The sequence below is a fragment of the Lissotriton helveticus genome (assembly GCF_964261635.1).
Source record: "Lissotriton helveticus chromosome 1_1 unlocalized genomic scaffold, aLisHel1.1 SUPER_1_unloc_9, whole genome shotgun sequence".
NCBI lineage: Eukaryota > Metazoa > Chordata > Amphibia > Caudata > Salamandridae > Lissotriton > Lissotriton helveticus.
In genome coordinates, this window is record NW_027611736.1 from 4,092,649 (window position 1) to 4,669,364 (window position 576,716).

Below are 576,716 nucleotides of genomic sequence, written 5' to 3' on the forward strand. Positions count from 1 at the left end.
GAGAGAGACAGAGAAAGGGAGAGCGAAAGAGGAGAGAAATAGGGAGGGAGGGAGGGACAGAGAGACAGAGATGGGGAGAGAAAGAGAGAGAGAGAGAGAAAGGAAGAGAGAGAGGAGAGGAAGAGAGAGAGACAAAGACATAGAAAGGAGAAAGAGAAACAGAGAGAGGGAGGGAGAGAGAGAGACAGAGAGAAAGACAGAGAGAGAGAAGGAAAGGAAGAGAGAGAGAAGGAGAGGAAGAGAGTGAGACAAAGACATAGAAAGGAGAGAGAGAAACAGGGAGAGGGAGGGAGAGAGAGACTAGACAGGGGCTGGAGGGAGACTGAAAACCTACGAGAGAGGGAGAGAGACCGACCTAGAGAGAGAGAGAGAGAAGAAGAAGAAACAGGGGCAACAGTGAGACAGACACCCTGAGAGAGTTTTAGAGAGAGAGAGAGAGGAGGCGCGAGAAGCAAGAGAGGCACAGATAGAGGGGGAGAGAGAAGGAGCTAGAGAGAGAGAAGAAGAAGAAACTGGGGCATGAGGGAGAAAGAAACCCTGAGAGAGAGATAGAGAGAGAGAGAGAGAGAGAGAGGCGGCACGAGAAGCGAGAGAAAGAGAGAGAGAGAGAGAGAGGAAGAGTGAAAGAGAGGAAGAGTGAAAGAGAGGGGGAGAGAGAAGGAGTGAGTGAGAGAGAGAGAGATAGAGAGAGAGAGAGGAAGAGTGAAAGAGAGGAAGAGTGAAAGAGAGGGGGAGAGAGAATGAGTGAGTGAGAGAGCGAGAGATAGAGAGAGAGAGACAGAAAGAGAGGGAGAGAGAAAGAGAGGGGGAGAGAGAAGGAGTGAGAGAGAGAGAGAAAGAAGAAAGAGAGAGAGAGAGAAGAGAGATAGAGGGGATGTGGGGGGGGGGGTCGAAGCTGCTCTTGTTCTTTGCAGTCCATGAGGCGCCTCATGCATCGATCGCTTCTTGGCGCTACAAAGAGTGGATCACAGCGCGGAGGTATAAAGGGGCAGATTGAGATTTAACGGGGCGAAGCTCATGCCCCCCCCCCCCCCCCGCGCCCCACACACACACCCCTCCCCCTCCATCATCAGCAGGCGCTCCGGCTGTTGCTGTCTGTCTTGGCGCTATGCGTCCAGCCCCCATCCACCCCACCTCTGAGTCCATCGGTGAGACACGTGCGCGCCCTAGAGAGGAGCTGAGGCTCTGCATAGAGCGCTACACGAGAGGGGGGGTCAGATACTTACCCGAGCTCTGAGACCTCCTCGAACGGTCAGTGACCCCCTCTCCCGGGGGGCCCTCTGTGCCCCTCACTCGGTGTAGGTCGGTGGCAGCAGCAGCTTCACGGCGCTAGAGTGCACAGCGCATAGACACCACAGTGGTGGAGGTCGGAATGGGGGGGGGGGGGGTCTTGGAGTGGAGGAGGGAGGGGGGACTGCTCACTCACCAGTGCCGAACGATCTGTGCCCCCTCTCCCGGGGCTCAGGGTCCCTCTGTGCCCCTCACTAAGTTCGGGTCGGTGGCTGCTTCAAGGCGCTAGAGTGCAGAGCGCCTAGACACCGCGGCGGTGGAGGTCGGAGTGGAGGGGAGGAGGGCGGGTCTCCAAGCTGCGCACCCACAAGGGCTGGAGAGGTAAGGGGGCGCTGCTGTCAACCCTTGAGGGGCCCGCACAGGTGCGGACCCTGAAACGGACAATCAAAGAGTGGGGGAGTGGGTGTGCTATACCGCCCCCCCAGAGATACGGGCCCGCCTCTCCTCATTCACAGCACACTGAGCACAGCCACACAGACTCATGCACTACACACAACCACACACCGAGCACAGCCACACACACTTTATTTATTTATTTTCTGCGTTTTTCTATAGCGCGGACTTTACCCGAAGGCGTCAGAGGCTTCACAATAGGAACAGAACTGATACCTGAGAACATTACAAGTGAGCAAAATACAAAAGCAAACGTTACATTACATGAGGCAAAAGTGACAATTGTGAGCAAAAAAATATAAGAGGAAGCAAACGGTGCATTACAGGAGGAAAAAGTGACGTGTGCAGGTTACAAAAGTGTACAAACAGGTATAATACTGCAATAAATGGCAGACACTCAAATACAAGAACAGACGTTACGTAGGCAATGGTGGCACTTGTGCAAATATCGAAAGCAAACAAAATGTAAGAGGTAGCAAACAGTGTGCTACAAGAGAAAAGTGACGGGTGCAGGTTACAAAAGAGTACCAAACACAGGTAGAAGGGTAATACTGCAATAAATGGCAGACTCTCAAACCACAAGAACACACTGGGAAGGCACTTCCATAGTCATGGAGAATAGACATTTTCTATACTAAAAGGTCTTCCTTCAGATAATAGAGAGGGCATGAATTAAGTTTGGAAGTGCCTTTGAAGGAGGAGAACTTTGAGGTCCGTTTTGAAGGCCCGGGTGGAGGTGGTGGTCCGGAGCTGAGGCGGAAGGGAGGTCCAGATTCTCACTGCGTTGCCTGAAAAGGATTGGGCCATTGATCTTTCCTTCTTGAAAGTGGGGGTTCAAGCAGTAAGTTTTCCGTATTTCGTGAAGGTCTAGAGCCTCCCGACAGTTTCAGTTTATTCGCCAGGTAGCGAGGAGAGGAGGAGTGCAAGGCTTCGTGGGTGATAGAGGCAGTCTTGTAGATAGCTCTAGCCTCGATGGGAAGCCAGCGGAGGGTGGATAACATCGGTGTGATGTGATCGCTTCTTTTGGCCCCATAAATGAAACGAGCTGCTGAATGGAGAACAGATTTAAGTGGAGACAGGTGTGATTTGGGGAGGCCAGTAAGAAGAGAATTGCAGTAGTCCATTCTGGAGAGAACCAGCGATTGGACCAGGGTTTTAAGGTCCTGCTCCGGGAAGAAGCGACGGATTCCCCAAAGAAGGCGCAGTTGGTATCGAGCAGACTTTGCAATGGAATTGATGTGGGAGATTAGATTGAGTTTTTTGTCGAGTATGACACCAAGGGATTTCGCGCTGTCGACAATGATGGGTTTATTGTTAAGTAGATTCATCTGATCCATCCATGATTGCACCAGGGGAGAAGAGGAGAAATTCAGTTTTGTCGGGATTCAGAATCAGTTGATGAGTAAAGATCCAGTTTTGAATGGAGTCGAGAGTGGAGGCAACCTTGAGGTAGATTTGAGTGTCGTCTGCGTAGAGATGATAGTGGATCCCGGATTTACGTAGGAGATTTCCCAGTGGTTCTAAGTAGAGATTGAACAATGTGGGTGCAAGTATAGAGCCCTGAGGAACACCTTGACCCACCGCCCCAGGAGATGAAAGACTGTTCGCTATTTTGATCATTTGGGATCTATCTGAGAGGAAGGAGGCAAACCATTTAAGCACAGTGCCCTCCATGCCCATTCTCTGTTGGAGAGTGTTGAGGAGGGTGTAGTGATTGACAGTGTCAAAGGCTGCAGAAAGGTCAAGGAGAATTAGAAGACAGGACGTGGCGGCCATCTTTTAGTTTCAAATGCCATCCACAGCCCTTGTTGAATAAATATATACCCGATTCATTAACCGACTTAAGCGCATTAGACCGGACAACAGCTCTCCTTAATTCGGTGCATCACTCACCGCATGTGAAAAGTAATATCAACGATATGTCCATAATTCCATAAATATTGCCATACATATATAAACAGTAGACATATAACAAACAATCGGACATCTTTACATTTGAGGCATTTCAGGCCTGATTCTGTGACAATGCAAATTACGTCTTTAATTTACAATTTTTTCTTCAATAACAACCTGAATGCCTTTGTGACGGATGTATATGTATGACATTACAACGCATGCTTTTACCACGCATGCCTTTACAACGCTGATTTTACAACGCATGCCTTTACAACGCATAGTGCTTTGGGGTGCTGGATAGTGAATAGTTTAATTTACTATTCCAACTCCAGTCCCCGTGGATAGTAGGGAAGGTGTTGGATAGTAAATTAAACCTATTCCCTATCCTAGAGCGCCCCCCAGCGCAATGCGTGGTAATGGTTTGCGTTGTAAAAGTTGCGTCGTAAAGGCACTGCGTGGTAAAAGTTGCGTTGTAAAGGATGTTTCCCCTTTGTGACTAATCCATAGAAGATCCCTTCTATGTGTTTAGGCATGAAATTCATAACGGCTCCATTAGACATCCTGCTCCATACTCATAACTATGGAAACCCCACCTCTGGTCGTATTTCATATTATACATTCACATTTATAACATAAATGGTTCCAAATGATGTTATAAGGTATATGAATTAGGTCGTCATATGTTCCTGCTAGTATGATATGACCTTTATCAGTCTTGCTTGATGTTTTGCAGCATGGGTAGATATTGAGCGCTATATTAGACGCTTCATATTCTCTATCTACTGCTCATCACTAGCAACAGTATTAGCAAATACAGATATGTTGTGATACATAAATCTAACCCAATTCATGACAGTAATTCAAAAAGTTCTTTGTCTGTGTTTATTCCCTGTTCTACTGCTCGTAGGGAAATTATCCATTTACTTTCGATCTGTCGCAGTTTGGAAATCCTGTTCCCACCTCTTTGGCCCAGCTGTGCCACATCTAACCCATGAAACTATATATTTATGATCTCTTTGTTTGCATGTATGGGGTTAAAATGTACTGCAAAAGGGTATTGTGTGCTGTTAATGCAGATTGCTTTTATGTGTTCTTGTATTCTGTCTTTCAAGGGCCTATAGTGCTGTCAATATAGATTTTATTACAAATGCATTTCATGGAATAAACTACATGTGTAGTATTGCAGTTAATGAAGTGATTAACTGTGTGTTATCGCACTATTATATTTGAATTTGGTAGTTTTATTCATGGCAAAATAGGACACACTGCACATTCCACATTTGTAAAATCCCATGGGGGCAGTAGGTAACCATTTACTTGTTCTCTTAGGTGGAAGATAACTCAGACATAGTTCTTGTCTAAGTGTTTTTCGCTTCCTAAAAGTAATTGAGGGTCTTCTCACGTAGACTTCCATCCTCTAATAACAGATGCCAGTGTTTGTTTCAGATTCTATATAAACCTGTACTGATCGAAGTATATGGTGTGATAAATCTGATTTTTGTAGAATCCGACACCTTTTTACTGCATCTGTGTTTGAGAAGTGTGTTTCTGTCCTTCTTGTTGATCTTTGACCGAGCCGTGTCAATTACATATTTGCCATATCTCCTGGCCATAAATCTTTTTTCCACCTGTACCAGTTCTTCATTTAGTCTGGTTTCGTCAATACAGTTTCTTTTCGTTCTCACCATTTCCCCCAAAGGAAATGAATTAATCTGTGAGATAGGATGTGAGCTCTCTGCATGTAATAAGGCATTATAAGCAGTTGGTTTTCTATCTGGAACTGAATGTAGTTTACCTTTGACCACCACAATAGTGATGTCTAGAAAATCTATGCTAGAAGTACTTTGTTCCTTTGTAAAGCTTAAATTGAAAGGATTGTCATTCATATATGCAAAGAGCTGGTCTCATTCATCAATGGTGCCTGACCAGAACATAAGGATATCATCAGTGTATCTACCTAGATACAAGATGTTGTTCAGACGGTTTACTGGGCCTTTGCGCCATATGTGTGCTAGTTCAAAGTATCCCATATAAAGGATGGCCAGCGATGGGGGAAATGTTGCCCCCATGGCCACCCCTCTAATTTGGCGGAAACAAATACCACTGTGCAGAAAGATGTTATTGTTAAGAACCAGTTCTATCATTGCCAACAACATCAGACGTTTCTATAGGTCTTGTATCCAGAAAATGTCGCACTGCGTTTAGACCAATTTTGTCTGGAATACTAGTGTACAATGCACAAACGTCCAAGTGATGCCCAACAACCCAATCCACATTTCCAATTTTATTCAGGACTTCCCCAGTCGCCTGGATAAACAAAGGCAGGTTTTTATCCAGCGGTTGAAGCAACAGACCTATATATTCAGAGATTTTTTCAGTGGGAGACCCAACACCAGATATGATGGGTCTCCCCGTGTGGAAAAGTAAATTTTGCCATGTTATATGTGCCTACGTGTTCCCCATCTTATATTATAAGTGCATGATCAATATGCATATGTATTCCTCTATGATCGATTAAAGACGCAATTATAGTTGTGTCCAACTCTAGTATGCCAGTTTCCAGTTCTTGTGATAACAACGAGTATTAGGCCTATGTAAACCTATGTTGCCACGTTTTACAGTGTGCACGTTAACTCATTGAATTGTCCCTGTTTCTAGGCCTCAAAAGGGCCCGGACACCAGATTCAAGCTCATGTCTCCTGAACCCTCTCCGAGGAGCGATACAGCCCCCACCTGCATCCCTGACCCTTCGCTTACTTCCTGCCTCACAGTGCCCGGCCCGGCCCTGCCTGCCAGTCTGCCAAGAGTATGTTATGCTTCCAGTTATCAGTCCAGCCCTCCTTCTCTACATTCCTAAGCTACTGAATCGCATCAATAGTTTCAGTCATAGTCTAGCCTTCCTGTCTCCATGTAAGAGAAATACTGTATTAATATTCATAGAATATTCCTAGCACACGCAACACATGTAGAATTATGCACGCACCAGTCTTAGTGTCAAGTAGCCTTTGCCCTGATAACTTTTGGATTCTATCAACATGTTCTCCAAACACCAGATACCAGATATGCCTTAGGTACATGTCGCCCTGACTCCGCAGACTTTAGTCTCCTCTTCTAGCGCAGAAGTCATAGCCCCCAGTTCTCCCTAGTAACACGTCATTGTCCGTTTGCGCGCACCACTAGGTTAGAGGTCCCAGCTGCTCAGGTAGCCCCCTCCATGTTTCCGCCTCATTTATGACACTTCTGTTACGTTTACATCACATGTCTATGTACACGCCTTCTTGTTACATCATTTTGCCCTTATCTTTCGCGACTGCTACGAGTCACGCCTACTGCTACGCCTACTGTATTGAATGTAATGTAATTGTTTTAGTATATATACTGTATCATGTTACTTTTCGGGGTGCAGCTGCCGTCCCGTGCTTCCAGGCTGTTCTGTCCTTTTCCCTTATGCCTGATTAAAGCCTGAAGACTCAAGATACCTCGAATCCTGACTCTTATTTATTGAGCTATCTGTTTATATGAGTATCCTGAAAAATAGAACCGGTAATTAATTATTTATTTACCACACCCGGAGGAAAATCTCCACCCTTGTGTACTTTGGGTAAGCAATAGATGCATGGATAAGTAGGCTCATCATTGTAGAGATATTTAATCTCCAAATCCGAGATTAGGCACTGATCGTTCCAAAACTTTAGTTGACTATATATCAAATCTTTAGTTTCTTTCATGGGATTACCACTAAGTTGCATGTATGTCGTCACATCACTGAGCTGTCTGTCTATTAATGAGATATCAATAGACCCAAAAAACATTTTGATCTCATCAAGAGTCCTGACTGCTCTCCTCCTTCCTTCAAGCTGGAGGATTCTGCAAAGAGTGCAGCGGATTTCGCTATATTCTTCGACGAAAAAGTGAAATCACTTGTGGATCAGGTCGCTCATCCTACCCCTCCAGAGGAGTGCAAATCCTTAGCCATTTGGCAAAACTTTGACCCCATATCTGAAGATGCCCTTCTCAAGTGCATCCGCGAAACAAAGCCTTCCAACCATCATCTGGACCCCATCCCCAGTGACATTGCCATTGACTTTTATACCCATTCCCTCTCCTACTGGACCACTCTGGTCAACCTCTCCCTCTATCAAGGCTCCCTTCCTGTCTCCTTCAAAACTGGGCAGGTCACCCCGCTTCTTACCGCTTCTTAAAAAACCAACTGCTGATGCGTCTGACCTCAACAACTTCCGCCCCATCACTAACTTACCCTTTCTTGCGAAGATTACAGAAAGATGCGTAGCGAAACAACTCTCTTGTCATGTCAAGGACAATGATCGTCTTGACAATTTCCAGTCTGGCTTTATTCAAAACTGCAGCACTGAAACAGCCCTACTGCAAGTGGTTGATGACGCGCTGAGGATCCTCGACTCGGGGGGGTCCTGTCTTCTAATTCTCCTTGACCTTTCTGCAGCCTTTGACACTGTCAATCACAACACCCTTCTCAACATTCTTAAACAGAGAATGGGCATGGAGGGTACTGTGCTTAAATGGCTTGCCTCCTTCCTCTCTGATAGATCACAATTGATCAAAATAGCGAACAGTCTTTCATCTCCTGTGGCGGTAGGTCAAGGTGTTCCTCAAGGCTCTATACTTGCACCCACATTGTTCAACCTCTATTTAGAACCACTAGGAAATCTCCTAAGTAAATCTGGGATCTACTATCATCTCTATGCTGACGACACTCAAATCTACCTCAAGGTTGCCTCCACTCACGATCTCTCTATCCTAAGCTCTACTCTCGACTCCATTCATAACTGGATGTTTACTCATCAACTGATTCTGAATCCCTCCAAAACCGAATTCCTCCTCTTCTCCTCTTCAATCTCTCCTCACCCGGTGCAATCATGGATGGATCAGTTGAATCTACTGAACACTAAACCCATCATTGCCGACAGCGCAAAATCCATTTCTTTACTTTCATAGTACTGCTAATGATATAACTCTACGGGGGCGCGGCCAAGCAGCAGGGTCGACAGGACGTGACCTTTGGCTCCCGACTGGCCAGCCGCATAAATCCTGTTAAAATCCTTTCTGCAGAGCTTGAACCGAGCCCTTCGATCGGCCCGGGACCCTGCAGGCAGGGGGAACACGGGTAGTAAAGCGGAACTGGTTTGCGGCCTGGAAACAGCCATCGCAGTGTTGGGCCCGTGAGACTCCCGGGCCAGAACTACGCAAGGCCCGGGATGCGACCTCTGCTGCTCTGAGGGAGACACGGTGATGGTGACTGCTGCGAGCCCGGCGGACTAATCTGGGCACCTGGCTGCTGCACAGGAGGCGCCGGCTGTCATCGGGGGCCTCCCGCGGGGAGCCTGGAGATGGCGGTGGCGCCTCTGTGGCCTGGAGCAGGCTATCCCATCCTCGAGTGCTCCGGTGATTCCCTCCGGGGGTGCGGCGGCGGAGTGCAAGCGGTGGCGGCGCCCTAGCAAGAGGTGGGCAGCCCAGTGGTCGGGAGCCGGAGTGGTGCCTGCGCGAGGCCGGGAATGCGGCCTGCATCGGCGCGAGTGTGACCCGCCCCTTGGGCCTGTCGCATGCTTGGCAGACCGGCTTGGACATTTCATAATTGCCGGGGGAGCACCCGTAATCACCAGGGGCCTGTCGCATGGGCTGGGCCTCTGCCTTGCCTCTGGCCTCTACGCGTGGGAGGTGGCTTGCGCGGTGCCTGGTCTGGAGGAAGCCCGAACAATAGACAGACACCAGGGCCCATATGTATGAGAGGCTGGGGATGCGGTCTGCATGATTGGAGGAGAGGCACGTGATCCCGGGCTGGCACTCGCCGGTGGCAACTCCAGTGACTTTACTGGATGTGAAGGTGACACCTACTGCTGGCTCCTGATTTGATTTGAGGCACCGTGGACTGTGGTGTGGGACTGGGCGCACAGCGGAGGCGCGCCTGACAGTCAGGATCAGCGATACTGGCCCCGGAGGAGGGCTATGCCCGTGGTCCAGCGCTCCTGGTGGGACTGCCACGTGTGCCGGGGGAGGGCGGTGACCTATGGCGGAGGCCTCACAAAGACTGTGTTCTCCCTTATTCTGTGCTGCCCTAGACGGAGGGGAGCATAGGCGGCATATTGTGGTCGGACCGGGCTCTTCCTTTGAGGGACTCCTGCGGTGCCTCATCTGGCTTGCCGGCAAGCAGGAATAGTGTGTGAAGTGGACCTGAGACGCTGAACCTTGCGGTTCCCAGAGTAACCCCCAAGAGGACAGCAAGATGGGCAAGGACAGGCTGGCCCGCGCATCTCAACTCAACACCATTGCGCAATACACCACACAGCGCCTCCCCGTAAGTGGTGCACTTACCTACACTAAGTGTTTTCCTACTGTACCTTGCTAGTGAGTTGTAGTCAGGGTGTGCTAATCCCTTCAACCTACAACTACTAAGTTCAGTAGAACTTAATATGCTAAGCTTTTGATTTTATATGTACCTAGAGGTACTTGATGTGATCTTTCAATTTGATATAAAGATTGCAATGGTAAAACAACAGCAAGCTCAAATCCGCACCGCTGCTCACCAATGTGAGAAGTTGGCCTGGTAGGGGATGTTCCCAATTCTGGAACCACCTACTACCTGACCAAACAATCCCTTATGGTGTCTGGTTGTAAGTCAACCTTATTAGACACGCTATCCTAGGGGTAGCATGGACTAAGCAGCCTAAAGGCTTAACTTAAGAGGTCGTGTTAAGCGAGCTGTTTTACCACATACAATCCTGTAATACCAAATGAAAGGACACCACACAAGTATATATTATAAAAATATATGTGTTTATTACTAAAAACAATCCCCAGTATTCTTTATGAATAAAGGGGCACAAGCGTTAAATCAAAAGCACTGTTTAAACATACAAGTTGCACAATTATGGATGAGGGCGGGTGGCCACTCAAACCATATACTAAACAAGTGGTATAAGAGAGGCCACTCGAACAGTGGTTAGGCCTAGGGCCTAGGGAATCGCTGGGAGCAGTCAGGACAAGCAATGCTGAAGTCGGGAATGGCCCTCGGGATTCGGGAGATGTGCAGAAAGCGCACGCATGCACCAATGTTAACCAATGGTGCGTAAAAGTCATAGAGTTAAAGTTTAAGGACACTTCCGCTGAACCTAGAGGAACAAAACTTAACACACAGACCCTAGAGGTGTGCACCAGTGTGGGAACACCGGCGGAGCAAAGTTACCTCACCCACAGGAAGTGGGTGCACAGGGTCGAAGTGGCGTCGGGTTTTGACACGCAGGCTCTTGGTGCTTGAAGCTGAAAGGGCTGCAGGCGGGTTAAAGATGAAGTGTCCGGTGGAGTCCAAGGGTGGACTCAAGTTGTAGAGTACCTGAAAGCAGAGGGGACAGAGTCTGGGTCACTCAGCAGTGACCAGGGTGGAACCAGGACGGAACCAGGCAATGTCGGGCGCAATCAGGTGGTCGTCGAGGAGCTTCTCTCCGCTGTCACGTGGGCTCTGGGGCATCTGCGACGTCCAGGAGCAGGTCACGATCTGTCCCACGCAGGCTCTCACCGTAGGTGCAGTCGGCTTCAAGTTTGGAGCAAACAAGCCTTGGCAAGAGCAAGCCACGCGGGATCGGAAGATTGCTTCTCACTCGGACCAGGAAGGTCAGAGTCGGGGCTCCTTTTCAGGGGCCCTGGTGTGGATCTGGAGCAACCAGATTCACGAGTCTTCTTTGTAGTTTCGTCGGCACAGGGACCACTAGCCAGCCGGCAAGTGACCGGGCCAACGCGTTGAGCCAAATAGTGCCAAAGGGCCCCACGCAGCACTCGTCGAGTGTGGTGGGCTGAACTTCGGCTCAGGAGTAGCTCAGGGTGGGGGCTTCTCAAACCCCGGTGCACAGCTTCGAGGATCACTCGTGGGCTGCACGGTCAGCGTCTCGTGGTCAATTCAAGATGGCGTGCCCCACGCTTCCGGTCGCCTCCACGGGTCTCAGCTCTGCAGGGACTGTGGATCGGGCTGTTGGAAGGCAGGCAAGCTTGATCTCGTCGATCTCAGTCGCTCGAGTTCCGGCGGGAACTGCAACTAAGTAGACGTCGAGGGCTGGATGGTGCCTGCTGCTGCAGGGTGGTCACTCCTTGACCACAAGGGAGATTCTTCGGGCTTCCACGTTGAGATGGAGGTCCAAGGGTCCAGAGTTTCGTTTCTAATGTTTCTTCCAGGAAATCTGATGTGCATTGGCACTGCTCCCACTCTTATTCCAATCTGGGGGGCGTGATTACCTGCTAGGTCCCTCCCTATGGGTGGGACCCAGGAAGGGGGTGGATACACCCCTTTCCTTTGATCCAGGCCGCCCTGGCACGAGGGCTGGAGTGCCCCAGAACCGGTTTGGCCGGATTATGCAAGGGGCAGCCTTGTGCGCCCCAGGCAGTGTCTGGTTTCTTTCAAACCTCCCTGCTACAATACACTATCTCCTGTCTGGAGGGCGGTGACACCCTCCTGTGACAGGAAACCCTTTGTCCAGGACCCATTTGGTCGAGTTTCGGTCAACTGCAGGGGTCCAGACATTTGTCTGTGGCAGAGGCATCCATTTTGTGGATCTTAAGGTCTTTGGAGAAATTAACCGCATTTAGTATAGGAACATGTCTTACCCCTCTAGAGGGGTGGAATGCCATCCCCGTCGCCAGAACTGGCGAGGGGATGGTATTCCAAAGCGTATGACACCTTACACGACATGTTTTGATAAAGCCAAACCAAAGTTGCTAAATAACCGCGAGGATTATAAGGCACTTAATAGTATATGGTATGGCATTATCCTGAAACAGCTTAGGGATTTGTTCCCGACGGCTGCAGACAGGCTCAGCTCATGCTAGAGCTCCATCTCACATAAAACCATGCACCCAGCCTCCAGGATTGGTGAGGCCTGACTATAGGAGTGGCTCACAGGTTTACATGTGTCCAGATATAGGTTTAGACATAGGTATACTATATCTAAGCAAGGGGTGTGTACACCACCTTACCCCAGCTGAGTGATCAGCCAGTTGTGTCAATTTAAGAACCAGCCAGGGGTGGCAAAAGATATGCTGCAGCCCCTGGTAGGCCTTAGTGGCCCCTATGCCCTGGGCACCTATAGTGCATTATACAGGGGCTGACAAGGAGTCCATTTCCAATTGTGGTATGTACCTAGGGTACATGGAATCCATTTTACAGAGAGAGCAGATGGCCTGGGGCCCTGATTAGCAGGGAACCAGGTCAACTAAGTCAAAAAACCAGCTAAACACAGGCAAAAAATCTGGGGTAACCATAGTCAGGTAGCCACCTTCCTACAATCGTTCAGTGAGATACTGTGCAGAGATTACTCACAAGTGCAGTCAGTTGCAGTGCAGTGTGTACAGATTCCTCACAGTGCAGTAAGATGCAGTGCACAGACTTCTCATAGTGCAGTGAGATGCATTGCAGCGTGTGCATATTATTGGAGTGCAGTAGGATGCAGTGCAGTGCACAGATCCCCTCTTTAACACACATGATGCCAACAAACAACCCCCAGGGCAGAAGGAATGCCCCCCAGGGCCCACGGATAGAAGAGCCCAGCTCAGCCCCAGGGGCCCACGGATTGAAGAGCCCAGCTCAGCCCCAGGGGCCCCCAGATAGAAGAGCCCAGCCCAGCCCAAGAGGCCCCCGGATAGAGGAGCCCAGCTCAGCCCGGCTCTTGCAGAGATTCCCTCCAGGATTATTCAATCTATTTCTACAAACACAGCAGAAGGTGCTGACAATCTTCTACCTGAGCCGAGACCTGTGCAGACATGTCCAGGCTCCTCCTCCTCCTGTGGGTGCAGGGGCAGATCTGGGGTTTGAGGGGGTCTGAGGAAGGAGGTAACTGAACACCAGACAGTGCTCCTTCCTCCTCTGCTGCAGGCTGAACACACACAAAGAGAGGCCGGAATTTATGTAACCACCGCTACTGGTGCTGTCTCTGCCGCCGCTGACCCGGAAGAGGAAACCCTTCTCCCTTTTATCCAATGTGCAGCTCAGCGGGTTTCATCAGCAGGCTATGAGCGCCCTCTGGTGGCAGCTGACGGAACCACCGACTCCAGTCTTTAAGAGTGAATTGGAAATGACAGCCTGAATTTCATTAAATACATGAAAATATAAGAAAACTGCTAGAATTAAACTAGTCAACATTTTTCTGTTTTTCTATTTTTCCTGTTTCTGTGGGTAATTCTTTATATTTGAGAGGGCTCTGTGTATTCAAACAACTTTCCAACGATTTGTTTGCATTTCTCTGCATTTTTTACCCACTCACTCCCCCAAAGTTTCACTTATAAAAGAAAATAAAGTAAATTGCAGTCTCAATGCATTCATGAAACAGAACAATCGGGTTTGACTCTCAGAGATTTCTCCCTCAGTGGATGGTGTCATGGCAGTGAGTGACCGGTGCCGGCTCTGAGGATGAGAGGGTATTCCATCGCTAACTAATGTCAGACTCCTTCATACAGGCTCTTGTTGGAGTTACCACCTGCCTTTTGGTCATGTTTTAAGAATTTGCAAAGGCCCGGATATTATTATTCAATAAGACTTTGAATAGAAGTGTTTGTATTCATTTTTAACATGGCTTTGTTGTCTTTATTTACTTTAACTCTCAGTCAGGATTCATTAAGGCAGCTCTAGAACACATTTTAAAGTGATTTCTGCTTATATTTGATATTATAAGTTTGCACTGATTAGAGGAAAAATGCCAGCTTTAAGTAATCTTCCTACGTTTGTACTGGCCGGGACAAGAAAATACTGACCATGCCATTCCTATAAAAGACTCGTCAGGTGGTAACCCTCTCTCCTAGCATGAGTCACTCCTCGTCCACACACCATCGATGTGCGGGTGCAGGGGGGCTTCGTATCACCGTCAGGCAAGTTGCATTTGTTGCCTGGGCAGTGACATCAGATCCGACATGCACACATCAGAGCCTTCAAGTCTCACTCATCATGAGTGACACTCACACATTTAGAGGTCGTGCTGAAGTCTCCCTCACACCTAGCTGAATCTTATCACTGGGAGACGGGAGAGGGTCCTAGTACTCCATATGTGACTTTGCTTGCACTTCTACTGTGTGCAGAGTAGCCGCTTACAACTAAAGAGGGAGACACTATTCACTTCATAGAGTTCAGCAAACCCACTGTCAGACATTTTGATATCAATACATTTTCAATATTTCACCTTGCGGCTGCACAGATTATACTTTTGGTGTAATGTTAATTTAGATGTCTGCATTAATGATTTGGATGTTACCTGTGCACTCATCATTCCTATAATTTTACTAATGTCTCTTCCTCTGACATTATCAAAGTCAAATGTTATGTGACATCACTTCCTGTGAGGCCATCAATAGGATAGTTTGTTTTGGCTCCTAAGAATCTCAAAACCTTGAGCTATGTGAAGCCCATACATGAGCGCTCATCTGGACTAAGGGGGGGAGCATGCTCTTAGCTCAGAGATGAAAGCGTCTGGAAGCAGTGCAGGCGCTATACTATCAGCATTCAGACCAGAGGAGTGCTGATCTCTGCAAAAAGAAATGAAATGTTTGTTTCAGTTTATTTGCACTTCATGTCAGTGTTGTTCAACTCTACAATGGTCACAAAGTGGTTCCTCGCTTGAGTTCCTATGAGTACCTTCAGTGTCCTGATTTTCACACTGTGATGTTTCTCCAACTAAATTGCCCTCGAAAAAGCATACAGTCTACTCTGAGAGAGAAGTCAAACTTATGTTTCCTGGAGAAAGTGGTTGAAGGCGCTGTCTATGTTTCTGCAGATTCTTAGATTTGACTAAAGTGAGTCTGTGCCGAAGTGGGTTCACTAAGAGAAGCCCTTCAAAATGTACATGAATCTGGCTTTGTATATGGTTTGCCCACTAAGTGGTCATTCCATGCTCAGAGATCAGGGGTTCCCCAAAAGTGTACAGGGCTCAATGTAAAACCCAAGGTGCTCTATTAGTGGGAGTGCGGGCGAGCAGCCTTAGGCCTCACACAGAGGAGTGGAAGACATTTATTGCACAACATTGACCAATAATGGACACACGGCTCGATAAGGAGATCCACCACTTTTGGAAAAATATACTTTGTTTGTATTTCATTTTAAGACCAAGATCTTCGCAAAAAGGTAAGTACATTTTTAAATAAAAATACTTTCGCTTTTAAAAGTTGGCATTTAGAATATGTTTGAAGCAGTTCAATGTTCCCTGCGGTGAAAACAATAATGCAGTTTAACAGGTAAGTTCCACACTTACAAATCTAGTATTTGGGCCCAAAGGTCAGCAAGGAGCACGGGTTAGGTGAGTTCCAAAACTGCACCGCTAGCAGCACAGGGGCGGCTGAGTGCAGAGGTCAGCAAGGAGCACGGGTTAGGTGAGTTCCAAAACTGCACCGCTAGCAGCACAGGGGCGGCTGAGTGCAGAGGTCAGAGTCAGAGTTCGGCCCAATGCTTTCAATAGAGACTGGGGGTGCCTGGAGCCACACTGCTAGCAGGTAAGTGGATCAGTTGCAGAGGCTAAGCTTTGGGGGTTTGCACAAGCACAGGGGGGGGCAAGCAGCACCAAGCATACACCACCAGGGCAGAGGGGCAGCTGGATGCTAAATCAGCGTTGGGTGCCCAATGATTTTAAATGGAGTTTGACAAACAGGCTGCAGGCATCTCACCGGAGGTTGCAAGAGGGAGACCAACTACAGAGAGGTAAGTAGAGAGGCAGGGTGTGGTAGGGGCACAATTGGTTCAGCTCACCAAGGCGCAGGGGCTCCGGGTGCAGGGATGCCTTTCAACTTCCAAGTCTTCTTACCTGAGCCAGTCACGGTCAGGCAGAGCCTCTGGATTCAGTCTAGAGGCATCGTCATGGAGGTCAGGCGGGAGCGGTCAGCGAACACTGGATTCGAGGTCTGAATCACTGGGGAGACTTCACTGGGCAGGTGGGCCACTCAGACTCGGGCCGTGGGCATCGGGTGCAGGGATCGCGGTTCCAGCTGGATCCGGAGCCCTTGGAGTTGATTTCTTCTCGACAGATCCGCGGTCCATGGGCGATTGGAGTCTTTTTCAAAGGCCGCAGTCCTCCCAGGGTTTTCAGAGGTCACAGCTGCAAGGCAGGTTGCAGGTTCGCAGAAGCTGGAGACTGGCTAGTTGGGATGGGGCCAAGACAGTCGTCGTATTCAGTCTTCTCTGCAGAGACCTCTTCTTTCTTCTTAAGTCATCGCAGAGCCAATTTCCAGGACTGGTCGAGCCACCTAAATACCAAATTTAGGGGAATTTTAGGGGAGTAGCAGGTAGGGCCAATTGGCACCTTACCTGGGTTGACTACACATCAATGATGCCACCCTCCTGTGGGAGTGTGCACAGACCTAGCCCAGATTGGCGGGTCTACCCATCTTCAAGATGGTGAGGACTGAAAGATGTGCTTCACCCCGCCTCCCCACCTGAGGGGTGGATTGGCAGAGGTGGGCACATCCCTTATTCTCCTAAGTTTTCCCACCGGTTTTCCCACATGAAGTGAAGGTGTAAACCGGAGGCTGCCGTCTTCTTTTAGCAGCAGAGGCACAGGATTGCATATTACAAAGGCGGCAGGCCCCTTTTGAGCATTGGCCCATCCTGGGGGAGGAGGTGTGACACCTTCACCCAGGAAGTGCATTGTTTCTGGTCCAAGAGAGAAGGGGCTCTCCACCCAGGCGTCCAGAAACATGTCTGGTGGTGGCTAAATGCCTACAGCCGGTCAGAAACCACACCAGGAATGGTAGGTTTTCAGGGGGCACCTCTGAGGTGCCCTCTGAGTACATGGTATAATAAATTTCACAGTGGCATTGGTGTGGATATATTGAAAGGAGTATTTTGGCACCAAACACCCCTGTGTTCAGGGAAGCAATCATGGTGCTGTGGAAATCGAGCTGTCGAGTTTCCAGCCCATGTACCCTGTTTGGCTTCACTGGCACTTACAATATTAAAGAATGGACCCTAATATTGTAGGGGCGTATCTGCTCATGCAGATATGTCCTCACCCGTGGTATAGGTCACCCTGCCTTAGGGCTGTGAGATCTGCCAGAGCGGGGACTTACCTATACCTTCAGGCAGTGTTGTCTGGCACGGCACCCAGGTAGAGTGCCATGTCAACCTTGTTGTTTTCGCTCTCACAGGGGCATGCAAGCTGCAAGGGCAGTGGCATGGTCCCACTGAGGAGGGCACGAGGGGACCCTCTTCAGCTCCCAGGCCCTGGGTACCCAGGGTACCATTTACTAGTGACTTACAGGGGGCAGACATAGCAATTGTGGATATGTTTTGGGAAAAAGCACTGGCACAGGAGACCCTGTGCACTACAATTGAAACCACATCAAAACCAGGCAGCAAAAAACAGGGTATAACCATGTCAAACGTGGCTCTTTCTCACAGATGCTCTTAGTGTTACAAATGGGCGTGAAGGATAGGACCTCTGCTCCACTGGGCTGAGTCAAGATATTTCCTTTGAAATGTTTTCAGCTGACACATCCGGGGGATTGAAAGGGCGTCTGATGAAATATCTTCATCCCGCAAAGAACACCACGAAAACCGAGGCGGCATCAAAGAATCTAGCACACCTTAAGTCATTGGGGGTAGAAGTTGCTCCTGCTGCAGACAGTCTTCACCATACCCAGGGGCTCAGGGGGAATAACACGCATGTGGCAACAGAGACCATTATGAAAGGACTGACTTCATGTTCAGCTTTTCTGCACAATACAAAGCTCCTGAAAGAGAAAAGAAAAGGGACTCTTCATTCAAAGTGCATCACTCCTTTTTCTTGCTTGTTTCTATTTTCACTTTTTGCCATTGAGTTTCACATGTGATTATTACATATGATTTGGGGTGACTGATGCTTCTAGGATGGAAATATAGGGTGGGGGTGTTAGGGGTGTGGATTTTAGTTTACATTCTTCAGGGTTTCATTTTGTTCCCGTTACCAGGCACATGCTCCCGCGAGTTGTACAGGATCACTTTGATTCTAATGACTAACAAATTGTTAGCAGACTGTGAGATGGGATATAGCATAAAGTAATCGACTGATAATAGTTTGAATACTAAAATTAAGAGGGGGCTGTTATGTTGTTTGTTGAACATCACACCCCTGATATCCTGTTACTTCAAGAGACTCATTTACTAGGTACAAAGTATGTGTTCCTGGGTAGTACACAGACACCAATGTCTATCATGCAGTATTTACTCAGTGGTCAACAGGGGTCGCTATTCTCCATCCGCCTCTGTAGCTCCTTCCCATTTTCAGTGCAGACAGTTCATGTAAACGACATAGGTAAATATGTCATTCTCTTCCCATCATTCACCCGTCCAACTAACCCTCTGACATCGACAATGCGAGTTGAAGGGTATGTGATGTTGGAATGCCTGGTAGCTGTTAGAGGATACTCGTGTGAAACATCTGCGGGATAAGATCATAGACTATTTTGGCATTATTGCGTGTTCTGTACCTGCAGCAGTTACAGTTTGGGAAGCATTCAAGGTAGTGACTAGAGGAAATACCGTGGCTCAGATTAGGCGTAACCCGAAAATTGGAAGAGATAGTGTTAGACCTGGCAGCCTTGGCATGGGTTTACCCTGCATTTTTTGCCTTTGCCTCCTGTGTTTTACTGTGTGTCGGATTTTGTTTTTGCTGCTCTAGATCCTTTGGGTTACTGCTGTTCAGTGCCCAAGTTCAAGTGCTCCCTCTGTAAATTGTTATAATGGATTAGTGTTTCCATATTTGGTTTACTGTGAAGTCCCTAGTACAGTGCACCGTGTGTGCCCAGGGCCTGTAAACCAAATGCTGCTAGTGGGCTTGCAAACATAAACAAAAGGGGTATACCCAAATTACCCTCCTATACCCGGGTATGGGACATACTTTAATACAAGAAGAAATGGTATGAGGGAAAAGATTCGAAAAAGTTTATGAGTTTGGCACATTTAATTACCCTCTCCGAAATGTTGTTATTCTTAATGTACGTATCACAATGTATTTACAACACACATAAACAATGGCACCTAATCAATGAAGAAAACGGAACATAACATATACCACAACATTATATCATCAACATAAACACAGTTATACATTACACGGAAACCCTAGAATATTATTCTCACTAGTGTCCACCCATAAATTCTGGGCGAACCACTCAGAGGTAGTCCGGGTGAAACAGTTAAGGACTAGCGCTAGTGTGTCACTACACAATTCCAAGGAAAACTGTAGTTCCAAGGAGTTCTCCTTAGAAGGGTCGACGTGACCACGTTTCAGCCTTTTTTTCTTTGGCCTCCTCGGGACAAGGGTAATAAGACATTAATCATTTTTAAGCGACCAGAACACTTGCCACAAATAATTTACACTGCCTTGAGCACACTGGACAGAGTTAGTACCATCTTTTATTGGCAGGGATGTTCTTTGAATATAGACTTTATTATAGTATCTGCTCCCCTGTTCCTTGATATATTATTAAAAGTAAACCCTATGTGGAGCTGCTACAGTGATCACAATCCGCTGATTTTTCAAATGATGGGAGAGCTGGACTTCCATGGAGCTGAGAGCGGATTTTGCGGATTCGCAATCCGCGAATTTGCGGATTTGCGTATTCGCGGATTGCGAAAATACGCGAAATCCGCGAATTCTCGCGGATTTGCGTATTTTTTGGGGGGGTGTGTGTTCGCACGGGTTTCTGCAAGTTCGCGAGGGTTTTGTACAATTTCGCAAATTGCGAACTTACTTGTCGGGTCGCCAGTTTTGCGAACTTGTTGTTTCTACGTGCCCAGCCTGTTTGCTAAGCTTTCTTCATCACTGCCACCCTCTGTCACCACTGGCACTCTCTTTGGTCACCCATGCCACCCTCTGGCTCACCCATGTCACCCTCTGTGTCATCATATCACCCTCTAGTTCACCAGTGTACATTATTGGGGCAAAGCAAAGCACTGCCATCCTCTGTCAACACTGGCACTCTGGTTCACCCATGCCACCCTCTGGCTGGCACACCCATGCCACCCTCAGTGTCATCACAACACCCTCTGATTGACCACTGAGTGAACAAACACCTGCTAAGTGCTTTAAGTTTTGCAAACAACAACACCTGCCCTGCCCCAACTGACATTAATGAAGGCTGGCACCTGCTTGTCTGCTCCCTTTCCTTTTTGTTGCAAATGCAATGTAAATAATTTTTTTTAACAGGATGCAATGGCATACTTGTAACTATTCTGTGACTGTCAGAGCAGGGTCACACAATAGTTGCAAGTAGGCAACCGGATTCTGGAGGGCCCCTTCAGGAAGCACTACAGGTAAATGGTTACAAATGATGAGCTCGAACTTTTGCACCTGCTCGTTCGTTTTGCTTTTGCAAAACTCGTTTTTCGGTAATTTCGCCCTATTCGCGGGGCGCGTCGTAGTGCGAACTGGCCCGTGGAGGCCGCGAACTCGTGCGAGTTACCTCAAGGTTGAGTATGGGCGCCGCCATTTTGTTTGCGTGACGTATTTCCGTTTCCTCCCGCTAAGTGTAATCTCGCGCGACTCGCGCCTTGCGAATACAAGTTCGCACGAGTTCGCGAGAGAAATCGCGTGCGAACTTACTTACGCGCACGTGATCGGGCCGCCATCTTGTTTTTCATTCATTCCTATGTGTCTGGGTATGGTGTTTCTATCCTCTGTATATCTCTGCCATCCTTTGCTTGTTTTAATATTTTGTTGATCTATTTAACTTATTTTCTATCCCTCTATTTTTCTAGATCTATATTTTTGTGTTTTAGGCTACTTTTGTTTACTTTTGAACTACTTTTTTAAACTTTTATTTCCTTCTTCCCTACTCTTATTCTTTTTCATTTTTTCTCTTCTTTACTGCTAACACCTGCCCAGAACATGGTCAAGACAGCTGTCAAGCTGCCCAAGACGGGCACCGCAGCCCGTGCCCGGCTCCCGTGTGGTCGCTTGAGGGCGGAAATGGTGGTGCCCCGGGAGATCTTCAGCCCTGAGGAGGTGGGCGCACTTGTTTTTTATGTGCAGCGCCGTCTCCCCAGGACCATCGCGGCAGGCGGCAGGATCGCTGCTGGTTACACCAACAGCCAGGAGCGACGGAAGCGGTGGGGGCAGGTGTGCCGGGCCCTTTTTAAGATCACGGGGGTCCAGCGCACCTACAATCAGGTGACCCACCGCTGGACCGACATCCTGGACCGAGAGCGTGACCTGCTAGACGTGCTGGGAGTGGAGGTCCCCGGGCTTGGTGAGTAGTAGTAGCAATTTTTTCATTACTCACTACTCTGTTTTTTCTCCTGCTCTATGTGGCTGTGTTATATTGCAAATGTTTGCTTTAACTTTTTTACAAAGAGCAATAATGCTGCTGGTGATTACATTGATAGGAGAGGTAAATTACTATTTCAAAATCTTCTGTGCATTTCAGGTGCACTGTTCTCCTTCTCTGTGCCGGTGCCACTGCTTATTTGTTTTCTATTTTGTGTTCATTTAATTGGGCTGAGTAATGTATGAGTGTATTTTACAGAACTGCGTAATGCTAGACACAAAGGGGCAGATTTACAAGCCCCTTGTTCCACGTTTACACTGCCTTACCTGACGCACTGCGACGTAAACGTGGCGCATCCCTGCGAGTCATGTACAACGTGATGCATCTAAGGAGATGCGCCACGTGAAGGCCTGGGCCTGCGCCACAATGGGTGCGTTCCCACGCAGGGGGGGGTGGGGGGTGGGGGGTGCCGGTCAGGCAGATGTGTGCCTCGCAAAAGTGCCTGCGTGAAATCTACAAGATTTAACGCAGGCACTTCCGCGACGCTGCTATGTCAATTCTTTATGCCTGCTTGCTTGAAGCAGGCGTAAGGACTGATGTGGTATGTTGAGTATTATTGGGCAGCCCTGAGCACTGCTATAGTTGCATCGCACCCGCGACGCGACTCTAGAGATGCGCCCCTATTTCGTCACGAGATGCGTCACGCATCTGCCTACCCTTGCGCCAGGGTTTGCCGCATTGTAATAGCGGCGCATCTGCCGTGACGCAAGGTTAGTTTTGCGTTACGCATTTGTTCTGGTGCACATCTGGAGGTGTCCAGCTAAGAACTCGTAAGTATGCCCCTAAGTGTCAGATTAGCAATTACCTGCGCATCCCTGCAAAGTGTGCGGCACGCCAGCACCACCCATGGTGCGCCGTATTTACAATGCGGCACACCATGGTCCCAAAACGTCACCGAAGCGTTACGCATCGGTGGCGTAAAGGCGGCTCATTGATGGAGTTGCGTTGCAACGATGACGCAGCTCCAGCAATGCTGCGTCAAGCCGTTAGTCTGCTTCATGCAGGCGCAGGGTTTCAGTGACGCATCATTGTCCTAAATGACTGATTGAAATTTTATATATTCCCCATAACCACTTTTAGCATGCGTTCCTGCGCAGGAACGCCCTCCCTTGCGATGGAATGCTCCCTAATGGCGCAGGGTTTTAGAATGGGATGCATCTCCCATATGCGTCACGTTGTTAATATACGCCACACCATGGCGCCTCTCTTGTTGTGGCGCTGCGTCACAAAATTGACGCAAGAATGGAGCAAAAGAGCTGCAAGGGGCTTGTAAATCTGCCCCTAGAGTAGAGGCTCAGGTGCAGTCCTTCCTTTGTAGCCCTCTTTTTGGATGAAATAGTAGGTTCTTGTTCTTTCTAAATGTTTGATTTGGTTGACAAGGACATCGGCAAGCAGCAATCATCAATGTTTTCTGTTATTTCTTTCATGTTGTACGTCAGGTCCGCCCAGGGGCAAGCGGACCGAAAAATCTGATGCAGCAGTGGCTCCAAAGGAGGAGGATGCAGGCCAGGGCGGCGAGTGCTCCTTTGCTGGCCCCAGTAAGTTTTCATTTAAATATAGAGGACCTATTGTTGTCCAAGCATTCCTAATTTAATTGTTTCGAAATAGTGTTTAGATAGGAGCAAAATCAATAATCCTACTGTTGCAGGGACAATTCTCCACAAACCGAACTATGGACACCAAAGACCAGAGTAATAATATTTCAGAGTTGCGTGTTTGGCACACTGTATAAATAAACCTGGTAGTGTCAGCAGCACAGATTCCTCCTTGCAAAAAGTGCAAAACTTTTCGCTCAGTCACTCTAGTCTGGACTCTCTGGAGGACTAAAAACTACAGAGTCAATTCAAGTTTAAAAGCTTTATTAAAAGTTTAAGTAAACACATATATTAAAATAAAGTTAGTTGGAAATGGAAAAGTGCTTGGTGCTGAGTTGATGAGTACTGGATTGGTACACATTTCTTGTGGTCGAGCCGAGCTTTCACCTGGTTTCAAGTTGATGTTCCTCTTGTCCTTAGAAGTCCAGTTTCTGTCTGTTCAGAGAAAAATAGTGTGTGTTAAAATTAAGCAAGCATTCAACAATTGTGACAAAAAAATGAAGCAAGACAACAGCTTTCCCTGGAAGGAGGGACATTTTTACTTTAGACTAGAGTAGACAGTCAATTAATTTTTCTGTTGTTTTCACATTTTTTCATTCATAGACCAAATACTAGTGGAGTGGTGTAATCTAACATTCTTAAATCTACTTTGTAGGTGGAACATCTGGTGGCGGGGCCAGCTCGGATGTGGTGGTCATCATTGACTCGGAGTCCGAGGGTCAATCTGGGGAGGAGGCGGCGCTAGAGGAGTCGGACCAAGAGCAAGAAGTACAGACTGTGAGGAAGGAGACGGTGGCGGTGGCGAGTACAGGTAAGCTGGATCATAGAGGTACTATCTGACTCTTAGATAGGATATGATGTGTATTCAGTGGTGGCCCAGTGACAAATTACAATATGGTCATTACAGCAGGCTGGGACCGACAGACAGATAGAGGCAGAGACAGAGAGAGAGGAAGACAGAAGGAGAGAGAGAGAGGGAGGGAGCCAGAGGGAGGGTGAGGGAGGGAGACAGAGAGAGAGAGACAGCGAGGTAGAGGGAGACAAAGGGAGACAGAAAGAGGGAGACAGAGACAGAGAGAGAGAGAGAGAGAGAGAGAGAGGGAGGGAAACAGACATATCGCCTGGGCCTGGTGCAGATGATACGGTTGCTGGTGTGGTTAACGGCTCAGAGGAAAAATCACTCACTTCTGCCAGATCTCTTTCATATGAAAGAGCACCAAACCAAGGATACAAGTGAGTTGTGGGAAGGGAAATGGTGATTCAAGCACCCCTCCCTGCGGACGCCCATGATACTGGCCTGAATAGTTTTGTACTGCCCTGGCTAGTGGCTAGTTGTACTGTGACACAACTTCCTGCTGAATCATTTTGTGTTAATCATATTCTTAAAGAGCATTGCTTACAGATTATGTCTTTCTTTCTTCATATAGTTGGCAATACTAAAACCTCCAAACCAACGAGGAGTATGCTGGCTGTACTGGCCCGGCAACGGAGGCTGGAAGCAACTGTTGCCGAATATCGGCGACTGGTGGAACTGGAGGGGGATGACACGCACTCCAGTGCATCAAACTTAACATCATCTACATCCTCTTCTGTTACCCCACGTTCTGCCGGTAAGCACAGTGCTCCAGCGAACCGGAGCCGTGCCGGAAGACGCCACCGCCGAGCAGCAAAAGCTGCACCTCGCAGCACTGTTAAAGGTCGCTTGCGCCGTGCACTCCGCAGAGTGTCCGACCTAGAGGCGGAGGTCCAGAAATGGCACAAATATCAGAATGTGGTGGAGGGCCTCCGCCTAGATCAAGCCATCCTCCAAGAAAAGTATGATGCCCTGGCCGTAAAGCATGATGCCCTGGAGGCCAAACTTAACAGCTTGCATCCCTAGAGTGTCCCTTGCCCCTTTTTTTGAGCCTTTTGGGGGGTGGGAATTGGGAGTTGGGTTTTTTGGGGACTTTTGAGGACTATTTATTTGTTGGGGTTAGGGAGGGTCTTGCGGGAGATTATTTTGTTAGGGATATAAATATACTTTTTCAAACTTTATCTGAGCATACCTGTTTTTTTACTACTTTTGAGCTGGGTGGGTGGTGGTTTTGCAGTAATTTCATTTAACTGAACACTGTCATCGTGTTGGTTCACGTGCAATAGGCCAAATGTTTTCCTAAGTAAATGCCTGTCACAGAGTTTGTTAATTCAAGAGCCCTAGGACTTTACTACCAGTACCACTGTCACTCTCTCGCCTCTCCGAACACTCCATTATACTACCTCCCATCCAAACGCTTATCTTACCTGTAATTTGTGTTTGAGGGCTGGCTCCACCTGGAATTCACAGAGTCCTAAAGCGTTCTGCAGCAGGGCCACAACTGGAGTTTCCCGGCGTGGATTTTCTGCAAAACAAAAGCAATCAACATTAGAAATGTGGCAGCGGTGCTCACACACCACAAAAACCTAGAAGCCCCACAGACAGCACCCCTAAGACAGGCAAGCGAGCAATGATAACGCCTAAACGTTCACGTGCAATAGGCCAAATGTTTTCCAAAGTAAATGCCTGTCACAGAGTTTGTTAATTCAAGAGCCCTAGGACTTTACTACCAGTACCACTGTCACTCTCTCGCCTCTCCGAACACTCCATTATACTACCTCCCATCCAAACGCTTATCTTACCTGTAATTTGTGTTTGAGGGCTGGCTCCACCTGGAATTCACAGTGTCCTAAGGCGTTAGGGGACTCGTCAACGTAAGTTTCTTCATTGTGCAGAATCCAGGCATCAGCATTATGGGTAATGGATAGGGTGAGTCTGGAGGAGGAGGACTCAGGATAGACGACCAGGACTGAGTTCTTGTCAACTAACTGTTGTGAACCTGAGGAATGCTGCGGCATCAAAATCAAGACAGTTCTGTTGATGGGCTTGTTGTTTTATTGGTTGATTACAGTTTTGTTGGGAATGTGATGAAGCACTTGCTAAAGAAAGACAGACACACAGGAATAAAAGTGAATAAGGAGGACTATTTACAATTAATGAATGATTGAGTCATTTTCAGAACTCGCTGTCAGGGAAGCAGAACTCGTCCTCATACTCTGCTAAATCATCAGTCGGCGTTACTTCTGGTAACTGAGGAGAACTTTCCTCAGGTAGGGCGGTGTCCTCTTCTTCCTGCGTGCATTCTCGTACTCTGTAATCTGGTGGTATGAAGTGCTGGTTCATCTTTATCAAGGTGAGCCGCTCCACATTTGCGGGCAAGAGGCGGGACCTTTTGGAAGTCACAATGCCACCAGCAGAACTAAAAACACGTTCTGAGGACACGCTTGCGAGTGGGCAAGACAAGTAATTGATAGCCAGGTTGGTGAGCTCTCGCCATATTTTTCTTTTCCCATGCCAATACGCCAATGGGTCCTCAGTAATATTGACCTCTGTTGAGTCATCCAGATAGGCCTGCACCATTGAAAGAATGTCCTCCCGGATTCCTGTACTTTGCACTTCTGTGTCCTTTCTAGGACCAGGAAACCCTAGCTGAGTTAGCCAACTCGCTTCAGACATATCGCATGCGCCTGGTGTAGATGATACGGTTGCTGGTGTGGTTAACGGCTCAGAGGGAAAGTCACTCACTTCTGCCACAGGCACAGATGCAGCAGTGTTTTTTTGGGACGCCTGATGGCCTGCTGATTCACTAGTAGTACTGTCTTCTCCTACAGTTTCCTTCCGCTCTCTTTCAAAACGAATGGCTGACTGAGCTAGCCAACCTTTGTACTCTGTAACATCCGATGTTTCAAAAGGAATTATTACTTTGCCAAACAATGGCTTTTTGTAACGTGGATCCAGAATAGTAGCACAAATGTAGTGCTGTTGTTTCTTGATATTTACAAGCCGTTCATTGCTAACTAGGCGTTGTAATAATCTCTGCGCCAACTCATGTGCTTCGTTCTTTCCAACGTCCTCTAATTGTGAAGACACCACCTTGACTTGGTGCTCGAGCTTCAGCAACAGTGGGATAGCTTTGCTCAAAGAACAGTCCTCCCTGCTGACGTCACGCGTGAAGACCTCAAAAGGCCGAAGCATGTCTGTCAGGCTTTTAACTAGCTGCCATTGCTCCACCGCTAGCATCATTTCTGTCGTATCACCACCCAGGTTGTAGAAATACTCATTGACTACTGGAAACAGCTCATGCAGACGCTCAAGCATGTAGAAGGTTGAGTTCCAACGTGTTGCCACCTCCTGGATAAGTGCTTTCACTGGCATTCTACGTTCATTTTGCTTGCGCCTCAGCTCCTTCCGGGCCTTAAAAGAATGGTTGAAATGTGTGCATATTCTTCTGCAGATGGTCAGTGTTTTGTCGACTGCACGTTCTTTTTTCAAAAAATTTTGCACAACAAGGTTGATACAGTGCGCCAAACACGGCACTCTGAAATAGAAACCGTCCTCCATGGCCCTAACTACATTGCTGCCATTATCTGTAGAAACATAACCAACCTTGCAATGTCTTGGGGGCAGCCATTGCGAGACCTTTTTGTTAAAGTCAGCCAAAATGTTGACTGCAGTATGACTTTTCTCCATGCCAAACATGGCTAATGTTGCATGTTTACGAGCACCCTTAAAAATCTCGACCAAGCCACCACCTGCATTTATCTGTTTTATGACTCCTGAAAAAGAGACCCAGTGTGCAGTGATGCACATGTAATCAAGGGCTTGGCAACTGGTCCACATGTCTGTTGTCAGGTGTATAGTGTGAACAGCACTCTTCTGCAAAGCTGCCCCCACCAACTCAAGCACCTCTTTATGTAGTGCTGGAACAGCAACCCTGGCAAAATAGAACCGGCTAGGAACCTTCCATTTAGGGGCCAGTGTTGCCACGAGTTCAAGGAAACCCACACCTTCGACAAACGAAAAAGGGAGAAGGTCCACCGCTAGCATTTTAGCCAGCTTAGTGTTATACAGGCGTACAGTTGGGTGGTTGCGTTGAAATTGCACATCTGAGGAGAACATGCCTGAAATGGTGCGCTGGACAAATTTACGGGATGATGCTGATGCCTTCTTCGACCCACTTCTGATCAGTGTTGACATTTTCCGCATTGGTGTGTCTCCCAGACTCTCAGTGTGCCTCCTATGTGTTCCGGAGGGTGTGGTGCTGCCAGGGGTACAGGGTGCAACCGGACACATGTCTGACGCTTCCTCTACCTCCCCGTCATCTTCAGATGAAACACCTAGTATGGGTATATTTTGGCCACTTGCCCTTTGGGATCGCTTTCCCTTGACGTTTGCTAGGTGCGGAAACCATTCGACAGCGTGCTTTCTTTCAAGATGACCTATCTGGCCTCCGGTTCCATAGTTGGTACCAGTCTTACCACGGCTAACGCTAGTCTTACATATGCAACAAACGGCTATGTTATCATATTTTTCATGGACACTAAAAAAGTTCCAAACTGGGGACTGGGGACTGGAAACTTCTGGTTTTGCCGCACGAGGTGATACTGCTGCCAATGCCAGATGAAGCAGTGGTGGATGAGCCTTGCAGACATCTACTGGGTTGTGCAATTATTGCAGCAACCTTACTTGAGGGAGTCGAGCTGCATGGAGTCCCTCTCTGGGGAGAAAATATGGGAGCTGTAGGTTTTGTTGAACTTGTGGTACTACTTGACTGCGTTGGTGGTGCTACCAGTGGCACGTCGCCAGGGTCACGCTCAGCATGACGTCGGGATAGGGTGTAAATGTCTGTCTGCTGCATGGCCGGTGTGGCTGGACTGACATGTGTGATGAATAGATCATTGCTGTCATCCTCTTCAACAACATCAGAATGCACCACTTCATCAAGTCGGACGTTCGGATCCATAAGTATGAGCTTTCCGGGGCCCTTCCTTTTAACATGTGATACCTTTCGCAGCTCATGGTGTGCCTCCCTCTCAGACGTCAGAGATGGTTGCCAATCTAGATCCAGATCATCATCTGATGGAGCGGGGCTTGAAGAGGAACTTCTACACACCCTCCTTGATCTTTTCCTTGCTGGGGAGCTGGGAGAAAATGAATCATCAGGAGGAGTGCCTTCGTCTTCCTGACATGATACCCCGGCTCCAAAGTCAATTTCCTCCTGTGCCCCTACTTCTGGAAGAACAACCATTGTGGGCACTTGCACCGCTCCATGCGCCGCTACATGGGCATCTTCTCTGACCTCTACTTGCAAGTCTCCATGGACCTCTCCTTCTCGGCCTTCTCCTTCTCGGCCTTCTCCTTCTCGGCCTTCTCCTTCTCGGCCTTCTCCTTCTCGGCCAGCTCCTTCTCGGCCAGCTCCTTCTCGGCCAGCTCCTTCTCGGCCTTCTCCTTCTCGGCCTTCTCCTTCTCGGCCTTCTCCTTCTCGGACAGCTCCTTCTCGGACAGCTCCTTCTCGGACACAGCTCCTTCTCGGACAACTCCTTCTCGGACAGCTCCTTCTTGGACAGCTCCTTGCGCATGTACTTCTGCTTGTACTAGTAGCCCATGCAGTTGTTGTTGCGGCTTTGGTTGTTGAATAGTACTTGTGAGATGAGTTACAACCTGTGTTGATGGTGTGCTGCTACTTTCTTGCGAGGAACCAACATCACTGGTCGTTGGTGATTCAACAACTAAACAGGCTACCTGTGCAGCACTCATGGTGGGCCTTTGTTTTTTTTGTTGTTGTTGCCCAAAAAATGTATTGGTTGAGCCACCAGTCTCCTTGGTAAGTGGTGCCACTTGCTTCTTCTTCTCCTTAGTAGAGACATCTTTATTGCAAGAGGACCTACGGGCACCTCTTTTTGGAGCCATCTTCTTCAGATGTCGGAACAACAGGCCGCAGCAGCACTTCTTCCTGGCACTGATGCTCAACGATGATGCGGAGTTTTGTGCACCTAAACGCAAACGAAGACAGAGGAACATCAGTAAATATAAATGTTGCATATGTAGCGCTTGAATAAACAGTTTGCAAGTAGGCATTTATGAATACACACGTGCACACTGCACACCACCACACAATATGGAAATTTCAAAATTAGGATTTGCTAAATTTTTGGGAAACAGGAATTTAACATTGATCCAAGAGAGCAAACACACAGAGGGTTGTACTTTCATGTACCCCTGACTCCGCCTGGGCACAATGGGTGAAAGCAAGGCACAATGGGTGCAGGCCTATGTCTCAAAGCTCACTGCCTGCCTTCAAAATGGCCGCTTGACCCCCCCATCCACATGGCCAGGACCATGCCTCAAAATGGCCACCACCAACATAGCCAGCACCCAACCCCTACTCCAAAAAGTCAAAAAACACAACACAAATCAAATCACCACAATCCAATGCCATCCATCCATTTTCAGAAGGCTTATGTTATGCTGCCTGCTGGTGGTTTTCCGGTGCAAAATTGCAATTTTTACAATTTCGCGAGTGCGAGATTGTTGCTTCACGGTGCGAACGTGGCAAAAACCCGCAAAAACCGCGAACAGACCGATTCTGGGCCCCCCTGGGCATAATGGATGACATCAGAGCACAGTGGGTGCAGGCCTATGGCACAAAGCACACAAACTGACTTACAAATGGCCCCTAGACCCCCACCCACACGGGACCAGACAATAAAATGGCCCCCACCCACATAGCAAGCCCCCAACACCACCCCAAAAAGTCCTAAAACACTCAAAAATCAGCACAATCCAATGCCATCCATGCCCTGGCCAGAATCATGTTAAAAAAAAATCAACAAAACAGTTGTATCATGCATGCACCCATAAATAAGCCTGGTGGTTTTCTATTCATGTGCAGCAGAATTGTAATTTTTACAATTTCGCGAGTGCGAGATTGTTGCTGCGCGGGACACGAGCAGTGCGAACACAAGCAAAAACATCCTCAGCTCGCGAACTTGCAGATTTTCCCCCCAAAAAGTCGAAAAAAAAGCAACACACACAAAAATCACCACAAACAAACAACATCAACTTACTTCTTTGTGAAATCAAATTTCGAATCCAAAAGTAATCCAAAAGGCCTCAAATCCAAATATCCAGCAGCAACCACAAAAAGTAATCCTTCCCAGTCAAGATCGAAATCAAAGTGGCCAGGAAATGGAGGAGCTTACTGGACAGGAACAGGAAGTTGGAGACTGGGGCACTTCCTTCACCCCACCCCTATGGGAGGAGCTTGCTGGACAGGAACAGGAAGTTGGAGACTGGGCCACTTCCTTTACTAATTTTTGTACTTTCGCTAGTGCGAGATTGTTCCTGCCCGCGCCGCGGACCGCGAGCAGCGCGAGCAGTGCGAACACAAACAAAAAATCCGCTTCGCGCGGATTTTGCGCATTCTCGCCGCATCCGCGAGAGTTCGCGGATTGCGGATTCTCCGAAAATACGAAAAATCCGCGAGCGTAACGGATTTTACGCCCATGCTTAGAAAGAGTAAATCAAATTGGGACTTTCAACCAACAAATCAGGTCTGCAAAATGAGGTGGGGGAGGCCTTTTTAGATAAGTTATATACGTAGGGTGCTGAAGATATTAAATTGTGTCTTGATTCCCAGGCTGAGGCTGGTGTGACAATAGGGGCTTTTGGAAATCTTGTAAAGCGGATTGCAGAAAGCTTAACGGGGAGAGGAAGGATAGGGACATTAGAGGGGGAAAAATGGTTTGACGCAGACTGTTCTAAATCCCACAAAGCTCTAATGAGTGCTTTAAAATATAAACCCAAGAATGAAGAACAGATAAAGGCATATAGGAAAGCCTATACACTGGCCATAAATCAAAGGAAAGACAAGATACGGGAACAAGCATGGCACAATCTGAATCAGGTTAGTGTTTTGTCGAATAGTTCAAAATTTTGAAAAATCATAAACAGTCCTTTCTTTTTATAGAACAGCACTCTGTGAGGACAGACCGTGTCATCCCTGCTGATGTATGGGTTAGTTATTTTGAGCAGATTTATAGAGGGATGGATTTGGAAAGAAACATCACCCCCCGGGTACCTTGCAAAGAGATACGCTCGCTATGCTTTGGGGTAGCTGAGATCCGGGAAGCAATCATGGACACATCAGGACAAAAAGCCCCTGGGCCTGATGGGGTCCCTGCAGATCTGTATAAAGCTGACCCTGGGATGTGGGCGTAGATCCTAGCTAGGGTCTTTAATGCAGCAACGGTAGGCGGTTCATCCCACTCTTGGTCTACAGCGGTTATTTTACCCAATTTTAAAAAGGGCGCTCGGGGTGACCCTGCTTGTTATCGCCCGATCTCAATATTAGTCTGTGCTGCAAAAATTATGGGGAAAGTGAATTTACAACGCTTAACAATATGGTTAGATGCAAGTAATATAATATCTGACCTGCAATACGGTTTCAGGAAGGGGGTTGGGGACAGTGGATCAATGCATAAAGGTACTCATGATTATCGGCAAATACTCACTCACTATAAAGGGACATATGCATATGGCTTTCATGGACTTGATGTCCGCTTTCGACCGAGTGAAAAGGTCAAAATGATGACCTTTATTAAAGAGTGAGGCGAGTGACAATCTAGTGGCTTTTCTGCATTGGTCCCACCCACATTTAACAGCCTCTGTCAAATACAATGAAAAGGGTTCCCTTAAAGAATCCTGAGACGTTAAGCGAGGGGTGAGACAGGGATGTATTTTGGCCTCTGTATTGTTTACCTTATACATTAACAATCTGGGTGCTGCCCTATCATGGCCTAGCAAAGACACTCCTAGAGCAGGTGCTAAACCCATCCCTGCTCTTTTATATGCAGATATTGCAGTTCTACTTGCAAGCACACCAAAGGTGCTGCACAGACTTGTAAATACGTCTATAGATTTTATGGTCTCACTCAACCTCTCTATCAATTTCTCGCAGTTCCACATAATGTCATCTGGCAAAATAAAGCGCGATAAGCGTACGCTTTTATGCACAGGTGGAGATCTGACAAATCCCCCTGCATCATTTTTGTGGCGCTGTTGCGTCACTTTTTGTGTAAAAATGCAGCCATTTACAACGTGAAGCATCTAGGAAGATGCCTCACGTAAAGCCATGCGTCCCATTATACCTGCGTCAGGTATAATGTATGCAGGGTGGGCGTTCCAATGCAAAAAAGCCTCATAGAAGTAACGCAGTGAAATCTACAAGATTTCACTGCGCCACTTCTAGGATGCCACTGCGTCAAATTCTTACGCCTCCTTGAAGCAGGCGTAATAAGTAACGCAGCACAAGGAGAATAGGCCTCCCCCTGCATCGATGGAGTTGCGTCATCCTTGCGAACCAACTCTAGCAATGAGTGACTTTTGCGTCAACAGATGCGTTAGAATTTCTGATGCATCTGTCAATCCTTGCGCCATGGTGCGCCGTACTGGAAATACGGTGCATCCATAGTTGCGCAAGGGTTTCTCAGGGTGGCACAGGGAAAGTGACGCATCTTTACATATGCCTCACTTTCTTGTAAATCTGCCCTCCTGTTTGACAAAAAAGGGTCTTGGTTAGCTTAGCGAACACTAAAAAAAACACCCTGTCTAGATCAGCTGGAGCGACAATTGAGTTTGCTAGGAGACTGGAGAGCAAACCACTACGAGCATTACTGAAGGTCTGTAATGAGAAATGTATACCAATGGCCACATATGGCACCGAGGTATGGGGCTATAAGGAGGTTGGTGATCAGCAGATGGCTGAAGATAAATACCTGCGGAAATTATTATCTGTACCCCCAGCACCCATCTTTTATGGTGCATGAAGAATTAGGACAGGGTTATACCAAACTGTTTTAGAAGATTGTTTTAGACTCAACGAGGTGGCTGACATTCCTTGGCTGACCTTTTCTGAGTTGCGTTTCTCCAGGGTTGAGTTTTGCTTCACTAATGAATACACTGTTCTTATTAACGCATACCTTTCCCACCAGATAGAGGCCTTCTCCCACTTGTCTAGTGGCAGGGACGGGCAGAACGACCTTGATTAGCAGATAATGTGTGCCCGCTCTCAGAATGGAAACTTACTCCTTGTATTTCACTGTTTAGCTACATCTGCTTGGAAAATTCCATGATGGGCGTGCCTTCATTGGATCTGAAATGTACATAATGTATCTTTATGCTTGCTGATGTCAGTCCCTCTGCAGCACTCTTAGTGACTGGGCAGACCGGGCTCCGCTCTGAGTGTACTTTGAATAAACAGTTATTGGTTTGTACTCTCTGCCGTCTGAGCGACTCTTCATTTTGTGTGAAAGACTGAGAGGTGGTCATTAGTGACCCGGGTGACCCTAAACGTCTAGCTTCCTTCACCCCTCTGTGCTGCCTGATAACACTCCTTGGATTCCCCACTCCATCTGCGCTGCTCGATGCTGCTCCTAGGATTCCATGCTCCCTCTGCGCTGCTCGATGCCTTTCTTGGATTCGCTGGTGGTTCATGGAAAATGTAGTTAAGGCTGTTTTTTATTAAGATGTTCTTTGAATGCTGATGAATTAATAAAGTGATGAAAGATATGCATAACCGTTGCCTCTTTGTCCTTAATAGAATCTAAACTTTCCTTTTTCGTTAGCAAGGTAATGTTTAACTTACTGCAGTATCCTCAGTAGAAAGTGCTTTCAGTTTTCCACTTCAACTCCATCAAGATGAATTTCCGCTGTGCCACACTTTTGGAATAATTTCAGAAAGTTAGTACTCTAGTTGCTCATTAGAACACCGTGGTACAGCTGCTGATCACCAGGCAGTCTGCTGCTGGCGTTGTAAGTGCTTGCTTCAGTCTGCATGCCAAAACGTTTTAATGAAATAGAAGAAGATATTTGAGTACTCATTTAAAAGGTTTTCTAATTTTGCTTTCTACAGCACTAACCATCACTTCTATGACAAAATGAACTGCCTCTTTTTGTTCCTTTTTAAATGAAATGTTTTTAGGTTTATCAGTTTGATTCAATCAAGATGGTGCTATAGTTTTGTCATAAGGAACACTGTTAGCGCTCGAGTTGTTCTTTAGAACACTCTGGGAGGCTGCAGTAGAACACTGTATATCAGCTGACATTCGCTGCTCCTGCTGGAAATACATGATTTACTGAGAATTTCAGACTTTATTCTCACATGGCTGAGAATGACAGTGTGGACTTACAGGAAACATGCTCTCATTTTAGCTTTTAGAGCACCTTCCATAACCCCTCTGAGAAAATCATGAGAAAACTGTTTTCTCTTAAATATGATTTATGAAATCTCAGTTGAGGGTAGCATTTTTCACAGGGTAAAATCAGCTTAGAACACCTTAGAACAGACAACAAATGATTTATATTGTAACAGTTAGTATCCTTTAATTTCACAGGGTAAAATGACCTTAAAACAGACCATTCCTAAAATGAGTGTGGTACCATCCACAAATAATTTATATTGCAACTGTTGCCATCTTTTCATTTCAATTGGCTCCATGTCCAAGAGTCCTGTAACGGCTGCCAAGGCATGTTGTCAATGTTGTGGCCAGCTTGTATAGGGGGTTCCTTTTGGGTTTGCCCACTCTGTCCCTTAAATATTTTATAGGTTGAGCATCAGCACATGCACTGTCTGCAAGACCTGCTGTAATCATTACAAGGACTGTGATCCCACCTGGCTGCTTGCCATTGGTTTACTCCTCCATCACTCTTCTTTGATGGCTTCTGATTGGTTGGCACTCCTGTAACATCACTTGCGGTTTTCTCTCAGGAGCACCGGCCAACTACAGTTTGGTTACGCTGTAGTTGTATATATGCTCCTTTGGGGACTACTGCTTTTATATCCACACCCGTATTACTTTTCTCCACACGGGCCCAGCGCTTCATGTTTCAGCAGGGCGCCCGTTTCTACTTATTTAGTTTATTGTTACGGTCCAGATGTTGCCCCCGTGCAAGGCAGTCATTCCCGTTCCTAATCTCATCAAACGGTAACTTGAAGTTTCAGCGATAAATAACAGTGTTATATAAGCCAAACAAAGCCATTTTCTACAAGAAAATAGTTTGTATGGGTGCTACCTGGCAACATGAAATTTGATTTTAGCGATAATAAAGCATTTTGGAAAATGTGCCTATTTGTTTTGTACTATTCTTAGTCACCACCTCTTCACAGGTCATAGAGGCTGGTGGTGCCAGTGTAGGATGGGAGAGGTGAGCAGGAGCCTGCTGCCGGTGCTGCTAGCTCAAGAAGCACTGGTAGTGTGGAAACATTCATGGCACAGGGTTGTACAAAGCAGACCAAGACAAAGGCAGCGCAAAGCCAGCATTCTGGCATTTTCAGCACAAGTAAAGTATGAAAAGCGAAATGATAATCCATATACCACGCCCAATGTGCCCAATGGCAGTACTCCATAGTGTTCAAGCTTTCGATCATGAAGCTGCGTGAGCTTGGGTCGGCTGTCTCTTGGCACAGACAGTGCAGCCATTTTGGAGCAAGCAAATCAATAGCAGCACACTGTCAGCCAAGGTGAGAATTAGAGTGAAGCCGCCAAAGACGCTGGAAAAAATAGAATGAAAAAATGCCGGTATCACACCAAATATAGTTTGGAATGAGGTCACAAGGCTGGAGCTAACAGTTTAAAAAAAGTGGGCCAGGCCTGTAGTGGTTGAGGCATTAAAGATAGTGTGGATTAAAGCACCAAAATGAAGTGGGAGATCCGTATTTAAAAGCGAGTGTACTCCTGTATGCGTTTTAGTAACATGAAGGACAAATGTTTCATGAGAAGAAGTGAGGGCGACTTCTTTTTGAGACAATAAAGCTCTTATTCTGTTCAACTTGTTGAACCTCGCTTTCAGGGGCGGAATGAAAGGCCAAATCGAGATATCAAGCCTCCCTACTCGCTGTGAAACAGTGACAATGTACGGAATTCCAGCCAACAGCCCGCAGCAAGCTTCATTATTTAAAAGCAAATAGCTACCGTTAGCTAATAGTGTGAATGGTGGTACGATAGCTGGCACAGGAATTCCATTCGTAATGCAAGCTAAATTCGGAGCCTCCACATTACACGTGTCGTGCAATTAAACATTCTTGCATACGAGTGAATGATCAGGTGTGGAAGTGCACTCCTCCCCTTTTAAGTAAACCTCTTAGCCATCCCTCAGACATCTGTATGAGAAGGGCAGAGACCAAACTTCATGGAGAAAAGCGGTACCAAGTGGTTCATATCTACCCAGGGCATAGTGTTACATACATGAAGTAAACTTAAACAGAGGAAAAGGCAATGTTATTAAACCATGGATGAGCCACACAGCTGAATTAGATTCGGCTACAGAAAATGGTAATGGTTCTAATTTTTTTATATGCAATAGAGAATATGACGCATCCTTCATAGACATGAACTGTTGTTTTTCTGTTAAATTAAACGGTAAAAACACTGGCGAAATATTAATGTAGTCCCAAGGCACTTTCCCAGATTTTAAAGTTTGTAAGCTCCATGCAAACTGCGTGATGGCCCGCAATTGATTTTGACCATGGAACAAAACAGAAACATCATCTTGCACAATATCCACAACAGATGAAACAATATTATGCAAGGTGTCAATCCTGGAAGAGAGTGTGTTAATGCTATTATCAAGGACAGCAAGCACTTTTTCTAAATTAGCTTGGTCGATTGCTCTTAAACGGGAAGCAGCCTCAACCTGCGACAGTTTCCAAACTTCATAGCAAATAGCACATATATATATCTTTTAGATCTTCCACTCACAGGACCCTTCACAAAATCAGTTAAATCAACATTGTCGGTCAACAAAGATAAATGATGTTTAACAGATGAAAAGGTGGAATGTTTCAGCCAATTTTGACATAATTTCCCCACTGACTAGGTGGTAACTGAATGGGAAGGTTCAAAACGAGGATCAGTTCTCTCCTGTGTGAGGCCAGGGGCTAAACCCAAAAAGGCCATGTTGACAAGAATCAGAACTTGTTGGCCACAACAGCCAACCCTCAGGATCCAGGGACGAAATGTTAAAGGAGGAATTTGAAATTAAAGATTGTAATTCATCAAGGGACCTATCAGTATGATTGTTCCAATTAGGGTAAGCATGCAGATTAGGAATTTTAGGGGTATTCATGTGTTTTGAAGTGGCCAAACTAAGACAATTTGTTTGTGAGATCGTACTATTTAAAAACAACATGTGGCCCGGAATAAGACATGCTCGGTGTAAAGCTTCATTGCCCTGCACTTGCCAGGGTCTAGAACCCCAAACAGATTTAAGATCTATGGTATCTTTCCAAAGCTTGTAGCCACCCACTGCTAACTGATCCATAAAGGATTTGGAATACAACAATTTTGATTGAGTAAGTCTCACTTTGGAATTCGATTTGTAATTTAATTTAAAATAAAATGAGCTCGGGTTAGACCGATCAAAGTCAGTAAAATACGTGAATTTATTCAAAAGGGTATTTGAGCTGCCTTCTATGGGAGTAGGACAATGTTCCCATTGGGTGTAATTAACCACATTTCTAAATGTATTAGCATTATGCAGAAAGTGATAGCCATAGTGTTGGTAACAGAACAAGTCGGCGTAGTTTGCGGAGTCTAAATATAAATCCTCAGCATGAAAGGCAGCATAATATTTCAAATCAGAAAAGAGAGATTCAATGGCTTGGACATCCCAATCATCAAAATGTATGTTTTGTTTCACAACATCTCCCATTGAAACACAAAGTACATTAGGAACATTAACCACCTCTGTGGGTCCATGAATTTGAAATTTTACAGCATCTCATACAATAACATCTAGCACGGGCTGGGCTGTGATGTTGACAAAAGTCTGGTCTCTTTTCATGATGAGTGATGAGGAGTGTGGGGCCAAAGTTCCATTAATTATTCAGATTTTTGATCGTTCAGTTATATAGTGTCCATTAACCAGACGATATACCTCCACAAATCCAATCGATATGATCAAAAAAATGGAGATGAGAACCAACCAGATTTAAGTCCAAGGGGGAACCAAAAAATTTCTTTTAAACCAAGTAACAAAAATAGAAAACCTCAATGGTACACTCGATGTTATAGAGTCGAAGTCAAAGGAAAAATGTGACTGGTCAGCTAGACTTGTTTACACACCAGGCAATGATAAATCCGTGGGATATGTATACTCAGTATCTTCATGTGGATCGCCAGCTGGCGAATTTAATAATGGATTAGTGACTGTGAACATCTCTATAGTAAGGTCAGGCATGTTGGTGTCAGCAGAGGCCAAAAGAGAATTTCTCAGCAGTGCTGGACAAGAGACAGCAGGAGTCATACTAAGAAGAATCGGCCACTCATTGTAGTTTGACATTGCCAATGGAGTCGTACCTGTTTCCCTTGCGACCAGGAAGTGGTGGTAAAATGACTGTTCTTGTGCCCTGCATGCCAAGCACTGGAACTGGTGCATGATACGAGGGGCTGAACTCCTTCTTGTTCTCCACCTTCTCACAGACCAGGTCACCAACTCGGGTTAGCCAGCTAACTACCGGAATCTACCGGAATCTGTAGAGAAGCTTCAGCTCCATATGTGGAGGGCAAGTGTTCCTTTGCAAGACTGTCTCGAGTCTCTTGTAGGTTCTGTAACACAGCAGAATGATTATCTACGTCGCCGCCATGTCTAGACCATCAAGGTCCGGAACAAACATTCTTATGCCAAAGAGCATTTCGTATGGGGTCTGCCCACCCAGAGATCTTCTAGGAAGATTATTTAGTGCACGTAGTACCTAAAACCCTAGCTGTCAAAGATTGCTTTAAATCACAGTTCATTCGCTCCACAACAGAATTGCCCTCAGGCCGGTATGGAGACAAAAATTTCACCAGCACCCCCAAAGACCCCATGGCTTCCTTGTACACCTTAGAGGTGAACGGTGGACCCTGATATGAATGGAAGGTGCCACATGCAAAAATTCCCACAAAGACATGCAAATCTCTAATGACAGTTCGAGCATCAGCACTCCTTTGTGGCCAAACCCAGAGAAAACGTGTGCATACTTATACGCAGTATCAGCAGAAAAAGATCAGCAGTGATCTAAATAAACACAAGCAAGTGGTCTATTAGATATGTACCGCTGCGTTTGTGGCAGCCGTGCAGTAGTTGAATGTTTAAACAGCTGACATACATAACAAGAAAGGACATATTCACAACTTCATTTATACAATCAACACCACCAGTAACGCTGCTGTAAGATAGAAACATATGCTGAAATGCCGGCATGAGCAGAGGCTATGCCTTCGTGAGCGACTGTTATCAAGGGTAGCCTGCGGTACGCATCGGGAATCAGCCTGTCACCAACGTTGTTAATTCTAACATAGGGAACTTTATCAAGACTTAAATGATAAGAGTATTTAGAAGGGAAACCCTGTGGGTAATAATCACCGATCTCTGTAGCAGCTATAGCTGCCAAGATGTCATCATCATTCTTACTGTTGGACCTTGTAACTGCTGCTACTACATATGTTGCTACTGCGGTCTTTGCTGCTTCATCAGCAAGACTGTTGCCAACAGCGTGTACTCCTACACGCTGGTGACCAAGAGTATGAATTACATTTACGAGAGGCAGACGTTCTTTATTTCTGTGACTCAAACCCATAGCATCTTGTGCTTAATTGTGCCACCTTTGGAATCACGATAGTCATTCTGAGTCCAAAAGAATACATTTTTATTGAAGGTAAGTAAGTAAGTAGTAAGTAATTTTTATTGTTTTAGGTTAATTAAAACCATTACAAAAGTACATTGATCGCTCATACCTTCCGATGAAAAAATTGTATGAAAAAATATATTATGTTTTAAAACAAAAAACCTTTGATAAAAACAATTTGGTGCGGGTGTGTGGTCGTAGTGTGGTGTCTTGGCCAGTTTTCACTTAGTCCAGTATGGTGCCAACTTCGAGATTTTTTAGTTTCAGTTCCAGACATTTCAGGAATTTGACCAACTTACCATTTAATGGGGAAAGGGCTGGGTCGAAACAAGCAAGAACCGCTTGTCTACGTGTGCGGATTTTTTGTTCATTGAAGGCAGTTTTTAACAGGGCTACTCTTTCCTCTTTCAGCCTTGGGCAGATGCATAGTAGGTGTTCTAAGTCTTCATATTCTGCCCCGCACAGCCTGCATTTTGTCCCACAGTCCCTTCTCAGCCATGGTTGCAGATGCGGAATAGAGGGTAGAATTCCTAGCCTATGTTTTAAGAAAGCTTCTTTTGATTTCCTGCCATACCCCAGACCAAAGTACGCTTGTAACCCAGGCGATTTGTATGTGGACAAAGTCATCCATGCGTGTCGCCTTTGTGAAAAGGTCGCTTTATCTTCCAAGTGCGATTGTCTTTTAATGCTCTTGTTTACAACACGCTTGAATTGCACATGCGGTAAAGGAGTTTCCCATAGTTCTTTTAGACCTGTGACAGTCAGGGATTCCTCTAGGAAAGTTTTCGCCGGCAGTTGAAGAGAGCTGCTTAGGTCTAGCCATAGCAGATGGTTAAGTGATTTTTCTGGCGAGTTCTTTATTTTCTGCCAGCACTTAATGTATGAGCCTCTTCTAGCAAGCTTTTGGGAGGTCAGTCCAAACTCTAACCGGATCTGGGCTTGTGAGGTGTAGGTTGGCAGGTTGAAGAGAAGTCGGTAGGCCTTTACAATGGTTGTGTCCAGCAGTTTCGCGTCTATGCCTTTTAGAGCCTCACTGCCATATGTAATAGATGACTCTAGCTTAACCTGTGCCACACGGAGCAGTGGGAGAAGAGTGGGACCAAACAGATTAGATTTTAGCTGTTTGAGCGTGGTAGCTATCAGCATCCCTTTCCTCTTGATTGCTTCTAGTTGGTTCGAGAAGCAACCTCCTTTGTCGAACAATATTCCGAGGTATTTATATTCTGAACAGTTTGCAACAACCTTTGTTCCAAGGAACCAAGTATGCCGCTTTTTGTTCCCATTTATAGACAGAACTTTGGTCTTGTCAATGTTTATTTCTAACAGGTTCGCTTCGGCATATCCGTGCAGTGCATTGATGAGGTTTTGGAGACCTACTTTGGTGTGGCTGACCAGGACCACGTCGTCTGCGTAGGATATACTAGGCAGCGCTTTGCCCCCCAGGCGTGGAGCGTGTGCATTGCAGGTTTCTAGGGCACGTGGTAAATCGGCTGTAAATAAGTTGAAAAGGGTCGGTGCTAAGACGCACCCTTGCTTTAGGCCGTTGGTGGCCGGAATGCGCCTGGAAAGGTGTGTACCATTGCCAAGCTTAACCTGGACCCACGTGTTGGTATGCAGTTCGATCAGAAGGTGCAATAGGGGATCGGGGATCCCCCAGGAGGCCAATTTTCTCCAGAGGCAGCCCCGGTTGACATTATCGAACACCGCCATTTTTATTGAAGGACTGAATACAGTAATAAGAGTCACTCACAACTAAAGTAGTCACACGAGGGTCAGCAAACTTCAATGCAAACACTAAAGCACAGTTTGAGAAAGGTGTGTCAGGGCAAGCTTGGTTTTTTGTAGTCTATTATGGAAAAATTCCAATCACACGGTGGATCTTTTTTTGTTTTAATAAAGGTGTTACTATATTCGTGATAGTACGTAGAAGAACAGCCAACACTTGTTTCACCCCTTACATGGCCATCAGGCCTGGGGCTTCCTCAGGGCGTTACGAATCAGGTTGAAGAAGTATATCTGGTCGTTCTTTTCTGTGGATAAATAGGGATTCCCTGATTTTGGTGTAATGCCGGTACGAGTCGTCTCGTGCGATTGGAATTTTTCCATAATAGACTATAAAAAACAGAGCTTGCCCTGAAACACCTTTCTCAAAATTTGCTATAATAGGGGGTTAGGGGTTTCCCCATGCCGAGGGCAAGCTTGACAAAAAAGAGGGACCATTGTTCAATAAACGGCCAGTAAGGGATTGGGACCTTTTACCCCTCATTCTCACTAACCCAAGCACTAGAGCACGTAGCTCTGCCAACTGGGCGGTACCGTCACCTAATGTCTGCGTGTGCACGACATCAGACTTGAATTCTCCATTCACCATGGTACCAGCCACGATTTCGCAGGCCACTGAATAAGAATGCTTAGATCCTATCGCCGGTGGCGCCGAACCATCTGTGTAAATGATACAATGGTAATCCTCAAGCGTGCAGATGGACAGAGGAACAGAATGAACAAACTCATACTGTAAGAACTCCTGAGTTTGCAATGAGGGGTCAAAGATAAATGTGACATCCGGAGATTTCTACGAAGTTGCCCATTGTATCCAATTAGGATATAAAACTTTAGAATTTGGTACACTGGCTTTCATCACTGCTTCAAATGCAGGATAAGGTGTAACAACAAACATGTGTTTTCCTTGTGACTGTGCTCTCTCTTTTAGAATCGCCATCTGTACAGCTGTCAAGACTTTCTCGACAGAAGAAAATCGCTTTTCAGCCGAAGTGACCAAGTGTGACTTGTAAGTGATAGGCACTGTGTCTCCTTCATTAAACGTCAAGTACGTGAAACCCAAGGCACCAGGCACAATTCTTATTACCAGGTTAGTGTGGTTATCATGAGTCAATAAGTGCTTAGATTCAAGAAGATCAGACTGCAAAAATTGCAGAATAGCTGAATGTTCAGGCAGCCAGCATGACTTGGTAAAAGTTGGTTGTATCAAAGCATATAGAGGTATGATACGCTAGGCATAATCAGGAATATAAGTACGCCCGAAATTCAAAAATCCCAGCAAGGATTGTAGTTTTTTCAGAATTGTAGGAGACCATAAACATGCGCATTTCTCCAGGAAGTGAGGTGCAAGACCTCTACCTTCATTGTTGAGCTCATAGTCCAGGAACAACACTGTGAACTCCGCAATGTCTGACTTTGAAAAGTTAGATTTATAACCGAAATCCGCAAACATAACTATGATGCGGTCAATGCGACACAGATGCGGCCATAATTCGTCGCCCATAAGATAAATATCATCAATGTACGAGTATGCATCAGGATCAATGCCATCTAACAAAGAGACGACACATGCGACAAAGACACCTGGGCTTTTTTATAGCCCATGGCCAAGCTTTTAAATTGCTTTTGTTTGCCGCCACAAGTGAACGCTGTCCATTGACTACTAACAGAGGACAGATTATGACTAAAAAAGCCATTTGAAATGTCTAGTGTGATCTTAAATCTTTTTCGCATCAGACTGTTAACGAGAGCTGAACTGTGTGTGTTCTGTACCGCACATGTACGACAATGTGAATTTAAATGTGGATAATCCAAAACCAGGCAGTACGACCCATCAGGTTTGGTAATAGTGAAACGAGGATTATTCATGGGTGACACACATGTCTCAATGACAACTTGATATTCTAATTGTTCAAGGATTTCCGCAACGGGGGCTTTAGCCAATCGCCGCATGGGATAGCGGGGTGGTGGCTGTGGCATAAACCGCAATGGAATCTCGTGTCTGGGAGAAAGTTTAGCCCACCCGACTTGAGTACAGTACAACGCAGGTGCAAGCACCAGAGCACACTCTTCTGCGGACTGCTCCGTGGGCACGGTGTGCGGAAAACTAGGGAGGGTGACCTCCTCCCCTCTTGGAGCGGCCAAAATGAAACACGGGGGCCAGTCTGACTCAGCTAACAGAATGTCATATGTAGAGGTCAGATGTTCCCAAAAAATCCCTTTTATTACATGTTGGATGTCACCTTCTATTAAAAAAAATATATCATATAGTCTGTCAGGGGGAGCCACCCTAGTGTCAGTAGTTTCCATTGTGATAAAAGTGTCAGTTGCTGTCACCTTCAGATATGGACGCAGTGCTTGCTGCACTATTTTAACCTCCGCTGCGCTGTCGAGCAGCGTTAATGCCCATGTCAGGATCCGAAGCTGTGTTCTCACTATCCGTGGCATACCTTACGGTTCATGCAGCAACTTTCTTTTCCTGAAAATGAGGGTGTTAACGTGGCAAGTCTACCTGCTTGCCTTTACCATCAAATGGGCGGGGCTGCTCACGTCCTTGTGCGGCACCCTGACCCCTGCCGTGTTCTCCTCCACCGGCTTGCGCGCCCGATGTTTCCTGTGAAGAACGAGGAGAACGTTGCTCAGGAACCTGAAATCTATCAGGAGTCCTAATTCTTGCGTCGTCGCGCAAATCATAAGTGTGCTCAGTAGATGCTGGTATCGGTGACGCCGGACGCGACCCCTGTTTCTATTGCTGCTTCCCCTGATTTTTATTCTTCCAATTCTGTTTTGGAAAATTTGGATGGTCGTCTTTAGTAGACTTTGCCATCTGAGTCTGCGATTGAGTTGCCGTTTTAGCAAAAGGCTTAACACCCAAACTATTGCGGCCAATGGTCTTATAAGCCTCCGCAATAATACTCGGTAACGCTCGGGGTTTGTCGACGTCTGGGACAACGCACAAAGCATTCGACACCTGAAAGTTAACCGCATCTCCCTTTACATTACAAAAGATGAGATCAGCGACTACGTCAAACACTCCAACGACCCTCATTGCCAACTTGACAGCTGCCTCCGGACTGTGCTCTTCCGGATCATGCTTGATCACAGAGGGCAAGACAGTCATAGACGGCGTGCCGAAACACTTCGCATATCCTGCTGCAAATACTTTACCCCAATTCTCACAATCTGTTACCTCTGGCAATAAGTCTTTCTGCAAGCTAATTGTGAGAATCCTGTGTTTTTCCACAGGAGTTTTATTAGGAAACACTGCTTCCAGTTGGTCAAATTTCTCAGCAAGCCAATAAGGCATATCGTACTTAGTTTGAGGGTGCTTGCCCATTACCGAATGCACCGAATTAACCATGACTGAACTAATCGACATCCCGGCCGGTCCAACTTGTTCCACTGCAAGAAACATATTGAACTAAAGCCCTATGTACCCCAACAAAAGAGGTATAAAGTTGACACAAGTCGTCAATCGGGGCATTGAGATAACGTGGATATGGTGTGAACTGGCCAAGTGGCCCCAGGAATTGACAAGGGACCTAACCAAACTGGAGTTACGGTGTGTGGGAGGGTGCCATTAAACCAAACACGATGCTGCCATGCCGAAATTGGAATCTCTTGTGTCCTATATAGAGTATAGTTCACAGGAATCGCAGTGTGAGTGTATGTATGAAACGTATCCTCATCCGCATTTATTACAGGAAACATGACCCAAGAGTAGAAAAACTCAAAGGGGTACGCTGAATTAGCACTCGTCACAAAGATAACAGACATACCATTGTCTGGTACTTCAAACTGCGTCAGATGACGCCGGAGCGCTGCCCAACTATGCTGAGCTATGTCAATATCACCCATGAGGACATAGAGAAGAAAAACAATTTATATAAATTGCAGTACAAAAAAGCGTAGTAATTAAAAACGTAAACCTTTTTATAAATCTCATGCTTGAATTAAAATATAAAACATTCGTATAGGTAGGTTAATCCGTCACGCCTGTTAACCCGGAAAAGGTGTTGAGGCTATTGTGGACAGATACAAGCACTAATCAAGACTTGGGCGCCATGTTGCGGGAATTCTGCTCATGCATAGAACTATGCGCAGGAAATCAGGACCTCAGTGTATTGTGGTGTACCAAAAATCCACCTCAGTGCCCAGAACCCCTATCCGACTAGCAACAGTGTCTCATTCATTCTCCGTACTACAGCGAAGCTACTAATGAACAAGCGACTTTGGGACCTCTCAGGAATAGTGGGAATCAAGAACACTCTTTTGTTTTTATTCTCATAAATGTCCACAACATGAGCAATCAGAGACACAGTATAGTTTAAAATATTTATTTCAACTACGTGCTCTAAGATGCAGTATCTTTGCTAACATAAGTAAAAAGATGCATAAAATCAATACAATCAGCATTGTTACAATTCCATAAAATACAAAGGGAGAATTCATATTATAATGATAGTGGAACCAGGTCTATAGCGCCTTGTGTACCAACCTCCCCTTGCTAGGAGCTAGGTATTATAATAATAGAAGATCTCTAGGTTAAAACTGGGAACCCCATACCTCCAAAGTCAGGTGAAGTGAATCACATCCCAGATAAGCACAGCTCTTTGTCGATTGAAAAGTTTTTTAGAAGTGCTAGTCTCATGCATGCAGTGCAATATTAAAAGCACCTGAGTTTCAGAAATGAGCAGCTGTGTACGTGTTGTGTCTAGAGCGTGGGCCGATCAACCTGCATCAACAGCATACATTGTTATTTTAACCTTGAACACTTTGTGCAGACTTGAGGTCGCAGTGTGAGTCTAGAGATGTGAAAAACAGACCGTTCTCATGTGAAGGAAAAGCAAGCAGTTTGTTTTTATAAAAACAGAGACGTAGTGTCATGTTCAAAAGCAGCAAAAATTGCGTTTGAGCAACGAACTCACTTATGCTAATATAGCATTGTGTGCAGGCAGAATCGTACTCATCCCTACACTTTTACAGGTAGCATGAACAGGAACACTAGGATGTTTTTCTTTGTAACTCTTCATCGCCAAATAAAAACCACCAGTGTTTCTTTTTTTTTATTCCACATTGTGCTACTCTCCCAGTGGATTTCCTGTTATATCACGTTGTTTTTTCTATGTGTACCGAAGTGAACAATCACTGGGAACAGACACTTTTATTATTCTACAAATCTTTAGTTTTCTTCTTTTCTTCTAGTCGAGTCTTCATTCATCTGGTATTTGAATAACCCACATAATTATATACTTGTTCCTGTAATTCCTTCATCTCACAGTAGCTGCACTGTTCTGCTACTGTCTATGTCCTCAGATGAGTCAATATTATTGTCAATGTTCTTAAGTTCTTTTTGAATTCACTGCATCTCTAGGATTATTTCTAAGTGAGTTAAATGAAGGTGTGTGTTTGCTGAGGCTATTTAGGATCAGAAATTGATAAAAGCTCATCACACCTTTAGTGCAATTGTAAGGTTTACCCCAGGTGTTTTCGCAATTGACAAAATCACTTCTGACATTCATTGCAATGCTCATTTTTACTCTGTGTGTGTTAGTTGATGTATCCGTAGGTTTAATAACTTACAGAAGATATTCACACATTCACTGCACCTGAAAGGATTTTTCTCTGTGAGCATTAACGGATGAATCCTTAATGCGAAATATTTCCTGAAGGTACTTCTACACTCACTACAGTTGTACAGTATGTACAGAGTGAGTGCAAGCTGATGTCTACATAGGCTTGATAATTGACTACATTTCTTCAGACATTCACTGCACTTAAATGGCTTTTCTTCTGCGTGTGTTCGCTGATGCCTGTTTAGGATTGATAATGGACTACAGCTTTTCAAGCATTCATGGCATTTAAAAGATTTGTTTCCCCTTTGTGAGCTCGCTGATGATTTCTTAATGCTGAAAAGTAAGTAAAACTACTGCCACATTCATTGCAATGGTAGGGTTTTTCCCCTGTGTGTGTTCTCTGATGTGTGTGGAGGCTTGATTGTACCCTAAAACTACTTCCACATTCACTGCAATTGTATGGTTTTTCCCCAGTGTGTATTCGCTGATGTGTGTGGAGGTATGATAACTGACTGAAGCTCTTTACACATTCACTGCACTGGTATGGTTTTCCCCTGTGTGTATTCGCTGATGTCTCCGGAGGCTTGTTAACTGACTGAAGCTCTTCACACATTCACTGCACTGGTATGGTTTTTCCCCTGTGTGTATTCTCTGATGTCTTTGGAGGTCTGATAACCGACTGAAGCTCTTCACACATTCAGTGCAAGGGTAAGGTTTTTCCACCCTGTGTGTTCGCTGATGTGTTTGGAGGAGTGATAACCGACTGAAGCTCTGCACACATTCCTTGCACTGGTAGTGTTTTTCCCCTGTGTGTATTCTCTGATGTTTGTGGAGGTATGATAACTGACTGAAGCTCTTCACACATTCATTGCAATGGTATGGTTTTTCCCCCGTGTGTGTTCGCTGATGTCTTCCGAGGTCTGTTAACTGACTGAAGCTCTTCACACATTCATTGCAATGGTATGGTTTTTCCCCTGTGTGTGTTCGCTGATGTCTTCCGAGGCCTGTTAACCGACTGAAGCTCTTCACACATTCAGTGCAATGGTATGGTTTTTCCCCTGTGTGTGTTCGCTGATGTGTTTGGAGATATGATAACCGACTGAAGCTCTTCACACATTCAGTGCAATGGTATGGTTTTTCCCCAGTGTGTGTTCGCTGATGTGTTTGGAGATTTGATAACCGACTATAACTCTTCACACATTCATTGCAATGGTATGGTTTTTCCCCAGTGTGTGTACGCTGATGTCTTCGGAGGTCTGTTAACCCACTGAAGCTCTTCACACATTCAGTGCAATGGTATGGTTTTTCCCCTGTGTGTGTTCGCTGATGTGTTTGGAGGAGTGATAACCAACTGAAGCTCTGCACACATTCCTTGCAATGGTATGGTTTTTCCCCAGTGTGTGTACGCTGATGTCTTCGGAGGTCTGGTAACCGACTGAAGCTCTTCACACATTCAGTGCAATGGTATGGTTTTTCCCCTGTGTGTGTTCGCTGATGTGTTTGGAGGAGTGATAACCGACTGAAGCTCTTTACACATTCCTTGCAATGGTATGGTTTTTCCCCTGTGTGTGTTCGCTGATGTGTTTGAAGTTCTTGTAACTGACTGAAGCTCTTTACACATTCACTGCACTGGTATGGTTTTTCCCCTGTGTGTATTCGCTGATGTGTTTGGAGGTATGATAACTGACTGAAGCTCTTCATACATTCATTGCAATGGTATGGTTTTTCCCCCGTGTGTGTTCGCTGATGTCTTCGGAGGTCTGTTAACTGACTGAAGCTCTTCACACATTCAGTGCAATGGTATGGTTTTTCCCCTGTGTGTGTTCGCTGATGTGTTTGGAGATGTGATAACCGACTGAAGCTCTTCACACATTCAGTGCAATGGTATGGTTTTTCCCCTGTTTGTATTCGCTGATGCTCTTTTATGGTTTCTAACTGGCCAGATTTTTCTCCTGACCGTGTTTCCTGAAGGGTCAGCATAGTTAATAAACCACTTGCGTTATTTTCACATTCCCGGTATTTGTGTGATATTCTGAACGCTTGATTTCCGATTTAACAATAAAATACAAGATTCACTAAATACCTGCCACATTCATAATATCAGTAAGCCTTCCTCGTGGGTGATTGCATCTTTAGATTGGATAATGGCTTTGCCTGCTTGCGGGTAAAGCTTAATCTTCTTTCCGGTAGGTGCAAATTGGGACAATACTCTGTACTTCAGAGAGCAGAACTCTGCTTTCCTTTAGCCTTCAGTTGTTAGGCTCCACTTCGTTGTGCTTTTCCCTGGTTCCTGTGGTTTGGCTTGAAAGAGTTAACAATACGCCTAGAGCTCTGAATGCTGGTCTGTTGCCAGTTTAGATAGCGAAGCACTGCTCTAGCCATATCATGACGGTGAAGCGACTCGTAATGTGTACAGCTACTCCAAAGAGTGTCCTGGGGCAAAGCACAGGTCAGAAAAGAAAGTAAATCCGTTTGTTTCAAACATGGACAAAAAGCCAAGTTTTCAACCTTTTTTAAACATTTTCATGTTGCTAACAGCTCAAAACTGAAGAGGGAGTTTGTTCCAAGCTATGGATCCCAAATAGACACGAGACCTTCCTCCAACTCTCATACCGGCCTCATGATCAAAGCTGGTGTTGGACACTTGTTTATACAGCAGGTGGTTTGTCAGTTTAGTTGTCTTGGTTTTGTAGAGGTCATTTCTTCGTCTTGGGGTGTCGAGGTGCAGATCTCAGACTTGCACACTCACTGAATTGCCTTTGACTGCGTCTTCCTGGATCTGTCCTCTGCCTCTGATTGCACTGATGTTTTTGGAGCTCCTTATTTTTGATAATTTTTGCAGGTTTGATGTGTTATCTTCATTATTCATAATCAATCCGTGCATTTAAGGCTTATTTTCTGTTGGATGTAAAGAAATGTAATACTACTAAATGCAAATGTAATACAATGTGAATACACAATATTTAACCAGCTGGATAAGACATCTCTTCTCTACCATATTTGAAATTTAGTGAGGAACATTTTAGCATACATGGATATTTCATTAAAACTGTGGTTGAACATGTCACATCTTATTTACTTCTGAAAAGGCAGTGATTTACCATTGTTCAGAGTAAATTACTAAAGAAAGGGCAGCTACAGAGCACTCATGTGCTACAGGTACAGTTTTGGGTGGATATACATGGACAAGATTTCATTTAAACAGAACAGATTGTGGAAAAAGAGAGGAATCAGGAAGCACTGCCATTAATTCAGTTTCAGGAAGTATCTACCTTAGGTAGCTCTTCAGGAAGTGTATAACAAAGGTAACTCTTCAGGAAGTATTTAACCAAGGTAACTCTTCAGGAAGTATACATGGCAAAGGTAACTCTTCAGGAAGTGTATAACAAAGGTAACTCTTCAGGAAGTGTATAACAAAGGTAACTCTTTATGAACTGTATAACAAAGGTAACTCTTCAGGAAGTATATATGACAAAGGTAACTCCGGGCATCTTTTTCCACAATGCTTTCCTGTTCACACTGGATCAGCTCAAATGCCAACTGCCGCCTTTACCTTGCTTGTTACTAAAGACAGGGGTCCCTGTTTGCACAGGGTGGTCACTCCTTGACCACAAGGGAGATGTCTTCAGTCTTTTAGTCGGTATAGAATATTGAAGGTCCAAGAGTTTCATTTCAGAGTTTCGTTCCAGGATAATGTAAAGTCCTGGGGACACAGCTCCTATCTTTATACTAAGAAAATGGGCTGGATTACCCACTAGGTCCCTCCTATGGGTGCACCTGGGAAGGGGGTGGTTACACCCCTTTCCCTTTGTCCAGTATCGTGCCAGAGCGGGGCTGGAGTGCCCCAGCAACTGGTTTGAACCGGGCTATGCATGGAGCATCTTGTGTGCCCCAGGCAGTGTCTGGAAAAGCATTGTTCCATTCAACCCACCCTGCCCCAATACACTACAGCCTGTCTGGGGAGGTGCTGGTACCTCCCTCGACAGGAAACCCATTATCCAGGCCTCCCTTGCTGGAGTTTCATCCAGCAGCAGGAGTTCAGACTCGTGTCTGTGTCAGCAGCATCCATTTTGTGATGCTGAAGCTCTATTTAACTTTAACCGGGTAAAGCAGTAACATACATGTCTTTTCCCTCTAGAAGGGTGGAATGCTACCCCCGCTGCCAGAATTGGTGGGGGGGGGGGGTAGTATTCCAAAGTGTTTGACACCTTCCACCACATGTTTTGATAAAGCCACACCAAAATTAGCATTTAACCATGAGGATTATAATGCACTTAAGAGTATATGCACTGTGGAGAAGTGTGGCTCAACGGTTAGAGGCGGCAGACCCGGAGGCTGAGGTCGGCCCGGGAACAGGGTTTAATTCCCGAAGCGGCCGGGTGCAGAACAAATGTCAGCGGGCCCGATAAATCTCGCCTCGTGCCACTCTAACCATGGGGTCCCACGCTGCAACTCTGGGCAATAGCTTGCTTAATCTCCACTCCGGCCCCATCACCGCCAGGGATGCCTGGCTTCACCTTGGGGATGCCCAGTAAAGGGACCAGTAAAGGGACCATCTCACAGGGAAAGCCAGGACGGGTTCCCCAGTGGTACAGCGCTGGGATGCTCCAGGGTAACCACGCGCTTTACAAATCCAACATTCATTCATTCATTCATTCATATGGTATGGCTATATCATAGAACAGCTGTAAGGACATGGTTCTGAAAGCTGCAGAGGGGCTCAGCTCATGCTAGGGCACCCTCCCACATAAAACCAAGCACTCTGCCTTGAGGATTGTCGAGGCCTACCATGGGAGTGACTTAGAGGTGCATATGTGTCTATATATAAAGGTAGATATAGGTATACTATATCTAAGTAAGGGGTGATTACACCACTTTACTCAAGCTGAGTGATCAGCCTGTGATGTTAGTTTGGATGGCCAGACAGGGGTGGCATAATACATGCTTCAGCCCATGCTAGGCCTTGGATGCACCTATGCCCTGGGTACCTATGGTACACTACACAGGGGCTCACAGAGGTGACCCAATACCCAATCTGGTATGTACCTAAAGTACATGGAGTCCATTTTATAGGGAGAGCAGATAGCCTGGGGCCCTAAATAGCAGGATCCCAGGCCAACTAAGTCGAAAACCAGCAAAACACAAGGCAAAAAGTTGGGGTAACCATATAGTCAGATATCCACTTTCCTACACCCAGTGTCTTCTCAGTGTTGGAAATTATCAATTTTATTAACAGCACAATATTAACTCACCACTGCTGTGGCTTGCAGTCATAATGCCATTATGAACGGACTAAATTGTGTGCCAGAATGCCTGTGAATAGTTTAGCAAGAATGTTTGGGAGGGAGATTGGTCTCATGTTGAGCAGGCCTAGGGGGTTTGCCAGGGCCTGTGAATAACTGTTATTACTGTTTCTCTCTTGGTGTCAGTGGGCTTGTCTGTGTCCTCAGCTCTTTCAACAATGTTTGAAAACAAAACTAGTCAGATGATAGCTGCCAGGTGTACATGTTTTGCACGTGCAGAATCACACACTAGTAACTGTAGTGCATGCATGATTCACCTTGTCAGTTTGTGAGCAAGTGAGCATTCACAGACCCCAATCTGACTATTTCTGACACTGGAAACAGTTTGAGTTTCACTTCAACAAAATGCTGGAGTAACTCTCTTTCCAGGGTAGGAAGAGAAATGGATCACCCTCTAAACGTGGTGGCGAGTAGTGCTATACGGTACATAGCACCATTTATCTGGGGGAAACTGGGGAAATGGTACAATGCACTGGGAAAATGGCATGTGATGACAATGTGACATGACATTATCACCAAACCTGCTTTTACACTTTTTGGAGCTGTCTGTGTTCAGTTTATCAAGGCCCAGGGTTTAGTTTCAAATCAAGAGATAGTGCAGGATTAGACTAATTATAATGTCATAGATACCAACAAATGCCTTACACATGCCTTTACCACGTAACACCTTTACCACACAAGTCTTTACCATGAATATGCCTTGACCATGCATAATGAAGGATTTACAAAAATGGCCCTGCCAGTAAAGGGTGGGTGCTCGTGAGCCCATCCAGGGCACCCACATGATAAATATTGAGGGCCCCCAAAGTCCCCATGACGCCAGCGGGACCCAGTATTGTTCCTACCCGTAGAGAGCAGCTTAAAACCCTGCGCTCTACGGGTAGGAACAATCTTTTCATGTGTTTCTCTGCCCGCGTTATAAGCTGTGCATTGTGGATAGAAGAGCCCAGCTCAGCCCCCAAGGGGCCCCCGGAAAGAAGAGCCCAGCTCAGCCCCAGGGGCCCTGGATAGAAGAGCCCAGTTCAGCCCCAGGGGCCGCCGGATAGAAGAGCCCAGCTCAGCCCCAGGGGCCGCCGGATAGAAAAGCCCAGCTCAGCCCAAGGGGCCCCAGATAGAAGAGCCCAGCTCAGCCTCAGGGCCCCCAGATAGAAGAGCCCAGGACAGCCCCCAGGGCCCCCGGATAGAAGAGCCCAGTTCAGCCCCAGGGGCCCCGGATAGAAGAGCCCTGCTCGGCCCCAAGACCCCCGGATAGAAGAGCCCAGCTCAGTCCCAGGGGCCCCGGACAGAAGAGCCCAACTCAGCCCCCGTGGCCCCAGATAGAAGAGCCCAGTTCAGCCCCTGAGTCCCCGGATTCAAGAGGAGCTCAGCCTCAGGGGACCCCGGATAGAAGAGCCCAGCTCAGCCCTAGGGCCCCTGGATAGAGGAGCCCAGCTCTGCCCCGGGGGCCCCCAGTTAGAAGAGCCCATCTCAGCCCCTGGTTTCATAGATAGAAGAGTTCAGCTCAGCCCCAGGGGTCCTGGATAGAAGAGTCCAGCTCATTCCCAAGGGCCCCTGGATAGAGGAGCCAAGCTACGCCCCAGGGGCCCCCAGATAGAAGAGCCCAGCTTAGCACCAAAGTCCCCCAGATAGAAGAGCCCAGCTCAGCCCCTAGGGCCCCCGGACAGAAGAGCCCAGCTCAGCCCCAAAGGGCCCCCAGATAGAAGAGCTCAGCTCAGCCCCAGGGGCCCCTGGATAGAGGAGCCCAGCTTCACCCCAGGGGCCCCCAGATAGATGAGCCCAGCTCTGCCCCAGGGACCCCAGATTGAAGAGCCCAGCTCAGCCCAAGGGGCCCCGGATAGAAGAGCCCAGCTCAGCCCCAGGATAGAAGAGCCCAGCTCAGCCCCCAAGGGGCCCCCGGATAGAAAAACCCAGCTCAGCCCCAGGGGCCCCTGGATAGAGGAGCCCAGCTCAGCTCCAGGGGCCCCGGATATAAGAGCCCAGCTCAGCCCCAGGGGCCCCCAGATAGAGGAGCCCAGCTCAGCCCCAGGGGCACCGGATAGAAGAACCAAGCTCAGCCCCAGGGCCCCCCGGATAGAAGAGCATAGCTTAGCCCCAGGGGCCCCGAATAGAGGAGCCCAGCCCCCCCAGAGGCCCCCGGATAGAAGAGCCTAGTTCAGCCACTAGGGCCCCCGGATTGAATAGCCCAGCTCAGCCCCAGGGGCCCCTGATAGAAGAGCCCAGCTCAGCCCCAGGGGCCCCCAGATAGAAGAGCCCAGCTCAGCCCCTAAGCCCCCGGATAGAAGAGTATAGCTCAGGCCCAGGGCCCCCCGGATAGAAGAGCCCAGCTCAGCCCCAAGGGCCCCCGGAGAGAAGAGGATAGCTCAGCCCCAGGGGCCCCCGGATAGAAGAGCCCAGGGGTCATGAATAGGAGAGCCCAGCTCAGCAACGGATAGAAGAGTCCAGCCCTCCCAGGGGCCCCCGGAGAGAATAGACCAGCTCAGCCCCAGGGGCCCTAGATAGAAAAGCCCAGCTCAGCCCCAGGATTGAAGAGCCCAGCTCAGCCCACAAGGGGCACCCGGATAGAAGAGCCCAGCTCAGCCCCAGGGGCCCCGGATAGAAGAGCCCAGCTCAGCCCCAGGGGCCGCCGGATAGAAAAGCCCAGCTCAGCCCAAGGGGCCCCAGATAGAAGAGCCCAGCTCAGCCTCAGGGCCCCCGGATAGAAGAGCCCAGCACAGCCCCCAGGGCCCCCGGATAGAAGAACCCAGCTCAGCCACAGGGGCCCCAGATAGAAGGTCCCAGCTCAGCCCGGCTCCTGCAGAGATTCCCTCCAGGATTATTCAGTCTATTTCTACAAACACAGCAGAAAGTGCTGACAATTTCCTACCTGAGCAGAGACCTGTGCAGACATGTCCAGGCTCTCTCCCCCTCCTAGGGCTGGGGGGAGAGGGGGGGGGGGGCAGGTCAGGGTCTGGGGGTGGTAAATCTGGGCTTTGAGGGGGGTCTGCAGATGAAGGTAACTGCACAGACAGACAGGGCTCCTTCCTCCTCTGCTGCAGGCTGCAAACACCAGGAGAGGCCGAAAGTGATGTCACCGCAGCTGCTGGTGCTGTCTCTGCCGCCACTGACCAGGAAGAGGAAACTCTTCTCCCTTTCAGCCAATGTGCAGCTCAGTGGGTTTCATCAGCAGGCAAGGAGCGCCCTCAGGTGGCCGCTGACGGAACCGCCGCCTCCAGTCTTCAAGAGGGAATTGGAAATAGCCTGAATTTCATTAATTATATGCAAATGTAAGAAAACTGCTAGAATTAATCGAAGAGCACACCTCAGCCCCAGGGGCCTCTGGATAGAGGAGCCCAGCACAGCTCCAGGGGACCCCGGATAGAAGAGCCCAGCTCAGCCCCAGGGGCCCCTGGATAGAGGAGCCCAGCTCAGCACCAGGGGCCCCAGATAGAAGAGCCCAGCTCAGCCCCAGAGGCCCCCGGATAGAAGAGCCCAGCTAAGCCCCAAAGGGCCCCTGGATAGAAGAGCCCAGCTCAGCCCCAGGGGCCCCTGGATAGAGGAGCCCAGCTCAGACCCAGGGGCCCCTCGGATACAAGAGACAAACTCAGCCCCTGGGGCCACCGGATAGAAGAGCCCTGCTCAGCCCCAGGGGCCCCGGATAGAAGAGCCTAGCTCAGCCCAAGGGGCCCCCGGATAGAAGAGCCCTGCTCAGCCCCAGGGGCCCCGTATAGAAGAGCCTAGCTCAGCCCCAGGGGCCCCCGGATAGAAGAGCCCTGCTCAGCCCCAAGGGCCCCCCGGATACAAGAGCCCAGCTCAGCACCAGGGGCCACCGGATAGAAGAGCCCAGCTCTGCCCCACAGGCCCCTGGATAGAAGAGCCCAACTCAGCCCCAGGGGCCCCTCGGATACAAGAGCCCGGCTCAGCCCCTGGGGCCACCGGATAGAAGAGCCCGGCTCAGCCCCAGGGGCCCCCGGATAGAAGAGCCCTGCTCAGCCCCAGGGGCCCCGGATAGAAGAGCCTAGCTCAGCCCCAGGGCCCCCCCGGATAGAAGAGCCCTGCTCAGCCCCAGGGGCCCCCCGGATACAAGAGCCCAGCTCAGCCCCAGAGGCCACCGGATAGAACAGCCCAGCTCTGCCCCACGGGCCCCTGGATAGAAGAGCACAGCTCAGCCCCAGGGGCCCCTCGGATACAAGAGCCCGGCTCAGCCCCTGGGGCCACCGGATAGAAGAGCCCTGCTCAGTCCCAGGGGCCCCGGATAGAAGAGCCCAGCTCAGCCCCAAGGGCCCCTGGATAGAGGAGCCCAGCTCAGCCCCAGGGGCCCCAGATAGAAGAGCCCAGGTCAGCTCCAGAGGCCCCCGGATAGAAGAGCCCAGCTAAGCCCCAAAGGACCCCTGGATAAAAGAGCCCAGCTCAGCCCCAGGGGCCCCTGGATAGAGGAGCCCAGCTCAGACCCAGGGGCCCCAGATAGAAGAGCACAGCTCAGCCCCAGAGGCCCCTGGATAGAGGAGCCCAGCACAGCTCCAGGGGCCCTCGGGTAGAAGAGCCCAGCTCAGCCCCAGGGGCCCCCGGATAGAAGAGCCCAGCTCAGTCCCAGCGGCCCCCGGATAGAAGAGCCCAGCTCAGCCCCAGGGGCCCCTCGGATACAAGAGCCCGGCTCAGCCCCTGGGGCCACCGGATAGAAGAGCCCTGCTCAGCCCCAGGGACCCCGGATAGAAGAGCCTAGCTCAGCCCCAGGGGCCCCTGGATAGAAGAGCCCTGCTCAGCCCCAGGGGCCCCGGATAGAAGAGCCCTGCTCAGCCCCAGGGACCCCGGATAGAAGAGCCTAGCTCAGCCCCAGGGGCCCCTGGATAGAAGAGCCCTGCTCAGCCCCAGGGGCCCCGGATAGAAGAGCCCTGCTCAGCGACAGGGGCCCCGGGTAGAAGAGCCTAGCTCAGCCCCAGGGGCCACCGGATAGAAGAGCCCAGATCTGCCCCACGGGCCCCTGGATAGAAGAGCCCAGCTCAGCCCAAGGGGCCCCTCGGATACAAGAGCCCGGCTCAGCCCCTGGGGCCACTGGATAGAAGAGCCCTGCTCAGCCCCAGGGGCCCCGGATAGAAGAGCCTAGCTCAGCCCCAGGGGCCCCCGGATAGAAGAGCCCTGCTCAGCCCAGGGGCCCCGGATAGAAGAGCCTAGCTCAGCCCCAGGGCCCCCCCGCATAGAAGAGCCCTGCTCAGCCCCAGGGCACCCCCGGATACAAGAGCCCAGCTCAGCCCCAGGGGCCACTGTATAGAAGAGCCCAGCTCTGCCCCACGGGCCCCTGGATAGAAGAGCCCAGCTGAGCCCCAGGGGCCCCTCGGATACAAGAGCCCGGCTCAGCCCCTGGGGCCACCGGATAGAAGAGCCCTGCTCAGCCCCAGGGGCCCTGGATGGAAGAGCCTAGCTCAGCCCCAGGGGGCCCCTGGATAGAGGAGATCAGCTTAGCCCCAGGGGCCCCGGATCGAAGAGCACACCTCAGCCCCAGGGGCCCCTGGATAGAAGAGCCTAGCTCAGCCCCAGGAGCCCAAGATAGAAGTGCCCAGCGCAGCCCCAGGGGCCCCAGATAGAAGAGCCCAGCTCAACCCCAGGGCCCTGAATAGAAGAGCCCAGCTCAGCCCCAGGGGTCCCGGATAGAAGAGCCGAGCTCAGTCCCTGGGGCCCTTGGATAGAAGAGCCCAGCTCAGCCCCAGGGCCCCTGGATAGAAGAGCCCAGCTCAGCCCCAGGGCCCTGGATAGAAGAGCCCAGCTCAGTGCCAAGAGTCACGTATAGAAGAGCCCAGCTCAGCCCCAGGGGTCCTGGATAGAAGAGCCCAGCTCAGCCCCAAGGGCCCCTGGATAGAAGAGCCCAGTTCCGCCCCAGGGGCCCCCCGATAGAAGAGCCCAGCTCAGCCCCAGAAGCCCCCGGATAGAAGAGCCCATCTCAGCCCCAGGGGCCCCGGATAGAAGAGCCCAGCTCAGCCCCAAAGGGCCCCTGGATATAAGAGCCCAGCTCAGCCCCAGGGGCCCCTGGATAGAGGAGCTCAGCTCAGCCCCAGGGGCCCCGGATCGAAGAGAACACCTCAGCCCCAGGGGCCTCTGGATAGAGGAGCCCAGCTCAGCTCCAGGGGACCCCAGATAGAAGATCCCAGCTCAGCCCCAAGGGCCCCTGGATAGAGGAGCCCAGCTCAGCCCCAGGGGCCCCAGATAGAAGAGCCCATCTCAGCCCCAGGGGCCCCCGGATGGAAGAGCCTAGCTCAGCCCCAGGGGCCCCTGGATAGAGGAGATCAGCTCAGCCCCAGGGGCCCCGGATCGAAGAGCACACCTCAGCCCCAGGGGCCCCTGGATAGAAGAGCCTAGCTCAGCCCCAAGAGCCCCAGATAGAAGTGCCCAGCGCAGCCCCAGGGGCCCCAGATAGAAGAGCCCAGCTCAACCCCAGGGCCCTGAATAGAAGAGCCCAGCTCAGCCCCAGGGGTCCCGGATAGAAGAGCCCAGCTCAGTCCCTGGGGCCCCTGGATAGAAGAGCCCAGCTCAGCCCCAGGGCCCCTGGATAGAAAAGCCCAGCTCAGCCCCAGGGGTCCTGGATAGAAGAGCCCAGCTCAGCCCCAGGGGTCCTGGATAGAAGAGCCCAGCTCAGCCCCAGGAGTCCCGTATAGAAGAGCCCAGCTCAACCCCTGGGGCCCCTGGATAGAAGAGTCCAGCTCAGCCCCAGGGCCCCTGTATAGAAGAGCCCAGCTCAGCCCCAGGGGCCCCAGATAGAGGAGCCCAGCTCAACCCCAGGGCCCTGGATAGAAGAGCCCAGCTCAGCCCCAGGGGTCCCGGATAGAAGATCCCAGCTCAGCCCTACGGTACCTGGATAGAAGAGCCCAGCTCAGCCCCAAGGGTCCTGGATAGAAGAGCCCAACTCAGCCCCAAGGGCCCCTGGATAGAAGAGCCCAGTTCCGCCCCAGGGGCCCCCCGATAGAAGAGCCCAGCTCAGCCCCAGAGGCCCCCGGATAGAAGAGCCCATCTCAGCCCCAGGGGACCCCAGATAGAAGATCCCAGCTCAGCCCCAAGGGCCCCTGGATAGAGGAGCCCAGCTCAGCCCCAGGGACCCCAGATAGAAGAGCCCATCTCAGCCCCAGGGGCCCCCGGATAGAAGAGCCCAGCTAAGACCCAAAGGGCCCCTGGATAGAATAGCCCAGCTCAGCCCCAGGGGCCCCTGGATAGAGGAGCCCAGCTCAGACCCAGGGGCCCCAGATAGAAGAGCACAGCTCAGCCCCAGGGGCCCCTGGATAAAGGAGCCCAGTTCAGCTCCAGGGGCCCTCAGATAGAAGAGCCCAACTCAGCCCCAGGGGCCCCCGGATAGAAGAGCCCACCTCAGCCCCAGCTGCCCCTGGATAGAAGAGCCCAGCTCAGCCCCAGGGGCCCCTCGGATACAAAAGCCCGGCTCTGCCCCTGGGGCCACCGGATAGAAGAGCCCTGCTCAGCCCCAGGGGTCCCGGATAGAATAGCCTATCTCAGCCCCAGGGGCCCCTGGATAGAGGAGCTCAGCTCAGCCCCAGGGGCCCCGGATCGAAGAGCACACCTCAGCCCCAGGGGTTTCTGGATAGAGGAGCCCAGCTCAGCTCCAGGGGACCCCGGCTAGAAGAGCCCAGCTCAGCCCCAGGGGCCCCTGGATAGAGGAGCCCAGCTCAGCACCAGGGGCCCCAGATAGAAGAGCCTAGCTCAGCCCCTGGGACCCCCCGGATAGAAGAGCCCTGCTCAGCCCCAGGGGCCCCCCGGATACAAGAGCCCAGCTCAGCCCCAGAGGCCCCCGGATAGAAGAGCCCATCTCAGCCCCAGGGGCCCCCGGATAGAGGAGCTCAGCTCAACCCCAGGGCCCTGAATAGAAGAGCCCAGCTCAGCCCCAGGGGTCTCGGATAGAAGAGCCCAGCTCAGTCCCTGGGGCCCCTGGATAGAAGAGCCCAGCTCAGCCCCAGGGCCCCTGGATAGAAGAGCCCAGCTCAGCCCCAGGGGTCCTGGATAGAAGAGCCCAGCTCAGCCCCAAGGGCCCCTGGATAGAAGAGCCCAGTTCCGCCCCAGGGCCCCCCCGATAGAAGAGCCCAGCTCAGCCCCAGAAGCCCCCGGATAGAAGAGCCCATCTCAGCCCCAGGGGCCCCGGATAGAAGAGCCCAGCTCAGCCCCAAAGGGCCCCTGGATAGAAGAGCCCAGCTCAGCCCCAGGGGCCCCTGGATAGAGGAGCTCAGCTCAGCCCCAGGGGCCCCGGATCGAAGAGAACACCTCAGCCCCAGGGGCCTCTGGATAGAGGAGCCCAGCTCAGCTCCAGGGCACCCCAGATAGAAGATCCCAGCTCAGCCCCAAGGGCCCCTGGATAGAGGAGCCCAGCTCAGCCCCAGGGGCCCCAGATAGAAGAGCCCATCTCAGCCCTAGGGGCCCCCGGATGGAAGAGCCTAGCTCAGCCCCAGGGGACCCTGGATAGAGGAGATCAGGTCAGCCCCAGGGGCCCCGGATCGAAGAGCACACCTCAGCCCCAGGGGCCCCTGGATAGAAGAGCCTAGCTCAGCCCCAGGAGCCCCAGATAGAAGTGCCCAGCGCAGCCCCAGGGGCCCCAGATAGAGGAGCCCAGCTCAACCCCAGGGCCCTGAATAGAAGAGCCCAGCTCAGCCCCAGGGGTCCCGGATAGAAGAGCCCAGCTCAGTCCCTGGGGCCCCTGGATAGAAGAGCCCAGCTCAGCCCCAGGGCCCCTGGATAGAAAAGCCCAGCTCAGCCCCAGGGGTCCTGGATAGAAGAGCCCAGCTCAGCCCCAGGGCCCTGGATAGAAGAGCCCAGCTCAGCCCCAGGAGTCCCGTATAGAAGAGCCCAGCTCAACCACTGGGGCCCCTGGATAGAAGAGTCCAGCTCAGCCCCAGGGCCCCTGTATAGAAGAGCCCAGCTCAGCCCCAGGGGCCCCAGATAGAGGAGCCTAGCTCAACCCCAGGGCCCTGGATAGAAGAGCCCAGCTCAGCCCCAGGGGTCCCGGATAGAAGAGCCCAGCTCAGCCCTACGGTCCCTGGATAGAAGAGCCCAGCTCAGCTCCAAGGGTCCTGGATAGAAGAGCCCAACTCAGCCCCAGGGGCCCCTGGATAGAGGAGCCCAGCTCAGACCCAGGGGCCCCAGATAGAAGAGCACAGCTCAGCCCCAGGGGCCCCTGGATAAAGGAGCCCAGTTCAGCTCCAGGGGCCCTCGGATAGAAGAGCCCAACTCAGCCCCAGGGGCCCCCGGATAGAAGAGCCCACCTCAGCCCCAGCTGCCCCTGGATAGAAGAGCCCAGCTCAGCCCCAGGGGCCCCTCGGATACAAAAGCCCGGCTCTGCCCCTGGGGCCACCGGATAGAAGAGCCCTGCTCAGCCCCAGGGGTCCCGGATAGAATAGCCTATCTCAGCCCCAGGGGCCCCTGGATAGAGGAGCTCAGCTCAGCCCCAGGGGCCCCGGATCGAAGAGCACACCTCAGCCCCAGGGGTTTCTGGATAGAGGAGCCCAGCTCAGCTCCAGGGGACCCCGGATAGAAGAGCCCAGCTCAGCCCCAGGGGCCCCTGGATAGAGGAGCCCAGCTCAGCACCAGGGGCCCCAGATAGAAGAGCCTAGCTCAGCCCCTGGGACCCCCCGGATAGAAGAGCCCTGCTCAGCCCCAGGGGCCCCCCGGATACAAGAGCCCAGCTCAGCCCCAGAGGCCCCCGGATAGAAGAGCCCATCTCAGCCCCAGGGGCCCCCGGATAGAGGAGCTCAGCTCAACCCCAGGGCCCTGAATAGAAGAGCCCAGCTCAGCCCCAGGGGTCTCGGATAGAAGAGCCCAGCTCAGTCCCTGGGGCCCCTGGATAGAAGAGCCCAGCTCAGCCCCAGGGCCCCTGGATAGAAGAGCCCAGCTCAGCCCCAGGGCCCTGGATAGAAGAGCCCAGCTCAGCCCCAAGAGTCCCGTATAGAAGAGCCCAGCTCAGCCCCAGGGGTCCTGGATAGAAGAGCCCAGCTCAGCCCCAAGGGCCCCTGGATAGAAGAGCCCAGTTCCGCCCCAGGGGCCCCCCGATAGAAGAGCCCAGCTCAGCCCCAGAAGCCCCCGGATAGAAGAGCCCATATCAGCCCCAGGGGCCCCGGATAGAAGAGCCCAGCTCAGCCCCAAAGGGCCCCTGGATAGAAGAGCCCAGCTCAGCCCCAGGGGCCCCTGGATAGAGGAGCTCAGCTCAGCCCCAGGGGCCCCGGATCGAAGAGAACACCTCAGCCCCAGGGGCCTCTGGATAGAGGAGCCCAGCTCAGCTCCAGGGCACCCCAGATGGAAGATCCCAGCTCAGCCCCAAGGGCCCCTGGATAGAGGAGCCCAGCTCAGCCCCAGGGGCCCCAGATAGAAGAGCCCATCTCAGCCCTAGGGGCCCCCGGATGGAAGAGCCTAGCTCAGCCCCAGGGGACCCTGGATAGAGGAGATCAGGTCAGCCCCAGGGGCCCCGGATCGAAGAGCACACCTCAGCCCCAGGGGCCCCTGGATAGAAGAGCCTAGCTCAGCCCCAGGAGCACCAGATAGAAGTGCCCAGCGCAGCCCCAGGGGCCCCAGATAGAGGAGCCCAGCTCAACCCCAGGGCCCTGAATAGAAGAGCCCAGCTCAGCCCCAGGGGTCCCGGATAGAAGAGCCCAGCTCAGTCCCTGGGGCCCCTGGATAGAAGAGCCCAGCTCAGCCCCAGGGCCCCTGGATAGAAAAGCCCAGCTCAGCCCCAGGGGTCCTGGATAGAAGAGCCCAGCTCAGCCCCAGGGCCCTGGATAGAAGAGCCCAGCTCAGCCCCAGGAGTCCCGTATAGAAGAGCCCAGCTCAACCACTGGGGCCCCTGGATAGAAGAGTCCAGCTCAGCCCCAGGGCCCCTGTATAGAAGAGCCCAGCTCAGCCCCAGGGGCCCCAGATAGAGGAGCCTAGCTCAACCCCAGGGCCCTGGATAGAAGAGCCCAGCTCAGCCCCAGGGGTCCCGGATAGAAGAGCCCAGCTCAGCCCTACGGTCCCTGGATAGAAGAGCCCAGCTCAGCTCCAAGGGTCCTGGATAGAAGAGCCCAACTCAGCCCCAAGGGCCCCTGGATAGAAGAGCCCAGTTCCGCCCCAGGGGCCCCCCGATAGAAGAGCCCAGCTCAGCCCCAGAGGCCCCCGGATAGAAGAGCCCATCTCAGCCCCAGGGGCCCCCAGATAGAAGAGCCAAGCTCAGCCCCAAAGGGCCCCTGGATAGAAGAGCCCAGTTCAGCCCCAGGGGCCCCTGGATAGAGGAGCTCAGCTCAGCCCCAGGGGCCCCGGATCAAGAGAACACCTCAGCCCCAGGGGCCTCTGGATAAAGGAGCCCAGTTCAGCTCCAGGGGCCCTCGGATAGAAGAGCCCAGCTCAGCCCCAGGGGCCCCCGGATAGAAGAGCCCACCTCAGCCCCAGCTGCCCCTGGATAGAAGAGCCCAGCTCAGCCCCAGGGCCCCCTCGGATACAAGAGCCCGGCTCTGCCCCTGGGGCCACCGGATAGAAGAGCCCTGCTCAGCCCCAGGGGCCCCGGATAGAGGAGCTCAGCTCAGCCCCAGGGGCCCCGGATCGAAGAGCACACCTCAGCCCCAGGGGCTTCTGGATAGAGGAGCCCAGCTCAGCTCCAGGGGACCCCGGATAGAAGAGCCCAGCTCAGCCCCAGGGGCCCCTGGATAGAGGAGCCCAGCTCAGCACCAGGGGCCCCAGATGGAAGAGCCTAGCTCAGCCCCAGGGACCCCCCGGATAGAAGAGCCCTGCTCAGCCCCAGGGGCCCCCCGGATACAAGAGCCCAGCTCAGCCCCAGAGGCCCCCGGATAGAAGAGCCCATCTCAGCCCCAGGGGCCCCCGGATAGAGGAGCTCAGCTCAGCCCCAGGGGCCCCCGGATCGAAGAGAACACCTCAGCCCCAGGGGCCTCTGGATAGAGGAGCCCAGCTCAGCTCCAGGGGACCCCAGATAGAAGATCCCAGCTCAGCCCCAAGGGCCCCTGGATAGAGGAGCCCAGCTCAGCCCCAGGGACCCCAGATAGAAGAGTCCATCCCAGCCCCAGGGGCCCCCGGATAGAAGAGCCCAGCTAAGACCCAAAGGGCCCCTGGATAGAAGAGCCCAGCTCAGCCCCAAGGGCCCCTGGATAGAGGAGCCCAGCTCAGCCCCAGGGACCCCAGATAGAAGAGTCCATCCCAGCCCCAGGGGCCCCCGGATAGAAGAGCCCAGCTAAGACCCAAAGGGCCCCTGGATAGAAGAGCCCAGCTCAGCCCCAGGGGCCCCTGGATAGAAGAGCCCAACTCAGCCCCAGGGGCCCCTCGGATACAAGAGCCCGGCTCAGCCCCTGGGGCCACCGGATGGAAGAGCCCTGCTCAGCCCCAGGGGCCCCGGATAGAAGAGCCTAGCTCAGCCCCAGGGGCCCCCGGATAGAAGAGCCCTGCTCAGCCCCAGGGGCCCCGGATAGAAGAGCCTAGCTCAGCCCCAGGGGCCCCCCGGATAGAAGAGCCCTGCTCAGCCCCAGGGGCCCCCCGGATACAAGAGCCCAGCTCAGCCCCAGAGGCCACCGGATAGAACAGCCCAGCTCTGCCCCACGGGCCCCTGGTTAGAAGAGCCCAGCTCAGCCCCAGGGGCCCCTCGGATACAAGAGCCCTGCTCAGCCCCAGGGGCCCCGGATAGAAGAGCCTAGCTCAGCCCCAGGGGACCCTGGATAGAGGAGCTCAGCTCAGCCCCAGGGGCCCCGGATCGCAGAGCACACCTCAGCCCCAGGGGCCTCTGGATAGAGGAGCCCAGCTCAGCTCCAGGGGACCCCGGATAGAAGAGCCAAGCTCAGCCCCAAGGGCCCCTTGATAGAGGAGCCCAGCTCAGCCCCAGGGGCCCCAGATAGAAGAGCCCAGCTCAGCCCCAGAGGCCCCCGGATAGAAGAGCCCAGCTAAGCCCCAAAGGGCCCTTGGATAAAAGAGCCCAGCTCAGCCCCAAGGGCCCCTGGATAGAGGAGCCCAGCTCAGACTCAGGGGCCCCAGATAGAAGAGCACAGCTCAGCCCCAGGGGCCCCTGGATAGAGGAGCCCAGCTCAGCCCCAGGGGCCCCGGATCGAAGAGCACACCTCAGCCCCAGGGGCCCCTGGATAGAAGAGCCTAGCTCAGCCCCAGGAGCCCCAGATAGAAGTGCCCAGCGCAGCCCCAGGGACCCCTGGATAGAGGAGCCCAGCTCAGCCCCAGGGGCCCCGGATCGAAGAGCACACCTCAGCCCCAGGGGCCCCTGGATAGAAGAGCCTAGCTCAGCCCCAGGGGCCCCTGGATAGAGGAGCTCAGCTCAGCCCTAGGGGCCTCTGGATAGAGGAGCCCAGCTCAGCTCCAGAGGACCCCGGATAGAAGAGCCCAGCTCAGCCCCAGGGGCCCCTGGATAGAGGAGGCCAGCTCAGCACCAGGGGCCCCAGATAGAAGAGCCCAGCTCAGCCCCAGAGGCCCTCGGATACAAGAGCCCGGCTCAGCCCCTGGGGCCACCGGATAGAAGAGCCCTACTCAGCCCCAGCGGCCCCGGATAGAAGAGCCTAGCTCAGCCCCAGGGGCCCCCAGATAGAAGAGCCCTGCTCAGCCCGAGGGGCCCCGTATAGAAGAGCCTAGCTCAGCCCCAGGGGCCCCCGGATAGAAGAGCCCTGCTCAGCCCCAGGGCCCCCCCGGATACAAGAGCCCAGCTCAGCACCAGGGGCCACCAGATAGAAGAGCCCAGCTCTGCCCCACTGGCCCCTGGATAGAAGAGCCCAACTCAGCCCCAGGGGCCCCTCGGATACAAGAGCCCGGCTCAGCCCCTGGGGCCACCGGATAGAAGAGCCCTGCTCAGCCCCAGGGGCCCCGGATAGAAGAGCCTAGCTCAGCCCCAGGGGCCCCCCAGATAGAAGAGCCCTGCTCAGCCCCAGGGGCCCCCCGGATACAAGAGCCCAGCTCAGCCCCAGAGGCCACCGGATAGAACAGCCCAGCTCTGCCCCACGGGCCCCTGGATAGAAGAGCCCAGCTCAGCCCCAGGGGCCCCTCGGATACTAGAGCCCTGCTCAGCCCCAGGGGCCCCTGGATAGAGGAGCTCAGCTCAGCCCCAGGGGCCCCGGATCGAAGAGCACACCTTAGCCCAAGGGGCCTCTGGATAGAGGAGCCCAGCTCAGCTCCAGGGGACCCCAGATAGAAGAGCCAAGCTCAGCCCCAAGGGCCCCTGGATAGAGGAGCCCAGCTCAGCCCCAGGGGCCCCAGATAGAAGAGCCCAGCTCAGCCCCAGAGGCCCCCAGATAGAAGAGCCCAGTTAAGCCCCAAAGGGCCCCTGGATAAAAGAGCCCAGCTCAGCCCCAGGGGCCCCTGTATAGAGGAGCCCAGCTCAGACCCAGGGGCCCCAGATAGAAGAGCACAGCTCAGCCCCAGGGGCCCCTGGATAGAGGAGCCCAGCTCAGCTCCAGGGGCCCTCGGATAGAAGAGCCCAGCTCAGCCCCAGGGGCCCACGGATAGAAGAGCCCAGCTCAGTCCCAGCGGCCCCCGGATAGAAGAGCCCAGCTCAGCCCCAGGGGCCCCTCGGATACAAGAGCCCGGCTCAGCCCCAGGGGCCCACGGATAGAAGAGCCCAGCTCAGTCCCAGCGGCCCCCGGATAGAAGAGCCCAGCTCAGCCCCAGGGGCCCCTCGGATACAAGAGCCCGGCTCAGCCCCTGGGGCCACCGGATAGAAGAGCCCTGCTCAGCCCCAGGGACCCCGGATAGAAGAGCCTAGCTCAGCCCCAGGGGCCCCTGGATAGAAGAGCCCTGCTCATCCTCAGGGGCCCCGGATAGAAGAGCCCTGCTCAGCCCCAGGGACCCCGGATAGAAGAGCCTAGCTCAGCCCCAGGGGCCCCTGGATAGAAGAGCCCTGCTCAGCCCCAGGGACCCCGGATAGAAGAGCCCTGCTCAGCCCCAGGGGCCCCGGATAGAAGAGCCTAGCTCAGCCCCAGGGGCCACCGGATAGAAGAGCCCAGCTCTGCCCCATGGGCCCCTGGATAGAAGAGCCCAGCTCAGCCCAAAGGGCCCCTCGGATACAAGAGCCCGGCTCAGCCCCTGGGGCCACCGGATAGAAGAGCCTAGCTCAGCCCCAGGGGCCCACCGGATAGAAGAGCCCTGCTCAGCCCCAGGGCCCCCCGGATAGAAGAGCCCTGCTCAGCCCCAGGGGCCCCCCGGATAGAAGAGCCCTGCTCAGCCCCACGGGCCCCTGGATAGAAGAGCCCAGCTGAGCCCCAGGGGCCCCTTGGATACAAGAGCCCGGCTCAGCCCCTGGGGCCATCGGATAGAAGCGCCCTGCTCAGCCCCAGGGGCCCCGAATAGAAGAGCCTAGCTCATCCCAGGGGCCCCTGAATAGAGGAGATCAGCTCAGCCCCATGGGCCCCGGATCGAAGAGCACACCTCAGCCCCAGGGGCCTCTGGATAGAGGAGCCCAGCTCAGCTCCAGGGGACCCCGGATAGAAGAGCCAAGCTCAGCCCCAAGGGCCCCTGGATAGAGGAGCCCAGCTCAGCCCCAGGGGCCCCAGATAGAAGAGCCCAGCTCAGCCCCAGAGGCCCCCGGATAGAAGAGCCCAGCTAAGCCCCAAAGGGTCCCTGGATAAAAGAGCCCAGCTCAGCCCTAGGTGCCACGGAGAGGAGCCAAGCTCAGCCCCAGGGCCCCGGATAGAAGAACCCAGCTCAGCCCCAGGGCCCCCGGATAGAAGAGCCCATCTCAGCCCCAGGGGCCCCTCGGATACAAGAGCCCGGCTCAGCCCCTGGGGCCACCGGATAGAAGAGCCCTGCTCAGCCCCAGGGGCCCCGGATAGAAGAGCCTAGCTCAGCCCCAGGGGCCCCCCGGATAGAAGAGCCCTGCTCAGCCCCAGGGGCCCCCCGGATACAAGAGCCCAGCTCAGCCCCAGAGGCCACCGGATAGAACAGCCCAGCTCTGCCCCACGGGCCCCTGGATAGCAGAGCCCAGCTCAGCCCCAGGGGCCCCTCGGATACTAGAGCCCTGCTCAGCCCCAGGGGCCCCGGATAGAAGAGCCTAGCTCAGCCCCAGGGGCCCCTGGATAGAGGAGCTCAGCTCAGCCCCAGGGGCCCCGGATCGAAGAGCACACCTCAGCCCCAGGGGCCTCTGGATAGAGGAGCCCAGCTCAGCTCCAGGGGACCCCAGATAGAAGAGCCAAGCTCAGCCCCAGGGGCCCCAGATAGAAGAGCCCAGCTCAGCCCCAGAGGCCCCCAGATAGAAGAGCCCAGTTAAGCCCCAAAGGGCCCCTGGATAAAAGAGCCCAGCTCAGCCCCAAGGGCCCCTGGATAGAGGAGCCCAGCTCAGACTCAGGGGCCCCAGATAGAAGAGCACAGCTCAGCCCCAGGGGCCCCTGGATAGAGGAGCCCAGCTCAGCCCCAGGGGCCCCGGATCGAAGAGCACACCTCAGCCCCAGGGGCCCCTGGGGCTGAGCTCTTCTATCCGGGGCCCCTGGGGCTGAGCAGGGCTCTTCTATCCGGTGGCCCCAGGGGCTGAGCCAGGCTCTTGTATCCGAGGGGCCCCTGGGGCTGAGCTGGGCTCTTCTATCCAGGGGCCGCTGGGGCTGAGCTGGGCTCTTCTATCCGGGGGTCCCTGGGGCTGAGCTGGGCTCTTCTATCTGAGGGCCCCTGGAGCTGAACTGGGCTCCTCTATCCAGGGGCCCCTGGGGCTGAGCTGTGCTCTTCTATCTGGGGCCCCTGGGTCTGAGCTGGGCTCCTCTATCCAGGGGCCCCTGGGTCTGAGCTGGCTCTTCTATCCAGGGGCCCCTGGGGCTGAGCTGGGCTCTTCAATCCGGGGTCCCTGGGGCTGAGATGGGCTCTTCTATCCGGGGGCCCTGGGGCTGAGCTGGGTTCTTCTATCCGGGGCCCTGGGGCTGAGCTTGGCTCCTCTCCGTGGCACCTAGGGCTGAGCTGGGCTCCTCTATCCAGGGGCCCCTGGGGCTGAGCTGTGCTCTTCTATCTGGGGCCCCTGGGTCTGAGCTGGCTCCTCTATCCAGGGGCCACTGGGGCTGAGCTGGGCTCTTTTATCCAGGGACCCTTTGGGGCTTAGCTGGGCTCTTCTATCCAGGGGCCTCTGGGGCTGAGCTGGGCTCTTCTATCTGGGGCCCCTGGGGCTGAGCTGGGCTCCTCTATCCAGGGGCCCTTGGGGCTGAGCTTGGCTCTTCTATCCGGGGTCCCCTGGAGCTGAGCTGGGCTCCTCTATCCAGAGGCCCCTGGGGCTGAGGTGTGCTCTTCGATCCGGGGCCCATGGGGCTGAGCTGATCTCCTCTATTCAGGGGCCCCTGGGATGAGCTAGGCTCTTCTATTCGGGGCCCCTGGGGCTGAGCAGGGCGCTTCTATCCGATGGCACCAGGGGCTGAGCCGGGCTCTTGTATCCGAGGGGCCCCTGGGGCTCAGCTGGGCTCTTCTATCCAGGGGCCCGTGGGGCTGAGCAGGGCTCTTCTATCCGGGGGGCCCCTGGGGCTGAGCCGGGCTCTTCTATCCGGGGGGCCCCTGGGGCTGAGCAGGGCTCTTCTATCCGGCGAGCTCCAGGGGCCCCTGGATAGAAGAGCCCAGCTCAGCCCCAGGGGCCCCCCGGACATAAGAGCCCAGCTCAGCCCCAGGGGTCCCCGGATAGAAGAGCCCAGCTCAGCCCAGGGACCCCCCAGATACAAGAGCCCAGCTCAGCCCCAGGACCCCCGAATAGAAGAGCCCAGCTCAGCCCCAGGGGCCCCGGATAGAAGAGACCAGCTCAGCCCCAGGACCCCCGAATAGAAGAGCCCAGCTCAGCCCCAGGGGCCCCCAGAGAGAAGAGCCCAGCTGAGCCCCAGGGGACCCCGGATAGAAGAGCTCAGCTCAGCCCCAGAGGCCCAGGATAGAAGAGCCCAACTCAGCCCTAGGGGCCCCGGATAGAAGAGCCCAGCTCAGCCCCATGGGCCCCGGATAGAAGAGCCCAGCTCAGCCCCATGGGCCCCTGGATAGAAGAGCCCAGCTCAGCCCCATGGGCCCCCGGATAGAAGAGACCAGCTCAGCCCCTAGGGCCCCCGGATAGAAGAGCCCAGCTCAGCCCCATGGGCCTCCGGATAGAAGAGACCAGCTCAGCCCCTAGGGCCCCCGGATAGAAGAGCCCAGCTCAGACCCAGGGGCCCCCGGATAGAAGAGCCCAGCTCAGCCCCAGGACCCCCGAATAGAAGAGCCCAGCTCAATGCCAGGGGCCCCCGGATAGAAGAGCCCAGCACAGCCCCAGGGGACCCTGGATAGAAGAGCCCAGCTCAACCCCATGGGCCCCGGATAGAAGAGACCACCTCAGCCCCAGGACCCCCGGATAGAAGAGACCAGCTCAGCCCCTAGGGCCCCCGGATAGAAGAGCCCAGCTCAGCCCCATGGGCCTCCGGATAGAAGAGCCCAGCTCAGCCCCAGGACTCCGGATAGAAGAGCCCAGCTCAGCGCCAGGGGCCCCCGGATAGAAGAGCCTAGCTCAGCCCCAGGGGCCTTTGATAGAAGAGCCCAGCTCAGCCCCAGGAGTCCGGATAGAAGAGCCCAGCCCAGCTCAGCCCCAGGGGCCTTGGATAGAAGAGCCCAGCTCAGCCCTAGGGGCCCCGGATAGAAGAACCCAGCTCAGCCCCAGGGGCCCGTGGATAGAAGAGCCCAGCTCAGCCCTAGGGGCCCCCGATAGAAGAACCCAACTCAGCCCCAGGGGCCCGTGGATAGAAGAACCCAGCTCAGCCCCAGGGGCTCCTGGATCGAAGAGCCCAGCTCAGCCCCAGGGTCCCCCGTATAGAAGAGTCCAGCTCAGCCCCAGGGGCCCCCTGATAGAAGAGTCCAGCTCAGCCCCAGGGGCCGCCGGATACAAGAGCCCAGCTCAGCCCTAGAGGCCCCCGGATAGAAGAGCCCAGCTCAGCCCAGGGCTCCGGATAGAAGAGCCCAGCTCAGCCCAAGAGGCCAACGGATAGAAGAGCCCAACTCATCCCGGCTCCTGCAGAGATTCGCTCCAGGATTATTCAGTCTATTTCTACAAACACAGCAGAAGGTGCTGACAATCTCCTACCTGAGCAGTGACCTGTGCAGACGTGTCCAGGCTCTGTCCTCCCTCTGGGGGGCCAGGGGGCAGATCTGGGGTCTGGGGGGGCAGATCTGGGGTCTGAGGGAGGCGGGCAGATCTGGGGTCTGAGGGGGGCAGGGGCAGGTCTGGGGGGGTCTGGGGTGGTAAATCTGGGGTTCGAGGGGGGTCTGCAGATGAAGGTAACTGCACAGACAGACAGGGCTCCTTCCTCCTCTGCAGCAGGCTGGACACACCAGGAGAGGCAGGAAGTGATGTCGCCCCCGCTGCTGGTGCTGTCTCTGCCACCGCTGACCCGGAAAAGGAAACCCTTCTCCCTTCCAGCCAATGTACAGCTCAGTGGGTTTCATCGGCAGGCGAGGAGCGCCCTCTGGTGGCCGCAGACGGAACCGCCGCCTCCAGTCTTTAAGAGTGAATTGGAAATTACAGCCTGAATTTCATTAATTATATGAAAATGTAAGAAACTGCTAGAATTAAACTGGACAATGTTTTCTATTTTTCCTGTTTCTGTGGGTAAGTTTTTTATATTTGGTAGGACTGTGTGTATTCAAACAACTTTCCAACTCTGCACCAAATTTGGTTTTACATTTGTCTGCTTTGTTTACCCGCTCACTCCCTTCAAAGGTTCACTTATAAAATAAACAAACAAGTGGTTTACAGTCTCAATAACTTCATAAGACAGAACAATCAGGTTTGGCTCTCAGAGATTTCTCCCTCAGTGGATGGTGTCATGGCAATGAGTGACCGGTGCCGGTGAAGGTTCTTGTCCCCAGTGTTCAATCAGTTAATTAAAAAAAAACAAATGGTACAGGAGGAGGAGGTTTTGGGTTGAAAGAAGATGGTTATACATAGCAGGTTTTTTTGCCATCTAATTATTCAAACTCAACCAAGGGATATTCACAAAAGGCAGACATGATCGCCCAAATAGACAGTTTTTCCCTTTTCTTGTTATCTATATATATTTTTTTAATTTTTTGGATCAGCCATAAAGACACACCAAATGAACTACCAGCACCCTTGAAGTATGCTACTTACTGCGCCAAGGGAAACGGCCTGACTAATACTTTATCTTTTCACAATAACTTTAAGTAGACAAACCCTTCCCCTTTTTTCTTCTTGTTTAATACTAAAAACGGAGGACACTTAAAACGGAAGATATCCGCGAGGTATTTCTTCGCTGCTCATTACACATCGGGAGCACAAAATAAAAAGAGACCCGGAAACAACTTTTGCTTCCCGGGTCCCGCTAAGAAGAGTCAGCACAAGTCGTGTTTGGGAGGCCGAAGGTAGCAGAAGGATATGTCGATCTGACGCTGCTACAAAACCATAATGTATATCTGTGCCCTTTCTAAAATCCTTATGAAATATCTTAGCAGATCTCCCCGACTCTCAATGGGGACCCGTTGAGGCACAATTCGCAACACTAAAAGGTGCGTGCATATTTGCGCCACTTAAATGTATTGGGGACTTAGTCATGATTCCTTCACGATGACGGCCCCATACCGGTCCTTCGAAATAGAACCCATTCAGATTCCATGTATGATCGGATCGAGAATGAGTGAGAAATGTATACATTTGGCATCAATAACGACTGGGCGCGTTTTGGAAGTGCAAGCAAGGCTCTATGTACCTTTTTCCAGGTCATGTGCTGAGCTACTAAACCAGGCTAAATATACACATTTTAGTCATAGGGTAGTTCACCTAAACGCGTGTTTGCAGTATCATACATGATCACCAAACTGCTGCTAAGATGTTCTCACCTGTTACTGCACAAGCCCCTCTGAGGAGGTAGCCCTTTGGTTTCTCTAGGTCCAGGACTGGCTGCCTTTGTATCGAACTGAGCCCAGGCAGGGGTCAGCCACACAAGAGCCATCCTCCTTGACCATGTGCTCCATCACCAGAGCGAAATGAAATAATCACACACACATGCAAGAACAGGCAGTAAAGCAGTTTACACTTAAAATAAAATCAAACAAAAAAAAAAGGCGTGGGATTATGCCGGGCACGTTCCCGGGGAGTGTAACACGGATTACTTTCATTCTTTACAACTTCCTCCAAGGGCGCTATATAAAACCACTCAACAGACTACAAACATAATTCGCATTCCTGCTCGTAAGAAGCTCCTCACAGCCCAGGTATAAAGCACTAGCAAACGCCCCGGATAATTAATCACTTCCCTCCTACCTCCCTAAACAAATGGGAAAAATATCCACTTACGAAACATTACAGGAATGTTAAAGAATTCAGTGCGCCTGTCCAGGAAGCGCGGCACGTTCTGGTACTCCCAAACACACGCGGTCCAACTCTTATCGGCAAATAAAGGTTGTACGTTGCCTACAACACCCTGCACGGAGGTTGACAGACAATTATGTTTCTCCACAAAATAAACCCTTCAGCGAGCTCTTTTCCCCACAAATCCCACAAAGGCCCGTTCACTCGGCCACCAGCTCTTACCTTCCTTCTTGGCCTTCGGTGCCATGTTGGGGGTGAATGAGAGACGCACAGGGTCTACCAGCTAATATCACAGGGACTCGCTCAAAGAACACTCGCGAAATCACTCATCCAATCGCAAACGTTGCAACGCAACTAACATTCTTGACGTAATTTTTCATTGAGGCTTGACACGCACGCTGGTGAACATTTCAAAAGCGGATATCCGGAGACCTATCCGGCCGACCCTTGTCAGTAATATGAATAAAAGACAACTAAAATATTGCCAAGTTGCTATGTTGGGTGTGACTTCCGACATTTTATTTATTATTCACAGAAAAAGTCAAACCGCTTTTCTACCATATACGAGGAGGAGAACATAACATATTTGGGGAGTGCTGAATGTTCTGTGTTACGTGTTAAGTGTCTAGCCTTAACATCTCATGTACTAGCCAAGCAATGTAATAAACATATCAAGTAAAATAAAAAACAAGCGTAAACACGAAGGAACCAAGCCCCGTCTTTTTCAGATTGAGGGGCGTGTTTTTTTGATTGACTGAAGACGTCACAGAGAGAAAGAACCGAAAGAACACGACCCCCAATCCGAAAAAGACGGGGCTTAAATTGACAGACAAACCTCTTCTCCAATGGCTGGCCGCAGTTTAGGAAGCCAGCCAATGGAGAAGAGGGGCGGGTTTAAGCCCCACTACTAGAAGACATAAAATCTCGCCAGCGACACTGCGCAAGCGTAGCCTACGCTAGCCGAGACCTAAAAATGGCATCAATGTTGTGCATTGGCATGCTGAAGGCACCATCTATGCATGTTTGTAATTCTGAGGAGATATGATATCATTCTATTCTGACTCGTGTTGCAGGCGGACCCTAGTACGAGTCTACACTAACTGTTTATTGCTCATTTTAAACTAATAAAGAGATTGAATTGGAGGACTCTGAGACTCTGAAAATGCATCTCTGCCACGGACGAGACCTCTCTGGTGGTTTACTCTGAAGCAGGAGCAAATCTTGCAACAATACCTGAACTCCCGACAGTCATCTTCAAAAGTCTGAGTATAAAACAAGCTTGCAAAAACTATTTTCTTTACAGGTGCTTGTTGTTGTCCTAGATATTCATATATTCATGTATGCATGCGTATCTGCGATGGCTGTCCTTAAGTGGCATTTTGTTAACTATTCAAAAGTGCACTCAAAGCGAGCTCTGGCTGATGCTTGCGCATCCACGGAGCCATCATTGAATGAACAGGTTTCGTTTAAGTAAAGCACATTCAAATATTCTCCCTGTAGATGTGCGTGCATCAGTGGTAGGAGCGATCTTTGATGAGATTTGTTAAAGCAAGTGCCATTTGAAGATGCAAGTAGTGCATGTGTGCACTTGCAGCACGTTAGCATGTCAGCGTGCGTGTGCTCTTTTTGGTAGCACATACTCGTGCTTGTGGCACGCCCCTGCTTGCTCCGGAAAGGCGGATGCCGCCACAAGCACAAGTATGTGCTTCCAAAAAGAGCAGAGCAGCGGCGAAAGGTCCTCCTATGCAGCACATGCGCACTGCGTATGCGAGACCTAAAAATGGCATCCAGTATAGTACCCTTTACATGGGTGCTTGTGTGTATCAGTTGTTTCAGTTGCATGGCCTCCATGTCATGAATTAATCTAACTGCTGTGGTATTGTCAGGTTCATCCAGATGGAAGTTAAAGTCCCCCAATAATGTAATGGAGCTCTTGCTGGCCTCCATGTCTGCTATTAAGCTGGGAAATTCCTCTAGGAATGGAGTGGGGGGTCCTGGGGGTCTATAGAGCAGTGTGCCTGAAAACGAGTTATTAGCCAATGTTTTAGGCTGAATTGTACAGTTTTACTGTTGGTGGTGGCAACGGACGATATCATGCATTCATAGTCATTTTTGTAAATGATTGCTACCCCGCCTCCCGTTTTTCCCATCCTACCTTGTCTTTGGATAAGGAAATCTGGGGTTAGTCCTTGGATTATGTCAGGGTCGGACCAGTCTTTCAACTACGTTTCAGTAACGGAGAGAATGTCAAGTTCTTCATTCTCTATTAGCATTATGATTTCTGTGGTGTGTGCTGGCAAGGATCTACTGTTAATAAGTCCCATTTCCCATTGCTCATTCCTTGTGGGCCTATCTAGTTGTAGTGGCCCTTCAATCTTGTCTGAGTTAAACTCAGTCCGGCAGATAGGGCATGACATCTTCTTCCCTATCAAGCTTGTTGGCGCTAGAGTCATCTCACAATGGGCTCTACCCGAGTATCTCAATGAGAGTAATAATGCTCTATCATATGTGATGAGCTTACCGTTTTCTGGGACAAATCCGGCATGGTTCCTTGCCCATGACCATGTCCGGACGCAGACAGGCTTGCCTAAGGCGGATGTATGACATTACAACGCATGCATTTACATCGCATGCCTTTACAACGCATTTATTACAGCGCAGTCCATTACAACGCGTAGTGCTTTTGGGGGCCGGATAGTGAATAGTTTAATTTACTATTCCAACTCCAGTCCCCGTGGACACTAGGGAAGGTTATTGGATAGTAATTTAACCTATTCCCTATCCTAGAGCGCCCCCAGAGCAATGCGTTGTAATAGTTTTCGTTTTAATGGTTGCGTTGTAAAGGCTCTGCGATGTAAAAGTTGTGTTGTAAGTGTTGTTCACCGCCTAAGGCACGCCCGCAGTGTGCCGCTGCGCGTCAGTGCTGCGGGCACCATAAGTAGGCTTTTGCTTAACTACTAGAGCGCTCACCTGTCCCTCTCTCCCACCAAGGGCGAGTCCTCTCAGCTGTGCTCACTGGTCCTGCCCCGCCCAGCTCCCGTTCTACTGTTCGACGTAAGTCAGGCTTCCCCACAGTGAGTAAGCATTCAATTCAATTTCAGTTTAAAAAAACATGTATTTCAAAAAGCTTTACATTTAAAATGCGATTGTCTTAGATGCATCTAGAGTAATTTTAAAAGCGATACATTGAATCAATCAAAATACTCTGGCTAAAAAAGACTGTGCAAACAAGCAAGTTCTCAGTTGGTACTCTCTGGTACCCTGTGTCTGACCTGTGTCAGTTTCTCTGATTCTTCCTGTTTCTCTTGTTAAGACATGGCAGCATCTTGAGCTGTGCAGGGTGTGAGCATCTTGAAGGGCAGCCCCAGCTCTATCCCTCCCACTCCCCCCAATGGACGCGCTATGGCTTAGCAAGAGAAACAGGAAGAATCTGATCTGAGCCTCTTGTCACCATACATTAGGAATAAACTGACTCGCTGAATACATGTTGCAAAAATGTAACCGACTCACTCAGTAACCAAGAATGACTCAGCGAGCCTGTCTGCTCTGACACTTCTGGAGAGATAGGGAGGATTAGCAGAATGAGCAGCTTTTACTCCCATGGGACCACCGAGAGCAAAGGAGATACAGCGGCCCCGGCACAACCCCGACCCCCTTTTGAAGAACATGGAAATACATATGTAGCTGGGGCGATTGCCAGGGAGGATCTAGATCAGTGATAATCAAAGTACGGCCCGTGGGGCCGCAAAAGGCCCTCCAGGTCTTTACATGTGGACCCCCGGGCAGCAGCAGCACTGGGCTGCTGTTTACTTGACTCAGAACTGGTTTTGAAAATAGGGGTCCCCTTTATAATGATGCACTTGTATTACATAGGGAAATACAACAATTTGGAAAAGGTCTATAGCAAAGTGGAACAACAGCAAAATATACAATGAAAATAAGAGTAATAAAAGTAAGAAAGCTAGGTGACTAACCAAAATGAAATAAAGAAAATAGAGAAAAATGAGAGAAAGAGAACCCACGTAGAAAAAACTAGTTACCACATGGGTAGACAATATTTATACATTTTATTAATCAAATATTGATTTTGTACGAAAATATCTTTGATGAAATTCATACACATTATTCCTTGACTGTAGAGGAGCGATAAACTATTTACAAAACAACATCATAAAAGCTCCTAAAAAACATAACGAACATAGACAGAGCATGTAGACAAGAGAACGATGGAGGTAAAGCCGTAGATAAGAACTACGCGCATTTCGGCTTCTGGGCCTTCATCAGGTAACCGTCTATTGCAACACACATACCAAGATAAGACGCAAAAGTCTGATAACCAAGTATGACAAACCGACCATTAATCATAGATGCTCCAAAAACTGATGAAAAGTAAAGAAAGTGACAAATGATAAATTGGACCAAATCCTGGGGAAATGACAGGGTATCCTTATCAAAAGTGTCTGATTCCCTTGAAGGTTGAGACTCGACAATATAAACAACCAGAAGGATGTATAATGAGAAAATTGCGATAATCTGGATTAGTGCATAAAGGATGACCAGGGCTGGATAAAAGACACTTGCGAAGAATAGGAAGAAAAAAAACAGCACCTTAATGAGGTATCTGAACCGATAAATCAAGATAATCAAAAATGCAACGTAATCCCGACATCCCAGGGATCCAATGGTGGCGAGTGGAGCTCAGAACTAACATGAAAAAGAAACGTACATATACAGCAAACACTTATTTAAAGGTTAATTGCAGTTAGGAAAAGGAGGTAACTAGGCCTTTAACTTTAGGAACACCTTCATTCTTAAACAGACCCCCGAGGATATTGCAGCAAAGATTTGCAAATTTAGCGGCACAAAAATGGAAATTTAGCGGCATTATTGCGGCACTTTATTTTACTCTTAAGCATTCCTTTTCAGCCTTAAATCAATGTAAACTGATTTAACAGGGAATTCCACTGTGAAACTGGCATGTTTAAAGTGTCTGCGGTTCTACAGAAGCACAGCTCCAATCTGCACCTCGTGAGAGGGGGCCTATTTCTCCCTGGGGTGTTCTAGCACCCATGTATGCACCCCTGCTGGGGTACTGCTGCCTCCTGGACACGTCCATTTTAAAAAACAGTCATTTCTTTCACCCTTTTTAACATTGAAAATATATTGATAATACAAATATGACCATTACAGGAAGTCTTGCTTTGCTGCTAGAGCGCTTTACTAGAAAGTAATGCATTGAATTAAGTGTGACAATTTAAGTGACACTTTGTGAGTGGACAAAGGCAAGGAAGTCCATAAAAAAACTATCCTCCTATCTGAAACCCAATGGTCTAAAAGTGCCTTAAAATATTCCCAGCAGTTCTGAAGCGCTGCTGCAGGGTACATACCTGCCAAGGCTTCAGGTTGCTATGTGTGACATTTTCATAAATTAAGTGTAAATATGAGTGACATTCAACGATTATGAGTGACAGTTTCTCCTGAACGAAATCAAGCAATGAAGTCTAGGGAAACAAATACATATCAGAAGTACCCCCATTTGAGCAATTAGAAACTCTAAGAATATCTTGAAACTGCAGCAAAGTACCAGAAATGGAAGGACATTAGCCTACTGCCTTTGTAACCTGATTGAAAGACCTGTTAAGTACTCGGGTGCGGCTGCATTAGACGTCGCCAGCCCGCGAAACGGTGTCATCCCGGGCTGACACAAACGACGGGTGGGGGGGCTGAAGCCCGGTGAGCCCAATGGGTGTTGCGCGCCTGTCTTAAATCCACCTCCTGCCTGGTACTCCACTGCCAGACACTCCCTGCTCTATTATCTCACTCTGGCAGGTCCCTACTTTCTCCTTTTGTGACGGGGTTGCCATCTTTCTAATCGTCTCTCTTCCCGATCTGTGTGTTTTCCCCTTGATTCGGTGTCTCCCCTCCCCTACGCTCAAATTAAGCAATGTCCTGCTCTGGGAATGATTGGCTTGCCATCCTAGCATTTCCTTGGTGGGTTGCGTCCTGAGTGAGGAAGAGAGTGGACTGCAACAATCCAACCAGGCCCCACGTCATCCATCTAGTCACGGCCATCTGCTGTGACGAGTCCATTTGAACCTTTTCACCGGGACTTATATTTGGTTTTCACTTTGGTCATGGACAAGAGCAGCAGTAATGCAGTAATGTTCCTGCTTTATTTTTGACTGCCCCCATACTCGAAAGATCACAGATTCAGGTTCTCTGAAGCCTTTCAAGCTGAAATGTAGGACAGGGCAGAGGCCATTGTTTCCACACATCAGAGGTGCAAGAAATGTCCTCGCATCTTTCTTCAGTGTCGCAACTCCTTACTGCGGCAGTGCCTCGGGCCGCTCCACTGTTTATTAGTTCTAATACTCAGTTACACAGGTAAAGTGAGCGGTATTCGAGCACTTGGGGGCAAAGAGTCGTATTCCTTGTACCCACACTCCCAGAGCACCGGCCTTGAGCTTTCTAGGGGAAAAGTGAACGCAGCAGGTAAACAGACGCTGCACACGAGCTTCAAACACAGGGTTTGGTGACGGGGAGATAAACTTTAGCGCTTGGGAAATGATGTAAGCCGCGACCTTTGCCCTTACAGTACTCGCCTGCCAGAAGGTAGGAAGGGGTGCGGCCTTGCCAGCAGGCTCAAAGTTTGTTATTGGCCTCAGGCTTCATGATGAGAGAAAGTCCTGTTCCCGGAGCGAGGCGCCAGTAGCTGCATTTACACATGAAAGCCACACAGGCTAAAGGATTGGATCTTGTCAAGTGGGAGACAGCAGGTATTCGGCGGCTGGACGGCGGCAGTAGTGGCATGTGCGCAAACAGCCTATAAAAGGGTAATGTTTGATTTGGTTACAATTATCGCTGCAATTATTGTAAATATCGCGGCCATCGCGCTAGTCAGCCGATTTCGCGATTTTTTTGCGAATCGCGAAAGGCTGGAGGGTCTGCTTAAAGGCAGCCACTAGATATACATGCTTTGTTTCCCTACCCCGACTTTACACCCCGCTGGCATCAGTGCGGCCCTCGGTCACACCACAGACCAAACATTGCGCCCCCCAGGAAAATGTTTGTGAGTACCCGTGATCTAGATCAACAAAAGGTGGGAGGAGTTAGACAGGAGGACGAAACAGAAGCTTGTATCTCTAAAAGGCTCAAACAGGAACCAATGAAAACAAGCATTGGCATAGCCATTAGGTCTCGCCTTTGGGACCTTATACGTGTTTAGCCACGCAACAGTTGATGTTGTTGCAGTAAGGATATTGTGCTGGATAACTAAACACGTATATGGTCCCAGAGGCGAGACCTACTGGCGATGCCAATGCTTGTTTACCTGATGGTCATTGGTTGACCGCAGCCTGGTTACTGAGGGCCTAGTGAGGTTGAGACATATTTGGGGGAGTTTTATCCTTATCAGATGATGCTGTGCAGGCCCAGGCCCAGGTGCAATGAGGCGCAGTCGGTGCTGCCTGGGAGTGCGTTCTTTCACTTTCGATTCACGGGGCGGCCCCCCTTCACTCTGGTGAAAGCCACAAACGGAATTCAAGTCGATCTTCTCATCACACAGACTTTTCAGGCGAAACAAATGTCACCGCAGTGAGAGCCAATTAGCATTGCTGATACAAAATAATCATGTCTAATGATCGATGCAGACAACAAAAAAAAAATGAATCCTGTGACAGCAGGCTCTAGCACCAGACAATCTGTCTACCTCATGCCCTCACCTGGGGTTTAATGTGGGTCCTGTGGTCCCTCCCAGGCGCGCAACACCCATTGGGCTCACCGGGCTTCAGCCCCCCCCGTCGTCTTCTTCAGCCCGGGCTAATTGACACGCACTGAGATGACTGCGCATCGGAGCTGAGAATGTCATTGTTATTGATGCATTCTGAGAGGCCCGGCAGCCCGAGCCAGCCAGCCTCTGAACAGTATCAAGTAAACCCCCAGCCCCCCCCTCTTGTTTTCCTTTACTAGCGCCGAGGTGATATCCTTGCCTGAAGGCAGGGATTTCACCTAAGCACTTGATGTGTTCAGCATGGGGTGGGAGTGGGAAGATGCACACAGCAGGGGGAAAGGGCTGGCCAGTGCAGGTGACGCTTTTCCTTTGTAAAGGAATTTCTGCTGGTGTCATATCCCAGGGTTTGCTGTCTGTGCACTTGTATGGATGTGTATTCCATACAAGTGCACAGACCGCAAACCCTGGGCTATGACGCCAGAAGGAATTAATTTACAAATGAAAAGCTTCACTTGCACTGGACATCCCATTCCCCCTGCTGTCCATGCACTTGTAGGGAATTCACATCCACAGCGCACCTCACCAGATAAATGGTGAACAGGGCCATGTATCTTTCTCTAAAGAGGAGAGTCCCCTCCGAATATGAATATGTAGTGTAAGTTTGTAGTGTTCATTTTTTGGGGTGCTAGTGGGTAATTTTAGGGTTCAGGGTGGGTTACGAATTGGGGTGCCAGGGGGTAATTGTAGGATTCTGAGTGGGTATGGGTTTTAGGGTGCCAGGGATAATTTTAGGGTAGTAATGGGTTTTGGTGTGCCAGGGGGCAATTTTAGGGTTCAGGACTGGTATGGGGGCCAGGGGGTAATTTAGGCGTTCAGGGTGGATGTGGGTTTTGGGGTGCCAGGGGTAATTTTAGGCTTCAGGGTGGGTATGGGTTTTGGGGAACCAGGGGTAATATTAGGGTGCAGCGTGGGTATGGGTTTTGGGGTGCCAGGGGTAATTTTAGGGTTCAGGGTGGGTATGGATTTTGTTGGGCAAGGGTGTAATTTTAGGGTTCCAGGGGTAATTTTGGGGGTCAGAGTGGTAATGGGTTTTGGGGTGCCAGGTGTAATTTTAGTGTTCAGGGAGGGCATGGGTTTTGGGGTTCCTGGGGTAATTTTAGGGTTCAGGGTGGGTATGGGAATTGGGGTGCCAGGGGGTAATTTTATGGTTTAGGGTGGTAATGGGTTTTAGGGGGCCATGGGGTTGTTAGGGTTCAGGGCAGGTATGAGTTTTAGGGTATGAGGGGGTGGACATTTTAGAGTTTAGGGTGGGTGTGGTTTTCGGGTGTCAGGGGGCAATTTTAGGGTTCACGGTGGGTATGGGTTTTGGGGTGCCAGGGTGTAATTTTAAGGTTTAGGGTGGTTAAGGGTTTTGGGGTGCTATGGAGTTAATTTTAGGGTTCAGGGTGGGTATGGGTTTTCGGGTGTCAGGGGGGCAATTTTAGGATTCAGGGTGGGTATGGGTTTTGGGGTGCCATGGGGTTCATTTTAGGGTTCAGTGCGGGTATGGGTTTTGGGTTTGTGAGGGGGGGACATTTTAGGTTTCAGGGTGGGTGTGGGTTTTCGAGTGTCAGGGGAGCAGGGGGGCAGTTTTAGGGTTCAGGGTGGGTATGGGTTTTGGCAGTGGCGTCACTAGGTGGGTGCGGGGGGTGCGGACCGCACCGGGTGACACCAACACATGGGCTGACACCAATCTGCACTGCAGCCTCACATCTGCTCTCACCTTTACTGTCGCTCCCTGTGCAAGCTTGTTCCTCATGCTGTTCACACTCGCCAGCGTCTCGCAGGAGATCTGCAATTCTTGACTACAATTTTCTTTGCTCACAAGGCAACTCTATAGCAGCCTAGCTCACCTGAGGGTGCATGGTTTCCTATTTTTCAGTATCTTGCACAGTCTTCAGTTTTTCAGTGAACCAGTTCCAAATTTCAGCTTGCTTTTCACTACAGTGCAACCTGTTGATCGCACTCTTGTTTATACAAATCCAGGGAAGACAGATGGAGTAAGAGAGAGAGGGAGACAGAGGGAGCTAGAGGGAGTAATACAGAGAGAGGGCGCTAGAGAGAGCAAGACAGAGAGAGAGGGAGATAAAGGAGTAAGACAGAAAGAGAGAGGGAGCTAGAGGGAGTAAGACAGAGAGCGAGAGAGCTAGAGTGAGAAAGACCGGAAGAGAGGGAGCTAGAGGGACTAAGACAGAGAGAGAGGGAGACAGAGGGAGCTAGAGGGAGCAAGACAGAGAGGGAGAGGGAGCTAGACAGAGAGAGAGGGCGCTAGAGGGAGTAAGACAGAGAGAGGGAGCTAGACAGAGAGAGGGGGCTAGAGGGAGTAAGACAGAGAGAGAGGGAGCTAGAGGGAGCTAGACAGAGAGAGGGAGCTAGAGTGAGTAAGACAGTGAGAGAGGGAGACAGAGGGAGTAAGACAGAGAGCGGGAGCTAGAGGGAGCTAGACAGAGAGAGGGAGCTAGAGGGAGTAAGACAGAGAGAGGGGAGCTAGAGGGAGTAATACAGAGAGAGAGGGAGCTAGAGGGAGCTAGACAGAGAGAGTGAGCTAGAGGGAGTAAGACAGAGAGAGAGGGAGCTAGAGGGAGCTAGACAGAGAGAGGGAGCTAGAGGGAGTAAGACAGAGAGAGAGGGAGACAGAGGGAGTAAGACAGAGAGAGGGAGCTAGAGGGAGCTAGACAGAGAGAGGGAGCTAGAGGGAGTAAGACAGAGAGAGAGGGAGCTAGAGGGAGTAATACAGAGAGAGAGGGAGCTAGAGGGAGCTAGACAGAGAGAGGGAGCTAGAGGGAGTAAGACAGAGAGAGAGGGAGCTAGAGGGAGCTAGACAGAGAGAGGGAGCTAGAGGGAGTAAGACAGTGAGAGAGGGAGACAGAGGGAGCTAGAAGGAGTAAGACAGAGAGAGAGAGGGAGCTAGACAGAGAGAGAGGGAGCTAGAGGGAGTAAGACAGAGAGAGAGGGAGCTAGAGGGAGTAAGACAGAGAGAGAGGGAGCTAGAGGGAGCTAGACAGAGAGAGTGAGCTAGAGGGAGTAAGACAGAGAGAGAGGGAGCTAGAGGGAGCTAGACAGAGAGAGGGAGCTAGAGGGAGTAAGACAGAGAGAGGGAGCTAGAGGGAGCTAGACAGAGAGAGGGAGCTAGAGGGAGTAAGACAGAGAGAGAGGGAGCTAGAGGGAGTAATACAGAGAGAGAGGGAGCTAGAGGGAGCTAGACAGAGAGAGGGAGCTAGAGGGAGTAAGACAGAGAGAGAGGGAGCTAGAGGGAGCTAGACAGAGAGAGGGAGCTAGAGGGAGTAAGACAGTGAGAGAGGGAGACAGAGGGAGCTAGAAGGAGTAAGACAGAGAGAGAGAGGGAGCTAGACAGAGAGAGAGGGAGCTAGAGGGAGTAAGACAGAGAGAGAGGGAGCTAGAGGGAGCTAGACAGAGAGAGGGAGCTAGAGGGAGTAAGACAGAGAGAGGGAGCTAGAGGGAGCTAGACAGAGAGAGGGAGCTAGAGGGAGTAAGACAGAGAGAGAGGGAGCTAGAGGGAGTAATACAGAGAGAGAGGGAGCTAGAGGGAGCTAGACAGAGAGAGGGAGCTAGAGGGAGTAAGACAGAGAGAGAGGGAGCTAGAGGGAGCTAGACAGAGAGAGGGAGCTAGAGGGAGTAAGACAGTGAGAGAGGGAGACAGAGGGAGCTAGAAGGAGTAAGACAGAGAGAGAGAGGGAGCTAGACAGAGAGAGAGGGAGCTAGAGGGAGTAAGACAGAGAGAGAGGGAGCTAGAGGGAGTAAGACAGAGAGAGAGGGAGCTAGACAGAGAGAGAGGGAGCTAGAGGGAGTAAGACAGAGAGAGAGAGGGAGCTAGAGGGAGTAAGACACAGAGAGAGAGAGAGCTAGAGGGAGCTAGACAGAGAGAGGGAGCTAGAGGGAGTAAGACAGAGAGAGAGGAAGCTAGGGAGAGCAAGGGAGAGGGAGACAGAGGGAGACAGAGGGAGCTAGAGGGAGTAAGACAGAGAGAGATGGAGCTAGACAGAGAGAGGGAGCTAGAGGGAGTAAGAGAGAGAGAGGGAGCTAGAGGGAGCAAGACAGAGAGAGAGAGAGATCTAGAGGGAGTAAGACAGAGTGAGAGAGAGATCTAGAGGGAGTAAGACAGAGTGAGAGAGAGCTAGAGGGCGCTAGACAGGGAGAGGGAGCTAGAGGGAGTAAGAGAGAGAGAGAGGGAGCTAGAGGGAGTAAGAGAGAGGGGGCTAGAGGGAGTAAGAGAGAGAGAGAGGGAGCTAGAGGGAGTAAGACAGAGAGAGAGGGAACCAGAGGGAGCTAGAGGGAGTAAGACAGAGAGAGGGAGCTAGACAGAGAGAAGGAGCTAGAGGGAGTAAGACAGTACCTAGCGCCGTACATTTCTGACAGAGGTGGTCCATGCGGTAAGTCGTGAGGGGGTGACACCATGAGTTACCCGCACCGGGTGACACCAACCCCAGTGACGCCACAGGGTTTTGGGGTGCCAGGGGGAGAATTTAATGTTCAGCATGGGTATGGGTTTTAGGGTGCCAGGGGTAATTTTAAGGTTCAATGTGGGTATGGGTTTGGGGGGCAAGGGTGTAATTTTAGGGATCAGCGCGGGTATGAGTTTCTGGGCTTCAAGGGGGTGATTTTAGGGTCCAGAGTGGTAATGGGTTTTGGGGTGCCAGGGGGTAATTTTAGGGTTCAGGGTGGGTATGGGTTTTGGGGTGCCTGGGGGTAATTTTGGGGTTCAGGGTGGTAATGGATTTGGGGGGGCAAGGGTGTAATTTTAGGGATCAGTGCAGGTATGGGTTTTGGGGAGCCAGAGGTAATTTTAGGGTTCAGGGTGGGTATGGGTTTTGGGGGGTAAGGGTGTAATTTTAGGGATCGGCGTGGGTTTGGGGTTCTAGGTGGATGATTTCAGGGTTCAGGGTGGTAATGGGTTTTGGGTTGCGAGGGGGTAATTTTAGGGTTGCATGTTTTCTCCACTTGACCTGAGCATTAATCGATCCCGTTTATCTGACATTTTAGCCCCGCCCCATTGATTAACATTAGCCACGCCCCTTCATTTGCCATGTTAGCCCCCCCCCGAAATTAAGACCTAGTTGCGCCCCTGGTCCCTCCTGTCGTCCGGTTAAAAGAGGGCCTGTGGTTGAACAACTGCGCATGCGCCGGGGATAGACACTGCTTCCCACAGCGCGGGTTAAAGAGTGCCTGATGATTGAACAACTGCGCATGCGCAGAGGATAGATACCCCCTGTTAAGGTACTTGAACTCCAGAAGTCGGAGCGCAGTAAAGGGTGACAGCTCAGCGCCAGGAAAGGGGGGGACGGGGTCCGCGCGGGGAAACATCGAATGAGATGTATTGAAGTGCAAAGCTCCTCGGTCTGGCTCCTCTATGGGTAGTGTCTCTCCTCTACGCAGGCGCAGTGAGACTGAGCGTCCTCTGCCCAGGGCAGTTCACTGCGTGCAAGGTCCTAACTCGGCGACAGGAAGTTGCGTTTCGCTCCGCACATGCGCAGCTGTGACGTGCGGTCCTGCGCGTGTGCGGCCGTGAGACATAATTATTTTCTCGTGCGCGATGGTGGCTCGTGCAGCGTCGTGAGCGCGCGCGTCACTCCGGGGTCAATAACACACCGGGACACACTCCTCACAGGCAGCTGGGCCCCCAGCGGGCCCCACCTCTCCCCCAGGCCCTGCAGCCCCCACTGAGCGGTGCACAAGGAGAGGTGAGCCACTGGTACTATACTCTTTGCGCAGGTGTTACTCTTAGACACGCTTTAACCTGCGCTCCGTTGTTGGAGACATTGTTCTCCGCGCATGCGCAGTTACACGGTGCGTGAGCCTGACTATTCTAAGCCTGGCAGCAGCAATCCCCGTTTCTAAGCGGCATTGGTATATACCTCTTGAGCGCATGCGCAGCTGCAGGATCTCGAAGGGGCTCTTGTCCGGCTCGTTGCTTGTTTGTTTGTTTCTGAGTCGCGCGGGGCCCTCGGGGGGGCCCCTCAGGGCCGGGCCGCGGCTCCGCCTCTCACAGCGCGAAAAGTACGAAATGGCCTCGAGGCAGCGGCCGAAGACCGTTAAGTAAAGTATAAGAACTGTATGGGGCGGAGTCTGTGAATGGGAGGGGCAGGGTATGTGGGGGTGGGCGGGGCCTGTGACTATGGGTGGGGGCGGAGTCAGTAGGTGTGGGGGTGGGGCCTGTGGTTGTGGGAGCAGGGTATGTGGGGGTGGGCGGGGCCTGTGACTATGGGTGGGAGCGGAGTCTGTAGGTGTGGAGAGGGGGCTGTGGTTTGGGGCGGAGCTTGTGAAGGGGAGGGGCAGGGTATGTGGGGGTGGGCGGGGCCTGTGACTATCGGTGGGGGCGGAGTCTGTAGGTGTGGGGAGGGAGCTGTGGTTTGGGGCGGAGCTTGTGAAGGGGAGGGGCAGGGTATGTGGGGGTGGGCGGGGCCTGTGACTATGGGTGGGGGCGGAGTCTGTAGGTGTGGGGAGGGGGCTGTGGTTTGGGGCGGAGCTTGTGAAGGGGAGGGGCAGGGTATGTGGGGGTGGGCGGGGTCTGTGGTTGTGGGAGCAGGGTATGTGGGGGTGGGCGGGGCCTGTGACTATGGGTGGGAGCGGAGTCTGTAGGTGTGGAGAGGGGGCTGTGGTTTGGGGCGGAGCTTGTGAAGGGGAGGGGCAGGGTATGTGGGGGTGGGCGGGGCCTGTGACTATGGGTGGGAGCGGAGTCTGTAGGTGTGGAGAGGGGGCTGTGGTTTGGGGCGGAGCTTGTGAAGGGGAGGGGCAGGGTATGTGGGGGTGGGCGGGGCCTGTGACTATCGGTGGGGGCGGAGTCTGTAGGTGTGGGGAGGGGGCTGTGGTTTGGGGCGGAGCTTGTGAAGGGGAGGGGCAGGGTATGTGGGGGTGGGCGGGGCCTGTGACTATGGGTGGGGGCGGAGTCAGTAGGTGTGGGGGTGGGGCCTGTGGTTGTGGAGTCCGTGGATGTGGGGTGGGCGGGGTCTGTGGTTGTGGGAGCAGGGTATGTGGGGGTGGGCGGGGCCTGTGACTATGGGTGGGAGCGGAGTCTGTAGGTGTGGAGAGGGGGCTGTGGTTTGGGGCGGAGCTTGTGAAGGGGAGGGGCAGGGTATGTGGGGGTGGGCGGGGCCTGTGACTATGGGTGGGGGCGGAGTCTGTAGGTTCGGGGAGGGGGCTGTGGTTTGGGGCGGAGCTTGTGAAGGGGAGGGGCAGGGTATGTGGGGGTGGGCGGGGCCTGTGACTATGGGTGGGGGCGGAGTCAGTAGGTGTGGGGGTGGGACCTGTGGTTGTGGAGTCCGTGGATGTGGGGTGGGCGGGGTCTGTGGTTGTGGGAGCAGGGTATGTGGGGGTGGGCGGGGCCTGTGACTATGGGTGGGAGCGGAGTCTGTAGGTGTGGAGAGGGGGCTGTGGTTTGGGGCGGAGCTTGTGAAGGGGAGGGGCAGGGTATGTGGGGGTGGGCGGGGCCTGTGACTATGGGTGGGGGCGGAGTCTGTAGGTGTGGGGAGGGGGCTGTGGTTTGGGGCGGAGCTTGTGAAGGGGAGGGGCAGGGTATGTGGGGGTGGGCGGGGCCTGTGACTATGGGTGGGGGCGGAGTCAGTAGGTGTGGGGGTGGGACCTGTGGTTGTGGAGTCCGTGGATGTGGGGTGGGCGGGGTCTGTGGTTGTGGGAGCAGGGTATGTGGGGGTGGGCGGGGCCTGTTACTATGGGTGGGAGCGGAGTCTGTAGGTGTGGGGAGGGGGCTGTGGTTTGGGGCGGAGCTTGTGAAGGGGAGGGGCAGGGTATGTGGGGGTGGGCGGGGCCTGTGACTATGGGTGGGGGCGGAGTCTGTAGGTGTGGGGAGGGGGCTGTGGTTTGGGGCGGAGCTTGTGAAGGGGAGGGGCAGGGTATGTGGGGGTGGGCGGGGCCTGTGACTATGGGTGGGGGCGGAGTCAGTAGGTGTGGGGGTGGGACCTGTGGTTGTGGAGTCCGTGGATGTGGGGTGGGCGGGGTCTGTGGTTGTGGGAGCAGGGTATGTGGGGGTGGGCGGGGCCTGTTACTATGGGTGGGAGTGGAGTCTGTAGGTGTGGGGAGGGGGCTGTGGTTTGGGGCGGAGCTTGTGAAGGGGAGGGGCAGGGTATGTGGGGGTGGGCGGGGCCTGTGACTATGGGTGGGGGCGGAGTCTGTAGGTGTGGGGAGGGGGCTGTGGTTTGGGGCGGAGCTTGTGAAGGGGAGGGGCAGGGTATGTGGGGGTGGGCGGGGCCTGTGACTATGGGTGGGGGCGGAGTCAGTGGGGGTGGGGCCTGTGGTTGTGGAGTCTGTGGATGTGGGGTGGGCGGGGTCTGTGGTTGTGGGAGCAGGGTATGTGGGGGTGGGCGGGGCCTGTTACTATGGGTGGGAGCGGAGTCTGTAGGTGTGGGGAGGGGGCTGTGGTTTGGGGCGGAGCTTGTGAAGGGGAGGGGCAGGGTATGTGGGGGTGGGCGGGGCCTGTGACTATGGGTGGGGGCGGAGTCTGTAGGTGTGGGGAGGGGGCTGTGGTTTGGGGCGGAGCTTGAAGGGGAGGGGCAGGGTATGTGGGGGTGGGCGGGGCCTGTGACTATGGGTGGGGGCGGAGTCAGTAGGTGTGGGGGTGGGGCCTGTGGTTGTGGAGTCCGTGGATGTGGGGTGGGCGGGGTCTGTGGTTGTGGGAGCAGGGTATGTGGGGGTGGGCGGGGCCTGTTACTATGGGTGGGAGCGGAGTCTGTAGGTGTGGGGAGGGAGCTGTGGTTTGGGGCGGAGCTTGTGAAGGGGAGGGGCAGGGTATGTGGGGGTGGGCGGGGCCTGTGACTATGGGTGGGGGCGGAGTCAGTAGGTGTGGGGGTGGGGCCTGTGGTTGTGGAGTCCGTGGATGTGGGGTGGGCGGGGTCTGTGGTTGTGGGAGCAGGGTATGTGGGGGTGGGCGGGGCCTGTTACTATGGGTGGGAGCGGAGTCTGTAGGTGTGGGGAGGGGGCTGTGGTTTGGGGCGGGGTCTGTGAATGGGAGGGGCAGGGTATGTGGGGGTGGGCGGGGCCTGTGACTATGGGTGGGGGCGGAGTCAGTAGGTGTGGGGGTGGGGCCTGTGGTTGTGGAGTCCGTGGATGTGGGGTGGGCGGGGTCTGTGGTTGTGGGAGCAGGGTATGTGGGGGTGGGCGGGGCCTGTTACTATGGGTGGGAGCGGAGTCTGTAGGTGTGGGGAGGGGGCTGTGGTTTGGGGCGGAGCTTGTGAAGGGGAGGGGCAGGGTATGTGGGGGTGGGCGGGGCCTGTGACTATGGGTGGGGGCGGAGTCAGTAGGTGTGGGGGTGGGGCCTGTGGTTGTGGAGTCCGTGGATGTGGGGTGGGCGGGGTCTGTGGTTGTGGGAGCAGGGTATGTGGGGGTGGGCGGGGCCTGTTACTATGGGTGGGAGCGGAGTCTGTAGGTGTGGGGAGGGAGCTGTGGTTTGGGGCGGAGCTTGTGAAGGGGAGGGGCAGGGTATGTGGGGGTGGGCGGGGCCTGTGACTATGGGTGGGGGCGGAGTCAGTAGGTGTGGGGGTGGGGCCTGTGGTTGTGGAGTCCGTGGATGTGGGGTGGGCGGGGTCTGTGGTTGTGGGAGCAGGGTATGTGGGGGTGGGCGGGGCCTGTTACTATGGGTGGGAGCGGAGTCTGTAGGTGTGGGGAGGGGGCTGTGGTTTGGGGCGGAGCTTGTGAAGGGGAGGGGCAGGGTATGTGGGGGTGGGCGGGGCCTGTGACTATCGGTGGGGGCGGAGTCTGTAGGTGTGGGGAGGGGGCTGTGGTTTAGGGCGGAGCTTGTGAAGGGGAGGGGCAGGGTATGTGGGGGTGGGCGGGGCCTGTGACTATCGGTGGGGGCGGAGTCTGTAGGTGTGGGGGTGGGGCCTGTGGTTGTGGAGTCCGTGGATGTGGGTGGGCGGGGTCTGTGGTTGTGGGAGCAGGGTATGTGGGGGTGGGCGGGGCCTGTTACTATGGGTGGGAGCGGAGTCTGTAGGTGTGGGGAGGGAGCTGTGGTTTGGGGCGGAGCTTGAAGGGGAGGGGCAGGGTATGTGGGGGTGGGCAGGGCCTGTGACTATGGGTGGGGGCGGAGTCAGTAGGTGTGGGGGTGGGGCCTGTGGTTGTGGAGTCTGTGGATGTGGGGTGGGCGGGGTCAGTGGTTGTGGGAGCAGGGTATGTGGGGGTGGGCGGGGCCTGTTACTATGGGTGGGAGCGGAGTCTGTAGGTGTGGGGAGGGGGCTGTGGTTTGGGGCGGAGCTTGGGGAGGGGCAGGGTATGTGGGGGTGGGCGAGGCCTGTGACTATGGGTGGGGGCGGAGTCAGTAGGTGTGGGGGTGGGGCCTGTGGTTGTGGAGTCCGTGGATGTGGGGTGGGCGGGGTCTGTGGTTGTGGGAGCAGGGTATGTGGGGGTGGGCGGGGCCTGTTACTATGGGTGGGAGCGGAGTCTGTAGGTGTGGGGAGGGGGCTGTGGTTTGGGGCGGAGCTTGTGAAGGGGAGGGGCAGGGTATGTGGGGGTGGGCGGGGCCTGTGACTATCGGTGGGGGCGGAGTCTGTAGGTGTGGGGAGGGGGCTGTGGTTTGGGGCGGAGCTTGTGAAGGGGAGGGGCAGGGTATGTGGGGGTGGGCGGGGCCTGTGACTATGGGTGGGGGCGGAGTCAGTAGGTGTGGGGGTGGGGCCTGTGGTTGTGGAGTCTGTGGGGTGGGCGGGGTCTGTAGGTGTGGGGGTGGGGCCTGTGGTTGTGGAGTCCGTGGATGTGGGGTGGGCGGGGTCTGTGGTTGTGGGAGCAGGGTATGTGGGGGTGGGCGGGGCCTGTTACTATGGGTGGGAGCGGAGTCTGTAGGTGTGGGGAGGGAGCTGTGGTTTGGGGCGGAGCTTGTGAAGGGGAGGGGCAGGGTATGTGGGGGTGGGCGGGGCCTGTGACTATGGGTGGGGGCGGAGTCAGTAGGTGTGGGGGTGGGGCCTGTGGTTGTGGAGTCCGTGGATGTGGGGTGGGCGGGGTCTGTGGTTGTGGGAGCAGGGTATGAGGGGGTGGGCGGGGCCTGTTACTATGGGTGGGAGCGGAGTCTGTAGGTGTGGGGAGGGGGCTGTGGTTTGGGGCGGAGCTTGTGAAGGGGAGGGGCAGGGTATGTGGGGGTGGGCGGGGCCTGTGACTATCGGTGGGGGCGGAGTCTGTAGGTGTGGGGAGGGGGCTGTGGTTTGGGGCGGAGCTTGTGAAGGGGAGGGGCAGGGTATGTGGGGGTGGGCGGGGCCTGTGACTATGGGTGGGGGCGGAGTCAGTAGGTGTGGGGGTGGGGCCTGTGGTTGTGGAGTCTGTGGATGTGGGGTGGGCGGGGTCTGTGGTTGTGGGAGCAGGGTATGTGGGGGTGGGCGGGGCCTGTGACTATGGGTGGGGGCGGAGTCTGTAGGTGTGGGGAGGGGGCTGTGGTTTGGGGCAGAGCTTGTGAAGGGGAGGGGCAGGGTATGTGGGGGTGGGCGGGGCCTGTTACTATGGGTGGGAGCGGAGTCTGTAGGTGTGGGGAGGGGGCTGTGGTTTGGGGCGGAGCTTGTGAAGGGGAGGGGCAGGGTATGTGGGGGTGGGCGGGGCCTGTGACTATCGGTGGGGGCGGAGTCTGTAGGTGTGGGGAGGGGGCTGTGGTTTGGGGCGGAGCTTGTGAAGGGGAGGGGCAGGGTATGTGGGGGTGGGCGGGGCCTGTGACTATGGGTGGGGGCGGAGTCAGTAGGTGTGGGGGTGGGGCCTGTGGTTGTGGAGTCTGTGGATGTGGGGTGGGCGGGGTCTGTGGTTGTGGGAGCAGGGTATGTGGGGGTGGGCGGGGCCTGTTACTATGGGTGGGAGCGGAGTCTGTAGGTGTGGGGAGGGAGCTGTGGTTTGGGGCGGAGCTTGTGAAGGGGAGGGGCACGGTATGTGGGGGTGGGCGGGGCCTGTGACTATGGGTGGGGGCGGAGTCTGTAGGTGTGGGGAGGGGGCTGTGGTTTGGGGCGGAGCTTGTGAAGGGGAGGGGCAGGGTATGTGGGGGTGGGCGGGGTCTGTGGTTGTGGGAGCAGGGTATGTGGGGGTGGGCGGGGCCTGTTACTATGGGTGGGAGCGAAGTCTGTAGGTGTGGGGAGGGGGCTGTGGTTTGGGGCGGAGCTTGTGAAGGGGAGGGGCAGGGTATGTGGGGGTGGGCGGGGCCTGTGACTATGGGTGGGGGCGGAGTCAGTAGGTGTGGGGGTGGGGCCTGTGGTTGTGGAGTCTGTGGATGTGGGGTGGGCGGGGTCTGTGGTTGTGGGAGCAGGGTATGTGGGGGTGGGCGGGGCCTGTTACTATGGGTGGGAGCGGAGTCTGTAGGTGTGGGGAGGGGGCTGTGGTTTGGGGCGGAGCTTGTGAAGGGGAGGGGCAGGGTATGTGGGGGTGGGCGGGGCCTGTGACTATCGGTGGGGGCGGAGTCTGTAGGTGTGGGGAGGGGGCTGTGGTTTGGGGCGGAGCTTGTGAAGGGGAGGGGCAGGGTATGTGGGGGTGGGCGGGGCCTGTGACTATGGGTGGGGGCGGAGTCAGTAGGTGTGGGGGTGGGGCCTGTGGTTGTGGAGTCCGTGGATGTGGGGTGGGCGGGGTCTGTGGTTGTGGGAGCAGGGTATGTGGGGGTGGGCGGGGCCTGTTACTATGGGTGGGAGCGGAGTCTGTAGGTGTGGGGAGGGAGCTGTGGTTTGGGGCGGAGCTTGTGAAGGGGAGGGGCACGGTATGTGGGGGTGGGCGGGGCCTGTGACTATGGGTGGGGGCGGAGTCTGTAGGTGTGGGGAGGGGGCTGTGGTTTGGGGCAGAGCTTGTGAAGGGGAGGGGCAGGGTATGTGGGGGTGGGCGGGGCCTGTGACTATGGGTGGGGGCGGAGTCAGTAGGTGTGGGGGTGGGGCCTGTGGTTGTGGAGTCCGTGGATGTGGGGTGGGCGGGGTCTGTGGTTGTGGGAGCAGGGTATGTGGGGGTGGGCGGGGCCTGTTACTATGGGTGGGAGCGGAGTCTGTAGGTGTGGGGAGGGGGCTGTGGTTTGGGGCGGAGCTTGTGAAGGGGAGGGGCAGGGTATGTGGGGGTGGGCGGGGCCTGTGACTATGGGTGGGGGCGGAGTCAGTGGGGGTGGGGCCTGTGGTTGTGGAGTCTGTGGATGTGGGGTGGGCGGGGTCTGTGGTTGTGGGAGCAGGGTATGTGGGGGTGGGCGGGGCCTGTTACTATGGGTGGGAGCGGAGTCTGTAGGTGTGGGGAGGGGGCTGTGGTTTGGGGCGGAGCTTGTGAAGGGGAGGGGCAGGGTATGTGGGGGTGGGCGGGGCCTGTGACTATCGGTGGGGGCGGAGTCTGTAGGTGTGGGGAGGGGGCTGTGGTTTGGGGCGGAGCTTGTGAAGGGGAGGGGCAGGGTATGTGGGGGTGGGCGGGGCCTGTGACTATGGGTGGGGGCGGAGTCAGTAGGTGTGGGGGTGGGGCCTGTGGTTGTGGAGTCCGTGGATGTGGGGTGGGCGGGGTCTGTGGTTGTGGGAGCAGGGTATGTGGGGGTGGGCGGGGCCTGTTACTATGGGTGGGAGCGGAGTCTGTAGGTGTGGGGAGGGAGCTGTGGTTTGGGGCGGAGCTTGTGAAGGGGAGGGGCACGGTATGTGGGGGTGGGCGGGGCCTGTGACTATGGGTGGGGGCGGAGTCTGTAGGTGTGGGGAGGGGGCTGTGGTTTGGGGCAGAGCTTGTGAAGGGGAGGGGCAGGGTATGTGGGGGTGGGCGGGGCCTGTGACTATGGGTGGGGGCGGAGTCAGTAGGTGTGGGGGTGGGGCCTGTGGTTGTGGAGTCCGTGGATGTGGGGTGGGCGGGGTCTGTGGTTGTGGGAGCAGGGTATGTGGGGGTGGGCGGGGCCTGTTACTATGGGTGGGAGCGGAGTCTGTAGGTGTGGGGAGGGGGCTGTGGTTTGGGGCGGAGCTTGTGAAGGGGAGGGGCAGGGTATGTGGGGGTGGGCGGGGCCTGTGACTATGGGTGGGGGCGGAGTCTGTAGGTGTGGGGAGGGGGCTGTGGTTTGGGGCGGAGCTTGTGAAGGGGAGGGGCAGGGTATGTGGGGGTGGGCGGGGCCTGTGACTATGGGTGGGGGCGGAGTCAGTAGGTGTGGGGGTGGGGCCTGTGGTTGTGGAGTCCGTGGATGTGGGGTGGGCGGGGTCTGTGGTTGTGGGAGCAGGGTATGTGGGGGTGGGCGGGGCCTGTTACTATGGGTGGGAGCGGAGTCTGTAGGTGTGGGGAGGGGGCTGTGGTTTGGGGCGGAGCTTGTGAAGGGGAGGGGCAGGGTATGTGGGGGTGGGCGGGGCCTGTGACTATGGGTGGGGGCGGAGTCAGTAGGTGTGGGGGTGGGGCCTGTGGTTGTGGAGTCCGTGGATGTGGGGTGGGCGGGGTCTGTGGTTGTGGGAGCAGGGTATGTGGGGGTGGGCGGGGCCTGTGACTATGGGTGGGAGCGGAGTCTGTAGGTGTGGAGAGGGGGCTGTGGTTTGGGGCGGAGCTTGTGAAGGGGAGGGGCAGGGTATGTGGGGGTGGGCGGGGCCTGTGACTATGGGTGGGGGCGGAGTCTGTAGGTGTGGGGAGGGGGCTGTGGTTTGGGGCGGAGCTTGTGAAGGGGAGGGGCAGGGTATGTGGGGGTGGGCGGGGCCTGTGACTATGGGTGGGGGCGGAGTCAGTAGGTGTGGGGGTGGGGCCTGTGGTTGTGGAGTCCGTGGATGTGGGTGGGCGGGGTCTGTGGTTGTGGGAGCAGGGTATGTGGGGGTGGGCGGGGCCTGTGACTATGGGTGGGAGCGGAGTCTGTAGGTGTGGGGAGGGGGCTGTGGTTTGGGGCGGAGCTTGTGAAGGGGAGGGGCAGGGTATGTGGGGGTGGGCGGGGCCTGTGACTATGGGTGGGGGCGGAGTCTGTAGGTGTGGGGAGGGGGCTGTGGTTTGGGGCGGAGCTTGAAGGGGAGGGGCAGGGTATGTGGGGGTGGGCGGGGCCTGTGACTATGGGTGGGGGCGGAGTCAGTAGGTGTGGGGGTGGGGCCTGTGGTTGTGGAGTCCGTGGATGTGGGGTGGGCGGGGTCTGTGGTTGTGGGAGCAGGGTATATGGGGGTGGGCGGGGCCTGTGACTATGGGTGGGAGCGGAGTCTGTAGGTGTGGGGAGGGGGCTGTGGTTTGGGGCGGAGCTTGTGAAGGGGAGGGGCAGGGTATGTGGGGGTGGGCGGGGCCTGTGACTATGGGTGGGGGCGGAGTCTGTAGGTGTGGGAAGGGGGCTGTGGTTTGGGGCGGAGCTTATGATTGGGAGGGGCGGGGTCTGTGGGTGGGGGCGGGGCCTGTGGGTGTGAATGCTCTTCCACTGCCGGGGGCGGGTCCGGCCAGGCCCAGCTGCGCTCTCACTGGCGGCGGCACCGCGGCGGCTTTCTTACCACCCACAACAGGTTAGGTTGGGAACTGCAAGGAGGGCCTGTCGGTGGGGGGGCGGGGTCTGTGTGGGTTGTGAGGGCAGGGCCTGTGGGTGGGGGGTGGGGCCTGTGGGTGTGCGGACTGTGTGGGGTGGGGCCTGTGGTTGTGGAGTCTGTGGATGTGGGGTGGGCGGGGTCTGTGGTTGTGGGAGTAGGGTATGTGGGGGTGGGGGTGTGGGCGGGGTCTGGGAAAGTGGAGGCAGGGTCAGTGGATGTGGGGGTCTGTAGGGGTGAGGGCGGGGTCAGTAAATGTGAGGGCGGGGTCAAAACAGCAAACATGCGCAGATTGGGGGCCGTGCATTATATAGGGAGCGGGCGCCATATGTTTCTGAGTTTGATTTCCGGCGTGCACCGACGCCTGTGCGACCAAAATTTGGAACTCGCTTCCTCCGTACCTCCGCACCGCCACCTCTTTCCGCATCTTCCACAAGGACCTTAACCCCTCCTGTGCTCACGACGAGCTGAGCTCGTTATGCCCGTTGGAACGCTCGCACGCTGGGCTGATTCCCCTGCTGTGCTAAGCGTTCCATTAAACGGGTGCAGTAATGACGAGCTCGCACAGCGGCCTGGTGCTCATGACGAGCTCAGCTCGTCATGAGCACAGGGGCACTGTGCGCGCCCCCCAGCACAGCGGAGGAAACAGCCCCGCAGTGAAGGGGTTAAAGCTCTTCTCTTTCAAAGACACGGCTACCAATAACTCTGACTGTTTCATGTTCCACACTGGAGAATTAGTTTGTCCCTGCTCTTCAACGGTGGAATATGTACTTTTGGAACCCTAATCGCTCTAACTTTAGTTTACAGGGTGTAATTTTTAACGAATGTTTACTCTGTAAATATGTTTCCATAATATCTAATTATATATATTACACTCTATTGTATAGCGCTCTGACACCTCTGGGTAAAGTATGCGCTATAAAAAAATGTCTAAATAAATGCAATGCCCTGCGACCAGGCTGTTGGACACTCCTCGTCGCCACAGGCCTGGACTCACTGGGTCTGTAGACTAAAGACTGTTAATAATTTAAATTTAGCAGCCAGGAACTCAGAACTGTTCAATTCCTCAGGCTCCGGCGGGCTGCTTTTGGAGGCTTCATACATTAAAAGACAACAATATCTCAAAATGTAACACTAGGGGAGTCAGATATACTGGTATATAGAATGCATTACAAGGAAGGATAAAACGGGAGACTCGCGTAAAATTTGTGTTTGGAGTATTCAGGCATGATTCTGAGTGCCGCCGTAGTCGGCGTATCTCAAGTTGCACATTCTTACCTTTCTCCTGGGCCACCGCAACCACAGACTTTACCCATTGCTGCCCGTATCTATGAATGATGTTTTTGACACAAGAGTGTCCACATGAGCATCTTTTAATTTGGCTGATCTGGGACTTGCAGCAATCGGGTATCAGAGCGCTTTACATAGCACCAGTTACGTTACGTTAGGACACACGTTAATTTTTTTTAATTGTTTTTTTCTAGGCACGGGGAGATTAAGTGATTTGCCCAGAATCACAGGAAGTTTGGCGTCGTTACCGAGACTCGAACCCAGTTCCTCCAGGTCCGAGGTCGAGCGACCTAGCCGTTAGGCCAACACTCCTCTCCCCTTTACAATCACTTCTTCTCAAGCACCAAAAGACAGAGATGTTCACCGTCTCTTTTGCTAACTCTTGTGTTAAAAGGAACAATTCTGTGCTTCTCTACTTGGTGCTCCTGAATTCATACAATGCTAAAAATACAAGATCAAAATTTGATTTTCATCATACAAAATCTATGTAAAGCATTTTAAGTGACATTTTTGTTTTGGACAAATATATAACTTTTAATCGTAAGTCACTTGTATTATAAAAGCTGTAGTTAAAACTGGCTTGAGTAAAGTCACAGCAATTACAGCCTATTTATTTGAGACCATTGTTATTACAAAAGCTGATCACTAGAGCAAATACGAGTCTTCTGTGGTAATATGTGAGATTGTGATAACAAATACCTCTGTGCTTGATTTAATGCAGTGTAATAGCAATTCTCCTATATTACATCCCTAGGCACTTTTAACATATGCTTTTCACAATAAATACATCCGACCGTGTTTTTGCATAGCTTTTCTTAATAAACAGATCAGGCATATTACCTACAGTAAAATTGATTTAAATTATTTTAGGAAGCTAGCAGCTAAGCTGAAGCCTTTTCAAAAAATTACATCCTGTATGCCTCAGCTTCTCACTCTCCTGAGGTTTGCCCAGTGCTGCGGCGGGCTGGGCATCGCTCCAAGTTAGTTGACTGTAGTTACTTTGAGGAGTTATGATAATTTATTAGCAGGCAGCTGAGATTATCCGCGTTGGGGCCTCTCAAATCCTGTTTGGTACAGTCTGGTCCCAAACAGGCCTCGAAAAATCCTAAAATGTTAGGAGACCTGTAAGGTCTAGTGACTCAAATAATCTACTCAACCTAATTATAATGCTCTTGACCCCTAAATTGGTTTCAAATGAAGTGATCCCGGGCAAGTATTTTAATTTCCACAAGATAAGGCTAAACGCCTTTTTTCAAGAATAAACCTTAGCTTGTACTTTAGTCAAGGGTACACAGATTTGAAATTGGAATTATTTTTTCATTCCCAACCACATTGTATCCCTTCTGAGGTTTTGGCCTGAAGATGCTGTGATAAAGCACATTGAGAATATAGATATAAGGAAAGCCAATTACAATAATCTTACAAAGATTGAAAGAAAAGCCCAGGGAAGATCTTGAGAAGAAGCCTCACCTCGAGTCATTGAAGACACCTAAATGAAAGGGAGTGGCCTTTGAAGCACCAGTCAAGTGGACTATACAACTAGCGTACTTCGCCCTAACAAGGAACTTCTTTCAATTTGAAGATACCATCTACTTACAATTACAATGGAACTTCAATGGGAAGCATTTTCACGCCTAGCGTAGCCTGTCTCTATGTATACCGATTCGAACAACAGAACAAAGGGAATAATAACCTACTTTAAACAGGAGCTACGTCTGTGGTGCAGACACATAGATGATGTCTTCATCATCTGACATGGCACCTTGGAGAATGCAACCCGCTTCTTAGATTAGCTGAATAGCCAAAACAATTTCAGATTCGCCATAACTACAAGCAATGATGAATTACCATTTCTTGATGTCTCTATCAAAGATGAGCCAAGTAGATTGGTCATTAAACTGTATACAAAACCTACAGATAAGAATAGCCTCCTCCACTTTCAAAGTGCACACCCACACGCACTTTGGAAAATTTACCAGTTGGACAGTTTCTTCGCATAACAAGAAAATGCTCCAAGACAGACGATTACAAACAAGAAGCTGTCATACTTACCAATACACTTTTAGATGGACACGCCTCTGAAACATTTGACTCAGGGAGAAAATAAAAGGGCTCATAATAATCACAAAGAATCATTCCTAATGGATCAAAACAGAAAAGACTGAAAATAACGTATTTGTGTAACCAAGCATAGCAGTGTGCCGAATGAAGAAACTGGTGTATCCTTACATGCAACAAACTTCGTTTTGACAAACCTCTGTTCTCATTTAAGCAAAACACCAGCTTAAGAAACTTACTGGTACCCACTAAATCACTAAAAACTGTCACCACCTCCCAAAATGCCTTGTAGAATCTTCCCAGAATTACGGGTCAGTACCCTTGTGGCCAGTACGCTTCTGCCCTTTTACCAGGAAGTCCACTGCAAATTATCTTATCTAAGAACTCCTTAGATTCAGAAGAGTCATACTAACTGCAATTCTAACAGTGTCAGTTACAGAGGTGTGGAATTTAATAAAATATCTACTTGTTCATGGGGCAGGTTTTGTCATAAATCTACTTGTTATGTAACAAAATCCACTTGTGTCCCGTTGGTACCATGTAGTGCCGCCACAAATTATGTCAGCAATCTCATTATAGAAGAGTTCTGATATAGCCTCTCTGATTATGCTAGGGCTCATACCATAGTAGTCTTTGAATGCTTGCAATCCCCTTACGTTAATCAACAAGAGGGAGACAGAAGGGCTTTTGGAAGGTCCAGCACACATGCTCTAGCCAACACTAGAGAAGAGGGTATGCAGTTCCTTAGGTGGGTCAAGAGAATGTAAAGAGAGATCAACAATGTGTATTGTCACTAAGAGAAATGGCAGTCCTAAAATAATCGGCGGGAGTGGAATTTCTGCTTTCGGAACTAGGGCGCTCACGCACCCAGCCAGCTAGGTGCCATGCTTCATCATTTGGGCCTGCTCCTCGTTGGGCCTCTTAGGTGGTGCTCTTTTGTTCTATGCCCTATGCCGTTTGGTGCAGTGGAGGTAAGGGACCTATAAAGCGTAGATGAGATGGAAAGTGAATAAAACAGGTTGGGTAGTGCAAAGACTGACTTTTATTCAGGTTGGCTCCCCACCTAGTTAAAAGGAAGAGTGGCGACTATCTGAATTAATGGTTCGGGATAACTGCGCTCTACTCTTAAGGGGTCGACATGTTTGATGCCTAATAGTCTGAAGGATCAGTGGCAATTCATCAGGACCTAGAGAAAAACTAGCAGTACGAATGTTACTACATATTGTGCTGTGTGTTATGTAGTTGGCTCCTCATGTGCAATGCATTACTTCTGTCTTCTCGTTGAGTCCATTGTCGGTTGTGCCCAGACGTAGGATAGTTTTTCCTTCGAAGCGCAATAGTATGGACTCAGTGCAACTTCCTTTTTACGTGTTTTAGGACTGTCCATTTTATGTCTTGTGTCCCATGTCTTTTTTCTTCGCAATTTTGTACCATGGGTGCATTCACGACTTTGCATTTAATTCTTGATCTGTGTCGAGTGATCCTCTTTTTTACTGCCAGAGTTGTTTTACCTACGTATGCAAGCAGGCATGGGCATATTTCACAATATATTATGTTGGTACTATTGTAATTTGTGAATTCTTCATGTATATTACTTTTGCCTCTGTATTCAAATTCATCTCCTTCGAAGGTACTCAAGCATGAGATGCAAGTTCCACATCGGTGGTGTCCTTCAAAGTGAGGTAGTGCTAGCATGGTCTGTATGGAACCTTTTGGTCTCTTCACCTGTGTATTGGGACGTACCAGTTTGTCTTTGAAGTTTTTGTCTGCTGACAGCTGTCAGGGGCCTCTGTTGGTTGCTGTCTTAAATCACAGAGTTGTCCTTGGGTTGGGAACAAAATTCTGATCCAAGGGATGTAATGAGCCAGATCACGTTTGTTTGCCATGATGGTACTGTCTGCCAAATGGGATGTATCTGTGAACAAGTTAAGGTTAGGTGCTGCACAGATGAGAAGAAGGAGAGTGTAGATAGAGGTATCCAACTGAGTTCAAAGGGGCATAGAACTAATGAGTGCCTCTGAAGAAGAGGGCCACTGTCCCCGTTCTATCGCCTGAGCAGGAAAGTCTTTCAAGGTATTGATTAAACTCCCCTGTCGTTAGGCTGGAGGGGGTTGTGTTAGACCTGGCCCTTTTTGCAGGGTCTTCCCCACACTGTATGCCTTCCTCCTACTACTTTTTGATAAAGTTGTTTTGATATCCTTGGGACTCTCTGGACTTTACCATTGCTAATCCGTGCTAAAGTGCTTGTGTTCGCTTCTTAAAACATGGTCACAAATACTTCTGCCGATTTAGCATATTTAATCTACTTGTAAGGCCCTAGTTAGGTAGCCTACATGTGCCCATGGCCTGTAAACTAAATGCCACTAGTGGGCTGCAGCACTGCTTGTGCCATCAACTTAAGGAGCCCTTTAAAAACGTCTCAAGCCTGCCACTGCACGAGACATCACTGGCAGGATACGAGGGAGCGCCTGAATAGGCTCTGTAGTGTCTCAACACAAAGAACTGTACACCCCCTGTAGTTAGTCCGGAACAAGGGCAGGGAAGGTAGGGCATCTGTACACTTCAAAGTTATGCCTCTAGAAGTTTCTTCCACTTCAAAGGCACAACTGTGTATGAAAAAAGGACATTGGACACCACCACTTCAGTACACTTCTGGACCTGGGGACCCTGCCAGGAAGAAGGACTACTGTGCTGCTGCAAGGAGTGCCACTATGCTGGACTGCTGCTCTATAAGGAGCTGCTCCATGATTTACTGACCTGCCGCACTCTTGTCTGGGGAAGAATCTAGGTATGCAACTCTATCTTGAACCCAGGACCCCCGAGTGACTCAATGGGCTAGTCTTTTGGCCTCTTGATCTGAGCCTCAGGGACAAAACAAGCTCCCAAGCAACTCCTGGGCCAGTCTTCAGCGCGTTCCTTGCTCCCAAATGATGCTTCTCAGGCCCTAGACCCTTGATGTGGTTCAGTGGGCTCCTAAAACAAGCTTTTGAACTCTTCCTGATTGCAAATGAGCCTGTTCGCAGGGAAATCTCACTGCTCGCACGGAACTTCAGCGTGAGCTCCTGCCGCCTATCTCCTTGCACAGCAAGCATCAATCGATCTGGAAGACCACCAACGCAAAGCTCCAGCCCGAACGCCTGCGACACCCGGCGTGCTCTTCGTGCCATGTCCACCACCGCCATCGATACTCCTTACTCCCTGCAACCCACTCCAATGGCGCAATACGGCTATTAAAGTGAGACGGCTAGTGCAAATTCTGGAGAACTGCCAAGATTTGGCGCTCTCGGCCTTGATTCGCTCGGTAGGCATAGAGAAGGAATTTGATAGTCTCGAATGTCCGTCTCTCTTCCAGGTTATGCGCAAGATGGGACTGGGAGCTGAGTTCGTGAGATGCACTTAAATACTATATAACTCAGCGACGCCCCGGGTGCGAACGGGGAGGACGGTATCGGCGCCATGTTCGGTGGGAGGGGGACGCAGCAGGGGTGTTCGCTTTCTCCGCTGCTGTTCGCGCTGGTGGTTGAGCCCCTGGCGGTGCAAGCTAGATCGGGAGGCAATATACCAGGCTGGAGATGCGGGGAGACATGCATTATATATCGCTCTACGCAGATTACCTGCTGATGTTTCTGGCAGCCCCTAGTGAGAACTTAACGGGAGCAATAGCTCTGTTACGGGTGTTTGGGGCGGCATCGGAGCTGTGCGTGATTGGAGAAGATTAGCCTATTCCCGGTGCGGCTAGCTCACAGACACTCTCACAGACTCTCTCAGACACTCTCACAGACTCTCTCACAGACTCTCTCACAGACACTCACAGCCACTCTCTCACACTCTCACAGACTCTCACAAACACTCTCTCACAGACTCTCACAAACACTCTCTCACAGACTCTCTCACACACACTCACAGACTCTCAGACACTCTCTCACAGACTCTCACAGACACTCTCACAGCCACACTCTCAGACACTCTCTCACACTCACACTCTCTCACTCTCTCAATCCTTCTCACAGACTACCTCTCACAAACTCACCCTCAGACTCACTCTCCCACTCTCTCTCACTGAGTGACTCACTCTCACTGACTGACTCTCTCTCACTGACTGACTCTCACTGACTCACGGACTCTCTCACAAACTCTCTCTCACGGACTCTCACTGACTCTCACTGACTGACTCTCTCTCACTGACTCACTCTCTGTCTCACTGACTCACTCTCTGTCTCACTGACTCACTCTGTCTCACTGACTCACTCTCTCTCACTGACTCACTCTCTCTCACTGACTGACTCTCTCTCACTGACTGACTCTCTCTCACTGACACTCTCACTGACTAACTGACTCTTGCTAAAAGACTGACTCACTAAAAGACTGACTCTCGCTTAAAGATTGACTCTTGCTTAAAGACGGACTCACTCTCACTGACTGACTATTTTACTGACTCTCTTTCATTCACTGACTGACTCACTCTCATTCACTCTCACTGACTGATTCACTCTTACTGACTCTCACTGTCTCTCACTCTCTCACTGACTAACTCTCTCACTCTCACTGACTGACTCACTCCCACTCACTCGCACTGACTGACTGACTGACCTTCACACTCCTGTTATTTATGCCCCCATAACAAATAAAAACACAGCAAGTAACCATTGGGTCAGGCAGATACAAGTTGCCTGCATTGAAAGGACGAAAAAAACTCAAGACATTATTTTTAATACTTTTATAATATGGTCGTTTAGTTGTACATAATGCTTTTTTGGTCATATCTAAGGTAACAAAAATGCCTCTGACGCTTATTTATTATAACTTTTCAGCATGCTGCAAACTTCTGTACAGCACAGATTAAAGACATAGGTAAAGTCAATATCTCTGGCTAAACACTTATAAGTTCCCAAAGGCGAGACCTATTGCATTGCAAATGCTTGTTTAGTGGTGCTCCACAGATAAAATTGCAGCGCAGTCTCACCATTCATTGTAGATTTGCATACTTTAATAGTAGGCGTGGTTTGGGGCGGGATGCTACACTGCAGGTGGCGCTTACAATAATGAGCCTGTGCTAATGAGTCTGCCAAGCGCATTCACTTGCTGTAAGCTACACAAGAGGGTCTCTGAAATTAGGTTGTACAAAAAAAAACGCTTTGTTTAAAATGAACTCCCAATCTCTGCGAGGCTGATCGAATATCTCATAAGAGAATAGGGTGTAACAAGAAAGAGAATAGGGTGTAAGAAGACATTCAGTGTACTCTGCTGAGGAGCGCTGTGATTCTGTGCGTTCACTTGTTCAAACTCTCTATTCTTCTTTCAGTGTCCTCCAACCCTGCCACACTCCGACCCCCACTATAGCAATGCGTTGTCCATGTCACATTGGATCATTCTCCAGTATGACGGCATTACCCATCATTTCTACCTCTTTGAAAATACAATATACCCTTATGTTTGTCCCGAGTTGAAAGTCTTTTCTCTTTTTTTAAATGAAGGGTTTTATTTTGGTAAATGCAAAGTACAATAAGAGAGTAAGAATACAAGGAACGGAAGAGTGGCAAAGCAAAACATAAATCAGGGCTAAGATGACAAAAAGATGGCAAGCAATGCAGCAAGACTGCCAGCAATTACAAATTATAACACACGGGTACACAGTTCAAGGGGACAGAGTTGCAAGGGGACACTAGGTTCAGAGGATTATGTGCCTCTGTGGCCAGCAGGGGGTAGGCCAGCTCTAGGGGGAGCCCTGGCTAGGAGGCGAGAGACCAGCTGTCTAAAGGTGGTCTCATACTCAGACAAGACCCCTCACGTGAATGAGGGCCAGGGTATTTTGAATACCAGTTGAGTCCACGTGAGAGGTAAGATAAGAGATGAAGGGGCAAAATATCCACCGGGCAGGATCCCTAGCAGGGGCAGCGCTAGGCGTGGGCAGCTGCCCATGGTACCGCGGCCTTCTAACTACGACTGGCCCCCCCAGGAGGCCATCATCCTTTTTAAAATGTGCCATTGTACCACTTACAGGTGGGAAACGCACTCCCTCGGGGTGTGCAACCGTGGTGCAGCTCAAGTCCAGAGGCAGGGCCATGGGCTGAAGGGGAAATATGACCCCCGCATCCCTTTCTGTTGCGGCAGACTGGGCAGGGCTGGGTTTGTGGCCTTGATCAGCTTTCCTTTGCTGGCAACACTTTCCCTTATCCTAATCACCGCATCTGCACGATAATTGCAGATGCTTGAACTGGTGTGAGGTGTGAAGTGAGCCCTGCATGAATGAAACGCGGAGCATCCAGCAGGGCTCACAGCAAGCAAGCATTTGCAATGCTAGGGGTCTCGCATTTACGCAAGGTTGAGCTATTGGCATTGTAAATGACAATTGCTTTTATTTATGTTTTTGTTTTTAAAACGTAAATAATAGGCCTTGTCATTTACAGTGCCAATAGCTCTAAATCTCGTAATCGCGAGACCTATTGCTTTGCAAATAAATGCTTGTTATTGGCCATAAGAGGTCTGGGGGCATTCATCTTTTAAAGTTCACAGAACACAGCCCTTTGCTTTGAACCCTTAATGGTGTCAGTAAGGCCCCTGTAATGTTGCTAAGAGTGTTTTTAAAATTACAACTTTGGCATCAAATTAGTACACAGAGGCAGAAACTACAGGGCTGGCTTCTTATCTAGAAAGACATTTTTGGGTAGTTTGGGTCACGAGGATTTGGATGTTCATTAATGTTTGTGGTAGCGGTGTTAGACGCTGCCCGTGATGCTGCTTGTGCTGACCCAGGAGTGGTGCAAGTTAACATGGACTTCACAGATGGTCTCCCCTGGGACTGGTGCTTAAGTACTGAGGTGTTTGGGTGTGCTCAAGTGGCGGCAGAGCTAACTGTGGCTCTGGGTATGGTTATGAGACCCGATTCTTTTGTTCTGCTTGGTAAGCCGAGACCGTACTTGTTGAATATTCACCCAGTGTGAGTGGTGAGATCCGCATTGCTGGTCTGCCTGAAGTTGTGATGCTGCCGACAGTAGCGTGTCTGCTAAAAGCAATGGCGTGACTGGTGGAACTATAAAGCGAAATAAGAGAAAGTTATCTTCCAACACCACAGTCTTCGTGACTGAGACCAGGAATACTGAAGACTCTGAGACTCACAGCAGTAATTTCTCCTTTCAGAGCGTTAATGCTGCAGATGGAGTGAAGCCCAGAAGTAAGCACATTACTAAGGTACCAACAAAGTTTAATATTATTCATTTGCATTAACTGTTTCTCTTTTGCAGCATTTGGAAATGCATTTTCTTATTTTCTTACTTTTTGGTTAGTTTTTTATTGTAGGCTGTTATATTCTGTTTAAAGGGAAAGATGTTGTAGTGTGTGACCTTAATGCTGCAGTTTGCATTTCATTACCATCATTTGCTTATCCTGGAAAATCTCCAGGGTGTAGGAGGTTTGCTGTTCCAGAGTTCTTTCTTCAGCTTCTGGGCAGTTGTCACTCTGTGGCGATCTGTGGTCCTGTTTCTCTGCTCTTCTTGTAGCAGCTTCTATCAGAGCTTCATCCTCCCGCCAAACGATAATAAGATGCCAGGCATCACCCAGCACACATCACAGCCTATGATGGGCTACGTCTATCTGCTTGACACACTTAGAGCGAGGATAACGTTCTCCGGATCTATCAGGCTGTGAATGTAACCTAAGGGCTTAAGATGAAATGAAGAGCTTACCTCCTTCCTGAGTGGCTCCAGACTGCTGTGTGCAGACCTGATAGCTGGCAGTACCCTGGAGTATGTATGTATAAATCAGATTATGCTGGAAGTAACCTGCAATATACTGGCATGCAGCACCCTGCCAACAAGTAGGATTTCTCATGGAATTTTATTTCCTGACACATTAATGGAGATAGTCTTTTAACTGGCATAAGAACAACACTGACCGTACATTTCCTGGCACTGTCTTTAAAATGCCGAACACATTAGGAATGGCATTTCTTTCTGCTGGAATAATAACACAAGTTATCTTGCACTCTGCTATGATGTTGCGCCACAGCTCTTTGGCTGCAATGCCTTACATGTTTCATTCAAACGTGCTTTCTGCAGGGCACATACATGATTTGCTGCTGTAGAGAAATAATGCTCCTGTGTACTGTGGCAGACTCAGAAATATTGAAAAACTTAATGATTTCTCTTTCAGCACTTCATAGTCAAACCTTTCAATTTTTGACTCAATCATTTGGAAGAAACATAACTTAGTACCATTAAAATAGTTGTGATGGGGAACATTCATGTGGGGTTAAGACTGGCTCGACCAGAGTGCTTGCTGACTTGGAGGAGTATGGAGTTGACCACCTTGCCTGGTCCGGTGTGGAACCAATCCAGCGAGGCTTTGCTGCAGACTCATTTGCCCTGATAGCTGGTCAAGAGTTTGAGGAGGAGGAGGTGAAGAGCTGGCTAAGTGTGCCATGAGGCTGGCAGTTCAGTACATCCCTGAGAAGTGAGCTTTGAGTCAAGTAGTGTTCCTCTTATACCACGTGCAATTCACCCTCTCCAAAACCTCAAGAATTCCTGGGTGTGAAGGACGACTGATTCTGATTGGGTGCTTAATAGTTTTCCAGAAACTCATGATCTTGATTAGTCATGTTTGTCAGTAGTTAATTGAACACGTCCATGGGTTTTATCTCTTCTGTGACACAATCTGCAATAAAAGTTTCTTTCTCGTTTCAAAGAAATATGAATGGCCGACAGCCTCTATAGATCAAAGAATGGAAGGGCTGGGGAACTGTCATTCATCTCACTGCTAAGCAGAGCAGTGTCATGCTTCACCCTCACTCCGGCCTCTGATTTTGACCAACATCGCTTAGAACACTGGGACTTTAGAGCCCATCCTTTTAATGAGAAAAACAAAACTACAAGTCCCATAAGCAATAATGGCGGAAGGTGTCATGCATGACCTGGGGCAACATCCGAATCAGCACATCCAGTTCCATTTTTTAAGTATTTGACACAATATTGAATTTATAACCTTTGTTTTTTATGGTCATGAGTCACCAGAATACTAAAACGTGTCTTTTATTTTCAGGGTCAATTAAGTAATGGTCACCAGCTTGGAAGCTCAGTTAATTCTTCAGTATTTGTCATTGATCTCCATGTGTGGCTGGTTTGGGTCTGCCTCCTGCATCGTTCCCGATAACTCGCACAGGTAAGGACCTTGTAGCAGCATCATGCTAACCCCATACTCGTCTGTAAGAAGTGCGCTCCGAGGCATGTATCGGATAATGTTTGTGAAACAAGCAAGCACTAATATCTGCTATGTACATTTGCTAAAATAAAACAGAATCAAATCACAGTATACTGTTCTGGAGGTTCAGTCCCAGAAACATTATCTGTAACTGAACGCAGTCACCCTAGGAAGCATGTGCTTTTAAGACAAGTTGCGTTCACTCACCTGAAGGTGACATGCTTCATCATTGGGCTATACTCCTGACCAGGCCGGCGCTACAATGCCTGGCAGGCACCACAAGAGGGCACTTTGTCAGAGATCTTTTAATAAGTACGCCGGATGCGCATAGTAGGACAGAGGATATTGTGTCATAAGATGTGAGATTGGTGAAAGTCTGAATATAAGATCAACTATTGACCATTTGCTACAATATAGTTAATGTGATCTTCCTGGTCCATGTTGAGATTAAAAACGGTGGCAGAGAAATTGAGGAACTAATGACCCCTATCACTGTGTGAAAGTGTCGATTACCTATGGACCTGCTGGTAAGCTGGGGTCTATTCTTCAGGTCAACCTTTTTCATGCCTTCTGTAGTCATGGAGCAATCTATTGGCATTTCATCAGGACCAAATATGGGAAAATGGGTAAATGTGACCTAATCTTCTCCACAGCGTGAGGAGCTCTGTAACTCAAAGCCCTGCACTGTGCATAGGTGATAAGGTGCCTATTAACATCTTACTGCCACAGGTGAGCGCTGTCTAACAGAGTGCACTAGATACGGTAACCTTCCTAAAATTAGGACATACTGACTTATCCAATAGCGAGGACGCCGCTTCAGAGGGCAACTGGTGTTCAGTTAGAGATAATGTTTGTGGGACTGAACCTCCAGAACAGTATACTGTGAGTTGATTTATATGAAGAATGTGTATACTGGAATGTCATTTTCCTCAGCATCTCTTATGATATGTAAAATAAAACACAACACACCTGGAGGCCAACAAATCTATCATACATTTAATGCAAAAATAGAAAAAGGCCAAGCAAACTACCAAGTGACAATTGTCTTTGCAATGGATGAGAGCATCCACCCTAAAGCAAGTTGGAGTATATAATGCTAATGCTACACAATGTATTTTTATACACTTTTCTCCTAATACAAGTCAATGAAACATGAACACGTGATAGAAACAGTTACTGAAACAACACTAATGAGTAGGAGGCAGGATCTTCTCTCGAGAGGAATGTGAGGAGTCCGTGAGGTGCAGATAAAAGATACACAGACAAGCTGCAGAATTCACTGTTTCTGGACATAACACTTCTGTTTGTCAATAATCAATTTACTACAAGATGCAGGAAAGTGTGCCGATGGACTTCACTAAATAAAATGGTTCTGGGCCCTAATAGAATCATGTAACTTTGCAGGCATATTAAGGCGAACAGACACATCAAATTAATATAAGAATATTGTAATTTGGTGATGTAATATATCAATGCACGTTGTGGCATTCATGTGTAACCAATTATCGGTATTGAAGAAACCAGTATATCCAGTTATGCTTTCTCAATTCCTTCTTCCTAGAGTCCACCACTACTGCTAGCTAGCTGTATTCAGCAGTGCCACCTGTGACCTGGAATCCTGCATTTAATCAATACCAAAGGTTGTCAATGCTTCTAGCCAACTCCGGTCACTGGTGCCACTCGCACCCCACCACCCTTGGGCCTGTTATTCTTTTAGCCAGCTCCAGTCAGTAGTGGCCCCTTGGGCCTGTATGTAAGCCTACTAGCCAGCTCCTGTTAGTACTGGCCCCTGGGACCTGTTATCATTCTAGCCAACTTGAGTCATTAGTAGCACCTTGGGACTAGTGATCATACTAACCAGCTTCAGTCAGTATTGGCCCCTTGAGACCTATTATCCTGCTAAGTAACTCCAGTCAGTGGTGACCCCTGTACCTTAAATCCTGCAAATATTCAAAACCAGAGGTTAACTCTACTGCCAACCACTTCCAGTCAATATTGTATACCAGAGGCTTGCGTTGTTGCTAGCTAGCTCCAGTCACCAGTGCCCGTCACATATTATCCTCAATAGGATCAATGGCCAAGGCCTGTGTAGCTGCTAACCTCCTCTAGTCAGTAGTGACCTCCCAGACCTGTTATTCTGCATATAATCAGCAAGGCTTCCGCCCTAATAACACTCACCCCACATCCTTATGGTATATTAGCAATGTAATTTGTTTACATCATACGGTAGGTACCGCACTATATCACATGATCCCAAAAACAAAGAAAATCAAAATTTGCCTAACCGTTCAGCACTCCACCTTGTAAAAGATGACCAAATCACACCAAGCACTATAGCCTGCCACATCACATGGCACACTCAGCAACAACATGACAAGATACCACGGCAGGGATTTGGGGCCATTAATCCTATGTTTGAGGCATGTGTGCTGTAGATGTAAATGCTTTGCATACTCCTGCAATCATGTGTTGGGTCCGGATGTTTGCAAGTTGTTTTTCTTTGACGAAGTCTTTCCAGTCACGAGGTAAGGTGACTCCTCCTTTCGATGATAGTGCACATGGGCATTGACTCCATTGTTCGATTGTTTTTTACCCCCAACGGGTTTGGATGTGTATTGCTGCGCTCCGAAACCGTTCTTCGGGTTCCCCTCGGTGCGCAGTCCACTCTACCCTCGACAGTATTGATTCAGTATGCATTTCTTTGTTCTCTGCGTTTCAGATCAATCGCCAAACTATCCATTTTCGATAGAAAACCTTGCGGACAACCGTCGGGCTACGTAGGGCCAGCCTTCTACAAATGGAACGGACTCCATTCCATTTCTTTCCTTGGTACCACACCAAGTACCCTTGCACCGACCTACATCAAGTTTGTAACTTATGCCTCTCTCCGGAGCACAAGGAGGAAGACTGCGACGCTTGTAAGTCGTTTCGGTCCAAGAGGACTCTACCCGATCATCAGGCTCGATGACGAGCGAGGCAGCGCCAAAGCATTCAACACACTGGATATCTTTGCAGACGAATCTGACCAAGAAGAGATAGAAGTAGCCTCCGTAGAAGAAGAGGCCCTCTCGATTCCAGAGTCTGATTCCGAGCTCGAAATCTATCTAGAGTCCCAAGATGTGCCTTCGGGACATGGTGCACTGAGTACCGAAGAACCCTTGCCCCCTAAATCCTCTTCTAAAACTCATAAGGCTACGGCACCACCTCTGCCTTCTGGCCAAAGTCGGCACCAAGACACTGTTTCCAACCCCACGTCCCTCGGCACCAAAACAAACCGTCAAGCCTTCCAGCTCCGGATCGAGTCAGAAGAAATTACCTTTGGATCCGAAATCATCAGGCTCCAAGGACAAATCTGGTTTGGAGCCGAAACCCTCCTCCGCGAAACACAAACATGCTTTGGAGCCAAAACCCTCTGCTTCGAAACACAATCTCGCTTCTGAGCCGAAACATTCTCAAGACTAGCCGAAATCCGAGGACAATGTTCTCGAGCTTCCAGAACCAATTTTAGACGTCCTTAAGGCCAAATTGGATCCCATACAAAATAAATTTGTAATGAATCCTGATACTGGACATAAATCCAGCGAAACACAAGCATCCTGGAGAGGACACTTCTGATAAGATTCCCTTAAAGAAGAAGGAGATGGCTACTAGCCATGTTTATCCTGCTCCACAACCCTCCCCACCTCCACCTTCTTTTCCTCAGTTAATAATTGAAGAGCCCTTACACATAACACCTCAGGGATCTCCACATCCATATCCAGATGTGGACAAGGTGATGATGATACTCATTTGCCTGCAGACCTGTGGAATGATTACACCATTGACCTCCAGTAGACAATGAGCCAGACCTTTACCCAGCAAAGCCGTCACCACCAGAGGATAATATGGCTTATGAACAGCTCATTGCCAGAGCAGCAGAGTATCATGGTGGTACCATTACATAAAGACACATTAGAGGAGGACTTTCTATTTGAAACTCTTGAGTCTACGCACAGGTGAAGTCAAACACTCCCTATGCTTGAAGGCATGATGAGGCATGCAGATGATATCTTTAAAGACCCTGTCAGAGCATGTATTATAACTCCACGGTTAGATAAAAAATATCAACCATCATCATCAGATCCTGTGTTTATTAAGGGAAAATTACCTCTTGACTCTCTAGTAGTGTCCAACGCTCGCAAAAGAGCTAACTCGCAAACCTGTGGGGATGCACCTCCCCAGATAAAGAATCCAAACTTACAGATGCCTCGGGGAAACGAGTAGCTGTTCAAGCTGCTACCGATTGACGCATCGCAAACACACAGGACCTACTAGCTAGGTACGACAGGGCACACTGGGATGAGATGGAGCAACTGCTCCAATATCTCCCAGACGAACACAAAACTAAGGCACAGCAGTTAGTTGAAAAGGGGAGACTCATTTCGAAGTCCTCAATGAGCTGTGCTCTAGGCGCAGCAGACACCGCAGCTCGGGAGATCAATACCAGCATTCTCCTCAGAAGGCGTGCATGGCTTAGGATCTCAGCTCGGGAGATCAATACCAGCATTCTCCTTAGAAGGCGTGCATGGCTTAGGATCTCAGCTCGGAGATCAATACCAGCATTCTCCTGAGAAGGCGTGCATGGATTAGGATCTCAGCTCGGGAGATCAATACCAGCATTCTCCTTAGAAGGCGTGTATGGCTTAGGGTCTCAGCCCGGGAGATCAATTCCAGCATTCTCCTTAGAAGGCGTGCATGGCTTAGGATCTCAGCTCGGGAGATCAATACCAGCATTCTCCTCAGAAGGCGTGCATGGCTTAGGATCTCAGCTCGGGAGATCAATACCAGCATTCTCCTTAGAAGGCGTGTATGGCTTAGGGTCTCAGCTCGGGAGATCAATTCCAGCATTCTCCTTAGAAGGCGTGCATGGCTTAGGATCTCAGCTCGGGAGATCAATACCAGCATTCTCTTCTGAAGGCGTGCATGGCTTAGGATCTCAGTTAGGAGATCAATTCCAGCATTCTCCTTAGAAGGCGTGCATGGCTTAGGATCTCAGCTCGGGAGATCAATACCAGCATTCTCCTTAGAAGGCGTGCATGGATTAGGATCTCAGCTCGGGAGATCAATACCAGCATTCTCCTTAGAAGGCGTGTATGGCTTAGGGTCTCAGCTCGGGAGATCAATACCAGCATTCTCCTCCGAAGGCGTACATGGCTTAGGGTCTCAGCTCGGGAGATCAATACCAGCATTCTCCTCCGAAGGCGTGCATGGCTTAGGATCTCAGCTCGGGAGATCAATACCAGCATTCTCCTCCGAAGGCGTGCATGGCTTAGGATCTCAGCTCGGGAGATCAATTCCAGCATTCTCCTTAGAAGGCGTGCATGGCCTAGGATCTCAGCTCGGGAGATCAATACCAGCATTCTCCTCAGAAGGCGTGCATGGCTTAGGTTCTCAGCTCGGGAGATCAATTCCAGCATTCTCCTCCGAAGGCGTACATGGCTTAGGGTCTCAGCTCGGGAGATCAATACCAGCATTCTCCTCCGAAGGCGTGCATGGCTTAGGATCTCAGCTCGGGAGATCAATACCAGCATTCTCCTCCGAAGGCGTGCATGCCTTAGGATCTCAGCTCGGGAGATCAATTCCAGCATTCTCCTTAGAAGGCGTGCATGGCTTAGGATCTCAGCTCGGGAGATCAATACCAGCATTCTCCTCAGAAGGCGTGCATGGCTTAGAATCTCAACTAGGGAGATCAATACCAGCATTCTCCTTAGAAGGCGTGCATGGCTTAGGATCTCAATTAGGAGATCAATTCCAGCATTCTCCTTAGAAGGCGTGCATGGCTTAGGATCTCAGCTAGGGAGATCAATACCAGCATTCTCCTCAGAAGGCGTGCATGGCTTAGGATCTTAGCTCGGGAGATCAATACCAGCATTCTCCTTAGAAGGCGTGCATGGCTTAGGATCTCAGCTCGGGAGATCAATTCCAGCATTCTCCTTAGAAGGCGTGCATGGCTTAGGATCTCAGCTCGGGAGATCAATACCAGCATTCTCCTCAGAAGGCGTGCATGGCTCAGGATCTCAGCTCGGGAGATCAATTTGAGCATTCTCCTCCGAAGGCGTACATGGCTTAAGGTCTCAGCTCGGGAGATCAATACCAGCATTCTCCTCCGAAGGCGTGCATGGCTTAGGATCTCAGCTCGGGAGATCAATACCAGCATTCTCCTCCGAAGGCGTGCATGGCTTAGGATCTCAGCTCGGGAGATCAATTCCAGCATTCTCCTCCGAAGGCGTACATGGCTTAGGGTCTCAGCTCGGAAGATCAATACCTGCATTCTCCTCAGAAGGCGTGCATGGCTTAGGATCTCAGCTAGGAAGATCAATACCAGCATTCTCCTCAGAAGGCGTGCATGGCTTAGGATCTCAGCTCGGGAGATCAATACCAGCATTCTCCTTAGAAGGCGTGCATGGATTAGGATCTCAGCTCGGGAGATCAATACCAGCATTCTCCTTAGAAGGCGTGTATGGCTTAGGGTCTCAGCTCGGGAGATCAATTCCAGCATTCTCCTTAGAAGGCGTGCATGGCTTAGGATCTCAGCTCGGGAGATCAATACCAGCATTCTCCTTAGAAGGCGTGCATGGCTTAGGTTCTCAGCTCGGGAGATCAATACCAGCATTCTCCTTAGAAGGCGTGCATGGCTTAGGGTCTCAGCTCAGGAGATAAATACCAGCATTCTCCTCAGAAGGCGTGCATGGCTTAGGATCTCATCTCGGGAGATCAATACCAGCATTCTCCTTAGAAGGCGTGCATGGCTTAGGGTCTCAGCTCGGGAGATCAATCCCAGCATTCTCCTCAGAAGGCGTGCATGGCTTAGGATCTCATCTCGGGAGATCAATACCAGCATTCTCCTTAGAAGGCGTGCATGGCTTAGGATCTCAGCTCGGAGGGTGTATACCAGCATTCTCTTCTGAAGGCGTGCATGGCTTAGGATCTCAGCTCTGGAGATCAATACCAGCATTCTCCTCAGAAGGCGTGCATGGCTTAGGATCTCAGCTCGGGAGATCAGTACTAGCATTCTCCTCAGAAAGCGTGCATGGCTTAGGATCTCAGCTCAGGAGATCAATACCAGCATTCTCCTTAGAAGGCGTGCATGGCTTAGGATCTCAGCTAGGAAGATCAATACCAGCATTCTCCTCAGAAGGCGTGCATGGCTCAGGATCTCAGCTCGGGAGATCAATTCCAGCATTCTCCTTAGAAGGCGTGCATGGCTTAGGATCTCAGCTCGGGAGATCAATACCAGCATTCTCCTTAGAAGGCGTGCATGGCTTAGGATCTCAACTAGGGAGATCAATACCAGCATTCTCCTTAGAAGGCGTGCATGGCTTAGGATCTCAGTTAGGAGATCAATTCCAGCATTCTCCTTAGAAGGCGTGCATGGCTTAGGATCTCAGCTAGGGAGATCAATACCGGCATTCTCCTAAGAAGGCGTGCATGGCTTAGGATCTCAGCTCGGGAGATCAATACCAGCATTCTCCTTAGAAGGCGTGCATGGCTTAGGGTCTCAGCTCGGAAGATCAATACCAGCATTCTCCTCAGAAGGCGTGCATGGCTTAGGATCTCAGCTAGGAAGATCAATACCAGCATTCTCCTCAGAAGGCGTGCATGGCTTAGGATCTCAGCTCGGGAGATCAATACCAGCATTCTCCTTAGAAGGCGTGCATGGATTAGGATCTCAGCTCGGGAGATCAATACCAGCATTCTCCTTAGAAGGCGTGCATGGCTTAGGATCTCAGCTAGGAAGATCAATACCAGCATTCTCCTTAGAAGGCGTGCATGGCTTAGGATCTCAGCTCAGGAGATCAATTCCAGCATTCTCCTCAGAAGGCGTGCATGGCTTAGGGTCTCAGCTCGGGAGATCAATACCAGCATTCTCCTTAGAAGGCGTGCATAGCTTACGATCTCAGCTCGGGAGATCAATTCCAACATTCTCCTCTGAAGGCGTGCATGGCTTAGGATCTCAGTTCGGGAGATCAATACCAGCATTCTCCTCCGAAGGCGTACATGGCTTAGGATCTCATCTCGGGAGATCAAGACCAGCATTCTCCTCAGAAGGCGTGCATGGCTTAGGATCTCAACTAGGGAGATCAATACCAGCATTCTCCTTAGAAGGCGTGTATGGCTTAGGGTCTCAGCTCGGGAGATCAATACCAGCATTCTCCTTAGAAGGCGTGCATGGCTCATGATCTCAGCTTGGGAGATCAATACCATCATTCTGCTTAGAAGGCGTGTATGGCTTAGGATCTCAGCTAGGGAGATCAATACCAGCATTCTCCTTAGAAGGCGTGTATGGCTTAGGGTCTCAGCTCGGGAGATCAATACCAGCATTCTCCTTAGAAGGCATGCATGGCTTAGGATCTCAGCTAGGGAGATCAATACCAGCATTCTCCTTAGAAGACGTGCATGACTTGGTATGTCTGCTAGGAAGATCAATTCCAGCATTCTCCTCAGAAGGCGTGCATGGCTTAGGGTCTCAGCTCGGGAGATCAATACCAGCATTCTCCTTAGAAGACGTGCATGACTTGGTATCTCTGATAGGGAGATCAATTCCAGCATTCTCCTCAGAAGGCGTGCAGTGCTTAGGGTCTCAGCTCGGGAGATCAATTCCAGCATTCTCCTTAGAAGGCGTGCATGGCTTAGGATCTCAGCTCGGGAGATCAATACCAGCATTCTCCTTAGAAGGCGTGCATGGCTCAGGATCTCAGCTCGGGAGATCAATCCCAGCATTCTCCTTAGAAGTCGTGCATGGCTTAGGATCTCAGCTCGGGAGATCAATACCAGCATTCTCCTCAGAAGGCGTGCATGGCTTAGGATCTCAGCTCAGGAGATCAATACCAGCATTCTCCTTAGAAGGCATGCATGGCTTAGGGTCTCAGCTCGGGAGATCAATCCCAGCATTCTCCTCAGAAGGCATGCATGGCTTAGGATCTCAGCTAGGGAGATTAATACCAGCATTCTCCTCAGAAGGCGTGCATGGCTTAGGATCTCACCTCGGGAGATCAATTCCAGCATTCTCCTTAGAAGGCGTGCATGGCTTAGGATCTCAGCTCGGGAGATCAATACCAGCATTCTCCTTAGAAGGCATGCATGGCTTAAGATCTCAGCTCTGGAGATCAATACCAGCATTCTCCTTAGAAGGCGTGCATGGCTTACGGTCTCAGCTCGGGAGATCAATACCAGCATTCTCCTCAGAAGGCGTGCATGGCTTAGGGTCTCAGCTCGGGAGATCAATACCAGCATTCTCCTCAGAAGGCGTGCATGGCTTAGGATCTCAGCTCGGGAGATCATTACCAGCATTCTCCTCAGAAGGCGTGCATGGCTTAGGATCGCAGCTCGGGAGATCAATACCAGCATTCTCCTCAGAAGGCGTGCATGGCTTAGGGTCTCAGCTCGGGAGATCATTACCAGCATTCTCCTTAGAAGGCGTGCATGGCTTAGGGTCTCAGCTCGGGAGATCAATACCAGCATTCTCCTTAGAAGGCGTGCATGGCTTAGGATCTCAGCTCAGGCGATCAATACCAGCATTCTCCTTAGAAGGCGTGCATGGCTTAGGATCTCAGCTCGGGAGATCAATACCAGCATTCTCCTTAGAAGGCGTGCATGGCTCAGGATCTCAGCTCGGGAGATCAATCCCAGCATTCTCCTTAGAAGTCGTGCATGGCTTAGGATCTCAGCTCGGGAGATCAATACCAGCATTCTCCTCAGAAGGCGTGCATGGCTTAGGATCTCAGCTCAGGAGATCAATACCAGCATTCTCCTTAGAAGGCATGCATGGCTTAGGGTCTCAGCTCGGGAGATCAATCCCAGCATTCTCCTCAGAAGGCATGCATGGCTTAGGATCTCAGCTAGGGAGATTAATACCAGCATTCTCCTCAGAAGGCGTGCATGGCTTAGGATCTCAGCTCGGGAGATCAATTCCAGCATTCTCCTTAGAAGGCGTGCATGGCTTAGGATCTCAGCTCGGGAGATCAATACCAGCATTCTCCTTAGAAGGCATGCATGGCTTAAGATCTCAGCTCTGGAGATCAATACCAGCATTCTCCTTAGAAGGCGTGCATGGCTTACGGTCTCAGCTCGGGAGATCAATACCAGCATTCTCCTCAGAAGGCGTGCATGGCTTAGGGTCTCAGCTCGGGAGATCAATACCAGCATTCTCCTCAGAAGGCGTGCATGGCTTAGGATCTCAGCTCGGGAGATCATTACCAGCATTCTCCTCAGAAGGCGTGCATGGCTTAGGATCGCAGCTCGGGAGATCAATACCAGCATTCTCCTCAGAAGGCGTGCATGGCTTAGGGTCTCAGCTCCGGAGATCATTACCAGCATTCTCCTTAGAAGGCGTGCATGGCTTAGGGTCTCAGCTCGGGAGATCAATACCAGCATTCTCCTTAGAAGGCGTGCATGGCTTAGGATCTCAGCTCGGGAGATCAATACCAGCATTCTCTTTAGAAGGCGTGCATGACTTGGTATCTCTGCTAGGGAGATCAATTCCAGCATTCTCCTCCGAAGGCGTGCATGGCTTAGGATCTCAGCTAGGGAGATCGATACCAGCATTCTCCTCAGAAGGCGTGCATGGCTTAGGGACTCAGCTCGGGAGATCGATACCAGCATTCTCCTCAGAAGGCGTGCATGGCTTAGGGTCTCAGCTAGGGAGATCAATACCAGCATTCTCCTCAGAAGGCGTGTATGGCTTAGGATCTCAGCTGGGGAGATCAATACCAGCATTCTCCTCAGAAGGCGTGCATGGTTTAGGATCTCAGCTTGGGAGATCAATACCAGCATTCTCCTTAGAAGGCATACATGGCTTAGGGTCTCAGCTCGGGAGATCAATTCCAGCATTCTCCTCAGAAGGCGTGCATGGCTTAGGATCTCAGCTAGGAAGATCAATACCAGCATTCTCCTCAGAAGGCGTGCATGGCTTAGGATCTCAGCTCGGGAGATCAATACCAGCATTCTCCTCAGAAGGCGTGCATGGCTCAGGATCTCAGCTAGGGAGATCAATACCAGCATTCTCCTCAGAAGGCGTGCATGGCTCAGGATCTCCGCTCGGGAGATCAATTCCAGCATTCTCCTCAGAAGGCGTGCATGGCTTAGGGTCTCAGCTCGGGAGATCAATACCAGCATTCTCCTTAGAAGGGGTGCATGGCTCAGGATCTCCGCTCGGGAGATCAATTCCAGCATTCTCCTCAGAAGGCGTGCATGGCTTAGGGTCTCAGCTCGGGAGATCAATACCAGCATTCTCCTTAGAAGGCGTGCATGGCTTAGGATCTCAGCTCGGGAGATCAATTCCAGCATTCTCCTCAGAAGGCGTGCATGGCTTAGGGTCTCAGCTCGGGAGATCAATACCAGCATTCTCCTTAGAAGGCGTGCATGGCTTAGGATCTCAGCTCGGGAGATCAATACCAGCATTCTCCTCAGAAGGCGTGCATGTCTCAGGATCTCCGCTCGGGAGATCAATTCCAGCATTCTCCTCAGAAGGCGTGCATGGCTTAGGGTCTCAGCTCGGGAGATCAATACCAGCATTCTCCTTAGAAGGCGTGCATGGCTTAGGATCTCAGCTCGGGAGATCAATACCAGCATTCTCCTCAGAAGGCATGCATGGCTTTGGATCTCAGCTCGGGAGATCAATACCAGCATTCTCCTTAGAAGGCGTGCATGGCTTAGGATCTCAGCTCGGGAGATCAATTCCAGCATTCTCCTCAGAAGGATCTCAGGGTTTAAGCCTGAGGTTCAACAGCCCATTTTGAACACTCCCTTTGACAACGAACACCTGTTTGGTCCTGTAGTTGACCAAGCCTTAGATAAGAAGAAAAAGGACACTGAAGTAGCAATATCCATTGGAGCACTCCAGTCCCCATCCAATAGGGGCTCGTTTTACATAGCAGGGTCCAAAACAACATCCTCAGACTCAAATGCTTCCTCCTACAAAGGTATCATCCAATCCTTTTCCTCTAGAGATTTCTACAGAGGAGGATATAGAGGAAACAATTCCAAAGGCAGACCCCTGCTCAAGAAGCCCTCAGCACCCCCACCGACCTCAAGAACTACCGACCCATCTCCCTCCTCCCCTTCGTGACCAAAGATCGTCCATGCCCTGCTAACAAAATTCATCGAAGAAAACTCCATCTCGAACCCTCCGAATCCAGATTCCGCAGCAACCACAGCACCGAGACCGCTGTCCTCGCTGCTAAAGACAACAACCACACCCTGCTCGACCAAGGGCACACTGCAGCTCCGATCCTACTCGATCTCTCTACGGCATTCAACACCGTCTCCCACCGCACACTCACCGGCAGAAACCACGACGCCGGCATACAGGGAACCGCCCTTGACTTGATCCGCTCCTTCCTCACCGGCAGAACCCAAAGAATCAGACTGCCACCCTTCCTCTCCAAACCCACAGAAATCAACTGCGGAGTACCACAAGGATCGTCGCTCTGCCACACGTTCTTCAACACCTCCATGGCCCTCCTCGTCACCATCGTCAAACAGCACGGACTCTGTATAGTATCCTACGCCCACGACGCCCAGGTCATCCTCTCTCTCATCAAGGACACTACACAATCGGACAACAGTACATCTACTTCACTAGTTGGGTTTTACAAGAATTGCACAAAAATCTCGCCTGTGTCTGGCACAAGTGCAATCTTATCTGGGAGCTTCCATCAACACTCTCAAGGCTCTAGCCATTCCCAATATAGCCAGGATTTACAATATCCAGGCCACACTATTACAATTTCAACCCAACCAATCATTACCAGCCAAAGTCTTCATGCATCTGCTGGGAACGATGGCATCCTGCGTTGCAATCGTACCTCATGCAAAGCTTCACATGCGTCCCCTGCAACAATGTCGAGAGTCAGTGGAATCAATCACAGGGGCCAGATGTACGAAGTGATTTTGCATGTGCAAACGGGTTTGCGAACCCTTTTGTACATGCAAAATCACTTTTGGCCATGTACAATTCCAAAATAGTGAGTTGCAGTTTATTTGCGACTCGCTATTTAGGAATTGTAAGTCGCAATTATGAAGGGGCATTCCCTTCCTAATTGCGTCCGCAATGCATTGTGTGAATGTTTTGAGACCTCAATTGCGGTCGCAAAACACTTGCAAATGACCACCCTCTTCAAGAGGGTGGTAATGCAGTCGCAATTTCGAAGGGGTCCCCAGGGTACCCCTTCCACTTTGTGACTGTGTCTAAAAATATTTTTTAAGGGCCGGCAGTGGTCCCAGGGACCACTGCCTGTTCTTTAAGAATGAAACGAAAACGTTTCATTTTTTTTTAATGCATCCCGTTTTCCTTTAAGGAAAACGGGCTGCATTTAAAAAAAAGAAAGGAAAAAAAAGCTTTTTTATTAAAAAGCAGTCCCAGACATGGTGGTCTGCTCAGCCCAGCAGGCCACCATCCCTGGTAGGGCTTGCATTCTCAATGGGCTCGCAAATTGTGGGATGCTCATTAATATATATGAGCTTCACAATTTGCGACCCTGACCTAGTGTTGGTAGAGAGCTGCAACCATCGCTCGCTGCAGTGGTGGAACCCTCAAAACTTAGCAAAAGGGCGGCCTTTCATAGACCCGATTCCACAGTAACCGGTTGGGGTACCCACCTTCAACATTACAAAGTCCAGGGGCTGCGGTCAGACAAACACAAACGTCTCCACATCAACTACCTGGAACTTCTAGCAGTGTTCATAGCACTCAGCTTTTCTCACCCAACTTGTAGGCAAGACTGTCTCCGTTTGCACGGACAACATGACAGCAATGAACTACCTACAGAAATAGGGAGGGACTCACTCTCTCCAGCTGTCGCACCTAGCACAAAGCATTTGGGATTGGGAGATTCGCCAGAAAATCTATCTCTTAGCAGAACACCTCCCAGGAGTAGACCATCAGATTGCAGACCTGCTGTGAGAAGTTGACCTGATGTATGATGTCCACAGTTCTGTGAGCACCTTGTATCAGTCCAAACAATCCCTTATGGTCATGGTTGTAAGTCAACCTTATAGACAAGCTATCCTAGGGGTAGCATGGACTAAGCAGCCTTAAAGGCTTAACTCAAGAGGGCATGTGAAGCCAGCTGTTTTACCATATGCAATCCTGTAATACCAAATGAAAGGACACCACACAAGTTATATATTATAAAAAATATTGTTTTCCACCAAACACAGCGTCCGCTGTGTATATGCAACTCCACTCCAGTTAGTCCAAAATAATTACCATCAAACCAGCGCGTTTTGCTAAGGAAAATTTATTCCATATAAAGTTCCAGCATGTAGTACACGGACAGTATGGAACCAAACCCAACGCGTTTCGGCGATACCTCTCGCCTTGCTCACGGGTAACTCGTGCGTTTCAAACTACAAACTAAATAAAGTTCAACAAAAGTGCATACGTGGTCAGTAACCGGCCATAAACATAGAAAGTGGACATAGGTAGTCTCACTTTGGTGGCCATCTTTGCATGGTGTTAGGATATGTGACAACCATTTAATTGTAACTGGTGACACTGTTTTATCTGTGGACATAAATGCATATTTATAATGGAGGTCAAAACAGCAAATACGTGCCCAGTGGCTAATTGAATACAACATTTAAATATATATACACACGTGGTCGGTTTTTTAGCACAGTAACATGAAAAACGGACCTTGAGTTATAGTTGCCTTTTTAGCATAATAAATCCACATGGGTTCTCTTTGACCCAATCTCAATGCAGAAGATTCACCCATGTCCTGTAATTAAAATAAATTAATAGCACAAAATCATTAAATCGAATATGTGCATGAACTGAAATACAAGCCAAGTGGCTAATAACGGACGGTCCATCTGGGGCTTATGTCACATGATCTATGACTGTTCTACTGTCAGAGCATAGCTGGAAAAAGTCTTGATTAATAAAGCCCAAATTGAAAATAAATAAATAAAATTAAATGTAAATGCTGAATAAGCAGAGCCAAGTGGCCAATTTTGATCAGTACAATTTGGATATGTGCTTCATCTGAGCCATGTTTGGCTTGTGGACCCTGCTACGCTCATCTTTACTCATCTTATCTTCCCCAGTGATAAACCATCTATTCTCTTCTGGTGACAAGTCTTCTGGAACCTGTAAATATGGTAAACAAGACAAAATACAGCCTGTCAGCTCATGCATACTGGATACAGTAAATTACAATTGTGCTTCATACTATGTACAACATGATCGGCTACACAACCTCAGTGATACTAGTGTGATTAAAAGTCTAAAAATTACAGGATTTAGGACACATAATGTATATCGTCTACGTAGCTAGCTAAAGTCAATACTCAGAATTATTGAGAATCAGAGAATGGGACCCCCAATGACCTTGTTGATTCAATCACCCAGATGCCACACCATTTCCTCCTCAGAATTCAAACCTCCCGGGATCAGGCTATCTAGGTCTACAATATACCTGTTCTCGAGCTGTCGTAGCTTACGGATCTTATCACCCCCTCTTTTCATTGGTGGCAATTTGTCTATCACAAAGAATTTCAGTTTTTTATTTATTATTATAAAAAATATATGTATTTATTCTCAGAATAATCCCCACTACTCTTTATGAGCAATGAAGCACAAGCGTTTAAACAAAAGCACAATATAACATATGAAAGTTGCACAATTATGGATGAGGCCGGTGGCCACTCAAACCATATACAAAAAAGTGGTATAACAATCACTATTCGATCAGTGGTAAGGCCTAGGGCCTTGGGAATCGCTTGGACTACGAGGGTCTAACAATTGTTAGGACGGGAGTAGCCCGCGGGATTCGGGTGCAGTGCCTAAAGCACACGCATGCACCAATGCAAAGTCAATAGTGCGTAAAATTTATCGAGTTACAGTTTTAAGAGTCTTCCGACTGCACTAGAAGGACAAAACTTTAGACTTAGACACTAGAGGTGTGAACCACTGCAGGAGTTACCTCACCCACAGGAAGCAGGTGCACAGGTGCAAAGATGTGTCGGGTTTCGTCACGCAGTTCTATGGTGCCTGGAGATGAAGATGCTGCAGGCGTCCAGAAGAGAAGTGTCCGGTGTGATCCAAGTGTGGATCTGAAGAAGTGTAGACCTGAAAGCAGAGGGGACAGAGTCTGGGTCACTAGCCAGTGACCAGGAAGGAACCAGGCAATGTCGGGCGCAATCAGGTTGATGTCGTGAAGCTTGTCTCCGCTGCCACGTGGACTCTTGGGCACCGAGGATGTCCTGGAGTGGATTACGAGCTGTCCCATGAAGGCTCTCGCTGTCTGCGGTGCCGGCTTCCGGATCGGAGTCAACAAACCTTGGCAAAGGCAACCCACACAGGATTCGAAGATCGCTTAACACTCGGATCAGCAAAGTCAGAGCGGTGCGCCTTTTCAGGGGAGCGAGGGCCAGTCTGGAGCAACCAGACCAGCTGTGTAAATTCAAAGGTTCGTCGGTTCTGAGGCCACTAGCCAACGGACAAGCGACCGGACCAATGCGTCGAGCAGGAAAATGCAAAAGGGCCCCACGCAGCACTCAAGGAGTGTGGAGGGGTGAGCCTCAGTGCAAAAGCTGCTCGGGGATGGAGCTTCTCACGCTCCAATGCACAGCTTCGAGGGAGCCTCGGATGCTGCACGGTCTGCGCTTCGTAGTTTTTTCACGGTGGCCGCTCCCACGCTTCAGGTCGCCTCCACGGGTCTCAGCTCTGCATAGACTGTGGATCGGGCTGTTGGAAAGCAGGATCGCTGGCTCTTGTCGATCTCTGTCGCTCGAGTTCTGGCGGGAACTGCAACAAAGCAAACGTCGAGGTGCTGGATGGTGCCTGTTTGCACAGGGTGGTCACTCCTTGACCACAAGGGAGTTTCTTCAGTCTTCCACGTCGAGTGGGATGTCGAAGGGTCCAGAGTTTCGTTTCATAGGTTTCAGTCAGGTTAATCTGATGTGCATTGGCACTGCTCCCACCTATATTCCAAATCTGGGGGCTGGATTACCTGCTAGGTCCCTCCTATGGGTGGGACCCAGGAAGGGGGTGGTTACACCCCTTTCCCTTTGTCCAGTTTTGCGCCAGGACTGGGGCAGGATGGCCCCAGAACTGGTTTGACTGGAATCTGCCCAGGGACACCTTGTGCGCCCCAGGCAGTGTCTAGTTTCTTTCAACCCTCCCTGCTACAATCCACTATCTCCTGTCTGGGGTGGTGTGACACCTCCCTGTGACAGGAGATCCTTTGATCAAGAGTCCTCTGCCAAGTTTCGGTCAGCAGCAGGAGGCCAGACTCGTGTCTGTGGCAGCAGCATCCATTTTGTGATGCTGGGGCTCTGGTTAGAATTAACCGCGTTTTCAGTAAAGTAACATGTCTTCTCCCTCTAGAAGGGTGGAATGCTACCCCCGTCGCCAGAACTGGCGAGGGGGTAGTATTCCAAAGTGTATGACACCAAACACAACATGTTTTGATAAAGCCAAACCAAAGTTAGCATTAACCGCGAGGATTATATTGCACTTAAGAGTATATGGTATGGCAGTGTCACTAGAACAGCTACAAGGAAATGGTTCCGAAAGCTGCAGACAGGCTCAGCTCATGCTAGAGCACCCTCTCACATAAAACCAAGCACTCTGCCTCCAGGATAGTTAAGGCCTGCCATAGGAGTGACTGATAGGTATATATGTGTCCAGATATAGGTTTAGATATAGGTATACTATATCTAAGCAAGGGGTGATTACACCACCTTGCCCCAGCTGAGGGATCAGCCAGTTGTGTCGATTTAAGGACCAGCCAGGGGTGGCAAAAGATATGCTGCAGCCCCTGGTAGACCTTGGATGCCCCTATGCCCTGGGCACCTATAGTGCACTGTACAGGGGCTGACAAGGAGTCCAGTACCAAATTGGTGATGTACCTAAAGTACATGGAGTCCATTTAAAGAGAGAGCAGATAGCCTGGGACCCTGATTAGCAGGATCCCAGGCCAACTAAGTCAAAAACCAGCAAAACACTAGGCAAAAAATCTGGGGTAACCATAGTCAGGTATCCACCCTCCTACATAACCCCCCCCCCCCCCAAACGAAAGGAGATAAGGCTATCCTTGACCAGGTAAGCCTGTATTACCTGAGTGGCCATATAAGGAGGAACCTGCACTGGCATGGTTACGCCCTGTGTCATGGTCCACCAAGTAATCCCTCACCCTAGGGGTATCAGAGGGTCTCCACCATGGAGAATTACTACCTGTGGTGTGTTATGGCAAAGTAAAAGGCTGGTGTTGAGATGGAGTACTGAAGTGAGGCTCCACTAATGTAGGGCTCAGCTTCCTCCAATCATCTTCAACCATGTGTGCCTTTCTTTCCTTGACTGAGTTGCACTGTGCTCTCAGGGTCAACCTCTGGCTGCCTAAAGCTGGAGGCTGGGTGACTTTGGATGGCTTACTGGAGGGACAGGTCAGGTTTGGGGCCTTAGGGTCCCAGGTTTGGCTGTGCCCAACAGTGTCCATGTTGGGGAGGTCCTTAACTTGTGATAAGGGGGATCCCTCAGATTTTTTTTAACTTTTTCACCTTGCTAGGGCTGCTAGCTTTGGTGCCCCTAATCTGCTGATGGATGTGTTTAATTTGACAGGGGGCCCTTTGGGGCTCACTGACCTCCTTGACCTCTGTAGCCCTGGGCTGACTGAGGCAGGGCAGAGAGGGGCAGGTTACCTGCTCCAGACTGGGTCCCACCTTGGAAGGGTCCACTGACATCAGGGGCTCTGCCAGGCTAGGCCTGACTACCTCTGGGGCAGTTTCTACACAAGGGGTAAGATCAGTTCCCTGAGGAGGCTGATCCTTTCCTATTGTCTGGTGGGAGGGAGATTTCTCTTCCACCTCAATGCTCTCTGTTTGTGTGGAGTGATCCATAGTTTCAGGCTTCACAACACAGGAATCAGTTTGAGTTTGGGCTGTGGCCATCACAGCCCCACCAACCTTTTCAGGAGGGGACTCAGTTTGGGTATGGGCTGTTACCATAACAGCTCTGCTAACCTTTTCAGGAAGGGATTCTGCTGAAGACGGGGCTGAGTCTTGCACAGCCCTACCAACCTTTTCAGGAAGGACATCTTGGATTGGGGCTGTGGCCATCACAGCCCCACTAACCTTTCCATGGAGATTTACCATTTTATAATGGGTTTCTTGTTCCACCTCAGCCCAGGCTGAGATTTCTAAATCATTCCCAAGTAGACAATCTACAGGCAAGTTTGGGGACACTGCTACTCTCTTTGGGCCAGTGACACCTCCCCAGCTGAGATTTACCACTGCCATGGGATGATTTTTCTGCACTCCATCAATGTTTGTCACCTGGTATGTGGCACCAGGTAAAAGTTATTAAAAAAAGGGGGGGATTGCCTTTCTGTGTTATTCAGTTTAGTTTAAACCATTAGGCAGATAGCAGATAGACTCAATCAATTTTACATGACATGGAGAAAAATATGAAATGCTAAAAGTTGTTATGGCCTTATTTCTCGGCTATTTTATTTTTTGCAAAAAACAAGTTTAAAAATTACAATACATAAATTAAAAGACAGTTTAAAACAATGTAAAAACAATCCTGAAGACAATATGCAGTTAATTGCTCTAAACAAAGATATTCTAGTTCTATACAGTTCTTAATTGATTTATAGATCTTTGTTGGCAGATATTACAGAGATTAAACATGAAATGTATAAACTAATACAATATTAAACAATATCAAAAAACATATGGAGTCCTTGTGTCGACGCGTTTCGGTGCTTTTTAGTTCAAATTTAGTAAACACCTTCCTCAGGACAAAACTTTGATAAAACCAGGTAAATTCTTTCTAAAAAGGAGAATACATGAAATTAGTCTTCAGTTTTTAATAAAAAAATAAGTTCCTATTCTCAACATGTTATGCGTCTATCTGCTGATATCACATCCATTGCATTGACTGATATCTTGAACTTACTCTTATTATATACTTGTCATAATTTTCTTAGAATACTGGACCATCAATATTACTTCCCAGGTCCTCTTTTTGGTTCTGGTTCATTTATATCATACACAGAACCTATTTGAAATAAATGAATGGAATATCACTGATGAGTTTCATAAATTTGTCAAAAGGAGCTTTAGTTGTTCTTTCAAAAGTTTTGTCTCAAATGGATTCTACAGTCATATCTTTTACAGTTCTCGTAAGTTAGATTTTTTCGTTTATACTGCGAAGTTGTTTGAGCCAGTTTTACAATTATGGCATTTGTGGTAAATAAATAAATAATACCCTATTTTTGGATGAATGAATGAATAACAGATAGCTCAATAAATAAGAGTCAAGATTCGAGGTAGTAGGAGTTTCTGCAGGTTTATTACAGCATAAGGACAGGATCAGGACAACCTGCATAGGAATAGGACAATAAGGCCCAGCAGCTGCCGGGGCTAGGTCTGGGATGAGCGCGCTAACATTTAATAACAAGACATTCATTTATATACATAGCGCAAACACATAGCATTACATTGCAGTAGGCGTAACAGTGGGTGGAGTAGAAGGCGTGACTCGTAACAGTCGCGAGAGATAACAGTAAAAAGAGGTGTAACTGGGAGTTTACTTAGACATGTGATGTAAAACGTAACAGAATATGTCATGAATGGGCGGAAACATAGGAGGGGGCTACCTAAGGAGCCGGGACCTCTAACCTAATGGTGCGCGAAAACTAGCAATGACGTATTACTAGGAGAAGCTGGGGGCTACGAACTCTGTGCTAGGAGCAGAGACTAGAGTCTGGAGGGTCGGAGTGACATGTACCTAAACCCTATCTGGTATCTAATGTTTAGGGAACATGTTGATATGAACTAGAAGTCATGAGGGGAAAGGCTAACTTGACTCTAAGACTGGACCATGCATTATTCTACATGTAGTGCGTGAAGAATATTAAATGACCATTAAATACAGTATTTCTCTAACATGGAGACGAGTAGGCTAGATAATGACGGAAACTATTGATGCAGTTCAGTAGCTTAGGAATGCAGAGGAGGAGGACTGGACTGATAGCAGGAACTATAACATACTTTTGGCAGACTCAGAGGCAGAGCCGGGGTGCACCGGGCACTGCGAAGCAGGAAGTAAGTGAAGGGTCGAGGATACAGGTGGGGGCTGTACCGCTCCTCAGCGAGGCTTTCAGGAGACAGGAGCTGAATCTGTGGTCCGGGCCCTTTTGAGGCCTGGAAACGGGGACTTTATAATGGAATAACGTGCACACTGAGAAACGTGGCAACATTACTTTACATAGGCCTGATATTCGTAGTATTCACGAGGACTGGAAAATAACATACTAGAGGTGGACACAACTGTAATTGCGTCATTAATCAGAAATGGGGAATAACATATGCATATTGGTCATGCACACATAACACATGATGGATGAGGCGTAGGGACACAGAACATGGCAAAATTTACTTTTCCACATTCCCTCCTTGTCACTACGTTTCCATCAGGAAACATCAATATTCATGATACCGTCTATCATTTCATACAGTACCATTTGCTCGTCTCGAATTGTCTTGGAACGGGATTTAGAACAGGGCTTGGGACTGGGAATACAAGAGGTAGCACACATGCTGCAAATCGCAGGGCCACATTGTATACAGAGGCAGCAGCTAAATATGATCGCTACTGCAATACCTAGGAAGGACAGGACTTTCCATCCCCATGCGGAAATTACATTCCAGAACCAACCGGACCATGTCCAGGTGCCTGGATCTTGGTGTAACAGATGGGCAATCTTATGGAGTCTGGTTATAGCTGAATAAACAGACGGCGCGTTATTTGGAATGAAAATGCAACAACTGGATCCGAGAATTCTACAGGCCCCGCCCCTATCGGCCAGTATGACGTCAAGGACGAGACGATTCTGTAAAACGACAATTCTCATAAAGGATTGCTCTTCAGTTAAGTTACCTAGAGCGGAGGCAGTCTCATCTACTACGGCTTCAAGGGTTCTTGTTAACCTACGAATAAGCTTACTATTTACAACTGTACCTAAATAAGGGAAAACACCTTTATCTATATCAATGAATTGCTCTGCGGCGGTTTCAGTATAATCGACAATCGGGAGATTTCTCTTGTGTCTAGTGTGTACTAAGAAAGAATTCCTATGATAATCAGGTGGGGCTAGAAAAACAGGTGGCAGTAGGAAAGCAATGTAACAGGTTCCCTCCCAATCGAGGGGCAGACGGACATATGCAGTTTGACCACAAACAAAATAAGAATGACGTGAAGCTATAAAAATAGATTTCCCACTGTCACTATACTTGATAACAGTAGTACATTCACTATGACCTATATGTACAGAACCATAACTACGGACACATAATTCGCCTTTGACTGGTAGTACTGAAATAGCGGGTGAGTCTGGAGTAGTATCAGACTGAACATTCAGGACCATGAAATTCGACGAATAATTTCCTAAATTATATACTTCATTTTCTAGATCTAAACCTGTTCTGTGGGGAAAACCTTGCTTGTCTGGAAAACATGTACTGTTAAGAAAAGACATATCTGTTGAGGATGACGTTAGCGTGGACCATGCTCCACACGAACCATTGTGTGAGAATGGATAAGGAAAGAGTGGCAGAACTCCCTTCGGTGTCTGGAAAGGGGGGAGTCGACCACACACCCAACAATTAGTGGCATTGCTGGTCTGGTGTGAATAATGTAACATACGGATGAATGTGTTATTACGCATTGCGAGGCGGTATGAATATTCGTGAGGAGGCAGATCACTAAACGTGTGCTCTACTGTAGCATGAGCAGACATATTTACATGAGGAACTGGTAAATACAGATAGAAAGCATAACTGGTGCAAGAAATCATTATGCTGAGAAATAATATGAAACTCAGAAAAACGATACATTGGAGTGAACTTCGACTGACTCTCTCACTATGGGGGTCTATTTTATACATGTCAGAAACAATTTAACCGTTTCACCTAGGGGAGGACTTATACAATCAAACTGGCTGACTTATTAGACCTGAGCTTTAACTTATACTCCTGTTGCGGAGTTTTCTCTAACAAGGGAGGGGTTGTAATAAAGTCTGGTGCGGGACAGTCCTTTAAAACAATGTTCTGGCAATCCTTCGAATCCTGGAAAATGTTCTTGGCAATGTCTTTGAAGACTGGCGTTGGTCCTTGGAAAAGTTTTACATGAGAAAGATGAACCCACCCCTTCCTGCCTTCTAACTTGACGGCAGTTCGGGTGGTCAAGAGGACCTGACGTGGCTCCTTCCAACGTGGTTCCAGCGGACTTGATCTGTCAAAATTGCGGACCATCACCAAGGATCCTGGAACGATCTCGTGCGGTGCCACCTCGGTATTGTCTGGAAATGCGGCGGCAACCTGTGAACGACATGAGTTGAGGGCAGACATCAAGGAAGCTAGGTAATCTGTCAGCATATTACATGAAACATCGGTAATACTTCGGGGTCTAGGAGTACCCCACATGTTAGGGGGGCGGCCGAAAACGACCTCATACGGGGACAGACCTGATCTGGAATGTGCGACCATACGCATGTAAAACAGAGCGACTGGCAAAGCTACTAACCAGTCCACACCCTTGTCTTTACAGATTTTTGCTATACGGATTTTCAGAGTCTGATTATGTCTCTCGACTAGTCCAGCTGCTTCTGGATGGCGTACACAATGGAACTTCCACTGGTACCCTAACAAAAGGGAAACGTGTTTCATGAGTTCGGATGAGAATGGCTGGCCGTTATCAGAATATACGACTCTAGGGAGTCCATATCTAGGGAAGAATTCACGAACCAACTGCTTGGCAGTGGTCGCGGCTGTGTAATCTGGGACTGGATATGCTTCTGTCCACCTGGACAAAGCGCATACTACTACAAGGACATACTTGAAACCTCGACATCGCTCCATCTGAATATAATCCATCTGGAGGACCTCAAAAGGGTGGTCAGGGGGCTGGAAACCACCTTGTTCCACCGGGACACTTTTACCTGGATTAAACTGACAACATATCATACAGGTACGGACTTTCTGCTTAGCTGCAGCTCGTAAATGCTTGTTGAACCAAATGTTCTGGATACTGTCTAACATAGCTTTTTCTCCTAAATGTGCTGGACTATGTGCGGTATTGATAATGACTTGAACCATAGAATCGGGGAGAAACCATGTGGCTCTACCCTTCGTTAACCATCCTTGATCTGTCTGGACCCCTCCTTGTACAGACCATTTCTTGATTTCATCGGGGGTAGCATGTAACTGGATATCTATGACATCTTGTGTAGGGTCCTTAACTGTCATGCATGTAATCAGATCTGGAGTATGTGTCTGATTAACTGGAATGTCTGGTGTCTGTGCTGTAAGCTTGGCTGTGCGGTCTGCTAAATCATTACCTTGGGAAATAAAGTCAGTAACTTTCGTATGTGCTTTGCACTTCATGATAGCAATAGATGTCGGTAAATGTATGGCATCTAACAGGGCTTGAATAAGGAGACCATGCTGAATCTTGGTTCCATGAGAAGTCATAAAACCTCTCTCCTGCCAGAGCACTCCGAAGTCGTGTACAACTCCGAATGCGTAACGTGAATCTGTGTAAACATTAACCTTCAGGTTCTTGGCATGTATACAGGCTTGTGTCAGAGCAACTAGCTCTGCTGCTTGAGCGGACAGAATATCAATACGGTGTGTTTCAATAACTTCAGTGTCAGTAGTCACTGCATATGCGGCGACTAGTTCTCCTGTACTAGTTCTCATACATGAACCATCCACATAAAGTGTCAGATCAGGATCTGGTAACGGAATGTCTGTCAGGTCTTGTCTTGGCTTAGTCGTAATGTTAACTACTTCCACACAATCATGTGGGTCTGGATTTGAACTAACTGATGGTAACAATGTAGCAGGATTCAGGACGTTGCAGCGTCTAATTTCTATGTGTGGCTGGAACAGTGTCAATTCATAACCTGTTAAACGTGCAATTGTCAAGTGCTGAGTTTGTGTTCGGTTTAAAAGAACTTCTACTGAATGTGGAACTTGTACTGTCAGGGAATGTCCTAAAGCTATAGAATCACTTTGTCTGATAGCTAGTGCTGTGGCTGCAACTGACTTGAGGCACGCAGGCAACGCCTGGGCGACTGGATCTAATGTGCTCGAAAAATAAGCACAGGGCTTGTATTGACCTGCTTGATCTTGTGTGAGAACAGATAATGCTGTACCTTCGCGTTCTGTAACGAAAAGTGTAAAAGGCTTACTGTAGTTCGGTGTAGCTAGAACTGGAGCTTGACATAGGGCTTTCTTTAACTCGTTGAAACTAAGTGTATGTTCAGATGTCCAAGGGAGGACAGTCGATACGGCTGCCTCCTGTGTCGTTAACTGTATCAGTGGCTTGGCTAGAAATGCATACTGGGGAATCCATTGTCTACAATAAGAAGTAAGGCCGATAAAAGCACGTACCTCCTTCTGGGTTCTGGGCTGGGGAAGACTCGCTATTAACTGGATACGGTCGGGTGTCAACTGCCTACCCCTCTTGGACAGCAAGTGTCCTAAGTATACCACTTGCTGGACACAGAATTGAAGCTTTGAAGGTGACACCTTGTGCCCCATTTCGGCTAGAAAATACAGAACTGTAAGTGATGCTCGCTCGCAGTCACGTTCAGAACGGGCTGTGATCAGTAGATCATCGACATACTGGAGCAGGGCAGTGTCAGTTGGCATGTGAATGTTGTCTAGTTGTCTCTTGAGTGCTTGACTGTAAATACTAGGGCTTTCTGTGAAACCTTGAGGAGCGCGTGTAAACATATAGCTCCTTCCATTTAAACAAAAACCGAAAAGAAACTGGCTGTCTGGATGAATTGGAACACTAAAAAATGCATTCTTGAGGTCAATAACAGTGAAAAACATGGCTTCGGAATCAATGGCTGTTAACAGGGAAGAAATATCTGGGACAACTGGGTACTGAGGAATAATACATTTATTAAGCTCTCGTAAATCAATCACTAATCGATATACTGGGGGTGCATTTGGATCAGTACGTTTCATGACTGGAATGATCGGAGAATTACATACATTGGAGTCAGTTTCTACAACTACTCCTTGAGCCATGAGCTCGTCAATAATTTTGGATAAGGCTGCTACAGCCTCAGGTGGCAATCTGTACTGTCTGATTCGGGGTAACACTACACCTGGCTTGAGAGTCACACGATAAGGTGTGATTTGCATGTAACCTACATCAGTTGGACCTTGCGCCCATAAATGCTGCGGAACATTAGACAATCTTGAATCAAAATCTCGTAATACATAGTGACCCTTAAAGTCACGTAGGAACAGACGTATTCCCTCTGGGGAACAGCAAATAACTGCACCTAATTCTTTCAGTGTCTTAATGCCTAATAGATTTTCTGGACATGATTTAGTAAGTAACAGATCAGTAGTACGGGACAATGGACCTACTTCTAGAGTAACTGGCTGAGAAATCTCATTAACTATGGGTTTTCCTGAAAATCCAAGGGAAACATTTCTTGAGCCTGAGAGCGGAGCCCCTGGAACTTCGGCATGACTAATTGTGGTCCTACTTGCCCCTGTATCGATCAAAAACTTTCTGTCTTTCCCTAATACTTGACTGTGAACATAGGGACCTTCTTGGTCTACAGGTATCTCGATGAGAGGCAAGCCTACCTCCCTCTCTAGGCTGTTTCATGAATATGACTGGTACTCTGGATACTCAGACTGTGCATACTGGTACATCTGCTGTGTAACGTGCTGTGTTGCAGCAATAGGCTGCGGTACTGTAACTGTCTGTTGTGCATTCTGTGGCTGAGGAATCTGTGAAACTTGTTCTTGTCTCGGCGGACGTGGTCTTTCTTTAGTCTTACCAGTAGCTATATTATGTTTCAGAACTGCACACTCGTTTATAAAATGACCTGGCTGTTTACAATAATTGCAGTTCCCTTTAACGGGAGCTGCAGGATGACTGGCTTGATTCGGACCCCTCTTCTGACTGTCTTGAGGAATAGATTGTGCAACTAGCACTTTCATTTTCGTGTCTTTCATACGTTTTCTTTCGTGTTCTTGCTCTTCTCTGATTCTATTCTGGTGATACTGGAGCATCTGGAGCATCTGGGACGGAGTATTTGCTTGCCAGGTGCTTTCGACTTTCAAAACTCGATTTTTAATTTGTGGACTTGAATTCTCGACTAATTTGGTAACGAAAAGATGAGGGTATGACTCACTACTTGTCTTGAGACCACTGTTAATACTGAAACATTTCTCGAATCTAGAATAAAAATCACTAATGTCTTCATCTTGTTTCTGTTTACAGGCTGAGATTGCATCCCAGTCTTCTTTCCTAGTTGTCAATAATCTGGGTAGAACTTGAATCAATAATTCTGGTAATTCTTTACATTTATCTCCAAGACCGGTACCTGGTACTCGTGCCTTGTCTTCAGCTTCTAGAGCTGTCCAATCGATCTTTTTCTCTCCCACCTCCCATTCTTTTTCTTTTAACTTTTCATACACCCCTGCGGGTAGCAGGACCTTTAACATTTTAATGATATCTGGGTAAGTGTATTCTCCCATACGGAGCATGTCTTTTAATTCTCTATGGAACCCTGCTGGATCTTTGTCATGACAGGGAATTAATTTCTTCATCTCTAGGAGTTCCATCTTTGAAATTGGAGTGTATACAAACACTCATTGCATTACGCCACCCGCCCCTTGGACTGGGTGGACTTCTCGTAACGGATTCTGTCTGTCTATATAGAATGGTTTACTTTCTGGGGGTGAGACATGAACAAAATGCGGGTTCAAAAACGTTCTATATTTGTGACGCTGTTCTAGAATGACACTTATTAAATCGGTACCTAGACCTCTCCATCTGTACTGGAGTAACTCGTTCAGGATATCATGCAACGGACCTGGATCAGAATGTTGACCCTCATACAGAGTAATGAGGTGCTGGATCATATACATACCCACCAGTCGTTGCTCGGCTGGGGGCAGTTTCAGAAACATTTGTGCCACTATTTCGTCTGGAAAAGTGGTAGAATCAGTAATCCATCGGACTGCTGATCGGGCTAGTTCTTGTTCGTGCATGGTACTTAATTCGCTATAACCGACTCGTGATTTCAGAATGTGATCGGTAGCTTGAAATGCTTGTTCTAGAGAACCTTGTTCTGGTGCTGGATGATGAAAAACAGACTTGGGTTCTAGGCGTAAATGGCGATCTGGAAATCTGGATTTTCCTACATACGCTATTCTGGCGGGATTCTCGTCTTCCTCTTCAGGATCAGAGATACTTTCTTTCTCGCTTACTTGTGCTGCTTTACGCTGTTCGTGTAACCTTATTATTTCTTTACGAATTTTCTTGTACATACTTTCCATGGCACTAATGGTCTTGTGCTTACCCTCGGCTATATTATCACTCCACCTTGTCAGGATTCTCATTTCGGCGGGATCTTTAGACGGGTAATCTTGTTCTCTTATTAGACAATTGATCAGGAACTTTAATATCATGAGCTGAATCTCGGCTTTCCTTTGAGACATAATCTCGCCAATACTTTCTGGATCATCCCCTGTACGGATGAAACGATATATTCTGTCTAGATCTTCTTTCATATTCGGCAAGGTGACTAGATACTCGGTCACCCTCCTTACACGTACGGAATATAAAACCATATTATATTCGCCTGGAACTGGATCATAAACACATTCGTTAAGGGCTTGCCTGATTTCTGTAACAGACTTATTACTTTTAGGAGTACGCTGTGATGCTTGAGCATGTAATTCGAGTGCTGTTAAACGCTTGTGTGGCGGCGGGGTTTGAGGAGGACCTCCTCCTGCGGCCCCTAGACTAGAATCGTCGACTGACATTCTTCGTGCTTGCAGGGTCGGTAATTGTAACGTGGACTGAACTTGTATGACAGGCTGACCCGGGGGTACCGTAACAGGTACTCCGGTGTCTGGAGAAACGGGAAGTGCCTGATTTACAGGGACTGGTGGAGCGCGAACTGGATTTGCATATTCTGGAACTGTGTCATCCAAATAGGATGAAATAAAAATATCAGCTGCGGTCGGTTTATGACGTAGTTTGGTCGGAACTAATGGTGGCGGGAAATTACTGGATGCCTCTGGGGTCGCTTTTTGCACACCTTCGGCAAGAAGAGGATACATACCCTTAATGAGGGCATGCCTCTGTCTGTCTGACTGTTCGGTTTTGACTTGTTCACCTATCTCGATTAATTCTCTTTCTTGGGCTCGTTCTTGGGATTCTCTACTTAACTCTGACTTTCTGACTTCCTTTTCCGTTCTTCTATGCGCTTCCTTACGCCATAATTCGATGGCATCTTTCTGTGACTGTCTGGCTTTCTTTTTCCATAATGCTTCTTCTACTCGCATGATACATTCGGCATCCCATGTACCCGATACGGGCCATCTATACTTTTCTTCCAACTGTTTGGTATACTCTACCCATAAATCTAGATACAATATGGCGCTTATGCCATGTTTCTGATACATAAAGTGACCTGGACTGTCCCTAGGCGGAACAGGAACTGCTGCTTCCAGCAGACCCTTTCTAGTTTTTAACTGACGTAACTTGGAAAAGAGCGGCATTCTAAACTTGAATCGGAACACAATACAATACACGAAAAACAATAACAATTGGGAAAACAATTCAGGCATACCACGACACTGGAAATACATTGAACAACATTATAAATAACAGTTCGAACAGAATACTACCTGAAAATACTGAAAACAGAAACAGAACAGAATTCTCGAGAACGGAACAGACTGGAGTTACTGGATGCACTGCTGTAACAGTACGGAACATACCGGTCCCATAAAGGAACACATCAAGACCCGTATCCACCTAGGTGAATACTTCGTTTGTGGGCTTGGGTACCACCAACCCACGGACCAGGAGTCAATTTAGACTGACCCTGTCTAGACACTACCCCAGCAATGGTACTCACCGGGCAGCACGGAACGGAAGGCCTCGGACGGGACTGGACTACGACGACGAACTTCGGACTTCGGACTTCAGTTACGGGTGGACCTCCGGATACCTCGGACCTTGGACTCTCGGCTTGGGCTCTGGTCGGGACTCGCCGCGTTCCTCCACCGTCTCGTTCGGATGCTGGACCGCCTCCTCCGTCTCCTCCGTGGGCCTGAGGGATACTTGAAGCAGAAATATCTGCACTTGGCCAGTATGGTTCCGTCACGACTGCAGAGGGTCAGGGGGTCGGCGTGGCTTCACCGACGCGTGGGGAAAGGGCAAGTCCCTATTCGGGCGCCATTATGTGGTAAATAAATAAATAATACCCTATTTTTGGATGAATGAATGAATAACAGATAGCTCAATAAATAAGAGTCAAGATTCGAGGTAGTAGGAGTTTCTGCAGGTTTATTACAGCATAAGGACAGGATCAGGACAACCTGCATAGGAATAGGACAATAAGGCCCAGCAGCTGCCGGGGCTAGGTCTGGGATGAGCGCGCTAACATTTAATAACAAGACATTCATTTATATACATAGCGCAAACACATAGCATTACATTGCAGTAGGCGTAACAGTGGGTGGAGTAGAAGGCGTGACTCGTAACAGTCGCGAGAGATAACAGTAAAAAGAGGTGTAACTGGGAGTTTACTTAGACATGTGATGTAAAACGTAACAGAATATGTCATGAATGGGCGGAAACATAGGAGGGGGCTACCTAAGGAGCCGGGACCTCTAACCTAATGGTGCGCGAAAACTAGCAATGACGTATTACTAGGAGAAGCTGGGGGCTACGAACTCTGTGCTAGGAGCAGAGACTAGAGTCTGGAGGGTCGGAGTGACATGTACCTAAACCCTATCTGGTATCTAATGTTTAGGGAACATGTTGATATGAACTAGAAGTCATGAGGGGAAAGGCTAACTTGACTCTAAGACTGGACCATGCATTATTCTACATGTAGTGCGTGAAGAATATTAAATGACCATTAAATACAGTATTTCTCTAACATGGAGACGAGTAGGCTAGATAATGACGGAAACTATTGATGCAGTTCAGTAGCTTAGGAATGCAGAGGAGGAGGACTGGACTGATAGCAGGAACTATAACATACTTTTGGCAGACTCAGAGGCAGAGCCGGGGTGCACCGGGCACTGCGAAGCAGGAAGTAAGTGAAGGGTCGAGGATACAGGTGGGGGCTGTACCGCTCCTCAGCGAGGCTTTCAGGAGACAGGAGCTGAATCTGTGGTCCGGGCCCTTTTGAGGCCTGGAAACGGGGACTTTATAATGGAATAACGTGCACACTGAGAAACGTGGCAACATTACTTTACATAGGCCTGATATTCGTAGTATTCACGAGGACTGGAAAATAACATACTAGAGGTGGACACAACTGTAATTGCGTCATTAATCAGAAATGGGGAATAACATATGCATATTGGTCATGCACACATAACACATGATGGATGAGGCGTAGGGACACAGAACATGGCAAAATTTACTTTTCCACACATTGCCTTTGGAATCTGGGGAATTAAAGAAGTAAGATCACATTGTTGGTTTTCCTCGGTATTCTAAATTTTAAACGAGGATTCATTTTCACTGGTCTTCCTTCTACTTACTTGGAGACCTTCCTGTTGCTGTGAGCTCTGGCTGGAATGAACTAATCGTTATATTACTTGTTATGTGCTCGGGGATTGTCTCTTTGTCGCCCTCTTGTCCTGGCCAGCTCGGCTTTGTATTTAGCAGGAAGTCCACCTGTCGGTGGAAAGGATTACGATTTTATTTTTCATTTAAACCCAGTACATCAAGAAAAATTATTCGTATTCTGAAGATAGTGCAGACATATTATCAGCACGATTTCTCGGTGCCACGGTTAAAGCACCTTACAACTAGCGATGTCTTTGTTAATACAGGGATCTTCACACTGCCACTCGCCCTTGCCCATTTTACGACAGAGACCATAACTTTGCTGGCAGTGGTATTGCTACTTTTACTTTAGCATGTCTCTTTTTAAAGAAAAATTGGTCTTTGTAATTTAAATCAAATAATCCAATTTCTTAGACAGTATCACCCGAGTTAACCTGCTGGTGCAATTCCAATGAATTATGTAGCCTCTTACCTAAGCTGGCGCCTTCGTTCCATAGTCTCTTCCTTTCGCGGTACAATCTGCTGCTAAAGTGTGTGAAACGCAGCCCGCTTTTTATAGTAACCTCTCATCGAGTTAATTAGATAATTATCGAACGCGTTCTGCCAATTATATTTAATTGCGGCTGGGGTCCGCCATTTTGGTAGTTTTTAAATTCCCTACGCCTCTAGTTTCCAGATGGGAACCAGTGTATGAATAAACTACCATTCTATAGTGTTGAGCAAATGCATGATCCGCTGCCCTGGGGACCGATTATTTTATCCTAATTTTCATGCTTAGGCTTGCTCTTATATATAATTGCAATGAAGCCAAGCACATGCTTCTAGTGTCACGGATTTGATGTTTACCCCCGCCATTTTGGTAGTTTTTGCGGGCCGATTTTGTAGTTCACATTTTTCTACTTAATTGCTATTACCATTTATATGTGGACACCTATTTCTTTTTTATCAATATTTATTTAATGTTCATAGACACTTCCTACAGTTTAAAGAGATGTTTAATCTTACTCATTTAATGTTTGTATTACGTGATAGATATTGTAAAAACTTTCACGGGAATGATGCATTTATATTTTGATCCTCAAAGCAATCCATCCCAAAGTTCCTAAAAACCTACAGATTTAAACTACACCATACAATCAAATGTTGTCAATATGGCCAGTCGCCCATCTTTGTGATTACAATAAGGCCCTATCGGTGCTTCCGATATCATGAATTTATTGTCCACCAACAACATTTTGGTACTGTTCTCGAGCCGATTTTATGGTCTACAATTTTCCGCTTGCTTACTTATGTAGTAAGTGTGTAGACAACTGGTTAATTTTTACCCTCATTCATCAAGATTTCGTGAGACTTCATACAATTTAAAAACAAGGGTTTGTGGCTACAATATAATGATCGCATAATGTATTGTCTGTGATACTTTTTCTTCCTCACATGTCATTGAGCATCATATATCTACGGTTTTGGTCAACATCATCTCAAGCGTCCCCGTTTGTTCATGAAAGTCGACATGCCTGATTTACAGGGTAGAACGATACGGTGCTTATTTGTATGGAATTGATTTTGTTTCTGATAGCTACCAACCATGAACAGCGAATGCTTTGTCAAAAAATTATTTTATCTAAGAAATTTATTTCTATTATAATTCAAATGAGACACCAAATATACATATATAATGCTCGATGACTTACAGTTTCAATCTTATCCACATTTATTGTCTTTATGCTATTAGAACAGCCTCATGTTTATCCAAAGTTGACAATCTGTTTATCCATATTGGTGCTTACCACAAGTGGACTATTGTTGTCTCTCATTGCAATTTGCTGTTGTTACCTCACCATTCTCTCCCATTCTTCTCTTCCATTTAATCCTAGATAATAGCTTTTAAATTTAGACATAAAGAATTGTTCTCTTTGTTTACGTCTTTTATCTATGTCCCCTCCTCTGGCAGATGGTTTCATTTTTGTCGAGGATGAACCATTTAAGGTCGTCCTCTTTATGTTTTTCAGCAATCCAATGCTCAACTAATGGGGCGTTCTTTTTGTGATTTTTAAGTGCTGATCGGTGCTCCGTTAGACGTAGCCTCATTTCACGTCCAGTCTCTCCTATATAACATTTTTGGCAAGGACAGACAAGTAGGTAAACTACATTGCTAGTCCTACAGTTCACATGGTCATTCATCCAGTGTGAAATCCCATTGATTTCTATCTTATCTGTTTTTATGATGTTTTTGCAATGGGAGCAGATTCCGCACGGTAGGTTGCCTCTGATGGCGGTGTTCCCTGTTATACTCATCTGATATCATTTGTTGGGTTCTCTAAAGGTTTTTATAAATTGATTTCTAATGGTTTTATTTCATCTATAGGCATAGATGGGCCTTTCTAGTTTAGTCTGACTAGGTTTATTTAGTAGCTCCCAATTTTTGTTGATCAGATTTTTTACTTTGTAACTGAAACCATTATAGTCCGAAACCATCACTAGGTCTGGTTTTGGTTGCTTGGTATTATCTTTAGGCTCAAACAGGTAGTCACGATTAAAATATTTGGCACGCTTATACGCCTCTTTTATTAATCTTTTTGGGTATCCACGCTGTGTCAATATCTGTTTTAAAGTCTCTGCGTGGACCTCAAATGTACGCCTATCAGTACAATTGCGCCTTATCCTGAGGAACTGGCTAAATGGAATCCCATCGCGCTGACTCCTCGGGTGGTAGCTTGTGTGATGTAATAGGGTGTTTCTACCAGATGGTTTCACATATAACTCTACAATCAGCTTCCCCTCTATCTCTTTGATCTTTATATCTAGGAAGTCTACTGAATCTTGACTTTTGTCGCCACTAAATTTAAGATTGGGGTCCCCACAGTTCAACCATTCTAGGAAACTATTAAGTTCATCTTCGGGTCCCTCCCAGATAAAGAAAACGTCGTCGATGAACCTCGACCAATGTTTGACGTTTTCGATAAAGGGACAGATTTCATTATAGATATGTCGATCTTCAAACTTTCCGACGTAAAGGCAGGCCAGGCTGGGAGCACATGTGGCTCCCATACTGGTGCCCTTCGTCTGGCAGTAATAGTCTTTATTAAAAAGAAAGATGTTATTTCTTAAGATGATTTCGATGCATTCAATAATGAATGTATTGTGTTCAGTCAAATCTCCGTTATCATCACTGATAATATCCTCCATCATTCTCACTGTATCCTGTTGCGGTATGTTTGTATACAGGGATTCTATATCCAAACAGACCAGCCACTGGTTCTCCCTATCAAAATCTAATCCCTCTATTTTAGAGATCATATGGGTTGTATCTTTTATGTACGATGGTAAGGCTGCCACCAAAGGTTGTATAAAGTGGTCTAGGTACTTGCTGAGGGGTTCAGTGAGTGAATCAATTCCTGATACTATTGGCCTCATCGGTGGGTCCCTCATATTTTTGTGCACCTTAGGGAGCCCATAAAGGGCCGGTATTCTTGGATGGTCATTAATCAAGAATCTATATTCCTCATCATTGATGATATTATCCTCTTTTGCTTGATTGACTAAATCTTTCACTTTCTTTTTAAGCCCTTCCCAGTCTGTGGCGCTAGATCTTTTATAGTGTAGTCTATTGTCTAACAAAGCCTGCATCCGATTGTTGTAATCTTCGGTTGCAAGGATAATAATACTTCCCCCTTTATCTCCTGGTTTGACTGTTATCTCTTCACAATTGGACACATTTTTAAGTGCCTCTCTTTCTCCCTTGCTCACATTATTTTGTGTCCAGACCTTTGTGTCAAGCAATTTTTCTGGGCCGCTCGTCACCACTTTTTCAAATGTGTCGACCTCAGGTCCCACCATGTTTACATTTGGGGTCCAAATGGACGGAGGTTTTAGTCCTGACTTGTTGTCCTTAGGTCTCATTTCCTTGCCCTCAAAAAATCTCTTGACCCTTATTTTCCTAAACAGATCCCTAACGTCTCTCTCTATGGAAAACCTACACCCCTGTGTGCTGGGGGCGAACCCCAGTCCCTTTTCTAATACCTTGATTTCGTATTCAGTCAGCACTTTGTCAGAGAGGTTGATAATAGGGGCCTTGTGATCAATTGCCACTAGTCCCAATGTTTGTGACTCCGTGTTCTCATGTATGGCCTCCTCATTAACCCTTCCTTCTGAAAATTGCCAGGACGGCCCCTCCCCCGTGTTCTGAAACCTCTGGGTTGCCTCCTCTGTTGTCCTAAAAAAGGCTGATATTCTCTGCTGGGCCCTGCTTCCTCTTCTCTTGATCCTATCCTTATACTATTATCAGTATTTCCCTCACTCTCCGAATCTGTGCTGTTGTATGAGGTATCAGAGAATGTGACATTCTTTTTAAAGAATCTATTTCTGTTATAGTTGAATTGTCTTCCATTGTGTTCTGGTGCTATTGGTTGGTCATAATAATCCTTTTGTAGGTAAGGGTAAACCAATTCAGTCTTGAAATTAGCTATATCTTTTCTCAATTTGTTAGCCTTCTTATTTATCATATATTCTTGATACCCATTGACATCCTCTTTGATCTCCTCTAATTTCTTTCTGGCATCATCTAAGGCAGTACTTTCATTGAGTTATTTTTCTAGACTGTCAATTTCCTCTCTTTCTATGATTATTATTTCTTGAGCTGTTTCGATTATAAGTAGCATCCAGTCGCGACTGCACCTATTCGCGATTAGGGTCCAGTTCTCTTTGAATTTTTCATTCTTCACAAACAGGCCCGGTTCATTTTTGACCTGGAGCCCTTTGGGGATAATTCCCTTTCTACAGTATTGAATAATGAAATCCGAATGTAATTCGGTTCGGATAATTTTTTTTTAAAGATTCCAGAGTTTATTCCACCTTTAATCATCTTCTTTAGAAAGTGTGATGGAGTTTATATTTTTGGAATTACCTCCTATAATTTTTTTGAATTGGTCTTCAGAAAAACCAAAGGTACGTAAAGTATCCATGGTTGGCCCTAAAACTAACTCTCCAGCCACAAGAGCTGTAATGAAACTTCCAAAAGAAGAGTTTCCCAGATAAACCAGAAAGGACTGGGTATATATAGTCATAAAAAAAGGGGGGGATTGCCTTTCTGTGTTATTCAGTTTAGTTTAAACCATTAGGCAGATAGCAGATAGACTCAATCAATTTTACATGACATGGAGAAAAATATGAAATGCTAAAAGTTGTTATGGCCTTATTTCTCTGCTATTTTATTTTTTGCAAAAAACAAGTTTAAAAATTACAATACATAAATTAAAAGACAGTTTAAAACAATGTAAAAACAATCCTGAAGACAATATGCAGTTAATTGCTCTAAACAAAGATATTCTAGTTCTATACAGTTCTTAATTGATTTATAGATCTTTGTTGGCAGATATTACAGAGATTAAACATGAAATGTATAAACTAATACAATATTAAACAATATCAAAAAACATATGGAGTCCTTGTGTCGACGCGTTTCGGTGCTTTTTAGTTCGAATTTAGTAAACACCTTCCTCAGGACAAAACTTTGATAAAACCAGGTAAATTCTTTCTAAAAAGGAGAATACATGCAATTAGTCTTCAGTTTTTAATAAAAAAATAAGTTCCTATTCTCAACATGTTATGCGTCTATCTGCTGATATCACATCCATTGCATTGACTGATATCTTGAACTTACTCTTATTATATACTTGTCATAATTTTCTTAGAATACTGGACCATCAATATTACTTCCCAGGTCCTCTTTTTGGTTCTGGTTCATTTATATCAGCTGTACTTGGAGGAATATTTTCTTTATTGCTATTCTTTGGACAACAGCTGTCTGTTTTCCAGTGGTCAGGCTTTTTACAAGCACGGCAATAAGGTTTCTTCTGGCTAGAGGAAGTGTTTTGGGACCCACCCCCATCCTTGGAGGTTTGGGGCCCTGTGGGAGACTTGTCCTTAGATTTATCCCCACCCTTTTCTTGAGCCTTGGAAGTATCCTTCTTCTGGCCATTACCCTGATTCTTAGGCCTAATCCTGGTTCTGACCCATTTTTCTGCCCTCTTTCCCAATTCTTGTGGAGAGGTCAGATCTGAGTCCACCAGATGCTGGTGTAAAAGCTGGTTCTGACAATTACTTAGGATCTGCTCCCTCATAATCAAATTATACAATCCTGTAGAGTCATGTACTTTTCTGCCATGTAGCCAACCTTCCAGAGCCTTAGTAGCACAATCTACAAAATCAGTCCAGTCCTGAGTCTGAGCTTTTTGGGTGTCTCTGAACAACAACCTGTATTGTTCAGTGGTTAAGCCAAACCCATCAATAAGAGCACTCTTCAGGACAGTGTTATTTTTAGCATCCTCAGCTCTAACAGTGAGGAGCTTATCTCTCCCTTTCTCAGAAAAGGAGAGCCACAAGATTGCTGCCCACTGATCTTGGGGGACCTGCTGTACCATGCAGGCCCTCTCTAGAGCAGTTATCCATTTGTGGATATCATCCCCATCTCTGTAGGGGGGCACAATCTTACTCAGGTTTCTATGATCATAGGACCTGTCTTTATCCTTAGGGATATTCCTGCCACCAGTGGGTATCTCACCACCTAACTTCTGTTCTCTTGCCAAATCAAGTCTAGCTTGGGCCAGTGCTACTTCTTCCCTTTCTATTTGGAGATTAACAGCTCTCATCCTGGCCTTATGCTCTCTTCTCTGGGGAGAAGTCATTCCCCTCTGAGATTCTCTAGAGGCACTAGAAATGTGAGAATCTCTGGAAAGAGATCTCTCCCTTCTATTGCCTGGGAGAACTCTGGTATGTACTCTGGGAAGGGGCTGACCCTCTCCATTTCAATGTAGGTCCAAGTTGGCTTGGCTAAGCCTTGCAACTGGTACCTGAGTATCCCCTTGTTCCTTATCTGACTCTTCCTCTTCTGATTCAGGGTCTGCCTCCTCATCTTCTACTTCTGGGGTGGTGTTCTCTGTGTCTAGGGGATCCACTCCTTCTCCTGACCCTGAGGGAACTATTCTAGCTTTATCAAGATCATCCTTCTCCAGGATGGCTATCAGGATTGGAATGGTAGGGTTGGGACCCTTTCTCAGCTTCCTTGCTGTGCACATGGCACGCAAGTCCCTATGGCTGAATTTGTCATAGCTGGAGGTTGCCTGTGGAGGGTCAGCCGTCACAGGTAGAGAGCTAGCAGCTTCACCTGTGCCAGACATGACTCTAGTGAGGTGTAAGTGATGCACTTACCTACACTAAGTGTTTTCCTACTGTGTACCTTGCTAGTGAGTTGTAGTCAGGGTGTGCTAATCCCTTTTATCTACAACTACTAAGTTCAGTAGAACTTAAATATGCTAAGCTTTGTTTATATGTACCTAGGTACTAAATGTGATATTTCAATTTGATATAAAGATTGCAATGGTAAAAACAACAGCAAGCTCAAATCCGCACCGCTGCTCACCAATGTGAGAAGTTGGCCTGATGTATGATGTCCACAGTTCTGTGGGCACCTTGTATCAGTCCAAACAATCCCTTATGGTGATGGTTGTAAGTCAACCTTATAGACAAGCTATCCTAGGGGTAGCATGGACTAAGCAGCCTTAAAGGCTTAACTCAAGAGGGCATGTGAAGCCAGCTGTTTTACCATATGCAATCCTGTAATACCAAATGAAAGGACACCACACAAGTTATATATTATAAAAATATATGTATTTATTCTCAGAATAATCCCCTCTACTCTTTATGAGCAATGAAGCACAGGCGTTTAAACAAAAGCACAATATAACATATGAAAGTTGCACAATTATGGATGAGGCCGGTGGCCACTCAAACCATATATCAAACAAGCATTTACAATGCAACGGTTTCGCCTTTCAAAACGTTAGAGCTATTGACAATCTCCATGACAATTTTTTAATGTTTGAAAACTGATGAGTAAATGTCATTGTTATTTATAATAACAATAGCTTAATGTGTTGCACCCACCTTAAGCTCCGAACTGTAATAAAGATGGCGGTTGCCTGTAATTAATTTAAAAACGTGTCCCACACTGAGGTTCTAAAATGCGGTACATTCCCCCAAAAGTAAACGAACAGCAGTTTCGATGAAAACAGCAAGTATTCAATGTAATAAACACTAAGCTAATATGTACACAACAGCCAGGCGCGACGGGAATAAACATGGCTTACCTCTAAGACGCGTAATGATACCGGGCAAAGGAATACATGCACGACGGGAAACGGAGACGACAGCCAGGCACGACGGGACACAGAAAGCCTAAAAAACATTAAAAGCAGAGTCAAAATAGCTTAACTCTAAAAAAAAAAAAGTTGCTAAAAATAAATAATAAACACGGCTTACCTCTAAGACGCGTAATGAACACCAAAACCAAATGCCGTGACGAAAAAAGGGGCGGGTGATGAAAAAAGGGGGCGGGACTTTAAAAAAGGCACGGGAACGCCCCCGATTCGCGTCCTGAGGGGGAAAGAGTGACGAACAACAATGTCTTCCAATGGCCAGCCTCCATTTATGGAGCTAGCCAATGGCAGACAAAGGCGGGACGTAGACAAGGGCGGGACATAGCCACATAGTGTACATCAACAGATTTCGCCTGCGCGAACGCTGCTGCGCAGCGGACGCCAGGCGAAACCTAAAAAGTGGTATAACAATCACTATTCGATCAGTGGTAAGGCCTAGGGCCTTGGGAATCGCTTGGACTACGAGGGTCTAACAATTGTTAGGACGGGAGTAGCCCGCGGGATTCGGGTGCAGTGCCTAAACCACACGCATGCACCAATGCAAAGTCAATGGTGCGTAAAAGTTATCGAGTTACAGTTTTAAGAGTCTTCCGACTGGACTAGAAGGACAAAACTTTAGACTTAGACGCTAGAGGTGTAAACCACTACAGGAGCGCCGGCGTTCAAGAGTTACCTCACCCACAGGAAGCGGGTGCACAGGTGCAAAGATGTGTCGGGTTTTGTCAAGCAGTTCTATGGTGCCTGGAGATGAAGATGCTGCAGGCGTCCAGAAGAGAAGTGTCCGGTGCGATCCAAGGGTGGATCGAAGTTGAAAAATACCTGAAATCAGAGGGGACAGAGTCTGGGTCACTAGCCAGTGACCAGGAAGGCACCAGGAAGGAACCAGGCAATGTCGGGCGCAATCAGGTTGTTGTCGTGAAGCTTGTCTCCGCTGCCACGTGGACTCTGGGGCACCGAGGATGTCCTGGAGTGGATTACGAGCTGTCCCATGAAGGCTCTCGCTGTCGGCGGTGTCGGCTTCCGGATCGGAGTGCAAAGATGTGTCGGGTTTCGTCACGCAGTTCTACGGTGCCTGGAGATGAAGATGCTGCAGGCGTCCAGAAGAGAAGTGTCCGGTGTGATCCAAGTGTGGATCTGAAGAAGTGAAGACCTGAAAGCAGAGGGGACAGAGTCTGGGTCACTAGCCAGTGACCAGGAAGGAACCAGGCAATGTCGGGCGCAATCAGGTTGATGTCGTGAAGCTTGTCTCCGCTGCCACGTGGACTCTTGGGCACCGAGGATGTCCTGGAGTGGATTACGAGCTGTCCCATGAAGGCTCTCGCTGTCTGCGGTGCCGGCTTCCGGATCGGAGTCAACAAACCTTGGCAAAGGCAACCCACACAGGATTCGAAGATCGCTTAACACTCGGACCAGCAAAGTCAGAGCGGGTGCGCCTTTTCAGGGGAGCGAGGGCCAGTCTGGAGCAACCAGACCAGCTGTGTAAATTCAAAGGTTCGTCGGTTCTGAGGCCACTAGCCAACGGACAAGCGACCGGACCAATGCGTCGAGCAGGAAAATGCAAAAGGGCCCCACGCAGCACTCAAGGAGTGTGGAGGGGTGAGCTTCGGTGCAAAAGCTGCTCGGGGATGGAGCTTCTCACGCTCCAATGCACAGCTTCGAGGGAGCCTCGGATGCTGCACGGTCAGTGCTTTGTAGTTTTTTCAAGATGGCCGCTCCCACGCTTCAGGTCGCCTCCACGGGTCTCAGCTCTGCATAGACTGTGGATCGGGCTGTTGGAAGGCAGGATCGCTGGCTCTTGTCGATCTCTGTTGCTCGAGTTCCAGCGGGAACTGCAACAAAGCAAACGTCGAGGGGCTGGATGGTGCCTGTTTGCACAGGGTGGTCACTCCTTGACCACAAGGGAGATTCTTCAGTCTTCCACGTCGAGTGGGATGTCGAAGGGTCCAGAGTTTCGTTTCATAAGTTTCAGTCAGGATAATCCGATGTGCATTGGCACTGCTCCCACCTATATTCCAAATCTGGGGGCTGGATTACCTGCTAGGTCCCTCCTATGGGTGGGACCCAGGAAGGGGGTGGTTACACACCTTTCCCTTTGTCCAGTTTCGCGCCAGGACTATGGCAGGATGGCCCCAGAACCGGTTTGACTGGAATCTGCCCAGGGACGTCTTGTGCGCCCCAGGCAGTGTTTAGTTTCTTTCAACCCTCCCTGCTACAGTCCACTATCTCCTGTCTGGGGTGGTGTGACACCTCCCTGTGACAGGAGATCCTTTGATCAAGCGTCCTCTGCCAAGTTTTGGTCAGCAGCTGGAGGCCAGACTTGTGTCTGTGGCAGCAGCATCCATTTTGTGATGCTGGGGCTCTGGTTAGAATTAACCGCGTTTTCAGTAAAGTAACATGTCTTCTTCCTCTAGAAGGGTGGAATGCTACCCCCGTCTCCAGAACTGGGGAGGGGGTAGTATTCCAAAGTGTATGACACCAAACACGACATGTTTTGATAAAGCCAAACCAAAGTTAGCATTAACTGCGAGGATTATAATGCACTTAAGAGTATATGGTATGGCAGTATCACTAGAACAGCTATAAGGAAATGGTTCCGAAAGCTGCAGACAGGCTCAGCTCATGCTAGAGCACCATCTCACATAAAACCAAGCACTCTGCCTCCAGGATTGTTAAGGCCTGCCATAGGAGTGACTGATCGGTATATATGTGTCCAGATATAGGTTTAGATATAGGTATACTATATCTAAGCAAGGGGTGATTACACCACCTTGCCCCAGCTGAGGGATCAGCCAGTTGTGTCGATTTAAGGACCAGCCAGAGGTGGCAAAAGATATGCTGCAGCCCCTGGTAGGCCTTGGATGCCCCTATGCCCTGGGCACCTATAGTGCACTGTACAGGGGCTGACAAGGAGTCCAGTACCAAATTGGTGATGTACCTAAAGTACATGGAGTCCATTTAAAGAGAGAGCAGATAGCCTGGGAGCCTGATTAGCAGGATCCCAGGCCAACTAAGTCGAAAACCAGCTAAACACTAGGCAAAAAATCTGGGGTAACCATAGTCAGGTACCCACCCTCCTACACCTGCTCAGCAGACACGGGTAGCAAGTACACGAGTGGGAACTTCATCCCCAAGTTCTTCTTCCCTACGTTCAAAACTGAGGTTTTCCACTGATAGATCTGTTTGCCACAGTGCACAACGCAAAATGCCCAAACTCTGCAACCAGGTTCCCACACCCAGCATCCGAAGGCAATGCCTATGGGCGATTTGGTCAGGGATATTTGCTTACGCTTTTCCGCCTCTCCTGCTAATTACATTACTAGTTCGGAAGCTCAGACAAATGTCCCTCACTGATCTTAATAGCCCCACATGTTCTCGTCAACCTTGGTACTCTCATCCTTAGAACTCTCAGTGGTTCCACATCAAAAGCTACATCTCACACCTTGTCTCCTCACTCAGAGCCATTGAGAAATCAGACATCCAATTTCCAGAGAACTCAACCTAGCGATTTGGCTCCTGAAGTCATAGAGTTTGGTTATTTACAACTACCACCAGACTGTATGAATATTCTCAAGGAAGCTAGAAAGCCAGTACTAGAGCATGTTATGCAGCAAATGGAAACGTTTTGTCACCTATTGTAACAACAACAATATCAATCATCTTGATGCTTTTGTGCAGAACATCATTTGTTATCGGTTGGATTTACAGCAATGTGGATTAACTTACACATCCATTTGTTTACACCTGGGAGTCGTAGCTGCATACTTGCAAAATAGACAACACCTATCTCTCTTCAGAGTACCAGTGATTAAAGCCTTCATGGAAGGATTAAAAAGGGTTATACCGCCAAGTATTCCCCCCTGCCCCCGAGTGGAACTTAAACATAGTCCTTACAAGGCTAATGGGCCCGCCTTTTGAACCAATGCACAAATGTCAGTTACAATTCCTATCATGGAAAGTTGCTTTCCTCATAACGATAAACTCACTAAGGAGAGTTGATGAACTTCAGGCATTACCTATACAAGAGCCTTTCTTTCAACTTCACAAAGATTGAGTGGTTCTACGTACCAATCCTAAATTTCTCCTTAAAGTAGTTTCTGCTTAGGGGTAATTCATGTGCGAAATCAAATTAAAATAACATTAGCATTTTCATTATTAATTGAACCATCGTAATTCATGTATAGAATTTATGTGCTTCAATGATAATAGAATCAGATAAAAGTAATTAGCAGTATAAGCACATTGAACAAAATAAATAGTTCCACCATCTTTCTAAAACAATGTACATATGCAAGCATAGAACAACTGTATGTAGCTTTTTCCTACAAAGCTTTCTGTGTGTCTGTCTCCCATTCCCTGTAGGAAGAGTTTGTAGCTCCCCGTTCTAGAAGAGTCGGTCAAGAAGGAGCACACTGCATTGAATAATTTCTTGGTATGCACTTTTTATTAGTATTACAGGAAATCACAATGATTGATTGTCTCTTTTATACTCTTCTTTCCCACAGGGTCTTCCACTTCAGTCCCTTAGGTGAGCCTCGGCCGCCGTCGTCCCTCGGACAGAAGAAAAAGACTCAGGTAAGTGTTTTTGCTTTATGGTTTAGTCAAGGGAGGATGTGAGGGATAAATAATAGCTATGCATAAATGGGAAGGGAGCGAGTAGAGGTTGGAGTAACCAAAAGAAAAAGAGTAGCCGATGATTTCTGCGTTTGTCTTTCTTTTCCGTCTCACTTATTTCCTTTTACCTGGGTCCCTTTCACCCCTCAACCTACCCTCCCGTCACTCTTTGACTCAGCCCCTTTCCAAAAGCCCCGTAGACCCCTACGCACCTGGAAGAGCCACGTCACTCCGGGGCCGTGGCGTGGTGACTCCACGTCCTTCAGTGAGGTCTGGTAGTAGATCATGCCTCCAGGTATTCCGAGGCTATTCCCCTCAGGACTACCACTGCCCCTGCAGTGGCCAGGGCCCTCATTAGCATCTTTACCAGGGTGGGCTTCCCTAAGGAGGTGGTGTCATACCGAGGTACCAACTTCATGTCTGGCTACTTAAAACACATGTCGAAGGAGTGTGGCGTGAATTACCGGTTTACTACCCTCTACCACCCACAATGTAATGGCTTTATTATTATTATTTTTTTTAGAACTTTATTTTAATTTTGTCAACATACAACCTGGCAGTCAGTATACATAGACATATCATACCAATATGTTCTACGTCAGTAGGTTAATCAAGAAGCAGTCAATAATTACACTTGCACTTATCTGCTTTCCCATTCTCCAGGTGATCAATAAGTGTCCCATTCCCCTAATTGAGAATGTACCTTACAATTGTCATGTGGAGACACCTCCCTGCTCATCCCCAGTGTCGTAGTGTTCTGCCTTATCAATTTCAGAGCCAGAGTCTGAATCTGTGTCTGTTGTCACTCGGGAAGAAGGAGCGAATATGCTACTTACCAGTATGCATCTGTTCTTGGCATGTAGGGCTGCTGACATTCATATCTTTAGCATAGATCGCCGCCTAGTGTTGGGTCCGGATGATTGCACATTGTTGTCTTGGAAGAGTCTTCGAAGTATCACGAGATAGGTGGCTCCTCCCCTGGACTACAGTGCGCATGGGCATCGACTCCATCCTCAGATTGTTTTTAGCCATTGTGGCAAAGATGGAGTGTAACACTGTGAGTGATGACCATGCTAAGAGTAATTGTAATTGCTGCTGCCGCTACAGGCGCCGGGGAGGAGGGCGGACGATATGAATGTTAGCAGCCCTACATGCCAAGAACAGATGCATACTGGTAAGTAGCATATTCGGTTCGAGGCATGTGGGCTGCTGAATTCATATCAAGTGTGTGAAAATACACTGGCCAAGCAAGCTCAAAAATATAAGGAAAGAGGATATCCATCAGAGACATTGCACAAACAAATGGATAGAGTCCTGCAAATGGACAGAATGGAATTACTGAAACCCCAGAAAAGAACGACGCAAAATAGAATGGTATTTGTAACTAAATACACTACCCAATCACCCAGAATTAAAGACATCATCAACAAAAGGTGGGAACTATTATCCACGGAACGGGATTTCAACGGATTGTTTAAAGAACTGCCATTACATGCATACACAAGAGGGTCAAATTTAAGAGAGAAACTAAAACACAGACCACTACCAATAACGTCTTCAACAAACAAGGGAACAATGAGATGTCTTAACTGTACAAATTGTAATAACGTGATTACAGGAAGCACATGTACTCATCCAAACACAGGAAAACTGATACACCTAAGACACACCAGTGATTGTAACACGCAGAACGTTGTGTATGGGATTAAATGCCCATGTGGCAAAATGTATGTAGGGAAGATGGAACGGAAGATAAAAACACGGATAACGGAACATAAGAGCAGGATTCGCAACGAAAATATGACTTCACCATTGGTTCAACATTGGAAGCAGGAAAAACACAGCATCTCCCAATTAAGATTTTTAGTGATTGAACAGGTACAAATCAAACTGGGAATTGACAACCATCAAAGATTAATGCAGCGGGAAATATTTTGGATTAAATATCTTAACACAATGGTGCCAACAGGCCTTAATGAGAAATATGATTTAGCTTGTTTTCTATAGAGAGAACCATAGAATTAATTACCATACTTGAAATAAGCCTACAGAACTTTGAGCAATTTATAGTGCATGTATACGATAATTTAATCTTGTGAACTTTTGAAGAGAAAATAACCATTTGGACACTGAATTTACAGATGATCGTATAATGAGTATGTATAAATGATAAGCATCTGAGATCAAACAACTCACACATAACATGAGTCCAGCATATCACAACATATGACAATTTATCCATTGGGCAAGCCAATAATGACAGGAGGTTGAAGCAATGATTTATTGTATAAAACATAGCCACACGTGGACAATGTACATGGGTCTAACACTAAATTTTTATATATCATTTAAAAACATACTTAGAGCCCAATTTATGATACCCGTACATGCAACCTCATGAGAGTTAAATTGGTATCACGGATAGATATTAAGGCAGTGGTATGAGCGTTAAGTATCCATCGTCGTATAGACATGACCTATAAACAGGCAGTCCATCCCCAAAAATCTTTCTATGATTTTCTATGGCCATGAGATCCAAATACGAAACAATACGGTGTATTGGCGATTATTGTGAAAAAGAACTTCGAATAGTGCAGACAGTAACCATGAAAGCACAGCAAAAACGTTGTATTTTACCATACTAAGATGGCGCTAGGATATTTCCAGGGAGAGTTCTAAAGCTTATAGACAGTCCGTTTTTTATTTTTACCACTACGCTAACACGCGGAGATGGCGGAGTTCATGTAATCGTTTCTTCATGCGGAGCGAGGAGATAGATCATACCACAGGGTAGCGGACCTTGGATAATTGAGGAGACAGGAAAGAATTTAACAGGTACGAATAGAAGGGCCAACAGGGGTGGTAGGCTGATAGACTTGTATACACCATAGTAACCGCGAGGTCCTATCATTGTTTTTTCAGAGCAACAAGTTAGTGAAGACAAGGTACGAACATGTCATTCTTTATTTTGGCGAAGTTCAGCTGCTGTATAGAAATTAGAAATAAACACTTACAGTCGTAAATTTTTTGTTACAGAGCATTGCAGTGCAGACGAAGAAGTATGTAACTATACCAGGACATGACAATTCAGTCATAACATTTTCAGGTAGTCAGCTAAATATGGCCTCATTTTATTTTATTTACACAGAAAACCAGTGGCAATAGTTGGATATTGGCACAAACAACACCACACAACAGGTGTTATCAGGTAGGCACATTTTCATCTACATTCAAGCGAACCCCCATGTACAATATAGAACACAACACTTACATCATGTTATTTTATATTTTACAGAATTGCCCCTGATGAAGGCACTAAACAGTGCCGAAATGCATTGGGCTTCACAAGAAGAAATGTTTAAAAGCAACATGTGCAATATTGAAATGTACTAATGTAAATATGACATTATGAAAGTAAATGTACGTTGTCATGTATAATGTTGATAACAAGAGGAAATGAATAAGTGCAAAAATATGATTAAAATGTTGATATAAACAACAAGGATAAGAGTTCATGTAAAGAATTGGTAAAAATATGAACTAAGTAAGGTGCGGAGCACCAGGTGAACAGTGCGCGATCAGGTGGGCTACAATACCCATCATAACTCAGTATTGATTTAAGGACTGACAACCCTTCAGAATCGCAGCACCAATAGATAAGGATTAATCCAAGAGGGGGAAAAAAATGGAGTGCTCCCCACGAACCCAATAACTATAATCATAACTTTGTCAACTTAATGAGGAGGCACCCAAAGAAACGACGATGCAGTTTGACACAATAACAGGAATAACAGACAACAGGGCCAATACACTGGCCTATACAAATGACCAGGCAGATCAAATTTATTCACTAATAAAGGAAGTACAAAACATGGACGTACATGGAGGTTCAATAACCCAACAACTAAAACAGCTTGAATACCTAACTCGGCGACAAGTAAACCAAAGAATGCATGCTTCAACACTCATACAATACCATAAAGCAAAGCGTATCCCTAGAGGTCTTCGTTTATCCATAAAACCAATGTTGTTTTGTTTCAATCTGAACTCAAAATTTATGGACAAGTAGTATGGCATACTGAATAAGTGCTCCTTAGATCTCATTCTACTCATTATAGAGGAATTGGCCAAAACCATACGAGATTTAGAAGAGGAAATCTACTCACTTAAAACAGAACTGGAAACAAGGATGGAAACTGATACTTGGAAGATCAGCCTGGATGGAATTAACTTGAAATTGGACAAATATGAAAGAGAGCTACAAGAAGGAAAGCTACGCAAATATAAATGAGACACCATAGATTACAAGCTTAATGAGGTGTATACATGGGCAGACATTTATGCTCGGCGACAGTTTATCCCCAGGAAAACAACGACAACTGCACACTCGTCGGAGGAGAGCTTAGTAACAGAGAAGGAAACATCTATTCGAAGAGGACCAGTAAAAACAACACAAGACGGCATGATATTAACTACAGATGGCAGTCAACAAGCAACAACAAGTAGAGATGTGGCTTTTTTGTCACAGGGACAGGACCAAGGGCAACCACCAACGAAACAAACAGAAACAACAACCACAGGCGAAAAACAAGACGAGGGAGGGGCAGGAAAATCTCTACGAAGTGGACGACAAGTAGTCTAATAATTAATATCTCCTCGACACCATTAACTCAACAACAAATAATGACTTTAAACAAAGGTCTTTCATTCGTACCAACGACGGCAACAAATGAGTTAGAAACTGAGGGTGCGTTTTTTAGATTCATGCGAACACTAAAACTTAGACACTACTTTGAGAATGTGGCAGAACCAGGAGACCACCAGGATGAGAACACAGAGAGACAATTCAAACCGAAGAGTGTGTACCAAGCCCCAGTATCGCACAAAATGTTGGACACATTTGAGATAATGGTGAAAAATATCTTCAATCACTGGATTATGGCAAAATACGACATAACAACTTGACCAAGAGTGAACAAAATATTGTGAATAACTTGGCAAATGACAAGACACTCACCATACAACCGGCAGACAAGGGGGGAGCCCTTGTAATAATGGATACACACTTTTATGAACATAAGATCAATGAACATGTGGCAGATGCAAATACTTATTTACTGTTACCATCAGACCCTACAACTAGGCTCCAAACGATGCTGGATGGAATTTTGCAAACAGCCAAAGTCAATGAATGGATAAATGACCAAACAGTGGCATTTTTAACAGAGAAAAACCCAAGAAGACCAAGATTGTATATGATCCCTAAGATCCATAAGCATCCTACCAATCCACCGTTAAGACCTATCGTTTCGGGATGTGGGTCAATATTTGACCCCCTCGGACGATACATTGATCATTTCCTACAGAAATTCGTGCAACAATGGGGGTCCTACATCAGGGATACCACGCATTTTTTTGAATCAGCTGACGTGGATACAAGAAGGATTCCAAAAGCATTGGATAATGCGCACCATAGACGTGGTCGCACTTTATACGTCAATACCACATCATGCTGGGCTTGAATCTGTGGTAAATAAATAAATAATACCTCTATTTTTGACTAGATATATAATAACAGATAGCTCAATAAATAAGAGTCAAGATTCGAGGAAGCTGGAGTTTGCAGGTTTAATACAGCATAAAGGACAGGAACAGGACAACCTGCACGGGCAAGATCTGGGATGGCTAGCAACTTTTAATAACAGTGCACAAGCATATATAGTTAAACAAAATACATGATGTTCAATACAATAGGCGTAGCAGTGGGCAGGGCCTGTAGCAGTCGCGAAAGATAAGGCAGAAAGTAGGTGTAACAAGAGGCGTGAACAGGGCGTATACATAGACATGTGATGTAAACGTAACAGAATATGTCATAAATGGGGCGGAAACATGGAGGGGGCTACCTAAGGAGCCGGGACCTCTAACCTAGTGGTGCGCGCAAACTGGCAATGACGTGTTACTAGGAGAAGCTGGGGGCTATGACTTCTGCGCTAGAAGAAGAGACTGAAGTCTGGAGAGTCAGAGCGACATGTACCTAAACACTATCTAGTATCTGGTGTTTAGAGAACATGTTGATAGAATCCAAAAGTTATCAGGGTAAAGGCTAACAGACTCTAAGACTGGTGCATGCATTATTCTACATGTAGTGCGTGTTGAGGAATATTAACTGACCATTAATACAGTATTTCTCTTACATGGAGACGTAAAGGCTAGACTGTGACGGAAACTATTGATGCGATTCAGTAGCTTAGGAATGCAGAGAAGGAGAGCTGGACTGATAACTGGAATCATAACATACTCTTGGCAGACTGGCAGGCAAAGCCAGGCCGAGCCGGGCACTGTGAGGCATGAAGTAAGTGAAGGGTCAGGGATACAGGTGGGGGCTGTATCGCTCCTCGGAGAGGGTTCAGGAGACAGGAGCTGAATCTGAGTCCGGGCCCTTTTGAGGCCTAGAAACGGGGACTTTACAATGAAATAACGTGCACACTGTGAAACGTGGCAACGTAGCTTTACATAGGCCTAATACTCGTAGCTTTCACGAGAACTGGAAACTGGCATACTAGAGTTGGACACAACTGTAATTGCATCTTTAATCGATCATGGGGAATACATATGCATATTAATCATGCACACATAACATAACATGGGGAACACGTAGGGACACAGAACATGGCAAAATTTACTTTTCCACATTCCCTCCTTGTCACTACGTTTCCATCAGGAAACATCAATATTCATGATACCATCTATCATTTCATACAGTATCATTTGCTCGTCCCGAATTGTCTTGGAACGGGATCTAGGACGGGACTTGGGACTAGGAATACAAGAGGTAGCACAAATGCCGCAAATCGCAGGGCCACATTGTATACAGAGGCAGCAACAGAATATGATCGCTACTGCAATACCTAGAAATGACAATATTTTCCATCCCCAGGCAGAAATTATACTCCAAAACCAACCGGACCATGTCCAGGTGCCTGGATTCTGGTGTAACTGATGGGCAATTTTATGAAGTCTGGTTATAGCTGAATAAACAGACGGCGCGTTATTAGGAATGAAAATGCAGCAACTAGATCCGATGACTCTACATTCTCCTCCTCTATCGGCCAGTATGACGTCAAGAACGAGACGATTCTGGAGCACGACAAATCTCATAGCAGATTGCTCTTCGGTTAAGTTACCTAGAGCAGAGGCAGTCTCATTCACCACCGCTTCAAGGGTTCTGGTTAATCTACGAATTGACTTACTATTCTGGACAGGTCCTATGAAGAAGAAGAATCCTCTATTGAAATCTGTATACTGTTCTAGAGCAGTTTCAGTTTGATCGACAATCGGGGACTCGATCTCCCTTCTATGTCTAATGTGTACTAGATGTGTGTTTCTATGATAATCGGATGGGGCTAGAAAAACTGGTGGCAGTAGGAAGGCAATGTAACAGGTTCCCTCCCAATCGAGGGGCAGACGAACATATGCGGTCTGACCACAAACAAAATAAGAATGACGTGAAGCTTTGAAAATAGATTTCCCACTGTCACTATACTTGACAATAGTAGTACAATCACTATGTCCTACATGTACAGAACCATTATTTCTGACACATAATTCGCCTTTGACTGGTAGTACTGAAATAGCAGGTAAGTCTGGAGTAGGGTCAGACTGAACATTCAGGACCATAAAATTCGAAGAATAATTACCCAAATTATAAACTTCATTTTCTAGATCTAACCCTGTTCTGTGGGGAAGACCTTGCTTGTCTGGAAAACATGTACTGTTCAGAAGGGACATATCATTTGAAGATGACGTTAACATGGACCAGGCTCCACATGAACCATTATGTGAAAACGGATAAGGAAACAGTGGCAGAACTCCCTTCGGTGTCTGGAAAGGGGGGAGTCGACCACACACCCAACAATTAGTGGCATTGCTGGTCTGGTGTGAATAATGTAACATACGGATAAATGTATTGTTGCGCATAGCAAGACGATAGGATAGTTCGTGAGGAGGCAGATCACTAAACGTGTGCTCTACTGTAGCATTAGAAAACTTATTTACATGAGAAATTGGAAAACATAGATGAAATGCATAACTCGTGCAGGTAACCATCAAGCTTAAAAATAATATAAAACTTAGAAAAACGATACATCGGATTGAGTTTTGACTAACTCTCTCACTATGGGGGTCTATTTCATACATGTCAGATACCTGTCTAACCGTTTCACCCAGGGGGACTTAGACAATTAAACTGGCTGACTTATTTTACTAGACCGAAGTTTCTGTTTATACTCCTGCTGCGGAGTTTTCTCTAACAGGGGAGGATTTGAATCAAAGTCAATTGCGGGACAGTCCTTGATAAAAGTGTCTGTAGAAATGTTATTTAAAGTTTTAGGTCTTAGTCCGTGAAATTTCTTAACATGCGACAGATGCACCCAGCCTTTTCTGCCTTCCAACTTCACGGCTGTGCGGGTGGTCAAAAGGACTAACTTTGGCTCCTTCCAGCGAGGCTCCAGCGGACTTGAACGATCAAAATTTCGGATTAAGACCAGGGTGCCGGGAAGGATCTCGTGTGGCTTGACTTCAGTATTGTCGGGAAATGCAGCGGCAACCTGTGAACGACAAGAGTGTAGGGCAGACATCAAGGAAGCTAGGTAATCTGTCAGCATATTACTGGAAACATCTGTAATACTTCGGGGTCTAGGTGTACCCCACACGTTCGGGGGGCGGCCGAATACGACCTCATAAGGGGACAGACCTGATCTGGAATGTGCGACCATGCGCATATAAAACAAAGCAACTGGCAAGGCAACTAACCAGTCTACACCTTTTTCTTGACAGATTTTGGCAATGCGGATTTTCAAGGTTTGATTATGTCTCTCTACGAGACCGGCTGCTTCTGGATGTCGTACACAATGGAACTTCCACTGGTACCCTAACAAAAGGGAAACGTGCTTCATTAGTTCAGATGAGAAGGGCTGGCCGTTATCAGAATACACGACCCTAGGGAGTCCATAGCGGGGGAAATATTCACGAACCAACTGCTTGGCAGTGGTCGCGGCTGTGTAATCTGGGACTGGATATGCTTCTGTCCACCTGGACAAAGCGCATACAACTACAAGGACATACTTGAAACCTCGACATCGCTCCATCTGAATATAATCCATCTGGAGGACTTCAAAAGGGTGGTCAGGAGGCTGGAATCCACCTTGTTCCACCGGGACACTTTTACCTGGATTGAACTGGCAACATATCATACAGGTACGGACTTTCTGCTTGGCTGCAGCTCGTAAATGCTTGTTAAACCAAATGTTCTGGATACTGTCTAACATAGCTTTTTCTCCTAAGTGTGCTGGACTATGTGCGGTATTGATAATGACTTGAACCATTGAGTCGGGGAGAAACCATGTGGCTTTTCCCTTCGTCAACCATCCCTGATCTGTCTGGACCCCTCCTTGTTCGGGCCATTTCTTGATTTCTTCGGGAGTAGCATGTAACTGGATATCTATGACATCTTGAGTAGGGTCCTTAACTGTCATACAAGTAGTCTGATCTGGAGTGGATGTCGGTGTCTTGTTAACTGGTATGTCTGGTGTCTGAGCTGTAAGCTTGGCTGTTCGATCTGCTAGATCATTACCTTGGGAAATAATGTCAGTAACTTTAGTATGTGCTTTGCACTTCATGATAGCGATAGATGTCGGTAAATGTATTGCATCTAACAGAGCTTGAATAAGGAAACCATGCTGAATCTTGGTTCCATGAGAAGTCATGAAACCTCTCTCCTGCCAGAGCACTCCGAAGTCGTGTACGACTCCGAATGCGTAGCGTGAATCTGTGTAAATATTAACTTTCAGGTTCTTGGCGTGTATGCAGGCTTGTGTCAGAGCAACTAGCTCTGCTGCTTGAGCGGACAGGGTGTCAATACGGTGTGTTTCGATAACTTCAGTGTCAGTAGTCACTGCATACGCGGCTACTAGTTCTCCTGTACTCGTTCTCATACATGAACCATCCACATAAAGTGTCAGGTCGGGATCTGGTAATGGAATATCTGTCAGATCTTGTCTTGGCTTAGTCATAGTGTTAACTACTTCCACACAGTCATGTGTGGCAGGATTTGAAGTAACTGACGGTAACAGTGTAGCAGGATTTAGAACGTTGCAGCGTCTGATTTGTATGTGTGGCTGGAACAGTGTCAGTTCATAACCTGTCAAACGTGCAATTGTCAAGTGTTGAGTCTGTGTTCGGTTTAAAAGAACTTCCACGGAGTGTGGAACTTGTACTGTCAAGGAGTGTCCTAATACTATGGAATCACTTTGTCTGATAGCTAGTGCTGTGGCTGCAACTGACTTGAGGCACGCAGGCAGAGCCTGGGCTACTGGATCTAGTGTGCTTGAAAAATAAGCACAGGGCTTGTATTGTCCGGCTTGATCTTGTGTGAGAACAGATAATGCTGTACCATCACGTTCTGTGACAAAAAGTGTGAAAGGCTTACTGTAGTTCGGTGTAGCTAGAACGGGAGCTTGGCATAAAGCTTTCTTTAACTCATTGAAACTAAGTGTATGTTCAGATGTCCAAGGGAGGACAGTCGATACGGCTGCCTCCTGTGTCGTTAACTGTATCAGTGGCTTGGCTAGAAATGCATACTGAGGAATCCATTGTCTGCAATAAGAAGTAAGGCCGATAAAAGCTCGTACCTCCTTCTGTGTCTTGGGCTAAGGAAGACTCGCTATTAACTGGATACGATCGGGTGTCAACTGCCTACCCCACTTGGACAGTAAGTGGCCTAAGTAGATCACTTGCTGGACACAGAATTGAAGTTTCGAAGGGGACACCTTGTGCCCCATCTCGGCTAGGAAATACAGAACTGTAAGTGACGCTCGCTCGCAAGCACGTTCAGAACGGGCTGTGATCAGTAGATCATCGACATACTGGAGCAGGGCAGTGTCAGTTGGCATGTGAATGTTGTCTAGTTGTCTCTTAAGTGCTTGACTGTAAATACTAGGACTTTCTGTGAAACCTTGAGGAGCTCGTGTGAATTTATAGCTCCTTCCATTTAAACAAAAACCGAAAAGGTACTGGCTATCTGGATGAATGGGGACACTGAAAAATGCATTCTTGAGGTCGATTACTGTAAAAAATATTGCCTCAGAATCAATGGCTGTCAATAGGGACGAGATATCTGGATACTGGGGGATAATACATTTATTGAGTTCTCGAAGGTCAATCACTAATCGATATACTGGGGGTGCATTCGGATCAGTACGTTTCATGACTGGAATGATAGGAGAATGACATACATTGGAGTCAGTTTCTACAACTACTCCTTGAGCCATAAGCTCGTCAATAATTTTGGATAAGGCTGCTACAGCCTCAGGTGGCAATCTGTACTGTCTGATTCGTGGCAAGACTATACCTTGCTTAAGAGTCACACGGTGAGGTGTGATTTGCATGAAACCAACATCAGTTGGACCTTGCGCCCATAGATGCTGCGGGACATTAGACAATCTCGGATCAAAATCTCGTAAAACATAGTGACCCTTGAAGTCACGTAAAAACAAACGTATTCCCTCTGGGGAACAGCAAATAACTGCACCTAATTCTTTCAGTGTCTTAATACCTAACACATTTTCTGGACATGACTTCGTAAGCAATAGATCAGTAGTTCGGGACAATGGACCTACTTCTAGAGTAACTGGCTTTGATATCTCGTTTACAATAGGCTTTCCTGAAAATCCAAGGGAAACATTTCTAGAGCCTGAGAGCGGAGCCCCTGGAACCTCGTCGTGACTAATAGTAGTCCTACTTGCCCCTGTATCAATCAGAAACTTTCTGTCTTTCCCTAATACTTGACTGTGAACATAGGGACCTTCTTGATCTACAGGAATCTCGATGAGAGGCAAGCCTACCTCCCTCTCTAGGCTGTTTCATGAATACGCTTGATACTCTGGATACTCTGTCTGTGCATACTGGTACATCTGCTGTGTAACATGCTGTGTTGCCGCAATAGGCTGCGGTGCTGGAACTGTCTGTTGTGCATTCTGTGGCTGAGAAGTCTGTGAAACTTGTTCTTGTCTAGGCGGACGTGGTCTTTCTTTAGTTTTACCAGTGGCTATATTGTGTTTCAGAACTGCACACTCGTTTATAAAATGACCTGGCTGTTTACAATAATTGCATGTCCCTTTAACGGGAGCTGCAGGATGACTGGCTTGATTCGGACCCCTCTTCTGACTGTCTTGAGGAACAGATTGTGCAACTAGTACTTTCATTTTTGTGTCTTTCATACGTCTTCTCTCGTGTTCTTGCTCTTCTCTGATTCTATTCTGGTGATACTGGAGCATCTGTAACATCTGGGACGGAGTACTAGCTTGCCATGTACTTTCGACTTTCAAAACTCTATTCTTAACTTGTGGACTTGAATTCTCGACTAATTTAGTAACAAAAAGATGAGGGTATGACTCGCTACTCGTCTTCAAACCACTGTTTATTATAAAACATTTCTCAAATCTGGAATAAAAATCACTAGTGTCTTCGTCTTGTTTCTGTTTACAGGCTGAGATTGCATCCCAGTCTTCCTTTTTAGTTGCTAACAATCTAGGCAAAACTTGTATTAACAGTTCAGGTAATTCTTTACATTTGTCTCCAAGACCGGTACCTGGTACTCGTATCTTATCTTCAGCTTCTAGAGCTGTCCAATCGATCTTTTTCTCTCCCACCTCCCAATCCTTTTCCTTGAGTTTTTCATATATGCCCGCAGGCAACAGGACTTTTAACATTTTAATAATATCTGGATACGTGTATTCTCCCATACGGAGCATGTCTTTTAATTCTCGGTGGAACCCTGCTGGATCTCTGTCGTGACAGGGAATTAATTTCTTCATCTCTAAGAGTTCCATCTTGGTAACTGGGGTGTAAACAAATACTCGTTGCATTTCACCATCTGGTGTCCTAACTGGGTGTACTTCTCGTAGCGGATGCTGTCTGTCTATGTAAAACGGTTTACTTTCTGGAGGTGAGACATGAACAAAATGCGGGTTCAGAAACGTTCTATATTTGTGGCGCTGTTCTAGAATGACACTAATTAAGTCGGTACCTAAACCTTTCCATCTATACTGGAGTAACTCGTTCAGGATATCATGTAACGGACCTGGATCAGAATGTTGACCCTCATACAGTGTAATGAGGTATTGGATCATATACATACCCACCAGTCGCTGCTCGGCTGGGGGCAATTTCAGAAACATTTGTGCCACTATTTCGTCTGGAAAAGTGGTAGAATCAGTAATCCATCGGACTGCTGATCGGGCTAGTTCTTGTTCATGCATAGTACTTAACTCACTATAACCGATTCGTGATTTCAAAATTTGATCGGTAGCTTGAAATACTTGTTCTAGAGAGCCTTGTTCCGGTGCTGGAAGATGAAAGACTTTCTTGTGTTCCAGGCGTGACTGTCGGTCTGGAAATCTAGATTTACCTACATACGCTATTCTGGCGGTATTCTCGTCCTCTACCTCTTCAGTAGAAGAGTCATTTTCTTTCTCGCTTCCTAGAGCTTCTTTGCGTTGTTCGTGTAACCTTATTATTTCTTTACGTATTTTCTTGTACATACTCTCTATACTATTGAGTGTCTTGTGCTTACCCTCGGCTATATTATCACTCCACCTTGTCAGAACTTTCATTTCGATCGGATCTTTAGTCGGGGAATCTTGTTCCCGTATTAAACAATTGATCAGAAACTTTAATAACATAAACTGGATCTCGGATTTCCTAAGAGACATGACTTCAGCAATACTTTCTGGATCTTGTCCTGTACGAATGAAACGATACATTCTGTCTAGATCTTCTTTCATATTCGGTAGGGTGACCAAATACTCGGACACCTGTCTTATACGCACGGAATATAGAACCATACTATCCTCGCCTGGGACTGGATCATAACAGCATTCAGTAAGAACTCGTCTGATTTCTGCAATGGACTGATATTTGGGCGTACGCTGTAACGCACGTTCATGTAACTCGACTGCTCCTAAACGTCTACTTGGCGGCGGGGTACCAGGAGGACCTCCTCCCGCGGCCCCTATACTGGAATCGTCGACTGATACTCTTCGTGCTGGCAGAGTGACCGATGTGGCGGGAATTTGTACTACGGGCTGGACCGGGGGTACCGTAACAGGTACTGCAACAGGTGCCCCGGTGGCTGGAAGACCATGAATTACATTATTTACAGGAGCTGGTGGAACAGGATTTGCATATTCTGGGACTGTGTCGTCCAAATAGGACGAGAGAAAAATATCAGCTGCGGTCGGTTTGTGACGTAACTTGGTCGGAACTAAGGGTGGCGGAAAATTACTGGATGCCTCCGGTGTTGCTTTCGGCAAACCCTCGGCAAGAAGAGGATACATACCCTTAATGAGGGCATTCCTCTGTCTGTCTGACTGTGCGGTTTTAACTCGTTCACCTATTTCGATTAATTCCCTTTCTTGGGCTCTTTCTAAGGATTCCCTACTTAATTCTGACTTTCTGATTTCTTTTTCGGTTCTTTTATGAGATTCTTTGCGCCATAACTCGATGGCATCTTTCTGTGACTGTCTGGCTTTCTTTTTCCATAATACTTCTTCTATTCGCATGATGCACTCGGCATCCCATGTACCCGATACGGGCCATCTGTACTTTTCTTCTAACTGTTTGGTGTACTCCACCCATAAGTCTAGATATAATATGGCACTTATGCCATGCTTTTGATACATAAAATGAGCTGGACTGTCCCTAGGCGGGACAGGAACTGCTTCTTCTAACAGACCTTTTCTAGTTTTTAACTGACGTAATTTTGAGAACAGCGGCATGACTGAACTATAGTCTAGACGCAATTACAATACACAATGAACACGATAATTACTGAAGATACACCACTTTCATACCACGACATTGAAACACATGAATGACATTTAAAATAACAGTTTTGACAAAATACTACCTGAAATACTGAAAACAGAATACATGAATTTCTCGAGAACAGAACAGACTAGAACAGAAACTAGATGCACTGCTAAAACAGTACGAAACTTACCGGTCTCATAAAGAGACACGTCAGGACCCGCATCCACCTAAGTGGACACTTCGTGTTGGATCTGTGTACCCCAAACCCACGGACCAGAGACAATGCAATTGACCCTGTCTAGATACTACCCCAGCAACGGTACTCAACGGGCAGCAAGAACGGAAGGCCTCGGACTGGACTGGACTGCTACGACGCCGGACGGACGAACTTCGGACTTCAGTTACAGGTGGGCCTCCGGATACCTCGGACCTTGGACTCTCGGCTTGGGCTCTGGTCGGGACTCGCCGCGTTCCTCCACCGCCTCGTCTGGACGCTGGACCGCAACCTCCGTCTCCTCCGTGGGCCTGAGGGATACTTGAAGCAGAAATATCTGCACGTGCACGGTATGGTTCCGTCACGGCTGCAGAGGATCAGGGGGCTTGCGTGGCTTCACCGGCGCGTGGGGAAAGGGCAAGTCCCTATTCGGGCGCCATTATGTGGTAAATAAATAAATAATACCTCTATTTTTGACTAGATATATAATAACAGATAGCTCAATAAATAAGAGTCAAGATTCGAGGAAGCTGGAGTTTGCAGGTTTAATACAGCATAAAGGACAGGAACAGGACAACCTGCACGGGCAAGATCTGGGATGGCTAGCAACTTTTAATAACAGTGCACAAGCATATATAGTTAAACAAAATACATGATGTTCAATACAATAGGCGTAGCAGTGGGCAGGGCCTGTAGCAGTCGCGAAAGATAAGGCAGAAAGTAGGTGTAACAAGAGGCGTGAACAGGGCGTATACATAGACATGTGATGTAAACGTAACAGAATATGTCATAAATGGGGCGGAAACATGGAGGGGGCTACCTAAGGAGCCGGGACCTCTAACCTAGTGGTGCGCGCAAACTGGCAATGACGTGTTACTAGGAGAAGCTGGGGGCTATGACTTCTGCGCTAGAAGAAGAGACTGAAGTCTGGAGAGTCAGAGCGACATGTACCTAAACACTATCTAGTATCTGGTGTTTAGAGAACATGTTGATAGAATCCAAAAGTTATCAGGGTAAAGGCTAACAGACTCTAAGACTGGTGCATGCATTATTCTACATGTAGTGCGTGTTGAGGAATATTAACTGACCATTAATACAGTATTTCTCTTACATGGAGACGTAAAGGCTAGACTGTGACGGAAACTATTGATGCGATTCAGTAGCTTAGGAATGCAGAGAAGGAGAGCTGGACTGATAACTGGAATCATAACATACTCTTGGCAGACTGGCAGGCAAAGCCAGGCCGAGCCGGGCACTGTGAGGCATGAAGTAAGTGAAGGGTCAGGGATACAGGTGGGGGCTGTATCGCTCCTCGGAGAGGGTTCAGGAGACAGGAGCTGAATCTGAGTCCGGGCCCTTTTGAGGCCTAGAAACGGGGACTTTACAATGAAATAACGTGCACACTGTGAAACGTGGCAACGTAGCTTTACATAGGCCTAATACTCGTAGCTTTCACGAGAACTGGAAACTGGCATACTAGAGTTGGACACAACTGTAATTGCGTCTTTAATCGATCATGGGGAATACATATGCATATTAATCATGCACACATAACATACCATGGGGAACACGTAGGGACACAGAACATGGCAAAATTTACTTTTCCACAAATCCGTAGAATGGGCTTTGCTTAAGATGGATGAATTATCAACCAATAAAATCTTTTTGTTACAGTTGCTTAAGTTTTGTCTCAACAACAGTTACTTTATTTGGCAAGACAGATTTTATGCACAACTGAATGGAACGTCCATGGGCTTTGCAGGGGCCCCTGCCTACGCTAATACATTCATGGCCCAATTTGAAGCACAAAATTTGATGAATCGGAGAGAATGGTCACATGTGAAAATGTATTGTCGATTTATCGATGACATTTTTTTGATTTGGGATGACACTCTAGAGTCATTGGAAACATTGATTGGAACGTTAAACCAAGTTGATGCAAGAATCCAGTTCACACATAAGGTCAACAAAGACGTCGTGGACTTCCTAGACGTCAGAATCACCAAATCAGACACTGGTTTTACAACAGAACTGTATACAAAACCTACTGATCGCAAAAATGCTCTTAATTATATGAGCTTCCATCCTAGGAGTTTGATTAGGAACCTTACGGTGTCACAATTCATACGGATTAAACGAATATGTTCAGATACACAAGTGTGTGAAAATACACTGGCCAAGCAAGCTCAAAAATATAAGGAAAGAGGATATCCATCAGAGACATTGCACGAACAAATGGATAGAGTCCTGCAAATGGACAGAATGGAATTACTGAAACCCCAGAAAAGAACGACGCAAAATAGAATGGTATTTGTAACTAAATACACTACCCAATCACCCAGAATTAAAGACATCATCAACAAAAGGTGGGAACTATTATCCACGGAACGGGATTTCAACGGATTGTTTAAAGAACTGCCATTACATGCATACACAAGAGGGTCAAATTTAAGAGAGAGACTAAAACACAGACCACTACCAATAACGTCTTCAACAAACAAGGGAACAATGAGATGTCTTAACTGTACAAATTGTAATAACGTGATTACAGGAAGCACATGTACTCATCCAAACACAGGAAAACTGATACACCTAAGACACACCAGTGATTGTAACACGCAGAACGTGGTGTATGGGATTAAATGCCCATGAGGCAAAATGTATGTAGGGAAGACGGAACGGAAGATAAAAACACGGATAACGGAACATAAGAGCAGGATTCGCAACGAAAATTTGACTTCACCATTGGTTCAACATTGGAAGCAGGAAAAACACAGCATCTCCCAATTAAGATTTTTAGTGATTGAACAGGTTCAAATCAAACTGGGAATTGACAACCATCAAAGATTAATGCAGCGGGAAATATTTTGGATTAAATATCTTAACACAATGGTGCCAACAGGCCTTAATGAGAAATATGATTTAGCTTGTTTTCTATAGAGAGAACCATAGAATTAATTACCATACTTGAAATAAGCCTACAGAACTTTGAGCAATTTATAGTGCATGTATACGATAATTTAATCTTGTGAACTTTTGAAGAGAAAATAACCATTTGGACACTGAATTTACAGATGATCGTATAATGAGTATGTATAAATGATAAGCATCTGAGATCAAACAACTCACTCATAACATGAGTCCAGCATATCACAACATATGACAATTTATCCATTGGGCAAGCCAATAATGACAGGAGGTTGAAGCAATGATTTATTGTATAAAACATAGCCACACATGGACAATGTACATGGGTCTAACACTACATTTTTATATATCATTTAAAAACATACTTAGAGCCCAATTTATGATACCCGTACATGCAACCTCATGAGAGTTAAATTGGTATCACGGATAGATATTAAGGCAGTAGTATGAACGTTAAGTATCCATCGTCGTATAGACATGACCTATAAACAGGCAGTCCATCCAAAAAAAAAATTCTATGATTTTCTATGGCCATGAGATCCAAATACGAAACAATACGGTGTATTGGCGATTATTGTGAAAACGAACTTCGAATAGTGCAGACAGTAACCATGAAAGCACAGCAAAAACGTTGTATTTTACCACACTAAGATGGCGCTAGGATATTTCCAGGGAGAGTTCTAAAGCTTATAGACAGTCCGTTTTTTATTTTTACCACTACGCTAACACGCGGAGATGGCGGAGTTCATGTAATCGTTTCTTCATGCGGAGCGAGGAGATAGATCATACCACAGGGTAGCGGACCTTGGATAATTGAGGAGACAGGAAAGAATTTAACAGGTACGAATAGAAGGGCCAACAGGGGTGGTAGGCTGATAGACTTGTATACACCATAGTAACCGCGAGGTCCTATCATTGTTTTTTCAGAGCAAGAAGTTAGTGAAGACAAGGTACGAACGTGTCATTCTTTATTTTGGCGAAGTTCAGCTGCTGTATAGAAATTAGAAATAAACACTTACAGTCGTACATTTTTTGTTACAGAGCATTGCAGTGCAGACGAAGAGGTATGTAACTATACCAGGACATGACAATTCAGTCATAACATTTTCAGGTAGTCAGCTAAATATGGCCTCATTTTATTTTATTTACACAGAAAACCAGTGGCAATAGTTGGATATTGGCACAAACAACACCACACAATAGGTGTCATCAGGTAGGCACATTTTCATCTACATTCAAGCGAACCCCCATGTACAATATAGAACACAACACTTACATCATGTTATTTTATATTTTACAGAATTGCCCCTGATGAAGGCACTAAACAGTGCCGAAATGCATTGGGCTTCACAAGAAGAAATGTTTAAAAGCAACATGTGCAATATTGAAATGTACTAATGTAAATATGACATTATGAAAGTAAATGTACGTTGTCATGTATAATGTTGATAACAAGAGGAAATGAATAAGTGCAAAAATATGATTAAAATGTTGATATAAACAACAAGGATAAGAGTTCATGTAAAGAATTGGTAAAAATATGAACTAAGTAAGGTGCGGAGCACCAGGTGAACAGTGCGCGATCAGGTGGGCTACAATACCCATCATAACTCAGAATTCATATCTTTAGCATAGAATACATAGCAGTCCCTCCATTAGCGGCGGCCGCCTGTGCCAGCTGCAGCAGTTTGAAAAAGTGTTTTTAGAACAGCCTGCCCTACAGCTGCCTGCTGTTTGGAGTGCACATCTACACAGTAGTGTTTTGTAAATGTATGTGTGGTAGACCATGTGGCTGCTCTACAAATGTCTTCTAAAGGAATATTTCCAAGGAAAGCCATGGAGGCCCCCAACTTTCGCGTGGAGTGGGCCCGTGGGGGAACCGTTAATGTGCGCTTGGCTTTTTGATAGCAAATTTGAATGCACTTAACGATCCACCTGGCTATACCTGCTTTGGAAATGGGGTTGCCTTTGTGTTGTTCCGAAAAAGCAACAAACAGTTGCTTTGTTTTCCGAAAATCTTTGGTCCTATCAATGTAGTACATTAGAACTCTTTTGACGTCCAGTGTGTGGAGCTTCCTCTCCGCCACAGACTCTGGATTTTGGAAGAACACTGGCATTTCTATAGTCTGATTGATATGAAACTGTGAAACCACATTAGGAAGAAACTTAGGGTTAGTACGGAGTACCACCCTGTTGGAGTGAATCTGTATGAATGGCTCTTGGATAGTGAGTGCTTGGAGTTCACTAACGCGTCGCAGCGATGTGATTGCTATGAGGCAAGCCACTTTCAACGTCAAGAACTGTATCTCGCATGAGTGTAGAGGCTCAAAAGGTGGACCCATCAGTCTGGTAAGGACCACATTTAGGTTCCATTCAGTAGCCGGTGGGTTCCGGGGAGGAATAACTCGTTTGAGTCCCTCCAGAAAGGCTCTAATGGCAGGTACTCTGAAAAGCGAAAGGTGCTGCCTGTTTTGGAGATAAGCTGCTAGTGCGGACAAATGTATACGAATGGAAGCATATGCTAGATTGCATTTGTATAGATGTAACAGGTAACAAATGATGTTGTGGGTAGATGCATCTAGCGGGTTGATGTTTTGGTCTGCACAATAAATGACAAACCATTTCCATTTTGCTGCATAACACTATTGGTGGGATTTCTTGCCTCTCTTATGATATCATACAGTCGGGAGACAAGTTGAGGTAGCCAAACTCTAAGACCTCAGGAGCCAGATCGCCAGGTTGAGCTGTTGCGGATCTGGATGCTGAGTGTCGTCATGGTTCTGCGTCAAAAGCCTGGGTGTGAGGTGCAGCCTTTGATGCGGTACCACGGATAGTTCTAGAAACATGGTGTACCATGGTTGGCGTGCCCACGTTGGAGCAACCAGGATGAGTGCCATTGAGTGTTGCTTCAGCTTGCGTGCCACCAGCGGTATTAGAGGTGCTGGGGGAAAAGCGTACGCAAATATGCCTGACCAGTTCATCCATTCAGGTGTGGAAACCTGGCGGAAAGCTTTGGCATTTGGCGTTTTCCTTTGTGGCGAACAGGTCTATCTCTGGATGACCCCACTGCTGGAAGTACGGGTAGAGTACAGATGGATGTATCTCCCACTCATGCATCTGGTGGCTGTGCCTGCTGAGCAGGTCCGCCATCTGATTGTCCTTGCCCGGGAGGTGTTCCGCCATGAGGAAGATGTTTCTCTGAATAGCCCACTTCCACATGCTCTGAGCCAGATGAGACAACTGTGGAGAGTGTGTACCTCCCTGTTTCTGTATGTAGTACATGGCCGTCATGTTGTCCGTCCGGATCAACACAACCTTGTTGCACAGATGTACTTTGAACGCTTTCATTGCTAAGAAGATAGCCATCAGTTCTAGAAGGTTGATGTGCATCTTCTTTTGCTGCGCTGTCCATAGTCCCTGCACTGTGTAGTGGAGTACATGAGCTCCCCATCCCTGGAGAGATGCGTCCGTTGTCAGAATAATCTGTGGCACAGGCTCTTGGAACGGTCGGCCCTTGCAAAGGTTTTGTGGATTCCACCAATGCAGAGAGTTGTATGCACGACCGGTCACCAACACTAGGTCTTTCAACTGTCCGTGAGCCTGGTTCCACTGACGTGCTAAGCACTCCTGAAGCGGATGCATATGTAGTCTCGCGTGCGGGACTATGAAGATGCAGGAGGCTATCATGCCTATCAACTGCATGAACACTCGTGCCGGAAGCGAATGTTGTGGTCTGAATTTTTGTATCAGCAATTGAATGCTGTTGATTCTCACTGAATTTGGCTGTGCCTTGGCTGCCAGAGTATCTATTGTCGCGCCCAGATACTGCCGTACGTGGGCGGGCTGAAGGTGGGACTTTGGATAATTCAGTGAAAACCCCAGATCGTGAAGAAGTTGAATGGTGTGGGACACGTGGGCGGCACACTGCTTGTCCGACTTCGCTTGGATAAGCCAGTCGTCCAGATAAGGGTAGACGTGAACGTTCTGTCTCCGTAGGTGTGCAGCCACTGTCGCTAGGCACTTTGTAAACACCCTGGGTGCCGTCGTCACTCCGAAAGGGAGGACCTTGAATTGATAATGTTGATTTTGAATGGTGAACCTGAGGTATTTTCTGTGTGACGGGTGTAGCGGAATATGGAAATATGCATCCTTCAGATCTAATGTTGCTAGAAAATCCCCCTGACTGAGTAACGGTAGAACCTGCTGCAATGTGAGCATGTGAAAGTGTTTCGATAGGATGTACTGGTTTAAGGGCCTGAAGTCCAGTATGGGTCTGATGGACCCGTCCTTTTTTGGAATTAAGAAGTACAGCGAGTACACCCCTGTACCCCTTTCCTCCACAGGCACGAGCTCTATTGCTCCTTTTTGCAGCATGACGACCACCTCCTGCTGCAATAAGTGCAAATGCTCTGTGGACATAGGACGGTGCCTTGGTGGGATGTTGGGTGGAGTGGATGTTAACTCCAGACAATAACCGTACTGGATACGCTTTCTCACCCACCTGTCTGTAGTGATGGATGTCCAGACTGGTAGGAACTGTTGCAGTCTCCCCCCGACTGGTGTGGCATGGTCGGGGGGCAGTGACAAGGCGTCACTGTTTGTTAGTGGCGGAGGATCGGGAGCTGTTGTTTCCGGGACCTCTGCCCCTGGTGCTGTTTCCACGATAGCCACCTCTACCTTGTTTGTTGTAGGTGGTTTGCGCGCCTCCTTTAGTGTATTGTGTCTGCTGTGACAGCTGGCCTCTGGAAACTCCTCTATTGTTTGAGCGACGAAAAGAACCACCCCGAAACTGCTGGGACTGTAGAGCCCCCATAGACTTTGCAGTCTCAGTGTCCTTTTTGTTTTTTTCCAAGGTGGTGTCCACCTCGGGTCCAAATAAGTGATCAGGGTTTACAGGCTGATTTAGTATGGTGGTTTGTATCTCAGGCTTAAAACCGGAGATTCTCAGCCAGGCATGCCTGCGCAACATTACACCTGTGTTAATTGCCCTGGCCGCGGTGTCTGCTGCGTCCAGCGCACACTTGATAGATGCATTTGAGATAAGCTTGCCTTCCTGTATGAGCATCTCTGCTGCCTCCTTATATTCGTCTGGCAAGTGTTGTAACTGGGTTTCAAGTGTATCGTAATGAGCCCTGTCATATCTTGCTAAAAGTGCCTGCGTGTTGGAAATGCGCCAGATATTGGCCGCTTGAGCTGCTACCCTTTTCCCTGATGTTTCTAGCACTTTAGATTCTTTATCAGGGGGAGGAGCATCACCCGTTGTTTGCGAGTTTGCCCTCTTCCGGGCATTTGAAACAACCAGAGAGTCCAACGGCAACTGTCCCTTGATATAAGTAGGGTCCCCAGGTGCCGGCTTGTACTTCTTCTCAATCCTGGGGTTAATCACCCTAGCTCTGGTGTTTTCTTTAAAAATGTCTCCAGCATGTTTTAAGACACCCTTTAGCATTGGCAGAGTCTTGACAGTTCTCTCCGAGGTGGCGAAGGTGTCAAACAAAAAATCAACTTCAACAGGGTCAGCATGGAGCTGGACATCATGATTTTTGGCAGCCCTTTCAATAAGCGCATTAAACGCCGCCAAGTCTTCAGTAGGCGAGGTTTTTACAGCATACGCTTGACTGTCTGGGGCAGTGTGGGTATCTCCTGGGTCAGCAGCGTCCGCCCAGGGTTCATTGTGATCTTCAGGATCAGTGTCCATAGGATAAATGTACTCCTCATTGTCACCTTCTTCTGTCTCCACATCCGAGTAAGTTGGCGAGATAGGAGCAGTGTCTTGGCCATGTGGTGAAAGAGGCTCAACAAGAAGAGGTGAAGTTGTAGAATCCTTCTTCTTTTTCAATGGAATTTTATATGACTCCCGAGGCTGTTCAGGGGCGATCTTTCTCTTATAAATGGAAAGTCTACCCGTGTCTGCGTCGATGAATTGCCTCGACTGCTCTTCAAGCGGGGGCTGTCGATGCTTTGTGACAAGGTCCGCAGTTGTAGGCTTCGGCCCCGTGGACACCCTCTTGGACGCTTCGACGGCCGGTTTAGGGGCGAAGGCTTTAGGTACCACTTTCGGCGGCAGTGTGAACTGGATGGGTGCCGACGATTTTTGAGGTTTAGTGGGAGGCTTCGGTGTTGGAGTGTCCTTCGGTCCGACAGGAGAAGCCTTCTCCTTAATGCGTTTCAGCGATTCCGACACCTGCTTGGAGAAGGAGGCAGACGGCTGTGTCGACTCGACGGGTACCTTCGAGGCACCGCCAGGCGTGGGCTCGAGGTTCGTACTGCTCGTAGCCTTATCTGGTCGACGCGTAGGATCTACGACCTTCCGAGCCCTGAGTCCTTTTTCAGTGTCGACGGCCTTGGGCACCGACTTTTTCGGGTCGACGTTCTTGACCAGTTTTTTCTGTGTCGCAGTCTTCGGCTCGACACCCTTCAGCGACTTCACCGGGTCGACAATACTTTTCTGCTTCGTCGGTGCCGATAGTTCGGAGGACTTCGAGCCGACCAAAGCAATACGCACTTTCGGTTTCGATTTCGCCTCCAGTGCTTGAGGTTGAGTAGACACCGAAGCTTTCTCTTTCGGTTTCGGTTGGTCAACCCGTGGCTCTTTAGAAATGTCCGTAGCCAGGCCCTGAGGCGAGGCTGTAGAACTGAGTGTACGATCTCGGGTAAGGCCATGTGGCGATCCCTCGACCTGAGCCTTATTGAGTGTTTCGGTCTCGGGCCCTGTAACAACGATCGGGCCTTGCTCTTCGCCCAAGCTATCTTCTCCGGCCCCAAAGACCACATCGTCGTCTCCTACCTCATCGACGACGTTATCAATATCGACCATCTCGACATCTGCGTCGTAGTTGGAGTCGTTCTCCGATGCAGGATCAGACTCTCGAACTTCCTGCTCGACTCCCTCATCCTCTTCGGTATCGAAAATGTTCACCGGGTCAGGTGCCGTCTGCTGGGCCTCCTTGCGCGCTGCGCGTCGAAGTCGAATCGTCTTCTTGGAGCGGAAACGAGAACAAGCCATACAGCTGGCTTCATCGTGATCCAGAGACAGGCACTTGTTGCACACCGGGTGGACGTCGATATGAGGATATTTGGAGTTGCAAACGGGACATCTCTTGAACGGGCTCCGTTCCATGATGGTTCGTCGATAAGGCCTCTGGCGTCGACCGGGCCTTCAGTGCCGAAAGCCACACGGCTGTTTCGGAGGTTCGGCTGGGAAACCGAGCTGAAACAAGAACTGGCACCGATCGCAAGACAATACCGACGATAACTAAAGGCCTTTTGGCCAAAAATAAAGTTTACTATTGATTCCGAACTTGAGTTAACAAACATGCATCCGAACCCAATGGCGGAAAAAAACAATCTGAGGATGGAGTCGATGCCCATGCGCACTGTAGTCCAGGGGAGGAGCCACCTATCTCGTGATACTTCGAAGACTCTTCCAGGACAACAATGTGCAATCATCCGGACCCAACACTAGGCGGTGATCTATGCTAAAGATATGAATTCAGCAGCCCACATGCCTCGAACCTAGGAGTTATCTGTATGAGCACAGCAAGTGTTTAGTGTATCCTCAAATTTGTCATCCTTTCTGCTAAGGCGCATATGTTTCTCCTCAGCTAGGGCCCAGTCGGGCGCATCTCTATGCCAGAGCGCAATCGTTGGAGCATGCTGGGGTAGCCATGTGATTGCAATTCTACGCCATGCCAGTACCATAGGCGACTGGCATGGTTAACTTGCGCCTCTCTGGCATCTAAAGAGGCTTAATAAACAGCATTTGGGTGTCAGCTCAATACTTAGTTGTGTGGCATGCTCCATTTCTTCGCCAACTAGTTGCCAGAAGGAGTGTATTGCATCGCAGGGCCATTGTTAATGTAAGAAATCAGCCCCCACAGTGTTGCAGCGCAGACATATATATGGACAAAACCCGACCATTCGATAAAGGTCTTGTGGCGTTAAGTACGTCCTGCGCAGAAAATTATAATGTATCCGTCAACAATGGGCATTACTAGAAACCATGCATGTTAGTTCACAGGACCGCTGCCAGTCTTGATCTTCCATTGGAATGTCAAAGTCTAAATTCCAGGCCTTTTGGGTCTGTGTGTAGTGTGTAGTGTCTACTGGACAGTTTAAAATGCAGCCCTTTGGGGGTGCGAGGGGTCGTGGCTACTCCTCTTCCTTTCGGGGAGGTTACAACCAATACCAGCAGTACCATCCCTATCACGGCCAACCGTGTTACTCCTCCCTGCAACATCAGTGGTTTAGACAGCCGCAGGCTGCCTCTTACAAGCAGCACAGAGGGAAATCCTCCTGCTGAGGTAGAGATTCCTCAAAAAAGCAGCGCCAACTGTCAACCGCTCTTCCCATCAAACCGACCAAAGTTGGAGGGCGGATCTCCCATTTCTTCTCCAATTGCTCCGCAATAACTACAGATCGATGGGTTTTGGACATGGTGTCCAGAGGCTACACCAAATTCTCCCCCCAGAGGTCCTCCTCCTGCCCATCTGAAGGACCTTTTATGCCAAATCAATCTCATCTTAAGGAAAGGAACGATCATAGTGTTCTGAATCTTCAAAGGGGATGCAGGCTTCTATTCAAGATTCTTCCAAATCAAGGAAAAATCGGGGGAGTGGCACCCCATTCTGGACCTTCGTTCCCTCAAAGATTCCTCAAGAAGCAAACTTTCCAGATGTTGTCTCTCCTAGAAGTACTTTAATTACTGTCTCAAGAGATTACAAGCCAACACTGGACCTTCAAGATGCCTATTTTCATGTCCCTATTCTACGCAGACACAGAAAATTCCTGCGCTTTAGAGTGGCTGGCAGAGATTTCCAATTCCAAGTTCTTCCATCTGGCCTTCGCTCTGCACCCGAATGTTCACTAAAGTCTTGGCGCCGGTGGCAGCATATCTTGGTCAAGCTGGTGTCCAAATATTTTGCTAACTCGACGACTGCCTTATAAAGGTGCAGTCGTTCGCAGTCGCAACTAGACACACTCAGTCATGCCTGTCTCTGTGTCTTTCCATCACTCTGGAGAAGTCTCAGTTCACCCCCTCTCAAGTGAGGACCTTCTTGGGGGCCATCATAGACACACAGCAAACAACGGCTTTTGTCTCAAACGAAAGACAACAGCGGATTTCCAAACTGGCAACTCTCCTGCGCACATAAAAGTATGTTTCTGTTCGACAGTTCAAATCGCTTCTGGGAATGCTGTCTTCCTGTATCCCCCTAATTCCCAACTGTCGCCTCAAAATGGGACCCGACTGGAGGAACTCGACAACCAATTGCAACAAGTCTCAGGGTCCTTAAACGATGTCATCAACATCACGACTCAGTTACGAAGAGCATTGCTATGGTGGACTCGCATACCAAACATCTCAGCAGTTCGTTTGTAGTGGACACTCCAAGTTTCATCCTCACGACAGATGCCTCCTTCGAATGGTGGGTAGCGCATCTTCAAGCCCTCACAGTCATGGGGAAATGGGACACCCACCTATGAACTTGGCACTTAAACCTTTTGGAGTTACTGGTGATATTCCCGGCTCTGAAGTCCTCTTGCACCCTCATTCAAGGAGCTCAAGTGTTGATCCGAATGGACAACACAAAAAGCATGCATTATGTGATCCACTTTGATATCCCTACAAGCTCAGCAAATTTGGGACTGGGCGATTCAACACAAGGTCACTTTAACAGCAGTTCATGTTTCGGGGGTGTCCAACCTTCTAGCGGACTCCCTGAGCAGGTCGGTCTTGTCAAACCACTAGTGGGAACTTCCATCAGCCGGCACTGGACAGCATCTCTCCGCTTTGCAGACACCCCAATATGGATTTATTTGCGACCAACCTGAACCGCAAATGCCCATTCTATGCAAGTTGGCTTCCCCACTCAGAATCGTGCGCGAATGCGTTTTTGATGAACTGGTCAAAAATATATGCTTACGCTTTTTCACCAATTCCTCTAGTCGCAAAAGAGTACTTTAAAAAAGGAAGAAAGAACCCTGTAGCATTCTTCTCATAGCCCCCAGATGGTCTCGCCAGTTCTGGTTTATGGAGCTCCTCCTCCCTGTCGGAGTGCAATCCAATTTGGCTGTGCCCAATTTCGAATCTTTTTTACTATGAACCACGGCCGGATCTGCCATCTGGATCCAACTTCTCTGCGATTGGCAGCCTGGCGCCTGAACCTTGCCTGAGCCTTGCCAGTTTGGTTATTCCTCCGACTGCAGGGAGGTCCTCACTAACGATAGAGCACCCTCCACTATCAAAACCTACAAACTCAAGTGAAAACGGTTCTAGCTTTGGTGTGAAGCTTCAAATTCAAATTCTTCAGTTTAACTCTGAGAAGACAGAGATTCTACACTGTGCAGTAGGTAGAATCCTTCCTAAACGTCCGCTTGAGTTTTGGCCAACATCCCCTGCTACTCCATTGGCTCCCAGTAGCGTGGTACATAATCTGGGAGTCATGGTTGACAACAAATTGACATTAGAAAACTGTCAACAAAACAGCTGGAAGTTGTTTTACTCTGATCAGAGCATTTCGGAAAATCCTTCCGATGTTCTCTTAACAGAACAGAGCGCTGATAGTCCGGAGCACCATCCTCAGTAAGCTGGACTATTGTAATGCCCTGTAACTAGAGTCCCCGCAATATCTGATTGAGAGATTGCAGAGAGTACAGACCATGGTGGCCAAACTGGTACTAGTGCAACCACGCCGCTCCTCCACCTCCCGGGCACTCTCAGATTTACACTGGCTGCCAGTCTCGCAGATGATACGATTTAAATGTAAATGTGTTTCCATTTATATAGCGCACTAATCACCCAGGGGTCTCAAGGCGCTTGCTTAGGGAACCCGTCCTGGTATTCCCCTGTGAGATACCCCGGCAGGGTATTCACAAGGTGAAAGCCAGGCATTCCGCCGCGAGGGGCCGTAGTGGAGATTAAGCAAGCTATTGCCCAGAGTCGCAGAGTGTGACCCCGTGAGTCGAGTAGGCACCGGAGCGAGAATTGTCGAGTCCGTGGAATTTTTGAGCCCGAGACCCGCCGAGGCGGGGAATCGAACCCTGGTCCACGGCTGATCTCAGCTTCCGGGTCTGCCGCCTCTAACCACTGAGCCACGCTTCTCCACTATGTATATAGTATTTAAGGCTCCACATGGTCACGGGCCCAAATCTCTGCAGGAGAAACTGACATGATATGTCCCTCCATGAGCACTGCGCTCCTCATCGGCTAATCTGGTGAGGGTGCCTAGAGTTAGGAAAGTCAAATCAGGAGGTAGGGCCTTCAGTGCGGCAGCGTCCCGCCTTTGGAATACTCTTCCATTTGATACGAGACAAATAGACAACGTCCTACAGTGTAGAAAACAGTTAAAAACCTGGCTCTACCCTCGAGTATGCTCCTTGGCATCCTGCTAACTTCTTCCTGGCAGGGGACACAGTCTCTCGGCCCTAAGCTAGTCGCCTGCATTACAGCGCCAGGTTACCCGTAGAGTGTCAGTTGCGCTTTACAAATAATGATAAATAAATAAATAAATAAATGTTCACCCTGTTCACTCTACGCCAGAGCAGCTTCTGCCTTTTTTCTTACAATTAACAAAATCCAGACTCTCTCACTCTACTCTGAACGTTTTTCTGGCTGCAATTTCCAAATTCCGTCAGGATGGCTCCAATTCTTTTTATTCTTCAAGAATTATTCAACAATTTTTCAAAGGCTTATTTCAGATGTTCCCTAAAATTCGACACCCGCCTCCTCCTTGGCATCTGAACATTGTGTTGGCACAACTCATGATGTCCCCATTTGAGCCCATTCGTAGGGCTGATCTTAAATTCATCTCCTTGAAGACATCGCTGCTTTTAGCTCTTACTTCGAGTCAGCGAGATACAAGCTTTTACTATCAAACCACCTTTTCTTCAATTCACCAAAGACGCTGTGGCGCTCCGCATTAATCCGGCCTTAATTCCTAAAGCTCCATCTGATTTCCACCTGAATGAGCCTGTCATCTTAAAGACTTTTCCCCTAATCCACAGTTGCCAGCAGAAAAGACTTTACATTCTGAGATGTTTGACATTTTATTTGCAGAGAACAACCAGTATTCGTAAAACTGATCAGCTCTTCATAGCCTACGGCAGGATGCGTAAAGGACCTCCAGTTGCTAAACAGACTATTGCACGTTGGATATCTAGAGCAATTTCCTTTTGCCATCAGCAAGCAGGCAAGACACTTCCTGCAACGATTAAAGCGCTCCATACTAGAGCAGTCTCCTCTTCTACTTCTCTCTTTGCTGGTGTGCCTCTTCATCAGATTTGCAGAGCTGCGACCAAGCACTACTGTCTGGAAGCTGCCAACAATGCTGACACTACTGTGGGGCAAGCGGTGCTACGTAATCTTTTTAAGTAAGGTGAGCCTCTGTTACTTACCTCCTCCTGCACACATTGTATATATGTATATATTTCTGCTTTTGCAGATGTGCCCATGTTTACTGCTAAACTGTAATATACGTATATGTATTCTCTCGTACTCTGTTTACAATGTACTTATGGCTTACTATGCACAGTTCTCGAATTACTCCTATCTACTCTGATTCAAGCATGTGAATCTATGAAAGATACCCCAATACTGGAGAAGAACATAAGTTACTTACCTGAAAACTGTGGTTGTCCAGTATTGGTATCTTTCATAGATTCACATGTGACCCACCCACCTCCCCTCAGAGGCTCCCCTCTTCTCCTTGGCTCTTATGCCACACTTGTGCTCAAAAATCGGAGAGCCTGAGCCTCTGATGAGAAAGTTCCAGAGGGTGCTGTCGCCTTATTGGCTGGAGTTTGGACCATATCTAAGGACTTGGACAAGTTATTAAAGTGACAAGTTTTTTCCTGTTAACTTCTATGTTACAATACTTCCTATTGCTCTTTTAGCTATGCTTTCGCTATATTGCTATTTATTCTGTGTACCGAGGGAATCCCACTTCGGCGACGGAGATTCAAGCATGTGAATCTATAAATGATACCAATACTGGAGAACCACAGTTTACAGGTAAGTAACTTATGTTCATCTTCCTGATCTTCCGGAGCGGATAAAAGCAGTTAGAGACCACCGTCACAATCTGGGATTTCATAGACAGATCGCAGCGATTGTGATGCCAAGTCTTTTAGTTGATCTAGATGGTAGGGGTGGGTTTTCCAACTCAGACGGCCAAAAATTTGAGTTCCAGGGCCCACCAATAAGGATCATTTCAGTGTTGTCTGAGTTTAAATGCAGGTGGTTACTGTTCATCCAGCTACCAATATCTCACATGGTAGTTTGAAAGTTACTAACGGAGGCTGCAGACTAACGATCGTCAGCGTAGTTGAAAGTGCATACCTTTCTTTAGCCTAAGGTTTGAATTAGAGGATACAGATACAGATTGAAAAGGTGCGGTGACAGGGAGGAGCCCTGCGGAACCCCACAAGTCAATTTGACTTTAGAGGTAGAGAATTGGGCACAGCGTACAGCTTGAGTGCGATCCTCTTGGAAAGACGTAAGCCACTTAAGGCCCTGTATCCCTGCATTACTCACATTGTCCACCAAGAGGACGATGAAGACTCTGTAGAGGAAGGTTAGTCTCATCTCTTTCATTTGTGGGGGGAGGGTGTCAAGAATACACGTGCCTCTTTTGGCCATTGTTAGCCCCCACTTGTTGCCTGGAAAATATTGTGGGTTCGACTGGAAGTGCACAGATTCCCTTCCAACCAGGCCTCCTGTGCCAGATCTCATTCCCTGAACTGTTCCCGTCATTTCCACATTGGCACCCCTTTAGCTCACATATAAGTTCCTAGTAAAAGGTACCCCTGGTACTAAGTGCCTTGTGGTTAAAGAGGGTCCCTAAGGGCTGCAGCACAAATTATGCCACCCTAAGGGGTCCCTCACCTAGCACATGCACACTGCCACAGCATCCTGAGTGTCTTGGTGCAGACAAAACTGAAGAGCCAACCTGTGTGCCATACCCATGACCACTGCTAGAGGGGTGTCCTACCCATATCTCAGGCAGTGAGTTAAAGTTCACAGATGTATATAGTGCGACTCATCACCCGTTATGGTTTCCAGACGCTGTCTATGGTCACGGGGTGATAAAGTGATTTGGCCAGAATCACAGGATGTTGCGCTGAAGCAGAGACTCGAACCCTGATCCCCAGTTCCTGAGTCGGCAGCTCTGGCTGCTGCACCACATCCCCCCTCCTGTGAGGGCATATCTGCATGAAATGCCCCTGATGCCCCTGCAATATCCTAGTCGATTCCTGGATATTGTAAGTGACCAGGGAAGTCATAGTAAGTACCTAGGCTGGACACTAGTCATTATGAGTTCGCCGATTCAGAAAAGGGGGTGGTGATGAACAGAGTGTCTGAATTAAGCAGACCACTCTTACCCAGTCCAAAGATCAGGGCTTGATCCATCACCGTTATTTATCTCACTGCCCCATCCCAGCTCAGAACCTGGCTATATGCAAATTAGTCTGTCCCTGGCCCAGTGCATCATGGGAACAGGGCAGACCAAACTACCAAGCCAATTCTTCACCAGAAAGGAGACAAGCTACCGGGGACCGGTTTCTGGCATTTCAGCCTCTTCGGCCCGGCTTGCTTGAATCCTGATGGAGCAGTGAGAAAGGGACTCATGTCTGAGTATACCCTGCCACACCTATAGTGGCCAAAAACGATTCAGAAAAGGGGGTGGTGATGAACAGAGTGTCTGAATTAAGCAGACCACTCTTACCCAGTCCAAAGATCAGGGCTTGATCCATCACCGTTATTTATCTCACTGCCCCATCCCAGCTCAGAACCTGGCTATATGCAAATTAGTCTGTCCCTGGCCCAGTGCATCATGGGAACAGGGCAGACCAAACTACCAAGCCAATTCTTCACCAGAAAGGAGACAAGCTACCGGGGACCGGTTTCTGGCATTTCAGCCTCTTCGGCCCGGCTTGCTTGAATCCTGATGGAGCAGTGAGAAAGGGACTCATGTCTGAGTATACCCTGCCACACCTATAGTGGCCAAAAACGATTCAGAAAAGGGGGTGGTGATGAACAGAGTGTCTGAATTAAGCAGACCACTCTTACCCAGTCCAAAGATCAGGGCTTGATCCATCACCGTTATTTATCTCACTGCCCCATCCCAGCTCAGAACCTGGCTATATGCAAATTAGTCTGTCCCTGGCCCAGTGCATCATGGGAACAGGGCAGACCAAACTACCAAGCCAATTCTTCACCAGAAAGGAGACAAGCTACCGGGGACCGGTTTCTGGCATTTCAGCCTCTTCGGCCCGGCTTGCTTGAATCCTGATGGAGCAGTGAGAAAGGGACTCATGTCTGAGTATACCCTGCCACACCTATAGTGGCCAAAAACGATTCAGAAAAGGGGGTGGTGATGAACAGAGTGTCTGAATTAAGCAGACCACTCTTACCCAGTCCAAAGATCAGGGCTTGATCCATCACCGTTATTTATCTCACTGCCCCATCCCAGCTCAGAACCTGGCTATATGCAAATTAGTCTGTCCCTGGCCCAGTGCATCATGGGAACAGGGTAGACCAAACTACCAAGCCAATTCTTCACCAGAAAGGAGACAAGCTACCGGGGACCCAGTGTAAGAATTGGCTTTTGTAGTCTGGTCTGCCCTGTTCCCATGATGCACTGGGCCAGGGACAGACTAATTTGCATACAGCCAGGTTCTGAAACTGGGATGGTGCAATGAGCTAAAAAACGGTGTTGGATCTAGCCCTGATCTCTTGACTGGGTGAGAGTACTCTGCTTAATTCAAAGACTCTGTCCATCACCACCCCTTGTTGTAAATAATTTTGTCCACCCTAAGCGTGGAAGGGTATACTCAGATGTGAGTCCCTGGCTCATTGCACCATCAGGATTCAAGCAAGCCGGGCCGAAGACGCCTGAAATGGCAGAAACAGGTCCCCGGAAGCTTGTTTCCTTCCCAGTGTAAGAATTGGCTTTTGTAGTCTGGTCTGCCCTGTTCCCGTGATGCACTGGGCCAGGGACAGACTAATTTGCATACAGCCAGGTTCTGAAACTGGGATGGTGCAATGAGCTAAAAATCGGTGTTGGATCTAGCCCTGATCTCTTGACTGGGTGAGAGTACTCTGCTTAATTCAGAGACTCTGTCCATCACCACCCCTTGTTGTAAATAATTTTGTCCACCCTAAGCGTGGAAGGGTATACTCAGATGTGAGTCCCTTGCTCATTGCACCATCAGGATTCAAGCAAGCCGGGCCGAAGACGCCTGAAATGGCAGAAACCGGTCCCCGGAAGCTTGTTTCCTTCCCAGTGTAAGAATTGGCTTTTGTAGTCTGGTCTGCCCTGTTCCCATGATGCACTGGGCCAGGGACAGACTAATTTGCACACAGCCAGGTTCTGAAACTGGGATGGTGCAATGAGCTAAAAAACGGTGTTGGATCTAGCCCTGATCTCTTGACTGGGTGAGAGTACTCTGCTTAATTCAGAGACTCTGTCCATCACCACCCCTTGTTGTAAATAATTTTGTCCACCCTAAGCGTGGAAGGGTATACTCAGATGTGAGTCCCTTGCTCATTGCACCATCAGGATTCAAGCAAGCCGGGCCGAAGACGCCTGAAATGGCAGAAACCGGTCGCCGGAAGCTTGTTTCCTTCCCTGTGTAAGAATTGGCTTTTGTAGTCTGGTCTGCCCTGTTCCCATGATGCACTGGGCCAGGGACAGACTAATTTGCATACAGCCAGGTTCTGAAACTGGGATGGTGCAATGAGCTAAAAAACGGTGTTGGATCTAGCCCTGATCTCTTGACTGGGTGAGAGTACTCTGCTTAATTCAGAGACTCTGTCCATCACCACCCCTTGTTGTAAATTATATTTATTATGAGTTCGCCAGCTCCATGATTGCCTCACTGAAATATGTGATGTTTGGCACCAAGCATCTCAACACAATAAACTTGTGCTGATTCCAGTGTCGATTTTAATAAAAATTGCACACAGAGGGCCCCTTAGATGGGTCCCCTGAAACCTACCAATCCTTAGTGTGGTCATTGACTGGCCTGAGCAAGCCTGTTACCACCAGAGTGTGTTCTGACCTCAGGGGAGAGTGCCTGCGCACTCTGAAGCTGAGAACAATGCCTTTCCTGGGTGGAGGTGTTCAGGTCTTCCTTGGACAGGAAGAGCCATCCGTGGTGGGGAGCTTCAAAGGTCTTGCCTCCTTTGTAATGCGACCCCAGCCTCTCCTGTTCGAAGGAGCTGGCCTCCATCCTGTCCTCACCCCCTTTTTGGCGGCAGGACAGGCCGGAAACCTTAGATAGACTAGGAGATGTGCCCCCCTCTGCCAACTCCTCCCCACGGGTGCTGGAGGCTAGGTCAAGTACACTTTTCAGTGCCCACCATCTTGAATATGATGGGACTTATCCAGTTAGGGATAGGACTGTGTCCTCCTCTCACAGAAGGTGGGCATGTTAGAGGGTGTAGACACCACAGGCAAAGGGCCCATTGGACATTACCTGTCACTCCCTTGTAACGCCCTTAAATCTAGTTTTTAGGTGGCATCCCCAGTCTCTGAACTACAAACTAGTTCCCTCAAGCCGCTGTTACTTATCTGCAAGCAGCCTCTGTCCGATTGCCCTAGTCCCCCTTAATTTATATTGGGTTTCCAACCTTGAACTTGCACTTGGGCGCCCCTGTGCCGCTGGTGGTGCACTGTTGGTTCTGAAGTGACAATACTGACCTTAACTTCCGAAGAATGGTCTTGTAAGGAGATGCTCCCCGTATGTATGTTGAAAGTTTTCTTCACCCCATAGGTTAACATTGCAAAGTCTGAAAATTGCACTAATTGTCCACTTTTTATATTGAACAGTATTTCTATTGCAAAACGTATTTACTCAAGATGAAATTCTGTGGTTCCGCAAAATAAATCTAACAAGGTATCATTCTTAAATTGGTCTCAGATTTATTCAATGAGTGTGTGTCATTTATTGCACCTGTGTGTACAACAAATGCTTAAAACTACCCTCACATATGTCTAACTGCTCCCCCACACTACCACAAAAGAGCATTATTATTATCTGCTTTAACCTCTGTAAAATCTCTGGGGATCCACAGGACTCTCTGCACACTATACCTCTTTTTGGTATAGTATAGTGAGAGCCGACTCCCCACGCTCAAGTACTCACACACACTCAGACATAGACAGACACAGACACACACACACTCTCTCTGACACACATTCTCACACATACCCACGTAACTCACATAAGAAACATATATTTAACTTCTAAATGACACCTTCAATTAGGACCATTAGTAAATAGGTTCTTGCAGAATTTAAAAGATCCTACTTCTGAGGATATCTGTGCAGTCATCCCCATGACAGGAAAGAAGAAATGCAAATGAAAAAAATACTTTAGGAGGCTAAGCATTCTTAAATTAAGGAATGAATGAAAGATAAACCAGGAATAGAGAGAAACAGACAAAGAAATAAGAAAGAAAAAAAAAGAGTAAAATAAAGATAATAAAAACAAGGGAATAGAAAGTACGAAAGAAAGAAATGAGGCTCCCATATATTATATTCAGTGGTGCTTGTAATACGGTGGCCAAGATATCCGTCACGTTTGTGTCTGAGTAACCCTGCCAGCGAACTCTAAATCAGGCTCTTGACACTTTGAAATGTTGCTGCTGTTAACTGTGCACCATTACTTCCTCAGAAGTCACGGGCAAGAGGCTCCTGGTCGCCTGTCACATACTTTTTATAATTACAAGGGTGTGACAACACCACATAACACCGCATAAACAACAAGTGCAAATTAAACCGCAGGGTTCAAATAAACCCACACACACACCGTAAGATTACTCTGTACTAAACACACAAGCCTCAATAACAGGTAACTAATACAAAGACTGATGGACATAATGAAGCAGACCTAGAGATACATGCATAGCACAGACAAGATAAAGGTCTTGATTTAGAGTTTGGTGAGCAGGGTACTCCTTCACAAGCGTGGTGGAGTATCCCGTCCAACAAACGGATGGTCTGCCTGTAAATAGATCGGACAGCCCTTCCTCTCTAGATCAGGCTGTCTAATGTATTTTTCTCTTATTCAGGACCAACAGGGAATACATGGCAGTCGTGGTGAGAATTTCTTTTTAAATGAATCCCACTTCCTGGGAGAAAATTAATCAGGGAGAAAGTTCCAATGGTGTGAGAGTGATTAGTTATTGGTTTTTAAAAACAAACTTCAGCTTTGGAAGCTTGTTGTTGAAAAACACAAAAGTTGGTGAATGGCTGCCTGAAACATCCCCAAGGGATCCAGAGAATTGTAGATCAACTTCCTATAGATGGTTGAGATTGCTTTTTCGGTCAGTGGATTAGTTAGCAGCTGGTCCTCCAGTAGGGATGCATCAGGCAACTTCCCCCCTTCCCAGATGTGACCTTGCAGAGCGTGACCCACCTGCAAATGTAAGAACCGTTTTTAGTCACCTAATTTATACTTTTGTTGTAGGATCGTGAAGGACACAAGTGCCTGTCCCCTCCACACATCGCCCGGTCGCTCTAAGCTAACCAATCCCCATTTTGTGAAGCCCTGCAATCCTCCCACTGCACTTAAGAGATCACCATCATACAGTGGAGTAATTTCAGTCAGCTTACCTTCTCAGCCTAAACACTTGATAGCCTCTCTCCACACCCTTACCACTGTTTGGGTATGAGTACTTTCTTCAATACAGCACCGGGGTGAGGTAATCTGTCTTGCCCATGGCCAATTGATCTACCTGGTAAGCAGGATCCTCGCGGTCCGCAAAAACCCAGTTGTTGACTGCCACCAGCTGCGTGACCCAGTTATACTTGAGAATGCTCCGGACCGCCAGTCCACCTTAATCTCCCCTCTATACCTTACTAAGCACGAAGTGCAACCATCCCACAACAGGAGCCAAAGTTCTCAGTCTACCTTTTGAAAGTAAATATCTGGTGGGATCTTAAAGGACGTTTTTTGCACGATGTACAGGAGACCCTGGAGGGTATTCACTTTAAATAGGGCAACTCGGCCCAGAAAGGAGAGCGGGAGCGCCTGCAAGTGTGGGGCATCCCAGCGAAGCCGGTCTAATTTCTGGAGTATGTTCCTGTCTGTGGCTCCCTTGTAATAAACACGCCCAAATATTTATGGTTTAAATCTTTATTAATTTTTAGACAGAAGAAAAACAGGACCCTCAGCTCCCACGACAGAATGCAAAGGAGACCACAAGGTCGCAATTTTTAACATTACCACAGGCAAGAAGCATGGAGCGAGTCGACAGAATCAACAAGAGAAGAACAAATAAAGAATTTTCCAAACTAACCCCCCACCCGCCCCACCCGCCCTTTGTCCACCGAAAAACATAAAATTGGAAGGAATAAAGGGGAAGGCTACGCCCTGATCAGCGTCGTCTTGTATGAATTTTCATGGAACTGTCACTAGGAGTCTGCGTGTCTGGGAGACGCCGTAGTCGAAGATATCTGGGGCATGTCAACTCTCGAAATTCGGACACCAGGAGGGTCAAGAAGGGTCACCACAACTCAGGGAACTCCGACCCCCTACCAGCCAGTGTGAGCGTGAATTTCTCCATACCCAGTATCATCCAAAGCCGTTGAAGCCAGCCGGAGAGTGTAGGGATTTGGGCGGTGCGCCAGGGGATCAAGATGTTCTGCAAGGCCTCCCCTATGCCAATCACTATTAGTCGTCCCCTTCGGGATTTAAGTGGATTCATCAATGGGTTAGGCAGGCCCAGGAGGATATAGGAGGGAAAACGAGAGAGCCGAGTTTCTAAGTGAAGATCTAGTTCATCCAGTACTTGGGACCAGTATGGCTGTATGTGGGTGCAACTCCAGAGGATGTGTTCCAATGTTCCTTTCTCCCCACACTCCCTTCAACAACAGATCGCTACATCGAGGGTCAAAGCGATTCACGCGCTCCGGCGTATAGTACCAGTTAGTAACTATCTGACACATGAAAGTATGCCTTAATTTCATTGCCCTTGATTCATACTCTGGACCATAGTTGAGGGATAGGTCTAGGCATAGTCCTTGCAACACACTATAGATTTGCGTGCGGCAGAGGCCAGAACTCAAAAGTCACGGTACCAGATACAAGTAGGTGGTAACTCAGGGCAGGGGAAAACACCTGTTTTCCGTGGGAGGGAAATTCCCATCTCAAAAATCTACATTAAAAATAAATTAATAGTATTCTTTTTTAAATATCTGTTTGGTGCCAGTCCATATGACTTTAATATCTGCCTTTGGGGTTCTATGTTACAAGTCCATAGGGTACATGTTTCCTTTGTGAGCTTAATAAAATGTTGGAAATTCTACAAATCGTCACTCCTACATCCAAGTACTCTCAGGCTACCATTCTACACTCTGCTTGTAAATTATTTTTGTGGAAATTTACATGTATTATGCATTAACTATTTAATTTTAATACTATAGGTGATTGAAATTACGGACGAAGAAAGCAAGATTTAGCACCAGGCAACTGAATGTTAGTGCCATAAGAAGGATTATTTTGAAAAACTGAAGGACATCCAGCATTCTAAGTTTAAACAATTTCCAGAATCTAGCTGTGGCGAGGAAGTGGGAGCTGAGGAAAGTACTATATCTGTAAGTGAAGTCCCTAATTTAGCATTTCATAAACACTGAGCAAAGCCATATCTGTGCACACAGCATCAGAAATAATCCCAGAAAGACCAATCACAGCATCCTCATCTGAAATATTATCAGAAAGACAAATTGCCTCAGCATGACAGAATAACGTTCATCTAAAGCATCATGTAATTTCAGAGAGGAAGCACACACTGCATAAAAGAAAGATATAACAAAAGGTTTCTTCTGTAAACCATCAAAGAAAAGACTCTGAAAGAAGACTCCGAAGCTGACACGTTAACAACCAAAAGATTGGAAAATCGCCTCTGTTCAACAGCCATTTTTAACCAGTTACACAAGTTTGAGACTATCTGCCTCGGGATATAACACCTCGACCCACTCTGCTCTGGCGAAAACCTTAAAAATCCACCACTTTATTGTTTTCATGACTATCTCAGATTGTTTCTTTTTTAATGTGTACTGTTTTGTAATTCTATGTAAATCGCCTCAACATTATCTGTTGTGCAGGAGTGATATGTAAAAACTGATTAAATGAGCGTCGTTGCGCTATAGCTAATGTAAATAAATCCTCGTCTTCAGAACTACACCTTACACCAAACATAGAAAGGGTAAAATTAACTGATGTTCTGCGACTGGTGAGCCACAATAGTACTGTGCATGTTCTAATGTTCTCACTTACTGCCATTAGGTCAGTTTAAAAAGGTACTTCTCAGTTTAATCATTAAATATCAGACTAACACCTTATCACTGCACTATAAGAATAGTTTTGAGAAAAACTTCAGTCACAAAATAAGTTGCTGCCGGAGAGGCTATAACCAAAAGACTATTATCTGCTAGAAACATTTCGACAGGTGTTACAGGGCTGCTTCTAGACATATTTTGCTCAATTAAAGTGTTAAGAAGATTACACACAATTTCTTTTAGAGATAAATACTGAACATTATCTAAACAAGCCAGACTCTAAAATCGGGTTCACTCGTACCGTGGCATATAAGCAAGAGAAAACTAAATGTAACGCTAGTAATACACCTTATAAAAACACGTGCTGTGAGAACAAATTCAGTGTTCAAACCCACCTCAATCAAAGCAAAATAACCCAAGTTGGGGAAATAAGTTACCTGTGCCAAAAAAAGATTCAGCCATCAATCTCATCCCACTGAATTTGAGAGAATGCACACTGGGAAAAACCTCTCTCAGTGCTCAGAGTGCCAAAACAATTTCAGCAGTAAATCTTATCTCACTGAGCATATGAGAATCCACACTGGGGAAAAACCTTATTAGTGCTCTGAATGCCAGAAAAGGTTTAGTATTAAACGGAGTCTATATCAACATGCATTAACCCACTCTGGGGAAAACCCTTATCAGTGCTCTGAATGCCCAAAACATTTCAAACTGAAATCATTTCTAACTGCACATTTGAGATTCCACACTGGGGAAAAACCTTATCAGTGCTCTGAATGCCAGAAATGCTTCATTTACAAAAACAGCCTCAAACAGCATACAAGAACCCACACTGGGGAAAAACCTTATCAGTGCTCTGAATGCCAGAAATCTTACATTGCAAAATGCCATCTCACTCAGCATATAAGAACCCACACTGGGGAAAAACCTTATCACTGCATTGAATGCGACAAATGTTTCAGAGACAACCCCAGTCTCACTCAGCATATAAGAACCCACACTGGTGAAAAACCTTATCAGTGCTCTGAATGCCAGAAATGTTTCTGTGGCAAAGGAAGACTCACTAAACATACTAGGACCCACACTGGGGAAAAACCTTATCAGTGCATTGAATGCGACAAATGTTTCAGTGACAAACGCAATCTCACTCAGCATATAAGAACCCACACTGGGGAAAAACCTTATCAGTGCTCTGAATGCCAGAAATGTTTCTGTGACAAAAGAAAACTCACTAAACATACTAGGACCCACACTGGGGAAAACCCTTATCAGTGCATTGAATGCGACAAATGTTTCACTGACAAACGCAATCTCACTCACCATATAAGAACCCACACTGGGGAAAAACCTTATAGGTGCTCTGAATGCCAGATATGTTTCAGTGAAAAAAGACGTCTCATTCAGCATATAAGAACCCACACTGGGGAAAAACCTTATCAGTGCTCCGAATGCCAAAAATGTTTCAGCCAAAAATCTAGTCTCACTGCACATGTGAAAATCCACTCTGGGGGAAAAACATTATCAGTGCTCTAAATGTCAGAAAAGATTCAGAGGTAGAGATGGTTACATGCACCATAAGAAAACTCACCATCAAAAATGATTCAGTGCTCCAAATGCCAGAAAAGCATCAATTTTAAATGCAATCTCACAGTACATGAGCAGACGCACACAGGGAAAAAACATTACCAATGTTGTGAATGCCCGAAATTCCAATGTGATAGGCGCAGCCTCACTAACCATAAGCGACTCCATACTGATGAAAAACCTTATGAGTGCTCTGAATGCCAGAAAAGCTGCAGTAAAAAACGCTATTTCACGATGAGAAACTCCACACTAGAGAAAATCCTTATGCCATAAAAGGTTGAATCTGAAAGACAGTGTTATGCTTTATGAGCGATTTCACTCTGGGGAAAAACCTTATGAGTGCTCGAAATGCAAGCAATGTTTTGGGTACAAATTACTTCTCACTTGACATGAGCGAACTCACACGGGGGAAAAATGCCTTATGTGTGTTCTGAATGTCAGATAAGGTTTAGTCTTGAATACAATGTCATTTCACATGAGAGAATTCACACTGGACTAAAGCCATATACAGGAGGGGAAAGCCAGAAACGTTGTACTCAGGAAGGAGATATCACTAAACATGAGAAGTGCATCCACACCAGGTGAAAAGTAAGGCGTATCTTGAGTTGCAGAAAAGTTTCTAACAACCTGACTTTACATGAGAGAGCACATATTGTAGTTGCAATAGAATTCATCAAGAAATTTGCAGGATAACTTAGGCTGCCCGCATGCAACCTCCAAAGAAATTTCTGGCCTGGAAATATTTTTAATTGCAACAGAATCCACAATTTGAATATCTGAAAGTTACAAAACTCTCAAGGTCTTTACTTTACACAGAGAAGTGTTAGTGCTTGCAAAAATCGACTAATTGCCCAAAAAATCACAATAATAATGTCTTAAATTTTACTCCACCCAAAAGGTTTCTACTCACCCTTGTTTCTTAACATATGACTGATATCTATTTTTTCATGATAAGATTAAGCCTATGCGGAGTTCCTCAGTGAGAAACTCCGCAAAGTGACAAAAAAACTCTGGCGGTCTACGCGGAGTTCCGCAAGCAGCAGAGTGCGTAAGGGTCATGCAGTTTGTGGTGATTTCATCCCATGTCGGAGGATCATTTGGCCCTTCTCTTCCAGGAAGTTGTGGATCTCTTTGTCAAACGCGTCCCTGTGCCAGAAGTAGGTCGGGGTTACTACTCCCACTACTTCTTGGTACCCAAGAAGGACAAAGGCCTGCATCCTAGCTTAGTCCTCAGGGACATCAACCGCTTCCTCCTAAAGAAGAAGTTCAAGATGTTAACCTTGGCTCAGGTCTTGTCTGCCTTCGACCCTGGAGATTTGATGGTAGCGTTGGACTTGCAGGACACTTACTTTCACATCCCCGTCTTGCCTGCCCACCGGCATTACCTACGGTTCACGGTAGGCCACACGCATTTTCAGTTTATCACGCTCCCCTTTGACCTTACCAGCCCACCCCCCGGGTGTTCACGAAAGTGATGGCGGTGGTCGCAGCTCATCTGCGCAGATCAGGGGTTCCAGTCTTCTCCTATCTCGACGACTGGCTGTTGAAGGCTCCCACCTCCAGACTACGACGGACTTCCTGCATTTGCTGGGGTTCTCAGTTAACGTGCTGAAGTCACACCTGATTCCAACCGATAAGCTCCTTTTCATCGGAGCGGTTCTGGACACAGCACAGTTTTGGCTCTATCCTCCCCCAACCTGAGTTCACAGTAGTGATGGATGCGTCACTCCTGGGTTGGGGCGGCCATATGGGAATGGTGGAGATCAAAGACCTCTGGTCTCCGGCGAAGTCCAGGCACCACATCAACCTTCTGGAGCTCCGGGCGATTCATCTTGCACTGAAGGCATTCCTTCTTTCTGTCAAAGGAAGAGTGGTGCAGGTGTTCACGGACAACACCACCGCCATGTGGTATTGCAACAAACAGGGCAGGGTGGGGTCGTGGACCATATGTCAAGAGGCTCTTCGCCTTTGGACATGGCTGGAACATCAGGGCATATCTCTGGTGGTTCAACACTTAACAGGTTCACTGAACGCCAGGACGAACAAACTCAGCCGCCAGTGCATGATGGATCACAAATGGCATCTTCACTCGAAGGTCGTGCTAGGTCTCTTTCAGTAGTGGGGAGAGCCTTGGTTAGATCTATTCGCCACCGAGGAGAATGCTCAATGTCAGCAGTTCTGCGTGTTAGAGTTTCCAAAGCGGCTCTCGCTCGGCGACCCTTTTCATTGCGAGTGGAGTTGCGGCCTCCTGTACCACTTCTGCCAAGATTGCTGAAGAAGATCAAACGCGATCAGTCCCAAGTCTGGTACCCTGAGTTCTTGAGCATGGCCATCGATCCTATTGTTAACAGATTTCTGAAGTGCATTACTCATCTCTTTCCTCCTTCTCCTTTCGTAATGCCCTAGTGGGAGTTGACCTCACTTATCTTATGTGTGCTCCCTTTGAGCGCCTACATAATTGTCCTCTTCGCCTCCTTTGAAGACTGCTTTTTTGCTTGCCATCACCTCTGCTTGCAGGATGAGTGAGCTTCAGGCTTATCTTCCAGACCTCCCTTTCTTGCTGTCCATCCAAACAAAGTAGTCCTCCGTGTAAGCCCTCTTTTCTGCCCAAAGTGATAGCCTCTTTCCACATAGGTCTGACCATCAGATTACCTACCTTCTTCCCACCTCTGCTGTGTTTTTCTCTGCCAGGTGCACAACATATAGACTGTTCACACACTTTCTGTAGTATGCTTTGTTCTGGGCAGATAAACTCTAATCCCCACTCTCCTTCTATCCTCGTGTTAGTGCAGCCCGATGTAAACAGTAATTGTAATGTATTTAGATTTACATAACACTTACTACCCCATACGAACTTTGAAGCGCTTTTTCGGCAAGTAGCACACTACTCTAGGATCCAAAAATGATTCGTGGTGAATTAGTATAGGGAAATATAAAATGTATATGAGAGCTGGACATGTTGGTCTATTAGTTGGGTTAAAAAAGATTGTGGGGAGATAGAAGAGGGAAGGTTTTGCATTTATATAACGCTTGCTACCCCTGATGAAGTGTTGAAGTGCTTTTCGGCGAGTAGCATGCTACTCCAGATCCCAAAAAGATGAATAGACAGATCACTTATGGTGGGGAGGTTGTTTTATTGTATACACACAACTGTACACAAATTAATAAAATTCTGTTATAAAGTTGTATCCAAGAGGCAGGGATAGTCTCTGATAATAATGTATACAATACTGATAAGTTTTAAGTTGGCTTGCCATCAAGACTGATGCCCCGTAATGTTGATGCAAAGTCATCTGTGCTGGCGTATCCTAAACTCTTGTTGAATTGTAACATCCACCTTGTAGGTACTGCTATTTGTATCAGGTCCACGTTGTAGGCAGACACAAACACCTAAATTGTGCACTATTTATATTAAGCATAATAATCATAATGTAAGTGAGCAGATGACAGTAAGCACTGTACAAGCTGTATTAGGTGCTTAGCAGTAGAGTGACATAGAGGGCAATAAACACTCACTAAATCTTTTTTATTATTATTAACAGTCCTCATAAGAACATACAATTCAATACGATGTACAAATAGCCCATTGGGGAACAGTTCAGGCATCATCTGGGGATTACACATCCGAGAAACACAAGTGTCTTTCATGAATACAAATTGACAACTCCTCCAAGGACTGCACTGTATTATTGACACAGGCAAAATGGCAAACAAGCAGTCAGGAGGCGCACTGATTGTATACCCCCCACCTGACAGGATGGTGACAGACCCCAACCACCTGCAGGGGAAACGTGCCACCTCACTTAATAGCTGCCAGACGCTTTACTAAGTAAGCAGACTGGTGGTTTACAACTGCGCCTACGTTGGGCCACCACATGTTTTTTCCAGCATAATCTGGTGTGCTCCCCCTGTGTGGGACGATAGCACCCACTAGAGACTGCACCGTTGTGTAGTCTGGGACAGTGCACCTTCCATGTAATTCTGAACTGGGCCTTTAAATACGGTACTATTTTGTGTGCCTATTTAATTCAGGTATACAAAGAATGTGGTACTACTTGTATACTAGGGTAGGACAAGGAAGATTGAATTTCTATGGTGGCAGAAATGTTTTTGTCAAAGTTCTTTATGCCCTAAATTCTCTCCCGTACCCTGAACATAATGAGATTACGTAGAATACACCTCTGCGTGCCTAATGCTGCCATTTGTATTTCAAGCCCAGTGATCAATGTGGCTTTATCAAGTTTAAAGCCATTAGGCGTTTCCGACCTGTCTGATACTTGCATATGGAAAAGATGGGTCATTTGAACCTAAAGATAGATAAACATATTCATAGGTCACGATTTATGTCTGCATCTAATATAAAACTGTAAATTAAGAGAGGTGATAAGTCCGAAGTTAAAGGCAGCCGCTAATCGAGCTGCATTTGTACATAGGCCTTCCTATATTATGATATCTATTCCTGCTTAAGTCTTTAATTGTAATGAATACTTTAATACCCAGGCATGAAGTCATCGTCGAGCTGTTTAGATAATCCACCTGTCTCTCCATTTCTTCCCCACTGCATCCTTAACCAGTGGCCTAGCCAGTGTGCCTTGGGCCCCAAGGCAAGAAAGGAAATGTGACCTCTGCTGTTTATTTGGACTGTGGAAAGCAGCAATAATCATTGTTCTGTGGGCCCCTCAGGCCTCTGTTTGAACTGTGACAAACAGCAGTTATCAGGGTTCAGTGGGCCTTTAGGACATCTGGGACCTGGTGCCACTGCACCTGCTGTACCAAAAGTAGCTAAGCCCCTGCCCTTAACAGCTTCTATTCTAGCCCCACTGGAGAACCGAAACAGCCAAGTACTGTTCTGGCCATATCTGCAGGCATGCAGCCGCCTCTTCGACTGAAGGGATTTAAGTCGCATGAAAGCAGCATGCGGGAAACAACCATTTTCTGAGGTAAAGTCAACCAACGCCTTGTCTGTTCCAACCTGAATCCATTTAAAACCAGGGACGAAAAAACGGTTCATTGTCATCCCTTGCTTATAAGAAGGGTAAAAGAGATTCATCTAACATTACAGTGTACCACATAAAAAATTGTGATTCTGTTTACAAATTAAAACCAGCATGCATATAGGGAGCCTTTGGCCAAAATAGCCATTTTCCCTACCCATACGTTTAACACATCTTATACAAAACATGCTAATTACGTTGTCATCCGGAAATAGTGATTAATACCTACTCGTAAGCAAATGCTACTTAGAATTGTCTTTCACTTCAAGCTTTCAAAAGTAAATTGATATAAAAGCAGGATTGAATTTTTGACATTGCGTACTCTTACCAAAATTTAGAGCATCGATTTTATATGACACACCATAGAAAAAAGGAGTTGTTTATATATACTAAACCTCCAGAAACATTTGATTACCCAGTTATAAAGTCACGTCTAGCTTAGTTAGTTTATAGTCTTCTTTTTTTTTAATAGAAATTATTTCACATTGTTACTGGATCTTCATGGCTAAACACTTATAAGGTCCCAAAGGCGAGACCTATTGGCTATGACAATGCTTGTTATTGGTTGAGTACATTGAGCAGCAGAACTTTTGATTAAGTCCTGAAGAATGCCGCAAACACCTCTTTGGAAGGTTAATAGACTGAAACATGTTGACCTCTTATTGACTCTAACAGTGCATATATATTTCTCTCACAGTGCCCTGTTTTTAATCCTGGCCCATGGGCGTACAAATAATGGAAACCACATACCCTTTAGCAAGTTTTAACTTTCACTCAGCTGCCCCCACTACACTGAGCTCATTATTGTGGTATTTAGTATACCTTTCTCTATAACAAAACATGCCTGAACTCCTCCCTGTCAGTGAGGGTGTTGTATCACGGTGCAAGGAGATTCCCAATAAGGAAGCATGCCAACTATGGTGGGTGAGGGAAATCACCCTTTTAAAGGGATATTTCATCTTAGCTAGGTCTTCATTTGCAACAGTAATCCTCAGAGACCCAAGGGTTTCTTGATTGTGATAGAAATAAATTTGTACCCCTTCATTGTACGTTCAAGCACAGACCATTGCATGAAATGTTGTGATCTATGTAGGAAAAATACTCTGTGCACTGTGAAAATGTGTTAAAATAACAGAAAGTTGATTAAAACATTTAATACCTTCTCAAACCTGGATTTATCTAGAAGAGAAGTCTGTTAATTCTAGCTGATTTTTGATACCACAAGGTATAAGTAATTAGGGGATCTTTATCTGATATCTGTATCAGTAAATTATCTGAAATAATTGAACATAAACTTTTGCAAGTATTATTTCTAAAGATAAAGGAAGTTCTATATTGGTCTTTTCTAAACTAACCCCAGTGCGTATGACTACAATAACCACCTCTCTCAAATCAATATTGTGCTTGTTTTAGTGAGAAAGCTAAATGATCTAGGAGAAACCAGGAACTGCGCATCAGTATTATTCTTAGGAAGCTTCAAGTTAGAGAGTGAAAACACTTTTTAGAGTGCCCCAAAAATTGTGATAAAGATATTTCAATGCGAGACATTCCTAGGGTCTATCCTAGCATCTCACAGAGGGAAAATGCATACAAAGTTATGCCACAATGGTATTACACGCCCGCTCGACTGCACAAAATGTTCCCTGCAACGTCCCCCTTGTACTGGAGGTGTTCGAATGCATCTGGAGAGTTCATTCACATTTGATGGGATTGTCTGCTCCTGACCCTGCTCTGGAAGGAAGTCCTTAGTCATATTAAGGAGGTACTGGGCTTCCCCCTGCCTGAGTCCACAGCCACGATCCTTTTGGGCCTTAAACCTGATAACCTAAAAGCACTCACTTGCAGCGATTGGACTATAGCACTTCACTTGCTTAGGGCGGCTAAACAACTTATAGCACTATATCGGAAAACTACCTCAATTGCCGCTTGGTTCGTGCGTTTGTGGTATGTAATAACTATGGAACTTTTTACAGCGCGACTGCAACCACGAGACACCCGCTTCACCGCTGTTTGGCGACCCTTAGTTAAATACCTCTGTAAAATAGAACATGCGCGTTATTTACCCTGCAAGCTTAGAGCGCTGCGACTCTTTGAGGATGCTATACTCCCCATATTATACATAAACAAAGTGTGGAGGGTCAAGGGGAATATTTAACGACCTGCCTGCTCAATCCCCTACTTACAAGATACTAAACACACAAGGGAGCAAACAGGTCTAAGGATGGTGTGTGACTATACCAGTGACCGTGATACAATTGGATGCATGTATGAAAAGTTGCTGTTGATAAATGCGATTCAAAACATAACAGTGTTGTTAGCAGCATAAGTTAAGACAATTTCCATCAGTCCACCCTTATGGTGGAGTTTGCATCATGTGGAAATTGTTGATCATTCCATTACGCATCCGACCATATAGTGCCGGTGCGGGAAATGGATCTTAGTAATCTAGCCATGGTGTTCATCCTAGACTCATGTGAAAAAAAGTGCAGTGCTCAAATAATGATAACAAATTAAAATTGACTACCCAGATCCTGGAAAATGTAACCAGAGGAATCTATGTGTCAAAGGTTAAAATCACGCCGAGTAGTAAGACCACCCTATGGCGCTTATGCAGAACGGTCGACATGTTTCAGCCAAACATGGGCATTGCCCTGGCTTTCTTCAGGACCTTGAGACATGGAATAGCTACTGCATAAATACATGATATCTTAAGTCAGAAAATATCAGTAAATGTACTTAAAAAAGGTACATATCTACCGGGAACCTTGAACGCTTAGTTAGCCCACTGGAGGAAGAGAAGCATATCTTCTTCCTAATATAAAAAACAAATATAAAGAATCTTATTTGTTTACAACATCACTAGTTAACATACATACAACCGCATGAAACCACAAATAACCGTATAGACCGACACACCTGCATGAATAATTTTGCATTCTGCATATTGGAGAAGCATATTAGCTAAATCACCTACAGGCATTTCCTCCTAGTGATACTCACCCAGCTTTATGTGGGTGAAGACCTCACCTCACCCGGCGACCGCTCGGGAGTATGAGGCCCCGCTCTGTAGTGTAGAAAAAAGACACAGTCAGCTCACAACTGTACAGTGCCTAACCTAATTGCTCTACACACTTAACCCAACATATGTGTGACAAACACCCCCCCGTTTGACCAAGAGCCAATCTACACATGGACTCACAAAGGGCCATTTCAAGATCTCACATACTGCGACATTCCTCATGTCATAGAACACAGTCTAGACACATATGTGTGTCTTTCAGCATGTTGTCAAAAGATTATTGGTAGAAAAAACCATAGCATAAAGCCGGGGAAACACGTCCAAAGATAGCTCCATGAAACACCCAAAGTAAAAAATCATTTGAGCGCCTGAGGACCCAAAATAGCTGAATTCTAAATAGAATTGAAATTAATGTAGAAATGAGTGCCTCCTCATCCTCTCTCTTCGACAAAAAATGAATGGTCTGTTACCCTCAACAGAAACTAACTAATGTGAGGAAAGGATAGACAGGACCTTCGGTGGCTCACCTGTCCGTCGGTGCCCCGGATCTGCAACCAAGCGGAAGTGGAAGGTGAACGTAGTGCCGCCCTTCATCCTTTAATAATCGCCGCTGATTGAATAATGAGTCATCCGGGGTGTCTAGGAGGAGAAACTGCGGAAATGCGCGCAGAAACTCACTGTTCCCTCGCGCATGCGCAGTAAGTTGGACCCGCGACGTTGCCCATGCATCGGTATTACAAAAAAGAGAGAGAGAGAGGAAAGATCCCCTCTAAGGGCTCTTCTCAGTCAATGCTCAGACGGGTACACAGAAACCTGTCTGTGATCATTAAGAAGAAAAAGTGGAACACACTTTGTCCAACACTGTATTCTTCCTCGATTGAATGTCCGCCCCCGGCTCCCTACTCACGCTCCGGAGGGAGACACTATTCTCTCAGGCATGCGCATGGAGACTGTTACCGAGCAGAACCGAGCTCGGCAGGCTGACATTGAGTCATTCCTTATGTGAAGAACTCCAGATAGGAAATAAAAATAAATGCATAATGATTCAAAGAGAAGAGGAAGGTATATCTTTCGTTGTGCTCTAGATGATTATATTTTTAATGGCACATCTTTTCTAAAACAACCCACATTAAAAGATGCTGAAATGAAGGGAAGAATTGTTAATTAGAACAACAAATATACCTATAATGGGTCACTGTGTAATGGAGCCTCACTAAACCCCATATAGAATTAAAAACGTGATTATACTGTAGTTAGCATGGAATTACCCACTTGTAAATGGAATCTCAAACAAAGGGGTTATTGTCATGAAGTGTCAGAGAGGGGGGTAGATTGGACGAGGTGGGCAGGGGGGCAACATGCACAAATAGGTTGGGTGAGCTAAAGGTGCAAACTAAAGTGCGTTTGCATTCAAACATAATGGACCCGCAACCAAAGGTTGCTCAAATACTATACATAAACAAAGTGTGGAGGGTCAAGGGGAATATTTAACGACCTGCCTGCTCAATCCCCTACTTACAAAATACTAAACACACAAGGGAGCAAACAGGTCTAAGGATGGTGTGTGACTATACCAGTGACCGTGATACAATTGGATGCATGTATGAAAAGTTGCTGTTGATAAATGCGATTCAAAACATAACAGTGTTGTTAGCAGCATAAGTTCCTGATAACTGCAGTTTGCTGTGAGTAAACCTGACATCAAGGTTGGAATGTGTGCTGCTTGTGTTCGTACTGTATGCGTTTTTGTGATGGTAAGTCTGATGTGCTGGACAGAGCGACGCTGGCTAAAAGCCCTCTCTACATTTGGTACCCGTGTTTGGCTTTTTTTTCCTGTTTGTGTATTTTTTAATTTCACTCTGAAATAATGGCAGAGAATATTTATATTTAACAGATGCACACATGACATACAGCCATAGCACAACAGAAGCAAGTGGTGAGGTGTGAAGTAATGCAATACTGCATTACATGGCAGTGTTTGTGAAGAACTCCAAAACTGCAGGCTTTCGTCAACTTAATTCGCACAGTTGCTCTTTAACCCACATGAACATTTTATTCACATTTAAAACAAGCATTTGCAATGCAATAGGTCTCGCATTATTAAAGTTTGAGCTATTGGTGTTGCATTATTTACCAATGCCAATAGCTCAAACGTTAATAATGCGAGACCTATTGCATTGCAAATGCTTGTTTTGGGAGGAGACTGCCAGTGGCACCATCCCTCAAGAAACCTGTGGAGAGAAAAAGGAATCCATTACTACACCTGTCAAGACGAAGAAGCTGCAGCCCCCACTCCTTTTGTTTTGTCCTCATCTCACCTTTAAGCATTGAGTGTTACAGCCGTTGTCGTGGACCTGGGCTCCGTCCGGCCAACTGCGGATGCTTAGGTCCCCAGATCAACTCTTTATACTGGAGTTTAAGGTGTAATCATAGGACTGGGAGCCTTCGCACTTCAGTATCTACACAGTCTCAGCTCTCTGCCCATGGTGATAAGGGGTTGCCAGAGGCTATTTAAGGTGTTACCAACACTGGCTAAATGAAGGCGAGCCATTGCAAATGCAGAATTCAGCCAGTCCTCCGTTCTTGGGGGGTTAGGGTCTTTCCATTTCAGGCAGATCTCCCTGCGCGCTAATAGGATCAGACACAGTAATAGTCCTCTATCTCTTACAGCCAAGTTTTTTGTTGATAGGCGGTCATCAGTAAAAAAGACTAGAGTCCCATTAACCATGATGTTGGTAGCAAAAATCCTGCGCAGGTAGCCTCTGATTCCTTCCCAAAATGTTACCAATTTTTCACATTAAAAAAAAAACATCGATATATTTTGCTCTAGGGGCCAGGCCTCTATAACATTTAGGCTCGGGTATTGGGGCAAACTTTGCAATTTTAGCTGGGGTATAATAGATATGATTAGTTACAAAGAAATGGTTTTTATTTAGGCTGGCGGATTTAGTATATTTGTATAAAAGATTTAAGGAAGGCTCTAATAATTCCTCTATTAGGGATTGGAAGGGAGATTGCCTCCACACCAAGGCCTGCAATGGAATGGCTTTGTCGTCTGCTTCAACCATTTTCCTGTACCAAATTGATACCTCTCTCTTAATCTGATGTTCTGACATAAAGAGATTCTCAGTTTCCCAATCTCCCATTATACCCCCGCTCTCTGCCTCAAACCATGATTTCAGTTGTATAAACTTAAATTTGGAGAACCCAGGGCCTATCTTAGCTTTTAGTATTTCCCACCAATACATCCCATTGGTACCCCCCAGATCTGACCAAATGGAGACTCCAGCCTCCCTAATAGGGGCACCCAAACCATCTTTAAGACAAAGAGGAGTCCCCGGGGAATCCAAAATGGGGGCATGGTCTGAATAGTACCCTATCTCGCACCTAGTCCTTACTTTGCACCAGATTTCTAGCGTATTTTTCAGGACCTTTAGGCGCACCTTCTTGAAGAATTTTTTTGCTCCAAATTACGGGAACGTGCGATCGGCCCGAGGTTATCTAGAGCACAGCTTTCCAAACTGTGTGGCGCGACACATTACTGTGTCGCGCCCCAGCCGTAGTTGTTTTTTTTTTTTTTTAAACTTGTTTTTATTAGCATTTCGATATTGCACAATACAGACCATATCCTGAGACATATACACAATAGAGTGCACGAACAACAGTGGGGGTCGAGAATGGGGGAACAGTGGCGGTTGGGTCGGGTCCGTTTGGTCCGTGTGCTAGCAGTAGTAAGAAACGTGTGGGGTATAAACTAGGGGAAGAAGCATGTGGGTGCAAAGTGTGCGTAAGAAAGGGGGCGGTATGGGTCTGGTGAGACTGGACGTGACTAGGTGTATTGCGGAATCGTGGTGCTATCAGAGAGGGAGCCTTAGGCCTGGGATCATGACTGCATCGTGGGGCCAGGGGTGGCGGAACTGGGCGGGGGAGTTTCCGGAGCTCTCTCCTGTGTCAGCTGTTTGAAGCAGTGTATTAACATGGCCCATTCCATGGAGATGGGACGCTTCCGGGCCCCCTTAACCTCTTCTTCACGTAAAGCATCCTCCTCCGCCGCTGCCCACTTACATACCGCTCCCACCCATGCCGCCAAGGGGGGCCCGCGGGGGATCGCCAGTGCATGGCTATGCTCCTCTTTGCCAGTAATAGTGCCAAAGAGATGAAGCGCTTGTGTGCCCTGAGATGCTTGTGGATCCAGAATATGCCCAGCGCGCTGGCCTCCCAAGTGGAGAGGGTTGTAAGTCCCATGAGGTCCGTCAGAGTGGTGTGGATCACTTGCCATAGAGTGTGGAGGGTAGGGCAGCTCCAGAACATGTGACGGAAGTCTGCGTCCTGGGAGTGACATCTGGGGCAAAGGAATTGGGAGTCGGGGTAGAATTTTTGTAGGCGTGCTGGCGTCAAATATGCCCTATGAAGAATGTTGTATTGTACGTTTTTGAAACGGGCATTTCTAGATGTCTTTTTGGGGGCTTTGAGTGCCTTGACCCATTCAGAGTCGTGTAGTGGGCGTCCGGTGTCGTCTTCCCATGTGGCGCGCAGCGCTGTCAGGGGTGTATGCGCAATGTCGCGTAGCGCCCTGTATAACCAGGTAACCAGGTGTCGGCCCGTCCCCATGTGTAGGATGGCGTGTATAACCGGATGCGTATCTCGTTCCCCAGCCTGAAGGTTGTGATGGGGCGGAAGCCTTCCAGGAGCTGACGATGACGCAGGAACTGACCTGGGGGGAGGCCGTACTTGACCCCATCCGTAGGTGGGTCGCGCGATGAGATGACTTCTGCCGGGAATCGGCAGTCGAGCTGCAGGGGCTCTTAGAAGGGGTGAAACAACAACAAAGCCATATTAAAATGCGCAAGGTCTTTAATGACCTGTGAAGTGCTCGGGTGCGGCTGTGAGCCGTCCCGGGCTGCCACACACAACAGGGGGGGGGGTGAGTGGGATGACCCTCTGATGCCAAGGGGGGTGGGGGCTGAAACCCTTTGATGTCCACCTCATCTCCCGTATAAGGCAACCCTCCGGGCACTCATGACCACTGAACACATACAGGGTCCCGTCTCATCCCTCCTATAAGGGCAGCCTTGGGGTCACTCATGACACGTTCACTGCTAATCCCCCCCCACCCGTCCTCCTGTAAGGACACTCTGGGGTCATTGCCCGTACAGTGCTGCTGCCCGCCTCACCCCTCCTGAAAGGGCAGCCAGGTTTGGTCAATCATGGCCAGTGAGTGGCATGTACAGTGCCCCCGTAGCATGTCATGTGTGGGCAGGGTGGGGGGACGTGCATGAACTGACCGAGCCTGTGTGGAAGCAGCGTGGGGTCACCCACGCATGCAGAAGATGGCTTTTACAGGCACTAATCTACTTTCTCTTAGTCAGTCACCTATGAGCAATAATCCACGCACCACATGATGCATCTCCTGCAGGATGGTCCAACGGTCCAGCGTGGACGTGGCTGCTGAACTCGGTCCGTCACCATGTGTATCAGAACGTGTTGTTAACCTGGCTCAACACTCTCCATTAATATTATCAAGCCAATGAAAGCGGAGGTGTCACTCCTGCAGGTAAAGCCAGACGTTAGGCAGAAAAGCTACATCCGGGTCAGCTTTCGGCTTCCAATTCGTGTTTCTAAGCACTTCCTAGCCTGTGTAGGGAAAGGTGCTGATGGACAGAGAATAAGATGAAAGGATTTGCTAAAGATCACACAGTTTGAGCAAGTGTGGAAGGCAGGATGAAACCACGGATTTTCATGCCGTGGTTTCATCCTTGCTTGCTATTTCAGATGTTTTAACCCCTGATGAACTGCAGGGAATAAAAGATTGCCTAAAAGAGGCTGAGCTTTAGATGACATCTGCAGAAGTATGATGGGGGGGGGGGGGGAGAAAGGGGGGTCCTCAAGGAGCAATTACATTAATAAATAATGGTAGAAAACATCCTTTACGTTTTACCATGCAGCTTTTGCCAAACTTTTTTTGTTGAGCAAACTAGAGCCAAAGGTATCAGAGCGCTTTACCTGAGCACCAGTTGTGTTACAGACAGACACTTGCATTTTTGTGTGTGTGTGTGTGGCGTTGTGTGTGTGTGGGGGGGGGTTGTGTGTGGGGGGGTTGTGTGTGTGTGTGGGGGTTGTGTGTGGGGGGTTGTGTGTGGGGGGGTTGTGTGTGGGGGGGTTGTGTGTGTGGGGTGTGTCTGTGTGGGGTGTGTGGGGTGGGTTGTATGGGGTGGGTAAGGGGGTGTAGGGGTGTGTGTGGGGATGTGTGGGGGGGTTGTGTGGGGTGTGTGTGTGGGGTGGTGTGTCTGTGGGGTGGTATGTGTGGGGTGGGTGTGGGGGGGTTGTGTGGGGTGTGTGTGCGGTGGGGTATGTGTGTGTGGGGTGTGGGGTCTGAACCCACCATAGGTGGTTCGGGCTCGCTTGCTGCGCTTCCTTGCGTTACCGTGTCCCTGAATTTTTTTTCACAAAAAGGTGTGTCACCAACATGAAAAGTTTGGAAAGCTGTTATCTAGAGTCACCAAAGCGGCCGGGCGAGCTGAATTGGTCTTGGTCTGATAAATGCACGCATCCCGGGAGGTCAGAGCTCATCGGCATGTATTAGCTCTAGATTTACCACAGTTATCCAAGTAACAGATGGAGCGATCAAAGGAACCATAACTGATTTAATGAGCCATTCGCAGTTTCACTGTACCGGCCGTGTGTACTTACACGTGCATGGCTTCATCTTTGAGACAACCATTACCTGGTTGATCCTGCTAGTAGCATATGCTTGTCTCGCAGCCCCCACTCCTTACCCTTTTGGAATCGTGTTCATCAATATTATTGATTTATAAAACCGTAACATTATCCTAACACCCAAATAAAAAGCAAAATTCACAGAAGAAACAAATCATCAAAGCCATATTTCCCTCCCACAATGCCTTATAATTGTTGGTTGACAACATTTTAAAAGACAGGTAGTCAGTCTAGTCAACCAAAAATGTTTTTCTCCTAATGGACGAATAAGGCTACAAGCAGATAAGAAATTGAACATAATGAAGGGGTAGAAGGGAATGCAAAGGAATAGTATCTCATTCCTGCCGTGCTGTACTGTTGTGGTAACTGGTAGTGTAAGACAACATTGGGGATCCATGACCACTGTCTCTGCCCCTGTATTTTTCTGTTCTCTTTTTTTGATAAACTATTTTTATTGTCTTCACACACAAATTCAGCCACATATTACAATGCATAAAAGCATAGGTATATACAAAAGGTAAGACTTTCCCGAAGTACAAATCTGGCAGGTTAAAAAATAGTATAAGTAAACATTTCCATAAATCTAAATCCGCCCCCCAGCCACTTCCCCCACACCCTGCGATATTTCCTAGGACAACCACGTGTTTCATACAATGTTTTCTCCTGCGTGGCTCACCAGTCTAAGAAAGGGGGTATACAATGCGGAAAAAAGAGCATAGTTATCATTGAGCTGTTTTAGCTTTCAGTTCTTGTTCATGAATGTGTAAAAAAGTAATCAATTTGCAGTAGTTTTGTAAGTACTGTCATTGTAAGCGACGGCAGTGGCAATGGGTGGTGCAAGCTGGGGTGACCTCCTGACAAGATCCCTGGCACTTATTTGTTTATGTGCAAATTAAACACTGGTCTTACCTCATTAATTTAACTCCCAACTCAGAGGCAGGCCCCTGGTATACTCCAACAGATTACCAGCTCCTTCAGGAATGGACGCTTCCAGGAAAACCTATGGCTCGTGAAGGTTTCCACATAAAATCCAGGGGGACTATGTCAATTTGCGACACAAGAACATTGTACAGTACATAGATTTCCAATGTTTAACAAACCGTTCAGTAATTGGGGCATTTTAATTGTGCAGTGCAGTTGATCATCCAAATTAACTGTGGGCAGCAGGCTTAAGCTGCAGGTTCCTGACATTTCCATTGGGGACTGCTATTCAGTATTTTCTATGCTCAGCAAGAACCATTCTGCTTTCCTGTAGGTTTCCTGGCTGGAAGAATTCCTATAACACATTATAGCTATTAGGCACCGTCGGATTTCATAACCACATTTATATTACCTTTCAAATATGTGATTAGTGACGATACATTTTCTTCTTTAATATACACCTAAAATGTTTCATTTTATTTGATGCGTGTAGATGAGAGGTGTTTGCAAACGGCAGTTAGTGTTATTAGCTGCCGAAAAAACGCTGAAACTCATGTTGTTTCTGCCAACATTTCAATTTACCGAGGACAAGCAAAAAATAAAACGCAAGAGCGCTCAAGGAAAGTGTTTTTATTTAGAACTCGGATAAATATACATGATGTCGGAGAAAACTGAGTGGCTGTTTGTTTAACTGAAGGGGGGTTGGGAGGGGGGGGTCACAGAGCAACAGAAAGTATAGCCGCAGGCAGCAAGACTTTTCCACAATTTTGCAGAGTTATCTTTGGACAACTCAGAAGTTAAGACTCAGGCTGACCTTCGACACCTGCTTCCCTCAGTCCTGGGGCACATTACCACACATACCTCTCAGACTTATCCGAGCAGCTCACTTATGACAACAAAACACACAGATGATAGTCAGCGTGCACGGCCGGCTTTAGCGCTGTTCGCGACCGGTGTTACAATATGTTTGGCGCCCCCCACCCTTCCCATCCACAAATTTCGTCACTACCGCCTTCCAACAGTACCCCTCATATCCCCTTAGCCCCTCTATTATATGCACTTCATTTTTTATAGCGCTACTAATTCACTCACACTCAGGTCTGTTGTCTGCATGGTGCACTGTCAGTGACACCTTTGCAGGAGGCACATTTTGGGGCCTGGGACAGGGAGTCAGGGGCGTTGGGAGAGGCTACGGCCTGGAGTGACAGAACAATCATGGGGTGACAGAACAATTAAGCCTAATTAACAAGTAAATGGTCTGTGAAAAGACCTGTGAAGTACTCAGGTGCGGCTGTGTGTGTATGCGCCCAGGAAGGAATTTCAAACAGCAGGAAGGGGGTATGGCGAGAACTCTGGATTCCAGCGTAGCAACATTTTCTAGTATTTTACCGTTTCTAAATATAAATAAAGACCAAGGAAATATAGATTTCCGTCTGTATTTATATGTAGAAATCCGTAAAAATGGAAAACCGGGAGCCCTAATTATAATGCACTTAAGAGTATATGGTATGGCAATATCCTGGAACAGCAGTAAGGAAATGGTTCCGACCACTGCAGACAGGCTCAGCTCATGCTAGAGCACCATCTCACATAAAACCAAGCACTCTGCCTCCAGGATTATTAAGGCCTGCCATAGGAGTGACTGATAGGTATATATGTGTCCAGATATAGGTTTAGATATAGGTATACTATATCTAAGCAAGGGGTGATTACACCACCTTGCCCCAGCTGAGTGATCAGCCAGTTGTGTCAATTTAAGAACCAGCCAGGGGTGGCAAAAGATATGCTGCAGCCCCTGGTAGGCCTTGGTGGCCCCTATGCCCTGGGCACCTATAGTGCATTCTACAGGGGCTGATAAGGTGTCCAGTACCAAATTGGTGATGTACCTATAGTACATGTATGTGAATTTAGAGAGAGAACAGCAGGCTGTGGGTCTGATTAGCAGGCCCACAGCCACATTAAGTCGAAAACCAGTGAAGCAAAAAGCAAAAAGCAAAAATTGGGGGGGCCATAGGATAGCAGACCCTACTCTCCTACACTGGCGGAATGAGTGATAGTCCTGGGGGCCATCAGGGCATCACACCAATCCACTTCATCCAGAGTTCCCACCCATTGATGTCGGAGTCGGTCGAGCGTGGTCGTGGTATTATTAATTAGTGTTCAGGAGATGCGGGAGACTTCCCACCTTCCCCAGGTCCCCAAGCATGATCTGTGCCTCAGGCGGGTTGTGCTCAGAGATGCGTGTGCCCTCAGAGAGGTGTACATGGAGGGCGTGACGCAGCTGCAAATATTTGTAGAATTGGAGCTGGTGCAGGGAATACCGGATCCGTAGGTCCGCAAAGGGACGCGTATGGTCATTCACCCACACATCGCCCAGCTGAGAGATCCGGTAAGATCCCAGGAGCGAAAGCCCTGTAGGCCACTCACCTCCTTAAGCCAGGTGCGGTGCCAGAGGGGGATGCACCGGGTCAACTTGTGTGTCCACTGAGTGTGCCGCAGCGCCACCCGCCAGGAAAGGAGCACTGAACGCATCACGTCCGGCAGTCAGGATGGAATGCGGTCCCCATAAAGTATGGATTGGATGTCAGTCAGTGGCAGCATGTGCAGCTTAAGCGTGTAGGCCGGGTCAGACCACCTCCCACTAAACCAATCATGTAAGGAGAGTCTGTTCTCTTAACAGTACTACACAAGAAAACATGTCAAAGAGGGGCGAGGGAAGTGAGTCCCTCATAGGCGAAATCTACATTTGCTTGACTGATGTTTCAACTACTGATGTAATGCTAATTAACCCGTTCCGTGCTCCGTCGGCATTAACTCGCGGGTGTTGCACGTGACCGTTGGCCACCGCCACCCTGCCCGCTCAATGGAATGCCCGCACCACGACGGACATTCCAACGCGGTAAACGGGGTAAACTGAACCTGTCTGTCTAGCATGGCAGGATTGTTAACTTGTTCAATGCAAATAAAAATGATTTAATAATATAAAAATAAAAAAGAGGGGCGAGTGAAAGCTTACTGGTCACTCTGATCACAGGCCAGGGAAAACTCTTCAATCAAATGGGATGCAGAGGGACATCTGTGTGTCTGTCTGAGAAGCAGAAGAGTGCAAACAGCTCCTTATTGCCCATCCTGCCTGGAAGGTGCTGTGGACGAGAAGGTACTACTTCCCTGACCACTGGTTTATTCTGGTAAGACACGCGCAGCTCTAGTGCACGCGGGACCTGTGGTTGGATGACTTACTGCTGATATCTTATCATGGATGAGCTATGACACCCTTTCGAGATAGGGTAAGGACCCGGCTTGTGATACGAGGTAAGGAGATGGTTGGTAACAGTCCCAAAGATCTTGTGTGCTCCAGAAAAGTTCTCAAGCTGTCGTGGGTGGTGGGAGGAGAAGGACAAATAAAATGTGGGAAATAAACCACCAAAGAACACACGTGCAACAAAGTGCAAAACAAAGTTTCCCCTATTTCCATTTAATTAGCAAAATGTGTACCCTTAACAATACAATGCTACCACTGTACGAAAATCCCATATTATGCCTTTTCCTTAATTTGCATTCTGGGGATAATTGTTCTTGAGTGAGTTGCAGCTCTCACGCCCTGCATTTGTGATTAAAGAACTGTTCTAATAATATTGTTTCACCTAACACATGGATTACAAATCTATCTAAATGCCCCATTATAAGTTCAGCCTTCATGAATAGCAATAACAATATATTTAAGTTGATAATCGGGTCTTTTTCACAGATGCCAATTCTGAACAAGCATTGCTTAGGAACTGGAACGGAAACGTGGAAAACGTAAAAATGGCGGTGAAAAAGGGACATATTAGCCCAATTGTAAGAATATGGACAGCATGCTTCTCCCACCCGCCTTCACTTAAGCGGAAGAAAGAGGGTGCTGGGTTTCAGAGCTCATTGCAGCCATCTCTCCTCTTACTGTGCCAGCTTGATGTGACCTTGTTGTGGGACTCTTAGTCCCTCAGACTCGAGATGGCCATTGTTTATAAACAGATACAACATTGGTGGGCAACTTGCAAGATCGAAAGATGCCTTAAAGATAAGCAGCAAAATTGATTTATGCATCTTTTCAGTACAATTCGGTGATTGATTTCATAACCTATCAGTATAAACATGTATGTTGTAGAGGTATCATTGTAAGCCGCCAAAAACAAAGGCACTGGATGAAACCACTTGGATGTGGTACAGATAGCATGGCTCGGAGAACAGAGTAGCACAGCCCTGCCAGTGCTGCTTTCTCTAAAAATAAAACAAAATGTCTTTACCTCTCAGAGAAAGTAAGCTCCCAATTGATCTTCAATTGCCCGGTACGTCAATACAGATACATGGCTTAGAATACGCATGACGTTCTTATCTTACTGACACCAGTCCTTTGGTGTAAGCAGTAAGACCATTGTGCGTGATAAGCAAACATCCAATTCATGCATATGCCGACAGGCAGTTTGTGCTCCCACAGAGACTGAACAACCATATATCTGCAGTGGGACACTTACCTTTTGAGCGAAAGACGGGAAGAGGGTTAAAAAAAAAACAGCAGCACGTGGGGTTGAAGAAGATGGACTGCTGAGACATGCACTCAACAATAAGAGTGTATGTTGAAAAGTTAAGAGAGAGTGCCTACAGTGGAAGGACACTGGCCACCAGTAGCAGTACTTTTATCAGGGTCCACAGCGCAACGAAGACACAAAGGCCAGAAGGAAGATGAGGTCGAGGAGGAGGCGCTGACCAATAGGAAGCAAGGGAATGAGTGATTTGGGAGCCATGTGGGAGACAGCCAATGGTAAGTACCTCTGACTGCCTTCGAGTGAATGGGGATAAAACCGAGGATTTGATCATTGGTAGCCAACAATCTATTTGGACCCATTCTTGGTTGCCAGAAATGCTGGGGCAACATCCCAGCGCTGTTGACTTTGCAAAGAATCATTGCGTCCTGGTTGATTACAATCTGATCTTTAATCTTCTGGTCAATCCCTTAGGAAGATGTTTCAGTTTCTTTATTTTCCTGCATGTAAACAAGCGGCGCTGGCACTGATTATGTCCAGGATGGATCACTGCAACGCGCTCTCTCTGGACATTAGTAAGACAGCCATTGACAAGTTGCCGCTTGTCCAGAATGCTGCAGCAATACTCGTTCTTGATCTTCCTAAATATCATTCATTCTCTGCTGCTATTCGGAAACTGCATTGGCTTCCAGCCACGAAACGAATTGCCTTCAAGGTCTTATGCATTGTCCACAAGGCACTTCACTATTCAGGCCCTGAGGGAGTTAAGCATCTCTTTCAACAGTATGTTAATTCTAGACAGCTGCGTTCTGATGGAAATAATCTGTTGATTATTCCTAGACTTCTGGAGCAAGATGGGGAGGAAGAGCTTTTGCTATGGCTGCATCTAAGCTTTGCAATACTCTTCCTCAGTCCATCTCCTTCTGCCTGGAAACCCATTTTCCTTTCTGCAAGGCCCTGAAGACCTGTCTGTTGCCTTGTAATGTCCCTTTAGCTCAGGAATGATGCTCTTGCCCTCCAGTAGACTAAACGCATTAGAGCCTTGACGCCGTCGGGCATTTGTTTGTGCTTTATAAATTGCCAAATCAAATCAAATTAAGAAAAGTGACGTGGGAGACAGCCAATAGTAAGTAATGGCCCCGTTTAAGATTTTTTTAAAATGCAAAAGATTTTACAAGCACAACGCAAGCGCATGTACATCATTTAAGGGGTCGCCAGAAGTCGTGGCTGCGACCCCTGGCATGCCGAGAATATGCCTCTGGCACTGTCTCTGCGACCCCTGCACTCCAGCCAGACTGGCCATGGCTTGCATTCGGCATTTCCCCAGGGCACTTCTCAAAAGTGTACAGAACAGCAAGGCCTGCACTTGAAGGGGTTAATTAATTTCAGAATGCATGTAAAGTCGTTCTGTGCGAGCAGAAGGAAGCAAAGAACATGGTTCGTGGAGGGCTCATGCACCTTAGTAAAGATCTTCATTTTAGTCAATAAGCTAACTGCTCCAATTGGAGGACGCCTGGTTGTGTCTCTGTCCTCTAAATATTCAGCTTAAGCTTTAGCATGTGTTATTAGAAATGTATTTTTATCTGATTGTCATGCTTCCCAGTCGATTCTGCATACTACCTAGCAGTGTCAGGCAATTAACAGCCCATCCTGTCTAAAGCATCCCGATTTCCCTTGCAGAACACAGTGTTGCCTTCCATATCAGACCCTGCCTGGTGTTTTTCGGAAGAGGCCTGTTCAGACTTAGCTCCTGCTCCCTCAGTCCCTGCTTTGCTTTCCTTTCATGCCTAAGCCCCCCTATTTTCCTTTTTTAGGTCTCGCCTAGGCAGCGCGCATGCGCTGCTAGGAGATGTCCTTTAGAGTTCGGTCTGCACTTTTCCGCACACTTGTGCATGTGGGGGCATCCACCTTGCCGGAGTGAGCAGCGGCGCGCAGGGGCCATATGTTTGTAATTAACATGGCCACGCTTGCTTACATTTGCCTGTACACTCCCTCAACCCCGCACACATATTTATTTTGCCGGCGCGTGTTACGAAGCATTCCAAGGCTGTCACTTCCATCCTGTGCACTATCCCCCCCACACCTCCCACTTGTTTATTTCATGGGCCTGCACTTACCCACCACTGTCACGGACAGCGCCTTTCAGATCGGCAACCTGCCTGCCCCAGTCCCTGCTCTCGACGCACTCCCTCCACCCCTCCCACTTGTTTATTTCACGTGCCTGCACTCGCCCGCCACCGTCATCGGTTCAGCGGTGTAGGGCGCACATCAGGCGTATGGGGACCCGTGCTGCCTGAAGACTGCTTCCGGCTCCCACTCTCTTCACCTGCACAGCGCCGCCACCCACTGGTGCTCACAGTCCCTGTCTTATGCTGCTGCAGCTCCTGCCATTGCACAGTCCCCCCCGCCGCCATTCACACGCTGCAGAAGGATACCACCATGACATTGATCTTTGTTGGCGGCCTCCCCTACCACACTACCGATGCCTCACTCCGGAAGTACATCAAGGAGGCCGTAGTCATCACCTACCGTCAGACCTGCAAGTCCCGGGGCTACAGCCTTGTAACTGCATATAGCGCTCTGTGCATGGACACACTGACCAGTGGTTTTATTTTGGCACTGCTGAGCGTGTACTAGTGCGGGGACTTTGTACTGGACTTTGTGTTTATGTTCTTGTGTGAGGGGGCCTGGATATATAGCGCTCTTTGCACGAAGGTGGTCAACTGTATATTGCAGATGGTAAGGTGGCCTTTGGTGGTCCATAGAGAGTTTTTGGGTTATTTCCTTACCCTGGGTCTAGATCAAGAGCTCTGTGACGGTAGCCTCACGGTCTTACATGTAGGGAGTTAATACAGATTTTCTTTTGGGTTTTGTAAAGCGCTGAAACACCCAGGCCGCTAGAGAGCATCTGAGATACAAATACCTAAAGCAGGGGAGATTGCCATGGCATGTACACAGAGTGGTGTACGAGCACTCCAAGACAAGGCGCTGTATTTTCTTTCCAAACACTTAAGGCTAGTGCTTTGGCTGCGCCCATATGGTGGAGTCCAGCTGTTGTGAGGCTGTAATAAGGGATTTTGTACGCCGCCCCCGTGGTTAACCACCACTGTATTTCAGAGCATACAGTTAGTGTTCGGTTAGGGAAAGGGAAGTCATGTGCAATATATCCTTGTTCTACAAAGTCGGGATTTAGGGGTTTTAACTCCCCACCCCGCGCCTCTTCTCCTGGCGGTCTGTAAGATGCGAACTCTTGTCTCGGTATTCGCAGCCCTCTGGGGGTGTTTTTGTCTCTGGGAAGCCTCCTGACCAGCTCTGACAACACCAGAATATAATCACTACATCCAACCCAGGATCATTTTGTGTTGAACCTTCCAGGTTTCAGTGTCCTGTGTTTTTTGTGCGTGTTACTTTTTTTTTCTTTTTTCTCTGTTCATCTCAGCACTTGATACTCACTGGGATTGGAGCGATTAAATTATGCACATTTTGTCTGCTGTCTGACATAAGAGGACCATAAATAATAAACACCAATGTAATTATAGATTGTTTTTTAATAACAAAAGCCTTGATGTGTGAGGCACTTTTTTGTAAAATGATAATGAGAATGGTTCCCTGTCCTAACGTGTTTTCCTTCCTTCCCCAAAGGACCTTTAATTTTGTTTGCTGAGATGAAGCCACCGGATATAGGAGCTGAGTGCCTGACATTTTTCATGGTCACTGGCTCAGAACAAACTCCTATCTGGTTCAATTTCGCAGAGACTGCTAATGATTTCATTCAAAACAGCCACCTGGTCCCCGTATTTGCCTTTGATTAAAAGAATGGATCACATTCAAGAAGTCCAGGCTTTCTTTTTAACATTCGCATTTTACTCGCGGTCTATTGTCATTTTACTTTGTTTCATGAGGAGCTAAGTACAGAAATGGTAAGCTGGAGCAGGGCTGAACTGAATCTCATTTCATTCACTGAAAACATTTGTAAAGCTCGCTACTCACCGTGAGGGTCTCAATGCACTGAAAGGGGGGGGGGATGTTGCAGCTACTGATCGAACAGCCAGGTCTTGCGGGGTCTCCTGAAAGTCAGTCGTTCTTGGGTCTGACGCATGTGGATGGGGAGGGTGTTCCATGTTTTGGCTGTATGGTGGGAGAATGATCTGCCGCTGGTGTTCGTTCGGTGGATGTATGGGACGGAGGCGAGGTCAGCGGAGCAAAGCTGGCGGTTCGGGGTGTAGAAGGTGGGCCGTTTGTTAAGTTATGCTGGTCCAGCATTGTGGAGTGCTTTGTGAGCATGGGTGAGTCGCTCGAAGGTAATCCTCTTGTGGACCGAGAGCCAGTCCAGGTCTCTGAGGTGGGCGGTGATGTGGCTTTGGCGAGGGTTTCTGAGGGTGAGGCGTGCGGAGGCGTTTTATATGTGTTGGAGTCTTTTCTGGAGTTTGCCCGTGGTTCCCGCATAGAGGGCATTGCCGTAGTCCAGCCTTCTGCTGACGAGGGCCTGGGTGACCATCCTTCTTGTTTCGATGGGGATGCATCTGTAGATCTTGTGAAGCATGCGCAGGGTGTTGAAGAAGGAGGAGACAGTGTTGACTTGGTAGGTCATGGTCTCGCTTTTGGGACCTTATAAGTATTTAGTTATGCAGCACAATATCCTTGGTGCAACAACCTCAACGGTTGCATGGCTAAACACTTATAAAGCCTCAAAGGCGAGACCTATTGGCTATGCAAATGCTTATTAAACTGCTGTCAAAGCTCATAGAATGCAGCAAAAACAGCTATTAAAGACAAGAAGCACACAAACTACCTCGGCAGAGCTGAAAACAAGGACAGCTCAGGTAAAGGGGAGAGAGGTGCTCTGGGTGCCCTTAGCTGACAGGGAGAGAAAGGGGGAATTGTATTTGTGCAACTGTGAAAACTCAACTTCATAAAGAGCTTGCTCAGTCTCTTTTGCCAACTCAGTTGGGCAATGCTCGTGCTGACCAGAACTGCCTTAATGCAAATTGTTAAAATGTAAACATTAATGATTCACCTTTTTTATGTACTTGTCATTAGCAGACATTGACGCTGTCGTTTAGATCCTAAATGTCCTATAGAGGATCTGCGCGTTTGGATAACAAAAGCTGTGGGTCTGGTGGCAGACTGATTCTGTACACCCCCACCGGGTATCTTAGCCTTATTTGTATTAGCTAGCTCAAAGTGCTACTAGAGTCTCCTCTTATCAGGGAGAGAATAGTTTCTGGCAACCTCAGAGCATGACAACCCTGATCCCTCAGAATCATGGAAACACTATATTACTTTTCGCTCAGTCACTCGTGTTCACTTAGTCTGTCTCAGAGATACACAGAATAAACAGTCTGGGCGTTTCATTAAGAATTTATTGAACAGTTGTTTTTCTCGTGTAGAATATATGAGCTGTAACAACCGTTAGACAGTAGTAGAGATATATCATTTTTTTTAAACTTTATTTTTCAGTTTATACATCTTAAAAACAATAGCACACAACTGGCATCTAATCAGTGTATGTACGCAGATCGACTACCTCATTAGCGGCACTTAGGGAAAACAGGCGGCAACAGAGAGGGAACGGACATATGGGGAAGGGGTACAAAAGTATATAATCATAGGTTGAATCCTGTTTCATGGTCTTATAAAGAAGTAAAATCAGCCTACGCCCCTTGCCGCAGGAAAGAAGGATGTCCAGGTTGTGGGTCAGTGGTGGAGCATCCGGGTACTGGGACCAGGTGACCTTCGCCACCCCCTGGAGTCCCTCGAAGTGTAGCTAATACCCTTGTCCAATGCCAAAAGTCTCCTCAGCCTGCTCATAGGTAATGAAGGACTTATTAGGGTAAAGGTCAGCCAGAACTTCGCAGCCACCCTCCCTCCAGGAATGAAAGGACATATATTGCTCCATATCGATGAAGGGGGCCAATATCCAAATCGGGAGCTCCCTGTGAAAGTGTGCTCTCCGTAAGATTCTCTCAACAAACCACAGCCATATAGCGGCTGTATGTCGCACAACATAAGGAAGGGACGTGTCTGCCCCCCTATCTTGCATCAGGGCCACCTGCAGCGCATGGATATGTACCCTACCAGAGAGGAGGCTGCATGTTGTAACTGGGCCGCATAATAATATAGATCAAAGCGCGGGGCGTCAAAGCCCCCCTCCTCGTAGCTGCAAACAATGGTATGAAGAGCCCCTCTACTTTGTCGGTAGGCCCAAAGCAGGGACGTGAGAAGCGTATTGAGAGTGCGGAAGACTCGTGGTGGGAGCGGACACAGTAAATTCTGAAGGACATACAACGTCCTAGGGAGCATCACCATCTTGGCGACGGCCAGTCTTCCCATTAACGAGAGTGGTAAAGAATTCCAGAAAGACACCGACTGCTGTTAGGACGAGAATATACGATCGACATTCTGGACAAACGCCTGCGCGTCCATCGGGCCACCCGTATACCAAGATAACGGAGTCCCTCACGTTCCTAGCGCAGCCCGAGGTCTGGTAGGTCTCCCAGGGGCACCGAATCCAACCACGCCAGTGGAAAGATCAGGGACATATGGCAGTTGAGCCGTAGCCCCGACACCTCTAAGACAGCCCTGGCGAGTACCCCGTGCCAGCCAACATATCTCGGATTGCGCGCCCCCCAGTTTCACCCTGGCGCGAGGGGCCGTATACAAGATGCAAATCCAGCAACAGAAATTGGGGCCTAGCCCCATGGTACAGAGGACCTCAAGAAGATAACCCCAATCGACCGTGTCGAACTCTTTGGTGAGGTCAATGGATACCGATGCCATCTGCTCTTCCCGACCCTGCACCTCGTGTAGAATGTGATTCAGCCTCCGCAGATTCATAGCCGTATTACGTCCCGGTATGAAACCGCACTGGTTCTCATGGACCAGGTGAGTCATGTACGGCGCTAAGCGCATGGCTAGAAGCTTACACAAGATTTTAACATCCGTATTGATCATCGTGATCGGGCGATATGAGGAAGGCTCGTGGCCATCCCCCCCGGCTTCAGGATCATGTATATTTCCCCCAGCGTCATGCTCGGTGGAAGAGACCCACTCTCAAATGCGTCAAGATAAACCTGCAGTAGGAGTTTGGGGAGTGTACCCTCAAAGGCCTTATAAAACTCAGGAGGGAATCCGTCACACCCCGGGGACTTGGCCTTCGGCAGGCGCCGCAAAGTGCACCTCACCCAGTGTTAGAGTTTCATTGAGGTCCTCCTGAACCAGCTTAGGGAGAGACTGCAGGGCCAATTCCCGAAGGTAAGGGAGATAAGATGTCTCAATAACAACGGGGTCCGTAGCAAACACCCGCTGGCGATGTGACCAAAGGACCCGCAGCAGTCCCACTTCTGAGTGGACGAAGCCCCCCGTAGGCCGTGCAGGGCCACAATTCTCTCCGGGGCCCTCTCCCGTCGAAGAATACATGCCAAGAGTCGACCCGATTTATCCCCCTCCCTATGAAGACGCTACCTATATTGTGTGAGGGTATATTTATCGAGCCTAACCAGATTATCGTGGATGCGTGTGCGGGCGTCATGCTCCCCCGCGCTCATTATAGTGTCATGGGTCTCAGAGGTCTGCAGGTCTAAGAGGTGGCTTTTCGCCTCCTTTACCTCTCGTTGGAGCTGCTTCTGGACCCCATAGGTTAGGTTCATGCTCGCCCCCTCACCACGGCTTTTAGGGCGTCCCATTTTGTGGCCAGTGAGAGATCTCCCCCCCCCCCAGTTAAGGTCCACATAGTTAGCAATAGCAGTATCTATGTGGTGCTTAACTACCTAGTCCTCAAGAATTCCGTCGGTAACCTCCAGGTCCAGGGACGACACACCGGGGCCGACACACCGGGGCCCCCAAGTCACCTCACATGCCACAGGGGAGTGTTCAGAAAGGAATTGTGCCTGATGGGTAACCTCAGGTAACAAAGTGGTCTCTGGGTTTGCAATTAAGACCCTGTCCAAATGACTATGTGTGTTGTGAGTGGGGGAAAAGCAGGTGTATACTTTTTGAGTCGGGTGCCTCTGGCACCAGATATCTTGAGCTCTTATATTCCCCATGACCTCCCGGAGTTTCGCTGTCATTCGTGGCTTCGTGCGTGCACAGGGTAGGAACCGGTCAAGGACGCACTTAAAGTCCCCAAACCATAGCAACGGTACCTCCAGTTCCGGGACCAGCGCCTCCTGCAGGGACTGAAAAAAGGCTGGGTCATCAGTATTCGGGGCGTAGGAGTTCAGTATGGTGACATCCCTGCCACCTAGCTTAGCTCTAAGGAGCAGGTACCTCCCATGGATGTCAGCCTCCACAAACTGGACAGCAAACGGGACTCCGGGGCTACCCACACTAGGACCCCCCCTGGCATATGTAGAAAAGGAAGAGTGGAAAACCTGTCCCCGCCATTTTCTCCCCAGTTTTTGAGCCCCGTCATCCGTGAGGTGAGTTTCCTGGAGGCACGCTATCGAAACCTTATGCCTGCGAAGGGAGGACAGAATCCTATATCTCTTGGTGCACGTACCCAGCCCTCTCACATTCCAACTCAGGAATTTATGCCCCATGTAAGGCGAAATAACCCATCATGCCGTAGTCCACGTCCCACGCAGCCATCCCGTGCCCAAAATGCAGTACAGACAATGCCTGGATAAAAACAACAACCCCCCCACAAACTTTCCCCCCACCCACGAGCAATTTACTGACAACAACAAAACATGCAGAGATGCCCTTCCCGTGCTGGTGCCAGGATATGCACAGCCAACCCATGAGCCCAACCAGGCCAACCTACCCAGCTGGTGGAGAAGACAACCCCCCTTCCCAGGTTCAGCGCCCGACTCATGCCAGCCGCCCCCAGTCATTTATGCAGAGTCTCGAGCCAACTGAATAAGCGTCTTAGGAGCCATTAAGTCCCTCCCGCCAGGCCAGCCCCCATCCCAAAGAAGCCGCCACAGTGTGTATCTCGGTGCCTCAGAAATCCATGGGGAAGGTGCCTAGAGCCCCAGGGTCAATGCACTGGCAGCGAACCCTCCCCGACTCAGGCCACAGCATCCCACCTCTCTATGCATTATCCCCCCCGCTAGCTACATATGCCGGAGTGATTAGCCAGAACCCCTCAAGGGTAGCAATACCCAGTGTTTAAGTGGCAGGCTGTCCCCCCACCACAACAGTATGAGCAAGGAAATAAAGGAAGGATACCATCCTCAAGGCGGGACCGAGTAGGCAGTAAGAGAGCCCCTGACAGTCTCAGGAACAGTGTCTGTAGTTGGCTGTAGGGTTTCCAGCACCAATTCCCCATCCTGAGGAGCTGCCACAGAGAGAACGGAGGGGTAAGCAGTCTCCGATGACTCCAGACGGAGGGCGCCATCATCCCCCACCGTGATTCGCTGTCTCTCTCCTTGGGTGGCGTCTGCCGATCGACTCCCGTGCCTGTTGCCGTGCCTCCTCGGCGGCCTGGACCCCCAAGCACCTCGGGCTCCCTCGCGTTCACCCTGCTGGAGGGCATCTCCCCTGATCTTGAGCCACTCCCACACCTCCTCTGGGGCATCAAAGAAATGCACCTTTCCCTGGAATAGGACCTTGAGCTAGGCAGGGTAGAGTAACATGTACTGCATGTTGATGTCCCGGAGTTTCTGCTTAACAGTGAGGAAGGATTTCCTCTGTTCCTGTACCTGGAGGGTGTAGTCCGGGTAGATAGAAACCTTAGCATTTTCAAAGGTGAGGTTTGCCGTTTCTCTTGCCGCTTTCAGTATACAGTGTCTATCCTGATAATTCAGGATTTTAGCAATAAGGGCCCTCGGGGGAGCGCCCAGCCACGGCGGCGGGACCAGCGCCCTGTGGGCTCGCTCTATCTCGAAGACCTCAGACAAGCCCCTGGGGCAGAGTTTCGTGCATATCCAGTTCTCCAGGAATCGTTCCGCATTGTCCCCTTCCGAGCATTCTGGAACACCCAGGACCCTGATGTTGCTGCGGCGTGCCCCCCCCTCTACCTCCTCCGCTCTGCACTCCAGTTCCCCTGTCGTGGTCGTGAGCCGCGAACCCGTTTTCTTCAGGGATGCTACCTCACCCTGCAGCTGGACGATATCCCCCTTTGCAGTGGAGACCTTATCAGCTACTTTCCTCAGGTCTACCCGCAACAGGTTCACATCGATGGAGACCATCTCTATCTGCTTCTCCAGGGTAGTGCGAGACCCCTGTATTGCCTGCTGGGAGCTCCACCCGGGAGGGCTCATAAGCTGCCTCACTCTCCCCATCCAAACCTGTCTGACGCGTAATCCGCTGCGAGGGGAGGCGCTGCGTGGTGTATTGCGTTAAGGTGTTGAGTTGAGATGCACGGGCCAGCCTGTCCTTGCCCATCTTGCTGTCCTCTTGGGGGTTACTCTGGGAACCGCAAGGTTCAGCGTCTCAGCTCCACTGCACACAATATTCCTGCTCGCCGGCAAGCCAGAGGAGGCACCGCAGGAGTCCCTCAAAGGAAGAGCCCGTTCCGACCACAATATGCCGCCTATGCTCCCCTCCGTCTAGGGCAGCACAGAATAAGGGAGAACACAGTCTTTGTGAGGCCTCCGCCATAGGTCACCGCCCCCCCGGCACATGTGGCAGTCCCACCAGGAGCCCTGGACCACGGGTGTAGCCCTCCTCCGGGGGCCAGTATCGCTGATCCTGACTGTCAGGTGCGCCTCCGCTGTGCGCCCAGTCCCACACCACAGTCCACGGTGCCTCAAGTCAAATCAGGAGCCAGCAGTAGGTACCACCTCCACATCCAGTAAAGTCACAGGAGTTGCCACCGGCGAGTGCCAGCCCGGGATCACGTGCCTCTCCTCCAATCATGCAGACCGCATCCCCAGCCTCTCCTACATATGGGCCCTGGTGTCTGTCTATTGTTCGGGCTGCCTCCAGACCGGGCACCGCGCAAGCCACCTCCCACGCGTAGAGGCCAGAGGCAAGGCAGAGGCCCAGCCCACGCGACAGGCCCCAGATGATTACGGGTGCTCCCCCGGCAATTATGAAATGTCCAAGCCGGTCTGCCAAGCATGCGACAGGCCCAAGGGGCGGGTCACACTCGCGCCGATGCAGGCCGCATCCCCGGCCTCGCGCAGGCACCACTCCGGCTCCCGACCACTGGGCTGCCCACCTCTTGCTAGGGCGCCGCCACCGCTTGCACTCCGCCGCACCCCCGGAGGGAATCACCGGAGCACTCGACGATCAGATAGCCTGCTCCAGGCCACAGAGGCGCCACCGCCTTCTCCAGGCTCCCCGCGGCACCCGACACGGCCCTGCATCCACTCGTGGGGGCCAGATGTTATGCGAAGGGTCGGTCCCCCGCGGGAGGCCCCCGATGACAGCCGGCGCCTCCTGTGAAGCCAGGTGCCCAGATAAGTCCGCCGGGCTCACAGCAGTCACCATCACCGGGTCTCCCTCAGAGCAGCACAGGCCGCATCCCCGGCCTTGCATAGTTCTGGCCCGTGAGTCTCACGGGCCCAACACTGCGATGGCCGTTTCCAGGCCGCAAACCAGTTCCGCCTTACTACCCGGTGTTCCCCCTGCCTGCAGGGTCCCGGGCCGATCCAAGGGCTCGGTTCAAGCTCTGCAGAAAGGATTTTTACAGGATTTATGCGGCTGGCCGGTCAGGAGCCAAAGGTCATGTCCTGTCGACCCTGCTGCTTGGCCGCGCCCCCCGTAGAGTTATATCATTAGCAGTACTACAAAAGTAAAGAAATGGTAAAGCTCTACCATGTAGCAATAATCATGAATACATACATAGATATAAAACACATGATAAATGTGCATACTCTTACAATACTTCACTAACTAGATATACCTAAATGTACAATGCATCTATGTAGGTGTTATGCCAAGAGTTACTCTAGGATCTAGTCAACACCATTACCTTAGAATAAGAAAATGTGGCACCCCATCCTCGTCTCGGGTTGGACACCCCGCAATGGATGTTAGACCACTGCTAGCTGGAGCGTCTGCATGCAGGAACCTCAGTGTCACTGGTCAGTGTATATAAAGCAAAGTGGATATGCCTTCATCGACCTGCACATCAATGTGTCTCCTTAATATATCAGCTTGACAAATAATGATGAAGCAAATATTGAGTGCATTCTTAGTGTCCAACGCTCATCCACCTAGGGCGCCAAACTCTTTATCCACACAGTGAAGAAAGATCTAACTTTATCAAGGCATATCCACTTTGCTTTATATACTGTATGTAATTATTTGCTGATCTAGCACTCAAGTACCTTTGAATCAACAAGTTTGATAATTAAGTTCTGTCAATTGGTATAGAATAGATAGTGAAAAGTTCATGAAGTAATGAAATATTAGAGACTATATAATTGATGCGTCTTTGTGTGAGATAAATTGTACACAGATATACTGATACAATATGCTTTTAGGCTACCTTTCATGACAACAGAGATGCCTTGTTAGAAGATCTGATTAGTGCAAACCCCGGAAAAAGCATGACATATCCCAAGATATTGGCGAAAGAAGGGTTTATCACAGAAATTTGTATGATTGGAAAGGGTAAAAAAACAAGAACTGTAGCGATGGTGGGATGCCACCGTATCACGGAAGTACATAGATAAGGAAAAAGTCCTTAGAGGCCTACGCGTGCTGATTTTTCCCTCCTTTGAGGATTTGGATAAGGGGCACCTTCAGGAGTGGGAGAAACTTTTACTTCATTCTTCTATGGGTAAGGTGGATATCCTAATAAGAGACACTGAATTAAAACGAGAGATGCTTCTCTTAGAAATTTCCAATCTGGAGAAAGTGATACAAGATCCTAATCTCCCAGATGTTACAGAACGCAATTGGGCCATTCTTAAAGAGGAATTGTAGAAACATCAAATGTATTTACGGGAAAAGAAATCCCAAAAGATCAAATGGGATGAGCGAGATTATCGCAAAGGCAGGGTATATACCTGTGCTATAAAATGTGATAATATAAAACCATGCATGAGCCAAGAGGTTCCGAATGTACATCGTAGTCAGCAGAATTAACAAGTATGTCGGATGTGTCTAGTAACAGCAATGTGACAAGTGGACGATCATTAAAAGCCCTTAGTGGTGCAGGAGGTATGGGGCCTGACCCGTTTGTTTAAGAACTGCACAGGTTCAGGAAAGGCAACAAGCAAGCTTTCAAAAAAGATATGAATAGAAAAGAACGCAGAGGGGTAAATTAAGAACAAGATCCAAAAGAGAAAGTAGGGGTAACAACAAATGGAGGGCACACAATCAAAAGATGTAGAATACCCTCATGATACTGAACCATGTAATGATATCAATATTGTAAATCTCTCTGAACATGTATGGTCAAATACAGAAATAAAAATACTAAGCAAGGGACTTGGCTTCTGTCCTAGCTCTAAATCGGATTTCTCATTGTTTCATATCAGTTGCTTTAAATTTGTCAGGAACATTAAATTGCACAAATATTTTTCAGATATTCCCAATACCACAAACATATGTTTACCATCTGACCAGAGTGAGTCTATGCCATCCATTAGAGAAATCAAGGATTTACTATTACTACTTAGTTTAGATGACCAGGAGGACAATCCAACATTACAAACAGTGGCTACACATTTGGAGTTAGACACTTATTCAAAAATCAATAGCGGATTCAAAGTGAAATCTAGATTCACTCCACAATTGCAGGGAGGAAATAACATCGATAAATTCCAACAAAATGTCATGTCTGATCTCTATACAGTGGAGGACAAATTTCATACTAAAAGTACATTTTATAGACAAAACATCACGGTAGAAGAAAGAAATGCTGTGGGCAATTTTAAAAAGCAGTCCCTTGTCATTTGAGAGGCTATGTGGCCCCCCAACTATGGAATAAACTACCCACCCATATCCTGTCCCTCGCTAATCATCTGGAGTTTCGAAGGGGTCTAAAAACGTGGCTCTTTCCCAAATAAAGTCCCCCCATACCTGTCTTGCTCCAGGGGGTCAATGCCTTTTTCCTGCAAAGCGCCTTTAGACCTTTTTGGTGATAAGTGCACTATATAAAAGCATTTGACATTGACATTGACATCAGGACTATACCTCAGAAATAGACAGACAGCTCAGTGATGTGACGACATACATGCAACTTAGTGGTAATCCCATGAAAGAAACTAAAGATTTGATATATAGTCAACTAAAGTTTTGGAATGATCAGTGCCTAATCTCGGATTTGGAGATTAAATATCTCTACAATGATGAGCCTACTTATCCACGCATCTATTGCTTACCCAAAGTACACAAGGGTGGAGATTTTCCTCCGGGGAGACCCATCATATCTGGTGTTGGGTCTCCCACTGAAAACATCTCTGAATATATAGGTCTGTTGCTTCAACCGCTGGATAAAAACTTGCCTTTGTTTATCCAGGCTACTGGTGATGTCCTGAATAAAATTGGAAATGTGGATTGGGTCGTTGGGCATCACTTGGACGTTTGTGCATTGCACACAAGTATTCCAGACAAAATTGGTCTAGACGCAGTACGACATTTTCTGGATACAAGACCTATAGAAACGTCTGATGTTGTTGGCAATGAATGAACTGGTTCTTAACAATAACATCTTTCTGCACAGTGGTATTTGTTTCCGCCAAATTAGAGGGGTGGCCATGGGGGCAAAATTTTCCCCATCGTTGGCCATCCTTTATATGGGGTACTTTGAACTAGCACACATCTGGTGCAAAGGCCCAGTAAACCTTCTGAACAACATCTTGTATCTAGGTAGATACACTGATGATATCCTTATGTTCTGGTCAGGCACCATTGATGAATTAGACCAGCTCTTTGCATATATGAATGACAATCCTTTCAATTTAAGCTTTACAAAGGAACAAAGTACTTCTAGCATAGATTTTCTAGACATCACTATTGTGGTGGTCAAAGGTAAACTACTTTCAGTTCCTTATAGAGAACCAACTGCTTATAATGCCTTATTGCATGCAGAGAGCTCACATCCTATCTCACAGATTAATTCATTTCCTTTGGGGGAAATGGTGAGAACGAAAAGAAACTGTATTGACGAAACCAGACTAAATGAAGAACTGGTACAGGTGGAAAAAAGATTTATGGCCAGGAGATATGGCAAATATGTAATTGACACGGCTCGGTCAAAGATCAACAAGAAGGACAGAAACACACTTCTCAAACACAGATGCAGTAAAAAGGTGTCGGATTCTACAAAAATCAGATTTATCCCACCATATACTTCGATCAGTACAGGTTTATATAGAACCTGAAACAAACACTGGCATCTGTTATTAGAGGATGGAAGTCTACGCGAGAAGATAGGCACCAAACCCTCAATTACTTTTAGGAAGGGAAAAACACTTAGACAAGAACTATGTCTGAGTTATCTTCCACCTAAGAGAACAAGAACATGGTTACCTACTGCCCCCATGGGATTTTACAAATGTGGAATGTGCAGTGTGTGCTATTTTGCCATGAATAAAACTACCAAATTCAAATATAATAGTGCGATAACACACAGTTAATCACTTCATAAACTGCAATACTACATATGTAGTTTATTGTATGAAATGCATTTCTAATAAAATCTATATTGACAGCACTATACGGCCCTTAAAAGACAGAATACAAGAACACATAAAAGCAATCTGCATTAACAGCACGCAATACCCTTTTGCAGTACATTTTAACACCATACATGCAAACAAAGAGTTCATAAATATAGGGCTTCATGGGTTAGATGTGGCACAGCTGGGCCAAAGAGGTGGTAACAGGATTTTCAAACTGCGACAGATCGAAAGTAAATGGATAATTTCCCTACGAGCAGTAGAACAGGGAATAAACACAGACAAAGAACTTTTTGAATTACTGTCATGAATTGGGTTAGATTTATGTATCACAACATATCTGTATTTGCTAATACTGTTGCTAGTGATGAGCAGTAGATAGAGAATATGTAGTGTCTTATATAGCGCTCAATATCTACCTACGCCGCAAAACATCAAGCAAGACTGATAAAGGTCATATCATACTAGCAGGAACATATGACGGCCTAATTCATATACTTTATAACATAATTTGGAACCATTTATGTTATAAATGTGAATGTATAATATGAAATACGACTAGAGGTGGGGTTTCTATAGTTATGAGTACGGAGCAGGATGTCTAATGGAGCTGTTATGAATTTCATGCCTAAACACATAGAAGGGATCTTCTATGGATTAGTCACAAAGGGGAAACATCCTTTACAACGCAACTTTTACCACGCAGTGCCTTTACGACGCAACTTTTACAACGCAAACCATTACCACGCATTGCGCTGGGGGCGCTCTAGGATAGGGAATAGGTTTAATTTACTATCCAACACCTTCCCTACTATCCACGGGGACTGTAATTGGTATAGTAAATTAAACTATTCACTATCCAGCGCCCCAAAGCACTATGCGTTGTAAAGGCATGCGTTGTAAAAACAGCGTTGTAAAGGCATGCGTGGTAAAAGCATGCGTTGTAATGTCATACATCCGTCACAAAGGCATTCAGGTTGTTATTGAAGAAAAAATTGTAAATTAAGGACGTAATTTGCATTGTCACAGAATCAGGCCTGAAATGCCTCAAATGTAAAGATGTCCGATTGTTTGCTATATGTCTACTGTTTATATATGTATGGCAATATTTATTGAATTATGGACATATTGTTGATATTACTTTTCACATGCGGTGAGTGATGCACCGTATTAAGGAGAGCGGTTGTCCGGTCTAATGCGCTTAAGTCGGTTAATGAATCGGGTATATATTTATTCAACATGGGCTGTGGATGGCATTTGAAACTAAAAGATGGCCGCCACGTCCTGTATTCTAATTCTCCTTGACCTTTCTGCAGCCTTTGACACTGTCAATCACAACACCCTCCTCAACATTCTTAAACAGAGAATGGGCATGGAGGGCACTGGCTTAAATGGTTTGCCTCCTTCCTCTCAGATAGATCCCAAATGATCAAAATAGCAAACAGTCTTTCATCTCCTGGGGCGGTAGGTCAAGGTGTTCCTCAAGGCTCTATACTTGCACCCATATTGTTAAATCTCTATTTAGAACCACTGGGAAATCTCCTAGGTAAATCCGGGATCTTCTATCATCGCTATGTAGACGACACTCAAATCTACCTCAAGGTTGCCTCCACTCACGATCTCGCCATCCTAAGCTCGACTCTCGACTCCATTCAAAATTGGATGTCAACTCATCAACTGATTCTGAATCCCTCCAAAACTGAATTCCTCCTCCTCTCCTCCTCACTCTCTCCTCCCCCGGTTCAATCATGGATGGATCAGATGACAGGGGGCCTCATTGAGCCCAACGTTGTTCAACGTTTTTGTGTCTTCCCTGGCAGCAATAGGAAGAAAGTGGGGTGTCAAAATCTGCTCTTATGCAGACAACACCCAACTAACTGTAATCCTGGATGAGAAGAACGACCCCAAGGATAGGCTGCTAAATTGTCTCTCCGAACTGTCTGATTGGATGCATAGCCACTGCTTAAAACTGATCGCAGACAAATCAGAGATATTGCTGTTCGGGGGACACACTCAACTGTGGAACAACAACTGGTGGCCAGTATCCCTGGGTACCCCACCAACTCCGACACTAAAAGCAAGGAATCTGGGAGTAATGGTTGACACCACCCTGTCTATGAAATCTCACGTATCTACAATATGCGGCAAAGGTTTTGTCATGTTAAAGATGCTCAGAAGAGTCTTCCCCTGGATTCCCATAGAGTGTAGAAGGATCCTGGTTCAATTACTACTGATGAGCAGGCTGGACTACGGAAACTCCTTGTTCGTAGGCATGGCAGAATATCTCTTCACCAAACTACAAATAGTGCAGAACGCGGCAGCCAAGGCCGTATGCAAGAAAAGAAAGTTTGACTCAGCCAAGGGCTGCTTACGAGAGCTCCATTGGCTACCAATGAGGCAGAGAGCAACTTTGAAGATGATGTGTATAACACACAGAGCACTGCACAACACAGGCCCACTTATCCTTAGAAATAGGATTCGGTTCTATGCACCAACCAGAAATCTTCGCTCTCAATTCACGGCAAGAGCAAGAACTACTCGGGTGAAGAGAGCCAGGATGGGAGAGCGAGCCTTCTCCCACATAGCTGCAACCAAATGGAATGAATTGCCCGCAGCTCTCAGACTTACGGACTGCCACCTGGCATTTAGGAAACAACTGAAAACCTTCCTTTTCCCTAAACCAGACTAAAATGATATTACCCATGTTAACCCATCACTCATTATAGCTACTACAGCGCCGTGAAATCCTACTCAGGATGATTGTTGCGCTTTATAAGAAAACAATAACATAACATAACATGCATTGTGGCCTTACCTCGCCAGGCACAGTGACAGGGCATTCTCCTGTGCATCTTGCACCTCTTCTTTCTCCCCCTTTACCCTCTTACACCCTCTATACACACCACAAACAAAACTCAGAGCAAAGACCACACTACCTGACCTCACTTCACACCTCACTATCCTGCTTCCTCCACAACATCTGCATGGTCACCTTCACAGACTGTGTGCACCCTGCACAGGCCATCTGTTACAGACTTTGTTGTCACAGAATGGTTGTACCCATCACATGTACTCTGTAATAGATGTTGGAGTTACAGACTGCATGCACCCTGCGCATCCTCTTTTTTGATGTCAGAGTCACAGACTGTACATACCCTCCACATAGCTTTTTGCAATACCTACTCTGAACATTCCATTTGCTCCAGATGACAGACTGACAACTGAACATACCCTGCACATGCACTCTGTTACAGTTGGAGTCACAAATTATGCATACCGCAACCATCCCCTCTGCTATAGATGCCTGAATCAGAGATTCTGTACCCTGCATACCTCCTCTGTGTCTGTACCTACTCTGCACAAACCCTTTGCTAGAGATGTCAGAGAGTGTACACATACCATATGTGAGAAATCAGGACTTGTTCGTAGTGTTTCCCCACATGTTGGCCCCATGTTGACTACTAGGTGCTAGTTTTCTGACTCTGATTGTGCCCTGAGCTCTGCTAACAGACCAGACCCAGGGCCTGTGCTCTGATTAAAAGTACATGGTAATTATGTATAATTATAATTGATACTGACAGGCACCTGTAAGTCTCTAGTTTATGATACAAACCATCTATAAGTCCCTGGAATAAAATAGGGCAGGGAGGTATAGAGGTCCATTAGATGTCCATCATCACATGTCTTTATTTCAGTTTACAAAGAACCATAAAAGAATAACCTCACAAGGAACAGATGACAGACAATACAATAAAAAGAGCAATCAGGCAAAAGTGAGAAATGCGCGAACTAGATGAGCCTATGCTATGAGAACACAAATTCAAATTGGCCAAACATGACTAATAAAATAGCTTTTCGAGTACAACGTTGATTCTCACATATTGCCTAAAAATGCTCTTGGTCAAACTAAAAATATATGTATAAATATATATGAATAACATTTTATATACATGTATATATATATTCACTGAAAAAAACATAGGTTTCACACCAGTTATAGTTAGCTGGAAATTTTACTCGCATAAAACCATTGAAATTCCCACGTTATAGTTAGTTGGACTCACTATAACTTGCACGTCTGCAATGCACTGCTGATGACGTCACATACTACATCACTCAAGACAGTGTTTTTAAAAAAAAAATTGATTGGTTAACTGGCTTATTAAGTGTATCTTAGTGAATACATATATTAGCGAGTAATGTTTAAATATTTAAATATATGCATGAGTGATGTAATATGTGACGTCATCAGCAGTGCATTGCAGACGTGCAAGTTATAGTGAGTCCAACTAACTATAATGTGGGAATTTCAATGGTTTTATGCAAGTAAAATTTCCAGCTAACTATAACTGGTGTGAAACCTATGTTTTTTTCAGTGAATTTCAAAGGTTTTTTAAATGCTAATTCCTAACTATAACTGGTGTGTAACCTATGGTTTTTTCAGTGAATATATATATATATATATATATATATATATATATATATATAAAATTTCTATGGCAAAATGAAACCCCTCTTTTTGTTCCTTTTCAAATTAAATGTATTAAGTGTTACCACTTTATTCCAATCAAGATGACTTCAGGTGTGCCATACTTTTGTCATAAGTAAGACTGTTAGCGTTCTAGTTGTTCTTTAGAACACTCTGGGACATTCTGTCATTGGGCTATAGTTGGGCTACATCTGGCTGATATTTGGGCTACATTTGTTTTTTTTGTCTCTGGTGGCCATCTTGGGAGACTGCATATCAGAATTTTTTTAATGAAATATAAGAGGATTTGAGAAGTCACTCAAAATGTGCCCTAATTTTTCTTTCTTCAGCACTAATCATATTTTCTATGGCAAAATGAACCCCCTCATTTTGTTCCTTTGCAAATTAAATGTTTTAAGTGTTAACACTTTATTCCAATCAAGATGACTTCAGGTGTGCCATACTTTTGTCATAAGTAAGACTGTTACTCTGGGACATTCTGTCATTGGGATATAGTTGGGCTACATCTGGCTGATATTTGGGCTACATTTGTTTTTTTTGTCTCTGGCGGCCATCTTTGGGCTACATTGGGCTACATTGGGCTACATTGGGCTACATTTGGGCTCTAACATATATATATAGCCCAATGTAGCCCAATATATATTTTTTCAAAGTTAATTTTCGTAAAAACCACTGGAGCATATATCTTGAGTCATAGCAAAGGCACATCGGGGTACCAGTCCCTACAATTTTGCCAAGTTTGGTGGAAATCCATTCAGCCGTTCGGGCTAAAAGTGAGTCCAACCGCCCTATGGAAATTAACATGAGGAAAACACGTTTTGGGACCCCCCTTTTATCTCGGCCCCCGCTTGACGGATCCCCCCGAAGGGAAGGAGCGGAGCGCAGCGAGGCAAAGTTAAGGAAAATTACAGGCAGATCCCTCATTCGGCGCCAAAGTTATTCCCAATAGAATGTTGCGGATTTCCTATGGAAAACGATCCTAACTATATCAGTGGTCGTCAGGGGTCGCTATGCTCCATTCGCCTCCGTAGGTCCGTCCCATTTTCAGTACAGACAGTTCATGTAGATGACATAGGTAAATATGTCAATCTCTCCTGCGGGCTTTCCGATCATTCACTAACGGTCCAACTAACCGATCATTCACTAACGATCCAACTAACCCTGTGACATCGACAATGCGAGTTGAAGGGTATGTGGTGTTGGAATGCCTGGTGGCTGTTGGATGATACTCTTGTGAAACATCTGCGGGATAAGATCATAGACTATTTTGACATTATTGCGTGTTCTGTACCCGCAGCAGTTACAGTTTGGGAAGCATTCAAGGTAGTGACTAGAGGAAATACCATGGCTCAGATTAGGCGTAACCCGCAAATTGGAAGAGAGAGTGTTAGACCTGGGAGCCTTGGCATGGATTTCCCATGCATATTTTTGCCTTTGCCTCCTGTGTTTTACTGTGTGTTGGATTTTGTTTTTGCTGGTCTAGATCCTTTGGGTTACTGCTGTTCAGTGCCCAAGTGCAAGTGTTCCCTCTGTAAATTGTCATCATGGATTAGTGTTTCCATATTTGGTTTACTAATAAGTCCCTAGTACAGTGCACTGTGTGTGCCCAGGGACTGTAAACCAAATGCTGCTAGTGGGCTTGCAAACATAAACAAAAGGGGTATACCCAAATTACCTTCCTAAACCTGGGTATGGGACATACTTTAATACAAGAAGAAATGGTACGAAGGAAAAGATTCAAAAAAGTTTAGAGCACATTTAATTACCCTCTCCGAAATGTTGTTATTCTTAATGTACGTATCACAATATATTTACAACACACATAAACATTGGCACCTAATCAATGAAGAAAACGGAAAATAACATATACCACAACATTATATCATCAACATAAACATAGTTATACATTACACGGAAACCCTAGTACATTATTCTCACTAGTGTCCACCCATAAATTCTGGGCGAACCACTGAGAGGTAGTCCAGGTGAAACACTTAAGGACTAGCGCTAGTGTGTCACTACACAATTCCAAGGAAAACTGTAGTTACGAGGACTCCTCCTTAGAAGTGTCGACGTGACCACGTTTCAGCCTTTTCTTCTTTGGCCTCCTCGAGACAAGGGTAATAAGATATTAATCATTTTTAAGCGACCGGAACACTTGCCACAAATAATTTACATGGCCTTGAGCACACTGGTGAGACAGAGTTAGTACCATCTTTTATTGGCGGGGCTGTTCTTTGAATATATACTTTTTTATGGTATCTGCTCCTTGACATATTATTAAAAGTAAACCCTATGTGGAGCTGATACAGTGATCACAATCCCCGGATTTTACAAATGATGGGAGAACTGGACTTCCATGTAGCGGAGAGAAACAGTTGATCAAATTGGGACTTTAAACCAACAAATCAGGTCTGCAAAATGAGGTGGGGGAGGCCTTTTTAGATAAGTTATATACAAAGGGTGCTGAAGATATTAAATTGTGTCTTGATTCCTGAGGCTGGTGTGACAATAGGGTCTTTTGAAAATCTTGTCATGCGGATTGGCGAACGTTTAACGGGGAGAGGAAGGATAGGGACATTAGAGTGGGAAAAATGGTTCGACGCAGACTGTTCTAAATCCCACAAAGCTCTAATGAGTGCTTTAAAATATTAACCCAAGAATGAAGAATAGATAAAGGCATGTAGGAAAGCCTTAAACTGGCCATAAATCAAAGGAAAGACAAGATACGGGAACAAGCATGGCACAATATGAATCAGGTTAGTGTTTTGTCGAATAGTTCAAAATTTTGAAAAAGCATAAACAGTCCTTTTTTTTATAGAACAGCACTCTGTGAGGACAGACCGTGTCATCCCTGCTGATGTATGGGCTAGTTATTTTGAGCAGATTTATAGAGGAATAGATTTGGGCAGAAACATCACCCCCGGGTACCTTGCAAAGAGATACGCTCGCTATGCTTTGGGGTAGCTGAGATCCGGGAAGCAATCATGGACACATCAGGACGAAAAGCCCCTGGGCCTGATGGGGTCCCTGCAGATCTTTATAATGCTGACCCTGGGATGTGGGCATAGATCCTAGCTAGGGTCTTTAATGCAGCAACGGTAGGCGGTTCATCCCACTCTTGGTCTACAGCGGTTATTTTACCCAATTTTAAAAAGGGCGCTCGGGATGACCCTGCTTGTTATCGCCCGATCTCAATATTAGTCTGTGCTGCAAAAATGATGGGGAAAGTGATTTTACAACGCTTAACAATATGGTTAGATGCAAGTAATATAATATCTGACCTGCAATACGGTTTCAGGCAGGGGGTTTTATGGATCAATGCATAAAGGTACTCTTGATTATCGGCAAATACTCACTCACTATATAGGGACATATGTACATGGCTTTCATGGACTTAATGTCCACTTTCGACCGAGTGAATAGGTCAAAATGATGGCCTTTATTAAAGAGTGAGGCGAGTGACAATCTAGTGGCTTTTCTGCATTGGTCCCACCTAAATTTAACAGCCTCTGTCAAATACGATGAAAATTGTTCCCTTACAGAAACCTGGGATGTTAAGCTAGGGGTGAGACAGGGATGTATTTTGGCCCCTGTTTTATTTACCCTATATATTAACAATCTGGGTGCAGCCCTATCATCGGCTAGCAAAGACACTCCTAGAGCAGGTGCTAAACTCATCCCTGCTCTTTTATACGCAGATGATGGAGAGGTGCACAGGTGGAGAACTGACAAATGTTGCTACATTTCCCTATTTGGGTATCGTGGGGCAGATTTGCAAGCCCCTGCGTCATTTTTACGCCGCTGTTGCGTCACTTTTTGTGTAAAGATGAGGACATTTACAACGTGAAGCATCTGGGGAGATGCGTCACGTAAAACCCTGCGTCACATTATACCTGTGTCAGGTATAATGTATGCAGGGTGGGCGTTTCAACGCAAAAAAGCCTAGTAGAAGTGACGCAGTGAAATCTACAAGATTTCACTGTGCCACTTCTAGGACGCCACTGCATCAAATTCTTATGCCTGCTTGAAGCAGGCGTAATAAGTGATGCAGCACAAGGAGAATAGGCCTCCCCTGCATTGCTGGAGTTGCGTCGTGCTTGCGACATGACTCCAGCAATGCGTGACTTTTGCGTCAACAGCTGTGTCTGAATTTCGGACGCATCTGTCAATCCTTGCACCATGGTGCGCCATATTGGAAATACGGTGCATCCATAGTGGCGCAAGGGTTTCTCAGGGTGGCGTAGGGAAAGTGACGCATCTTTAGATATGCGTCACTTTCTTGTAAATCTGCCGTCCTATTTGTCTTGGGTAGCGCAGTGAACACTAAAAAACAAACACCCTGTCTAGATCAGCCAGAGCGACAATTGAGTTTGCTAGGAGACTGGAGAGCAAACCACTACGAGCATTACTGAAGGTCTGTAATGAGAAATGTATACCAATGGCCACATATGGCAGCGAGGTATGGGGCTATAAGGAGGTTGGTGATCAGCAGGTGGGTGATGATAAATTCCTGCGGAAACTATTATCTGTACCCCCAGCACCCCATCTTTTATGGTGCATGAAGAATTAGGACGGGGTTATATCTCTGACCGCATAACAGTGGCCCCTTAAATAAATATGGTCTAGCCCCACACCTAAACTGAACCAAACTGTTTTAGAAGATTGTCTGAGCCTCGACGAGGTGGCTGACATTCCTTGGCTGGGTTACATCTCACAGCAGCTGGCGTATTTAGGTCGCTCTGAGCTTTTTATACATCCTAGACAAATGCACCCTGGGGAGTTGAAGGTAGTTAAAAGACAATTTTTAGCTAAGAGGATGGTGGCAAGGGAAAATAATGAACTTACAAAACCTACGATAGGACAGTACATAATCTTGAGTCCTGGAACTTTATAACAGCCCTTCTGGTCTTATATTAAAACATCTACACCACTGTTTTCTAATAATCAGGTTTAGGTTCAATTGTATGCACTGGTCCCTCACAGTCCCTAAGGGCTTTTCAAAGCCTGGGGCTGTAAAGCCAGGCCCGAGTGATGATTTCTTGGACCAAGATCGCATAAATGTTATCGTCTTCTGTGGATTTTATAATGATCTTCGGTTAAGATACATTTTACCACTTTTAAAACACTGTAATTTTGCACAAGTGAGGCCAGCACTGATATATCTGCAAATGTTGTCCTCACCTTTGATATGCTTCGGGGTTGGGAGTTTCTTAACAGGAGCCCTACGCAGAAAGACAAAATGTGATCGTGCATTGACTTGTCCCTAGAATTGTTAGATTTTAAGGCCATTGTTTTAAATCATTTGTTAGTACTGCACAGAATGCTCTTTATCCAGGTCAAAGAAGGGGTAGTAGTTTTGACATGTAGTAGTTTTTATATTTTATTAAAATTAATATAAACTAGGGCTATATCACTCGTACATGGAAATGTGTACATGACTTATCGGTTTCGCCCTTTTATTAAGTATTGTACAAGTTTTGAAAATTTTACTCTAGGGCTGAGCTATTGGGGAGACACCCATTACAACGTGGTCTTTACACTGCAATAAGTTTACAACGTGGCTATTACAACGCAAGTCGTTACAACAACTTGCGCTGGATCGCGCTATACACTAATGAATGGTATGATTTACTATTCCAACACATTCCCTACTGTTACGTAGGCTGGAGTTGGAATAGTAAATCGTACTATTCCTAAGTCCAGCGCCATCCAGCGCAAGTCATTGTAACGACTTGCGTTGTAATGACTGCGTTGTAAACGTATCACGGTTTGAAGACCGCGATGTAACGTCATACATTCGTGCAATTGTGCTTTTATGTTCATTATTGGCCGAATACATTTTTATTTGACTTGTATTAGATTTTGTGAGTGGCCTTTTTGAAAAAAGTGAAGGAGAGTGATAACGGAACCCCAAGTGAAGTAACCATAGCCAGACCTCTAGGCATAGGTGAAAATGAAGTGAACATAGCTGAACTCAACACAGTAGTGACTACTACTGAAAGTCATGCCATCACCTCACTCTCCCTTACCAACTCCCCTGAGACCCGCAGCTTCGGTGGCAGGCCCGGGCCGGCGCCGGAGGCAGAAGACCGCAGCTGGCTATTCCATTTTGCTTTGGTCCAAATGTCCGACACGAACCCATCGACCCTGGCAAGTGTAGTTTACACTGACTGCGCATGACAACTCTGTCACACCAGCGCAGCTCTGCCCCACCCTAGACCCCACCCTGAGGCTGAAGACAGCACTGGAGGGCGCGTGCAGAGTGCACCATATAATTAATGAGCGAACAGCGACGAGCATAACTTTAAAACTGGGTTCCAGAGATGGACCCTTACAGTAAGTGTACTGTGCACTGCGGGGGCCCCTGGAGCTTGGGCCCCTCTGCACTGCGGGGGCTGGAGGGGGCTGGAGGGGCCTTTGTTACACCCATGCTACACCGCACAAGACCTCTCGCTGAAAGTGATCTTACCCTATCTCAAGGGCGCTTCCACTACTTCTCTGACTCCCAAGTAGGCTGCGGATCTAGAACATCCGCTCAGGATAGAAGATGTTATCTCTAGTATCTCCTGACTAAAGCCTTCCACATCCTCAGGGCCAGACGGTTTTCCAGCCTCCTTTTATAAAACTTTCTGTCAGAGCCTCGCACCAGTCCTCATGAGGCTCTTTATCGTGATCAGGGACACAACACCACTCGCCCTGTCGATCCTCCGAGTAGATATAGTAGTAATCCCCTAACTCGGAAAAGACAGGACTCATTACTCTTCCTTTCATCTCATCTCCCTCCTGAACACAGATCTCAAAATCTTTACTGGGATTCTTGCCGTTCGATGTGGCCCTCTCCTTCCCGGCATCATAGACCCTGAGATATGCCAACGAAAGAATGCTCTTAGGAATAAACACAGAGGAAGCATTCGATAGGATCCACTAGCCCTATCTGGCAGCCACGCTGATCCACTTTGGCATAGGGGACCACTTTCAGAGATGGATCCTCAGCAGTTACTCCCACCCAGCAGCCACTGTTTGCGTCAATGGGCACCCATCCTCTCCCTTCCCCGTTGCCAGGGGGGCCAGACAGGGGGTGTCCACTGTCACCCGTGCTGTTGGCCCTGTACATAGAACCCATGGCCCAGAAAGTGCGCACCAACCCACAGATATAAGGAGTCCAATTTAATGGAGAGACGCATGGTAAAGGGGTGTACGCGGATGATGTCATAGCTTCTATGGAGGAACCTTCTACTTCACTGCCCACCTTCCGAGCTGAGTTGAAGGATTTTGGCTTAGCATCAGGCTTCAAGATAAATATCCAGCAATCACAAGCTCACAACATTACTCTCCGGCCACAGATACTAAACGCTTTAAGACATGCTTGGCCTTTACAGTGGGTCCCTGTATCCATTCCTTATCTAGATCTCCAGCTAACACCTACCATTGCATACACTGTTACGGTCAACTACCAAAAATGGTCTGATCTGATCAAGAATGCCCTATGTCAGTGGCGGTCCTACCCCTTGCCTTGGCTAGGAGGCATTTCTGCCATTAAAATGACAGTCCTCCCCAAGATCTTGTTTCTTTTTCAAGTGCTCCTGGTCTTTCCTCCACCTGGGACGCTAAATTCCCTACAGCAAGAAATCAACAAATATGTATGGGCAGACAGGCAACATCGCCTCCGCAGGGACCTCAGCTAACAATCCCTGGATGAGGGGGGCCTAGGAATCCCTGGTCTCCTCTGCTACCAGGCAACGCAATTGAGGGTCTTTGTGGAATAGTTGCGGGCCAAATCCGAGATGAAATGGTTATTTTGGGACGGAGCGCTCAAGGAACAAGCACTATGTAGCATCCTGTTCCTCCCGAAGCACAACGGGCCCAAATCTTTATATCTCTCTTCAATCACTAAGGCACCACTGGCAGTTTAGAACAGTCTAGCGGCACAAAGGAACCTCACTACTTTCTCCTCACCGCTCACTCCTATAGCTAGTAACCCGGATTTTGACCCAGGCTCTCAGAACCCATCTTTGAAGTCTGGGTGCAGACAGGCTGCAGATCAGAAGGCCACCTATTTAGCCTGGAGGGCCCACTCCCCTTCGAAGCACTCCATGCAGACTTTACACTTCCTGAAAGAGAGCGCTGGCACTACACCCAAACCAGACAGTGGGTGCTGCAACCCTCTAGGCACCCCCGTGCCCCCGTGCAGAACGACAACTCACCCCCTTCGAACGCTGACTCTTGTCGAGGCCTTCCAACAAGTGCCTGGTTTCAGACCTATATGGCCTGATTAACTCCTCAATGGAGACTCCAAAACCCAAGGGCCAACTCCGCTGGGAAGCCGACATCGGCAGGGAACTCACGACATGAAAATGGGGTGATGTCTATAACCGGGCACGACACACAGCGCACAACATGGCCATGATCGAGATGGCCACAAAGATTGCAACCTACTGGTATTACCCACCTCACAGGATTCATAAATATAACCACTCCAAATCTCCTGAGTGCTGGCGACAGTGTGGTACCCCTGGTACACTACTACACATATTATGGGATTGTCCGAAAATTAGGCCCTATTGGGAACAGGCGCTCGCAGACATTGACACTCATCTGGACACAGAACTCCATAGATTCCCAGCCTATCTGATCTTAGGCCTTCCGAATCCTCTCACTTTCCCCCTTAAGTCTCGACTGGGTAAACAAATTGGCGTGGCATTATGCGCGGCCCTGCAAAACCTCCTCTCTCACTGGGGCACCGCACATATACTGACCCGCCTGGGATGGTTACGCCATATGTGGCCGATATTAGGGATGGAACGCATCAACCTCTCATTATCCAACCAGGGATCAGCGTTTCCCACACTATGGGCACCATTCCTATCATTGTTAAAATCAGAATTTCAAGAACTTACCTGCCCCAAATATCTCCAGTTGTTGCGCATACCTGAGATCGCCCAGCCCCCTGACCCCGACCAACACTAATGACACACTCTACAAGAATTATCTTACGTTTTATCCTCCCTACTTGCCTGTCCTTTTAGTCACCAGGTCCGGGGGTGAGCTCAGGGGGAGAGGGATTTCTGGGTTCTTTCAATTCAGAGTATGACCCCCTTTGTAGCTGGGTCCCGCAATGCCATCATGAATACGCCTTGTTTTATTCTTCTGGTATGTTTAAAAACTAATAAAGAAATTTAAACCACGTCAATGCGGGTTTTGGTGGACATCTTCAATTTACATCTCCACCTTGTTCAGGTCCAAGGTTTAGATACATCTATAATGTAGTAGACAATATTTTGTCATGAACATTACAAAGGGCCAGATGTAGGTAATCTACATTTACAGATTCTAAAGTACCGAATTTTACCGATTTGGTCATTTAGAATCGGTAAATTGTATGTAGGGAAAAATTCGGTAAAATGTACCGAATCGGTAAGATTCGGTATTTAAGAATCGGTATTTCCCATTCATTCCTAATGGCCTGGAGGCCCATAGGAATGAATGGGAAGCCATTCACTATTATCGATTCGGTAAATACCGAATCGGTAATAGGGGGCACATATTCAAGGGTGGCAGGGTGTCACATTGACACCCTTTGGCACCCCTGAATAGTGCATGGGTGCACATGTGGCACACATACATGCCCTAAGGGCATGTATGTCTGCCACATGGCACTTCAGATTATATTCAAAAGTGAATTTTTAAAAGAATTCGGTAATTACCACCAACTTGAAGTTGGTGGTAATTAACAAATTCTTACAGCACATAAGCACTCTTTAATGTGCTTTCTGCATAGCATTTACCGATTCGGTAAATAACAATTTCGTATTTACCGAATCAGTAAATACTGATTCGTTTTTATCGAATCGTCACCTACATTGGAAGGGGCTAAATACCGGTCGGTAACGGCTGAAATTTGGTAAATTATCGAATTTCGGCTGTTACCGACCGGTATTGGGCTACCTTCATCTGGCCCATAATGTTCTAATGGTAGTTCTGTGTCAAAAGGCTGACATCTAAGCATGGGCGAATTTTGCGAATTCGCGATCCGCGAATTTGCGGATTTGCGAATTCGCGATCCGCAAAATTCGCGAATTTGCGGATTTTTTTATTTTTGCGTGTTCGCGGGGCGCTTGGTGTGTTCGCGGGGCTCTTTGCGTGTTCGCGGGGTGCTTTGCGTGTTCGCGGGGTTTTTTGGTGCAAGACCACGATGCGCCCTCTGGTTCATCACTGCCACTCCCTCGTTTTTTGTGCCCTTCTGCCCTCTGTCCCACTTGTTGTGCCCTTCTGCGCTCTGCCCCACTTGTTGCTGTGCCCTTCTGCCCTCTGCCCCACTCTGTGACCTTCTGCCCTCTGCCCCACTCCTGTAACTATTTTTGAATGGCGCCGGCAAGCTGCCAGTGCCATTCTAAAATAGTTGCTGAGTTAGCTTCAACAGGAAGCACTAATAGATAAAATGCAGGTGCTCGAGCATGGCTATATGCAAATCAGTCTGACAGCCACAGTGTGGCAGGGCATGCTCAGACGTGAGTCCCTTGCTCACTTTGCCACTGGATTCAAGCAAGCCGGGCTGAAGACGGCTGGAATGCCAGAAACCGGTCCTCGGAAGCTTGTTTCCGGTCCAGGGAAGGCATGGCTTGGCTGTTCGGGCTGGACTGTTCCCATGAGGCACAGGGTCAGACTGATTTGCATATAGCCATGTCTGAACTGGGGTGGCAGAGTGGGCTAAAGAACGGTGATGGATTAAACCCAGATCTTTTGACTGGGTGTGAGTGTTTGATTGGTTCAGATGCTCCGTCCATTACCACCCCCTTTTGTACCGCTTTTGGCCGCCATAAGTGTGGCAGGGTATGCTCAGACGTGAGTCCCTTGCTCACTTTGCCACTGGATTCAAGCAAGCCGGGCTGAAGACAGCTGGAATGCCAGAAACCGGTCCTCGGAAGCTTGTTTCTGGTCCAGGGAAGGCATGGCTTGGCAGTTCGGGCTGGACTGTTCCCATGAGGCACAGGGTCAGACTGATTTGCATATAGCCATGTCTGAACTGGGGTGGCAGAGTGGGCTAAAGAACGGTGATGGATTAAACCCAGATCTTTTGACTGGGTGTGAGTGTTTGATTGGTTCAGATGCTCGGTCCATTACCACCCCCTTTTGTACCGCTTTTGGCCGCCATAAGTGTGGCAGGGTATGCTCAGACGTGAGTCCCTTGCTCACTTTGCCACTGGATTCAAGCAAGCCGGGCTGAAGACGGCTGGAATGCCAGAAACCGGTCCTCGTAAGCTTGTTTCCGGTCCAGGGAAGGCATGGCTTTAGCAGTTCGGGCTGGACTGTTCCCATGAGGCACAGGGTCAGACTGATTTGCATATAGCCATGTCTGAACTGCGGTGGCAGAGTGGGCTAAAGAACGGTGATGGATTAAACCCAGATCTTTTGACTGGGTGTGAGTGTTTGATTGGTTCAGATGCTCCGTCCATTACCACCCCCTTTTGTACCGCTTTTGCCCGCCATAAATGTGGCAGGGTATGCTCAGATGTGAGTCCCTTGCTCACTTTGCCACTGGATTCAAGCAAGCCGGGCTGAAGACAGCTGGAATGCCAGAAACCGGTCCTCGGAAGCTTGTTTCCGGTCCAGGGAAGGCATGGCTTGGCAGTTCGGGCTGGACTGTTCCCATGAGGCACAGGGTCAGACTGATTTGCATATAGCAATGTCTGAACTGGGGTGGCAGAGTGGGCTAAAGAACGGTGATGGATTAAACCCAGATCTTTTGACTGGGTGTGAGTGTTTGATTGGTTCAGATGCTCCGTCCATTACCACCCCCTTTTGTACCTCTCCAGGAATCTGGCACATCCCCCAAGAGCCAACATTCGTCTATAGGTGGGACAGATTTTCGGACCAGAATTCGATGTTCGCTTTAAGCAATTGACCAGGAAGACCGTTTGGGTCTGGTGCGCCATTTTTCCTGATTTTTTTTAGGATTTTTGAGACTAGCAATTTACAAGGCGAGGCCTTCTTATCAGTGGTGGAGTATGGCTCGTCTCTTACTATCGGTCCATTGTTTGACTGGGAGGCCGGTTTGTCTTCATTGTATAGAGCTTTTACGTGCGCTACCCAGGTTTAGGCCTCAAGGGAGTTTTCTCTGTGATTAGTTCCTCGGCTAAGATTACTTAGGTAGCTCCAGAACTCTTGTGTTTTCCCGGGGCTCAGCAGGTCAAAGATCTTCAGCCATTGTCCATCGCAGTATTCGCGTTTTGCAGCCCACACTTTCTTGGAATGGCTTTTTGCAGCCTCTTGTAGATGTTTTTTATCTGAGGCTGTGCCATTTTTACGGAAAGCTTTTTGTTTCATATTCAAGTGTTTAGCACTATTTTTGATTACCCGGTTGAATCCGAGTGCAGCTGGTGGGTGTCAATGGGGAGTCCTGTTTGAATCCTCTCAAAGTATCGCCGCTAATGTCCCAGTGATGCCATCCCATGTTAATATAGCTCCCTTCTTCTGTTCACACGGTGGCCAGCCCACCCACGAATTTATCCAGTTATTAAATTTGGAGGTCGCTGCGTGCCCCCATTTAATTATTCTGGGGAGCTTTATCAGTTCGTCTCCGTCAGCAGCCCCAATGCATTGCAGCCTGTGGCGTATTTCTGCTGTCAGGTTCAGAGTGATTGTTAGGGCGGCATGGTCGCTGTTACTGCATGGATGGACTGTATAATCTGACATTAGGGGATGCAATTTGTTGCTTAAAATGATGTCATCGATCGTCGTCTGGTTATTATACGTGGTTATTATACGTTAATATTCTGGATTTTTCTTTATATGGACTAAATGTGCTGTGGCCAGTTTGTACGATTTTAATAGTTCGTTCATTGCCTTAGTAGCACCAGACTGGTGGTTTTTTATGCTCAAGACCCCTATGTTGTGAATGTTGAGGTCACCGAGGATAATGCAATCTGATACCAGAAATTGTAGCAACAAAGACTCTAGATGGTTTGTTAGCTTAGGAGGGTTTGCTGTGTGCCCATACAGGTTGTGATAGATGTTAATTACTAGAATTGAAGTTGTTCCATGTGATGGGTAGAGGCCTTTCAGAATACCCGCCTGGAGCGTATTTGGTAGGTTGTTTATTTCCGTAAATTCTAGTCTAAGTGAGTGCTTTATATAGATGCATGTCCCACCTGATGGTCTTCCAAATATGTTGGTCTTTGTTGCTGCTTTGCGTATTCTGCATATCCTCTTAATGAGAGTGGGTTAATCAGCCAAGATTCTTGTATACAGATTATATCCGCCTCCTCCAGAAAAGTCACCGCAGCTTGATTATGTAACAGCTTTTTGAAACCCTCATTCAGCACTGCTTGATGCTGTTCCTTAGAATCCCTACTCCCTCTGTACTGCTCGAAGCTGCTTTGTGGATTCCCTACTCCTTCTGTACTGCTCGACACAGCTCCTTGCATTCCCTAATCCTTCAACACTGCTCAATACCGCTCCTTGGATTCCCTACACCCTCTGCGCTGCTGGTTGCTGCTCCTCCGATTTTCTACTTGAGCAGCTCTTTGGGTTACCTACTCCCTCTACACTACTCCATGCCCCTCCTTGGATACCCAACCCCTTGTTAGAATAGAAATGATTTTGTTTATGTATTCTTACATGTAAGTTAGCATTTGGTGCACCATTTTCTATTTTTGCGCCATTTGCATTATGATCAAAACTAATCCTTTGCTTTTTCCAAGAAATGACCTTTTCTGAGTTGCATTTCTCCAGGGTTGAGTTTTGCTTCACTAATGAATACACTATTCTTTATAACGCATACCTTTCCCACCAGATAGAGGCCTTCTCCCACTTGTTTAGTGGCAGGGACGGGCAGAACGACCTTGATTAGCAGATGATGGGTGCCCGCTCTCAGAATGGAAACAAACTCCTTGTATTTCACTGTTTAGCTACATCTGCTTGGAAAATTCCATGATGGGCGGCCTTCATTGGTTCTGAAATGTACATAATGTATCTTTATGCTTGCTGATGTCAGTCCCTCTGGAGCACTCCTAGTGACTGGGCAAACCGGGCTCCGCTCTGAGTGTACTTTGAATAAACAGTTATTGGTTTGTATTCTCTAATGTCTGAGCGAATCTTCATTTTGTGTGGTAGGCTGAGAGGTGGTCATTAGTGACCTGTGTGACCCTAAACGGGTTACTTCCTTCATCCCTCTACGCTGCCTGATAACACTCCTTGGATTCCCCACTCCCTCTGCGCTGCTCAATGCTGCTCCTAGGATTCCATGCTCCCTCTGCGCTGCTCGATGCCTTTCTTGGATTCGCTGGTGGTTTATGGGAAATGTAGTAAATGCTGTTTTTCATTAAGATGTTCTTTGATTGCTGCTGGATTAATAAAGTGATGAACGATATGCATAATCGTCACCTCTTTGTCCTTAATAGAATCTAAACTTTCCTTTTTCGTTAGCTAAGAAATGTTTACCTTACTGCATTATCCTCAGTAGAAAGTGCTTTCAGTTTTCCACTTCAATTCCACCAAGATGAATTTTAGCTGTGCCACACTTTTGGAATAATTTCAGAAAGTTAGTACTCTAGTTGCTCATTAGAACACTGTGGTACAGCTGCTGACATCTGGGAGTTAACTGGCAGTCTGCTGCTGGCGTTGAAAGTGCATGTTTCAGTCTGCATGCCAAAACGTTTTAAAGAAATAGAAGAAGATATTTGAGAACTCATTTAAAAGGTTTTCTAATTTTGCTTTCTACAGCACTAACCATAATGTCTATTACAAAATGGACTGCCTCTTTTTATTCCTTTTTAAAGGAAATGTTTTTAGGTTTATCAGTTTGATTCAATCAAGATGGCTTCAGGTGTGCCACAGTTTTCTCATAAGGAACACTGTTAGCGCTCTAGTTGTTCTGCAGAACACTCTGGGAGGCTGCAGTAGAACACTGTATATCAGCTGACATTCACTGCTCCTGCTTGAAGTGCACAATTTACTGAGAATGTCAGACTTTATTCTCACATGGCTGAGAAAGACAGTGTGGAATTACAGAATACATGCTCTGCATTTTAGCTTTTGGAGCACCTTCCATAACCCCGGCGAGAAAATCATGAGAAAACTGTTTTCTCTTATATATGATTTATGAAATCTCAGTTGAGGGTAGCATTTTTCACAGGGTAAAATCAGCCTAGCACAGACCGCAATACCCAAAATAATTATGGTACCATCAACAAATGATTTATATTGCAACAGTTAGCATCCTTTATTTTCAAAGGGTATGTCCAAGAGTCCTGTAATGGCTGCCAAGGCATGTTGCCATGTTGTGGCCAGCCTGTAAAGGGGGGTTCCTTTCGGGTGTGCCCACTCTGCCACCTAACATATTTTATAGGTTGAGCATCAGCACATGCGCTGTCTGCAAGACCTGCTGTAATCATTACAAGGAGTGTGATCCCACATGGCTGCTTGCCATTGGTTTACTCCTCCATCACTCTTCTTTGATGGCTTCTGATTTGGCTGACACTCCTGTAACATCTCTTCCGGTTTTCTCTCAGGAGCACCGGCCAACTACAGTTTGGTTACGCTGTAGTTGTATATATGCTCCTTTGGGGACTACTGCTTTTATATCCACACCGTATTACTTTTCTTCACACGGGCGCCCCGCTTCATGTTTCGCAGGGCGCCCGTTTCTACCTATTTAGTTTATTGTTACGGTCCAGATGTTGCCCCCGTGCAAGGCAGTCATTCCCGTTCCTTATCTCATCAAACAGTAACTTGATGTTTCAGTGATAAATAACAGTGTTATATAAGCCAAACAAAGCCATTTTCCACAAGAAAACAGTATGTTTGGGTGCTACCTGGCAACATGAAATTTTATTTTAGCGATAATAAAGCATTTTTGAAAATGTGCTTATTTGTTTTGTATTATTCTTAGTCACCACCTCTTCACAGGTCATAGAGGCTAGTGCTTCCAGTGTAGGATGGGAGAGGTGAGCAGGAGCCTGCTGCTGGTGCTGCTAGCTCAAGAAGCACTGGCAGTGCGGAAACATTCACGGTACAGGGCTGTACGAAGCAGACAAAGGCAGCACAAAGCCAGCATTCTGTCATTTTCAGCACAAGTAAAGTATGAAAAGCGAAATGATAATCCATATACCACGCGCAATGAGCCCAATGGCAGCACTCCATAGTGTTCAAGCTTTCGATCATGAAGCTGCGTGAGCCTGGGTCGGCTGTCTCTTGACACAGACAGTGCAGCCATTTTGAAGCAAGCAAATCGACAGCAGCACACCGGGAGCCAAGGCGAGAATTAGAGGGAAGCCGCCAAATACGCTGGAAAAAATAGAATGAAAAAATGCCGGTATCACACCAAATATAGTTTGGAATGAGGTCACAAGGCTGGAGCTAACAGTTTAAAAAAAGTGGGCCAGGCCTGTAGTGGTCGAGGCATTAAAGGTAGTGTGAATTAAAGCACCAAAATAAAGTGGGAGATCCGTATTTAAAAGCGCGTGTACTTCTGTACGCGTTTTAGTAACATGAAGGACAAATGTTTCATGAGAAGAAGTGAGAGCGACTTCTTTTTGAGACAATAAAGCTCTTATTCTGTTCAACTTGTTGAACTCTGCTTTCAGGGTCGGAATGAAAGGCCACATAGAGATATCAAGCCTCCAATGCGGGGGTGGGAAAAGCTCATTTTTACAGCAAACTACTCGCTGTGAAACAGTGACAATGTTCAGAATTCCAGCCAACATACCGCAGCAAGCTTCATTATTTAAAAGCAAATAGCTACCAGTTGCTTATAGTGTGAATGTTGGTACGATAGCTGTCACAGGAATTCCCTTCAAAATGCAAGCTAAATTCGGAGCCTCCACATTACACGTGCTGTACAATTGAACATTCTTGCAATACGAATGAATGATCAGGTGTGGATGTGCACTCCTCGCCTTTTAAGTAAACCTCTTAGCCATCCCTCAGACATCTGTATGAGAAGGGCAGAGACCAAACTTCATGGAGAAAAGCAGTACCAGTGGTTCATATCCACCCAGGGCACAGTGTTTCATACATAAACTAAACTTAAACAGAGGAAAAGGCAATGTTATTAAACCATGGATGAACCAACAGCTGAATTAGATTCTGCTACAGAAAATGGTAATGGTTCTAATTTTTTTATATGCAATAGAGAATGTGACGCATCCTTCATTGACATGAACTGTTATTTTTCTGTTAAATTAAACGGTAAAAACACTGGCGAAACATTAATGTAGTCCCAAGGAACTTTCCCAGATTTTAAAGTTTGTAAGGTCCATGCAAACTGCGTGATGGACCGCAATTGATTTTGACCATGGAAAAAAACAGGAACATCATCTTACACAATGTCCACAACAAATGAAACAATATTATGCAAGGTGTAATTCCTGGAAGAGAGTGTGTTAATGCTATTATCAATGACAGCAAGCACTTTTTCCAAATTAGCTTGGTCTATTGCTCTTAAACGGGAAGCAGCCTCAACCTGAGACAGTTTCCAAACTTCATTGTAAATCGCACAAATATATATCTTTTAGGTCTTCCACTCACAGGACCCTTAACAAAATCAGTTAAATCAACATTGTCCGTCAACAAAGATAAATGATGTTTAACAGACGAAAGAGTGGAATGTTTCAGCCAATTTTGACATCATTTCCCCACTGACTAGGTGGTAACTGAAGGGAAAGTTTCAAAACGGGGATCTGTTCTGTCCTGTGTAAGGCCAGGGGCTAAACCCAGAAAGCCATGTTGACAAGAATCAGAACTTGTTGGCCACAACAGCCAACCCTCAGGATCCAGTGACGAAATTCTAAAGGAGGAGTTAGAAATGAAAGATTGTAATTCATCAAGGTACCTATCGGTATGATTGTTCCAATTAGGGTAAGCATGCAGATTAGCAATTTTAGGGGTATTCATGTGTTTTGAAGTGGCCAAACCAAGACAAGTTGTTTGTGAGATCGTACTATTTAAAAACAAAATGTGGCCGAGAATAAGACATGCTTGGTGTAAAGCTTCAGTGCCCTGCACTTGCCAGGGTCTAGAACTCCAAACAGATTTAGGATCTATGGTATCATTCCATAGCTTGTAGCAACCCACTGCTAACTGATCTGCAAAGGATTTGGAATGCAACAATTTTGTGTGAGTAAGCCTCACTTTCGAATTTGATTTGCAATTTAATTTAAAATAAAATGAGCTCGGGTTAGACCGATAGAGTCAGTAAAATATGTGAATTTATTCAAAAGGGTATTTGAGCTGCCTTCTATGGGAGTAGGACAATGTTCCCATTGGGTGTAATTAACCACATTTCTAAATGTATTAGCCTTATGCAGAAAGTGATGGCCATAGTGTTGGTAACAGAACAAGTCGGCGTAGTTTGCGGAGTCTAAATATAAATCCTCAGCATCAAAGGCAGCATAATATTTCAAATCAGAAAAGAGAGCTTCAATGGCTTGGACATCCCAATCATCAGAACGTATGTTTTGTTTCACAACATCTCCCATTGAAACACGAAGTACATTAGGAACATTAACCACCTCTGTGGGTCCATGAATTCGAAATTTTACTGCATCTCAAAATTTTACAACATCTAGCATGGGCTAGGCAGTGATGTTTACAAAAGTCTGATCTCTTTTCATGATGTGTGATGAGGAGTGTGGGGCCAAAGTTCCATCAATTAATCTAATTTTTGATCGTTCAGTTATATAGTGTCCATTTACCAGACGAAAAAATACCATCACAAATCCAATCGACAAGAACAAAAAAAGGAGATGAGAACCAACCAGATGTAAGTCCAAGGTGGAACCAAAACATGTCTTTTAAACAAAGTAATAAAAATAGAAAACCTCAATGGTACACTCGATATTATAGAGTCAGAGTCAAAAGAAAAATGTGACTGGTCAGCTGGACTTGTCTACACACCAGGCAATGACAAATCTGTGGGATATGTATACTCAGTATCTTCATGTGGATCACCAGCTGGCAAATTTAATAATGGATTAGTGACTGTGGACATCTCTATAGCAAGGTCAGGCCTGTTGGTGTCAGTCGAGGCCAAAACAGAATTTCTCAGCAGTGCTGTACAAGAGACAGCAGGAGTCATACTAAGAGGAATTGGTCACTCGTTGTAGTTTGACATTGTCAATGGAGTCGTACCTGTTTACCTAGCGACCAGGAAGTAGTGGTAAAATGACTGTTCTTGTACCCTGCATGCCAAGCACTGGAACGGGTGCATCATACGAGGGGCTGAACTCCTTCTTGTTCTCCACCTTCTCACGGACCATGTCACCGACTCGGGGTAGCCAGCTAACTACCTGAATCTATCGGAATCTGTAGAGCAGCTTCAACTCCATATGTGGAGGACAAGTGTTCCTTTGCAAGACTGTCTCGAGTCTCTTGTAGGTTCTGTAACACAGCAGAATTATTATCTACGTCAAAGGGAACGGCTGTCGCCGCCATGTCTAGACCATCAAGGTCTGGGACAAACATTTTTATGCCAAACAGCATTTCGTATGGGGTCTGCCCACCCAGAGATCTTCTAGGAAGATTATTTAGTGCACGTAGTACCTAAAACCCTAGCTGTCAAAGATTGCTTTAAGTCACGGTTCATTCGCTGCACAACAGAATTGCCCTCAGGCCGGTATGGAGACAACAATTTCACCTGCAACCCCAAAGACCCTATGGCTTCCTTGTATGCATTAGAGGTGAACGCTGGACCCTGATCAGAATGGACGGTCCCACATGCAAAAATTCCCACAAAGACATGCAAATCTCTGATGACAGTTCAAGCATTAGCACTCCTTTGTGGCCAAACCCAGAGAAAACGTGTGCATGAATCCACTGCAGCTAAGATATACTTATATGCAGTATCAGCAGAAAAAGGTCAGTAGTGATGTAAATAAACACAACCAAGTGGTCTATTAGATATGTACAGCTGAGTCTTTGGCAGCCGAGCAGCAGTTGAAGGTTTAATCTGCTGACATACATAACAAGAAAGGACATATTCACAAGTTCATTTATACAATCCACGCCACCAGTAACGCTGCTGTAAGATAGAGACATACCGAGGCTATACCTTCGTGAGCGACTGTTATCAAGGGCAGCCTGCGTTCCACGTCGGGAATAAGCCGGTCACCAACGTTGTTAATTCTCACATAGGGAACTTTATCAGGACTTAAATGATGAGTTTTTAGAAGGGAAATCTGTTGTATTCTCTTCACTTATGTTTCTCTGTACCCCTTTAAGTCCTGCATTCCATTTTCCCTGATGTCATCTTCCCCTGTGTTCTGCCCTGTCAGTTAGCTCCCTGCTTTCTGATGGGAACACCAGTTATTCTTTGTGGTGCTTAATAAATAAGTATTAAGCCTTACATCTGCCTACTAGCTTCATTTACAACACATGGCGACATCGAGCAGAAGGAGCTAAACAACCACAGAGGGAGGAGTACTCCACTGGTGAAAAGAACCACGCGGATTTTGAGGAAAAAGGAAAAAAGCGCTCCTATTTCAAAGAACCACGCAAGTTTTGGAACAAAGAAGAACCTTTTATTCCATGTCAAAAGTACTGTAATGGAAATATCTTTGCTACCTTGAGGAAGAAGAAATATTACGTTGTGAACTGAGGCCTGCATAGTTTCCAAAACAACTGGTGAGTTTGGGAGAACATTTGCCTATTTATATCTTGTATCTAATAGAGACTTCGTCATGCTGGGATTATAAAGAAGCGCACCTTGCTAAAGGAATTGTATCCAATGCTACATTTCGGAAACTTTGGACTAAAAAGAAATTCTTAAGCACGTTTAAAAAAAAATATTAAGGAAAGCGAGGGCGCAAATTCTTAAAAGGAAACGGAGCGATTTGTGTTGTATTTGTGTGACATTCAAGATATATTAGACTTTTCCCTCGTCTGAACCGGCATCACCGGTACAAATTCACAGGTTGCATCTTTTAAAAGTCTCCTCGAGCAAAGAGACACACGAGCAGACTCCTCGAGCGGAGAGACACACGAGCAGACTCACCGTTCGATTTCACTGGCATTGTTTTGCTTCAACGGAGCCGCGTCAAGAAGGAAGCACTCGAACAAGAGAGGAACAAACATCATTGACGGAGATGACGTGCCGGCAGTGACGCGACTGCGCAACGCAACGTACGTGGCGGCCATCTTAAAACTTCTTTGGTATCTTAGCAACTGGCATCTCTCCTTTAACATCGCACCAAGTTGAAACCGATGCTTCAAACGGCATACCGTGTGACTGGAAAGAGCCTCTAAAAACGAAAACGAGTGTCAGCAAGAGAAATTTAAGGGTGAGAGTGTCATTTACAAATTGAATTTATAATTTGTTTTTTTTGGACTCTAAACAGCGTACATGGAAAAGTCACCACGAACACATTTCCCTACATAGTTAAGGTAGAGAAAGAGTAGGGAAGCACATATTGCACGTTTTAATGAGGAAGAGTTGACATTTTAATCGAGTTTCACTATCTCTGTGTCAAAGAGAACAGTGCTCCTCTAAAGAATTTTGGAATGGAAAATCTGAATGTCATAGCACCTCCATTGTTCCTACAAGCTACTGGAGATCCACCCATTGAGTGGGATGAATGGATAGACATTTTTGAGAACTATATCGAGGCACTTGATGGGAAAGATTTCAGTGCAATTAGAAAAAAAGCCCTCTTGTTAAGTGCATTAGGCAAAGAGGGTCAACATTCCTTTAAATATCTTCCAGTAGCAGTTAATCAAGATGGTAGGGCAATAACCAATGTATACACAGAAGCCAAAGCTCGGATGAAAAAACAATACGCAAAAGAACTAAATATTGTCATGGCGAGGCACAAATTTTACACCCAACCCCAGAAGAATGAGGAATCAGTAGACCAGTTTGTAGCTAGGCTACGTGAACTGTCAATAAAATGTAATTTTGGAGAGATAAGAGACGAAATGATAAGAGACCAGCTGATAGTACAGTGCCGAAACAAAAAAATGCAGGAGAAACTGTGGGCGGCAAAAAATCCTACCCTACAAATGGCCATCGACATAGCAAAAGTGGTTGAAGAATCGAATACATGCATGAAAGAGATGGAAAAGAAAGATAACACAAAAGAAAATGTTCAAAGGAATGGTGTTTCTTGTGTTGATCATGATGAAGTTGCTGTTGTGAATAAGAGAAGTATAGATCAAGGGGGAAGTGGTCAGAGGAGATTTAACAATGCGTTCTCAGGCAGTGACAGGAATAGATCCCAAGGAAGAATGTGCAGTAGGTGTGGGAGTACTTTTCACAGTTCGGACTTCAGGAGATGCTTTGCTATTGACAAGATGTGTAGGAAGTGTGGGCGGAAAGGACATTTTGCGAAGATGTGTAGGGGTACAAATGTTGATAAAGTAGCTGTTGTCGAAAACAGGGATGAAGTAAGAGACATCGTTAGTATTGAGGGTGCCAACAAAATATTGTGTCTAGGTGGGGATGGTGTGAATGAAGGTGAGCCTGGGAGAAGATTCAGACCAAAAGCCCTGTTCCTTATTGATAAAGTTGAGGTCCAGCTGATGGTTGACCCTGGATCCTTATGGACCATTATTCCCAAGAATATGTATTTAACAAATTGGAAGGATGTGCAGCTATCTCCTAGTGACATTAATGCCTGTGGTTATCAGGGCGAAAGTATAGAGGTGATTGGGTTTATGGTGTGCGTAATATCATTCGAGGATCGCTCAGCCGAAGGAAAGGTGTATGTAGCCAAATCTGGTCCTGCAATTTTAGGATGGGGACAACAGTATGACCTCGGAATAATAATAAATCCTAGGGCAGCACAACAAGTGATGGTGGTAGATAACATAACCACAGATTCGATAGTTGAAGGAATGAATGGTCTGTTTGATGAACGTATAGGAGAGTTGAAGGGTTATGTGCATAAAATTGTTTTGCGGAATGATGCCATACCCATGCAACACAAGGTGAGAAAAGTTCCTTTCATTGCACGCGAGGAAGTGAAGAAGATATTGAAAGAGATGCTAGATCAGGGTGTGATAGAGCAGATCGAAACGTCACCCTGGATTTCCCCCGTAGTTATTACGACCAAATCCGATGGAAAATTTCGTTTTTGTGTGGACCTTCGCACCCTGAACCAAAACATTGTAGTAGACAACTTCCCCTTACCGAACATCAATGAGTTGGTTTTATCACTTAAAGGTGGAAAGTATTTTTCCAAATTGGACCTTCGCAGCGCCTATCATCAAATAAAACTGCACCAAGGCTCAAAAGCACTGACAGCGTTCATAACAACCGAGGGAATATACCAATTTACGCGAATGCCTTTTGGACTCGCCTCTGCAGCCGGGGTATTTCAAAGGATGATGGGTGCTGTACTGAAGGGCGTGAACAAAGTAGTGTATTTTCAGGACGATGTCCTGATATTTGGAGCGACTATTGAAGAACACAATGTGATCTTGAAGACCGTTTTGGAGAGGATGGAACAAGCAGGATTGACTCTTAAGAAAGAGAAATGTAAATTTGCGGTGGAGGAGGTTGAATATCTTGGGTATACCTTGTCTGTTGACGGGGTAAAACCCAAGAGAGACTTATTAGACTCCATTAGAAATGCACCACCTCCAGGTGATAAAGATCAGTTGAGGTCATTCCTTGGCCTCATCGAGTACTACGCTAAGTTTGTAAGAGATTTTGCAGAGAAAACCGAAAAGATCAAGGTGCTGTTGAGGAATGGATGCAAGTTTGTGTGGGGTGTGGAGCAAGACGAGTGTTTTAAAAGAATCAAGGTGGAAATTTGCGAGGCAGGCATTTTGACACCGTTCGACACCAACCGCAAGTCAGTTTTGACAGTAGACGCGAGTGCTGTGGGTGTTGGTGCGGTTCTGGCTCAAGTACACGAATCTGGTCTTAAAACTGTAGCGTTTGCCTCGAGGACACTCACTACAGCCGAGAGGAATTACTCTATAATCGAGCGTGAAGCTCTAGCCGCAGCATGGGGTTGCGAATATTATAGGATGTACCTGTGGGGGTTCAAGTTCACGCTATTGACAGATCACAAACCCCTAGTTAAAATACTTTCACCTGGCGGCGCTGGCAAGGGTTCTGCCAGGTTAGCCAGACTCGCTGCCAGGATCCAAGAGTACTTGTACACTGTGGAATATATTCCCGGTTGGAGGAATTGCCAGGCGGATGGACTCTCTAGACTTTCACTACCTTGGGAGAGGGTGGACAAGTTAGGAGTAGAATCTCTCAACTCAGAGGGTTCTGTTGCCGCTGTAGACAAAGTGGTAGATATGTGTGCTGGGGCAATTAGTAGGAGTTTGTGGAATACATCTATGGCTAAAGATGTGGTGTTGTGTGGAGTCAAAGACCTGATAGCGAAGGGTCCAAGGAGAGAGAGTTGCTTATCTCCCGCACTTCGTCCCTATTTAAAGGTTCTGGAACAATTGTCTATCTTGGACAAAGATGGTTTCATGATTTTAATGGACGACAAATTCATTCCTCCACAAGAAGTGTGTTTTACTTTATTTAAGTTAGCCCATGAGGGTCACCTGGGGCAGTCCCTTACTAAGAAGAGAATCAGGGAGAATTTTTGGTGGCCCGGAATGGACTCCAAAATCTCGCAGTGGGTAGAGAGATGTACCGATTGCTTGGAAAACGAGAAGAGACTTAAAGTGGGTAGCCATACTGGTTGTGGTTCAATAGTAGATCCCGGGTGTCCTTGGCACACCATATGTCTTGATTTTATTGGCCCATTCTACCAGTTGAGTCAAGATATGAGGTTTGGGTTAGTGGTAGTTGATGTCTTTTCCAAGTGGTTGGTAGTCAAATTCATGAGGGAAATCACTACGAACAGCACCATTACTGTGCTGAGTGAGATCTTTAAAGAGGAAGGTTTTCCCACAAGGATCATTACCGATAATGGGACGCAGCTCACCTCCCTAGAGATGGCTAATTTCTTGGGAAGATGTGGTATTGCACACTCAAGGACCTCACTTTACAACCCCCAGGGGAATGGCATAGTGGAGAGAGCCAACCGCATGGTTAAAGGTGCCATTCAAATGGCGATTTCTTCAAGAAAGGATGTGAGGAATTTGGTTAATGACCTGGTTTGGGCCTACAGGACTACTGAAAATAGTGTGACCGGTTTGATCCCGTTTTCTGTCATGAGGGGACGTTCAGCAGGCACTAAACTGGTGGCTACGTGGATGAAAGAATATCTGAACGCTGACCTTCCTGCTGCTCCCGATGAACCTGACACCGTGCGTGAATCAGATGGCGCGTGTAGATTTGCTGTGAATGATTGGGTGAAAGTCAAACCAGGTCGAGTGAGTGTCGGATTGACGAAGTTCAGGGGACCATTCAAGGTCAAGTCTGTTCATAAAAGATATGTCACTCTATATAATGGTGAGAGTTGGAACTTGAGACGTGTGGCACTGTATAAAAAAGCCGAGCAAGAACCGGTGAGAACCGATGAGTCAAGTGCCAGTACTACCAATGGGTCTTATGCCAGTAGAACTCAGAGAGTAAGAAGACCTCCAGGTTATTTACATGACTATATTTGCAAGTAAGGTTTCTCTCTGTAACAAAGAGCATGTACTTATTATGTTTTTTTTAGATTTACTTTCCTTTGTTTTTTTTTGTTTCTCCATATGAAGGGAAGAGGATATGTTGTATTCTCTTCACTTATGTTTCTCTGTACCCCTTTAAGTCCTGCATTCCATTTTCCCTGATGTCATCTTCTCCTGTGTTCTGCCCTGTCAGTTAGCTCCCTGCTTTCTGATGGGAACACCAGTTATTCTTTGTGGTGCTTAATAAATAAGTATTAAGCCTTACATCTGCCTACTAGCTTCATTTACAACAAAATCCTTAGGGTAATTATCACCGATCTCTGTAGCAACGATAGCTGCCAAGATGTCATCATCATTCTTACTGTTGGACCTTGTAACTGCTGCTACTACATATGTTGCTACTGCGGTCTTTGCTGCTTCATCAGCAAGACTGTTGCCAACAGCGTGTACTCCTACATGCTGGTGACCAAGAGTATGAATTACATTTACGAGAGGCAGACGTTCTTTACTTCTGCGACTCAAACCAATAGCATCTTGTGCTTAATTGTGCCACCTTTGGAATCACGATAGTCATTCTGAGTCCAAAATAATACATTTTTATTGAAGGACTGAACACAGGAATAAGAGTTACTCACAATTAAAGTAGTCACACGAGGGTCAGCAAACTCCAATGCAAGCGCTAGAGCACAGTTTGAGAAAGGTGTGTCAGGGCAAGCTTTGTTTTTTATAGTCTATTATGGAAAAATTCCAATCACACGATGGTTCATTTCTTTGTTTTAATAATGGTGTTACTATAGTCGTGATAGTACGTGGGAGAACAGCCAACACTTGTTTCACCCCTTACATGGCCATCCGGCCTGGGGCTCCCTCAGGGCGTTACTAATCAGGTTGAAGAAGTATATCTGGTCGTACTTTTCTGTGGATGAATAGGGATTCCCTGATTTTGGTGTAATGCTGGTACAAGTCGTCTCGTGCGATTGGAATTTTTCTATAATAGACTATTAAAAACAAAGCTTTCCCTGACACACCTTTCTCAAATGTTGCTATAATAGGGGGTTAGGCCCCATCCCGAGGGCAAGCTTGACAAAAAAGAGGGACCATTGCTCATAAACGGCCAGTAAGGGATTGGGACCTTTTACCCCTCATGCTCACTAACCCAAGCACTAGAGCACGTAGTTCTGCCAACTGGGCGGTACAGTCACCTAATGTCTGCGTGTGCACGACACCAGACTTGAATTCTCCATTCACCATGGTACCAGCCACGGTTGCGCAGGTCAATGAATAAGAATACTTAGATCCTATCGCCGGTTGCGCTGAACCGTCAGACTAAATGATACAATGGTAATCCTCAAGCGTGCGCATGGACAGAGGAGCAGGATGAACAAACTCATACTGTAAGAACTCCTGAGTTTGCAATGAGGGGTCAAAGATAAATGTGACATCCGGAGATGTCAACGAAGTTGCCCATTGTATCCAACTAGGATACATAACTTTCGAATTTGGTACACTGGCTTTCATCACTGCTTCAGATGCAGGATAAGGTGTAACAACCAACATGCGTTTTCCTTGTGACAGCGCTCTCTCTTTTAGAATCGCCATCTGTACAGATGTCAAAACTTTCTCGACAGAAGAAAATTGCTTTTCAGCCGAAGTGTACAAGTGTGACTTGTAAGCGATAGGAATTGTATCTCCTTCATTAAACGTCAAGTACGTGAAACCCACGGCACCAGGCACAATTCTTATTACCAGGTTTGTAGGTTAGTGTGGTTATCATGAGTCAATAAGTACTTAGATTCAAGAAGATCAGATTTCAAAAATGGCAGAATAGCTGAATGTTCAGGCAGCCAACATGACTTGGTAAAAGTTGGTTGTATCAAAGCATATATAGGTTTGATATGCTGGGCATAATCAAGAATATAAGTACGCCCAAAATTAAAAAATCCCAGCAAGGATTGTAGTTTTTTCAGAGTTGCAGGAGACCGTAAACATGCGCATTTCTCCAGGAAGTGAGGTGCCAGACTTCTACCTTCATTGTTGAGCTCATAGCCCAGGAACAACACTGTGTACTCCGCAATGTGTGACTTTGCAAAGTTACATTTATAACCAAAGTGCGCAAACATAACTATGATGCGGTCAATGCAACACAAATGCGGCCATAATTTGTCATCCATGAGATAAATATCATCAATTTACGAGTACGCATCAGGATCAATGCCATCTAACAAAGAGACGACACCTGCGGCAAAGACGCCTGGGCTGTTTGTATAGCCCATAGCCAATCTTTGAAATTGTTTTTGTTTGCCGCCACAAGTGAACGCTGTCCATTGACTACTAAAAGAGGACAGATTATGACTAAAAAAGCCATTCGATATGTCTAGTTTGGTCTTAAATATTTTTCGCACCAGACTGTCAACGAGAGCTGAACTGTGGGTGCTCTGTACCGCACATGTATGACAATGTGAATTTAAATGTCAATAATCCAAAACCAGGCAGTACGACCCATCAGGTTTGGTAACAGTGAAACGAGGATTATTCATGGGTGACACACATGTCTCAATCAAACCTTCATATTCTAATTGTTCAAGGATTTCCGCAACAGGAGCTTTAGCCTCTCGCCGCATGGGATATTGGGGTTGTGGCTGTGGCATAGACCGCAATGGAATCTCATGTCTGGGAGAAAGTTTATCCCACCCGACTTGACTAAGGTACAACACAGGTGCAAGCACCAGAGCCCACTCTTCTGCAAAGTTCTGTGGACTGCTCCTTGGGCACGGTGTGCAGAAAACTAGGGAGGGTTATCTCATCCCCTCTTGGAGCGGCCAAAACGAAAAGCAGGGCCCAGTCTGCCTCAGTTAATAGAATGTCATATGTAGAGGTCAGGTGTTCCCAAAAAATCCCTTTTATTACACGTTGGATGTCACCTTCTATTAAAAGAACTATATCATATAGTCTGTCAGGGGGAGCCACGTAGTGTCAGTAGTTTCCACTGTGACAACGACGCCAACTCCGCAACCCTGATCGACAACCTCGCCAACCTTGGCCTCAGACAACTTGTCACCGCACCCACCCACGCAGCCGGCCACACGCCGGACCCTGTCTTCTCCACAGGCACCCACGTCGACTTTGACCACACCACCGAACTCCACTGGACCGACCACCGCTGCATCCATTTCACCTTCAAGAAACCAACCACGCACACCGCACCCAACAGCTGCCTCGCCGCTGCTGGAGCAAAGTCACCTATGACCAACTGATCACCACTCTCGCCCAGAACCCACCCACCGACCCCACCAACCCAGACAGCGAAGCCTGCAACCTCTGACAGTGGATCGACGACTGCGCCAACTTCCTCGCCCCGCTCATGAAACCCTCCTACAGCCACACCACCAAGAGAGCCACCTGGTTCACCGACAAGCTCCATACCTCCAAACGCACATGCCGGAAACTGGAGAAGATATGGCTCCATGAACGCACACCGGACAACTACGCAGCCCACAAGGACGCCACCCGCAGACATCACCACCTCATCAGATTAGCCAAGAGATCCTCCTTCAAAGACCGCTTGGATAACAACGCACACGACAGCAAGGAGCTCTTAAGCATCGCAAAGGAACCCTCCAACCCCAGCGCCAACTACATCCCGCCCTCACAAGAACTGTGCGACTCACTAGCCATCTTCTTCCACCGCTAGATCGCTGACATCCACGACAGCTTCAACACCACAACCACCCCGACTACGCCAGACTCCACCTCCCCTGTGAGCACTACTAGTGCCAACCGCCTGACCTCCTGGTCCAACGTCAATGACATCGAGACAAGCAAGGCCATGAACTCCATCCACTCAGGATCTCCGTCAGACCCGTGCCCACACCACGTATTCAACAAAGCAGATGCAGCCATCACACCCCAACTACTGAAGGTCATCGACATCTCCTTCGAAACAGCGACATTCCCGGAAAGCTGGAAGCACGCCGAAATCAACGCCCTCCTCAAGAAGCCCAAGGCGGACCCCAAGGACCTCAAGAACTTCCAGTCCATCTCCCTGCTCCCGTTCCTGGCATAGGAGATCATCGAGAAAATCGTCAACATGCAACTGACCCGCCACCTGGAAGACAACAACATCTTGGACCCGTCCCAGTCCGGATTCAGACAAAACCACCGCACGAGACAGCCCTCATCGCCGCCACAGACGACATCAGGCACCAACTAGACAATGGCGAAACATCAGCCCTCATCCTCCTGGACCTGTCAGCTGCCTTCGACACGGTCTGCCATCGGACTCTAAAGACACGCCTCCTAGAAGCCGGAATCCAAGAAAAGGCCCTTGACTGGACCACGTCCTTCCTCTCTGGCAGAACCCAGAGCGTCCGAGTCCCACCCTTCCAATCTCAAGCCACCGACATCATCTGTAGCGTCCCCCAGGGCTCATCTCTCAGCCAGATACTGTTCAATGTCTACATGGCCCCCCTCACACAAGTGGCCCGCCATCACAACCTCAACATCATCACCTACGCCACAACGACACCCAGCTCATCCTCTCTCTCACCAAGGACGCACACACCGCCAAAACCAACCTCCACGAGGGAATGACGGCCGTCGCCGACTGGATGAGGAGCAGCCGTCTGAAGCTGAACTTGGACAAGATGGAGGTTCTCATCCTCGGACCCACCCCCTTAGCCTGGGATGACTCCTGGTGGTCGACCACACTGGGAACAGCACCAACACCCACTGACCATGCACGCAACCTAGGATTCATCCTCAACTCCAACCTCTCCATGTCAAAGCAGGTCAACGCTGTCTCCTCCTCCTGCTACAACACCCTCTGCATGCTCCGCAGGATCTACAAGTGGATCCCGACCAAAACAAAAAGAACGGTGACACAGACCCTCATCAGCACAAGACTGGACTACGGCATCGCACTCTGCGCAGGAATCCCAGCCAAACACCTACGACGACTACAACGCATCCAAAACGCCTCCGCCTGACTGATCGTCAACGTCCCCGCCGCAGCCACATCACCCCCCACCTGAGAGACGTACACTGGCTCCCTGTCGACAAGAGGATCACCTTCAAGCTCCTCACCCATGCACACAAAGCACTCCACAACGCCGGACCAGCCTACTTGAACAGCAGACTCAGTTTGCACACCCCAACCCACTAGCTCCGCTCCGCCAGCCTCGCTCTCGCCGCTGTCCCCCGCATCCAACGTATGACCTACGGCAGCAGATCCTTCTCCTACCTCGTCACCAAGACCTGGAACACCCTCCCTACCCACATAGGGCAGACCCAAGACCTACTCGCCTTCAGAAGACTCTTTAAAACTGCCTCTTCGAGCAGTAGCAGCACCCCCCTCACCATAGCGCCTTGAGACCCTCTGTCAAGCGTTCACACACGAGGTTCCTGTTGTTTCCTTCTTGGAGATGCACGCTCCCAACCCCCCTATGAACTAATCAGTCAGCAAGGAGTTAAGCACTTGCACAACTACGTAATCCACAAGGGAAAGGGGAAGTGGATAGAGAAACAAGACAAACAACACTGGATCTCTTCCTGAGATGGCAGCTCGGTTTCTCTTTGAAGTGTTCAAGACTTCAGGTTCATTCGTACCTTCACAAAATAACAACGATCCTTCAAGTCTCAAAATAACACTTTGCTTTTCTTTTGAAATAATGCTAAAATTACTATTACATACCTAAATCTGTGAAGCCCTTTATAACACTCCTATGATTGTCAGGTTTCAATACTTCTGGGTTAATGCCTTAACCCCTTCGATGCTGGTGACAGAACCGTTCCGTCATCAGTCACGGCTGAGCTGTGCTGATGACGGAACGGTTCCGTCATGACCGCGCCCTGTTCTGGAATGTCCAGCACAGGGCGCGGCTACGGCGCCGCGGTCAAGGTGTTAAAGATCAATACGCAAATAAAATGAATAATCAAAACAATGCACCAAGATATCAGCAATCATTGGTTAATGGTTAGTGTTTGATATAGTATTCAATTTCACACCAAACGTGGCCTACCTGACACGTGTGTGCTGCTTTCCTTAAAAGGGATTCTGAGAATAAAAGACAAAAAAAGAAACAACAACAATATCCTCCTTTTAGGAAGTTTAACCTCTGTCCTGCATACGAATTCTCCTATGTCAAATTATACATTGAATACAAGTGACTTAAAGAATCTTCAAAACACTGTTTAGGGTTTTTTTTATAAAACAGTTATTGTCTCTGCTGAAATGTCAATAACGATTTTCTATATTGATTTGTCAATCAACTATGTTCATAATAAATGAAAATTGAAAATAAACTTGCTTTAAATATATGCCAAGTTCCAAAAATCCGTTTTACAATCAAGAAAATGATTTTCCAGCTCTCGAGTCTTTTACAAATAAGAAGCTTGTCTTTACCAATGCCTGTCTTTTGATCCTGAGTTGCTTGGTAACCAGATCTCTTACTTGTTTACACAGGAAATCAGATCGACGAGAGAAGGCTCAACCGGAACTGAAGATCGAGGGAACTGAAGCCTCCGGTGCCTTTCGGAGATCGGAGGACGACGAAGGAATCACAAAAGGGGAAGGTACGTTTTTAAAGGAAAAACGGGAACTGAGGTTTTCTAAGGGAATCGGGAACAGAAGCTAGCGGGAGGAATTCCAGATGGGAGGGAAGCGGAACCAAAAGAAAGGGACTGAATCAGACGGGTCTCAGATGCCAAACAGGAACACTCACGGTGATGCTGTTGCACGAAGCGAAGCAACACTGTGAGCGAGGGCAGGGTATTTATAGTCTTTGCTTGGGTGTTCCTTCACCTGCTCACGTGTATTCAGGAAACCGTTCAAAACGTGAGAGTGAAAAGGCTCTTGTATTCAGTTCTACACGTGCATAAAACTTGAACAGTAACAATCATTGCTAGCTGCAAGAAAATGTACCAACAAACATTGCTAGCTACAAATGAATCACTAGCAGTACTTGGCACACAATAAACAGTACTTGTCACACAATACGAGAAAATGCATAATTAAAGGGATTAACTTGCAATGGCATAAGAACCCATGACACCCTCACGGGTAAGTAGCGTGCTTTACAAGTACTCTGATTGATTGATTGATAAAAGGATCAGTTGCTGTCGCCTTCAGATATGGCCGCAGTGCTTGCCGCACTATTGTAACCTCCGCTGCGCTGTCGAGCAGCGTTAATGTCCATGTCAGGTTACGAAGCTATGTTCTCACTAGCCGTGGCATACCTTATGGTTAACGCAGCAACTTTCTTTTTCTGAAAATGAAGGCGTTAACGTGGCAAGTCGTCCTGCTTGCCTTTACCATCAGAGGGGCGGGGCCGCTCACGTCCTTCTGGGGCACCCCGACCCCTGCCGTGTTCACCACCACCGGCTTGTGTGCCCGATGTTTCCTCTGAAGAACGACGAGAATGTTGCTCAGGTACCTGAAATCTATCAGGAGACCTAATTCTTGCGTGGTTGCACAAATCATAAGTGCGCTTAGTAGACACTGGTATCGGCGAGGCCGGACGCGACCCCTGTTTCTATTGCTGCTTCCTCTGTTTTTTATTCTTCCAATTCTGTTTTGGAAAATTTGGACGGTCGTCTTTAGTAGACTTTGCCATCTGAGTCTGCGGTTGAGTTGCCGTTTTAGCAAAAGGCTTAACACCCAAACTATTGCGACCAATGGTCTTATAAGCCTCCGCAATAATTCTCGGTAATGTTCGGGGTTTGACGACGTCTGGGACAAGGCGCAAAGCATTCAACACCTGAAAGTTAACCGCATCTCCCTTTACATTACAAAAGATGAGATCAGCAACTACATCAAACACTCCAAAGAGCCTCATTCTCAACTCGACAGCCGCCTCCGGACTGTGCTCATCCTGAACACGCTTGATCACAGAGGGCAAGACAGTCATAGACAGCATGCCGAAACACTTTGCGTATACTGCTGCAAATACTTTACCCCAATTCTCACAATCTGTTACCTCTGGCAATAAGTCTTTCTGCAAGCTAATTGTGAGAATCCTGTATTTTTCCACAGGAGTGGTATTAGGAAACATTGCTTCCAGTTAGTCAAATTTCTCAGCAAGCCAATAAGGCATTTCGTACTTAGTTTGGGGGTCGCTTTCCCATTACCGAATTAACCGAATTAACCATGACGGGACAAATTGGCATCCCGGCCGGTCCAACTTGTTGCGCTGCAAGAAACATAATGAACTAAAGCCCTATGTACCCCAATAAAAGAGGTATAAAGTTGACACAAGTCGTCAATCGGGGCATTGAGATAGCGTGGATATGGTGTGAACCCGGCTAAGACTGGCAAAGTTGCCCCAGGAATTGACAAGGGTCCTAACCGAACCGGAGTTATGGAGTGGGGGAGGGTGCCATTAAACCAAACACGATGCTGCCCTGCCGAAATTGGAATCTCTTGTGTCCTATATGGAGTATAGTTCATAGGAATCGCAGTGTGAGTGTATGTTTGGAACATATCCTCATCCGCATTTATTGCAGGAAACGTGACCCAAGAGTAGAACAGCACTCACCACAAAGATAACAGACATACCATCGTCTGGTACTCCAAACTGCGTCAGATGACGCCGGAGCGCTGCCTGACTGTGCTGAGCTATATCAATATCACACATAAGGATATAGAGAAGAAAAACTATTTATATAAATTGCAGCACAAAAAGGGTAGTTATTCAAAACGTGAATCTTTTTTATAAATCTCAAGCTTGAATTCACCTATAACACATTTGTATAGGTAGGTTAATCCGTCACGCCTGTTAACCGGAAACAGTGGTGAGGGTATTGTGGACAGATACAAGCACTAATCAAGACGTTGGGCGCCATGTTGCGGGGATTTTGCTCATGCAGAGAACTATGCGCAGGAAACCAGGACCTCAGTGTATTGTATGTATGTATGTATGTATGTATGTATTTGCATACTTATATAGCGCTATGCTGTCACCCGGAGGGTATCCTGGCGCTTTGACACAACAAGCCGAACCACCGATGCAGAGCTCAGACTGCTCTTGGGAACAGATGGGTTTTGAGCCTATTTTTAAAAGCTGGGAATTCAACCTGACTCCTTAGCAAGAGCGGGAGAGAATTCCAAAGTCTGGCGGCCACAAAGCTAAACGACCGCCCACCCATCCTTATCCTCTGAACTCTAGGGACCGTCAGCAAACAGGCAGAGGAGGAGCGTAGGCTCCGAGAGGTGGAATACCAAGAGAATAAGTTCTGCAGCAAAACTGGGCCCTGTCCATGCAAAGCACTAAAAACCAGGCAGGATGCTTTAAAAAGGATACGCTGATGTACAGGCAGCCAGTGTAAATCCTGAAGTGCCGTGGTGGAAGAGGCAGCGCCCGGTCGAGAAAGTGCCAGCTTAGCTGCCATATTTTGGACCCGCTGCAGTTTGCCCACCAGCGTACTAGGCGCCTCCAGGAGCAGTGCGTTGCAGTAATCCAGTCTGCTTAGGATCAGGCCCCGCACTACCTCTGGCCTAGCCTGCGCTGGGAGCAGTGGTAGTACTTTCCGCAACATCCGAAGCAGCATCATGCAGGTGGCTACGGTTTTGTTGACGAAGATGTCCAGTTGTAGGTTGGGGCCAAACATGACCCCCAGATTTCGTGCAGACTCTGCTGCAGTCACAGCCCCGGAGAAGGAAGGGGGCCAGAAATCATCCGGTAGTGCAGGCGGGACACGGTCATTGGAGCAGTACAGCACCTCCGTCTTAGATCCATTAAACTGGAGGGAGTTGGAGCGCAGCCAGTTCGATGTGGCAGTCATACAGCGGTGGAATGTCTCTAAAGAGACAGCATCTTTGCCCTCCAAAGAAAAGACCAATTGGGTATCGTCGGCCGAAAGATTTTATCAATATGATCAGAGGGCAGAGGTACAGATTGAATAATATGGGGCTGATGGCCGAGCCCTGCGGGACCCCCTGCCCAACTTTCCGCACATCCAACTTAAAAGGCGGCAAAGCCACCACCTGCTGTCTGTTGTTAAGGTATGAGACTAACCAGTCCCTGGCCAGCCCCATAACCCCGATCTACTCCAGTCTCTCAATGAGGGTGGAGTGGCTGACCGTGTCGAACGCGGCCGACATGTCGAGCAACACTAAAAAGGCTGCCCGACCTGTGTCGACCCGCGAACGAAGATTATCCAACACGGCCACCAACGCAGATTCCGTCCCATGCGCTGGCCTGAACCCAAACTGGGCCACATCCAACCTGGTGTTATCCTCTAGGAAACTGGATAGAGAGCGGGTAACCAACTTCTCCAAGATCTTAACCAGAAACGGGAGCAGGGAGATGGGCCTGTAATTTGACATACAGGTGGGGTCGAGTGAAGGTTTTTTCAGGAGGGGGGAGACCACCGCCAGCTTCCAACTCTCCGGAACAGTCGCAGTAACAAGCGACTGGTGGCAGATAGAGTACACAGGGTAGAAAATTTCTTCCTGGAATAGTTTCCAGAATTTATGCGGAAGAGGATCCAGCGGAGAGCCAGATGATACAGTCTGTGCCAATTTACAGAACTCCTCAAAAGGTGGAAAAGAGAAACAGCTCAATTGAGGTCGATTGGAGAGTTCACCCGAAGCTCCCAGACTAAGGGGAGAGCAGTTCTGCCAGGGACGACTGGGAGATTTCTCCAAAGCCTCCAGACTAGAGGAAAGGCAGCTCAGCTGGAGACAGTTGGATGATACTTCCGAGACTGCCGAGCTGAGAAGAGAATAGTTCAGCTGGGGCAAACTAAAGGGTTCCTCCGGAGCTCCCAAGCTGAGAGGCTAACAACTCTGCCGGGGTCGACTGGAAGACTCTTCCGGAGCTCCCACACCGAGAGGGGGACAACTCGGCAGGGGTCGACTGGCCGATTCGTCCGGGGCTCCCGGGCTAAGAGAAGAGCGACACAGCTGGGGAGGACTCTTCCGGAGCTCCCAAGCCGAGGGGCGAGTAGGTCGGCCGGGGTCGACTGGAAGGTTCTACCGGAGCTCTTGACTGAGAACAGCATGGGAGACCTCCTGGGGAAGCCTGACTATATAAGCTGTCCAAGGAGACCGACAGAGGCGAGACCCCAAAAACCCACCTCAGTGCCCAGAACCCCAATCCAACTAGCATCAGTGTCTCATTCGTTCTCCGTACTACAGCAAAGCTACCAATGATTAGAAAAACCAGAACAAGTGACTTTGGGACCTCTCAGGAATAGTGGGAATCAAGAACACTCTTTCATTTTTATTCTCATAAATGTGCACAATGTGAGTAATCAGAGACAAGGTACAGTTTAAAATGTTTATTTCGACTACGTGCTCTAAGATGCAGTATATTTGCTAACATAAGTAAAAATATGCAAAAAATCAATACAATCAGCATTGTTACAATTCCATAAAATACAAAGGGAGAAATCATATTATAATGATAGTGGAACCTGGTCTATAGTGCCTTGTGTACTACCCTCCCCTTGCTAGGTATTATAATAATAGAGGATCTCTAGGTTAAAACGGGGACCGCATACCTCCAAAGTCAGGTGAAGTGAATCACATCCCAGCTCAGCACAGTTCTTTGTCGATTGAAAGTTTTTTCCAAGTGCCAGTCTCATGCATGCAATGCAATATTAAAAGCACCAGAGTATCAGAAATGAGAAGCTGTGTTCGTGTTGTGTCTAGAGCGTGGGCCGATCAACCTGCATCAACAGCATACATTGTTATTTTAACCTTGAACACTTTGTGCAGACTTGAGGTCGCAGTCTGAGTCTAGAGATGTAAAAAACAGATCATTCTCATGTGAAGGAAAAGCAAGCAGTTTGTCTTTATAAAAACAGAGACATGTAGTGTCATGTGCAAAAGCAGCAAAATGGCGCTTGAGCAACTAACTCACTTATACTACGTATTCATCCCTACACTTTTACAGGTAGCATGAACAGGAACACTTGGATGTTTTCCTTTGTAACTCTTCATCGCTAAATAAAAACCACCAGTGTTTCTTTTCTTTTATTCCACATTGTGCTAGTCTCCCAGTGGATTTCCTGTTATATCACTTTTTTTTTCTATGTGTACCGAAGTGAACAATCACTGGGAACAGACACTTTTATTATTCTACAAATCTTTGGTTTTCTTCTTTTCTTCTAGTCGAGTCTTCATTCATCTGGTATCTGAATATCCCACATAATTATATATTTGTTCCTGGAATTCCTTCATCTCACAATAACTGCACTGTTCTGCTCCTGTCTATGTCCTCAGATGAGTCAATATTATTGTTAATGTTCTTAATTTCTTTCTGAATTCATTGCATCTCTAGGATTATTTCTAAGTGAGTTAAATGAAGGCGTTTGTACGCTGAGGCTATGTAGGATCAGAAATTGACAAAAGCTCGTCACACTTTTAGTGCAATTGTAAGGTTTACCCCAAGTGTGTTCACAATTGACAAAATCACTTCTGACATTTATTGCAATGCTCTTTTTTACTCTGTGTGTGTTAGTTGATGTATCCAAGGTTTAATAACTGACAGAAGATATTCACACATTCGCTGCACCTGAAAGGATTTTTCTCTGTGTGCATTAACTGATGAATCCTTAATGCGGAAGATTTCCTAAAGGTACTTCTACACTCACTACAGTTGTACGGTATTTACAGAGTGTGTGCAAGCTGATGTCTACATAGCTTGATAATTGACTACATTTCTTCACACATTCACTGCGCTTGAATGGCTTTTCTTCTGCGTGTGTTCGCTGATGCTTGCTTAGGATTTAAAAGATTCTTTTCCCCTTTGTGAGCTCGCTGATGATTTCTTAATGTTGAAGAGTAAGTAAAACTACTTCCACATTCACTGCAATGGTAAGGTTTTTCCCCAGTGTGTATTCGCTGATGTCTCCGGAGGCTGGTTAACCGACTGAAGCTCTTCACACATTCACTGCACTGGTATTGTTTTTCCCCTGTGTGTATTCTCTGATGTGTGCGGAGATATGTAATGTGACTGAAGCTCTTCACACATTCACTGCATTGGTATGGTTTTTCCCCTGTGTGTATTCTCTGATGTGTGTGGAGGTGTGTCATTTGACTGAAGCTCTTCACACATTCACTGCACTGGTATGGTTTTTCCCCTGTGTGTATTCTCTGATGTATGCGGAGATATGTAATGTGACTGAAGCTCTTCACACATTCACTACACTGGTATGGTTTTTCCCCTGTGTGTGTTCTCTGATGTGTTTGGAGGTCTGCTAACCGACGGAAGCTCTTCACACATTCACTGCACTGGTATGGTTTTTCCCCGGTGTGTATTCTCTCATGTGTGTGGAGGTCTGTATTTCGACTGAAGCTCTTCACACATTCACTGCACTGGTATGGTTTTTCCCCTGTGTGTATTCGCTGATGTGTTTGGAGATGTGCTAACAGACTGAAGCTCTGCACACATTCCTTGCAATGGTAGGATTTTTCCCCTGTGTGGATTCTCTGATGTGTGTGGAGGTTTGATATCTGACTAAAGCTCTTTAAACATTCATTGCAATGGTATGGTTTTTCCCCTGTGTGTATTCGCTGATGTCTTTGGAGATGTGATAACTGACTGAAGCTCTTTATACATTCATTGCAATGGTATGGTTTTTCCCCTGTGTGTGTTCGCTGATGTCTTCGGAGGTCTGTTAACTGACTGAAGCTCTTTACACATTCAGTGCAATGGTATGGTTTTTCCCATGTTTGTATTCGCTGATGCTCTTTTATGGTTTCTAATTGGCTAAAGTTCTTGACATATTCAGTGCAATTGCACGATTTTTCTCCTGACCGTGTTTCCTGAAGGGTCAGCATAGTTAATAAACCACTTGCGTTATTTTCACATTCCCTGTATGTGTGTGATATTTTTGATTTAACAATAAAATACAAGACTCACTAAATACCTGCCACATTCATAATATCAGTAAGACTTCCTTGTGGGTGATTGCATCTTTAGATTGGATAAGGGCTTTGCATGCTTGCGGGTAAAGCTTAATATTCCTTCCGGTAGGTGCAAATTGGGACAATACTCTGTACTTCAGAGAGCAGAACTCCGCTTTCCTTTAGCCTTCAGTTGTTTGGCTCCACTTCATTGTGCTTTTCCCTGGTGCCTGCGGTTTGGCTAGAAAGTGTTTGCAATACACCTAGAGCACTGAATGCTGGTCTGACGCCAGTTTAGATAGCGAAGCACTGCTCTAGCAATATCATGATGGTGAAGCGACTCATAATGTGTACAGCTACTCCAAAGAGTGTCCCGGGGCAAAGCACAGGTCAGAAAAGAAAGTAAATCAGTTTGTTTCAAACATGGACAAAAGGTTATCAACCTTTTTTAAACATTTTCATGTTGCTAACAGCTCAAAGCTGAGGAGGGAGTTTGTTCCAAGCTATGGATCCCAAATAGACACAAGACCTTCCTCCAACTCTCATACCGGCCTCATGATCAAAGCTGGTGTTGGACGCTTGTTTATGCAGCAGGTGGTTTGTCAGTGTTATTGTCTTGGTTTTGTTGAGGTCATTTCTTCGTCTTGGGGTGTCGAGGTGCAGATCTCAGACTCGGACACTCACTGAATTGCCTTTGACTGCTTCTTCCTGGATCTGTCCTCTGCCTCTGATTGCACTGATGTTTTTGGAGCTTGTTATTTTTGATACTTTTTGCAGGTTTGATGTGTTATCTTCATTATTCATAATCAATCCGTGCACTTAAGGCTTATTCTCTGTTGGATGTAAAGAAATGCAATATTACTAAATGCAAATGTAATAGAATGTGAATACACAATATTTAACCAGCTGTAGAAGACATCTCTTCTCTACCATATTTGAAATTTAGTAAGGAACATTTTACCATACATGGATATTTCATTAAAACTGTGGTTGAACATGTCACATCTTATTTACTTCTGAAAAGGCAGTGATTTACCATTGTTCAGAGTAAATTACTAACAAAAGGGCAGCCACAGAGCACTCGTGCTACAGGTACAGTTTTGGGTAGATACACATGGACAAGATTTCATTTAAACAGAACAGATTGTGGAAAAAGAGAGGAATCAGGAAGCGCTGCCGTTAATTCAGTTTCAGGAAGTATCTACCAAAGGTAGCTCTTCAGGAGTGGATAACAAAAGTAACTCTTCAGGAAGTGTATAACAAAGGTAACTCTTCAGGAAGTGTATAACAAAGGTAACTCTTTAGGAAGTGTATAACAAAGGTAACTCTTCAGGAAGTGTATAACAAAGGTAACTCTTCAGGAAGTGTATAACAAAGGTAACTCTTCAGGAAGTTTATAACAAAGGTAACTCTTCAGGAAGTATACATGACAAAGGTAACTCTTTAGGAAGTAGCTACCAAAGGGAGCTCTTCAGAAAGTGTATAACAAAGGTAGCTCTTTAGGAAGTATATATGACAGAGGTAACTCCAGACACCTTTTTCCACAATGCTTTCCTGTTCACACTGGATCAGCTCAAATGCCAACTCCTGCCTTTACCTTGCAGCTCATTAAGAGTCTTTCTATGAGTGCGACGGCCCTAATGATCGCCGTACTCAGGGTTGCGGTCCAAATGCCACCATCTTGGCAGACTGATTGGCGTATTATAATTGTGATGGTGGGACAGCCCCCTCCCGCCAGGATCAAGGATCTCGCTGTGGAGGCAGTCTGCAAACACCCTGAATATGTTGGCAGTGCCAATGCCGACATCGCCGAGCATATTACGGTCTGCATATCCGCTGCCCTTTTCCTGGCGGGGACCCCACCATGAAAAGGATAAAGGACATGCAGGTAAGGAGGCCCTCACAGGGCCCCGGCCGATTCTGCTCCTGGGGTTGCATGCAGGGGGCACATGTTGTGCCACCCTATGGAATTGCACCCTTGTTCCTGCACAGTGTGGCATGCATGACATGGTGCAGGAACATGCTGCAGGCACTCTTAAGGTGGTGGTATGCTGTTTAGGCTCTCTAATGAGCCTAATACAGCCGCCGAGAGACCGCAGCTGCACCGCCCAACCACCCTGGATTTAGGTCATAATCCGGCGGCGGGCTCTCAATGGGCTTGGCAGTTTGCCTGGTACCTCCGCTGTGGTAGTCCCATTGGAAGACCGCCACACTCGTAATAAGGTCCTAAGTCACCTTCAACACATTTTACAGCCCTCCTGGCTCAAGCATTTCTGGATCCTTCTAACCTGGAAGACTGGAGCATTAACCTGAGTTGAGGTGGATTTTCTATCAGCGTAATATATACCCATCTCCCTTGAACTATTGACGGATTCTGCCCTGAAAGACAACTTAAAAAGTGAGTCTTTAGTTCTTCCTAAAGTAGGTAAAGTTAAGATCCTGTTGTATTTCAATCAGCAGCTCCTTCCAGGGTTTTCTGTAATATCAAGCATCCAACAGATGTGTGCATATAAATAATTGTTTTTGTTTTTCAACATTTACAAGATATTTGACTTATTGTTGTCTGTCTGAAGGCCAGGATGATACTTTGAAACTCAACAGGGCTTTGGTAGAGCGAAAGGGGATGTCGATTGTTCACAGGTGAAGTCACATTCCTCCATTCCCATATTTCTTTTATCTAGTTTTACCTCATTCCATGTCCTTCAGCTCCCCTACTCCCCTCGGTCTGTGTACTCACTCTACAGGGTTCATTGTTGGGTGAGGCAGGACACACACTTGAAGCGAGCACACAGCAGATGCAGATAAAGGCCTGATAGTCAGGAGGCCGTGGTTGGCAGTACGGAGCTCACAAGCTTCATTTCAGAAGCTCGTCTGGGAGGTACTAACGGAGGAGGCGCACAGGAAGGTGCCTATTAGCTATAAACAGAGGTACTGCACAGGTGGGTGCTTGTGAGGTATAAACGGAGGAGGTGCACATATAGGTACCTATGAGGTACAAACAGAGCAGGTGCACAGGTAGGTGCTTATGAGGTATAAACAGAGGAAGTGCACAGGTGGGTGCTTGTGAGGTATTAACAGACGAAGTGCACAGGTGGGTGCTTGTGAGGTATAAACAGAGGAGGTGCACATATAGGCACCTATGAGGTACAAACAGAGCAGGTGCACAGGTGGGTGCTTATGAGGTATAAACAGAGGAAGTGAACTGGTAGGTGCTTAGTGCCTCTGGGACTATATCTGCTCCTAGGCCCTCTTCCTATAATGCTGGTTCGCGCTCCTTCTACAACACTTGCTGCAGACATGGGGCTTGATTTAGAGTTTATCTGACAGGTTATTGCTTCAAACATGACAGATCCCGTCCGCTTTATTACAATTGCCACAGAATATAATGTACTTTTAATAGGGTGGACGGGACATCTGCCACATTTATGACAGAATAAACCATCCGCCTAAATATAAATCGGGCCCCTGGCGGACATTGTGTCCAGTGTCTTTTCAGTGCTGGAAAGCATCCATTGCATTAACGGCACAGTATTATCTCACCACTGCTGTGGCTTGCAGTCATAAGGCCATTATGAATGGTCTAAGTTGTATGCCAGAATGCCTGCGAATAGTTTAGCATGAGCGTTTAGGAGGGAGATGGGTCTGTAGGATGAGCAGGACATGGGGGTTTCCCAGGGCCTGTGAATAACCGTTATTACTGTTTCTATCTTGGTGTCAGTGAGCTTGACTGTGTCCCCAGATGAGTTGTTTGCAGCTTATCTTATTTATGCTCAAAGAGTTGGAGTTTTTAGGACTAAGCAGCTCTTTCAACAATGTTTGAAAACAAAATTAGTCAGGTGATTGCTGCCAGGTGTAAATGTTTTGCATGTGTAGAATCACACACTAGTAAATGTAGCTCACGCATGCTTCACCTTGTCAGTTTGTGAATGACCGCTAACTTGTGAATAAGTGAAAATTCACAGACCCCAATCTGACTCTTTCTGACACTTAGAGTTTCACTTTAACAAAATGCGGGAGTAGCTCTCCTTCCAGGGTAGGAAGAGAAATGGATCACCCTCTAAACGTGGTGGCGAGTAGTGCTATACGGTTCATAGCACCATTTATGCGAGCAAAACTGGGGAAATGGTACAATGCACTGGGAAAATGGCATGTGATGACAATGTGACATGACCTTCCCACTACACGTACTTTTACACTTTTTTTGGGCTGTCTGTGTCCAGTTTATCAAGGCTCAGGGTCTAGTTTCAAGTCAAGAGATAGTGCAGGATTAGACTAATTATAATGTCATACATTCCAACAAATGCCTTAACCACGTATGCCTTTACCCTGCATATGCCTTAAACACGTATCACCTTTACCACGCAAGTCTTTACCATGCATATGCCTTAACCATGCAAGTCTTTACCATGCATATGCCTTAACCACGCATAATGATTTACAACAATGGCCCTGCCATAAACCACCTCAAAATTACTTTATCCAAAGGACGATCAGCCGCACTCTCACTCCGTGTGCCACGAAGACGACAAACCATTGTCCAAGCGCTCACTACTGTTTTATTAATTCTATAATGCAGCAACACTCAACACACAATGCCTACGCGTTTCGACTCACGCCTTCAGCCGAGCAACCCAGTGTACGACAACCACAGTGTTTTTAAAACAAACATCACATGATCACTACACATTTAAGGTCTCCAACGCGGCTGTCCTCTAATCATCTATTACACGTTTTGTGATATACTGCTCCAATTCCCCTTGTAATTCCTCATTTCGCCCACATTTTCACACAGAAACGTTGGCAGTTTTCAGTGTTAAAGTAAATAGATTCTCTGTATTTCCAGATTTCATATTTACGGTGGGGAAGATAACTGCTTTTACCAGCCTCATCCGAACTAAAGAGATTATACGTAATAAGGGTTACACGCTGGCTGACATCCAGACTGCCCTGGGGCTTGTCTTTATGGCTGCTCTACCTTCAAGTCTCTGTGGTTCGCAAGTAACCTTCCCCAATGAACAGGGCTCTTAACGCCTTAATATCTCAGCGGGATGGTGTACTTGCTTGCAGCACATACAGGAGATCACCATATCTAATTAAGTTGGCCAAACTTTATGACAAGGCCTAGAACACAAGCAAAGGTAATGCGCTGGGCAGCTTCCCGTACTTAGCTGTGTTCACATTCAGTCCTGTTAAGCACTGCCATGCTCCCCGATGGAACTTCCCGCCACTGACGGTCTGATAATCATTTTCAACTCTAAAGCAGATGTATTTCACGAATAGAACAATATCCAACGAGTCTTCACTCTTTCAAACAGCATCCCTCTCGCAAATAACATTTTTTCTCCAGCAAGGCTAGGTTACAGCAGTAGCCAGTGTGTCAGGGGCTCTAGTCCAAGAAAGAAATTCCCTCTTTGACCCAGGTTAAACTGTGAAATACAGCAATAATAGGAGTTCAGTGGGCCCTGGTGGCACTGCACCTGCTGCGCAAATGGAAGCTACGCCTCTAGGTTGAAAGTAGGAATGGAGGAAAAACAATCCGTGTTTGGGATAAATGTGATTACATAGAAAATTGCGGTTGTGCTCATGTCATTTAATATGTTTTTTAAATTGTAAGGCAGGCTTGGGGAATACCTCATTAAAAGAGACTTTCTATCTTCTACGGCAGAAAAGGGTGTACCTACAAAGAAATACACATACAAAGGTGGAGAAGTGTGGCTCACTGGTTAGAGGAGGCAGACCCTGATGCAGAGGTCGGACCCGGGACGAGGGTTCAATTCCCGACGCGGCAGGGTCTTGAGCTCAAAATATCCACGGACTCGATAATTCTCGCCTCGGTGCCTACTTGAATCATGGGTTCACACTCTACAACTCTGGGCAATAGTTTGCTTAATCTCCACTACGGCCCCAGTGCGATGGGATGCCTGGTCTTCAACTTGGGGATGCCCAGTAGGGGTTATCTCGCAGGGAAAGCCAGGACGGGTTCCCAAAGCAAGCGCTAAGAGACCTGTCGGTGATTTGGCGCTATATAAATCGAAATTAACATAACATAACATAACAAACACACACACAAAATATGAACACACAGATAAGTACCACTATACCGAATTCTGTGGAATTGATCAAAAACTCTGTGAATTCTTCTCCGCAACTCCATTCCGTCTCACCACAATTAAGAAAACAGAATCCTCACATACCCTTGGGAAAACGACAAGTAACATTATTACATGCTAAAATGCATATAATCATCTAACAAAAGTGAAAATAAAAATACAGCAAGCAGTGAGAGACGTGATGATTCTGGGGTCCTTCCTAACCTAGGGAGAGGACCAAGAAGAATTCTTGAACACAAACAGCACACGATGCTGAAATGATTTGGTGATGGTCCCATCCTCCTAGGACCACAACAAGCACAGGTATGGGCAAAAATACAATCCCAACCAAAGGCCCTGCAAAGCATTATGGGACGAACTTCTAGAGTGCAGTGAATATTATAGTATCCAATATCAAAACCCTCCTCAGGGGTAGGCTCTCCGGCTCAGCTGATAGCTAATACAATAATATTCACTAAACTCTAGAATCTTGCCCCATAATGCCCCGCTTTCAGCAATCAAGAGCATTTTTTTCTGTTCTCGCTTGCTAGAAGTGGAACACAGTTTGCTGTGGCTTGGCCGGAGCGGTATAGCTCCCGCCAAGCCACAACAACCAGCTATGTCCCAGGGGTGGGCACCCCGGGAAATAGCAGGAGTCTGGCCTGGGGGTGCCCTGGGCCATTATTGGCTGCAGGTTCTTCATATTTTCCCCAGGGCTGCGGAGGGGCCATGTGACCCCCGCAATACATTTAACAAAAAAGAGGTGGCAGTCCCTAGGGTTGCAGGGGGGTCTGTGTGGCCCCCACACATCAATTAAAATTAGAGCCCTGATCTACCAGATTGTTTTAATTGTGCCGAGGGAGACGCCCCAAAGATATGTAACCGGTCAATTGTAAGTAAAGTAAAGTAAAGTCCACATTTGTAAAGCGCACAATCACCCATAAGGGTCTCTAGGCGCTGTGGGCCGTCGGGAAGATTAAGCGAGCTATTGCCCAGAGTCACATGGTGCTGGGCTAACCTGCCGCCGGAGTCGGGGATCGAACCGTGGTCCCCAGATTCCAGTGTCAGTCGCCCTGGCCACGGCGCCACACCTCATCCTACTTTATGCAGATGATATTGTATTAATGGACCTAACCCCTATTGGGTGAACAGAAAGTTGATTTCCTTGCAGAACTATACAGTCAATCACTTTTTGAAAATAAATGTTTCAAAAAGTAAAATTTTAGTAATGAAAAGTAAGAAAAATAGAAAATTATGTAATTTCAATTGGCATATAGGTTATCAAAAATTGGAGGTTGTAGATTCATATCCTTATTTGGGGAAATTAATAGCAGGTATCACAAAGAACAAGCTCCATATTGAACACAGCGCAGCTAAAGCAGTATCACACGCCAATGGTTTGCGTATTTTTTATAATGCTATGGGTAGAAGGCATTTCTTACATGTATTAATGGTTTTTAAAGTAAAAATTCCATCATTGCTGCTTTATGCCATTGAATCCATCCCCATCAAAGATTGGAATTTTTTGGACAGAATTGAAGGTCAGACATTACGCAAATTATGTCATTTTAATACTTTAGTTCCATCGGCTGCTATTAGGCTGGAATTTGGCTTAATAAGCTCCTACATTCAAGGTTTAGCTAGGGTTTTACGTTGGATACCAGTTGAAAAATTCAGAGCGAGACTCATTAAGAGGGATCGTGTGTCAAGAAGTTTTTGGTGTTCGGGCAACTAATTATTCCTTTTATCATGATTTTTTATTTGCACAAAAAACCTTTTCTATACAAGAAGATTTAGTGAGTACTCTTCTTCCTTTAGAATTCAAATCTTTCTTAAAAACCTTTAGTGGTAAGATTAGTTTTAATAGAGACATTGGATTCTGTAATTCCAAAAAGAGTCTTGAGTTAATTGTAAGGACAAACACACCAAAAACATCACAAAAATATGTATATTGGAATTTACAGCATGGACCCCGAAGACTTCTCACACTATGTTGCATGAATCTTCTATCTCTAAACGATCTAACTGTGCACTGGTCCCCAAATCTGAGTAATGGAAAAATCTGTAACCTTTGCAATCTGAGTGTTCAGACCTTGGATCATGTCTTGTTTGCATGTCCCGCATTGACCTCGAGCCGTCGCCGTTGGCTACGACCAATGTTCTTACAAAATGGCGTCAAAAATGTAACTTCAGCACGCAATTTTCTATTTTGTCCAAAAAATGAAGCAGTGTGTTTAAAACTTTTGAATTATTTTAAGGAGTTTATGTGTATATTTTAATCCTGTTTTCTGCCATTGTTCGCACAAGAGGGAGATGCTGTGTTCTTTTTCTATCTTCCGTTCCGCTGCTTGCTTAAAATATGTGATAAAGTGAGATACTGGACTGCGTTCACACAAGTATTGCTGCTACTGTATTGCTTTCTGGTTAGGATAGGATATGTTTTATGAATTCTGTTTGATGCTAAAATTAAATAGGCTGCTGAGGATGAATTCTACATTTTTATCTTGTATTTTAACTTGTTGATATTTATTCCCCCCCCCCCCGTTCACTTTAGTTCTTTCAGGATACATCTTGCCATTTTATTCCGTTTACCGTTTGTGGAATAAGTGCTGCTATATTTACATTTTCTTGCATTAACTTGTATGCATTTTATGTGGACCTCATTTGAGTTCCAAATCTTAATAAATATTTGAATTGAATTGAATAGAGCCCTGGAGAGGTGGTCCCTGGGTCTCCGGGAAGACCGCGCAGGCCCCCCCTTCCAAATTGACAAAAGGCCCAGGGAGATGGCATTCCCCGGGACCTCAGGGGTTCTGTGTGGCCTCCTGCATTATTTAAAATTAAAGCCCTGAGAAGGTGGCAGCCCCCAGGGTGGAGGAGGGGGGTCCACGCGACCCACGCTTTGTGTAAAGAGAAAGCCCCAGGGAGGTGGCGGACACCGGGGCAGATGGGGAGTCAAAGGGCCCCCCCAATTATAATTAAAAAAGCACCGAGTTGGTGGTGGTTCCTGGGCAGTGGGGGAGGCTGTACAGGGCTCAACAAATCCACTCGCCCACTCGCATTTGCGAGGGAGAATTGATTAGGACAAGCTATTTTTAGGTCCTACTCGCCCTTTCTGGCGAGTAGGAAGACAAACTAACTTTTGTCCTCTGTCTTTGAAAACGGAGCAAAAGTGACAAGATAACAAGATTTAAAGGCATTTTTATTGCTCACAAAGGGAATGAGCAATAAAAATGCCTTTAAATCTTGTTATCTTGTCACTTTTGCTCTGTTTTCAGAGACAGAGGTCAAGAGGGTTACAGTTAGGTCGAGGGGATTTTCCAAGGTACTAGACCTGCAGGACTAGTACAACGTTTCAGATTTTTTGAGCCCTGCTGTGTGAGCCTCCCCCACTTTAATTTTTAAAGAAGCCCCGGGTAGGTGATGGCCCCTGGAGCAATATTCAGCTTCATGGGGGGGACCTGTGTTCCCCTCACTCTATTATTTTTAGAAATGCCCTCAGGACCTGGCCCAACTGGGGCGAACACAGGAGACGACGCTTGGTTTAGCAACAAAAAATTTGGCAGGGTCCACGGATCCTGCTGAAATTATTTTTTTAATGCTTTTTTGGCCATGCAAGGTCTTTGTGGGACTCCCCCGAAGAGACCCAGTGGGGTCAGGGTGTTTCTACCCGACCCCCTTTTCTTTTTTTAATGTTTTTTTCTGTGACTTGATTCAAACAGAGTCACAAGACGGCTTCCAACACTTCCTGGTTTGAAGTGTTGGTAGCCAATAAGATCACGGCATGAGATTGGGAGGGGTTGCGGGTCCTCCGTATCCCAAGGTATTTCTTCAAATAACTCTGCAACTACTGTACAGATTTAAAGAAATCACAAAAAGGCACTTCCCTGAATCAACATCCATTTTCCTGCCAAATCTGGTGTCATTCTGTTAAGCAGGTCAGGGCTGTAGCCATGCCAAAATTTCCTATGGAAATTTAAAATGGGAAAAAGCGTTTTGGGACCCCCCCCCTTTTTTCTAAGCCCCCGCTTGACAGATCACCCCAAAAAATGACAGCAGCTAAAGTGAGTTGCAAACTACTTTTAAAAATTTCACGAGGATTCGTCAAATGACACCAAAGTTATTGGCAAATGAAAAAACGCTCTTCCTATGTAAACTACATCCTAACTAAAACTGATGTAGCTGATATTTTATGATACCAAAGGCCTTTTGCTTTAAGGCCTGTAGCTTTCTTTAATCTACTTAAAATTGACACCAGCAAGAATGCATAAAAGGTCACACGTTCCATTTTCTGTGTCAGCCAGCTGCAACTTGCAAAGCAACACAAGGCTTTCCGAGAAATACGTGCACCAGCTTCCAGCTAGATATTGCAGAAACAGCACATTTCCTATCTGTGTCAACGTGACCTGACCGGTCACGTCCGTGCCACGCCCACGTATACCACCAATATGGAAATACCCCAAAACTGCTTTTGCCGATGACACGTGGGCAGCAACACCAGATCGTAGACGTATTTCGGTCCTTAGAAGGTATCACACCAGGATTAGCCTTCACTGATTGGTCCAGCAGGACATAGTCTGATCTGTGTTACGTGTTTTGTGATACCCATCCTCTAGGGCTTGTATCTATAAAATGTCTCTGCACTGTCATACCAATTGGGCACTCAGTAAGCTTTGCTGAGGTCTCCGTGCTGCACGTTTATTTTGCATTCTGATTGGGTTCCCAATAAATCTTGCAAACTTGTGTGCTGAGAGAGAATTGTTTCTGTGTCATTTTACTATCCTTTATTATTTCAGCTTCAACAGAACTACCTATTGGCAACCGCCTGTAGGTGATATATACACACACATCGGATATATATACTTGGCATTTTGTTGTAAAGGCATGCGGGGAAAAGGCATGCGTGATAAATGGTGCATTGTAATTGCTATTTCCCTCTGGCTGCCAATCCTCCAGAGAAGCCATTTTAAAGTTCTTAGTCTGATTCACAAACTCCTCTACAGCACTGGGCCAGCATATCTTGCAAAAACATTAGTGTGGTATCGTCCCTCCAGATCATTAAGATCAAGCTAAAAATCCCTTCTAGTACAACCTCGGGCACGGATGGCTCCAAATGGATGCCGGTCCTTCTCCTATGTGGCTCAGTTTCTTTGGAATAAACTCCCCCCTCATCTTTTGTCAATTACCAACCACCAGCTGTTTCGTAAAAACCTTAAAACCTGGCTCTTTCCGAAATAACTGATACCTAGCTGCTCTAGACCATTGTCATGGTTGCTGTTCTTTATTGCAAAGCGCCCTGAGACGTTACGGTGATTTGTGCGCTATATAAAAGCATTTGACTTATGACTATGTCCAGTTTATCAAGGCGTAGGGTTTAGTATCACATTAAGAGAAACCACAGGATTAGACTAATTAAGACCCCAATTGGTCTCATAGCGTCATGGTACTCAATGGGACATGAACCTAAACTGAGTCAATGACGTCTACGGAGTCCACTTCAATGGGCCTTTGCTACCAGTGTCTTGAAAGCTTCCAGTAGCACTTACGCTTCTTTTAGTGCTGAAGCAGTTTTGGTATTTGGTTCACCACAGAATGAAAGGCCTGACTAGTCCAGTTGAAACTTCAAATTTTAATTTAAAGAAGACTCTTGACTCAGTCATCACCTTTGTACATTGACAGGGGTTCTTTTCAGAGCATAAAAATGTGGTGGACGCCCACATTCGATTTTGATGGCAATCCACCAAATGTTTACAAAGTGGGGTTTGTTTCTGACAAACACACTGGGAGTTTTTTCACGGGGAGTGTGGATCAATATTTTCTTTTCTGTCCATCGCTACCAGGTTTTACCTGGAGGTGACTAACAAAAACAAGCATTTGCAATGCAATAGGTCTTGCATTTTCAAGAGTTAGAGCTATGCGCATTGCAATTAGCAAAGTATTTTACCGAACTATAAAATGTGAGGTTTGGTTTGATTATGTGTTTTAAAAAATAATACATGTAAACTTCAGCTTATTTAAGGTAAAATAAAAATTAAATGTTAAATGAAAATAGAATCAAAAGGTATTTAACTATTAAGCACATGTAAGATGAGGAAAACAGTCCAAAGTGAATATATTATAATATGTTATCAGATGATCCTGTGCCAGTTACTTTGTCTTTACCGACCGCTGTTCTTCCTGTAAGATAGCGGTTGTGACCGGGAGGTAGGTGTGAAAAGCTCTTTGTGGTGAGCCCGGCAGGATAAAAAAAAACATGCCCGCTAACTTCAATATGAAGCGGTGTGCAGAAAAGAAAGGCGTGGCCGCTACTACGAAAGAATGTGAAAAAGTGAATGAGAGGTGTGGCACACACTAGTCATATGTCACAATTAACCACCACATGTTAAACATACCTACAGATGGTATATGCATGTATATATACTCAAATGTACACAATAAAATTAAACAAATGAATATATGAATGCACTCTACTAATTTATTATAGAATACCGGGAGGGCAAGGGTGATAAAGCGGGCATTCCTGTTCAGAACACTGCTAGCCTGTGACTGCCTGTCTGCATCCTTCTGTGTATCTGCTTCTACCTGGTAGTGAGGTGCCTGCTCTGCAGCATTCCACACACACCGTGTACCACACACACATCTGTATTGCACAGTGTACTACATGTTCAGCATTGCGTCGTTTTGGTTTCTCATTGTATATACTTTCATTGTTTTAAATTTTACTGGTATTATGACCTTCTCTCCTGCACAACATTAGATGCGAGAAAGGGAACACGAGAGCAAGCCCTCTCACTGGGGCAGGGGAAGTAAACAAAAGAAGACAAACATCTGCACCCTATACACTTGCTGTGTCCTCGGTAGCCACATAATATTACTTTCGCTATTAAATTAGTTTTGTACCAGTTTTTAACTGCATCGTGTTGTTCAATTTTAAGGCGCTGCCTCACATCTAAGTCAGTCCTAAATCAGTTTTTAAAAAACTGCATCGTTTTGCACGTATCTTATAAAAAATGTGTTCTGCCAATGTACTGTCTACCAGCATTAGAGGGCTGGAGGGCAGGATACCAACATGTAGCTTCAGCGGTATACCGGAAGCTACCGGCATCGGTGTGGGAAAGGAGCTACAATCCTAACCACGCCGCACTACAACAAGCAGCGACTAGTGGAATGCTGTCCGTTCACAAGCTGGTAAATGGAAGCTGCTGACGTAAGCGCACCATGCCCGCACACCATACGCATGCACATGTCCTGTCTGGGCGCGTGCACATCTCCTGTATCCCTTCCGTAAAGAAATCAATGACAATAGATCTCGCCAAGCGAGCAGCGAATGCGCTGCATCGCTAGATGAGACCTAAAAAGGACAGTACATCACCCACCCTAAATATGGTGAGCAGTGGAATTCCCTCCATTGACGATCCTTACTCTATTGGCTGTCAGAGGAAGATTGAAACCCTTAAGGTCTGCCATCCAGGCAGTTTATTCTTTCATGTTTGCAAAGGAGTACCCTGTCCCCCAAACTCTAAATCAGGTCCTAACAGTCTAGGAGACTATGCTCTTGTTTGGGTAACGCCCAGGATTCCAGCCATGGCACAGCACAGGCACAGTTCTTTTAGCCTTCCGGGATGAGCTTCAAATAAGTCAAGATGATGACCTTCAGGCCGGCCTGAAGCTTCTAGATCCGATGGCCACTTTAGACACTGTTGAACAATTACTTCTCGTTTTGAATGTCCTTCGGTGGGAGGCACCAAGGGCAGCTCTACGATCGTTCTGCTTCTTCAGAGTGGATGTTCCAACACTGTTGTTCTTCTGCTCGTCAGCTCAGCAATGGTGGCAATAGTTTATGGAGGAACCCAATGGATGTGATATCTCACCCTGTCTCTTTAATCCGGATGTGGCACCACTGAGGGGTTAGGCCACTTCTTTGGTCTGAAAGTATTATCCTTTGCTGGTGACACACAGCTGTTCCTTAGGCTGGACAGGGATTCTGACAATTCCATCAGCCGTCTGAGGGTGTGCTTGACAGCCATTTACTTCCTGATGACTACTACATGCATAAAGGTGGATAGAGTTAAAACAGAAGTTCTTCTCATTGCTAGAGGACTCTCAACAGGAAAGACAGAGCTTTGTCCTACACCATTTGAGCCTGAATAGGTTAAAAACCTTGGAAGTACATTTGACTGCGATGTCTGATTTCTTCCTCAAATTCAAAAACGTTTGGTCTTCTTGAGTTTTACAACAGGATTACTCGAATTATTCAACATAACTACTACTCACTCCTAATAGATTTGAGGGGGTAAGAGCTTCTTTTTCTCTCCTGGCTGGACTACCTACCTCAGCTTGTGGAAGGCTGCACGGGGAAGACAGCTACACCTTCAGAATATGCTGGTCTGAATATGCTGGCAATGATAGAGTTAGAGTGCAGAACTATTATCATGTCCTATCACTGCCGCCTTGATGAAAAACAGGTCAGCTTCAAACTCATCTGTCTGATTCATCAGACGTCTTACAAAGTACAAAGGTGGTCCAACCTCCTGGCCTGACGTGTTAGTGCCCGCACACTACTCCTACATGACTTCTAAGACCCATCGCCTGGGTACGAAGTCATAATCCTCACTTCCAGAGGTCTGGATGCTGGTGGAAACCATCAATGACTTGAGGCATCACCTATTGTCCTCACTTCCAGAGGGCAGGATGGGGGTGGAGGGCCTTCAGTGAGTGCAGGTATCACAAACTGAATGTTCTTCTTTTTGTCCCTCGACTCAACCCTTCCCTCAGTAAAGTCAGAGTGGCCTCAGGAATGACTTGACAACACACTTATTCCTGTGATGTGATTTTCTGTTAGCTTGTACTTTGTCTGCTTGTTTTATTTCTGTCAGTCAATTCTGGGTCCCCCAGTCCCCTGACCACTGTGGCAAAGTTACGCTCTGCTGGTAACGTGTTACCAAAGCTCCAGGGCCCTGGATCAAGCTTCTTGTTGCTTCGGTGATTGTGGCCAGCTGGGCTTAAAGGATATTGTGGTTTGTGGGTCACTCACTGCTTTGAGGCCACCGCCAGCAAGGACTTCTGTCAGCTGTGCCTTGTGCAGATCTTCCTTCCAGGTTGAGACTTCTGTCCGCTGTGCCTTGTGCAGTTCTTCCTTCCAGGTTGTGACTTCTGTCAGCTGTGCCTTGTGCAGATCTTCCTTCCAGGTTGAAACTTCTGTCAGCTGTGCCTTGTGCAGATCTTCCTTCCAGGTTCAGACTTCTGTCAGCTGTGCCTTGTGCAGATCCTTCTTCCAGGTTGAGACTTCTGTCAGCGGTGCCTTGTGCAGATCTTCCTTCCAGGTTGAGACTTCTGTCAGCGGTGCTGTAGGAGAGTAGGGTCTGCTATCCTATGGTCACCCCACATTTTTGCTTTTTGCTTCACTGGTTTTCGACTACTGAGGCTGTGGGCCTGCTAATCAGACCCCCAGCCTGCTGTTCTCTCTCTAAATTATTAATACATGTGCTATAGGTACATACCACAATTGGAAATGGACTCCTTGTCAGCCCCTGTACCATGCACTATAGGTGCTCAGGGCATAGGTGCCACCAAGGCCTACCAGGGGCTGCAGCATATCTTTTGCCACCCCTGGCTGGTTCTTAAATTGACACAACTGGCTGATCACTCAGCTGGGGTAAGGTGGTGTAATCACCCCTTGCTTAGATATAGTATACCTATATCTAAACCTATATCTGGACACATATAAACCTGTGAGCCACTCCTATGGAAGGCCTCATCAATCCTGGAGGCAGAGTGCGTAGTTTAATGTGAGATGGAGCTCTAGCATGAGCTGAGCCTGTCTGCAGCCGTCGGGAACAAATCCCTAAGCTGTTTCAGGACAATGCCATACCATATACTCTTAAGTGCATTATAATCCTCGCGGTTATTTGGCAACTTTGGTTTGGCTTTATCAAAACATGTTGTGTAAGGTGTCATACGATTTGGAATACTATCCCCTCGCCAGTTCTGGCGATGGGGATAGCATTCCACCCCTCTAGAGGGGTAAGACATGTTACTTTACTTAAATGCGGTTAATTTCTAAAAGGACCTTGGATCCACAAAATGGATGCTTCTGCCACAGACACAAGTCTGACCCCCTGAAGCTGACCGAAACTCAGCCAAGGGGGCCTGGACAAAGGGTTTCCTGTCGCAGGGAGGTGTCACACCCCCCCAGACAGGAGATAGTGGATTGTAGCAGGGAGGTTTGAAAGAAACCAGACACTGCTTGGGGCGCACAAGGCTGCCCCTTGCATAATCCGGCCAAACCGGTTCTGGGGCACTCAAGCCCCCGACCCAGCGCGGCCTGGATCAAAGGAAAAGGGTGTAACCACCCCCTTCCTGGGTCCCACCCATAGGAGGGGACCTAGCAGGTAATCCAGCCCCTAGATTGGTATAAGAATAGGAGCAGTGCTAAAGCACTCAGATTATCCTTTTTTATTTTTTTTTATTTGATTTTACAACCGAAAGACAATACAACAGATAACACAGACCCCGTCCCTAACTCCTCGGTCGAGCAGATCAGATAATCAAAAAATTAGCCACTTGAAGAGCATTGAAAGATATACAAAACAGTACTGAAAAGGAAAAATTTACGAGTTAAGTTAATACATTAACATTCAATTTCGTGAAATTACAACGTTGAATTGCGGTTTAAGCAAAACAAGCTGGTTACTACTGTATATATCATTGCATTTTAGACCATTCTATTAAGGGAGACCAGATTTTTTGTCCTTTAATCTGACTCTTCCTGCCTTTGTTTTTGTATATCGCCATCTCTAAATTAAAAATAGCTAACAATCTTGCAAACCATTGTTGATATGATGGGGCTATAGGATCTAACCAAGCCGAGGCTATACATATTCTCATTAAGGCCATCGAGATAAAAATCAATTTGCGACCGGCTTTGTGGTTAACAGGGTTTGTAACACCCAGAACTGCAATTTCATTTGTTAGATTAATCGTTATTCCAAGGATCAAAGTCAGAAAACGTGCAATATTTGTTTTAAGAGGAGTTAAAACGGGACAGGAAGAAAAAATATGTATACAGTCCGCATTTTGTAGATTGCATCGAAAACAACATGTACCTCTCCCACTACCCCATTTGGATATTTTGTCCGGGGTATAATACATAAAAAAACATATTTTATAGAATTGGGTTTGAAGTTTAGTAGACATGAGGACCGTTTGAGATAACCCATATGAGTGTTCAAATTCCTCAGAGGAGATCGAGATTTTACTTTGCCACTTCTGGATAATTTTTTGAATATCATCCGTAAGATATCTCAGTAATAGAGAATATACCTCCCCGATCTTGAACTTTTTCTGAGAGTGGCTTAAAATGTCGGCTATGTCTATTTTACACATGATACCCTCTCTCATTGTATGTCTTGACAAAAAGTCTCTAATTTGTAAATACTTAAAGAAGTCTTTCCATTCCAGATGAAACTTATCTCTCATGGTTCCAAAGGAATGTAGCCCCTCTGAGGAGAAAAAACATCCCAGATGAGTGATCCCAGCCGCATTCCACCTATTAATACAACTATCTCTAAAGATTTCCGGTAGGGAAGGATTATTATGAGTTGGTGTATAATAGGATAAATGACCTAAACCTACCATCTTCCTCACAGATTTCCATACCTTAAACGCTCCTATAAGCGTTTTTAATCTCACTTTTTTGTGATAGCTATCGAATAGATATCTCCACAGATAGCCTGTGCTGTTATCCCCCAGTATTATCCGGTGAATTGATGGGGTCTCATTAACTTCCCCTACCTCTATCCCCTCGAGATGGAAGAGTTCCTGATTATATAACAAGACTATTGCCCAGTAGTATGTTTTAAGATTTGGGAGCGCTAAACCTCCTCTTTCTTTGGGGAGCGTCAACAGTTTGTATGAACGGCGGGGTTGTTTGTATGACCAGATAAAGTTTGTAAAGATACGCCCCATTGTCTAAAACCAACAGTCTGAAATTTCAAGATTAATAGCTCTGAATATATACAGTAGCTTTGGAAAGTAGACCATTTTTAGTGTGTTGACCCTTCCAATCAATGAGAGGTGTAAATTATTAATACGGTGGAGATCTTTCTGCATTTTATTCAATGCGGGTTTCAGATTTAAGTCGACAAGTTTTTCTAAGTCAGATGTAATGGTCAACCCTAGGTATGTAGCAGATTCTGTTATACGCGAGTCCGTCATATCACAGTTGTTATTAATAATAATCTGAGTTTTTCCCTGGTTTAGTGCATACCCTGAGATTTTTCCGAATATTTTGGCCTCTAACTCAATAGTAGGCATAGCCAAGTTTGGATTGGACGTAGCGATGGCAATGTCATCGGCATATGCGAGGGTTTTTGTTAGGTAGCCTTGTGTCGATATAGGGGCTATGTTCCTACTGCCTTCCAGCCTTCGAATAAACGGATCAATATAGATGGCAAACAACAATGGGGAACAAGGACATCCCTGCCTAGTTCCTCTCGTAATTATCAATTCTTTAGAAAGGCAGCCGTTAACCATTACCATGGCCCGTGGATTATTATATAACTTTTGGATTGCCTGTATAAAAACCTGTTTGAATCCCACCCGGGACATGGGCTGCCAGAGGAATTGCCAGGAGACCCTATCAAATGCCTTCTCTGCATCGAGTAATATTAGCGCCATAGGGTCTCCTGCCACCTGAGTACTGTCGAATAAGCTGATTACCCGCCGTGTATGATTTGTGGTTTCTCTCCCGGGGATAAAGCCATGTTGGATATTGGATATGAATTTAAGAATAAATGTTGAATGAAACCAGACACTGCTTGGGGCGCACAAGGCTTCCCCTTGCATAATCCGGCCAAACCGGTTCTGGGGCACTCCAGCCCCCGACCCAGCGCAGCCTGGATCAAAGGAAAGGGGTGTAACCACCCCCTTCCTGGGTCCCACCCATAGGAGGGGACCTAGCAGGTAATCCAGCCCCCTAGATTGGTATAAGAATGGGAGCAGTGCCAAAGCACTCAGATTATCCTGATGAAACATAAGAAACAAAACTCTGGACCCTTTGACATCCTACTCAACATAGAAGACTGAAGAATCTCCCTTGTGGTCAAGGAGTGACCACCCTGTGCAAACAGGCACCATCCAGCACCTCGACGTCTGCTTTGTTGCAGTTCCCGCCGGAACTCGAGCGACAGAGATCGACGAGATCAAGCTTGCCTGCCTTCCAACAGCCCGATCCACAGTCCCTGCAGAGCTGAGACCCGTGGAGGCGACCGGAAGCGTGGGGCATGCCATCTTGGAAAGACCACGAGACGCTGACCGTGCAGCCCACGAGTGACCCTTGAAGCTGTACACCGGGGTTTGAGAAGCCCCAACCCTGAGCCACTGTTGCACCGAAGTTCAGCCCTCCACACTCGACGAGTGCTGCGTGGGGCCCTTCTGCTTCTTTTGGCTCAATGCGTTGGCCCGGTCACTTGCCAGCCAGCTTGTGGCCCCTGTACTGACGAAACTTGAAAAACGACTTGCGATTCTGGTTGCTCCAGATTTGCACCAGCTCCCCTGAAAAGGAGCCCCCACTCTGACCCTCCTGGTCTGAGTGAGAAGCAATCTTCCGGTTCCGCGTGGATTGCTTTTGCCAAGTGTTGTTTGCTCCAATCTTGAAGCCGACAGCGCCGACGGCGAGAGCCTGCGTGGGACAGATCGTGACCTGCTCCTGGACTTCGTAGGTGTCCCAGAGCCCACGTCACAGTGGAGAGAAGCTCCTCGACAACCACCTGATTGCGCCCGACATTGCCTGGTTCCGTCCTGGTTCCACCCTGGTCACTGCTGAGTGACCCAGACTCTGTCCCCTCTGCTTTCAGGTACTTTTCGACTTTGATCCACTCTTGGATCCCACCGGACACTTCTCCTTCACAGCGCCTGCAGCCTCCTCAGCTCCAAGCACCAAGAATCAGCGTGACGAAACCCGACACTACTTCGACCCTGTGCACCCGCTTCCTGTGGGTGAGGTAACATTGCAACGCCGGTGTTCCCACACTGGTACACACCTCTAAGGTCTGTGTCTTAAGTTTTGTCCCTCTAGTGTGGTGTTGGGTTCAAATCAGGCCTACATACTCTGCTAAACTCTCGAACACCTTAGTATAGAAGTTGGCACGGACGCTGGAAAAGGTAAAAGACAAGTTTATTAAGACCCCATGGGGTGGTGATACATTCCTACAGCACCCTTCGGCAATGTAAGAAGTAGCACACCGAACATCGGTGCGCGACCTCTTTTATACAGTTAAATAGCAATAAAAAGATAGGCGGTTACAAGTTACACATTTTAGGTACATATAAGGTCATTTTTGGAACACAGCCAGCATAGGGGAAGGAGTTCGATAGCACTGGTCAGTTAGTACTAACATTCCTAAAGAGTGACCAGTAAATGCATGATGCGCATGTGCGCTTGACCAGTACTGAAAATAGCCTGTTGCCGAGCAGAATAGGGACCATGGGTATCAAGAAAGGACAAAAGGGCACACTGACCACGAGGCAGCGTGTTCATAGAAAACGGAAGTCAGAGGGATTCAAAATGGCCCCCGTTCGTTTTGGTCAAGTTAACAGAAAAGACCGTGTAGCTGTGCTAAACGCTAACTCAGGAGCTGCCAAAACACGACAGACGGCCCTTTTAGCGTTTAGCAAAAGCTACCTCATAGTGAACGTAGTCAGAATGTTCATCCTCAATGTTAATAGCCATTATTTTCAATACTTCATCATTGGTCAGTTTCTCTTGCTTAACAATAGCTCGTTTAGACGGAATACAGGCTGTGATACATACGGAACATAATGTAGGGCCACATTGAACACATAGACAAAGGGAAAATAGTACTCCAATAAAAACACAGAGAATCGTTAATAATTTCCAACCCCAAGTACTAAGCAGGGACCAGAACCAACCAGAAAAGGTCCATGTTCCATTTTCTGGGTGGATCTCAGCAGCTATCTTATGTAATTTTGTAATCGAATCATATACGGAAGGTGAGTTATCTGGTACGTACACGCAACAACTACTTCCGATGACGCGGCATGCTCCGCCCCTATCAGCTAGTATCACATCTAGAACCATTCGATTCTGGAGCGCCACAATTCTGGTAATTTGCAATTCCTCAGTAATATTCCCTAAAGCAGAGGCAGTTTCATTAGCGACAGCTTCCACTACACGTGTAAGCCGCCTTATCTTCCTGCTATTCAGTGCAGCTCCTACGAATGAAAATAACCCCAAATTGAAATCTACATATTGTTGTAAAGTGGTATCAGTCTGGTCTATTTCATCAAGATCTACTGTTCGTTTAACTCTGTTCAGTATGAAATCATGGTACAGAACGTAATCATTGTGGTACATGGGAGGAGCAATAAATACAGGTGGTAATACAAAAGCTATATAACATGTTCCTAACCATCCCAATGGTAGACGATGGTATCCCTTACTTCCACAAATGAAATATGTGTTACGTGAAGCTACAAATGCAATTCCAGTTGGTGTATCAAAGGTAAGTGTAATATTACATTCACTGCGGCCTACAGGGATTGTACCTTTATTTCTAATACACAAATCTGCTTTTGTATCAATGACTGTTATCATATGCGAGCTCGTCACATTTATAAGTCTTTGATTCGTATATACACGAGGTGTAGAAACATTGTCCGGACGATACTCTTCCCATTCAAATTTAGTTCCTTCAGCGTGTGGATAGCCATCTTTGTCGTTATAGCAGATTTTATTCAACCGAAAAAGTAGTCCACCTTTCGTTGGCCATCGCAGAGTAAAAAGAAGAGTGTACCAAGCATGACAAGAACCATTATGAGAAAACGGGAGAGGAATGAGTGGTGTTCCTCCCTTCTTCTGATGTCCGGGCAACATTCCACATACCCAACAATTGGACGTGTTGGTCATGTTATGAGTATGATGCAAAATCTGAATAAAGCTGTTATTCAAATAAGTCTGTCTATGTCTTTCTTCGTGAAAAGGCAAAGTAAAATGAAAATGTTCAGATGGACTTGGAGTGGTGGACAGCAAATGTTCTCGTACGGGAAACAATAGTTCTATAGTCCAAGCTAATACTGCGATCACCACTACGGTCAAGACAAACAAAACAGCACCAAGAATTCTCCCTTTTCGTGTCGAAGGAGATGCCATAGTTCACAAAACAATACTCTTCAAAAGCAACACTAAGCGGGAAAAAAAAAAAACGATGGTTCTGAACCGAGGCTGCCGTTGATTTGTTCTCCGGGATTCAAGACGGGTGTCGCTACACTGGGCAGAACTGATCCCCCCCCTTGATATTCCCGGCTTCCGTTTCACAAACCTCAGAGCGGTTACCAACCAGTTTCAAAAACACAAAGGGAATCTTATTTCCTGGGACGTAGATTGTATTTCACTTTATCAGAAACAACGTGGTCCGGGAAGGCTCCCTCCAATTCATCAGGCGTAACAGCTGGGCTCTTTTCTGTATCCAAAATCTTTCTGAAGTCGGATAGCACCACAGGGCTCACCAGATCCGGAGAGACACGTCGGCAGTGCGTTGAATGTATCCACCGCTTCTTATTGGTGACTCTCACAGCAGTCCGCGTCGCCAGCAGCACTTGCTCAGGGCCATGCCATCTTGGTTCCAAGCTGCTGGATCGCTCAAATACTTTGACCATCACGTGGTCCCCAGGGCGGAGATCGTGAGCCTCACCAGTGGAGTTATCGGGGAGCGCCTCTCGAACCTGTTGATGAATAGAAAGCAAGTCATTTGTTAATCGTGCCAAATAATCGTTCATCATTATACAAGGCACATCATGTATCAAACGAGGTTTTGGAACTCCCCAAATATTCATCGGCCTTCCAAACACCACTTCATAGGGTGTGAGGCCAGATCGAGAATGTGGCACTGATCGAATGGACAGCAATGCCAGAGGCAAAGCATCCGGCCATTTCAGAGATGTGGATGCCACTATCTTTGCTAGCTTCAGCTTCAGAGTTGCATTGTATCTTTCTACCAAACCTGCTGATTGCGGATGAAAGACAGCGTGGAATCGTTGCTTAATTCCCAATCCTTTCAGGACGTACTCCACTACTTTCCCAATGAAATGAGGACCATTATCACTCCACATAAGTTTACAAACACCATAGCGCGGGAAGTACTCTTTGAGTAACACCTTAGCTGTTGTCAATGCTGTATTGTCTTTCGTAGGGTAAGCCTCAATCCATTTGCTGAAGGCACACACCACTACTAGGACATACTTGAGATTATTACAGCGCTCCAGCTGGATGTAATCCATTTGTAGTACTTCGAATGGTGCAGTAAGTGGAACAAACCCTCCTTTGGGAGTATGAGTCCCTTGTCCAGGATTGTGCTGTAAACATATCAGACAGGTCTGCACTACTCTCTTAGCCGTGCTAGCAATGTCAGCATTTTCCCAAACTCGTGTAAGCAATTTAGTAATTGCGAGAGCTCCAATGTGTGCCAGCCCGTGTGTCATGTGCACCATTGTTTGCAAGTAGGCCATGGGTAGTTTCCATCTTTCCATATCTTTACTACGCCAGCAACCCTCGTCATCCAATACTCCTTCAGTGGCCCATTTCATAAGTTCTGCCTCAGATGCTGACTTCTGTATATCTAGTATTTCTTCTCTAGCATCATGCCACCGCTCGGCTTGTGACTTCACCACATACATGGGGAAATTATTTTGCAGCATAGCGGTCTCTCTCGCAATGCGATCTGCGAAAGCATTGCCTTGTCCTATTTTGTCCGTCACCTTTTTGTGTGCGCTGCACTTGACTATTGCAACTTTCTTTGGGCATAACAGTGCATTCAGGAGATCGCGTACCAATTCTCCATGCATGATGTGTACTCCGTGTGAAGTCAACAATCCTCGTTCCTTCCAGAGTAGGCCAAAATCATGCACTACTCCAAAAGCGTAACGACTATCCGTGTAAATGTTCACACATAGTCCAGCACTTAACTCACATGCTTTCGTTAAGGATATCAATTCAGCTGCTTGAGCCGATTTCTGGGGTATTCGTGCTGCTTCTACCACTGTCTTAAGTGTCGTGATCGCATAAGCTGCAGAAGTCGTACCATCTGGTAACCTCACGCACGATCCATCAACCCACAGTTCCCCATCTACATCTGGAAACGGTGTATCCTGTAAATCGATACGACCCTTTGTCTGTTCCTCAGTCAGAAAAACACAATCATGTTGTTCTTCCTTCTGGGTCTCAGCAACAGGATCCGGCAGTAAAGTAGCAGGATTCAGTGTCGCACATCGTTTTAGTGTGATGTGCGGCGACAACAACGTTAGCTCATATCCTGTCAAACGGGCGCTGGTTAGATGCTGTGTTTTCGTTTGATTCAATAACGCATCTACCGCATGGGGAACTAACACCAGCAATTTGTGTGACAAAACTATTCCCTCACTTTGTCGTATCGCAACTGCTGTTGCTGCAACTGCTCGAAAACATCCAGGCAATCCTCGAGCCACAGGGTCGAGTACCGCCGAGAAGTATGCACAAGGCCTCTGTTTGTCTCCGTGTGTCTGCACTAACACTGACAATGCGCACCCATCCTTCTCGTGTACATACAATGTGAAAATCTTCGTGTAATCAGGTGTACCTAACACTGGTGCAGAACAAAGAGCTTGTCTCAATTGTTCAAAAGCATTCTGACATTCATCCGTCCATTCAATGGGGATCGGTGTATCTTTAGACAACAATGCCAACAATGGTTTAACGATATGTGAAAAACCCAATATCCATTGCCTACAAAAAGACGTCAAACCTATAAAGGCACGAACATCCTTCTGAGTGCGAGGAACTGGAGTGTCTAGGATTGCTTGAATTCGATCTGGTGTCAATGCACGGCCCTCCTTAGACAAAAGATGACCGAGGTAGGTCACCTTTGGTCTACAATATTGCAGCTTTTTCTTCGAAACTTTATGATTATGTTTGGCCAGGAAGGAAAGCAAGGAAAAGGTGCTCTTCTCACATTGTTCTGGCGTGTCTGCAGCAAGTAAGATGTCATCTACATATTGAATAAGAGCCACTCCATCTTGTAATTCAAAGGAATCAAGCTGTCTTTTTAATGCCTGACTATAAATGCTAGGACTTTCAGTATAGCCTTGAGGAACTCGACAAAATCTGGACGATTTATTATTTAATGTAAAGCCGAATAGATATCGACTGTCAGGATGTACAGGGATCGAAAAGAAGGCATTCTTCAAATCGATGACTGTAAAAGTAGTTGCCGTCGATGGAACTCTAACGTAAGCAATGTGGTGATGTCAGACACCACCGGGTACTGAGGCACTACTATCTTGTTTATTTCCCTCAAATCAATAATGAAACGGTAGACCTTAGCGTCTGTATCTCTTTTAAGGATCGGTAAAATTGGGCTATTGCAAACATTATAGGGGACTTCCTCAACTACTCCTGCCAAAATTAAATCACTCACAATGTGTATCAAAGCAAGTTCACCTTCTCTGGAAATCTTATATTGTGGAACACGTGGTAAAGATACTCCCTCCTTCACAGTAATACGTACTGGAGGAATTATCATCTGCCCTACATCCGTATCTGAAGTGGCCCACAACCTTTTTGGTAAGGAGGCCAATACTTCAGATTCATGGAGAAAACACACTCGCTCAAAGTCTGGGTAATTCTCATTCAACACAACTCGCACTCCTTCTGGGGCACAGCGAATAGTAGCTCGAAAGTGTTTTAACATATCGAGTCCAATAATATTATCTGGTGTATTTGGAGACAACAAAAAGGGACAAGGGGCAGCAAATTTATCAACATGAAATGCAACTGGTTGAGACAGTGGGCTAGAAGTAGGTGTTCCATCGAACCCTATTGCTGTAATTACCTCGCCAGACAGGGGAGCCCTTGGAACCAAGTATTTGGACAAAGCGCTACGAGTAGCTCCTGTATCGACCAGAAATTGATCAGTAGAACCCAGAACATGTGCTTCTATATATGGACCCCTTTGATCAACTGGTACCTCAACCGATTCCACACCCCATCCTACGCAATCCTATGCATAGTGCTCATCCCGTGGTTCAGCAGAACCACCCTCATTTATCTGATATTGATTATGATTATCAAATGTATTATAATCTGCCTGACCACGACCCCTTGCTCCATATCCTCCGCGGTCATTCGTGCCATAACTTCCTCGATCATTCGTACCATAACCTCCTCTTGACCCCCCATGATTATTTCTAGATCTCCCACTTCCTCGTCCCCTCAAATTACTCTGCTCTCGAAACACCGGACAGTCTGCAATCCAATGCCCAAACTGTTTGCAGTATGCACATTGATTCACAGAAATGTCAGAACGAGGGGGAGGAGCATTACTGTATGATCCTCGCCCTCCTCTATTGTTTCCTCTCGTAGCCTGAACCTGAGCTAACATTACCTTCGTCTTCAAATCCTTCGCCTTCTTTTCACTACTTTCTTTCGCCTCCAATTCCTGTCGTTCATAATATTGAGCCATAGTCAATAAAGAAGCAGGGGTTGCTGTGGTCCATGAGCTTTCACTCGCTTTTAATCGTTTTGCAATCTCCGGTAGGAGATTAGCCACATACTTATCAACGAATAGATGCCTGCCAGTATCTTCTGTCAATAATTGACCACTGTAATCATGGAACGCTTCCTCGAAGCGAGAGAAAAAATCGGAAACCGATTCATCCGCCTTCTGCTTACAAGAGGCTAATATAGTCCAATCAATCTTTTTAGCGGGAGCAAGAGTCTTTAGTTTTGTCAGTATGGCCCCTGGAAGGTCTAATATTAATTGACACGGCTTACATGCTGGTTCCCTATCCAAGTCAGCCTGAACAAGATCTTTCCAAGTGGCCCCGAGAGTCGTGTGGTCATCAAACCTACGAATCGCTCTCCACATATCAGGGGGCAATATCAACCCGAAAAATAGATCAATATCAACTAACGTCATGATACACGAAGAAATTGCGCTTTCAACATTTTCATAAAAAGCCGCAGGATTTTTACGGGGATCAGGTAAAGCATTCTTAAGTGCCATAACATCTGCTCTATTCCAAGGCGTATAAACCCAATTATATACAAAATACCCTTTCGCATCTTTGGATCTTTTATCATCATCTGTGCCATCCCCTTTATGAGGGACATATAAAGGCGCAGCTTCTCGCATAGGTCTAACATTAATCGCAGCGATCTTATCTGTTTCAAAGATAGGGCATTCTTTGGATATCCCCGTCGCTCCGGACGCATACGAATTCTTCGACTTTGCCACCTCCCGTAGTCGTGTCGCCTCATTTCGCAGTTGAATCAAACGCTTGAAGAAGTCGTCCGCATCTGAAAGAACAAAAAGACCTTTATGAAAATTCTCACGACCCTCGGATATCTCCTTTGGTTCTAGCTCGAGAGAATATTTTCTGTACCGCTCAACAACTTCATCTCCAAAATGATCTAAAAAATACAGTCGCTCCTGATCAGACCACTGTTCCATTTTTGCAGTAATGTCAGAAACAGTAACAGTATTAATATTTAGCTTTCGTGCCAACGAACGTAGTTCCGCTGTTCGTTCTGCCTGTAACCTGGTACGCTGTGTTTGATTACTATCCTCGTCTGATTCCTCGCTCGGAGCCGTGGGTGCGACATACGGAGGCGGACAACGATCTAGTAATGAAAAATCATCTGTTTCATTAGTAAGGACTGGATAGAGAGGACGCCTGATAGGGAATTGACCATTAACCTGTAAATTGCGTTCTCGTCTCTCCCTCTCTTTCTTTTCCTGTAATTCCTTCTCCTGTAGCTGTAAAGCTTTGTCATGTGCAGCCTTCCGCTGCACTTTCTCCGCCAAGGCTTCCTCACGCTTCGCTCGTTCACGCACCTCTTTCTCCCACATACGCACACAATCAAACATATCTTGTCTAGACCTTCGCTGAAACAAACCCTGCTCTACATATTGAACCTTTCGAAGGTCAAACGACCCATATAGTGGCCACTGTAATTCACGATCAGTCTTAGTATACTTGTGCCATAATGTACTATACATTATTGGAGGAATACCGAATTTGACATACATTTCACGATTTGGAGTCCCCTCTGGGGGAGCCGGCTGTTTTTTACTTAATCGATAATTGGTACCATTTTCAGAACAGCACATCCTTCGGAGTGTGCTAAAAACAGGCATGTTTCAAAAAGTACCACGAAAACGCGATACTACAAAAATGACACCTAACGCGGTGCACCGTTCAAATCAAATAAATCAGAGAAATATCCCTACATGCCTGCCTATGTGAGGTGCACTTCACATATTCAAATTCAAATTCAAAGATTCAAACGTTAGCTAACAAATTCAAATTCAAATTCAAAATTCAAAAAGCCACAGTAAGTGTCAGTAGACTACCTCACCAAGCAAAAGCTTACCAAGTATTTTCAAACGTCCAAAGTCCAACTGCCAAGTTCTGTGGTCAAATCAGCCAAAACGGCACATCACGACAATCCAAGATCAGAATCTCAGTCGAAGACCGGCACCACCTGGAAGGTCGGATCGGAAGGAAGGAAAAACACACCGTGGGTGCCAAGACTCGGGTCACTCAGTGGCAGCGTACGCGTCCATGGCGAGTTTCCTGACCTTCGTCGCGACCTCTCCTTCGGGCATCCGAGTCGCCGATGAGTCCCTTCGTGGTCGCCAATTGTGGTGTTGGGTTCAAATCAGGCCTACATACTCTGCTAAACTCTCGAACACCTTAGTATAGAAGTTGGCACGGACGCTGGAAAAGGTAAAAGACAAGTTTATTAAGACCCCATGGGGTGGTGATACATTCCTACAGCACCCTTCGGCAATGTAAGAAGTAGCACACCGAACATCGGTGCGCGACCTCTTTTATACAGTTAAATAGCAATAAAAAGATAGGCGGTTACAAGTTACACATTTTAGGTACATATAAGGTCATTTTTGGAACACAGCCAGCATGGGGGAGGAGTTCGATAGCACTGGTCAGTTAGTACTAACATTCCTAAAGAGTGACCAGTAAATGCATGATGCGCATGTGCGCTTGACCAGTACTAAAAATAGCCTGTTGCCGAGCAGAATAGGGACCATGGGTATCAAGAAAGGACAAAAGGGCACACTGACCACGAGGCAGGGTGTTCATAGAAAACGGAAGTCAGAGGGATTCAAAATGGCCCCGTTCGTTTTGGTCAAGTTAACAGAAAAGACCGTGTAGCTGTGCTAAACGCTAACTCAGGAGCTGCCAAAACACGACACTAGGTTCAGCGGAAGTGTCCTTAACTTCTATTTGTGTAACTTTTACGCACCATTGACTAACATTGGTGCATGCGTGCGCTTTCAGCGCTGCACCCGAATCCCGCGGGCTTTTCCCGACTTCAGCATTGCTTGTCCCGACAGCTGCCAGCGATTCCCTAGGCCCTAGGCCCTAGGCCTAACCACTGTTCGATTGGTATCTCTTATACCACTTGTTTAGTATATGGTCTGAGTGGCCCCTCGCCCTCATCCATATTTGTGCAACTTTGTATGTTATACTGTGCTTTTGATTTAACGCTTGTGCCCCTTTATTCATAAAGAGTACTGGGGATTATTGTGAGTAATAAATACATATATCTTTATAATATATACTTGTGTGGTGTCCTTCCCTTTGATATTACAGGATTGTGATTGGTAAAACAGCTCGCTTAACACGACCTCTTGAGTTAAGCCTTTAAGGCTGCTTAGTGTATGCTACCCTTAAGATAGCTTGTCTATAAGGTTGACTTACAACCAGACACCATAAGGGGATATTTGGACTGATACAAGGTGGTTCCAGAATTGGAAACATCATATATCAGGCCAACTTCTCACATTGGTGAGCAGCGGTGCGGATTTGAGCTTGCTGTTTGTTTTACCATTGCAATCTTTTTATCAAATTGAAAGATCACATCAAGTACCTCTAGGTACATATAAATCAAAAGCTTAGCATATTAAGTTCTACTGAACTTAGTAGTTGTAGGTTAAAGGGATTAGCACACCCTGATTACAACTTACTAGCAAGGTACAGTAGGAAAGCACTTAGTGTAGGTAAGTGCACCACTTACACCTCACTAGCAGTCATGTCTGGCACAGGTGAAGCTCCAGGCTCTCTACCTGTGACAGTTGACCTTACCAAGGCAACTTCCAGCTATGACAAACTTAGCCACAAAGACTTGTGTGCCTTGTGCATATCAAGGGGGCTAAAAAGGGGCAGAGGTCCCACCATTCCAGCTCTGATAGCCATTCTAGAACAGGATGACTTAGCTAAGGCGAGTATAGCTCCCCTAGACTTAGGAGATGGAGTGAACCCCCCAGTAACTGATACCACTCCAGAGGAGGAAGAAGAAGTAGAAGAGGAGGAGGAGGAGGACTCAGAAGTAGATGACCCAGAAAATCAGGATCAGAGGGGTAACCAGGTTATAGTTGCCAGGCTTAGCCAGGCCAACTTAAGCCTACTTGGGAATGGAGAGGGCCAGCACCTCCCCAGACCCCATAACCACATTCTCCCAGGCAACAGAAGGGTGAGATCTCCATCAGGGGACTCTCATATTTCTAGTGCCTCAAGGGATTCTGAGAGAGGAATGACTTCATCTCAGAAGATAGAGCATAGGGCCAGAATGAGGGCTGTCAAACTCCAGAGAGGGAGGAGGTAGCCTTGGCTCAAGCTAGACTTGCCTTGGCAAGAGAACGAAAGTTGTGTGGCTTAGATGCCACTGGTGGCAGCAACATTCCTAGAGAAAAAGACAGGAGCTATGACAATAGAAACCTGACAAAAATTGTGCCCCACTACAAGGAAGGGGAAGACATCCACAAATGGATGACTGCACTTGAGAGAGCCTGCATGGTACAGCAGGTTCCTCAGGATCAGTGGGCTGCAATTTTATGGTACTCCTTTTCTGAGAAAGGGAGAGATAGGCTCCTCACAGTTAGACCTGAGGATGCCAAAAACTACTCTGTCCTGAAGAGTGCTCTTATTGAAGGGTTTGGCCTAACCACTGAGCAATACAGGTTGTTGTTCAGAGACACCCAAAAAGCACAGACTCAGGACTGGACTGATTTTGTTGATTGTGCCACGAAGACTCTGGAGGGTTGGTTGCAGGGAAGTAAAGTTTCAGACTATACAGGATTGTACAATCTTATCATGAGAGAACAGATCCTTAATAACTGTACAAACCAGCTGTTGCATCAATACCTTATTGACTCTGATCTGACCTCTCCCCAAGAATTGGGAAAGAAGGCAGACAAATGGGTCAGAACAAGGATTAAGCAGAAACCCCAGAACCAAGGTGGTGACCAGAAGAAAACAGACCAGAAGGGTGGGAATCAGAAAGAAAAAGAAAAGGACCAGAAGTCTTCAGGCCCCCAAACTAATAATAAGGAGGGTGGTTCCCAAAATGGTAACAAGAAAAAGAAGAACGATGGCCCAAAGAAACCTTGGTGTAATACCTGCAAATCAGTTTCACATTGGGGCAGTGAATGCACCAAGAAAAATCCAGTCCCCACCACTGTAGCTCCTAAAGCACCTGCAACCCCTAGTACAATTAACAGTGGTGGAACACAGCCAAAGGGTGTAGTAGGGTTAACCCTGGGTACTGAGGTAGGATCTGGCCTAGTCAGAATCACTACTCAGGCAGTTCTCCTATATGATGTGGATCTAGCTTTGTCCACTACAGTGAGTCCCAGTAACCTGGGCCAATATAGGCAGACGCCTTTGATAAATGAGAAACTGGCTCAGGCCTACAGGGACACATGTGCCAGTGTCACAATGGTGACACCTGACTTTGTGGACCCTGGACAGATTGTACTAGGTGAACGTTACCTAGTGACCAATGCAAGCAACTCCACTACTACACATAGTGTGGCAGTTGTGAACTTCTCCTGGGAAGGGGTGGATGGCCTAAAGAAAGTTGTTGTGAGTGCAGACCTTCCAGTAGACTGTCTGTTAGGCAATGATCTTGAAAGCTCAGTTTGGTCAGAAGTGGAGTACAGGACTCATGCAGAAATGCTAGGGATTTCAGCACATGTCCTTGCAGTGACAAGGACTCAGGCTAAGAAGTGCCTTCCTGAACCAGTGGTGGATCTTGGAACAATAGACCAACCACAACCCAAGAGAAGGAGCAAAAGGGTTAAGGCTTTGTCTTCCCCCTTGCCCCAGGTTGAGGATCAGATTTCAGAGGAAACTGATTCTGCAGTCCAAGAGGAGACTGTCTCTGAGGAACTTGAGCCTGATCAGGTTGAGTTTCTGGGGACAGGGGGACCCTCAAGGGCAGACCTGAGGCAGGCTCAATTAGATTGCCCTTCACTTGAACCCCTCAGACAGCAAGTTGCTGCTGAGGCTGCAGGGATGCCCAAGGTACCCATAGTGTGTATTGGGATGATGGACTCCTTTACTCAGAGGCTAGAGACCCCAAGCCTGGTACAACCAGGAGGTTGGTCATACCTTTGAAGTTTAGGGGTTTCCTTCTTACCTTGGCCCATCATATTCCCCTTGCAGGACACTTAGGCCAGAACAAAACGTGGGACAGGCTTGTTTCACACTTTTACTGGCCTCATATGTCAGAAAATGTCAAGGAGTTTTGTCGCTCCTGTGTCACTTGCCAAGCCAGTGGTAAGTAAGGTGGCACAACAAAGGCCCCCCTCATACCACTACCTGTGGTGGGGGTACCCTTTGACAGAGTTGGAATAGATATTGTGGGTCCCATGGATCCTCAAACAGCATCTGGGAACAGATTTATACTGGTGGTAGTGGATCATGCCACCAGGTATCCAGAAGCTATTCCCCTGAGGACCACCACAGCACCTGTGGTGGCAAAAGCCCTCATTGCAGTTTTCTCAAGAGTGGGCTTCCCAAAGGAGGTATTGTCAGACAGAGGTACTAACTTCATGTCTAGCTATTTGAAAGCAATGTGGAAGGAATGTGGAGTAAACTACAAGTTTACCACACCCTATCACCCACAGAGCAATGGGCTTGTGGAGAGATTCAACAAGACCCTCAAGGGAATGATAAAAGGGTTACCAGAGAAGCTTAGGCGGAAATGGGACATCCTTTTACCCTGCTTGCTCTTTGCTTACAGAGAGGTCCCACAGAAGGGGGTTGGCTACAGCCCTTTTGAACTTTTGTTTGGCCACCCTGTGAGGGGTCCACTATGTTTGGTGAAGGAAGGATGGGAGTTACCTCTCAAAAAGCCTAAGCTAGATGTGGTGGACTATGTACTTGGTCTCCGCTCCCGGATGGCTGAATACATGGAGAGAGCATCCAAAAACCTGGAGGCCAGTCAAGAATTACAGAAAGCTTGGCATGACCAAAAGGCTGTTCTGGTTGAGTTCCAGCCAGGGCAGAAGGTGTGGGTGTTGGAGCCAGTGGCCCCAGCAGCCCTCCAGGACAAATGGACTGGACCCTACCCTATCATTGAGAAAAAGGGAGAAGTCACCTACTTGGTTGACTTTGGAACCCCTAGGAGCCCCCACAGGGTGCTCCATGTAAATCGTTTGAAAGCATTTGTGGACAGGGAGGACATGAGCTTGCTCATGGCCACAGATGGGGAACAGGAGGAAGAGAGTGACCCTCTCCCAGACCTGCTTTCTCAGAACCCTGATGATGGTTCAGTTGATGGAGTAGCCTTGGCAGGCAGCCTCACTGACCAGCAACAGATGGACTGCAGACATGCAGACAAGTTTTGCAAGCCCACAGACATTTGTTTTCACTCACACCCAGTCAAACTAACTGGTGCACCCATGAGGTGGACACTGGTGACAGTCTGCCTGTCAAGAATAAAATCTACAGGCAACCTGACCATGTCAGGGATTGTATAAAGGCTGAGGTACAAAAGATGTTGGAGCTTGGAGTGATTGAGCCATTAGAGAGCCCATGGGCCAGCCCAGTGGTCCTTGTGCCAAAACCTCATACCCAAGATGGAAAGAGAGAAATTAGGTTTTGTATGGACTACAGAGGTCTCAATGCTGTCACTAGGACAGATGCACATCCCATTCCAAGAGCAGATGAGCTCATTGATAGATTGGCTTCTGCCAAGTTTCTGAGCACATTTGATTTGACAGCTGGCTACTGGCAGATCAGACTAGCTGAAGAGTCAAAAGCCAAGACAGCATTCTCTACCCCTAGTGGACATTATCAGTTTGTGGTAATGCCCTTTGGTTTGAAGAATGCACCTGCCACTTTCCAAAGGTTGGTGAACCAAGTCCTTGCTGGGTTGGATGACTTTTGTGCAGCATATCTAGATGATATTGCTGTCTTTAGCTCCACCTGGGAGGATCACCTGATCCACCTGAAGAAAGTTCTTGAGGCCCTGCAAAAGGCAGGCCTGACTATCAAGGCTACCAAGTGCCAGATAGGGCAGAGTAAGGTTGTATACCTGGGTCACCTAGTAGGTGGGGGTCAGGTTCAGCCACTGGAGAGCAAAATCCAGACCATACAGGACTGGGCTCCTCCAGTTACCCAGACACAAGTCAGAGCCTTCTTGGGCCTGACTGGGTATTACAGAAAGTTTGTGAAAAACTATGGGTCCATTGTGACACCATTAAATGACTTGACATCCAAGAAGATGCCAAAAAAGGTTCAGTGGACAGTTAGCTGTCAAAAGGCATTTGATGACCTGAAGAAGGCCATGTGCTCTGCACCTATCCTGAAGAGTCCTGACTACTCCAAACAGTTCATTGTACAGACAGATGCTTCTGAGTTGGGGGTGGGAGCTGTGCTCTCACAACTTAATCACGATGTTCAAGACCAGCCCATTGCTTTCATTAGCAGAAGGCTGACCCCCAGGGAGAAACGTTGGTCAGCCATTGAGAGGGAGGCCTTTGCTGTGGTTTGGGCCCTGAAGAAGTCGAGGTCCTACTTGTTTGGAACTCACTTCCTAGTTCAGACAGACCATAAGCCCCTCTTGTGGCTAAATCAGATGAAGGGTGAAAATCCCAAACTGCTCAGGTGGTCCATTTCCCTACAGGGGATGGACTTTACAGTGGAGCACCGCCCAGGGACTGACCATGGTAATGCAGATGGTCTCTCCAGGTACTTCCACTTAGAACATAAAGACTTATCTGGTCAAGGTTAGTTTAATGTCCCTGCGTTTGGGGGGGGGGGGGGGTTGTGTAGGAAAGTAGGGTCTGCTATCCTATGGTCACCCCAAATTTTTGCTTCACTGGTTTTCGACTACTGAGGCTGTGGGCCTGCTAATCAGACCCCCAGCCTGCTGTTCTCTCTCTAAATTATTAATACATGTGCTATAGGTACATACCACAATTGGAAATGGACTGCTTGTCAGCCTCTGTACCATGCACTATAGGTGCTCAGGGCATAGGTGCCACCAAGGCCTACCAGGGGCTGCAGCATATCTTTTGCCACCCCTGGCTGGTTCTTAAATTGACACAACTGGCTGATCACTCAGCTGGGGTAAGGTGGTGTAATCACCCCTTGCTTAGATATAGTATACCTATATCTAAACCTATATCTGGACACATATAAACCTGTGAGCCACTCCTATGGAAGGCCTCATCAATCCTGGAGGCAGAGTGCGTGGTTTAATGTGAGATGGAGCTCTAGCATGAGCTGAGCCTGTCTGCAGCCGTCGGGAACAAATCCCTAAGCTGTTTCAGGATAATGCCATACCATATACTCTTAAGTGCATTATAATCCTCGCGGTTATATAGCAACTTTGGTTTGGCTTTATCAAAACATGTCGTGTAAGGTGTCATAGGATTTGGAATACTATCCCCTCGCCAGTTCTGGCGACGGGGATAGCATTCCACCCCTCTAGAGGGGTAAGACATGTTACTTTACTTAAATGCGGTTAATTTCTAAAAAGACCTTGGATCCACAAAATGGATGCTTCTGCCACAGACACAAGTCTGACCCCCTGAAGCTGACCGAAACTCAGCCAAGGGGGCCTGGACAACGGGTTTCCTGTCGCAGGGAGGTGTCACACCCCCCCCCCCAGACAGGAGATAGTGGATTGTAGCAGGGAGGTTTGAAAGAAACCAGACACTGCTTGGGGCGCACAAGGCTGCCCCTTGCATAATCCGGCCAAACCGGTTCTGGGGCACTCAAGCCCCCGACCCAGCGCGGCCTGGATCAAAGGAAAGGGGTGTAACCACCCCCTTCCTGGGTCCCACCCATAGGAGGGGACCTAGCAGGTAATCCAGCCCCCTAGATTGGTATAAGAATGGGAGCAGTGCCAAAGCACTCAGATTATCCTGATGAAACATAAGAAACGAAACTCTGGACCCTTCGACATCCTACTCAACGTAGAAGACTGAATAATCTCCCTTGTGGTCAAGGAGTGACCACCCAGTGCAAACAGGCACCATCCAGCACCTTGACGTCTGCTTTGTTGCAGTTCCCGCCGGAACTCGAGCAACAGAGATCAACGAGATCAAGCTTGCCTGCCTTCTAACAGCCTGATCCACAGTCCCTGCAGAGCTGAGACCCGTGGAGGCGACCGGAAGCGTGGGGCACGCCATCTTGGAAAGACCATGAGACGCTGACCGTGCAGCCCACGAGTGACCCTCGAAGCTGTACACCGGGGTTTGAGAAGCCCCAACTCTGAGCCACTCTTGCACCGAAGTTCAGCCCTCCACACTCGACGAGTGCTGAGTGGGGCCCTTCTGCTTCTTTTGGCTCAACGCATTGGCCCAGTCACTTGCCAGCCGGCTTGTGGCCTCTGTACAGACGAAACTTGAAAAACGACTTGCGATTCTGGTTGCTCCAGATTTGCACCAGCTCCCCTGAAAAGGAGCCCCCACTCTGACCCTCCTGGTCCGAGTGAGAAGCAATCTTCCGGTTCCGCGTGGATTGCTTTTGCCAAGTGTTGTTTGCTCCAATCTTGAAGCCGACAGCGCCGACGGCGAGAGCCTGCATGGGACAGATCGTGACCTGCTCCTGGACTTCATAGATGCCCCAGAGCCCACGTGACAGCGGAGAGAAGCTCCTCGACAACCACCTGATTGCGCCCGACATTGCCTGGTTCCGTCCTGGTTCCACCCTGGTCACTGCTGAGTGACCCAGACTCTGTCCCCTCTGCTTTCAGGTACTTTTCGACTTCGATCCACTCTTGGATCCCACCGGACACTTCTCCTTCACAGCGCCTGCAGCCTCTTCAGCTCCAAGCACCAAGAATGAGCGTGACGAAACCCGACACTACTTCGACCCTGTGCACCCACTTCCTGTGGGTGAGGTAACATTGCAACGCCGGTGTTCCCACACTGGTACACACCTCTAGGGTCTGTGTCTTAAGTTTTGTCCCTCTAGGTTCAGCGGAAGTGTCCTTAACTTCTATTTGTGTAACTTTTACGCACCATTGACTAACATTGGTGCATGCGTGCGCTTTCAGCGCTGCACCCGAATCCCGCGGGCTTTTCCCGACTTCAGCATTGCTTGTCCTGACTGCTCCCAGCGATTCCCTAGGCCCTAGGCCTAACCACTGTTCGATTGGTATCTCTTATACCACTTGTTTAGTATATGGTCTGAGTGGCCCCTCGCCCTCATCCATATTTGTGCAACTTTGTATGTTATACTGTGCTTTTGATTTAACGCTTGTGCCCCTTTATTCAAAAAGAGTACTGGGGATTATTGTGAGTAATAAATACATATATTTTTATAATATATACTTGTGTGGTGTCCTTTCCTTTGATATTACAGGATTGTGATTGGTAAAACAGCTTGCTTAACACGACCTCTTGAGTTAAGCCTTTAAGGCTTCTTAGTCTATGCAACCCTTAAGATAGCTTGTCTATAATGTTGACTTACAACCAGACACCATAAGGGGATATTTGGACTGATACAAGGTGGTTCCAGAATTGGAAACATCATATATCAGGCCAACTTCTCACAGGTGCCTTGTGCAGATCTTCCTTCAAGGCAGGGGCTTCTTTCCTCAATGATCAGTTCAAAGGTCGGGTGAGGTACAACTGGTCTAGGTCAACTTCTTTATTGCATTTCGACTGGTCACACAACAGGGCTCAAGCTGTGAAATGAAGGACAATCTGGCTCCGTGCAAAATTGAGAGAGTTCTACCGCATCCACCACATACTGCAAGACTCCAAGAGCTGAAGCTAGAAATACAATTCCAAGGATGAATTCAACCACTCTTTCTGAACATCCCCTTGAAAATGGCAACTAGTGAACACACTGACTGTACCAGCACAGTGCAGAGAGCTTTTCAAGAACCTCGAGGTACATTGACTTTCTCTATCTGTTGTAACAGAAGATGGTGAACCTTGGTAACATCAATACTCTTTGGGCACGGTCAAACATTTTGCTATCAGAATCCAATGAATCCTGCCCAGACACACACCCTCAAGTCAATATTGCATGACGCTTGGCGGTCTTAGCCCTCAGCAAGCCCTCTGCAAAAATGCTGAAATTGTCTTATACCTCCTGGACAGCTGTGCCAACACACAGACCAACAAAACACCCTCCAGGAGCTACCAATCGATCTACCAGCACTTGGTAGTCCAATCCAGACTCCAATCTTTAAAACCATCTACCAGCATCCAGACTCAAATCTTTCAACGTTCTCTGTTACCATCTTTGGAACTGCCTGTCTCTGAGATTCGTGGAAGCTCCACGCTCAAAGTTAGTTCGTAAAATCCCAATAGACTGGAAGACAAGATCAAATAATGACACCCCGCACAGAACTGTATATTATTCAACCATTTTTTCATAACATGTACCATTGTCTTACTTCTGTTGTTTCAACATGGACGTGTTGCTGTCTGCTTATCACAACAGCTCCTTTATTTAAAACCTCACTTACCAGTTTGTTTTACATCATACCTACCTAGCTGTTACTAGGGTGGACTTGGCCCTTTTCTCCCAAAATTTTTCGCTTTTTGCCCCCTAATTTAAGGATGTCTTCCCCATGGTAAAGGTTACTGTATAGGCCATGTGTGGTGTGAGACGCCATGTTAATGTGATAATGTGATGCAATGGTGTGCACGTATTTTCCCCCCATTGTGTAAAATGTACCCTGATGAAATGTCGCATTTAAGATGGATGCCATGGCTGTGCGTTGTGCCACCTGACTGCAGTAGGTTAGCAGTCTAGTCGTTAGGTACCCAGCCATCCCTGCTTTTGGAGGGAAAGCCTGGCACCCAGGGTGCTCTACTCCTCCCCCTGAGCCAGTTTAAACCAGTTTCACAGCTTTCCTCCTGTCACTGCCCCTCATAGTATAGGTAAAAGCAATGCAGTACTGACAGATTCTCCCTGTAAAGGCACCTCAAAGTGTCATTAAACTGCAGTGCAGAGTGTACAGATTTACTCTTTTGTAACCACCCCTCGTTCTGCTGTAAAATCGATTTCCTCCTGTGGTCCTAACACTGCTTCTAGTGCAGTGCCCAGACTTCCTCTTCTGTAAAAGCCCCTCGTGATGTAGTCAAGAACGAAGAAACGTGCACAGGTCCTCTCTTCTGAAAATACCACACTTAGGGGCTTATCAAAGAGTTGCGTCGGCCTTGAGCCGCACAATGAAGCGCAAGAGCGACGCAACTCTTAAGTTAGATTTATCAAGACACACAAGCCCACCTTGCATGGCCATATGTGGCGTCCTATGCACTGAGGGGCATATCAAAGAGTTGCGTCGGCCTTGAGCCACACAATGAAGCGCAAGAGAGACGCAACTCTTAAGTTAGATTTATCAAGACACGCAAGCCCACCTTGCATGGCCATATGCGGCGTCCTATGCACTCAGGGGCATATCAGAGAGTTGCGTCGGCCTTGAGCCACACAATGAAGCGCAAGAGAGACGCAACTCTTAAGTTACATTTATCAAGACACGCAAGCCCACCTTGCATGGCCATATGTGGCGTCCTATGCACTGAGAGGCATATCAAAGAATTGCGTCGGCCTTGAGCCACGCAATGAAGCGCAAGAGAGACGCAACTCTTAAGTTAGATTTATCAAGACACGCAAGCCCACCTTGCATGGCCATATGTGGCGTCCTATGCACTCAGGGGCATATCAGAGAGTTGCGTCGGCCGTGGGCCACACAATGAAGCGCAAGAGAGACGCAACTCTTAAGTTAGATTTATCAAGACACGCAAGCCCGCCTTGCATGGCCATATGTGGCGTCCTATGCACTCAGGGGCATATCAGAGAGTTGCGTCGGCCTTGAGCCACACAATGAAGCGCAAGAGAGACGCAACTCTTAAGTTAGATTTATCAAGACACGCAAGCCCGCCTTGCATGGCCATATGTGGCGTCCTATGCACTCAGGGGCATATCAGAGAGTTGCGTCGGCCTTGAGCCACACAATGAAGCGCAAGAGAGACGCAACTCTTAAGTTAGATTTATCAAGACACGCAAGCCCGCCTTGCATGGCCATATGTGGCGTCCTATGCACTCAGGGGCATATCAAAGAGTTGCGTCGGCCTTGAACCACACAATGAGCGCAAGAGAGATGCAACTCTTAAGTTAGATTTATCAAGACACGCAAGCCCGCCTTGCACGGCCATATGTGGCATCCTATGCACTCAGGGGCATATCAAAGAGTTGCGTCGGCCTTGAGCCACACAATGAGCGCAAGAGAGACGCAACTCTTAAGTTAGATTTATCAAGACATGCAAGCCCGTTTTGCATGGCCATATGTGGCGTCCTATGCACTTAGGGGCATATCAAAGAATTGCGTCGGTCTTGAGCCGCACAATGAAGCGCAAGAGAGACGCAACTCTTAAGTTAGATTTATCAAGACACGCAAGCCCGCCTTGCACGGCCATATGTGGCCTGATAAATCTAGAGTAACGCAACGCAGCTCAAATCGCTGCTTTGCGTTACTCTGCCCCAGTGACGGGTTCCATGGGCGGAGCGTGGGTGTTCCCACGCATCGCCCCATAGATTTTGCTGCATTCCCACATTTGCCAACATTGGTAGACCTGGGAGTGCGTCACAATGGTACGCATCCCCATGAACGGTGTAACGAGGATAAATATCTTTATTCCTCCTTGTTCCTTCCTTTCTATGTGTGCTGGATTCTGCAGCACACATGGAAAGAGGAAAAGGCCTCAGGGGATTGCTTTTGTGCAGGAAGGTGCCCCTTTCTGCACATAAACAATCCTGTTTACAATGCACGCACGCTTGCACCATGGTGCTGGGGCGCCTGCTTTGGCGCTAGGTAGAACATTGTGCGCCAGCGCAGGGAAAAACAGGAATGTGCTGCATGATTTTTGGAATAAATATGCCCCTAAGTGTAGTAAAAGGAAGTGCAGAATGGACAGATTTTTCCCAGTGAAGAGTAAGGAGCGGTGCAGCGCGCCCAGATTTTCTCTTTTTTAAATGCCCCTCGAGCTGCTGTAAAACTGATTCCCTTTGCAGACAACAGTTGGGCTCTAAACACCCTGCACAGATTAGTCAAAGGCAGAGGAGTCCACACAGATTTCCTCTTTTATATTAAACCCCCCTCAAAGTGTAATAAAAAGCAGCGCAGTGCACACATCAGCTTTCCTGTCAACAGCCCTCATAGAGCAGGCAAAAGCAATGCAATGTACAGATTTGATCGGTTCACAGAGATTAGTAATATAGCAGAGCACAAATTTCTCACAAGGTAGCAAAAAGCAGTGCCGGTTTCACAGACATCCTCTTCTGTCAATCTCCCACAAAGTGTAGTAAAAAGATGACCAATGTGTGCAGATTCCTCATCGTGAGGTACGATGCTTGGCAGGGTTCACAGATTACTCATTATGCAGCCCGATGCAGGGAAGCGTGAACAGATTCTTCATAGTGCAGTAAGATGCAGTGCAGTGTGCAGATTTTTTACAGTCTTAAACACAAATGATGACCACAAAGACCACAGGGCCAGAAGGAAAGCCCCCTCTCCCAGAGGTTAGCAGATAGATGAGCCCAGCTGAGCCCCAGGGGCCCCCGGATAGAAGAGCCCAGCTCAGCCTCAGGGGCCCCCAGATAGAAGAGCCCAGCTCAGCCCCAGGGGCCCCTGGATAAAAGAGGCCAGCTCAGCCCCAGGGACCCCCGGATAGAAGAGCCCAGCTCAGCCCAAGGGGCCCCGGATAGAAGAGCCCAACTCAGCCCCCCGGAGGCCCCAGATAGAAGAGCCCAGCTCAGCCCCAGGGGACCCCAGGTAGAAAAGCCCAGCTCAGCCCCCCAGGGGCCCCCGGATAGAAGAGCCGAGCTCAACCCCAGGGCCCCCGGATGGAAGAGACCAGCTCAGCCCCAGGGCCACCGGATAGAAGAGCCCAGCTCAGCCCAAGGGGCCCCCAGATAGAAGAGCCCAGGTCAGTCTAGCTCCTGGCAGTGATTTCTCATAGTTCAGAAGGAAAGCCCCTCAGGGGCCCCCGGATAGAAAAGCCGAGCTCAGCCCCAGGGCCCCCGGATAGAAGAGCCCAGCTCAGCCCCAAGGACCCCCGGATAGAAGAGCCCAGCTCAGCCCCAGGGTCCCCGGGTAGAAGAGCCCAGCTCAGCCCCAGGGGCCCCAGTTAGAAGAGCCCAGCTCAGCCCCAGGGGCCCCGGATAGAAGAGCCCAGCTCAGCCCCAGGGGCCCCCAGATAGGAGTGCCCAGCTGAGTCCCAGAGGCCCCTGGATAGAAGAGCCAAGCTCACCCCCATTTGCCCCAGATAGAAGAGCCCAGCTCAGCCCGGCCCCCGGATAAAAGAGCCCAGCTCAGCCCCAGGGGCCCCGGATAGAAGAGCCCAGCTCAGCCCCAGAGCCCCCGGATAGAAGAGCCCAGCTCAGCCCCAGGCCCCCCGGATAGAAGAGCATAGCTCAGCCCCAGGGTCCCCCGGATAGAAGAGCCCAGCTCAGCCCCAGGGGCCCCCGGATAGAAGAGCCCAGCTCAGCCCCAGGGGCCCCCGGATAGAAGAGCCCAGCTCAGCCCGGCTCCTGCAGAGATTCCCTCCAGGATGATTCAGTCTATTTCTCCAAACACAGCAGAAGGTGCTGACAATCTCCTACCTGAGCAGAGACCTTTTCTCAGACATGTCCAGGCTCTCTCCTCCTCCTGGGGGGGTGATGGGGGGGCAGGTCTGGGGTCTGTGAGGGTCTGAAGATGAAGGTAGCTGCACAGACAGACAGGGCTTCTTCCTCCTCTGCTGCAGGCTGAACACACCAGGAGAGTGATGTTACCGCCGCTGCTGGTGCTGTCTCTGCCGCAACTGACCTGGAAGAGGAAACTCTTCTTCCTTTCGCCCAATGTGCAGCTCAGTGGTTTCATCAGCAGGCGAGGAGCACCCTCTGGTGGCCACTGATGGAAGCGCCGCCTCCAGTCTCTAGGACTGAATTTGAAATGACAGCCTGAATTTCATTAAATAGATGAAAATGTGTATGCAACTCACTTCTAAAATAAATCAAGACAGCGTTTTCCTAATTTCCCTGTTTCTGTTTGTAATTCTTTATATTTGTTAGGGCTGTGTATACTCAAAAAGCATTTCAACGGTTTGCCCCAAATTAAGTTTTGCATTTGTCTGCATTGTTTACCACATCACTCCCTTCAAAATTTCACTTATAAAATAAAGAAAGATTAAGAAGATTGTAGTCACAATAACTTCATATGACAGAACAATCAGGTCTGACTCTCACAGATTTCTCCCTCAGTGGATGGTCCCTTGGCAGTGAGTGACCGGTGCCGGCTCTGAGGATGAGAGGGTATTCCATCACTAACTAATGTCAGACTCCTTCATACAGGCTCTTGTCAGAGTTACCACCTTTGGTCATGTTTTAAGATTTTGCAAAGGCCCGGATATTATTCTTCAATAAGACTTTGTGTAAAATTGTTTGTATTAGTTATTAACATGGCTTTGCTGTCTTTGTTTACTTTAACTATCAGTCAGGATTCATTAAGGCAGTTCTAGAACACATTGAACAAGTGATTTTTACTTATATTTGATATTTTAACTTTGCACTTATTGAAGAAAACAATACCAGCGGTAGGTTATTTTCCTACTTTTTGTACTGGCCGGCACATTAAAATACTGGCCATGCCACGCCTATAATATACCAGCCAGGTGGTAACCCTCTCTCCTAGCATAAGTCACTCCTCGTCCACGCACCATCAATGTGCGGGTGCAGGGGGGCTTCGTAGCACTGTCAGGCAAGTTGCATTTGTTGCCTCCGCACTGACATCAGATCCGACAGGCACACATCAGAGCATTCAATTCTCACTCATCATGAGTGACACTCACACATTTAGAGGTTGTGCTGAAGTCGCACTCACACCTTGCTGAATCTTATCACCGGGAGACGGGCCTAGTACTCCATATGTTACTTTGCTCGTACTGAAAACAAAACATTTAAGGAAGGTCTCAGGGAGTAATTTAAATACCAGCAAGGTGTATATCCCCTAACATATATATAAATAACACAAAACACCTTGGGTCTAGACAAATAGTGTAAAGGTAAGTAGTGGAATAGAATGAAAGTATGTCCACAGGTAAAGGTACCAGCCACCTCAGTTAGAGAGGAGAATATTTCTTGTCAGTACCCATCATTCACATTTTGTGAGATTTCATCATTTGGAACTGACCTCCTCTGGCTCAGACAACCAGTCTTGAATAATTAACTGGAATGTCTTAAGCAGATCGAAGGACTAGAGGATAGCTGTTGACTCAACAGAGTACACCAAAAAGCCCATAGGCACAAATTCATGCTATGCTTGTACTTCCACTGTGTGCGGAGTAGCCGCTTACAACTAAAGAGGGAGACACTATTCACTTCATAGAGTTCAGCAAACCCACTGTCCTACATTTTGATATCACTACATTTTCAACATTTCACCTTGACGGCTGCACAGATTATACATTCCGTGTAATGTTAATTTAGATGTCTGTATTAATGGTTTTGATGTTACCTGTGTACTCATCATTCCTATAATTTCACTAATGTCTCTTCCTCTGACATTATCAAAGTCAAATGTTATGTGACATCACTTCACGTGAGGTCATCAATAGGATAGTTTATTGCGGCTCCTAAGAATCTAAAAGATTCGAGCTCTGTGAAGCGCATACATGAGCGCTCATTTGGAGTAAGGGCAGGCACACAACGCCCATACGGCTCAAAGGGCTTCAGTCTCCCCCTCTCCCCCCCCGTCATGGGTGTCAGCCCAGGCTGAGACAGCTTCCTGTGCACACACACAGACAGTTTTTAAGCTGCTGTAACCCGGCTGGTCTAGCGTCCATTTTATTGCCGCCGCACATGAGTACTTCACAGACCTTTAAAAGGCCATTTACTTGTTAGAGAGGCTTTGTTGCTTTTCACCCCTTTTTAGAGCTCCTGCAACTGCACTCTGCCTATTGCTGGAAGAATTAGTCCCCCCCCCCCGAAATATTTGTAACCCCCCCCATTGAAATGTGTCTCTTGTTGCGCCTCTGAGTAAGGGGGAGAAGCATGGTCTTTGCTGACAGATGAAAACATCTGGAAGCAGTACAGGTGCTCCCCTGACACGTTCCTGCCAAGCTTTGCTCTCAGCATTCAGACCAGAGGAGTGCTGATCTCTACAAAAAGAAATGAAATGTGTGTTTCAGTTTAATTGCACTTCATGTCAGTGTTGTTCAACTTCACAATGGTCACAAAGTGGTTCCTCGCTTGAGTTCCTATGAGTACCTTCAGTCTCCTGATTTTCACACTGTGCTGTTTCTTCAATTAAATTGCCCTCGAAAGAGCATACAGTCTTTTCTGAGAGAGAAGTCAAACTTATGTTTCCTGGAGAAAGTGGTTAAAGCCTTTGTCTGTTTCTGCTGATTCTTGGATTTGACTAAAGTCAGTCAAATTCTGTGCCGAGTTGAGTTCACTATGAGAAGCCCTTCAAAATATACATTGACGCTGTATGAATCGGGCTATGTATATGGTATGTTCGTGGTCATTCAATGCACAGAGATCAGGGGTTCCCCAGAAGTGTACAGGGCTCAACGTAAAACCCAAAGTGCTCTATTAGTGGGAGTGTGGACGAGCAGCCTTAGGCCTCACACAGAGGAGTGGAAGACATTTATTGCACATTGACCAATAATGGACACACAGATCAATAAGGAGATCCACACCACTTTTGGAAAAATATACATTGTTTGTATTTTATTTGAAGACCAAGATCTTCGCAAAAAGGTAAGTACATTTTTAAATAAAAATACTTCTTGCTTTTAAAAGTTGGCATTTAGAATATGTTTGAAGCAGTTCAATGTTCCCACTGGTGAAAACAATAATGCAGTTTAACAGGTAAGTTCCACACTTACAAATCCAGTATTCGGGCCCAAAGGTCAGCAAGGAGCACGGGTCAGGTGAGTACCAAAAGTGCACCATTAGCAGCACAGGGGCGGCTGAGTGCAGAGGTCAGAGTCAGAGTTCGGCCTAATGCTTTTCAGTAGAGACAGGGGGTGCCTGGAGCCACACTACTTGCAGGTAAGTAGATCAGCTGCAGAGGCTAAGATTTAGGGGTTAGCACAAGCACAGGGGGGCCCCAAGCAGCACCAAGCATACACCACCAGGGGCAGAGGGGCAGCTGGATGCTACATCAGTGTTGGGTGCCCAATGCTTTTGAATGGAGTTTGTAGCTTTTGACAAACAGGCTTCAGGCATCTCACTGGAGGTTGCAAGAGGGAGACCAACTACAGAGAGGTAAGTAGAGAGGCAGGGTGTGGTAGGGGCACAATTGGTTCAGCTCACCAAGGCCCAGGGGCTCCGGGTGCAGGGGTGCCTTTCAACTTCCAAGTCTTCTTACCTGAGCCTGTCACGGTCAGGCAGCGCCTCTGGATTCAGTCTAGAGGCATCGTCATGGAGGTCAGGAGGGAGCGGTCAGCGAACACTGGTTTTGAGATCTAAATCACCGGGGAGACTTCACTGGGCAGGTGGGCAACTCAGACTCGGGCCGTGGGCGTCGGGTGCAGGGATCGCGGTTCCAGCTGGATCCAGATCCCTTGGAGTTGTTTTCTTCAGGACAGGTCCGCGGTCATGGGCGATTGGAGTCTTTTTCAAAGGCAGCAGTCCTCCCAGGGTTGTCACCGGCTGCAAGACAGGTTGCAGGTTCGCAGAAGCTGGAGACAGGCTAGAACCCACAGGCCAACCGACCAGGGATCGCGAAGGGAATCAAAAAGCACCAGCCCACAGAGCACTCATGGAGTGGAGGCTGGAGATGTTCAGTGGACATACTGCTCAGGGTTTATTTATTTATTTATTTATTTACTTTTTACATTTGTATGGCGCACAGCTACCCAAAAAGGGTTTCCCGGCGCCGATGATTCTTCTATGTACGGAGGTAATGGTGTAGCATTAGTACTTATTTCTGGAAGAGCCAGGTCTTTATATTCTTTCTGAAGCTGGCGTAATTTTCTTCCTTGCGAATATAGGGGGGAAGTTTGTTCCACAGAGAAGGCCCTAGTACAGAGAAGGATCTACCTCCTCTTCTTGCCAGTTTGAATCTCGGGGTCGAAAAATTTGCTGCGGTTAGAGAACGCAGTTCTCTCCCCGGGGTGTAGGGAGTCACTAGGGATAAAAGATACTTTGGTGCGGTGCCGGATTTGATCTTAAACATGTAGCTCAGGGTTTTGAACCTGATGCGGTTCTCTACCCTGAGCCAATGTAGATCATTTAGATGTTTAGACACACTAGCAGTTTTTGGAATTTTACAAAGTAATCTTACAGCCGAGTTTTGGACTAGTTGTAAGCGTTTAATGACTGCTTGATTCGAGCCCAGGTAAAGAATGTTGCCGTAGTCAAGCCGTGATGTAATTAGTGCATTGACTACAGTCTTTTGCGTTGCAAGGGGCAGCATCCAGAGGATTTTCCTCAACCATTTCAGCATGGTGAAACAGAGACCTACCACTTTGTTTGCTTGAAGTTTCATCGAGAGGGTATTATCGATGATGACCCCCAGATTTCTTACGTGGGTAGCAGGGGTGGGGATACTGCCTAGCTCAGAAGGCCATTGGGAGGCGTTCCATAGGTGTTTGTTTTTTCCCAGGAGGAGGATTTCGGTTTTATCACCGTTCAGCTTCAGCTGGTTAGTAGAAGATTTTTTCCAGCTGAAGATTTTTTTCTAGCCCTTGTTTAAGGGTGGACGGGGCCGTAGGTTTAGACTCTGACAGTGAGAAGACGATTTAAGAGTTGTCTGCATATGTCATCAGAGTGAGTCCCGCCCTGTCGGCTAAATCAGCCAGGGGTCTGAGGTAGAGATTAAAAAACAAAGGGCTTAGAATGGAGCCCTGGGGTACACCATGCGGGGTTCTAAACGTGTCCGAACAAGCGATGGGAGATGAAATCTGAAAAGTTCTCTGGGACAAAAAAGACTCAATCCATTTGAGTGCTTTGCCCTTTATACCATTTCTCCCGAGAGTGGCCAGGAGTTTGGCGTGAGAGATGGTATCAAATGCCGCACTCAGATCAAGCAAAATTAGTGCTACTGTCTGGCCATCATCTAGGAGTTTCCTGATGGTTTCGGTTACTCCCAGTAGAGCAGTTTCGGTGGAGAAACCCGCTCTGAAACCTGACTGTGACGGATAAAGGAGTGAATTTTGCTTCGGTGAAGAGAGTATAAGTAGTCCAAAGCACAGCCTCAGGGGTTGCCAAAAAGCATATGCTGCTGAAAAAGTACTCAGTGCACAGGGGTTCGGGTCGCACGATCCCCACGAGGGATACGGGTCTAAGGATTGCTGAGAGAGCAGATCAACCTCAGAAATGCTCGGGAGCCCACCTCCTGTGTTGCAGAAATCCTCAGGAGCTCGGGAGATGCAAACCAGTCAAATGCTTTTAGGTGCCTGCTGATGCAGGGGAGTAACTCCTTTACTCCAAGGGAGATTCTTCTATCATCCAGCGAAGTGTAGACCATTGAAGTACTTGGTTTCTACTTGCAGAGTTTAGTTGACTTAAAATCCAAAGTCCTGTAGTCAGGTTTCCCACTTTATACCCAGGGAAGGCATTGGACTAACTCTAGGGATCCTGCTAGGGTAGGGTTAGGACAGAGGGGAGGCTACACCCATGTCCTTTGTCCAGTTTCACGCCAGAGCAGGAGCAAATGGCTCCTACAACCGGTTTGAGCTGGACTATGCATGGGAACACCAAATGTGCCCCCAGTGCAGACTTTCTGGCACTCTAAGAGTGCACCCACCCAGCCCCAATACACTAAAGACTGTTTGGGAGGTGGTCACACCTCCCTGCGACAGGAAACCTATTGTCAGGCTTGGCTCAGCAGCAGGAGGGCAGACTCGTGTCTGTGCCTGGCATCATCCATTTTGTGATGCCCAGGTCAAAAAAGCTGGTACCGGGTGCCCCGGTGTTTCACATAAGTCCCTCTAGAGTGTGGAATCATACCTCCCCGCAAGAGGTATCATTCCAAGGTGTTTGACACCAAATACAACATGTTTCTAAGCAGCCGTTTTAAAGTACGCTGCCTAGCGCATCCTCGGCTCCTCATCAGCTAAGCTGGTAAGAGTGTCTAGATTTAAAAGAGCTAAGTCAGGAGGAAGGGCCTTTAGTATTGCAGCGGCCTGGCCTGGAATAAACTCCCAACTGAACTCAGGCAGATGGAGAACTTGCTGCAGTTCAGGAAGAAGTTGAAGACATGGCTCTATCCCACCAAAAGTGGTAAGTACGTTCTATGAATACCAAAAGTAGTAAGTTTAGGATTTTGTCTTAAGTTAGTTCTGTGATTTGAGCCCACAGGATTAAAGCGCTTTCCTCTCTTAAAAGATTTGGATCGATCTAACAGATCTGGTTAGGACACATGTGTGGTCATTAATCAGCAAGAAAGGTAATTTAGCAATTCACCTTTAACTGGTCCGTAAAAACTCCCAAAATTAAGTTAGTTCTGTGAATTGGGGCCTGTGTCACTCTTCTCTCAGAAATGTGAGTCCTTAAATAGGGTGACAACCTGATTAAGTAATATATGAAAGCTCTAGACCTATATGTTCTTCCAACTGCAAGTTTGGCTTGCCCCGAGACTGTTGCCTCCCTGAAATCCTCCCTGAAATCCTGGAATCAGCTTTGCTGTTTGTTAACCACATTTTGAACAAACGGCTGAACGCTTCACGGAAGTCTGATGTTGTTCTGAAGGGGTGAAAACAGTCACTCCTGGTACCACTGTTAACAAAACTAATGCTGACCCCAAAACTCTTAGCAAATTCAGACCTATTTAAATTCTTCCCACAGTAGCCACAACGCTGGAAAAGGTGGCTAATAGACAGCTTTCCCTTTTTCTGGAATCAAACTCCTTTTTCCATGAAACGCAGAGTACAGGGTACAGTACAGAGTTGGCCTTCCTGGAGATCTCTGAATTTATCAAGTCTAATCTGGTTCAGGGTGCATCGGCTACGGTTGTAGAATTGGATTTGTTATCAGCGTTTGACACTGTCTCGCATTCTATCCTGAGGCAAAGGCTGTTGAAGATTAGAACTCAAGGGAAAGCTCTGTCCTGGCTTAAATCATATCTTGAGGACAGATCTCAGGCTGTTTTCCTTGCTCCTTTTACTTCAGGCCCAAAGACTCTTGAATATGGATTCCCCCAGGGCTGTCCCTCACTCTTTTCAATGTGTATTTGGGCCCTGGCGAACTTGGTCGAAGCCTGGGGCTTGAAAGTGATTTCCTCTGCTGATGACACTCCACACCTTCTGTCCCTCCAGGATGAGGCTTCTGATGCCTTCAGTTCTTCTAAGAGTTGCCTGAAAGCAGTGGGTGATTGCATGGATGAGAGCCGCCCTAAACTGAATTCTGAAAAAAATTAAATTCTACTCTTTGCCTCTATCAAGCCCCACCCCCATTCTCTCAACTGATGGCCCTCAGAGGCTGGGGCTCCTCCAATTTCCTCCTCTTGTGTGAGGAATCTGGGTTCACATTTGACCCCCACTTGTCTTTTGAACTGTAGGTCAAAGCAGTCTCGGCTAGCTGCTTTGCTACCTTAAACTCCCTGAGGAGGATATTGCATCTGGTTCTGGTGATGCCACGGAAGACTATTGTTCATGCCCTGGTTACCTCAAATTTGGACTATGTGAATAGTCTGTATCTGAGCTTACCAGCCTACTTACTGCAATGGCTTCAGATCCCTCAAAATGTGGCAGCGTCTTCTTCTTAAGGTACCTATGCGTCAGTCTGTTTCTGCTCATCTTTGTTAGCTGCGCTGGTTACCGGTTGTTAGAAATGGGGATCACTAGTTGGCAGAGGTAGGTACCTTTGTCCAAATAGGATCCCTTGCTTCTAGTCAGGGTAAGGGGGATACACACTTTAGATAACCCCTGCCTCACCCCCCCGGTAGCTTGGCACGAGCAGACAGGCTTATCCCAATGGCAAGGTGTAAAGTATTTGTACCAACACACCCAGTAACACAGTGAAAACACCACAACAGGACAACACACCAGTTTAGAAAAATAAAGTAACTTCATCTAAACTAAATAAGACCAAAATGACAAAAATCCAACATACACAGTTAAAAATATGTCTTTATAAAGGTTTCAAGAACTTGTACCATAGAAAACTATGGATGCATAACTTTTCACCAAAGTACCTATAGATGTGTCAAAGTTCCAAAAGCCAAACTGCCGCAGACTCAGATAAAAATGAGATGCAACACTCCTGAGAACTTGGGGAGGCGATGCGACAATTCTGTGACACACAGAAAGCGAGTTGCGTCGAATCTGGTCTGTATGGGGAGTGATGCATCGATTATTCGTGATGGTTCTGCTTCGCAGGTGATACATCAGGAAAGCGTGCCGCACAGGTATGATGCGTGTAAATCCGGGATGCGTCGGCAATTGATGCGGCAGCGTCGAGCGCTGCTGCGTCGGTCGTCTTCAGCTACGATCCCTCGATGCATCGATTCTTGCAGATGCGACAGGTGCTGCGACGGTTTTCACAGTGGCACGACGATGCGTGGAAATCCTTCTCACGCCGTGGAGATGCATCGAGAAAACAGCCGCAAGAAGAGCGATGGATCGCATTTTAGCAGTACTTTGCGTTTCTTCTTTCTTACAGCTCCCAAACAGCAGCAACAACCTCAAGAGGCCAAAAACTTGTGCAGGCACCTCTTGGCAGGCTAGAACTCACAGCAGAATACAGGGAAGCTGGGGTGAAGTATTTGTGTCCCGGAGACTTCTGAACAGGAGGCCAGCTCACTTCAGGCCCTTGGAGATCTTCTTAAAGCAGGGGACACAGCACACAGCAAAGTACTTCTCCTTTCCCTTGGCAGAAACAGCAACTGCAGGCCAACCCCAGTCACACAGCAAGGGCAGTACTTCTCAGTCTCTCCAGCTCTTCTCCTTGGCAAAATTTCCTCTTGAATTCCAGGAATGATCTAAAGGTCTGGGGTTTCAGGTCTGATACTTATACCCCAAAAGGTATTTGTTCTCTTTGTGCAAGGGGCTCTGAGCCCAGTTCAAACCAGGTCTGGGGGGCACTCTGCAAGTGCACAACAACATCCATTGTCAGTGTAAGCCTTGGCTCCAGATACACCACAGGGGAGTGGAGTCAGCATTGTGGAAGGGAGGCACAGGACTATTCAGGTACAGGTGCTACTCCTCCCACCACTCCAAATGCAGATCAGGCCTATTCAGATTAGTGCTGACTCATCCGGATTCCTTGATCCACTGCACCTCCCCAGCTCCTGTCACTCCAAAGCCTCACAGTCAGTCCACAACCAGGCAGAGACACACAGGATGGAAAATAGCCACTTTCTAAAAGTGGTATTTTCAAACACACAATTTAAAAACCATCTTTACTAAAAGATGTGTTATTAAATCTTGGGTTCAGGGATACTAAACTCAATTTTTCGATCTTATTCCTATAGGAAGATATGCTTGTAAAATGTTAAAAAGCATTCCCCATTCTGTCCTATGGGCAAGATAGCCTTTCAATAGTAAAAAACGAAATTGGCAGAATTTCACTATCAGGACATGTTACACACGCCAGCACATGTCCTACCATTTACATACACTGCACCCTGCCCAGGGTGGTACCTTGGGCCTACCATAGGGGTGTCCTATGTGTAAGAAAAGGGAAGGGTAGTTGACATGGCAGTTAATAAACTGCGCACAGGCACCGCGGTGGCAGCCGTGAGACCTCTTTTCAGGGATACTCATGTGGTTGGCACAATCAGCACTGCAAGCCCACTAGTAGCATTCAATTTACCAGCCCTAGCACACTCAATGCAGTTTACTAGGGACCCACTGGTCAAACAAATATGCCAATCAGGGAGAACCAATCACAAAATCTATTTACACAGGGAGCACTTGCACTTTGACACTGATCAGCAGGGGCAAAGTGCCCAAAGCATCTAAACTAGCACAGCATCAACAATACAGGAGGAAGAGGCAAAAAGTCAGGGAAAAACACGCCAAGGATGCCAGGTCTAACACTGGTCATTAGCCATATCAAATTCAAGGCATTAATCTTCGCCTACAGAGCCCTGGAGCAGAAAGGTCTGCAGTGTCTGAGACGAAGACTCTGGCCTATTGTCAGGGCAGATCCTGGGGTCCAATTCACTGAAGCCCTTGAATACCCTCAGCGTTCGTAGGTCCAGGAGTGGTGAGAGACCTTTTGCCTTACTAACAGCGAAACTATGGAACTCGCTTCAACTGCTCTCTGGCTTTCACCATCAGAAATGGTCTTTAGGAAAGGTTGAAGACTCATCTGTTTATTGCCTAGGCTGGCTGCCTGTTTTTGTGTGGTCCTGCTGCTAACACCAGGACGTTTCCTTGTGAGCAGCTGCACAGTTTACAAATGCCTATGTATTGTATTGTACCTAATGTCTACAAGGAATTTAGATTCTAATAGTTCTCTATAAAAGTCTCACCCGAGATATTACTTGCGAGCAAAGTTTTCTAAATGGGAAATGGTCCTTCGGCAGCAAGCCCATTGAGGGACCCCAGCAACTCAGCGAGTGGCTGCCTTTCACCACCAGCCAAGAGTGAGTGGCTGCCTCTCCACACAGCCCACAGTGAGTGACTGCCTGACTGCCTCTCCACACAGCCCACAGTAAGTGACTACCTCTCCACACAGCCCACAGTAAGTAGTGGCTTCTACACACAGCTCGCAGGGAATGACTGCTTCTATATACAGCCCACAGTGAGTGACTGCCTCTCCACACAGCCCACAATGAGTGACTGCTTCTATATACAGCCCAATGAGAGAGACTGTTGTCGAAGTGGATTTCTTCTACCTCGCCCAGGTATGCTCACAAAGGAAGACCAGCAGTCGGAGGTAACTGTAACATAAAAAGATTTTATTGCGCTCGAGCGGGTACACCACCTCACAGCACCATGTGGCTATGAGAGAAGTGGACAATTTACAAAGTCATAGACAGCCTTATATACCTTTTGTGCTGGAATAAGCGTAGGTGGGAATGGATATACAAATCAGCAACTGCCAAGGATGATTAATGATCCCAGGACGGACCCACGTACTAGTCGGGACCAGTCACTCTGGAAATATGTATATTTGGCATGCAGAACGCAAATATAAAGATTACTCGCTAAACCCCATCAGTCATCAATAATCTTGTGATACACAGAATAAAGCAGAACTATGCATAACTTGTGCCAAGTATAAACATAGGCGGGCCTGTGGTTACAGAGTCAGGCGCTCACTTGATTACTCATCCGGATATGGAACAAAAGGTTATGTCTCTTGTGTCAACAGTAATTTGTCACCATCAGCAGTGTTTAGTTAACTGTAATACATTGGCAGTAGTTAGATAGGAAAGTTAAACAAATGAGTCATTGACCTTTAAGCAATGCACCCTGCTCTACTTGTGTGTCATAAAGCAAAGTACAAACATATGCTCTGGGGTCAATCGATGTCTCAACATTTCTTTGTGCAGATGAAGCGGCCACGTTATATGTGCTGAAGTGGAAGGCTAGAGAAGATTAACACAAAATGGTTGCTGGAAAACACAAAATGGAGGGGCTTTCGTCCACCATAAAAACTGTATTTTCACAATCGACCCTTTGGACGCAAGGTCCAACATTTTGTTGCGGCCTAATGCACATGTTCATAGATAGGCCGGCTGTTACTATAGTGGGCTTCATTGCGCTCATTAACATAATCAACCGTATTGGTATCAGTGGGGCTGTTATCCGAGATATCGATATCCATCAACTGCTGAGTTACAATATCCCTCATTATAAGTGCGTTGGTCACTGTCACAGGGGGCATCGGGGGTGGTTTAAGCATTCGCCCCAAACACTGGCAGCACATGGGCAGACAATTAATGAGAACACAGCACCCAATCACCACGAGGAAGATAGTCACTAGAAACAACCCAATCTTCCAGCCCCAAGCAGATAAAGCATTCCAAAAGGAACCTACAGGATCCCAGGGGCCAACATCACTATGGGCCTGAGCTCCTATATCATATAGCCTCTTGACAGCTTCTCTAACTGATGTAGATGAGTCAGGAACATATGTGCAGCAGGAGGACCCGATCACCCTACAGACTCCACCCCGTTCTGCTAACATCATGTCTAGCACAACCCTGTTCTGAAGGGCAACGAGTCTAAGAGCTTTCAGCTCAACTGTGATGTTCTCAATTACACCTGCGGTCTCCTCTATAGTCGCCTCTAATAGACGGGACAACCTACGTATGTTTCTGGAATTTATGGCAGGGCCATACCAAGGAACAAAGGCCTTTAGCACATCACCAGCTATCTCACCCACTGTATCTCCTTGATCAACACTCCTCCTGCCCCTTAGAGTTCTGGATGCTCTATTCACTTCTGCAGTACTTTTTACAGACAATGCTGGTGTTACAAGACCCAGGTGGCAGCAGCCACCCCAGTTCACTGGCAGCCAAATGTAGGCCCTGGAACCACAAATGAAATAGACTGAGTCACCAACATAAAGTGGAACAGTTATTTCCTGGGAAGACACTTCAAATGTCATATTGCAATTGGTACTATTCCCCATGTTGGCGGTACCGTTGCTCCTAATACATATACTCCCAAGTACACTACGCTGCCTCATTTTCAAAAAGGGTATCTCTCTGGTGTCCCTATGGAGCGGAGGTGTGCTATCATTCTTTACCAAAGACAGTGGGGTGAATATATTTGAAAATGGGAATGTTGCATTGGGCAAAATAACTTCAGAGCAATTCCCTGACTGGAGAATGTCTTTATCATAATGGGTATACAAGGAGGTAGTTGATGTTCTGGTGGTAGAACGGGAAGTTACTAAGCTACTGAAAACTCTTATTAACTCAACCTTCAGCATTGCAATGTGTAATGCATAACAGGACGCTTCAAATGGTAGGGGTACTTGGAGAAGGGGTATACCTTCATCTACATAAGCTGGGAATTGCATACAGATCCAAAAATTATTTTTATCAATGACTTGATGGGTCTGATGAAGTAGGGTAAGGAAAGAATTGTGACGCATTTCCTCTCTGTGATCCATATCCTCTGGTGGTACTGTAACTGAGGGGACAAAGTCAGAGGGAAGCTCTGATGGGAGCGGGGCTGTTTTTGCAATAGGATGGTAGAGCTCTAGGAGATATAATAATCCAATGACCAAAGACATTATGCAAAATAACATACAAAATATGCATAGTTTGGAGTACCAGCGCCCCTTCTTGTTCAATCTAAGGGTGGAATATGTATCCTCCATCTCTAGTAAAGGAAGGTGTCTTGTTGTTCTTCCAAACAAATATACCATTCGAAATACTTCGGATTTTGAAATATACAATCTCACAAGTGCGGCAGTTCAACAGTGTTCGTTATAGGCCTCACTGTTACAGACTTTGCAATTGGTAGTATTAATACAAAGAATTTTTGTTTTTGACCTCACACCCTCTCCTCCTATGGGTCGCTGGGCCTCGGAGGTATTTCTTTACTTTCTTTTCCTTTCAGCTCAGAGTCGGCAGTGTCCTTATTTTACTAACCTCACTGCACAAGTTAGTCCTTCAAAGTTGGCACTATTCAGTGCGGCAGTTGGTGCTTGCTCCGTCCTAAGCACTCTTCAATTTCCTTGGGCGTAGATTGTATCCTGATGCAGCTGGTTGATCATCGATGCATGCAGGAGTGCAGTCACCAGTCCTTCGGTCAGAACGGTCCTCTTCCGGGGGCAGCTCGGCCAGAATGGTGGTGCTCTCTTCACGTTTGAAAGATGAATCCAGTTTTTGTGTCCGTCACATCGAACCGCCGTCTGTGTGACTAACAAAACTTGCGCTGGCCCTTTCCACCTGGGCTGTAGGCTGTTCTTCCTCACAAAGTTTTTGGTCAGGACCCAGTCCTCGGGCCTGATATCATGCACTTCTCCTTCCAGAGGCGGGGACCAAGTGTCTCTGACCTGTTGACGAATGGTAGACAGGGCAGAAGTTAGTTCTTTACAATAATCCAATAAAGCAGAATGCGTCAATTCTTGCAACTTTGGTGGAGAGGCAAACCCATATACATTTGCTGGTTTCCCCATAACGAGCTCATATGGAGAGAGTCTGTTTTTGGATGTAACAGTTGTCCTCATAGAGAACAAGGCTAAGGGCAAGGCATCTACCCAACTGAGAGTGCTTGATGCACATATTTTTTGCAGTTTTTTTTTCAATGTAGCGTTGCAGCGCTCCACAAGCCCTGCCGCTTTTGGATGATACACTGAATGGAACTTTTGTTGCACCCCTAATCCTTGACATACTAGATCCATTATTTTATTCGAAAAATGTACCCCGTTGTCAGACCAGAGGCTTCTGGCCAAGCCATAGCGTGAGAAATACTCTTTCAACAACATCTTGGCTGTGCTTAATGCGGTGTTGTCTTTCAAGGGGAATGCCTCCACCCAATTACTGAAGCTACATATAACAACCAAAACATATCTTTTGCCGTTGGCAGGGGGCATTTCTATGTAATCCATCTGAAGGCATTCAAAGGGGTACTCTGGCAATCTGAAATGACCCGGTGGTACTTGTATCCCTTTTCCTACATTATGAAGGGCACAGGTCATACAGTTCTTGGATAGTTTTACAGCTGTCTTCCTAATATTTTTGTTGACCCATATCTTTTCAATGGTATTTGTCATTCCATCAGCCCCCAAGTGTGCAGGACCATGAACCATGTGAAGCATGGGTAGGAGAAAACTGTCGGGCAGGACCCATTTCTTCAAAGGTCCCACTGTATGCATCCAAGCCCCGAAATGTGTGTCAAAATAATATCCTTCCTTAACCCACTGCTTCTTTTCATCTTCACTTGCAAAATCTTGAATATCTTTTATCTCTTTGTATGGGTCAATGTTTGTCTCTTCTTCTTTAGTTTGTGACACTACATATGTTAAGGTGTACTCATTCAACGCAGTGTGTTTTGCTATTTCATCAGCAAAAGCATTTCCCTGACCTACATGGTCTGTAATTTTCTTGTGTGCACTACACTTCATGATGGCCAATTTAGTTGGTAATGCAAGAGCATTTAGTAGTCTTGTGATCAAGGTGCCGTGCTGTATTTTCGCACCTCCAGATGTGATGTACCCTCTTTCGGCCCACAAACGGCCGAAGTTATGTGCCACCCCCCAGGCGTATTGGCTGTCGGTGTAAATGTTTACGGCTAACTTCTCTGAGAGCTCACATGCTCTAGTTAGAGCAATCAACTCGGCTGCCTGAGCAGACATCTGTTCTATTTTACATGTTTCAACAACTGTCTTACTTGTTGTGATTGCATAGGCTGCAGAGGTAGTTCCATCTGGTCTCTTTAGACAAGAGCCATCCACAAATAGTGTTCCATCGACATTTTGCATAGGTGTGTCTGCCAAATCTACTCGACCTTTTGTTTCAGTTTCAGTAACAATCACGCAATCATGTTGTACTTCATCCTGCTCCAAAGGGAGAGGCATCAGAGTAGCTGGGTTTATGGTGTTACACCTCTGCAAGGTCACGTTAGTGGCCATTAGTATTAGCTCATACTGAGTCAACCTGGCATTAGTTAAATGTTGAGTTTTGGTTTTGTTCAGCAGTATGTCTACTGAATGAGGTACGTAAACCACAACTGGATGTCCAAGTACAATAGAGTCTGCCTGTCTTACTGCAGCAGCCGCCGCAGCAACATTTCTGAGGCAGTTCGGTAGACCTCTTGCTACCGGATCCAATGTTGAGGAAAAATAGGCACATGGTCTATTCTTCTCTCCATTTTTCTGGGTTAGTATAGCCATTGCGCATCCTTCTTTCTCATGTACGAACAATGCAAAGTTCTTAGTGTAATCTGGTGTGCCCAAAGCAGGTGCATTGCATAAAGCAGTTTTCAAAGCCACAAAGCTATCTTGATGCTCTTGATCCCAAGGAACAGGATCTTCCACATCTTTGTGAGTCAAGGACAGTAATGGTTTGGCCAGATAAGAGAAATTTGGTACCCATTGCCTACAAAAGGAGACCATTCCAAGAAATGCACGCACATCTTTTTGTGTTCTAGGTCTGGGAATGTTCTGCACTGTTTGTATTCTGTCAGATGATAATCTCCTCCCACCTTTCGACAGGAGATGACCTAAGTAGGTTACCTCCTGTTGACAGTACTGTAGCTTAGCTGGCGAAACCTTGTGTCCATGCGAAGCAAGAAAAGTTAGAATAGCATGCGTAGCTTGCTTACAAATTTCATTTGTTTCAGCTGTTAACAGTAAATCGTCCACATATTGCAGTAATACTGTACCTGGTGGTAAAGCACAGTCATCTAGTTGTCTTTTTAATGCCTGACTATAGATGCTAGGGCTTTCTGTATACCCCTGGGGAACCCGACAGAATTTATACGATCGCCCTTGGAAACTGAAACTGAACAAATACTGGCTGTCTGGGTGTATGGGGATACTGAAGAAAGCGTTCTTCAGATCTATGACAGTAAACCACTGGGCTGAAGGTGGTACAGATGAAAACATTGCTGTAATGTCGGGTACAACAGGGTATTGTGGTTCCACTATTTTATTTATGGCTCTCAAATCAACAATCATCCTATATTTGACCTGTCCTGTTCCTTCATCACGTTTAACCACAGGTAAAATTGGACTGTTACAGGGACTGCTTGTAACTTCTTGTATTATCTTCCGTTGCAATAAGTCTGAGATAACTAATTTCAGACCTTCCTCACCTTCTTTTGATATTTTGTACTGGGGGATGCGAGGTAGTCTGACATTTGGCTTTACTGTAATATGCACTGGCTCAATATCCATTTTCCCTACATCGTTTGGTCCATGTGCCCATAAATTTGGATCAATATCTCGCAGTTCAGGTGGAATGTGATTTTTATCTGTAACCATGTATTGTCTAGACACTTTTTGCTTCTTACAAGTTAAGTAAACACCATCTGGTGTACAGTATATAGTAGCATGCATCATTTTCAAAGCTTTTAAACCAAGCAAATTTAGGGAACATTTCTCTGTTAGTACAAATGGCATACTCCCTGTTATAGGACCAATTGTGAAATCCAGTGGTCGCGAAATGGGGCTTGTAACAACAGCATTTGAAAATCCCACCGACTTATCTAATCTTCCCGAGAGAGGAACATGGGGGAGCAAGCGGTGGGAAATCGATGTATTAGTGGCACCAGTATCTAGAAGAAATTTCCTCTCTTCACCTTCAACTACCATTTTTACATATGGGCCTGAAGAATCCACTGGTATCTGCACTCGCTCCCTGTCCTCTCCTGGGCATCCCTATTGTGTCCAGTCCTCATTGTCATCATATTGTGCATAATCTTGAGTGAAGTACGCATTATTTCTATTGTCAAAATAGTTTGTCTGTTCAGCGTCACTGTAATTTCTTTGCTGTCCTCTACCTCTCCCTCTGTCTACACGGGGAGTTGAGTTTCCCCTGTAAGTGTTCGCATTATTTCTCATAGCTTGACCCTGGCTCTGTAACAAAGGGCACTCATTCCTCCAATGTCCCTCCTGGTAGCAGTTAGCACATTGATTGTATCCTAACCCTGCTCTCTGTTGCGCCGGAGCTGAAGCAGCTCGACCAACCCCACGACTACGTCCACCTGCCCTCTGAAAATTTGTACGTCCTCTTGTCCTTCCTCTGTCAGGAAAAGCTTGCTGCATTAAAGCTTTAGTCTTTAATTCCTTCATTTGCTTATCCTTCTTTCCCTTTTCTGAATTTCTCTTATTCTCATAATAGCAAGCCATTGTCAATAACTCAGCTGGGTCTTTAGCAGTCCATGTACTTTCGTATGTCTTTATACTGTCCGATAAGTCAGGTAAAATGTTACTAACGAACTGGTTAGCGAAAATGCGCTTTCCTTGTACTGTCTGAATGTCTTGTCCACTGTGTCCTTTAAAAATCTCTTCTATTCTGCTAAAAAAATCAGTCACTTCCTCTCCCTCTTTCTGTCTACATGCAGTCATTTTATCCCAGTCTACTTTTTGTCTTGGCAGAATTTCCTGCATGCGTGCTATAATGTGTCCAGGTAAATCTTTTAAGACTTGTGGCACATCCTCTCCTGCTCCTCTACCAGTATCCGCAGCTGCTATGGCTGCCCAGTTAATTTGTGCCGAATTATGATCCCTAACGGGGCGCCATAATTCCTGCGGTACCAAAAAATCGAACAGAAGGTCAACATCTTTCAATATCATGGGCGTCAAACTAAGAGCAGATTCAAGGTGTTCATAAAACACTTTCGGATTACTTCTAGGATCAGGCAACTCTTTCTTTAGGGCCAATAGATCAGCCCTCGTCCATGGGGTGTGCACATATTGTCGGATGGCGGGGTGAGCTCCACCCCTTGGATCAGGAATTGGGTGCACTTCTCTCATAGGGAAAGCTGAGGTATCATGCTCGTGTTCTGGACCAAAATGCTGGTTGATATGTTGACCGGTGGCGGTATACATAATAAAATCTAACTCTTTGTGGTAGTGATAACAGGCCTTAAACGCATCTTCACATTCTGTGTCTGTTAATATAGATTGTTCGCTCTGCCTCCATAATTTGTGTAACCACACTGGTATTCTGAAAGAAACGGTACTGTTCTCTAGCAAGAGTTCACAGTATTCAAGCAATCTAGTCGCCATACTATTAATAACAAGATTTCTAGCTCTCAGTTCCCTCATTCCTTTAAACGTTTCCCAGGCTCCTGTTTTTGTTTCTTCCCCAAGGTCCATCCATTTGTATGCCATCTTTTTTATAGTTTCCCTTTCGTTAAAGCCTAATCGGGTGTGTCTAATGTTTGTGTCTGGTGTTCGTCTACTCGTCATTGGTGATGTAAACCAAGGGGAATTCGGCCAAATGTTCCCTCTTTGTGCATTTACTGCGGGGGAATCACTCTGTGAAGCAAGTGGTGTCATTGGTGCTGGTAGTGTCTTGCTGGAAAGTGCTGGAGCAGACGGTGTTGCTGGGATGTTTCCTACAGATCCATGTGTGCCCTGCGAATTATTAGTAGGAGAGACTGTTTGTTGGGCTGTTTGTTGGGCCTGAGCTGGTGCAGCAGGGGCGGATGCTTGTTGGGCCGGTACAACGGGAGGGTGCACAGGATGTGCTTGTGGTGGGGCAACAATGTTAAGCTGTTGGCCTCCAATTCCCGGACCTGGTGGGGGAGCCGGTATTTGGGCAATATTATATGGGGGAGGTTTGTCTAACAAGTCCTCTAATACCTCATCAAGAGGAGGGCAATTCCTTTGGTCTACTGCGACAAAGCATTTTTCTGTTTTCATCCTAAATTCTCTGTCATGCTGTTCTATATTCTCACTTATCTTCATATTATTATAATCTGCCACTTTGGCCGTAGTTGTTTTATTCTTTTCTCTCTCTCTATCTTGTTTTTGTTTCATGTTCCTAGTTCTAGCATATTTCTCCCATGTTTGAAATGCTTCAAACATAGCAGGTCGGACTTTTCGTTCCATCATACATTGCTGTAAATACTGTAACTTGGCTAAATCAAAGGTACCATCAATAGGAAACTGTAATTCTTTATCCTTTTTTGTGTAATCATGCCATATTCTATTGTATAAATTCACGGATATTCCTTTTTTTATCATTAATACCCAACCTGGACTATCTTCCACAGGGGCGGGGACGCTTTCGTCCAACCGGTGACCTGAATTTATACAACAGATCGTTTTAGAAATGCATTTCTTCATTGTTCCTATTATTTTTAGTTATAACTATTCTTTTACTGTTTTACCCACAACTTATTAAAACCTTTGGTTAACCAAACTTGTTTTTAACAAAACATGCAACAGAACAATCTCACCAATCTGTGGTGTGTCCTTGAATCGTCCGACTGTTGGTCTTCGGACAACACGTCTGTTTCAGAAGGGATCAGCTCGTGGACTTCTGCCGGGGAATCCTGTGTCAAGAGGCCAGTCGGGACTTCAGATGGCAGCTGCTGCGGAGAAACGCTGTCTCCTTCGTGCAGGGGGCCCCTACGATCATTCGGTCCTCAGTCGCACCTCTCAACCACGGACTCAGTTAGCCGTTGGATGTCCCACGGAGAAGTCCCTTCGTGGTCGCCAATTTGTCGAAGTGGATTTCTTCTACCTCGCCCAGGTATGCTCACAAAGGAAGACCAGCAGTCGGAGGTAACTGTAACATAAAAAGATTTTATTGCGCTCGAGCGGGTACACCACCTCACAGCACCATGTGGCTATGAGAGAAGTGGACAATTTACAAAGTCATAGACAGCCTTATATACCTTTTGTGCTGGAATAAGCGTAGGTGGGAATGGATATACAAATCAGCAACTGCCAAGGATGATTAATGATCCCAGGACGGACCCATGTACTAGTCGGGACCAGTCACTCTGGAAATATGTATATTTGGCATGCAGAACGCAAATATAAAGATTACTCGCTAAACCCCATCAGTCATCAATAATCTTGTGATACACAGAATAAAGCAGAACTATGCATAACTTGTGCCAAGTATAAACATAGGCGGGCCTGTGGTTACAGAGTCAGGCGCTCACTTGATTACTCATCCGGATATGGAACAAAAGGTTATGTCTCTTGTGTCAACAGTAATTTGTCACCATCAGCAGTGTTTAGTTAACTGTAATACATTGGCAGTAGTTAGATAGGAAAGTTAAACAAATGAGTCATTGACCTTTAAGCAATGCACCCTGCTCTACTTGTGTGTCATAAAGCAAAGTACAAACATATGCTCTGGGGTCAATCGATGTCTCAACATTTCTTTGTGCAGATGAAGCGGCCACGTTATATGTGCTGAAGTGGAAGGCTAGAGAAGATTAACACAAAATGGTTGCTGGAAAACACAAAATGGAGGGGCTTTCGTCCACCATAAAAACTGTATTTTCACACTGTCTCTCCACACAGTCCCCAATGTTTACCTGCTTGCCACATTGTCCACAGTGAGTGGCTACCTCTCCACGAAGCCCACAGTGAGTGGTGGCTTCTACACACAGTCGACAGTGAGTGCTTGCCTCTCCACAGAGCCCACAGAGTTTACCTGCTTGCCACACAGCCCACAGTGAGTGACTGCCTCTCCACACAACCCTCTGTGAGTGGCGGACTCTCCATACAGCCCACAGTGAGTGGCTGCCTCTCCACACAGCTCACAGTGAGTGGCTGCCTCTCCACACAGCCCACAGTGAGTGGCTGCCTCTCCACACAACCCACAGTGAGTGTCTGCCTCTCCACATAGCCCACAGTGAGTGGATGCCCCTCCACAGTGTCCACAGTGAGTGGCTGCCTCTCCACACAGCCCACAGTGAGTGGCTGCCTCTCCACACAGCCCACAGTGAGTGGCTGCCTCTCCACACAACTCACAGTGAGTGGCTGCCTCTCCACACAGCCCACAGTGAGTGACTGCCTCTCCACAGTGTCCACAGTGAGTTCCTGCCTCTCCACACAACCCACAGTGAGTGACTGCCTCTCCACAGTGCCCACAGTGAGTACCTGCCACTCCACACAACCCACAGTGAGTGACTGCCTCTCCACACAGCCCACAGTGAGTGGCTGCCTCTCCACACAGCCCACAGTGAGTGACTGCCTCTCCACAGTGTCCACAGTGAGTACCTGCCTCTCCACACAACCCACAGTGAGTGACTGCCTCTCCACAGTGCCCACAGTGAGTACCTGCCTCTCCACACAACCCACAGTGAGTGACTGCCTCTCCACACAGCCCACAGTGAGGGGCTGCCTCTCCACACAGCCCACAGTGAGTGACTGCCTCTCCACAGTGTCCACAGTGAGTACCTGCCTCTCCACACAACCCACAGTGAGTGGCTGCCTCTCCACAGTATCCACAGTGAGTGACTGCCTCTCCAGAGTGTCCACAGTGAGTGGCTGCCTCTCCACACAGCCCACAGTGAGTGACTGACTCTCCACAGTGTCCACAGTGAGTGGTGGCCTCTCCACATTGTCCACAGTGTGTGGTGGCTTCTACCCACCAACCCAGTTAGTGCCTTTCCTCTTGCCACCTTGAGTTCTTTCTTTGGCTATGATACACTTAAATTCATACAAAAGGATAATCTGTTAACTCTAAACATATATTTATTACGATGCATTAGATAGGTGGGAGACCGGCGCACTGGACAATACTGCCTTCCCCAGCAACGCTCTTGAACAGCGCAGCCAAGGGCGGGCCTGTCTGTGCCCATCAGAGTCCGGAAGAGGCTGGGCTGGGCCATCCCTCTAACCCCTGTGATCTGGGGCATCTTTTTAAGGTACTTTATTAAGTTACTTAATGTATTCTTTGCTCTGTTTTTGGTCCATGCAATCTGTCAGCGGTGAGTGTTTCTTGCTGTGCAAGTCTGTGGGAGAGGTTTCTTTTTAAGTCTCATTATTTATCCGGCAAGGCACTACACCCTGATCACTTTGCATAATTGCAAAGTTCTCTGCAAAGGTTCCTTAAAACACAGTTGCTTAAAATGAATGGGAAAAGGAAGCAAAGCACGGGCCCGCCAGGAGGGGGCAGCACAGTTACTCCTCTGGACATGTTTGTAGCCAGGAAGGCAAAAGTTTTGTCAAACAAAATTTGCACTAACTCAAAGGAGGCTCTCGCTGGAATTAGTAAATCATCCTCAGACCTTATTGCCCCCTATTGACTCTTTGCAAATGGAAAATGGTGGCAAGAGGGTACCCATGGCGATTATTGCTTTTGGTATTGATCTGCCATTTGGAGTGGGTGGAAACCAAGTTGAAGTCACTTCTTTCACTGAACCACCGATTAAAAGGACGAGAGGAGGAGGGGAAAAAAACTCTGCAGATACCCAAGAAGGCTGTTGGTCCAGTTGCTTTACACCAGGAGGACTTGAGTCTGTTTGTGTCTGAGTTGTTACCCAGAATTGAAGATATGTTAAAAAAACTTTTGGTACCTAATTATCTGCAGTTCACTAAGGTAGAAGCTTTGCTTCATCAGGCCCCTGAGTTGCACTCTCGTCATTTACTCAGGAACTTGGGAGCAGCGACTGGGTAGGTGGCGGATGGTGCAGGGAAAACACAGTGTGTTGGAACGGCGTCCTCAGCCCCCTCAACAAGTGGCTGCCAGCCCAAGGATGCCAAAAGTAGTTTGCAGTCAGGTCTAGGAAATAAATACCCCCCAACAGAAGGGCATACGCTCACAAATGAGCCTGGGAATATCACAATAAATGGGGCAGTGGTGGGCAGTCCCATTGAGATTGCGGCTGCCCTCAGCCGGGGGCCACCTCAGAGGAAGGCCACCCCTTAGTTACATTTGGGCACTTCCTCACCCCCACTCTCTTCTGCGGGATTCTAGGAGGAGTCCAAAACCTGCAGCAATATATTCTTCAAACAAAAATGTTGTGTTGTGTATTTATTCATGCATGCCTATTCTGCTGTGGTGTGGGTGGGGTCTTGCACCAATAAAGGAACTATGCTAGATGCTCATAAGGTTGACCCTCACAACAACTCTCGGTCCAATTTGCAGGACCCAAATTCCCCCAGCGATCCTCAGAAGCTAGAAGGGAGCACTGATATATCACATCTGCCTCCAGAGTCAATCCCCGTAGTGGCCGTTCTGAGCGGGCTCCCCCAGTTAAGCAGGGTACCCGGGAGTCTACGATAGACCTGCTACACAAAGTGACCCACTGGCTGGACAATTCGTTAATAAATGGTTTCCATTCATCACCTCATGTCATCATGGTCAGAAGAGTGGGATGGGTCGGATCCTCCACAAAGAAAGATAGGGAGGGCGACTGCATTGTGGTTAACTTTACGTACCCGATACATATAAAAACCATGATTCACAGGGTACGCAGACGAGATTTTAAAACTGGAATTAAGATGTTCTTGCTTTACTTTTATTTTATGTTATCCTTCATGGGTACCACGTCAAAGAACCCAGAGCACAAACATCGGTTTCCAACCAGTAAGGTCAATACATTGCTCAAATATGAACTCAGTTGAGTGTACTTTTAATGTTGTGATGGCTTTGATGAAACTTTATAGGTACCAATGTATCAAAACGGTCAATTATGTGTGTCTTTAATGCAATGTCTGAGATATTATGAGCCTGTTTAATAAAACGATGTTTAAAAAACCATGAACTCAGCTATCCCCCTTGCAAATAGATTTGCTCCACTGAGGGATTTAGATAGTATTGATTGACAACTGGCCTCGACTGGGGTTGGGGAGGTTACAGGGTGACTAATAAACACTCCCTTAACATCTGTCCCCACCCAACCAGACCCATTGAATCTTAGAATTATATCCTGGAATATTGCAGGACTAAGGGCTAAAAAACATGTGGAGGCGTGGCTTGTAATAATAAGGTGCAGTCATATTGTTACCCTACAAGAAACATGGGATACATCGGACTCTTTTATCCTGAATGGTTTTGCCCCTTTTTATAAAATACAAAACAACAACGGTCCCATGCATACAAAATATATGAGAAACAATAAATATAGACAATTCAATTCTATATTTGGAGCGACATGTCCAGCCGGACAGAGGTCTTCAATTATTTACTCAATTGAAAGTTAGGTATAAAAGGAGAATACCTTCAACAATCAACAGTGTGGGGCACAAGCCTGTACCCAGACACAATCAGATCAGTACAGAAGGTTAACAAGAGACAGGACAGGGCTTATAAGGCAAAAGCAGCGATTTCTGTAATCATTTTAATGTACAGAAGTATAAAGCAAGAACCATTACATATACATAACATATAAATCAGGTTTAGTATAAGGTGCACAACAAGTCGACAGCGTTTCGGTCCCACTACTTGGTTATGGGGACCATCATCAGGACACTTATTAAATGCCTTAATGTTTTAAGTCTCTAATGCCGAGGAGAGTTTGCCCCGATCTGCTAGGGCTGCGAGCTGTGGTAAATGGACGCCTAGTTGAAGGCGGAGCCACCCGGAATCGGGACCATTTCGGAATTGCCGCGTTACAGTTAGTGTCAATGCACGGTACCAGGGAGTTACCGGATCAGTCGGCTGTAAGTTCTGCTTCCTGGTTTCTCATTATTATTCCTTTTTATAAAATGGCTTCCCCTTCCACCATAGGACGTGCAAAGGGAGGCTGGCTTATTTTTTTATTTTTAATTTATTAACTTATAAAATGTCCATAATTACAAAGTACTGGATTCAAGATAGCCTGGCTGATGAGGATTATGAATCCGAAACCGGTCCCAGGATGCTTGTTTCCGGTCCAGGGAAGACATACCTTGGCAGTTCGGGCTGGACTGTTTCCATGAGGCACAGGGTCAGACTGATATGCATATGGCCATGTCTGAACTGGGGTGGTGGAGTGAACTAAAGAATTGTGATGGATTAAACCCAGATCAGTTGACTGGGGGTGAGTGTTTGATTTGCTCAAACGCTCCATCCATCATCCCCTTTGGTATCGCTTTTTTCACGCTCAGTTGGCAGGGTATGCCCAGACGTGAGTCCCTTGCTCACTCTGCCACTGGATTCAAGATAGCCTGGCTGATGAGCATCTTGAATCCGATACCGGTACCAGGTTTCTTGTTTCCGGTCCAGGGAAGACATGGCTTGTCAGTTCGGGCTGGACTGTTCCCATGAGGCACAGGGTCAGACGGATTTGCATATGGCCATGTCTGAACTGTGGGGGTGGAGTGAGCTAAAGAATGGTGATGGATTAAACCCAGATCAGTTGACTGGGGGTGAGTGTTTGAATTGCTCAAACGCTCCGTCCATCATCCCCTTCGGTATCGCTTTGTTCACCCTAAGTTGGCAGAGTATGCCCAGAAGTGGGTCCCTTGCTCACTCTACCACTGGATTTAAGATAGCCGACTGATGAGGATTATGAATCCGAAACCGGTCCCAGGATGCTTGTTTCCCGTCCAGGGAAGACATGGCTTGGCAGTTTGGGCTGGACGGTTCCCATGAGGCACAGGGTCAGACTGATTTGCATATGGCCATGTCTGAACTGGGATAGTGGAGTGAGCTAAAGAATGGTGATGCATTAAACCCAGATCAGTTGACTGAGAGTGAGTGTTTGATTTGCTCAAACGTTCTGTCCATCATCCCATTTGGTATCGCTTTGTTCGCCCTAAGTGTGGCAGGGTATGCCCAGACGTGGGTCGCTTGCTCACTCTACCACTGGATTCAAGATAGCCTGGCTGATGAGGATTATGAATCCGAAACCGGTCCCAGGATGCTTGTTTCCGGTCCAGGGAAGACATGGCTTGGCAGTTCGGGCTGGAATGTTTCCATGAGGCACAGGATCAGACTGATTTGCATATGGCCATGTCTGAACTGGGGTGGTGGAGTGAGCTAAAGAATGGTGATGGATTAAACCCAGTTCAGTTGACTGGGGGTAAGTGTTTGATTTGCTCAAACGCTCCGTCCATCATCCCCTTTGGTATCACATAGATTGTCATAAGTAACACTGTTAGCGCTCTAGTTGTTCTTTAGAACACTCTGGGAGGCAGCAGTAGAACACTTTATATCCGCTGACATTCACTGCACCTGCTGGCGAGAAAATCATGAGAAAACTGTTTTCTCTTAAACATGATTAAAATCAGCTTAGAACAGCTTGGAACAGACAACAAATGATTTATATTGTAACAGTCAGCATCCTTTAATTTCACAGGGTAAAATCACCTTAAAACAGACCATTCCTAAAATTAGTGTGGTACCATTCACAAATCATTTACATTGTAACTGTTATCATCTTTCCATTTCAATTGGCTCCATGTCCAAGAGTCCTGTAACGGCTGCCACGGCATGTTGTCCATGTTGTGGCCAGCCTTTTAAAAGGGGGGGGTTCCTTTCGGGTGTGCCCACTCTGCCCCCTCACATATTTTTTAGGTTGAGCATCAGCGCATGCGCTGTATGCAAGACCTGCTGTAATCATTACAAGGAGTGTGATCCCACCTGGCTGCTTGCCATTGGTTTACTCCTCCATCACTCTTCCTTTTTAGCTTCTGATTGGTTGGCACTCCTGTAACATCTCTTCCGGTTTTCTCTCAGGAGCACCGGCCAACTACAGTTTTGTTACGCTGTAGTTGTATATATGCTCCTTTGGGGACTACTGCTTTTATATCCACACCCGTATTACTTTTCTCCACACGGGCGCCGCGCTTCATGTTTCAGCAGGGCGCCCGTTTCTACTTATTTTGTTTATTGTTACCGTCCAGAAGTTGCCTCCGTGCAAGGCAGTCATTCCCGTTCCTAATCTCATCAAATGGTAACTTGATGTTTCAACAATAAATAACAGTGTTATATAAGCCTTACAAAGCGTAGGATGGGAGAGGTGAGCAGGAGCTTGCTGCCGGTACTGAAGCATTCACGGCACAGGGCTGTACGAAGCAGACCGAGACAAAGGCAGTGCAAAGCCAGCATTCTGTCATTTTCAGCACCCCCTCTGCCCCCTTCCTTGCATGTGTGCAGAACACCAAAATCCAACTGCCCTTGCACTTCAGGCACAGTAACACACACGTAATGTGTACCATGCAAACTCTAGTAATCTGTACACAAGCTTTCTTGCACACAGTTGCCTATTTAGTGCCACACACAACCACGCAAAGTCATTCATGCCCAGGCCTCTCTCATACAAATCATCACGTTTGTCCTTTTACACTCCCATCACCATCGCAGCTAAAATTGTTGCCACAAAACAACACAAAAGAAACAGTGGAGGTGGTTGCGACTGCAATCGCATCCTGAATAACAACTGACTTCTCATCACCACCGTAGTGACAGTGATGCTTTTATTATTTTTTAATTTTTTTTATAGCGCAGACTTTACCCGAAGGTGTCGGAGCGCTTCACAATAGGAACAGTAATGATACATGAGGAGAAAATTACAAGTGAACAAATTACAAAAGCAAACGTTAAGTTACATGAGGCAAAAGTGACAATTGTGAGCAAACAAATTACAAGAGGTAGCAAACGGTACATTACAGGAGGAAAAAGAGACAGGTGTGCAAGTTACAAAAGCGTACACAGTACATATAGAGGTGTAATACTGCAATAAATGGCAGACACTCCAACACAAGAACAAACATTACGTAGGCATTGGTTGCACTTGTGCAAGTATCTAAAGCAAACAAAATGTAAGAGGTAGCAAATAGTGTGTTACCAGAAAAAAGTGACGTGTGCATGTTACAAAAGAGTACCAAACACAGGTAGAAGGCTAATACTGCAATAAATGGCAGACACTCAAACCACAAGAACACACTGTGAAGGCACTTCCATAGTCATAAAGAGTAGATTTTTCTATAATGGAAGGTTTTCCTTCAGATAATAGAGAGGGCGTGAATTAAATTTGGAAGTGTCTTTGAAGGATGAGAACTTTGAGGTCCGTTTTGAAGGCCTGGGAGGAGGAGGTGGTCCGGAGCTGAGGCGGAAGTGAGTTCCAGATTCTCACTGCGTTGCCTGAAAAGGATTGGTTCAGAAAAGGATTGGGCCATCGATCTTTCCTTCTTGAAAGTGGGAGGTTCAAGAAGTAAACTTTCTGCATTACTAGAGCCTCCAGAGAGTTTCCTCCATCCCTCATTTCTCCACACAAATCCCATCAACTCCCATGGTGACTAACCGTCCCTACCTTTTAACGGACTCTTCATAAGAATGCCTTTAAACGGAGCCTGTTGGACTTGGTCCATTTCCCCAAAAAAATGTTCGCCTTTCACCCCCCTAATTTAGGATGGCTCCTCCATGGTAGAAAGTTATATAGGCCATGTGTGTTGTGAGATGGCTAGTAGATGTAATGCAATGGTGTGCACTTATTTTCCCCCATTGTAAAAATGCACCCTGGTGAAATGTCGCATTTAAAATGGATGCCATGGTTGTGCGTTTTGCCGTCTGCCTGCAGTGGGTTGGCGGTCTAGTGTTCTTTTACCATTGCAGAAATGTCACTTTTAAAATGGACGCCATTTCTGTCTGCTTGTGCCGGCTGACTGAGGTGGGTTAGCGGTCTAGTGTTTGAAGTGACAAGGTGCTCTACACTTCCCCCAGTGGCAGTGAGGCTGGAACTGCCAGGGACCTTCTAGAAGCTTCCAGCCTTTCTGGTATAGGTAGAGCAGTAGAGTTGTCATGTGCAGAGACAGAGCTGGGACAGGAATGTGAGGGGACCTGTTGCCAGGGGATACCGCCACTTGGGCCTGTGTGCTGGACCCTGCACCCATCTGGAACCCTCCTACTGTCCCCAGGCTAGGGGAAGCCCCACTGCAGGAGTTTAGGCTTCTGTTCAGGAGGAGGGCCACGCTGCAGTGGGGATGGTGAAAGCCTACGCCCTGTTTTGATAACGCCCCCACTAACTGCTGACCTGGCCCAGTAGTGCCTACTGCTCTGTCCCCCAGGCCCATGAGGAAGGAGGGCCCCCCTAGGTCCCTGAAGCTGCCGGGACCTTGCGCCACGCAAGCGCTGTGCAGAGAAGCACCTAGAAGGGAAGGAGCATCTTGGACTGGACCCCCCAGGAGGTGAGGAGTGTTACCCTGGGGCTTGCTACTGGGACTGCCCGCCCCCCCCCCTTTCGCCGTGTGCCTGGAAGTGCTGGCCTGCAGGAGACTGCTTGTGTCCCCAGAGCGCTGTGACCAAGACTGACCTGCTGATTGCCTGCTAAGCGCTACAATCTGGAAGCGCTGTACCTCCTAAGCGCTGTGTTGCATGATCCTACAGAGCTGTATGAGGAAGATTGTGCCCTTAGGGAGTTGTGGCCGGGAGAGTGTCTGTCTGTTGTGCCCCTGTCAAGCGCTATACTGCCTGGGACTGCAAGAAGCATTGAGCCTCCAAGCGCTGGGGCTTGAGAAGCTGTCAGCCCCCTAAGCGCCACAATCTTGAAGCTGTGTGTTAAGCACTGTATTGCCCTGGGAACTGCTGCTGGCCCAAGCGCAGTGAGTGCTGCTGTGTACTCTAAGCGCTGTATCCGGAGGACTGAGCCCCCAAAGCGCTGTGCCGCCTGGAAGCGCTGTGGGGCCCCGGAGAACTGTTTATTGTGGAAGCGCTGTGCCCCTTTGAAGCGCTACTGGCTCACCTGTAGTCCTGGTACCCAATCCTGAATAGCGCTGTTGCTTTTCACGGCCGCCACTCCCCGGGACAACTGTAGTTGGGCCCTGTTTACTCTGGTTGATTTTGTGAGGCCTCCCCAAGCAAGCTAAAGGAAGGGAAAGAGGGGATTACAGGCCATACAGGTTCCGGGCCTAGTGTTTTCATGTTACCTGTTCAGGCATGATGCACACTTGTGCCTAATGTTTATTGTATGCTGAATATCCTGCTAAAGGTTTCATGCCCCCTGGTAGATGTGTTTCCTGCTCCATAATTTAGGCCTGCTCCGCCCTATGCCAGGTGTTGATGCTAGGTGCGTGATGTTCTTTTCGCAGGGGATGCTGGTGCAAGGTCTGCTGGGTCGTCATACCTAATGTGTTATGTTAAGCTTAATGCCTGCTGCCGAGGATTAATGCCTGTGTTTGCCCTGCAATATTGACCCTGTGTTTCATGCCAATTATATAATTTTTATTTCAGCTGGACACTAATGGACTTCCTTAACCCTTTTTCTTACTTCTCCCATTTTTCCTTGTATTTAATCCCCCTGGTATACTTTGCTCTGGCGCCAGTTGGCGCCCCAGTGTGATTACTAATAATATTGTGTTTTACCTTTGCAGGTTGGAGATTATACGAAACGTATTGTTTTACTTCCAACCCAGTGTTGTGTCTCTTTTGTGGTGTGCCTGGTGTGTCGTCTGTGGGTACTGAGTGGATGTTTCACACATGTGCTCAGGAGTTTGGCCTGCCCACTCTGCTCCATGCTCCCCCCTGTAGAATTGGTAACCCCATTTCTAACAGTGTTTCATACATGAACTAAACTTAAACAGAGGAAAAGGCAATGTTATTAAACCATGGATGAGCCACACTGCTGAATTAGATTTGGCTACAGAAAATGGTAATGGTTCTAATTTTTTTATATGCAATAGAAAATATGACGCATCCTTCATAGACCTGAACTGTTGTTTTCTTTTAAATTAAACTGTAAAAACACTGACGAAATATTAATGTAGTCCCAAGGCACTTTCCTAGATTTTAAAGTTTGTAAGGTCCATGCAAACTGTGTGATGGACCGCAATTGATTTTGACCATAGAACAAAACAGAAACATCATCTTGCACAATATCCACAACAGATGAAACAATATTATCCAAGGTGTAAATCCGGGAAGAGAGTGTGTTAATGCTATTATCAATGAGAGCAAGCACTTTTTCCAAATTAGCTTGGTCTATTGCTCTTAAACGGGAAGCAGCCTCAACCTGCAACAGTTCCCAAACTTCATTGTAAATCGCACATATATATAGCTTGTAGATCTTTCACTCACAGGACCCTAACAAAATCAGTTAAATCAACATTGTCGGTAAACAAAGATAAATGATGTTTAACAGACGAAAGAGTGGATTGTTTCAGCCAATTTTGACATAATTTCCCCACTGACTAGGTGGTAACTAAATGGGAAGTTTCAAAACGGGATCAGTTCTGTCCTGTGTAAGGCCAGGGGGTAAACCCAGAAAGCCATGTTGACAAGAATCAGAACTTGTTGGCCACAACAACCAACCCTCAGGATCCAGGGACAAAATGTTAAAGGAGGAATTTGAAATGAAAGATTGTAATTCATCAAGGGATCTATCAGTATAATTGTTCCAATTAGGGTAAGCATGCAGATTAGGAATTTTAGGGGTATTCATGTGTTTTGAAGTGGCCAAACTAAGACAAGTTGATTGTGAGATCGTACTATTTAAAAACAACATGTGGCCGAGAATAAGACATGCTCAGTGTAAAGCTTCAGTGCCCTGCACTTGCCAGAGTCTAGAACCCCAAACAGATTTAAGATCTATGGTATATTTCCATAGCTTGTAGCCATCCACTGCTAACTGATCCATAAAGGATTTGGAATACAACAATTTTGAGTGAGTAAGTCTCACTTTCGAATTAGATTTGTAATTTAATTTAAAATAAAATGAACTCAGGTTAGACCGATCAAAGTCAGTAAAATGTGAATTTATTCAAAAGGGTATTTGAGCTGCCTTGTATGGGAGTAGACAATGTTCCCATTGGGTGTAATTAACCATTTTTCTAAATGTATTAGCCTTCTGCAGAAAGTGAAGGGCATAGTGTTGGTAACAGAACAAGTCGGCGTAGTTTGTGGAGTCTAAATATAAATCCTCAGCATCAAAGGCAGCATAATAGTTCAAATCAGAAAAGAGAGCTTCAATGGCTTGGACATCGCAATCATCAGAACGTATGTTTTGTTTCACAACATCCACCATTGAAACACAAAGTATATTAGGAACATTAACCACCTCTGTGGGTCCATGAATTTGAAATTTTATAGCATCTCATTCAATAACATCTAGCACGGGTTAGGCTGTGATGTTGACAAGAGTCTGGTCTCTTTTCATGATGTATGATGAGGAGTGTGGGGCCAAAGTTCCATCAATTAATCAGATTTTTGATCGTTCAGTTATATAGAGTCCATTTACCAGACGGAAAAATACCATCACAAATCCAATCGACATGAACAAAAAAATGGAGATCAGAACCAACCAGATGTAATTCCAAGGTTGAACCAAAAAATGTCTTTTAAACCAATAACAAAAATAGAAAACATCAATGGTACATTCGATGTTATAGAGTCAGAGTCAAAGGAAAAATGCGACTTGTCAGCTAGACTTGTTTACACACCAGGCAATGACAAATCCGTGGGATATGTATACTCAGTATCTTCATGTGGATCGCCAGCTGGCGAATTTAATAATGGATTAGTGACTGTGGACATCTCTATAGCAAGGTCAGGGATGTTGGTGTCAGCAGAGGCCAAAACAGAATTTCTCAGCAGTGCTGGACAAGAGACAGCAGGAGTCATACTAAGAAGAATCTGCCACTCGTTGTAGTTTGACATTGTCAATGGAGTCGTACCTGTTTCCCTTGCGACCCGGAAGTGGTGGTAAAATGACTGTTCTTGTACCTTGCATGCCAAGCACTGGAACGGGTGCATGATACGAGGGGCTGAACACCTTCTTGTTCTCCACCTTCTCACAGACCAGGTCACCGACTCGGGGTAGCCAGCTAACTACCGGAATCTACCAGAATCTGTAGAGCAGCTTCAGCTCCATATGTGGAGGGCAAGTGTCCCTTTGCAAGACTGTCTCAAGTCTCTTGTAGGTTCTGTAACACAGCAGAATGATTATCTACGTCAAAGGGTACGGTTGTCGCCGCCATGTCTAGACCATCAAGGTCCGGGACAAACATTTTTATGCCAAAGAGCATTTCGTACGGTGTCTGCCCACCCAGAGATCTTCTAGGAAGGTAATCTAGTGCACGTTGTACCTAAAACCCTAGCTGTCAAAGATTGTTTTAAGTCATGGTTCATTCGCTCCACAACAGAATTTCCCTCAGGCCGGTATGGAGACAAAAATTTCACCTGCACCCCCCAAAGAACCCATGGCTTCCTTGTACACCTTAGAGGTGAACGCTGGACCTGATCAGAATGGAAGGTGCCACATGCGAAAATTCCCACAAAGACATGCAACTCTCTGATGACAGTTCGAGCATCAGCACTCCTTTGTGGCCAAACGCAGAGAAAACGTGTGCATGAATCCACTGCAACTAAGATATACTTATACGCAGTATCAGCAGAAAAAGGTCAGCAGTGATCTAAATAAACACAACCAAGTGGTCTATTAGATATGTACAGCTGAGTTTGTGGCGGCCGTGCAGCAGTTAAGTAAGTAAATCGTTTATTGTGATGATTATTTAAAATCTTACAACATTACACATCTCAGACAAAAACTAAAAACTGTGTTTATGAATAAAAACACAAAATGTTATTTGTAAGAAACTTAGGTATCAAAAATAGGCATGACATCTAGATTACTTTTGACTATCATTAAAAACTTTACAAAAATAGCATTTAAAATAATGTCGTTTGAGTTCATGCAATTAATCAAGGCCTGTCTACATGTCCTTATGCCACGTGCTTTGAAGGGAAACTTTAGTAACGATTTCCTCTCCTGTAAAAGCATAGGGCAGGTACAGAGAAGATGAAGCATATCTTCCTCACCATAGTTACACAGTCTGCATTTCATTTGAGTTTTCGGTCTCTCCCACGGGGGAAGGTGACATAGGCCCGGCATAATTCTAAATCTGGCTTTAAGGAGAACCTGTTTGTTTTTTTCTGTCCATGTTGTTACCAGGTATTGTTGGATTTCCTTCTTTTTGTATCCATTAATTACCATCCATGCGTGTTTTCTTTTGGTGAGGATAGCTTTATCGTTTAAGATGGATAGATGATTTGTAGTTGTATTAATTATTTTCTTGAACGATGACTTATTTATATTGTTTTCCCATATTGGCGTGATTGCAAAATCCTTTATTGCTTCCCTAAGGTAGATCCACGCAGTAGAATTTGTGTCCTTATTTATTTCTCTCCATAAGAGTTGCGATATTTCATTTTTATGGTCAATTTTTATTTTATTCCATACTTTTATAACGTGGCCTTGCCTTGCATATTGCTGGTTGGTCAGTCCGAACTCTAGCCTTACTTGGGCGGGGGACGCATTTGCTGGTAAATGAAATATTGCTCGGTAGGCTCTGGTTATGATCTTATTCAGAGATTCGCTATCCTTGCCCATTATCGCTTCACTGCTGTAAGTTATAGTCGGTAGGAGTTTTGCGGCAATTACATTCAGCAGGGGACCATAGGTTAGGCTGGGAAGTGACTTTTGCACAATTCTAAATGCTGCAGTTAGTGAGTTCGATTTTCTTTGAGTCTCAGTTTTTTGCAGTTGATAGCTACCATTTGCATCAATAGCACACCCAGGTATTTATATACCTCTACTTGCTCCAGCTCCTTTGTATCCATAATCCATTTACTTTTATATCTTCTTTTGTTGTTTTTGGCCACTAGCATAATCTTTGTTTTAGTCTCGTTTATGACCATCCCGTTCTCTTTTGAGTATGTTTGAGTCCGCATGATTAGACGTTGTAGTCCCACTTTGGTATGGCTCAGTAGTATGACGTCATCCGCATACATCAAATTCGTGAGGCGTTTATCAGCTCGTTTCGGGGGATGCGCATTCTCCTCATCCAGTATTCCCGTTAGGTCTACAAGAAACAAGTTAAAAAGTAGGGGGCTAAAACACAGCCTTGTTTCAGGCCTTCCTTTGCTGGAACCTCCTTTGATAATGTTCGTCCGTCCCCATCCTCACACTTACCCATGTCTCTGTATATAAAAGTCGAATCAGCTTGAGGAGGGGGAGTGGAATATTCATTTTTTTCAATTTATTCCACAGAAGGTCTCTTTTAACACAGTCAAATGCTGATTTAAAATCTATAAAACATAGGTACAGGGGTTGTTTGAGTCTGATTGATTTATCCATTAGTAATGCCAGAACCATTATATTAGTTGTTGTTCCTAGGCCTTGAATAAAGCCTGTTTGGTTTAAGGGCAATTTCTTTGTTTCTCTCACCCATTCAGATAGTTTTGTTAACAGAATTCTTGCAAATAACTTCGCATCTGTGTCTTGAAGAGTAATCAGTCTGTAATTTTCTGCAAGAGCCCAGTCTCCCTTTTTAAAAATTGGAGTTATTAAAGATCCTCGCCATGACTTAGGGACTGTTCCAGTTCTAATAACTTCTATGTATAGTTTCTCTAGTATGGTCGCCCATAGTTCTGGGTTTTCTTTAAAGAGAGCAAAAGGTATCCCATTTCGTCCGGGAGCGCCGTTTTTCTGTTTTTTTATAAGTTTCGTTATCTCTTCTATTTCTATAACTATTGGCGTATCGAAATTCTTATCATTAAAAGGAGATTTATCTTTTTTGCACCCCTGTTCCTTTTCGTGGGTTCTTGACTGTGACGTGTCCTGATTTAAATGTCTCCTCAAAAAGATCTCCCATTCCTGCTCCATTAGTGGTGATGAGATTACCTGCTTGTTGGGTCTAGCAAGGCTATTGATCATCTTCCAGAAGTCTCTAGTATTCTTTTGCTTGCTAGCGTGGAATACTTTTGCCCAAGTTGCTTGTTTTGCCAGATTTTTCTCACCCCCATATTAGTTTCTTCAGATTTTGGTTTAATGACTTTAATTTTCCCAGATTTTCCAGTTGTATCCCTGGTTTCTTTAGTAGCCTAACAATCCTGTTTCGTTCTTTCTTCAATGTCCTTATTGTATATGGCAGATTTAAGTGGTTTTCATTATCCCTGGATGGGTCTCTATATTTTTGGTTCTTCTTGATATTTATTTTGGTTTGTGGTGTGGTCAGCTTCCCCATGAAGTTTTCCCATTGATCTATCACTGATTTTGCTGCTGTGTCCTTAAGGCAAACTTCCAAAATCCTTTCCACTCCATCGTTCATTATTTCTTTGTTTTCCACATTTCAAAACAGTTTTTTCTAATTTGTTGTGCCAATATGCCCATGAGCCGATTGGTACTCCTTATTTCTATTTAGTCCGATGTTCATTATAATTATTTGTTGAGCATGATCACTTTCGTTTACTTTCTTTAGTTGGTACGAGATAATATTGTGGAACATATGCAACGAAGTCATGGTGTAATCGATCCTTGAAACTCCATTATGCCCAAAATAACTGTTTAGTGGTGGAACATCTGGGTTTTTTCTACCGTTAATTATTCGGAGTCCCATTGCTTCAATGTCCATTACTAGTTTCTTTCCCTTTTTATTCTCATCAGCATTATTGTCTATCCCTAGATCTTGTTCAGGAATTAGCCATTGATGGTTTTGGAATTGTGTTATGTCGCCTCTTGTGTGGGATGACATAAGGTTTAAATTAAAATCCCCAGTAATAAGGAAATCTGCTAGGGGATCCTCTATTGTTATATTGATAAGAGCATTGTTCAGGGTTCTACAGGTTTCTTCCCTGCTCCGATTTGTAGGCAAAATATACACCGTAATTAAATATAATGTTTTAGGGATTTGGTTAGTTTTTTTATAGGTCACTTTAACTATCAAGATATTAGTACTGTCTACTATCACTTGTTCATGGTGTGCCTGTAGTGTGTTAGAAATAAATATTGCCTGTCCACCACTGGCTCGTCCGAACATTCGCTCTTTTATTGCGTGCTCATAATAGCCAGTGTATCCATGTAACATAAATGGTTTAGTTTCCCAGGTTTCTTGTAATACTATAATTTGGGGGGTTTCCGCTATGGAGTCTATCTGAGCATTTAAGATCTTAGCTCTCAGTCCATTTATGTTCCATGAGCATACTCTTATTATTCAACTTTCATTACATTTGTCTCTTATTTGTGATAAGGTACCATATCATTGTTTCTGATTACTGTGGAGTGCCATAGTTACCCATTTTTCATTTATTTCTAAATTTCTATTTATGGTGTTTTGTGGAATGGTACATATATTTTTTGTCGGGGACCTACCAAGTGCATTTTTTAGAACTGAAATAGTCTGTATTTCTACCTTTTTGTGTTTTGGTGTTGTTTCCTCTTCAATGAATGGAGTGGGGTAAACCTCTGGTAGTTTTTTGGTAAGTAATATGCCCCAGGAATTAAATGTGGTTTGTTCATTCATAATCTGTTCGGTTATTATTGGCGAAATAAATTTTATTAGCGTTGAGGTTTGAATATTATGTTTCCCCTCCAAAAATTCGACAGAGATGATATCTTTACTGACGATATTGCTCAGTGCCGGTAGTGATTTAAAAAGTCTAAGTAAGTTCCCCCTGTTAAGTATATCTTGCCTACCTCTAGATTGAAATTGAGGAGTGAATATAATTTTTTCACTATTAATAGGGCTTTGTACAGTGGGGAAATTGTTTCGCTCAGGTTGCTTGGGTATGTAGATAATTGACTTTTTTCCTTCCCTGCTTTTAATCTGTAGATGGTCCCATTCCGATGTATTTGTGGGACCGTTTGCTGCCTTTGACACTGTGAGGGCCCGATCTTTCTCTTTTTTTTCCTCAGAAGTGCCATGTATTTGGTGAGGAGTTATTGGTTGAATTGTATTAGTTGGACTGCTTCTGTTTATTTTGTCTGTATTGCAATTACTAGACACTCTTTCTTCTTTTTTTAGAATTGCATCCAGCAGTTGAAGGTTTAATCTGCTGACATACATAACAAGAAAAGACATATTCACAAGTTTATTTATACAATCCATGCCACCAGTAACGCTGCTGTAAGATAGAGACATACGCTGAAACGTCTGCATGAACCGAGGCTATGCCTTCGTGAGCAACTTTTATCAAGGGTAGCCTGCGGTCCGCGTCGGGAATCAGCCTGTCACCAACATTGTTAATTCTCACATAAGTAACTTTATCAGGACTTAAATGATAAGAGTATTTAGAAGGGAAACCCTTAGGGTAATTATCACCGATCTCTGTAGCAGCTATAGCTGCCAAGATGTCATCATTATTCTTACTGTTGGACCTTGTAACTGCTGCTACTACATATGTTGCTACTGCGGTCTTTGCTGCTTCACCAGCAAGACTGTTGCCAACAGCGTTCACTCTTACATGCTGGTGACCAAGAGTATGAATTACATTTACGAGAGGCAGACGTTCTTTATTTCTGCGACTCAAACCCATAGCATCTTGTGCTTAATTGTGCAACCTTTAGAATCACGATAGTCATTCTGAGTCCAAAAGAATACATTTTTATTGAAGCACTGAACACAGTAATAAGAGTCACTCACAATTAAAGTAGCCACACGAGGCTCAGCAAACTTCAATGCAAACACTAGAGCACAGTTTGAGAAAGGTGTGTCAGGACAAGCTTTGTTTTTTATAGTCTATTATGGAAAAATTTCAATTACACGATGGTTCCTTTTTTTGTTTTAATAAAGGTGTTACTATATTCGTGTTAGGAGAACAGCCAACACTTGTTTCCCCCCTTACATGGCCATCCGGCCTGGGGCTTCTTCAAGGTGTTACGAATCAGGTAGAAGAAGTATATCTGGTCGTTCTTTTCTGTGGATAAATAGGGATTCCCTGATTTTGGTGTAATGCCGGTACGAGTCATCTCGTGCGATTGGAATTTTTCCATAATAGACCATAAAAAACAAAGCTTGCCCTGACACACCTTTCTCAAACTTTGCTATAATAGGGGGTTAGGGGTTGCCCCATCCCGAGGGCAAGCTTGACAAAAAAGAGGGACCATTGCTCAATAAACGGCTAGTAAGGGATTGGGACCTTTTACCCCTCATTCTCACTAACCCAAGCACTAGAGCACGTAGCTCTGCCAACTGGGCGGTACAGTCACCTAATGTCTGCATGTGTACGACATTGGGCTTGAATTCTCCATTCACCATGGTACCAGCCACGATTGCGCTGGCCACTGAATATGAATGCTTAGATTCTGTCGCCGGTTGCGCGCCGAACCGTCAGTGTTAATGATACAATGGTAATCCTTAAGCGTGCGCATGAACAGAGGAGCAGGATGAACAAACTCATACTGTAAGAACTCCTGAGTTTGCAATGAGGGGTCAAAGATAAATGTGACATCCGGAGATGTCAATGAAGTTGCCCATTGTATCCAATTAGGATATAAAACTTTAGAATTTGGTACACTGGCTTTTATCACTGCTTCAAATGCAGGATAAGGTGTAACAACCAACATGTGTTTTCCTTGTGACTGCGCTCTCTCTTTTAAAATCGGCATCTGTACAGCTGTCAAGACTTTCTCGACAGAAGAAAATTGCTTTTCAGCCGAAGTGTACAAGTGTGACTTGTAAGCGATAGGCACTGTGTCTCCTTCATTAAACGTCAAGTACGTGAAACCCACGGCACCATGCACAATTCTTATTACCATGTTAGTGTGGTTATCATGAGTCAATAAGTACTTAGATTCAAGAAGATCAGACTGCAAAAATTGCAGAATAGCTGAATGTTCAGGCAGCCAGCATGACTTGCTAAAAGTTGTTTGTATCAAAGCATATAGAGGTTTGATATGCTGGGCATAATCAGGAATATAAGTACACCCGAAATTCAAAAATCCCAGCAAGGATTGTAGTTTTTTCAGAGTTGTATGAGACCATAAACGAGCGCATTTCTCCAGGAAGTGAGGTGCGAGACCTCTACCTTCATTGTTTTGCTCATAGCCCAGGAACAACACTGTGTACTCCGCAATGTCTGACTTTGCAAAGTTACATTTATAACCGAAGTCCGCAAACATAACTATAATGCGGTCAATGCAACACAGATGCGGCCATAATTCGTCGTCCATGAGATAAATATCATCAATGTACGAGTACGCATCAGGATCAATGCCATCTAGCAAAAGAGACGACACCTGCGGCAAAGACGCCTAAGCTGTTTTTATAGCCCATAGCCAATCTTTTAAATTGTTTTTGCTTGCCGCCACAAGTGAACGCTGTCCATTGACTATTAACAGAGGACAGGTTATGACTAAAAAAGCCATTGGAAATGTCTAGTGTGGTCTTAAATCTTTTTCACACCAGACTGTCAACGAGAGCTGAACTGTGGGTGTTCTGTACCGCACATGTATGACAATGTGAATTTAAATGTCGATAATCCAAAACCAGGCAGTACGACCCATCAGGTTTGGTAACAGTGAAACAAGCATTATTCATGGGTGACACACATATCTCAATCACATCTTGATATTCTAATTGTTCAAGGATTTCCGCAACCAGAGATTTAGCCTCTCGCCGCATGGGATATTGGGGTTGTGGCTTGAGGTTCCGAGATTCTGAACCCGTTCAATAAAAGTCGTCGTCTTGTGACGATTTTGGTAACAGCGGACCGAAAATGACGAGTGTAATATGTACGAGTGTTTTCATCATGTTCGAGTGATGGATTCACCATGAAATGAGGGGTTCCGTTCTGAAACCTTGGGTTCCATTTTGTGTACGGCAGCCATTTTGTGGTTGCCCTCACATAGGCCGATGACTACGGCCGAACGAGTCCTTGGGACACGTACACCTTCAGCTGACTCTTGTATGACCTGGGCACCGTTGCCCAAAGCTAACCTTGTTGAGCCAGTTCCTTGTTCGGCAGCTGGTCAAGATAGAGATCAAAGAGCAGGACATTGCTGAGTTTATGGTGCATACACTCGCCCTTCTATCTTGCCTCTAATCTGTTTCTGCTCCTTCTTTTATGGCCTATTTATGATTTGGGTTGTGGTCTTTTATTATTGGTTTCTGTCCAGCCCCTTCGAGCAAGAATGTTGGGCCTTCCCGTGTAATTGATGGTGGGCTGGACAACTAAATGTGGGTTTGTCATGCAATGCTTTTTGTCGTGTACACATGGGATTGGTTGATCGTAAATAAGGAATGTTTGCCTAAATCACAATATTTTGTATAAAAAGGGATGACTAGCTTTGTAAAGTTGAGCAGTCTCCTACGAATATACGTCATTGTACTTCGTGGACCTCTGTTTGTGGTTGCAGCCAATAAATTTGATCTTTGAAGTCACCAAGAAGTATCCCGTGTCTCTGCATGCCAAGACAGGAGAACTCGGAGACTTCGGGCGTTTCCCCTGGAGCCTCTGGGTTCTAAACCCCGGTTCTTCAATTGGCGCCCAACGTAGGTCGACTTCAGCGGTACCGGTCCAATCCTGAAGATCGTGAGGAGCATTGTGTGAAAATTCTGGAGGAAGGCCAGCCACTTCAACGACCCCTGTATGTCGTGGTGGTCCGAAAGTCTTTGCTGCGATGTTCCCCGCTTTCGGATGGCTATGAAGGACTGCTGCCCTGACTGTCGCCCTGTCTTGGAGCCCTTAGACGATTTGTAAAGCGAGGCGATAGACGGGTCTTCTGGCGACGTCATCGATACTTCAGTTGAGTATGAGTGGAGCGTCTCCCAGTCCTTAGTTTTTGGGTATCCACTAGGGATCTTTGATTTGGGACTTGCAAGTACCAAAGCCAAGGGATTTGTGTATTCACGAGACTATCGTATTCGATATTCCCTCGAAGTTTGAAGCTAGACTAGTGAGCGAAGATGCCTGGTCTTAGCAGACTTAGAAAGATATTTTGTTGTGGTTGTAAGAGGGATTCCCGATTGGAGGACTTGTGTCCGGTTCCTCCGATTGGGACTCCAACCTATGAGCTCTATTTAAAACATAGCGTGGGTCCTATCACGTATAACGAAGTGTGGATCCGCTACACTAGGAAGGATGGTGTCCTAAAGTGGCCCCAATATGGTAGTTAGGATACGGAAATTTTAAATAATCTAGAGGTTAAACTCTTTAAGAAGAAAGCCCGGCCGGCGATGGTTGACTCTTTCCGCCTATGGCGAAAGGAAGCCAAACAGAAAGAAATTAAATTAGCGAAGAGAAATAAAAGAGAGAAGGGTATCTCGATAATGCAGGCTTCTATACAGTTTAAAGATAATGAAGAGGAACAAGCGAGTGAGCAGTTGCACAGGCAACGTAAAATGGCGATTGATAAGTGCTATCCAGCTTTGCCGACTCTTCAGCAGGATGCAGTGAAGGAACTTGAGAAAGATCCTTTGATGTCACATTTGTTGAATTCGCCACCACCTTATTTGTAGAGTGCTACAGCACCTCCGCAACCTCCGGTTGCTTTGCCTCCGGTTATTCCACAGCTGCCAGCTCCTCTTCAGTTGGCTCCTATTCCTCTGGCGCAGCCTCCTCAAGGGCCGCCGACTTTGCTACCTGCTCCGTCTCTAATTCCTACGACTTTGTTTCCTGTATTGTCTACTTTTGAGGTTTTGCCTAGCGAAAGCTGCGCTCTGCGCAGCTTTTTCGCGCAGGCGAAATCCTGTTGAGAACTGTAGGGTGCTTTGGGTCGGCCCTCGTCATTGATTGGCTGGCTCCGTAAACGGAGCCTTGCCATTGGACGAGGGGCCTGTCCGTCAATGCCGGACCAGACACGGGGGCGTTCCTGACATTCTTTGCCTTTTGCCGACGTCACGGGACGCCGGGAACGCCCCCGTGTCTGGTCCGGCATTGCCGGCACTTCTGCGTCTCTCCTAACCCCGTGACTGGCCGGCCGGCCAATCCTAGCGCGGCCGGCCGGAAGTGCCCGCCCCCCGCAGCCCGGGGAAGAAGGAGAGGAAGACGGCAAGCACTATGGCGGCGCCCGCGGGGAGACCGGAGAAGTGCCTCTCCAACCTGCCGCTCTGTCTGGGCTGCCCAGCCTGTCGCTGCTCGCCTCCCAGACCGATCGAGAAGTGCCGCCGTCGCAAGGTGCAGGTGAGTCGATTTATTTGTTTGTTTTTTTCCCTCCTCCCCTACCCTCCGAGCCCCTGCCCCAACCTGTCTTCCTCCTCGTGGCCGGGGCTATGTTTAGGGGCGCTAGGCCGCCCGCATGGCCGGGCTTTGTGTGCCGGTTACGGGATGCCTGGGAGATCCACGGAGGCTCTTGAGCCCCTGCGGGGGGATACAGGGGGTCCGCTTTGTGTCCCACCGCTGGCTGCAGTCTGCTCGAATGTTTTTATTGCTGCCCGCATTGCCCCTGCAGCTTTCTGCTGATGTGTTGGCTTTGTGTGCCGGTTACGGGATGCCTGGGAGATCCACGGAGGCTCTTGAGCCCCTGCGGGGGGATACAGGGGATCCGCTTTGTGTCCCACCGCTGGCTGCAGTCTGCTCGAATGTTTTTATTGCTGCCCGCATTGCCCCTGCAGCTTTCTGCTGATGTGTTTTACAGCTGGGAACCGGCGCTCGCTGGTCACATACCGAAGAGGGGGTCCGCTTTGTGTCCCACCGCTGGCTGGTGCAATAACACTAAATTGCTGAAAGCTCATTTGTACTGCTGACGCGGCCATCATTTTGTTTTCATGTAACCTCGGTGCCCGGTAATGGCCCATAAATAAAGCTTTGACATCCCAGGTGACGCATGCCTCGATTCCGGGTGGCTCCGTCTCCGCCGTGTGCCTTCATGTGGAATTTTCAAAGACGGGTCATCTTTGGGTGTAAGCCGACCTGCTCTCCTCTGTTGTGTTAAGGGGCACCTTGTGTGTGTGATTGTAGCTGCCGGGGCACTCTCTGTGCAGGAGGGAACTTCGAAAATCACCCTGCCTGGCTCCAGTCGAGCAGCCCTGTCCTTCAGCAGATAGAATGATTGCTTTCAGTGCTAATGACAGGTTGGTGTTATTAACTGTTCCATTTGTTAACTGTATCGAGCCCGGGTAACATTCCGGCATTTTTAAATATTTATCGCGCTGCCTGTGCCTTGGTACTGCACAGAAACGTGCAATAACACTAAATTGCAGAAAGCTCATTTGTACTGCTGACGCGGCCATCATTTTGTTTTCATGTAACCTCGGTGCCCGGTAATGGCCCATAAATAAAGCTTTGACATCCCAGGTGACGCATGCCTCGATTCCGGGTGGCTCCGTCTCCGCCGTGTGCCTTCATGTGGAATTTTCAAAGACGGGTCATCTTTGGGTGTAAGCCGACCTGCTCTCCTCTGTTGTGTTAAGGGGCACCTTGTGTGTGTGATTGTAGCTGCCGGGGCACTCTCTGTGCAGGAGGGAACTTCGAAAATCACCCTGCCTGGCTCCAGTCGAGCAGCCCTGTCCTTCAGCAGATAGAATGATTGCTTTCAGTGAAAATTGGTATTCTGTTGCCCTTTGTACATCTGTTAATCCTTATCGTCATGACAAGGGGAGGGAACGGTGTATCATCTATTAATAAGCGATCTGGAAATTAATGTCTGTGCTCATATTTTACTACACGTTTAAATATGCCTATATATCACCGTATTTATATTTTTTATATAAATGTATGTGCATTTTCTTGTATATATACACATATACCCCCCCCCCCACACACACACACATACATATATCTATATCTTATATATGTACACACACGTGGTATGTATGTCAGGTGTATGTAACATTTATCATCCCGTATGATCGTCAGTTTCCTAATAAATGTAACCCACTTCTCTTGACGTTAAAAATATCGTTACTAAGGTTGACGAGTTAAATTAATCCAGTTGATAACTGGTTTAACGAAGGGAAAGCTTTGTGAGTATACCTTCAGTGAATATTCATTTTCTACATTTTATAGTGCTTCTTAGACTGCTTTGGAGATTACGAAGGGAGGAGCTTTATTCTAAAAATCAATATGCATCATATTCAGGCTGCAACTTTATTGCAGAATTTTGACGTGATAGACCGATACATTTTGCCAACGTCACCGAGGGGCAGCGTTTTAAGGAAATCATTTTCCAGAATGGATGTGAGCAGAAAAAGCCCGTGTGTGGTCAATGAAATCGGAAACACAGCGATGTAATTGTTCTGTTCTCGCCGAGAACGAGAATTACTCTTCATTTTGCTGTGCCAAGGACTTTTTAAAGCGTTAACCTGATGACTTGTTACCGTTGCCATAGAATCAAAAGATGGATGTATTTTGAGAATGATCTGTAGACTGAGTAATCTCCAAGCAGCGATCACCCTCGAACAGGGAAGGACGACCATGCTTCCCAGTAAATTGGACCTTTACCACAGAGGTTAATAGAAAATAAATTACTTTCCCTGTTGGTGCAAACTTTATGTACGCGGTGAAATACATATTCATCACGGGGGAAGAGATGGCCTCCTACCATCCAGGTGAGAGGCAGGCAGGCTGTGGGAGCACAGTAAGGTCCTGTTTGTTGCAATAACATCTGTAGCACATTAGAACAGAACCTGATGTCTCGGAAGATCAGCAGACTCCTCACGAGAGAAGCACTAATACAGGCTGTCTTAGCCATGGTGATCTCTCATTTAGACTGTGCCAATTCTCTATACTTTGGCATACCACTGTATCTCACCAGAAGACTGCAGCTAGTACAGAACCAGGCTGCTAGGTTGATCTTTTGGCAACCCAGATCCCTCTGATGTGCCGTTCCAGTCTTTCTGTTCTACACTACAAAGTTTGGTTGGTCAGTTTCTTCCTTCCTCTCGTTTTTATCCTTTATTTCAGCATTGCGAAGATTTGGTTGACTTTGGGCGGCACATCTTTACTTTGTTTGTGGAAAAGAGCGATATTTATTAATTTGTTGACTGCTGTGCCCAGAGTCGATGACTTTTCTCACAGTGCATGTTGTACATTATTTTGAGAGAAAACATTGTTCATGAAGTTTTGGGATCCCACCCCTGCTCAGAGCGTTGTTTGTTGTCAGGTGTTCACAGCTTAGCAAATTTAGGAATTTAATTGGTCTCATGTCCTGATAGGGGTAATAATACTGGGGGTGTGCTACCGCGCTATCCAACCACCGTACGTCCTTTGTTCTGCAGTGAGGAGCAGTGAAGAATTTCGGGGTCCAGAACGTAATATAATGTTTCTACACTCCGTGTGCCCCTGTTGCCTGCTTGTGCTGTGTGGGTGTGTGTGGAGGGCTCTGTGTAGCTGTGTGTGTGGGAAGCTTTGTGTGGCTGTGTGTGTGGGGGGCTGTGTGGGTGTGTGTGGGGGGGCTCTGTATGGGTGTGTGTGTGGGGGGGCTCTGTGTGTGTTTGTGTGTGTCATTTGCGAGAGATAAAGCTAGTGGCATTGTAAATGGCAATGCCATTTATTTATGTTAAAAAAACATAAATAAATATAATGTCAAGAGCAATGCCAATAGCTCTAACTTTAACAAAGGCAAAACCATTGCATTGTAAATGCTTGTTTTTAAATGAACACTGAAAGTCAGGTTAGAGCAGGACACGTAATATGTGTACTCGTTCCTACACACCTGTTGCTAATTAACAAACGTTCCTGCTTTGGGGAGAATGAAGACGATTGAAGAAAGAGAAGCCTTTGTTGATCACCAGAGAAGAAGGGTGAAATGAGGAGAAGGTGCGCAGGACTTTGTAGAGCAGAAGGATGAAATGAGGAGACGGATTACAAGAAGGGTGAAATGAGGAGAAGGTGCGCTGGACTTTGTAGAGCGGAGGGATGAAATGAGGAGACGGATTACAAGATGGGTGAAATGAGGAGAAGGTGCGCTGGACTTTGTAGAGCAGAAGGATGAAATGAGGAGACGGATTACAAGAAGGGTGAAATGAGGAGAAGGTGCGCTGGACTTTGTAGAGCGGAGGGATGAAATGAGGAGACGGATTACAAGAAGGGTGGAATAAGGAGAAGGTGCGCTGGACTTTGTAGAGCAGAGGGATGAAATGAGGAGACGGATTACAAGAAGGGTGAAATGAGGAGATGATGCATTGGACTTTGTAGAGCAGAAGGATGAAATGAGGAGACGGATTACAAGAAGGGTGAAATGAGGAGAAGGTGCGCTGGACTTTGTAGAGCGGAGGGATGAAATGAGGAGACGGATTACAAGAAGGGTGGAATAAGGAGAAGGTGCGCCGGACTTTGTAGAGTAGAGGGATGAAATGAGGAGACGGATTACAAGAAGGGTGAAATGAGGAGATGATGCATTGGACTTTGTAGAGCAGAAGGATGAAATGAGGAGACGGATTACAAGAAGGGTGAAATGAGGAGAAGGTGCGCTGGACTTTGTAGAGCGGAGGGATGAAATGAGGAGACGGATTACAAGAAGGGTGAAATGAGGAGAAGGTGCGCTGGACTTTGTAGAGCGGAGGGATGAAATGAGGAGACGGATTACAAGAAGGGTGAAATGAGGAGATGGTGCATTGGGCTTTGTAGAGCAGAAGGATGAAATGAGGAGACGGATTACAAGAAGGGTGAAATGACGAGAAGGTGCGCTGGGTTTGTGGAGAAGAAGGGTGAAATGAGGAGACGGATTACTTTCTTCACGACAGAGGCGGAGGACTCTAGAAGGAAAAAAGCAGCCTCCACTTGTCCCCTCTGCTTTACAGAGAGCAAATCCCCCTCCCTCCTTCGCCCCTCTGGTGAAGAAATGAACCCAACAGTCCCAATTTCTCCTCATTTCACCCTCCTGCTCTCCAGCAGGGGCGTGTTTGTGATCTAGGAGGTGTCAGCAGAGCAGAGACAAAGGGGCTGGGCAGGGCACAAGTCCTAAACAAGCATTTGTAATGCAATAGGTCTCGCATTAGGAAAGTTTGAACTATTGGTATTGTAAATGACACATTTTTTATTTATGTGTTTGTTTTGAAAATAGCGAAATGAATAGCTTTGTCATTTACAATGCCAATAGTTTTAACTTTCGCAATTGTGACACCTATAGCATTTGTAATGCAAAATGTGTTGTATTTACGTGACTTACATGTATTGATATTACAAAGAACAATGGCTTTTATTTTGTTTTAATAATTAATACTTAAATAAAAGCTATTGTAATTTATAATGGCAATAGCTTAAATGTTTGTAAATAACTCTTGTGAAGATTGTGTTCAGTGTATTTTATTGTGAAGAAAATACACAAACCGAAGTGAAATATTAAGATCTTTTTGTGACATTTGTAATAAAGCTTAAAACATTGAGAGAACATATTTGAACCAGTTGTTGTTGAATGGTTGCACAGATTGGTGCTGTGGTGGCGCTGAGTGATGTTGTGGTGGCGACGAATGATGCTGTGGCGTTCAGTGATGCTGTGGTAGTGCATAGTGATGTTGTGGTGCCCCTGAGTTATGCTGTGGTGGTGCTGAGTGATGCTGTGATGATGCGATAGATAGATAGAGTAAGGGCGATAGATAGATCGAGTGAGTGCGATAGATAGATCGAGTGAGTGCGATAGATAGATAGAGTGAGTGCGATAGATAGATAGAGTGAGGGCGATAGATAGATAGAGGGAGGGCGATAGTTAGATAGAGTGAGGGCGATAGATAGATAGATAGAGGGAGGGCGATAGATAGATAGAGTGAGTGCGATAGCTAGATAGAGTGAGGGCGATAGATAGATAGATAGATAGATAGATAGATAGATAGATAGATAGATATAGATAGATAGATAGATAGATAGATAGATAGATAGATAGATAGATAGATAGATAGATAGATAGAGGGAGGGCGATAGATAGATAGATAGAGGGAGGGCGATAGATAGATAGAGTGAGTGCGATAGTTAGATAGACAGTGGCGGTGCGTCCATTTGGGCGCTGGGGCATTTCCCCATTAATGCCACTAATGCCACATGCCCATAAATTATAACTTGCGGCTCACCACTTGCGGCGGCTGAGGCTCACACAGTCACTGACGCATGATAATTCCGGCACCGGGCCACGTCCACTTTGGTGAGTGACAGACAGACTATTGTGTGTTGTTGTGAGCCCAGCAGCAATCGTGCGCATGTTTGCTTTTGGGCTGTTCATTATTATGACCAGCCCAAACATGCGCACTACTAGCCACTGCCTTCCCCTTAGGAGAGCAAGGGTTGCTTCATGCAGCAGCCCCCGGTCTCCTAATGGGCAGGGGGCATCCCTGCTCGAGCCAATCCTGGTGCTGCTAATGCAGCGCCTGGATTGGCTGAGAGTGAAACACCTCGCAGTCAGGCTAGTCTAAGGCTGGAAGACGTTGAAGGCGGGAGGCGCCAATGCGGGACCCCAGCCCAGAGCAGAGACGGCGCAGACCTGGGGGTAAGTTTTCACTTTTACTTCATTTTTAGCCCCCCTCCCCACTGCCACTGCCACTGCTGTAGCCCCCAGACTGCCAGGGTTGTGAGATTTCCTTCGCGGTCGGACTCAGCTCGTGACTTTTTTCGAGTCCTGTGCACCTTAGTTGGCTGTCTGTTTAGCTTTACATGCGTGATTTGGTGTCGTAGGCCGTATGGTGGAGGGGGTTGGCGTGTGAGCATTACTTGCTCTCTTGAAACTTATTGTGCATGGGTGCGGCATGTTCTGTGTGGACTGGTTGGTTGTGTGTGCTGAAAAACGTCACCCGATGGGCTGTGATGTGGCCTTTGCTGAGTTAGAGAGATGATCATATGGCCAGCTGTTAATGTTTCAGTTCTCTTCCTCCCCTGAACGAGAAAAGTCTTCGGAGCCCGGGCTAGTTGGGGACGTCATCCAAACCCCTGTGGCCGATTCGAGCTGGCGCGTGCATGGAGAGGGGGTGTGGGGCTGAAAAGTAAGAGTTGAAGGAGCTGCGAATGAGACGTGAGAACGAAGATGGGAGGGAGAGGGAGAAAGAATGAGGGGACGCAAACGGGGAGGGCAGGAGGATCTATGTAGTGGCGAGTGGAAGAGAGATTGGAGGAGGGGGAAAGGTGAAGAGACAAGAAGGGGAGAAAAGGGTGAGATGTGAAGGAGCTAGAAAGGGGGAGGTTGTAAAGAAATGGAAGGCGTGAGTTTGAGAGGGTGGGAAGGAAGATGAAAGAGAGATGGGATAGAAGAATTAGGTGTGCGAAAAGAGGCCAAGGCTAAAGAGGTGAGGGAAGGGAGAGGCCTTGAGGGGGGCAGAACAAGGTTGAGACGGGGAAAGAGGAGCAGAAAAGATAGGAGAAGAAGGGAGAAAGAGTACAAGATGTAGAGAGCGGTGGGACAGGAGAATAGAGATGCGAGGAGAATGAGTAAAAGGTTCCCCGGGCGGAAATAGAGAGGGGGGAGGAAGAGCTTGAGAGGAGAGAAGGGCAAATAGGAGGAATAGGAGGGAAGAGAAGAGGGGTAGAGGTGGGGAGATGGAATATAAACGAGAGACAAAGATAGAAGAGATGGGAAGACAAAGGAGAAGTGCGGGAAGTGAATGCGCGAGAGAGGCGGGAAGGAATAAGTGAAAGATAAGGAGGGAGGGAGCGAAAGATGCAGAGGGAATGTGAGCCAGAAGGTAAAGAGGAGAGGAGAAGAGGACTAAGAGGACTTGAGAAAGAGTGAACGGTGTATAGAAGGATGAAAGCGAGAGGAAGAGGAGGGACGCCTGGGAGGAGGAATAAAACGGGTAGAGGGAAAGCTGGACGGCGAGATGTGGGGAGAAGAAAAGCAGTAACCCAAGGTTCAATGCTATTATTCATGAGAAACGCAGACTCTGTCAGACTGTTGTTTGAATAGTTTCAAACTTAGAATAAAATGGCTTTAAGAGGCTGACAGGCTGGCTGAGTCTTTATTTCAGTTATTTATCTACTTGATACTTGTTGGCAATTCTGATTTTGTGGGTCAATAACATGGTAATTGTATTCCTTTATGCACCAAAATGTGCCTGTCCTATACATACCATGCCTTTTCCTCTGGCTAAATTCCCGCAGGGTTGCTTTGCTGAAATCGAACAAAAAGGGTAATTACCGAGTGTGATAGGCATCACAACACTTACAATCTCGGTCTCTGGGCAAACAGGGGGATCGAAATGTAATGGGCGTGTTATAATCAGGCCGTGTACTTTTATGTATTCCCTATCCAAGATACATAGAGAAACTTATGTCTGCAAGCAATGTTACTTAAGTGTAAATACTAAGCAATAGACTCTGCAGCAACATTAAAGAGTTTGTTTTCATTGCTTGATTTCGTTGCTTGATTTTGCAACTAAGAAAGTGTCACTCGTATTCATTGAAATGCCACTCATAATTTCACTGAAATTATGAAAATGTCACACATCGCAGTCTTAAACCTTGGCAGCTATGTTTTCTACAACAGAAGTCAATGGGGATTTTCATTCTCCCGGTTTTCTATTTTAAATCTCCTCCTCCCTGTCCTGAAATGTTGCCTGTGTGATTATTACTGGATTTTGAGACTCTTCTCAGCCTGGATCCAGAGCACAAGTCCCCATGGGGCTGCTGCAGGAGCCTTGCTGTCACTGGAGGGGGCGTGGCGAGCAACAGGCATTTGCATACCCAGAAGCCCCTGCGGCAAACACCGGATTCATTACTACAGGCGACACAGGCGTTTGTGTAATAGGAGAAGGAGCTTCTGTAGGTGTGCACTCTCAAGAATTCATGAGAGTGACTGGCACGTCACTGGTGTAAAGTCACTCTAATAGTAGTAAGTTATCTTGTTTTTGTCATTGGCGGACGGTGCATTGTTCTATCTAAAGGTGATTTTCCAATTGTCCGCGGTTCACGCGCACTCCGAGTGGCCGTGAGAAGCGGAAGTTGTTGTAATTTTTGTAGGGTTTCTCCGCAAGAAGCTCCGTGATTGGTTGAAACTGTGAATAGTCGGGGGGAGGCGGGAGGCGCCGTCAAGAAGGGAGCGAGGATAGAAGAGATGCCTGGGCGGCCGACAGAGGAGGCTGACGGACCGGGGTACTGAGGACATGCAGGGAGGGGCGGCGCGGGCCGTCGGTCCTCGGCTCTTGTAGTGACGGGTGCTGGGGTCGTAACTCGCGCGGGAGGACGGAGGCGCCGGCGCCCCTGGTGCGGCGCCGCGAGGCCCGCTCTTCATTCCCTCAGAGCGCGAGCCCGCGGCTCGAGCCCGCGCACCGGGAGAGGAGGTGGCACCGGGTCGGAGCCCGTCTGCGAGAGTCTCTCGGGAGCCGCTGTGGCCGACACAGGGGGGGGAGGGGCGGGCACGTGTTATCGAAGAGTGCAGCAATAGCTGAGGAGTCGGGGGCCCAAGGGGTAAGGAGGAAGGGGTCTAATTACATACTTGGGGAGGTGATCAGCATCCTGTGATCCTGGGCAGATTTATGAATGTCATGGAAGCACCAGGAGATGGGTCTGGTCCTGGCGCGCGCTCTGGGTGCCCCGGTAAAGAGCAGCAGTGCTGGAGTCGGGCCATGGGTCCGAGGTCGAGGGGCCCTCGGTTCGGCAGCCGCAGAAGAGGCCGCAGGGAGTCTAATGACAAAGGAAGGGCGGGGGGGTCTCAGCCGGACGGCCCGCTGCCAGCTCCGGGGGCTTCTAGCCGTAGGGAAGGCTGGACTCGGGCTCGGTGGGGGCAGTGAGTGCACCCTTTGCCCGGGCCCCAGAGGCTTCAAAGTGATATGCGGGGGCCCTCGGGGCGCGGGCATTGGGGGCACCTGGGGGTGGCAGAGACACCTGCGAGCTTAGAGGTGGACGGGGGCGCAGCGATGCTTGGGGTGGCAGCATGGCAAGGAGACCCGGGGGCTGTGGGAGGCTCTGCCGGGTGGGTGGGTTGCGTACAGGTGTGGTTTATGTGGCCGCTTACTGGTCTGCGGGTGAAAGCATCTGGGTTCCCAAGGGCGGGGAATGTGGGCAAGGGTCGCGGAATGTGGGCAAGGGTCGCGGAATGTGGGCAAGGGTCGCGGAATGTGGGCGAGGGTCGCGGAATGCTGGCGAGGATCGCGGAATGCTGGCGAGGATCGCGGAATGCATGCGAGGATCGCAGAATGCTGGCGAGGATCGCGGAATGCATGCGAGGATCGCAGAATGCAGGCGAGGATCGCAGAATGCTGGCGAGGATCGCAGAATGCATGCGAGGATCGCAGAATGCAGGCGAGGATCGCAGAATGCTGGCGAGGATCGCAGAATGCATGCGAGGATCGCAGAATGCAGGCGAGGATCGCAGAATGCTGGCGAGGATCGCAGAATGCATGCGAGGATCGCAGAAGGCAGGCGAGGATCGCAGAATGCTGGCGAGGATCGCAGAATGCATGCGAGGATCGCAGAATGCAGGCGAGGATCGCAGAATGCTGGCGAGGATCGCAGAATGCAGGCGAGGATCGCGGAATGCTGGCGAGGATCGCGGAATGCATGCGAGGATCGCAGAATGCAGGCGAGGATCGCAGAATGCTGGCGAGGATCGCAGAATGCATGCGAGGATCGCAGAATGCTGGCGAGGATCGCAGAATGCTGGCGAGGATCGCAGAATGCATGCGAGGATCGCAGAATGCTGGCGAGGATCGCAGAATGCATGCGAGGATCGCAGAATGCAGGCGAGGATCGCAGAATGCTGGCGAGGATCGCAGAATGCATGCGAGGATCGCAGAATGCAGGCGAGGATCGCAGAATGCTGGCGAGGATCGCAGAATGCATGCGAGGATCGCAGAATGCAGGCGAGGATCGCGGAATGCTGGCGAGGATCGCGGAATGCATGCGAGGATCGCAGAATGCAGGCGAGGATCGCAGAATGCTGGCGAGGATCGCAGAATGCATGCGAGGATCGCAGAATGCAGGCGAGGATCGCGGAATGCATGCGAGGATCGCGGAATGCAGGCGAGGATCGCAGAATGCTGGCGAGGATCGCAGAATGCATGCGAGGATCGCAGAATGCAGGCGAGGATCGCAGAATGCTGGCGAGGATCGCAGAATGCATGCGAGGATCGCAGAATGCAGGCGAGGATCGCAGAATGCTGGCGAGGATCGCGGAATGCATGCGAGGATCGCAGAATGCGGGCGAGGGTCGCGGAATGTGGGCGAGGGTCGCGGACCAGTCCCCCTAAGGATTGCCTGTTGGGTACACCCGTATGGTGCATAGCTGTAGTTTAAGGCACACAGTGGGTGGCAATTCTCTCCTGGACTTCTCACACGATGGTAGGCTGTACTACTACCTCAGTAGACCGGAGAGGCATGCCAGGGTGCAGACACTGTCGGGAATTGCGGAGCTGCACAATTGTGCTCCACAACTGGCTTCACCCGGATGCAGAGGACGGCGGGGGGGGCTCGCAGTTGAGTGTGTCAACGGTATCAAGATCAGGCGGGCACCCATCTGGGCAGCAGGGGTGGAGGGTGATGCTGGCCAGGTGGATGGAAGTTTACAGTTCAGGCTGGGCATGCTGGGCACGGAGAGAGGATTGCAGAAGTGTGGATGGTTGCGCATCCGGCTGAGGGTGTCCCGGACTGCGGGGGTCAAGGATAGGGAAGGAATGTGGGGGGGGGGGGAGCACATAGTGGTGGAAGAAAGTCACGGTGGGGTGGGGGTCCACTTCTAGACGAACAGTGCTCTTTAAAGGGATCGGGATGGATATACGGAAGCGGCAGGCATGCCATTGGGATTGGTCTCTGTTATACGGGTTGGTACCGTCATTCGAGGAAGAGGGCGATTTCACCTCTTAACTATTATCACTGATTAAGTGCCTTTAAGATGGGCGAAGGTGCAGGAATTCCTGATAGAGAAGACACGGCGCTGCGTTTTGGTAATTTGTTTCAGGCTTAATTTATAATGTCGAGGGATAAAGGGGGGTAACTTGCTCAGTTAATACTGCTGAGTGGGTATAGGATGTGCGGTAAAGATAGCAAAAAAAAAAAAAGCGCCATTGAGGCCTCATCGGGTCTGATTGCTGGGTAAACACGGGAGGGACCGGGTTGGGGGGAGGGGGCCGTCCAGGAGCAGGAATGTTTAGCGATGAGGATATGGGAGCGGGCGAGGAATGACCAGTTTGGTGCCAGGCGGATATAGCCAGATGCCTGGAAGGCTGTGGGAGGCGGCGTGGAGCAGGGGTTTGGGGCTGGGACAAGTGCCGCCGATGGTACGGTACTGTGCGTGCGAGGTTCAATGAAGGAGTTACACTCGGAACTGCAGAGACACAAAGGTCTCCGCTGCCTCACGAGGGGTTCATAGGCAGCGAGTTAGGACATTCTTGGAAGAAAGATGGGGTTTGGTAAATTTCTTGGGTTTTCCATCCTCACGGCAAAAGAAATGCTAAAGGCGCCGACGGATGGGGGGGTGGCAGCAGAGGCTCCTCACATGCCCTCCCCGCCATACTGATCTAAAGCATAATTAGCCGAAAGGAAGAGCCGCTGCTGGTTCTCTCGGCCTCGTCCAGGACATTCCGGTGTGGCTGGCTCAGGGTGTTTTTGTTAAAAGGGCCTTCTGTCGGGGGGGGGGGGGGGGCGCCAGCGAAGTCAACGAGAGGGAATGGCGGGGGAAAGTCACCTACGGAGCAATACATATAGAGACCCCTAGCGTCAATACCAAGAGCATTATGGGATTGTCCTATTCCGGGCATAGATACCCTAAATTGTTGCTACAAAGGTTGCAGGTGGGAGAATGGGTTGTTGCCTCACCATGATAATGGTGTGCCCAGGTAGTAAGTCAAAGTTAGAGTCGGAAGGATTGTTTGCAGGAAGCGTGTGTTGGTGGCATTTATGATAATGGCACGAATAATGGGCCCACGGGGTTTGGGGGACACAGCTCGGCAGGAAAGGGAGCGCAATAGTGGTTAGAGAGAGGGAGGAAAGGGTAGCGCACCGCAGGCAGCCTCAACCCTTCTTTGCGCTACTAGGGTCTCGTCCCGCAAACAAGCGAGGACTGGGGCCCAGGGGGAAGGGCTGTCTGTCTGTCTGGTCCCGCACACAAGCGAGGACTGGGGCCCAGGGGGAAGGGCTGTCTGTCTGGTCCCGCACACAAGCGAGGACTGGGGCCCAGGGGGAAGGGCTGTCTGCATGTCTGGTCCGGCACACAAGCGAGGACTGGGGCCCAGGGGGAAGGGCTGTCTGTCTGTCTCGTCCCGCACACAAGCGAGGACTGGGGCCCAGGGGGAAGGGCTGTCTGTCTATTTGGTCCCGCACACAAGCGAGGACTGGGGCCCAGGGGGGAGGGCTGTCTGTCTGTCTGGTCCCGCACACAAGCGAGGACTGGGGCCCAGGGGGAAGGGATGTCTGTCTGTCTGGTCCCGCACACAAGCGAGGACTGGGGCCCCGGGGGAAGGACTGTCTGTCTGTCTGGTCCCGCACACAAGTGAGGACTGGGGCCCAGGGGGGAGGGCTGTCTGTCTGTCTGGTCCCGCACACAAGCGAGGACTGGGGCCCAGGGGGAAGGGATGTCTGTCTGTCTGGTCCCGCACACAAGCGAGGACTGGGGCCCCGGGGGAAGGACTGTCTGTCTGTCTGGTCCCGCACACAAGCAAGGACTGGGGCCCCGGGGGAAGGGCTGTCTGTCTGTCTGGTCCCGCACACAAGCGAGGACTGGGGCCCAGGGGGAAGGGCTGTCTGTCTGTCTGGTCCCGCACACAAGCGAGGACTGGGGCCCCGGGGGAAGGGCTGTCTGGTCGTAAGAAGTGACTGGGGCAGGCGGTGGTCAGCACGTGTGATACAGGCCGAGGCTCCGACATCTACGGAGTCAATAATATATATACGGGGCGAATGATCGATGACTGTGGGAATGGGGCGTCTGATGTCGAAAAGGGGGATGGGGCCAGGCAGAGCTAGAATACGGGGCTTAAGGACGTTCTCCTCGCTCTCAGGTTGAAGGGGCGGGGTGGGCTTCCGAGGAATGTGGAGGAGGTGGAGGGCTGCAGTGCCAGGCTCTGGTGAGCGCTGCACCCACGGCTGGGCCCCGGGTGACGGGGGCGGGGGGGAGGAAGAGGCGCTATACAGGGAGCAAATACTTCGCGTTATGCAGAGGGCCCTGGGGGGCGGGTGCTATGAAGGACACACTGGGAGGCGGATGCAGTCCTGTGGGTGGGGGACGTGTTTATGCGTATTTTATAGCGAGGACTTTACCCGAAGGTGTCCAAGGCTTCACAATAGGAACAGTAATGATACATGAGGAGAACATTACACGTGAACAAATTACAAACGCAAACGTTAAGTTACATGAAGCAAAAGTGACAATTGGAGCAAACAAAATACAAGAGGAGCAAACGGTACAATTACATGAGGAAAAAGTGACATGTGTGCAGGTTACAACAGCGAACAAAGTACAAGTAGAGGTAAAATACTGCAACAAATGGAGGACACTCCAACACAACAACAAAGGTTACGTAGGCAGTGGTGGCAAGTGTGCAAGTATCGAAAGGAAATACAATTTGAGAGGTTGCAAAATGTGTTACACGACAAAAGAGACGTGTGCATGTTACAATAGAGTACCAACACAGTTAGAAGGATAATACTGGTCCTGCAGGGGGCTTGCGGCTGGGCCGCCAGGATTGACGGGTGCGCAGAAATGTGGTGCGGAGTGGTGGAGGGTAAAGAAAGGTATAAAACACCAGTTAGGCAATGTCCTTTCCCCCGTTCTCCTTTCTTTGTCTATATGTTTTCCCTTTCTCTTCTCGGAGTACACGACTACTATCCCCCCAACGCCCATGTTCAGACATCGCCCCCAGGGGTAGCCTTATCTGTCCGGCACTGACTGGGTGGAAGACACTGCTGCTCTCACCGGGTAATGGCTGCCTGCCACTGCTGAGATCTGCTAGTCCAGGTAGTGATGGCTGCCTGCCACTGCTGAGATCTGCTAGTCCAGGTAGTGATGGCTGCCTGCCACTGCTGAGGTCTGCTAGTCCAGGTAGTGATGGCTGCCTGCCACTGCTGAGGTCTGCTAGTCCAGGTAGTGATGGCTGCCTGCCACTGCTGAGGTCTGCTAGTCCAGGTAGTGATGGCTGCCTGCCACTGCTGAGATCTGCTAGTCCAGGTAGTGATGGCTGCCTGCCACTGCTGAGGTCTGCTAGTCCAGGTAGTGATGGCTGCCTGCCACTGCTGAGGTCTGCTAGTCCAGGTAGTGATGGCTGCCTGCCACTGCTGAGGTCTGCTAGTCCAGGTAGTGATGGCTGCCTGCCACTGCTGAGGTCTGCTAGTCCAGGTAGTGATGGCTGCCTGCCACAGCTGAGATCTGCTAGTGCAGGTCAGATCGGTGACTGCGCCGGCCAGCTGAAGTATTCATTGCCTCACGTATCTAGCAGTTAGTGTCAAGTCTGTTTCGTCACTGAACTTCTTTCCTCATGTCTCAACGCTTCACCAGCACGTCCACCCCCTCTGATAGTTCTGCGTCCACTTGTGACCTCTCTACTCCTAGGCCCATTAACACTAGAAGGAGGGGGTCCTCTTCGGAAAGAACGGGTTTCGCCAGAACATGTAGGGTCAAAAAGAGGGGGAAATATGCTCCACTCCTTTGTGGCGGCGCATTTGTATTGGCTCCCTACATGAGTACTCGTGTAGACCGCAGGAGGCATTATATAAATAAAGACGCGTAGTACTACTTCCATTTCAGTGGGGAGGAGGGCCAGGCAGCCTGTGAGCACGAGCCCCTGCTAAGGGTCGCAGGTGACAGAAAGTCACACATGCTTCCAGAAAAGGGACAGAAAGAGCATCCTAGGAGTCCCACGCTATACCACCCAACCGCGGCCTAGTTGTCCCAGGGGATCGGCCCACGCATGACCCGGCATCCATCTCCCCCGGTGGATATATACCAGGCCTGTCCAACAATATTCTTTCGAGACTCATTTGAAAAGTTGAACATTGTCAGTTATAATTATTCAAAATAGAACGTGATGTTGGCCATTTGGGGGACAGCATTAAAGTCAAAGTGGTAACACAGCAGGCCCGGCTCCAGGAATTTTTATTTAGGTGGGCCAACTGCGCATTCGGGTGGGCCACTGCGGGCCCAATTTGTCGTTTCTGGAGGTAGCCTACAAGCCCTGATTACATCATATGTACTTGCAAACAGGCAGCATGATACAACGGATTGCTGCTGTGTGTACACAGAGCATGTGGAGATTAATTTGAAAGTAAGACCAAGGTTTGGACCTAACTGCAACCCTAGAATTCCAGTAGGTCAGGCTTCAACACAAGTACTTGAATGCTAAGCATATTATAAAGCGTTCAAGATTAATGAAGTCCCTATTACGAAACAAAAGCCTTGACACCAGTGCCCCTCATCGCTCCAAAGCACCTCCCCCTCATGACCTCCTCCTCGGATTCCCTCATTGCCATCCTCCAACACTGCCCTTGATCTCTCCGTAGCATCTTCCCCTCATGACCTCCTCCTCAGACTCCCTCCCTACCACCCTCCGCCAGTTCCCCTCATCGCTCCATAGCCCCTCCTCCTCAGACTCCCTCCCTACCACCCTCCACCAGTGCCCCTCATCTCTCCGTAGCTTCTCCCCATGACCTCCCCCTCTTACTCCCACCCTACCACCCTCCACCAGTGCCCCTCATCTCTCTGTAGCTCCTCCCCATGACCTCCCCCTCATACTCCCTCCCTACCACCCTCCACCAGTGCCCCTCATCTCTCTGTAGCTCCTCCCCCATGACCTCCCCCTCATACTCCCTCCCTACCACCCTCCACCAGTGCCCCTCATCTCTCTGTAGCTCCTCCCCCATGACCTCCCCCTCATACTCCCTCCCTACCACCCTCCACCAGTGCCCCTCATCTCTATGTAGCTCCTCCCCATGACCTCCCCCTCATACTCCCTCCCTACCACCCTCCACCAGTGCCCCTCATCTCTCTGTAGCTCCTCCCCCATGACCTCCCCCTCATACTCCCTCCCTACCACCCTCCACCAGTGCCCCTCATCGCTCCATAGCCCCTCCCCATGACCTCCTCAGACTCCCTCACAAACAACCTCCACCAGTCCACACATCTCCCCGTAGCTCCACCCCATGACCTCCTCCTCAGATTCCCTCATTGCCACCCTCCACAAGTGCCCCTAAGCGCTCCATAGCCCCTCCCCCCATGATGTCCCCCTCGGACTCTCTCATTGGCACCCTCCAGCAGTGCCCATCATCTCTCCGTAACCCCTCTCTCGTATGCATTTCATTTGTTGTCTAGAGCTACTCATAGCGTAGGGTGTCACAGTACTTTACATCACGCTCACATTATGCTGAGACAATGAATCATATGTGAATCAGCCTATAGGGAATGTCACATAAGCTAATGAGGATTACCAGGTGTAGGAATCACATGTCATCCATACTGCTGGGCAATATTTTTTAAGAGGGTTAGGTCTGGAGAAGCACAAACACAGGATTTAAAGCATACCCCAGTGGTTGGGGGTTGGCTTTACTGATTACAATGAATAATGCCCAAAAAAACTCTTTATTGCAACATTATAATTATCAAAGACTGGGAAAATGGGAACTAACTAGCAATACAAAAAAATCTAATTATACCATTCTAATTGAATGCAGGTGTTTGATGACAGTCCATAGGTCACTGTCCTATGTTAGGATTGTAACTTCTGAACTGCAAGTAATCAAAGGATATCCGTGACAAAGGCAGTAACCCACTGAGCTATCCTCGTTAACTGTAGTTTTTCTGCATTTAAAAACTACAAACAGACAAAAGATTGCTGTCCAGCAGGATCATTAATCCCCAGAGTTATCTGGACATTTTAATAGTTGTCGTGCCTCCTTGGCAGAACAAGTCATGAGAAGGATACTAACGATTTAAACAAACGATTTAAATAAAATATACACAGCACACAAAGTATGTCTTGCTCACAGATGAAAAAAAAGCAACAATAGCCACACATTCTCTTACCTGCTCCTTACAAACTCTGTCAGAGTCTTATCTGATAAGGAGCTCAAGGGGTCAGGAAAATGAACCCGCATAAACAAACTCCTCTTCACCAGCGCTGAAAAGAATGAAATATCCACTCAGCAGGACGGTACACAAATCCAGTGCCAACAAAAGGATTTCTCACCTTTGCATTGCCCCTATTGTACGTGCACGAGTGGGCGGGGACACAGCCAACCTTTCTAATAGGAGGTGCAGATACGTGATTGGGGGAGCGAGCCCATGCCCAATCAGGCACCTCCTCAAGAAAGAAGGAACATAACGTTCAGAGAACGTTTTAAATTGCAGTTTTTTTTATTTTTTTTATTTTCTGTTGGCCTTGCTGATGTCACTGCCAGGGCCAAGGTTCATGTTTGGGTGGGCCAGGCTCATGTTTGGGTGGGCCTGGCCCACCCGGCCCACCCTCTAGAACCGGGCCTGTAACACAGGGTCCCTCGCAACATGGGTATTAACAATAAAAACTTTCTGTCGCGGAGAAACAAATTGCTTAGCATGTAAAACTGGATTAAAAGGATAACGCTAGCTGCGTTGTTATTATAATAGAGGGCGTGGCTGAAATTACGTGAAAAAAAAGGGGGCGCTTGGCTTAGTGTGGCGCATGACTTGTATTTTGTGTCTGTCATTGCACCTATATATATGTCACAAGAAGTAGCAGCATACTGACAAGAAGTCGGGTCTATTGGCTTTGTCAATGGTGGTTAGTTGCATAAGATAAATAAGCAGCAACTAAGACTCGAGCTAAAGTATGTGGCAGGGTTGGAAATTATGCGGCCCCTGGAAAAAAAAAAAATATATATATATATATATATATAAATTAATTAATTAATTATGCAGTATAATGCAGCACATTTGGGTGCATGTGGAGACTAAAGAGGTGCAAGCTGCCGAAAGATAGTGGGAACACAAGTCACACAACTACAGGTGAAATGTAAAGGGACAAGGGGATGAAGGCACGGGGAGATGATATTGCTCACTGGCTAGGGCAATAAAATAACGTACACGGGTAATAAAGTATGATGCTAGGGAAATAAATAAATAACTAAATAAAAATTTTAAAAAATTAAAATAAATAGCTGCTACACCCGAACGGACGGTGTATATAAAAAAAAAAAAAGTTATTCAACAGGACAATATCTTTTACTAAGGATGGAACTACCAAGGCTACAATAGCGTTAAGGCATGTAGGTCAAGAAATAGGGCAGCCATGCATGAATGGGGGAAGTCACAATGCATGCGCAGACTCCCTGTTACAGCACGGTATGTTAACAGAGGTGTTAAGGTATCTCTGCTGTCTAGCCAAAAATGTTAAAAAAATTTTTTTAAAATAAAGAGCTTGGGTAACTTTACATGGACAGGGTTGTCCCCCCCTTAAAGGTCACCACAAGGAGTTGTAAAGTAGATAATTCCCTTCGGAATATTGGCACATGGGGAGGCATGTAAGACCAAGAACTTACAAAATAACTCTGTAGCCGGTCACATCAAACACTGCCCGGCCAGACATTAGCAGATGCCGGGCAGCAGGAGCGGGCTGAAGAGTGGCGGCTAGTGACATTTGTAAGTGGTAAGGCACAAAAATTCAGAATGAGTTCCCTGTGGCGAGTGTACGGGATCGACGGCCATCATAAGGGGGACTCGGCAACAGGTTGGACAAATGGTACATTTTCAAGCGCTGAGAGGGCCGCATCGCTGCTGTCTGGCTGAGGGAGGATCAGGGGTCAGGATAGGGGATACTGATCAGGGCGCCATTTGGGAAGGCAGGAACATACTCCGAGTTCGAATGAGCTGGTGTAGTAGGCCCTTAAGTAATGCTCGCACTGTAATGATCAGCATTTTCTTATTTGAAAGGCCGGGAGCTAAGAGCAATAACATGACGTCATACACCTCTTCAACACATACAACTGTTAATACAAAGGCTTACGACACTAAGGGCAGTTTTACTCTGTTTTCCAGCCCTTCATTACAGAAGTAAGGGCAGTGGCAGTACGTTTCTCCCACAGGAAGTGTCCTTCGTGTTGAAGTCGCACTACCCATGTGCACATAGGACTGTGATCACTGCATCATTAGCCAGTCTGCAGGAAGTGACAGAGCTACATATTAGGAGGGGTGTGTTGTGGTGAGGGAGGACATGGGTCCAAAATGCTGAGGTAGCAGGGTGTGTAAAAGAATGAGTTTGGTATATGGTCCGACAAATGAATGAATTTAAGTATTCCATTGATTGCTTTGTATACTTAGTTACAGAAATGGTAGTATTCAAACATAACAATACGAAAAGAGTCTCCGATTTAAGTACTAGGATTTCACTAAGATTTACGATCTAGTTATTGTCAAACTTAGGGGCATGGATTGCATGACAGGTGGTGGTGCGGGATTACTAGCTGTGGCGGAATGCGACTCCACCCCCGGCCTTGGGGAGAGGGGCAAGGCTCATGCTGGGGGTTTGGGGTGGGGGGTGTTGGGAGAATGACGAGCTCCTAACACCCTCTGCCCCCTTCCTCAGCACGCCTCCAACAATGCCGGGGGGGGGAGTACAAGGGTGGCATGGATTTGGTAAAGGGTCATTGAGGAGGATAGCGCGTTCTTGGTAGGTCACACGCTGGGAAGTAGTCCACATATGTTTGGGGTAACAACATAGGGAAGGTACGGCGCACAAGGGTTGTGAATAAGAGATTAGGTACTGGTGGTATATTACAGTGGGAGTTATGCTACCATGATTAGACACGCCTGGGGCTCATCACTAGGTGGGTGCCTGTAAAGGGACAACGGCAAAAAATGTGCCTGCACGGTTAACAAGGGCGTGTGCGACGAAGTCTGGGCACAGGTGGAGCGAATAAGAGGGCTAATATGTTGGTTTTAATTTGGATTATAAGTAAAGGAGCAGTGCATTCGGACGGAGAAAGGGGTCAGTAGTGGTGGAGATGACGGACTGGAAAAAAAATATATATATATCTATATATTGCGAAAAAAGTAAAGGTTATGGCTAAATACTTGTACTTCCAAAACAAAAAGGCACCAATGTGAAATGTCCAGTCGAGATTGCTGGTACAACGTCTTAGTTTGAGGCTAACTACGATGCAGGAGAGAGTATGAATAGATAATTATACAAAAGAAAGACACAGGGACGGGAGAAACGTATAATTTGCACATAATACTATAGAAGGTATATGGGAAGGCGTAAACGGTTCCAGGTTTATACAACAGAAGAAATTTCGCATGGATGGAGTATCGAGTTAACAATGTGGTTATCGAAAAGGGCAAACACGATAGCTGAGTAAAGGTTAAGCAAGAAGGAGTTTTTCTCTACAGGTTCTTCAATGTTCACATGTTAGGAAAGTAAAAAAAAAAAGGCATGCAGCACGGAGACAATTAGCTACTACGGGTGAAAAGTGTGAACAGCTGAAGTATGATTTAATTGGTAGAGAAATGAGTAAATTCGGACCACACAACATAGCCTTTTTCATTAAGCCATATAAAAGAGATCAAATGAGCAGGAAACACGGAATAACCATATATAGCATACAGGTGGATGGCCAGCCTTGCTCAGTTAGGCTCCTGTCTGGGTACAGGTAATAACAGGCGGGAGTCCTTCATTAGAATGCATCCTCACTCAGAAATATGGGATGCCAGAAGCAAGGGAAAGATTGTGTCAAAAAACCAATGTAATGCTTAAGCGGTATATGAAAGTCATTCCTAAGAGATTATTAGTCACCATTGCTGTGTTTTTGTTCTACTTCACAGAGTGCAGAGCCGTGTTGGGCGATCAAGTACTGTGACCTTTCCAGGGCTACAGACACAGCTGGCGGCAATAAAGGGGGAATTCAGCATTGCTTTTCAACAGTCAAGAGTGCACTGCTTAAAGATTAAATAATGCCACAACTAGTCAACAAATTCTAATGTTGTGATTATTGACTTCCTAGGAAATAACTTCCCATCTATAGGAAGGGGCACATTTTTAAAGGGGGTAGGTTTAGGTAGCATCAGGCACACCCTGATTAATTTGCGGCAGCCGCACTATTACAGAGCAGATGGTGTGTACCTATCGGACACGGGAACAGATGTCCTGCTACGTACTATGTTAGCAGCATTGAATGCAAGGGCCTGTTGGTAGTTCGTAAGAATGGGGCCGCAGTAATGGCATGGGGGGGGGGCCTCGCGGGCTGCGATAGCTTCCAGCGAGGCATGGCGGTACTTACAAAGCGATCCAAGAATAGTACAAAAAGCAGGTTGCGAAGCGGGCACGGACCGCAAACGGGCAGTCAGGACCCAGGGGGTCACTGGCAAGCTCCCCGAGCACTCTGTGTTACGGTGAACCGGAAGTAAAAAATTACACAACAGAAGGCAGAGTCTGTGACATGGAGGAAGTTGGGGTACCGGTTACCGGGGCACCTCGCAGAGATGGGTGGGGAACAGCCAACCAGGTTTGGCGGGCGGGAAGCACATCGGCTTGCCCAGGTAGCAAGAGGGTACGCACCGGAAGGGAAGAGGCCCCGGGCTGGGGTGGGAACAAATGCTTACCCGGAAGGAAGTGTGTGGACACCGGAAGTGAAAGGTCACCCGGCCGGGTGGGAACCGGCTGGTTACCCGGGAGTGAGTGGGCACCGGAAGCGAAAAGGGCCATCCGGTTGGGTTAAAGCAGACGCTTACCCAAGGAGTGCGTGGCAACCGGAGGTAAAAGGTTACCCGGTCGGGCTGGAAGCAGAAGCTTGCCTGGAGAGAAAGCAAAGGGTGTGTCCGGGGAGGGGGTTACCTTGGCAAGGATAGCTGCACTGAATGTAGGGCACAGTGCAGAGCGGATGTGTAAGGACACAGGCTCGCCGGACAAAATAAATACATAAATAAATAATGGTGTGTAAAGGATCGCTTGTAAGTTGGAAATGCCTAATAAACTGCGGCCTCAATTCTTCCATAAACAGAAACTTGTGTGGTCTGAATTTATTGGGTTTCGGGTGGTGCGACCATGTGGGGGGTGCCTCTGCTGTGCCCCTTGGTTCAGCCCCCCACTCCCCAGGGGGAGGGGGATAGTTGCTGGACCGGGGGTCTCAGTGGAGGCCACCCCCGGGAAGCAGAGCCCGAACACCAATGGAGAGGATTGGCGGGAGATAGGGGAAGGGAGACAAGGAAGAAGAAAGAGCGGGCCCACCAGATAATCGGGCTGGGCCAGCGTAGTCGTAAATCTAGGGTTAGGAATATGGTAGGGAGATAGGGGTATTTAAATGTGGGCACCGGGCACAAGGCCCTCTTTCTCCGGGGAATTTTGTCAGGAGAAGACCCGCCCACCCACCCGCTGAGGAACAAGATTTCAGGGGGGGGGCCTGGAGAAGGAGGTGAGATTAGTCGCAGAGGCATAGTGGACTTGCAAGAGGTTCTTTAGTTCAGAAGAAGGGACAGCAGGCGGTACGTACAAAGCGATCCAAGAATAGTACAAAAAGCAGCTTGTGAAGCGGGCACAGACCGCACACGGGCAGTTAGGACCCAGGGGGTCACTGGCTAGCTCCCCGAGCACTCTGTGTTAAGGTGAACCGGAAGTAAACAATTACACAACAGAGGGCAGAGCCTGTGACATGGAGGAAGTTGGGGTACCGGTTACCGGGGCACCTCGCAGAGATGGGTGGGGGAACAGCCAACCAGGTTTGGCGGGCGGGAAGCACATTGGCTTGCCCAGGTAACAAGAGGGTACCCACCGGAAGGGAAGAGGCCCCGGGCTGGGGTGGGAACAAATGCTTACCCGGAAGGAAATGTGTGGACACCGGAAGTGAAAGGTCACCTGGCCGGGTGGGATCCGGCTGGTTACCCGGGAGTGAGTGGGCACCGGAAGTGAAAAGGGCCATCCGGTTGGGTTAAAGCAGACGCTTACCCAAGGAGTGCGTGGCAACCGGAGGTAAAAGGTTTCCCGGTCGGGCTGGAAGCAGAAGCTTGCCTGGAGAGAAAGGAAAGGGTGTGTCCCGGGAAGGGGGTTACCTTGGCAAGGATAGCTGCACTGAATGTAGGGCACAGTGCAGAGCGGATGGTGTAAGGACACAGGCTCGCCGGACAAAATAAATAAATAAATAAATAATGGTGTGTAAAGGATCGCTTGTAAGTTGGAAATACCTAATAAACTGCGGCCTCAATTCTTCCATAAACAGAAACTTGTGTGGTCTGAATTTATTGGGTTTCGGGTGGTGCGACCATGTGGGGGGTGCCTCTGCTGTGCATTTGGGATCCTGAGAGCGCAAGTCCCCATGGGGCTGCTGCAGGAGCCTTGCTGTCACTGGAGGGGGCGTGGCTAGCCACAAACATTTGCATACCCAGAAGCCTCTGCGGCAAACACTCGATTCATCAGTACAGGCGACACAGGCATTTGTGTAATAGGAGAAGGAGCGCCTCTAGGTGTGCACACAGAGGCACTCATGAGTGTGACTGACACGTCACCGGTGTAAAGTCACCCTACCAGTAGGAAGTTATCGTGATTGCGTGGACAGCACAACTTTCTGTTCATAATCTTAATCTTTTGTTTAATACTCCGTGGGTCACGCGCACTTCGAGGGGCCGTGAGGAGCGGGATTTTTTTGTAATTTTTGGAGGGTTTCTGGACAAGAAGCTCTGTGATTGGTTGAAATGTGAGTCTTCCGGGGGGGGTCGGGCCTCGCTGAGGAGAGCAGCGCCCGCTGCTTCCCTCAGGAAGGCGCCATCGCAGCGCGCGCGTCACCGGGGGACGGGAGGCGTCACAGCGTCACGTGACGCAGAACCAGGCGTCATGCGTAAGGACTGACGCGCCCCTGCGTGAAGGAGAGGGAGGTGCACCGCTCCTTCCTGCCGCTAGAGGTCGGGATGCTCCAGAGGAACCTTCAGCGCGTCACTCCTAATCTACATACCCACAATCCTGTGCGCGCCTCATGAAGCTGCTTTACTTTCATACTAAATGCAGGGCTCTTTGGGGCATTGAAAACGATAAAGAGCAAACATTTAAGAACGAAGGGGCCAGGGTATCAGTCCCCTAGTAGGAAGACACGGATCGTAGTAAGGCACACTACTTTTCTAAGGGAAATTCGGTTTATTAGTGTACAGTGCTATAGATTTAAAGAAAGAAAGCAATGGCAAAGTCAATAGTGCCCAACAGAGGGACCTTAATTAATAACTGAAACTGCTCCCCATTTGCTGGAAAACATACAAAAGAAACCGACTCTAATCACAAATGAAGAGATACATAATAATAATAATACTAATACTAATAAAACTGAAGTTTATAAAGCGCAACAGCTACCCCAGACAGGGGGATACCAAGAGAAATGGAAGATTTCCCTAACCTGACCGATAGATACCAAAGCGAGTGAATGTCAAGAATGTAACCAACGTGGATGCAGAGGACAGAAGCGGGAGGGACCTACCTCAGAAGCGGGAGGGACCTACCTCAGAAGCGAGAGGGACCTACTTCAGAAGTGGGAGGGACCTACCTCAGAAGCACTAGGGACCTACCTCAGAAGAGAGAGGGACCTACCTCAGAAGCGGGAGGGACCTACCTCAGAAGCGAGAGGGACCTACCTTAGAAGCGAGAGGGACCTACCTCAGAAGCGGGAGGGACCTACCTCAGAAGCGAGAGGGACCTACCTCAGAAGAGGGAGGGACCTACCTCAGAAGAGAGAGGGACCTACCTCAGAAGCAGGAGGGTCCTACCTCAGAAGCGAAAGGGACCTACCTCAGAAGAGAGAGGGACCTACCTCAGAAGCGAGAGGGACCTACCTCAGAAGCGGGAGGGACCTACCTCACAAACGGGAGGGACCTACCTCAAAAGAGAGAGGAACCTACCTCAGAAGCGAGAGGGACCTACCTCAGAAGAGAGAGGGACCTACCTCAGAAGCGAGAGGGACCTACCTCAGAAGCGGGAGGGACCTACCTCAGAAGAGAGAGGGACCTACCTCAGAAGAGAGAGGGACCTACCTCAGAAGCGAGAGGGACCTACCTCAGAAGAGAGAGGGACCTACCTCAGAAGAGATAGGGAACTACCTCAGAAGCGAGAGGGACCTACCTCAGAAGCAAGAGGGACCTACCTCAGAAGCGATAGGGACCTACCTCAGAAGCGGGATGGACCTACCTCAGAAGTGAGAGGGACCTACCTCAGAAGCGAGAGGGACCTACCTCAGAAGCGGGAGGGACCTACCTCAGAAGTGGGAGGGACCTACCTCAGAAGAGAGAGGGACCTACCTCAGAAGAGAGAGGGACCTACCTCAGAAGCGAGAGGGGCCTACCTCAGAAGCAGGAGGGACCTACCTCAGAAGCAAGAGGGACCTACCTCAGAAGAGAGAGGGACCTACCTCAGAAGAGAGAGGGACCTACCTCAGAAGCAGGAGGGACCTACCTCAGAAGCGATAGGGACCTACCTCAGAAGAGAGAGGGACCTACCTCAGAAGAGAGAGGGACATACCTAAGAAGCGAGAGGGACCTGCCTCAGAAGCAGGAGGGACCTACCGCAGAAGCGGGAAGGACCTACTTCAGAAGAGAGAGGGACCTACCTCAGAAGCGAGAGGGACCTACATCAGAAGTGGGAGGGGCCTACCTCAGAAGCGAGAGGGACCTACCTCAGAAGCAGGAGGGACCTTCCTCAGAAGCAGGAGGGACCTACCTCAGAAGCAGGAGGAACCTACCTCAGAAGCAGGAGAGACCTACCTCAGAAGCGAGAGGGACCTACCTCAGAAGTGAGAGGGACCTACCTCAGAAGCAGGAGGGACCTACCTCAGAAGCGAGAGGGACCTACCTCAGAAGTGAGAGGGACCTACCTCAGAAGCAGGAGGGACCAACCTCAGAAGCAAGAGGGACCTACCTCAGAAGCGGGAGAAACCTACCTCAGAAGCGGGAGGGGCCTACCTCAGAAGCAGGAGGGACCTACCTCAGAAGCGGGAGGGGCCTACCTCAGAAGCAGGAGGGGCCTACCTCTGAAGCAAGAGGGACCGACCTCAGATGCGGGAGGGGCCTACCTCAGAAGCAGGAGGGACCTACCTCAGAAGCGGGAGGGGCCTACCTCAGAAGCGGGAGGGACCTACCTCTGAAGCAAGAGGGACCTACCTCAGAAGCGGGAGGGGCCTACCTCAGAAGCAGGAGGGACCTACCTCTGAAGCAAGAGGGACCTACCTCAGAAGTGGGAGGGGCCTACCTCAGAAGCAGGAGGGACCTACCTCAGAAGCAAGAGGGACCTACCTCAGAAGCGGGAGGGACCTACCTCAGAAGCAGGAGAGACCTACCTCAGAAGCGGGAGGGGCCTACCTCAGAAGCAGGAGGGGCCTACCTCTGAAGCAATAGGGACCTACCTCAGAAGCAGGAGGGGCCTACCTCAGAAGCAGGAGGGACCTACCTCAGAAGCAAGAGGGACCTACCTCAGAAGCGGGAGGGGCCTACCTCAGAAGCAGGAGGGACCTACCTCTGAAGCAAGAGGGACCTACCTCAGAAGCAGGAGGGGCCTACCTCAGAAGCGGGAGGGGCCTACCTCAGAAGCAGGAGGGGCCTACCTCTGAAGCAAGAGGGACCTACCTCAGAAGCGGGAGGGGCCTACCTCAGAAGCAGGAGAGACCTACCTCAGAAGCGGGAGGGGCCTACCTCAGAAGCGGGAGGGGCCTACCTCAGAAGCAAGAGGGACCTACCTCAGAAGCGGGAGGGACCTACCTCAGAAGAGAGAGGGACCTACCTCAGAAGCGAGAGGGACCTACCTCAGAAGCAGGAGGGACCTACCTCAGAAGCAGGAGGGACCTACCTCAGAAGAGAGAGGGGCCTACCTCAGAAGAGAGAGGGACCTACCTCAGAAGCGAGAGGGACCTACCTCAGAAGAGAGAGGGACCTACCTCAGAAGAGAGAGGGACATACCTAAGAAGCGAGAGGGACCTACCTCAGAAGCAGGAGGGACCTACCTCTTAAGCGGGAGGGACCTACCTCAGAAGAGAGAGGGACCTACCTCAGAAGCGGGAGGGACCTACCTCAGAAGCAGGAGAGACCTACCTCAGAAGCGGGAGGGGCCTACCTCAGAAGCAGGAGGGACCTACCTCAGAAGCAGGAGAGACCTACCTCAAAAGCGGGAGGGGCCTACCTCAGAAGCAGGAGGGGCCTACCTCAGAAGCGGGAGGGGCCTACCTCAGAAGCAGGAGGGGCCTACCTCTGAAGCAATAGGGACCTACCTCAGAAGCAGGAGGGGCCTACCTCAGAAGCAGGAGGGACCTACCTCAGAAGCAAGAGGGACCTACCTCAGAAGCGGGAGGGGCCTACCTCAGAAGCAGGAGGGACCTACCTCTGAAGCAAGAGGGACCTACCTCAGAAGCAGGAGGGGCCTACCTCAGAAGCGGGAGGGGCCTACCTCAGAAGCAGGAGGGGCCTACCTCTGAAGCAAGAGGGACCTACCTCAGAAGCGGGAGGGGCCTACCTCAGAAGCAGGAGAGACCTACCTCAGAAGCGGGAGGGGCCTACCTCAGAAGCAGGAGGGGCCTACCTCTGAAGCAATAGGGACCTACCTCAGAAGCAGGAGGGGCCTACCTCAGAAGCAGGAGGGACCTACCTCAGAAGCAAGAGGGACCTACCTCAGAAGCGGGAGGGGCCTACCTCAGAAGCAGGAGGGACCTACCTCTGAAGCAAGAGGGACCTACCTCAGAAGCAGGAGGGGCCTACCTCAGAAGCGGGAGGGGCCTACCTCAGAAGCAGGAGGGGCCTACCTCTGAAGCAAGAGGGACCTACCTCAGAAGCGGGAGGGGCCTACCTCAGAAGCAGGAGAGACCTACCTCAGAAGCGGGAGGGGCCTACCTCAGAAGCGGGAGGGGCCTACCTCAGAAGCAAGAGGGACCTACCTCAGAAGCGGGAGGGACCTACCTCAGAAGAGAGAGGGACCTACCTCAGAAGCGAGAGGGACCTACCTCAGAAGCAGGAGGGACCTACCTCAGAAGCAGGAGGGACCTACCTCAGAAGAGAGAGGGGCCTACCTCAGAAGAGAGAGGGACCTACCTCAGAAGCGAGAGGGACCTACCTCAGAAGAGAGAGGGACCTACCTCAGAAGAGAGAGGGACATACCTAAGAAGCGAGAGGGACCTACCTCAGAAGCAGGAGGGACCTACCTCTTAAGCGGGAGGGACCTACCTCAGAAGAGAGAGGGACCTACCTCAGAAGAGAGAGGGACCTACCTCAGAAGCAGGAGGGACCTACCTCAGAAGCGAGAGGGATCTACATCAGAAGTGGGAGGGGCCTACCTCAGAAGCGAGAGGGATCTACCTCAGAGGCAGGAGGGACCTACCTCAGAAGCAGGAGGGACCTTCCTCAGAAGGGACTTACCTCAGAAGCAGGAGAGACCTACCTCAGAAGCGAGAGGGACCTACCTCAGAAGTGAGAGGGACCTACCTCAGAAGCAAGAGGGACCTACCTCAGAAGTGAGAGAGACCTACCTCAGAAGCAGGAGAGACCTACCTCAGAAGCAAGAGGGACCTACCTCAGAAGCATGAGGGACCTACCTCAGAAGAGAGAGGGACCGACCTCAGAAGCAAGAGGGACCTACCTCAGAAGCAGGAGAAACCTACCTCAGAAGCGGGAGGGGCCTACCTCAGAAGCAGGAGGGACCTACCTCAGAAGCGGGAGGGACCTACCTCAGAAGCAGGAGGGACCTACCTCAGAAGCGGGATGGCCTACCTCAGAAGCAGGAGGGGCCTACCTCTGAAGCAAGAGGGACCTACCTCAGAAGCAGGAGGGGCCTACCTCAGAAGCAGGAGGGACCTACCTCAGAAGCGGGATGGGCCTAGCTCAGAAGCGAGAGGGACCTACATCAGAAGTGGGAGGGGCCTACCTCAGAAGCGAGAGGGACCTACCTCAGAGGCAGGAGGGACCTACCTCAGAAGCAGGAGGGACCTTCCTCAGAAGCAGGAGGAACCTACCTCAGAAGCAGGAGGGACCTACCTCAGAAGCGAGAGGGACCTACCTCAGAAGTGAGAGGGACCTACTTCAGAAGCAGGAGGGACCTACCTCAGAAGCGAGAGGGACCTACCTCAGAAGCATGAGGGACCTACCTCTGAAGAGAGAGGGACCGACCTCAGAAGCAGGAGGGACCGACCTCAGAAGCAAGAGGGACCTACCTCAGAAGCAGGAGAAACCTACCTCAGAAGCGGGAGGGGCCTACCTCAGAAGCAGGAGGGACCTACCTCAGAAGCGGGAGGGACCTACCTCAGAAGCAGGAGGGACCTACCTCAGAAGCGGGAGGGGCCTACCTCAGAAGCAGGAGGGGCCTACCTCTGAAGCAAGAGGGACCTACCTCAGAAGTGGGAGGGGCCTACCTCAGAAGCAGGAGGGACCTACCTCAGAAGCGGGAGGGGCCTACCTCAGAAGCGGGAGGGACCTGTGGTATTGGGTTCTCCAGGCCTACATACTCCGTCGAATACCCTCTACACAATAAGAACTGTTGGCACGGAAACTAGAAAATGCAAAAGACAAGTTTATTAAGACCCCATGGGGTGGTGGTACATTCCTACAGCACCCTTCGGCAATGCAAGTATCACACCGAACATCGGTGCAAATCCTTCTTTTATACAACTTTACAGTAATAAAAAGATAGGCGGTACACAGTTACAGAGTTTTAGGTACATATATGGTCATTTTTGGAACACAGCCAACTCATGGGCGGAGTTACAATACCACTGGTCAGTTTGGCGGAACATTCCTAAGTGGTGACTGATCAGTTAGGACTGCGCATGTGCAAGCTTGACCATTACTAAAAATAGCCTGTTGCTGGGCAAACTCAAGTGGTCACTGGTACGGAAAAAGGACTAAAGGCCATGCTGACCACGAGGCGACGCATTCTCTAAAATGGCCGCCGTAACATACAAAATGGAGCTTGACAACTTTGGTCAAGATAAGGAAAAATCGTGTAGCAGAAGCCTAAACGCTAACCCAGTCATTGTCAAATTACGACAGACGACCCTTTTAGCGTTTAGCTGAAGCTACCTCATAATGAACATAATCAGAGTATTCATCTTCAATATCAATAGACATAATCTGGGCCACTTCTTTATGGATCATTTGCTCATGTTTGGCAAAAGCTTGTCTAGATGGAATACAAACTGATAGACACATAGAACACAATGCAGGGCCACATTGGATACATAAGCATAAGAAGAATAATATCCCAATTATTATACAGAGAATCGTCAGTAACTTCCAGCCCCATGTACTAAGCATTAACCAGAACCACCCCGAAAAGGTCCATGTACCATTGTCAGGATGTATCTCAGCAGCAATTCTATGCAATTTGGATATGGCATCATACACAGATGGTGAATTATCTGGCACATAAACACAGCAACTACTTCCGATGATGCGGCATGCCCCCCCTCGATCAGCTAGAACTACATCTAGAACCATTCGGTTCTGAAGCGTTACAATTCTAGAAATCTGCAGTTCTTCAGTTATATTCCCTAATGCAAAAGCAGTATCATTGGCAACAGCTTCAACAATACGAGTAAGTCGTCGTATTTTCCGACTATTCAGAGCAGCTCCCACAAAAGAAAACAAACCCAAATTGAAATCTACATATTGTTGCAGTGTGGTGTCTGTCTGGTCAATGTCTCCAAGTACTACTGCTCTTTTGACTCTATTCAATACAAAATCATGATACAAAACATAATCATTGTGATACATTGGCGGCGCAATGAATACAGGGGGTAGTACAAAGGAGATGTAGCAAGTGCCTAGCCATCCTAACGGGAGATGATGATAACCTTTATTACCACATATGAAATACGTATTTCGGGAGGCTACAAATGAAATGCCATTGGAGCTATCAAAGGTAAGTGTGGTGTTACATTCACTTCTGCCAATTGGGATCGTACCTTTATTACGTATACAAAGTTCCGCTTTTGTATCAATGACAGTAATAACATGAGAATTGGACACATTAAGATTTCGTTGATTACTGTAAATTTGTGGTGCAGATATATTATCAGGGCGATACTCCTCCCATTCAAACCTAGTACCCTCAGCTTGTGGATAGCCGTCTCGATCGTTATAACAAATTTTATTTAAACGAAAAAGTAGTCCTCCTTTCGTTGGCCATCTCAAAGTAAACAGGAGAGTGTACCAGGCATTACACGACCCATTATGGGAAAACGGGAGTGGGATAAGCGGTGTACCTCCTTTCCTCTGATGTCCAGGCAACATCCCACATACCCAGCAATTTGAAGTGTTTGTCATATTGTGAGTATGATGTAGAATTTGAATGAAACTATTGTTCAGATAAGTCTGTCGATGCCGTTCTTCATGGTACGGTAGAGTGAAATGAAAATGTTCAGATGGAGCCGGGGTAGTCGGCAGCAAATGTTCTCGCACAGGCACCACAAGTTCTACTACCCAGGCTATCACAGCTATTACCACAATTGTCAATACAAATAGTACAGCACCAAGAATTCTTTTGTCTCGTGCTGCAGAAAACGCCATAGTTCAAAGTTCACAATGTCTCAAAAATACAACTGAAAAATAAAAATGTAGGTGCTGAGCTCCGAGGTAGCCGTTGTTTTCTTCTCCGGGGTCAAGACGGGTGTCGCTACTCTTGGCAGAACTGATCCCCCCCCTTGAGATTCCCGGCTTCCGTTTCACAAACCCCAGAGCGGTAACCAACCAGTCTCGTACAAAAATTCTTCTTATCGTGGTCGTAAGTTATATCTTTCTCGTCCAGAGACAGTGTGGTCCGGGAAGGCTCCCTCCGATTCGGCTGACATTACAGCTGGGCTCTTCTCTTCGTCCAAAATATCTCGGTAGTCAGATAGTACAGTTGGGCTCACCAGATCCGGAGAGACACGACGGCAGTGAGTAGAGTGCACCCACCGCTTCCTGTTGGTTACTCGCACAGCCGTTCGAGTTGCGAGCAATACCTGCTCGGGCCACGCCACCTCGGTTCCAAGCTGTTCGTTCTCTCAAACGAGCGGATCATCACATGGTCACCAGGACGAAGATTATGAGCCTCTCCAATAGAGTTATCGGGGAGCGCTTCTCGAACCTGTTGATGAATAGAAAGTAAATCATTTGTTAATCGTGCCAAATAATCGTTCATCATTATACAAGGCACATCATGTAACAATCGAGGTTTAGGAACTCCCCATATATTCATCGGCCTTCCAAACACCACTTCATAAGGTGTGAGGCCGGTTCGGGAATGGGGTACTGATCTGATAGAAAGTAATGCTAACGGTAAGGCATCCGGCCACTTCAAAGACGTGGATGCCACAATCTTAGCCAACTTCAATTTCAAAGTAGCATTGTACCGTTCAACAAGACCTGCGGACTGAGGATGGAACACAGCATGAAACTTCTGCTGGATCCCCAATCCCTTCAACACGTACTCCACAATTTTCCCAACAAAATGGGGACCATTATCGTTCCACAAAAATTTGCAGACGCCATATCGAGGGAAGTACTCTTTGAGCAGAACCTTAGCTGTTGTCAAAGCTGTATTATCCTTCGTGGGGAAGGCCTCAACCCATTTGCTAAAAGCACACACCACCACTAGGACATACTTAAGGTTGTTGCAACGCTCAAGTTGAATGTAATCCATTTGTAGTACCTCGAATGGTGCAGAAGGTGGAACGAACCCTCCTTTCGGAGTATACGTCCCTTTTGCAGGATTGTGCTGTAAACATATCAAACAGGTCTGCACTACTCTCTTGGCCGTACTGGCAATTTCAGGATGCTCCCAAACTCGCGTTAGCAATCGAGTAATTGCAAGAGCCCCAACATGTGCCAATCCATGTGTCATTTGGACCATCGCTTGCAAGTAAGCTGCAGGCAATTTCCATCGCTCCATATCTTTGCTCCTCCAACAACCCTCATCATCCAGCACTCCCTCTGCTGCCCAGGTTGCGAGTTCTGCTTCAGTCGCTGATTTCTGAATATCTAGTATCTCCTCTCTAGCATCGTGCCATCGCTCAGCCTGCGACTTCACCACATACACTGGAGAATCATTTCGTGACATAGCCGTTTGTCTTGCTATACTGTCTGCAAAAGCATTTCCTTGTCCTACTTTGTCAGTGACCTTTTTATGTGCACTACATTTGATTATCGCCACTTTCTTCGGACAAAGCAACGCATTCAAAAGATCACGCACTAATTCTCCGTGCATGATATGTACTCCATGCAAAGTCAAAAACCCACGTTCTCTCTAGAGTAGGCCGAAGTCATGCGCTACTCCGAAGGCGTACCGGCTGTCTGTGTAGATGTTCACACATAAGCCAGCACTCAATTCGCAGGCTCTTGTCAAAGCTATCAACTCCGCTGCTTGGGCCGATTTCTGTGGTATTCGTGCTGTTTCTACCACTGTCTTAAGTGTCGTGATCGCATATGCTGCAGAAGTTGTGCCATCTGTCAGCCTTAAACACGATCCATCAACCCACAGTTCCCCATCCACATCTGGAAGTGGCGTATCCTGTAAGTCGACACGACCCTTTGTTTGCTCTTCGGTCAGGAAAACACAGTCATGGTGTTCTTCCTCTTGGCCCTCCGCAACCGGATACGGCAATAAGGTAGCAGGGTTCAGAGTAGCACATCTTTTTAGCGTGATATGTGGCGCCAAAAGTGTAAGCTCATATCCTGTTAAACGTGCACTCGTAAGGTACTGAGTTTTCGTTTGGTTTAACAGGGCGTCTACCGCATGGGGAACTAACACCAACAGTTTGTGTGACAAAACTATTCCCTCACTCTGCCGTATAGCCACTGCTGTTGCTGCTACTGCTCGAAAACACCCAGGTAACCCACGTGCTACAGGGTCAAGAATAGCTGAGAAGTATGCACATGGCCTCTGCTTATCCCCGTGTGTCTGCACTAACACTGACAATGCGCACCCATCTTTCTCATGCACATACAACGTAAAGATCTTGGTGTAATCTGGTGTACCTAACACGGGTGCGGAACAAAGAGCTTGTCTCAATTGTTCAAAAGCATTTTGACATTCATCTGTCCATTCAAGGGGCATTGGTGTAGTTTTGGACAGTAACGCTAACAAGGGTTTTATAATGTGCGAAAACCCCATTATCCACTGTCTACAAAAGGACGTTAATCCTATGAAGGCTCGTACATCTCTCTGAGTGCGAGGAATTGGTGTATCTAAAATGGCCTGAATTCGATCAGATGTTAATGCACGCCCCTCCTTAGACAAAAGATGACCGAGGTAGGTCACCTTTGGTCTACAATATTGGAGCTTTTTCCTAGAAACCTTGTGATTATGTTGAGCAAGGAAAGAAAGCAAAGCAAGAGTACTCTCCTCACACTGCACATATGTATCTGCAGCCAGTAAAAGGTCATCAACATACTGGATAAGAGCTACTCCGGACCGCAATTCAAAGGAATCAAGCTGTCTTTTTAAAGCCTGACTATAGATGCTAGGACTCTCCGTGTAACCTTGAGGAACACGACAAAATCTATACGATTTATTATTTAACGTAAAGCCAAATAGATATCTGCTGTCGGGATGGATGGGAATGGAAAAGAACGCATTCTTAAGATCAATAACAGAAAAGGTAGTAGCAGATGGGGGGACCAAAGTAAGTAAGGTGGTGATATCAGACACCACCGGGTACTGGGGCACTACAATTTTGTTTATTTCTCTCAAATCAATAATAAATCGATAGATTTTGTCGTCAGTGTCTTTCTTGAGGATCGGAAGAATAGGGCTGTTACAGACATTATAAGGAACTTCCTCCACTACTCCTGCAACTATCAAATCCTGAACGATGTACATCAGAGCAATCTCACCTTCTCTAGATATCTTATACTGAGGCACACGTGGCAAAGATGCTCCCTCCTTGACAGTAATTCGAATAGGTGGAATAAGCATCTGTCCCACATCCGTATCTGATGTTGCCCATCACGTGTGTGGGAGAGAGGCTAACGCTTCAATTTCCTGCAGAGTACAAAACCTACTCATCTCTGGATAATTGTCATTTAAAATAACTCGCACTCCTTCAGGAGCGCAACGTATTGTTGCTCGAAAATACTTAAGCAAATCAATGCCCATAATATTGTCTGGGGTATGAGGCGACAATAAGAATGGGCATAGGCCAAAAAATGTATCAATGTAAAATGCAAGAGGTTGTGATAATGGGCTTGGAGAGGGTGTGCCATCGAACCCTACACATGTAATCGTGTCGCCAGACAGGGGAGCCCTTGGCACCAAGTTTTTAGACAAAGCACTACGAGTAGCTCCTGTGTCAACTAAAAACTGATCAGTAGAACCCAAAACGCCCGCTGATACATATGGACCTCTTTGATCTACTGGCACTTCAACCGATTCCACACCCCATCCTACGCAATCCTATGCATGCACATAATCCTGACTCTCCACATTCTCACCCTCCGATATCTGGTATTGATTTCGCCGATCAAAATTGTTTCGTTCATCCTGACCACGACCCCTCGCTTCAAACCTACCACGATCACTTCCTCCCCCTCTCGCTCCCGAGTAACTATTCCGTGTCCTTCCACCTCCTCGACCACGCTGGCTACGTTGCTCACGAAGCACCGGACAATCCTCAGCCCAATGCCCAAACTCTTTACAGTATGCGCATTGGTCCTCAGCAATATCGGTACGACCATACGACGCATTACCTCCTCCTCGCCTTCCTCTATCATTTCCTCTAGTTTGAGCACCACTAACCTGTGCTAACATCACCTTCGTTTTCAACTCCTTCGCTTTCTTATCAACACTTTCCTTAGCCTCTAATTCCTGCCGCTCATAATACTGGGCCATAGTTAACAAAGATGCAGGGGTCGCCGTGGTCCAGGAACTTTCACTTGTTTTCAACCGTTTTGCAATCTCCGGTAGGAGATTAGCCACATACTTGTCGACAAACAGATGCCTACCCGTATCATCTGTTAACAATTGGCCGCTGTAATCATGAAATGCTTCTTCAAAACGTGTGAAAAAGTCAGATACCGACTCGTCCTGTTTCTGCTTGCACGAAGCTAACATTGTCCAATCAATCTTTTTAGGGGGAACAAGCGTTTTCAATTTATTCAAAATAGCTGTTGGAAGGTCTAGAATCAACCGACAAGGTTTACATGCAGGTTCCCTATCTAAATCAGCCTGGCTTATATCTCTCCAAGTTGCTCCTAGTATTGTCTGATCATCGAACTTACGAATCGCTCTCCACATATCAGGAGGCAGTATCATCCCAAAGAAAAGATCAATATCCACCAGCGTCATAACACAGGAAGAAATAGCCCCCTCCACTCCTTCATAAAAAGCTGCTGGATTTTTACGTGGATCGGGTAGAGCGTTCTTTAATGCCATAACATCCGCTCTATTCCAAGGCGTATACACCCAATTATATATAAAATACCCTTTTGCATCCCCGGATGTTTTATCATTGCTAGTACCTTGCCCTTTAGGGGGAACATACAAAGGTGCAGCTTCACGCATAGGCATAACATGCACGTTAGAACCCTTATCTGCTCCGAAAATAGGATACTCTTTCGACTGCTCCGTCGACCCCGGCACGTACTTCTCCGATGCTTTTCGTGCTTCCCGCAATTTGGACGCCTCATCCCGTAGCTGGACCAATCGTAGGAAAAATTCATCCGCATCTGTAATAACAAATAGACCTTTACGCATATTCTCATGTTGGACTGATATATCCTTAGGTTCTAAATCCTCTGAATTTCTACGACATCGATCAACAACTTCATCTGCAAAAGTACTCAAAAAACACATCTGTTCTCGTTCTGACCAATTATTCCTTTCAGCATTTATCTCTGACAGAGTTATTTTATTCAAATTCAATTTCCTAGCGAAACTACGCAAATCCGCTGCTCTATTAACGGTTAACCTTGTACTCGTATTATCTCGATCTTCATCACCAAAGTCCTCGTCCGGAGCCGTCGGCAAAACGTACGGAGGCGGGGATCGATCTAATAATGAAAAATCATCAACTTCATTAGTAAGGACAGGATAAAGCGGCCGTCGAATAGGAAATTGACCATTTGTTTGCAAATTACGTTCCCGTGCCTCCCTCTCTTTCTTCTCCTGTAACTCCTTCTCTTCCAGCTGTAAAGCCTTATCTCGAGCAGCCTTGCGCTGCTCTTTGTCCACCAAGGCAATTTCACGCTTCATACGTTCACGTACTGCTTTCTCCCACATTCGCACACAATCAAACATATCCTGTCTAGACCTACGTTGAAACAAACATTGCTCCACAAACTGAACCTTTCGTAAATCAAACGACCCATGTAGTGGCCATTGCAACTCGGAATCAGTTTTTGTATATTTGTGCCATAATTTACTATACAATATAGGGGGAAGGCCGAATTTAATATACATCTCACGGTTAGGGGTCCCCTCTGGGGGAGCCGGCTGTGATTCATTTAATCTATACGTGGTACCATTTCCAAAACAGCACATCCCTCGGAGTGTGCTTAAAACAGGCATGTTCAAAAAGTACCACGAAAACGTGAAACTACAAAAATGGCACTTACTATACTTCACACAAATGTGCCGTTCAGAGTACAAACAGATTTAGAGAAATATCTCTACATGCCTGCCCATGTGAAGTGCACTGCACATATGAAATCAAATTCACAACTCAAATGTTAGCTAACTCAAAACAATTCATATTCATAGGACCACGGTAAGCGTCCGCAGACTACCTTACCACTCATAATTCTTACCCAAATCTCAAATGTCCAGGTTCCAACTGCCAAGGTCTTTGATCAAATCAGCCAAACAGGCACTGTACAGCAACGCAAACGAACAGGATCTCAGTCGGGGACCGGCGCCACCTGGAAGGTCAGGTCAGAAGGAAAGGAAGAAAACACCGTGGGTGCCAAGACTCGGGTCACTCAATGGCAGCGTACGCGTCCATGGCGAGTTTCCAATCCTTCGTCACGACCTCTCCTTCGGGCATCCGAGTCGCCGATGAGTCCCTTTGTGGTCGCCAATTTGTGGTATTGGGTTCTCCAGGCCTACATACTCCGTTGAATACCCTCTACACAATAAGAACTGTTGGCACGGAAACTAGAAAATGCAAAAGACAAGTTTATTAAGACCCCATGGGGTGGTGGTACATTCCTACAGCACCCTTCGGCAATGCAAGAAGTATCACACCGAACATCGGTGCAAATCCTTCTTTTATACAACTTTACAGTAATAAAAAGATAGGCGGTACACAGTTACAGAGTTTTAGGTACATATATGGTCATTTTTGGAACACAGCCAACTCATGGGAGGAGTTACAATACCACTGGTCAGTTGGGCGGAACATTCCTAAGTGGTGACTGATCAGTTAGGACTGCGCATGTGCAAGCTTGACCATTACTAAAAATAGCCTAAAAAAAGGACTAAAGGCCATGCTGACCACGAGGCGACGCATTCTCTAAAATGGCCACCGTAACATACAAAATGGAGCTTGACAACTTTGGTCAAGATAAGGAAAAATCGTGTAGCAGAAGCCTAAACGCTAACCCAGTCATTGTCAAATTACGACAGACCTACCTCTGAAGCAAGAGGGACCTACCTCAGAAGCGGGAGGGGCCTACCTCAGAAGCAGGAGGGGCCTACCTCAGAAGCAGGATCGGCCTACCTCTGAAGCAAGAGGGACCTACCTCAGAAGCGGGAGGGGCCTACCTCAGAAGCGGGAGGGGCCTACCTCAGAAGCAGGAGGGACCTACCTCAGAAGCGGGAGGGGCCTACCTCAGAAGCAGGAGGGGCCTACCTCAGAAGCAGGAGGGGCCTACCTCTGAAGCAAGAGGGACCTACCTCAGAAGCGGGAGGGGCCTACCTCAGAAGCAGGAGGGACCTACCTCAGAAGCGGGAGGGGCCTACCTCAGAAGCAGGAGGGGCCTACCTCAGAAGCAAGAGGGACCTACCTCAGAGGCGGGAGGGGCCTACCTCAGAAGCAGGAGGGACCTACCTCTGAAGCAAGAGGGACCTACCTCAGAAGCGGGAGGGGCCTACCTCAGAAGCAGGAGGGGCCTACCTCAGAAGCAGGAGGACCTACCTCAGAAGCGGGAGGGGCCTACCTCAAAAGCGGGAGGTGCCTACCTCAGAAGCAAGAGGGACCTACCTCAGAAGCGGGAGGGACCTACCTCAGAAGCAGGAGGGACCTACCTCAGAAGCGGGAGGGACCTACCTCAGAAGAGAGAGGGACCTACCTCAGAAGAGGGAGGGACCTACCTCAGAAGCGAGAGGGACCTACCTCAGAAGCAGGAGGGACCTACCTCAGAAGCGGGAGGGACCTACCTCAGAAGAGAGAGGGACCTACCTCAGAAGAGAGAGGGACCTACCTCAGAAGCAAGAGGGACCTACCTCAGAAGCAAGAGGGACCTACCTCAGAAGAGAGAGGGACCTACCTCAGAAGAGAGAGGGACATACCTAAGAAGCGAGAGGGACCTACCTCAGAAGCAGGAGGGACCTACCTCAGAAGCGGGAGGGACCTACCTCAGAAGAGAGAGGGACCTACCTCAGAAGAGAGAGGGACCTACCTCAGAAGCAGGAGGGACCTACCTCAGAAGCGAGAGGGACCTACATCAGAAGTGGGAGGGGCCTACCTCAGAAGCGAGAGGGACCTACCTCAGAGGCAGGAGGGACCTACCTCAGAAGCAGGAGGGACCTTCCTCAGAAGCAGGAGGGACCTACCTCAGAAGCAGGAGAGACCTACCTCAGAAGCGAGAGGGACCTACCTCAGAAGTGAGAGGGACCTACCTCAGAAGCGAGAGAGACCTACCTCAGAAGCTGGAGAGACCTACCTCAGAAGCAAGAGGGACCTACCTCAGAAGCATGAGGGACCTACCTCAGAAGAGAGAGGGACCGACCTCAGAAGCAGGAGGGACCAACCTCAGAAGCAAGAGGGACCTACCTCAGAAGCGGGAGAAACCTACCTCAGAAGCGGGAGGGGCCTACCTCAGAAGCAGGAGGGACCTACCTCAGAAGCAGGAGGGGCCTACCTCAGAAGCGGGAGGGGCCTACCTCTGAAGCAAGAGGGACCTACCTCAGAAGCGGGAGGGGCCTACCTCAGAAGCAGGAGGGACCTACCTCAGAAGAGAGAGGGACCTACCTCAGAAGAGAGAGGGACCTACCTCAGAAGCAGGAGGGACCTACCTCAGAAGCGAGAGGGACCTACATCAGAAGTGGGAGGGGCCTACCTCAGAAGCGAGAGGGACCTACCTCAGAGGCAGGAGGGACCTACCTCAGAAGCAGGAGGGACCTTCCTCAGAAGCAGGAGGGACGGAGGGACCTACCTCAGAAGCAGGAGAGACCTACCTCAGAAGCGAGAGGGACCTACCTCAGAAGTGAGAGGGACCTACCTCAGAAGCGAGAGAGACCTACCTCAGAAGCAGGAGAGACCTACCTCAGAAGCAAGAGGGACCTACCTCAGAAGCATGAGGGACCTACCTCAGAAGAGAGAGGGACCGACCTCAGAAGCAGGAGGGACCAACCTCAGAAGCAAGAGGGACCTACCTCAGAAGCGGGAGAAACCTACCTCAGAAGCGGGAGGGGCCTACCTCAGAAGCAGGAGGGACCTACCTCAGAAGTGGGAGGGGCCTACCTCAGAAGCGGGAGGGGCCTACCTCTGAAGCAAGAGGGACCTACCTCAGAAGCGGGAGGGGCCTACCTCAGAAGCAGGAGGGACCTACCTCAGAAGCAGGAGGGGCCTACCTCAGAAGCGGGAGGGACCTACCTCTGAAGCAAGAGGGACCTACCTCAGAAGCGGGAGGGGCCTACCTCAGAAGCAGGAGGGACCTACCTCTGAAGCAAGAGGGACCTACCTCAGAAGCGGGAGGGGCCTACCTCAGAAGCAGGAGGGACCTACCTCAGAAGCGGGAGGGGCCTTCCTCAGAAGCAGAAGGGGCCTACCTCTGAAGCAAGAGGGACCTACCTCAGAAGTGGGAGGGGCCTACCTCAGAAACAGGAGGGACCTACCTCTGAAGCAAGAGGGACCTACCTCAGAAGCGGGAGGGGCCTACCTCAGAAGCGGGAGGGACCTACCTCATAAGCGGGAGGGACCTACCGCTGGCTCTAATGAAGATAACGAATAAATGCACAGCTGGAGCTGGGCTCCCCTGCTGTACCTCAGTTAGATGAGATAACGTATTCACCATTCACGCTCTTACAACTCCCAAATAGTTTCAAAATGTATTGCCAGTCACTGAAGGAAAGAAGAGTTTACTTTAACATTTGATCTACGCCCGGCCTTTAAAGTGTCTAGGGCTGTTGATTTGCAAAAACAACTATTCAATATAAGGTTAAAGTATGCAACACCAGCTGGACAGAAGAATCATTGATGTCCTCAGCAGACTAACACTAGCTGGACTGGGTCTGGAAAAGAACAATGTGCAGCACAGAAAGAGCAGAAATGTGTGTTGCTGCACACTGGCATCCCTGAGTGCACGCACAAATAGCCAAAAAGACTACATTTGAAGGAACCGTTTGCACAAAATATGTTATTGCGGTAGGCGGTTGGATTGGTGATGCAAATGATCTTGACAGTAGGGGAGATGTGGCCACCACTGTGGCTTACCAATCCTTGCAGCTGACTCGCCGAGCTGTAATCCATCCGTCAAACTTTTCATTACTAGATTCACACACACTGAGGGGCATATTCACAAGGAGCTATCACCGAGTTAACTGCACTTTATCGCAGCCAAACTCGCGATAAAAACATCATCCCATTCACAAGCTGGTGCAAACTGCACGTAGCACCAGTTTACCAGCAATAGCAGCCGCAATAAACATCGCCACAGATGACCACAGCAACATTTGCTAATGAGATGCAGAGTAAGCGTTCCCGTGCCAAAAGCCACGACAACACCACTCCACAACATTCACAACGAACAGCCCGATCGGCCCTAAGAACACAGAACAGGCGATAAGGCACGCTAGCACCAGGAAATTAACACCTGCTCTGACCTGGTGTAAAGTCGGACCACAGCCAGCACCACAAAAGGGAGCCCAGCCCAGGGCCACACCTGAAGAACAACAGATCACATGGAGCATACGATCATGCAGCTCAGACCACCAAGAGGACCACAACACCCACCACCACCCCCCCAGGACCCCACCCCCCGAACACCCCCGGACCACTACAGAGGCAGCGCAGACAAAGACAGCGGATCCCCAGGAAATGCATCTGCATTGCAGACCAAACACCTGACAATGTCATTGCCCCATACAGACCCAAAACAACAACCATCCTAGGCATCCTGACCATCATCGCACAACAGGCTGATGGCACCAATGCAGCAGACATCCAACATCCCACCACACGCAAAGCTGCTGGCTGTGCTGCACATGTTGGCCTCTGGTACCCCCCAAACAACACCCGCCAAAGTCTGAGGAGTCACACAGCCCGCAACATCTAAGTCCACACACCTATCCTGGACAGCACCATCAGCCTGGCACCCCAGTCCCTATACTTACAACACAATGCGCAGGATCCGCCGGAGACCAAGCAAGGACCATATGCCATAGCTGGATGCACGCACGTGTTGGTGGCTATCAACAACACACATGTGCCCCCTAGTGACACAGCACAGAAGCACCGCAACAGAAAGCACATGCATTCCATCAATGTGCAAGCAACAGTTGACCACCGTATAAATGCCACCAATGTTGCAACAAAATACCCAGCCAGTGTGCATGAGTCCTTCATCCTCCAACAGTCCATCATCAACCAGCACGCACAGGATGGTACAAAGGAAAATGCACACCCCCTTGGCAAGTTGCTGAGGAACACCCCACACAACTCAAATCAAAAACCATGCACCTAACAACTCTGGAAATGCACACGTCAAAAAATCTCAACCAACATGTAAAACAACATGCCCACCCACCCGACACGACAGAACAACTTACAATGGTAACCTGGGCTAGCCGTGAACATGAGCCATCAACGGCATGGCACCTCAGCCACACAAATGCGGAATGTGCGGAGAGGTGGAGCCAGGCATGTGTGAAGGTGGTTGGAGAACCATGTTGTGCAAAGTACACAATGCCAAGATTTGGCAGGGTGCAGTAAACACCCATATCCATGGCGACATACACCGCTGGTGTATGGAGTGTAGTGGACAGTGGACGCAACCATGTCACACCAGCCAGTGGGGGAGTTCGCAGAAATGTTGCCTGTGACACCCCCCTAAGCTTGAGTGGAGTGGGATGGCCCTGCGTACGCCAGGCTAGCGCAGGGGTGTGAATAAAAAGCACGTAGCCCTGGGCGTGGTTCTCTTCGGGAATCAATCAATCAATCAATCAGGCATTTATAAAGCGCACTACTCACCCGGCGGGTCTCAAGGCGCTTGGGGGGGGGGGGGTTGAGTGCCGCTACTGCTCGAATAGCCAGGTCTTGAGCTTCTTCCTGAAGGAGAGGTGGTCTTGGGTCAGGCGAAGGTCGGTCAGGAGGGTGTTCCAGGTCTTGGCGGCCAGGTAGGAGAAGGACCTTCCTCCTGTTGTCGCTCTTCGGATGCGGGGGACGGTGGAGAGGGCGTGGTTGGTCGATCGGAGGTGGCGTTTGGGAGCGTAGAAGTTGAGGCAGTTGTTGAGGTAGCTCGGGCCTTGGTCGTGTAGGGCTTTGTGTGCGTGGGTGAGGAGACGGAAGGTGATTCTCTTGTTGACGGGGAGCCAGTGCAGGTCTCTCAGATGTCCGGAGATGTGGCTGCGTCGGGGGATGTCGATGATGAGTCTGGCTGAGGCGTTCTGGATCCGCTGGAGTCTCTTCTGGAGCTTGGCGGTGGTTCCGGCGTAGAGGGCGTTGCCGTAGTCCAGTCGGCTGGTGACGAGGGCCTGGGTGACCGTCTTCCTGGTCTCGGTGGGGATCCACCGGAAGATCTTCCGTAGCATGCGCAGGATGTTGAAACGGGACGCGGAGACGGCGTTGACTTGTCTGGTCATGGAGAGGGAGGAGTCCAGGATGAAGCCCAGGTTGCGTGCGTGATCTGTTGGTTTGGGTGCGGTGCCCAGGGCGGGGGGCCACCAGGAGTCGTCCCAGGCAGAGGGTGAGGAGCCCAGGATGAGGACTTCCGTCTTGTCTGAGTTCAGTTTCAGGCGGCTGGTCGTCATCCACTCGGCTACGTCTTTCATCCCTTCGTGGAGGTTGGTTCTGGCGGCGGCGGGGTCGTTGGTCAGGGAGAGGATCAGCTGGGTGTCGTCGGCGTAGGAGATGATGTTGAGGTTGTGTTGGCGTGCGATGGCCGCAAGGGGGCTCATGTAGACGTTGAAGAGGGTGGGGCTGAGCGAGGAGCCCTGAGGAACGCCGCAGATGACTTCCGTGGCTGCAGATCTGAACGGTGCTCAACGTCTCTGCCAGGGCGGCACCTCTCACTCCGCCACTAGGCCAAAGCCGTCAACATGAGTGAATGTCCTTTGTTAGGGGTAGGTGATCCCTGAAGGGTAATGGATACCCACTTGTGTGTTCTGGTTCGCCTTCCATGGTTTTGGACCACACCCGCACCTGTTCGGCCACCTCCTCTTGGCGTTCTGACACCTGGCATTGGGGTGCCATGTGTGGGTCAGTGAAGTGTTGCGAGCCAGCCGTGCTTGCGGAGGCTTCATGCTGTGTGGTCTGTTGCAGGGGCTGTGTTCTCCTCTGAGTAGCTGGTCTGCCCTGGTCCTGGTGGTGGGTTGCTTGGGATGTCCAAAGGCTGTTGTAGGGCGTCGGTGTCGATGGTCTGGTGGTCGTCTCCGGCATCACTGATGGGTTGTCTGTTCTGACCTGCTGGAGGTGTTGTTTGTCCCTCTGAAATGTGAAGGGGAGATGCATGTTGACATGGTGTTGGCATTAATGTTTGCACATTTTCCTTGTAGACATGCAGACAGTGTGACAATGTACATTGTGACTGGGCGGTGCTGTCAATTTGATTTGCTTCAGTGGACATTTGGCCTAAATGAGGAATGTGAGGTTGTACCCGTACATATGCATTTCGCTGTTCCCTGCTCTGTCCAATGTGATTGGCCTGTTTCTGCGCATGGGCGGACCCAGTTGTGTCCCCTGTTCTGCAGTGTGGGTGTTGCACTTTGTGCCACATTGTCATGGGATGTGCTGTGATTGCTATGTGTGTGTTCTGCAGTGTGCCACGGGGATGGGGAACATGTCCCTGGGTAATTGTGGGTGTTTAGTGTGCTACACATCGTTGTGCATGTGTGCCATTGTGCCCATCTCTCCCGGTCTCCCGAGTCCCTGTTGGGTCCTCACCCTGTTGTTGTGTCAGGTCCTATCGAGCTATGTCCGTAGTCCTGCCTTGCACCGTCTCCACACTAAGGAGTGCCCTCCATTTCCTCTAGCTCCTCCTGTGCCGCAGGACTCCCACCTCCTGCCGCCATTGCTGCCTTCCTGTTGGCAGCAGCTTTGTGCCTGGTTTGTAGTTCCATGGCATGCCAGCGCCTCTTGGCCTCCTCTATTGTCCTCTTTGGCACTCCATCCACATTCATGATTGTCGGATTGTGTGTCAGTTGCTGGTAGTGTTCTGTGACCTCCGTGACGCTGGTCTTGTTTTTCCTGCAGACTGCACCCCGTCTTCCTCTCCCTCTTCTCCTTGGACTTTTCCTGGCAGAGGTGTGGGATTTGCAGGGCTACCACTGAGTTTCGCTGCTTTTTGTATCGCGCTTGGTCTCATCGCAGCTTTTTGGGTATTCGTGCATCGCATTTTTTGGGGTGTCTCGTTGATTTTATCACGGACATTTGCTGCGTTCTCTGGTGACTATCACATGGTACCGCCGTTTTGTGAATTCCATGTTTTCCCGCGATGTGTAAAGTTGCGTTAGCATTTTTGGGTGATATTTAGCACATGTTCTTGTGAATATACCCCTGAGTTTTGGAGACTCAGGAGTAATCCAACGACTGCCAGTGGCTAGGATTTTCCGGATTAAAATGGACAAAAACTAATGTCAGATATTACAACCTTAGATAACAGAAGCATTTCTGACATCAATAATTAAATGCTGTTCAGGGCTTAGTATGGGAATTAGGGATGGACTGAACTGGGACCCCAATGGCACAGAACTGGATGGTGCCTCGGGCACTGGAAAAAGAATGTGTATAAGCGAAGGGGGGATTATAAGCCTCAATAGCATCTTGAGTTCTCTTGTTTAGGACTGGCGTGACAAGGTAAGGATACAACACACATCCGTAACTGTAGTATGCACAAGGCACTCCTCCACACTGACAAGAATAATATGAAAGACGAGTGTAATAAGACTACACCTAGTAAGACCTCAGTCACCCAACTGAACTCATTCAGCATCAAACAGAGCTAGATAGGTGCGCACTGATCAAACTAATCTTGAGAAAATGCACTTCGTGCCCTCTTGGTGTCGTTTGATATGATGATCACAAGACCTTCCTCTACCTTAAGGCTTGGCATTGATGGAAATGTCTCAACGCCTCACACCTGCCTCAGGACTCTGCACCACTAGGGAATACTAAGGTCTCAGGGAAAGGAAAGAGCTGCCAAGAAACAACCTTGGTTGCAGAGGATAATCAGGACCTTCCTTTCTTTATCAAACACAGGAACTGTTGAGGCCATTTTAGAGACAAGATTATAAAACTGGAGAATTGATTTTTGCTTCAGTCGCTGCTTCCTTTGATGTGCTTATGTCCTTGAGTGAGACAGGAAGTATGCACTGAGTGAGACAGGAAGTATGCACTGAGTGAGACAGGAAGTATGCACTGAGTGAGATGGGAAATATGCACTGAGTGAGACGGGAAGTATGCACTGAGTGAGACGGGAAGTATGCACTGAGTGAGATGGGAAATATGCACTGAGTGAGACGGGAAGTATGCACTGAGTGAGACGGGAAGTATGCACTGAGTGAGACAGGAAGTATGCACTGAGTGAGACAGGAAGTATGCACTGAGTGAGATGGGAAATATGCACTGAGTGAGACAGGAAGTATGCACTGAGTGAGACAGGAAGTATGCACTGAGTGAGACGGGAAGTATGCACTGAGTGAGACAGGAAGTATGCACTGAGTGAGACAGGAAGTATGCACTGAATGAGATGGGAAATATGCACTGAGTGAGACGGGAAGTATGCACTGAGTGAGACGGGAAGTATGCACTGAGTGAGACAGGAAGTATGCACTGAGTGAGAAGGGAAGTATGCACTGAGTGAGACGGGAAGTATGTACTGAGTGAGATGGGAAGTATGCACTGAGTGAGACTGGAATTATGCACTGAGTGAGACGGGAATTATGCACTGCCTGAGACGGGAAGTATGCACTAAGTGACACAGGAAGTATGCACTGCCTGAGATGGGAAGTATGGACTGAGTGTGACGGGAAGTATGCACTGAGTGAGACAGGAAGTATGCAATGAGTGACACAGGAAGTATGCACTGAGTGAGACAGGAAGTATGCACTGAGTGAGACAGGAAGTATGCACTGAGTGAGACAGGAAGTATGCAATGAATGAATCAGGAAGTATGCACTGAGTGAGGCAGGAAGTATGCACTGAGTGAGACAGGAAGTATGCACTGAGTGAGACGGGAAGTATGGACTGAGTGAGACGGGAAGTATGCACTGAGTGAGACGGGAAGTATGCACTGAGTGACACAGGAAGTATGCAATGAGTGACACAGGAAGTATGCACTGAGTGAGACAGGAAGTATGCACTGAGTGAGACAGGAAGTATGCACTGAGTGAGATGGGAAGTATGCACTGAGATAGACAGGAAGTATGCACTGAGGGAGATGGGAAGTATGCACTGAGTGAGACAGGAAGTATGCAATGAGTGACACAGGAAGTATGCACTGAGTGAGACAGGAAGTATGCACTGAGTGAGACAGGAAGTATGCAATGAGTGAATCAGGAAGTATGCACTGAGTGAGGCAGGAAGTATGCACTGAGTGAGACAGGAAGTATGCACTGAGTGAGGCAGGAAGTATGGACTGAGTGAGACGGGAAGTATGCACTGAGTGAGACGGGAAGTATGCACTGAGTGACACAGGAAGTATGCAATGAGTGACACAGGAAGTATGCACTGAGTGAGACAGGAAGTATGCACTGAGTGAGACAGGAAGTATGCACTGAGTGAGATGGGAAGTATGCACTGAGATAGACAGGAAGTATGCACTGAGGGAGATGGGAAGTATGCACTGAGTGAGACAGGAAGTATGCAATGAGTGACACAGGAAGTATGCACTGAGTGAGACAGGAATTATGCAATGAGTGACACAGGAAGTATGCACTGAGTGAGACAGGAAGTATGCACTGAGTGAGACAGGAAGTATGCACTGAGTGGGACAGGAAGTAAGCCCTGGCCAAGCATGCTACCGGAGGGCCACCCCCTGCAGAATGTAATGAGGTGCCCCATAGTATCCCGTATTTCACAGCTATTTATTTAACTTGACCTCAGTAGGGGCCTCCATGACAGTAGAGGGTCCTGCAGGAATGTTGGACCCCATGAGCCGCTGGGGCTTGTGTTAGGGCTGCAGCGGTTTAACCTCTTCTCCCATCACTCTCACACAGTAACCCAAGAGATGCAGAAGAGAAACAGAGCTAAGTTGCGGGTCTCCCAGTAAAACGAATAAACCTCCCCATCCCACTGAAGAGTAAAATCAAGCTGCACCGACTATCCAGGCCTCAAGAATGTTACAAGAAGCAGCTGAGGCATCACCTCATAACACGCAACACAGCGGCACACACTTAAAAGCCTTCACTGAGCCAAGGCTCAAAAGTAATACCCAGTGAAGCTGCTCCCCCATTCCACTTCAAAGGGGAACAAGCAGCGTGAATTCTCTAAAGTGGACGGAAATGTGAAGGCAGCGGGAAGCCTCGTCCCGGGGAACTTTCTGGGGCAATAAAGTCAAACTGATTCAAATCAGTTTTATCATGTTTTCCGTCCTGATAAAAACACCAAATAGAAAAAATGATGGGGCATTAGTCAACGCTATTCAATATAATATTGCATTTTCGGAGAGACTTTCAGGTGGTCTTATGACAATTCTCACATTGGCCTCCTCAAAGAAAAAGCAACACATTTCTGAAATTATCTAAAAATGCTGCTTGTCTTTCTTCTGGGCCATAATGCTTGCTCAAACGGAAACTTTAAACGTTTCTGAAAGTTTTTTTTTCTTTTTAAATTCTTTTTTTCTTAATTGTCTGCCACATGCATCAACATTAGGATTTGCGATTCCTAAATAGCGATTTTTAAGGAATCGCAATTTGGAAATTGCAAATCCTTATGCATGTAGGAATCGCAAAATAAATTGTGATTCCTTAACCCGTTTACTGCGGCGGAGATCAGCCAAGGTGCGGAGGGTTTAATGAGTGGGCGGGCCCGCACCAGCCATGGGATGTGCGCAGCACTACGAAAGTAGTGCGTACGACGGCCATTGGCGACTGAAGCACGCAAGGAGTTAATATTACCTAATAGCACTTTGAAAAATGTATTTTGGGGCATTTTTCAATGCATGCGCAAATTACCATCAACTTGAAGCTGATGGTAATCAGCATTTTCTAAATGCACAGTTCGCATCTAGGAAAGGCAACTTGCAGCGCATTAGGGAATGACAAATTGCAATTTCCTAAATATAGGTAATCGCAAAAAAATTGCAATTACCCAATTTGCAAATGCCAAGGCTTTTAATGCTTCAGAAAAGTCCTTTTTGCCCTCGCAAACGGGCTGATTCAATGCTTGATGCATGTGGCCCTTGGTCTTCTAAAGCTATAAAACTGAGGCTTGGCCTGTGTGATTTCCGACAATCAATCAATCAATCAAAACATTTGTAGAGCGCACTACTTACCCGTGAGCGTCTCATGGCGTTGGGGGGGGCGCTACTACTGCTTGATTAGCCAGGTCTTGAGGAGTCTTCTGAAGGTTAGCAGGTCCTGGGTCTGCCGTAGGAGGATGGGGAGGGTGTTCCAGGTCTTGGCGGTGAGTTGGTGGGAGACGAGGGCGAGGTCAGCGGAGCGGAGCTGGCGGTTGGGGGTGTAGAAGTTAAGTCGCCTGTTGAGGCATGCTGTTCCGGTGTTGTGGAGTGCCTTGTGTCCGTGGGTGAGGAGCTTAAAGGTGATCCTCTTGTTGGGTAGCCAGTGCAGGTCTCTCAGGTGTGGGATGATGTGGCTGCGGTGAGGGATGTCGAGGATCAGACATGCAGAGGCGTTTTGAATGCGCTGAAGTTTCAGGAGTTTGGCCGACGCTCCTGCGTAGAGGGTATTTTCGTAGTCCAGCCTGCTGCTGACGAGGGCCTGGGTGACTGTTCTTCTTGTTTCGGTGGGGATCCACCTGTAGATATTGCGGAGCATGCAGAGTCGAGGATGAACTCAAGTTACGTACATGGTCGGTGGGTGTTGGAGCAGTTCCCAGTGCGGTTGGCCACCAGGAGTCATCCCAGGCTGAGGGGGTGGAACCGAGTATGAGGACTTCCATCTTGTCTGAGTTTAGCTTCGGTCGGCTGTTCTTCATCTACTCAGCGATGACTTTCATCCCTTCGTGGAGGCTGGTTTTGGCAGTGAGAGGGTCCTCGGTGAGGGAGAGGATCAGCTGAGTGTCAGCTGAGTGTCATAAGCATAGGAGATGATGTTGAGGTTGTGCGACGTGGGCGAGCGGTGCCATGTAGATGTTGATCAATGTAGAGGTGATGGATGAGCCTTGGGGTATGCCGCAGATGATCTTGGTGGCTTCGGAGACGATGGGGGGAGGCGGACGCTCTGAGTTCTTCCGGAAAATAAGGTGGTCCAGTCCAGAGCCTTGTCTTGGATCCCAGCGTCTTAGAGGCGTGCGCGTAGGGTACGGTGGTAGATGGCGTCAAAGGCAGCTGACTGGTCCAGGAGGATGAGGGCTGTGGTTTCTCCATTGTCCAGCAGGGCCCTGATGTCATCAGTGGCGGCGATGAGAGCAGTTTCGGTGCTGTGGTTGCTGCGGAACCCGGACTGAGAAGGGTCCAGGATACTGTTCTCCTCAAGGTAGCGGGTCAGTTGTCTGCTGAAGGTCTTCTCGATGACCTTAGCCGTGAATAGGAGGAGGGAGATGGGCCGGAGGTTCTTCAGGTCTTTGGGGTCAGCCTTGGGTTTTTTGAGTAAGGCTTTGATCTCTGCGTGCTTCCAGCTCTCCGGGAAGGTCGCTGTCTCGAAGGAGAGGTTGATGGTTTTCTGGAGATGCGGTGCGATGGTGGTGCAGGCTCTGTTGAAGATGTGTTGTGGGCATGGATCTGATGGAGATCCAGAGTGGATGGAGTTCATGATTTTGATGGTGTACTCGTCGCGTATGTTAATCCAGGTGAACAGGGGGTCGGTGTGGATGGCGGCCGTGGGGACGGAGGTCTCAGCGGGTTTTGGGGTGGTCGTGGCATTGAAGCTGTCCTGGATGTCTGCGATCTTGCAATGGAAGAAGGTGGCATGGGAATCGCACAGGTCTTGCGAGGGTGGGATGTCGTTGGTGTTGGAGCTGGGGTTGGAGAGTTCCTTCACGATGTTGATGAGCTCTTTGCTGTTGTGCGCGTTGCTGTCTAGGTGGTCTTTGAAGGAGGTCCTTTTGGCGGATCTGATGAGGTGATGGTGTCTGCGGGTGGCGTTCTTGTGGGCTGCGTAGCTGTCCGGTGTCTGTTCACGTTGCCATTTCTTCTCTAACTTTCAGCAGGTTTGCTTGGAGGCCTGGAGGTCCTCAGCGAACCAGCTGGCTTTCTTGCTAGTGTGTCTGTTGGAGGGTTTATTGATTGGGGCAAGGCTGTTGGCGCAGTCGTTGATCCATTGTCTGCGGTTGCAAGTGGCGGTGGCGGGGTTGGTGGGCCCGCTAGGTGGGCTCCGGGCGAGGGTGGTGGTTAGCTGGTCTTCAGGGACTTTGCTCCAGCAGCGTCGGGGGATCTGTTGGGTGCGGTGGTGCGTGGTGGGTTTCCGGAAGGTGAAGTGGATGCAGCAATGGTTGGTCCAGTGGAGTTCGGTGGTATGGTTGAAGGAGACATGGGAGCTTGCAGAGAAGATGGGGTCAAGCGTGTGGCTGGCAGAGTAGGTGGGTATTGTGACGAGTTGTCTAAGTCTGAATTTGGCAAGGTTGGCAATCAGGGTGGTGGAGTTGGTGTCGTTGTTGTTCTCGAGGTGGAAGTTCAGGACAACGAGGAGGATGTAGTCTGTGGAGGCGAGTGCGAGTGAACTGACGAAGTCGGCAATGGAGTCGCTGAACTGTGGTCGGGTCCGGGGAGTCCGTAGACGAGGGTTCCTCTGAAGGTGGTGTTGGGATCAGTGTGGATCTGGAAGTGCAGGTATTCGGCGGTGCTGAGGGTGTCAACAGGCCCATTTGAGAGTGTTTTAAGTAGCATCAAAGGTAATTATCCACAACATAATGTTCAATACAGCACTAAACTGCATGTTTTCATATGTGCTTGAAGTGCTATTCCCAAAACGTGCTCACAGAAAATAACAAGAGACAAAAAAGGGGTTCCAAGTCCCCAAATAGCAAAGAAAGCTTTGGGGATTCATGGCTAGGATAACAATAAAACACTTTAAAATATGAGCTCTTCGTAAGGACAAAGAAAGGAAAGGAGATAAAGGCATTCAAGCAGCAAGCATGGCGCTGCTCGTTCCAGAGGCAATACTCCATGGGAATTAATTTGCAAGAAACGGTAGGGCATGTTCCAACCATTAACCAATTGTAGGCTATGATTTTGGAATGACACAGACATAAGCCAATCCGAACCGGTGGGATCGATCAGACCCCACAGAGTTCATACAACAGATCACCTGGCAGCTGCGATGTCTAGGCTCGACCTAAAAAAAGAAGGAGGGATGACAATAGCTCACAGCCGAGAAAAAATAGTAATCTTCACAAGAAGCACCGCTGTCTAGGGAGACAAGCATTTGCAATGCATTAGGTCTCTCGTTTGCAAGAGTTTGAGCTATAGGCATTGTAAATGACAATACCTTTTATGTATGTGTTGGTTTTTAAAACATAAATTAAAGGCATTGTCGTTTATAATGCCAGTAGCTTCAACTCTCGCAAATGCAAGACCTTTTGCATTGCAAATGCTTGTTTTTAGTATTGGAGTCCACCAGTGCCGGTATCAGTGGGTTATCGATTATCAGAATGGAAGGAGCTTAAAGGCATGGGAGCCATGCCCGATGTCTTAGACCAATTAATTTACAACAAGGGGTGGTGATGGACAGAGTCTCTGAATTAAGCAGAGTACTCTCACCCAGTCAAGAGATCAGGGCTAGATCCAACACCGTTTTTTAGCTCATTGCACCATCCCAGTTTCAGAACCTGGCTGTATGCAAATTAGTCTGTCCCTGGCCCAGTGCATCATGGGAACAGGGCAGACCAGACTACAAAAGCCAATTCTTACACTGGGAAGGAAACAAGCTTCCGGGGACCGGTTTCTGCCATTTCAGGCGTCTTCGGCCCGGCTTGCTTGAATCCTGATGGTGCAATGAGCAAGGGACTCACATCTGAGTATACCCTTCCACGCTTAGGGTAGACAAAATAATTTACAACAAGGGGTGGTGATGGACAGAGTCTCTGAATTAAGCAGAGTACTCTCACCCAGTCAAGAGATCAGGGCTAGATCCAACACCGTTTTTTAGCTCATTGCACCATCCCAGTTTCAGAACCTGGCTGTATGCAAATTAGTCTGTCCCTGGCCCAGTGCATCATGGGAACAGGGCAGACCAGACTACAAAAGCCAATTCTTACACTGGGAAGGAAACAAGCTTCCGGGGACCGGTTTCTGCCATTTCAGGCGTCTTCGGCCCGGCTTGCTTGAATCCTGATGGTGCAATGAGCAAGGGACTCACATCTGAGTATACCCTTCCACGCTTAGGGTGGACAAAATAATTTACAACAAGGGGTGGTGATGGACAGAGTCTCTGAATTAAGCAGAGTACTCTCACCCAGTCAAGAGATCAGGGCTAGATCCAACACCGTTTTTTAGCTCATTGCACCATCCCAGTTTCAGAACCTGGCTGTATGCAAATTAGTCTGTCCCTGGCCCAGTGCATCATGGGAACAGGGCAGACCAGACTACAAAAGCCAATTCTTACACTGGGAAGGAAACAAGCTTCCGGGGACCGGTTTCTGCCATTTCAGGCGTCTTCGGCCCGGCTTGCTTGAATCCTGATGGTGCAATGAGCAAGGGACTCACATCTGAGTATACCCTTCCACGCTTAGGGTGGACAAAATAATTTACAACAAGGGGTGGTGATGGACAGAGTCTCTGAATTAAGCAGAGTACTCTCACCCAGTCAAGAGATCAGGGCTAGATCCAACACCGTTTTTTAGCTCATTGCACCATCCCAGTTTCAGAACCTGGCTGTATGCAAATTAGTCTGTCCCTGGCCCAGTGCATCATGGGAACAGGGCAGACCAGACTACAAAAGCCAATTCTTACACTGGGAAGGAAACAAGCTTCCGGGGACCGGTTTCTGCCATTTCAGGCGTCTTCGGCCCGGCTTGCTTGAATCCTGATGGTGCAATGAGCAAGGGACTCACATCTGAGTATACCCTTCCACGCTTAGGGTGGACAAAATAATTTACAACAAGGGGTGGTGATGGACAGAGTCTCTGAATTAAGCAGAGTACTCTCACCCAGTCAAGAGATCAGGGCTAGATCCAACTCCGTTTTTTAGCTCATTGCACCATCCCAGTTTCAGAACCTGGCTGTATGCAAATTAGTCTGTCCCTGGCCCAGTGCATCATGGGAACAGGGCAGACCAGACTACAAAAGCCAATTCTTACACTGGGAAGGAAACAAGCTTCCGGGGACCGGTTTCTGCCATTTCAGGCGTCTTCGGCCCGGCTTGCTTGAATCCTGATGGTGCAATGAGCAAGGGACTCACATCTGAGTATACCCTTCCACGCTTAGGGTGGACAAAATAATTTACAACAAGGGGTGGTGATGGACAGAGTCTCTGAATTAAGCAGAGTACTCTCACCCAGTCAAGAGATCAGGGCTAGATCCAACACCGTTTTTTAGCTCATTGCACCATCCCAGTTTCAGAACCTGGCTGTATGCAAATTAGTCTGTCCCTGGCCCAGTGCATCATGGGAACAGGGCAGACCAGACTACAAAAGCCAATTCTTACACTGGGAAGGAAACAAGCTTCCGGGGTGTTGCAGGGTTTCTGTACTCACACAGAACTGTGCACAGAGGAGTGGAACCTCGGCAAATTAGGATGTCCCAAAACTTACCTTAGCAACCAACTCACCCCTTACCGAGCTAGCTACAGTGTCTCATTGGACATATCATGCACCCAATGTTTAGACAAACCAGAACATGAACTTACAGTACCTCAGGGTACGTGGGACTCATGAACACTCTTTCGTTATATTATCATTACAAACCAGAACATGGAGTAAAGAAGACACATGTGCATTTGAAATGTTTATTTACTAATGCCGTCTTCTCAGGCGCAGTATCTTTGATAATACAAGTATACTTATTATCAGTAGCAAAATTATCAGCATAGTTACTAAGACATAAAAAGCGAATGGTGACAGCATGTTAACATGCTGTAATGAATAAGAGTTAACAACACTTATATCTCACCCTCCCTAACACATATATTATATTATTATCTAAGAAGGTCTCTTTGGGTTGTTTTAGGGCGGGCCCATACCTTAGTGTCCTAGCATGAAGGAATCACATCAGCATACACCAGCTCTCTCTGCATGTGCACCGCATCAAGTGTGTTAACAATTCTCGTGCAAAGCAATATCAATCCCGCCTCAAGCCCAAGTTGGCAAAGGCTGCACTTGTGTTATGACTATGAAGGCGTGGAGATCAGACCTCATAACAATTCCATATCGTGTTGCTCCTGAAACTTCAGCACTCTCCGTGCAGACATGGTTTATTAAACAAGACTGATATCAGAGCAATAACATATTATTCTCACATACACCACGGCAAACCACTAGGTTGAAAGCTAAGTCAACAATTAAGGGTCGTGTGCAGAAGTTGCAAGAAAGGAAAAAATGGCGTTTAAATCTGAAATGTACCTATGCTAACTTAACACGATATAAGGATATATAGGAGCTATACAACACCCCCCCATGATCCGAGAACGGACTAAATAAGGTAACAGAAGTGCCATCACATGAGAGCAGAATCCATTTATAAACGAGCATGAATAAAAATTCAATAATAAAAACAAATGCTAAAAAACAGCCCACAAATATAATGTGGCTCAAGCCAATAGGCAAGCAAAAATAAAATTTCTTGACCGAAAGTCAATAAAATCAAGGAAATGCTATCAATCAGCATGCCAATTTGAGGCAGTGTCTATGATAAGACTGTATATGAAAAGTAAGCTGCAACAGCCTCCAGGAGGAAGTCACTGTCCTCATCCGAAAACAGTTCAGCCATCCAATTTAAAAGATGAAAGGAACATACGTGATCTTCCAGCACCGGATCCTCTATAACCATCAGAGGACAGCTCGGTGGGTTTTCAAGAAAACTTCGTTCCAAGAAACTTTGCGCTGCCGACAACACATCCCAGGGACCCATTAGTCCATGTGCCACCGCCAAGGCCATAATCCTTTCGTCAGAACAAACCAACTCGTGAGCAATGATAGGACTCATCAGTTGATCAAAATCGACGTCAGCAGATATTGGTCCGCAGAGACACAAATCAATGGCCCAAAGGAAATCACAGGTCAGGCAGCGAAATACAGGCTGGACACAGGTGAAATAGGAGAACCGAAAAGATAATCCAAAAGCCGTGCTTAGAGTCGCCAACGGCAGTGTGCCATAATAATCAAGCATGCGGTTGCGAAACCGCGTCAGTAGCAGCTGTGCGCGGTCTTGCACAGGAAGGGCATCCATATTTAAAAAGGCAGAAAACCACCAATGCGCCAGCCGCTAAAGCAAGTAAAAACGGGAACCCTCCAAATAAGGATGAAAAAATAGAATGGAAGAAGGCAGGGATGACTCCAAAAATCTTCTCAAAGGAAGTCACGAGACCACCGCTAACAACTTTAAAAAAATGTGCTAGGCCCGTTGTGGAGGATGCGTTAAAGATAGAACGGACCATGGCTCCGAAATGCAAAGGCAAATCAGTGTTTAAAAGAGCCTGAACCTCCGTACGGGTGTTAGCAATGTGAAGCACGAAAGTTTCACGGGCCGAGCTCAAGGCCACCTCTTTCTGGGACAATAGAGCTCTTATTCTAGCCATGCCGCTGAATTCTGCTCCCAAGGTCGGTATCTGTGGCCAAATGGAAGACTCCCTATGTTCACGTGTGGGAGGATAAAGAACATTTCTGCAGCAAATAACTCGCTCACTAACCGTTACTATGAAAGCTATACCTTTAATTAAACCACAACAGTTTTCATTATTGAGCATTAAATAACTACCATTCTCTAACAATTTAAACGTGGGGATGATAGCAGGAACTGGCGTGCCCTGTAAAACGCAAGCCATATTCGGTCTGTCCTTGTTACATGAACCGTGTAACTGTATGTGTCTACACATTAAAGAATGATCTGGCGTCTCAGTACACTCATCCCCTGTTAGATAAACTTCTTGTTCATCCTTGAAACATCTGTATGTGTATGGGAGTGACCAGACCTCATGAAGAAAACCGCTACCTAAGGGTTCAAAACGACCTATTGGCACATATTTCATACAATTTGAAAACTTATATAAAGCAAAAGGCAGCGTTATTAAACCGTGGATAAGCCACGTAGCAGCAGTGGTCTCTGCCACAGAAAAAGGCAAAGATTCCAATCTTTCAATATGGAGCATAGAAAAGGAAGCATCACGCATTGAAAGCAAGCGTTGTTTGTCTGTCAAATTAAACGGTGCAAATAAAGAGGAAACGTTCATGTATCCCCAGGGAACTTTACCCATTTTTAGAGTCTGTAGTGTCCATGCAAACTGCATGATTGAACGTAATTGATTTTGACCATGGTATAATACAGACACTTCATCATGCACAATATCAACAACAGACGACACAATATTATCTAATGTGTAAATTCTAGAGGAAAGCACGTTAATGCTATTGTCAACCACTGCAAGCACTTTCTCAAGATTTGCCTGATCAATAGCCCTAAGGCGTGAAGCAGCCTCAATCTGTGAGAGTTTCCAAATTTCATTGTAAACCCCATATAACCATCTTTTCGACCTGCCACTAGCTGGGCCTTTAATGAAATCATTCAAATCCACGTCTGCATTCAGTTTGGAAAGGTGATACTTAACCGCAGGTAAAGTTGAATGTTTCAGCCAAGCTTGACACAACTTGCCCACAGAGTAAGAGGTGACAGTATGACTCAAATCAAAACGGGGATCAGATCTAACAGTCTTAAACCCGTCAGTTATATTTAAAAATCTTTTTTGACAAGAATCAGCACTACGGTGCCAAAGCAGCCAACCCTTGGGATTCATACTGGAAATGTTAAAGGAGGAATTCAGAAGCAGAGCCTGTATTTCTCTAATGGACAATTTAGTAAAATTACTCCAATTCTCATATTCCTCCAACTCCGGGAAAGACGGGGTGTTTAACCTTTTAGATGTAGCCAATCCAAAGCACGTGGTCTGGGAAATGGTTTCATTTAAAAACCACATATGATTTGGGATGAGACATGCACGGTGCAAAGCCTCAGTGCCTTGTACCTGCCAGGCCCTTGAGCCCCAAACTGATTTAAGGTCTATGGTATCCTTCCATAACTCATACCCTCCAGTAACTAATTGATCCAGGAAGGCCTTTGAATATAACAATTTTGTATTTGTAAGTCGAACCTTGGACAGTGGCTGTTTGTTAAATTTAAAATAAAATGACTCGGGATTGGACTGATTAAAGTCAGTGAAATAAGTATACTTTTTAAGAAACGTTTCCGAACTCCCGTGTGTAGGTGCTGGGCAATGTTCCCACTGAGTAAAATTAACTGCATCCCTTCGGGAAGATGTCTTGTGTAAGAAGTGATTGCCATAATGTTGGTAACAGAACAATTCACCATAATTAGCAGATTCTAAATATAAATCCTCAGCATCAAAAGCAGCATAATATTTCAAATCAGAAAACAAACTTTCCACAGCATTAACATCCCAATCATCAGAACGAATGTTTTGTTTCACCACATCCCCCATATTAACTCTTAGTACATTAGGGACATTAACGACTTCCGTTGGGCCATGAATCTGAAAACGAACTGCATCCCACGCGATTCCATCCAAAACAGGCCACGCTGTGATGTTAACCAAAGTCAAGTCTCTTTTTAATCTATGTGTAGAATGTGAAGAGGAAAGTGGGGCCAAAGTTCCATTTAAATGAGTAATGCAAGTTCTCTCCTCGACATAGTGTCCATTCATAATCCGAAAAAAATAAAACACAAAACCAATTGACATAAAAAGGTAAACAGAAAAAAGGACCAGCCAAATGTATATCCAAGGAGGTATCAAAAAATGTTTTTTAAACAGGCTAGCATATACTGCAATTTTAGAGGGTTTTTTCGAGGCAAGGGAAGCAGAGTCAAATGAAAATCTGGATTCCGTGGCTAAACGAGCTTGCAGGTCAGGCATGGACAAATCAGTGGGGTATGTATAGTCTGTCTCATCAAGGTTAGTTCCTGGTAAATTATTCAATAATGGACTGGAAACAGCAGGTAATTCGATGGCCACCTCAGGTTCATTATTAGAAGCAGTGGGCATAATTGAATTTCTCACAATGGAAGGACAGGAAACAGCCGGTGTCATGCTAAGAAGAATCGGCCACTCTGTGTATCTTGACATTGTCAATAGAAATAAACCTGTTTTCCTTACGACCTGGAAGTGGTGGTAAAATGACTGTTCTTGTGCCCTTCACTCCAAGCACTGGGACCGGAGCTCGATAGGAGGGACCAAACTCTTTCTTGTTGTCGATCTTCTCTCGAACCAGTTCTCCAATTTGGGGTAGCCAGCCAACTACCGGGATCTGCAACGCATCATCCGATGTGGAGGGCAAATGTTCCTTTGCAAGAGTGTCTCTCGTCTTTTGTAGATTCTGTAAAACATTGCAATGTTCATCTGCGTCAAAGGAAGTGGCGCGAACCACCGAGTCTAGACCGTCAAGGTCAGGGACGAACATCTTGATGCCAAAGAGCATTTCGTATGGGGTCCGCCCACCCAGAGACCTTCTAGGGAGATTATTAAGAGCACGCTGCACGCCATAGAGGTGAGCCAGCCAGTTTCTGCCAGTGCCTATAACTCGGGCTGTCAAAGATTGCTTTAAATCACGGTTCATTCGTTCAACTACACTATTACCCTCGGGTCTGTAGGGTGACGAAAACTTGACTTGGACCCCCATCGAAGTCATGGCATCCTTATACGCCTTAGAGGCGAAAGCCGGACCCTGATCCGAATGGAAGGTACCACAGGCAAAAATCCCTATAAAGATACGCAAATCTCTGATGACAGTCCGGGAATCAGCGCTGCGATGTGGCCATACCCAAACAAAGCGTGTGCATGAGTCAACTGCTACTAAGATGTATTTATACGCAGTATCAGATGAAAATGGACCGCAGTGATCTAAATAAACACAGCCTAGTGGTTTATTAGAAATGTACAACTGAGTCTGAGGCGGACGCGTAGCAGTTGAAGGTTTAATCTGCTGGCATATGTCACACAGAAGGACATAATCACGCGTCTGTTTGTACAGTCCCCGCCACCAGAAACGTAATTGTAATTGAGTTACAGTGGCCGAGACGCCCGCATGCGCAGACGCCACACCTTCATGAGCCGCTGTAATCAAGTCTGCTCTGCGATCCGAGTTGGGAATCAGCCGTTCCCCAACATCAGGAATTGTCACAAAAGGAACCTTTTCGGGACTTAAGTGGTATTTATACTTCGAAGGGAATCCCGAAGGATGTTTACTTCCCTTCTCAGAGGCAGCAACCGCTGCCAAGATGTCGCTATCAATCTTGGTTTTAGACCTAGTAACTGCTGCAACTAAGTATGTAGATACTGCTGATTTCGCCGCTTCATCAGCAAGCGAGTTGCCAAGAGCGTGTACTCCCACGCGCTGATGACCGAGAGTATGAATCACATAAACGAGTGGCAACATAGCCTTAAGCTCTGCCACTCGAACCCAGATCATTTTATGTTTTATTGTGCTACCCTTGGAATCATGAAAGTCATTTTGAATCCAAAAGAACAAGTTTTCATTGTAAGACTGGACACAGTAGTAAGAATCACTTACAATTAGAGTAGTAACACTTGGATCAGCGTACTCCAAAGCTAGTAATAGAGCACGAAGCTCTGCCAATTGTGCGGTGCAATCGCCCAGGGGCAACGTGTGTACCTCCCTGGATATGAACTCATCATTCAACATAGCACCGACCACAATGGCGCATGCGGAAACGTAGGCATGTTTAGAGCCATGCGCAACCTGCGCCGACCCATCAGTGTAAATGATGCAATGGAAGTCCTCCAAAGGTCGCATCGCCAGAGGAGCAGGGTGAACGAATTCATACTGCAAGTACTCCTGCGACCGTAAGGAAGCGTCAAAAATAAACATGACATCCGTGGATGACAATGACGCAGCCCACTGAATCCACCGAGGGTGCAAAGCCTTTGAATTTGGTACACTGGCTTTCGTGACTGCCTCCAAATGAGGACAGGGTGTTACCACTAGCATGCGTTTCCCCTGTGACAGAGCTCGTTCTTTTAGAATAGCCATCTGTACAGCAGTTAAAACCTTTTCTATGGTGGGAAACCGCATCTCAGCCGAGGTGTACAAGTGTGACTTGTAAGCAATAGGTACTGTGTCACCTTCATTAAAAGTGAGGTAAGTGAAACCCACCGTCCCCGGAATTATTCTTATGACCAGGTTGGTGTGGTTATCACGAGTCAGTAAATATTTAGAAGCGAGCAGATCAGCCTGCAAGGATTGCAAAATGGCTGAATGCTCAGGCAGCCAGCATGATTTTGAGAAAGTTGGTTGTATCAAAGCATACAAAGGCTTGATACGCTGGGCATATTCCGGAATGTAAGTTCTGCCGAAATTCAAAAAGCCCAGTAAGGATTGTAATTTTTTCAGAGTTGTTGGTGCGCGCAATTGTGCGCACTTCTCCAAGAAGTGAGGAGCCAAACCTCTACCTTCATTGTTGAGCTCATAGCCCAAAAACAACACTGTGTGTTCAGCAATGTGCGATTTTGCAAAGTTGAATTTGTAACCCATGTCTGCGAAGTTGCAAACAAGAGAATTTACACGACACAGATGCTCCCAAATATCGTCGTCTGTGAGATATATGTCATCCACATACGAAAAAGCATCAGGGTCGAGTGCCTCCAGAATAGAGACAATTCGAGCGGTAAATACACCAGGACTATTCTTGTAGCCCATTGGAAGACGCCGGAATTGCTTTTGGACTCCAGCGCTTGTAAAACTGGTCCATTGGGAGCTAAAGCTGTCCAATCTGTGGGCATAAAAACCATTGGATATGTCAAGCGTTGTCTTGAAACGCTTACGCACGAGACTATCCACTAGGGCAGAGCCGTGGGTATTCTGTACTGCACAGCTACGGCAATGCGAGTTCAAATGCCGGTAATCCAAAACCAAACGATATGATCCGTCAGGTTTATTCACAGTAAAAAGGGGATTATTCATCGGTGACACACACGTTTCAATAACTCCCTGATATTCCAATTGTTCAAGGATTTCCGCGACGGAAGATTTTGCTTCACGCCGAATGGGATATTGAGGTTGAGGCTGCGGCTGAGACCGCAACGGAATTTCGTGGCAAGGCGACAATTTATCCCAACCACATTGGTTACGGTACAGAGCCGGCGCGAGAGCCCGAGCCCACTCTTCTGCAAAATGCTGCGCATGCTCTTTCGAGACAGTGTTCGCGAAACTGGGTAGGATTACCTCCTCCCCTCGCGGCGCCGCGAGCACAAAAGGTGGGGGCCAGTCAGCCTCCGAAAGCAAAATATCATATGTAGAAGACAGATTCTCCCAAAATACACCTTTAACGGTACGCTGTATGTCACCTTCAATTAACAGGACAATTTCATATAGTCTTTCAGGGGGAGCAAGTCTCGTATCCGCTGTTTCTATCACAACGTAGACTTCAGTCGCTGTCACCCTCAGTAGTGGACGCAGCGCCTCTCTGACTATGGTTATCTCCGCCGCGCTGTCCAGCAAGGTCAGAGCCCACGTCAGATTCCGAAGCCGCGTTCTCACTATCTGTGGCATATCGATGCGCTGTTAAGGCTGCGACTTTCTTTTTCGCAAACTGCGGACGCCGAGGCGTAGAATCCTCCTGCTTCACTGCGCCGTCCGTCTGGCGGGACTGACCACGTCCTTGTTGGCCACCACGTCCACGTCCACCCCCTCCTCCTCCACCGGTCTTCGGGGCCGATGTGTCCTGAAAGGAACGAGGAGAGCGTTGATCAGAACCCTGAAAACGATCAGGCGATTTAATCATCGCGCGGTCGCGCAAATCATAAACTTTTTCGGGTGGCGCAGGAGCTTGTATTGCAGGAAAAGTACCCTGAGTCTGCGTTGTCTGCTTCCCCTGTGTCTGTTTTTTAGGCCAATTCTGTTTTTTGGACTTGGGCTGGACATCTGTCACTGCAGATTGTCCCTGTGGTTGTTTTTTCTCCTTCACTGGAAAATATTTCAGACCTCTACTTGTGCGGCCAATCGTTTTATAAGCGGCCACCACAATCTTTGCTAACTGGCGGGGTTTGTCGGCATCGGGCAGAGCAGCCAAAGCATTCGACACCTGAAAGTTAACTGCATCTCCTTTAACATTGGAGAGAATGAGATCACTTACAATCTCAAAAGAACCACACAGGCGCATACCCAATTCAACCGCTGCCTCTGGACCGTGATCATTCTGAACACGTCGAACGATTTCAGGCAGGGCAGTCATAGACGGGGTGCCGAAGCACCTTGTATAAACTGCCGCAAATGTTTTTCCCCAGCTGTCACAGTCAGCAAGTTCAGGAGTAATATCCTTCGGTAGAGTAATCGTCAACATTCTATGTTTATCAGCAGGAGTAGAATTCGGAAAAACCGCCTCCAGTTGATCAAACTTCTCTGCTAGCCAGAATGGGAAGTCATCGTTGTCAACTGGACGCGCACCAAAAACCGAATTAACCATCACTGGATTGAGACGCATTCCGCCTCGTTCCATGGGAGCGGCCGCGCCCCCCTGGGGACCACCAGGAAGATGTCGACCGATGTATTGCACTAAGGCACGAATCACGGAAATGGAAACTACATGCAGCCTGCGAATTTCTGCCAGGGTGCAAGCCCCGTGATTCGGGTGCGGGGTAAAGCCACCCAACGCAGGCCAATTAGTACCTGGAATTGAGAGTGGGCCTAACCTCGCAGGGGACATAGAGTGGGGGAGGGCGCCATCAAACCAAACTCGATGCTGCCAATGATCAATAGGTATTTCCAATGCCCTGTACGGCGTATATTCAGCCGGGACATCCGAGGCGGTGTAGGAGTGGAACAAACCAGAATTAGCGTCCACAGCCGGAAACGTAACCCAAGAGTAAAACAACTCGTAAGGAAACGCCGGATCTGCACATACCACGAAAATCACAGCCATCCCATCTACTGGGACCTGGTACGTCTGAAGATGGTTGCGTACCGCTACGCGACTATGCTGCGCAATAGCCACCGCTGCCGCCATTACAGAATTGGAAACAAGAAAACACAAAGAATACTTTGTAGCACAACTGGGTAGTAATTCAAAGAAACCGTTTAAGTAAGAATCAAGCTTGAAGAAAGACCTATTTCAAAAAATAGGTAGGTTTCACCAACACACCGTTTTCCGGAAACGGATGTGAAGGGGTTAAGGCATGAACGATAAACTACTCGAGTGTCATGATATAAGACCACCGAAACCGTTGGGCGCCATGTTGCAGGGTTTCTGTACTCACACAGAACTGTGCACAGAGGAGTGGAACCTCGGCAAATTAGGATGTCCCAAAACTTACCTTAGCAACCAACTCACCCCTTACCGAGCTAGCTACAGTGTCTCATTGGACATATCATGCACCCAATGTTTAGACAAACCAGAACATGAACTTACAGTACCTCAGGGTACGTGGGACTCATGAACACTCTTTCGTTATATTATCATTACAAACCAGAACATGGAGTAAAGAAGACACATGTGCATTTGAAATGTTTATTTACTAATGCCGTCTTCTCAGGCGCAGTATCTTTGATAATACAAGTATACTTATTATCAGTAGCAAAATTATCAGCATAGTTACTAAGACATAAAAAGCGAATGGTGACAGCATGTTAACATGCTGTAATGAATAAGAGTTAACAACACTTATATCTCACCCTCCCTAACACATATATTATATTATTATCTAAGAAGGTCTCTTTGGGTTGTTTTAGGGCGGGCCCATACCTTAGTGTCCTAGCATGAAGGAATCGCATCAGCATACACCAGCTCTCTCTGCATGTGCACCGCATCAAGTGTGTTAACAATTCTCGTGCAAAGCAATATCAATCCCGCCTCAAGCCCAAGTTGGCAAAGGCTGCACTTGTGTTATGACTATGAAGGCGTGGAGATCAGACCTCATAACAATTCCATATCGTGTTGCTCCTGAAACTTCAGCACTCTCCGTGCAGACATGGTTTATTAAACAAGACTGATATCAGAGCAATAACATATTATTCTCACATACACCACGGCAAACCACTAGGTTGAAAGCTAAGTCAACAATTAAGGGTCGTGTGCAGAAGTTGCAAGAAAGGAAAAAATGGCGTTTAAATCTGAAATGTACCTATGCTAACTTAACACGATATAAGGATATATAGGAGCTATACAACAGGGGTCTTAGACCATCCCATGCCCATTGCATAGTCAGTCATGGTAACTTCTGTTTTTCTATACGTGTGGGTGATATAGAGCCGTGGATAGGGAGGTGCGATGTACCAGGTCTGCCTCCGCCGCCACGTGCGGTTGAAATTTGATGGGGTATGTCCAGTTGTGGGCATATTGAGCCTGCGCACATAGTGCATATAATAATGATAATAAAGTCATTTGTAAAGTGCCTGGCTACACCGACTGGTGTGTCCCCGCGCTATGGAAACTGCTATATGCAGGAGTCAAACCGAGAGGCACAGCTTATAACTGGTAAAGCCAGGTTTTTAGGCCTCTGAGGAAGATCTTCTCTGATTTTTCTACACGCAGTAAAGGTGGCAGAGTGTTCCAATTTTTGTCTGCCAGATAGCCAAATGAGCGTGCACCCATCCTTGCCCTTTTAATTTTCGGTACTTTGAGCACATGTGCTCCTGTCGATTTCAACTACCGATTAGGCTTGTAGTGGGTCAGGAGATCATACAGGTAGCTAGGGCCTTTCCCCTGTAGACTCCGGTGACAGAAACATAAAGCTTTTAAGAGAATTCTTATACTGATTGGCAGCCAGTGAAGGGAGTCCAGAGCTTTCGTCGCTGAAGCCCGTCTGGGTAGATTGAGAACTAGGGTTACCACTACTTTCTGAATGTGTTGCAACCGTTGCAGGCTTCATTTTGATGCTCCCAATTATTGAACATTCCCATAGTCCAGCTGCGAGGTCACCAGAGTGTGGACTAGAGTTTTGCTTGCAGAGGCAGGAAGATTGTCCAAGATTTTCTTTAGTATTTTATGAGTGCCAAAATATATAATGTCATATCTGGGGCGTTTAATCCACCCTGCCATAGGGGAAGGTGGAGACTTCTCATGCTATAATGGGCTGTTTCCCAGACCATGCATGTTAGACGGGGACCTGGAGGGTCGGCCGAGCACAGTGATCGCACAGACAGGTAACTTCCCCCCCACAGATGGACACCACACAAAGCTTATGGTACCACCTTTTATAGGCACTTCGGGTAGTAGAGTGGTACGATACAGGGCGATCAGGACACGATGATCCTCTCAATTCTAGTCTCTAGTAAGGGAAGGGGGTAGCGGGACAGTCTTGGTACCCACGGGTACGGGTGTGTAACGGTGATAGCTCACAATCCTCGAGCTCGGTGTTCGGAGGGGTCAGACCGCGGCAGCGCCGGCAGGTCCCGAAGAGGTCGTAGGTGGCACGGGCCGCGGCAGCGCCAGCAGGTCCCAATGAGGATGAAGGTTACAACGGGCCGCGGCAGCGCCAGCAGGTCCCACGAGAATGCAGGTTGCAAAGGGCCGTGGCAGCGCCAGCAGGTCCCACGAGGATGAAGGTTACAACGGGCCGCGGCAGCGCCAGCAGGTCCCACGAGAATGCAGGTTGCAGAGGGCCGCGGCAGCGCCAGCAGGTCCCACGAGGATGAAGGTTGCAGAGGGCCGCGGCAGCGCCAGCAGGCAGGACAATAGTTCACAAGGCAGGGCTGTGGCAGCGCCAACAGTCCGTCAAGGATGAGTTCGTCGCGGTGTCTCTCGACTCCAGGATACAACTGCCTTCCTGTCCTGGGGCTGCCTCAGTTATAGGTCTGGCGCCCTTTGATGTCCGGACCCTCGCTCTTGGAGGTCGGGAGGTCCGGGATGAGGGAGTCCAGACACCCAGCAGGGGGGTGGAGCCAGCGCCCGAGGAGGCTGGGGGTGCTCGGCACCTGGCGGGGGAGAGCCATCGACACTTCGTACTCCCATTGACCTGCCAAGTGGGCCGTTCACCTCCTGGGTGGAGGGTGGTGCCGGGATGTCGGGGCCTGGCCAGGCCCAGGGTTGGGGTCGGGCTGAGGCCGCACGGCCGCGTGGTGCCGTGTCCAAGATGGCGGCTGGGCCGGGCAATGGTGCTGACGGTGGCCCGGGCCCTGTCCTGCGGGGAGGGAGCGAGCCCTTCATGTGGCCTGTCCAACATGCGTCCCCCCCAGCTGAAGGCGGGGAGAGTCACCCATCTTCTTGGGGACTTTCCTCGTCGAGGCGGAAAAAGCGGGACAGGCCATCCGCGTTGGCGTGGTCTTGGCCGGGTCGATGTTCCACAGTGAAGTCCATCCCCTGCAGGGAGATGGACCAACGTAGTAGTTTCGGGTTTTCCCCCCGCATCTGCATGAGCCATTGCAGGGGTCGATGATCGGTCTGGACCCGGAAGTGGGTGCCGAAGAGATAAGGCCGGAGCTTTTTGAGGGCCCACACCACGGCGAAGGCCTCCCTCTCGATGGTGCTCCAGCGTCGTTCTCGGGCCAGGAGCCGTCTGCTGATGAAAGCCACTGGCTGGTCAAGTCCTTCGGGGTTCAGCTGGGAAAGGACTGCCCCAACGCCGTGGTCGGAGGCATCTGTTTGGACGATAAATTCCCGGCTGTAGTCGGGGGCCTGGAGCACCGGGGCGGAGCACATGGCGGCCTTCAGCTTCTCGAAGGCCGCTTGACAGTCTGGGGTCCAGTTGACCTCCTTGGGTTGGTTTTTAGAGGTGAGTTCCGTGAGGGGCCCTACGATGCTGCCATAGTCCCTCACGAACCGTCGGTAGTAGCCTGTGAGTCCCAGGAAGGCGCGGACCTCGGTCTGGGTGATGGGGGACTGCCACGACTGGATGGCAGCGATCTTGAGTTGCAGAGGGGCCACCAGACCGCTTCCCACCTGGTGCCCGAGATAGGTCACGGACCCCTGGCCAATTTGGCATTTGCTGGCCTTGATCGTGAGGCCAGCTCGTTGGAGGGCCTGTAGCACCTCTCGGAGGTGGTGGAGGTGGTCGGACCAGTGGTGGCTGTACACAGCGATATCGTCCAGGTAGGCGGCGCTGAATCCTTCGAGTCCTGCCAGGACCTGGTTTAATAGCCGCTGAAATGTTGCTGGCGCATTCTTCATGCCGAATGGCATGACCTTGAAGTTATAGTGGCCATCAGGGGTAGAGAATGCCGATCGTTCTTGGGCCCGGGGTGTGAGACCGATCTGCCAGTAGCCCGCTGTCAGGTCGAAGATGCTGAGGTAGCGGGCAGCTCCCATGCGGTCGATTAGTTCATCGGCTCGGGGGATGGGGTGTGCGTCTGTTCTGGTGACCGCATTCAAGCCCCGGTAGTCGACGCAGAACCGGAGCTCCGGCGTGGCGCCGGGGGCGGCCGCTTTGGGGACCAGTACCACTGGGCTGGCCCAGGGCTGTCTGAGGGCTCGATGATCCCGAGTGTGAGCATCTTGGCCACCTCCTCTTGGATGCAGGCCCGTACCCGATCTGGTACGCGGTAGGCCCGATGGCGGATAGGGGGACTGTCTCCAGTGTCCACGTCGTGTAAGCACCAGGGGGAGACCCCTGGGGTGAGGGAGAACAGGGTGGAGAACTGGAGCAGGAGGACTCGGCAGTCTTGGCGCTGTTCCAGGGTGAGGGCCTCCGAGAGTCGGACCCCGTCCACGGAGCCGTCCTTCTCCCGTGACCGTAGGAGGTCAGGAAGGGGTTCGGAGTCCTCCTCGGTTCCATTGTCGGTGGCCATCAGGAGACTGAGTTCGGAGCGTACAAAGTGGGGTTTCAGTCTATTAGCGTGGAGGACCCGGAGAGGGTTTCGGGAAGATTCCATATCGATGAGATAGGTGACAGGGCTCTTGCGCTCGATTACTTTGAAGGGCCCCGTCCATTTGTCTTGCAGGGCGCATGGTTCGGTAGGAGACATTACCCACACTTGTTGGCCGGGTTCAAATTCGATGGAGGAGGCATTTTGATCGTACCACCTTTTCATGTCCTCCTGACTGGCCTCCAGGTTTGCTTTTGCCATCTCTCTGAACCTTCTGGTCTGGTTGCGGAGGGTTAGGAGGTACTTGAAAACATCTGGAGTGTTCTTTAGAGGGGGCATTTCCCAGCCTTCTTTGACTAGGCTGAGCGGGCCTCGCACCGGGTGTCCATACAAGAGTTCGAAAGGGCTGAAGCCGAGGGACTTCTGGGGGACTTCTCGGTAGGCAAAGAGAAGGCACGGTAGTAGCACATCCCACTGGCGACGGAGGGGCTCTTCCAACCCCCCAATCATCCCTTTGAGCGTGCGGTTGAATCGCTCAACCAGTCCGTTCCCTTGAGGGTGATAGGGGGTCGTGAATCGGTAGGTGACCCCACACTGTTGCCAGAGGGACTTCATGTATTTTGAGATAAAGTTCGTACCCCTGTCGCTGACGACTTCCCAGGGGAAGCCCACTCGAGAGAAGATCCCCATCAAGGCTCGACCCACTACTGGGGCTGTTATCGTACGAAGGGGGACCGCTTCAGGATAGCGGGTAGCGTGATCCACCAGGACCAGGATGAAGCGATGTCCCTGTGCTGTTCGGGGGTCCAGGGGCCCCACAATGTCTATTCCCACCCTTTCGAATGGGGTGGTCACCACGGGGAATGGTTGTAGGGGTGCCTTGAGTTTGCGGCCGCTCTTCCCACTGGCCTGGCAGGTCGGGCAGGACCGGCAATGGTTGGATACGTCATTTCTCATTTTGGGCCAAAAAAAGTGAGTCACCAGGCGGTGGTAGGTCTTGTCTTGGCCCAGGTGCCCGGCCAGGGGGACATCATGGGCTAGGTTCAACAGGAAGTCTCTGAAGTGGAGGGGCACCACCAGCACTCGCCCGGCCCCCAGTTCTGCGATTTTCTGTTCGCTGTACAAGAGATCATTGTCCCAATAAACCCAGTGGGCCCCGGTGGTGTCTCCTTGGCTCTGGGCGAGCGCTTGCTGTCGCAATCCCTCGAGGGAGGGGCAGGTCTTTTGCTCCTGCCGGAATTGTTCCTGGGTGGGCCCCCCTTCTTGACGCCACTGAGCCAGGTCGGGAAGCTCGGGGGGCTGTGTGGACCCCTCTGGGGTGGGGTCCGGGTGGTCGGTCTGGAGGAAGTCTTCTTCTGGAGTGATCGAGGGCGGAGGTGCTGCCCATTCTGGTTCTTCTGGTCTAGGGATGGTGCGGGTGGCCATGGACCGGGTGGTTACGCACGCCCAGTCCGGGAGACCCAACATCCCCAGATGCTCTCTTCTTTCCACAGCGGCCCACGGGGAGCTCTCGAGATCGTTCCCCAGGAGGCAGTCTACGGGGGCATCGTCACGGACAGTTACTTTCAGCATGCCGGACACTCCTCCCCATTCGAAGGGGACGCAGGCCATCCGACACAGGCTCTCCGAGTTATCTGCCGATCGGACGGGGCAAAGTACGTTTGGTAGGATTTGTTCTGGGGTCACCAGGTGACAGCGGACGGCCGTCACACTGGCCCCGGTGTCACGCAGGGCCTCGGCCTTGCGCCCATTGATGCTCACCCATTGGCTGTACTTCCGAGTGTTGGCGGGCAGGGGAGTCCGCGGGACCATGTCTCTTCCTCCTAGGCATGCCAGGGTCATGGCGGCGGGTTCCCACTCGAACTGCTCCGACTCATAGGTCTCCGTGTCTTCGGAGACTTGTTCTTCTCCCAGGGCGGCGGCCGCCATCTGGCGGGGCCCGGGGGCCTGGTTCTTCGGGCAGGTCGGGTCACTGGCATAGTGGCCGACTCGCTGGCATCGATGACACGTCACGTTAGCTCGGAACCCCGGGCGCATCGGGGGGTTTCCCCGGCCTGCTGGGGCCGGGGTGGCGTTAGTGGGTGCGGCCGGGGCGGCGTCTCTGCCCCGGCCCGGGCCTCCTCCTCCTCCTCGGGGACGATGGTGACCTTGGTTGGTTCTGTTCTGCTCATTCGGCCCACTCCGGGCCACTCGGGTGCTCTCCCACCGGTCAGCCTCGGTGGCGAGCTGCCGGGGTTCAGTCAATTTACTGTCGAGGAGGTGCTGCCTGAGCTCGACAAAGCAGTTGTTGGAGAGGTGCTCCCACACAATGAGATTGAAGAGTTGTTCGTAAGTGGTTACGTTGTTACCCTTGATCCACCCCTCGAAGGCTCGGCTGAAATAGTTCACGTATTCCAACCACGTCGTACCTGGGATCCTGGTGCAGTTGCGGAACCTCTGGCGGTACATTTCGGGTGTAAGTCCATATCGATTGAGGAGGGCGGCCTTCATGTGGTCATAGGACGTCATTTGATGGTCCGGAAGCTGCAGCAGGGCATCACGACCCTCGTTGACGAATCTCCCCCATAGACCGGCTCCCAAGTCACTTCGAGCGACCCGGTGGGCGGTCATGGCAATCTCATAGGCCTTGAACCACTGCTGTATGTCGTCGTTCCGGTGATATTCTCGGACCACATCCTTGGGGATGTGGACCTTCTGCTCGGTAGGACCCGGGGAGTGCGGTTGCTCGGGCACCCCTAGGTTTTTGTTCAGTTTGCGCATTTCTATCTCCGCTAGTTTGCACTCGTGCTCGTATGCCAGTCTTTTTTCTTCGAGGTCTCTCTGTCTCTGTTTTTCCTCTCGCTCTTCTCTGAGCCGTAAGTGTTCTAAGTTTATTTTTTGTTCCGCCAGTTTCAATTCTCCGTCTAATCTGAGTCGTGCCAAGTCTAACTCGTGTAATCTATTTTTTTCCCGCTCTTGGATCTCTTCATGGGAGGGGCCTGTTCTCCGTTCCTCCGTCCGGGTGGTGTTGACTTCCGGGGCTGCGGGGTCCCGGGGGGTTGCGGTATTTGTCTCTGTCCAGGCCTCTAGGGCGTTTTTGAAGTCTTCTTTTGTGCTTAGCCCGGTGGTAGCAATGCCTAAGTCCATGCAAAATTGCTTGAGCTCTCGGTGGTTGTATTCTTCCAGCTTTTCCATCTGGAACTTCTCCGCCGATCCGCTCTCTTTGGTCGTCATTGTGGTTTTAGTTGTAGGGTGAGTTACTGTCTGTACGGTACGCGTTGGTTCGGATCGCGCCGCTAGCCACCAATGTTAGACGGGGACCTGGAGGGTCGGCCGAGCACAGTGATCGCACAGACAGGTAACTTCCCCCCCACAGATGGACACCACACAAAGCTTATGGTAACACCTTTTATAGGCACTTCGGGTAGTAGAGTGGTACGATACAGGGCGATCAGGACACGATGATCCTCTCAATTCTAGTCTCTAGTAAGGGAAGGGGGTAGCGGGACAGTCTTGGTACCCACGGGTACGGGTGTGTAACGGTGATAGCTCACAATCCTCGAGCTCGGTGTTCGGAGGGGTCAGACCGCGGCAGCGCCGGCAGGTCCCGAAGAGGTCGTAGGTGGCACGGGCCGCAGCAGCGCCAGCAGGTCCCAACGAGGATGAAGGTTACAACGGGCCGCGGCAGCGCCAGCAGGTCCCACGAGAATGCAGGTTGCAAAGGGCCGCGGCAGTGCCAGCAGGTCCCACGAGGATGAAGGTTACAACGGGCCGCGGCAGCGCCAGCAGGTCCCATGAGAATGCAGGTTGCAGAGGGCCGCGGCAGCGCCAGCAGGTCCCACGAGGATGAAGGTTGCAGAGGGCCGCGGCAGCGCCAGCAGGCAGGACAATAGTTCACAAGGCAGGGCTGTGGCAGCGCCAACAGTCCGTCAAGGATGAGTTCGTCGCGGTGTCTCTCGACTCCAGGATACAACTGCCTTCCTGTCCTGGGGCTGCCTCAGTTATAGGTCTGGCGCCCTTTGATGTCCGGACCCTCGCTCTTGGAGGTCGGGAGGTCCGGGATGAGGGAGTCCAGACACCCAGCAGGGGGGTGGAGCCAGCGCCCGAGGAGGCTGGGGGTGCTCGGCACCTGGCGGGGGAGAGCCATCGACACTTCGTACTCCCATTGACCTGCCAAGTGGGCCGTTCACCTCCTGGGTGGAGGGTGGTGCCGGGATGTCGGGGCCTGGCCAGGCCCAGGGTTGGGGTCGGGCTGAGGCCGCACGGCCGCGTGGTGCCGTGTCCAAGATGGCGGCTGGGCCGGGCAATGGTGCTGACGGTGGCCCGGGCCCTGTCCTGCGGGGAGGGAGCGAGCCCTTCATGTGGCCTGTCCAACAATGCAAATGTTATTAATAGTGATCTTAGGCGCTTTAGGAATTTGGAGGATAGAGTCAGGTTGACAAATTGATACAGGAATTTTGGCAGAAGCACCATCTTGGCTTTTGCCAACATTCCCGAGAGGGGGAGTGGTAGAGTCTGTCTTCTAGACAGGTGATTGCCCTACCGTAGTTTGCTGTCCACAGGTCTACGCTCTTGTGGCTGAGCCACAACCCCAGATATTTGACTGGTTCTGTCACCCATGTTAGTGAGTATTCCGATTCAATTTGTGGGGTGTTTTCCGTGAGGGGGAAGATAATGGACTTAGTCCAATTAATATTAAAGCCCCACAATTCTCCGATGTGTTTGAGCTCCCAGATAACCGCTTCAAGGTTAATATGGGGTTCTAGATCGTAAAGGGCTATGTCATCCGCATACATGGAGACCAGCACTCTGCGGAGTCTGAAGTTAAGCTCTCTGTGCTCGTGGTGTTGTCGTAGTTGGGCTGCTAGTGGTTCCATTGCCATGGCAAACTGAATTTGAGAAATAGGACATGACTGTCGGTTACCTCTTGGAATGGGGCTGATGTCATTCCGTTAAGGCGTTAGGGTGCTATCGGGGACTGATATAGCAAAGTTATGAGGTGGATGAATTGGGGGTAAAATCCTAATCGCCGGAGGAGACCAAACAGGAAAGGCCATACCAGTGACTCAAACGCCTTTGTGGTGCCTAGGAGAGCAGCGCCTGTCACTAATGTAGGCTCCACACATTGTATGACTGTGAACTGTGTTCTGAGATTATGTGCTATCGAACAGTCTGGGACAAAGCCCGATTGGTCGGGGAGAATTATGTCTGGTAAAAGGGGCCATATTTGATTGGCAATCAGTTTAGCTAGGATTTTGTTATCAATGTTAATCTCTGACAAGGGGCGATAAGAGTCACATAAATGTGGTGATTTCCTGGTTTTCGGTATGGAAATGATCAATGCTTCTCTTAAGGAGGGTGGCAGCATTTGGGCCTCTACATAACAACCATATGGGGGACAAGCAGGGTGGCATATTCTTTATAAACAGAGGCAGGCTGGCTGTCCAGACCAGGGGCTTTGTCATTCTGGAGACTGCGGTTGACTTGCAGGACTTCCTCTTCAGTGAAGGGTGAGTCCAAGTACTGTCACCTCACATCGTCAAGCCACAGCAGTTCAAAGGTATCAAAGAATTCTATTAGCATTTCCTCAGGTATCTCATCCGTAGTATGGTAGAGATTAGAGTAGACGGAGGTCATTGTGTCGAGTTTGGCCTGTGGGAAAGTCTGGTTTGTTGATTGCTCATCCTGGAGTTCTGTAATATAGTGTTGCGCTTGAGGTCTGCGCAGCATATCGCCCAGGATTTAGCTAGCACCTTCGCCTCCCCTGTACTGTCTCGCTTGGGATTCGCAGGTTAAATAGTGAAGTTAGCGGTTTGCTTCTTCCTCGTATTCAGTGAGTTTCTCTCGTATTGACGCTAGTGTAGCAAGGGATCTCATGTCACAGAATAGCGTTTCGAGTTCCGGCAGATCTTTTTCCAGCAAGCCTGGAATGGATTGCTTTTAGCACCACAGTCTGCCCCTCTTACCACAGCCTTGAAGGCCTCCCATAGTATCTGGGGGAGCTGACTGAGCCCTCATTGACTACAAAAAATTCTGTGATGGCCTGGTGTATTTCAGCCTAGAATACCTGATCACGCAGTGTGCCGTTGAGGCTGGCGCCATGTAAAGGCGCAGTTTTAGGTCTAGAGAAGGGTACACTCTAGAAGCACTAGAACATGGTCAGACAGTGTCCGATGGTGGTGTGTCATGGCTGTTGCTGTTGACCATGTAGTCATGTTTCTGGTGGTCAGCCAGTAGTCTATGCGTGACCAGGCTTTGCGTGCCAATGTCACGCATGTTCCCTCCCTACGGGTCCCGTTCTTATATCAACATACATCGTTTATGTTGAAATCTTGCATTAAAGCATGTGCCACTGCTTTAGGATGGGGCCGCCGAGCAGCTCCTGATCTGTCTAGTTCAGATCTAGGATTACATTAAAATCTCCCCCCCAGGTTATAGCTCCGTGGCCCATTTTCACTATTTGGTGCCACAGCTCAGTGTAAAAGTCTGGGTCGTCTATGTTAGGACCATATACGCAAACCAGTATGAGGGATTGCTGTTGGAGTTGTCCTGCCGCTATAACATACCGCCCCTCAGTATCCTTTTTAATCTGACTGAGCATCCATGGGATACCTTTCCTTATAAGTATTGCAGTGCCCCTGGCTTAGTTGGGATTCAGGCAGTGGTGTACCTCTGCACACCGGCGCACCTCTAGGCGAGTGGAGGTGGGTGAGTCAGGTGTATTTCCAGAGGGAAGCAGATATCTGTGTGGTGTCTATTAAGGTATGTGTGAACGAGGCGAGCTTTCCTGGCGTTGTTGAGCCGTCTAACATTCCACGCTAGGAGCCTAAGTCCTCTGGGTGCCATTAGTATGTTATGAGTATCTGGGTGCTGGTATGTAGGGTCATCTTCTTGGTGCGCCGTCTACTTGGTTGGGGTAATGGTGAGCTTAGTCTGGTGTCTACTGTGTTACAGTAGGGCAGTAGTATGGGATCTGTCCTATAGACTGTCTACCTCAGTGTCTTACCTATGACCGCCCTGATCCCCATCAGAAGCGGACGCTCACACGCTGCTCCCTACGCTACCTACAGACCTACAGACTGGTATCGTAGCGCTACTCTACAAGAATCGCTATAGCCTGACTTATGTTAACATTCTATCGCTGCGCTAGATTGCCGGTTTAGCTCATTATCTGATAAATTAAAATCTTCCAGATCTGCCATTGCGAGTAGAATCGCAGCGCTAAATTGCCATAGAGCGCTCTTACACTGCTGTTACTTGTGCATTGCTGCCTGTTTAAATCGTCTGCAGCGCGCCCACTGTGTCCATACCCTATCCTGTTTCGGCTTTTTGGCTAGCAGCCATTTTCTTGTTGTTGTTCCCCCCTGGCCGGATATCCACCACGCACCCGCCTCCCAGCTGCTCCTCCCTCGCCCCCGCCCCCTCCACCATCCATACATGACAGATGCATTTTCACGCAGCGTTCACGCGCAGCGGTCGCGCCCCATGCACGCCGAAGGTGTGCCAAAGGTAAGCCCGTCTATGCCCGTCCGCACCTGGACCGCGCCCAGCGCCTGTCCCCCTGGTCCCCGCCGCACCCAACCCACTAGAGTCACATATGATGCCACAACTCTCCTCGCCCTCAACCCCAGACGCACACCACAATGCTGCGAAGCCATCCCAGGACGTACCCACGGCCCATTCGCCTGCCTCTCCTGCAAGTTCAACTGCTTCAGGACCCTCACCAAATCCACTTCCTCCATACACAGCACCGACTCTAACCGCCTGAAGTGCATCCTGCTTAACACCCGCTCGGTCCACAGACACGCAACTGAACTCTGGGACCTACTCGACACTGCGTCACCGAACATCGCCTTCCTTACAGAAACATGGATGAACACATCATCAGCACCAGACATCGCCATAGCCATACCGGACGCTTACAAGATTATCCGAAAAGACCGCACCAATCAAACAGGAGGAGGCATCGCCATCATCCATAGGAACACCATCAAAATCACGACCAGCTCCGACGATAATTTTGCAACCCCTGAACATCTCCATTTTCAGATCCACACCGACCCTAGGACCACACTTAGAGGCACCCTCATTTACAGGCCTCCAGGTACCCGCACTCAATTCAGCGATGACATCACGGACTTCGTCAGCCCACATGCCCTCGCCTCCGAGAACTACATTCTATTAGGAGACCTCAACTACCACCTTGAAAACAAACACAACAGCAACACCTCCACCCTTCTGGACAACCTGGCCAATCTCGGACTCCAACAACTTGTTGACACCCCCACCCATGTAGCCGGACACATGCTCGACCCTATCTTCACCTCCAGCAAGCACATCTCCTTCGACCGCACCACAGCTCTCCACTGGACGGACCACAGCTGTGTTCACTTCAGCTACAAAACCACCCTGACCCACAACCGCCCACAACCTATTCCTCGGAGAAACTGGAACAAAATCACCTCCGACCAACTCCTCACATCACTCAACCAAAGCCCTCCCACCCTCTCACTGGACCCAAACCAAGCGGCCACCAATCTCAAGCAATGGATCACCCACAGTGCTGACGAATTAGCACCCCTGAAAAAGCACCAGATCAAATCAGCCAGCAAAAAGGCTCCCTGGTTCAATGATGACCTTAAAAAATCCAAGAAGCTATGCCGCACCCTGGAGAAAACATGGAGAAAAAACCCAACCACCGACAACATGGCCACCCTTAAGGCAGCCACCCGCAAACACCACCAACTGATTCGATCCGCCAAGAAATCAGCATTCAAGGATCGTCTCGACAACCACACTCACAACAGCAAGGAACTTTTAAACATCGTCAAAGAATTCACCAACCCCACCGCAGCATCTAACGACATCACTCCCTCCCAAGACCTCTGCGATGCGTTATCCTCCTTCTTCTACAACAAAATTGCCGAAATCCACAACAGCTTCGAGAACACTCCCAGCGATCAACCCTCCCCACCCCCCTCAGATCCTACTCCGCCAACTAACAAACTTAGCGCCTGGAACCCAATCTCCACTGAAGACACCATCCGCCTAATGAACTCAATCCACTCTGGCTCGCCAACCGACCCCTGCCCCCACCACATCTTCAACAAAGCTGACTCCATCATCGCACCCCATCTCCGTGATGTCATCAACTGCTCGTTCAACTCTGCCACCTACCCAGAATGCTGGAAACACGCCGAACTCAGCGCCCTACTGAAGAAACCCACAGCAGACCCCTCTGAACTTAAAAACTACCGACCCATATCCTTCCTCCCATTCCCGGCCAAAGTCATTGAGAAAGCCGCCAACAGCCAGCTCGCCGCCTTCCTTGAATCCAACAACTCCCTCGATCCCTCTCAGTCCGGATTTCGAGCCAAACACAGCACCAAAACCGCCCTCATTGCAGCACCAGACGACATCCGAACACTACTGGATAACGGAGAAACAGCGGCCCTCATTCTACTCGACCTCTCCGCCGCTTTCGACACAGTCTGCCACAGCACCCTCATACAACGCCTCAGCAACATCGGCATACAAGGAAAAGCCTTTGCCTGGATCACCTCGTTCCTAGCTGGGAGAACTCAGAGAGTCCGACTTCCCCCATTCATCTCAGAGGCCACTGAAGTCATCTGTGGAGTACCACAAGGATCTTCACTCAGTCCCACCCTCTTCAACGTTTACATGAGCCCACTCGCATCAATCACGCGCCAACACAACCTCAACATCATCTCTTACGCCAACGACACCCAATTAATCCTTTCCCTCACCAAAGACCCCAACACCGCCAAAACCAATCTTCACCAAGGCATGAAAGAAGTAGCCGAATGGATGAAACATAGCCGCCTAAAACTAAACTCAGACAAAACGGAGGTGCTCATCCTAGGATCTTCCCCCTCTGCCTGGGACGACTCTTGGTGGCCTTCCGCTCTGGGCACAGCACCCACACCCACAGACCATGCACGTAACCTTGGCTTCATCCTAGACTCCTCTCTCTCGATGTCCAGACAATTCAACGCAGTCTCATCCTCCTGCTTCAACGTACTTCGCATTCTCAAAAAGATCTACCGCTGGATCCCCCTCGAGACAAGAAAGACTGTCACCCACGCACTGGTCACGAGTCGACTGGATTATGGTAATTCACTATACGCCGGAATCACAGCAAAATTACAGAAAAAACTCCAACGCATCCAAAACGCATCAGCGAGACTCATATTGGACATCCCTCGCCAAGATCACATCACCAGACACCTAAAAGACCTCCACTGGCTTCCCGTCAACAAAAGAATTACATTCCGTCTTCTCACCCACACACACAAGGCCCTCTACAATCTAGGTCCCGAATGCCTCAACACTCGACTGTCCTTCTACAAACCCACCTGCCAACTAAGATCTTCCAATCAAGCCCTCGCCGCAGTCCCGCGCATCCGAAAATCCACCATGGGAGGAAGATCCTTCTCCTTCTTGGCGGCCAAGACCTGGAACTCACTCCCCACTTGCCTCCGCCTTACTCTAAACCACACCTCCTTCAGAAAAGAACTTAAAACCTGGCTATTCGACAAATAATGAACCCCTTCCCAAGCGCCTTGAGACCCTCTGGGTGAGTAGTGCGCTATATAAATGCCCGAACTTGAACTTGAACTTATGTGTATTTGACAGGGGCCTCCTCTAAAACGTAGACAAAATCTAACACTCTTAGAACAGTAGAAAAATGAACCCCCCTCCCTCTCCCACTCCAACCCTCGAAATTGGTTCAGTAATCCATCGCCACCCGCTCACCATCCCCTCCCCATCCCCTCCCCAGTCTGAATAGAAGAGCGTGGGACTTATCCCTGGGGGCAAAGAAGAGCCTCGCGTACACACCAGCCTTCCTCCGGCTTGGTGGCTGAAGCAGTGGCTCATGCCTTGTGGGTGGCTCCATTGGCGGTAGATCACATAAACTGTGGTAAGGAACCCTGAAGTGGGCTCTGCACAGGTCTTTCCCGCCAGTTACAGTGTCGCTTTGTACTGTGGTGATTGTTTGAAGTGGATCAGAGAGGTTTGAGTTTAAAGTTCAGTAATTTTCGTCCAGATTCCATGATCTTGATCCCTTGGAGAGTGTCTGGACAACTTTGCAATCAGGAAGTTTGGGGGGACGCCTTCTAAAAACTTTGTTAACCTTCGTGACACCCTACCTGCCTTCCTCGGGGTCGCCCTTGATTTTGAGACGCCGCCTCATGCTGCTTGCCCACTCACCCCCCGCCGCTGCTTCCTTCAATCGCATAGCGGCCACTGAGTGGGGGAGAGCGCCAGGGACAAGAGACTACAAATCCCAGCAGCCCTTGCGGCCGGAAGCCGCACACGGGAGAATCGCGCGAGGAGGCGCTTAAAAATCGGCATCACTCCTGGTGGAGCGGGGACTCCTTCTAAAAACTTTGTTAACCTTTGTGACACCCTACCTGCCTTCCTCGGGGTCGCCCTTGATTTTGAGACGCCGCCTCATGCTGCTTGCCCGCTCACCCCCCGCCGCCGCTTCCTTCAATCGCATAGCGGCCGCTGAGTGGGGAAGAGCGCCAGGGACAAGAGACTACAAATCCCAGCAGCCCTTGCGGCCGGAAGCCGCACACGGGAGAATCGCGCGAGGAGGCGCTTAAAAATCGGCATCACTCCCCGCGTCGCGGGAGCGCACAGGAGCGTCCCGGGAGAAGCCCGGCACAAGGGCGGGACCATCTGTGGCCATCCGGGGCTGGAGGGGGCTGGGCTGGGCCACCCCTCTTGGCCTTACCTTTTAGGTGTGATGTATAGTAAATACTATACGCCACTAAATAGTCATAGGCGTATCTTATTTTAATTTGTGAAGCAATCATTTTTATATGAGTATTAATGTTCTAATAGTGTGAAGGTTTAACTTCTATTTGGAGGTTCATGGGTTTTATAATTTGATTGTGCCATCACTTAAATATACTTACATTCATCACAGAAAAATGGGGAAGAATACTCCCATTCAACCGATCTCCAATGGGAAACAAAGCGTAGTTCTTAACACCCCCCTACCTAGTTTGACAGCAATAGATCGAATGCTGCAGAAGACGATTGGGGTGGTCGCTTCTGCAATTGAAAGCACAGAAAGACGCTTCTCACTCCCACCTGGTACCCTTCCGCCTTTACCCAATACAAACATCTCAATGCTAACTACTAACTCCTAGGATTCCATATTAGCCCCATCCTTTGTTGCTTTGCCTGGGGCACATCCTAATATGTCAACAAATGAGATACTTCTTGGGGCACCCACTGATATAACTGAACTCTTGCCTCCGACCTCGAGGCTATCTGTGACCCCCACAATTTTTACCAGTAATGAAATAGGTGATCTTGCTCCTCTACATGAGGACGTCCCAGATAAGGAGGGACAAGGTATCTCTGTGAGTCCAATTTCTGTCCTAAATATCAGTGATAGCCCCTGTGTGAGGACTAGAGGGCAGAAGGCTAGATGTAAGCAAAAACATATTATTAGGGAAAGGCAAACTACTAAAACTGTTACAAATAGTAAAAGGAATACCAAAAATAAACAAAATTATGTTGCTGACAAGTTAAGTGGAAGTAGAGGAAGTGAGGAGAATAATCAATCCGAAACTGTACCTCCACCAACTACTGTTAGGGACCCAACAAAAGATGACTCCTTTTGGGAAAGAATGGAAACCCTTCTAGTGACTTTTCTAGAACCCCTCACCCTAAAAATTAAGAACATAGAATCAAGGTTGACTAACATTGAGGGAAAGCTTGATAAGAAGCAGAGACCAACTGAGGAAAATTCAACTTTTAAATTACCTCAACTTAGTGCCACTTGCTCGGATGTAAACTCTAAAATTGTTACACCAGCTTCAGCTAATGCACCAGCTCCAGCTAAAGCACTAGACAAAGCCAAAAATCCCAACACAAAGCCTACCGGTCGACTAGAGCATAAAGACTCAAGAAGGGATATTGCAATTAATGACAATAGACCACCTGTCTCAGTCTCGGTAGCTTCTAATGTATCTTCCTATGTACCACCTCATCAAAACGGAAGAGCAGAGGATAAATTGGAGACAAGAGCAACATCACATTTATTTAATTTAAATCTGCCCTCAGAAGCAACACCATATACTGTGGTTCTGGTGAATGTTCCATCATTACCCCCCAATGCCTTTGAAGATTGGTCGACCCTAAGAAACAAATCTCTTTATTTCCTATCTTCTAGGATCGGACTTAAAAATCCTCTTTTCTCAGAGTTCAAAATGGCTAGAAGAGCGAGATGGGTAGACACCTCAAACAAAACGCTGAGGGGTGACTGTGTAGTTCTATCATTCCGGTCCCTACAACTGGTTCATACAGTGCTCGAGAGAGTAGCCATGGGGACACATGATCCACACTTTGTTAATATTCTTCCCCTTGGTTACTTTTATCCTCCGCCTCGACCAATTAGGTGTCCTGCCCTCCCTTGCCCGCCTTTGAACTTGGAAGAACCATGGGGTAGAAGATATGGTATTCCAACATTTAATTACTATGAAACTCTTAGCGGTCTGGAAAATAATGATTGACTACAGTTAGACACTAGTACCTCTAGTGCACCTGATATAGAGGTAGACCTTACTCCAGACTCTTGTAAAAGAGAAAATACAGGTGTAACCGGGGAGAAACTATCATGTGTAGTCTCAGCCATATGTGAGGCTCAGGAACCTGCGGAGGGTGGTCTGACAGCAGATGAGGGCACAGAGGGGGGAATTGATCAAATGGCCCCCTTCTTACAAACTAGCCCTTCTACTGTGACTCCTCCTCTCATGCCTATTCCCTTGACAGATCTATCGGTGTTTAAAATTTCATCTTGGAATATAGCCGGAATTAGATCTAAAATTACAAATCCAATTTGGTTGGATTTTATCCAAACACAAGACCTGCTCTGTTTCCAGGAAACGTGGAGTCTTGAACCTGTCCATCTGAACGGTTATAGGACCTTTCATACTCCGGCCCTTGCTGTTTTGCATGGAAGACCAAAGTTCAAGTTCAAGTTCGGTCATTTATATAGCGCACTGCTCACCCAGAGGGTCTCAAGGCGCTTGGGAAGAGGTTCATTATTTATCGAATAGCCAGGTTTTAAGTTCTTTTCTGAAGGAGGTGTGGTTTTGAGTAAGGCGGAGGTAGGTGGGGAGTGAGTTCCAGGTCTTGGCTGCCAAGAAGGAGAAGGATCTTCCTCCAATGGTGGATTTTCGGATGCGTGGGATTGCGGTGAGGGCTTGATTGGAGAATCTAAGTTGGCGGGTGGGTTTGTAGAAGGACAGTCAGGTGTTGAGGCATTCGGGACCAAGATTGTAGAGGGCCTTGTGTGCGTGGGTGAGCAGACGGAATGTAATTCTTTTGTTGACGGGAAGCCAGTGGAGGTCTTTTAAGTGTCCGGTGATGTGATCTTGGCGAGGGATGTCCAGTATGAGTCTCGCTGATGCGTTTTGGATGCGTTGGAGTATTTTCTGTAATTTTGCTGTGATTCCGGCGTAAAGTGTGTTGCCATAATCCAGTCGACTCGTGACCAATGCGTGGGTGACAGTCTTTCTTGTCTCGAGGGGGATCCAGCGGAAGATCTTTTTGAGGATGCGAAGTGCGTTGAAGCAGGAGGATGAGACTGCGTTGACTTGTCTGGACATCGAGAGAGAGGAGTCTAGGATGAAGCCAAGGTTACGTGCATGATCTGTGGGTGTGGGTGCTGTGCCCAGAGCGGAAGGCCACCAAGAGTCGTCCCAGGCAGAGGGGGAAGATCCTAGGATGAGCACCTCCGTTTTGTCTGAGTTGAGTTTTAGGCGGCTGTCTTTCATCCATTCGGCTACTTCTTTCATGCCTTCGTGAAGATTGGTTTTGGCGGTGTTGGGGTCTTTGGTGAGAGAAAGGATTAATTGGGTGTCGTCGGCATAAGAGATGATGTTGAGGTTGTGTTGGCGTGCGATTGATGCGAGTGGGCTCATGTAGACGTTGAAGAGGGTGGGACTGAGTGAGGATCCTTGTGGTACTCCACAGATGACTTCAGTGGCCTCTGAGATGAATAGGGGAAGTCGGACTCTCTGAGTTCTCCCAGCTAGGAACGAGGTGATCCAGTCCAAGGCTTTTCCTTGTATGCCGATGTTGCTGAGGCGTTGTATGAGGGTGCTGTGGCAGACTGTGTCGAAAGCGGCGGAGAGGTCGAGTAGAATGAGGGCCGCTGTTTCTCCGTTGTCCAGAAGTGTTCGGATGTCGTCTGTTGCTGCAATGAGGGCGGTTTCGGTGCTGTGTTTGGCTCGAAATCCGGACTGAGAGGGATCAAGGGAGTTGTTGGATTCAAGGAAGGCGGCGAGCTGGCTGTTGACGGCTTTCTCAATGACTTTGGCCGGGAATGGGAGGAGGGATATGGGTCGGTAGTTTTTAAGTTCAGAGGGGTCCGCTGTGGACTTCTTCAGGAGGGCGCTGAGTTCGGCGTGTTTCCAGCTTTCTGGGAAGGTGGCAGAGTTGAGCGAGCAGTTGATGACATCACGGAGATGGGGTGCGATGATGGAGTCAGCTTTGTTGAAGATGTGGTCGGGGCAGGGGTCGGTTGGCGAGCCGGAGTGGATTGAATTCATAAGGCGGATGGTGTCTTCAGTGGTGATTGGGTTCCAGGCGCTAAGGTTGTTAGTTGGCGGAGTGGGATCTGAGGGAGTGGGATCTGAGGGGGGTGTGGAGGGTTGATCGCTGGGAGTATTCTCAAAGCTGTTGTGGATGTCGGCAATTTTGTTGTAGAAGAAGGAGGATAGCGCATCGCAGAGGTCTTGGGAGGGGGTGATGTCGTTAGATGCTGCGGTGGGGTTGGTGAATTCTTTGACGATGTTGAAAAGTTCCTTGCTGTTGTCAGTGTTGTTGTCGAGACGATCCTTGAATGCGGATTTCTTGGCGGATAGAATCAGTTGGTGGTGTTTGCGGGTGGCTGCCTTAAGGGCGGCCATGTTGTTGGTGGTTGGGTTTTTACTCCATGTATTCTCCAGGGTGCGGCATAGCTTCTTGGATTTTTTAAGGTCCTCATTGAACCAGGGAGCCTTTTTGCTGGCTGTGTCGAGTAGGTCCCAGAGTTCAGTTGCGTGTCTGTGGACCGAGCGGGTGTTCAGCAGGATGCACTTCAGGCGGTTAGAGTCGGTGCTATGTATGGAGGGAGAGGATTTGGTGAGGGTCCTGAAGCAGTTGAACTGGCAGGAGAGGCATGCGAATGGGCCGTGGATTCGTCCTGGGGTGGCATCGCAGCATTGTGGTGTGCGTCCGGGGTTGAGGGCGTGGAGAGATGCGGCATCATATGTGACTCTAGTGGGTTGGGAGTTGCGGGGGCCAGGGGGTCTGGCACTGGGCACGGTCCAGGCGCGGACGGGCGTAGACGGGCTTACCTTTGGCGCACCTTCGGCGCGCATGGGGCGCGTCCGCTGCGCCCCATGCGCGCCGAGTGTCTATTTGTCCAACAAGTTAGATCTTGTAAGAGTTATTGAACCTGTTATAGACACTTATTTCCAAATGTTGGTACTTGTTCTGGTTTGTGATACTCCAATTGCTATTGTCAATCTATATAATAATATTCACTCTGGTGATGTATTGATTGTTCTAAGAAAACTGAGTAATGCTTTGACTATACAGGAAAATATCTTTAAGCACAAATTGATGATAATTATGCTAGGGGATTTTAACTGTAATTTGTGTGATGTAACACAGGATAATAGGTGTGGCCTAGCACAGGACGAAGGTGAAGGCCGGTTACATTTTAATCATTCCTCTTTAGGGGAACAGTTTAATTTGATTTGGGGTTTGCAAACGAAATGTGTACCTCACCGTCGGTGTCATCTACAACATTCAATGGTAGGGGTTGCTCTACAACTATAGACTATGTTGCCGTTTCTAATAAATATGGTACTAGAATCCACTCTTTTAGTGTTTCTGATATAGTATTGAGTGATCACTTTCCGCTCTGTGTGACTGTCCTGCTACCTACTGCATCCACTCTGATTAATGAGAAAGAAAGTGACAGTTTGGACATGAATTTAGCTATTGGTAGCGTTAATGGCTATACACTAAAATGGGCTATGGTAAATGAGGCAGAGATAATTAAAACAGTGGTTGATAAATGCTTTTCAGAAATTATGATGTGTTTAAGGGCAGACTCATCCCCTCAAATTTGTCTTGTATCTTTCCTTTCAATCTCAAACGAAATTAAGGCTTCCATTACGAGGCAATTTAAGAATCAAAAAAAGGGGGGAGGTTGGTTTGACTCTAAGTGCACCAGGGCCTATGCGCTCCTAAAGTAGGTGCTGCACAAAAATCCTAGATGTGCTGAGGAGGTTAGTAGATGTAGGAAGGATTACAAAATGGCAAATAAATAAAGGAAGAATACTCTGAGGTCTGAAGCTTGGGAGGCTCTTCATTCTGCTTCTATAAGGAATGATAGTGCGAGCTTTTGGAAACTCGTCAGAACTCCCTTTCTTAGGGAAGAGGCCGGCCCGAAAATAGAAATAGCAATCCCTGAATCAGATTGCGTTAGACACTTCTTGAGAGTATATGAGGGTGAGCAACAAGCAGGATCCTTGATTCCTGCTTTTGAGTACCCCCCCAATAGAAATCTGCATTTCACTCTCGAGGAGGTTGAAAAAGCTCCGTGTAAAAGTCACGATGGCCAGCTTTGTATCAAGGACCCCGTGGGGGTCCTAAGGTCCCGGGGGCCAGTGTTCTCCCAGAGCCAGCGCGCTCCAACGTTTGGGGGCCTGTTTATTGCTAGAGCCCGTGCGTGGCTCCACCGTGGGGGCATATTTGATTTCTAGAGCCCGACTGGCTCCCACATTTCACAAGTGTCTTTAGCTTGGATCAGGACTTTGTCGTTGTTGTAGAATGAGATAGTGAGTGAGCCATCGAAACAAGCTGAAAAGGAGATTTTTAGTTGTTGCCCATGTGGGATTGAGGAGGAGGAAGTAACATGGAAGGAGTTATTGCAAATGGTGATTCACAATGAAATGTTAAGGTTGAAGAACACGAGTTTGGTTTTGAGCCTCCCATATTGACCGCTATGGTATTGGTCAACGAAAAGGGAATCAGGAAATTGTTCAAGGGTGTTGGGTTTGAGCCTTTTTGCTGAAGCTTTGGACAAATTGGGGGGGGTGATCTTCAAACAGTTGGCTGCAGCCTTCACTCTTTGGTTGACGTAGTTGTAAGATGGAATAGCTCATCCACTCCAGATTTTTTTTTTGCTTTGTTGTAGTTGTGCTTTTGTAATGGGATAATTGGGACTACAAGTCCCAGAATGCACAGTAAAACCTAGACTGGATGAGCTACTCATGCATGGAACCGGGAATCATGAGTGGTCTGGTGTAGGCACTTTATAGAGGGTGCTAAAGTGTATTCTGGAGCTCCCGGTCATGAGGCGTCTCTGTTTACTTTCCTTATTTGCCTCATGATAGGAGGCGTTTCCAGGTGCTATGCCTGTGCTGGTGCTCGTTGGTAGGTTTTTGTCTGAGAGGAGCTAGTCATGCGCATTGTTGTTGTGGCAGATCTGGTACAAGTATTTTTCTGCATCCTGTTAGTAGAGGCGATGTAGGGGGACTGCCTTTGTGCACCTTGTTTTACCTGGCTAGGGGGAACTGTTCCTTCCGTCCTTCCTTTTACATTGGTGCATTAAGGCCCGAACGGGGTCAGAGTGCCTCATAAGAATCATATGCATGTCTGGTAAAATAAGAGTGCTTAGGAATTACAGAGCATGAGGACATTATCATACCTGCCAACTTACACTGTGTCACCGTGTGACACATGATATTGGCTCACATCACACGCATGAGAGAGTCACACACGGAGGGCCCGATTCACAGAACTAACTTAAGCCAAAATCCTAAACTTACTACTTTTGTTATTCATAGAAGGCATTTACTAGTAGTAATGTTAGGATTTTGTCTTAAGTGCGCTCTGTGCACTGCAGGAATCGAGCTGCTGCTCGTTTTTAATAATAACCTTGTTTTTTATCTTGTTTCAAATTAGTTTACTTTTCCCCTGGTTTTAATAGCGCTGACTGCGCTTGGCCCTTACTTGCACCTTAACTCAGGGAAACTCACCGGTGTTTGCCGGGTCCGCTTCCCAGCGCAGGTCCGTTTTGGTAGCGCCATCTTGGTTGTGGCTGCTACCGAGTCTTAGCGCTGATTGGCAGGCATAGTGCTCTAGTCGCCAGGAGGACGCTAGGCGGGTATTTAGGTGAGTCATGCTGACGCGCAGCGGATACGCGCAGCGGGGACGCCAGATTGACGCCGGAGTTACGCCAGAGTTCAGCCCGTCTGCGCCCGTCCGCGCTGAGGACGGGCTGGACTCTGGGACTCCTGATTCATCCTCTTGTTCCATCTCGGATGCTTTGTCTTGCAAACTGCTGTCACTGAGACCCCCCGCGCATGTCTGTCATCATCGGCTTAGCCCGGAGGTACTCCTTCAGGCCCATTCGTGTCCTTCCTGTAAAATTTCTTTAAATTTTTCTAGCCTGGCCTGTAGGCTTTCTGCTCCCTCGACGTTTGTTAGCCACACTCCCCAATCCAAACAGGGTTTTTTGATCAACGCACGTTCTTTGATCAGACATGGGATTGAATTTCATGACTTTGTTAGCACGAGGCATCCCGACTGGGTCTTTGTCACCGAGACCTGGGCCTCTGACTCCTCTGGTCATGACCTTCTGTTAGCCATACCTGAAGGATATACCCTTTTGAGGTTAGATAGAGAACGCGGTAGAGGTGGTGGAATAGCTATTCTGTTTAAATCCACCTTCTTTTGTACCATAAAACCCCTATCAGTTCCTACTGACCCCTTTGAGGCCCTGTATTTCTGTATTGTGTATGCTCCTTCGAGCTCTTTTTCTGGTATTCTACTTTATAGGCCTCCCGGTCCCAGAGCTAATTTCTGCCCAGAACTCTTCAGAATTTTGGAACCCTACTTTGGCAGATCACATCTTACCATTTTGGGGGACATTAATTTCCATTTAGAGGATATGGCCTCTAAGGATACTTCCTCCTTGCTTAACTCACTGGAGGCGTGCGACTTTGTTCAAAGAGTTCTCCACCCGACTCATAAGGCGGGGCACACCCTTGATGGGATTTTTTCTAACGATTCCAGACTAACTGTCGGTACGCCGGTACCGATCACCTGGTCCGACCATTTAGCAGTCCCACTGTCCCTAGACACCCCCTGCTCTGGTGTTGACTTGGGCACCGGTACTAAATATTCTAAAAGGAGCTTCAGAAATCTCACAAATGAGGCTCTCGCCCCTTTTATTCTTAACACCAATATTACATCTCAGCGGAAGGTGGATGAGTCGGCTCAAGAACTCACCGATGCGATCATCAGAGCCGCAGATGAACTAGCCCCTCCCTCTTTGAAATCTGTAGCCCGACAGAAGCCAACTGCCCCTTGGTTTTCATCGGATCTGAAGCTTCTTAGGCAGAAATGCAGACAGAAGGAACGAGGATGGCGTAAATCCTGGGATCCCAGAGATCGAGAAGTATATAAGAACCTGTTACGAGAGTACAAAAATAGAGTGATCAAGGAAAAACAGGATTATTTTACTGACCTAACCTGTACTCTAACATCTTATAAAGAGCTCTTTAAAATCGTGGATTCACTGTGCTCTCTCCAGGTACCAGACCCTGTGGTTGCTTCACAGGAGCTATGCAATAACATTTCAGATTTCTTCTATAAAAAAATAGATGATATCTACATAGCCCTACAATCGCAGAGGAACTCTTTGAGTTCTGAGGACTTCTCCCGAATTAATCTGCTGGAATCCTGGAGTAGAGACACCTCCCAGTCCTTTGTACAGTTCCCTGCTCTCTCTCTAGAGGGACTGAATAGCCTGTTGGACAAAACGAAATCGTCCTCTCCATTGGACCCAGTCCCTTTGAAACAACTAAAGATTTGTAGGGACATCATTCTTCCTCCGATGCTGGAAGTAATGAATGGAGCCTTGGAACAAGGCATCTTCCCATCACTCTGGAAGAAAGCCATTGTAAAACCGCTGCTGAAAAAGACCACCTTAGACCCCGGAGTACTGAAGAACTTCAGACCCATCTCCCTCCTGTCGGCCCCTGCCAAGATGTTGGAGACCCACCTGAACTTCCATCTTTCTAACTTCCTGGATGCTTCAGGTTTCCTGGATGGGTCCCAACATGGCTTTAGAAAGCTGCATAGCACGGAGTCTGCCTTGACTATGGTCATGGATAACATCCGCAGGAAAGTTGATTTGGGTCAGACCACCGTGCTGTTGCTGCTGGACCTTACAGCAGCTTTTGATACCCTGTCTCCCTTTACCTTAACATCCAGGTTAAGGGAGGCAGGTGTAGACGGACCGGCCCTTAGTCTCCTGAGCTCCTTTTTACAGCAACGAGAGCAGCGTGTCATGCTAGGTGAGTACCTCTCCCCTGCTAAGTCTTTGCAATGTGGGGTGCCACAGGGGTCGGCATTGAGTCCGACCCTGTTCAACATCTACGTGGCCCCCCTTGCAAGACTAGTAAGATCTCAGGGGATGGAGGTAGTATCGTATGCCGACGATACGCAGATTATGGTATCCCTGACCCACTCTGTGACCGAAGCCGCGTCAAACTTTAGAGCCTGCATGCAACTCGTTGCAGAGTGGATGATTTCCAACTCCCTAAAGTTGAACGGGGATAAGACAGAGGTCCTGGTCTTTGGCAAAGACCAGGGCATGTGGTCAGGTGAGTGGTGGCCTCCTTTGTTAGGCATCTGCCCCACTCCTACACAATCTGCCAGGAACCTCGGTGTCATCTTTGACACCCAGCTCTCTATGGAGCTTCAGGTCAATCGAACGGTGGCTACCTGTTGGGGTGTCATTAGGACCCTGAAAAGGATTGTTCATTATCTTTCCTCACAGGCACGGAAACAGGTGGTGTTCGCCCTTGTTGGCTCAAGGCTGGATTATTGCAATTCACTCTATGCCGGGGCCAACAAGGGCCTTTTGCAGCGCCTGCAGGTTATACAAAATGCGGCAGCACGTTTTGCCCTGGCCCTGCCTTGGCTGTCATCTATGACCTTGGCGAGGAAGAATCTCCACTGGCTCCCTATTCCCTCAAGAATTATGTTCAAACTTCTCTGTCTAACATACAAGGCGTTAACTGCAGGTTCGGCTGATGCCCTTGGATCTCTACTTACCAGATACGTCCCGAAGAGATGCTTGCGCTCTAGTGAGCTCAATCAACTGGTAATCCCTCGAGCCAAGAAGGCTAGATGGGGAAGCAAAGCTTTTTCCATTTTGGCACCCCAGATGTGGAATTCACTCCCCCTTGAGATCAAGTCACTGCCTTCGCTTGACCTTTTTAGGAAGTCATTGAAAACTTGGCTTTTTATTGGAGCATACCAGTAAGCTCTGTTTCTGACTACTGACAGCTAGTTATTTGATTTAGGCGCCTTGACGCCCATTGGGCATAGCTGCGCATGATAAATGCCATTTCATTCATTTCATTCATTCAAGTCTGTCTTAAGTGTGTTCTAAGTTTGAATTAAGTTTGTCTTAAGACTGTCTTAAGTCTGTCTTAAGTCAAACTTAAGTCAAACTTAAGTCAAACTTAAAACAAAATCCTAAACTTACTTCTTTTGGTATTCACGGAAGGCATTTAGTAGTAGTAAAGGTAGGATTTTGTCTTAAGTCTGTCTTAAGTCTGTCCTAAGTTTGTCTTAAGTTTCTCTTAAGTCTGTCTTAAGTCTGTCTTAAGTCTGTCCTAAGTTTGTCTTAAGTTTGTCTTAAGACTGTCTTAAGTCTGTCTTAAGTCAAACTTAAGTCAAACTTAGGTCAAACTTAAGACAACATCCTAAACTTACTTCTTTTGGTATTCACAGAAGGCATTTAGTAGTAGTAAAGGTAGGATTTTGTCTTAAGTCTGTCTTAAGTCTGTCTTAAGTCTGTCCTAAGTTTGTCTTAAGTTTGTCTTAAGTCAAACTTAAGACAAAATCCTAACTTTACTGCTACTAAATGCCTTCTGTGAATACTAAAAGTAGTAAGTTTAGGATTGATTTATAAGTGTCCTGATTGATTGATTGATTATTCAGGGCCTATGTACAGCCTCCTGCAGGCGTGCCTGTGCACACTGGTGCATCCAGTGGGACTCAATGGCCAAGTATTACTAAAGCATAGACCATCTGCACCAGTGTGCACAGGCACACCTGCAGGAGGCTGTACATAGGCCCTGAATAATCAATCAATCAATCATATATATATATATAGAGAGAGAGAGAGAGACACATACATACCTATAAGTCACTCCTATGGCATGCCTTGACAATCCTGGAGGCAGAGTGCTTGGTTTTATGGGATAGCGTGCTCTAGCATGAGCTGAGCCTGTCTGCAGAGGTCAGAACCATTTCCTTATAGCTGTTCTATGATATAGCCCTACCATATACTCTTAAGTGCATTATAATCCTGACGGTTAATGCTAACTTTCGTTTGGCTTTATCAAAACATGCTGTGTAAGGTGTCAAACACTTTGGAATACTACACCCCCCCCCCGCCAATTCTGGCGGCGGGGTAGAATTCCACCCTTCTAGAGGGAGAAGACATGTAGTTACTGTGTAACCCGGTTAAAGTTAAACAGAGCCCCAGCATCACAAAATGGATGCTGCTGCCACACACATGAGTCTACCCTCCTGCTGCTGGACGAAACTCCGGCAAGGGAGGACTGGACAATAGGTTTCCTGTCCAGGGAGGTGCCAGCACCTCCCCAGACAGACTTTAGTGTATTGGGGCAGGGTGCATTGCATTCAGTAAATGCTTTTCAGACACTGCCTGGGCACACTAGGTGCTCCATGCATTTCCTAGTTCAAACCGGTTGCGTGGGGACTCAGCCCCAGCTCTTTCGCGAAACTGGACAAAGGGGAAGGGGTGTAACGACCCCTTCCCCTTTCAAGCAGGCACCAACTGCATCATTGCCGGTCTGCATTTTTGAGGCTCCTGCCGGATCCTGAAGAATTTGCGACTCAGGGCATGGATTTCTAGACATCTCTGATACTGACCTGCGCTCCCAGGAAAGCTGAGACCTTTGGCAGACATGGGAGACGTGAGACGGGAACACCTGGACATCCTGCATTTTGCAGCCTGCACCTACTTTCCAAGGTACCCCGAAGTTGTGCATTGGGGTGCTTGAAGCCCCAGCCCCGAGCACCTGTTGTACCGAAGCTCAGAGTCCCACACTGTACGAGTGTCCTGTGGGCCTACGTTGTGCATTACAGCTTGACGTGTCTTCGCGGTTTCTAGTCCATTGGCTAGTGAGCCCCCAAGAAGACCAATCCCTGAATTACTTTGCTTTCCTGGTTGCTCCAGGCTTCCTCCAACTTCTCCCCAAAGAGAAGTTCCTCATGTCTTGCTGGTCTGCACCAAAGCCAATCACGACATTCTGTGTGGATTGCATTTGCCAAGGCTTGTTGGGTCCAATCCTGAATCCGACGCTGCAGTCATCTAGAACCTTTGTGGGACAGCTCGAATCCAACTCCTGGTTGTCGTCGATGCCTCCTAGACCATGTGGCTGAAGAGACAAACTACACCTCTTTCACCTGAAGTCACCCGACCTTGGCTGGCAGCTTCCCATCGCCATCCTGGTCACTGGCTAGTTACCCAGACTCTGTCCCTTCTGCTTTCAGGTTCTTCAGATCTTCGATCCACCCTTGAATCCACCAGGACACTTTTCCTCTGGTCGCCTGCAGCACTTCTTCGCAGCTCTCCATTGGAATCGAAGACAAAACCCGACACCAAGTTCAAGTTCAAGTTTACCATTTGTATAGCGCACTACTCACCCAGAGGGTCTCAAGGCGCTTGAGGGAGGGGGGTACTTTACTTATCGAATATCCAGGTTTTTAGTTGTTTTCTGGGGAGGGAATTCCAGGATTTGGCCGCTAAGTAGGAGAAGGATCTTCCCCCCATGGTGGATCTATGGATGCGCGGTATAGCGGCGAGGGCTTGATTTGACGATCGTAGTTGGCGGGTGGGGGTGTAAAAGGACAGGCGCGTGTTGAGGCATTCGGGTCCTAGGTCGTAGAGGGCTTTGTGTGCGTGGGTGAGGAGACGGAACGTTATTCTCTTGTTGACGGGGAGCCAATGGAGGTCTTTCAGGTGACCGGAAATGTGAGCTTGGCGCTGGATGTCTAGTATGAGTCTGGCTGAGGCGTTTTGGATGCGTTGGAGTTTTTTCTGTAGTTTGGCTGTAGTTCCGGCATAAAGGGTGTTTCCGTAGTCCAGTCGGCTTGTGACCAGTGCGTGGGTGACCGTCTTTCTTGTTTCGGTGGGGATCCAGCGGAAGATTTTTTTGAGCTTGCGTAGGATGTTGAAGCATGATGATGAGACGGCGTTGACTTGTCTGGTCATCGAGAGGGAGGAGTCCAGGATGAAGCCCAGGTTACGTGCGTGGTCCGTAGGTATGGGTGCTGTTCCCAGGGCCGGTGGCCACCATGAGTCGTCCCAGGCAGAGGGGGATGAACCTAAGATGAGGACTTCCGTTTTGTCCGAGTTCAGTTTTAAACGGCTGTTCTTCATCCACTCGGCTACTTCTTTCATTCCTTCGTGTAAGTTGGTTTTGGCGGTGTTTGGGTCTTTGGTGAGGGAGAGGATCAGCTGGGTGTCGTCTGCGTAGGAGATGATGTTGAGGTTGTGTTGGCGCGCGATGGATGCAAGGGGACTCATGTATACGTTGAAGAGGGTGGGACTGAGTGATGATCCTTCTGGTACGCCGCAGATGACTTCAGTGGCCTCTGATCTAAACGGGGGGAGGCGGACTCTCTGGGCTCTTCCGGCGAGGAACGAGATGATCCAGTCCAGTGCTTTTCCTTGTATTCCGACGTTGCTGAGGCGTTGTATAAGGGTGCTGTGACAGACTGTGTCGAAGGCTGCGGAGAGGTCAAGTAGGATGGGGGCAACTGTTTCTCCGTTGTCCAGTAGTGTTCGAATGTCGTCTGTTGCTGCGATGAGGGCGGTCTCGGTGCTGTGTTTGGCTCGGAAGCCGGACTGTGAGGGGTCGAAGCATTTGTTGGATTCGAGGAAGGCGGCGAGCTGATTGTTGATGGCTTTCTCAATGACTTTGGCAGGGAATGGGAGGAGCGAGATGGGGCGGTAGTTCTTAAGTTCAGTGGGGTCTGCTGTGGGTTTCTTCAGCAGGGCGCAGAGTTCGGCATGTTTCCAGCTTTCCGGGAAGGTAGCAGAGTTGAGGGAGCAGTTGATGACGTCTAGGAGATGGGGAGCGATAATGGAGTCTGCTTTGTTGAAAATGTGGTGGGGACATGGGTCGGTTGGTGATCCTGAGTGGATGGAGTTCATCAGGTGGATGGTGTCTTCAGTGGTGATTGGGTTCCAGGCGCAAAGGTTGTGAGAAGGGGGTTTTAGTTCGGAGGTGGGTGGAGTGGACTGGTCTCCGGACTGGTTTTCAAAGCTGTTATGTATGTCAGCGATTTTGTTGTGGAAGAATGAGGCTAGGGAGTCGCAGAGGTCTTGGGAGGGAGTGATGTCGTTGGTGCCAGCGGTGGGGTTGGTAAATTCTTTGACGATGTTGAATAGTTCCTTGCTGTTGTGGGTGTTGTTGTCAAGTCGATCCTTGAATGCTGATTTCTTGGTGGATCGGATCAGTTAGTGGTGTTTGCGGATGGCGTTCTTGAAGGTGGCCAGGTTGTCAGTTGTTGGGTTTTTTCTCCAGGCTTTCTCAAGTGTGCGACAGAACTTCTTGGACTTCTTAAGGTCATCATCGAACCAGGGGGCTTTTTTGCTACCTTGCTTGATTTGATGGTTCTTCAAGGGTGCTAACTCGTCAGCGCTGTGGGTGATCCATTGTGTGAGGTTGGTGGCTGCAAGGTTTGGGTCCGATGATAGTGCAGGAGGGTTTTGGCGAAGCGAGTTGGTTGGTGGTAATTTTGTTCCAGTTTTGGTGGGTAATTCGTTGTGGGTGGTTGTGGGTCATAGTCTTTTTGTAGTCGAAGTGAACGCAACTGTGGTCCGTCCAATGGAGAGCTGTGGTGTGATTGAAGGAGATGTGCTTGCTGGAGGTAAAGATTGGGTCAAGCGTGTGCCCGGCATGGTGGGTGGGGGTGTTAACAAGTTGTTTGAGTCCGAGATTGCGAGGTTGTCCATAAGGGTGGTGGTGTTGCTGTCGTTGTTTTTTTCAAGGTGGAAGTTGAGGTCTCCCAGTAAAATGAAGACCTCGGAGGGGAGGGCGTGTGGGCTGATGAAGTTGGTGATGTCTTCGCTGAATTGTGTGCGGGGTCCTGGTGGCCTGTAGATGAGGGTGCCTCTGAGTGTGGTCTTGGGGTCGATGTGGATCTGGAAGTGAAGGTGTTCGGCGGTAGCGAGGTTATCGTCGGAGCTGGTCGTGATGCAGATGGTGTTCTTATGGACGATTGCGATGCCTCCTCCTATTTGGTTGGTGCGGTCCTTTTGGATGATCTTGTAGCCGTCCGGGATGGCTATGGCGATGTCGGGTGCTGATGATGCGTTCATCCAGGTTTCCGTAAGGAAGGGGACGTCCGGCAATGTGGTGTCGAGTAGGTTCCAGAGTTCAATGGCGTGTCTGTGGACCGAGCGAGTGTTGAGCAGGATGCACTTCAGGTGGTTAGTGTCGGAGCTCTGTTTGGAGTTTGTGGATTTGGTGTGGGTCTTGATGCAGTCGAACTTGCAGGAGTGGCAGGTGAAGGGTCCATGGGTGTGTCCTGGGGCGGCTTGGTGGCAGTTTGGTGGTCGACCGGGGTTAAGGGCCGAGAGGGTTGCAGCGTCGTACGTTATGCGGGAGGAGTGGATTTTGCGGGGGCTAGGGGGTCTGGCGCTGGGCGCGGTCCCGGCGCGGACGGGCGTAGACGGGCTTACCTTTGGCGCACCTTCGGCGCGCAAGGGGCGCGCCCGCTGCGCGTGAACGCTACGCGTCTGTTGCATTGACATAAGTAGATAGTGGAGGGGGGCGGAGCGAGGGAGGAGCAGCTGGGAGGTGGGAGCAGGGTGGAGAGGCTGGCTACGAGGCACAACAGTAAATAACAAAATGGCAGCGAAACCCAAACACTCACTCCACACACATTCCCTGACATTGTCATTCCTCCTGAACTCTCTCTTACTATTTCTAATGAACCATTTATCATGCATGACAACCAAAACCCTCAAAAAAGAATAATTATCTTAAACACACCCCGTAACCTTGCAAAGTTAGAAAATAGTGATATTTGGATGATGGATGTTACGTTTAAAGGTACGCCCCATCCTTTCACCCAAATTTTCGCTATCCATGCTAAAATTAACCAAACTGTAGTGCCCCTAGTATACAGTTTGCTGCCTGATAAGCAAGCCACAACGTACACTGAACTTTTAACAGTGGTTAAATCAAAAACATCCAACAAAAGTCCTAGGAAGATAATTATTGATTTTGAATTCGCAATGATTAATGTTATAACCAAAACGTACACGGATACCCAAATTCAGGGATGTTTTTTCCATTTTTTTCAAGCATTTTGGCGTAAGATACAAAAAACATCCCTAGTTGCGGATTACATATCAGACAGCAAACTGCAATTTGAACTAAAAAAACTAACAGCACTTTGCTTTGTACCTCCTGAAAGTGTAGACGAGTACTACACTGCAATTACTGAATCTGACTTTTTTACTACAAATGAAGAAAAATTGGCACCTCTGTTAAATTATTTCGAAGACACATGGATTGGACATCTAAGCAGGTCGGGTCACAGGAGGAAGCCACGTTTCCATGTGGAGTGGTGGAACTGCTACACAACCTGCTTAGAAGGAGAGGCAAAGACAAACAATGCCATAGAGGAATGGCACAACTCCTTCAGCCACACAATTGGAAAACCACACCCTAATTTCTATCATTTCTTGGAAACTTTGAGGAATGAGCAAAGTTTTCAAGAAATGATAATGTCACAAGCATTAACAGGTAGTCTGAACCCACGCATCTCTAAAAGATCTAAGGAAATGTCTGAACGACTATTGGCTCTTTTACAACAGTTTTCGTTGTGTGTGGCTTCTGACTACCTAGATAATGTTGCACACATACTACACTACTAACTCCCCCTACAGTATTACTTTCCTGTTTTGCCCTAAATTACATTATCTAATTACAATTGGCATTTTCCAAAACATTTTAAAACTAAAATTAAAGTCGGGTCACCTTACCTTAACAGTCTTCTTTTTTCAATCTTTTTCTTCTGTAATCCAACGGAAAACCATGCTTGTTTTGTAATCCATTTAATTAAATCCATTGCCAAACACAAATTTTTTTCAAAATAAAGTATTCCTTTTTAAAGATCGATTTACAACCTTAAAAAATCGCCCAAAATAATTCTTCGCCAATTTGAAACAATCTTCAACTCCAAAAAAAACCCAAATCGGATCCTTTTTCATCCCGCTTTCAAAATCAGAAATTCCAAAAAATAGAGGATACGATCCATCTTCTTCAATTACTCGTAATCAGCAGTCCATCAAAATGCATCTCCAAATAGAATGATCCATCCAAAAACAAAATCCAAAAAGCAATCCAAAAGATTTTTTCCACGATTCCAAAAAACCCCATGAAAAACGATGCATTTTGTCCTCACCAAAACCCATGTTCGTAAATCGATCTTCTTTTTCTTCCGATGTATTCCATATTTAACGATTTCACCAAAATACATACATAAATCAATATTTTACTGTTATTTAACTTACTTACTGTAAACATTGCTATAATGTTTAACAAACACGTGACCCGACGAGGACATACAATACCAATGTGATCGGAGACATTCTAAATATAATATGATACATTTAATATTACTATTCTAATACTCCCTTTTCTTTCCTTGCAATAAATATCTAGCAAAACATTGTTTATTATTTAAAAATAACTATTATAAGTTTCCTACCTGAGCGCAGATCTCCATGCTTCTGCTCTATCCAGCGACGTTCCTCAATATGGCTGCTTACGCATTTGATGTTGACGCGTATACGTGATCCAAAGCTGCAAAAAAAGAAAAAGGACTATTACTTTTTTTTACATTATGTATATAAAATAATTATTATTATTTATTTAATAATTTATAAAACAAGTTTCAATAAATATTTTGAAATGTCTGAAAATTAATAAAAATTATTTGATTTTCTCAATAAATATATTTTATTTAAAAATAATAAAAACTGTGTCGTGTTACTTATTTTTCAAAATGTATTTTTTTATAACAATGACTAATTAATGTTTTTTAAATATGTGAAATTATTAAATATTATTCTTAACTTGAGCAAACTCCCTTTTGCACGATTTATAAGCCCCTTGCACACCAAGAAGCTTCTTCTTTCCTTACCGTGGGATTGACATAGAGAGCAATAGAAATAAATGTAGGACATACCTTTACATTGAAATCAATGTTAAAGCGTGGGAACTTTATTAAAGTTGACAAATAAATATTTTTATCACACACTTTTTGTATATAAATACATTTTCTGTAAGCTTTATTGTATTCTAAATTAATATTATTACTCTAAAAATATTTTTTAGAAAAGTTTAACTGTTTAATAATTATTTTATTTAAATTACTGTTCTTACTCCTGATTGGATGTAAAAGTAAGGTAAGTTTGAAATCCTGGTGGGATAATAAACAGGTGGGTGAAATACTATTTTCAGTGTGGAATAGATGATAAAAAAAGTAAGTATTGTTACTCGAGATGAGTGTATTACATGAGTATGTGTGAGAAAGTGGAGGGGTTAATACTAAGATATTTTTTAATACTTGAGTATTAAAATAAATACTATATTTAAAAAAAATTATAATATATATTTTTTTATTTTCATAATTATAATTTTTACATTAAACTTATTTTTTTTCAAAATTTTTGATAATATAATTAAAAAAAAATTATTTTCTTTTTCAAAAATAAACATAACAAAAGTTGTAGAGTATTAATTAAATGTATTACTCATGTATCAAAAATAATTCTAATACTATATTATTTTTTAATTTTTTTTAAATATATTAAATAATTAATTAATTACAAATTACAAAACAAAACCTAATTAAATATGATTTTTAACTATTGAAACTCCAAAAGTGTTTATTCTTTGAGTATTCTAAAATATACTCGATTAGAATACTTATTTAAATTTTAATTTAAACTATTTAATCGTTAAAAGAAATTAATACTAGGGTATTCAAAAATTTACTCTAGTATTAATAATAATACAATTTTTAAAATATTAATACATTAAACTTAACAACAAATAAAACAAAATAAATAATCTAGTAATAACATTAATATTATATTAATAATTATAATTAATTTAAAAAATATTAATATTAATTAAACTAATTAATCATTAAAAGAAATTAATACTAGGGTTTTCAAAAAAGTACTCCAGTATTATTAATAATAGAATTTTTTAAATAATAATACATTAAACTTAACAACAAATGAAACAAAATAAATAATCTAGTAATAACATTAATATTATATTAATTATTAAAATTAATTTTAAAAATATTAATATAGTTTAAACTATTTAATCATTAAAAGAAATTAATACTAGGATATTTAAAAAAAGTACTTTCGTATTAATAATAATACAATTTTTAAAATAATAATACATTAAACTTAACAACAAATTAAACAAAATAAATAATCTAGTAATAACATTAATATTATATTAATTATTAAAATTAATTTTAAAAATATTAATATTAATTAAATCTAAAAAATTATCTAAAAACATATACACATTTTTTATAAAAAAAACTACAGGTAATTTTTAAAATACTCGAGTATTTAAATTTAATTAAAAATTAAAAAAATATTTTTTAAAATGTATTTACTATTTCATTAAAATTATTAACTATAACTTAAATAAAATTAATAAAAAATATATTGTAAAAATAAACTTACCAATAAATTCGTTGTAATAACATGCGTTGTAATGACATCTGCGTTGTAATAACATGCGTTGTAATAGCATGCGTTGTAATGGATGTTGCATTGTAAAAGTTGTGTTGTGATGGCAGTGCGTCGTAATAGTTGCGTTATAGTGGATGTTTCCCCTATTAAACTTTACTCCTCCCAGAGAAGGGTCTGCTATCTACCCCTGCTAGGGCAGCTCCTGTTGCTCCGGGGTGGACCTTACAAAAAATGTTAACAAATTGCTGTATTTAGTGCATGCCTTCAGGTCCCTCACCTCTGTCCTGAGTAGACCATGCCATGGATGCTGTATCCTTTCCTCGCTGTTGGGTGGACAGAGTAGAGAATTTACCATCTGTAGCCTGTCCCTGTAGAGGGTGCGGCCCCGGTACAGCTTTACTGGCTGCCTGTAGTTAGTGTATGACATGGGTTAGTGGAGTTGTTTTCTTTCTTTACTCCTGGGCGGAGTAAACCGGAGCAATGAAATTCTGACATTTCCATTTCACTTATAATTAGTGATCATAACTAACTCACTCTCAATAACTCTCTCACTCTGACTAACTAAATCTCACACTCTCTCACTAACTCAATAATTCTCTCTCACTAACTAACTCACTCGCTAACTCTCTCACTCTCACTAACTAACTCTCTCACTAATTTTATCACTCTTACAAACTAACTCTCTCAATCTCTCACTAAATATCTCTCACTAATTAACTCACTAAATCTATCACTCTCACTAACTAACTAAGTAACCTTCACTCTCCTGTTATTTATACCCACCCCTTTAACAATAAACACCATAAAAAGCAACGATTAGAACAGGCAGATACAAGTTGCCAGCATTCAAACATAAAAAAAAACTCAAATCATTACTTCTAATTAATAGTTTTTTATCATCGTCATTTTGTTGTACATTATACATCATAACTAAACTAACAAAAATGCTTCTCACACTTCTTTATTATAACATTTTAGCATACTGCAGACTTCTGCACAACACAGCTTAAAAACAAACAGAAACTCAATATCTCTGCCTTAACACTTATTAGTTCCCAAAGGCAAGACCTATTGGCTATGCCAATGCTTGTTTTGTTTATTTCAGCAGGATTACTTCGGTGGGACTTCAAGGGGTCCATTACCACCCTAACGGAGATCTGGACCGCCCGCCTAAAGGGCGGAGGTCCCGACATTGGTATTAGGATGCGCCCGCCACAGTGGCGGGCGCATTGCTCAATTTAACATTGTGGCGGGCGGTGCTCACTGCACCGCCCGCCACAATGTTAAAAACAAATGCACTTATTTGCATAATCGAATCTGCAGGCACCGTGCGGTGCCTGCCGCTGCGATTATGCAAATGCAGGGGGGTACCACAGGTACCGCCCTGTGTGCCACCCCCCTTTGGCCGTCACTCTGGGGGCCAACAGGGCCCCCCAGAGTGAACACCGCATGCCTTTCCGTGGCGGCACTGCCGCCACGGAAAAGCATTGAAAAATGCCAATGCTAATATGGCTGGCGGTGTCTGATAGACACCGCCACCATGTTATCCCTTTTCCGCCCCGGCCGCAAGGCGACCGGGCGGAAAACAGGCGGGCGGTGTTTCCCACCGCTGCGGTCCCCTCCGTCATTGTAATATGGCGGGGGGGAATGCAGGGAAGGATGTCGGGCGGATTGCCTCCGCCAGGGTGGCGGTGGCCACTGCTACCCTGGCGGAGGCAATCCGCCCGACATCCTAATGGGCCCCCTAGTGTCACTTTTTGTCACTATTAAATTAGCTTCACACATTCCCTTTATTGCTGGATTTTGAGACTCTTCTCAGCCTGGATCCAGAGCACAAGAAACCATGGGGCTGCTGCAGGAGCCTTGCTGGCACTGGAGGGGGCGTGGCCAGCATACCCAGAAGCCTCTGTGGCAAACACCCGATTCATCAGTACAGGCGACACAGGCGTCTGTTCAATAGGAGAAGGAGCGCCTGTAGGTGTGCACTCACAGGCATTCATGAAAGTGACTCGCACGTCACCGCTGCAAAGTCACCCTACTAGTAGTAAATGATATTTTTTTATTGCAATTGCGCAAACTGATCATCAAGGTATTCACAAGCAGAATATTTATACAGTTGGATCGCGGATCACGCGCACTTCGAGGGGCCGTGAAAGCGGAGGACGGTTCAATTTTTGGAGGGTTTCTGTACAAGAAACTCTGTGATTGGTTGAAATGTGAGTTTACAGGGGTGGTCGGTCCTCCTCGGCTGCTGAGGAGAGGAGGCGTCACAGGGTCGCGTGACGCAGTACGAGGCGCCTGCGCGAAGGAGCGGGAGGTGCACCGCTCCCTCCTGTCGCTAGAGGTCAGGATGCTCGAGAGGAAGTGTCAGCACGTCACCAGCACTCTGCATACCCACAATCCTGTGCGCGCCTCATAATCCTGCTTTACTTTCATCCTAAATGCAGGGCTCTTTATGGCATTGAATATGATAAAGAGCAGACGTTTAAGAACAAGGGGGCAGAGTACTCAGCCCGCTAGTAGGAAGGCACGAACCGTAGTTAGACATACTACTCTAAAGGAAGTTTCGGGGTAATCTGCTTCTTAGGTGACTTTTCAATAAGCATTGGTAACAGCAATAAATTCAGTCAATGGCATTTGTATCCTTTGAAGAATGTTTGGGAGCGTCCGCCTCCGCATTTCATTGGGCAATAAAAGCAACAACAGAAAAGTGGGGAAGAACGGATGGGAAAACCATTGACCCCGCTCCAAGTCTGCTGGAAAAGCATATTAAAGAAACCTGGGGGCAGATTTACAATAACTGCTCCATCCCTTTATATCAGCAGGGATGCGCCAGTTATTGTGCGCCACGGTTTCGCCAGCATGGATGCGCCGCCACGGGGCAAAAACGGCACGGATGCGTGACGCATCTGTGCCGTAAAGACGGCTCGTTGCTGCTGACGCAGCTCCAGCAATGCTCTGGGGGCCCTATCTGTCCAATGCTGCGTCAATCCTTACGCCTGCTTCAAGCAGGTGCAGGGTTTGGACGCAGCATGGACGTAAAAGTGACTCAGTATTTTACTCAGCCACTTTTAGGAGGCACTCCTGCACCAGAACGCCGCCCCTGCGCCGGAACGCCTCCTTCTGGCGCAGGGCTTTACAATGTGACGCATCTCCCAGATGCGTCACGTTGTAAATACCCCGCGGTGGGGTGGGTGTAAACCAGCTATGAGGGAGTGGCTGTGACATGCTGACAACTAGACCTGTGGTCAGCAGATCACTACAGGGAAGACCTGGGACATGGAGCGTTGTCGCCACGCCTGTGAGCATAAGAGGAGTGGGCTGGCCTGGCGTATGTCAGTCCAACGCAAGGGTGTCAACAATGACCCTGGGGTTCTGGGCGTGGTTCTATCCTGGGCTGGACAAGGAAGTAATTAAAGCTTGTATCTCTGTTTTAGTGTCGTGCCACCCGGACCGCAATTGGCAATGTATCTGGTGGTAGGCCTTTCCCAATCGGCTCACCATCCTGACCGGCTGCACTCGTGTTTGGAGAAGATCTATACATGGATGTGCAGCTCAGCACTAAAGCTCAACGGCTCCAAGACTGAGCTGATGCTGCTGGGGAACTCTTTTCCATCTTTGTCCCCCAGCAGCTGGCCCAATTGCCTTGGACCAGCACCCACTCCCAAGCAGGAGATTAAGAGCCTGGGGGTGTGGCTTGAGCAGGACCTTTCGTTTAAAACCCATGCCAAAAAGACTGCTGGCGTGTGTTTTGGCCTGCTCCGCTCAGCTCGGAAGATTCTACCTCTGCTTCCAGCGGCCACTAGGAGACTTCTCATCCAGGGGCTTATCATCTCGCGGCTTGATTTCAGCAACGCGCTGTTCCTGGGTGCCCCAGAATCCACCTTGAACAAACTGCTGCAAGTGCAGAATGCGGCCGCCAGGCTCTTAACAGGTCTCCCCAGGCATCAGTCTGCTCGCCCCGCGCTGAAGGCGCTGCATTGGCTCCCTGTGAGGGACAGGGTGAAGTTTAAGTCACTCTGTATCGCTCATAAAGTCCTGCAGGGGGTAGGTCCACCTATTCTGGGGGAGATGGTTCAGCCTTATAAGGCCCCCCGCTCTCTTCGATCTGACCACCAACATCTTCTGCAGGTAGGGAGGGTGAAGAAGGCAAGAACTGGTGGCAGAAGGTTTTCTATAAATGTGGCCACCCTGTGGAACTCTCTTCCCCTACATCTACGTTCGGAAGCTAGTCTTCTTCGGTTCCGCAAACTTTTAAAAACTTTTTTGTTCTCTGCTTAACTTCCGCACTACTCTGGTAGTTTCATTCTCTGGTGAGCGCGGGGATGCCTAATGGTAACCAGGCGCTATATAAAACTCAGAATAATAATAATAATAATAATAATCTCCCTGTGACCCAAGTCCCACAACATGAGCAACATGGACGTAAGGGGGAACCCCTGACCCTACATTCATCCGTACTTCCACACGTCAAAGAACATAGACATGACACATCTGTCTGAATATGAATGTTTAATGCACATTCAGTGGAGTATTGTAGCTGGAGCAGTACCGGGCGATGCAAAACCCCACTGTACATTTTTGGCCCGTGGAGGGCCAGCAAGAGTCATTTAGGGAATGACAAGTTCATCAGAAGAGAAAGAGTACAGTCCGCAGTCTGAATGCTGTGTCATTGGTGACCAAACAGGATATGGCAGTCCATGTCGAGGTCCAAGGCGAGTGTCGCAGAGTGTATCGAGGGACAGTGGAAGGTGATGATGCAGAGGGCAGAACCAAGCAGAAACCAGCCATATGGCGGAGATAAATGCTACTGCATCCTGCTTACCACGAAGGCAGATTCATCCGCATCGTCATCCTCTGCTGTTTCAAATTAGATCGGGTGAATGTAGAACTCACCGAGTACAGGGACTATCTGATGCTCTCCAAGATAAACAAATTACAAAAAGATCTTAAGAACTTTTCCCGGGAAAAGGTACATCCCTATACTCAGGAAGAGTATGCCTGTCAGAAAATCCAAGAAAACATTAAGGGGAACCAACAGGGACGACCCAGACGGTATACCACTAGTAGTTCCAGTGATGGAAGTGAAAATGAATACCCCCACAAGAAAAGAGGGCGAGGTCGGGGCAACTGGCGGGGGTTTAGACCACCTATGTTCCACCAGCCAGGCAACCGGTATCAACATCAGGGTTACAACTGGCCAGTTATGGGATACCCACCACCTCCTTCCTTCCCGAATCCTCTATTCGAGGACCCTCATTTTCAGGCGCCCCACTTTCCTCCTGCACAGTTTCAGAACTTTCAGGCGCCTTTTTTAGGGAGAGGCCGGAAAAAAGGCAGGGGCAAACAAAGGGTCCCACAACGGGTAACTTGGGAGGATGTTGTATACTTGTAAAGCGCACAGCTGCCCCAGCAAAGGGGCGTCCCGGCGCTGTATACCGCTGGGGAACCCATCCTGGCTTTCCCTGTGAGATAGTCCCTCCTGGGAATCTCCAAGGTGAAGACAAGCCTCCCCGGCGCTGATGGGGCCGTAAGTGGAGATTAAGCAAGCTATTGCCCAGAGTTGCTGAGTGAGATCCATGGTTAGAGTAGGATCAGGATCAGGAAATAACACAGAGAATGACCAGGAGCATGGCATCGGGCAATGCGCCCGGGACAAGCCGCCAGAATCCCTAGTGGTCAATCTATCCTCTCATGTTCTCACTCCCATCCAGGAACAGCTTTTGAATAAGGGCTTGGGATTCGTTCCCACCAATCACTTGGACCCCTTCAGGTTACGTCAGGACTTATCCATCTTCTTTCGTAACTTGAGATTACAGGTCTTTTTTGAAGACAGTGACTCGGAGAATCCCTTCAAGGGGATACCCCGTTTTGCCCCAAATCGACATTCACTCCTCAATTGGCTCTATTACCTCCGGAGGTGGCCACCTTCGAACAGGCAGGAGTATGTGACCTAGAGAAACTATACGCCTCTCAAACTCATTCCTTTTCAAATTTGTCTACTGCGGAAAAAGAGGCCCTGAGGGAACTGACCGACTGTAGTGATATTATTCTAAAACCGGCTGATAAGGGCGGAGCAACGGTACTTCTGGACAGTGATACATACAGGGAGGAATGTCTTCGACTTCTAGCTGATTAGAGAAATTACCAAAACCTCTCTCTAGATCCAACTGGAGAAATCTCTTTAGAAATTGTGACAGCTGTGGAGAGGCCAGGTCCAATGATTGGATCTCTGAACATGAGGCATTATTCCTTGTGAACAAACATCCTAAAACACCATATCTATATGTCCTTCCGAAAATCCACAAACCAGCACGACCCCCTCCTGGTAGACCTATTGTCTCCGGGATGGGGTCGTTGCTGGAACCATTGTCACAATTTTGTGATTTCTACCTCAAACCTTTGGTCCAGAAACTCCCCGCTTATCTCAGGGATACTTTAGATATCTTGAACCACCTTAAAGACATGCCTTTCGACCGTGACATCATCAAAACTATATGATTATATGTACTTGTACATTGTCAACTCACATTTCCCTGCTATGCCAAATGTGATTGGCAGTATCTACACACAAGCGGCACCAGTTGTGTCCTCTGTTCTGTTGTGGACGTGTTGCAGATTGTAACACATTGTTGTCAATGGTGATGTGCTCTGCATGTTATGTGTTTGTGCTGCATTTTGGGATTGTCACCCCTGCAGCTCTGATTTTGCTGCCCCTTATCCTTTTCATGCGGTGTGCCTTTCACTCCTGTGCTTATACAGTGCTGAGATGTTGCAGACTTGGGTACATTGGTCTCTTGTTGGGAGTTGGAAGTCTGGGGCATGGTTTGTCTGCAGATGTGCTATGCTTAGTTGTGCATTTGTGCCATTGTGCCCATCTCTCCAGTCCCTGGTCGTTACTCACCCTGGTGCTGTTGTGTCAGGTCATGTTGAGCGGTGTCCGGTCCCCCAACTCCTGCCACCGTGTCCCCACTGATGATGGTGGACACCATTTCCTCCATCTCGTCCAGCTCCTCCTGTGGCGCTGGACTCCCAACTCCAGTCTGCATTGCTGCCTTCTGGGTGTTAGCGAGTTTCTGCTAGGTTTTACGCTTCACATTCTTGCAGCGCCTCTTTACCTCTTCCATTGTCCTCTTCAGCACTCCGACTGCATTCACCTTGTCCACGATGGACTGCCATATTCCATTTTTTGTTGCCAATGACACAGTGGAGGTGACAAACAGTTGTTGATGGTGTTCTACCTCCTCCGTTATCAGGATCCTGTTTTCCTGCGGACTGAACTGCTTCTTCCTCTTCTTCTTGTCTTTGGCCTCCCTGACCCCGAGGTCCCAGGCTGGTCCTCCGGGGGGCTTGTGGGGTTGTGGTTGTCCTCTGTACTTGCTCAGGCTACCTCCATTGTGCTTCTCTGATGTTTTGCTTTTGTTTGTATGATTTTTTCTACTTTTATATTGATTTTTCCCACCTGCCGTGTGTGACTTGCAGGCCTGGCGAAGATTATTGCTGATTTATTTATTGCGATTGACCCCATCGCAACTTCATTTGCATTGGGGTTTACATTCTTATCGCTGTCCTGTTGACTTTATCGCGGACATTTGACGCGTTATCGGGAACATATTGCATGTAATCGCCGTGTTGTAAAAAAACGTTAACACAGAGTTATTTTCCCAAGATGGACATCGATATGAAACATTGCGATAACCGATTTCGCTGATGATTATCACACGTTCTTGAGAAGATCCCCCTGAGATGCGAAGAGATAAGCCCTATACCAAGAAAATGGACGAGGGCATGAATTGAGCTGGACAAATGGAAGACCTACTTAACCCAACTGATAGAGTACCAAAGCGAGTGACTATCATGAATGCAGCCAACGTGGATGCAGAGGACAGAAGCAGGAGGGACCTACCTCTGGCTCTAACGAAGATAACGAATGAGTACAGTAAACAAATGCATGGCTCAAACTGGGCTCCCCTGCTGCACCTCGGTTAGACAACATAAAGTATGCACTCTTCACACTCTTACAACTCTCAGAGTATCAAGATTTATTGCCAGTCACTTAAGGAAAGAACATTTTACTTTAACATTTGATCTACGCCCGTCCTTTAAAGTGTAAGAGGTGAAAGTGTGCAAAACATGTTGGCAGAAGAATCAGTGGATGTCCTTAGCAGACTGACACCAGCTGGACAGGGTATGGAAAGGAACAATGTGCAGGCACAGAAAGACCTGAAATGTGTGTTGCTGCTTCACTGACATCCCTGAGTGCACGCACAAATAGCTAAAAAGACTGGGCCTCATTTATGAGGCTGTGCGTCACTTTTAAGCCACCGGTGCGTCACTTTTTATGACGCACCAGTGGCATAAAAAATGCACCTAGTTGCGCCATATTTACAAAGTGACGCATCTAAGTAGATGCGTCACTTTGTAAACCCCTGCGCCACATTATACCTGCACCAGGTATAATGTATGCAAGGGGGGCGTATTGACGCAAGAAAGGGTCATAGACGTGATGCAGTGAAATCTATGAGATTTCACTGCGCCACTTCTAGGACACAAATGCGTCAATTTCTTAAGCCTGCCTCACAGCAGGCGTAAGACTGACGCAGGCCCTTTCACATGGGGCTTGCCCCATGTGAAAGGACACATTGCTGGAGTTGCGTCACTTTTGTGACACACTCCATCAATGCATCACTTTTGCGCCATACAGATATGTCAGAAATATTGACGTATCTGTAACTCCTTGCGACATGATGGGTCATATTATAAATTTGACGCATCCAGCATGTCGCAAGGAGGGTGCAATGAAAAATGACGCATCACTGTTTTCACGCAGTGATGCATCACTTTTCATAAATGAGGCCCAATGTACATTTGAAGGAACAGTTTGCACAAAATGTATCTTATTGTGGTAGGCGGGTGGATTGGTAGGGCAAATGATCTTGACAGTAGGGGAGTTGTGGCCACCACTATGGCTTAGCAATCCTTGCTGCTGACTCAGGGAGCTGTAATCCATCCGTGTAACTTTTTCATTAGTAGATTCACACACACTGAGCTTTGGAGATTCAGGAGTGATCCACCGACTGCCAGTGGCTAGGATTTTCTGGATTAAAATGGACAAAAACTAATGTCAGATATTACACCCGTAGATAACAGAAGCGTTTCCGACGTCATTAAAAAAATACTGTCCAGGGCTTAGTATGTCAATTAGGGATGGACTGAACTGGGACGCCAATGGCACAGAACTGGTTGGTGCCTCGGGCCCCAACTGTGCCACATATCACTTTGAAAAATGCATTTTTGTGCATTTTCAATGCATGTGCAAATTACCATCAACTTGAAGCTGAAGGTAATCAGCGTTTTCTAAATGCACAGTTCGCATTTAGGCTACGTGCATCGGCATTAGGGAATGGCAAATTGCAATTTCCTGAATGCATTCGCCATATAGGTAATTTAAAAAAATTGCAATGACCTAATTTGCAAATACAAAGCCTTTCATGCTTCAGAAAAGTCCTTTTTGCCCTCGCGAGGGCAAAGATGCTTGATGCATGTGGCTCTAGGTCTTCTAAAGCTATAACTCTGGAACTTGACCTGTGTGATTTCCAACATGTCCATTGAGAGTGTTTTAAGTAGCATCAAAGGTAATTATCCACAACATGATGTTCGGAAAAGCAGTAAACTGAATGTTTTCATATGTGCTTGAAGGGAAATTCCCAAAACGTGCGCACAGAAAATAACAAGAGACAAAAAAGGGGTTCCAAATCCCCAAATAGCAAAGAAAGCTTTGGGGATTTGTGGCTAGGTTAACAATAAAACACTTTAAAATATAAGCTCTTCGTAAGGAAGAAAGAAAGGAAAGAGGATAAAGGCATTCAAGCAGCATGCACGGCGCTGCTCAATCCTGAGGCAATACTCCATGGGAGTTAACTTGACCCTACCAGGTGGGTCGCTCCCCCTCCGCCAGCACCGCCTGTGTGTCCCTGCCCCAGCTGCCGCTGCTGAGGAAGGTTGAGGCCCCCTCAACCCGCAATCTACCAACTGTGCCTCATTCCTGGTGGCCAGTGGTAGGCCATAGGTTTGTTCATCTCTGCTATTTTTCCAATATTTATTGTATTGTATTCACTGTATTGCCTGTATTGCCATTCTTGTCATTTTTTGTGTGCCTGTGACCAATTTTCCCTCTAATTTTTTTCCTCTATGTGCGGTAGTGTAAGGTCTTTGTGCGCTGCAACCAAGGCTATGTGCGCCAGTAACCAGACCGCGCGTGTTGTTGCAGCGCCAAATATCACTCCAAACTTTTGCTTAAAAAAGTGAAAAGACGGTGTATTTCCTCACATATAGATCCACGTGAACGGTGTTAAGGCCTGTTTGAAACCGTCCCACATAGCAATTTGAAAACTTGGCAGCTATGTTGCTGCATTTATTTTTTTGATAGAGCTGGGCTGTGGGGTGATTGTGTACATTTCTTCAAGTTTTCATGTTAATGTCAGCTCATGAATGGGTGCTGCGATTAACATGAAAACTTTAAAAAATGCAGGAAAAATAAAATTATAATAAAGTTATTATAATTTAACTTTTCGCAGTTTCAGGGCTGGGTTAGGGTTAGGTTTGTGTCACATCCAGGTGTTTATAGCGGGGCACAATTGGGTTGTAGCTGAAGGCAGCGCACATTTCTCTCAATGGGGCAGTATGGTGTTCAGTGGAGGAGATGATGTGGCACTATGGTCAGAGCTGCCGAATTTGGAACTGGGAACCAGGTTCAGCCTTCATGACCAGTCCACTAGACCACTCTCCTCAGGGAGCACATTCCCTTGCTAGAACTTAGAAGCCCTGGTGTCTTAGCACCAGCATGTGTTATGTTATGTTATGTTATTATTTATTTGTTAAGCGCGCATACGCCCGAAGGCTTCTTGGCGCTGGAGAGAATCAAACATAACAGTACATAAAAAGACACAAATCACTACTTACAATAAACCTGAGAAAAAAGAAAAGTTTTGAATGTCTTCCTAAAGGTGAGGAGGTCCCTGCTGTGTCGCAGAGTCAGGGGGAGAGAGTTCCACAATGAGGCCGCTAAAAATTGGAAGCTGCTACCTCCCTGACGTTTCCTTTTAAAACGGGGAACCTCAAGTAGGTCGTGCTGGGCAGATCTCAAGCTGCGCGAGGGTTGATATCTACGCAGTAGTTGTCTAAGAAAGATAGGGCCCTTACCTTCCAAGGCCTTAAACACAATGCAGCCCACCTTAAACATTGCTCTCTGCTCCACAGGCAGCCAGTGCAAGGTCTCCAGTCCATGTCTAATCGATTCCCACTTCGGGACTTTACAAATGAGTCTTGCTGCTTGATTTTGCAGATATTGCAATCTTTTCAGCTGGCCAATAGGAGCCCCCAAATAGAGGCCATTTGAAAAATCGATGTGAGAAAGGACAAGAGCACTGACTGTTTGGATTAAAGCCATACCTGTGAGGAGATGTGCTATTTTCTTGATCTTCCTCAATTGGAAAAATCCCGTGGAAACCACTGTTCCAATTTGACTTTCCAAGGAAAGATCCTCACTGAGAGTCACTCCTAAGCTTTTAGTTGTACGAGATTTTTTAGGAGGCGAGCCCATGTCCGATGGCCAAAAACAAGGGTTCCAACTGATCTCACTCTTCCCAGGTAGAATGAGCTCAGTTTTTCCCGGGTTTAGCTTAAGGTGATTTAGCGACATCCACCTTTGAATAAAAGACATGGTTGCTCGAAAATCCTCAGCCGCGTTGTGGACCCTAACAGTGGCAAATGTGGGTTAACCTTAAAGGCCTGTCAACCACAATTCATACTGAAGTTCACCACGGGCAGGCCTATGAAGCAGCACACCCTAGCGTGACAGTCACCGAGGTCACAGGACCCTTGAGCAAGGTGGCTCTAGGGCGATGCGATCGTACCGGGAGGCGACTTCGGGAGGGGTGACATGCTTGCAAGTATATTATGTTTCTAAAAGCACTTGCTGCCTCCTTCCTGGCCTGCATCAATTTTAGGCAACAATAAAAACGTCATGAAAACTCCACTGATTAATGTCCTAGAGAGAGATGGAGTTTGGTCAAGTGGAAGTTTTGACTCATGGAAAGGTTTCCCTCTCGATTGCTGGCGGTATTGGTGGTGGTATCGCAGATGCGCAAGATAGGAAGTGGATAGGAATTTTGTGTTTGAGTATATTGGAATTATGTGGAGTGGGATTATGTAATTGTGTCATGCAGTAGGATTATGTGGAATTGTTTTTTTTGTTGTGGGGTGTTATGTAGTGGAGTTTAATTTTGCATTGTGCTGTTGAGTTTTGTTGTATGATGTTGCATTTTATGTTGTGTTTTGGATATATGTGGTGTGTCGTGTAATTGATTTGTGTGAAGTTGAATAGTGGTCCATGGAACAAGGTGGCATTGAGTGAAATTATGTTGAGTGGAATTATGTGGCTTGGAATGGAGTGTATTTATATGGATTGTTATGTGGCATACAGTGTATTATCTGAGGTGTTTTTATGTGGTATTGAGTAGGGTGTAATTAGGTGGAGTTGAAATATGTGGTGTTAAGTGGTAATATGTGGAGTGTAAGTGTGGTGTGAGCATTGTGCCTGTGTGAATGCAGGGATGAGCATTGTGCCAGTGTGGTGCAGGGGGAGCATTGTTCCTGTGTGGATGCCTGGTGGGCATTGTGCCTGGTTGACTGCAGGGTCAGAGATGTGCCTATGGGATAGCAGGGTGAGAGACATGCCTGTGTGAGTGTAGTGTGAGAGGTGTGACTGTGACTGCAGAATGAGGTGTGCTTGGTTGAGTACAAGCTGAATGTCAGAGTAGAAGCTTTGCTGTATCTTTGTGAGTTTGTAGTGAGCAGGGTGTTTATGTGTGAATCTCTGCTGTAGTTGTCAGAGTTGAGTAAAAAGGCATTTTGCAAGGCTTACAAAACATGCACACTTAAATGCTCAGTGTGCTGGCATGAAAACACAAATCCGATGTAATTACTCAGCCTGTATAATTGTGCACTTGGGAGGATGGTTAGGTTCTCATTACCACTAAGAATTAAGCACAGATGCAGTAAACTGCTTTCTTAGAACTAGGCTTTTATTATGCTGGGGAAGCAGCACTGCAGATCTGCATTAATTAGGCTACGTTTTGCATTCATTAGCCTTTCGCCCTCCCACAGCTCCATGACTCCCCTGCACATGTTAGATTTCCCAGCTTTCAAAGACTGCCCCATGATGCCCTTTCGCGAAATAACAATTTGGGACGGGCCAGTAAACTTGGAGCCATTGGCCAAGATACCAGCCTTCGCCCCGCCCCTGTCTCTCGAGCCTGCCCGGGGTAGAATTCCACCGCAACGGTGCATATTCATAAAATTATCTGCAATTAGGAACGCTTCTGGTTTCTTAACAGTGCCATATTCAAAAGGGCCCCCGTCGCCGTGAGCATTATTACAGAATTATCTCCAATTGAAGAATGTAATATATAATGTGATGGTTTTAGTGATTTAGGCTTGGTGGCCCTTACGAACAGCAAAAGCGTCTTTGTTGTTGACCATTGCACTTTAAAGATAACTCCCAGCTGCACATAGCGCTTAAGGCAGATAAACGTTCTTTTGAACTGCCCTCGTTTATAATGCACAAGATCACTCGCTGCTGACTGCGGCGACCTAGAATTAGAACCATCTTCCCTCAACACAGCGTGTGCTTTTAGGTGATTCTAAAAGCACACACTGTGTTTGGTGCTGCATTTCTTTCATTTTCTAGAGTGTGAGTGTGGGGCACATTGTTTGCTTTTGTTTGAAGCATTCATTATAATCGCAGCTCCTGACGGGCTCTGCCATTAACACGAACACTTAAACAAAAGCAAATAATGAGCCCCACAGTTGCACTCTAGAAAACAAAAGAAATTTAGCAAGTGCTCCCTCCTTCGGAGGGAGCACTTGCTAAATTCCTCTTCCTCTGAAAGTTTGAAATACCCGTTTTTCGCGCTGCAGTGGCGGCGCTAATGGTCTCGGGGATGTGTGTGCGCGCCACACACACAGCACTGCGCGCTCGGGGGCACTGATGTGGGCGCGCGCTCAGGTGCGCACGTTCGAGGGAACACTGCCTGTGACTGCTGTTCTCTGTCTTCCCCCGCTGCCGGTACTTGATCTGTGCCGTTTTTTCCCTCTGTTCCCCTCGCTGTCCCCGTGTCTCTCTGCCCGGTTTTACCTTCTGTACGCCTCGCTGTCTCTGTGTCCCTGCCCGTCTTTGCCTTTTCTTCTTTAAGCTGCCCCTGTAACCCTCTGCCCTTTTTTGCCTTCTGTTCCATTTGTTGCCCCTCTATTTTGTGCCCTTTGCCTTCTGTTCCCTTAGTCGCCCCTCACCGCTGTTGACGCTGCGCCCCCTGTGGCCCGGTCCCCCTGACTGCCCATTCGCTGCCCCCACCTACCGCCTCCCAGCTTCTCCTCCCTCCCACCTCCCCATATATGTTGGCCGCTGCGCGGTGAGGGGAAAGACCCTTGATCCTACCAGGTAGGTCGCTCCCCCTCCGCACCACACCGCACCGCCTGTGTGTCCCTGCCCCAGCCACCGCTGCTGAGGAAGCTTGAGGCCCTCCTCCACCTGCTGGTTCCCTCCTGCGCCTCATCCCTGGTGGCCAGTGGTAGGCTATAGGTTTGTTCATCTCTGCTATTTTTCCGCTATTTATTGTATTGTAGTGTATTGTATTCACTGTATTGCCGTTATTGTCATTGTTGTGCCTGTGACTGCTGTTTTCTGTCCTCCCCCGCTGCCGGTACTTGATCTGTGCTGTTTTTTCCCTCTGTTCCCCTTGCTGTCCCCGTGTCTCTCTGCGCGGTTTTACTTTCTGTACCCCTCGCTGTCTCTGTGTCTCTCTGCTCATCTTTGCCTTTTGGTCCTTAAGCTGCCCCTGTTACCCTCTGCCCTTTTTAGGTCTCGTGTTGGACGGCGCATGCGCCGCGTGCGCTGTCTCAGCGGGACTAAAGTAATGTAAATGTTGAGTGAAACTCCGCCTATTGGCAGCTAATATGTGCTGCTGCTTGCCATTTGTTGAACATTGCATTGCTCTTTCTTATCTTGCTTATGGTTGGTTTGGGATGCAAAACGTCTCTTCCTTTGTGCTGCCGTTTTGCAGGAAGCAGCACCGACTAACTACTGTTTAGTTACGCTGCTGTGCTGTAATCAGTCTATTTAGGGACTACTTTTTCTTAGCTCAGATCCCGTTTTACGGCCGCCATCTGCTTTAACTTACTTACGGAGGTTTTGCCCTCCCCTAGCCCCCATCAAGCTCTTCTGTTCCACTGGCACGCTCGCGGCTCCCATTTCACGGCCGCTGTTTATTTATTTTTTTGGGGCACCTCCCCCGATCCCATGTGTGAATGTGGCAGGGCTCGCTAACCCCGGGATGTACTCTGCTGGCGCTGCTCTGACTAATCTCAGTCAACGTCCAAGGGGGGAGGGGGCTTTCTGCTTCGTCATTTTGCTCGCGGCTCCCAATTCACGGCCCCTCTGCCCGAGAAAGAATTGAAAGTATGTCGACCGGACACGTCATGGGGATTGTGGGTAAAAGCAGGCCGGTTAGATCTCTTTTCATCTGGAAAAGCAGGTTTTGTGTGATCTTCGGCAGCGTGGTGATGTTCCTTTGCCTGTGAAGCTGCAGCAGGTGAGGGGGCAGCTGCATCCGAGGTAGGAGCGAGGCATCGCCGCAGAGGAGGAATCAGGCAGGCTGCTGGGCACTGAGCAGTGAAAAACTCAGGAGCAGCAACCCCCCCCGCCTCCGGAGTCCAGTTCGTTTCATTCTTCTCTCATTTCTGTGCTTGTCCCCTTGCTCAGCGCTCTGTCTTTTTCTGCTCATCCTCCCTCTCTCAGTTTATTCAGTAGAGCTTCACTGGCATGACTTGTTGCTCACCTATTGATTTTTGCTTAAAATACAATTCCCGTACATTCCATCATTAACAGGGAAACTTTTCATAGAAAGAAATGCATGAACTGTCCAGCTGATACCAGGGGGCCATTCACTAAAAATAGACCCAGCGCATATTGTGAAAGTGTACTACTCAGTTCTCGGCTGTCAGCGTTCTCATTGCAGACTGTTCTGGTACAGACCTCACCGCAGTCCTGTCTTTATCACTTATGTCAAAGAGCAAAACATGCTCGAGGCAACAACAGATGTCGCTACAAGTAGTCATCGCTGCTCTACAAGGCGGGGCCACATCCTCCGCGGTTCGGGGTCTCTATATCTGTACACATATACAGGAGGTTTGTGAGTGCCCCACATCCTTTGTAAAATATTGTGCGCTTTGTACACACACATTGTAATGACACTCTTGGAGGTGACCATATGGTAATGTTAATATAGCCTTATAGCCCGCTGTAGAGGTCTATACCGGCTATTAAAGGCCCTCTCCAGCGTTCAAGGCCTGAGCCGAAGGCGAGGGCCTTTAACAAGGGAGAGGGACTTTAATAGCCGGTATAGCCCAGCTACGAAGGGCTATAAGGCTATTAGAACATTCTGCCACTAGAGGGCAGAATGTTCTAACAAAAAGAAACAAAGCCTTATGGGAGCGTGAGGGGATTGGAATCCCCTCAGGCTCCCTGAAGCCTTTGTTCACAGCCAGAGCTGAGAACAAAGAAGCATTGGAATGATGGAGCTCCGGGCTTATACCAGGCATTATAAGCCCGGAGCACTCCATTGTTTTCAATGGAGCTCCCAACATTCCAATTTTCTAATGAGTGTTAACCATTCACCACTCGCTTTCTCTGTATGTAGATGCAAGTGCCACGCGGTGTATTTAGAAGTCCTTGAGTGGTAGAAAGAATAAATCACAACTCCACTTGGGTAGGAGCCTCCTCCTCGTGCTTCAGCGTTACCCCAAACATGCCGCCAGCAGTGATCCCTCCGGCAGGCATCTCACTGAGCCGCATTACAGAATGAATGATGTTGTTGATGTTGACCGGCGACTCCCAAAGGGTTAATATCTGCAGCAGACTCAAGTGGCACTTTGACAGCGTCTTTCCAGTGAGCGTTTGCTTCAGGGCCCTTTGGAGAGACAAGTGACACGACGAAAAGTTTGGAAAAGACCGGTTTTAATCAGTACCAATAAACACTAAGAACAGAAAATGAATTCCACAGGAAAGATCCTCATCTGCTGCTCTTAAGAGATTTTTCAACTCCAGTGCTTAATTTGTAAAAAAAAAATAGTGCCAGGACTCTCCTCAGGAGGCCACTGCAGCCTGCACCACACATTGCCCCTGCTGGTGCTGCCTATGATAGCAACAACACAACTGCTAACTATCACAATCTTACAAGCGTTACAATTCGGCCTATTCCAGGCCCCCAAAGCTATAAGAATGGTTTGGGCGGTAAGTAATAGTCATTTTTATTGTATACTGAATTAATAATTGACTGTTGTTGTGGTCATCTCAGACAGCACCACTTTGTGGAACACTGCTACAAGCGCTGCTGGTGTTGACAATTAAGTTCTGGTGCTGAGCACTGGAAACCTCAGGCTCAAATTAAGCACTGTTCAATTCTAATCAGGGCCGGACTGGCCTATTGGGAAATCATGGTAGCATGTTAGTATGAATGGTGGAAAGAGTATTTGTATACATGAAGCTTTAAGGAGGTTTTTTTAAAAGTTAATTAAATTGTTTATCGTTGCTTTTAGGATAAAAGGCTGGAGAATTGCCTATCTAAGATATCTCTTCTTGTATTTCAGATATTTTAAATATTTTGTGGGATTCAACTATTGTATCCTGAAGGTGTTGGCTTCCAAATATCTTGCCCACCGAAACGCGTCGATGCCCTTTTTATATTTGAGTGAAAGTACTTTAAGTTTGATGATAACAACTCTGGTGGAAAATTATTTTAAATATCAGAGTAGGATTACATATGTCACTACTGTACTTACCTCATGCTAATTGGATTCATCAATTCCTTTGGCTTTTGTTTCCCACTTGTGTTTTATAATGAATTTCTAATGTGTATTAATATTTGTTGATGAAGAACTTTGCTCAATATTTGGTATATTTGATGTCAAAAAAAGATAAGCATTTTTTAATCAATTTGTGATTTAATAAATTGTCTTTTTTAATCCTTCTTTTTTGCTCTTGTATGAATGAGGTGTGGTCATAAAGTGTGCTCAATATGTAAAGCTGTGCCCAAAAGGGAACTTTTATTTGACAATCTTTTGGGAAATCAGGCAGTGCCTGATGGGCTGATATGAAAGGTCAGTATATGGGCCAGTGTTTTGACTGTTTTGTGGGGTTTTTTGCAGACATTCACCACAGCCTCTGGCCAGTGCTGGCTGATCCGCTCTTCCTGGCTCCCTCGACTCCCGTCCACTTCCTTCCACGCAAGTCACGAGTTTGTTGCAGAGAGAACTATACCTCCCGTCGGAGGAATGTGTTTTTTCAGAGCAGAATCGTTAACGTCATCGCATAGCACCTAAATCGTATTTAATATCGGTATAAAGCCGAAAATGTTATTTGCCAATTAAGGACTCGAGTGTCAGCAAATCATATTTTCTTGAAAATAAGGCGCACTTCGAGGTAATAGAGCATGTGTCTGTGTGCTTCCTTCCGCGCATATGTACATTTCTTTCTTGCAGGCAACATGCAGTTCTTTTACAGGATAAGTAAACATACATATATTGTTCGGCTTTAAAATAATTTCTTCCTCTAAGAGTGAGAAGTATCGTACGCTTCGCTGAAAAATAATCCCTTTCAACGAAGTTTAATGAAATAGGTGAAATTATTTACATTTATAAAAAAATCATTGAAATAATTGAGTAAAAGAGATTATGCGATGTTCTAATTCATGCAACTGTTTACTAAAAGAAAACAAAACACTATTCTAATGTACATATTTTGGCAACCATCTAAAAAAAACACTACAGCCATATATGCATGATTACACTTAAGCTCCAGAAAAGGAAAAACAGCACACTCTCCGCAAAATGCTTACATTCTGGTAGGGATGGTGACAGTTCTGTGCTTTGTGACATTGTACATATGTCATTCACATAGTAGCATATGTACAGCAGTTTCTACTTCTTCGTCGCACAAGCAACACAATCTTTTCAACCATAGTAATATGAGCCATCTGCCCTTAACTTCTAAAGCTCACAAATGAAAACTCATCAGTAATAAAAGTTACAAATTTACATATGTAGCAGACCCTAAGCGTCATAAACAAGGGAGCAAAATGGCCTATACATTTTTCAGAGGATAAATAATGCAGATTAATTATGTGAAGCCAGCCTTTATTCTTAATGGATGCCTTTAACAACAAGCATTGAAAATGCAATAGGTCTCGCCTTTGATTAAGTTAAAGCCATTTGCTTTGCTAATGGCATTGTATAGCAAAGCAAATGGCTTTAACAATGCAATAGGTCTCGCATTACTGAATGTTTGAGCTATTGGTGTTGCATTATTATTAGCAATGCCAAAAGCTCAAACTTTATTAATGCGAGACCTATTGCATTGCAAATGCTTGTTTTCCTTCTGGTCCATTCATTGCCCCTGCATTTTCATGCCCTTTTGCCTTCTGTTCCACTCGCTGCCCCACTATTTTATGCCCTTTGCTTTCTGTTCCCTTAGTCGCCCGCTCCCGCTGCTGCATCCCCTGTGGCCCCGCCCCATTCACTGCCCCCACCTCCCAGCTGCCTCCTCCCTCCCACCTCCCCATATATGCCAGCCGTTGCATGGCCACGTGCAGCGGGCGTGCCACTGGAACGCCAAAGGCTCGCCTAAGGCAAGCCCGTCTGTGCCCGTCGGCGCCTGGACCACGCCCAGCGCCAGAACCCCTGGTAGCCGCACCCACCACAAGGAATGCTGCCACTACGATGCCAGTACTTTGCACGCCCTCAACCCCGGATGGACCCACACCTGCCTCAAGGCCACCCCGAAACGCACACACGGCCCCTTCACCTGCCAGAACTGCAGCTACACCAGCCTCAGACCCAACGAACCACCTGCCAAGAAATACCTCAACCACCTCCAATGCATTCTACCAAACACCCGCTCTGCACACAAACACGCCATCGAGCTCTGGGACCTGCTTGACACAACATACCCAGACGTCGCCTAACTGACAGAGACGTGGATGAACGACTCCTCCGCACCCGACATCGCCATAGCCATCCCAGACGACTACAAGATCACCCGCGACCACACAAACTGAGTCGGAGGAGGAATTGCCATCATCCACAAGAGCACCATCAGCGTCTCGTCCAGCACCGATGACACTCTCAGCACCGCCAAACACATGCATTTCCAGAACCACACAGACCCCAACTCCACCCTCAGAGGCCCCCATGTCTACCGACCCCCAGGACTCCGTCCCCAGTACAGCGACTCCATCGCCGACTTCATCAGCACGCATACCATGACCTCCTCTGACTTCATCCTCCTCGGAAACCTGAATTTTCACCTTGAGAACAACAACGACAGCAACTCCACAACGCTAATCGATAACCTCACCAACCTCAGACTGAGACAACTCGTCACAGCGCCCACCCACTTCGCCGGCCACACGGTTGACCCCGTTTTCTACTCTAGCCTGCACGTCTCCTTCAACCACACCACCGAACTCCTCTAGACCGATCACCGCTGCATCCACTTCACCTTCCAGAAACCCACCACTCACCATCACATCCAACAGATCCCCCACCGCTGCTGGAGCAATATCACCGAAGACCAACTACATGCAAACCTCGCTCTCAGCCCACCCACTGTACCCTCCAACACCGACGACGCTGCCCAAAGCCTCAGACGCTGGATCGAAGACTGCGCCAACACCCTCATCCCGCTGAAGAAACCCCCCCACAGAGACACCAACAAGAGAGCCAGCTGGTTCATCCCAGAACTCCTAGCCTCCAAGCGAGCTTGCTGGAAACTAGAGAAGAAATGGCAAAGTGAGCTGACCCCGGACAGCCACGCAGCACACAAGGACGCCATCTGCAACGACCACCATCTCATCAGGGCTGCCAAGAGGACATCCTTCAAAGACCGACTCGACAACACTGCACACATTAGCAAAGAGCTCTTCAACATCGTGAAGGAACTCTTTAACCCCAGCTCCAACACCGACATACCACCATTGCAAGCCCTGTGCGACTCCCTCGCCACTTTCTTCTACCGCTGTGATGTATTCCTATAGGTTCTGTATCGATCCCCCTATTCCTGACCCTGTTCTGGTTAACAAGTTAACTAGCAGCCATCCCATGATGCAGAAACCGTTATCTGATTAAGCCACACCACGGCACTGGAACGTGTTATCTGATTAGGTCATAACGCTTGCCATCTAATTAGACAAGCAATATTCCTCCAGCCCCTGATAAGGCATACGGAGTTCTCAAAACAAATCAAACCTATGACAACCTGGGAAAAACCCTGCGGCCATTGTTTTGATTTCACCGAGAACTTCAGCAAAAGAATGTGCTAACGACCAGTTCGTATGACATCCTTATTGACGTATCTATGTCCATCCTTACGTCAATCTCGGCACCTTACAGGTATAAATATTACCGGTGTTGCCTTAAGCAAACACACGCGGTGGTGACGAGATCGGAGCAGCCAGACTTGCCGAAGCCCAGAGCAGAGCAGACCCCGCTGGCGCAGCCCCGCCTTCCTGACGCGCTGAGAACGAGACGCTGCTTTCTCCTGCCGAGAAATCCAGCTCCGGCGCTTCCGGGCAGCCCTTGCAGGCAGCCTGGAATATCGAGACCAAAGACGAGAGATACCATCCCTCAACCATCCTAGATTCCAGGTACAGAACTGAATAACCCCTTGCAGAGAATTCTTGAGTCAGTCACTTGGCAAAACAAACTTAACTTAAACTGCTACTTTCTATTCCCGCCCACGTATTAGGCTTAGGTCAGGTACACTGGGGTAGGCGTAGTTAGAAACACCAGTTGAGTACGATTAGTCAAATGTATATGTGTATGTATCTATTTTATCCATTTTAAACCACCTTATGGCTTAGAAACCATATAAATGTTTTTACAGTATTATTTTATACTTCTGCTTTTATTGTATGCACTTTACTTAACCATAAGTATTGCGATAATATCGATCCATTTCTCTTGTATGAGAAAAGAGACTGATCAATAAATACCATCTTTTATTGAACACGCCCGTCTCTTCCTTTTCTCTACAATCTGGTGAGACTAAGAATGCACGTACTGACTGAGTAAAATAAGTTGTCTTTTGTTTTCACACGACTCTAGAGATACACTCTTGATTAGGGGAGAGCAAAGTTGTCATGTTCTATGGTTGTCAGAAACTAAATCCCTTCTTGTCTATCCAGGGAGGTTCAACTCCTCCTTGCCTATTCGAGAAAGTTTCTAGTGAACTCTGAGCTAGCTGGCAAACCCAAAACTTTAAGTCTAATATCGACAATAGAAGACCTAGTTAACGTCTGGTCTAGGCCTATACTATTGAAGGTATTATTCCAATGCGCAGAGCCTATTGGGATAATAGGAACTACACTACATGGCGCCCAAACGTTTGGATAGGCGATAAAACTAATGCAAGACATTAGAGTAACTCAGTCGTGCTTTTTCACTCAGACCCCTTTTTTCCCATAATACTCCAAAGACGTCTGGAGTGGGTGAAAGGTCATATCCGCCAAACCTCGCAGGAGGAAACTCCTATGTATGGTTCTTGGTTTAGTCAACGTTGAAGGATACAATGTTCCAAAATATTGTGCATCTAATCTTTGCTTCCATAAGAAACCTGATCTGCAAACAAACAGAATAACCTTCCTAACAGTAAAATGTCAGAAAGTGATGATGAAAGAGAGGCAGTTAGAATAGCAGCTGAACTCGTAGCAGCTGATACTACTATGCAAGCAGCAGACCCGGAGATAATACTCATCCCGGTCAACATAAGAAAATCTATAACTTTAAAACTTATAGAAAATGGACTGACACCGAGAGGTGGCACAGTCATATTCGTAATTGAGGCACACGAATATCGGCAGACAGAGGTATTCTATTCATGGATAAACTTTCCAGCAGCAAATGCTGTAACAAAGCACTTCCACTATTACAAAACAGAGGAACCTCCTAATGAGTACACTCCTTTCGAGGAGGTGGAAGTACCACTTAAATTTCAAGAGCACCTGCTCTTGTTTAATGGCGCCCTAAAACATAATAATCACATCACCAGGCTCGGTCCTTTAGGTAGACCAGGAGCAACGTGGCCGGTCCTAGCCGGATACACACCACATCCAGACATCGAAAGAATGTCTGCAGCAGATCTTTTAATACAACTAAAACAATTAATAAAAGTACATAGACAATTAGTCCAATATGTAATGTGGACTTCAACAATCCAACCAGCAATTAAAATTCCACAGCTGACCCCTCATCAGGGGAACACAAATAAAATTACACCACAGAACATACAGTCCTGCCTAGGTAAAGTACCAGCTAAACAGGAACAAATACCATTCTGGTTAGCACAAAAAATCACCCAAATAGAGGCGGTGTTTCCAGACACCACCCCGTTAGAAAAACACAGGATTCTGACTATCTGTCTTCCAATGGGAATCGCACCACACGTGGAGGACTGTGACACTTGGGGTACAGTCTTTGCTTCCATTTACACAAAAACGCATGGTGTTCCATCCATCTTGGTAATACCAGATGTGCTAAAACAAATTCAAGATGAATACGGTCCAGAACCCGCTTTAACTCTTGGTATGAAATTACTAAAAGACTTCAAGCAGGTCTCGGCAATACTACTAGCCAACATAAAGGGAGAAGCAGCAAACGTGGCGATCCGCCAAAGGTTAAAAGAGACAGATTTAGCAGACCAACCAGCTGAAATTGCCAGAATTATAGAAAAATCCTATGAGGAACTAGGTAGAGATAGTTTAGGTGGAATACCAGTAAAACCCCGACTGATTGAAAGTCCTGAAAAAGTATTTTTTAATAATAATTTAACATCACAAAAAAGAGCTGGGATGGAAACAAACAATCCAATCCTAAAGAAAGGAAATTCTAGTCCAGAGGAAGGTCTCCTCGGCGGAGAGAAAGATCTCCGAACCAAGGACGCAGGTCTCCCCAAAGTGAGCCCTCTGGGAAAAAATACAACCTTAGAAATAGGGATAATATAAAGAAGCCTGATAGATATCAAGAAATTGATACACGCCCCTCTCAATCTTTTCAGACTTCCTCGCAGAAATCGGAGAGAAGAGGACGATCAGAACAAAGAGAAGAGCACGTCAAGTCCAAAGACAAGGAACCTGCTCATCTAAAAAAGAAATTACAATTTCCAAAAAAGAAGGTAGCCAGTATTAAAGTAATTAACAATGCCGAGAATACTGAGGACACAACTGAAAAACGGAGAATGGGCTCAGACAATGCTAGACAGCGCAGCAGAAGTGAGCATAGCTCGCAAAGTCCTTATGAATCATCTGGAGACAGTGGACACGAATGAATACCTTCAAGTGGAAACTGCAGACACCAGAGTTAGCAAACCTCACAAAATATATGAAATAACTTTACGTATAGAAGGGGATAAGACTAGAAAAATAAGGGGCCTATTTTGGGATAATCTCTCCAAGGGCTATGACATCCTTCTAGCTGAAAAAGACTGGCCACCAGAGTTTGTCAGGGACTGCCCTCATGGCGAAGAAATAATTATGCCTGCCTTCTCAAATCATATTCCAATTCATAAAAAATACACACTTGCTAGAAAATGGGCAGTAGCTCAAGCTCCTGCTTTATATAAAAATCATGTAGGATGGGATGAGGACTCTCCTCCTCACAAAATCCAGTTAAAATCACAACCTACTGCACAAAGACAGTACCCAATTAAGCAAGAAGCTAAAAAACAGGTAAAAGAAATACTAGATCAACTAGAATACCAGGGGGTGATTGAAACTTGCACCTCACAAATGAACAACCCTTTGTTTCCGGTCTCCAAACCAGACAATTCATATCGTCTAGTTTTGGATTACAGACACCTAAACTCATGTTGCAAAACTTTTGCAGTGCAAAACTCGCATAGTGCTGCACTAATGAATAACATAGTGCGCAAAAAATACAAAACAACATTAGACATCTCTAATGGATTCTTTTGTCAAAATATAGCACCAGAGAGCAGATATTTGTCCGCGTTCTCAATAAATGGCGCTCAAAAACTATTCTGTCGGTTACCCCAGGGGTTCAAGAACAGCCCAGGATTATTCTCAGCGAGAGTAACAGAGTTACTACAAACATATGATGACGAAGCATTATCGTATGTCGACGACATATACCTAACAGATGATGACTTGGATACTCACTTGAAGAGAGTGAACACCATAATACTTGGGTTCGCAGCAGAGGGTTACAAATTCAACTTTAAAAAATCTAGAATTGCCCATCTAACAGTCCTGTTCTTAGGATATGAATTATCAAGTGAAGGCAAAAGCCTGGCTGACAATTTCCTAGAGAAATGTGCCGTACTCCAAGCACCTAGAACACTAAAAAACCTACAGTCAATTCTAGGCTTCCTAAATTTCGGAAGAACATACATTGCAAATTACGCAGAAAGGGTCAAACCCCTTTATGATCTAATAAAACCAGATTTTAAAAGAACCAATTGGACTCAAATACACACAGAAATTCTGAGATCCTTACAAACAGACATGCTAATTAAAACAAAATTAGAAACACGTGATAACACACGCAATCTTGTGATTCGAGTCATCCCAGGAAGATGCGGATTCACATACCGGACCTCTAATGAGGGAGAAAAGGTACCAATTGCATTCAAATCACACTTGTACACAGAAGCTGAAAAGAAGTTCAGCATTAAAGAAAACATTGTTCATGCAGTTCAAACCGCAATAGCGAGAGAAAAAGATAAAGCTGACGGTAGACGTATCACAGTCAGAACAGCAGAATCAGCCTTTGAGGCATTAACAACACCATGTAATTTACCAACAACAGCATTGAATCCGGAATGGATACAATGGGTGAATTCAATTACAACGGACAGAGTAAAATACTACTTTGATCCCGAATTAAAAGAATTGAAAAATCTAGAATATGAAAGAACATTCCCTCTGCCAATCGACATTCTGCCATTACAACAGTACACTTGTGTAATCTATACAGACGGACATGCTCAACCCTCCGTTTGGGGAGAACAAGCATACAACCCCACATGTGAGATTACAAAAGAAGTGTGGCGCAGAGGAAAACTGAGACCTCTGCTAATAAAAACACATTCAGTAGAAACTAATTCAGAAGAATAGACTGAAATAATAGCATTGAAAATGGCGCTAGATAATGCAGATCGCGAATTCCCGACACTTATAGTGTCCGATTCATATTACTGCGTCACATCATATAACAACGATTTGCAGAAATGGATTCAAAACGGTTACAAAGATGACACAGGTGCAACAATGAAGCAAAAACTGCTTTGGGAACAAATAGTTCTGTTACAAAAAGAACTACCAAAGACTCATGTGATACATACACTGAGTCATCAGCGTGATGGCGTTCACGTTGCAGGGAATTCATTGGCTGAGACAGCCACAGCGGTAGCAACTAAATCGGCTTCCGTAGCTAGAAAAAAGCGTACAGTGAAATACATTGACGGTGAAACAGTGCTGGCGGTGAGAACGTCATCAAAAGGCGACTGCTCAGCGCTACTGATCAACTATCCACTCAATTATACATACATAATCGATGCAAACTCCGTTCCTTTTGCTCGAATCCCTGGAGTGGGGGATAGAGTAATTCCAAACATGGACAGGAGAACTTTGTTAATTGTAGACACACATATAGGTGAGGATCTTAGTCATCTCAAACTAAAAGATTCTCTGGAAGAACTACAATCAGTGTACTGGTGGCCAGGCATGAGCCTGCAGCATCACATTTTTGTAAAAAAATGCCCGGACTGCAACAGAGATCGCAGCGGCGAGAGAAACGGTGTAATACCATGGCGTTTCACTCAAGAAGGGCTAAGCAATAATCAATAAGACCAGTGTGAATAAGGCGTCCTATTAACAAACAAAGACTAGTTTCCACTTATAATGTAGACCCCAGCACTCGGCTGACGTCGGGACTGTTATACAAAGATTTGCGAGTCTAAATGGCATATACGCTAGGAGCATGCTACGTTTGACCAATGTTTTCACTTTAGCCCTCAAGCCTGTGGGGAAACATGGCCAAATGAGCATAGCACAGCGGGATTCTTCTCACTTCCTTCCTGATGGATACGGGATGGTGTAAAGAAAAAACCAAGGCATAAAGCTATCTATAACAGAAAGGATATTAGGTTCGGGAGCTGGGTGGGTCAAACATCTAATAAGTGTCCAACGTAGTCTAAACAACCTGCCAAGAAATTCTCTGAGGGGATTCAGTCCGTACGAATTATTGTTTGGAACGAGGATGTTGGTCTTAGATCTTGACAGTCAGACTTCAGTGGTGAAGGAAAAAAAAGCTTTGATATCAAAGATCGTTTGGCTATTTTGCAGGACTTAAACGAAACAAGAAAAGACCTGAGCAACATAAAGTTGAAACAGCAGCCAACAACCACTGAAAAACCACCACCTGTCCCAGCAAGACCTGTCTGGATTCCAAAAGTCGGGGATCTAGTCAGAGAAAAGATCGCGGTAAAGAAGGAATTTGGGCCTTCTTACAGAAAAGCAGTTCCTGCCTTGTCTATCAACGGGACAAGATCAGTTGTACTACCGCCGCTTGCTGGTAAAAAGGAGAACCGAGTTGTATCCATCGACCTGGTAAAACCACAATCATGTGGCCGATAACAAACAGTAGGCCAAGTGGACTCCCGATAAATAGTAGAACACCAAGGTTTGCTACAAATACAGAGGTCCTAACTAAGAGGCTAATCACATTCGAAACGCCTACAGAACAACAACAAGGACTATGCAACAATGCATTGGAACTCACACCTCTAAAAACCCAAATAAAAACATTTAGTAGAGACACACCAACCTACAATGAAGTAACAAACGAATATGCAAGAAACAGTAATCCTGAAGCAATTGGAACAATTGACAGAACGGCATCCGGCTACTTCATAAACTTCGATGATTCCTCTGAAGACCTCAGTGAATCAAAAACACAGCCATCAACAAAAACCTTTAAAGATAAAGCGAAAGAACTTTTGAAACAACTGAAAGAAACCTATCTGATTTCTCCATGGATTGAATTTTGGGTGGCCTTTGGTGCATTTATCCTCATACTTTGGCTCATCATGGTACTATGCTTGGGACGCTTCATTGAGGGAAAATATGCTATAATGGACACAGCAAGCCAGAAAATCAACTTGATCCTCAAACCACACACATCTTCACACGTCGAGAAAAAAGAACTTTCTTCAGTCAACTTCACAGCCAATCCTATACCGGGTGGGGTAGCATGGGACAACACTGACTATGAAATTTATGGTCCGGTTGAAATCCTGAAATATCCACACCAAATCAAGATCTCGTTGAGTGACTTTGTAAAACCAAGCTCATTTGCTGATGATTGGGACTTTGAAAGCGTTAATGATATGATGTCTGACCTAGTGATGTCTGCTAAATTTACCAAACATGATTATTTGCAGGGTTCGACTAATTATTATAGTATGTACTGTAACAACCAGTATGGTAACCATTTTCTACATAAATCGGCACAACCTAGAAATGTTTTAAATTATAATCAATGGGAACATTGTGCAACCCCTCCAAAAGGAAGCTCAAGAACCTTTTATGACAAATATTCATACTTTTCAGGGTTCAACACAAGTAATGCTGAAACATTTTATTTCAAATTGTCAAATAAGACAGGGACAAAGACCATGCTTACAAACACGAAATTGATATATTCAGACTCATTTTTTGAACAAATGAATACTTTTGGTTTTGATTATTGGGACAAAAATGTTGAAGTAAAAAGTGTTTGGGGTACGAAAGAATGGCAAGTACAAGGTATAGAATCATTGTTTAGAGCCTGCATGATCCCAGAACAAATTATATTTTTAAATGACACTGTTCAACAAACTACCTGTCTTGGCCTAGCCAAAATCAAAGACTTAAATAAACCGTCTATTCCAAAGCCAACAATGAACAGCAATAGCTCTACAGATGAAGAGATAGACGTAAACTATGTATTAAACCATAACAGAACACATCCTGATTGGAAACAATGGTTAATCTGGCCCACAGATACTAATAACTGTCAAGACAGATTCCTGAACAAAACACAGGGGTTCACATTGACCAGGCCAGACCCTAGATATTCCCAAAGACAACACCCAGGGATAATCACCACCTACAGTGTGGGCAAACTCTGCCTTCAATGGCTACAAACTTCCACACTGACAGAAATTAAGCAACACCTAACTTTACTTACTGATGGTGCTGACTTGCGTGATTTCATTTTGAGACCGCGCAAACAGCGTCAAAAACGCTTCATAGCAGCCTCTGTATATGCAGCTTACAACGAGGCCTGGAAGGTAACTCAAATTGAGACAGCAGAAAGTATACGGGAAATTGACCGTATTAATTTGGAAAAATCACTTTCTGTAGTGGACAATGGGTTAATGACTCTGTCCTCCAGAATTTTTTCTTTGGACAGCATTGTGTCTTCCGCAATCGACATAATATCGCAAGACTTACTGTTGTTACAACACGGTCAGTCTAAATTGCGTTCTATTGTACAGCTTGGCTGGACGTTACAAAATCTACATTCAGGCTATGTGCCTTGGCGTTTAATCAACACAACGTCACTATTCAATATCTTTAACCTTACTGATAAACAAATCAGTATGGCACAGAAGTGTGCTGATTATACAATCCTGAGCATTGAGAAACTCGAAAGATTACCAGTGACAATGTCAGAACGACCTGTCAGTGAATGGATAATACATGGGATAATTAATATTCCAATATCAACCTTCAGGTTTCAATACTGCCAAAAATATATACAGGCTGGCATGTACGAAAAATTGGGAAAAGGGTACATTAAGTCAACATGGAACTTGCCCTATTCACATGCATGTGTCAGTAATAAAGGACAGAAAGTGTTTCTTAGTGGCAATAATTGTGCGATGTCACTAAGCGGTACACTTCTGTGTAATGGAATTAGTTTGCATGGAGCCTGTGAAGGGAACTCAAATAACCTTTCATGTCACCAGCTAGGCGCACCTGCAACAGAGATAGAACCATTCTTTAAAAGACTCTATAACGGGAGTTACATTCTAATTGTGGATCGCAGATGTTGTAGTTTACTGCCCGGGATTCCTTATCTCATAACTACGACTGCGAAGGTCATGTGCTGTGGACGCTTATTGTTCCCCAGCTCCTTTCCAGACAGGGAGGCAAGGGCATGGCCTAACTTGAAAATTACTTCTATTCGAATAGATACTTTAAGCAGAATGAAAACAGTGCTTCTTCAGACGCCGACCAGACTCACGTCATCAAAAGAAACGTATGATCTCCTAGTCGCAAGGACGACTGCAGAGATTCACTCATTGTTATCAACTAATTCCCCCATACATTTCGCAGAAATCCTGAATGAAATCTTAAATATTTCTGATACCATTGGAGTCTCAAAAGTATTTAAGACAGTATTTTCGATGGCATTAACACCATTCAAATCCATACTGGGTATTTTTCCAGATTTCGTCCATTCGATTTTTGGCGGACTTCCCCTCATTTTGGGACTAATTGCAGGAATCCTATTCTTGGTCCTTATATTTCGTTATGGCAAACCATGTCACAGACAAAACACCTGCGACAAGGGAAGAAACAATCCGAGCCATTGGATACCGGGACCGGATGTCAAAAATCCTGGGACTATCCCGGCTTAGAGACCTGAACATGACTTGGTTTCTTTCATTTCGACCAATGTGGCATCGATGTGTTTTACCTGTATTAAGGTGCTTGCTGTGCGGAGAAGAATGCGTGTTGGACACCTGTCTGACGCTACAATCGGATGCGCCTATGGATGCAGAAACATTGTTGGGTCCGGTAACGGCTCATGCATTGTGCTGCCCTCAACGGCTGCCAATCCTGATGACGGCATTCGTGGAAACTTCACCACTACAATTAAGGGGTAGTGAAGTTCAAGATGAAAGCAGCATCGATCAGGTACGACCTTCTGTCAGCAATACTAATCAAAACGTCAATGGAGACAATCATGCACATGAATGCATGGTTACACCTTTTTCCGAGTTAGTGGAACTTTCACAGGAAGCTGTTGACAGCTTTTTCGACAGTCTCAATGATATGATGTTCTCACCAGAGCAGAAATAACGACTTTTGAGCAAGCTAGCACACGGCGTTCCCAACACCCTGAATTTGGCCTTCAACTTTAATAATAAAGTAGCATGAACAATTTTCCCTCCAGTTCACGGACAGCAGTTTTTTCAGCAGCCCCAAAATATTTTTACGATTTTTCGGGACACTTATCTTCTGCTTAAAGTAAGAACTATTCTTAGAGAACTAAAATTCTATGTTTAGAAACTTTATAGACATTAGCTGCCCGCTGGTATGTTCATAATTATTTTTATTCTGTGATGAAATGGTCTCGAACTTTTTCTTCTGTATTAAGAGCCATTTTCATGTGTAATTCTCATATTCGACTAATAATAATGTATACATATGCGTGATTAATTTAGCATTATTCTACAACTTGAGTGCATATAGTACATGTGACTATTTTTTTCCGTATATTACATAATTCGAAATGCATTATATGTCTTTTGGGGTGGTAAGGTATACACGATACTCTACAGTATGTTTTACTATGCCTAGATTAGTAAATATGGCCATAGTTAGCGTGGAGTGGGTGTGATGTATTCCTATAGGTTCTGTATCGATCCCCCTATTCCTGACCCTGTTCTGGTTAACAAGTTAACTAGCAGCCATCCCATGATGCAGAAACCGTTATCTGATTAAGCCACACCACGGCACTCGAACGTGTTATCTGATTAGGTCATAACGCTTGCCATCTAATTAGACAAGCAATATTCCTCCAGCCCCTGATAAGGCATACGGAGTTCTCAAAACGAATCAAACCTATGACAACCTGGGAAAAACCCTGCGGCCATTGTTTTGATTTCACCGAGAACTTCAGCAAAAGAATGTGCTAACGACCAGTTCGTATGACATCCTTATTGACGTATCTATGTCCATCCTTACGTCAATCTCGGCACCTTACAGGTATAAATATTACCGGTGTTGCCTTAAGCAAACACACGCGGTGGTGACGAGATCGGAGCAGCCAGACTTGCCGAAGCCCAGAGCAGAGCAGACCCCACTGGCGCAGCCCCGCCTTCCTGACGCGCTGAGAACGAGACGCTGCTTTCTCCTGCCGAGAAATCCAGCTCCGGCGCTTCCGGGCAGCCCTTGCAGGCAGCCTGGAATATCGAGACCAAAGACGAGAGATACCATCCCTCAACCATCCTAGATTCCAGGTACAGAACTGAATAACCCCTTGCAGAGAATTCTTGAGTCAGTCACTTGGCAAAACAAACTTAACTTAAACTGCTACTTTCTATTCCCGCCCACGTATTAGGCTTAGGTCAGGTACACTGGGGTAGGCGTAGTTAGAAACACCAGTTGAGTACGATTAGTCAAATGTATATGTGTATGTATCTATTTTATCCATTTTAAACCACCTTATGGCTTAGAAACCATATAAATGTTTTTACAGTATTATTTTATACTTCTGCTTTTATTGTATGCACTTTACTTAACCATAAGTATTGCGATAATATCGATCCATTTCTCTTGTATGAGAAAAGAGACTGATCAATAAATACCATCTTTTATTGAACACGCCCGTCTCTTCCTTTTCTCTACAATCTGGTGAGACTAAGAATGCACGTACTGACTGAGTAAAATAAGTTGTCTTTTGTTTTCACACGACTCTAGAGATACACTCTTGATTAGGGGAGAGCAAAGTTGTCATGTTCTATGGTTGTCAGAAACTAAATCCCTTCTTGTCTATCCAGGGAGGTTCAACTCCTCCTTGCCTATTCGAGAAAGTTTCTAGTGAACTCTGAGCTAGCTGGCAAACCCAAAACTTTAAGTCTAATATCGACAATAGAAGACCTAGTTAACGTCTGGTCTAGGCCTATACTATTGAAGGTATTATTCCAATACGCAGAGCCTATTGGGATAATAGGAACTACACTACACCGCAAGATAGCAGACATCCACGACAGCTTCAACACCCAGACAGCCCCAACTGACAGCAACACAACAGACTCTCAGCACATCTTCAACCACGACCCCATGCTAGCCTCAGCCAGCGTGAGCACCAATGACACCATCAAGACCATGAGCACAATCCACTCAGCTCTCCGTTAGACCCACTCCAGCACCACGTCTTCAATAAAGCAAGCAGCTCAATCACACCCCACCTGCGCAACATCATCAACCTCTCCCTCAAGGCCGTGACCTTCCCAGAGAGCTGGAAACATGCCGAGATCAACGCCCTACTAAAAAAAAACCAAGGCAGACCCAAGAGACCTCAAGAACTTCTGGCCCATCTCTCTGCTCCCATTCCCGGCCAAGGTCATCGAGAAGATGATCAACAGACAGCTAACTCGATACCTCGAAGACAACAGAATCCTGGACCCTTCCCAGTCAGGGTTCCGCAGCAACCACAGCACCGAGACCGCCCTCATCGCCGCCACCGACGACATCAGGACCATGCTGGACAACGGTGAGACTGCAGCACTCATCCTCTTCGTTTCTTGCTGGTCTGCACCGAAGCCATTCTCGACATTCTGCGTGGATTGCGCCTGCCAAGGCTTGTTGGGTCCAATTCGGAATCCGACACTGCAGTCAACCAGATAGATCCTTTGTGGAACAGCTCGAAACCAGCTCCTAGTTGTCATCTCGCCTCCTGGACCACGTGGCTGAAGAGACAAACTTCACCTCTTTCACCTGAATTTACCCGACATTGGTTGGCAGCTTCCCATCACCATCCTGGTCACTCGCTAGTGACCCAGACTATGTCCCTTCTGCTTTCAGGTTCTTCAGATCTTCGATCCACCCTTGGAACCACCTGGACACTTTTCCTCTGGTTGCCTGCATCACTTCTTCGCAGCTCTCCATTGGAATCGACGACGAAACCTGACACCAAAAGGCACCTATGCACCCGGCTTCCGTGGGTGAGGTAACACAAGTACTCCGATGCTACTGTGGGTCTTGACTCTTAAAGTGTTCTAGTCTAAAAGGGTTCCATCGTAGTTAACCTGGAAGTGTCCTTAAACTGTAAATTTGTAACTTGTTCGTTCTCCATAAAAAGTCAATGGTAACCCACAGCTGTGTTTAGACACTGCACGCGTCTCCCGTGGGTCTCCTACTTCCTAACCTTTGGTTGTCCTGAATAGCCCCAGCGATTCCACAGGCCCTAGGCCTGCTTTCTATTCCAGACATGGTTCTTATACCACTATTTCATTATATAGTTTGTGAGGCCCCTAGGGCATAACATATACTGTGCAACTTATCGTATGCTAATTAAGTTCCTTTTATTGTACTTTTACCTCTGACCTCATAAAGAGTGCAGAGGGGTTGTGTTTAGAATAAATACATATATATTTGATATATACCTTGTGTGGTGTGTTTTCATTTGATCATTCAAGAGATTATAATTGGTAAAAACAACTTGCTTAACTCGTCTCCAAGTCTGAGCCTGAAGGCTGCTCTCCACATCTACCACTAGGATAGCTTTCTATAAGGTTGACTTTATAACCTACCATCAATAAGGGTCGTTTGGACTGGTGCAAGGTGCCCACTAGAATAGTGGACATCATATACCAGGTCACCTTCTCACACACACTACATACCCATGAGGGTCTCAAGGCGCTGAATAATGTGTAACCATAGAGACACTGTTGACAGTCGAGAGGTACCAGAGCGTCTATTCTGCTCACTTTGAAGCCATAACTGACCTTTGAACCGCTGCCATCCGTGTGACCTTCTGTCACTCCCTTTTTAGGTCTTGCCTAGGCAGCACGCATGCGCTGCTCTAGGAAAAATTACCTCTTGGAATTGCTCTGGACTTCCGGCCTACAGCTTGCTGTTACGTGCATCGGCTCGCAAGTGCTCGTGCATCACTCGTGGGACTTCCGGTCTATGTTAGATATATATTGGTGACCCAGTTAGCTTGTGTCGTAGGTGACTGCCTAGTACTCTCATACGGCTCCACCACTCCTGTGTAAACCTTCATATGGATGATTGCACCAAAAAGGCAGAAACAAGCACGGTCCTTCATAACATCAAACATAGAATTCTGTTTTTGATTGCATTTTTTTTCTGTGTTTTGTTCCAACTAGCTTCTGTGAAGTGCCATTATAGCTGCCTGCAGTTTAAGTGCTGGGTTAAGTGTGGTCTCCTTAACAAATGATAAAATGCCTGTGAGCACTGACAGCATTGGCATTTGTAAAACATCACTAGTAAAACAACCACGAGTTGCTGTTTTTACACTGCACATTTTTATTGCAAGCATATGATATGGGGGCAGTGTTTATCATTTGCTTTCAGTTTATGACACATGCTTCCAATAAAACTAAGAGTTCCACCTTCTTGCAAGGCTAGCACCATTGGTTTTGCAAATGCTTGCTTGATCTTGTTATTAGCTCCTGTTGGTAAGAACCCCTGCAGCAAGCTAGAGCCTCGAAGGGCTGCATGAATCGAGGGATTTGTTATTTGTAGACGTGCAATGAAGTCTGTGCTGGCCAGCCTGTGGAATGTTTATGCAGACTCGATGGGGTGCTTTTGCTATAGTCCCCACTTTGTTTCTGGAACTCAGAGTTTGTTGCTTCGGCCTGCACAGGGGGGCGCTCTCTGAGGGTGCTGTGGATGGTAAACCCCACCCCAGGTGACCCCTAAATGTACATCATTCAAGGTGATCAGTAAAAGGCGATGTTGATGAGCTGGTGTCTGAAGGGTGTGATCCTAACCTTGGCTTCTCCACTTGACCACGATTGCATGAACCTGTGACACGAATGTCTCGTCCTGCACCTCTGCCTCTCTACCTGGCGAGCACCGGCAGCAGACTGAGCCTCAACTTCAAGAGTATCTGTTTGGACCAGCCACGCCTAGAAGTGTCTCCCTCGCCTTATATTGTACTAGTCTCACTATTCACCATCTGGTGAAGTGAGACCACGAGAGCTGTCTCGTTTGCTACAATAATAACCTTTATTTATTTATTTATTTATTTATTTATTGAAGTTTTGTATAGCGCTGGCTGGACCCGAGGGTATCAGAGCGCTTCACAGCAAATAGAGATCGGTAGCAAGAAAAATAAACATAAGGAAACAGGAATCAGGAGCAGCAGGTAGGAAATAGAGTTTGTAAAACAGCAGCTTGAGCGCAATAATGATCGGAGTTCTTGAGCGAATCAATCGGCTCTGGTTCAGAGAAATATCGGACTTCACTATCCGGCGTGTGGTTCTCATTAACCGGAGCGTTGAAGCGCTGCGTCGGTGTCTAGGCGCTGTTCATCGGGTGAGGTGCATGCTAGGTGGAGGCCACGATTATGAAAGGCTTCTGCTGTGTCTTAAGAGGTTGGCGAGATGCTGCTTGCTTGTGCTGCCGCAGTCCACAGGTGAACGGCCACTTCGAATGTACAGTGAGAGTTGTAGGCCGTGTGTGATCAGGTATTTTTCCTTCCACATCGGCTGTTTTTGAGTGGAGTGGGAGTTGTAGGCTGTGTGTGCTGTGCGGTGCATCCTGCTTTTTCCTGCCACAACGGCTACTTTTGAGTGGAGTGGGAGTTATAGTCCGGGTGTGCTGTGTGGTGCATCCTGCTTTATTCTTCCACACTGGCTGCTTTTGAGTGGAGTGGGAGTTGTAGTCCGTTTGTGCGGTGCGATGCATCCTGCTTTTTCCTTCCACACCGGCTGTTTTTGAGTGGAGTGGGAGTTGTAGTCCGTGTGTGCGGTGCGATGCATCCACACCGGCTGTTTTTGAGTGGAGTGGGAGCCGAAGGCCTTGTAGCTACCTGCTGGTGCCCCTTCTATCCACCTGGCCCACCCCCTCCCATGCATACTGTTTGCACTACACGCCTGTGCCACTGAAATCCTTGCACTGCCCCTACCTGCCCTCCACTGCCAGAGCATCGAGCTCTGGTGTCCATTGACTAGGCAGCTAGTGGTCCAAGCGTCAGTGCTGTCCCGGCTCGCTCGCTTTTGGTGGGGATTAATCAGTCGGAACTCACCCGGCTGCAGCGAGTTCAAAACGCTGCAGCCAGAGTGGTGATTGGTGTGCCAAGGTACTGTTCGGTCTCTAATGCGTTGCGCTCTATCCACTGGCTTCCGGTGAACCAGAGGATCAAATTCAAGGTGTTATGCCTTGCCTTCAAAATCCTCAAGGGCTCATCTCCCCAAATATTGGAGAATTTGTTGAGGCCATATGTACCCTCACGGACCCTTAGATCCCTGGGCCAAAATCTGGCAGCGGTTCCGCGCTTCAGACTGAGCAGAGTCGGCGGTCGCTGTTTCCGGGTGTTAGCGGCGAAGCACTGGAATGCTCTCCCCCCTCACATCCGGGCCCTTGGAGATCTCTTGCTGTTTAGACGGGCTATCAAGACTATTTTATTTGTCTAGTTTTTCTCTACCTGATTCTTTCGTTGATCCATTTGTCTCTAGCTTTTTAACAGTGTTGTGTTTTGGGTGCCTTGCATTGCGCCGGGACACCCCTTTGCTGGGGCAGCTGAGCGCGGTATAAGTTAAGATAACATAACATAACATTGCAGGGTAGAAAGGCAAATTCCTCTTCTTGCCACTACATCTTCACTGGATGGGGCTTGGAATAAACCAGATTCTTCTCTGCACCCCTCTTCTCAGTCAGTCATCTATTAAACTTCACTCCTCCCAGAGAAGGCTCTGCTATCCACCCCTGCTAGGGGAGCTCCTGTTGCTCTGGGGTTTACCTTACAAAGCATGTTAACAAATTGCTGTCTTTAGTGCATGCCTTCAGGTCCCTCACCTCTGTCCTGAGTAGACTCTGCCATGGATGCTGTAGCCTGTCCTTGCCGTCGGGTGGACAGACTACAGAATTTACCGTCTGTAGCCTGTCCCTGTAGAGGGTGCTTCACCGTCACGCCTGTGTGGCCCCGGTACAGCTTTACTGGCTGCCTGTAGTTAGTGTATGACATGGGTTAGTGGAGTTGTTTTTTTTTCTTTACTCCTGGGTGGAGTAAACCGGAGCAATGAAATTCTGACATTTCCATTTCACTTATAATTGATGACCATAACTAACTCACTCTCAATAACTCACTCACTAACTCTCTCACTCTCATGAACTAAATCTCACTCTCTCTCACTAACTCAATAACTCTCTCTCACTAACTAACTCACTCGCTAACTCTCTCACTCTCACTAACTAACTCTCTCACTAATTTTATCACTCTTACTAACTCACTCACTAACTCTCTCACTCTCACTAACTCTCTCACTAATTTTATCACTCTTACTAACTGTCTCAATCTCTCACTAACTATCTCTCACTAATTAACTCACTAAATCTATCACTCTCACTAACTAACTAAGTACCCTTCACTCTCCTGTTATTTATACCCACCCCTTTAACAATAAACACCATAAAAAGCAACGATTAGAACAGGCAGATACAAGTTGCCAGCATTCAAACATATAAAAAACCTCAAATCATTACTTCTAATTAATAGTTTTTTATCATCGTCATTTTGTTCAATCAATCAATCACAGCATTTATATAGCGCGCTACTCACCCGGAGGGTCTCAAGGCGCTGGGGGGGGGGGTCCGCTACTGCTCGAACAGCCAGGTCTTGAGCTGCTTCCTGAAGGCGAGGTGGTCTTGGGTCAGGCGGAGGTGGGTCGGGAGGGAGTTCCACGTCTTGGCGGCGAGGTAGGAGAAGGACCTTCCTCCTGTGGTGGCTCTTCGGATGCGGGGGACGGCGGCGAGGGCGTGGTTGGTTGATCGAAGCTGGCGTGTGGGAGTGTAGAAGTTGAGGCGGTTGTTGAGGTATCTTGGTCCTTGGTTGTGTAGGGCTTTGTGAGCGTGGGTGAGGAGACGGAACGTGATTCTCTTGTTGACCGGGAGCCAGTGCAGGTCTCTCAGGTGTCCGGAGATGTGGCCGTGTCGGGGGATGTCCAGGATGAGCCTTGCTGAGGCGTTCTGGATTCGCTGGAGTCTCTTCTGGAGTCTGACAGTGGTTCCAGCGTAGAGGGCGTTGCCGTAGTCCAGTCGGCTGGTGACGAGGGCCTGGGTGACCGTCTTCCTGGTCTCGGTGGGGATCCACCGGAAGATCTTACGTAGCATGCGCAGGATGTTGAAGCATGACGAAGAGACGGCGTTGACTTGTCTGGTCATGGAGAGGGAGGAGTCCAGGATGAAGCCCAGGTTGCGTGCGTGGTCTGTTGGTTTGGGTGCACTGCCCAGGGCAGGGGGCCACCAGGAGTCGTCCCAGGCGGAGGGCGAAGATCCTAGGATGAGGACTTCCGTCTTATCTGAGTTCAGTTTCAGGCGGCTGTTCTTCATCCATTCGGCTACGTCTTTCATCCCCTCGTGTAGGTTGGCTCTGGCGGTGGCGGGGTCGTTGGTGAGGGAGAGGATCAGCTGGGTGTCGTCGGCGTAAGAGATGATGTTGAGGTTGTGTTGGCGTGCGATGGCCGCAAGGGGGCTCATGTAGACATTGAAGAGAGTGGGGCTGAGCGAGGAGCCTTGAGGAATGCCGCAGATTACTTCGGTGGCTTCTGATCTGAACGGGGGGAGGCGGACTCTCTGTATCCTTCCGGCAAGGAAGGAGACGATCCATTCTAGTGCCTTCTCTTAGATTCCGACGTTGCTGAGGCGCTGCTCTAGGGTGCGTGGGCAGACAGTGTTGAATGCCGCGGAGAGGTCCAGGAGGATGAGGGCCGCTGTTTCCCCGTTGTCGAGCATTGCTCGGATGTCGTCAGTGGCTGCGATGAGGGCGGTCGCGGTGCTGTGGTTGGCCCGGAAGCTGGACTGCGAGTAGTCGAGGGATCCATTCGTCTCGAGGAAGGCGGCCAGCTGCTTGTTGACTGTCTTCTCGATGACTTTGGCCGGAAACGGGAGGAGCGAGATGGGGCGGTAGTTTTTGAGTTCGGTGGGGTCCGCTGATGGTTTCTTTAGTAGAGCGCTGAGTTTGGCATGCTTCCAGCTCTCCGGGACGGTTGCGGTGTCGAAGGAGGTGTTGATGATGTCCCGCAGGTGGGGCGCGATGACGGAGTCGGCCTTGTTGAAGACGTGGTGAGGGCAGGGGTCGGTTGGAGATCCGGAGTGGATGGAGTTCATCGTGCGTAGGGTTTCCTCGGTGTTGATCGGGGTCCAGGCGCAGAGGGTGGTGGTGGGGGGTGCAGGTGATGTCGTGGAGTGCGCTGGCTGTGTGCTGAAGCTGCTGTGTATGTCCGCGATCTTGTTGTGGAAGTATGAGGCGAGGGAGTTGCAGAGGTCTTGTGATGGGGTGATGTCGTTGTTTCCGGCGCTGGGGTTGGAGAGCTCTTTGACGATGTTGAAGAGTTCCTTGCTTTTGTGGGCGTTGTTGTCCAGTCGTTCCTTGAATGCGGCTTTCTTGGTGGTGCGGATCAGTTGGTGGGGTTTTCGAGTGGCGAACTTGAGGGTGGTCATTTTGTCTGGTGTTGGGTCTCTGCGCCAGGCTCTTTCGAGGGTTCGGCAGTTCCTCTTGGAGCTCTTGAGTTCGTCGGTGAACCATGGTGCTTTCTTGCTGCCGGGTCTGCTGGGCGGGGTCCTCAGTGGGGCGAGCTCGTCTGCGCAGTTGCTGATCCACTTCGTGAGGTTGTTGGCGGCTTGGCTGGGGTTCGCTGTGCTGGCGGGGGGTCTTGGCTCAAGGAAGCGGTGAGCTGGTCGACTGTGATCTTGTTCCATCTTCTGCGAGCAACCTGTTGCTGGTGGTGGGGGATCGAGTTCTTTCTGTAGCTGACGTGGACGCAGCTGTGGTCCGTCCAGTGGAGTCCGGTGGCGTGGCTGAAGGTGATGTCCTTGCTGGAGGAGAAGACGGGGTCGAGTGTGTGTCCAGCGTAGTGGGTGGGGGTGGTCACCAGTTGCTTGATACCGAGGGTGGCGAGGTTTTCCAGCAGGGTGGCGGTGTTGCGGTCGTTGTTGTTCTCCAAGTGGAAGTTGAGGTCCCCGAGGAGGATGTAGTCAGCGGAGGGGAGGGCGTGCGGGCTGATGAAGTCGGCGATGTCTTCACTGAATTCTGTGCGTGGTCCCGGGGGTCTGTAGATGAGGGTGCCTCTGAGGGTGGTCCTGGGGTCGGTGTGGATCTGGAAGTGCAGGTGTTCGGCGGTTGTGAGGGTGTCGTCGGAGTTGCTTGTGATGCGGATGGTGTTCCTGTGGATGATGGCTATGCCTCCTCCGGTCTGGTTGCCGCGGTCCCTCCGGATGATCTTGTAACCGTCTGGGATGGCGATGGCGATGTCGGGCGCTGAGGAGGTGTTCATCCAGGTTTCCGTGAGGAAGGCGACGTCTGGTGATGTCGTGTCGAGGAGGTTCCAGAGCTCGACGGTGTGTCTGTGGACGGAGCGGGTGTTGAGCAGGATGCACTTCAGGTGGTTGCTGCTGCTTCTCGGTTTGGCGGGTGTGAGTGCAGTGCAGGTCCGGATGCAGGAGAACTTGCAGGAGTGGCAGCTGATGGGTCCGTGGGTGCGTCTCGCGGTGGCTTGGTAGCAGCCGGAGGCTCGGCCGGTGTTGAGTGCGTTGAGGGTGGCGGCGTCGTAGGTCTTGCGGGTGGGCTGGCATCCTCGGGGGCCAGGCGTTCTGGCGCTGGGCGCGGTCCAGGCGCGGACGGGCGCAGACGGGCTTACCTTTGGCGCGCCATTGGCGCACAATCGGTGCGCCCGCTGCGCGTTTGACACTCTGCCATATGTGGAGAGTGCGGGGGCGGAGCGAGGGAGGAGCAGCTGGGAGGCGGGAGCGGGCGGCGAATGGGAAGGGCGACAGAGGGAAGGGGGCGGGCCGCAGGGGGGCAGCGGCGGGGAGCGGGGAGGTGGCGGGAAACGCGGCAGGGGCTGGGCACACCAAGGGGCAGCAGGGGACAAAACAGCGAACTAAAACAGGGTAGAAATACAATGATAGGAATGCACAGACAAAACAGCAAACTAAAGCGGACCCAAATGAACACAGGAAAAATAAAGTGCAATACAAGTCAGCACAAACAGGGCACAAACCGCAGCAGCGTTCAGGGGCCAGGAACACAGCTGCGGGCAGCGGCGGCACTCGGCGGGAACGGGGGCAGCCTGGGCTCATACCCGGAGGAGTGAGCGTGGTGCGTGGGGTGACTGGGAATTGTTGTACATTATACATCATAACTAAACTAACAAAAATGCTTCTCACACTTCTTTATTATAACATTTCAGCATACTGCAGACTTCTGCACAACACAGCTTAAAAACAAACACAAACTCAATATCTCTCCCTTAACACTTATTAGTTCCCAAAGGCAAGACCTATTGGCTATGCCAATGCTTGTTTTGTTTATTTCAGCAGGATTACTTCTGGCGGGACTTCTAGTGTCACTTTTTGTTACTATTAAATTTGCTTCACACATTCCCTTTATTGCTGGATTTTGAGACTCTTCTCAGCCTGGACCCAGAGCACAAGAAACCATGGGGCTGCTGCAGGAGCCTTGCTGGCACTGGAGGGGGCGTGGCCAGCCACAAATATTTGCATACCCAGAAGCCTCTGCGGCAAACATCCGATTCATCAGTGCAGGCGACACAGGCGTTTGATAGCAGAAGGAGTATTTGTAGCTCTGCACACAGAGGCATTCATAAGAGTGACTGACAGCTCACCTCTGTAAAGTCACCCTACGAGTAGGAAGGTATCGTGATTGTGTGGAAGGCACAACTTCGAAATTAGGATCTTAATCTTTTGTTTAATACTCCGTGGGTCACGCGCACTCCGAGGGGCCGTGAGAAGCGGTATTTTTCTTAATTTTTGGAGGGTTTCTTAAGAAGAAACTCCGTGATTGGTTGAAATGTGAGGTCTCCCTCGTCGGCCGCTGTTTCAGCAACACTAGGTGACGTACGACGTCACAAAGTCACGCAGCGCGAGGCGCCGTGCGTAAGGACTGACGCGCACCTGCTCAAAGGAGCGGGAGGTGCAACGCTCCTTCCTGCCGCTAGAAGTCGGGAGGCTTCAGAGGAACCTTCAGCACGTCACCATCACTCTGCATACCCACAATCCTGTGCGTACCATAAAGCTGCCTTATTTTCATATAAATGCAGGGCTCTTTGTAGCCTTGAATATGATAAAGAACAGTTATTTAAGAACGAAGGGGGCAGAGTATCAATCCTCAAGTTGGAAGGCACAAAACTAGGCATACTACGTTTCTAAGAGAAATTCCGGGTTATTAGTGTATTGTACCTTATGTCATTAAAAAGGAAGCATTAGCAAAGTTTACGGAGGGACCCTGAATAATAACTGTGACAGATGGGTCGGAGTCTGAAATGACGCTCTGACAAGGAAGGGAACAAATGAAGTGCATCAAGGTGGTCTTACTTTTCTTTACATACTGGTTAACAGTGTAATTACAATAAGTATCTGCTGGCACCATTATTAACATATCAAAATGTGTTTTTAAGAGAATGGAAACCGACTCGAGACGAAAATTAAGCAATTAGGATGCAGAGCACAAGTCCCCATGGGGCTGCTGCAGGAGCCGAGCTGTCACTGGAGGGGGCGTGGCTACCCACAGTTATTTGCATACTCTGCAGCAAACACCCGATTCATCAGTACAGCCGACACAGGCCTTTGTTTAATAGGAGAAGGAGCGCCTGTAGCTGTGCACACAGAGGCATTCATGAGAGTGACTGGCACGTCATTGGTGTAAAGTCACTCTAATAGTAATACTGATTACTATGCGTGCCAAGATGTTAGCGACTGTTTCTAGTCGCTAACATCTTGGCACGCCCACTTTGCATGTCATTAGTGATAAATATCACTGACATGCAAAGTGGGGCCCAAGATGGTCGCTATCTCCTACTAGCTGTCGCTAACTGGTGTTAGCGACAACTAGATAATAGGGAGATAATTTTATCTCCGCTTTCTTGGCTTTTAAAGCCAAAAAAGCGGAGATAAACCCCCTTGATAATATGCCCCTTAGTTCCCCTGAGTCCCCTGCTGGGTCCCTACATCCAAGATGTAATAAATCAGTCCTTAAAGAAGGGAAACGTGCCTACTGATTGGAAGAGAGCGGTGGTGAACCCTATCCGCAAGAATGCTGTTCTCCCCTGGTCGGAACTTTCCAACCTCCGGCCCATCTCCCTCCTACCTTACCTTGGTAAGCTTGCCGAGAAACATGTCAACGCGCACCTGTCCAATTACATCGAGGCAGCAGGCGGCCTAGACCATTCTCAATCTGGTTTTAGGCCCAACCATAGCACAGAGTCAGCTCTCCTGTCAGTGACTGATACCATCAGGATGTCACTTGACGGGGGGAGCTCAGTGATTCTGGTGCTATTGGATTTGTCTGCTGCCTTCGACACGGTGTCGCACGACATCCTTCTCGGCCGGCTGAGGGAGGTGGGAATAAAAGGGGCTGCCATGGCATGGTTAGAAAGCTTTCTTGCGGATCGCCAACAAGGTGTCAAACTAGGCTCCTTCAACTCCATCTGTAGGAAGCTTACCAAGGGTGTGCCACAGGGCTCTTGCTTAAGCCCTACGTTATTTAACGTATATGTGGCCCCCTTGGCAGACATCATAAGATCTTACGGGTTCACCCCAATCTCCTATGCTGATGACACCCAGCTGCTGTTTCCCTTCCAAACCCTTACACCAACTATTATAAAATCTTTCCAAAACGGTATGCGAGCCGTAGCAGATTGGATGGCCCACAACTTCCTCCAATGCAATGTGACTAAAACTGAAGTCATGTTGTTTGGAGGGGCCACTCTGCTATGGTCTCCCGACTGGTGGCCATCTGAGCTAGGACCTGTTCCAGTGCCAAAGGAGACTGTAAAAAATCTGGGAGTGCGTCTAGATCAAGCATTGATTTTAAAAGACCACGTCAATCAAGTCACAGGAGCTTGTTTCCGAGTGATAGGGTTGCTTCGACGCATTTTCCCCTTCCTACCTGACATCCATAGGAAGACGCTGGTACAAGCATTGGTCATCGGTCGGATGGACTATTGCAATGGACTTCTTATTTCTGCCAATCAAGAACAGTTGGGTAGGCTGCAGGTGGTACAGAATACCGCGGCAAGACTCATTGTGAATGCCCCGCCCCGAACTCCCTCATGCCCTCTCCTTTCTCTTCTTCACTGGCTTCCGGTGAAACAGCGCATTGACTTCAAAGTATGCTGTATAATGCATAAATGTATTTACGGATCCGGCCCTCAATACCTAAAAGACATATTTGTCCCCTACTTACCTGGACGTGTTTTACGCTCTAGCAGCACTATGCTGCTCCAGGTTCCTAGGGTGACGAGAGCAAGACAGGGAGGACGGGCCATATCACTTAAAGGCCCAATGCTCTGGAATTCTTTGCCTCCATTGCTGAGACACACCTCTAACCATCTGTCCTTTAGAAGGAAGTTAAAAACATACCTTTTCTCACAAGTCTGAAGTTATCTTTTGCAATTACTATAGTCTCATGTCCCGGGTTGTTCTATGATACCTAGTCAGAAGCTACGCTCGGAGATACCCCTTCGGGGCTGATTCAGGCGCGAAATAAGCATATAAATAAATAAATAAATAAATAAATAAATAAATCCTGGATTCTCCATTTGATTCAGTTGTGTGATTCGAGGCAACATCCACTCTCTGATTCTCAGCGGGTGCCTAGAAGTGACAGAGTACATCTGAGCAGAGAGCATGTGCAAGAAGGAATCTCCATCAGGACACTTTAGAAAACTGTTAGTATGTGTCTTACACGTTAATTTACCCAACTGAATTATTTCCTATTTTCTGAGAGAGATAGAGGCACTGCTTTCTGCACACTAGTCCTATATAACCCTTTTTGGCATTGTTTCGGCGTGTCAAATGCCAGTACAGAGTTTTAAGTGGTTCATATCTGGGGGTGGGAAATAATTTGACAGGTGTTACTTCGATATTGAAATTAAAGATATCATTGTATCAAAGCTCCTTTAACGTTATTATAGATCTATTATCCCGTCGACAATGCTCCTCGTACTTTTCTAAATTTGCAAAGACGCAGTTATTCCCCATGAGTCTCATGGGTTACTGACAGATATTAGATTAGGGGAATAACTGCACAGTAGTGATACACTTCAGTGATCTTTCCATCCAGATGTTAATTTCAGGCCGCGTGCTGCCAGTGCAGTGCAGATTAGCCACATAGAGATCTGGGGCCTTATTTATGAAAAGTGGCGCATCGCTACGTGAAAACTGCGCACTCCTTGCGACACCAATGATGCGTCATATTTAATGTATGACGCATCATGTCGCAAGGAGTTACAGATACGTCAGTATTTCTGACGTATCTGTAAGCGCAAAAGTCACGCATTGCTGGGGTGTGTCACAAAAGTGACGCAACTCCAGCAATGCGTCCTTTCACATGGGGAAAGCCCCATGTGAAAGGGCTTGCGTCAGTCTTACGCCTGCTGTGAGGCAGGCGCAAGATTTTGACACAACAGCGTCCTAAAAGTGACGCAGTGAAATCTCATAGATTTCACTGCGTCACTATTACGAGGCTTTTTGCGGGGTATAATGTGGCGCAGGGGTTTAAAAAGTGACGCATCTACCTAGATGCGTCACTTTTTAAATATGGCGCAACAAGGCGCATTCTTTACGCCGCTGGTGCGTCACAAAAAGTGACGCACCGGCGGCGCAAAACTGACGCAAGACCTCATAAATGAGGTTCCCGGGGTTCAAATGTCAGATGATTAATTCTCCCAAAATCTTCCACATGTTTCCACAATTCAACCATTTTGTGACCGATGTCAGTTGGGGACACAGCAGTGCAGTGGCGGCTGGTGGAATTTGAAAGTGGTGAGGCGTAAAACCAGTGAATGTCTTGTAGTGCAAGTGAAGCTGATGTTTATGAGGGTATGTTTGGGGGGCCGGAGGCTCCGCACACCAACAGTCCATCTTGCAAATGCTGCAACCCCATCCTTTCCAAGTCGTCGCAGTGTGAAGACTTGGAAAGCGAGGAGTGGTAGAAGGCAGCTGATATTGGACAAGCAGCTTTGGGAGTACAGGGTTGAGGCTGTAGACACCCAGAGCTGCATTGGAATGTGGCTCTTTTGTAACTTGTGGGCAGGCCCAGAGCAGGGGTATAGAAAGTAATAGAATGCCTTATAAATCCACTTGTCATGTAACAAAATCCACTTTATATAATCTATTCCTCCGCGCTATAGGAATTCCACATCCCTGTCAGAGGACCCCAATTATTGCAGAATCAGCTGCCAGCAGCTCTGCCCATACTGCTTAACTTTCAGTTCCATCAATGCTGCCATCAGGCTCTTGCACATGTGTCTACTTAAGACTACCTGACGTCCGTTTTGGAGAACGGAGCAGGCTGGCCTTGACAGTCTGTACTTTTCACCAACACAATAATCATTTAGGTGCAGTTGACCATTAATACATCCACCCAAGCACCTCACGCAGTTTTTAACCTTAGCCCTTCATGGCTAATAAAATACGGTATATAGGAAAGGAGGTATTTTTAATTTTACTTTTTTCGCCAATACACACGAAATCACTACCATGAAAATGGGCACGATAAAAATTCGAAGGAGGTGGTTTGGAGTTTTCAAACAAAAAGGTTTGACCACTTAAGGGTGATGTGGCCTATCTGAGGCAAGAAGTTGGCAGGGAAGGTATTAAACCAAAGGAGAAGTTGATGGAGTCAATTAACACTGCCCCTCTGCCTACAAGTAAAGAAGATACAGGGGCGCTTTTATACCTCGCGGAATTTTACACAAAGTTTGTGAATATCTTTCTGGAAAAGGCTTACACTGTCAGGCTATTGCTAAATAATACATATACATTTGAATTGCCAGTAGTGTTGGGAAGGGTTTAGTGAACTAAATAAAGACTTTTGTAGTGCACCGCCTGAATGTGGTTTCAATCTTGAAAGGTGTAGTAACTATTGCTGCAATTGGTAATGGGTTAGGAAGAGGCGCGCAACACCCATTGGAATCAAAGGGCTTCAGCCCCCCCCCCGTCGTGTGTGGCAGCCCGGACTCAGACAGCTCCCGGGCACACACGCAGCCGCACCCGAGGACTTCACAGTTCTTTAAAAGACCATGTGCAGGTTAAAGAGGCTTTGTTGATGTTTCCCCGTTTCTATGAGCCCCTGCAGCGCCACTCTACCTACTGCTTAAAGTTTCAGCCCCCCCCCAAAATATTTTCTTAGCCCCCCCTCCCTCTCTCCCCCGGCCCCGAAATGTGGCTCTAGTTGCGCCTCTGCTTAGGAACAGTACTGACCCAAGTGGTAAGAAAGGATGTGAAATAGTTATAACCATTGTGTTTGACCTGCAGAAACAAAATATTCCTTGCCAGAGAGAGGGCTTTAAACCTTTTCACCAGTTTCAATCAATCAACGGGTTGGTGAAGTGTAACTACTCAACGGAAAGGGTCTCAAGGCGCTGGGGAGGCTCCTGGAAGTTCACGGTGATTCGTCGAAGAGCCAGGTCTTGCGGTCCTTCATGAACTTGGAGAGTGTTTGTGTCTGCCAGAGGTGGAGAGGGAGAGTGTTCCATTCCTTGGCTGCGAGGAAGGGGAAAGATCGACCTGCTGTTCTGGTCTTCCTAATGCGCAGCACCGTCGCAATTGAGAGCTGGGCTGAGCGGAAGGATCTTTGGGGTGCGTGGAATGAGAGGCAGTGGTTCGGGTAGGCGGGTCCGGTGTTGTGGAGGGCTTTGTGGGCGTGGGTGAGAAGCTTGAAGGTGATTCTCTTCTCCACGGGGAGCCAATGCATTGTCCGCAGGTGTTGGGTGATGTGGCAATGACATGGTAGGTTGAGGACTTGCCTGGCGGAGGCGTTATAGAGTTTGCAGGTGAGGTTCTTGTTGATCCTGACGTAGAGTGCGTTACCGTAGTCCAGTCTGCCGCTGACGAGGGCGTGGATGACTGTCTTTCTGTGTTCGAGAGGAATCCAGTTGAAGGTCTTTCGTAGGAGGCAGAAGGTATGGAAACGGGAGGAGTCAGCATTGATTTGACGGTCCATTTTGAGTTTGGAGTGCAGGATGATTCCAAGGTTGCGTACTTGGGCAGTGTGGGAGGGTGGGTTCCCAAGGGCAGGGTCCACCAGGTGTCGTTCCAGGCATCGGGTGTGGGCCCTTCATGAGTATTTCGGTTTTGTCCGTGTTGAGTTGTAGCCAGCAGTTCTTCATCCACCTGGCAACAGTTTCCATCCCTTTTTGAAAGTTTTGTATGGAAATGTTTGGTTCGTTGGATAGGGAGAGGATGAGTTGGGTGTTGTCTGTGTAGGATACAATGTTGAGACCATGGGATCTGACGATGGGTGCAAGCAGAGCCATGTAGACGTTGAACAGTGTGTGGCTGATGGAGGATCCTTGGGGAACTCCGCAGGTGGTCAGTGTGGGATCTGAGTGGAAGGGCGTGAGTCTGACCCGCTGTGTCCTGCGGGAGAGGAATGAGCGGATCCAGCTGAGGGTGGTTTCGGTGCTGTGGTTTTTCCTGAAGCCAGATTGGGACGAGTCAGGGATGTTTTCTTCTATGAAGGATGCGAGCTGGCTGTTGATGACTTTTTCGATGACCTTCGCTGGGTACAGGAGTTATGAGATCCGTCTGTAGTTTTTCAGGTCGGTGGAGTCCGCCGTGGGTTTTTTCAGGAGTGGGTTGATCTCTGCATGTTTCCAGTCGTCGGGGAAGGAGGCTGTCTCAAAGGAGCTGTTGATGATTTGACGAAGCTCGGACGAGGATGTCAGCTGGTCTGTGGTAGATCTGGTGGGGGCAGGGGTCCGTGGGGACCCCGGAGTGGGTTGACTTCATAGTCTTCAGGGTGTCTTCAATGGTGACAACGGTCCAGCTGTCTAGCGTAAGCTGCGTTGTGTATAGGGGTCATAGATGGTCTTGATTTTGTGGTGGAAGAAGGTGCAGAGTCTGTCGCAGAGGTCCGGGGGGGGGCGGTGGGGGGCTGTCGGTTGTCTCACTGTTGGGTGGGCGAACTCTTTGATGCCAAAGAGTTCCTTGCTGTTGTGTGCGTGGGTGGAGATTCTGTCCTGGAGTGCTTTCTTCTAGTGTATCTAATGAGGTTGTGGTGGGCGGCGGTGGCTGCATTGGCTCACATGGCCATTAAGTTGTTCGTCTAAATTACACTGTACAATATGTGCCAAGTGTGGAAAAAAAGTTTCTGACTTAAGTCTGATGCCATTACCCATCAAAAAAGTACCAAAGAATGATGGGGATTTTTTTTAATGCATGATTGTAAAAGGAAAAAGATCCAAGGCCTTTGAGGAAAAAACTTATGGAAGACAAAATATTGATAGGCATGAATGAATATATTAGATGTTATTGGCTTATGAATGATGGACTGAATGAGAGGTAAGGAAGAATTGGCTTAAGAGGATGGATTATTGTTGCGGGCGGACTTGTGATTTTTTGAAAAGTTTGAGAAAGAGAACTCTTGACACTTATCACAGGGGGCATTTAGATATATGAAAAACAAAGGGCTAACCAAAGAATATTGTATCGGGGGCCTAGGATAGACAAGGAAGATGAAGGATTCTGTGGAAGCATAAATTCTGATAAAATCACAACTCACATTCAGTCGAACTTAATTCCCAGTAAACGATCCATGTATGTCTTGGTAAAGAGTTAGTGTTGAGGTGATGGGACCCATATGGAAGAATGGCCGGTAAATGAAATGCATATTAGGGATCTATGGTCATTTCTGAAAATGGCCTGAAGTGGAAGTTTATTTATTTATTTTTGAAACTTATACAGCGCACGGTTACCCGTAGGTGTCCTGGCGCTAAGTACTGCTCCAAAGCATGGCCATGAAGAGATCAGAGAGTAAATAGCAAGGTCTTAATGGTTAATGTGATGTTTGTGGACTCTTGGTTCCTGGATATGGTTTTTCACAGGGAATATGTGCCAAAGTATCTCATGAGTGGTAATGGCTAACAGTTCTGATTGGAAAAATTCCAAAGCTTTTTGAGCAGGAATGTTGCTATGCACAGGACTACATCTATTTATCAACCAGAAGGAAATGGAAGTGTTGAGCACTTCAGTAGTGTGTTTGAGGGTATAAATCTGGCAAAGAGTAATAGAAAGTGGGGGGTATGGCCTGTGCATTCCACATCACACCCTGTGAGGTCATGGGCTACAGTCCTTTTGTCTTGATGAAAGGGTGGCTGCCAGTTACCATGGTCAACCGTGGGTGGAGGCTAAAGGTTAGACAGGTGGAATAGTCACCAGAAGAGGAGTAATCTCCATGGGGAGTGGCTTGGACGCCGATGTAGGCGGCAGCAGGGCTCCAGAGCTCCTCTGCGGCTGCCTTCTCCCGCACATATCCTGAGCTTGATCCTGGGTCCCCAACGCCAGAAAGGGCTCCCCTGAACCTTGTGCCCCGATTGGAAAGGGGGGGAGTAGGAAACCGCGTCCCGTGGGTGGCGCGGGAGAGTTTTCCGCCGAATTCGGGGAAGCTCGCACCTCGTGCCTACAAAATGGCGGCCGGAGCGAGAGGAGTGAGCGCCTGACCGAGGCTTCCCCTTGGGTCTGTGACGGCCCCTGACGACCGGGGAGGAGAGCGGAGCGTGCAGGACCCTTGCCCACACAGATACAGCAGGTGGGGAGCCGGCAGAGTGGTCTGTGAGTCCCCACGGACGCCCAGGTGGAGGGTTGCCTGACCCTAAGATGGTGGCGCCCGCGGGGCGCCAGAGAGGACATTCCAGCAGTGGCCACAGTACTGCAGTTTCAATCACGGTGGAACGAAGATCCCCTAATTGGGTCAGAGCCACGGGAGCCTTCATTGGCGTGGATTGGGTGTGACGGTCCTTGCCCCTAGCACTTCGCCGCTGACGAACGGGAGCCTTCCTCTTGGAGCCCTGGTCTCACAATCGCCCACGGCTCTGCCCTCTGAGGGTGCTGTCCTGCTAGGAGCCCACTGAACCCCCTGGACGCAGAGGAGGAGGGGAGGCGATTGGTCACTGTCGGTGTGGGCCACTACGTGCAGGCACCCCCAATACCAGAGGGGGGGGGGGTTCCACGTGATCTGTGCCGACTTGTGGTAAATAAATAATTAAATACCTGTTCTATTTTTTGGAATAATTAATAAACAGATAGCTCAATAAATAAGAGTCAGGATTTGAGGTATCTTGAGTTTGCAGGCTTTAATACAGCATAAAGGACAGCAACAGGACAACCTGCACGGGAATGGGATGGCAGCTGCCGGGGGCAGGATCGGGAATGAGCGCTAGCTTTAATAACAGTGCATAACATATATATACTAAAACAATTGCATTACAGTTAATACAGTAGGCGTAGCAGTAGGCGGAGTTTGTAGCAGTCGCGAAAGATAAGGCAGAAAGTAGGTGTAACAAGAGGCGTGTACATAGACATGTGATGTAAACGTAACAGAATATGTCATAAATGGGGCGGAAACATGGAGGGGGGCTACCTAAGGAGCCGGGACCTCTGACCTAGTGGTGCGCGCAAGCTGGCAATGACGTGTTACTAGGAGAACTGGGGGCTATGACTTCTGCACTAGAAGAGGAGACTAAAGTCTGGAGTGTCAGAGCGACATGTACCTAAGCATATCTGGTATCTAGTGTTTAGAGAACATGTTAATAGAATCCAAAAGTTATCAGGGTAAAGGCTAACAGACACTAAGACTGGTGCATGCATAATTCTACATGTAGTTCGTGTTGAGGAATATTCGATGACCATTAATACAGTATTTCTCTTACATGGTGACAGAGAGGCTAGACTATGACTGAACCTATTGATGCGATTCAGTAGCTTAGGAATGCAGAGAAGGAGAGCTGGACTGATAACTAGAATCATAACATACTCTTGGCAGACTGGCAGGCAGAGCCAGGCCGTGCCGGGCACTGTGAAGCAGGAAGTAAGTGAAGGGTCAGGGATGCAGGTGGGGGCTGTATCGCTCCTCGGAGAGGGTTCAGGAGACAGGAGCTGAATCTGGTGTCCGGGCCCTTTTGAGGCCTAGAAACTGGGACTTTTACTGAATTAACGTGCACACTGTGAAACGTGGCAACATAGCTTTACATAGGCCTAATACTCGTAGCTTTCATGAGAACTAGAAACTGGCATACTAGAGTGGGACACAACTGGAATTGCGTCTTTAATCAATCATAAGGGAATACATATGCATATCGATCATGCACATATAACATAGGATGGGGAACACGTAGGGACACAGAACATGGCAAAATTTACTTTTCCACATTCCCTCCTTGTCACTACGTTTTCCATCAGGAAACATCAATATTCATGATACCATCTATCATTTCATACAGTATCATTTGCTCGTCTCGAATTGGCTTGGAACGGGATTTAGGACTAGGACTTGGAATACAGGATGTAGCACAAATGCCGCAAATCGCAGGGCCACATTGTATACAGAGGCAGCAACTGAATATGATCATTACTGCTATACCTAGGAATGACAATACTTTCCATCCCCAGGCAAAAATTATACTCCAGAGCCAACCGGACCATGTCCAGGTGCCTGGATTCTGGTGTATCTGATGGGCAATTTTATGAAGTCTGGTTATAGCTGAATAAACAGACGGCGCGTTATTAGGAATGAAAATGCAGCAACTAGATCCGATGACTCTACATGCTCCTCCTCTATCGGCCAGTATGACGTCAAGAACGAGACGATTTTGGAGCACGACAAATCTCATAGCAGATTGCTCTTCGGTTAAGTTACCTAGAGCAGAAGTAGTCTCATTCACTACTGCTTCAAGGGTTCTGGTTAACCTACAGATTAACTTACTATTCTGGACGGGGCCTATAAAGAAGAAGAAACCTTTATTGAAGTCTGTATACTGTTCTAGAGCAGTTTCAGTTTGATCGACAATTGGGGACTCGATCTCCCTTCTATGTCTAATGTGTACTAGATGTGTGTTTCTATGATAATCAGATGGGGCTAGAAAAACTGGTGGCAGTAGGAAGGCAATGTAACATGTTCCATCCCAATCGAGGGGCAGACGAACATATGCGGTCTGACCACAAACAAAATATGAATGACGTGAGGCTTTGAAAATAGATTTCCCACTGTCACTATACTTGACAATAGTAGTACAATCACTATGTCCTACATGTGCGGAACCATTCTTTCTGACACATAATTCGCCTTGGACTGGTAGTACTGAAATAGCAGGTAAATCTGGAGTAGTATCGGACTGAACATTCAGGACCATAAAATTCGAGGAATAATTACCTAAATTATAAACTTCATTTTCTAGATCTAACCCGATTCTATGGGAAAGACCTTGCTTGTCTGGAAAACATGTACTATTCAGAAGGGACATATCAATTGAGGATGACGTTAACGTGGACCATGCTCCACACGAACCATTATGTGAAAACGGATAAGGAAAGAGTGGCAGAACTCCCTTCGGTGTCTGGAAAGGGGGGAGTCGACCACACACCCAACAATTAGTGGCATTGCTGGTCTGGTGTGAATAGTGTAACATTCTGATAAATGTATTATTTCTCATAGCAAGACGATAGGATAGCTCGTGAGGAGGCAGATCACTAAATGTGTGCTCTACTGTAGCATTAGAAAACTTATTTACATGAGAAATTGGAAAACATAAATGTAATGCATAACTTGTGCAGGTGACCATCAAACTCAGAAACAATATAAAACTTAGAAAAACGATACATCTGATAGAGTTTTTACTAACTCTCTCACTATGGGGGTCTATCTCATACATGTCAGAAACCTGTCTAACCGCTTCACCCGAGGGGGACTTAGACAATTAAACTGGCTGACTTATTTTACTAGACCGTAATTTCTTTTTATACTCCTGCTGCGGAGTTTCCTCTAACAGGGGAGGCTTGGATTCAAAATCAATTTTAGAGTCTGGTTTCAGGCAGTCTTTTGAAATGGAACAGTCCAATGTTTTTATTCGAACTCCATGGAATTTCTTGACGTGGGACAGGTGGACCCACCCCTTGCGGCCTTCCAACTTCACGGCCGTGCGGGTGGTCAGAAGGACAAGTTGCGGTTGCTTCCAGCGAGGCTCCAGCGGACTTGAACGATCAAAGTTCCTTACGAGGACTAGGTCGCCAGGAATGACCTCATGCGGTTTCACTTCGGTATTGTCTGGAAATGTGGCAGCAACCTGTGAACGACAAGAGTGTAGTGCAGACATCAAGGAAGCTAGGTAATCTGTCAGCATATTACTGGAAACATCTGTAATACTGCGGGGTCTAGGTGTACCCCACATATTTGGGGGGCGGCCGAATACGACCTCGTACGGGGACAGACCTGATCTGGAATGTGCGACCATGCGCATATAAAATAAAGCGACTGGCAGGGCTACTAGCCAGTCTACACCTTTCTCTTTACAAACTTTGGCAATTCGCATTTTTAATGTCTGGTTATGTCTCTCTACGAGACCTGCTGCTTCAGGATGGCGTACACAATGGAACTTCCACTGGTACCCTAACAGAAGGGAAACATGCTTCATTAACTCAGATGAGAATGGCTGGCCGTTATCTGAATACACGACCCTAGGGAGTCCATAACGGGGGAAAAATTCACGAACCAACTGCTTGGCAGTGGTCGCGGCTGTGTAATCTGGGACTGGATATGCCTCTGTCCACCTGGACAAAGCGCATACAACTACGAGGACATACTTGAAACCTCGACATCGCTCCATCTGAATGTAATCCATTTGGAGGACCTCAAAAGGGTGGTCAGGAGGCTGGAATCCCCCTTGTTCCACCGGGACACTTTTACCTGGATTGAACTGGCAACATATCATACAGGTACGGACTTTCTGCTTGGCTGCAGCTCGTAAATGCTTGTTGAACCAAATGTTCTGGATACTGTCTAACATAGCTTTTTCTCCTAAATGTGCAGGACTATGTGCGGTATTAATAATGACTTGAACCATTGAGTCGGGGAGAAACCATGTGGCTTTTCCCTTAGTCAACCATCCCTGATCTGTCTGGACCCCTCCTTGTTCGGACCATTTCTTGATTTCATCGGGAATAGCATGTGACTGTATATCTATGACATCTTGTGTAGGGTCCTTAACTGTCATACATGTAGTCTGATCTGGAGTGTGTGTCAGTGTCATGTTAACTGGAATGTCTGGAGTCTGAGCTGTAAGCTTGGCTGTTCGGTCTGCTAGATCGTTACCTTGGGAAATGATATCAGTAACTTTCGTATGTGCTTTGCACTTCATGATAGCGATAGCTGTCGGTAAATGTATTGCATCTAACAGAGCTTGAATAAGGAGACCATGCTGAATCTTGGTTCCATGAGAAGTCATAAAACCTCTTTCTTGCCAGAGCACTCCAAAGTCGTGTACGACTCCGAATGCGTAACGTGAATCTGTGTATATGTTTACTTTCAGGTTCTTGGCACGTATGCAGGCTTGGGTCAGAGCGACTAGCTCTGCTGCTTGAGCAGACAAGGTGTCAATACGGTGTGTCTCTATAACTTCAGTGTCAGTAGTCACTGCATACGCGGCTACTAGTTCTCCTGTACTTGTTCTCATACATGAACCATCCACATAAAGTGTCAGGTCGGAATCAGGTAACGGAATGTCTGTCAGGTCTTGTCTTGGCTTTGTCATGGTGTTAACTACTTCCACACAATCATGTGTGGCAGGATTTGAAGTAACTGACGGTAACAGTGTAGCGGGATTTAAAACGTTGCAGCGTCTGATTTCTATGTGTGGCTGGAACAGTGTCAGTTCATAACCTGTTAAATGTGCAATTGTCAAGTGCTGAGTCTGGGTTCGGTTTAAAAGAACTTCCACGGAGTGTGGAACTTGTACTGTCAGGGAGTACCTAACACTATGGAATCACTTTGTCTGATAGCTAATGCTGTGGCTGCAACTGACTTGAGGCACGCAGGCAGAGCCTGGGCTACTGGATCTAGTGTGCTCGAAAAATAAGCACAAGGCTTGTATTGTCCTGCTTGATCTTGTGTGAAAACAGATAATGCTGTACCTTCACGTTCTGTAACAAAAAGTGTAAAAGGCTTACTGTAGTTCGGTGTAGCTAGAACAGGTGCTTGGCATAAGGCTTTCTTTAACTCATTAAAAGCAAGTGTATGTTCAGATGTCCAAGGGAGGACAGTCGATACGGCTGCCTCCTGTGTCGTTAACTGTATCAGTGGCTTGGCTAGAAATGCATACTGAGGAATCCATTGTCTGAAATAAGAAGTGAGGCCGATAAAAGCTCGTACCTCTTTCTGGGTCTTGGGCTGAGGAAGACTCGCTATTAACTGGACACGGTCTGGTGTCAACTGCCTACCCCTCTTGGACAGTAAGTGTCCTAAGTAGACCACTTGCTGGACACAGAATTGGAGCTTCGAAGGGGACACCTTGTGCCCCATCTCGGCTAGGAAATACAGAACTGTAAGTGACGCACGCTCGCAGTCACGTTCAGAACGGGCTGTGATCAGTAGATGAAATGAAATGAAATGAAATGAATGAAATGAAAAACAATTTTTAACGCGCAACTAAGCCCAGATGGGCGTCAAGGCGCCTAACCAAATAATACCAGATAACAGAGACTGATCCTAATTACGGATAAGCCCTGACAAAACACCAGGTCTTGAGCGCCTTTTTAAAGGAGGACAGAGAAGGTTGCATCTTAATCTCAAGAGGTAACAGGTTCCATAGTTTGGGAGCAGCAACAGAAAAAGCTCTGTTTCCCCAACGGACGCTTTTGGTACGTGGGACAACCAACAGATTCATCTCAGAAGATCTTAAAGATCTGTCAGGCTGATACCGGGTCAGCAGGGCACCAAGGGGGTCAAAAGAGCCCTCTGCCAAAGCTCGATAGACAAGACAGAGGATCTTAAACGAAATCCTGAGATGAATGGGCAACCAATGAAGGCTCCTTCTGGCCATCGTAGCAGATGAAGCTTTAGGAAGTGCTAAGACAAAGCGAGCAGCCGCATTTTGAACTACCTGTAATCGCTGAATGAGCCCCTTGTTGGAGTCTACATAGAGCGCATTACAGTAGTCCAACCTTGAACCTATCAATGCTACTGCCACCTGTTTGCGTGCTGGAGCAGGGCAGTGTCAGTTGGTATGTGAATATTGTCTAGTTGTTTTTTAAGTGCTTGACTGTAAATACTAGGACTTTCTGTGAAACCTTGAGGAGCTCGTGTAAATTTATAGCTCCTTCCATTTAAACAGAATCCGAAAAGGAACTGGCTGTCTGGATGAATCGGGACACTGAAAAATGCATTCTTGAGGTCTATGACTGTGAAAAACGTAGCTTCAGAATCAATGGCTGTCAATAGGGATGAAATATCTGGAACAACTGGGTACTGGGGAATAATACATTTATTAAGCTCTCGAAGGTCAATCACTAATCGATATACTGGAGGTGCATTTGGAACAGTACGTTTCATGACTGGAATGATAGGAGAATTACATACATTGGAGTCAGTTTCTACAACCACTCCTTGAACAATGAGCTCGTCAATAATTTTGGATAAGGCTGCTACAGCCTCAGGTGGCAATCTGTACTGTCTGATTCGTGGTAACACTACACCTGGTTTCAGAGTCACACGATGGGGTGTGATCTGCATACAACCAACATCAGTTGGACCTTGTGCCCATAGATGCTGGGGGACATTCAGTAATCTTGGATCAAAATCAAGTAATACATAGTGACCCTTGAAGTCACGCAAAAACAAACGTATTCCTTCTGGGGAGCAGCAAATAACTGCACCTAATTCTTTCAGTGTCTTAATGCCTAACAAATTTTCTGGACATGATTTCGTAAGTAACAGATCAGTAGTTCGGGACAATGGACCTACTTCTAGAGAAACTGGTTTGGAAATCTCGTTAACAATTGGCTTTCCTGAAAATCCAAGGGAAACATTTCTAGAGCCTGAGAGCGGAGCCCCTGGAACCTCGTCATGACTGATAGTAGTCCTACTTGCCCCTGTATCAATCAAAAACTTTCTGTCTTTCCCTAATACTTGACTGTGAACATAGGGACCCTCTTGATCTACAGGTATCTCGATGAAAGGCAAGCCTACCTCCCTCTCTAGGCTGTTTCATGAATACTGCTGGTAATCTGGATACTCGGACTGTGCATACTGGTACATCTGCTGTGTAACATGCTGTGTTGCAGCTATAGGCTGCGGTACTGTAACTGTCTGTTGTGCATTCTGTGGCAACTGAGAAGTCTGTGTAACTTGTTCTTGTCTAGGCGGACGTGGTCTTTCTTTAGTCTTACCGGTAGCTATGTTGTGTTTCAGAACTGCACACTCGTTTATAAAATGACCTGGCTGTTTACAATAATTGCAGGTCCCTTTAACAGGAACTGCAGGATGACTGGCTTGATTCATACCCCTCTTCTGACTGTCTTGTGGAACAGATTGTGCAACTAATACTTTCATTTTCGTGTCTTTCATACGTTTCCTTTCGTGTTCTTGCTCTTCTCTGATTCTATTCTGGTGGTACTGAAGCATTTGAAGCATTTGTGACGGAGTATTAGCTTGCCAGGTACTTTCGACTTTCAGAACTCTATTTTTAACTTGTGGACTTGAATTCTCGACTAGTTTAGTAACAAAAAGATGAGGGTATGACTCGCTACTAGTTTTCAAACCACTGTTGATAATAAAACATTTCTCGAATCTAGAATAAAAATCACTAGTATCTTCGTCTGGTTTTTGTTTACAGGCTGAGATTGCATCCCAGTCTTCCTTTTTCGTGGCTAGTAATCTTGGCAAAGCTTGTATTAACAGTTCGGGCAATTCTTTACATTTATCTCCTAGACCGGTACCTGGTACACGTGTATTATCTTCAGCTTCTAGAGCTGTCCAATCTATCTTTTTCTCTCCCACCTCCCATTCTTTTTCTTTGAGTTTTTCATATATGCCCGCAGGCAACAGGATCTTTAACATTTTAATGATATCTGGATACGTGTATTCTCCCATACGGAGCATGTCTTTTAATTCACGGTGGAACCCTGCTGGATCTTTGTCGTGACAGGGAATTAACTTCTTCATCTCTAAGAGTTCCATCTTGGTAATCGGGGTGTAAACAAATACTCGTTCTAGATCACCACCCGTTGTTCTAACTGGGTGGACTTCTCGTAACGGATGCTGTCTTTCTATATAGAATGGTTTACTGTCTGGGGGTGGGACATGGACAAAATGCGGATTCAGGAACGTTCGGTATTTGTGGCGCTGTTCTAGAATGATACTAATTAGATCGGTACCTAGACCTTTCCATCTATACTGTAGTAACTCGTTTAATACATCATGTAACGGACCTGGATCAGAATGTTGACCCTCATACAGAGTGATGAGGTGCTGGATCATATACATACCCACCAGTCGCTGCTCGGCTGGGGGCAGTTTCAGAAACGATTGTGCCACTATTTCATCTGGAAAAGTGGTAGAATCAGTAGTCCATCGGACTGCTGATCGGGCTAGTTCTTGTTCATGCATGGTACTAAGTTCACTATAACCGATTCGTGATCTCAGAATTTTATCGGTAGCCTGAAATACTTGCTCTAGAGAACCTTGTTCTGGTGCTGGAAGAGAGAAATCTTTCTTGTGGTCTAGACGTGAATGTCGGTCGGGAAGTCTAGTTCTACCTACATACGCTATTCTAGTGGGATTCTCGTCGTCTACCTCTTCGGTAGGAGAGTCGTCTTCTTTCTCGCTTACTTGTGCTGCTTTGCGTTTCTCGTGTAACCTTATTATTTCCTTACGAATTTTCTTGTACATACTCTCTATACTACTGAGTGTCTTGTGTCTTCCCTCGGATATATGATCACTCCATTTTGTCAGAACTCTCATTTCGGTCGGATCTTTAGTCGGATAATCTTGTTCCCTTATTAGACAATTAATTAGAAACTTTAAAAGCATGAGTTGAATCTCGACTTTTCTTTGAGACATGGCTTCACCAATACTTTCTGAATCTGTTCCTGTACGGATGAAACTATATATTCTGTCTAGATCTTCCTTCATATTCGGTAGGGTGTCCAAATACTCGGTCACCCGTCTTACACGCAATGAATATATGACCATATTATCATCGCCTGGGACTGAATCATAACGGCATTCGGTAAGAGCTCGCTTGATATCTGCAACGGACTGATGTTTGGGCGTACGCTGTAACGCACGTTCATGTAATTCGACTAACGCTCCACGTTTGTGTGGCGGCGGGGTACCAGGAGGACCTCCCCCCCCGGCCCCTAAACTAGAATCGTCGACTGATACTCTTCGTGCTGGCAGAGTGACCGATGTAGCAGGTACTTGTACTGTGGGCTGGACCGGGGGCACCGTAACAGGTGCCCCGGTGACTGGAGGAGCAGGAATTACATTATTTACGGGAGCTGGCGGAGCAGGATTTGCATATTCTGGGACTGTGTCGTCCAAATAGGACGAGAGAAAAATATCAGCTGCGGTCATTTATGACATAGCTTGGTCGGAACTAATGTGGCGGGAAATTACTGGATGCCTCCGGGGTTGCTTTTGGCAAGCCCTCGGCAAGAAGAGGGTACATACCCTTAATAAGGGCATTCCTCTGTCTGTCTGACTGTTCTGTTTTAACTCGTTCACCTATTTCTATTAATTCCCTTTCTTGGGCTCTTTCTGAGGATTCTCTACTTAATTCTGCTTTTCTGATTTCTTTTTCGGTTCTTTTATGTGATTCTTTGCGCCATAACTCGATGGCATCTTTCTGTGACTGTCTGGCTTTCTTTTTCCATAATGCTTCTTCTACTCGCATGATGCACTCGGCATCCCATGTGCCTGATACAGGCCATCTATATTTCTCTTCTAATTCCTTGGTGTACTCTACCCATAAGTCTAGATATAATATGGCACTTATGCCATGCTTATGATACATAAAATGACCTGGACTGTCCCTAGGCGGGACAGGAACTGCTTCCTCGAGCAGACCTTTTCTAGTTCTTAACTGACGTAACTTTGAGAACAGAGGCATGATTTAGACTGAACACAATACAATACACGACCTTTCTGACAAGTGTATTCATATCTTGCGCACTCAGACAGTGTCTCTGATATCCATTCTGAGCTATTTGGAAAATTAGCAAATCTTGTCCAAAAAATTTTTGGGACGATTTTTGCTAATTTTCAGTATCAACCCACCTGACTGTTTTTGGGTCCCTGTGGCCACCAGGACCCTATATTATATCTCAGGTGATATAGCAAGAGTGTCTAGGGCTCATTTCCAGCCTCCAGGTACATGTCTGAGTCCTATTTCAGACATTTTGAGGTGTTTGGTGTCAAATTCATTTTTTTCATTATAGGCCCTAGATATCAGAGTCACATCACATTTCTAGTTCTGGACCCAAGAACACCATAGTATACCTCAGATGACATACCAAGAGTGTCTAAGACCCATTTCTGGCCTCCAGGGGTGACTTTTTGAAGTTTTTGGGTTTAAGGGGGCAAAGTCACTTTTTCAACCCGAGGTCGTGGAACTCGGAGCTAGGTAAAAGTTTAGCTTGAGTGCCCTCCCCATGGAGGTCAAAAATGTTATTGCATCAAAATCATTTAAAAACTATATAGGTGTAATTGTTGTGCCCTGAATGCTATATGGCTGCATTTGCACCGTTCTAGGTATTTACAAAATGAATTTCTAACACTTTTGAAGTCACCATAAAGTGAAAAATGACTAAGTCCAAAAACTTCACTGGTGCATCAAAGTGGTCAAAAAAGGTCAACATTGGGTTAAAATTAAGAAAACATAGTGCTGCAGTGGTCCAATAGCAGGCTAAAGACATAATGAATGACACAGAATGAACAGTTTTACTAAACACTTTGAAAATTCGATTTTCAATTTCAGGGGGACAAGGTCATGGAACTCCGAGCTGGGTAAAAGTTCAGCTTAAGGGCCCTCCCCATGGAGGTCAAAAATGTTATTACATCAAAATCTTTTAAAAACTATATAGGTGTAATTGCAGTCTCCTGAATGCTATGTAACTGCATTTGCACTGTTCTGTGTGCCTCCAAAATGAATTTCTAACACTTTTGAAGTCCCCATGAAGTGAAAAATGACGGAGTACAAAGACATCATTGGTGCATGAAAGTGTTTAAAAACGGTCACAAATGCATAAAAATGAAAAAAACAAAGTGCTACACTGGCCCAATAGCAAGCTAAACACACAATGAATGACCCAGAATGAATATATTTACAAATTACTTGGAAAATGCTATTTTAAATTTCAGGGGGACGAGGTCACAGAAGTCATGGAACTCCGAGCGGGGTAAAAGTTCAAACTTTCCACCCCTCATGGAGGTCAAAATGTTTAATTCATCAAAATCATTTAAAAACTATATAGGTGTGATTGGAGTGTCCTGATTGCTATATAGGTGCATTTGCACTGTCCTGTGTGCCTCCAAAGTGACTTTCTAACACTTTTGAAATCTCTCTGAAGCAAAAAGTGACTAAGTCCAAAGACCATTTGGAGCATCAAAGTGTTCAAAAACGGTCAAAAATGCATAAAAACGAAAAAAAACAAGTGCTACAGTGGCCCAATAGCATGCTAAACACACAATGAATGACACAGAATGAATAGTTGTACACATTACTTTGAAAATGCAATTTTAAATTTCAGGGGGACAAGGTCACGAAAGTCATGGAACTCCGAGCGGGGTAAAAGTTCAACCTTTCCCCCCTTATGGAGGTCAAAATTTTAATACATCAAAATCATTTAAAAACTATATAGGTGTGATGGCAGTGTCTTGGATACATCCCACATGAATTTTAAACACATTAGGAGCATCTCTGATCAAAATAACCATAAAAATCCCAAAGCTGCATCAGTGCTTCAAAGTGCTCCAAAACGGTCAAAAATGGACGAAAATGAAAAATATTCTCCATTTCTGAGTTTTTATAACATTCCTTAGATAATGTATATCTTGAATTAGTTTTAAATCCTTTTATTAAAAAGTTTCTTTTCTATGCTGCACTGGTGCAACGCCTCAAGTCTGAGAAGCTGCACCAGTGCAGCCGAAGCAGCACTGGTGCAGCCGAAGCAGCACTGGTGCAACAAGAGTCAAGCTGGTAGCCTGACCTTTGACCAATCCGAGAAAAAAAAAGGTGTTTTTTTCCCTGGGCCCCTCCCCCAAACGAAAACACATTGACCTGAAGCCTAAGTGTATTCTGAGTCATAAAAAGTTTATTAGATGAAAAAATATTGTACGGGCACTTTTTTGCACAAAAAGTCACTTTTTGGCACTTTTTTGAGAGAAATAAAATAGTTCGCAGATTTTTTTTAAATCGACCGAATAAAAAAAAAATGCTCTTGTTGGATGGCTTTGGACATAAGGCCGCATAAACAAAAGGAATTTTTCAAATATCTGTTTTTCTCACTTTTTTATTGCTGTTTGAAATTTCTGACTTCACTTTTTGCATCATTGGTGATGCATGTGTTTAACATTGAGCTTGGGAAAATTGAAAAAAATAGACTTTGGGGATTGTTTACTAGGGCAAGTGATACATCAAATTAAGACTCATATTAAACTGAACCTCAAGCTGAAAAAAAAAACAAAATAGCATTTACGATCACTTTTTTATAAGCGGCTTTAACAATTGTTTTTTTAGCTATATTAAAAAACAAGGTAACGCCGTAAATTTTAGAAAAGAGATTTTTTCAAAGTAAAACATAGGTGTGACCTGCCTTCACATTAGGCTTCATAAACAAAAGAAAAAACATCTCTATGTGTTATATTCACTTTTTAATAACACATTTTCGTTTTAGGCACAAGCAAAAAGCAGCATTGGTGATGCATGTGTTTTTCAATGGGGTTTTTTAAAGTCTACCAAAATACGGTTTACCAATACATTTTCATTATTTTCTCTTTGGTATCTAATTATGCACATGTTAATAAACAGGTTCATGCATTATTAGCTAAATAGCATAAAAACACACTGAATTATTAACAATAATCTTTGAGATTTGGGTGACCAGATGGCCGGAAATCGAAAATCGCCTCCTATGGATTCAACTTCCATTTCGTGCACTTTCTATGTGGGCCACATGCATAAGAATTGGTACAATAATGCATACGAATCTTAGCTAGAATCTGCAATTGAAATTAAGTCTTTAACTTATATGCTTCAAGAATTATAGGGCACATTCTGCTATGTATAATATCCTATCCATTTCAATGGGACGACCAGATGGCCGCAAATTGAAAATCGCGTCGTATGGATTCATATTGCGTTGTATGTACCTTACGTGTAAGCCACATGCATTTAAAATGACACAATGTAGTAGGGTATGCTATAGAATGTGTTGCAGTTGGAAATCAAGCTCTATCTAGTATGGATCATGACTGATGACACAATATACGTGACTCATTTTGCAAAAAATGGAGGCAAATTTTATAAAACATGCGTTTAATCACTGAATGATTCTCACCACTTCTAAGCATGGCACAGGCATGACAATGACCACAGGGCAGTGGCATGATGGTAACTGTATGCTGCACTCAGAATTATGGATCCAGATTGTATGGTTTTAGAATTATGGGCCACAACGTAAGGCATATTTTTTCACACATGTGACGTTATTGAAAAACATCATACATTCAACTTCACATTTTGTAGCCAAAAGCATAAAGTGTTCTTCAACACACATGAAAGTGAAAAATAAAAACTTTTCCTGAAGATTACACTTGATTTGTACCTTGTCCCTATAAGCCACAAATATGAGAGTTACCACTATAAAGTGTAGATGTCTTAGCTACATACTGTGATTGAAATTAGGTCAGTACCTCATATGGTTCAAGATTTATAGTGCACCACATACTATGTAATATATCCTATCCATTTCAATGGGTGACCAGATGGCCGCAAATTTAAAATCGCCTCGTATGGATTCAAACTGCTTTGTATGCACCTTGTGTGTGAGCCACATGCATATAAAATGGCACACTGTAGTAGGCTATGTTATAGAATGTGTTGCAGTTGGAAATCAAGCTCTATCTAATATGGATCTTGACTGATGACATAACATACGTGACACATTTTGCAAAAGCTGGAGGAATTTTTTTAAAAATATGTGTTTAATCGCTGAAAGATTCACACCACTTTGAAGCTTTCCACATGCATGAAAATGAACACAGGACAGTGGCATCATGTTAGCTTAATGCTGCACTTCCAATTATGGATCCAGATTGTATGGTTTTAGAAGTATGGGACAAAATGTAAGGCATACTTTTTCGTACATGCGACGGTATTGAAAAACGTCATACATTCAACCTCAAATTTTGACAACTTTACAATACGCCACACACATAATAATTCACATGGGTAAGATGCACATCACTAGGAACAAAGTGCTGTTTAAATTATGTCTCTATAATGTACAGACTATGAATTATAGCCAAAAGTATAAAGTGTTCTACAACACACATGAAAGTGAAAAATAAAAACTTACCTGAAGGTTACACTTGATTTGTACCTTGTCCCTATAAGCCACAACCATGAGAGTTACCACTATGAATTGTAAATGTCTTAGCTACATACTGCAATTGAAATTAAGTCAGTACATCATATGCTTCAAGAAATAGAGTGCACTACATCCTCTGTAGTATATCCTATCCATTTCAAAGGGTGACCAGATGGCCGCAAATTAAAAATTGCCTCGTATGGATTCAAATTGCTTTGTATGACTGTTTTCAGGTCCCTGTAGCCACCAGGACCCCATAATATATCTCAGATGATATAACAAGAGTGGCTAGGGCTCATTTCCAGCCTCCAGGTACATGTCTGACTCCTATTTGTGACATTTCAAGGTGTTTGGGAACAAACTCATTTTTCCCAATATAGGCCATAGAGCTCAGAGTCACATCACATTGAGCTCAGAGTCACATCAAATTTCTAGTTCTGGACCTAAGGACCCCTTAGTATACCTCAGATGACATACCAGGAGTGTCTAAGACCCATTTCTGGCCTCCAGGGATGACTTTTTGAAGTTTTGGGGTTTAAGGGGGCATAGTCACTTCTTCCATCCAGGCTACGTTGCTCAAAATCGGGTACGATGTCAGGTTCTTCCCTTGGCTGGAAGCTGAAAAAAAACTTCAGATAATAGCAAAGGTAGATAGATCAAATGAAAGCATCAGATCTGAGCTTTCTAACAAGTATATTTAGGTCATGGGTACTCACAAAGTGACTGTGATATCCATTCTGAGCTATTTGGAAAATTAGCAAATCTTGTCAAAAAAACTTTTTTTGACGATTTTTGCTAATTTTCGGTATCAACCCTCATGACTGTTTTCGGGTCCCTGTAGCCACCAGGACCCCATAATATATCTCAGATGATATAACAAGAGTGGCTAGGGCTCATTTCCAGCCTCCAGGTACATGTCTGACTCCTATTTGTGACATTTCGAGGTGTTTGGGGTCAAACTCATTTTTTCCATTATAGGCCATATAGCTCAGAGTCACATCACATTGAGCTCAGAGTCACATCAAATTTCTAGTTCTGGACCTAAGGACCCCTTAGTATACCTCAGATGACATACCAGGAGTGTCTAAGACCCATTTCTGGCCTCCAGGGATGACTTTTTGAAGTTTTGGGGTTTAAGGGGGCAAAGTCACTTCTTCCATCCAGCCTAAGGTGCTCAAAATCGGGTACAATGTCAGGTTTTTCCCATGGCTGGAAGCTGAAAAAAAACCTTCAGATAATAGCAAAGGTAGATAGATCAAATGAAAGCATCAGATCTGAGCTTTCTAACAAGTATATTTAGGTCCTGGGTACTCACAAAGTGACTGTGATATCCATTCTGAGCTATTTGGAAAATTAGCAAATCTTGTCAAAAAAACTTTTTTTGACGATTTTTGCTAATTTTCGGTATCAACCCTCATGACTGTTTTCAGGTCCCTGTAGCCACCAGGACCCCATAATATATCTCAGATTATATAACAAGAGTGGCTAGGGCTCATTTCCAGCCTCCAGGTACATGTCTGACTCCTATTTGTGACATTTTGAGGTGTTTGGTGTCAAATTCATTTTTTTCCATTATAGCTCCTAGATATCAGAGTCACATCAGATTTCTAGTTCTGGACCCAAGAAGGCCATAGTATACCTCAGATGACATACCAAGAGTGTCTAAGACCCATTTCTGGCCTCCAGGGGTGACTTTTTGAAGTTTTTGGGTTTAAGGGGGCAAAGTGACTTTTTCCACCCAGCCCAATGTTCTCAAAATCGGGTACGATATCAGGTGTTTCCCTTGGTTGGTAGCGGAAAAAAAACTTTATATAATATCAAAGTTATATATATCACATGAAAGCATCAGAGCTGACCTTTCTAACAAGTGTATTCATATCTTGCGCACTCAAACAGTGTCTCTGATATCCATTCTGAGCTATTTGGAAAATTAGCAAATCTTGTCAAAAAAAATTTTGGGACGATTTTTGCTAATTTTCAGTATCAACCCACCTGACTGTTTTTGGGTCCCTGTGGCCACCAGGACCCTATATTATATCTCAGGTGATATAGCAAGAGTGTCTAGGGCTCATTTCCAGCCTCCAGGTGCATGTCTGAGTTCTATTTCAGACATTTTGAGGTGTTTGGTGTCAAATTCATTTTTTCCATTATAGGCCCTAGATATCAGAGTCACATCACATTTCTAGTTCTGGACCCAAGAACACCATAGTATACCTCAGATGACATACCAAGAGTGTCTAAGACCCATTTCTGGCCTCCAGGGGTGACTTTTTGAAGTTTTTGGGTTTAAGGGGGCAAAGTCACTTTTTCCACCCGAGGTCGTGGAACTCGGAGCTGGGTAAAAGTTTAGCTTGAGTGCCCTCCCCATGGAGGTCAAAAATGTTATTGCATCAAAATCATTTAAAAACTATATAGGTGTAATTGTAGTGCCCTGAATGCTATATGGCTGCATTTGCACCGTTCTAGGTATTTACAAAATGAATTTCTAACACTTTTGAAGTCTCCATGAAGTGAAAAATGACTAAGTCCAAAAACTTCACTGGTGCATCAAAGTGGTCAAAAAAGGTCAACATTGGGTTAAAATTAACAAAACATAGTGCTGCAGTGGTCCAATAGCAGGCTAAAGACATAATGAATGACACAGAATGAACAGTTTTACTAAACACTTTGAAAATTCGATTTTCAATTTCAGGGGGACAAGGTCATGGAACTCCGAGCTGGGTAAAAGTTCAGCTTAAGGGCCCTCCCCATGGAGGTCAAAAATGTTATTACATCAAAATCTTTTAAAAACTATATAGGTGTAATTGCAGTGTCCTGAATGCTATGTAACTGCATTTGCACTGTTCTGTGTGCCTCCAAAATGAATTTCTAACACTTTTGAAGTCCCCATGAAGTGAAAAATGACGAAGTACAAAGACATCATTGGTGCATGAAAGTGTTTAAAAACGGTCACAAATGCATAAAAATGAAAAAAACAAAGTGCTACACTGGCCCAATAGCAAGCTAAACACACAATGAATGACCCAGAATGAATATATTTACAAATTACTTGGAAAATGCTATTTTAAATTTCAGGGGGACGAGGTCACAGAAGTCATGGAACTCCGAGCGGGGTAAAAGTTCAAACTTTCCACCCCTCATGGAGGTCAAAATTTTTAATTTATCAAAATCATTTAAAAACTATATAGGTGTGATTGGAGTGTCCTGATTGCTATATAGGTGCATTTGCACTGTCCTGTGTGCCTCCAAAGTGACTTTCTAACACTTTTGAAATCTCCATGAAGCAAAAAGTGACTAAGTCCAAAGACCATTTGGAGCATCAAAGTGTTCAAAAACGGTCAATAATGCATAAAAACGAAAAAAAACAAGTGCTACAGTGGCCCAATAGCATGCTAAACACACAATGAATGACACAGAATGAATAGTTGTACACATTACTTTGAAAATGCAATTTTAAATTTCAGGGGGACAAGGTCACGAAAGTCATGGAACTCCGAGCGGGGTAAAAGTTCAACCTTTCCCCCCTTATGGAGGTCAAAATTTTAATACATCAAAATCATTTAAAAACTATATAGGTGTGATGGCAGTGTCTTGGATACATCCCACATGAATTTTAAACACATTAGGAGCATCTCTGATCAAAATAACCATAAAAATCCCAAAGCTGCATCAGTGCTTCAAAGTGCTCCAAAACGGTCAAAAATGGACGAAAATGAAAAATATTCTCCATATCTGAGTTTTTATAACATTCCTTAGATAATGTATATCTTAAATTAGTTTTAAATCCTTTTATTAAAAAGTTTCTTTTCTATTCTGCACTGGTGCAACGCCTCAAGTCTGAGAAGCTGCACGAGTGCAGCCGAAGCAATAAATGTAATAAGTTATATCCTTTGAGGAATGTTTGATAGTGTCCGCCTCGCGCAGGGCAATAAAAGCAACAACAGAAAAGAGAGGAAGAATGGATGGATAAACCATTGACCCTGCTCCAAGTCTGTTGGAAAGCACATTGCACAGACCTGGGGGCAGATTTACAATAACTGCTCCATCCCTTTATATCAGCAGGGATGCGCCAGTTACTGTGCGCCACGGCTTCGCCAGCATGGATGCGTGCCGCATCTGTGTCGTAAAGGCGGCTTGTTGCTGCATGACGCAGCTCCAGCAATGCTCTGGGGGCCCTATCTGTCCAATGCTGCATCAATCCTTACGCCTGCTTCAAGCAGGTGCAGGGTTTGGACGCAGCATGGACGTAAAAGTGACTCAGTATTTCACTCAGCCACTTTTAGGAGGCGTTCCTGCACCAGAACGCCCCCCCTGCGCCGGAACGCCTCCTTCTGGCGCAGGGCTTTACAATGTGACGCATCTCCCAGATGCGTCATGTTGTAAATACCCCGCAGCATGGTGCATCTTTTGCGCCGCCGCTGTGTCACAAAAGTGACGCAATGGCGGCGTAAAAGAGGCGCAAGGGGCTTGTAAATCTGCCCCTTACTCTACAAGGTGGAAATGTAACTTTTCTTGTATAAATGAGGAGGCATATACTCAAGGGCTTATCGCCAAGTTAGCAGCCAAAGTAGCGTGCTAACATCCGATAGCACCAATTTCCCTGCGATAGCAACCGCAAAAAGCATCGCCACAGATGAAAACCAGCAAATATCGCTAATGAGATGCAGAGTAGGCGTTCCCGTGCAAAAAGACGTGACAACACACCTTCTTAACATTCTCAACAACCAGCCAAATCCGCCAGAAGAACGCAAAACATGCGATAAGGCGCGTTAGCAGCAGGAATTTAACACCTGCTCTTACCTGGTGTAAAGTCAGACGACAACCTGAACAAGACAGGGAGCGAGAGAGAGAAAGAGGGAGAGAGAAAGAGAGGGAGAGATAGAGAGAGAGAGAAAGAGGGAGAGAGGGAGAGAAATAGGGAGAGAGAGAAAGAGAAAGAGAGGGAGAGAGAGAAAGAGAGGGAGAGAGGGAGAGAGAAAGAGAGGGAGAGAGAGAGAGGGGGGGAGAGAGGGAGAGAGAGAGAGAGAGAGAAAGAGAAATAGTGAGAGAGAGAGAGAGTGAGAGAGAGAGAGAGAGAGAGAGAGAGAAGAGAAAGAGGGAGAAAGAGAAAGAGAAAGAGAGGGAGAGAGAGAAAGAGAGGGAGAGAGGGAAGGAGAAAGAGAGGGAGAGAGAGTGCCGACACTGAGGACCCAGACCTCACTGCTCACCTGCTACCACCGGTGTGTGTCCAACCAGGTGCCGGTATAGACTGCAGTTCACCAGTCCCTTATCTGAGTCTAGAGTCATGAATGGCAGAGTCCATACAGTTGCACACGCCATCATCGTTAGCCCGCCCCTGCGCACACAGGCTGCTGCACCCCAGCCCCTCCCACCGCCCAGCGAAAATTGCCCGCCCTTGCGCATCCAGGCCTCACTGCTCACCTTTCGACACCGGCGGGTGTCCAAGAGGGCCCACCACGCGCCGGTGCAAGCTTCAAGCCTGGGGCCCGTGCCCATGGCAGCCTCAGCATCATGCACCCCGCACCACAGGCCACCAGGTCACACATTTGAGTCTGGGTGTTGATTTCGCAATGGCAGAGATCATATCAGTGCCCAAGGCATCATCGCAGGCTGCACACCTTCTCAGCCCTTTAGGTGCCACTACCTCTCTTTGCCTGAGAGGCAATGCCACGTGGCAGTAGGCCCGCACTGCCCGCTGGCTCAGGCCTACACTGCAGTCCAGCAGGACTCACCAAATCCTTACCAGTCCAGACCGCCAGGATGTGGTATCATCGCAGGCTGCACACCCGCTTAGCTCTTTAGGTGCCCCTACCTCAGTGCACTGAAAGTCACCATCCTGAAGCGGTGTGCCTGTGCCAGCCGCAGTGTATCCAGTGCCACCAAGTCTGTGCCCCACAAGTCATGGACCCTTTATGATTGAGTCTTGTGGTGCAGACACCATCATGTCACCTCCGGCACTGGGGAATGTGATGTGGTAGGGCCCTAGTCCATCATGCATAAATAATAACCACACGGATACCCCCAGATAGAGAGTGGAAATGGTGTCCAGCACGTGCGCCCTGCCCTTTTAATTGGCAGGGTCACATGTCCTGTGAAGCATGTCCCGGATGGGCGTGGTGTGGGTGTAAACCAGCCATAAGGGAGTGGCTGTGACATGCTGACAACTAGACCTGTGATCAGCAGATCACTACAGGGAAGACCTGGGACATGTAGCGTTGTCCCCCCCGTCTGTGAGCGTAAGAGGAGTGGGCTGGCCTGGCGTATGTCAGTCCAACGCAAGGGTGTGAACAATGACCCCGGGGCTCTGGGCGTGGTTCCATCCTGGGCTGAACAAGGAAGTAATTAATGCGTGTATCTCTGTTTTAGTGTCGCGCCACCCGGACCGCAATTGGCAATGTATCTCCCTGTGACCCAAGTCCCACAACATGAGTAACATGGACGTAAGGGGGAACCACTGACCCTACATTCATCCGTACTTCCACACGTGAAAGATCATAGACATGACACATCTGTCTGAATATGAATGTTTAATGCACATTCAGTGGAGTGTTGCTGCTGGAGCAGTACAGGGCGATGCAAACCCCACTTTACATTTTTGGCCCGTGGAGGGCCAGCCAGAGTCATTTAGGGAATGACAAGTTCATCAGAAGAGGAAGAGTTCAGTCCGCAGTCTGAATGCTGTGTCATTGGTGACCAAACAGAATATGGCAGTCCATGTCGAGGTCCAAGGTGAGTATTGCAGAGTGTATCGGGGGACCGTGGAAGGTGATGATGTGGAGGGCAGAACCAAGCAGAAACCAGCCACATGGCGGAGATGAATGCTACTGCATCCTGCTTACCACGAAGGCAGATTCATTCACATCTTCATCCTCTGCTGTTTCATGTGCCTCACATGTGGGTGGTGTTCTGTCTCCAGCACTGGGTGGCAGTGATACCTCAGAGACTGGAGGTGGAATGTCTGCCGCACTGTGTGGCAGTGATACCTCAGGGGCTGGAGGTGGAATGTCTGCCACACTGTGTGTCATGGACACTTCAGGGGGCGGAGATGTGGATGTAGTCGTAGCAGCAGCATTCATCATCGCAAGGCCTTGTGGCAGCAATGTCATGAGGAGGGTGTTTAGCGCAATGAGGATCCCAGATACCTCTCGCAGGTGTGCAGCCATGGCAGCCGCTCTTTCCACCTGCGTCCGCTCCATGGTCTCCATTATCCTCTGCATGTGTCCCAACTCCCGCGTGACATCGCTAGAGCCACTCTGACTAGACAGTTGTTCTTGTCTCTGAGTCAGGACTCCAGCGATGTCAGCCATGGATCATTGGAGGACATGGAGCGGACTGGGGGTGTCCGTTAGGGACTGTGAGTGGTCCCTGATAGGACTTAGATACCCACGTATGGCATCTAGTTTGGCTGTCATGTGGTCGAACCCCGCCCGCACCTGTTCAGCCAGTTTCTCCTGGCACCCCAATACACTGCGTTGGAAGGCCAGGTGTTCCTCGTGGGGGTCCTGGGAGGCAGCCGTGGTGGGGCCTGCTGTGTGGTCTGTGCCGGGGGTGGGATCTCCTAGATGCAGCTGGGCTGCCCTGCTCCTGGAGGTGGGGTGCGGGGGCTGTCAATGAACTCTTGGATGGCGTCGGTGTCGAAGGATTGGTGGTCCTCTTCATCATCAGAGAAGAGAGGTTCTGCCTGCTCTGCAGGAGGTGTTGGTTTTCCCTCTGCAATGTGATGGGGAGATGTAGTTGAACATTGTGTTCACATGTATGTTGATGTATTTTACATGTTTACATACAGACTGCATGACAGTGTACATTGTGACTGTTTGGGAGGAGCTGCCTATTTGATGCGGGACAGTGGACATTTCGACAACATCACAGATATGTGTTTGTACTTGTACATTGTCAACTCACATTTCCCTGCAATGCCAAATGTGATTGGCCAGTATCTACACACAAGCGGCACCAGTTGTTTCCTCTGTTCTGTTGTGGACGTGTTGCGGATTGTAACACATTGTTGCCAATGGTGATGTGCTCTGCATGTTATGTGCTTGTGCTGATTTGAGGCCCGTATCCTTTTCATACGGTGTGCCTTTCACTTCTATGCTTATACAGTGCTGAGATGTTGCAGACTTGGGTACATTGGTCTCTTGTTGGGAGTTGGGGGTCTGGGGCATGGTTTGTCTGCAGATGTGCTATACTTATTTGTGCATTTGTGCCATTGTGCCCAACTCTCCCGTACCCCCAGTCCCTGGTCGTTACTCACCCTGGTGCTGTTGTGTCAGGTCATGTTGAGTGGTGTCCCGTCCCCCAACTTCTGCCACGTCTCCCCACTGATGATGCTGGACATCATTTCCTCCATCTCATCCAGCTCCTCCTGTGGCGTTGGACTCCCAACTCCAGTCTGCATTGCTGCCTTCTTGTTGTTATTGAGTTTCTGCTGGGTTTTGCGCTTCACATTCTTACAGCGCCTCTTAACCTCTTCCATTGTACTCTAAAGCACTTCGACTGCATTCACCTTGTCCACGATGGACTGCCATAATCCATTTTTTGTTGCCAATGACACAGTGGAGGTGACAAACAGTTGTGATGGTGTTCTACCACCTCCGTTATCAGGATCCTGTTTTCCTGTGGACTAAACCGCGTCTTCCTCTTCTTCTTGTCCTTGGCTTTCCCTGACCCCATGGTCCCAGGCTGGTCCTCGGGGGGCTTGTGGGGTTCTGGTTGTCCTCTGTACTTGCTCCGGCTACCTCCTTTGTGCTTTGGTGTTGTTTTGCTTTTGTTTGTATGTTGTTTTCTACTTTTATAGTGATTTTTCCCACCTACCGTGTGTGACTTGCAGGCCCGGCGAAGATTATTGCTGATTTATTTTTCGCGGTTGGCCCCATCACAACTCCATTTGCATTGGGGTTTACATTTTTATCGCCGTCCTGGTGACTTTATCACAGACATTTGACGCGTTATCGGGAACATATCGCATATTATCGCCGTGTTGTAAATAGAACGTTAACACAGAGTTATTTTCCCATGATGGACGGCGATATGAAACATTGAGATTACCGATTTTGCCGATGATTATCACACATTCTTGAGAAGATCCTCCTGAGATGCGAAGAGATAAGCCCTATACCAAGAAAATGGACGAGGACATGAAGTGGGCTGGACAAATGGAAGACCTACTTAACCCAACTGATAGAGTCCCAAAGCGAGTAACTATCATGAACGCAGCCAATGTGGATGCAGAGGACAGAAGCAGGAGGGACATACCTCTGGCTCTAATGAAGATAATAAATGAATACAGTAAACAAATGCATTGCTCGAACTGGGCTCCCCTGCTGCACCTCGGTTAGACAACATAAAGTATGCACTCTTCACACTCTTACAACTCTCAGAGTTTCAAGATTTATTGCCAGTCACCTAAGGAAAGAACATTTTACTTTAACATTTGATCTACGCCCAGCCTTTAAAGTGTAAGAGGTTAAAGTGTGCAAAATATGTTGGGAGAAGAATCGGTGGATGTCCTTAGCAGACTAACACCAGCTGGACAGGGTATGGAAAGGAACAATGTGCAGGCACAGAAAGACCTCAAATTTGTGTTGCTGCCCCACTGACATCCCTGAGTGCATGCACAAATAGCTAAAAAGACTGTACATTTGAAGGAACAGTTTGCACAAAATGTATGTTATTGGGGTAGGCGTGTGGATTGGTAGGGCAAATGATCTTGACAGTAGGGGAGATGTGGCTACCACTATGGCTCAGCAATCCTTGCGGCTGACTCAGGGAGCTGTAATCCATCCGTGTAACTTTTCCATTAGTATATTCACACACACTGAGCTCTGTAGATTCAGGAATGATCCACCGACTGCCAGTGGCTAGGATTTTCTGGATTAAAATGAACAAAAACTAATGTCAGATATTATACCCTTAGATAACAGAAGAGTTTCCGACGCCATTAATTAAATACTGTTCAGGGCTTAGTCAAGTCAAGTCAAGTCAAGAGATTTGTATAGCGCGCTACATACCCGGAGGGTCTCAAGGCGCTTGAAGAAGGGTGGGGAATTACATGTCAAATATCCAAGTTTTAAGTTGCTTTCTGAATGCTAGGTGGTTCTGAGTGAGATGAAGGTGAGTGGGGAGGGAGTTCCAGGTTTTAGCTGCGAGGTAGGAGAAGGATCTACCTCCCATGGTGGTTTTATTGATGCGAGGTACGGTGGCAAGGGCTTGGTTGGAAGATCGTAGCTGGGGAGAGGGGGTGTAGAAGGAAAGTCATGTGTTGAGGCATTCAGGTCCAAGTTCGTAAAGTGCTTTGTGTGCGTGGGTTAGGAGGCGGAAAGTAATCCTCTTATTGACGGGGAGCCAGTAGAGGTTTTTCAGGTGATTAGAGATGTGGTCTTTACGCGGGATGTCTAGTATGAGTCTGGCTGATGCGTTCTGGATGCGTTGGAGTTTTTTCTGGAGTTTTGCGATGATACCGGCGTATAGGGTATTTCCGTAGTCCAGGCGGCTTGTAACCAGTGCATGGGTGACTGTTTTTCTGGTTTCGGTGGGGATCCAGCGAAATGTTTTTTTGAGCATGCGAAGAATGTTGAAGCATGATGATGAAACGGCGTTGACTTGTCTGTTCATAGAGAGTGAGGAGTCCAGGATGACGCCTAGGTTCCGTGCGTGGTCCGTTGGGATGGGTGCTTTTCCAAGGGCCTCTGGCCACCAAGAGTCATCCCAAGCGGAGGGGGAGGTACCTAAGATAAGGACTTCTGTTTTGTCTGAGTTCAATTTCAGACGGCTGTGCTTCATCCACTCGGCTACTTCTTTCATTCCTTCATGTAGGTTGGTTTTGGCGGTGTTAGGGTCTTTGGTGAGTGATAGGATCAGTTGAGTGTCATCCGCGTAGGAGATGATGTTGAGGTTGTGTTGGCGTGCGATGGTCGCGAGGGGGCTCATGTATACGTTGAAGAGGGTGGGACTGAGTGAGGACCCTTGGGGTACGCCGCAGATGACTTCAGTGGCCTCTGAGTTGAATGGTGGGAGGCGGACTCTCTGGGTTCTTCCAGTGAGGAACGAGGTGATCCATTCCAGTGCTTTTCCTTGGATTCCGATGTTTCTGAGGCGCTGTAGAAGGGTGCTATGGCAGACTGTGTCGAAGGCTGCGGAGAGGTCGAGGAGGATGAGGGCGACTGTGTCTCCATTGTCCAGTAGAGTTCGAATGTCGTCTGTTGCTGCGATGAGGGCAGTCTCCGTGCTGTGTTTGGCTCGGAAGCCGGACTGTGAGGAGTCAAGGGATTTGTTGCTTTCGAGGAAGGCGGCGAGCTGGTTGTTGACGGCTTTCTCGATGACTTTGGCCGGGAATGGAAGGAGCGAGATGGGGCGGTAGTTTTTGAGTTCGGTGGGGTCCGCTGTGGGTTTTTTCAGAAGGGCGCTAAGTTCTGCGTGTTTCCAGCTTTCCGGGAAGGAGGCGGAGCTGAGTGAGCAGTTGATGACGTCACGGAGGTGTGGTGCAATGATGGAGTCTGCTTTGTTGAAGATGTGGTGAGGGCAGGAGTCTGTGGGTGATCCTGAGTGGATGGAGTTCATCAGGTGGATGGTGTCCTCAGTGGAGATTGGGTTCCAGTCATTAAGGATGTTCAAGGGGGGTGAAGGTCCTGCAGAAGGTTGGGTGGGTTGGTCTCCGGGACGGTTGTCGAAGCTGTTGTGGATGTCTGCGATTTTGTTGTGGAAGAATGAAGCTAGGGAGTCGCAGAGGGCTTGAGAGGGGGTGATATCATTGGAGTTGGCTGAGGGGTTGGTAAATTCTTTGACGATGTTGAATAATTCCTTGCTGTTGTGGGCGTTGTTGTCTAGTCGGTCTTTGAATGCAGCTTTCTTGGCAGATCGGATTAGTTGGTGGTGTATGCGGGTGGCGTTTTTGAAGGCGTCCCTGGTGCAGTTGTTTGGGTCTTTTTTCCAGGCCTTCTCGAGGGAGCGACAGAGTTTCTTCGATTTCTTAAGATCATCGTTGAACCAGGAGGCGTTTTTGCTGCCTAGTTTGATTTGACGTTTTTTCAGCGGTGCTAGGATGTTGGCGCTGTTGGATAGCCATTGGGTGAGGTTAATGGCTGCTTGGTTGGGGTTTGAGGAGTGGGCAGGGGGTTTTTGAAGAAGCGATGAGGAGATCTGGTCGATGGTGATTTTGTTCCAGTTTCTTCGCAGAGTGGGTTGAGGATGGTTGTGAGTTGTGGTTTTATTGTAGATAAAGTGTACGCAGCTGTGGTCCGTCCAATGGAGAGTAGTGGTGTGACTGAAGGAGACATGTTTGCTGGAGGTGAAGATAGGGTCGAGTGTGTGACCTGCGATGTGGGTGGGCGTAGTGACAAGTTGTTTGAGTCCGAGGTTGGCGAGATTATCCAGAAGGGTGGTGGCGCTGCTGTCATTGCTCTTTTCCAGGTGAAAGTTGAGGTCTCCCAGTAGAATGTATTCCTCGGAGGGGAGGGCGTGTGGGGTGATAAAGTCAGTGATAACTTCGCTGAATTGTGCACGGGGTCCTGGAGGTCGGTATAGGAGTGTGCCTCTGAGTGTGGTCTTGGGGTCGGTGTGGATCTGGAAGTGGAGGTGTTCGGCGCTAGCAAGGTTGTCGTCTGAGCTGGTTGAGATGCGGATGGAGTTCTTATGGACGATAGCGATGCCTCCTCCTGTTTGGTCGGTGCGGTCCTTACGGATGATCTTGTATCCTTCCGGGATGGCAATGGTGATGTCTGGGGCTGATGAGGCGTTCATCCATGTTTCTGTAAGGAAGGCGACGTCGGGAGAGATGGTGTCGAGAAGATTCCAGAGGTCGATGGCGTGTCTGTGGACTGAGCGGGTGTTGAGCAGAATGCATTTTAGGTGGTTGGCGTCAGATATCTGTTGTGTGTTCGTGGATGAGGAGTTGTACTTGGTGCCGTCGAACTTGCAGGAGTTGCAGGAGAAGGGTCCATGGGTGTGTCCAGGAGCGACTTGGGCGCAGTTGGGGAGTCGGCTGCGGTTAAGGGCTAGGAGGGAGGTGGCATCGTAGGTAATGCGGGAGGGGTGGGAGGGACGGGGGCCAGGGGGTCTGGCGCTGGGCGCGGACTTGGCGCGGACGGGCGTAGACGGGCTTACCTTTGGCGCACCTTCGGCGCGGCCGTAGCGCGTGGACGCTGCGCGTGTGGACATCTGACATAAATGGACAGTGAAGGGGGCGGAGCGTGGGAGGGGCAGCAGGGAGGCGGTAGTGTGGATGAGGGGCGGGCCAGGGGATACCAACAACAAAATGGAGGGTCAAAGGGAAAGGCAGACAGGGTCAGCAAAAACACAAATGCGTCGAGTGAGCAGTAGAATCAAACAAATGCACAGACACAAGAAAAATGATCCCAACAGCCTGAGCGAGGTCGCGCTAATTATGCCAAATAGTAACAGCGGCGCTATGCGTGAAAAGCGCTACAATGCAATGGTAACAACAGTGCTGTAGAAAACACACAAGAAACGATACCAGGGAGCGTTTCAGCTGCTAATGAGGAGGAGCGTGGTGGAGCGACCGTTCTGAAGCAAGTCCAGGTGGTCACAGTTTGGCCGGGGGAGAGGAAGGCTCGGTGAACGTGGGTGGGAGGGGCAGCAGGGAGGTGGTAGTGTGGATGAGGGGCGGGCCAGGGGATACCAACAACAAAATGGAGGGTCAAAGGGAAAGGCAGACAGGGTCAGCAAAAACACAAATGCGTCGAGTGAGCAGTAGAATCAAACAAATGCACAGACACAAGAAAAATGATCCCAACAACCTGAGCGAGGTCGCGCTAATTATGCCAAATAGTAACAGCGGCGCTATGCGTGAAAAGCGCTACAATGCAATGGTAACAACAGTGCTGTAGAAAACACACAAGAAACGATACCAGGGAGCGTTTCAGCTGCTAATGAGGAGGAGCGTGGTGGAGCGACCGTTCTGAAGCAAGTCCAGGTGGTCACAGTTTGGCCGGGGGAGAGGAAGGCTCGGTGAACGTGGGTGGGAGGGGCAGCAGGGAGGCGGTAGTGTGGATGAGGGGCGGGCCAGGGGATACCAACAACAAAATGGAGTGTCAAAGGGAAAGGCAGACAGGGTCAGCAAAAACACAAATGCGTCGAGTGAGCAGTAGAATCAAACAAATGCACAGACACAAGAAAAATGATTCCAACAGCCTGAGCGAGGTCGCGCTAATTATGCCAAATAGTAACAGCGGCGCTATGCGTGAAAAGCGCTACAATGCAATGGTAACAACAGTGCTGTAGAAAACACACAAGAAACGATACCAGGGAGCGTTTCAGCTGCTAATGAGGAGGAGCGTGGTGGAGCGACCGTTCTGAAGCAAGTCCAGGTGGTATATCAATTAGGGATGCACTGAACTGGGACGCCAATGGCACAGAACTGGATTGTGCCTCGGGCCCCAACTGTGCCACATATGACTTTGAAAAATGCATTTTTGTGCATTTTCAATACATGTGCATATTACCATCAACTTGAAGCTGAAGGTAATCAGCGTTTTCTAAATGCACAGTTCGCATTTAGGCTACGCGCATCGGCATTAGGGAATGACAAATTGCAATTTCCTAAATGCATTCGCAATATAGGTGATCGCAAAAAAGTGCAATTACCTAATTTGCAAATACAAAGCCTTTCATGCTTCAGAAAAGTCCTTTTTGCTCTCGCGAGGGCAAAGATGCTTGATGCATGTGGCTCTTGGTCTTCTAAAGCTATATCTCTGGGGCTTGACCTGCGTGATTTCCGACAGGTCCATTGAGAGTGTTTTAAGTAGCATCAAAGGTAATTATCCACAACGTGATGTTCAGAAAAGCAGTAAACTGCATGTTTTCATTTGTGGTTGAAGTGAAATTCCCAAAACGTGCGCACAGAAAATAACAAGAGACAAAAAAGGGGTTCCAAATCCCCAAATAGCAAAGAAAGCTTTGGGGATTTGTGGCTAGGTTAATAATAACAAAGAACAATTGCCTATACTGATATTGATTAACAAAGAATTTGCCACCAGAGCAAAGAAGTTTTATCTGAGCTGGGATGTGCTTATAAGTAGCTTTTTATTTGAATATCTCAGTCAAAGAAACCGGGGTATATTTGTATTGATCATATACATTTTGAACAAGAACAGCATTTTTTATATACACTAAAGAAAATGTGGACAAAAAACCAGTGAGTTTTAAAATTCAACATACATACCAAATTCAGTCATATCACTATCATACCTTACCATTCACGCACAAAAAACATGTAAATACAAATACACACACAATTAAATCAAAATAAATAACCGTGTAATGTATTAGGTCTGCTGCAGTCTATACAATTATGTATACAATTATATTTACAAGTATGAATCAAAAATGAATCAACAAAATCAGATGTCAAATTAGAAACAATATGAACAACAATTTTTTTATATATATACACCAATAATGTGTCACTAAATTCACACTAAAGGACAAAACCATAAATGAAAAGCAGACACTGGACAAGGAACGGCCTACGCGTTTCAAATCCCCAGAGTTTGGCAGGGATTTTCGTCAGGGCCAAGTAGTTCTAGAAAAAAGAAGAAGAAGAAAAAGAATTCTAGCGTGTTTGTCTAAATAAAATATCAAGATGCTCCAATGCACTCACACCCAAGGAGCCCTCTGCTTACCACTATGGAGAGTATCCAGGGGAAGGATAGCACCTGTGTGATGAAAGAAACAACATACAAAGGCCTGCATAAGTGTTGTGAAAAAAATCAGAGCGAAGTGAGCTGGCCATATAACCAGAATGTAATTTACCTTGAGAATATCTGTGGTTTAGCACGTTCAAGTAAAAAGGGGGTTGGAGGGAGCCTGTAAAAGAGCAATGTTCGTTCAGTATATTTGCGTGGCCGATTGCGGTGCTCATGAGTGAACATGAGACTATAGATCGCTTACCGGTGGAACGTGGAAAGAAGCGTCCTTGAACAGGAGCGGTAAATGTAGAAATGTATAAATCCAACAAAGTTTTGAACACAGCCTCTGTCACAGGAAAGAAATGGAAAACTCGTTTGTTCCATATGCAGATCTTGTATAAGCATATCTATCACGCATACCGGTCCTGCTTAGGCTTACCGGTGTAGAGCTCCTTAGATCTCGATGAATCGGCGTCCCCGGTGGCACTAATCTCCCGCACATGCGTGGAGTGTGTAATGTATCGCAAGGCTGCTCAATAAATGCTGCTCTGGTGCGCATGCGCGGCCCAGAGACAAGCCAGGAAGGCTTTCCCCGATATGAAGTTGATTGCGCATGTATAGCGTCCGGTTCTAACATATGTCTAAACCTATTGCAAGTTGAAAGCAGGCACGATTTCCAGATTAAAGTTTGTATATCTCTGAAATCTCGTTTAATCCTTTAACAGCTGTATCAAATTTTACAATTAGGTAAGCTTCCCTTCTGGATAGTTTCTGTTCCATATCTCCTCCTCGTGCATCCTTTTCCACACGTGAGATAACAGTCCATCTAAGATCACTAAGCAGGTGTTTGCAACGTTTCCAGTGATTGACCAATGGGGCAGTGTCAATCCCATTTCTTATTCTGGATTTATGTTGGGTAATTCGGGTTCGAATTTCCTGATTGGTTTTTCCGATGTAGAGTAACCCACACGGACAGGTAATGCCATAGACGACATATTTGGTTTTACAATTGCTGAAACTGTCGTGTTTCCATGATATCCCATGGTGTTGAAACAGGGATCCCTCGATGGTCAATTCGCAGCAGAGGCAAGTGCCACATTTATGGTAGCCTGTGATGGGTGGTAATCCCATCATCTGTCTTAATGATGGCTGTTTGTCTTTTTTAGTTCCTGCTCTGATCACATGATTGGCCACGCTGCTCTCCTTTTTGAAAGCGAATAACGGAGGAACTTGCAGACTGGTGTCCAAGTTTTTTACAAGGTGCCAATTTTGTAGAATAACTTTTTTGAGGTTATTGGCATTTGGACAATAGGTGGTTACACAGACTTGCCTATTGGAAGTAGATTTGTTTTTCCTTTCGAGAAGACTTTCCCTCGGGGTCCATCTGGCCCTCTTCATGGAATTTCGGACAAGTTTTTTTGGGTATCCCCTATCACATAGTTTGGATACAAGGTTTTCAGCATGGAATTTGTAGTCCTCCTGTAATGAGCAGTTTCTGCGAATTCGCAGAAATTGCCCATAGGGCAAATTTTCCTTTAGGCTTCGCGGGTGATTACTTGAAAAAAGTAATGCTTTATTTCTGTCAGTAGGTTTAGTAAAAAGTGATGTTGCTAGTTTACCTTCTAATGGAAAAACTTCTACGTCCAGAAAAGAAATTTTCTCTGCTGAGTATGATATACTGAATTGTATGTCTGATGTTCTATTGTTGAGCCAGTTGAAAAATGATGTTAAACTTTCTTCTCCCCCAGTCCAAATCATGAAGACATCGTCTATAAAACGCCACGCCTTGCTGATTAAGAGCCAACCCTAATTGTTCCTAGGTTAATAATAAAACACTTTAAAATATAAGCTCTTCGTAAGGAAGAAAGAAAGAAAGGAAAGAGGATAAAGGCATTCAAGCAGCATGCTGCTCGATGCAGAGGCAATACTCCATGGGAGTTAACTTGACCCTATCAGGTAGGTCGCTCCCCCTCCGCACAGCACCACCTGTGTGTCCCTGCCCCAGCTGCCGCTGCTGATGAAGGTTGTTGCCCTTGCATTTCCTTGCCCTTTTGCCTTCTGTTCCACTCGTTGCCCCTCTATTTTGTGCCCTATGCCTTCTGTTCCACTCGTTGCTCCTCTATTTTGTGCACTTTGCCTTCTGTTCCCTTAGTCGCCCCTGGCCGCTCCTGCCGCTGCGCCCCCTGTGGCCCGGCCCCCCTGACTGCCCATTCCCTGCCCCCACCTCCCGCCTCCCAGGTTCTCCTCCATCCCACCTCCCCATATATGCTGGCCACTGCGCGGTGAGGAGAACGACCCTTGACCCTATCAGGTAGGTTGCTCCCCCTCCGCACCGCACCACCTGTGTGTCCCTGCCCCAGCCGCCGCTGCTGAGGAAGCTTGAGGCCCTCCTCCACTCGCTGGCTCCCTCCTGCGCCTCATCCCTGCTGGCCGGTGGTAGGCCATAGGTTTGTTCATCTCTGCTATTTTTCCACTATTTATTGTATTGTAGTGTATTGTATTAACTGTATTGCCGTTATTGTCATTGTTGTGCCTGTGACTGCTGTTCTCTGTCCTCCCCCACTGCCGGTACTTGATCTGTGCCATTTTTTCCCTCTGTTCCCCTCGCTGTCCCCGTGTCTCTCTGCCCGGTTTTACCTTCTGTACCCCTCGCTGTCTCTATGTCTCTCTGCCCGTCTTTGCCTTTTGGTCCTTAAGCTGCCCCTGTAACCCTCTGCCCTGTTTTGCCTTTTGTTCCATTTGTTGCCCCTGCATTTCCGTGCCCTTTTGCCTTCTGTTCCACTCGTTGCCCCTCTATTTTGTGCCCTTTGCCTTCTGTTCCCTTAGTTGCCCCTCACCACTCCCGCCGCTGCGCCCCCTGTGGCCTGGCCTCCCTGACTGCCCATTCGCTGCCCCCACCTCCCGCCTCCCAGCTTCTCCTCCATACCACCTCCCCATATATGCTGGCCGCTGCGCGGTGAGGAGAACGACCCTTGACCCTCCTCCACCCGCTGGCTCCCTCCTGCACCTCATCCCTGGTGGCCAGTGGTAGGCCATAGGTTTGTTCATCTCTGCTATTTTTCCGCTATTTATTGTATTGTAGTGTATTGTATTCATTGTATTGCCGTTATTGTCATTGTTGTGTCTGTGACTGCTGTTTTCTGTCCTCCCCCCGCTGCCGGTACTTGATATGTGCTGTTTTTTCTCTCTGTTCCCCTCGCTGTCACCGTGTCTCTCTGCCCGGTTTTACCTCCTGTACCCCTCGCTGTCCCCGTGTCTCTCTGCCCGGTTTTACCTTCTGTACCCCTCGCTGTCTCTGTCTGCCCGTCTTTGCCTTTTGGTCCTTAAGCTGCCCCTGTTACCCTCTGCCCTTTTTAGGTCTCGTGTTGGACAGCGCATGCGCCGCGTCTCAGCGGGACTAAAGTAATGTAAATGTTGAGTGAAACTCCGCCTATTGGCAGCTAATATGTGCTGCTGCTTGCCATTTGCTGAACAATGCATTGCTCTTTCTTATCTTGCTTATGGTTGGTTTGGGATGCAAAACGTCACTTCCTTTGTGCTGCCGTTTTGCAGGAAGCAGCACCGACTAACTACTGTTTAGTTACGCTGCTGGGCTGTAATCAGTCTATTTAGGGACTACTTTTTCTTAGCTCAGAACCCGTTTTAGGGCCGCCATCTGCTTCTACTTACTTACGGAGGTTTTGCCCTCCCCTAGCCCCCATCAAGCTCTTCTGTTCCACTGGCACGCTCGCGGCTCCCATTTCACAGCCGCTGTTTATTTTGTTTTTGGAGGCACCTCCCCCGATCCCATGTGTGAAGGTGGCAGGGCTCGCTAACCCCGGGATGTACTCCGCTGGCGCTGCTCTGACTAATCTCAGTCAGCGTCCAAGGGGGGAGGGGGCTTTCTGCTTCGTCATTTTGCTTGCGGCTCCCATTCACGGCCCCTCTGCCCGAGAAAGAATTGAAAGTATGCCGACTAGACACGTCATGGGGATTGTGGGTAAAAGCAGGCCAGTTAGATCTCTTTTTGTCTGGAAAAGCAGGTTTTGTGTGATCTTCGGCAGCGTGGTGATGTTCCTTTGCCTATAAAGCTGCAGCAGGTCAGGGGGCAGCTGCATCCGAGGTAGGAGCGAGGCATCGCCGCAGAGGAGGAATCAGGCTGGCTGCTGGGCACTGAGCTGTGAAAAACCCAGGAGCAGCAACCCCCCCCCCGCCTCCGGAGTCCGGTTCGTTTAATTCTTCTCTCATTTCTGTGCCTGTCCCCTCGCTCAGCGCTCGGTCTTTTTCTGCTCATCCTCCCTCTCTCAGTTTATTCAGTAGAGCTTCACTGGCGTGACTTGTTGCTGACCTATTGATTTTTGCTTAAAATACAATTCCCGTACATTCCATCATTAACAGGGAAACTTTTCATAGAAATAAATGCATGAACTGTCCAGCTGATACCAGGGGGCCATTCACTAAAAATAGACCCAGCACATATTGTGAAAGTGTACTACTCAGTTCTGGGCTGTCAGCGCTCTCATTGCAGACTGTTCTGGTGCAGACCTCACCGCACACTCCTATCAGTCCTGTCTTATCACTTATGTCAAAGAGCAAAACATGCTCGAGGCAACAACAGATGTCGCTACAAGTAGTCATCGCTGCTCTACATGGCGGGGCCACGTCCTCCGCGGTTCGGGGTCTCCATATCTGTACACATATACAGGAGGTTGGTGAGTGCCCCACATCCTGTGTAAAATATTGTGTGCTTTGTACACACACATTGTAATGACACTCTTGGAGGCGTCCGTATGGTAATGTTAATATAGCCTTATAGCCCGCCGTAGAGGGCTATACCGGCTATTAAAGGCCCTCTTCAGCTTTAACAAGGGAGAGGGACTTTAATAGCCGGTATAGCCCAGCTACGAAGGGCTATAAGGCTATTAGAACATTCTGCCACTAGAGGACAGAATGTTCTAACAAAAAAGAACAAAGCCTTATGGGAGCGTGAGGGGATTGGAATCCCCTCAGGCTCCCTGAAGTCTTTGTTCACAGCCAGAGCTATGAACAAAGAAGCATTGTAATGATGGAGCTCCGGGCTTATACCAGCCATTATAAGCCCGGAGCACTCCATTGTTTTCAATGGAGCTCCCAACATTCCAATGTTCTAATGTAGCCTTATAGCCCGCCGTAGAGGGCTATACCAGCTATTAAAGTCCCTCTCCAGCGTTAAAGGCCCCGAGCCGAAGGCGAGGGCCTTTAACAAGGGAGAGGGACTTTAATAGCCGGTATAGCCCAGCTACGAAGGGCTATAAGGCTATTAGAACATTCTGCCACTAGAGGACAGAATGTTCTAACAAAAAAGAACAAAGCCTTATGGGAGCGTGAGGGGATTGGAATCCCCTCAGGCTCCTTGAAGCCTTTGTTCACAGCCAGAGCTGTGAACAAAGAAGCATTGGAGTGATGGCGCTCGGGGCTTATACCAGCCATTATAAGCCCGGAGCACGTCATTGTTTTCAATGGAGCTCCCAACATTCTAATGTTCTAATGAGTGTTAACCATTCACCACTCGCTTTCTCTGTATGTAGATGCAAGTGCCACGCGGCGTATTTAGAAGTCCTTGAGTGGTAGAAAGAATAAATCGCAACTCCACTTGGGTAGGAGCCGCCTACTCGTGCTTCAGCGTTCGCCCAAACATGCCGCCAGCAGTGATCCCTCCTGCAGGCATCTCACTGAGCCGCATTACAGAATGAATGATGTTGTTGATGTTGACCGGCGACTCCCAAAGGGTTAATATCTGCAGCATACTCAAGTGGCACTTTGACAGCGTCTTTCCAGTGAGCGTTTGCTTCAGGGCACTTTAGAGAGACAAGTGACACGACGAAAAGTTTGGAAAAGACCGGCTTTAATCAGTACCAATAAACACTAAGAACAGAAAATGAATTCCACAGGAAAGATCCTCATCTGCCACTCTTAAGAGACTTTCAACTCCAGTGCTTAATTTGTAAAAACAAAATAGTGCCAGGGCTCTCCTCAGGAGGCCACTGCAGCTTGCACCACACATTGCCCCTGCTGGTGCTGCCTATGATAGCAACAACACAACTGCTAACTATCACAATCTTACAAGCGTGACAATTCGGACTATTCCAGGCCCCTAAAGCTATAAGAATGGTTTGGGCGTTAAGTAATAGTCATTTTTATTGTATACTGAATTAATAATTGACTGTTGTTGTGGTCATCGCAGACAGCACCACTTTGTGGCACACTGCTACAAGCGCTGCTGGTGTTGACAATTACGTTCTGGTGCTGAGCACTGGAAACCTCCGGCTCAAATTAAGCACTGTTCAATTCTAATCAGGGTCGGACTGGCCTCTTGGGAAATCAGGCAGTGCCTGATGGGCTGATCTGAAAGGTCAGTATATGGGCCAGTGTTTTGACTGCTTGTTTTTTTTTTGCAGACATTCATCGCAGCCTCTGGCCAGTGCGGGCTGATCCACTCTTCCTGGCTCCCTCGACTCCCGTCCACTTCCTTCCACGCAAGTCACGAGTTTGTTGCAGAGAGAACTACACCTCCCGTCGGAGGAATGTGTTTTTTCAGAGCAGAATTGATGACGTCATCGCATAACACCTAAATCGTATTTAATATCGGTATAAAGCCGAAAATGTTATTTGCCAATTCAGGACTGGAGTGTCAGCAAATCATGTTTTCTTGAAAATAAGGCGCACTTCGAAGTAAGAGAGCATGTGTCTGTGTGCTTGCTTCTTCGCGCATATGTACATTTCTTTCTTGCAGGCAACATGCAGTTCTTTTACAGGATAAGTAAACATACATATATTGTTTGGCTTTAAAATAATTTCTTCCTCTAAGAGTGAGAAGTATCGTACGCTTCGCTGAAAAATAATCCCTGTCAACAAAGTTTAATGAAATAGGTGAAATTATTTACATTTTAAAAAAATCATTGAAAAAATTGAGCAAAAGAGATTATGCGATGTTCTAATTCATGCAACTGTTTACTAAAAGAAAACAAAACATTATTGTAATGTACATATTTTGGAAACCATCTAAAAAACCACTACAGCAGTATATGCATGATTACACTTAAGGCTCCAGAAAAGGAAAAACAGCACACTCTCCGCAAAATGCTTACATTCTGGTAGGGATGGTGACAGTTCTGTGCTTTGTGACATTGTACATATGTCATACACATAGTACATTGCAGAAAAATAGCATATGTAAAGCAGTTTCTACTTCTTCGTCACACAAGCAACACAATCTTTTAAACCATAATAATATGAGCCATCTGCCCTTAACTTCTAAAGCTCACAAATGAAAACTCATCAGTAATAAAAGTTGCAAGTTTACAAATGTAGCAGACCCTAAGCATCATAAACAAGGGAGCAAAATGGCCTATACATTTTTCAGAGGATAAATAATGCAGATTAATTATGTGAAGCCAGGCCTTTATTCTTAATGGATGCCTTTAACAACAAGCATTGAAAATGCAATAGGTCTCGCCTTTGATTAAGTTAAAGCCATTTGCTTTGCTAATGGCATTGAATAGCAAAGGAAATGGCTTTAACAATGCAATAGGTCTCGCATTACTTAATGTTTGAGCTATTGGTGTTGCATTATTATTAGCAATGCCAAAAGCTCAAACTTTATTAATGCAAGACCTATTGCATTGCAAATGCTTGTTTGCCTTCTGGTCCATTCATTGACACTGCATTTTCATGCCCTTTTGCCTTCTTTTCCACTCGCTGCCCCACTATTTTGTGCCCTTTGCTTTATGTTCCCTCAGTCGCCCCGCTCCCGCTGCTGGATCCCCTGTGGCCCCGCCCCATTCGCTGCCCCCACCTCCCAGCTGCCTCCTCCTACCCACCTCCCCATATATGCCGGCCGTTGCATGGCCGCGCGCAGCGGGCGTGCCACTGGAGCGCCAAAGGCTTGCCTAAGGCAAGCCCATCTGTGCCCGTCCGCGCCTGGACCACGCCCAGCGCCAGAACCCCTGGTCCCCGCACCCACCACAAGGAATGCTGCCACTACGATGACAGCACTTTGCACACCCTCAACCCCGGATGGACCCACACCTGCCTCAAGGCCGCCCCGAAACGCACACGAGGCCCCTTCACCTGCCAGAACTGCAGCTACACCAGCCTCAGACCCAACGAACCACCTGCCAAGAAATACCTCAACCACCTCCAATGCATTCTCCTAAACACCCGCTCTGCACGTAAACACGCCATCGAGCTCTGGGACCTGCTTGAAACAACATCCCCAGACGTCGCCTAACTGACAGAGACGTGGATGAACGACTCCTCCGCACCCGTCATCGCCATAGCCATCCCAGATGACTACAAGATCACCCGCAGAGACCGCACAAACGGACTCAGAGGAGGAATTGCCATCATCCACAAGAACACCATCAGCGTCTCGTCCAGCACGATGACACTCTCAGCACCGCCAAACACATGCATTTCCAGAAACACACAGACCCCAACACCACCCTCAGAGGCCCCCTCGTCTACCGACCCCCAGGACTCCGCCCCCAGTACAGCGACTCCATCGCCAACTTCATCAGCACGCACACCATGACCTACATCCTCCTCGGAGACCTGAACTTTCACCTTGAGAACAACAAAGACAGCAACTCCACAACCCTAATCGATAACCTCACCAACCTCGGACTGAGACAACTCGTCACAACGCCCACACACTCCGCCGGCCACACGCTTGACCCCGTCTTCTACTCTAGCCTGCACGTCTCCTTCAACCACACCACCGAACTCCTCTGGACCGATCACCGCTGCATCCACTTCACATTCCAGAAACCCACCACTCACCATCACATCCAACAGATCCCCCACCGCTGCTGGAGCAATATCACCTAAGACCAACCACATGCAAACCTCGCTCTCAGCCCACCCACTGTACCCTCCAACACCGACGACGCTGCCCACAGCCTCAGACGCTGGATCGAGGACTGTGCCAACACCCTCATCCCGCTGAAGAAACCCCCCCACAGAGACACCAACAAGAGGGCCAGCTGGTTCACCCCAGAACTCCTAGCCTCCAAGCGAGCTTGCCGGAAACTAGAGAAGAAATGGCAAAGTGAACAGACCCCGGACAGCCACGCAGCACACAAGGACGCCCTCCGCAACCACCACCACCTCATCAGGGCTGCCAAGAGGACATCCTTCCAAGACCGACTCGACAACACTGCACGCAATAGCAAAGAGCTCTTCAACATCGTGAAGGAACTCTTTAACCCCAGCTCCAACACCGACATACCACCGTTGCAAGCCCTATGCGACTCCCTCGCCACTTTCTTCTACCGCAAGATAGCAGACATCCACGACAGCTTCAACACCCAGCAGTCCCAACAGACAGCAACACAATAGACTCTCAGCACATCTTCGACCACGACCCCATGCTAGCCTCGGCCAGCGTGAGCACCGATGACACCATCAAGACCATGAGCACAATCCACTCAGCTCTCCGTTAGACCTACTCCCGCACCACGTCTTCAACAAAGCAAGCAGCTCAATCACACCCCTCCTGCGCAATGTCATCAACCTCTCCCTCAAGACAGTGACCTTCCCAGAGAGCTGGAAACATGCCGAGACCAACGCCCTACTAAAAAAACCCAAGGCAGACCCAAGAGACCTCAAGAACTTCTGACCCATCTCTCTGCTCCCATTCCCGGCCAAGGTCATCGAGAAGATCATCAACAGACAGCTAACTCGATACCTCGAAGACAACAGAATCCTGGACCCTTCCCAGTCAGGGTTCCGCAGCAACCACAGCACCGAGACCGCCCTCATCGCCGCCACCGACGACATCAGGACCATGCTGGACAACGGTGAGACTGCAGCACTCATCCTCTTAGTTTCTTGCTGGTCTGCACCGAAGCCATTCTTGACATTCTGCGTGGATTGCACCTGCCAAGGCTTGTTGGGTCCAATTCTGAATCCGACACTGCAGTCAACCAGATAGATCCTTTGTGGAACAGCTCGAATCCAGCTCCTAGTTGTCATCTCGCCTCCTGGACCACGTGGCTGAAGAGACAAACTTCACCTCTTTCACCTGAATTTACCCGACATTGGTTGGCAGCTTCCCATCGCCATCCTGGTCACTGGCTAGTGACCCAGACTATGTCCCTTCTGCTTTCAGGTTCTTCAGATCTTCGATCCACCCTTGGATCCACCTGGACACTTTTCCTCTGGTTGCCTGCAGCACTTCTTCGCAGCTCTCCATTGGAATCGACGACGAAACCTGACACCAAAAGGGATCTATGCACCCGGCTTCCCTGGGTGAGGTAACATGAGTACTCCAATGCTACCGTGGGTCTTGACTCTCAAAGTGTTCTAGTCTAAAAGTGTTCCATCGTAGTTAACCTAGAAGTGTCCTTAAACTGTAAATTTGTAACTTGTTTGTTCTCCATAAATAGTCAATGGTAACGCACAGCTGTGTTTAGACACTGCACGCATCTCCTGTAGGTCTCCTACTTCCTAACCTTTGGTTGTCCTGAATAGCCCCAGCGATTCCACAGGCCCTAAGCCTGCTTTCTATTCCAGACGTGGTTCTTATACCACTATTTTATTATATGGTTTGTGAGGCCCCTAGGGCATAACATATACTGTGCAACTTATCGTATGCTAATTAAGTTCCTTTTATTGTACTTTTACCTCTGACCTTATAAAGAGTGCAGAGGGGTTGTGTTTAGAATAAATACATATATGTTTGATATATACCTTGTGTGGTGTGCTTTCATTTGATCATTCAAGAGATTATAATTGGTAAAAACAACTTGCTTAACTCGTCTCCAAGTCTTAGCTTGAAGGCTGCTCACCACAGCTACCACTAGGATAGCTTTCTATAAGGTTGACTTTATAACTGACCATCAATAAGGGTCGTTTGGACTGGTGCAAGGTGCCCACTAGAATAGTGGACATCATATACCAGGCCAACTTCTCACATGCACTACATACCCATGAGGGTCTCAAGGCACTGAATAATGTGTAACCATAGAGACACTGTTGACAGTCGAGAGGTACCAGAGCGTCTATTCTGCTCACTTTGGAGCCATAACTGACCTTTGAACCCCTGCCATCCGTGTGACCTTCTGTCACTCCCTTTTTAGGTCTTGTCCAGGCAGCGCGCATGCGCTGCTCTAGGAAAAATGACCTCTTGGAATCGCTCTGGACTTCCTGCCTACGGCTTGCTGTTACGTGCATCGGCTCGCAAGTGCTCGTGCACCACTCGCGGGACTTCAGGCCTATGGCTTGCTGTTATGAGCAGCGTCTCGCAAGCGTACACGCACCACTCGCGGGACGCTGCAGTTGTATTCGCGGCTAGGCTTGTTTTAAATCAAATACGTGAATTGTTCCCGCTTTGCTGTGCCTTTCTTGTCTACATGTGTAAGTGCATGCATTCCTCAAGCTAGGGAGGGCGGGCGTGTCCCTTCTCACTCTTTCTTACTTACACCAGCTGTCACAATGGGGATCACTGGGTCAGTATTCAGGGCTGGCTAATCTTCACACTTCGGCAACATTGACCGAAATATACCAGTCGATACCTGTTGAACCACTGTGTCCACAGATGTTGGAAGGCCGCCGTGCTTTGCCGTCCATTGACTCTCTCAAAGATGGCGTGTCCTGACCAGGGAGTTACTTTTGTCCAGTGTGAGTGGTGTGTGTGCTGAAGCTCTTGTTATGGGTGTTGGGATACGCGTGTCCTATCCGTGGGAGACTGCAGCGAAGAATACAGTTCTGTCCCGGGAGCTGGGCGCTCTGTGAGCAGAAAACGAAGTCCCCCGAAAACACGAAACTCCTTTTATCCAGACTCTGTTCTGTTTAAGCACAGTTTGTTTTATTTTCTGACGTGTAAATGGCACATTTGGGATGCCCTGACTTTGCACTCGTGTTCTTCAGTGTAGCACAATTTGGCAGGCGTGAAGTTCAAAAGAAAGAGCCAACTTTTGCCATTTCAAATGGTACACGTAGAGGGTGGCTTGGCAGGTGGTAAATATTGTCTAGGTGCTCCAGTGTGTTTTTTTGTTTTTTTGCGTCTGGGAGAAGTGGGGGCTGGGAGGTAAGCTCTTTGCTCCGAAGCCCACATTTTGGTCATGTGGAGATGAGTGGTTTGGAGTCTAGGTGCCCTTCGGCAGTCTTCAGTGTGGCCACTCCACTCACTGCCTTTTTGTGTAGCCCACACATGGGTGCATGGTAATGAACCCTATCTCCATAGGCAGACCATGCAGTACGTACCCCAGTGTTTGTGTCTCTTTTAATTTCTGAAACTGGATTCTTTACATATATATTGGCGACCCAGTTAGCTTGTGTCGTAGGTGACTGCCTAGTACTCTCATATGGATGCACCACTCCTGTATAAACCTTCATCTGGGTGATTGCACCATAAAGGCAGAAACAAGCATGGTCCTTCATAACACGAAACTTAGAATTCTGTTTTTGATTGCATTTTTTTTCTGTCTCTTGTTCCAACTAGCTTCTGTGAAGTGCCATTTCAGCTGCCTGCAGTTTAAGTGCTGGGTTAAGTGTGGTCTCCTTAAGAAATGATAAAATGCCTGTGAGAACTGAAAGCATTGGCATTTGTAAAATATCACTAGTAAAACAACCACGAGTTGCTGTTTTTACACTGCACATTTTTATTGCAAGCACATGGGGGCAGTGTTTATCATTTGTTTTCAGTTTGTGACACATACTTCCAATAAAACTAAGAGTTCCACCTTCTTGCAAGGCTAGCACCATTGGTTTTGCAAATGCTTGCTTGATCTTGTTATTAGCTCCTGTTGGTAAGAACTCCTGCGGCAAGCTAGAGCCTCGAAGGGCTGCATGAATCGAGGGATTTGTTATTTGTAGACGTGCAATGAAGTCTGTACTGGCCAGCCTGTGGCATGTTCATGCAGACTCGAGGGGGTGCTTTTCCTACAGTCCCCACTTTGTTTCTGGAACTCAGAGTTTGTTGCTTCGGCCTGCATTGGGGGGGGGGGGCTCTCAGGGGGCACTGTGGATGGCAATCCCCACCCCAGGTGACCCCTACATGTACATCATTCAAGGTGATCAGTAAAAGGCGATGTTGATGAGCTGGTGTCTGAAGGGTGTGATCCTAACCTTGGCTTCTCCACTTGACCACGATTGCATGAACCTGTGACACGAATGTCTCGTCCTGCACCTCTGGCTCTCTACCTGGCGAGCACCGGCAGCAGACTGAGCCTCAACTTCAAGAGTATCTGTTTGGATCAGCCACGCCTAGAAGTGTCTCCCTCGCCTTATACTGTACTAGTCTCACTATTCACCATCTGGTGAAGTGAGACCACGAGAGCTGTCTCGTCTGCTACAATAATAACCTTTATGAAGCGCTGCGCCGGTGTCTAGGCGCTGTTCAACGGGTGAGGTGCATGCTAGGTGGAGGCCACGATCATGAAAGGCTTCTGCTGTGTCTTAAGAGGTTGGCGAGATGCTGCTTGCTTGCGCTGCCGCAGTCCACAGGTGACCGGCCACTTCGACATGTACAGTGGGAGTTGTAGGCCGTGTGTGCTGTGCTGTGCATACTGCTTTTTCCTTCCACACCGGCTGCGTTTGAGTGGAGTGGGAGTTGTAGTCCGGGTGTGCTGTGCGGTGCATCCTGCTTTTTCCTTCCACACCGGCTGCGTTTGAGTGGAGTGGGAGTTGTAGTCCGTGTGTGCTGTGCAGTGCATCCTGATTTTTCCTTCCACACCGGCTGCTTTTGAGTGGAGTGGGTGTTGAAGGCCTTATAGCTACCTGCTGGTGTCCCTTCTATCCACCTGGCCCACCCCCTCCCATGCATACTGTTTGCACTACGCGCCTGCACCACTGAAATCCTTGCACTGCCCCTACCTGCCCTCCACTGCCAGGGCATCGAGCTCTGGTGTCTGTTGCAGGGCAGGAAGGCAATTTCCTCTTCTTGTCACTACATCTTCACTGGATGGGGCTTGGAATAAACCAGATCATTCTCTGCACCCCTCTTCTCAGTCAGTCATCTATTAAACTTTACTCCTCCCAGAGCAGGGTCTGCTATCTACCCCTGCTAGGGGAGCTGCTCCGGGGTGGACCTTACAAAGCATGTTAACAAATTGCTGTATTTAGTGCATGCCTTCGGGTCCCTCACCTCTGTCCTGAGTAGACTCTGCCATGGATGCGTTATCCTGTCCTTGCCGTCGGGTGGACAGAGTAGAGAATTTACCGTCTGTAGCCTGTCCCTGTAGAGGGTGCTTCACGCCGGTGTGGCCCCGGTACAGCTTTACTGGCTGCCTGTAGTTAGTGTATGACATGGGTTACTGGAGTTGTTTTTTTTCTTTATTCCTGGGTGGAGTAAACCGGAGCAATGAAATTCTGACATTTCCATTTCACTTATAATTGATGATCATAACTAACTCACTCTCAATAACTCACTCACTAACTCTTTCCCTTTCACTAACTAAATCTCACTCACTCTCACTAACTCAATAACTCTCTCTCACTAACTAACTCACTCACTAACTCTCTCACTCTCACTAACTCAATAACTCTCTCTCACTAACTAACTCACCCGCTAACTCTCTCACTCTCACTAACTCACTAACTCTCTCTCACTAACTCACTCACTAACTCTCTCACTCTCACTAACTCTCTCACTCTCACTAACTCAATAACTCTCTCTCACTAACTCAATAACCCTCTCTCACTATGTCACTCGCTAACTCTCTCACTCTCACTAACTCTCTCACTAATTTTAGCACTCTTACTAACCAACTCTCTCAATCTCTCACTATCTCTCACTAGTTAACTCACTTAATCTATCACTCTCACTAACTAACTAACTAACCTTCACTCTCCCGTTATTTATACCCACCCCTTTAACAATAAACACCATAAAAAGCAACGAATAGAACAGGCAGATACAAATTGCCAGCATTCAAACATAAAAAAAACCTAAAATCATTACTTCTAATTAATAGTTTTTTATCATCGTCATTTTGTTGTATATTATACATCATAACTAAACTAACAAAAATGCTTCTCACACTTCTTTATTATAACATTTCAGCATACTGCAGACTTCTGCACAACACAGCTTAGAAACTTTTTGTCACTATTATATTAGCTTCACACATTCCCTTTATTGCTGGATTTTGAGTCCCCATGGGGCTGCTGCAGGAGCCTTGCTGTCACTGGAGGGGGCGTGGCCAGCCACAAACATTTGCATACCCAGAAGCCTCTGCGGCAAACACCCGATTCATCAGTACAGGCGACACAGGCGTTTGTTTAACAGGACAAGGAGCGCCTGTAGCTGTGCACACAGAGGCATTCATGAAAGTGACCGACACGTCACCGCTGTAAAGTCACCCTACTAGTAGTAAGTGATATTTTGTATCGCGATTGCGCGAACAGATCTACGAGTTTACTGAATTTTGGATTGTACCTTTTCGCTGATCACGCGCACTTCGAGGGGCCGTGAGAAGCGGATCGTTTGTACCAATTTTTGGAGGGTTTCTGTACAAGAAACTCCGTGAATGGTTGAAATGTGATCTTCATGGGGGCGGCCGGCCCTCCTCGGCTGCTGAGGAGAGGAGGCTCCCGCAGGCGCCACCGGAAGGCGCCACTGGGTCACGCGACGCAGAACGAGGCGCCTGCACGAAGTACTGACTCGTGCCTGCGGGAGCTGCAACGCTCCCTCCTGTCGCTAGAGGTCGGGAGGCTCCGGAGGGAGAGGCAGCGCGTCACCATCACTCTGCATACCCACAATCCTGTGCGCGCCTCATAATTCTGCTTTACTTTCATATAAATGCAGGGCTCTTTGTGGCATTGAAAACGAGAAAGAGCGGACATTTAAGAACGAAGGGGCCAGAGTATCAGCCCTCTAGTGGGAAGGCACGAATCGTAGTTAGGCACACTACTTTAGTAAGGGAAATTTCCGGGTAATTTCCTTCTTGTGTGGTGAAATCAATAAATGTAATAAATTGTATCCTTGAGAAATGCTTGGTAGTGCCTGCCTCCCGCGGATACTGGATACTGCCGCTTTGATGGGGACGCCTATCATTTGTACTATCAATTTGCATTCTAATAATCTGTCGGTATTCATTGCAGTTCGTGTTGTTTATTTGCGGCATCTTTTTCTGATTCTCCTGATTCAGTAGCACTTTTCCTCCAAGGCGCTGGGCCTGCGTCACCCTGGCGTGTCCGGGGCCAGGCTGCGTGTCGGGGAGGGGGAGGGTAGATAGTCCAGTGCGGACCCTCGGCTACTAGACCCTGCGGCTGGGCCTTCGACCTCTGGCTTGTCCGGGGCCAGGCTGCGTCAAAGGGAATAGGAACTTGGGTGAAGGGCTGCTACAGGGCATTATCGTCGCCAGCCGTCGCTGAGAGGGAGGGGGGAGCCGACCCCGTTGAGGAGACCCTGGCCGCGAGCCAGGCAGGGTCATTTCTGCGCTTTAGTTCGGAGATTTACAGTAAGCCCTCTCGGGGCCACCATTTGACATGGGGTCCCTAAGGAAGGTGCACGAGAATCCATTGCGGCCTGTGGGGACCTCCGGCCACAGCTTTGCACCAAAGCTGACCAAGGATCACCGGCCACAAGGGATTCGAGGCGTCGCCCCTTGCCCCTGACCTCTGCAAAGTGCCCCCACACCCCCGAGGAGAGCACACACGGACTTCGAAGTAGCTGGAGGCACACGAGAGAGGAAGGCTTCTCCCCCCCCTTTAACACCGCGGGGCAGGAAGCTCTCCCTCTACCCGCCCGCAAACCCACCCCAAACAGCAGTGGGGACTCGCACCACCACCCGAGTGCACCCCGGTTTGAGGCGCAGAAAAGCCCTAGCCTCCATCTGGCGTGGACCTGTTCTTTCCCAGATGAGCACTCGGGATTCCTTGGTTATTTAGGCCCACGCCCCCACATTCCTGCCAGAGCGCTCCTTGACGGCACTTCGGCTCACATCTGCCTTAAAACGAGTGGCAGACAGAGGCGCTGCATCCTTGGCACAACGAGTGAATTTCTGAACACTGACTTTGAACTTGGCTTAAAACTTGTGTGGGCAACTACGGAACTCGGTCACATTGGGCTTAGAATCACAGCACAAACATGTTGCCCTAAGCACAGGGAGAAAGTGCACAGATAAGATGGCGAAACAAATGCTCCAGTATGGGGAGCTTGCCATTAAAATCGAAATAGAGGAAGAGTACAGAGGTACTAAGGATCTAGAGTATGTAGTGAACGAAATACTTGAAAAAGTATTCAAATTTACTGCGAAGGATTTAAAATGTGTACAGCAAAACAAAGATAGAGGTTTCTTTGAAATTACGTTTTTTACAGAGCTGAAATATGAATTTTTTTTACAGGGTGTGTGACTCATGTGTTCACATGAGAACCTCAAGGGGGTAAAAATTACTGCTATGGCAGCAGCAAAGGAGGTGCCAATAATTGTCCATATGTACAATGCCCATGTGTCTACATGAGAGATTGAATGTTTTTTAAACCGGTTTTGCGCAAAGGTGAGGGGAGGTATATTACAGAGAAATAAGTTTGGAATCTGGAATGGCAAGAGAAAGTTTTTTGTGATACTTAAACCAAACCCTGCTGGGGGAGTGGCCCACCTCCCACAAACCTTTGCATTGGGCCCAAACAGAGGCTATTTAAACTACCCAAGCCAACCGCAATATTGTAGGAACTGTTTAAGTTTTGGTCACCTTAAAGAAGAATGCAAAAATGAGGGTTGCAAGTTCTGTGGGGACATAGGCCACAAACACACCGAATGTAATACCCCCAAATCATGTAACCTATGTGGATCCAAAGAGCACCTTTATAGAGCATGCCCAAAGCAAAGATTCTCATATGCCGCATCTGCAGCTGCCAAACAACACCAGCCAGGGGATAGTAAACCTTACGCCCCAGTACTGGCCCCTTTAATCTTTAAGACAGTTAGTGATGGAGGCACCGGGGAAACACCCAACACAAAAAAACAAGTAATACAAGTTGCACCTACCCCTACCCCACAGGCAGAACAGGAACAAACCAAGGAAAGTACACAGGTAGTAGAGGAAACTCAAATGACAGAAATAGAGGAAAGTGAAAAGAAAGTTAAAGGGATGTCAGACATAGACTCACAAGTGGAAGACAGGGAAATAGATTCAGATTGTACTCTTATCCCTACAGATATATACAACATCATCAAAGAAGCCAAGGACAGGGCACAGGAAAAAAGGGAAAGAGAAGAACAGACCTCCTCAGAAGAGGAAACAAAAACCACCTAGGGCCAAATGTAGATGGTTAAAAAAAGAAATAAAATCAAAATTAAAAAACAAACGGCGGCCCCAAGTGGTCCGGCCGCAACAGAACAGAAAGAAACTAGGAAGAAAACTCTACCAAAAGAGAACTGCTCGGGGTCCAGGTATAGTGTACTAGGGGACCTCTCAGACTCAGAAGACCAGGATATAGCTTATTCTCACAAGGGGAAGGAGTAACCCCCCACAAAGACCTTTTTCTACAGTCCCCATACTTAGGGGGAGCAGAAGAAATTGGCAGGCAAGAGACGCAAAATAGTGAAAGCAATCAGCAAATATGTGACAGCATCTGGTCGCCATTGAGCTTTGAAAATGTTCAGGTTTAACATGTATTGTATACCGTGCAAAGTAATCACCATTGCAAATATAATGTTTAACATCATATCATGGAATGCCCGAGGAATGGGCTCACAAGTGAAAAGAGCGTCAGTGTTTGAGCTCTGAAAAGCACAAAAAGGGGACATTATATGTTTACAGGAATGTGCAATTCCCCACTCCACGGACTACAGTCACATATCCAAATATTGGGAAGAAGGCCCCTCCAAATGGTCTGGGGGTGGAAACAAGAATGCTGGAATAGGCATTCTCATAAAAAACAAAGAAATGTCAATCCTTGATACTAAAATTATACAGCCAGGCAGGGCTATGATGGTCACCATAAAATACAGAAACCTCACCTTTAAGGTCTGTAATATTTATGCACCAACCGACAAGAATGAAAGAATGTCCCTGTTTGAAATGCTCCCACTTTTTATTGCAGGTGCAACCCGAATGGTGTTAACAGGGGATTTCAACTGCATCATAAACCCCACAGACAGATGTGGCAAGAAAAATTGTTACGGAATTGATAAGTCTGCAAAATGTCTCAAAAACATGTGTAAAGATTTGCAATTGTCAGATACAGGGGCAAAACCAGGGTCAAAACAAAGGTTCACCTGGGAAGCAGAAAGTGGCAAAGTCAAATCAAGAATTGATTTCATTTTCACCTCCAAAAATATAAAAGCAAGGAATTATGAAACAAACGAGAGTGGTATGTCAGACCACAAAATCTTGAAAGCAACCGTTGAAATCTCAAACATGTGTCAAATGGGGAGGGGTGTGTGGAAAATGAACATCTTGTTATTACAAGAGGAAAATATATGTAAAAATTACAGTGATATGTACAACAACTTAAAAACCAGAAAGGAAAGTTGCCCATCCCTAGCAGAATGGTGGGAAGAGGTAAAAAAACAAACAAAACTTTTTTTCAGAAAACAGAGCATGATCAAAAGCAAGGAAAAGTTTCAAAAATTTGATGAAATACAACAAAGAATGATCACGCTAGAAAACCTGGAAAGGGGTGGAATGGAAGTAGGGGAGGAAAGAGAAAAAACAAAAACAGAACTGAAAGAATGGCTGAAACAACGAGGGAAAGAACACATTTTTAACTCCAGGGTCAAGATCTTTGAGGAAGATGAAAAGTGCTCAAGGTTCTTTTTCAAAAAGGCACAGCAAGTGCGAAAGGTAATGAATGAACTGAAAGACACAAATGGACAAACACAAAAGGGCACAGAGAAAGTAGGGAAAATAACAACAGCTTTTTTTTCCCAATTGTACAAAAAAGAGCCATCCGATATAAGTGCATGTGAAGATTTTCTAGGGTCTTTGCAGAGCTCTTTATCCCAAGAGGAACAACATTTTCTAACCACCCCCATTTCAGGAGAAGAACTCTTCCAAATCATTCAGGAATCCCCAAAAGGATCAGCCCCTGGGCAAGACGGCCTTCCATGGGAGTTTTACAAAGCTTTCTGGGGGCTTATTGCAAAGGATTTTTGGAGTCTGTTGAAAGAATGCTTGGAAAAAATGTTTTACCCCCCTCCTTTCCACAGGGCATCATCAAACTGCTAGAGAAAAAGGGGGACAAGCTGGACATCAACAATTGGAGGCCAATCACCCTCTTGAATGTGGACAGTAAGATCCTAAGTAAAGTCCTGGCAGGAAGATGCAGAAAGGTGCTGGCCTCCATCGTGCACCCAGACCAAACATGTGCGGTCCCAGGAAGGAAAATCTGGGATAGCTTGACCATCATTAGAGACACCTTGTGGTTAGCGAAAGACAGGGGGAATCCACTAGCTATCTTGGCCCTTGATTTCCAGAAAGCCTTTGACTCTCTAAGTCATGAATACCTTTTCAAAGTGCTCAGGAAAATGGGATTCCCAGACGGTTTCATCAAAACTATTGGCTTAATATACACTGGATGTGAAAGCCAGGTCCTTATAAATGGTACACTATCTGAGGGGTTCCACATTGAATCAGGGGTCAGACAGGGATGCCCCTTATCACCGGCACTCTTTGTATGTGCAATTGAACCTCTCCTATGTGTCATCAGGAAGGACAAGTGCATAACTGGCCCTCTGGTACCGGGCAGCCAAGGCAAACAGGTCAAATGTGTAGCATACATGGACGATGTCACCATTGCTTGCACTGACGCTAGATCCATAAAAAGAACTTTCCTTATAACCCAACTCTTTTTCCTAGCAGCTGGGTTACAAGTGAATGTGGAGAAAACGCACTGCATGACGGTGGGAAAATGGGACAAACTGGCTCAGCTCCCAGTGAAACCTTCCAAAGACCCGGTTAAAATACTGGGGATTCTTTTTTCCCAGGACATGAAGGGAGAAATAAACTGGGAGAAGATCCAGACAAAGCTCAAGCAGAAAATGGCGCTCTGGACGACAAGAAAACTTTCCCTGGAAGGGAAAGTCTTGGTGCTGAAAGCAATATGTCTACCCATCCTGATGTTTATTGCCATGATTTTCCCTCCATCATACAGGTGGACAAAAGTGACACAAAGACTCTTTGCAAACTTCTTTTGTGGGTAAAAAATTGAAAAACTAAAAAGAGTCACAGTTTTCAAACTACCCACAAAAGGAGGGAAAGACCTGCCAAACCTCCATGACTTCCTGATGTCACATTTTGTTAAAAACGTACTGGGGAATGCAAAGAAAGACTCACATGTGGCTGCATACACACTGTTTGCTACAGGCTTCATCTTATCAAGAGTGGGCATATGTAAACTGGACAATACAAAGCCTTTTTTACTAGAACCACCCCCTGCGTACAAAGGCATCAAACCTTTCTTCAAGAAGCTGGAAGAGAGGCAAATTCAAGCGAAGGACATCACACCCCAGATGGCCTTAAGCAAAGAACTGAAAGAAACGGACTCAGTGACAATGGTAAACAACTTATCAGAGAAGCAATCAGGGAAGGTTTGGGAGATGGTGAACCACAAAGACTTGACAAACTCCCAGAAAGACTTGGCATGGAGGATGGTATCCAAATGCCTACCAGTGAAGCAATTCCAACATGCAAGGAAACTGGCAAAAACAGCAAGATGCCCAACACCAGGCTGTGCAGCAGATGAATCCCTGATGCACTTCATTTGGAACTGCGGCGGAGCACAAAGCATGTGGAAGGCAATGGGACAGCTCATTAAAGAATTAACAGGACAGGCATCCCTGTCCTATGACCTGGTTCTCTATGGTTTGGGCATGAATTGCAATGCAAATAAAGAAAGGACGCTATGGAGAATAATAAACTGCGTGAAAGAGGCGATGTGGGAAAACAGGAACCTTTCCTTGTACAAACACCAAGCAATCACGGAAAAAGAATGCCAAAAACTTGTTTTCAATAAAATGTTCTCTTACATGTGCATAGACACCCATAGATTTGGACAAGAGTGGGCAAAGGAAACCTGGAAAATCAGGAGTTGGTCTGGATGGGTAAAATGAGAAATCTTGATGGAAAACCACCAAAGATAGCCTGCGTGCGCTTCTTTGAGAATGGTTAAATGTACAGCATCCAAATAGAAGGGACTGCTTAAAATGTAAACCTGACAAATAATTTTAAATAAAGTATATTTTTCCAAAAAAAAAAAAAAACTGTGACAGATGGTGCGGAGTCTGAAATGACGCTCTGACAAGGAAGGGAACAAATGAAGTGCAACAAGGTGGTCTTACTTTTGTTTACATACTAGTTATCAGTGTAATTACAAAAATTATCTGCTGGCACCATTATTAACATTACAAAATGTGTTTTTAAGAAAATGGAAACCGACTCGAGACGAAATTTATACATTTAGGATGCAGAGCACAAGTCCCCATGGGGCTGCTGCAGGAGCCGAGCTGTCACTGGAGGGGGCGTGGCCGGCCACATTCATTTGAATACCCAGAAGCCTCTGCGGCAAACACCCGATTCATCAGTACAGGCGACATAGGCGTTTGTTTAATAGCAGAAGGAGCGCCTGTAGCTGTGCACACAGAGGCATTCATGAGAGTGATTGGCACGTCACTGGTGTAAAGTCACTCTAATAGTAATAAGTTATAATATTTTTGTCATAGGCGAGCAGGACATCCTTCACTCTAAGATTAAATTTCCAATTTGCCGCGGTTCACGCGCACTCCGAGGGGCCGTGAGAAGCGGAAGTTGTTGTAATTTTTGTAGGGTTTCTCCACGAGAAGCTCCGTGATTGGTTGGAACTGTGAATATCCGGGTCGGATGGGCGCGCTCTTTTTATTGCAGTTTTCCCCAGCACCCCTGCAAGCTGTCCAGACCCCAGTGTGGGGTCTGCTCAGTCATGCATTTCCTCTTTGGAGCTCGGCTGGGGGTGCGGGGGTCATTGCAGCGCCGGCGTCGGGCACAGGCCCAGGCTGCTGATGACAGGGAGGGAGACATCCTTTGAATCCTGGATTCTCCATTTGATTCAGTTGTGTGATTCGAGGCAAAATCCACTCTCTGAACCTCAGCGGGCGCCTAGAAGTGACAGAGTTCATTTGAACAGAGAGAATGTGCAAGAAGGAATCTCCATCAGGACACTTTAGAAAACTGTTAGTGTTTGTCTTACACGTTCATTTACCCAACTGAATTATTTCCTATTTTTTGTGAGAGATAGAGACACTGCTTTCTGCACACTAGTTCTATATAAACTTTTATTTTGGCATTGTTTCGGCGTATCAGATGCCAGTACAGAGTTGTAAGTGGTTCATATCTGTTTTGCGAAATAATTTGACAGGTGTTACTTCGATATTGAAATTAAAGATATCATTGTATCAAAGCTCCTTTAACGTTATTATAGATCTATTATCCCTTCAACAATGCTCCTCGTACTTTTCTAAATTTGCAAAGACGCAATTATTCCCCGTGAATCTCATGAGTTACTGACAGATATTAGATTAGGGGAATAACGGCCCAGTAGTGATACACTTCAGTGATCTTTCCATCCAGATGTTCATTTCAGGCCGCGTGCTGCCAGTGCAGATTAGCCACATAGAGATCTGGGGCCTTATTTATGAAAAGTGGCGCATCGCTACGTGAAAACTGCGCACTCCTTGCGACACCAATGATGCGTCATATTTAATGTATGACCCATCATGTCGCAAGGAGTTACAGATACGCCAGTATTTCTGACGTATCTGTAAGCGCAAAAGTCACGCATTGCTGGGGTGTGTCACAAAAGTGACGCAACTCCAGCAATGCGTCCTTTCACATGGGGAAAGCCCCATGTGAAAGGGCTTGCGTCAGTCTTACGCCTGCTGTGAGGCAGGCGCAAGATTTTCACACAACAGCGTACTAAAAGTGACGCAGTGAAATCTCATAGATTTCACTGCGTCACTATTACGAGGCTTTTTGCGGGGGAACGCCCCCTCTGCATACATTATACCTGACGCAGGTATAATGTGGCGCAGGGGTTTAAAAAGTGACGCATCTACCTAGATGCGTCACTTTTTAAATATGGCGCAACAAGGCGCATTCTTTACGCCGCTGGTGCGTCACAAAAAGTGACGCACCGGCGGCGCAAAACTGACGTAAGGCCTCATAAATGAGGCTCCCGGGGTTCAAATGTCAGATGATTAATTCTCCCAAAATCTTCCACATGTTTCCACAATTCAACCATTTTGTGACCGATGTCAGTTGGGGACACAGCAGTGCAGTGGCGGCTGGTGGAATTTGAAAGTGGTGTGGCATAAAACCAGTGAATGTCTTGTAGTGCAAGTGAAGCTGATGTTTATGAGGGTATGTTTGGGGGGCCGGAGGCTCTGCACACCAACAGCCCATCTTGCAAATGCTGCAACCCCATCCTTTCCAAGTCGTCGCAGTGTGAAGACTTGGAAAGCGAGGAGTGGTAGAAGGCAGCTGATATTGGACAAGCAGCTTTGGGAGTACAGGGTTGATGCTGTAGACACCCAGAGCTGCATTGGAATGTGACTCTTTTGTAACTTGTGGGCAGGCCCAGAGCAGGGGTTTAGAAAGTAATAGAATGCCTTATAAATCCACTTGTCATGTAACAAAATCCACTTTATATAATCTATTCCTCCGCGCTATAGGAATTCCACATCCCTGTCAGAGGACCCCAATTATTGCAGAATCGGGCTGCCAGCAGCTCAGCCCATACTGCTTAACTTTCAGTTCCATCAATGCTGCCAGCAGGCTCTTGCACATGTGTCTACTTAAAACTGTCTGAAGTCTGTTTTGGAGAGCGGAGCAGGCTGGCCTTGACAGTCTGTACTTTTCACCAACACAATAATCATTTAGGTGCAGTTGGCCATTAATACATCCACCCAAGCACCTCACGCAGTTTTTAACCTTAGCCCTTCATGGCAAATAAAATACGGTACACAGGAAAGGAGGTATTTTTAATTGCACTTTTTTCGCCAATACACACAAAATCACTACCATGAAAATGGGCACGATAAAAATTCGAAGGAGTTGGTTGGGAGTTTTCAAACAAAAAGCTTTGACCACTTAAGGGTGATGTGGCATGTCTGAGGCAAGAAGTTGGCAGAGAAGGTATTAAACCAAAGGAGAAGTTGATGGAGTCAATTAACACTGCCCCTCCGCCCAAAAGTAAAGAAGATACAGGGGCGCTTTTATACCTCGCGGAATTTTACAAAAAGTTTGTGAATATCTTTCTGGAAAAGGCTTACACTGTCAGGCTATTGCTAAATAATACGTATACATTTGAATTGCCAGTAGTGTTGGGAAGGGTTTAGTGAACTAAATAAAGACTTTTGTAGCGCACCGCCTGCATGTGGTTTCAATCTTGAAAGGTGTAGTAACTATTGCTGCAATTGGTAATGGGTTAGGAAGAGGCGCGCAACACCCATTGGAATCAAAGGGCTTGAGCCCTCCCCCCCGTCGTGTGTGGCAGCCCGGACTCAGACAGCTCCCGGGCACACACGCAGCCGCACCGAGGACTTCACAGTTCTTTAAAAGACCATGTGCAGGTTAAAGAGGCTTTGTTGATGTTTCCCCGTTTCTATGAGCCCCTGCAGCGCCACTCTACCAACTGCTTAAAGTTTCAGCCCACCCCCCCGAAATATTTTCTCAGCCCCCCCTCCCTCTCCCCCCCGGCCCCGAAATGTGGCTCTAGTTGCGCCTCTGCTTAGGAACAGTACTGACCCATGTGGTAAGAAAGGATGTGAAATAGTTATAACCATTGTGTTTGACCTGCAGAAACAAAATATTCCTTGCCAGAGGGAGGGCTTTAAACCTTTTCACCAGTTTCAATCAATCAACAGGTTGGTGAAGCGCAACTATTCACCTGAAAGTGTCTCAAGGCGCTGGGGAGGCTCCTGGAAGTTCACAGTGATCCGTCGAAGAGCCAGGTCTTAAGGTCCTTCATGAACTTGGAGAGTGTTTGTGTGCCAGAGGTGGAGAGGGGGGGTGTTCCATTCCTTGGCTGCGAGGAAGGGGAAGGAGCATCCTGCTGCTCTGGTCTTCTCAATGCGCTGCACTGTCGCAAGGGAGAGCTGGGCTGAGCGGAAAGATCTTTGGGGTGCGTAGAACGAGAGGCGGTGGTTCAGGTAGGCGGGTCCGGTGTTGTGGAGGGCTTTGTGGGCGTGGGTGAGAACTTGAAGGTGATTCTCTTCTCGATGGGGACCCAATGTAGTGTCCGCAGGTGTTGGGTGATGTGGCAATGACATGGTAGGTTGAGGTCTTGTCTGGTGGAGGCGTTATGGAGTTTGCTGGTAAGGTTCTTGTTGATCCCGACGTTGGGTGCATGAATTAATCCAGTCTGCTGCTAACGTGGGCGTGGGTGACGGTCTTTCTGTGCTCGATAGGAATCCAGTTGAAGGTCTTTCGTAGGAGGCAGAAGGTATGGAAACAGGAGGAGGCAGCATTGATTTGATGGTCCATTTTGAGTTCAGAGTCCAGGATGATTCCGAGATTGCATGCGTGGGTGGTGTGGGAGGGTGGGTTTCCAAGAGCGGGGGTGCCACCAGGTGTCGTACCAGGCATCTGGTGTGGGCCCTTCATGAGTATTTCGGTTTTGTCCGTGTTCAGTTGTAACCAGCTGTTCTTCATTCACCTGGCGACAGATTCCATCCCTTCTTGAAAGTTTTGTATGGAGATGTTTTGTTCGTTGGATCGGGAGAGGATGAGTTGGGTGTTGTCTGTGTAGGATACAATGTCCATGGGATCTGACGATAGGTGCGAGCAGAGCCATGTAGACGTTGAACAGTGTGGGGCTGATGGAGGATCATTGGGGAACTCCGCAGGTGGTCAGTGTGGGATCTGAGGAAGGGCAGGAGTCTGACCTGCTGTGCCCTGCTGTAGAGGAATGAGCGGATCCAGCTGAGGGCCATGCCCCAGATTCCTGCGTCATGTAGTCTGTGGGCTATGGTGCTTTGAGAGACTGTTGAAGGCTGCGGATAGGTCCAGGAGGATGAGGGCCACAGTCTCTCTTCTGTCAGGGAGGGAGCGGATGTCTGTCGCGGCGAGTAGGGCGGTTTTGGTGCTGTGGTTTTTCCTGAAGCTAGATTGAGAGGGTTCATGGATGTTTTCTTCTGTGAAGGATGCAAGCTGGCTGTTGATGCCTTTTTCGATGACTTTTGCTTGGTATGGAAGTAAGGAGATCGGTCTGTAGTTTTTGCGGTCTATGGGGTCCGCCGTGGGTTTTTTCGGGAGAGGTCCAGCTGTCTAGCGTAAGCTGCATGGTGGATGGGGGTGGTGGGTGTAGGTTCGTTGTGTAGGTTGTTGTTGTTGAAGTTGTCATAGATGGTCTTGATTTTGTGGTGGAAGAAGGTGCTGAGTCTGTCGCAGAGGTCCGGGGGTGGGGGGGATGTTGGTTGTCTCACTGTTGGGTTGGGCGAACTCTTTGATGATGCCGAAGAGTTCCTTGTTGTTGTGTGCGTGGGTGGAGATTCTGTCCTGGATTGCTTTCTTCTAGTGTATCTGATGAGGTTGTGGTGGCCGGCGGTGGCTGCATTGGCTCACATGGCCATTAAGTTGTTCGTCTAAATTACACTGTACAATATGTGCCAAGTGTGGGAAAAAAAGTTTTACTTAAGTCTATTGCCATTACCTATCAAAAAAGTACCAACGAATGAATGGGGATTTTTTTATTGCATGATTGTAAAAGGAAAAAGATCCATGGCCTCAGCCATGAGAAAATGGGGGGAAAAACTTATGGAAGACAAAATATTGATGGGCATGAATACATATATTAGATGTTATTGGCTTATGAATGATGGACTGAATGGGAGGTAAGGAAGAATTGGCTGAAGAGGATGGATTATTGTTGGAGGCGGACTTGTGATATCTCTGAAAAGTTTGAGAAAGAGAACTCTTGACACTTATCACAGGGGGCATTTAGATATATGAAAAACAAAGGGCTAACTAAAGAATATTGTATTGGGGGACTAGGATAGACAAGGAAGATGAAGGATTCTGTGGAAGCATAAATTCTGATAAAATCACAACTCGCATTCAGTCCAACTTTATTCCCAGTAAACGATCCCCGTATGTCTTGGTAAAGAGTTAGTGTTGAGGTGATGGGACCCATATGGAAGAATGACCGGTAAATGAAATGCATATTCGGGATCTATGGTAATTTCTGAAAATGGCCTGAAGTGGAAGTTGTGATGTTTGTGGGCTCTTGGTTCCTGGATACGGTTTTTCACAGGCAATATGTGCCGAAGTATCTCATGAGTGGTAATGGCTAACAGTTCTGATCGAAAAAATTCCAAAGCTTTTGCAGAAATGTTGCTATGCACAGGACCACATCTATTTATCAACCAGAAGGAAATGGAAGTGTTGAGCACTTCAGTAGTGTGATTCAGGGTATAAATCTGGCAAAGAGTAAAAGAAAGTGGGGGGTATGGCCTGTGCATTCCACATCACACCATGTGAGGTCATGGGCTACAGTCCTTTTGTCTTGATGAAAGGGTGGCTGCCAGTTACCATGGACAACTGTGGGTGGAGGCTAAAGGTTAGACAGGTGGAATAGTCACCAGAAGAGGAGTAATCTCCATGGGGAGTGGCTTGGACGCTGATGTAGGCGGCAGCAGGGCTCCGGAGCTCCTCTGCGGCTGCCTTCTCCCGCACATATCCTGAGCTTGATCCTGGGTCCCCAACGCAAGAAAGGGCTCACCTGAACCTTGTGCCCCGATTGGAAAGGGGGGAGTAGGAAACCTCGTCCCGTGAGCGGCGCGGGAGAGTTTTCCGCCGAATTCGGGGAAGCTCGCACCTCGCGCCTACAAAATGGCGGCGGGAGCGAGAGGAGTGAGCGCCTGACTGAGGCTTCCCCTTGGGTCTGTGACGGCCCCTGACGACCGGGGAGGTGAGCGGAGCGTGCAGGACCCTCGCCCACAGAGATACAGCAGGTGGGGAGCCGGCAGAGTGGTCCTGTGAGTCCCCACGGGTGCCCAGGTGGAGGGTTGCCTGACCCTAAGATGGCGGCGCCCGCGGGACGCCAGAGAGGACATTCCAGCAGTGGCCACAGTACTGCAGTTTCAATCATGGTGGAACGAAGATCCCCTAATTGGGACAGAGCCACGGGAGCCTTCATTGGCGCGGAGTGGGTGTGACGGTCCTTGCCCCTAGCACTTCGCCGCTGACGAACGGGAGCCTTCCTCATGGAGCCCTGGTCTCACAATCGCCCACGGCTCTGCCCTCTGAGGGTGCTGTCCTGCTAGGATCCCACTGAACCCCCTCGACGCAGAGGAGGAGGGGAGGCGATTGGTCACTGTCGGTGTGCGCCACTACATGCAGGCACCCCCAATACTGGGGGGGGTTCCACGTGATCTGCGCCGACTGCTGCACGAGGAACTCAGGAGGAGTGCTCCAACGGTCCTGACCTGACTTGTTGAGAGGCCCTAGGGCGCCGAGGGGAGGCACCTCGAGACCGGACACTCGTTTCTGCCCACAAGATAGTTCGAGGGAGCAGGAAGAAGGGCATTACCATCTGCTTCGAACCTACTTTCCCCTCCTGAGGCGGAAGCCGGGAGGTCTCCTTACTTTTCTTTTATTTAGAACACTTGACTCGTGTTTTTTTAAAATTTACAATTTCACTGTGTGCCTCTGCAGTTGTGCTCGCGCTTGTGTCTAAAGCGTGCAGGAGCACAGCGCTGCTTATTTTTCGATCTCCCAGCGCTTGTAAGCGCTTTGCTTCCCCCCCCTCCCTTGCCTGGGACTCTGAGACCGCCCTCGGCTGAGTATTGACGCCGA

At 47.5% G+C, this 576,716-nt stretch overlaps 1 long non-coding RNA gene and 1 other non-coding gene across 8 annotated transcripts; one reads left to right on the forward strand and one right to left on the reverse strand.

Annotated features, from left to right (window-relative positions):
• Positions 1-74,346: 74,346 nt before the first annotated feature.
• Positions 74,347-74,525, reverse strand: LOC144806619 (small Cajal body-specific RNA 16). The gene has a single exon (XR_013605854.1).
• A 13,631-nt stretch (positions 74,526-88,156) lies between these two features.
• Positions 88,157-482,883, forward strand: LOC144806596 (uncharacterized). 7 transcript variants are annotated; one of them, XR_013605842.1, is made up of 9 exons: positions 88,157-88,338; positions 108,508-108,558; positions 110,404-110,523; positions 154,911-154,980; positions 194,458-194,628; positions 269,071-269,180; positions 339,627-339,933; positions 341,915-342,070; positions 482,504-482,883. It is a non-coding gene; the product is annotated as an uncharacterized LOC144806596 (long non-coding RNA). The 7 variants fall into 7 exon arrangements; XR_013605841.1 differs by lacking the exon at positions 482,504-482,883 and adding an exon at positions 384,413-384,553; XR_013605843.1 differs by lacking the exons at positions 88,157-88,338; positions 482,504-482,883 and adding exons at positions 88,544-88,693; positions 384,413-384,553.
• Positions 482,884-576,716: the final 93,833 nt, after the last annotated feature.